Raw genomic sequence first — 492,141 nt, forward strand, 5'->3', positions numbered from 1 at the left:
AGATGGCTCTAAAAATGATGCACCTACGCATGGTGGAAAATCAACATTGCACCAGCCAGCCAGCCACACAAATGCACATTCACACCCAGGGTTACAGCATTGTTCCTGAACCCAGTTGGTTATGTGTTCAAAGATATGTCCAATGCACAGGGAACCTATCCATTCTCTCCATCCCATACAAACCAATTCTGAGAGTTAAGGATTGTGCTAATTGGTCTTATGTACATTACGTACCTGGTAAAATATCAGATGTGTCTTGAATCTCCAGTGTGCGGGCACTGAACTATCCTGTCTGCTACCACGCACACAATCTGTGAAATCATGTTGTGATTCAGATGTTCATTTCTAAGCTCTCTTCAGAAAATTAGTTTCTTCTCTTTCTGCGTTACAGGTACCTTGCTGAGAGTAGAAGCTTGCAATCCCATCTCTAACAATGGTTACATTTGCAGTTATTGTTTGAAAAATCTTACCACTATATCAAACAGTTCTAATTTCATGCATGGGTAACTTAAGTACAATACATTTCTTAAACGATCCACAGCAGTAACCAGAGGAGGAATGACTACTGGGAGGAACCCAGAAAGAAGAGATGCTTCTTTAAGCATCTGCAGCAGCACAACTGGATGCCTTCATCTGCCCCAGCTGCAACAAAACATGTCTCTCCTGTAATTATCTCTACAGACACAGCAGGCACTGTAACTCTCCAATTGTTTGACATAACCCTTGAAGGCACACTCTTCCATTGTCTCCCAAGACGGATGCCAACCTAACTTAAGCACAATACATTTTTAAATGTGATAAAGGTTTGATCTAGTAAGTAATTCAATATTCTATTTATTTGCATTTCCACCCCCTCTAAAAAACCCCCCACAAAAGTCATTAAAAAACACTTAAGGTTTTTCTCATGGTGAAATTTCCAGAATTTTCACTTTAACTAAGTAATATTAATAACACTGCTGGTGCTGTTACCAAGTGCACTTATTTTGCACTCAACAGCTGCTGTATTTAACTCTCAGTTGCTTGATTCTACCTACATCTGTACGAAATATCTTATTTATAGTATTTCAGTTTCGCATTTGGGTCTCCAAAAGAGCCCCCTTCCAATATTGAGTAGAAATATAAAGTTATGCTTTTGGTGCAGGAAGTCAGGGAAGTGGAACAGTCATGCTACTGCCCAAGAGGATGGAGGACTGATAGTGGGCTTGTGTTGATCTGGTGAAGTCAGGGGTTTACCAGAAATTTGAGGAAGAAGCAAAACTCCAGCCACTCCCTGCCTACTAAATGAAATGGGTACTATGCAGCTTATAGGTCGGCAAGTGTATTAGAGAACAAATTTTAGACTTTTATTTTGCCATTTATAGGGTCCAGTCAATATTGCTTAAGAGCAGAATATTCTTAGTTGTCAAGTTTTTGCATTCTGATGTCTTCCATTTCCCTACAGCAGCTGGACATGTGTAACTTCAAAAGCTTAAATGATTTATTCTAGTGGATTTCTTCCTTTCTTCTTTCCTAAAAACTAAGAGCTGGGGTTCAAAACCTTAAAAACAAGACACTCCAAAACAACACTCTAAAAATAAGATTAGATCTTGCTGCATTTGTATGTGAAGTATTATTATTTTAAGGTAGACTCAGCTTTCAGCAACAATTTAAGCCTCGACTCATAAGGGCCACTTTCAAGTAGTCAAAATTGTGGTTCCTAAATCAAAGGACTTTTATTCAACCAGTGATCTTTAATTAAAATACAATGCTAAACAATTCACAGAGTTGTGGATTAAAATGAATACAGAACCATAGAGACTTGGTCAGGAGACAGAACCTGCTTCCGGTCAGCAGGGTCAATGGTACAAAATATGTAGGCCAGACTCTTATAAAATGGTTCCTGGAAGCCCCATTTCTTCGTTTTCTTTTTTAAAAACCATCATTATAAAAAGTAGTACAAACTTAGGAGTCTGTTCCTATGTCCAAGAAGCAGCTATTGTATCTACTAGGAGCTATGTGCAAAAAGTATGCCCCTCCGTGTCCCACCCTAATCCCCAGAACAACAAAAAAAATCGTCTCCCAGTTTTCTACATTAAAAAAATATACAAGCATATAATACATTTATTCAATAAAGACACATTTTAGAGAGATCTATGTAGGAAATAAATTTGCTGACATAATTTTATAAAAGAAAAAAGAGAGGATTCAACTGTTTGATTCTATTTTGTATGCAATAAATAGGGCTGGGCAAAAGTCATTAGTCCCAACAAGATTTGCCAAAGTCCCACATTTAATTCCGGAAACAGATGTTATGTGTAGTGATATCGGTGTGTTCAGTAAAATTATTAGGAGTAAATGGTGATAACTTCACGACCTCCTCCTCGTACCAAGAGCACTCTGTTCAAGCCTTCTGTCAAAACTTCCAAGAACTCCATATCTGGATGTCAAAGTAGTCAAGGTTTTAAGACCTGGAATAAAATTGTACCGAAACCTTATGGTGATTATATACTTCCCCTTTTCACACCCAAACTGCATCTCTCTTAAGGTATGTGTTAGCAAAACATACTCAGCTTGCTTTGCCCAACTTCATACCTCTGATGAGCGATGATCTCACTGGGCAAATCACTCTCATTCCCAAATTCAACTTCAGTTCCACAAGGGAAAGTAAAATGGGAATTTCTGTTACCTGTTATCAAATGTAAATTGTAGATTTATCCGGAAGCAGGAAGTCTGAGATTTTATCATTATGTAACTGACTTCCCACGCTGTTATTAAATCACTTATCTCCCCTGCATAATAGGTCAACTGCCTTTATTTCATACAGTTCTATTCAATATTTCTCTCATCTTATTCTAATATGTCATAACAGATTTTGGGTGTTGCTGGATGGCTGCTTTGATGCCTAAAATGAACCAAAAAAGGATACAATTTTCATCCCCATGCCTGTTTTTTGGAGGACCAGGCATGTTCAGTAACACCAGTTGGGCATGTTGTGACTTGTTTAGCACAACTCCATTGAGCTTGACGGCAGTGTGCATCCTTCGCACATTCGACTGGTTCCTACAACATAGCAACAATTAGAGATGGATCAGCCAGCACAATCTTACTGGTAAGTGCAAGGAAAAAGCTACTGTTGCAGCCAAAAAAATCTTAAGCCATACAACATAGCAAATGCTTAGTAATCAGCAGGTAATGCCATGACATTTCCTAAAAATAAAATAAAATACTTGAGCCCAGTGTCTATGAAGTCTAGTCAACTGTTGGGCTTGTGGACTGGATTGAGCTTTGGAAACAAATATATCTGGCCCTTCTGTAGACCTGCAAAATTTAAATCAAGGAGTGATAAAACATTTTGTTCCAAGTAGCATAGAATTGTTATTGTTTTTGCACTTTTTCTAAGTCAAAAGGCTGCCAAAGTTAATTTACTCCTTTAAGGGTTCTTTCATCAATGACTTCTTCATTCTTACATTGACACAGAGCAAGGGCAAGAAACCCATTTTTTCTCAGGGAATCACATTTTCCACCAGGAATAATCTGCTGAGAACTGCCTAGTGGCACAGGAGACTTGCTCCAGCCTGATTATTTTGGTTCCCCTTCTCTGTATTTGTTCTAATTCTGCAACATCCTTTTCTAAGGTGTGGTGACCAAAATTGCACACAGCATTCCAGGTATGGTCACAACATAAATTCACATTTCCGTATTGGTAGTTTTATTTGGTAGTTTTTGGTAGTTTTATTTATTATAACCCTCAAACTTAATTTTACCTTTTTCTACAGCTGATGCATACTGGGTCAAAATTTTAACTTAGCTATTCCACAGCAGACTCCAACATCCCTACTATCCTGCCCCAGGCACTGTCAGCTCAAACCCCATTAATGTGTGTGTGGAATTAAGTTTTTTGCCCTCATGTGCAAAAACCAAAACAAGGAAAGGAAGGCAGTGAGCTGCAACTGGCCAAGGAAGAAGCCTCCGTAATATTTTTCTGCAGTGCTCCAACAAAGAGAATTGCCTCTGAAGGTGGAAAACTTTTTCCAAAATGTTTTGGGCATTAACAACATTTTCTTGCCCCAATGTGCAACACTTAAACTGAACTGTATTTGCCATTTTAATATTAATTCTCGGGGGACATAAATGTCACTGGAGAAAGAGAACCAATAAATTAGGCTTAGATTTCTGTACAGTGTGTGCCTAATTTTAGACATATTATATGCTCAGCTGCTCCCATTAACATAACAGTAAAGTTTTAAAGTACATTGATTGTGAAAATTAAAGGACACAACTTTATAGAACAATAACAGCTGCTATGTTACCTTCGAAAAACTCAAAAGGCAGATGCCATTCTTCTTATGAATAAAGTAATGGGCAATACATGCCCTGGAAGATTCTCCAACTGAGGAGTTCCATCACATTTTTCAAGGGTGGCGAGGATACAAAAGTTAACTGTTAGGTTCCTTTTGCCCTTTATTTTTGTTTCTTATTCTTTAAATATAACATGCTTTGGAACAAGCTAGGGTACAAAGCCAATTTCAAGCCATGACTTAGTATCTTTGCTTGTTCTGAAGCTGTTAGCCATAGTTTCCTGGTCCAGAAAACAAGCGTTATCTGGAGTCTTCCTCGTTTGTTTGCTCCTTCATGTCAAAGGAGGGACAAAGAGGTCTCACGGACAGCTGCAAGGCACATTCATACCTTGCCTTATTAACCCAAGATATGATCATCTAATTGCAGCACTTGCTCCTGACCTAGAGAATTGTGGGAGCACAAGAGCCCTGCTACATACATATGCAAGGAGTCAACTACATAAGCCTAATCAGGGGTGTACAGTCATACTTCGGGTTACAGATGCTTCAGGTTGCGTTTTTTCGGTTTACGGACCGCTGAAACCCGGAAGTACCGGAAGGTGTTACTTCCAGGGTTCGGCGGTTGCACATGCGCAGAAGTGCTAAATCGCACTTTGTGCATGCACAGAAGCGCCGAATCGCAACCCGCACATGCGCAGACGTGACGCTGCGGGTTGCAAACGTGCATCCCACACGCAACCCGAGCGTCCACTGTATATTGAACAGGTCATGGGTTTCTGTGTGCATGACTGGTGACAGTCTGTGATCTGCCACATGGCTGGATTTTGTGCGTTCAAGAAACCAGATCCACGGGCAGAAAGCTTTCTGCAGGCTGATCACATCTGCTGAATCAAGACACTTAGGAGCCATACAATGATTATGGAGGATGGATATGTAAAAAGACATTTAAAAAAAAAATGTGAGAGAAACATCAATGCTATGTGTGAAGATTTTTGGTATAAAGAACTGATGACTCACACAGAGGGAAAATCAAAGAACAAAATGACAGGGATATTCAACAAAAAAGAAAAAAAGGCGGGTGAGAGCCCTTAGTAGTGCTTCAAAGCAGGGGGATGGAAGAAGTCACAGGAGAACAAAAACTTGCATCGCAATCACTTTCATGAGGTTGAATGATCTGCCTCAAAAATGACTCATTTATCCACATTAGTTTCTTTTTATAATCTTATCTGCTGCTATGCCCCCCCCCCCCCGTGGGTGGAGAGTTTGAAGGTATGCAATATTGCACACCATTCTTACAAATTAAGCAACTGAACACAATATAGCTTAACAAACTCATGAGATTAATATCTGCATCTATCTTTCCCACTTCTTAATTATTATTATTTTTAAATCACCTTTATTGTCATTGTTATAATCTTTGCAATTCTGTCAATGTTAGCTTATCCAGAAACTACTGTGCATCTGGTTATTGAGATAATTAAGGGGAAAAGTTGCACCCATGGGATTTTGATGAAGGAAATGTCAAATGTTTTATACAGGCAAATGGTGACCTTCATTTTATGAAACACATAATGTGATTTACTCTGAATAAAAGTAGTAATAAAAAAGAGGCACCTAGCTTAGAAAAAGGAGAAAAGCATAAAAGGAAAATATGACAGGAAGGCTAAGCCATCACATTCACATGCTAAAACATAATGCACAGACCCAGTGAAGATTCAAAAACAGCTAATTTGGAAAAGGCATGCAACAACACTTAAACAATAAAGCACAGAAAGCAGGAATAATAACCTAAATTAAATCAAATTCAACTTACAGATTTCCCCATTCTCTACATGGAAGAGAAACAAATGTGCAAAAATATTACATAGCTATATGGCATATTTTTCTAATATAGCACCTTAAAACACAATATAACTTTATTCATTTCCTAAATATTTTAATCACTAAAAATTAGTATGTCTTGTGTGATTTTTAAAAACAAACCATGGCACACATTCCTAAAAGAATGGAAACGTTTAAATTGTCCCCTGTTCATATTGTACAACAGTTCTGCACTGCTCTTAAAGTTGCCCCTCTAATCTTTAAGTGATTTCCTGCAGTGTTAAAAGTTCAGGGGCAGACACAGAGATGAAACTATGCAAACAAGCAACTCCTGAGTTTGCACACTCCCTTTCCAAAATCTTCCTTCATCTAAAAAAAGAATAAATTCTGACCCAACATAATATTGTATTCATCTATACTTGCAGCATTTAAAATGCCTACTCTTAAATTTTCTGTTTCTTTAGTTTTTATTTCCAAAGCTTTTTATTATGGTGCTTTAGTTTTTAGCTTTTACTTTTTGGCTTTTTTTTCATGTTAGTTATGGTTTTCAACCCTCTTTTTGTAATTGTTTAATGTGGTCTGCATTTTTTTTTGCAGTTGGCTTTTGTCTTAATATATTTTTCCTCCCCACAACTCCTTGATGGCAGATGAACATCATATTTGGAAGGGATTGGATATTTTTCACCTAGAGAGAGAGGAGAAGCAGGGAGACTGTAGTTTGGGCTAGCAGCTTCCTACCTCTTGAAGAAACAGTATCTGACCACATCAGCTCTCTTCAAAAGGCAGCAAGCAGTAAAAGACAAAGCTGTATGATTGCAACTGAGCATTCAGGGACACAATACCGTATTTTTCGCACCATAGGACGCACCGGACAATAGGACGCACTTTGTTTTAGAGGGGGGAGAACAAGAAAATTTTTTTTCCCCTCTCTGCCCAGCGCCCCTTCAGTTTTCCCCCTCTTGTTTTCCCGCTCTAAAACAAGGTGCTGTTTAAGCGGCTACCTTGGAAGCCTGGAGAGCGAGAGGGGTCGGTGTGCACTGACCCCTCTCGCTCTCCAGGCTTCAGGTTCCTTTCGACCTGCTCTTTGGGGCTGGCGGGGGGAAGCCCACCACCAGCCCCAAAGAGCAGGTCAGGGAGCAGCGGAAAGGCGCAGCGGAGAGGCTCCTGCCATAGCCGCACGTACCTCTCCAGCCGGGAGAGGGTCGCGGGGCTATGGCATCTTCGCTCCATAGGACGCACACACATTTCCCCTTCATTTTTGAAGGGGGAAAAGTGCGTCCTATAGAGCGAAAAATACGGTAATTCTGCAGCTACTTGGCCAGATTAAAACGAACCTATTCGGTTTTTGCCATTGCCACGGCGTTCTTAAATTGGACAATCAAACATAAATTAAAGTGGTGTAAATTTTCTTTCTGAGAGATAAGCAACCACAACAGTAACCTTACCAAAGGCCAAAACAGTAACTTCTGACGCAGATAGGTCAGCAGGGAAAGTTAACAGGGAGACATAGGAACATGTTGCAAGTACACACACATAGGTTGCAATGCTGTAAACCATAATGCACATGAGGCTTTCTAGATCAGTGTAGAAACCCACTTATGTCTTTTCTATTACACTATTATTAATCTTCCTAACAAATCACCTGTTCCGCCACCGTGTATGACAATTACAGATGTGAAGTCGGTTACTTTTATTAAAAAGCTCAACCCATTTTCACATTTCTTGCTACAGAAATCTAGCAAATGCTCCACTGTCCTAGTTTATGACAGAAATAATATTTATTGTTGTGTAAATAAGGCTGGACCTAAAATCATTTCTTCAAATTACAGAAAGAATCTATATCAATTCTGCTTTATTTTAAAGGAAATCAAAATCTAAATTGTACAGAAAACATATATCACATTTTTTTCAGATTTAGTGCTAACTTTGTAATGCTTTATAAATTAAACTTATTTTTATGTTCTGAAATTAATGTATAAATGAGGGTTTGGATAGCAAATTTCTAAAGAACGTAATGGGTAGTACTTCAAAACAACCCATGTACAATAGAGGATAAACATAATAAGCCATGTTGGGACACATAACCATGTCTTTTATTTCCATAAAAATAAAACACAACGTTGTTGTTTTTTCAATCTGTAGGTGCCGCCAAGTCCTGGCAAGGATTACTAGGATTACATCGCCATCTAGTGGTTGTGAAAAACAAAGTGGTTCCCTTCCTTATAATACCACTGAAATAATGATGTTGCTATGATACCAGGCCACGCAAAGCATAAAGGTTTTATAGAAGGAAACACCCCTGTTTCTAAAGATATTCTGTCTTCTTTTACATTTCACAGTTATGGCTCCTGCTTACTCTTAAGCCTTCAAACTAAAACTCAGCTCCTGCTGCACTCAAGAGAGCAGAACTGAATATAAGATAGGTAAAGGTAAAGGGTCCCCTGACCATTAGGTCCAGTCATGGCGGACTCTGGGGTTGTGGCGCTCATCTCGCTTTATTGGCCGAGGGAGCCGGTGTACAGCTTCCAGGTCATGTGGCCAGCATGACTAAGCCGCTTCTGGCAAACCAGAGCAGCGCACGGAAACGCCGTTTACCTTCCCGCAGGAGCAGTACCTATTTATCTACTTGCACTTGGACGTGCTTTTGAACTGCTAGGTTGGCAGGAGCTGGGACCGAGCAATGGGAGCTCACCCCGTCACAGGGATTCAAACCGCTGACCTTCTGATCGGCAAGCCCTAGGCTCTGTGGTTTAACCCACAGCGCCACCCTCGACCCAGAGAATAATTAGAAGACAATTCTGATCATGCAAGAGCAAAAGTAGTACTGGGAAGAGGGCTAGTAGTGTGTGTATAAAGAAAAATAGAATTATTTATTTCTTCAGCATGGGATTTTATGATTTTAAGGCATTTACACCTCCAGAATCTAACTGGCCAATGTATTCTTACCGCTTTCTTCCATGAGCTACCATTTCTAGAATGGTATAAACCCATTCTAATCAATACCATTAAATGTTAGTGTGGGTTTGATCAATGTTATCAGTATTTAATGCCTTAAGTATCTACTTACGGTTTCATACTGAAGATATCCTTGTAGCTTGACAGACAAGCTTCTTTATTTTTATGCTTCTCGGATATAAGCTTTTCTTTTGTCCAGGTCATTTGTATTTTGTCTGGTGTAGCAACAGCAGTGTGAGATTTGACCATTCCTGTTGAGCGGGATGCCGTGTTCCTATCATGGATCAATTGAGCCTGATCAAACACAAACAAGCAATGTAAAGATCAGCATTTTGGCAAGTCAGGGAACTCAAGGCTGGCAGAGGCCTGTAAATACCATGTAAATACTTTGCTTGCTTGTACATAAAAGCAGTTCATGTTCAGCTTATGAGAGATGCAATGTATTCAAGATGTTTATTCACCAGTTTAATGACAATAATGGTTGACATTATTAGTTCTAAATGAGGATGGGGGGATCATTCCATAGCCCATAGAGGAGTAGAAATAATGTATTTGACCCTGCAGATACATTTGTCTGTGATAGGATGACTTACATGAAGGCAGCTGCTCATTTTGAAGAATAAAAATATATTTATACACACATATGGTACAGAACACACATTTTCCTGAGAGCTGCACTTCACAGATTGATTCTGTGGCAAAAGTGAACCCCGTGGAGGCACATTCCAATGTCTCTTGAGCCAAACGTATGCCAACAACCATGCTTTCAATTTCTTTCCTAATGATTTATAGGATGGAATTTGCCTTTTATTCCCATTCTTTGCTACCTCTTACATAACCAGCTCCTGTTCCAGAAGAGGACCTCTCTACTTATCATACGACTGCGGAGTTTACTCAGGCTAGTGAAGTCCCTTGTCAAAAACTATGCCAACCAGATCACCTCTATTTGCTTGTTGACGCTCTCAAAGAACTCTAATACGTTAGTAAGACAGGACTCAACCTTACAGAAGCCATGCTAGTTCTGCTTCAGCAAGTCTTGTTCTTCTGCATACTTGGTTATTTTATCTTTAACAATACTTTCCACCAGTTTTGCTGGGACAGGCAAGCTAACCTGCATATAATCTCTAAGATCCTCCCAGGATCCTTTTTCAAAAACTGGTGTTACATTGGCCATTTTACAGTCCCTGGGTATGGGGACTGACCCGAGAGACAAATTACATATTTTTGTTGGGAGATTACATGATAATATAGCAAGCCACTTGCCATTCAATCCTATTTCCATAGATGGCGCTACTGTTCTTCAGACAGAGCAACATGACAGTAAAGTGTGAAAGTTTTGGCTCAAGGAACTTCTGAAACAAAATCTGGCATTTAGGATACTACAAAGCCAGGGCTTTTGATTACTGAAAGTTACAGCTCTGGTGTAAAATCTATACCTTTCTAAGCCTGCCCAAGCTTAAGTGGTATAAACTTTAAAATTAAAAGCTGTCACAAAATAGCAAGCTCACTGGTTGTAGGAACTTGCATCACTTGTCACCAGAAGTCACAGCCACCATCCAAATTGTTCATTAATATCTCACCTCCATATTCATCATATTACCCGCTATCACAATAGATGAGGTGGGAAGACATTTTAACAGCATCAAAATATTGATATTTGAGTACTATGAAATGTAGCAGCATAGAAGGAAACACTGCACAATAGAATTATTCTCTGGAAAGGCTCTGTATGTCACCTTAGTATCACAGTACCTGTGAATACAAGTCTGCAACACCCTATATATTATATGTAACCAGTTCAACCAGAGAGCTTTTTCATTAATGTTTGCATCAATGCACAAAATGCTGAAATGCTATAATTCTGTCACAAAGTCTTAATTACATTACTGAATTATCCTAAAACTAGTTTGAGTTAACATGTATGCATTTTCGCTTATACAGTACTGCTTATTATATTCCTTAATTTCATTAACCGAGAAACATTCTACTTTTATATTGACAAACTATTTGTCAAAGAATGCAGAACAGTACAATGAATAATGAAGTAATAAACACAACAATCTACCACACTAGTGTTAACAACAAACAATTCAGACTTATTCCAAAGAGGAGATACTATCAGAGGGATAAAGCCAAACAATATCCAATGAAGGTATTAACATTTAGGTTAATGTTTTTATTTTTTAAAAAAAATACCTCAGGCTTTAAGACACAAATGATAATTACTGACGTCAGTTACTGCTGGATTGAAAACATTAAAGATCTGATAAATCATGTGATTTAAATACAACATTTTAAAAGAACAGAAAGGGGTGACATTTACTAAATTCTAATTTTGGATTATTTTGTTATCACTTCAAACACACAACTACACTGAACCTACTAAAGGTGATCTACAAAAGGACATTCCACATTGCTAAGAACTAAAATTAGGACATCCGGGTTTGAACACAAGGAGCCACACTTGAAGTGCCATTTTTAAAATTATAACCGGGCTTAAAGTGTATTACATGTATCATGGCATTCTGTAGAACGTTAAAGGCAATCATTATTTCTATATGAACAATCAAGATTCAGAAACACAAAATTATTGCTGAAGTCTACAAACTTAACAAAATGAGAGAAGGGCTACAATTTTGCACACAGCTGAGTGTGATAAAGCTTGAGATTTCTCATAAATATTGGAATTGTGGTAGATTGTGATCAGTGATTTGGCTTCTAATTTCAAAGATCATGTTTTTTAAAAAATAAAGAACCTTATTGTTGTATGTTTCCTGAAGGGAGTGTCTTGAGTGCTAACCTGCATAGCCTTTAAATATTTCTGTTAAATATTGCCTAGACTTGTTTGATTGGTTCAGAGTGACAATTCTGGTGGTCCTATGATTTCTTCAAGGAAGAAATCACTGCAATAAATATAACTGCAGAATATTTATGAACATTTATTTATTTATTTATTTATTTATTTATTTATTTCCTGGATTTATTCCAGGAAAGTTCTGAAAACAACTTTCCAAATTTCTGTCTTTCCTGGAAACTCAGAATTTTGAACACGCGTGTTCTTGTGTGGAGAGCAGTACCACAAGTCTTTCTTTAATGTACATAGTATTGATACCAGATTCAGGGGGCTTCCCCTATGAACATAAGACTTGAATACCATGTTGTTCAACCAAGTGATTCAACTAAAGGGTGGGGGGAGAGATTCAGAATGGTCTATTCTGAAAAGCTGCACATTGAAATTTTTATTTTAAAAAACCCATCTGCTTTTATACCGTAGGAATGGTACTCCCTACATCTAATAGTGTAATTAGTAAGAATTAGAGCAGGTTAGTGGTAGTAATTAGTACAGCTATGGTTTACAATGGCACTGTAAGTGTTGTCATGGGAAGGGAACAGTCAGGTGGGTACAATTTCTACCTCTTCCTCCTGAATGTCATTAGGTAGCAGATTGTCTACATCTTGACCAATACATTGTGGGCTAGAGCGGCTCTTCTTTCTGATTGAGCCACGAGACTCATCAGTGATGCTCTGAATCTGGGACAGGAAGGTCACCAGGCACAACCGGAAAAAGCATATCATTAGCTCATAAAATACAATGGCACTTATTAAACAACAGAAGGAACCATAGTACATCTAAACAATGGGTACTGCAGTGGGTAACTTATCATGGATTGCAGTGGCAGGTTCCTTACTGCCCCCACCTCCCGTTAAGGGACAGCAAGGATGCTGACCTGAGGCAAGGAGTGCAGTGGTGCTCCTCCCCATCATATGATGCTTTCTGTGCTTAAGTTAGTTTTCCAATATGAGAGTAAATCTGAAAATCCGAAGACCCTACGGACATAGTGAAAGAGCCAAGGATTTCTTTAAAAAGAAAATTTGTCTGCTAATCTGTTGGTAAAAAGTTGAAGAAGCCCGCTAATTAAAATGTTGATATAAGGGATTGGAAGTCATAGGTTGGGCCTCCACTCTAGATAGGGTAATTCTTGTTTCAAATCAGTGCTGTCCTTTAATGTTTTCAGTGAAAAAAATATTCTAAAGGGAAGTCTTTTATTAGAACAAAAACTGTATTTTTTTGTATTTTATAACCATTTCTGATCTTCACCTTCGTAAGCATGTACTTGTGGATTGATTCCTCTTTGATATAAATGGCACTGCTCTTGTAGGTAATAATATTTTTATGATTTATACCCCACCCATCTGGCTGGGTTTCCCCAGGCACTCCGGGTATCTTTCAGCATATATAAAGCATAGTGAAATATCAAACATAAAAAACTTCCCAATACAGGGCTGCCTTCAGATGTCTTCTAAAAGTTATGTAGTTCTTTATCTCTTTGACATCTGAAGGGAGGGTGTTCCACGAGGGTGCCACTACCACGAAGGCTTTCTGCCTGGTTCCCTGTAACTTTGCTTCTCGCAATGAGGGAACCACCAAAAGACCCTTGAAGGATGACCTCAGTGTCCAGGACTGAACGATGGGGGTGGAGATGCTCCTTCAGGTATACTGGGCCGAGGCCGTTTAGGGCTTTAAACGTCAGCACCAACACTTTGAATTGTGCTTGGAAACATACTGGGAGCCAGTGAAGATCCTTTAGGACCGGTGTTATATGGTCCTGGCAGCCACTCCCAGCTTAGCTGCCGCATTCTGGATTAACTGTAGTTTCCGAGTCACCTTCAAAGGTAGCCCCATGTAGAGCACATTGCAGTAGTCCAAGTGGGAGATAACCAGAGCATGCAACACTTTGGTGACAAAGTCCATGGGCAGGTAGGGTCTCAGCTGGAGTACCAGATGGAGCTGGTAGACAGCTGCCCTGGACACAGAATTGACCTGCGCCTCCATGGACAGCTGTGAGTCAGGGAGAACAATGTAAATCCAAGTGACATCTTTCACCAATTAATAAATATAGGATTGAATCTACTAGAAAGCACTCATTCAGCAAACCTAACTAACATGAATGCTCCTGCTCATTTCATAGCTGGGCTCATCATGGTGGATGATGCTTCATAAGTTAAAACAGCTGCCCCAAATAATTTGATGCCTTGGATAGCTGTTACACCTTGATTACATTTCTGATACCTTGGGGAAGGCCAGTAATGACCTCATTAATTAGCACCAGAGTTTGGGTTTGCTCATACATTATTTTTGTTGTTTTTAAAAATAAGAAAATAAAATTGATTACCTCTCTTTCCCTTTCATTTTTAGAAAGCTGCATTTGCTTTAGCATCTGAGATCTCTGTTCCATCACAAGGGTCTTCTCATACGTAAATGCTGAAATATCATTTTCAAACTGGAAAAACAAATAAATGTTATTTGCAATATAAAGAAACCACATGCTAGTAACCCTGATGTTTGGGTCAATCCCCTGAGACTACCCCAAAAGCAAAGAAAGAAAGAAAGAAAGAAAGAAAGAAAGAAAGAAAGAAAGAAAGAAAGATGATTTAAAAAAAAATTTAAAAATGAAAAAGGAAGCATTAAGTTAAAATTGCAATGAGGAATTGTGCTAATTTTTATTTAGATAGATGCAAACTGTCTATGTAGACCCTGATGATTTAACCGCCCCTCAAAATGGGGTGGCAACACATTCTTCCACTGTTCTGCTGCAACTTATGTTGCTGAAACATAAAGCTGCACATTTCCTCATTAAAAATATAGAGCTAATATACACTATGAAGATAATGGATTCTTGGACAAATATTAATTGGTTTACATATGCCGTTAAGCCCGCAATTTACGTGCATTTAACTCGTACACTTTCAGCTTTATGCACCTGGCAATTTAAAAAAAAAGAAGGAAAGGGGAAGAAAGGGGGTGCAGTTCTGGGGAAATGACTTTGGCAAACCCATCTGCCATTGAACCCACTGTGTTTTGTCTATACATGATTGTGGCTTCACATGCGTTGCCCGGAATGTAACTCCAAAGTAAGGTGCAGGATTACTCTCATCCTCTGTCCCCTTTTCAGATGGATACACATACTCCAACCTTATTCAACTAAATCCTCCAGTAAAAAGGTAAAGGGACCCCTGACCATTAGGTCCAGTCGTAGCCGACTCTGGGGTTGCGGCGCTCATCTCGCTTTATTGGCCAAGGGAGCCGCCGTACAGCTTCCGGGTCATGTGGCCAGCACGACTAAGCCGCTTCTGGCGAACCAGAGCAGGGCACGGAAACACCGTTTACCTTCCCGCCAGAGAGGTGCCTATTTATCTACTTGCACTTTGAGGTGCTTTTGAACTGCTAGGTTGGCAGGAGCAGGGACCGAGCAACGGGAGCTCACCCCGTCGCGGGGATTCGAACTGCCGACCTTCTGATTGGCAAGTCCTAGGCTCTGTGGTTTAACCCACAGCGCCACCCGTGTCCTCCAGTAGGGGGAGCTAAAATAGAGGCCAGTTTCCTCTCTGTTCCTACAGCCACAAACGATGAAAGTATTAGAGAAGAAAGGGTCCCTCAAGTCTAACCTGAACTGGTTGAAAAGACTGCCCACTCAGCCACAAGCTGGCGACCCATTTGTGCAGCCAGATGTAAACTCTTAAAGGAGCATTCAGATTTCTACCAGGGTGGAAGAAAAAATAAATGGACACGATCAAATCACTTTAACTTCAGTGAGACACTTTTACACACTTGTTTTAACTTTCCCACTGAAATCACTAGGATGTGAATATGCTTAGCCCTGACTGGATCATAACCTAATATGGATTGGGAGTGTTTCAAAATTATATTAAGTGTCTTTTCTTTTTTTTTAAGACACTGATTTATGTGTCATGGACAAAACAAAACAGAGCTTGGCTTTTCTTGCTGTCTGAACCCAGGCTCAAGATTTGTCTCCACAAACAAGCTTGATTGGTGAGAGAAGAACAAATCTTGGTTATAGCTCTGGGTTTGTTTGCATGAAACAAACCACAAGCCCGAGGCATACACACGCATACACACACACACACACACACACACACACACACTTATGTGAGTTGCTTTGGGGCTCACTAAAAGTTTTTTGTTGCTGTTTTTTTAAATTACACGTAGGTATCTTTTCCCACAATGGACATCTTAAATAACGTTCCTCAGCTAAGGATAAACATAAACATTTAATGAAAGCTTAACTGGGTGCATCAAAAACCTTACCATTTCAACAACCTCGACCTCAGCATTAATTCGAAGATGGTACAAAAACATCTGGAGATCCTTTTTCATTTGAATACTATTGTCATCCATTTGAGCTACAGTAAAGATGCGCATTTTACATTTTCTCCAAACCTGTCAGTAGGAGAGAACATTTTTTTTTTACAAATGTGGAAGTGATTTCTCGTAATTTTATAGCTGGCAATGTACTGCTGCTGGTTCTTTACTGTGGTTTTCTGCTGTTAGCACTGCTAACAGTGTAGAACTGCATTCCTGCCTAATGCCCATCTCTCATAAGCTTTCCACTACCAGAAGAAGTCCAATGTAGCTGGACAAGAGGAAAGTGAGGAAGAAGACAGTGACTTCATGCACATAATCTCCAGCCTTTAGAACTTCTCTGTATGAAGACTTCAGATGTTGCATCATTCATGGCCTTATGCTTACAGAAACACTTCTCAGTGAGAGAAAATCAGGCCTTCTGTTATACTCCAAAGGTTTATGGCACAAAGAGATCTTGCCCTGACTATATCTCATGTCTGGGATACTTGTTGTTTTGTTTATGCAGAACTATCTGGATCCTTTATAGGATTTCACATGCAAAAGTTCCTAGCCTTAAAGAGCTTACAATTAACACTTGTTCATTTAAAAGCAAAGTTTCCCAATGGAAAGAAAGGCTAATACCTTATGTTGTCGCAGCAGGAAAGGAAGCAACATCAACATGCCTCCGTCATGAACAATCCACCAAACATCTATGTTGCCCTCACTAAAACGCTCTTGATTCGTAGGGAAAGAGTCTATATTTTTGGCAACTAGAAGGGCTTGCTGTGCAGCCGTTGTTTCTCGAACAGTGTCTGAAAAAAGAAACAGGACTGCTGAAAACCACTACTGGTATTTTTAAAAACTTTTATCCTTGTTAGGACCCTAAGAAGCTGCCTTATACCAAGTTTGATCACTGGTCTATTTAGCTCAGTAAGTATTGTCTACAATGACTGGAAGTAGCTTTCCAGCATTTGAAGCAGGAAGATCTCCTAACTCTACCTGGGATTGAGCCTGGAATAGTCTGCAAGCAAAGCAGAATCTGTACCACTGAAGTTTGGTTCTTGTCATGTTGGACATATTAAAGGTTTAATAAAAGTCTGAGCTGTATCTGTGCCACAGTGATGCACAAAATAATTAAATGTAGATTAACCTGTACACTTTCACATTGGGATGTCACACTTTCACAGGGACGTCCAACTCCTAAGAGACTGCGATCTACTCACAGAATAGGGATGAAAGGGAGGAAAGTACCCTTTTAAGGGGTTCAGGGCAAAGTTTATGAGCTCTCTCTTTTTTTTTTTTGGTATAAAGGGGAAAACCAAAAGATCGCTAAGAAGACAGTCAGCCTCACAGCGAAAAAATTCATCTTCTGTTCTAGAGATCATGCAAGAATGGAGGGTGGGGGGGGCGGATGATCTTTTGTCGCCGCTAAGGAAAGGGAGCCAGCGATCGACCGCGATCTACTACAACCTCCCAGGGATCTACCAATAGATTGTGATCGACCTGTTGGACATCCCTGGCATAGTACTTTTTTAATAATTACTTGAGCCAGGGTTGACTGGCTTTTGTATTTTCAGAGGCCCATCCTTCACCCAAGGCACAAGATCATACAGGCGTTAAATAGCACGAGGCACAAGAAGAAAACTCTGCAAGACTCCACAGCACAACGGCCATGGAGTCAAACAGAAATCATCCAATGCTATTCTCTGGAAGTGACCCCACAGTTAGGAATGGAACACCATAAAACAGTGTGACAGCGCCACTCCAGGAGGACACTAAGGTCAATCTGTGAAATGCTCTTTTCAAAACCTCTATTTCAGGGCACTGTTTCATACTGGAAATTTTGAGCATTTAGAGGTCAATTAGATGAATTTTTAGATGAAGTGTTACTATATTGCATGTTGCGAATATGATTTGTATAACTTGTACAGCCACACATACCAACAAAGTTTTTCCAAGAGAAAGGATTATCAGTATGTTTCCAGGATTGAGGCCATGCCATCAAGACAGTGTTATGCTTCATCCCTCCAAGGCCAGCAGATTGAATCAAATGGGAAATTCCATCTCTAACAGTGGATGATACCACAATCTGGCAAAATCCTTTGGTCCTCTCTGCTCCCATTAATGATCGAATATTCTGTAGGGATAAAAGATACATAAATACATATAAACACTCATAACAGAGTATTAAAGCATGAAGCATTTCCTAAAATACTGTGGACATTTCTATTAGGGTTTTTGCATTGTTCAGCTGTAAACATACAGGAAAGGAAACTTAAGCAAGCAGGATTTCCGGCAATAAAATCAGGCTTCTCTTTTGAAATAAGGATTTCCTATTAAGTTATATTTCAGACATTTAAAATGTTACCCACCAAGAAAAGTCACACAATTCTAACCAATTACAATGACTATTAAACTACTCCCAGAAATACCAGTTTGATATTTAACTTTATTAAATAACAAGGTTGAATTAGAGGGAAAGTGTTAAATGAAAACACTTAAAGGCCTAAAGTGAGAAAATGAATTACTGAACTAATTATCACCTTTGTTATCTGGAAATTAGATTTACTACTCAAAAATAAGGTGCAAATCTATCCATTTTGATAAATAAGAGAAGACTGGGAATAATTAGATATGCAGTCTTCTTCTGTGATGTGGACTACTAATTCCATATAATATGACACTGTATTCAACTAACTCATTTGCCCTAATAAAAACTAGTGCAAGGATTCCAGAGAATACAACAGAAATTTCCCCCTTTCTCCCCCAGGGATCCCCAAATCTGCTTTGGAGGGTTGGGGGAACCCCAAAACGTATTTAGGGGGAGATGGGGGGAGTGCGGGAGAAGATTTCATTGCACAAGGAAAATCTGTGCTGATGGAACCTTAACAAGCCTTTGCTTCTAAAGCTAGAAAATCTGGGGGGGCCGCTAGGGGCGCCTTGGAAGATGGCGGATATTAACATCTATCCAGCCCGCACGAGGTAATTAGAGGCTGATTATGGGGAGTAAATCAGTCTCCCTTCATCTCTCCAGGGGGGGAGAGATGCAGTTTTCACCCGCTGTTGCCATAAATCACCCCCGAGTTCGGAAGAAGGAGGGGGTGAGGCACTGGGTGCACAACCCTCGGCGGGCCTCGGAACTCCTCCGAAGCTGCTTCCAGGTGCGAAACTAGTTAACTAGTTGCATTACTTAAAAGGAAAAAAATTGGTGAAAGATAACGCACATGCTTCAAGAGAGGCAGGAGGTTCTTATCCGCTAACAATTTTACCACTGAAATGAAGAAGACTGAGACGGAAGATTACATCAAAGTACTACAGACATGGTATGTGGAATGGAATGCAACGGAACTGAAAGGGGGGGGGGATGACTTTTTTGTTTGTTTTGTTCTGTGTGATTAACTAATAACCCTCCCTCTTAGAAGATCCGTCACAGCAACTAATTGCAAATGGGACTAAAAATGAATTGTGTGGGAATAATTTGAACTTAGAGGTTTTACTTTGTGAAGGATTTGGAAAGAAGAAGGGATCTCTTGTGACGCAGTAAGAATGGAGATTTGATACAAGACCTGTGTTGCAGGAGGTTTGGTCTTGGGGAGGGCGAGCCGAAGATTTATTACTTTCGAGGAGATTGCGATCTGGAAGGGGCAGCCCTCCTGGAAAAAGACTAATTTACGATGCAACAGGTCGGGAAAGTTAAAGAGCGAGCTTTTAGACTGTATTTCATCGGAACGACAAAATGGTATTGCTTGCTCGAGCGGAAATGCCTGGATTATTGGATGAGAGTGATGTACGAGAGAGCAGTACAAAGCCCACACAGAAACACAAATAAGACTGTTTTTTCCAACCCACTTGCGGAGCAACTCGGAGGTGAATGAAAAGGAAAATGAGTAGCGACAAGGATTGAGAAGAGGGGACTGGAAATATCATTCTTAAGATGAAAGCAGCACAAATATTCGAGGATTGGACTCCTGCCGATCAAGAAGCATGGGTACCCCCCCACAAAAATTTATAATTTGGAAAACAATTGGATTACATGATATGTATTGTTATAATTTGGATTAATTGATTTGATGTGTTTAATTTGGTAATATGAAACTTAATAAAAATTATTTTTTTTAAAAAAAAAGCTAGAAAATTTGTACAGGCCAGAGCTATTCCTGGTTTTAAAGCTATCCTTGGCATGATTTGCATTTATTCTTGAATAATTTTAGCAATATATGTTGTATAGATAGGAACCCTGATGCTTCCCAGACAGACTCACCTAGTGCCTTCTTCATGGCTTTTTGGTTATCTTTTTGTTATCTTAAGACACTGGGCTTTTAAGGTGTGGCTGGCCTTACCTCCTCCTCTCTATGAGTTAAAAAGCTTTATATTATGCTGTCTTTTCTTTTGTTCTTGTATTTTATATTTCATTTCATTTTACTCTTTTTTTGGGCGTTGCTCAGAGAACGTGTTGCTGCACAACCTGTATGTATACAGTGTTTATTCAAAGTAAATAAAACTTTTATCTTTCCAGTAGCAAGGGACAATTGTAAAATTGTGTTCAGAATACAATAGAGTAACTGGTTTTTAAATAATCAAACCATTGTGATTAAAAATTCATCTCAGCAACCATTTACAAACCGCTGAGCCATCTCCTTTCATTTCTGGGAATTACTCCAGGCAGACCTCTGAGCTTCAATACCTTGTTAAATATTAAGAGAGTGCTACATTTAAGTAAATGCTGACTTGCACAGGCCAAGAATAAAGCGTTCTGCTTTAAGCACTAAGCCACAAATGATCTCATGTTCATTCTAATTGCACATTGCAGTGCGAAGTCCGATTTCAAGCTCTGTCACTGCACGGAAGGAACTATTTTGAGTCTTCCTGGATACCGTTTTGTTCAAAAACATTATATTGACTTTTGGTGCTTAATACAAAAAAAAGAAAAAAAAGAAAGAAAGTCTGCAATCACATAGGAGGTGCATTACAGTAGATGTAAAATAAAGCAAACCTTTAATTTATAGCGCACTTTGAATGAGAAAGAATGAGATACCCACACAAAAATTCTGCTTAAAGGTATTCTTGATAATTGGTAAATTAAACATGAAATTATATAAAATTATATAAGATCTGAGTCTTCTTCATCCAGTTCTTTATGCAGTTCCTCTTGTCACACTGAATACCCAATGGCACAAGGGCTGGAGGTGGGGCAAGAAGTAATGGAGTTACTTAGACCCAAAGTATGCCTAAGGAACCCAAAGGAGGAAAGTCAGGGAAGGAAAGCGGCCATAAAATCGTACATTCAAGAGCAACGAACCCATCAATATGAGGGGTGGGTCACTGAGTCACAGCAGTCCTCTGCATTGTACTATCCAACTTCAAAGCTGGCCTGCTTAAATGTCACAGTGCACCCCCAGCATGCAGAAGTGTTAAGGATACAGTTGTTCCCGCTGGCTTACTGCTCTAGTTTCACAGGGAGCCTGCGCAGCCTCAAACCAGGCAAAAGGAGAATATTTCTAGGTGTAGTGGGGAACCCCACAGCCGATTGTGTCAGATGTCAGAAGGGCTGAACAAGTGACGGTTGGAAGGTGGAGGTTGTGCTTGCAAGAGAACCATAAGAGAACGACGTAACAACACATACGGAGCTAATGCTGTAAACTGTTGAGGAATCAGGAAGGACAGAAAGATAATAAAGTTGTTAGGCCTCGTGATTAAGCCAGTATAAGCTAGTAGAAGGAAGTATTGCCATATAGGAACTTAACTACCCATTTGCTTCCTCTTTGCTTGAAAAGTGTATAAATACTGCTGTTTGAAATACTTGGTGTGTGTCACTCCCTCATTTGGGGCAGGGACACAATGTATTACAATGCTTTTAATAAAAACATCCTGGTTGACTGACAACTGGCGCCTAGATTCTGTTGGCCGTTCCAGCTAGCCCAGGGTATCAGGCTTGAACCCTGATGTTTCCCAGACAGACCTGCTCTTAAAGCTACTAATTAATAAGCAAATGTCTTCCCTGAACCCTACATCCCTCTCCTAACCCAAGGAATTGTGGGAAGGAATCAGAACTCCAGAGAAAGGCAAAATGTGCTCAAAGTTCCTGTTGTAAGGATGTTTCCTTCTCAAAATTCCGGACTGGAATTCCTCATGCAGATTGGGAAAATTAATGGAACTACTGATTTTGCTTGTGGAGTGGCACAAATGTGTTGCAATCTTACTCCCCCCCCCCCAAGCTGGGCATTGTACAGACTACAGAGCATACACAGTTTGCTTAAGTTCTCAGTTTACATCTTCTTTTTCTTGCAGGCTTACGGGTGTGCAGCAGTACAAGGTTATAGACTGAAACTGCAGTGTAAAAAAGGATCTTGACGCAATTGCATCAGGATTCATTTTTATGCTACCGTTTAATCAATGCACATATATGCCGGTGCATATTGGTAACCTGCAAAAAAACAAAGATTAAAAACTGTAAATGGTACCAAAAGGCAATGTTACCAATTCTAATATTAATTTTAGAATTCCTCCAAGTTAAACCAGAAGCCAGCAGAAGAGTACATTTGGCAGAGCAAACCTGCTCTTCCCTAATTTTCCCTTTTGCTTATTAAAGAAAGTCTGTCTTAGATTTACCCTCAAATATTCTATTAAAAAATAGATGGAACTGACAGCAAAACAAAAGTCTGGCTACTCAATGCTTGTGTTAACATTAGATTCCCCATTAGTGTATAGCTCTTCCAAAGATAATCTTAGTTCAGGCTGAAGATCTCTATGTGAGTTTTTTAGAGCCAAGCTTATTTTTTGGAAGGACTTAACATTTCAAAAAATGAAACTAATGAAGAAAGAATTAGGACTGCCAAGCCATGTACTAATTACCCATTTCCTAGCGTCTTCATAAAAATGAAGTGTAAAGCTCATTACAAACCTTTGACTTCATGAATTGCTTCTCTTATTATTCTGTTAATTTTACAGTTGAAATCTGCAGGATTTCTGACACTTTGGGACTATATTTTGTAGCTATCTATCTCAACAAATATATCTGATGGAACTCTGACCTCAAATCTGATTGCAATCCCACCTTTCCAAATAGCAAGGCGTTAATGACCTCAGTAATGTGGGGCTCTTGATTATCCAACACTAATCCAGGTTAACTGTACTGTGTTTCTCCAGCTCTGTAAGTCTTTTCATATTCACCAAAGGAAACAGAAGACCAGTGCTGCTGATGTGAGGGTGTTGGTTTTATTAACTACCTTGTCTCCCCCTCAAAAAATAATAATATCAGTTATAATAAGTGGCATTTACATGATTCTCTCACACAGCACACCAACCAATGTAAGGTCATGGTCCTGCATGAACATTATACACAAGTATTTATATAAATCATTAGAGATTTATATAAATATCCAATCTATAGTAAATATCAAGTTGTCACTGATATCATCTTTGTAAAAATCCTTTTGATACATCATTAATTACTATGGATGCCGAGGCCAGAACATTTTAAAATCCCTTGGCTTTGGTTAATAGTTTGAGTCCACATGTTCTTCCTCCCTCGTACTCTCCTCCATTCATTTTTCAGCACTATCCCTGACTGAGTATTGCACCTTAGTCTGTATTAACTAACTAGCTTCAATCTCTAGCCCATGGTTTTAAAAAAAAGTTAAATCATTTTCACTGCAGCGTTTTCTAGATATATATCACTAAAGCAATGACATAATATGATCATAAGTAATCACATTTGTAGTAATTAGATCCAACAAATGTATAATTATCTGCCATCATTTAAGTGCACCTAAAGATCCAAAATATTTTGACTACCTTTTCCAACATGCTTAAATATAGTCAAAATTACAGAATATATTATAGAAGGAAAAATCAGTGCTTTCTAAAATGATTAAACCCAAGCTATTCATATTTGCAAATTTTATTACTGTGGCTGTGTTTTTAATACATACCTCCTCAGCCCTTTGAGCTTCTGTGAATTTATCCAAGTATATTCCTGGAAGGACAGATCCCACAATGGTCAGTCCCTTCCCAGCTTTCAATTGAGAGGTGAAGGAAAGGAGCCGTGGGTGTTTTACCACCTGCTCTGAATCCAAGTTCAGCAGAACCAAGACTTGTGGCCTAAAGTAATACAGTAAGTAAGTAAGTAAAATAGCTGATAAAAAAAAAAGGTAAAGTACCCCTGATAGTTAAGTCCAGTCGCAGACGACTCTGGGGTTAGTGAAATATATAATGCAGGATTATGACAACAATATGTATGTGTGTATGTATGTATGTGTGTGTGTGTGTGTGTGCATGAGAGAGAGAGAGAGAGAGAAGAGAAAACCAGTTCCTGACATTCCATCACACTCTAGTACAGAGATAACCAAATGCTGACTGACCGCAGCTTTCATAATCCTGGGCCAATGGCCATGCTGACTGAGGCTGATGGGAATTGCGAGTCCAACAATAAATGGAAGTCTACCCCTGCTCTTGAGGGTCCAAGAATACAGGATGGGACTATTTAGACAGCAGCAAGCTTTAAACTCAACAAGTAGGGACACCAGGATCAGACTTAGCTCATGTCTGCTTAGAACAGGGGCGCCCAAACTTTTTTCAAAGAGGGTCGGATTTGATGACGTGAACATGTGTGAGGGCCAACCAAAGTTGTTGAGGTTTTTTTTACAATTTTACACCAAAGTTGTTGAGGCTTTTTTTTAGGGTTTTACCCCAAGACATATACTGCCACGGGGGCCGGATTAAATTGACCAGCGGGCCAAATTAGGCCCCCGAGACGGACTTTGGACATGCCTGGCTTAGAAGGAAGTTTAAAAACTGAGTTTAATGGAGCTTACTTCCAATTATTAGGAATAGGACTGCAACTTTAATGGATCTGGATCTATTAAATATAGTGCATTTAATTTTACCTCCAGTTTTTAGTATGAGGAGGACCTTGTTCAACCCGAAGCAAAGCATAACGGGCAGCATTCAAGGACAAACCCCGGATTCCGTCTCCCCACTCTTTTTCAGCTCTTAAAAGAAGAAATAAAAAGGAGAGTCAACAAAATTGTATGTTTATGATAATACCTCTATTGCTTCGCTAAACATAAGACAATACACAAAAATACATTGGGTCTAGACTGACACAACTTTGCAATTACAGTTTATTTTAAACAACTATTCTACCCGACTGTAAATCCATGAAGGAATATATTTGAACCACTGCTTTCATGTGGAAGTGTTTGAAACACAGTAAAGGTGAATTCATTTAAATGAAAACATATGAGTAAGAGAACTTTTTACAAAACACCGGAAATTTAATTTATTTTGGTGGGTTTGGAATTAGATTATATTGGATGAAAGTAATAAATGAGAAAAATGAATTTTCTATTACTTTGCAGCCAATTTATATCCTCTTTAAGTCCTGGTCTATGTTTTAGTCTTTAGTAGATGATGAAGCAACTGGAATGGATGAACTGGGCTTCCAGATACAAGTGACAAAGACTTACATGACATAATCTGCCAGGAACTTTCATGCCTCACCGAAACAAATGGGGAGTTGCACAAACATAGAGCATCATGTTCATGTCAAAAAGCTTGACCAGGACACGTTATTGATGTATTGCATCCTGAAACATCCCAGTTTGATCCCACTCTAATAACTGTTCCTAGAGGGAGCACCTCTGCATATTCATATTAACTGGTTCCTTTTTCCACTGGTGCCCAGTTTGTGGAATAATTTCCTAGGCGAGCCACGTGCCATGCCAGCATGAGCCCTCCTATACATAATTCATATATTTTAAAATACGAGTCCAGGGGATGGGGTAGGGCTAGTGAACCCAAGGATATATTTATTTATATTTACACAAAGTTAAACAGGGTAAAGTAACATCAACTTCAGTAGTTGGGTCATGTAACTACATATGCTGTCTCCCTATTCTCCTTACTGTAAAATCACAGAAGGACTTTGAAAAGCACACAAGAAATCTGAACATCACTGATTCGTGTATTTCTTAAAGAACAAACTCACGTAACAGGGTAGTGGTTAAATGCCATTTATGTAAGGTTATGTAAACAATATCTTTAATTAAACCTCCACGTTTCTAGCCCAGAAAATTGCTGAAAACCCCAACAAGATATGGAAAACACACATACTTTTCCTATAGAAGTTGATGGGAGGTATTCTTTTTTCTGGGTGAAATTTAATAGAAGTTATACAGATATGCAAGGAAGTGCAGGAAGAATGTACCTTTTTAATTTATTGTTTGAGCAACTACATTGAAGATAAATGTGTATTCTTACCCTCTATATTCTATGTATTTGTAAATGCATCCTGCTATTAGCATGGCTACCAAAGCATAGTACCAAGAGCAAATGAACATCAAGGCAAGACACAAACTCATCCCCAAGAATGAGAGAGTCCTAAAAGAAACACGTAACACAAGTTGTTAACATTCATGCTGTACAAGCAGATATCTATATATACACTAATACACACACAAATATACGAGTCACCCCAGATTGGGGGGGGAGAAAGAAAAACAGGCAGGTGGGTGGCATATTCCTGTTTTTTCCATTTTCCTGCCCCAATCTCCCTGTACTAAATGAATTATGAAATGTACAATACAACCCACTAGTGTTTCGACAATGCCATATTTCACTGAATAATTGTAGCCACCGCATAATAGTCACACGCTATTTTTTCACTCCAAAGATTCATTGCATAATTGTTGTGTTGTAACTTCTGAGGCTCTGTTAGGTCCCTTCCTTTCCTTCTCCAGCTGCCACCGCCCTTGGTCCCCACGTACCTCACCATCTCAGCCATGAGCTCCTAGGCCGCTTGGGCTTGGCCGACTCACAGCAAATGGTCAAGAACAGCCACAGGGCTGCCCTGTGACATGCAAACCAAGGAGAAGCAGTGGGTGAACAAAAACCTTCACCGTCTTGTCTGCGCCCCCTTTCCTGCCCCCCAGCAGAACCTTCAGGCGCCTCCAGAGGAGAAGGAGAGTCTCCAGAGGGCACATGGCCTGGGGTCTCAGTGGGATGAGAGGCTGAGATGCTCGCCCCTGAACCCCTTTTGGAAAGCCTGTGCTCTGGCATGGGGCTTTTCTTGTAAATGAAAATGGCATTAAAAAGGTGACAATTATGCTATGACAAGAGCTCAATAAATAAATCCAGTTTCTCATTTGCTTCGCTGTGAACATGAATAACTGGCAAAATGTGTAGGGAAAACCCTTTCTAATTTTCTTTACATTCCAATTTGTCCCATGAAATCTATTACTCATGCCTATACTCTGTTTAACAGCAGCTATCTTTGTGTTCTTGTTTGCATTTATCTACCCTCCTGTTCTTCTATAGACTAATAGGAAACAACTGAATAACCAACACAGAAATCCATTTTTCTTTCCATTGTTTCTTATCGGAATTTTGTGTTCTCTTACAGCTTTTTTGCATGTATACACATATACACACACAACTCAATACAATGCCTACTAAACCGAAAAAGACCATAGCACTATAAAACAAATGCTTGTTTTTCTCCTTCAAAAAATAAATTTGTAAAGAACATGCCGTACCAGTGATAATACTTGAAACGAGGTCTCCAATTTGGTGTACGGAGCAGAGTTTGAACTGCACATGCCAAGTTCACAAACAGATAGCACATAAGGAAAAACCTACAAAAGAAAAATATATTTACAATTGACATGAGTATCACCACCCACTCTAATCTTGGGGACAGAGATCGCTGGAACAGAGGTAGTTAGGTTAAAAGAAAAGAAGGGGGAAAAGGTGACACAGACAAAGTGATAAAGTTCACTTCTCTTAAGGATACAACCGGCTAGCCTCATAGCCTGTATTCAAGGACTGAGGCAGATGACTCACATAACTGCCTGTGCTGAATTACAGTCATACCTCGGGTTACAGACGCTTCAGCTTGCGCGTTTTCGGGTTGCGCATCGCGCCGAACCCGGAAGTACCGGAATGGGTTACTTCCGGGTTTCGGCAATCGTGCTTTGCGCATGTGCAGACGCGGTGCTGCGGGTTGTGAACGTGCCTCCCACACGGATCACGTTCACAACCCGAGCATCCACTGTATTTCAAAAGTGCTGCGTTGCCCAAAACATACCACAACAACTGGGCTTGGAGGGGTGAAGGAAGTTGTAGTCCTACAACAAATTCCATCTACATCTTGGACCAGGGATGGACAAGCTTTTCTGGGTCGGGGGCGCTGCTTTTGGGAAGTGGTTGGAGGCCAGATATAGCAGTGGACAGGCAAAAGTGGACAGATAACCTTTCTCTCTCTCTCCTCTCGCCTCTTCTCTTCTTTCCTTCCCCTCCATCCATCATCATCATTCTCTCTCTCTCTCTCTCTCTCTCTCACACACACACACACACACACTTTATATATGGCAAGGATATGAATTTTTCTTTTTTTGCTTATAGGCCAGAGTCTCAACTCTCCATTCTTTGAGGGGTAAATTTGACACGTGGGCAAGGACTTCAAAGCACAGTACATGGCTGTTTGCAAAAGGGCTTTCCAACATTCAGTGGGCAGCAGGGAGCCTACAGATGCTACAAGGGTTGCCTGCATGTGTCGTATAGTAATATAATACACTTTGGTCAGGGAGGAATAGCCCATTACACTTGTCATCAGGCTACTGCTAAAAATGGCCTCACTGTGCCAGGCAACATAACATGAAATAACACTTACTCCAGCCTAGTATTTAGCAAGTCATTTGGCAACAATGAATTGATGGAATTTCATAAAGAGAAGCGAGAAAGCTCCCTTCCCCTGCTCCTTTGCCACCCAACCTTATCTGCTAACCATGGAAGAAGAAAAGGTCCTTCTTCCACTTGATGAAAGGCTTTTGGTTTTTTTACTTGCCTGCTAAAAGGCTAGTTGTCTATATTTCCGCGCCGGCTGCAGTGGCTTCCCTTTTCTCTCTTTTGACGCAGCTACAACTTTCTTCACTTTCTCATTCCTCTCCCACTGCCTGTTGCAAAATTCTTCTACTTGGCTTTTTATCAAAACTTTTTCCGTTATCTTGTAATCTTTAATTCCCTTGATCTTTTCAAATTACTGTTTTCCAAATGGTTGCATACTATGTTAACTTCTGTTAACTTCTAAATGCCTTCACTGTAGCACCTTCTTATCAAATCTTTTCCCCATCTACGTCCCTTTGTTCTCACTTCACCCCTATAGTGCCCTCGTACTCTGTAGCTACAAGATTGCATGCTCTCTTTCCTGACTACCCGTTCTATCTTGCAAGTCTCTTACAAGTCACTCAAACTCTCTGCATCAAAATTTGTGTAAGCATCGTAAATTAAACAGTAACTGTAATATTACTACTACTACTACTACTACTACTACTACTTATTTCAAAATAAATTACAAAAATATAGGTAAAACCTATATACACATGCTTACATGGAAAGGATTGGAGCTACACTGTCCAGGGAAGCTATGAGAATGCCTATCTCACAAATCAACGCAGTGAGAAGCAAAGCCCATGTCGGTTCTCCATTTGCTTTTCCATGACCAAATACCTTTTAAAAAACAAAAAAGGAGAAAAAATAAACACACAAAGGATTAATGCTTTAATCTATCTGAAATACATATGTTTCAAAAATGCATGGCATGAACTTAATGTCAGTGAATATTACAGGGCCTCATGTAAAGAGTCAAACTATTATTTGTTACACACAAACCTCAAGCAGCATAAATCAAATGGAGCTTACTGTTTTCCCCTCAGTTGCATATGTTAGCAGACCACAGTCACATCTGCACCATACAATTAAAGCATCAACTCCCACCTAATACAACAGCAAGGGAAGTGTTATATACATCACTACAGCTAAAGTGAGAGGCTGAGATTGGGCTACCCAACAGATTGGGGGGGGGGGTTAAATCAAAATGGTAAAAGCACTGAAAATTTTGAAGGCAAAAACTCACTTGAAGAAATGGTACTATGCCATCTCTTGCAATTGCCTGTAGCAGCCGGGGAGCACCAGTGAGGCTCTGGAGACCAGCACCACATGTGGAAAAGAATGAGCCAATCACAATGACCCACGGAGAGGGCCATGCCAACGTACCAATCACCAGGTTTCCATTAACTGCTTGTCCAAATCTTGCGGAGAAAGATCATATGCCACATTAAACAAGGAAGAAAAGTTAAGCAACTTATACAAATATCAGTCTGCTTCTCTCCCCCCCCCCCCAAAAAAAAAAGATTTAGGGCTATGTTATTTCTAGAAAGACATGCATTGGCAACACGGACACGCATGCAGGATGAATACAAGTGCAACTTAAAGCAGGCAGCAGATATCCATTTCAGATTATCTTGAATTATCTATACCAGCTTCTGCAGTATACACTTCCCAATCTCACATTTTCATCCACTTAAACTGGTATGGACAGGAAGCCGTTGAAATTATGTAGCAAAACCCTCCCACTGTTACGTACTTGTCTCTCAAGACGACTCCTTCTATACAGGCTCCAAAAAGTACTATGCAGGACAAATCTGCAATTAAGACTCAAGGAACTTAAAAGGAACATAAATTGGAAAAGGGGGGGAACAGAAGGTCCACAAGAACACCTGGAAAGCATTAGAACAGAGGTCAGCAAACTTTTTCAGCAGGGGGCCGGTCCACTGTCCCTCAGACCTTGTGGGGGGCCAGACTATATTTTGGGGGGAAATATGAACGAATTCCTATGCCCCACAAATAACCCAGAGATGCATTTTAAATAAAAGCACACATTCTACTCATGTAAAAACACCAGGCAGGCCCCACAAATAACCCAAAGATGCATTTTAAATAAAAGGACACATTCTACTCATGTAAAAACACGCTGATTGCCAGACCGTCCTTGGGCCGGATTGAGAAGGCGATTGGGCCGGATCCAGCCCCCGGACCTTAGTTTGCCTACCCATGCATTAGAAGAACAGCACACATTACTGCACATCCCAAAGAAGCTAAGCACTGATTTCTTTGGGAAAGGTTTTAACTTCCACATTGAATTTGGCAGAGTATTTAAACTTTGACTGTACCATATTCTGTTTCTATACCTAAAATGAAAAAAAAAATCAGAATAGAAAAAGAAGTAAGATAATCTCCCCAAAAAGTCACGTTTTTGCTTTATTATTTGCTCCATTACAGCCTATTATTTTCATATATCTCTGGTTAAATTTAATGTTATAAAACAAACAATACTATAATGGTTCACATGTTTCCATTTATAATAGCATAAAGCTCTTTATGTACCAATATTAATGCTGCAAATTCCACTGGTTTTTATCAATCAGTCTGAATGAGGTGTAGCTTCCCAATAAACTAATATGAGATGCACTGTTCCTGGAGAAGTGGCTTACGTTTTCTGCTTAAAGATTCATCAAATCCCAACAACCGTACTCATATTGAAAATAAAATATTTAGGATTCCCTCATAACCACATTTTACTATCATATGTCAGCCACCTGTGCATTCTCAAAACAAAAACCTAATTAAGCAAACCAAGAATATGAAATCTAGACCCCCGCAAATTGCATTTAAAGGATACAGATAAATGATGTTGTTAAAATGGCCAGAATTGTTCCAGTTGGAATAGCTTTTTGAGCATCCCGAAGATCCCCTGACCTGTTTGAACCTGCCATAATGCCTAAAATACATAGAGAAATAGAAAAAAAATGGGATGTCATCTAGTTTCTGATTATTCCAGTTATATTAAGTTGATAGATGCAACCTGTCATTAAAGCAACAACCATAACGTACTACTACCAGAACAAGCAAAGGACTATATCTGCTCAATCACACCTTTAGCAGAGAGCTGGAAAGGGAGAAGGGAATGGAATAACAGCATCAAGACTTGGTGGAGACTATTAAGAAGGTCTGCATATGATGATCCTTCAAGAGTCAAATGTTCCAAAAGTCCTTTCCAACTGTCAGCTCTACAAACAGTCACAGTGGCTGCGTTTTCACATCACATTAAACCAAAACTTAGCATAGATATGCAAATTTGCTGGCTCCCAAGGAGGAAGCTGCAGCTGCTTTGCCTCTCCCTGGGCTTTTAAGAGAAGCAGCTAAGCTAAGGAATGGCTTATCACATTGCCTGAACCTGGGATTGTGGGCAAGGTGTCCTCCTTAACCAAAACCACAAGACACACCTTGCCTATAGCTCATGATTAGGTAGGAGAGCTTAACTATGATCTCAGCTTCAGACAACATGCTGAGCTGCTGCCCTGTGCTGACCTAAAGAGTCTAGAGAGAATCAAAGCAGATTCAAACTCCCCATTGGGAGTCAGTGCAGTCATGGTAAGCCATACTCAGACTTACAATGATGTGAGAACCAGGTCAATGTCAATACACTGGTCATAGTCACATACAATGCTAAACAAAACAATGGCTTAGCATGAACATTCTGGGGAGAAGCTCATAACTGCTTTGTTCCTTCCCAACCCTTTTAGCTCAGTGCAGCGCACAGCTAAGCCAAGTTTTGGCATAGTGTGCAGTTCAGACCCGGGGTTGTGGTTAAGCTCTCTCCTCCTTAAACAAGAGCTGTAGTCAAAGTTTGTTCTTGGCCACATCTTGCAGTGAGCCAAAGGTTCCTATGCCTAATCAATGAGGCTGCTAAACAGAAAAGAGTCTTCTCTGTTTAGAAAATTAGTTCAGGCTATGTATTAGGAGAAATACTGTGCTTTTCACATTTTGCTGAGCCTAGAAAGGTTCCGAAGGCTTTTGGACTATTGGGTAAAGGCTGGAAAAGCCATGGGCTACTGAAGCAAAAGATGCCTAAGGATAGATAATCTTCTTTATATGTCATTTTTATTTTTATTTTCTCAACTTTTTTCTTTCCCTCACTACTTCTTTTCTTTATTTTTGATATCTGGTCTTGGCTACAAAGTGCATAAATATAATATTAATAAAATTATTTTTTTAAAAAAGGTAATTAGTTGGTGATTAGTTTACTAATACTGCAAATGTTGTATTTTTATAAATTCATTTTTTAAAAGAAAAATGTTTTCTATGTATTATGGTTTTCCAATAATAAAGAGAATAATAATAAATCCAAAACCAGCAGAAGAAAAGTACTGGCAGAAGCAGAAAATATCTTTTAGTGCAACTATAAATTTAGGATAAAAGAACTGTTTTGAGAACAATATTTGGCGATACTCAAATACAGAAACTATAATTAGCTGTAGTCAATGTCTCTTTTGTGGACACAGACATATGAACATAATAATGACCTTGTTTGATACATTATACAGCCCAGGCTACCTGTTGGAACTGAGAGAAGAATATATTTTAATCATATTATGAGGCAAAACTACACTGTAGCAAACTTCTAGCAACAAGTCTACAATCCAGTCTGGCAAGGCTAAGAAGCAACCCTAAAGGCTTGCCAAAATGAATGTTTCTTCACTATTTTACAAGCAAGCTTCACTCCTGAAGAAAAGACATATAAACCAAAAGGTTCAAAACAAAGTCTACCTCTATACTTTGAAAAAGGTGAAGAAAAGTGTTATGACCATAAAGGAAGGAGCGAAGATGTCAGTACAAAAGTTCAGCGTGTGCTGTACAAGAGACTTCTATGGAAGAGTTCCAGCAATACTTTTCAGCCAATTAGCTAATATCAGGACATGGATGACCTTAGCAAATGTATTATGTCCCAATAGTATTAATTACATGAGAGAACAAGTTCGGACAGCTTCTTCCATTTCTTGCAGGAATCAAAGCAACACAAAGGAAGACAAAGCCCTTATTTTTATAGACATGGAAAGAGATGCCAACAAAATTCCAGTTCATTCCCTGTTTTGGCAGTCATACTAAAATAATATGCTCTATCTCATCTGCAGGACTTGTTCATATTGCGTACCCAAAAATACTTCTCTCACGCCAAAAACCCCTAAATGCTGAATATACTCAGATTTTTACACACACACAAATTCTTATTTCTTTGTTCTTACTAAATTAAACGCTTCACTCTGAATTACACATTTGAATTCTGAGTATCTGAACTCAAGCCACTGTGTTACAGTGGTTCCAGTTCTACCTCCAGGACTAAGTCCAAAGAACAGGATTGGGAGAGTGCCCTTCAGCCCGCTGGGGGTTGTGCTGTGAGGTGCTGCAAGGAACAATTCTTTCTCTAATACTACTGAATAGCTACATGAAGATTCTGAGAGCACTCATTAGGTGGTTTGGGACCAGGTATGCTCAGTACACTGATGACACACAGCTCTATTTCTCCATGACATCTGAATCACGGGATATTGTGTGGGCCCTGGACTGGTATCTGAACAATAGATGAATGAAAAGGAACCATTGGTTCCTACCCGAAAGGTAGTTTTTGATGCTGATGGAAGTTCTTCAATCTGAGATTGCAGTATCACCTTGTGATGAAGGCAGGAAATAACAATTTAGGGAAGTAGAATGCTCCCAGCATGCAGTTGCGTTCTCACTAAGCTCTACCAAGTCAGTCTAGGAGGAACAACATTACCTAAAATGTAGGAAACCCACTTCCTTAAAAAAAAAAAACTACGAAAAAATAGTAATTACCTAAAGCCAGGAAACTATTAATAATAACTACCCATCGGATATGAGCCCAATGGTTCTTTCTCTGTTGCTAGTGAAGCTCATCAATCCAGGACATACTAAATGTTCCAGATATAGGGTGGGAAATTGGTAGCAACCAAATTATTGGCAAAGGACCTGCTGCAGGACCCTCTGACCAAAAGATGCTTCAGCTGAAACATACCTGCCTGTCTTGTAATGTCTACTGAATGAGTTTAGTGGCTGCTCTGCACCTACAGAAAAGGCAGTGGAAGCAGCTGGCGTGCTTGGTGAGTGAGTAGTTATCCCAGCTGGCACAGGCAGTTTCTGAGATTCATTGGCTGGGGAGATATAAGCCTTACTCCATCTAGATGATGTGGGATTAGTTACTTTCTTACCTAAGTAAGAAGAATGAAAGGAGAAAAAAGAATGCCCATTAATCTAAAGCACTGGCTCTACACCCTTTAAGGTCCTGTGGACATCTGTAGAATGCCCCATCAATTCCGCGACGGGGTGAGCTCCCGTAGCTCGGTCCCAGCTCCTGCCCACCTAGCAGTTCGAAAGCACGTCAAGTGCAAGTAGATAAATAGGTACCCCTCCGGCGAGAAGGTAAACGGCGTTTTCGTGCGCTGCTCTGGTTTGCCAGAAGCAGCTTAGTCATGCTGGCCACATGACCCGGAAGCTGTCTGCAGAGAAACGCCGGCTCCCTTGGCCTACAGAGCGAGATGAGCGCCACAACCCCAGAGTCGTCCGCAACTGGACCTAATGGTCAGGGGTACCTTTACCTTTATGAAATGTAGATGCAACTTTCAAGAAAGGTCTCTTCTTGCCTCCATGAAAAATACAGAGGTGCTTTGCAGCAGAGAGGGTGTTTAACTCAGAGCATTCTACTTCCTAAATTGATGTTTCCTGCCTTCAACGCAGACACACAGCTCACTGCATCCAACAGCATCCAAATGTAGCAAAAACCAGCTCCTCCACCGCAGGAGACCTCATTTGTAACAGTCACATCAGTTTGGGCAAAGTCATGCCAAAGTCATCTTTCTGGTTTGCCATCTTGATTCAAAACAGCATCCAGTATCAAAACAAAGATGAAGACTGCTGCCTCCATCTCAGGAGCTCTCATACCAAGTTGGGTGACAATATTTTGAGAGGCATCCACATCAACACAGTTGTGATCTGTTACACCAAATTGGGCAATAGTACCTTCAGAGTCATCCAATTATGTGCAGTTTGGAGCTGTAGCACCAAACTGGGCAAAGTCACATGAAACTGGGTGATATTTTCAGCAGCATCTACATCAGCGCAGTTTGAGCCTGTCACACCAAACTGGGCAAAGTCATGTTTTGGTCCACTATCTTAATTCACAATGGCACCTGGCATCCAAATGTCAGTGAAGACCACCCCCCACAACCTCAGGAACCCTCACACAGAGTTTAATGATACCAACTTGACAGGTGTATGAACCCATAGAGAACAGGCGGGCAGACAAATAGACAGACAGACCATTTTCCAAAATATATGGTAATCTTTTGTAAAGCATTTTGGTTGTTGTTCTTTTAACCAATCAAGCAGTATATACGTTTTGTTAAGTAATGCAGAAATTATGCGAGTAGCGGAACAGAACTGAAGGCCTTAACTAAACAGCCTCACATACCACTGAAGCTCTGACCTGGATAGCTCGGTTCAGTTAGGAACCCCAAGGAAAAATTGCTATGTGCCTCTCCTCTTAGTCCCATTCCAGGAAGCCGTGCAATGTCTTAAGAGCTCCAGGGACCTGAAGGTTCAGCTAACTGCAGCTCCACATAGCATCTGACCCCAGGAAGCCCTGACAATCTGATGCCAAAGACAATCTCTGTCTCCTTTTCTCACACTCCAAGGCACTTCTCTTTCTTATTTCATCTCTGTTCCCTCCTTCCCATTTTTTTTAGTTAACCTCACTGCTGCTAACAGCACACACTTAACTCTCCATATACCAATAAGGCTGTACATATCTGTCTAGCATCTCTTGCCACCCATCTGCAGATAAGCTGTCAGTATTATCTGAATGTTGCTTGCTTAACCACTATTTTTTGTTCTGTAATAATCTCCACATTGCCACAATCTTTCTATTTTGCAATGAAGTAGTACATTCTTTGATTCTCAATTCTTGACTGTTGTCTGATTACCCCATGTGTTAGTAACATTACTGTGTCTAAACTAAATATCTCATTATAAGTGCTGGCAGAAAAGACATTTACATGCACTTTTTTTTTACATGTATGTGCAACTAGGACACATAGAGCTGAGTTAGGCAAATTAAATCCAATATGCAATTCTAATCAATACACAGAGAATCACTTCAGTTGTGAGAGAGAGAGAAGGGGGGGGGACTATACCTGTCACAGATGGAAAATAAATTCCTACTAGCATGGTGAAATAGGTCATGATATCCGAATACACATAGTATTTCATTTTCGCATCTGTCTCTTCTAAAACAGGAACTGATGGCTGATCCTGTTTCTCCACAAATGCGAATTTGTCTCCATATACACTCCACAAATTATCTGTGAGGAATAAGAACAAAAGTTTACTCACTCAGGCCAGCTTCTAAACATATACGAACACTAACTCATGCAAATCATTCACTCTTCCTCAAAATATGGTTCTCTTATCGATAAGAAAACCTTATTCGTTTTGACCACTTGAAGTTTCTGGGATATTAATTATCCCAGAATGAAGATGTTTTTTAGGCTTATGACAAAAAGTGTGATGAATGTATTCCGCATCCTGCTGAAGTCAGCAGTAAAGCATTTGCTAAGTGTAAATGGAACAGGATTTCAAGTCAAGGCAGGGCTGGGGCACACTGGGCTTGAAAAATGTAATATGTAATATAAACAGTTCATTTTCACTTGTAAAACTGGCAACACTGATCTGTATGGCCAATAATTTGTGTTCTTTTTCTTTTTATTTTCATGAGAAAGTGCATATTATGTGGCACAAATAAATCATTCTGACAAATCTGCATAAAAGTAATGAAATGGACTGCAATGGAGAAAAGGTGCTGAGGATACTCCTTGCAAGGATACTAGTTTGTCAAAATAAAAATAATTTTAAAAAATAGACTAATATAAATAAATAAGAATAAAAATGTGCACCCCACCACCAAGACCATTCCATTGTAACCATCCAACGTCCCAAAATTTCAACACCTCTTGCAATGGTTTGACCCCCTTCTGTTTCAACAGTACAAATTCTACAAACACTTTCCATATCTCCTCAAAATCATTTCTCCTGCATATTCCCCGCCTTACCTTAATGGCACACATTAATTTATCATTAATAGCTATATCCCACACCTCTTTATACCATTCTTCCATTTTATATTCTGCTTGTCCCATCTCCTTTCTAACTATAATCAGCTGTCAATAAATTTGTCAGCAAGTCCTTCACAGCCTGCTATGAAGGATACTAGTTAGTCTAGTGCCGGAACTGAACCAAGGACCAGTTCATATGCGAAGTGTCATCTGCACATGCACAAGCAACCCTGGCAAACAGGGTGTGATGAGTATGGGTTGCTCGTGCGTAAGTTGCCGTCTCTCCTGGCTATGTTGCCTTGTTTAAACCTTTCTGTCTGGACAGCCCTTCACTTCGTGGCTGCCTCAGTCGCTAGCAGAATCCGTCAGTGGGCGTTTCTTAAACCTTTTCCAACATAAAAGTTGTTTGACGCCAAGTCTCCTCCTACTCTCCCTGCGCGGAAACCTTCTGCGCAGGGAGGGCGTGGGTAGCGGAGGACCCGTGCTCTCCCCGCTGGTGTCCGGTGAAGAGTCCTGGAGCCCTCTCGCCGATTCCCCCATCTGCCCCCCTTTATCCCTGGTGTTGCGCTTATTTGCTTCCCCATCTGCTGAGCTGCCTCTTTCCCTGCTGGGCCCTTCTCCAGCATCATTTGAGAGCCTCCCCTCCGCCTCTAGCTCCGATGTCAGTTCCCTGACACTGGGCAATCGCAACAGTCTGAAGAGAATGTGTTCGGGCAGCAGTAAGTACAAACTGATGCTAAAAAGAGCAAGAGTTAAAAGGCTTCCTTACTATACTCCTATCAGTATAAAACATTTGAGTTACCTACTTTCTGCACGTGTGATTAAAGGTGCAGTTGTCACCTCACAAGATGTAAACTCACCAAGTAAGACTCCGCTTGCGACTCCTGGAATCCCCTGGATTTCTGTGACGTTGTTTAGAATGAAATATTCATCACAGGTGGCATTTAACAGTGGGCTACCGCAGAAATTTTCCCACAGCTTGGTAGTAACTGTCATATTGTTTTCTTCATAATATTTGACACAAGGAAAGTCAGTATCTCTTACTAATGTACGATTTCCAAGCAGGCAAACGCTAGAACACAAAATAAAAATCAATCAAATGCTACATGTGATTTAACAAATTTTTATCATTTGATTTAACCAGTATGTTCAAGCTAGGATAAGTGTAGTTATAGAGTAAAGTCAAGAATGCTGCCCCGTTTGGGAAAAATGTATTTTTCCCCTAGCAGAGAATATGCATTTTGAAAAATAAAGACTTTTTAGAAACGTGCATGTTCTCACTTCCACTTTAGTACCTGCCTGTTCATCAGTACATGTGTTCAGCAATTAATGAAGTTGTGTAAAGAAGCAAGTTAAGTGAGTGATGTCTGGCACAAAATCTACATTTAAGTGCACATGAGTATATTTGCACAGAAGTATTTAGCCTGCCCTTCTAAGGAAAGGTATTTCCTCAGAAGGCTTACAAGTTGTTAAAAATCACAACGTCAAAAAACCACCACCGTCAAGAAAAACACAGCAGAGAAAGGAGTAACATATAATAAAACACAACAGGCTGTATCCAGCATGGCAGTTCCACTCGCACAACAAATTTATTTGCAGACAACAGAACTTCCTCTCTCCCCCCTGCCCCTTCAAGCCCTCCACACACTCACTAAATCTGCTCTGGAGGATTAGGGGATCCTGTGGAGCAGATTGTGGGGGCACAGGGGAGAGGACAAGAAATGGTAGTCCCACTGTGCAAGCAGAACTCCACTCGTGCAGCACTGTCTTCAGATAAAGGATCGGCTGGCTGGGCCTGCTGGAATAAAAAGTCTTCATCAACTGGCAGAAGACAACTGGAGAGGAAACCACCCCAACTGTCCCCACGATGGGAGCATCAAGCTCTTCCTTTCTCTCAGTCCCTGCCAAGCTCTCCAGATTCAGTTTAGAGTGTCTCCCAGCTACACTAATGAAGGACATATGAGTTTGGGAAGGTTCTGATGACTCAGGGGGGCTCATTGAGTGCAGGAATTCAAATTTTTGCTTCAATGTCTGAACCAAGTAGATTCCAGATATTTAAAGCATGCTGTAATAATAATCATATATCTAAAAAAACTTATCCTTTACTTACGGAAAGATTGGTGGTTCAAAAGCAGTTTTAATAACCCCAGCATAAATGGCAAAAATTGAAAGAATTACACAAGCCAAAAAGACGAGGGCAAGCTTATTGACGTATTTGACGCCCACAAAAACAACGAGGGCCATCAGAGCAAGGATGCATGTCCCATAAACTCTCATGTTGTTTAACATGGCTTCCTCACCACCTTCAAAAATAGCAGCATTAGGGGAAATGTATTTCTGTAGGGAAAACAAATATAAGACAGCTTTTAGCATGTAATTCCAAGACAGTTAACTTTCTGATCACTTAACTAATCAAAGAACAGCAAGACTGTTACCTCAAAAAGTTAGCTTTTGAAACAAAACTGGGGGAAATTAGTACTTGACAACCGTTTCATCATTTGTCGAATTAGGATTTTTCTTTTATTTCAACATGGTTTTAGAAAATAAAACTAGGAAATATAATCTGAAAAATATACGTGCAAGTTAATCTATTTATTAAGTTTGCATAAAAGTGCTTATAGGCAAAGTATCTGTGAAGCAAAAATCATATATCAGGTGTGAGTAACATGTGGCCCTCCAGATGTTGCCGTGACTCCATTCTCCATTAGCCCCAACCAGCATGGCCAACACTCAAGGATGATGGCCAACATCTGGAGAGCCACAAGCTCACCAAATCTGGTTTAAATTATTCATGCATCACAGCAAGCATCATTCTTTAAAAAATGAATTTCTTCTGTGTAAAAGAAGAGGATAACAGCTCTCTTTAAGGTAGTTCTTGCCACCAACAATTTTCATAAATGCATGCATGGTACACAAGTATGTGTGCGCACATGAGATAGCACATATATTGCCCAATTAACTCAGGGAAGTCTTTAAAAAAGTAAATGTTTTTATCTAATAATTAAATATTGTCATCTCAATTTTAATTATTGTTATTAATTTGATTTCTTATCAACCCTTCACCATAAGGTCCCAGAGTACGGCACAAAATAAAAATGCAATATTACGGTCTGTGCCCCTTCATTTCAGACAGTATGTTATTCCATAAATAAAATTCATTATGGACATGTACTTCTCCAAGTCTCTCAGCTCTCTCTCTCTCTTCTCTGATGTTTTTAATAAAAACAGTATTGTAGTTTATTAGAAAGCAGGGGATGTGTAGTTAGTGCTACATTAACGTTATCAGCTTTTTAAACGGCAACTTACCAGTAGAATTTCAATGGTGCCAAGAATATACATAGCCCCTGCAAAAGTTGTGCCCAAGTAAAAACAGATTCCCACAGCTCCACCGAATTCCGGCCCTAATGATCTTGAGATCATGTAGTATGAGCCACCAGCTATGAAAGTAACATCAATGAAACACACATTAGCACAATATTTAATGCCACAAGAATATTCAAAACATATTTACACTGCTTCATTTATTCAACCACTAATTTCTGTACAGTATACAAAAATGTCAAACAAACAAATGGCAAACAAACAATAATACAGTTTTAAGAACAGCCTGATGTAGTAGGAGATGGTGACTCCTCCATCGTGTTCAGGTCCACAGCTGATTTGCAGACCACTGAGCGCAGACGCGGATTTCACCCTCTTGTGTGCGTGGCACCATGCGTTCACATGTTTATCAGGCAGTGAACAGTGGTTTGGCAAAGGTAACACAACAGGAACAGTAGGTATTGCTGGAGTTACAGAGGGTTGGGACTTCATGGGTCGAACAGATAAAGCCACAAAGATCTAAGTAGGAACTGAAGCAGGAGCCAAAGGCATCAGCGCAAGGAAGAAACTAGAAACTATAACTGGCAGCTCTTTAGGTAAATCATCCAAACGATTTGAAGTAATATCTGAAGAATCAGGTGAAGCCATGTTTACAAGGAAACAGCGGCAGCAGCTGGGCTATGTGATGAAACAGGCAACAAATGCTTGCATGGATCCTTACACGGGCAAGGATACTACAGAAAGATTGAGAGGGCGAGGCTGAGGCAAAACAGAGTAAGAAAGTGAAGGATCAGGTGGCACAGAAATGGGGAGAGGCTGGGGAAGGAACCTCAAATCCCCAAAATCCATCTTCAGAGAAGACTCCACGAGGACTCAGGGTGCACAAAAACTTCATCACAACTGGTTGAAAAGAGAAAAGGGCAGGAAACTTAACCAGACTCTGGTGGCTCACCTTAAACACAACACCTTTGGCAACGGCAGTGCCCTCAGCCACAGTATCTGGGATGTAATGGAGGGTGGCAGCTTCACCAGTCCCCTTGTTCCCCCCACGCCAATTGGGCTTGGCACCCATGACTGTAGAGGTTGACACCATCAGACGAGGGCGGTGCTTATGAGCTGATTTATATGTTGCCTTAAGGGCCTCAGCCTTCAGCAGCTTCCTCTTGTCCATGGCCCAAGACTTCCACAGAGCTACTGCAGCTGTTGGCCTGGAGCTAATGGAGACCACCAAAAAAATGAAATAAAACAGAGCTGCAGTGATTGCTGAACCAAAGATTTGTGGAAACAGCAGGGGGGTCCCTTCCAACTCTACAATTCTATGATTCTATGAAATGCCATGGGCTGGTGCGGCTGATGGCCTGGAGTTCTAGTGAGGCTCAGAAAACGGCAGGCAGGAGAAAAAAGCATTAAAAAATTTGGCTCACACAACCCACAGAACACTACACTGCTTGGATGAGGAAGGGAAAGGACACTTCAACAGGCTATAAAACAAAGGAAGGGGGGAGTTCACTTTAAACTAGGGACAAGGGACAATACAAAGAGGGAGAAGCAGAGTTTAAAGGGCAGAAAATGGTAAGGCACAGCGTACAGCACACACAAGAAAGTGCCTACAATGACACATAATATGCCCAGAAATGAAAGACCGAGGACCACAAATTCACTAGATTCCCCCCCCCCCACATGAATAATATTATGAACACAACCTCCCCCTGCAAAAGCAAGCACAGAAGCACACCAACAACAATTGGCAAGCCAGACCACAAATTCCAGAAACTACAGCAAGCTCTTGGTAGTGGGGCCCACCCTGTGGAACGCTCTCCCATCAGATGTCAAGGAAAGAAACAACTCTCTGACTTTTAGAAGACACATGAAGGCACTCCTGTATCGGGAAATTTTAAATGCATAATATTTTACAATGTTTTATGTGTTATAAGCCGCCCAGAGTGGCTGGGGAAACCCAGTTAGATGGGCAGGGTATAAATAATATTATTACTGCACTTGTTTTACTTTTGTGATCACAACCTTATGCAGGTAGGTGGGTGGGATAAATAAATAAATGGAGAGCCAGGGAAACCCACTGTTCTCTACTCTCCTTTATTTCCCATCACCACCCATGTACCCAGCAGGTTTTCCTCATTTACTGGGCTTTGGGAAGGGAGCGGGAGGTCTTTGACAACATCTCAGAGACCTTGTGCCCACTTTTCCAAAGTTCAGTATGCGGCGCCTTCCTTACTGGCCTTTGGGAAGGAGGTGAAAGGGCTCTGGGGACATCCCAGAGGCCAGCAAGACAAGTGCCTCCTTGCTTACCAGACTGCAACAGATTCCCCATCCTTGATATTGGAGAATACACTCCTTGAGATTATCAGAACTCTTATCATTTATTTATAGTTCAAAGCCAGCACTTTGAATTAGAAATAGACTGGTAAGGCAGTGCAGCTGCTTCAGAAAAGGAGTAGCATGATAATGCCAACCTAGCTATCAATCGTTTGGGCCAGCAACATTATGGACCACCCAAAGTTTCTGGGTCTTAATTTCTTTAGATTTTATATAATAGCTGAATCCACCAAGGTTTGTTCTTGGCTTACTGAACGTTGCTTGTAGGAGCCAAGCAAACCACAATTCCTGGTTCAGATGCAACACTATGCCAAGGATTACAGTTGCTTTCCTCCATGTGCTATTGAGGAGATGACACACAGCCCAGGTAAAGCAAAGTTAATGGTTTAATGTGAACTTGCCTACTATGACATGAGAACTGGGCCAGTGGAGAGGCCAGGAAGATGCAATGGGTGTCTTTTGTTTTTAAAAACGCATTCCATCATTCAGACATTAGTATGGTTGCCATAATTCTGTCTCACAAATCTGGGTTGCCTACTATACAAATTATTTTCCAATTATCCAATTAGAAAGGGTTGAGAAAGGGTTAAGCAACCTGCTTCCTGTTGATATCCCACTACAAATCACCCCAGATGCTTGGATTTTTGATACATTTGTTGCTCCACCCCTTTTTGCCTCCGGCTCCACCAGCCATTGGCATACGGCCCTCAGGTGGTTTTCCAAAAATGCATTCGGCCCTAGGCTGAAATAAATTCCCCATCCCCTCCTTTGTAATAACATGTCATCCTATAGAAACTCCTCGTTACATTCCTCTCTGCATGTAGTCTGGAACTTTTTCTCTTTCTTTCTCCCCATCTTAACATGTTTAGTTGGCATTTTTACTTCTAACTTTGATAGCAATGTACACTACACTAGCAATCAACAATGCAGTGCTTTGCATGTCTACTCAGAAGTAAGCCTCACTGAGTGCCATAGGCCTTATTTCCTGCCAAGCGGGTACAGGATTGCAACCTCAGGCTGCTTAGACATTGTACTGTTACTTACTAAAGACCATGCAAGCTTTCCTAAACTTTACTAAATTTTATGCAAACCTCAGTTCTTTCAGAACATTGTTTCTCCTTGTGTACATTAGCGTTGGCGATTAGGAGATTCATGGGGGATAGTGTGATTGTGATATGTGGTTAGGAAAGGAAAGGAAAGACAGAAAGTGTGCAACTATCTCAGGCATCTGAAAAAGTGGATTAATTTAGAGACTCGCAAGAGGAGCCTTTCTCTCCCTGCCCTGCTTACAGAACATGCAACATGAATGACAGAAGCCTGGTTTCTTCTAACTTCAAATGAAGATTCTTACCAAAAAAGATGCTTATTTATAGGTTCTTTCCTTTAAAACTGATGCAGCGGCATGTGCTGTTTTATATCAAGCAGGTGTGAAACAAAGAGTGACCATTAATAAGCCCCATGCACATTTGCCCCCAGGAATGCAGATAGGAGTGTGTGAAACGAAGGTCAGACACGGACTTTCACGTTATCTGCAATTTCTGCTATTTAACCTGTTGCATTCCCTAATGCTCTGTGTCAAAAATAGATTCTTAACAAGGAGACAGAAGAGGGCAAGAGTTTAAGAGTTGACTTGGTATGGTCATGCGATGCAGACATGCAGGACAGTGCAACATAAGGCTTCTGTAAGCAAGTGAGTGCTGAATTTGGGCTAGAAAAGCAAGTCAGAAAGTGACCAAATGGGGTGAGATAGTGGTGGATTTGGGGGGCTGGGGGAAGTAGGAGGCCTTTCCTCAAATGTAAGGAGTTTCCTGCATACCTGAGGGGGATCCCTCCCTGTATGAAAGAAGCCATACTAGCCCCCTTCCTTTTTCTGAGAGTGATACCCTGCACCTAACAGCCAACTTTACTAATACAGGGACCGCATCTAGAAGCAAACAATATCTGGAACATTGTCTCAGAAGGTAGCAACTAAAAAAGCCTAGCTAATCCACTAACAACAAAGGGTTCCTGCTGTGCTCTGCTCTGGCTAATTGGCTAACAGTGCTTAGATTATAAAACAGTAGGTATCAAGTAGCACTAAGGAAGAGATTGGCAAGGCTGTGGCTGGAATAATAACTGCAGCTTCACTGTTCATAAATCAAGGAGAACGAAGGGAACACTGGAGGAGAATTCAAAGGTCAGAAGCAATCCATGATCTGGGAGATTGTTTAATGTTATAAGATTTATTAATTCGTTATGACAGAAAATGTAAGATCACTGGGCATAGGTAACTGCACAGCATAGGATCAGACTGCACATTTAGCACTTTGCCTGTGTTTTAACAGAAATGGCTTGCTTTACAGTCTCATTAAGCAACCCTAAGCACAGATATATGTAGGCAAGTGCCATTGTGGAACTACAGACAGGGCTGCATTTCTGATGTTTCCTGCCAGCATAAATGTGAATGCTATTTGATTGCTACGTATCAATTCAAAGAAAAATAGTACCAGTATCAAATTTCTTATAGTGACAGCCAACACACTGTCTGAAAGCACTGCAGAATGCATGTCTACTCAGAAGTAAAAACAAACCTTTGCTACAGCTCATGGTCAAGGTTAAATTACATTTGTGGGCTGAAATAGGTGCCCCACTTCTGATAGTCTCTTGTGTACACTGTTTCTCCATTTCCACATGCAAATTGGGGAAGAGATACAGAAAGGCTTAGTTAGCTACAATGCTGCTGCCGTTGCTGTAAGAGCAGCAAAGGTAAGGCCTTTGCAGACACCCCCCCCCAACTAGTCAGGCGCGGGCAGAATTGCAGGCACCTTGATATAGTCAGTCCTGTTCCATCAGAGTCAGCTGTCCTCAAGAAAGCAGGCAAGAAGAGAGAGACCGGAACAAGCATCATTATGGGAAGAATGCCACAGCCTTTCCTTGGTACCTACCACACTGACAGACCTAGGAAATGTGTGCCTTTGCCCAGAACAGCAGGAGATACTTCGTTGTCCACTCCTCACATACCCACTTCATCATAGTGAGAGGCATTTCATCTGTATCCCATTATCATTTAGCATGTGCACTAAACATACTTTGAATATATAAGTAAAATTTGTAATTACCTGGAACTACACCATTTGTTGCTATTGCACTCATTGATATTGCAGTTAGCAGAGTCTGCAAAAAAAAACAAGTGATATTGGAGAATGTTACTAGCAAATTTAAGAAACCACAGCTGACGACAGTTAGTATAGTAAGAGCAGAAGCTGCCAGCACATTGAGGGTACAGGACCCATGAGTTAAATCTTTATAAAAAGCAAAAGATGTATGCATTCAAGTACAAGACAGCACTAAAACTATTGATCCATATGAAATACCAGTGGCATCTCCTTATTCTTGCATCTTATGTCAGAAATCATGCTTTTACAATAGTATATAAATTGGTGAAGACACTGTAGTTAAAATGGTTCAAGTGGAGAGAAGAACCAAGGTATAAGTTTTACTGATGGTCACTGACTCAGCACATATTACTCTTCATTTATGTAGTGCTGGTAAGAACAAAGGCTCAGACATCGGATTCTTGGTGTAGAAGTGAGAAAGACTAGCCATCACCCATGTATCCTTTTCATCTGCCTACTAATACAGCAAAGAGAAGCTATTTATACATATCTATATCCCATTCTTCCTTTCAAAGTTCAGAGCTGTTTAGGCACTGATGAGGCCCCAACTGCTTGGCATTAACAACATTGCAGCCTTAGATGCCCTCAAATAATACAACAGGCAAAGTTTGAGAATGAGAATGTCTGACAGTTAGTTTCTCTAACAGTTAAGCCCCTCAGAACAGGTGAAGAACAAGCCACTTAAATAGATGTGAATTGATTGGGTTATTTATATATGTGTGTCTGTGTGCTTCCAGTAGTTTTAAAATGGCAAGTGGGAAGGTCCAGCTGCAGGAATGGGAAAGAAAACCACTGTTTGTACCATTAAACCTAAAGCAAAATATTTTGTGAGTCTACAAGAAAGAAAGGAATATTCATGGGTTTTGGTCAGCTGGCTGTATGGCTTTCATCAGTGGAACAGACAGGGAAACAATTTCATTCAGTCCCCTTCGCTTTGTGCCCCATTATTACTACTACTATGATGGTCTAGAGCAGATTTAGGAAGGATGTGGGGGGGCTGCACTGGAAGGAGGAATAATAAAAAATTGCTTCCCTTCCCATTCCGCTGACCAAAACCTTACCATAAGCTGAGTGACATTCTTGGATACAACCCAATCTTTTCAAAAATGCATTTGGATTTAAGGAACTATACTGAATGTTATGCTAGTTTTCCATAACCTAACTAAAACACAAATATAGTATGTATGTTTAATATCATCCTAACAAAAAAACAAAAATCAAACCCATATATCCAAAACACTCCAACAGGATGACATTTCAAGGTTAGAAAGAATTGTTTTCCTCTTTCAGTCATATTCCTTGCCATGAAATCAAATCAGAAGATGGAAGAAAGCCAGGTATGGGTCAAAGCTCCAGGGCTGAAACATGTGCAGACTTAAGCCCAAATCACTACAATGACACGGAACCCATGTCTGTTGGCTCTCAACTTCGGAAACAATATCTCACTTGATGAGTTGTTAGGAAATGATGTTGCTATTTAAAGTGAGAGCAGTTGGAAACAAAAGTAAGGGAAACTGTCCAAACTGGTGACCAAGCCAATCAGCTGTTGGGTAAGAGCCTCCCATTTGTTTTCACATCCTATTTATTCTCTCATTGAATGTATGACTTCCCCTGAGAATTAAAATCTCTTTCACAGTGTCAGAATCTAAAATGAAATGAAAGAAAAGCAAAAGACTTGGGTGATCCAGAAAGAGTATCTCTTCTATGATTTAGATGTGGGGTAGGGGCGATGACACCAATTAAGCCTTTAATTTGATCAGAAGGAAGAGAAACAACTAGTTCCCATCATGATGCTCAACCTGGACAATGGCTTATCTTCCTAATTCATTGGTGACTGTGTTGTGTGCCACAGAGAAAAGACATTTTTATAAATATATTGTCTTTTTAAGCCCTTACTTGGCACAGCCCTTTTCCACCAATCAGCCACAAAAGAGTTCTATTTTTTGAACTGCAACTACACTTGGCTTGCATTATATTTCTGAACTGAGAAAAAGGTTCGTTCATGAGAAATCCTAGCCTAAACAAGGTGCTGCTCTTTTGGCACTAGAGACTGAGATATGCAAATGAGGTTAAAAATGTTGGCCTTCCTGAAAGCTACTTGATGTTGCTTTAGCATATCCATAACGCAGCCATTTAGACAGAGTTTATGTCTTTCTGTTGCTGTGTTCTATCTTACACCCAGTCTTGCTTTACATAGCTTGCTCCCCAGAAATGCTTGAATAAAGTTACAAGACGACAATGGAAAATCACTAGAATGCAGAACAGCATTTAGCTAAACATAAAAAGTGGAAGTTGTACTTACACCAGAACAGCACATGAATACAATGATGAAAGATTCAAGAACTCCTGCTGTTCCCACAATCCATGTCAGTCTCAGGAAAAGGATAACTCCTAAAATGTTCTGTAGACAGGGCAGATACACACCAATGAAAGTGCCCATACGTGGAGCCTAAAAACCCACAGAAAACATAATAGTTCGTTAGTATACTTTTTGACCAATGTATCTAGATTAAGCAAGACAGCCTTTTCCCCAAAGAAACAAATTTTTCATAAAGGCTGAAAAATCCTCTGACATGGGATGCAACCAGTAACATCTACACATAGAGAATCATAGAAATATTGAGAAACTCTTTGAAGAGCTTTTATGTTTCTCACACTACTACCTCAGAAATGTATGTCATATGCCCTAGGAAAGAAGCTTCTACTGCATACAGAGTCACATGGCTCTCAGTCTTTCACTCAAATGTAGGTATGACCATGATCAGACAAGAACAATAGTGCAAGGCCATATCTTCTGAGAGTAGTTAACACAACTGTAACTACAGAAAAGAAGCTATTTTGGGAAGCAAGAAAAATTGGAACTGAAGGATAACAGTTGCCCCACCATAACAAGGAAAGTCGTATTTGGCAAAGACGCACTCCCTCAGAGTCTTCAACTTTAGCTGGCTCCTGACAGATTTGGGTTTTGTCTGGTCTCTCTTCAGTTGCCCCCATTGTGTGAAGAATGTCACAGAGTACTAGCCCCCTTGTATTCCCCTATAGTATGCTCTGTGGCTATAGGTTGAATAATTCTAGGGCTTATTGATCATGGCCCAAAATTTTAAAGTTTGAACAAAATCTCCTATTTTGCAAGGCCCCAGAAAAAGAAATATATCATAGGTGTTACCAGCCACTTGCCCATGGCAACACCTGTTCCTTGAGTTGCCTCTATTGGCATGTTAATATCCATGATCACTGTGTCACTCTTTCCAAACCATGGAAAAGGGGAAGAGGAAAAAGAGAGTGTAGTGTGTATTTTGACACTCTCCAAAAGTAAACTTGTTGGATGTATGGCTGATAACTAGCAAAATTTTAATTTTTCCTGGATGGAACTGAGAGAAATGAATCATATTTTATTTTATCATTATTGGTAATATTTATTACCTATTTTGTATGACAGACAGCCCACCTCTCCAATGAAGAAGCTCTGCTACCAACTGTTAATTAAAAGTTTTGGCATTTGTACCTTTATTTCCTTACGTTTGCTATCTTCATCTTCTTCATGTTCTACCACTCCTTGAGTAACATTGGTATAGTTGGCTAGCTTATTAAGAAGAGATGATACCATGGGGTTGCTATCCATTTCTTCCTGTTGGGATTTTGAAAAACTTGTTAAATATCAAGGTCCAATATACAGGAACACATTTCAGAACAAACAGGAAAAAGCATCATATATCTATGCATATTCTCCTGCTACAACCTTTTTGCTGTGAAATAATGAGGATTTCAAGGATTCTTTGTTATTATTGCAAAATAAAAGTTGTTAAGTTGTGTGCAAAATAAAACCACGGGTCTATTTCTGCTAAGATCTTTCTTAACATGGTTAAACATTCAAATTCAAACTCTCCTAAGTAATTCTGATGACTTTTTGTGAATAGAGTTCATGATTGCAAATTATATTTACTCAAGTTTTACATGAGATAAATGTATTTGCCATGGCAACCTCCCAGCTTTGGTGAGTGCTACTTCCTCCCTCACTGAATAAGGCAATGACACACAAGTTGGCTTAAAGGTTGCTTAAGGTTGTTCCAATGATACAGTCAAGTTTAAAAGATGTAGAGATACAAGAAGCTAGACAAGTCACTCTGAATGATCATTTGGAAGGCAAGACAAATGGTGTTATATTTGCTAACTGGAGCTATCTGGGATTCCAGAATAAAAACAAAAAGAAGGAGGAAGTCATGCCAGGCTGGGCTGAACATACATATATAGAGAGAGATGATGTGCAAGTGCTTCCACTTACAGTTCAGGCCACTTAGAACATTAGCAAAGTTGGGAGTATTTTTTATTCCAACATGCTAGGATCAACTGTGAAGGACTGAATGAAAAAAGGAAATGGGGAAGGAAAAAGCATGTAGGGCTGGGGTGCAAAGTTCTTTAAGAATGTAAGAATGCTGGAATAAGCAAATGGCCCATGTGGTCCAGCAACCTGTTCTCACAGTAGCCAACCAGATGCCTTTTGAGCACAAGAGCATTCTCCCCTCCTACGACTTCCATCAACTAGTATTCAGAAGCATTGCTGCCTTCAACTATGGCAGCAGAGCAGAGCCATCATGGTTAGTAGCAATTGACAGCCGTCTCTTCCATGAATTTGTCTAGTCCTCAAAGTCATCTGAGTTGGTGGCCATCACAGTCTCCCATGGAAGCGAGTTCCATAGTTTAACTATGTGCTTTGTGAAGAAGTACTTAACTTGACTGCTAGCTCAGTTTCTAATTTCAAACAAGTGAAGCAAATCTTTCAAAATGGTTCTCTGTAAGGTCATTCAGCTTTTTATTCAGAATGCAAATGCTTCATTACAGCTGGCTGATGAGCCTCAATGGAAATATTTGCTACAAATATTTGCTACAAATAAAATGAGGCTGAATTTTAAATTGCATTTTAACCTGTATTTTAAATTGGTCCCCCCCTCTTATGTTTTTACTGTGATTTTATTTTATTGGTGTTAGCTGCCCTGAGCCCGGCTCTGGCCGGGGAGGGCAGTGTATAAATAATAATAATAATAATAATTATTATTATTATTATTATTATTATTATTATTATTATTACAAGAAAGAAACTTGAGGGCTGAGTTCAACACTCCCCTCTCTTCTCCCCATGTGGCCTGGAGAAGGCCTTTGCATGCATTTAGTTTCATTTTCCACAAATCCTGGCTTGTCATGTCATACAAACCAGAAATCATAGTTTAAAGCAAACTCTGCTTGGTTAAACAAGCAGCTTATTGACTTGTGGTTTGAAGTTGGCCTGTTTTGAAACAACCAAAGTTTGTTTTGCACCACAACACAACAAGCCAAGGTTAGTGGAAAGTGAAACTAAACTCATTTTCCCAAACACTGGAGAGGCGGAGTGCAGAAACTCAGGATTTCCCTCAAGCTTATTCCTTGTACAGTAGCAACAAACCATGATTTAGTGTTATATATCAACATGGTAGTATTAGACTTCATAGAAGTGACAATTTGTGGATCCCTAGGGTTATATATGCAGCTAAGTCCTGAGTAGATTCTCTGAAATTTACAAACCTAAGTTACTCATATTTAACTTAGGTTTATTAACCTCAGTGGGACTATTCTGACCTTGGTCTTACAGAATAGATTGCAAGAAACACAGCAAGTACTGCTACTTGAATAAAAGCACATAAATATAACACTTCATACTTAGAACTTAGTAACAGGGATTTTGGGAAATAAGTTATCAAAAGTACCTCGAAAAGAGCCATATTTTTCCCTTCATAAATGTTTCCTCTCTCCATGCTGTCATTATTGATAAATGGGCTGCTTTCCCTTGGAATCCCATCACCTACCATGAAACAATGAATACAAGCAGGGTTATTTTTTAATGTACAAACAAACCAAACATCAACCTAAAAGTAGTAATAAAAACAATCATAAGAGACAAAATCACAAATAATAAAGTAACCATCATAATGATAATAAAAAAGCTTAAAAAAGAGTAAGTAACATAGAAAATATATACAAGGTTCATATTTATACCAAAAATGCCAAATAATAATGAATGTTGCTGAATAGATCATATTTAATGTGAATACACCAACCATGTTTGGTCATATGCATCACAAACAGTCCCCAAGCAGAAACAAAGGGGTCCACATCACCCCAAGGACTCATATTTTATGAGTTAGCTTTTTTCAGAAATGACAATAAATATGACTTGTTAAATCCACAAATCCATAGAATAACAAGATGCATCCTTCCACCCTGGAGAGATCACTAGACAAGTGGCAAACAACAGATACAGAATTAATTGTTGAGAGGCTAAGTCAACACTGACACTGTCAGAAATGGATAAGAGACATAGCTTAGCATCCAAGTGACTTGTTTGCCAACCATAATATCAATCTCCATTACAACTTGCTTCCAGAACTTGTGTATAGTTACATACCCACCACGTATGCCGATATGTTATGCTGGTGGGATTGTAAGGTATGAGAAACAAAGCCACAGTTATAAGCAGATATATCAAAGCATTTAACTGTACACACAGATACTCCAGTAAGACCTTTAATTCCGTAACTCTATGTGTGACAGAACAGTATTTGTCTCCAAGTATCTGAATGAAACTTTACAGAATCTGTGGGGATTCAGACCTTGTTTTAATAAATTAAGTGACACTAAAAGTTCATATTAAACATAAATCCGCTTTTCCTGTAAGAATATCCAACTGTCAACACCACTACAATCTGCTAGAGAGGAAAACAATTGAGAAGCTCCCCAAGAACTGAACTTACAAGTAAAAAATCATGGAAACCTAAGCCCACTTTCATGGTTCTAGTTCCCATACTCAGCAATTTGTTATTCCACACTCCAGTGTCCCCAACACTAACCAAAATACACAGTCATATCACATGAGATAATGTTTATAAACTGCCCACAAAAAACCAAACTTGCAAGGATCTGTACTCTGAACTGCATGAACGCCACACAACTTTAAAGTGCAAAAGGTGCCACTCGGGAAGAATGGCAGATGAAGTTGATGGACTATATGGAATTGGCGGAAATGACTGGCAGAATCCGAGACCAGGGAGAAGAGTCAGTGGAAGAAGACTGGAAAAAGTTTAAAGACTATTTACAGAAATATTGTAAAATTAATGAATGTTAGAAAAATGTTGGAATGAAGTTATATGGCTTTAGTAGAAATGTTATAAGGAATTAAGTATAAATAGATCAATAGAGTATTAAAGGGAAAAATAAGGTTAGAATCTGTTAAGATAATTAAAAGGATAGAAAGCAGAGGAAGATGGAAAGGAATTGCTGAAACAATCAACAGAAGTGGAATACAAAAAGGGAGGTGTGAGGAGGTCACTGAAATAAGTGAATGAAAGATAAGATATTGAAATTGTTTGATGTCTTTTAAATTGTTTTTGTTTTGTTTTGTTAGTTTAATGTGTTATGTAGTGTCTTTGTACTGCATTGTATTGTTCTTTTTTCTTGTTCTTTTTTGTGTGTGTTTAAATTGTTGGAAAAGTAATAAATATTATTTTTTTAAAAAAAATAAAGTGCAAAAGGTGCAGAATTCTTCATGTAAAACTTTGTATATGTTCCAAAAAAATTCCAAAGTTGTATGTACGGTATTAAATGGCATGCAGAACATGGTATAGATATGCAGTATTTTTGGAATCACACACTTTCATTCTGCTTCATATTCAAACTCCGTTTTCCTCAAGATGCACAATTTCCTTGTGTGCATCACAATTATTATTTTTACACTCTCCAAATGTTCTTACTTCCCAGTTTTATTTGTTGTAGTTGTTTACATAAAAAATTGTCCTTGTTAGGTGACTATAACTTCCCAGACCAGAATTTAGCATTTAAAAAAACTTTTTTTTCAAAGCAAATTATCTTAACCATTGCCATCTAATTGTCTTCTGTGACTTTCCACCCTCCTTGTGTCCAGGGTAACTATTTGGCACCTCAATGTTGTTTATGTGAGTTAAAGCAATTGCCATACAATAAAATAACTCTAACAAATAGTAACTCCTCCCCCAAGTCCAGTTCTTTTATTGACATTTTTTTCTAGTTACAGGTAGGTAGCCGTGTTGATCTGCCGTAGTCGAAACAAAATAAAAAAATTCCTTCCAGTAGCACCTTAGAGACCAACTAAGTTTGTTATTGGCATAAGCTTTCGTGTGCATGCACACTTCTTCAGATTTTTTTTTCTAGAAATGGTTCTCCAAGAGATCAAGGATTAATGCTCAGATGTGGATGAGATCTGAGGGAGTAGTGGGCATGAGAGTAGAAAGTGGATGAGACAAGCCGCCAGCATGTAAAAGGTCAGCAAGAGCCTGTGGGGTCCTGATTTTAAGTGATTTATTTTGCGCTAGCAGTTTACTTGCAAAACTTTTATACTCTCCTCCCCACCATGTGTGGTCTCTCTAGTGTAGTTGTATTAGGAAAGCTCTTCCAGACATGATAATGAGCTTCTTTCTGCTTAGTTGCAACAGAAATCATGCTTGCAGACATCCATGAAAACAGGACTTTCAGCACCAGTGTAGTGCATACTTTCAACAAGAACTGGCTCCCTCATAATTTTTATCGGTGGTTGCAAGAACAAACAAGCCCTATATTCCAAACAAAGTGCTTGATTAACCTGGAGGTAGGCTGTATGAACTCTGTATTAATTTGTAATGTTTTGTTGGGTCTCTGGACCGTTATAAAGATTGATGATGATAATTCTACCTCATCATAACCTAACAGTATATATTAAAGGGGGATCTTTTCCAGCCTGAGAGCCACATGTCAGTGGTGGGTGAATCCAGAAACAAGTGGATGGAGCAACAAATGTACATTTTACTTTTGAGTTCTGCTCATTTTGCTTTCTACCAACTCAACTTCACCTCTGAGAGAATGCGTAATGTCATTTCTGATCTCTCCTTTCATTACACATTTAGTGTCCAAAAAAGAACAGAAAAGAAGCCACAGTTCCTTAGTCTCCTTATCCTTTGATTCCACTTTTGATCAAACAGGTTTGTAGTCATGCAAGACTTTCAGCCATACAAGCCAAATGTGCCTACCAATTACATATGGCAAGACTTACTCGTAAAGGAAAACTACAGTACTTTCTAGACCACTAAAAAAGAAAAAGAAAAGAAGATGAAGAATGAAGCAAAGACCTTTCAACCAGTTTTTCTTTCTAAAAATAGAACAACTACTGCAGGGGGGGGAAACCCAAACACGAATGTAAAAACAGCCTGATACATGTTTTACAAACTGTAAAGCAATAAACTGCAAACAAAGCTTTAATAGGTTTGCCCAGACACGTTATATGAGTAGCGCTAGAAACTATCAACATCACAATGAAGATTTAACAATGTAATCAAGCGATACATTTCTGTTTTGAAAAGCAGGCAAGACAAATCTTGTATCTGTTTTGAAGTAGTTATATAGCAGATTAGCCAGATGCTGACTGGCAGAACGCTTTCAAAATAATGAACTTGTTGCATGCCAAAAAGGCAGCACACTTCCACTCTTCTATCCACCAGCTATAACAGGTATCTTTAGAATTCTTTTTTCAGCTAATGTTTGGCAATTTACAGACATTAGCTGAAGTAAGAGTCACAAAAACATGTTCCAACATCAATGACCACATTCGGAGCAGATCTAGATCCAGAACCACACTGCTAATGGGTATTTTATTGTTTTTGTTGTTGGTGTTGTTATTCTTAAAATTTATATTGCACCCTTCACTCGCAGATCTCAGGGCGGCTCACCAACACAAAAACACAACATAAAAGTAGGAAATACACGATAAAAACAAGAACTACCACCACACAAAAAACAATACCCACCACCCCTTGCGCCTCCCACAACCTTTTTTTAAAAAGGGTGTAAGATGTTTATCAGCCAAAGGCCTGGTGGAAGAAGAACATTTTCACATGGCGCCTATAGGTGTATAATGAAGGCACCAGGCAAGCCTTCCTTGGGAGAGCATTCCACAAAGGAGGAGCCACCACAGAAAAGGCCTGTTCTCGTGTTGCCACCTTCTGGACTGCTTGTGGAGGACGGAAATGAAGGAGGTGATGATGATATCAGGGTCTAGGTGGGTTCATATGGAGAGAGGCAGACCTTAAGGTATTGTGGTTCTGAGCCATTTAGGGCTTCACAGGTCAAAATCAGCACTTTGAATTGGTCCCAGAAACTCATTGGCAGCCAGTTCAGTTGGACCAGGATCTGTGTAATATGCTCAAACCCTCTTGTCACGGTGAGCAACCTGGCCACCAAATTCTGCACTAGCTGAAGTTTCAGAACCATCTTTAGAGGTAGCTGTACAGATAACATGTTGCAGTAATCTAGGGGTTTGCAGAGCATAAACAACAGTTGTTAGGCTATCTCTGAACCACCCACTAACAGTGCCTCAGTTTTATCTGATAGAGCTGCAGTTTGTTGGCTCTCATCCACTCCTTTACCAAGGCAAGACAATGGTCCAGCATATCCACTACCTCACCTGCAAACGTAAAGGAGAAGTAGAGCTGTCATCAGCATATTGCTGACAATGTACTCCAACCCTCCAGATGACCCCCAACTCAGTGGTTTCATGTAGATTTAGAGGATAAAATTGAACAGTGAGAAACCCCACTGAAGGCTCCACGGGGCTGAAGAACTCTCCCCAAGCATCACTCTCTACAAACGTCCATCCAAGTAGGACTGGAACCACCATAAAGCAGTGCCACCCACCCACAACTCCGCTGCAGAAGGATATCATTGTCAAGGGTATCGAACAATGCTGAGAGTCGAGAAGACTTAACAGGGATACACTATCCCTGTCTTTCTCCTGACAGAGGTCTCTGGCTAGAAAGCAGGTACACTCACAGAAGAAAGCCCTCAACAATCTCAATGAGCTATATATATAATATAGGGAAGAGGTATTTCTTCAGACAGGCAGCATCCAGTCTGTGCAGGGCTTGAAAAGGTCAAAATCAGCATTTCTGCCTGCTTGTCTATAGGTACACTTCAGTGTTCGTATTTACGACCTGTATATCTCTTTCCTTCATGCTGGAACTCTACATGGTTTATTTCAGATTCCTAGGAGATATCTCTTCCAAGTAATGACCGGATAGACATATGCGTAGCTTAAGCAAGGATGCCATGTGGGAATGTATGTATAGCTATGGGAAAGGCTTTATTACATGATAGAAATAGTGACAGGTTAAGGAAATATGCTATCAAATACACAAAAAAATTAAGATGAAATATATCAAACTGATAGTAGAATTAGTAGGTGCAGTGTCAATAATAATAATAATAATAATAATAATAATTTATTATTTATACCCCGCCCATCTGGCTGGGTTTCCCCAAGTGTTAAAACAGTAAAACATCTTAAGGACTATAACGTACATTCTTCAAAAACAAAGGAGGGTTATCAAGACTTTTGAACTGGATTATTATCCACCTGGCTTGCCTTTAAAAAAAGTTATGGTTTCAGGCTCAGATGCCAAGCAAACATCTTCTGAGTTATGCATTGCTTGCCTCCCAAGTTCAGTTTGGGTTTTGAAAAGTTCTTGGGCTGCAGAAAATATGAGCAAATATTAAATGCTCTCATTTTATTACCTGAAGTGAAAATTGATTTGAGAATGTTGAGAAACGATTACAAATATGGAAAGAGAGGGGCAGAATAGAACACAGGAATGGAGGGGAGGCTAAAGCTGAGAGAGGCTGGAAATGGAGAAAAGAAGATGGAAGGGGGGAGAGGTCCTCGCTTCCTCACAGCCCCCACCCCACTTTATGAAATGTCATAGACAAATACTGAGGCAATTGAGATAGTATGAATTGCTGAATGATGCCATATAAAAAGGAAGCAGTCCTCTGCAAAAAGAGCAACTTGTTTACAGGAACATTTCTAACCTCTGTAATTCACAACAAAGTGAATTAATTTACTAATGTGACCAAACTTATTAGGAAAGTCTTCCATTCTAAAGATAACACTGAAATTTAGGCTTCATATCTAAGAAAGGGACATGAGTGCTAAAAGAAAAAGTAGTACACACAGCTGAAGCCTTTGCTTGATGTTTTTATTGCAACAATTCCTTCACAGGGCCAGCATTTTATCTACAATGGAGGTGTTAAAAACAGGTTTACGTGAATTCAGTTGCACAAATTGGATGGGGAGGAGGAAGGTTTGCTAATTCAAATAGGTTAGTAACAATCTATTAACTTTCAACAACATGATTTTAAACAAATACAATCCTTTGCAAACCAATTTTCCTAGCTTCCTTATCTACCGGCACCTGCAACAAACAGAACAAAAATAAAGAGCATGACTATCCTGTTGACCTCTGAGCCTAATGAGTCTTATCCTTAGGAAGCCTATAAATCTTATTTAAAAAATCCTCAGCATTACACATCCTCAGAAAAGGAAGGATTATTCCTCATTAGCCCATTTGTATTAGTGTGACAAGGTATAGCATATCTCATGTTCAAAACACAACACTTTAGGTGTAAAAGGAAACAAGATTTCTACCTGAAACTTAGTAATGGAACAGTTTAGCAGCCAACAAGCAAACAGGACTTGTCTTCTGAAGCACCTCTTTCACAAACACTAGAGGAGGTCAGAGGAAATTGTGAAACACTTTTAGTGGGACTTAAAGCACACTTAAGAATGCGTTTGACTGTGGCAAAGACAAATAATATCAGCACCTACAGTAAATACAAAATTGTGAACTGTAGTCAGTATGAAATAGCAACATAAGTGCACGTAAAATAAGACCTGTGATCACAGCAGCTTTTTGGCAGCCAATTATGACCTGTTCTCATACTGTACTAGTTAAAGGTAAAGGTAAAGGTACCCCTGCCCGTGCAGGCCAGTCGTGTCCGACTCTAGGGTTGCGTGCTCATCTCGCTCTAGAGGCCGTGAGCCAGCGCCGTCCGAAGACACTTCTGGGTCACGTGGCCAGCGTGACGAAGCTGCAGCTGGCGAGCCGGCACCAGCGCAGCACACGGAAACGCCGTTTACCTTCCCGCTAGAAAGCGGTCCCTATTTATCTACTTGCACCCGGGGGTGCTTTCGAACTGCTAGGTTGGCAGGCGCTGGGACCGAGCGACGGGAGCACACCCCGCCGCAGGGATTCGAACCGCCGACCTTTCGATCGGCAAGTCCTAGGCGCTGAGGCTTTTACCCACAGCGCCACCCGCGTCCCTCTATCACAGGTTGGTGATCCAAAAAAGGGCATTTCCCACCAACGACGGGAGCTCACCCCACCGCGGGGATTCAAACCGCCGACCATACGATCAGCAAGTCCTAGGCACTGAGGTTTTACCCACAGCGCCACCCGCGTCCCTCACTGTACTAGTTACAGATTTAAAATTTTAATACAGTATACACAAATAGAGATAGTAATACTGATTAGTATTGCTAGTATTATTTGGATTGCGTGCAAGCCTGTTCACCAACTGAAATCTTCCCCACAGGCCTGAAGTTCTCCAAGTGACAAAAGCCTATTCAGCTGTGGCACTCACAACTGTGAAACTCACTCACTAGACATGCTCACCTACAATGTTCACCTATGCTTTACATACCTATTCCCTCATGCCTTCAGTGGCTTATAACTTGCTTCTACTTTTTAATCGGCTTTTACATGAGTTTTCCATTTGCCTGTCACTCCCTTTTTTTATCTGCTGTGCTGCTCTGGTTCGCCAGAAGCGGCTTAGTCATGCTGGCCACATGACCCGGAAGCTGTACGCTGGCTTCCTCAGCCAGTAAAGCGAGATGAGCACCACAACCCCAGAGTCGTTCACAACTGGACTTAACTGTCAGGGGTCCTTTACCTTTATTATATTCTTGCATTGTATATTTTATTGCACTTTGAGGTTTACTGCAGTCTACCTTGAGCTATTCTGCAAAAGGAAGGGAATAAATATTTTAATTTAATGAACAAGTCCCTAAACCCAACTCTTCCCCATGTCACTGTTTGTCCAACCCCAGTGCTAACAAACTCTGAATCATTAAGATTCATAGACAGTTATGCCAGCTCTGCTATTGTGCGATAAGTACTCCCATCAATAGGAACAAGGAATTTTGGATTACTCTACAGTCCTCTGAACTCCAACTTAGACTTCATTTTTAATCTTGGGTCATTGACATGTTTCTCTGTAAATTCCATCCAATGAAGACCCTGCTGCTGCCATTTATATTATTCTCCTGGACTTCTCAGCGATATTCAATACCATCAACAATGATATCCTCCTGGATCACTTATATGGTTTGGGTTTGGGAGGCCCACCCTTAGTGGTTCAGACCTTTGTTGGAAGAGTATTTCCAGAAGGTAGTGCTGAAGGACAGCTGCTTTGCCGCATGGTCACTGGTTCAAAACTGTTTTTTATGCTCTTTAACATTTATATGAAACTGCTGGTAGAAATAATCCAGAGGTCCGGGTCGCACTGTCATCAGTACACAAATGACATACATTTCATTTCCATCTTCAGATCCCAGGGAGGCTGTAGAAGTCTTACATGGGCAATTTTGGGATGGAGAAGGTGAAACAAATCAAAATTAAATTCACGTTAAGATGGAGGAATTGTGAGTCAGGCCATTGTCTGCTCCAGAAGGTAGTTTACAGCTGGTCCTACATGAAGTGGCAGTCCCCCTGAAGATCCAAGTTCACAGTTTGGGAGTCCTTCTGAATAACATGCTGACTGGAGAGGTGCAGATGGCATCTACAGCCAGAGGTGGACTTCTTCAGCTTTGCCCTGTGGGCCAGCTGCGTCTCTATCTAGAGAGGTGTGGCCTAGCACAGTAACCTCTGCCCTAGTCACATCCAGGCTTGACTACTGTAACTTGCTTCATGTGGGGCTGCCTTTAAAGATAGCTCGGAAGCTTCAGCAGGTAGAAAATGCCACTGCTAGTCCCAACAGGTGATAGATGGCCGGATCAAACAAAGCACTCTTATCAGCTGCACTGGTTGCCACTGTACATCTGGGCCCATTTTAAGGTACTGGTTGCCACCAAAAATCAGTGAGATGTAAGAGAAATATATGAAAGAAAGGGCTTTTTCTGTGGTAGCTCCTGCTCTGTGGTAGCCCCTGCAGCTTCCTCCATGTTGACATTTGAAAGTCCTGTACAGCTGGACTGTAAAGCTGTTTCAAGTGGCTTTCAGATTGGTAAATTATTCACCTGTGTGGATCTTTTATTGCTAATTTTCTCAGCTTTATTTTACAGAACTTCTTATCTGAAATGTTCTTTAGGAATGTTAGGGTTGCTATTTTATTCTGTTTCAGTCAATGTATTCTTATTTTACTATGTAAACTGCTTTGGATGAATTTTTTTACTTCTAAAGGCAACATATAAATGTTTAAAATAAACAAAATAAAAATAAATATCACCTATCTCAAGATAAAATAAAAATTACACAATAATACCTCATCTTGCCACTGGCTAATGACACATCCAATTCAAATTACATTTCTAAGACATAGATTGGTATGTAGCCTGCAGGCGTTTGTTGGACTACAATTCCCATCATCCCTGACTACTGGCTATGCTGGCTGGAGTCTATGGGAGAGGGAGCCCCAAACCTGAAAGCCTCCTGGTCTTGTACAGAACTTTAAGATCACTAGGCCTGGGTGATATATCACTATATCACCCAGAACCGGTATGGAGGCTGCTGAGCACGCTGAGGGAGAAACAAACTAGCCGGGAGCTGGAGGCAGAGGGACTCAAGCGGCGGCAGTTTCATCAGCAATATACCGCTGGTGAAACCGCCATCGCACTCTGTCCAGGCAGAGGGAGAAACAAGCTTATACAGCTTGTTCCTTCCTCCACTTCTTTAATCTGCTTGGCTAAGGAGTGCCCTCACCTCAGCCAAGCAGGTTTGCGGAGCCCCTGACCCGCCACTGGCTCATATGAGCCAGCGGTGGGATGGGAGCTCTGTTAAAGTGCTCCCCCTTCCCAGCTGAGAGAGCCCCGACCTCGCTCCTGCTTGCACGAGAGTAGGAGCGGGATCAGGGCTGCGCAGCTGAGAAGTGCAAGCCCGCCTTTCCCAGACGAGAAAAGCCTGGTGGGCTGAGCCAGAAAGATGGAGCCCATCCTCCCAGTGAAAGGGAGCTAGGCGGTGTAGGGGCTCTTTGATGCTGCTGGCGGTTCCAGAGTTGACCAGCAGCCCCTCGCAAAATGCAGAAAGGGTGGCTTTGCACCCCACACCTTACGGAATTCAGCAGGTGGGCTGTGTCCTTTCTCCTGGGGTGAATGACACACACACCCCGGGAAAGAGGCAGCACACCCGCACGGGCGAAGGCTAAGGCAGTCAAACGCAAGGAGCCTGACAGGCTTGGTCTGTCTTCGGGGAGTGGGGAGCAAGCAGGCAAGGTAGCTTGCCCGCCCGCCCGTCATAGAAAGCAGAGGGAGCCTGGCCAAGGCGCCCTGAGTCCCCTGCTGGTTGCATGCTAGCTCTGCTGGGGGCAGGAGCTCACCTGTCCCCCAGCTGAGCAGCAGGCTTGAGCCAGCTATATTGGCCTCAGACTGCGAGGTGCTGGGGTGAAAACGCCTCAGTTCCCATGGTGAGAATTGCAGCAGTTTCACCCAGTACCTCGCCAGTTGGTGCTGATGCAGCTTTTTTCAACATCACTGTTTATCACTACACTGTGATGTTGAAAAACCAACACTGCCCAGCCCTAAGGATCACCTGGGGAAATTTTACTTATCACAGGTTAAAAAGGTAAAGGTAAAAGTACCCCTGCCCGTACGGGCCAGTCTTGCCAGACTCTAGGGTTGTGCGCTCATCTCACTCTATAGGCCAGGAGCCAGCGCTGTCCACAGACACTTCCGGGTCACGTTGCCAGCATGACGAAGCTGCATCTGGCGAGCCAGCGCAGCACACGGAACGCCGTTTACCTTCCCGCTAGTAAGCGGTCCCTATTTATCTACTTGCACCCGGGGGTGCTTTCGAACTGCTAGGTTGGCAGGCACTGGGACCGAGCGACGGGAGCGCACCCCGCCGCGGGGATTCGAACCGCCGACCTTTTGATCGGCAAGTCCTAGGTGCTGAGGCTTTTACCCACAGCACCACCCGCGTCCCTCTATCACATTACCCTTGTACTGTGGAATTTCCTTCCCTCTGCCCTATGTGAAAGATTGCGCACCAGCTGCTTCAGGTATATTGTAAAAACATATTTTTGCCTAGGCAAAGTAAAGCAGCAACATCTGGAAGGCACCAGTGGTTAGTCACACAACTCACATCTGATATCAATTCAAGAGTTGGAATTCAGAGGCCGTTGTCCCATAATAACCAACAATATCAGTACCCTGACTTAGTCCCAGTTGAAACCAGTGAGACTAAGGCATGCTTTAAAAGTGCAGTATTGAAGCCTAGGAAAATAAAAGTGATAGTTCTGCAGCTAAAAAAAATGAAAGATATGTGGCAATATACACCAAATATTTGTAACCATTGTTTGTATATTGACTTATTGTGCAATATCACCCACTGCTAGGCATATTAAACCTAGGGTTTTAGTGAGGCGACTGTACAAACTCTGCAGAAGGTTGCAAAAATTTCCCAGCTGTTCAAAGCTATTTGGTCTAAAGTGTGAAATCCTATTAAATCAACAAGCCTTTGTCACATCAATAAACTACCATGAAACAGACTGTGAGGATAGAAGCTCCCATGTCTCAGCATATATGCATCACACAGCAAATTGTGTGAAAAGGAAAGGATCAGTGATCCTTCTCTTCAAGTAATTTTCCACGCTGGCAAGGGATGCAAAAACTGCCATGGCTGGTTTGAAATTCATTGATAGTGATGAATCTCAACAGGGGGAACATATTAAAATCTGAAATCAAATGAGCCAGTCTGCTCTGAAAAATATATTGGGTGGCATCCAACTAAACAGTTCCACTAGCATAAAGACTTTTAGCTGTGCAATGCAGCTTCCCCAACCCCTCCTCTCCCAGTGACCCCCTAAATTTGTTCTGGGGATTCCACCAATCCTTTGAAAAAGATTTAAGGGGCATATAGAGGGCACATGGGGAAAGCTGAGTGCAGACAAGTTCCACTGCACAACTAAAAGTCCTTGCACCAGCAGAACTGTTAAGTTGGATATCATCCATTGCTTATATCCTGGCCTCATTCTACAGTAACCAACAGGTTTCAACTTGGAAGACAAACCATTCCATTCCTACAATATTAATTCACATTCTTCCACAACCATTTCCACCCCAACTTGTACTGCTGCCCCTGGATGAATAGCTCGCAACTTTCTGCCCTCTACATCCTTGCTTGCCAATTCTCCTACCCAGACCATGGTCTTCTACATGCACCTCTGTGCCACTCCGCAGGCTGAAAAAAGGAACCCTGCCGAGAAGAATCTGGGGAAATGCTATCAGAGAACCTCAAATCTGTTGGGAGCTCTCACAACCCACCTGGCTCTCTTTATACCAAAGAAATGGGCTGGATGATACTAGGAAGCTATGAGGGGAGAGATGTTCCTAGTTTTCTTAAAAGGCCAGCCAGGATGAGCAGCAATAGGCAGCACACAAGCTCAGACATTAGGCAAGAGAACAGCTTGGATGGAAACTGCCTGTCCATTAAATGATTAACGGAGGGGTGGGGGGAGGCTGTTGTGGTCTCTCTTTTTGCAAGGTTGTTTTTGAGAACATTGTTTTACGATTGATTATTAAGATCATAATGTTTCTAGTGTTTATTATATCCAAGAAGCATCTTACATAGTTTATGAACTCTTCCAGCACAACTTAATAACAAAGTTGAACCATCCACTTTAGAAGCAATTATAATCTTCTATACTGGTGCTCGTTGAAATATGAAGAATCAGTTTAATTGATTGGCCACTTGCCAGTTCCACCAAGGAAAGCTAAAATTGTCAAGGATTGCTATATTTAACATCTTATTGGATAATCAGCAACAACAGACTTTAATAGCAGATTTGTGTGCTCTTACACCTTTTCTGATGAGAACACAGGAAGTATGTTCAAATAAATGGGAGCAAAACAAGTACTGTACCACATTAATAAAAATGTGTATAGTTTTATTTTTAAAATAACTAAAAAATTGTCAGGATATATTTATATGTTGGTAACTGAGTAAGCTGGGGGCTAATAATCCTCCATCTTGGTGGATTTCAGTTGTTAGTTACAACTTAAAACACAACTGCATGGAAGCTATTCAGTAAAGGACTTGTGAAGCAACTCCTCATAGTAATTTTCACATTTTTTGACCACGCAAAAACCAACGCTTATAGCTATAAGGATTGTACTGTAAATGAGTGTCCCAAATTGTGAATTGTGAGATGGGTTTAAGTGTGTACTGAAAAGACACAATAGTCTTTTCAGATTTTCCCTTGTATACAAGGGCTAAAAAGTTACACAGGAAAGGGACACATGTATAAGCCCTGCCCTCAGAACCACCAGGTGCACAGCCTCCTCTTGAGATGTTCACACATCTACAGTCTGCAGGGTTTCAAATTATATTCTTCCAAACATACCTAGAAGCCTTCTTGCAATTGCAAGCATGGTTCAAAGCATAAATCGCTATCATTTCCATAGGAACAAATTATCTTCCCCTAGAAACAATTTAGAAGTGCCTGGAACACCTGTTTGTTTAAACCCAGTCTGTCCTGATCATGTATAAAAACCCTCCCTCTAGTTCATTGCTTGGCTCTTGACATTGCTATGGACCTCTGGTTGGAAGCCTTGGTTGGCCAAGGGGCCAGGTAGGAATTTTTATCCAACTGGCAAATTGGCACCGGCCACTTGGTTTTTCGCCTACCTCGTAGCAAATCGTCACAACTTTTTGGTATTGGCGGTTAGGCATTGGAATATGTTTGTATATTGGAGGGTAGGGTGTGGCCATCGCCTACCCCTCCACTTTATGGGTATTCCGGTAAAGGAATCCGGCAGTCGTGGATCCTGTCCGATGCCCTTGCTAGTGGCTAGGGCCATGGCATGACCCCCGGTGACATCAGGGGGAGCTTTCAGTTGTATTTGCATCAACAGGCTATTCCCACTGGTGGTTAATCCTTGATAGACTCACCCCTCCCTGAGGGGGTGGAGTCACTTGCTGGGGTTTATCCAATGCCTAAGCCAAGACCTCTCACATGCTGTAATCAATAAAGCTGTGGCCTTTTTTTAGCCCATTAACCTTATACAGTGGTACCTCGGGTTACATACACTTCAGGTTACATACGCTTCAGGTTACAGACTCCGCTAACCCAGAAATATTACCTCAGGTTAAGAACTTTGCTTCAGGATGAAACAGAAATTATGCTCCGGTGGCGCGGCAGCAGCAGGAGGCCCCATTAGCTAAAGTGGTGCTTCAGGTTACGAACAGTTTCATGTTAAGAACGGACCTCGGGAACGAATTAAGTACTTAACCCGTGGTACCACTGTATACCGTGTCCATGTGGTTTTCTTATCCTCAAGCGGGTGGCGGGTCCTTGAATTACAACTCATCACATTCACGGACCCTGTCAATGCAGCTCAGACAGTTACAATGCAATCCTATACAGATCTACTGAGACCCACTGAGATCAATGAAGCTTACTCCCAAGTAAGGAGTACAGAATGCAGCCTAAGTTTTAAGCTGCTACACAGCTGACTGTCAAGATCCATTCTCTTGATCTGGTTAATTCATGTAAGGCTCTCTAGATTAGCATACAAATAGTGCAGGTGAGCTTGATCATAACTGCTAGAGCTTGGCTGCAGTTAAATTACCATGGCTGACCCTGAAAAAATAGCTGTTTGGTAGACCTCATTTTAAACTGATAGCCATGAATTTAGCCAATCAACTTTGTTAGATACTGACATATTCTGAGTACTGCAAACAAGGCAATAGAAATAATCTCTTCAAATACTGCATTGCTAATACTTGTACATTAACCTCTCTACTCTGCACATCTATACAGAAGATCTTTCAGAGCAATAAACATGTCTCAACATACATATTGGGGCCATGAAAATGTCCTTCAGCAGTCCTAAAAAACATTGCATTCCCCTCCAACTATTTACAACATACCTTGTAATATACTACCTAAAACTAAACTCTAGTGTTGGTACTATAAAGACTATATGATTCTCTTCAGTCCTGTTTTCTGCCTCACAGAGAATCTGTGCATTCCAAATAGTGATGGAGTCAGAACCAACTACTAGAATTTGTATTTTGAAAAATTGAGGGTTTCTTCTTTGTTCTAGTAGCCATGATGCTCCTTCAAATCTGTTTGACATCTGATAAAACTAATCTAATTCCATCTACATAACCCCATCTGCAACAACCTCAAACTGTTAAAAATTGCAGGCTGCCAGGCAGGCTGCCCTTTCCCAGCTACTTATCCACGTTTTGTTCAACATATACTGTAAGGAAGAAATCTGGAAAGTTTGAAAGCTTTGTTCTTGGCATTTTGCCATTCTGGTTGGTCTAGTAAAGGTACTGTGGATTGTTCCGTGGATCTTCCTTTTGAAACTAGTAAATCGTTCAAGGGAAGGAACAGTAATAAGTGCATAGTTAATATGACCTTGTAAATCTGAGGTCAGAGAGTAAAGTGCATACTTTGGCACCTTGCCAGTATTCAGAGATTTAAAAGCCTGCCTTAATGTATTGCTATGGGCTTTAGAGCTTAACCTCAGTTGAAAATAAAGTTTTCAGGTATGATTATCTACTTTCTATACAGCTACTGTTATGTTGTCCTTGCAGCAACAGTCTTGGAGCATAATATATCTAACAAGCTCAAGGTTTTGCGGTGCTTTTTACGTGATGGTTTTACCAAACCTAAACAGAAGCCTCAAACAGGAGCATTTACCTTTTGGTTTCTCTTTGAACTTTTCACCCTACAAAGAAATGTCTAACAAAGGCATCGATGAATCTCAATGCAAGACAAGATCAAGTAGTTGGCAACCTGTTTCCATTATTATAAATGCGGTGTATTTTTTTTTTAACAACTAAATAGCATGACATTATATCATGTATATTGATTAAATTTGATCTTTAATATAAAAAGTTAACCAAGCCCCTTCATCACAGAGTTTTTTTCAGAACCATCCAATAAGTCACAAAATACTAAGCAAACTTTTGAGTTCTCCAGCATTCTTACTTTGCTGTATGTCAAACAGAGAGGTGAGGCAGCACAGGGAATGATGACGGAGCCCGCAAGTCTGCAATTTGGGATCTTAAGAGTCAAACACAGCAACAATTCCCCACCACACACATAATCTTCATTTACCTTTCACAACCCGTTCCAAGCAAAGTAACATTAAGATAAATAGACAGGAAGACAAAGGCATGCTGAGGCACACTATTTAAAGAAAGGCAGCACAAATATTTTGATCACTAAATAATCAAAGCTTAAACAGAAAGCTTAGTGTTTTAACCTTCACTTTTTGAATACACATAAGTACCTTTCATCTAGGAAATCTAAACTCAGATGAAACGCCTACAGCCCAGGCTAGATGTGATGACAACAGAATCCAGTATTTTAAGGTAGGTCTGACCCAACAGGAGCAAGATGTAAGACCAAAGAAGCACACAGGCTGGGGGGGGGGGTAAATCCCACCCCATGACCATACCACCTCTCTCTAGGTGTTTTCTCCCAGTGGAACTGAGCTGGTATGAGAATGAAGCTGAAAGAAAGCAGCAGGAGGGGAAGAGAGCTGAGAGAGGAAACTTGCAGACAAGTGAAGGATGGTTGAAGCAGTCTGCAGCCCATGACATGTAGTTTGGGTCTGAGGCTAGAAATTCAGCATTCTAACATCCATAGTTGCAAACTTGGTGCCTCATTCCTGAGGTCAGATCAGTACACTGGTCTAGGCACTGTGCTAACATACAAGTAGAAGTTTTTAAAATGCTCTTGAATTACAAAAAAAGGCATATGTTTATAATGCATTTGATCTTCTACGTCTGTGCAAGACTGCTCTTGACAGCTAATTCCCAGGGACTTGTGGGGCTTTCAGTTCCTCATCGCTACTCCAGTGGCAGCCCCCATCCCCACTATTTCTACATGACAATCTATTTCTCACACAGTTTGTTAATCTTCTTGGTTTACTGTTGGCTTAATTGTTTTTTAAATGGTTTTTAAAAATAGTTTTAACTGTTTTTGTTGATAATTTTAATATTTATTGCAAACCGCTTAGTTGTTTTGTTACAATCAAGCAGTACATAAATTTTGCAAAATAAACAAATAAGGGGCAAGTCTTGTCTCAGTTCTTTGAGTGTAAATTTGCATACATATACATGTGCTCCAGCTGACATTGCGTATGGAGACTTGCAAAAAGCTTTTGACAAGTACCTCACCAAACAATCCCGAGTAAACCTAGCAGTCCTAGAATTGTGGTAACAGAATACTTGGGCCTGATCTAGCAGAGTTTTTACGCTTATATCTGTCAGGAGGGTGGCTCCATGGGCACTGCTCCTCAATGCTGGCTGCTCCTAGCTTAGCCATTAATTCACTACATGGCTTTAGTAAAGCAATTATTCTCGTAGTCTAAACACAGTAATAATAATAACTGGTCTTACGATAGCCTAAACATTGAATGCTTAATAGCAGTAGCAGCTGCATAGCTATGTGGGTGAGCCATGCCCAAACATTCTCCACCTGCAATGGCTCCTGTGTTGAGCGTAAAAGCCTTAAGTCGGGTTTTAAGTGCCTTTGGCCAAAAATGCAAAGAAGGAATCCTGATAATGCAAAGTTCCAAATGTGAGGAGGTTTCTAACCACATTCAGTCAAACATGCTGAGAATTCCCCTTGACACCTGCTCAATTCAGGAAAGTCAGGGGTGTAGCAGGCGGGCATAACACTGCTTCACGCCAGAAGCTATTAAACTGGTGTACAATAAGATAAAATGTGATAAAATATTAGAAATATGAACTCCAAAAATAATAAAACAATTTCTAAAAACTCTAAAAGCAGTAAAATCATTTCTAGATTGCACAACTGATATTCCAAAAATCAACTGGCTCACACTTCAAGGAGAGTCTTCTTATCCAAAAACACATTCAAATGTCAAACCTAAATGTCAAATTGCTAGATGCTTGTCTAATTCCATTTGGTAACTGATTCGAAGGGGTTGGAGATGCAACCCTAAAAGCCTTGTTTCTAGTACAAACTAAGTGCACTCCTGGGGCATATAGTACTGTTAGTACTGCCCAATCTGAGGGGTACACTTGCCAGTAGGCTGAGGCGGTCCCTTAAATAACCTGGTTCCAAGTTGTTTAGGGCTTAAAATCATAAAAGCAAATCTTTGATCTGCATCTAGTAGCATATTGGCAGCCAGTGCAGCTCCCACAGCAAATATGTTAAATGGTGTTGACAGAATGCACCAGTCAACAAGCAACTCTCTCTTTTAAAAACTGCAGATCTTCACCAGCTATTGGATCTTACTACTGTACAGTACTTAAAAGCTTTGAAGCTTCTACTTGGACTCAGGCATACCCCAACTTCTCATTTCCCAACTGTTTTGTCAGAATAATGAAAAAGGCATAGCTGATGGCTATGTTTCTATCAGTTCTTACTCAAGTCTCTATCTCTTATGCTAGATCTGTGAACATAGGAGTGGGCTACCACAATACATTCCAACAGAGAGCCACACGCTGGATCAACTGTCAAGCTGTCTCCTCTAACAGCTGCTATACAAACAGTCCTGAATATCTTAGATTCTTTAGAGAACAATCACACTAACTGCATTCGTTTGTGATGATTCTCCTATTTGGCACAGTTTAAGGAAGCAAGGTTCACAACAGCTTTACAAACATAATAATTTCACTTTGTCTCAAAAATAACTTTTTCACTCGCACTATTTACTATTTGGAAGGTCCAAATATTGCTACACAGTACCAGTAGCACTGGGCAGAACTGAGAGATCCGATTCAAAATCCCAGCTCAGCCACAGACTTGGTGAGTGGACTTAGGCTAACTCCCCCTTCTCATTTTCAGACCATCATTTGCAAATCATTTGAGCAATAATAGCCTGCCACAAATAATTGTTATGAAGAAAAATTAGATCATAGCACATTTTGTAGAAACTCTTTTTTTTCTCCTTAAAGCCTGCTATGTACAATTTGCATAGCTGTCAACTTTTCCCTTTACTTGCGAGGAATCCTATTCGGAATAAGGGAATTTCCCTTTAAAAAAGGGAAACGTTGACAGCTATGAATTTGTTAACCTATTACTCCTTTAAACTGGAGTTCACTGGAGCCATTTCCCCTTATTCAAGAACATTCCTACTTCTGCTCTACATATCAACACATATATTGATTTCTACATGAATTATGATAGGTTAGGTGCTGTGATGTACAAATATTTTCCTTTCTTTGGTTCACATTCTTTTCACCAGCCCCGAGCCTTCAAAATCTGAAAAAAACAACTAATACCCTGATCTTTGTAAGAATAACCACAGAACCCAGGTATAATGAGATTATAGGCACATAGAAGTATTGTTTAGGGTTAAAACTTTCTCATGGGTCAACCAGGGTTCAAACATACCGGAAGGATATCAAATACACATTAGTAAATTGCCTTTTGCCCTTTAATGGCACATTTCAAGCACTGATTACACATTTGACATGAAAAAGTTTATTTATACCACAAATGGCATTGGCAACACTCGTATCAAGAGAAAAGTATAACCAGCTAGCCTAGTTTCAGCGATTTAGATGAACTGCTCTGCTACCACTAATATTTTGTACTAGTCAAAACAAAAAAATTCCTTCCAGTAGCACCTTAAAGACCAACTAAGTTAGTTCTTGGTATGAGCTTTCGTGTGCAAGCACACTTCTTCAGATACACTGAAACAGAAGTTGCCAGACCCTTCTATATAGTGAGAAGGTGGGGAGGGGTATTACTCAGAAGGGTGGTGGGAATGGGTGATTGGCAGATAGCTGAGATGAGCCTGTTGACGACTCTTAACGACTGCAATAGGTCTTACAGGAAAAAGCAAGGGGTGAGAAGGTGAGAAATGGCTTTGTCATGTATAATGAGATAAGAATCCAATGTCTTTGTTCAGGCCAGGTCTCTCTATGGTTTTAAGTTTGGTAATGAGTTGTAATTCAGCAGCTTCTCTTTCCAGTCTATTTCTGAAATTCCTTTGTAGTAAAACAGCTACTTTGAGATCTTGTATAGAATGTCCTGGGAGATTGAAGTGTTCTCCTACTGGTTTCTCTGTCTTGTGATTCTCCCCTCCCCACCTTCTCACTATATAGAAGGGTCTGGCAACTTCTGTTTCAGTGTATCTGAAGAAGTGTGCTTGCACACGAAAGCTCATACCAAGAACTAACTTAGTTGGTCTTTAAGGTGCTACTGGAAGGAATTTTTTTGTTTTGACTATGGCAGACCAACACGGCTACCTATCTGTATTTTGTACTAGTGTCTTTGAGAGAACAGGGATCCTCTGAGTCAGACCATGGGTCTGTCTAGTAGGATGGGGCAGCATGTCTCCAGCTCTCCATAGCTTCAGGCAACTACCAGTCAAGAACCTAGAAATCCACCTTGAAGGCATATTCAGACAAATTCAGACACATTGTACTATTGAGTCATGATCACACCCCAATTTTCTAACAATACTGGGCAGGTCAGAATCATTTGGTACAGTGCCCACCCCACATATAATAAGGAACCTTACAATACTCCAAAGGCCTGTTAATTCACCCCTAAGAGAATTAAGCCACTAGAATCCTCATGGAATGAAGCTCTTCAGGTTTCAAATGAAAGGGGGGAATCTAAAAAGTATAAGGTGACTAGTCTGCAGTCTCTTATTTATTCAGCTAAATACACAGACTTGACAGAATAACAGAGCTACAACCTGTGTGAGTGTGTACGGGAATATTAATGGCAAGCTTATAATACTGTTGTCAAAGTGTATTTTGCATGCAAGTCGTAACTTAAAGTCACACTGATCTAGTGGCTACTTTTCTGAGGTATAATTTCACTACTGAAGAAAAGCTCTAGCTTTCTTTTACAATTTAACTATATGTTCAAGTTACAGTTTTAAGTATTCTTGAGGTCTGCTATTTTACCTACAAGATCAAACACTGCTTTGTGTGAAGCTACATATGCATTTTGCAACCTGTGTATGGAGGTATATAAAAATTTAGGGAAGTTGAAGCCTTCACAACTAACACAGTTCAGCATAACATAAACTTTCCTAATTACAGCTAGACAACAGACAACAAAGTAATTTATGTACTTAAAGCTGTTCTTTCAAATAACATTCTCTTGAATGCATTTAGCTCGAAGTTTAATTACAAAAAAGTAAATCAGACTAAAACACTACTTAAAAGAACATTTCAGTAGGAAATAGGGGTGTTAAGTCAATGGCGTTTTACTCAAAGTAAACCCACTGAAATTAATAGACCTAACTTAATCGTGGGCACTGATTTCAACTGTTATACTCTGATTAAAACCTAGTTGAAAAGCACCCTAGGATTTTCAGGAATGGATTTATTATGCTATCATAGAGAGAAAGAGAACAGTGCACTGGGTAAAGACCTTATGACCTCGGCTACCTTCTGACCACATATACGTATTAGCTCTTTATAGGGCACTGAAGGTCAACATGGAAGGTGTGTACATGTGAAGCCACCTTAACAACCTTATTAACACAATATATGCACTGGATTTGCAATACATTTCAGAGCACAAAGTACACCAGCAGAACACCAATCTGCAGAAATTAATTGCTGTGGTGATATTAAGCAGTATATAAATGATTTTTTTTTTTTAAATTTTACTAAAATAGTAAAAACTGCCAACACAGCAACCGATCCTGAACTCTCATTTGCCATATCAGAGGATCATAGAATCAGGACACACAAAATCAACTGTATCTCATGTTTGATTTCTGTCACTAGGAGTAAGACTTTAACAGCCCCGCCACGCAAAATTTCTGTGAACTGTTCCTTTTTATTTCAGGATTTTAAATATCTGCTCATCTAGTTGTCTACGACATGGGGAAATTGCGAGGGAAGGGATGCTTTTGCAAAATGTAAGAAATTTATTTACCTTTTCCCTTTCTGGATGTCAGCATGTAACAGCGAGCTTATGTAGGAATATGCGTAAGCGGAAAGGCTAGAAGAATATTTAATGGGCTTGTAGTTTCTGAATATTTCTACTTTCAAGGCTGTTTTATACATTTAGCTTTGTATTACATCTCATACTCCCAAAAGGGCTCCAAACATAGTTCACAAAAAATGTTAGAAACACCCATACTACTTACACTTTGTAATTCGCAGTTAATCACACATGTGAGATTTTGAGAAAAAGCAAACTAAGAACAGTTAAGATCATCACAATACTGAGGAAATAGAGACTCTGTTCCTGAATCTTGTTTTCTTCCCCAATCTGAATAAAGCAACCAGCCATCACTTTCTTTGAACACAACAATTTCAATGAAAATCCTGTAAAACTATAGATAGAACAGTGCAGAATATTCGAGTGCATATCCAGTACATAGCCTTTTCCCGTTATTTCATATTTCCTAACAAACCAAATCCAATTTCCAAAAAAATCAGCTTGTAGTCTGGGGAATATGATCCAGTCCTTCCCCTTCACACACCATAAGAATCTTCCCATCTGCAAGTATCTTAGCCCAGGAAGGCTCCTGATGAGAGACCAGGGAAGAAGGTCGACAGGAGACTGGCTTGTCCCCTTAATTTTACCAATAAAATTTTGTTCTCCCCTGATACTCCTACTTGAACTTACATTAAATATCCAAAGTTAAATGCAGCATGTAGTAAAAGGGACAGCTACCACTAAAGTTCCACCTCAGTCCTAACTGTACCTTCCTTTATTTTCCTGACTCCACAAAGTCATCACCTGAATAAAGGTGCTGCGTCCCCACATTCCTTGAGAATTTACAAGGAGAGTTCAGTGATCCAGTGCATTAATTAATATCAACTGCTCTGATCAATATTGGCCCCAATATCAATGAAGTGTTTAACATTGAATCATTTTCCAGGATTTCAATTTTAATTTATAAAGCAAAAATCAAGAAAGCATTAAGAATATCATTAAAGTGCACTACGAGATGCTTGGTTACTGAAAAAGTTTATCACATGTGTACATTCTGATAGAGCTTTAATTTCCTGAAAACAGGCACTAAAATCCAAATCACTTTTAAAAGTATCTATAAAAAGCATTGTTTACCTAAATTATACTGAAGAGCAAAATGAAAAGTACTTAATCTGCCTTATGTAACAGAGGATTCTAATACTGCATCACTAAAATTAAATGCATTGCCTTACAATGCAGTGCTACTGAACTCCAATACGATGAAATGGATTGAACTGGAAAAAAATAATGCAATGTGGTTAAAAACTCTGGAGAAAACAGTATCTGAATTCTCCGAAGAAGCTTCTATGACTTCTGCTGGCAAGAACAACCAGCAGTTTATAAAACACTTGCTCTTCTCTCTCTCTCTCTTTTCTTTATTAAAGATTAAGACTCACCTGGGCTTGGGCCACCTTCCTCATAATCCCGTTCGTTCATAATCAGGAGTCAACTCTTCAAATGTTAAAAAGTGAAGAGCAGAAAGCTGACAGTTGCTCTCTCGTTTTGTACAAGACCTCAAATCCTGTCTCTCGATAGTAGTGGATTAATCCTGAAGCAAGTCATCAAAGCTTCATGCAGTTTAAAGTATGCATGTGACACAAAGCCAAGCTGCAGTGCAGCAGCAGCAGCAGCACTCTCCAACAGATTAAGCTGAGAGAGATGTTCATCAGTGATAAATCCCCCACACACAGAAGTAAGGGCAGGGCCTACATCTCTATCATCAAGTGTCGCCAGGTAGAAAGCCTTAAATTACACCTAGAATCGACTTGCTCTTTACAGCAGCAGATGTCTCTGAAGCTATTCCATTACACAAGCCTTCCTTGTGGATATGAAAGCAGTGAGCATCCAATCATTTCGACAGCATGCTATTCATAAACCAATACTTTACGTAGATAAAATATTTAATCCTAAATCCATGGGATTAAAGAGCTAGTAAATGATTTTTAATTTACATTATCTTAGTGGCTCTTAAACTGCAGGGTGGGACCTCTTGGGGAATATGTTTGGATGGAAAGTACCTAGGAGGTAGAAAATCCTGCAGCAATCAGTCAAAGATACTTTCCTCGTAGCAGTAGAGGTTTAGCATTAGTATCAGCATTTTGGTGGCTGTAATCGTGGAAACTGGAGAGGCAGGGAAAACATGGGAGCTTCTAGCCACAGCAACCACACTCCCCATACATCTCCTTCCCTGGCTGGGTGTCTTCAAGAGAGTGTCTGAAACTCTGTTCCATTCCTCTAATGCCAGTGTGGGATTAGTCCCTAAGTTCACAGATACTCATGCAAACAGTAGTATGAGAATTCTGGCCACTTGCCTCCAGAAGAATCACTGCTGCTGAGTTTGGAGACAGAGGGCTGGTAGAGCGAGGCAAAAATCCTGCACGGCTTTTATGTTTCATTGGGAGCAAGTCCCAATGAACCCAGTGGGACTTTTTCAGAGTAGATATGCATAGGATTACACAGTTAATTTCAGAAGACGATCTGAATGCAAAGAGTTTTTGGAACAGTACAAGTTCCTTTTTGAAATGATCTGGCAGAGGAAGAGGCAAATGCTATTTGTTGAAATATATTTGTTTTCCATCAAGGCCAATTCACACACTTGTTCTGAAGCACTAGTCCTCACAATTCATATAAGGAGCCATTTGTGACAAAAGGTTGCTCTGCCGGAGAGAAGACCTTCAAGTCTTCTTTGTGATTTGTTAACCTTTTGACGCATTTCTACATGTCTAATAGCTACCCAGACTTGTTACAGGTTTCATTACTGGTGCATAAAGCCCTGAAAAACTTGGAACCAAGATACCTAGCAAACTGCCTCTCCATTGCAACTCTGATCTTCCTCTCAGATCTTCTAGAACAGCCATGCTGACCATACCACAACTGGTAGAATGCCACCTAATGCCATCTCAAAAATTAGCTTCTCAGTAGTACCACCTACTCTCTAGAACACCCTCCCACACAAGGCAGAAATAGCAGTAAAGTTCAAACATCTCCTGAAGAGCCATCTATTTAAGAAGCCTTTCACTGGTTCATACAATTCATCACACTGTTCTTGTTCTTGTTATTATTGATATATTTCTTCATTTCATTTCGTTTTGGTTACAATTTTCCGACTTTTATCTTATCTTTTCCAACTTTTAAGTATATTATTGTGTTTTATGTAAACCACTCTAAGCAATGCAGAAATATTATTAATATAAATAATTGTTACCCACATGGGTGGTTGAAACACATGGGAGTTTATTATTTAACACAGATTAATTTAATTTAAAATAAATTAAAACTTTAAACAGATTTTTTTTCTTTAAAAAAAGGTTATAAAATCACCATGCAATGACTTTATCTTAATGACTGTAAATGACAATTCTGAGGGACTCGAAATATATTGCCCTTGAAAACCTTTACATGTACAAAAAACCCTTCAAAACAATATAATGAGAAAGCATCAATGTTTCATTTCTGTTAGTTTATCCCTTTGCAGAAGTAAAGAACCCCACTGCTCTAAAATATAGTTCCTACAGGACCCAAAATATTCATGTTTTATGTTTTATCTGACTGAATATCCAAAAGAAACCTAACCAGAAAAAACTAGATAGTGATCAATGCCCCCTTTAACCAAATAAGCAAATAAATTTAAAAAATCATGAAATCAGTAAGACTCAATTCCAAGTAACTATGCTTAGAGCATGTTTCTTTTTATTACTGTTGTGGTAAGGGCAGTGCTTTTGTTCTTAAAAAGGTTTAGGAGTACTTTCATTTTGACTCAAGAAAATCACTATTTTATAATTCAAATCAGGAAAAATAAATACAGTAAATGGACAAAAGTAGAAAGATTCACAAAATGTTTAGGGGTATGAGTATGAGTACCCCCAGAAAAAAGCACTGGGTAAGGGCAAGTTACAACCATCAGTATGAATGTGCATTAACAGTTGTCAGAGCACACGTAACAGATTACCCTAAACTCAAAGTAAATTATTAAAACCAAGTCTGTTCTGTCTTTCTTGCTGCCCAGATAATACACAACTTATTTAATTGGCCAATGGCCAATGATGTTATAGGTTCAAACCCCACAAAAACATAAGCAGAACAGTTCCAATTACAATAACGTTTTCATGAGAATGGTCCCTAAATTAGTGGTACAGCAAGTGCTCTGTACAGTCCTAACTCAATCTCCAGAGAAAACATTTTAGACAACAGGAGTAGGAAAGATCTCTGCCAAAGATCATGGAAAGCTAGTCAGAGAAGACTGAGCTGAGTTAGTAGGACTCTCAGTAGCCAAAGGTTTGAAATGAAATAAGGCAGCTTTCGGTATTTGCTGTTAAATCTAACTTTGTTAGTGAAGGTAATGTTGTTTTATTGTGCTAAAGTTATAGCACTGGGGAAGTAACCACGTGCTATCTGTGAAACACCTTTTTCCTGGCTCCTTAATTATCCATATCAGTCTTACTTGAGAATCTACAGCATTTAAAATGCTAACATTTTAATGAGGGACCATGAAGATTGAAAACAGCATGGGCACTGATCTGTTGAAAGGAGGGGGAAAGTCTGAAGTCCAGCTGGACGGATTTCAGTTTGAAATGTGATATTTCCTGAAACCTATTAGGAAACAGCTTTGTGACTTGCTGGAGACTGCTATTATGGTTGTGGAGCTTGATGTTTGTGAATTTGAACAGGAAAAGATTAAGCACCCACACTCCTCTCAAAATCACAGCTTCCTTTTTTCAGTTTTGTTTTGTTTTAAGTGGTTTAGTTAAATGCATTTACGTGTAGGCTGAGGTCTATCCCAAACTTGGTACCAAACATCCTTTTACTGGAAATGCTAGGATTCCTGCCTGGATTTTCCACATATTACCCACTTGTGGCATAAAAATGAAACTGGAGAACAATGCTATAAAGCAATACTAACAACAATGGCTTACCAATGACGATTCAAAATATTTTGATTATATATTTCAAATAATGTTAACACAGCAATTACGTTGGGGAGGGACACATCAAAGTTGACACCACAGATGGCACAACTAGTATGTTAGCTGGGATTTGATTTTTTTCCATCTGCTATCTAAGCAGAATAGTGTTTGCACATATTCAAGCAATATCAACGAAGCACAAATGTTAGCCTCTGATCACAGAGATTACAATATTAGATATGTTGTCTGCAAATAGCATCATGTTCTGGAAAGTAATCCGCACGTGTCACATCTATTGCCAGCTATGAAATGGTTATGTAAAACACCAGATCTATACTGTGCAACTCGATGGAGAAAGTTTACTCATCTAAAAAGAGAAAATGTCTTGAGAATATGAGCTTTGAAAGCATCTCATTAAACAAGATCATCTGCATTCATGCAGCAAAATAGGCAGGTGCTTATAAATTTGATGTGTTGAACTTGTGTGATATGGTAGCTGAAACAGGTCTGCGAACTTAGGACACATCATGCCGTATGCAGCATACGACCCATTTATTATGGCCTAGAGGTTCATGGTAATTATATGTGTACTAGAGACTGTGGTTCTGTTCCCTGTACTCACCAACCCCTTCCCCTTGTCACTCCCTCCACATTTAACTCCCTAAAGCTTCCCTTCCCAATTGATTTCTGAAACCAATTCTCTTCTATTCCCCACTTTCCACCTTCACCCCATGTCCATGCCTCCTCCTTTTGTGCAACTGCCCCTGTATACAAACCACCCCCATTGTAAACTCCTGCATCCACCACCCACATGGCAACAAGCACACTTTTCACCTTCTGCTCAGTTGTGAAGTCATTGTCACCTCCTATATTCTTCAGACCCTTTCATGCCCCTGCTTTCATCTGCAACCCCATTCCCACGCCTCCTATTCACTTTTCTGAAACCCCCTTTGCACATTCACTTTTTCCTTCACCCTCCTCCTTACTTTTGTCAACTCTCCCTTGCACACCAACCACCCCCCAATTCCCATGCCTCCTCCTGTCTCCTATTCTGCAGTCTCCTTTGTGCACATTACCCATGATTATACAGCTATCTTTAAGATGAACAGACTCTTCAGAGCAAGCATGTCAACTAGCTCGTTCAATTAGAAAAGGTTAAATAAAGTGGTTGCATGTTTGCTTATTAATAAAACATATTTTCTAAATTATTACATTGAATCTGGAACTTCATGTTGAAGACAACAAATGGTACCAGAAGTGAAATACATTGCAGGAGTCCAACGCTTGGCAACATTTGACATCCTCTCCACCCACCACTACAGCCCTCATGCTATCTAGTTACTGCTTTCCCAAATTTTGGAAGGAGGTGGGAGGGCTCTAGGACCCTGCCAAAGCCTCACGTGTCCTTCCTAAAGCCCTGTGCCTAGCTTAGCCATCTGTGTGAATGCAGTGTGAGAGTAACAATTTTTGGCCTCCCCCCCACATACTGTGCATGTGCGCAAGACAAAGCAGTACTGTATGCGGCCCATGGGTTCTATGTTGAAGTACTCTTGTAACCCACCTGGTATGAAAAATTGGGCCATCCTGTACTATAAAATATTTGAGAGATCCACATCCTTTCTCTCTCACACATGAGGCAGCTGACGTATGGAAGTGGGAGAAGCTTAAAACAAACAGAAAAAAATTTCCTTTTAGTGTTTGTTCCTTCTTGTACTCAAACAATGGCAGAAGTCTGAGTAAAGCAAAGGTGGACAGACACCTAGACAAAAATTGTGGTTTGAGTAAAGCAGTGATGAGAAACAGTGTGGGTTTTTTCTCACTGTATTCAAACCTTATGTTAAACTGCCCCTCTCCTCTCTCAGTATCACACCCTGCTCTCTCTATTCGATTCTCTGCTAATGTTTGAAATCACTACTTTTTGCCTCTCAGATCCTCTCCAACCCTCCTTTATTCAAACCTCTGCTGTTGTTTAAAACCACTATTTCCCTCATAGCCTTCCATCTTCTGCCTGCTCTTCTATGCCCCTCCCTGTGCCATGACTTCATGCTAATCCAGGATTGTGACACAGCACTACGGTGGGGGCTGCATGATGACAGCCGTACATTTTTGACAGATATCTTGCATCTCAAATGCAGGTTTGCTGTCCTAGACAGACAGTAGAAACAACATATTTAACAAGCACATGGCAAGTGGGCTTACATAGCAGGTAGTCTGTATTCAACCCAGTAGGCCAAAGCTTGTGCAAATCTAGCCTAGAGTTCTTGATCAGGGCCATAGAAATCCTCTCTGCTATGAAACTCAGTGGGTGGGCCTTGAATAAGACGCACACACCCTCATCCTAACTTACCTCACAAGCTGTTGCAAGGATAAACAGCTTGCTCTGACCTCCCTAGGAGGAGCCGGGCACAAATGTAGTATTTCAAACTTCAGTACAGATTCTAAGCCTTTAACATCCCTTACATTTTACATAACTTCTATTTCTTTGACTAATATAAAGGTTTATTACCAATCTGGTTATTTTATGGCAACTTTTGCAATATCCGATCAACATGGATTTAGAAATACAACTTGTAAACCATCAAACCAAACGCAATTTGTAAGCTAGGTGTGATGCTTGCAGCTCACCAGGGACCACCTGTTTTGGTCCAGGGCTGCAAAACAGGGGGTACAATACATGGCTTGCAAGCTATTCGTAACATAGGACAAAATTTCTGTAGGCCTAATTTAAGAGCCACATTTTAAAAAAGATTCACCATTTTATCTTTTTCAGAGCAGTGTAAAAGACAGAAGCAGGTGTTTAACTGAATTAGAGGGTTAGAGGAAACCAGGGCAAGCCCAAGTATTAAGCAAAATGTGAAAGTGGCAGGTTTAAGCCACCATGAAATGGGACAAAATGTCAATTTCATTCATACAATACCGCTACCATTGTAAAAAAACAAAACAAAACAAAAAACCAGCAAAACTGTATTATACAAAGTGTCTACATAACAATGAATTTGAAGCACAGCAAAACATTTTAGGCAGTTGAAAAGGTTAGATTAAACAAGGATAATGAAAACAGACGTAGAAGGATGGATTGTAACAAACATTGACATAGCTAACAAACTGAAACCAGGTGTCTTGAAACCCTACTCTTCAGATTTCACAATGCGCCCTTACATTGGGAGTACTGTTTTGATTACACAGCTCAGGCACTAAAATTGCCTTGGACCATTTGGCCTTGTGTGTTCCACGTCCTTCCCAGAGGTTCCTCTTCATCCCATTTTTATTGGCCAGCATCATTCAAAATCCACACCCGCAAGGAAGAAGTTGTTTGTGAAGCCTAGCTAGTGTTTCTGTCTAAACCTCTGGCCTCTAACTGACACCAATCCAGACTTAGCTGCTGGGTTCCTAATACACACAAATGACTTTCCTTATTGAAAAAGATGAAGGAAATTGTATTTAATAGAACATCTGATGTCAATTATTACCACATCTAAAAGTAGCCTTGCCAGGTAAAATGACTCAGCTGGTAATGTTGGATCCTTTGTACATGAGGTCATTATCCCATTATCTATGTTGTGAACAGGTTATTTCTAGCTGCCTTTGTCAGAATAAAGGTCATAAGCTCTCCAGAATTATGTTCCTCCACTGTCTGAATGCAGATATATGCATTTGTCATTACTATTGTCTTGCAAGTTTTTATGGTTGCTACCTTTATTTACACAGAGGTTTCTATGTATTTAAAACTGCAAGAAACCCAGCAGCTGACCTTTTAATTCATTGAATAAAGCATGTCAAAGTGCAAGTAGATAAATAGGTACCGCTCCGGCGGGAAGGTAAACGGCGTTTCCATGCGCTGCTCTGGTTTGCCAGAAGCGGCTTAATCATGCTGGCCACATGACCCGGAAGCTGTATGCTGGCTCCCTCGGCCAATAAAGCGAGATGAGCGCCGCAACCCCAGAGTCGGGCACGACTGGACCTAATGGTCAGGGGTCCCTTTACCTTTACCTTACATTTTATGAATTTTTGCATGTTGCTTATTTGTTAAAGGCACAGAAATACTGGCAGTGGGGGGAGTAACAGCTACTCTGCCATGCACCTAAGAATTGTCCTCCTAATTAAGTTCAAGGTCTGTCTAGCCCAACATTCCAATTAACTGTGGTCAGCCAGGTATTACAAGCAGAGCAGAGCACGAAGGAAATGGCCATGCAGTGTCTAAAACTTGTAAACAAATCTTACTATTTAGAACTGTGACAGTATGGCGCTATTCCTCATGTCAGTAGGCAAGGAGTTCTGAAGTGTGGGTGATGCAACACTAAAAGATTGATTTTTTGTTAGTTTCATTTTTACAAATGCAATGCAAGTATTATGTGAGACCTGTAGCAATGCCAGTTTCGAGGATCAAAGCAGCTGACGGGGCATATATGGGATAAGGGCATCTCACAGGTAAACTGGCCCCAAGCCAGTTTGTTTTCATTTTTTGGTTGCCAAAATAGGTGCATAATGGGTGCAAATCGAGAGTTATAACAGGGCTAGAATTTCGAGAACTGACTGTATATTTATTAAGTACCCTGTATAGAAGTCAGTACAGAATACCTCCACTATGAGGGTGGTCTGACAGGTTTGGAAAAGGTGGAAGGAACAGCTGGTGCTGAACATTTTTCCAGAGCTCATGCATACATCTCCACAATGCAGGTTTAAATAAACTCTGTGACTTTGTTCTTGAATCTCAACCACTCCCAAGGGTTATGTTGAAATCCCAAATTAAGGACCATAGAATCTCTAGGCTGACTTGGTACCAAATTGCTAGTTTTATTTGTTGAACACACATCAGGGAACTGGCATTGAAGGACCTTACCCCTTATGAATTATTGTTGGACTCTGCCACAAAGATAAAACAGAGTCCAGTGTCTAGACAGAATAGTGTGTTAATCTTAATAGATATGAATACAGCGAAAGTCTAAGGCAGATGTGGGAAGCCGATTAGCAGATTACTATTAATGAAGAGATCTTGACTTCAATGTGGGGGAGATTTCCTTTTAAATGTCCTGACCTTGATGAAAGAGGTAGTACTTTAAATAGTGCACACACAAAAAATTGATATCTTATGCCTACAAATTTAGCCTCACTGTTCACCAAACTGTTGAAGAGGATGTCAAATGTTAGGCTCTGTTCAACAAATGTGGCGGATATGTGGGATAGTGGCTCATTTCTGGGACAACCACTTGTTAAAATAAAAACAATTACAGGACAAAACACCTTTAAATGTCCAGAGCTGGCACTGCTCGATCGTATCACAGGAGATAATACTAACTTATAGTTCAAACCCCTAATAAGTTCCCTTTAATTAGCAGCCAGCCAGGCTCACAGTCATACAAAAAAAATAGAGGAATTTGAGAGAGAACTCTGACAAGTTGCTACAATAGTGTACGGCAAATAGCACATGTGGAAAAGTTGACTAATAAAATAAAACTGGCACAAGGTTTGAAGAATAAAGACTCTCCTGCAACCAATTGGTACAGCTATTCCGTGTACATGGCTAAAAATGGAAAAGGTGACTCTTCTCCCATTATAAAACATTTGTTTAGCATAACCTGTATGTCCCCTTCTATGCAAACGGTTGTCTGGGATAGGAACTATTTACATTACCTGGATGTTATTTTTGATGTACTGCATTTTCTGGGTTAGGGTTTATTTTGTGTGTAATGATGTTGCTAAATGTTGTAATGCAATAAAGCAAAGTATTTATCATACAGTGGTACCTCGGTCTACAAACAGCCTAGTTCATGAACTCTTTGGAACACGAACACTTCAAAACCGGGAGAAAGTGTTCTGGTTAGCAAATTTTGTCTGGAATACGAACGTACTCCGTTCAGGGGTGCACTTCCGTTTTGAGTGCCACACTTCAATTGTCCAGCAGTGGAGAAGGGGGTCGTCACAGTGTTTGCCGCAGCAGTGAGGGAGGGAAGTTGCGCACACGCCAGCTGGTTTTCAGGCGCGCAACTCCCCCCATGCCGCTGCAGGAGGAGAGTGTTTCCTGCAACCGCAAGGGAAGCTGCGCACCTGCCAGCCAGCTGGTTTGCGGGAGCGCAACTCCTCCCCATGCTGTTGTGAAAGGCACGCGCTCTAGGGAGCATTTCCCACAGCAGGGGGGGGGGGGAGAGAAATCTGTGTGGATCCCAGTTCAGCTACTGATTGATTGATTGATTGTGTGACTGCGGAAATGGATAAAAGACCCCATCCAAACAATGACTATCATCAGTGCAGGTAAGAAAAAATAATTTTAATTTTTATCGTCTACAATACTGTTTTATTTATTTTATAGTACAGTACATTACTCTGCTTTCATTTTATGGATCAATGGTCTCGTTAGATAGTAAAATTCATGTTAAACTCCTGGTTTAGGAGTTGTTTTTAAAAGTCTGGAACGGATTAATCCATTTTGCATTACTTTCTATAGGAAAGCGCGCCGTGGTTTAAGAATGTTTTGGTTTAAGAACGGACTTCTGGAACGGATTAAGTTCATAAACCAAGGTACCACTGTTGTTGTTGTTTAGTCGTGTCCGACTCTTCGTGACCCCATGGACCAGAGCACGCCAGGCACTCCTGTCTTCCACTGCCTCCCGCAGTTTGGTCAAACTCATGCTGGTAGCTTCGAGAACATGGTCCAACCATCTCGTCCTCTGTCGTCCCCTTCTCCTTGTGCCCTCAATCTTTCCCAACATCAGGGTCTTTTCCAGGGAGTCTTCTCTTCTCATGAGGTAGCCAAAGTATTGGAGTCTCAGCTTCAGGATCTGTCCTTCCAGTGAGCACTCAGGGCTGATTTCCTTCAGAATGGATAGGTTTGATCTTCTTGCAGTCCGTGGGACTCTCAAGAGTCTCCTCCAGCACCATAATTCAAAAGCATCAATTCTTCAGCCATCAGCCTTGCCATGGCGAAGGGGCTTGAATAACTCAGAGAAGCTATGAGCTATGCCGTGCAGGGCCACCGAAGATGGACAGGTCATAGTGGAGAGTTTTGACCAAACGTGATCCACCTGGAGCAGGAACCGGCAAGCCACTCCAGTATCACTGCCAAGAAAACTCCACCACTGTAATAACTTTAAAGTTCTGTACTGACCCGGGGGGGGGGGTGTGACTCCCCAAAGTGATGTGTCAAAGCAGCAATACCCTTTTTTGTCACCTACTTTGGGGACAGCCCTACTGCCTGCACGAGAGCTTGTTCTTGTAGCAAGACAAGCTCTGGACCACACCCCCATTCCAGCTGTATTCACTCAGTCAGCAATCAAACAGTACCCCAAACTGCAATCAGCACAAACACTCTTACCTGCAGGCAGGTATCTCACTGGACAAACTGATGCAAAAACAAAACAAAACAAAAAACATACACACTGTCTTGCAGCCTGGCTAGGCAAGCGGACCAGGCAGGGGCCAGAACAAAGCCATCCATCCCTGTTTAGTCCTCTGTAGGTCTGCTCAACACTGCTGCCACTTCCGTTTGGTAACAGGGTCATTTTCTCACCTAACTCTCCAGTCTTCACTTCATGGTTGTAGTACATAGTGAAGATGTACTCTTAAAAGGGCCTCTGTTCTTTACAGAAATTTCTCCACCCTGACCCACTTTCATTGCACAACTGAAAGTGAAAGGGACTATTCTATATTATGATCAGCTTGCAACACTCTACTCATTTTTTTACTGTTTAAAAGGTTTTAAAGCCTGTTGCTAGCTTATTACAAGTCCTGCTTGAGCAGGTAAGCTAAGGACTTTTTTAAAAAGGCAAGCAAAGTACCTCAGCTGAGACAACCACCTTGTTAAGTTAATTAAGATATGCCACTCATCACCACAATCGCTCCTGACAAATTTATCTTATATTTCTCCCTACAAGCAGCCATTTGGGGGACCCCCCCCCCATTTCACCTTCTCTTATTTCCTCCTTTCGCAACATTGCAGCACACTGTTCTATATGTCTACTCAGAAGTAACTTCCATTAAGTTTAGTGGAGCTTCCAGCTAGGCCACATTCTGAGCATGTCTAAAAGCCCCAAGTATTGATTTTAAACTGCAAAGAGAGTGTGTGCTCCAAAAGCTTAGAAGCACTAGCACACTGAGGATGAAGAGAAAATATGAGATGTGATTAGTATACTGAGGCAATGTTAGGAGTAGACTTGACTTCCCTGGAGACATTCCAAAACACAACCCAGCCCCATTTTCTGTAATCCCACCTTTCATTTCCTTTCCTCAGAAGACAAGTGTCTGGGAAGAGGAGGGTACTGGCTGATGATAGACTTGGAAAAAGAGCTCCAAGAAGGCCCTTGATCTTGCAGCTGACCAATAGGAAGTGGAATGCTAACTGTGACGAGGCAATATCAGCTGTAGGTCAGGTCGTTGAATTGGCTTTCGGGATATCAGATAGGGAGTACGAAGATGTGGGAAGTGTTACAATACAAAATCTAAATATCAGTTACAGAATTAAGAGCTAGGGTGGGGAGAGAAAGAATTACCGTATCTTTCCCAGAATACTAATGAAAAATTTCTTCTGTACTTGTTCTTCTCTTTGGAATTAAAAGAGTCTATTGTAAAGACAAATCCTAACAACAAAGACCTTCTGTATAGATTATTTTTTTAAAAAAAAATTAGCAGTCTCCAAAACTTGAATTATTATCATGTGACACTGCAGAGAATCAAGAATATGCCCTGGAAAAATAGACATTTATTTTAAGATACAGTAAAAACTATGTATCATAAACTGAGCCCTTTAGCAACCTATTCCAGAGCTACTTCCACTAAATTATGTTCTATCAGAAGCTAATTTAAATAATCAAGAAAACAAACATTCAGAATGTTTAACTAGACAAGAAGTTGAGCTTTATCTATGTTTAGAATGGGCTGAAAATACATAATTAGAAAACTCACTGAAAATACATAATTAGAAAACTCGAAAGTGCTTGATCTCTTGATTACCACTGGAGTTTATTTCACATCAACAATATGATCACTCAATTGGACAGAGCTGAAAAGAAAACCTTTCCACACTATTGAGCTTACATCTTTGTCCAAAGGTCTTCACTGAAATCACAAACAATTTGATTAACAACTCTAATCAAAGCTGGTTATTCTTTCCAGATTTCACTACAATAAAATACTGCAATCAATTTCTGCTCCTGGTAAGCCTATTGAGGTTTGCCTCTCTGAGTCAATAAAAACTGAATGAACTCAGGACCAGTTTAAAAGTTTTCATTGCTAATCAAGTTATTTTTTAATTTAAAAAAGCAATTTAAAATGATAAACAAACCTCAAATTCAAATCAAATATCTTTAATACGGTCAATGACCAGCAAGCAATTTATAAAGTAAAATATGGCAATATAAGTACTATTGTACTACAGATAACAGTGGAGATATGGCCAAATCACAAAATTGGTACTTATGTTTATGACCAGGTTTCGACTTTTAAGGTTTTAAGGATTCAATTCAAATGTCACTACTGTTTATTATCGTTCCTTCGATGTTTGCAATTTGAACTCCGTTGCTGTCATCATTGCTCGTCTTATTCTTGTTGCAATGTAACAGTACTTCGCCACAGGCCTGTTGATTTCGGGGTCTTTGTCAGCTAAGAGGTGTCTGATATAGGTGTCGTCTGTACTACGAGGTATTTTCCTCAGAATCGGCTCAATCAGCTGTTTTCTTGAATCTCGATATAATGGGCAATATAAGATGACATGCCCGATGGTTTCAATTTCGTTGCTGTTACAGGGACATAATCTTTGTTCAATCGGTATTTTGTTGTATCTTCCCTCTAGAAGAGCTGAAGGGAGGGCGTTAAAGCGGGCCCTGGTAAATGCCCATCGGTGTTTAGCATTATGTAGAACTTTGAGATAGTTTGCTAGATGGGGGCTTTGGGAATCGAATAAGAGTTTATGAGTTATCGGAAGTTAACTAAAGTCATTTTGGGCTTCAATGTCCCTGAGTCTTTCTTTGATTATATTCTTGGCCCTTCCCCTTTCTAAACTTAATAAATACTCTGGGGAGAGACCATATGTGGCCAATTTTCTGAGAGTGCCCTTCAACCAACTAGATTGGAATTTGTCAAGAAGCATCAGGGAAAGTAGTCCAACCAGCGAGTTGTTAAGTCTTAGCCAAGTGCATAAGGTTCTTATCCATACTTTAGTTTTGATGCTGTATAAGCCCGCTTCCAGTCGTAGGGCGGCGTTTGGGACGCATTTAGGTGTTTGCAGGAGTGATCTAAGGAAACCTGATTGTATCTCAAATAACCTCAAATTATATAACCAAACCAAAATTATTATCTAGGCAGACACTGTAAATATACTGTACACAGATCAAAATGCCCATCATTTTCAAAAATATATTTTCTAGGATTTATTTGTACTCAGAAATTCAAGAGTTTGCTTTTCTTCACAGTCAAGGTACACTCGAAGAGCATTTACTGAAAGGGTTTAGCATGTTTCCTTTTAAGGTCACAGTAATACAAAGGAATAATCTCATTTCTATATGATCTAAAATATCAATCGGTCCAATCAGCACTCTTCTGCTTTTCAAGTTCCATTTTCTTTTAAAAAGAAGATATGTACAATTGTAGCAAAACAGAGAATCCTGGACACCACAAACAGCTCTTAAAACAAGGAACAAGTAAATTTACAGGGAACTGAAGTGCTGTGGTATAGGCATGGAGAAAGCTGGGAGTAACAGCCACTGAACAGCCAAAGTGTCAGCTGCACCAAAACCAGAGGTCTTAATCTTAATTCCATGCACTCCAATCTGTATCTTCAGGAGCACTTGATCAGACCACTTGAAAGGGGAAGGAAGTTTGTTATCAAGGCTGCCAAGCTGAGCAATGGGAAATTACCGGTACAGTGGTACCTCTGGATGCGAACGGGATCCGTTCCGGAGCCCCGTTCGCATCCTGAAGCGAATGTAACACGCTTCTGCGCCTGCCACGTTTCACTGCTTCCATGCATGCATGTGATGTCATTTTGAGCGTCTGCACATGTGCGTTCCGTTACTTCCGGGTTGCCACGGAGCGCAACCCGAAAACGCTCAACCTGAAGCGTATTCATCCCGAGGTATGACTGTAGTCCCTGCACGCAGCCTGTTCCTGGTAGAGGTAGGAAGTGAGTCTAAAAGCAAGCAAAGAGGGAGTGAGGCAGGAGTATAGGGGCATGAAAGGACAAAGAAGTCTACACAAGTTGTCCAGTCTAAGTAGTAGCTCAAGGTGAGCAGCTGGAACTCATGGGGAGAGTTACAAAATATAAGAAATGGGAAAGTAGTAAAAAGCAGATTGTGTGGTGCCACTTACTCTTAAGAAGACATGGTTCTTGAGAAATGGAGGAGGAAGGAGGACAAAGCACCAGAACCTCTTTCCTCCTCAGAAGAAGTTGTAGGCAAGTATACAGTAATACACATTGGGCTAAAAATAAATTCAGTGAAGAAAAGGAAGTATTTCTTCACACAACACATAACCAATTAATGCAATCCGCTGCAACAAGATGTCATAGTAACCACTGGCTTAGGCGGCTTTAAAAGCAGTTCCTCATATTCCTAGTTTAGTAGCCTACGAAAGACCACCTGCAATTCAGAGGCAGCAGGTATCCAAAAACAAGTTGCTGAGGGGCAAAACATGAAGGCAGACTGGTGCCTACCTTCATGCACTGCCTGTGGGATTCTCAGAAGCATCTAGCTGGCCATTGTTGGAAACAAAATGCTAAACTAGAAGTGCCACTGGTCTGATGTAGCAAGTATATTCTTACATTGATATCTAATCTACAGCATATTCTGAGCTCAGAGACAGGCAACAACCCTTAAAAAAGACTGAACAGTATTTCAAATTATTCACTGACTGATACAGGACAGTCATACTTCACACTTCTAGCCATATCTTCACAACTCGCATGCAGCCACGAACAACACCACTCCCAGACTGCAGGGAGATTTGTGGCTAGTCAATAAGCAAAGACAGGATCTCCACCATTGCCTGTCAATTCCCACTCACTCCTACACTGCAAGAGTGGGATTTTCCAGTACTGTCTACAAGAACTCCACAACATTTTTCTTGTGTGATTACATGCCAATACTGTACATGTATTGGGTTTATGTTTTTGTTGTTACAATGCAATTTGATTTTAAATACACATAACCAATCGAACTGTAATAATAGTGGCAGAAATCCAGCAGAATTTGAATGAAATCAGTGGGCTTCTTTGATGGATTTTGGGTAATATTTACAGGTATTTATTTATTAGATTTATAAACTACCATTCCTCCCAAAGATGACACATTTCTGTGACTAAAAAGCACAACTAAAAATAAAATAAAAACCTATTTAGAACATTGAAAAACCGGCGCAGCGCAGTGTGGGGACTCGCTTCCACAGTGCCGAAAATGGTGTCTGCACATGTGCAGACGCCGAAAATCGTGTCTGTGCAGATGCAGAAGCCGAAAATCACGACTGTGCACTTGTAGATGCTGAAAATCATGTCCGCGCACGTGCAGACACAAAAAATCACGTGCGCTCACGTGCGCATGCAATCCGGCCCACGGAGGGATCCGCATGGGACCAATCCAGTCCAGGCAAGATAAACCTTGCTGACCCCTGATTTACATCAACAATTGCATATTTGTATTTATTTTTCCCAGCTCTCAATTCTGGGGTTTTCTCTTTCCTTTCAGTATTTAGCATATAGAATTATAATTGCCATTATCATATAACATCCCCCAATACAGATGAAAAGTAATGCCTATTTCTCTTCAACATTTTCAGCACAGAAGTTTGCAAACATCTGCAATTTTGCTTGCAAATGCAGGGCCAATGTTTTCCCCTCCCCCTGCCTGCCTTGCATGTTGCACTTACAATAATGGGATGGGAGCAATCCAACAACATCTAAAACCCATCACAAAATCTGAGTTGGCGTTCTACATATGAGGAAGACTAAAATTAATAAGATTAATTATTAAAACAAAAATTCTGAAGAGGAGAAGGGATCTTCCCACTTTCTATCCAACCTTTTTCTTCTTTTTAAGAGACAGCGGTGTGTGGAATTGCCAGCTTAGGTTTACTGATGTGTTTATTTCTACCTCCACTCCACCCAGTTCTTTCAGAGGAGTCTCTAAACCTGTAGGTCTGATCCCCCTGCTTTGTATGTTTTGTATAATCCTGAGAACATATTCAGATTACAAATATTCTAAACTCCCCACCCTCCCAAAAAAATCCATCAAAAACAGAATAGCCCTGATATAAACCAAGCAAAAGCCACAGGACAGTTAGGACAGTTAAAAAATGAGCTCTATGTGTATTTCACAATCAGGTGATGCCTTTATTAGGGCCAACAAAAATGTCATAAAATAGTATCTTCATATCACTGTACTTGAAAATTTCATCTATAAATTTTAATTAAAGCACTTCACTGCTAGCTAACTAAGTTTTGATAGTGGAGAACAAGGGGGGGAAATGAGCCTAGAACCCACAGGGAGATGGGAATTCTTGCAGGTAGGAAACACAAAAGAAACAGGAACAAAGACAAGGGGAAAGATAAACAGAGAAAAGATTACAAGGAAGGAAGGAAGAGATATAAAAGACACAAGCAGCAGTGACCTAAACAGAATCTGAGTGAGAATACTGAATAAACAACCAACCACTGATTGTTATCATTGCAAAAAGATCAGACTCTCCCTGATCTGTGCAATTTCCTGTTAACATTGGTGGCATTCTGCAATAGATTCAAAGCCAAACCAGACATGACAGTAACATCTCCATTTGGTTAAACTGGACAATTTTCAGAACAAATGGAGTGCGGGTTGAGGGTGCTAAAATCTCCCTTCACCCTAACTTTCCTTCTCACAATCTGTCTTCTCAGGGGCTTTTCTTCTCCAATACCAGAAGTAAGCTCAAGTAACAGGAATAGAATAAAAGGAAAGAGGCAAGCACTCAAGTTGACAAATCCCATCATACCCTGCTTCTTGTTAGCATGCTGTTCTTTTGCTGTTCTCTGGCTAGACCAGGCATAGGCAAACTTGGCCCTCTAGATGTTTTTTGGTACTACAACTCCCATCATCCCTAGCTGACAGGACCAGTGGTCAGGGATGATGGGAGTTGTAGTTCCAAAACATCTAGATCAGCCTTTCTCAACCTGTGGGTCCCCAGATGTTGTTGGACTACAACTCCCATCATCCCTGAGCTCTGGCCTTGCTAGCTAGGGGTGATGGGAGTTGTAGTTCAACAACATCTGGGGACCCACAGGCTGAGAAAGGCTGATCTGGAAGGTCGAGTTTGCCTGTGCCTGGGCTAAACACTTCTATAAAGCTCCCTTTGAGCCCCTCTCTCTACTCATTTTTACAAATGTACTGTAATGCAAGTAATTCATCATTAGACAGATACCATCAACAATCATTAAAACAGAGACAGCACAGTGGTGGCAGCAAAAAGACCAGAATGGGACCTGAGCAGAGTTGTTATTTTCAGCAACTGACACTGAAGTTAGTACACAATCATTATGGCCAGTAGCAATCAATAGTCATATCCTCCATCAATATACCAATCCCCTTTTAAAAGCATCCAGGATGATGATCATAATTACAATTTGTGGCAGCAAATTCCACTGCACTGTGTGAGGAAGTCCTCCCTTTTGCCTGTCCTAAACTCTCAACTTGCAGTGTCAATGGATGACCCTGGATTCTAGAGTTATAAGAGAGGAAGAAAAACTTCTCTTTCTCCACACATCATGCATAATTGTATCCACCTCTGAAATGTCACTCACCCTTTTTTTTCTAAACAAAGAAATCACAAATATTGTAATCTTTCCTCATAGGAAGTTGCTCTAGCCCTTTGATCATTTTCGTTACCCTTTTCTAGCTCAACAATTTCTTTTATGAGCTGAAATTATAAGAACTGCAGACAGTATTTCAAGTGTAAAGGTAAAGGTAAAGGGACCCCTGACCGTTAGGTCCAGTCGTGGACGACTCTAGGGTTGTGGCGCTCATCTCGCTTTACTGGCCGAGGGAGCCGGCGTACAGCTTCCGGGTCATGTGGCCAGCATGACTAAGCCGCTTCTGGCAAACCAGACCAGCGCACGGAAACACCGTTTATCTTCCTGCCGGAGCGGTACCTATTTATCTACTTGCACTTTGACGTGCTTTTGAACTGCTAGGTTGGCAGGAGCAGGGACCGAGCAACAGGAGCTCACCCCGTCACGGGGATTCGAACCGCCGACCTTCTGATCGGCAAGCCCTAGGCTCTGTGGTTTAGACCACAGCGCCACCCGCGTCCCTTATATTTCAAGTGTAGTTTCACCATATATTTCCATAATGGCATTATATTTGTAGTTTTATTTTCAATCCTTTCCTAATGATCCCCAACATAGAATTAGCCTTTTCACAGCTGTAGCACACTGGGTCAACATTTTCATCAAGTTATCCATCATGACCCTGAGGTCTTGTATCCTGGTCAGTCGCTGCCAGTTCAGACCCCATTAGGGTATTTGTTAAGTTAGGATTTTCTTCTCCAATGTGCATCCCTTCACCCTTTCTTACACTGAACTGCATTTGTTATTTTAATAATGCTACAAATTCCTTCAGTGTTCTTCACAATCCCTGACAGAGCTGCTGTAAGAATGGTTGAGGTGAATATGAAATCCTTTGATATAAATACTTACAGTGGAATCTTATACATGTTTCCTCAGGATTCCTCAGGGAAACAGGCATAAGATTGCACCAAGGTATTGTTATATACTCCCCAATTCCCTCAGGAACCGCAATGTCAGGTTTTTTTTAAAATACAGTGGTACCTTGGTTATCGAACTTAATCCATTCCAGGAGTCCGTTTGACTCCTAGAAAGGTTCAAAAACCAAGGTGTGGCTTCTGATTGGCTGCAGGAGCTTCCTGCACTCAATCAGAAGCAGCATCGGACGTTCGCAAATCAGAACACTCACTTCCAGGTTTGAGGCATTCTGTATTCAATTTGTTCAACAACAAAGGCGTTTGACTACCAAGGTACTACTGTACTTTGGACGAGTGCACTCTGGCCCCTTCTGGTGTACATAATATTTACAAATATAGAAGCACAGCATATACTGGCAACACAACACTCCAGAAAGGCAGCAGAATCACATCAGATCTTCAGAGTGATGCCCTGCATTCACAGGGTGTGCTCAGCAAACTCACATCTCTCTTCTTCTCCCTCTCCAAAACTACCAGCTGCTGTATGTCACACCCATCTGCTGGAGGATGTCATCTTATCTAGGTTCCAAGATTATCTCCTTAAAACAGTCAAGAGAATTCTCCAGCTATCTCTTTATGTTAGGCTCACACTGAAGAATGAGCAACCAACCAAACTACAAAGGAATCAGCTGGCAAGCATACCAGAATTATTCACATATAATTCAAGTATGTGTAGTCAAAGTGGAAGCACCAGGGAGGTACTACTGCAATCTAATGCAATAGGGTGAGTCATATGGTACAATAATTGCCTTCAGCAGATGCCATGCCTAGCTCCATCCCAACTTTTTGTGAACATATTGCCTTTCCACATTACTTCCAGGCCAATTGTTCAAACCACTTCATATCCAATCCTATTCCTCTTATTTTTGTCTGTTCTCTCGCTTTGCCCTTTTGGAGAAAGTTAGATGAATATTTTTTCTAGACTTGCACGGGTGTTTCTTTCAAACTTCTCCACATTTCCCCCTCTTTTCCCCTCAGCTTTTTCTGCACCTATGCTATTCAGTTCCCTTGTCTTCAGGACACCTGTTGATTCCTCTTCAGCTACACTAAGCATCAAACTCAAGCTTTAAAGTACACACTATACTTTAAAGCGCACCCCCTCCCCAGCAATAATTATGGGCACGGCAGTCTGTTGAGGGTTGCTGATCATTGTAAATCTGTGGCAGGTAAACTACAGTGCCCATAATTTTTTTAGGAGGCAATGTGCTTCAAATGTGCTTTTAAAGTATGTGTATGCAGCCTCAGTCATTTGTTCAGGCTGAATTTAAGCATGTAGAAGTATTGGAAATGAAATAGTAGAATGGACTGCACCACTTCACACTAGAATTGGGGAACCACATTTTAAAACTATATAGAAGAAAACTAGCACAGCACAGATGGGACTTTCCCCCTGAAGTGCTAGTTTTCTACTTGCAATGAGTTATTTTTAAATACAGGGAATCGTTCAAAAATTATGAAGTGGTATACCTCTCAAGACCCTACCACCACATTCCACAACATATATACAGTTGTCTACATAAATGATAGAGTGGGATACATTCTACACAATACTACTTAAGACTGCAGGTGAGGGCCTATTTTGGAACATTCCCACAAGGTTTTCCTCAAAAGTAAAAAGCTCCCTGAAGTAATAATAATAATAATATTTTTTTATTTATATCCCGCCCTCCCCAGCCAAGGCTGGGCTCAGAGCGGCTTACAAGCAATAATAAAAACGAGATGAATGATTACAACTTAAAAACAAAAATAAAATACAACATTAAAATAATGGAACATTAAAATATTAAAATGTAGCTTCATCGCAGGAGAAGGAAAAGAAAAAAGAAAGAGAGGGAGGGAGGGAATCAAATTGGCTCCAAGCCAAAGGCCAGGCGGAACAACTCTGTCTTACAGGCCCTGCGGAAAGAAATCAGATCCTGCAGGGCCCTGGTCTCATGAGGCAGAGCGTTCCACCAGGCCGGAGCCAGAGTTGAAAAGGCCCTGGCTCTGGTTGAAGCCAATCTAACTTCCTTAGGGCCTGGGACCACTAGGGTGTTGTTATTTATGGACCTTGAGGCTCTCCGTGGGGCATACCAGGAGAGGCGGTCCCGTAGGTACGAGGGTCCTAGGCCGTGAAGTAGCATATCAGGGAGAAGCCTTTCTGCATCCAAGCACCAGGCCCGTTTGCAGACCAACTCTATGTTACAAAGATGTCTGCAAACATGACATGAAGGCTGGCAAAATTAACCCTGCCATGTGGGAATCCCTTGCCGATGACAGCAGTGCCTGCACAAAGTCAGGTCATGTATCCAGAGCAGTAACCAGAGGAGAAATGACCACTGGGAGGAGCGCAGAGAGAGGAAACGCCATGGTGCACCTGCAGCAGCACAACCGGACGCCTTCATTTGCCCCAGCTGAAACAAAACATGTCTTTCCCATATCCGTCTCTAGAGCCACAGCAGGTCCCAATGGTTTAGCTTCACCTCCAAAGGCACACTCCTCCTCCATTGACTTGAGTCAGATGGATGCCATATGTAAATGTGTCTTTTACATATGGGAATATTAAAAAGCACACCACCTCTTTCCCAATGCAACCTGACATGCTACACATACATACCAATTTACCTTGCCTATACTCCTAACTACTCCTCCTCCCCCCCCAAAAAACCCCAAAATTAACTTTGCTTTCTGCTTCCTAACCTTTCCCCAACTGTTAACTGATAGTGCTCCCTCTAAAAATTCCCTTAAGAAACATGCTTATGGAGGTGGAGCTATAAGAAACGGGGCTTCGCTTTCCAGAGAAAATACACAAGACCGTGGCTCGTTTTGACCAAAGCAAGCGCCGGAAACGCCCAGGCTTGGCGAAGCTCCTCCTTGTTTCCATCCGCTGCCAGGAGAGGGAAAGGCCACCTGGGGGACCGGCGAGAGCAAACAATGGGAGTTGCAAATCCCCACGGCGGAACTTTCGCTAGGACAACCTGCCGGGCAGACTCGCAGGTTCCCCGGAGCATTATTATCTGTGCGAGTTCTCCACAACTTACCTGCATGCACACGTGCTGGGAAATAAAGAATAAAAAATGAACAAAGCCAAGCTCCCCTCCCCCGCCCCCCACAGTTCCTAGTTTCATTAACTACGAGCCACGAAGTTTTGGGTACTTTCCAAAGTTTTGCAGCGCCAAGCCCGCGTTTCGTAGCCTCCCCCCCCCAAAAAAAAAGAAATAATGGATACACTAAACCTGGGTTCGTAGTTGACACCCAGATTCCTCCAGTTCCTTCCGGGAGTGTGGGCGAAACCGAAGTTTGCTGCCTCTTCCCCTTCAATCCACCTGCGCCCACAGGAGGTGAAAAATGCCCAAAATGTCCTGAGGGGGGAGGGAAGAGCCCCTTCCCCTGGACATACACACGACCCCCCCCTTCATTTCACCTCCTTGTAACACGCATATGCCACCCACACGCGTGTGAGGGGGGGATATACAGCAATGAGAACCACACACACACACACAGCCCGAGACCCACGCGCGACCACTCGCCTTGGCTCCCGGGCTCCACGCGGCCATTCTCGAGGGGCGCTTCTTGCGGCCGCCCGAGGGTCCCCCCGCCCGGCTCCTCCGCCGCGTGCTCCGGCTGCTGCCCCGCTTGGGCGCCGGGGCCCTCTTCGCCGCCGCCGCCGCCGCCGCCCCCGGGCGCCTCCACGGGCACCACCGTGAAGTTGGTGGGCATGGCAACTCGCTCCCCGGCCGGGTCCCGCCGCGCCGAGCCTCACACGGACGCCGGCGCCGCCGCCCTCCTTCCCCGCCCACCCGCGTTAGCAGCGGCGGCGGGAAGAGTTTGCGGCTCTTTCCCCCACACCTCCGCCTCTCTTTCCTCGGCCGGCCCCCTCAAGCGCCGGCGCTGCCGTTGCGGCCGCCGGGAGCTCCTCCGCTGCCAGGCAGGAGCCGCGCCTCACGTGAGGGGAGCCTTTGCCTCAGAGGGGAAAGGCGGGAAGAGAGGCGCTTCCCGCCTCAGCTGCTCTTTGTTGAACGCGGCGTCGGCGAGGGGCAGAGGGAGCCCAGGGCTGCCCCAACCCCAACACACACACGCAGAGCCCTGGAGCTTCAATTCAACACCCCTTTACCGGCCCACACACACCCTCTGGCTTGATTCAACACACACACAGAGCCCTTTAATTTATTCAACACCCCCACCCCTTCATTTGATTCAACACCCCCCTACAAACACAAACACACACACACACCCCTTGACTTGATTCAACACACACACAGCCCTTGAGTTTATTCAACGTCCCCCCTTTATTTGATTCAACACCCCCCATACATACATACAAACACACACACACATACATACACACCTTGACGTGATTCAACACCCACAAACACACACACAGAGCCCTTGAGTTTATTCAACACCCCCAACCCTTTATTTGATTAAACACCCCCCAACAAATACACACACACACACCTTGACTTGATTCAACACACACACACACACACACCTTGACTTGATTCAACACACACACAGACACAGCCCTTGAGTTTATTCAACACCCCCTTTATTTTAATCAAAACACACTCACCCCTACAAACACACACATGCACACCTTGACTTGATTCAACACCCAGGAGAGCAAGCCCAAGCTTGCTCTGAATGTGAGAGGGTTTTGTATGTGGGGCATCAAAAGCAGCAAAGGATACATGCATTTGGGACCATATGGGGTGCATCTCTCCCCCCTCATTAGAGAATAATAACTGGGACTAGCCGTCAAAAGTCACAGATCAGAGATGCTCATATTTTTCATCGATATAGCAGCTAACGGCAATTATCTCAGGACAGAGATGTTACTGAAGCTAAAGGTGATCTGTAAAACCCAGTGACACAGCATCCTCACAGAAAGTAAGAAGCTGGTAGTAGGTTATTCATTGTGGCTTTTCTGTGGCTAAGCCCCCCCCCCATGCAGCGCTAGTCACCATGCAATTGTTCCACAGTATTTGCTTGTTTAAGGTTTTTATATGGTGCTTTCTGCCAGATATGACTTCAAAGCTGTTTCCAGACAACAAGGAAATCCGTATCAATAAAATACTTACAGGGCAATTAAAATATCAGCAAGAAAACAGCAATGATAAGCATCAGTTCCACGATACAAATAGAGACTAGAAGCTAAGTGTCGCTTCCAAAAGTACAAGAAAGCAAACAGGTTATTTTTATTATTAAATTACTAAATATTAAATTTGTATACCGCTCTATACCCATAAATCTCAGGGCAGCAAAACATAAAGATTATGGAATCTCATAAGCCATAAGAAGGTGACAAATACCCTTAACATAATAGCACAGTTGTGTGTGACAGCCAGCAAGGAGTAATAGTGAGGATCAACTCCACTGCCTTACCAGAGAGTGGAAGGGTTAAAACAGAAGCTAGCAAGTAGCACATAGGTGATAAGACTCAATAGCTTTTAGGGTTGCTGCAACTGAAGGTTTATTTATATCTGTTTCTTTATAAGAGATACAGTCTCAATAACTGAGTGAAGGTCAGATGTCCTGTTACACAGAAAAGTGGGCAGGAGAGTACACAATGAGAGCCATAATCTTTAAACATAAAACAACAGCCCTTCTAAAACTGACTTGGCTGCTGGAACATTTTCAAGTGCTCCAAGTTAAGATAATGATACCAGCAGCAGTTTTTTCATTCGTGGTTTGCCCTGTGGAATCTGCACGTGTTGCTCAGAGTTTGATACAGGAATGCTTTATACAACTGCTGCTTCCCAGAAGGCACATAACGTGAACCTTCAGAACCAATGCTACTCATTTCTCCTCCAGCCAATAAGTTGCTTTTTACAGTCCCAGATGATTTTGTGTCGAACTTTCTCCCCTCCTTGTTTCTCACTCAATATTCTCCATCTTCTCAGTAACCAGCATCTCTCAGCAGCCTGTCTTTTACTCCAGGTTCAACTCCTACTTGCCACTCATCCTCAGAAGGCTTGCTGCATACATATTCTTCTGCAGCAGTGAGCTTACACACAGAGAGAGCAGGGAAATTAGAGAATGGTAGTGGAACTTGTACATAGCCCTTAGGGGTAGAGAGAAGTGGTGTGGCCCCTTTAGTGTACAATTCATTGCTACAAGAGTGGTGGTGAATTGTCATTCTAACTGCATGCCAGCTGTTATCAATGTTGTATGATTTATATTTTGTACACTACCCTGATATAGTAAAGGTAAAGGGACTCCTGATCATTAGGTCCAGTCATAGCCGACTCTGGGGTTGCGGTGCTCATCTCACTTTATTGGCCAAGGGAGCCGGCGTACAGCTTCCCTGATATAGACAAATGTAAAAATAAAACAAGGTTTGGAAGGATGGCAGATGGTGACAGTTGGAGGCAGAGCGGACAGAGCCATGTGAAAGCAGTTGGAAGGGGAATGTGGATGTAAGCTATGGGGATAGGTTTGAGAGACAACCTGAATTGTTCTTCTAATAGAAACAGGTGCATCATATCTCTTCCTTGCATCTGTCCCAACCAGTCAGGTAAGGGCACTCGCCTCTCACTTTAAACCAGTCTGGCCAGACTACCATTGCAGTCCAGAAAGGTTTATTTCTTGATGGAAGGTTCAGCTTGTAGCCTGAATCCCACATACTGTTCCCATTTGACTCATTGCAACACCTACACCTAAGGTGATGCAGAGAACAGTTAGACTGGAAAAAGGAGAGCAACTCAGGGCAGAGCCAGCCTGAGATATTTTGCCACACTTTCCAGGCAGCAGCTGCAGGTGACAAGCACGGGACGTGGCAAAAGGAGCGCTTTTTGGGGGCCCAGATTTGCCACCCCTCCCAGCTGTCCCTGGTCTGCTGCCTATCTCAGGGTGTGTTTGGGTTTGGGGAGGAGTTAAATAGATAAAACTGAAATAACTTATACTTTTTAAAATATTCTCAGGGCAGTTCTTTCTGGCATAAGAATCTAGCAGGGAATCTTTTTCTTGCCTCCAACCTCCATATAATTTTAGTAGCAGAGGGTTTATCAGACATTGACTCTCTTACATTTAGATTAACACTAATCCCACAAATGTCTACTCAGAGGTAAGCTAGGAGGTACACCAAAGTAAGTGTATATAGGATGGCAGTATTACCTCTGAGAATGTACAAGGCCTACTGGATATTCTCAAAAACTCTAAAAGTGGTGTTATATAGTGCAAACAAGCAAGGAATTCCGGGGGAAGGAGGACTCTCTGTTCCTTGTCATCCCTCTTCCACTCCCATGCAATATTTTTTTAAAGAGCTGTGTATGGTGATATTTATTTTAAAAAGCACTGAAATTTGGAGGGTAAACCCACAGATATGGGGAAGTAAAAGGGCATAGGTAAGTAAAAGGGCAGATCCTCTAGCAGCAAAAGAGGACTCTGGGAAGAAGGAGGCATAATTAAGTTTGCATCACACACAAGTCTTGTTGAGAACAGACTGGGAAGAAGGAACACATTGAGAACCCCCTTACAAAACTTAGTAGAGAGGCTGTCCACAAAATACATATGCAGGCTGTGAACATTATAAATAAATGCTTATCTTAGCGGAGACTGGCAGCAGTCTTAACTACGGTATAAAAAAACCTTGCAGGGTTGTTGGGCTCAGATGGTTTTTTCTGTGCCCCAGTCCCTCCCTGCAATAAACACTTCGGGGACAAAGGGATGGCTCAGCTGTTCTTCATGTTCCTAATGTTGCTTCCCTGCCCCTGCAAGCTGGCCTCTGGTTCTGGAAATTCCAGCAGCATATGTGCAAAATTATTGTGCATGAGGCTTTGGGGGCAAGTAGGGGTTTTGGCCCTAGACTACGGTATTTTTCTGAAAAGTAGCTTCAGGTTTTTGCATCCTGGCTTCGTTTCAGGTTTGGCATCCCCAAAGCTTCTGCATATGAGCATCTCCTTAACAAATGACTCTGGCTAATCAATTGTTCTTAAAGGGTGTATTCTTTCAAAACTTATTTGGAACAACAGCTCAACTTTTTTTCTTTTTTTTTCAGCAATACATTTCTTTTCAGACTATATCATGCTGTTTTAAAGTCTTCTGGTATTTGTGTGTATATGATGTTTGCAAGTCTACCTTATAATTTACCTCTAACTGGTATTTTAGTTTTATGGCAATTCCCTTTTATTGAAGTTAAATGTTACTGTGGTGATCATGTTGGGTTGTTGAGCTGGCTTTGTCACTCTTACATTACAGTCACCATTACCATGTAATTCAGCTATATTTAAGTTTTAAATCAAATGTTCTACTCCTCTTAGGACTTGCAGCCAAACCCATAATTGACTGCCCTGAAAGTGCAATGAGTTATAATGACAATATTATCTGCTCGTCTCTTTTAGGGAACAAAAATTATGGTTATTCACTTAACCCTTCTTAAGTCCACCTTCCTGCAAATATAAGAAGTCATAGCAAAACTTTTAGGGAAGAGATTGTAGACAGGCATAATCAAACCGTGCCAGATTAGCATTGTCATTTGCTGCAGAAATGCAATAATGAAATGTGGTGATGAAACCTATGTGGCAGCTAATGTGTATTATATATTATATTATTTTTAAGATTAGTGTAATCAAGGGAATACCCTAACCCATTAATCTTCAGATCATGAGCTGTGACCTGACCTAAGTAGGTCACACAAATGGCACCATGGCCATCTTATGGAGACTGGGAGGGAAAAAGAAAAAGAGATGTGGAAGATTTAAGAGAAAGCGTCAAAGAGAAGGCATGGAAGATAGATAAATAGTACAGACTGAAAGTGGCTAGGGGGTCCACAGAGTTAATTTATATTTCAGTTTGTGCAACATACATTTAAGGCACATTTTCTAGGCACATTTTCCTCCCAAAGCATTGCCTTCTTCATATTCAAGGAACAGAAACTGTACTACATTAACATTGATCATTTAGTGCTCACTGGTGAACTTGTCTATCATTTACATTTGCTTTATTTTAGCAAACCATAGTTCCACAGTTGTTTCTTTCCTCTTTCAGAAATATGTCCTGTAAGTGCTGCTAGTATTTTATGCACAACAAATATACATGAGAGACACTGGTGAAATTAGCTCCTTAGTCACCACAATTGGGGAGAATCCATAGGATGCCCTCCAGATGTTTGTTGGACTACATTTCCCATCAGCCCCTAGCACGGCCCAAGGCCAAGGATGACAGGAGCTGTAATCAAGGAGTATCTGGAGGGCACCATGTTGTCTACTCTTGACCCACAGAATTCTAGTTTGCTGAATGCAGAGGCCATGTAATAAATTAAGTAGACTTTCTATAGCAAATTTAGTGTGTTTAAAGCCTTTTACATGTATTAGCATACATACAAATTATATAGGAGACCTTTGATCAGAATTCTCAAGATGTATATTTAAAAGCTATCACAGGGGCTGCTAATTTGCTTGGTCAATGGCAGGTAGTGGGGATAATCTATAATCTATTGTAGATAATCTAAGGAATTTGGGTAGTGTCAAATTCATACATGAAATACAGTTGATTTACAATAATGTTATTGACAATATGCTACATAACAGGTTTTTTTAAATGTTCGGATTCTAAATAGCAAGTCTACCACAATTAACTGAGAACAATTTTGACAGCTGTGTGACTAAAACAATATGCTGTACACTAATAAGAAAATTTATTTTATTATAGTCTTTAATTGGCTAAGCCTTTAATCTTCTCCTTCAGAAGCTTGCTAATCTGTTACTACTTCTGTAGCAGAGACCTATTAAATGAGCTTATTAAAAGTCAGTTCATACATTCAAGGAAGGAGTGCAAGTGACTTTCTGCTTCTGATGTAATATGGCACTCACTAAGTTCCCCCCGGTGTGAGCCATGGTTCATCATGTTTTTATATCATTGCTTCTAACAGCAAACTCAAGTGGTGAATGTAGAAAGCGAAAACAGGGCCCTGAGAACAGGAGGCTCTCTATCAGGTTCAGGGGGATCTTGAGGTTTCCAAAGTACCAAAAATCCTTTTATACCCCATCCCTTTTATACCCCACCTGTCCTCAAATAATGGTTCAGGAAGGACTGGGCATGTTTTAGTAGCCACAAACTGTTGTGAGTCATTTGGCAAATAAAAACTGAAAAGGAGAGGCAGGAAGAGGTGGGGGTGGCGTGGCTGGCTGAGACCCTGAACACAAGCACTCTTACTAGGACAGAGAATATACGGCAACATTTTATTGCAGAATCCTATTGCTTATCATTAACTACATCTAGGGTTGCCACCTTTGGTTGGGCAAAATATGGGACAGGCTGGGCAAAATAAAGGACAGGCCAGGGTGGGTGAGGATTGAGGGCACACACACTCTCTTGCCTCCAAAATCTCTCCCCCACCACCTTTGAGGAGTGGGATTCCTCACATTTGGCCTCCCTCATCACCCTGCCCTGTTCTCCCCCACAACTCATGAAGATGGGCAGGGCCCCAGGGTAGACGGCTGGCTCCCACGGGTGACTTGAGCCCCAGCTCCAGCTTCCACTTGTGATAACACTAAACCTTAAACATGTTTTGTGTGTTTACAACTATCCTCAGTCAAATTATTTCTTATTCCTAACTCAATGTGAAACAGCAATATATATATGTCCATTATGTTTAGAGTTACTTAACTTATTAATTTAATTATCTTCTATACGCCAGGTGTTCAAGAGCTCATCAAGGAGGTTCTAGGGTAAGCGCTGACTGATTTTATTCAAACTTAGTGTGTGTTTGCCCAGTCTAGCAATAATCTGACAAAACAGTGTTTGCACTTTGAACGCATAGAACCACAACCTCATTAAAGGCAGTAAAAATGTTCCACCCACCTACATGTTTGATAACTGAAAGGTCTCTAAACAGTGGAGGAATTACAATAATGTAGAAGTGGGAAATATGTCGTTCTGAATTCCTTTGGATAAAGGAGTACAGGTTTTCAATTAACAGAGAAAATCTAAAAATTCCTTACAAGTTAGCATGTGTGTCTGCTATGTGACTACAAAAAGTACAAATTGAAGACATCTGAAATGTAAAAACGTGCCTTTGGCATTTGTGATGCTAATGTAAAAGGTAAAGGTACCCCTGCCCATATGGGCCAGTCTTGACAGACTCTAGGGTTGTGCACTCATCTCACTCAAGAGGCCGGGAGCCAGCGCTGTCCGCAGACACTTCCGGGTCACGTGGCCAGTATGACAAGCTGCATCTGGCGAGCCAGCGCAGCACACGGAAACGGCGTTTACCTTCCCGCTGGTAAGCGGTCCCTATTTATCTACTTGCACCCGGGGGTGCTTTCGAACTGCTAGATTGGCAGGCGCTGGGACCAAACAACAGGAGCGCACCCCGCCGCGGGGATTCGAACCGCCGACCATGAGATCGGCAAGTCCTAGGCGCTGAGGTTTTTTTAATTGTTTGTAACATGATATGCCACCAATCATCCAGGGAGAAGTTATTTGTGTGTAACTTCTCTCAAGAGATGTTTGAGAGGCAAAAGATGCTGGGAGGTAGAATTGTATTTGTGGGGGATAAATGTATATTAACCGGGGCTTTAATTACTTAGTGATACCACAATTCTACCCACCTGAAAACCACATGCTTCCCATAACACCAGGTGTGAAGCAAATATGTATGTGTTTTTAGAGTGTAAAGAGAAAAATGTTCTGTGCATGCCTAGGGGAACTCTTATCACTACGGCCAGCCTGATACATTTTTGGCACCTGAGGGAGACCCCAAAATGATAGCTCCCTTCCTGTCAGGGCAGAAGGGGCAAGGGAAGATCAAGATCAACGTCATGATCTCCTGCCCTTGTGGACCCTGCTGCCTGAGGTGGTCGCCTCACCTTGCCTCACAGGTGGGCCAGCTCTGCTTATCACCCATTTTCTATTTTCACATTGAGACAGAACCTGTCCTTGGCTCATTCTGCACTTGTCCCTTTACTTTCTTTTACTGTAGTGAAAAGAAGGGAGTAAGACAAGTTGGGTGTTATGCCCCATTCAGTCCTTTAGCACAGCACAATACAGTATTGTACTTTTTCTACAATGAGAGATTCTGAGGTTTAAACCTGCTTGAGCATTATGCCCTCTTGGAGGAAAAGGGCTTAATTATGGTTATTCATTTGTAAAAGAAATTTGCATAAACTCAGTGACTTTCTGCTTCTGATGTAACATGGCACTCACTAAGTTCCCCCCGGTGTGACCCATGATTCATCATGTTTTTATATCATTCCTTTTAACAGCAAACTCAAGTGGTGAATGTAAACAGGACTGAAGCGAAAACAGGGCCCTGAGAACAGGAGGCTCTCTATCAGGTTCAGGGGGATCTCTATCAGGTTCAGGAGGCTCTCTATCAGGTTCAGGGGGATCCTTTTATACCCCACCCCTAAAGGGCACCTGTCCTCAAATAATGGCTCAGGAAGGACTGGGCATGTTTCAGTAGCCACAAAGTGTTGAGAGTCATTTGGCAAAGAGAAACTGAAAAGGAGAGGCAGGAAGAGGTGGGGGTGGCATGTCTGGCTGAGACCCTGAACACAAGCACTCCTATTAGGATGGAGAATATACGGCAACGTTTTATTGCAGAATCCTATTGCTTCTCATTAACTACATCTAGGGTTGCCACCTTTGGTTGGGCAAAATATGGGACAGGCTGGGCAAAATAAAACTCAGGGACACACTCCATAGACATGTTGCAGTAAGTTTTGTAAGGAATAATTTACAAGCAGTCCAACGCAGAGAAGCAGGGTGCTTCTTTTTCTCCTCCTGGCTACCCTCTTGCTGCCACCCCCCCACCACCACGTTCCTAACCACTGGAGGAGGAACGGGGGTGCAGAGGGAGCGCCGCATGCCGTGCCCCCCTGACATCGGGCGCCACGCCCCCAGAACACGCAGCACACCCCTGTGGGCGGCGTCACGCCCCCAGGGGGCACCCGCCATGCCTCCGCCTGCTCTCCGCCCCCGGTAGCGCAGCATGCATCTTCACCACTGTTCCTAACCATAGCTGTCAACTTTCAGATTCGAAAATAAGGGATCAGCAGCCTCAAAAATAAGGGATCAGCAGCCTCACCTGTCCCGGGGACAGTCTACAGGATATCTAACAATGCGGGATAGCAGCGGGAAGCAGCGGGAAACGGCACTGGAATAAGGGAAGCAAAGAAAGGGAAGGTTGACAGCTATGTTCGTAATCCATTCTTGAGGCAATTTCCCCAAATTAAAGAGAGAATACAGTGGTACCTCGGGTTAAGTACTTAATTCGTTCTGGAGGTCCGTTCTTACCCTGAAACTGTTCTTAACCTGAAGCACCACTTTAGCTAATGGGGCCTCCTGCTGCCGCTGCGCTGCTGGAGCACGATTTCTGTTCTCATCATGAAGCAAAGTTCTTAACCTGAAGCACTATTTCTGGGTTAGTGGAGTCTGTAACCTGAAGCGTATGTAACCTGAAGCGTATGTAACCTGAGGTACCACTGTACAGCCGCAAAATTACTGAGATTTCTTGCCCTTAGTTTTCACTTGCCATTGCTGACATTGGAGGAGGGGAAGCAAACAAGGAGGAAAGGGTCAAGGAAGAGAAGGTTATGAAACAGGCATATGATAATGAGTTCAGTCAATAGTGATTCAGAACAAAAACCAGCTCCAGAGCCCTATTGCAGCTATCCCTCTCTGGAAGGGCAACTGGGAGGCTACTGCTTGCATATTTCCTCTTGCAACCCTGTGTAACATGACTACATATGTACTCTTTTCTTTAATGGAAGCTAGATATGCAGATAGGGGTCCTGGGCCATCTGTAAGGGACCAGGCCCTCACAGGCCACCTTGCAGAAATGTGTCTAGGGCTGGTTATAGTATATCAAATGTGGATTTAAAAAAAAAAAAATGCAGGTCACCTGACCTGACACTGGAGACTGATGGTGTCTTTGTAATATTTGTTTTGTTTACAATTATAGTGGCACAGCATAGTGGAAGCAAACAAGCATTCCTACAGCAAGTAGTAGATCACCAGCAAGGAAGTTACATCCATTTGCAGCTGCACTCACTGTTCTAAGTTATTCCTAGCTAGAAACTCTTGGCTCCTTCCTTGTTTCTGACAATTCAAACTCCGGCTGGTATGTATGCATGCATGTGTTTGCTGTTTCTCTGTCCCCATTCCTCAGCTGGAGGGTTATCACTTTCTATAAGTTCTGAGAGATATCTCATCCCAAAAGCTGGAGACTAATTCCTTAGATATCAGGAGACCATCTCCTGCTCTTGGTTCCTACTGATGAAATATCCTATAAGCAAATATTCAGCCAAACAAAAAGAACTTCAGCCAGCAGCCATGATACCAACATTATCAACCTCTGCTCTCGGACAGAAAGTTAAATGAGATTAGATGTAGCATGTATACTCCACTTTTCTATTAAAATACTGTACTCAAATACTGTACTCAAAGTGGCTTACAACAATAGTTAGGGTATTTGACTACAATGCCCACATTCAGAGTCCTTGCCCAAGACCTGCACTAGGGCTGAGTGATATCTGGTTTTCAACATTGCAGTACAGTATATTACCAGCTAAGGGACGCAGGTGGCGCTGTGGTGTAAACCACTGAGCCTAGGTCTTGCTGATCAGAAGGTTGGTGGTTTGAATCCCCGCAACAGGGACCCGTTGCTCGTTCCCAGCTCATGCCAACCTAGCAGTTTGAAAACATGTCAAAGTACAAGCAGATAAATAGGTACTGCTCCAGCAGGAAGGTAAATGGCGTTTCCTTCCATTTGCCAGATGGGTGGGGTATAAATAAAATTATTATTATTATTATTATTATTATTATTATTATTATTATTATATCACAATGTCTGAAATAAGGACGGTGCTACTGTAGAGGCATTGGCTCTGGAGTGCCTGGAGGCGGTTGGAGGATGGATGGCGGCTAATGGATTGAAGTTGAATCCTGACAAGACAGAAGTATTGTTTTTGGGGGACAGGGGGCGGGCTGGTGTGGAGGACTCCCTGGTCCTGAATAGGGTAATTGTGCCCCTGAAGGACCAGGTGTGCAGCCTGGGAGTCATTTTGGACTCACAGCTGTCCATGGAGGCGCAGGTCAATTCTGTATCCAGGGCAGCTGTCTACCAACTCCATCTGGTACGCAGGCTGAGACCCTACCTGCCCGCGGACTGTCTCGCCAGAGTGGTGCATGCTCTAGTTATCTCCCGCTTGGACTACTGCAATGCGCTCTACGTGGGGCTACCTTTGAAGGTGACCCGGAAACTACAATTAATCCAGAATGCGGCAGCTAGACTGGTGACTGGGGGCGGCCACCGAGACCACATAACACCAGTCTTGAAAGACCTACATTGGCTCCCAGTACGTTTCCGAGCACAATTCAAAGTGTTGGTGTTGACCTTTAAAGCCCTAAACAGCCTTGGCCCAGTATACCTGAAGGAGCGTCTCCACCCCCATCATTCTGCCCGGACGCTGAGGTCCAGCGCCGAGGGCCTTCTGGCGGTTCCCTCATTGCGAGAAGCAAAGCTACAGGGAACCAGGCAGAGGGCCTTCTCGGTAGTGGCGCCCGCCCTGTGGAACGCCCTCCCATCAGATGTCAAAGCGATAAATAACTACCTGACATTTAGAAGGCATCTTAAGGCAGCCCTGTTCAGGGAAGCTTTTAATCTGTGATATTTTACTGTATTTTTTGTTTCTATGGAAGCCGCCCAGAGTGGCTGGGGAAACCCAGCCAGATGGGCGGGGTACAAATAATAAATTATTATTATTATTATTATTGGCTAGCTACAAGGTTTTTCCCACATTGTGATTTTTGCATAGCACACACACACACACACACACACACACGATTCAAGATATATTGCTAGGTCTAAAATTATGAAAACGATATCACAGTATGGACTTCAAACTAGTTTTGGACAATATATTGCCCAATCCTAACCTGCACTATCTCCACAGAAGTTAGAGTGCAGTTCCTTAAGTTCCATCCTTATTCCCCAGGTCTTTAATAATAAAAAAATACCTGCAGGAATTGATGTATTTTGTTTCTAGTGTACATGCATATAAGGGTATGTGCTTGGAAAACAGTGTCAATATATTATTTTCTATCCCCTTCTCACAACAACATATCTCAAGGTAAATGTTGCTGGATTTTGAAGTTATTCTATGGTAAGTCCTTCAGGTTCCATTATGAGGCTAAACGTTTTACCAAAGATGCTGAAAATGGTGGCAGTAATGAGGATTTCCTACCACAGCAAATACTCCTGATTTTTGCAAGGCAGTCCTATTTTAATGTAAGATTAAATAACTGCTGCTCTAAGGGAAGAACTGGTGGAGAGGGAAGGTGAGGGCAATGTGCTATCTCTGGATTTGTTCTTTCAGTAATGTTTTATGGCAGAGGTTGTGTATAGTTGCACAAAGATAACCATCAGGCTTTGTCTAATTGTTCCCGTACTTGTCAAATAACTGCTTGTAAAGTTTATATAATACCACAAGGTGACTCCTTTGCTGTTAAGCTGCTTGTTGACCTTCCCGTGCCTGTGGCTTCCCACCTACTTTTTATGATTAACATTCCTCCTCTATCATCCCCATCTCTCCCTCTCCGAGCCACATTGCTCATTTCTAAAAGTCGGTGAATCAGCTTTCCCATCCACCATGAGAAAGCAAAGTTGTACAAATCTGCTTTTCAAATCCCTCAAGATAGTCCCGAGGACAGGTTGTTCGAATACCAGAAAAAGGCAGAAATGTTTTTCTTGAAGCTGAGCATACTTGCCAAGACTTGACTTAAAGAATCATGGACATTTAACTTGTCCTGAGACATATCTGTGTTAATAACAATCGTGTGAAACAAAATGGCTCAACAGAAACTGCTGTAGCAGAAAAAAAAGGGGGCTGTGTACAGTTTCATGAGAAACATATTTAATGTGCATTTGAGGCAAAACTTTCTTAAGGTAGCATACAGCTGTTAGATAAAGCTTTTACAAGCATAAATAGTTCCAGCTGTGGCTGTCTAGTGTTGGTGCCAAAAGCAACAAAATGTGAAACTGAGGAACTGCTAAATATTTTGGGGAAGAATTTAGCAAGGTGTTGAAAAGAAGATGTAGTTTCGAATTATATTTATAGCAATGTTTTTGAACCATATAAACCACCTGATTGCCTCTGACCCTATCTGGCACTCTGTGTGTAATGAAAGCATCATGGCAGACAGAATAAAGATGATCCACAATCCTCCAGCAGTCTGAGCTATAATTATTTGTAGAATAATTGTACATTATTCTACATCATCATTGCCCAGAAAACACAAGGACATCCCTGAAACCTAGCTGACTTTGCAGAGGGGGAGAGTAGAAGGCACAAAAGAAAAGAAGAAATAAAAAATAAAAGATGCCCTCTCAGTTGTCTGAGAAAATATTTGCACGAGTATAACGTGTTTCTGATTTTAATGCAGGAGTACTGCGCCCCAAGTTTCCAATGTTTTGAAAATACTGTTCTTCAAAAAACAGATTAATGTTAGGAATATGGGTTGCTTTAGAACTTCAGCAGGCAAGGTTCTTCTTATCAATGCATCTGTATGCCAGGAACAGTTAAACCTGCTGAATGTTTTCAGACAGAACTTTGGGCAGGAAAAAGGTTGGCATTCAAGAACTTAGTCTGTTGGGAATGAAGATGAGTAGTTGTGCCCTAAGCATTTTGCATCCTGTTGTGTGATCAACATGCATGCGTAAAACCAAGCCAAAGTACAGGATTTTCAATCATTCTTAATTTGAATTTGTAAAACATGGAAGATTAGCAATAATGACTGGAAAAGAAACATCAAACATGCCAGGCGAAAGATGAAGCATAAATTAAAAGGCACGTTCTAAGTAAGTTTAATGCCAGACAGGACAAAGTGTTTTACATGCCCCATTGCTGGCTGTCTGCCCACTTTATGAAATATTTAGATAGGAATCTGAAGGAGTAAAAACTTGTTTAGATCTAGGTAGCTATTAAAGTACCAATTAAAGTCCACAGCACTCTGGCCAGTAAATTTGTGCTAACACAAAAAAAATAATAACAGGAACAATGTATAACACTGCATTCTAAAGTAAAATAACATAAAAATATTCAGTGTTGATATATCATGGAAGTGTAGTATTATAATGCAAGTAAACAAGCAACTACACAAGTAGATTTACTGTTGTGGTCTTTAAAAATAAAAAAAAGAGAGTTACAACAGGGCTATTTTTCAGCTGTGACTCACCAGAACTGAGTTCCAGAACTTATCTGGTGGGTGCCATTGCCATTAAAGAAGAACAAGGGTGGCATTTGTGGTGAGTTCCAGCACCTCTTTTTCCAGAAAAATAACACTGGTTACAACAGAGGACAGAACAGCATTTACCGGTGTTAAGGCTTACTGAAGCTAAACCTGTCTAGGTCTGTCCTGGTGTAAGGTTGCCAACTTTTTGATCAGCTATAAGGTTGCCAGCCTTTTTCTTGCCAAAAGTCTTGTGGCTGCATGAGAAAGAAATGGGAGAAGCTGCATGAGAAACTGAATGGGAGACTGTTTTGGATTAGGGTTAATAATGTAAGGAGGGGGGAATGAATTAGATGTGATGGCTGCTGAAGACCTCTCTCTTTATAATGCAAGGGCCTTATTGAGTAAAAAGAGCGCACAGCCAGGGATGTTGATCTCTTCCTGCCGGGTACGTTTCTGAGAACTGGTCTCACTACTGATTTCAAAGCCCTGATGAGGAAAAAGGTGTAGGATCTCATGGTTTCGGGAAAGGTACTCACTGTGTGAGGAAACCGTGTAATGGGTGTGCCCTAATGTCAGGAAGCAGCAGGACTCAGGAAAGCTTCAATAGTATTTATTGCTGGACAGCAGACCAAAACTCAGCATAACAGCCACACGAGCAAGACTAATGCATTCACAGCATAAAATGTAGTGAGGTTGCCTCCCTCTGCTGCATTTCAAATCACATATGCATGCTGTTGTACAGATCAGAGGGGGCGGGGATGACTTCACCAAATGCACATTACGTGTCTCATGCTATTCATGCAATTGTCATCTGGGCATGCACCATTATCTGTGCATGTCCAACGGCTGCCTCAAAGGTACACACCTAAGTCTAACTGCAGAGTGAATTTGGCTTAATATTTCCTTTCAGAATGAAGCTGGTTTGATGGAAATGCCTCAGACAGCAGCACTTGTCAAGAAACTATTAGCATAGCTTTTCAACGTGGATTCAAAAACCATCAGTGGGAGAGCACTACAGCCAAAGTAAACTGTAGCATCCACACATGATACCTTTAAAGCACATTTGGAACACATTTCTTTCCCTCAAATAATTATGATTCCAACTGGTTCCCAGTTGACTAAGGAGGGAACCACCCCCAAGGAGGAGAGGGGAGTTTCTATTACATATCAGTTATATCTCTTAAAGAGAGAGGGCAAAGGCCCCACACACTACAAAAAGCGAACAGGGAAAGAGTACCACAAATAATGTGATTTGTTCTTCAGCCTTTGTCCACATGCATTTTTTTTCTTTTAATATCAGATAGTTCCTCCTCTTTATATATTTAATTAAATGTGCATATGTGCATTGAAATGTATTAAATATATGTTCCATCATCATCTCTAGTTCGGTCCCAATTCTTGGTAGAGTACATCTCCTGTATTTAAGCTGCAGTGTGGAACATATGAAAACAAATCTTAAGGCCTAAAGAAGCATACCAAAGCAGGATTTTTTTACTTCTTGCTTTGAACAACACACCTACCCATGCCCTTTCACAAAGTGTTGGGAGATTCCCAGCTGATACATGAGAAACAAGTCTAACCAATGTCCATAGTTTCATTTCTTCCTTTCTTACCTCTCCCTTGCCTTGTAAACTAAAACAACACAACTGTATCTAAATTAAAAGCAGATTGTGTCTCCCTCATTGCCCTTTCCCCTTGTGTCCCGAACAAGATATCCACTATAATCCCGTCCCCCTCTCCATAAATTCTTACCATGTTTACCTGGTCAAATCTGTTGGATGCTATATAAAACAATTCAAACTTTTTTTTAAGCTCTTGGAAAAAAACACTTCAAGGTAGGAGGCTTTGTGATTGACACAAGGGCTGGGCAATTAGATGATTGCTAGTGCAAACTGGATTAACAGGTTTTGCCTGAACTAGATTTGGGGAGAAGATTGCAAGTGTGCTCCCAAAAGTCATCAGTGCAGAGCCTTTTTAGGGGGAAGGAAAAGAGGCAATTGGCTCAGGCCCTGCACATAGATCAGCACTGACCAACTATATATTCCAGCTGAGGAAGGAAGGAAAAAGGTCCTGAAATGAACATTAATAGGCTTTGAAGAGTCCTGCATGATTGCACTTCTGCCACTGCTAAATTTACATACATCTGCACACACACTTTATAAGTCACAAATACTTATTTTTGTTCTCCTCCCCCACGCTTTGATCCATTTGCACAAACATATAATCCTGAAAAGCTGGCAAATACCCAGGTTCACGGTTTTGAAAAGGGGTCAGTGGCAGGCACAGCCTGACATTTACAGGTGTGGAGCAGCTGCTCCTCCTGAAATTTCCTTTTCTGCACAAGAAAAGCCTTCTTCCCTTTGCATCAGGGCTACACCAAGCCAAATGCAGACCAGCCAAGTACCGTGGCCTGCTTTGAGTTCAGGTAGAGCAGAGTGATTTTCCAGTTTGTACTGCCTGCCTGGAACTGGAAAAATGAGGGTAGGGCGATCAAGCAGCTGACATACCACAATACGGGGCCTATGGGCTTTGACAGGCTTTGGGGGGGGGCAGGGGTCACAGTCACAATTTTGTACTGGTATAATTCAAGTCTCAGTCTCAGTCAGTTTTATTGCACATAGCCAAAGGCCGTCGCAATGTACACAGAATTATTTGACAATTAAAAGAAAATATACTGAATTGATAAAAAAGACTTAAAACATTTATATTATCAAAACCTTATGCACTCTAAACAGAGCTATAAAAGTACCCCAATGTACAAATAAAAATATTAAACAATAAAATTCATAAGCTAAAATCATCACATGGCCACTCATGTTAAAAACAATATCAATTAATACAGTGTGCAATTTATACTCAGAGTTTGGTGACAAAGATAGAGCATAGCCTGAGGTAGATAGATAGGATCAAATAAATTCATCTCCTTTACAGTTAATGGTTACCTTGGCTTTATAATTTGCTCTAATTTTCCTAGCAGCAGATGCAAAAAGTGCTACATGCCAGGTCACATACTTATCTGTGTACTGGTATAATTCTCCCATATTAAATTGGAGACTGAGATTGGAGGTCAGTTTGAAATCTAATGTGGGTTGCCCTTGTTGTCGCCTCAACTGTCTTTTTCAGAAAGCAGGCGTATGCTCCAGAACTAGCTGTTTAGGTACAGAACGGGCAGAAATTATTTCAAAGGGCAGCATGTAAGTGTGTGGGTTCCTTGCCCGAAGGTTAAGGTTTTTAAGAAGAAAATGGGAAGGTTTAAGGCAGGGGTCAGCAAACTTTTTCAGCAGGGGGCCAGTCCACTGTCCCTCAGACCTTGTGGGGGGCCAGACTATATTTTGAAGAGAGAAAAAAAGAATGAATTCCTATGCCCCACAAATAACCCAGAGATGCATTTTAAATAAAAGGACACATTCTACTCATGTAAAAACACGCTAATTCCCGGACTGTGCACAGGCTGGATTTAGAAGGCGATTGGGCTGGATCCGGCCACCGGGCCTTAGTTTGCCTACCCATGGTTTAAGGCCATTGCTGAGGGAACCCTTACTCTCGCCAGCAGGGGCCAAATCTTTGCAACTTGAGGTGAAAATGTCAGTTTTTGCCTGCCATTGTTTTGCCTGCAATGTTTAGAAGTCACCAGAAACTATTCCGGTATCTGCTCTGAGCTCCAGCAGGGGGAGCTGTACAATGAAAGGCATGAAAACTGTGGAAGGCCTAATTTTGTGAGGACAAAATGGCGGCAGGGGCAAAAGGAAAAGAGGAGGAAGAGGATCTGAGGAGGGAGTTGCAACACAGGCCCTCCTCATTGTCCTGTTCTCTCTCTCTCTCTCTCACACACACACACACAACACAGCGGACACATTGCTTTTGCGAATCCTCCATCTGTACTCCTTTTATTGACACGTGTATTCAGTTCTCCTCTGCTTATTTTCCCCTCAGTGCTGATAGACTGGAAATAAATGTTAATGGAAGAAGGAAGCTAATTGTGGGAAAAGACAGCCTCCCAGGAGGAGACATGTAGCAGCAACTTTTTTTTATTTATTGATTTTAACATATAAATTATAAAATGCAGCACAAAACTTATCACTTATACAATCTTTTTAGACTTCCATCAGCACCTCTGATGATCCACCGTGTTAACCACTTCTTATGCATTTCTTAACTTTATATTGGCTTTACACCTCTTAACAAATCATCCTTCCCCTTCTCCAATTTTGCAATACTTCCAATAATGCTCCTCACAAAACTTCTTGCAAACCTACAAACGTCGACTGATCTTCACAAATACTTTTCAAATAGTCTGTAAATTTACTCCAGTCTTCCGTGAATTTCTGGTCCCGCTGGTTTCGAATCCTTCCTGTTAGTTTATCTAGTTCTGCATAGTCCATTAACTTCATTCTCCATTCTTCAATCGTCGGTAATTCTTCTTGCTTCCATTTTTGGGCCAATAATATTCTTGCTGCTGTTATTGCATATAAAACGAGCTTACATTCCTTTCTATTTATATCACTCCCCACAATGCCCAGTAAAAATGATTCTGGTTTCTTTATGAATGTATATTTCAACGTTTTTTCCATCTCATTATATATCATCTTCCAGAAGCATTTCACCTTTTTACATTCCCACCACATGTGATAAAATGTTCCCTCTTTTTCTTTACATTTCCAACATTTGTTACTGACTTCATACATTTTCGCTAACTTGACAGGTGTTCCAGTATATACCATCTATACATCATTTTCATCACATTTTCTTTTAGGGCATTGCATGCAGTAAATTTTAAACCTTCTTTCCATAATTTCACCCAATCACTCAGCTGTATATTATACCCAAAATCTTTGGTCCAGTGAATCATAACCGACTTAACCTCCTCGTCCTTCAAATGCCATTCAAGCAGCAGTTTATACATTTTAGACAAAATTTTAGAATCATTACTTAATATCTCTAATTCAAACTTTGATCCACTTTCATCAAATCCTTTTTCTTTAGAGTCCTGTTTAAACATTTCATTGACCTGGCGGTAGTGTAGCCAATCATTTACATATTCTTTAATTTCTTCTTTGGTTTCATTTTCCAGACATGTAGGAGCAACTTAGTGGGTGTTTTCCCCACCTCCACCCCCCACAAATTAGGAGACCGCTGTGCTTTCTTGTTCTTTTATATTAAATTTGGAGCTTGAAGATATGCTCTGAGAGGTTACTCTTCAGTCGCAAAGCCTTATCCTGTACCTTTATGCCCTTCCCTCCCACATGCTTAGGCTCACTTGCCTCAGGCTGTTCAGAGACCAGAAAGGTCTCCAAAGAAGGGTCAGCCTTAAAACAAGTACAGTGGTGCCTCGCAAGACGAAACTAATCCGTTCCGCGAGTCTCTTTGTCTAGCGGTTTTTTCGTCTTGCGAAGCAACCCTATTAGCGGCTTAGCGGATTAGCGCTATTAGCGGTTTAGCGGCTATTAAAGGCTTAGCGGCTTAGCGGCTAAAAGGCTATTAGCGGCTTAGCGGCTTAGAAAAAGGGGGGCGGAGCGAAAAAAATCTCAAGACTCGCAAGACATTTTCGTCTTGCGAAGCAAGCCCATAGGGAAATTCGTCCTGCGAAGCGCATCGAAAAACGGAAAACCCTTTCGTCTAGCGGGTTTTTCGTCTTGCGAGGCATTCGTCTTGCGGGGCACCACTGTACCGAGGGAAAAGTCGTTCTAAAAAGGACAACTGGTGTGTGTGTATTTTGCAATGCCCTAAATCTGATGCTGTGTGTGTAGAAAAGGTTGACGATGAAAATATATAAAAACTGGCTTCGTGTTCCTTTGCGACTCCAAAATATATTCCAAGGGAATTGGCAAAATTGACACATAAACTACGGGACAAGGATAACTGTGACTTTAAAGATGAATGGGAACCTTTTACAAAGTATTGAAAGAAACAACAAACTGAATTGGACTCTTTCGCAGGTTTTGAATAAACACTCACAAACTTTTTTATTGACAATAACCAGTCAGATAAATTAAGGATTTATACAGTTTTGTAACATGCAGAGAATAGCATTTGTAGAGAAACCAGAGACTGGAGCTGAGGGAAGCCAGGGGGGAGGGGAGGGCGGGTCATTTTATGGGGGGGGGGAATGGGGGGGGAATCAAGGATGATATGTTTTAAGATAATATGTTTTGTATATATATATATATATATATATATATACACAGTGGTGCCCCGCAAGACGAATGCCTCCCAAGACGAAAAACTCTCTAGACGAAAGGGTTTTGCGTTTTTTGAGTCATTCCGCAAGACAAATTTCCCTATGGGCTTGCTTCGCAAGACGTAACATCTTGCGAGTTCTTGCGAGTTTGTTTCCTTTTTCTTAAAGCCGCTAAGCCATTAATAGCCGCTAAGCCGTTAATAGCCGCTAAGCCGCTAATAGCCGTGCTTCGCAAGACGAAAAAAACCGCAAGACGAAGAGACTCGCGGAACGGATTAATTTCGTCTTGCGAGGCACCACTGTATATATATATATATATATATATATATTCCAAGGGAAATTCACTCTCCAATCGCATTGATGATTGGGCATAAAGTTCGTTCCAATAACTTCGTTATAAGTCTGGGCTTGAGGGAAATACTGTTCCAGAACGAGGAGATCTTTATACATGTGGAAGGAAAGCTGATGAAGAAAACCCATAAACACCATTTCCCCTCACAAACTTATTGCCATTTGAGTAGCTTGTTGTTAAAAAAAAAACAAGAACAACAACAACTAACCAAGGTGTTTGGTGTTTTGTTAAGAGTGCAGTCATAAGCTGGACAGGCAGGGAGCAGGGCCAAACTTTGGTAATATGGTGCCCTGAGGCAGGACAAAATCCCCCCCCCCAAAAAAAAACTTTATTATTTCCACAATAATTCCTTTTGGTACAGTTGCTTTTTTATGAATCTTCTCAGTAGGTGCGCATATAAATAATGTTGTTGTTGTTGTTTTGCACCCCTTCAGCTTGGCACCCTGAATATTGGAACTGCCTTGCAATGCCCTAAATCTGATGCTACAGGGTAGCCAGATTAAAAGGTGTGAGGGGATGCTCTTAGCCTCTTTTTTGCCACTTGTATTTATATATACAGTGCCATTTTTCTAGAAAAAGAGATGTTGGAACTCATGGCAATGGTGCCCACTTGAGAGGTGCTGGAACTGAGTGCTTTTTTACTTAATGTTTAAGGGTACTCTCATTTTGACTCAAGAAAATCACCATTTTATAGTTCAGATCAGGAAAAATAAATACAGTAAATGGACAAAAGTACAAAGATTCACAAAATGTTTAGGGGTATGCGTACCTCTGTAGCCCCAGTAAAAAAGCACTGTGTTTTCCCACTCCACTTCCAAATACAGTGGTACCTCGGGTTACATACGCTTCAGGTTACATACGCTTCAGGTTACATACGCTTCAGGTTACAGACTCCACTAACCCAGAAATAGTACCTCAGGTTAAGAACTTTACCTCAGGATGAGAACAAAAATCATGCGGCGGCAATGGGAGGCCCCATTAGCTAAAGTGGTGGTTCAGGTTAAGAACAGTTTCAGGTTAAGAACGGACCTCTGGAACGAATTAAGTACTTAACCCGAGGTACCACTGTACAGTACTATTTTTCTAGAAAAAGGGGTGTTCTGGAACTCATGGCAATGGTGCCCATCTGAGAGGTGCTGGAACTGAGTGCTTTTTTACTTAAAAAAATGTTTAGGGGTACTCTCATTTTGACTCAAGAAAATCACCATTTTATAGTTCAAATCAGGAAAAATAAATACAGTAAATGGACTAAAGCACAAAGATTGACAAAATGTTTAGGGGTATGCGTAGCCCTGTGTACCCCCCAGTAAAAAAGCACTGTGTTTTCCCACTCCACTTCCAAATACAGTGGTACCTGGGGTTACATACGCTTCAGGTTACAGACTCCGCTAACCCAGAAATAGTACCCCAGGTTAAGAACTTTACCTCAGGATGAGAACAAAAATCGTGCGGCGGCAATGGGAGGCCCCATTAGCTAAAGTGGTGGTTCAGGTTAAGAACAGTTTCAGGTTAAGAACGGACCTCCAGAACGAATTAAGTACTTAACCCGAGGTACCACTGTAAAGTACTATTTTTCTAAAAAAAGGGGTGTTCTGGAACTCATGGCAATGGTGCCCATCTGAGAGGTGCTGGAACTGAGTGCTTTTTTACTTAAAAAAATGTTTAGGGGTACTCTCATTTTGACTCAAGAAAATCACCATTTTATAGTTCAAATCAGGAAAAATAAATACAGTAAATGGACTAAAGCACAAAGATTGACAAAATGTTTAGGGGTATGCGTAGCCCTGTGTACCCCCCAGTAAAAAAGCACTGTGTTTTCCCACTCCACTTCCAAATACAGTGGTACCTGGGGTTACATACGCTTCAGGTTACAGACTCCGCTAACCCAGAAATAGTACCCCAGGTTAAGAACTTTACCTCAGGATGAGAACAAAAATCGTGCGGCGGCAATGGGAGGCCCCATTAGCTAAAGTGGTGCCTCTAGTTAAGAACAGTTTCAGGTTAAGAACAGACCTCCGGAACGAATTGAGTACTTAACCTGAGGTACCACTGTAAAAGGGATGTGTGTGTGTGTGTGTGTGTGTGTGTACACCTACCCACCCACCCCAGCTATAGGTTGGCATAGAGAAAGGGTCAATCCTAAAGCCTCTCTAATGAACTGAGGTTTCTCCCTCCTGCCTTCCAGAAGGCCCCATTTAGGGGCTTAAAGGCTGCTACCACCAACAAAAGTACCACCAGTGGTAGTTTCTCTGGAGAAGATTTTGGATGAGTGTGTGAGGGGCTGCAGGATACAAATGTACTGATGTGTTTGTTTGTTTGTTTGTTTGCCATGGATGGCTAATGAGAGTTGGCAGTATGAATTCTATAAGAAAATAGAATTGTTGCATAACGCTCTCTCAGATTTAACAAAAGTTGATCTTTTAGTATTCTGGTTAATCAATGCCCCTCTTGTTCTTTTTTATTTAGTAGGAGTAAGTGGAGCTGGGTGCGGAGGGGAGGGGAGGGAAGCAAGACAAGAGCTACAACAAAATGTATATTCTAAATACCCAGCGAGATGGCCCATCATCTTTTTCATTCACCATCATTAGGCTAGATTGGTTTCCTGGGAGATGTCCCAGTTAAGTGGATTTCCTGATTAAGTGCTTCCCGATTAACTGGAATAGATTGTAAGGACTGTACATAAATATGCCTTGCTTGTGACTCTCTTTGTATTTTGTTGTTAGAAAACGGATGCCCGCTCCACATTATTTCTCTTTCCAAATGGGTATATCTTATTGGTTTCAAAAGCACCATTAAAATGGCATTATTTTCTCTTTCCAAATGGGATATATCTTACTGGTTTCAAAAGTAGCATTGAAATGGCATTATTTTCTATATGATTAGATCTCCCTTTAATAATAATAATAATAATAATAATAATAATAATAAATCTAGTCGTATTTCTGATAATGTTGTTAGGATGGGGTACTTAGTGATTATGAAAAAAAAATCACAAAAACAGGTTGGATGAAAGGCACACACCCTTTTTTTCAAAACACTTGAGCGCCTACAAAATTTTTGGCTCCAATCCTGTACTTACTGCGGTGTAAGATCCTGTGAAACCTCTGGATTAAACATGCATAGGATTGTGCTATAAGATTTTTAGTCAGAGGTGATGCAATAAAGATATAATTGCTTGTAAATAGGATGCACTGATTTTTTTGATCTGTACAGGCTATCCAGTACATTTTGCTGCCTGCAGCGGGCGTCATGATGGTGCTGTCCCCATGTACAAAAGGTAACTATACTGGCAATTGAATGTTACTTCAGTATTGGTAGTCAAACAGCATCCTCTACTCCTGAAGACAGCAGGCTAGCTTAGGGGGTGCAGGGCACACAACTCTTCCCTCAAATACTGCACCTTTCCCCAGCATTTGCTGCTTGAGGTAGCTGCTTCACTATGTCTAATTGTGGGGCTGGCTCTGGATGCACTGGTTTTGCAGTTCCTGAGATACCACAAAAGCTTGCAATACCTATAAGCCAAATAAGAATCATAGAATCATAGAATCATAGAGTTGGAAGAGACCACAAGGGCCATCGAGTCCAACCCCCTGCCAAGCAGGAAACACCATCAGAGCACTCCTGACATATGGTTGTCAAGCCTCTGCTTAAAGACCTCCAAAGAAGGAGACTCCACCACACTCCTTGGCAGCAAATTCCACTGTCGAACAGCTCTTACTGTCAGAAAGTTCTTCCTAATGTTTAGGTGGAATCTTCTTTCTTGTAGTTTGGATCCATTGCTCCGTGTCCGCTTCTCTGGAGCAGCAGAAAACAACCTTTCTCCCTCCTCTATGTGACATCCTTTTATATATTTGAACATGGCTATCATATCACCCCTTAACCTCTCTTCTCCAGGCTAAACATGCCCAGCTCCCTTAGCCGTTCCTCATAAGGCATCGTTTCCAGGCCTTTGACCATTTTGGTTGCCCTCCTCTGGACACGTTCCAGTTTGTCAGTGTCCTTCTTGAACTGTGGTGCCCAGAACTGGACACAGTACTCCAGGTGAGGTCTGACCAGAGCAGAATACAGTGGCACTATTACTTCCCTTGATCTAGATGCTATACTCCTATTGATGCAGCCCAGAATTGCATTGGCTTTTTTAGCTGCCGCGTCACACTGTTGGCTCATGTCAAGTTTGTGGTCAGCCAAGACTCCTAGATCCTTTTCACATGTACTGCTCTCAAGCCAGGTGTCACCCATCTTGTATTTGTGCCTCTCATTTTTTTTGCTCAAGTGCAATACTTTACATTTCTCCCTGTTAAAATTCATCTTGTTTGTTTTGGCCCAGTTCTCTAATCTGTCAAGGTCATTTTGAAGTGTGATCCTGTCCTCTGGGGTGTTAGCCACCCCTCCCAGTTTGGTGTCATCTGCAAATTTGATCAGGATGCCCTTGAGTCCATCATCCAAGTCGTTGATAAAGATGTTGAATAAGACCGGGCCCAAGACAGAACCCTGTGGCACCCCACTAGTCACTCTTCTCCAGGATGAAGAGGAACCATTGATGAGCACCCTTTGGGTTCGGTCAGTCAGCCAGATAGTGGGATGAGTATACATACTACATACACTCCAACATTTCTCTGATTACGTCCCATTCCATAATAATAATTTTACTATTTATATCCCACACAACTTTACGGGGTTGTCTACTCTGGCCAGCTTCCAACATACATAAACACATTTTAAAAAATTAAGCATTAAAAAAAACATCCCTATACATAATTGCCTTCAGATGACTCAGGGGTCGGATAACGCCATACCCCCCAACATTTCTCCAATGAAAATAGGGACATTCTAAGTGGGACATTCCGGGATCAAATCAGAAACCGGGATGGCTTCTCTAAATCAGGGACATCCCTGGAAAATAGGGACACTTGGAGGGTTTGCATACTATGTGCCAGTGCTTGTTGACATGCCACCACTTTCAATATACTCTAAACAAATCATCTGCTATCTGTAGCCTTACGTTTTCTCTGCTCCTGTTTCTATAGTATTCCAAGGCAGTACAAACCTGGGAGCAAAAGTTATTCTATGATCTCTGTGGCCATATACTGCTTAACTGAAAGATTTATAGTTTTGTTATTGCTGTTTTAAGCAGATTGGCAACACTGAGAACTGGAGGGTAAATAAAACCAAGTTGGCTTGTTTATAGCAAACTGTTTAGAATATTGATATTCACATGCATTTCATGGTGTCCTATCCCTCTTCCCTTTCACTTATGCATATGAATAGAAATATTCTAAACTGTTAATTGCAATCAGCTGTGCACTCATGTCCCGCTTATGGACTTACCACAAGTTTCTGGTAGAACACTGTGAGATCAGGATACTGGACTAGATGGGCCTTTGGCTTGATCCAGCAGGCCTATTGTTATATTCTTATATATTCATTGCAAACTTAAAGTGCTTTCATGCCAATTAACTGCTGTCCTCTCTCTAAGAATCATAGGATTGTAAAATAGTGCAAATTCTTTTTTTCTTTTGATGATGCCTAGATTCAGTCACTCATAGAACTTCAGTTCCTAGGATTGCTTGTTTATTGACTTGTTTGCTTTATTTTTATATTGGCAGAATTTACATGCTGCCCCATAACAGTGTTCTCTAGGTGGCTTATAGACAATAAAACATTATTTTACAATAATAACCACAGAATTAAAAACAGTAAACTAATTTCAGCATACAGATTTCATCAGCAGAGAGTAAAACAGCACAGAAAAATATACAGCATCCCTAAAAACATACTGTATAGTAGATCTAAAATTCAACTATCTCAAAGGATTCACTATTTAAAAGCCTGGGGCTATCTCTTTTACTACTCTACAGTACATACAACCACAAACCTGGTCAAAAAGGCCTAGCTGATGAGCAAGATCAGTTTCCAAATCTGCACTAGGAGCCCATTTATAGTGACAAATGTAACCCCTTCCTTCCCATAACTCTGTAAGAAATGGCCTTTAAAGAACACTTATCCTGATTTGTCCATAGTTTGTGGCATCCTTGGTTAACAGAAGACTGCATAGCTCAGAGTCACATGCTTTGGATTCAGTTTTGTGGTGGTTTTTTTATTCAGTTTCAGTTCCAGACACCTCTAGTTCAAAGATCTTGGGTAACAGGGCTGGCAGAAACCTGTGCCTGGGGCTCTGGAGAGCCTACTGCTAGACAAAGCAGATATTGTTAATGATTTGTGCAATTCTGTTTTCATTATTATATTTATCTGTAAGCAGCTTTGAGAGCCTAGTCTGGACATAGACAAGGATATAAATAAGGGATGGACTGTAGCCCAGAACAGAGCACATGATTTGCATGTTCTCAGTCCCTGATATCTCCTGGGTAGGGCACCCATGTTTGAAACCCTGCAGAACCGCTGTCAACCAGTGTGGTAAACAGTGCTGACCAACGATTGGATGCAGTAGTAAGGCAGACATTTTTATTTATTTATGTGACTTCATTATGCCCTCAGGACACAAAAATAAGCATTTATAAATATTTCCAATTGTTTTATTTTGAAATGATTCTTAGAAATGTAAGACGGCTGTCTCACACTGGAGTTCATGTATGGGTTCAGCTTCATTAGAATGCCCTCTTCTGTGTTTATTTCCCTGTTTGCGTTAGAAGAGAGAAAACAGAGACTGCAGTTTGCCAGGAGAGGGCGTTCTCATCCTTGCTCCAGCTACAGCCAAGCAGTTTCTGCTTGCTTTTTGTCTGCTGTTCTACTGCCGCATTGGGCATTGCATTGCAGAGCAGCTGTAACACATGCAAAAAATCTGCAGTACCATCCAGGCTTCCCCATAGGATGTTCTGAGTGGTTGATGGTAGGATTAAAGAATTTGTGACGGAGGCAGGAATTAAAAACTGTACTCGTAATCCATGTAGAATGAGGAATAACATCTGTCCCTGCAGCGTAATGGGTCAAAGAGGTTCAGCAGAAATGTAACAGGCTGGGACTTAGAGGGTGTGTTTGGTATAACTTAATAGCAATTAAAAAAATCAATTTGATGATTTTTCAGTTGATCAACATTTTTCAGAAACATTGCCCAGATATATAACCTTGAATATTTATTAATGTTAGGATTTGTGAGCAGAAGAACAGTCAGTAGAGTTAAAACCTGGAAAAAGTATGTGAGTGAGAGAGTATTTTAGGTATGTGTGTAAGAGAGAGAGAGAATTGAATTTAAGAAAACAGGTAGGATTAATATGGCATATGCAAGTGGAAGCAACAACTTTTTAGATGTGGCAGCCTTTGGACAAAGTGTTGTACAAATGTGAAAAGTTACCAGGAGTCTGGTTTTGCCATATTTTTAGAAACATTATTTTGTGGGTCAGTTTATTAATGACACAATGACCTCACATTCACTTGTACCAACATGCAACTGTAGGATGCGTATGGCTATTTCTATTCCGACAATTGCCAGAATATGAGAGATGAGCTCTGTGTGTCTTTTTGGCAGGGAAATCATGGGAAAACGCTTTTCTTTCTTTCCAATGAGAAAATGACATTAAATAAATAAGGAATTCAGGCTGATCAGACAAAAAATGTAAATCAGCCCCCCCCCCCCCCCCAGATTCCTTGTAGCGACTGGAATTGTATTGTCTGGAATTGTGTTGATTGAGAGACCAGTGGTTCCTGAATTTATAAAGAGATTTACCCAGAACTTGATCAGACTAATCAACTGATCAACACGGCTACCTATCTGTAACTGCAACTGATGTAGTTGTTATGCTTCAAGCAATGTATAATTTTATTGTTCAGAACTCTGAACCACTTGACTCTCTTTTTTCCTTGCTGCTTTGGGAGGAAAATAAAATCCAGATGAAATTGTTTGTAATCATTTGGTACTTTTGATGCAGCTCAACATGAGTATATTCTGAAATAAATAGTTGCATTTGTGAAGGAGAATCATTTTGGTGCAAATATTCTGCCAAACAGCAATACTGTAAATCGTTCCTTGTCTCACATCTATAATTTGGAAGCTGTCCACCAGAAAACACTGAATTGCCATACATGAAATACAGTATATGTAAAAAAAGGATGCAATTAGTATCCAGTATAAAATACCATGATCCATCACACCTGTTTGTATTGATGCAAGGCTTTTTCTAAGTGCTCAAACTAATTTTACCACCATCAGGACAAAATTTCTTAAGTGTCCAAGTAACATCCTGTTTTGCAAAATTTATAAACTGACTTGTGCTTGTGCTACCCTTGTGTTGTTATAAATTAGTAGTTTGAGAAAGTGCTGTTATTTTAGTGGCACTGCTCAGTGGATGTTTGCATTTTGCTTTACAAATGAATTCTCTTTGGCTATAATATCAAATACTGAAGCAGTGATGGCATAAAATAGCAAGATTACATGAGATTCCTAGTAAATTGAAGGTTAATCTGTATTCTATAGCATTATGGCTTACGCATGGATCACAACATGACTTAATAAGAAGTGCTTATCTTCATAACCAGGCCATTACTTTAAAATCTATTAAGAACATACTGTCATCTCTAATGATCCAAGAACCAGGAAGGTTAAGAGAATAATGGATCAGCTTAGTTTTGCATTCATATTAATTTACCACTTTGTTGCAAACTCCTGCAGTAATGCTTTCTGAAAAGTGCAATCGTTGGAAAGAAAAACAAACTCCTGGGCTTGAAAACTAGCAATAGTTCTTATGAGCTTCATGTTGTGGAAAGATTACTGCATATTTTCAGCTTTCCAACTGCACTTTTGAGAATCATCCCAGCATATATTTTGGCCTCATGCAAAAACTGAACTGCTGTATTTTAATATATTTGCTGAACCCATAAAGCGTCAACTTGTGCATAGCACTTCCAGACAAATTTCTAAAACTAGGCCAGTTGGTTGCCTTGCCACAAACAATGGAATTGGTGTGATAAGATTTGTTTTAGCATAGTGTTGTTTCTTCTTCTTCTTCTTTTAAGTAGGCTGGTTTTCTGAACACTCATCTTTAAAACCATTCACATATCCAGTGCCTGAGACAAGGTTTTTTCATGCAGGAGCAAATGTCTACAAATTTAAGATCAAATATGGCAACTCTATGAGGTAAGTATGACAAGACAGTTAACTGAAAGCCTTCATTCTTCACAGTATTGAGGAATTGTTCAAATTAAGAAGCAGAAATAAAAGATAGGCTCAGCATCTCAAAAGAACTTAGGTTGAGACTTGTTAAAATCAAAAATTGTATTAAAATATTACAGATACTTTACCTAAAGCTAGTTTATCATAATGACCCAGAGAATAAGCTATAACTTTATCTCTGAACTCACTTAGGTAAGCCATCTGTCACTCTCATCCCTCTGCATATCTGCAATGTGAAGCTAATAACACTGGTCTGCCTTACAGGCTTGTTGTAAGGATAACTGAGAAAAGTTATGTGAAGCAGAGGCAGAGCTAGCTGCTCTGGCACCCGGAGCGGCGCACATGCTGTGCACCCGGGGACGGGGCTAGCCGCCTGCGAGGGTGGGGCGAGCATCCCAGGGGGGCGGCGCAGTGATGTCACCCCCCTCAGGGATGACACCCGGGACGGACCACACCCGGGACGGACCACACCCACTGCACCCCCTTCCTCCGCCGGTGATGTGAAGCACACTGAACACCCGGCAAATACTGTAACAAGCTGCTGCTGCTATTATTACTATAACTATACTATAAATATCAGAATGTTCTGGATTGACCCTGGTTAATTTGAACAAAACCATTATTTAAATCAGCCAGAGTTCCCCCCAGTGCAGACATAACAAGAAAATTCTGATCACATCCTTGAAGCCACGTTGGAGGGGAAAGGGGAATATATGAGCAGTTAGATATTTAGTCTAAACTACAGTAATTGCAATTGTTTTAAATGCCCATTTGCATTTGATTTCTGCAGTTAAATTCTGTTATGTTTGTTTTACAGTGTTAATATTGATTTTCATGGAAGTATTGTCAATGAAGAACTACAGGTAAGATATGCAGCAGATTTATCTCAGAAAGGGTCATGTGATAGATGTGGAATTTAGACTTTGTCCTCTGCTTTGGGAAAACAGAACTCACTTAAAGTTCAAGTTCCATTCAGATAGCTTTGAACCTCACAGTGAATGCTTGTTTGGGAGTTTCCTGTTTGCTGGGAGGGATACTTGCAAAAAACACGGCTTTGTCTTGTGTAAGAGGGGGTAGTACATTTCCTTATATGGTCCCAATTATGATTTTTCTGTTCTCATGGTATGTTTGTATTGCATTGTACTAAGTTTCATTTCTGACTGGCTTATGGTTCCCTACTGAACTCTTGAAATCCTCCACCACCCCTTTTACCTGGAAGTCCTTGTAAAGCCAAGTCTGCAATATGCCAATCCTACAATAATGTCTTTAAATTATTGTCTTCTTTTTAATAAGCAGTGTATAATGGGCTCAGTGTGTTACTTATGCAGAGTACAGAGATGAAACTGGGAGCATAGAGATGAAACTGGTGCATCAAACTTTTTTTATCCTTTTGCTTGAGCAGAAGAAGATGTAATAAAGTCAACTGCAGAGGAACCTGTGGTTGTGCAGATGTTGTTGGACTCCCAGCTTCCATCAGCTTCAGCCAGCATGGGATAATGGGAGTTGTTGTAGTTCAGCAACACCTGGAAGGTTGAGGATAAGTATCAGGAAATCTAGAAGTTAGCTTGATAAAACATAATAACAACCTTATCACAAGAACTCTGGCTAGTCCAGTCTATTACACTGTCTTTAATATCAGAAATTTGTAAGCACTAATAAAGTATCAGAATTTCCTTCAATTCTTCCAGGATGCTATTCGAGTAATACTTGGAAACCTTAATGATCTATGCCCATTTACTACTGAACACTTGATAATATTTCCATGTATCCTTTTATCAGTGTAAGTTGTCTAAGGAACACGTGTTGACGGTGGGGGTGGTTATAAATCTGTTAATAAAAATAAATAATCATGAGGCTAATCTGGAAAAGGATTTTACACAACCCGTCTGACATATGTAACACAGAAGAGTCTTACTTCACAAAATCGCAAAAGAAACACTTATTGGTGGTAGGCTGCCATTGAATGTGTAGGCAGTGAAATAGACACACATGTGCTTATCAGGGACAGGGATGAAGAAGTGTGCACTAGATACTTTCTGATGGGGAACAGGGACAAACAGTTGGAAGCCAGGAAGCATTTGAATTAGAGCAATGTGCATTTGTACTAGGACCTGAACGAATGTGTGCACTAATAAGCTGGTAATCAGGCAAATGGGAAACAAGAATAAACAACAACATTAAGAAGCTGAGAAGAGATGAATTATCAGCACTAGTGAAACATTAAAGGGGCATCTAAATGGGAAGGCTTGATAATCAAGCGCAAGCTGGTAAGAATTGGGAAAAGTTTAAACTCGTGCAAGCTGGGTATAATTTTGATTGGAAGTAAGAATGCAGCATTTTGAAAAGATAGAAAGCATACTTCTGCTACAATATGAGGTATGCATTTTGAAAATCCTGCTGAATTCCATTTTTGAGCAAATCTCCCAAACATGCAACATCATTTTTCAGTGAAGTGAAAATACTTGTGCAAATAATGAGAGACATTTTTCACATTATTTGCCTATGGTAATTTACTGCAGTAATATGTCAGTTTCCTACATAATATCCAGGTAGTAAATTTCTGTTTATGAAGCAGTCTCCACCCAGCCATCAGTCAGTTGCCTAAAAAATGCCTATTCTCCTTTTTGCCCCTCTAAGCGTTCTCCTATCTGTACCAAAGAATGGCATCTTTGCTCAGAATCACCTTTTCACACTCTCTGCTTTGTTGTTTTTCTGTCTCCTGAGACAGACAGATGCCAACTAACTTACAACTTATATAACCCTTAGATCAAGAATTTGCAACTGGCAGCCCTGGATCAAAAGCAGTTCCCAGAAGTGTTCTATTTGTCCCCCACCTCCTTTTCCAAGCAGAGACAAAAGGAGTGGTGTGGAGACAATAGTTGTTTTAAACATGGGATTTACTGACCTTCAGCTAGTGGTGGTTTAGTGTTTAATACACCAGTCCTCACCCCAGCTTCTTTTCAAAACTTGCTACAAAGTACATAGAGCCTTAGATTATTAAGCTTGATTTCTTAAGTCTGATTTTTTTTAACATTGAAGAGTGAGATAAGATATTCGTAAGATATGCAGATTCAGTAGACTTATTTTCTTATCCTTAAATTTACCTGTTATCTCTGCTCGAGTGTAGAAAATATTTGGTCTGCAAGTTGTGGTGCTATATCTGTTATCATGCTGCAATACAGTGGTACCTTGGGTTACAAACACCTCAGGTTACAAACACTTCGGGTTACAGACTCCGCTAACCCGGAAGTAGTACCTCGGGTTAAGAACTTTGCCCCAGGATGAAAACAGAAATTGCGCGCTGGCGGCATGGCGGTAGCGGGAGGCCCCATTAGCGAAAGTGGTACCTCAGGTTAAGAACAGACCTCCAGAACGAATTAAATTTGTAACCAGAGGTACCACTGTACAGCATTGTATCCATAAAGCTTTTTGTGTAAAGCTCCACGGTGCCTCCAATTCTGCACTCAGATACATTAGTGTTTTCTCTTTTCCCCACTAGCTTCTGCACATAACGCTAAGCCAAAGGATAGTTCAGCATGGATGAACAAGTGTACAGGTGCACAGTGAGAAAATCATGGCTGTTTTGCTCCTGCCACCACCACACTATCTAGAGCTAAGCTATTGTTTGGCTTAACCTTAGGTCTCCGCCCATCCTCATGGTTTGTTTCTCTCAAAACAATCCACAGGCAGTAATGTAAAAACAAACATTGGATGCAGTGCATTTGTCTGGAGCAAGACAAACCATGAAACTGGGTTTAGATGTAACCTTAAGCCCAAACCATGGCTTAACTCTGGGTTGTGCAGTGACAGTAGGACCAGGGAAGAGCGAAGTGATGACAATTTTCTCACCATGCACTAGGATGCTTACTTGTTCACACTAAGCATTTGGCTTTCAGTGGTAGGCAGTAGCATTCCATTCCTGTCTTCCCTGAGGCAAACTGAACCAGGAATGACACCGTAATTTTTGCAACCTTCCTTTTACTCCAGTGTGCTGCTGAACTGTTGAGCCTTAACTGTACCGATCAGATTTAAACCAATGGGAAAAAGTGTCAGACTTGAGATTCATGCGTGGTGATACGTTTATTGTTCCTTATCCTTACGTCTGCACTGTCTATGTAGAATTAAATCTCTTGAAGCATGGTGCATTGTGGGGTAAGTTCCGAAGTTCAAGAAGGAATGTTTGAAGTCTAAAGATATATAACCTGACATAATTGCCACAAGAAAAACAAACAATTGATTTTGGCTCCAGGGTTTCCCTATTTTCCCATAGTGGGATAGTCCCTGACCTTCCTGATGTTGCAATTTATAGGCCTACAAAAACTCTTGATTATCCATGGGTCTGCAAAAACAGATCCAAATCTATTGGCTATGGAGTGTTCACTTTCTCTGGGCATGTGTGTATCAGTCACCTTTTTAATGATAGTAGGGTTAAGATGTTTGAGAGGTTTATCTTTCCTTTTCCTGGAAATTTGCTGTTACACTTTTTGCAAATGTGCAGTTCCATGTACTGGAATTTGTTATATTTTAAGTCTGCCAGTAAATAAGTTACCAGTTTGGATTGGCCTATCTTTTATGAAGTATGTTGCATATTTTCAGGTAAAGCAGGATGTAGGGAGGCCTGTAACTCTGTGAGTATTTTCTTTGAAATTTCAGACAATAAGATGGGGGGAAGTAGAGGGGGATTCATTATGACGGAATTAATACTTTTAAGTTTAAAGAAATGGGGTGGGAGAACAGAACTGCTTCAGCATGTGCCTAAACTTGTATTTGTAGCCAGTGCTAGTCCTACTCAGAGTAGATCTATGGAAATAAATAGATATGACAAACATAGTTCCATTAATTTGAATGGGTCTACTCTGCATAGAACTTAGTTGGATATAACTTCCCATTTGCATGATCTATGTGCTTAAAAGAAACCAGATAAAGTAAACTTTGTTGCACATTGGTGCCTTAGGCTGTAATCCTTTATGCTTATCTGAGAACAAGACCATTGACCTCTATGGCTCCTACTTCTGAATAGACATGCATAAGTTTGCATTGTTGCTGTGTGTTCTGCAGTTCAAGCACCCAATAACTCATAACTCCAGTGACTTCAATAGGCATTGTTCCTTAGACATACGTGAAATTAGTATAGTGGTACCTCGGGTTACAAACTCCGCTAACCCGGAAGTAGTACCTTGGGTTGAGAACTTTGCCCCAGGATAAGAACGGAAATCGCGCGCTAGCAGCACGGCGGCAGCAGGAGGCCCCATTAGCGAAAGCGCGCCTCAGGTTCAGAATGGTTTCAGGTTAAGAACAGACCTCTGGAACGAATTAAGTTTGTAACCCAAGGTACCACTGTACAGGAAAAGGAACGATTCTAATGTAATGGCCCCATGTGAACACTTCTGAAAAACTGTTTCCATGTGACCCTGGGGGTGACCCTATCTAGCATTTCCACAGGGACCCTGAAATTCTAGTGCAGTTGCTTTCATATAGATATGTCACTGGATTATCCAAAAACATGTGGATAAATCACTGGTGAACATGCCTTCCACGTGAAACATTGTTATATAGTGGCACTTCCTATGGGATCCACAACAACTGAATTGCACAACAATTGAATTGAGTGCAGTCACACATTTACCTGGGAATATGGCCTATTGAGCACAGTGTGTACTTCAGGTTTGGGGAAACATTTATTCTAAGAGGCATGTGACATAGAAGTATTAATATATTTTTGCTAAAGGACACATTTATTAATACATAAACAACAATAAAGTGCAAACATGTGTTTTCAAATGCATTTTTTTGCAGTGTTAGCTTTCTTGAGATGCTATTCTTAAATTTAAACAAAAACAAGCAAATATGTTTATATTATATGTTAATACATCTTCTTGCAAGCCTTGTAATAGTTAATAAAAGTTATGTTTTTAAACGAATAAATAAATGAATTTGACAATCTGATGCATCCTAAAAGGACAACAGTGGAAGTGACCAAAAAGATAATGTGGACACAGAAAGAACCATTAAGTGGAGGAGACTTGGAGACACAGTAGAAATTTCACATCCACGGATATCCAGGGGCAGGTCAGTGAAGATCTTCCCTCCTAAACCCAGCATGAATTCCTCGTTCTTACTTTTAAAATGCTTGATGGCACTTCTCAAATGTTGTGCTAAATAGTGTCAGTTATTTGACAACATTTTTAAAAAGTTGTCATATGATATAGTAAGTACGCACACTTATAAGCATTTATGATTTAGAGGGATAGTGTTGCACATAAATATAGATTCATTTGATCTGATTCAGAAAGGGATAGGGTATGAGTCTTGTTTCGTTTCCTGGTAATATGAAATGGTGATGTCAGTATCTCCTGGTGGCAATTTCACCCGAAAGCTGAATACTCATGTGGTATTTCCAAGCCATAGAAACTGTGAAAACTCAACTTTGCCCCGCTGTGATAAATATCAACAGGTCAACTACAGTATTCAAAAGTGTTACATAATTGCTAAGAGTTATTATGATTACCAGATGGAGAACACATGGAGTATTCACCATGAAACAGATGCAGTATAAACATAGAATTGCCTTGCAAAAACATAGCACACAACCATTCCTAGGAGGAAATGGGTAGGATGGAATTCCACAATAGAGGAGAGGTTTGGATTCCTTGTAAAAAGTACTGTTTGTTAAGTGGCTGTTTAAAGAAAGCACTTCAAAAACTACAATCAATAATTCTTACTTTGTTGCTGCCACAGACCTCAGGCAGTTCACATATGATGCTAAATCAAAATTTAGCACTGCAAAAATGAGCCACAGCAAGCGTGGGGCTTGCTCAACCAGTGTGGTGTAGTGGTTAAAGTGTTGGACTAGGACCTAGGAGGCCACTCAGCCATGAAGCTCACTGGGTGACCTCAGGCCAGTCACTGCCTCTCAGCCTAACCTACATCACAGGGGTGTGGGGATTAAATGAGGAGTGGGGAGAACAATGCACTCCACCTTGAGTTCCTTGGAGTAAATAGTGGGATATAAATGCAATTAAATTTAAAAAAAAAAACTTTTAAAATGTTTCCTCCTCCCTTCCCATTTCACACACAAGAGGGGGATCTGAAGCATCTGCCTATATTTTTGATCCCTGTGGTGTAATTTGGAGAACTCTGATTAGTCTAAATTCTAGCTAGCTCAAAACAAGCCAGATCAAGCTGTGTTTTTCTTATCCTGGTTTTCTTGCTAACCAGAGTTTAATCTAAACAGAGTTCCCCAAGATTGAATGCAAAAGGGAACACTTTTCAGATTAAAAGTTTAGGTAGATGGTTCCAGTCTCTTCTGGTGTGTACCAGGATTGCAGAGGACAGCAGGAACACTCAAGTCAGAAACTCTTAGAAGTTTATACAGGTAATGCTAAACTGTGTTTTTTTGGGGGGGCACCTTACACCCACCAACACACCCATTAAGAGCCACTTTCCCTTCAGGGGCATCTGTCAGTGGCTGCATGCTGGTGGTGGGCCATGGGCTGTGTTGATTTAGGGTTTGATTTTAACTGGCCCACACTATTTACATGCATTGCCTTTCCATCAAAATACTCAACAAAGTTTCCCAGCTAAATATATAATATAATAGTAATTTAGTTGAAATATGTAAAATTACATTAAAAATCAAGAAATGCAACTAATGAAATCAAATAAGGATCAGCAATAAAATGTTAATTCATTACAACAGTAGACTAACACATTGAAAAAAATAGAAGTTAAAGTGATTTAAAAAGGACTCAGAAATAACACCTCTTTAAAAAAAATTTAAATTGTTGTGTAGCAAAATGATTGCTTTGCAGTATATGAAACAGATCCACATATACATTGTACAATAAAACTGCTTTAAAAATGTTTTTGAAAACAAACAGGTTGGCACTTAGAAGTTCATATTTATTTAATTATCATACATATGAGGGGGGGGGGAATATCCTAAAAGTTCTCCTGCTTAATGTTGGCAAAATACTCAATATATAAAAAGTTGTTCCAAATGGATGTTTAGTTTTTCTGTTGTTGCAGAATACAAATGAGATACATATTTTATGTTTTACTTTGCAGAAATGTGACTAAAAATACAACCTGTATTCATGCCACAGCCAAGCCAGAAGTTGGCTTTGAAAACGAGAAACTGCGGGAAGACACAGTTCATCCAACTCTGGTATCAAATGTATTTTATTTATTTTTTACATTAGATCGAGATTGAATCTGTTGACATGACTATGTGCAGGCAGGTGCATTGCCTTCCACCAGAAGCTTTGATAGCAAATATTGCAACACATTGTTGATTCCAACCATGGTTTTAGCATGGCATCCACGAGGAAGAAAGAAGCCTGGTGGAGTAGCAATGCAGAGATGGGAAATTGTGGGCAGGAAAAGTTAAATACTCTCCTCAAAGTCCACACATCCCAGTTTGAAAATACAAAGCAACTTACACAAATTTGCATGGAAGGGTAGTTAGGTTCTTAATTACATAACACCAAACTTCTAGTTTGAAGGCACAAACGAGTGTGAGCTGGATCAAGTACTAATCCTCTGACAAAGAAACTTCACATAACTTGTTTTCCATGCATTTGTAACTGATTGTATTTTTGTGAGGATATGAAATATATTTCCTTCTTCTTCCCCTTTTCTTGTGCTTCCCATCTTTAATGTTGTATATATTGATTTGTTAAATTGGTATCCCACCATTCCATCACCAAATTGTGAACAAAATATGAAGAAAGAAGCATAAAAGCAGGGCAACTAAAGCATTTCAATAAAGGTAAAGGTAAAGGTACCCCTGCCCGTACGGGCCAGTCGTGACCGACTCTGGGGTTGCGCGCCCATCTCGCTTAAGAGGCCGGGGGCCAGCGCTGTCCGGAGACACTTCTGGGTCACGTGGCCAGCGTGACAAAGCTGCTCTGGCGAGCCTGCACCAGCGCAGCACACGGAAATGCCGTTTACCTTCCCGCTATAAAGCGGTACCTATTTATCTACTTGCACTTAAGAGTGCTTTTGAACTGCTAGGTGGGCAGGAGCTGGGACCGAACGACGGGAGCTCACCCCGCCGCGGGGATTCGAACCGCTGACCATACGATCGGCAAATCCTAGGCACTGAGGTTTTACCCACAGTGGCACCCGCGTCCACTCAAGCATTTCAATAAAACCACTTTAAGTCAATTGTGCCATCTTTACAATGGCCATAAGTAGGCAGCTTATGGGTGGTATGCCTGCCTGAATAAAAACACACTTGTCTTCTGGTGGAAGGTCATCAAAAACAGGGCTAGCTGGGTCTCTCTAAGCAAGGTGTTCCAGTATCTGGGAGCAGCCACCAAGAAAGTCTCTTGATTTCCTGTGCTCCAGATGTTGGCAGGACATGCCCTGACATGATGCTGCTGACCATAAAAACCTTAGCAGGCATGCATGGGAGACAACTGTCTATTAGATAATTGAATCTCAAGTAGTAAAGGACTTCATAGATCATAACAAGCATGTTGAATTTTGCCCAGAAATGGACCAATAGCCAGTGAAGCCGTTGGGAGTCCCTCTAACTAGCAGTACTCTGATCAATACTGTGGCTGCAGCATTATGAAACAGGCTGAAGTTTCTGAACACAATGGCAGCTCCATTGTAGAGAATTTTACAGTAGTCAAAATTAGATGTAACCCCCCAGGGCATAATTCTGTGGACAGGGGCACTCTTATTTAAATCTTTATGAAGTGTGCTATGTCCATAGGTGCTCTAGATGATGATACATTATTTAAAGTTGGGATGTATATTTCCGCGAGTTATTGAGGAATTCAAATTGTATCTTGAGCTGAAAGTTTACAAACAGAAAACAGAAAATCTTGTCCTAGAAGAGCAATGATGCTGGTCTTAGATTAGAATGATTTGAACTTTGAGTCTTAGTACCGACTTTTCAGACTAAACTGATCATAAATTCAGTATAAGCTTCATAGACTACATGTGCCTATGTCCTCTTTTCAATTGCCTCAAACTTATCTTTGTTTATCTCCTATCTTATCACCCTGTTAATCCCACTCTTCCTCCGAGGAACTCTAGGTAGGGTAAATGGGTTTCTTCCCGTTCAGTTTAATCCCTTCCAAATGCTCAAATCCCACACCCGGATAATTACTCTGTCCTTTTATACTTCTGCTTACCTCTGCTCTCAATATCATTTGCTGTTTTGCAGCTGTCTCTCCCCCTTACAGTCGTCACTATTTTCTTTTGACTACATATTAATGGCTAGTGCAGTGTAACATAGATAAATCCATGGGGAAAGGCTGTGAAATCTCACCCCAACCTGCAGCCCTTCTCCCCATCCATTCTCCATGGCATTCATTGTGGTTAGCTAGTAAATGTTTGTGTAAAATGCAGACTAGAGGGGAGAAAGTTAATTTTACATCAGTATTATAGATAGATATTATAAAATGAAATGGTATAGATTTAGAACATTTATAGATTATGCTAAGTAGGTTTAAAATGGATGATGAATGAATCTAGTAGTCCTGATGCTTTGATCATGCATTTGTTCTTAATTGAAACTATTGTTTCCCACCATAATATGTGACATAGGGTGGGTTGTAAATATGTTAAATAAATATTAAGGGGAAAGGAAAAAATATCTAAATTTATTTTTGCTCCTCTCCCCCCCAGAATCAGCCAGAAGAAATTGCGTGTCAATATTGTGGCTCTGCCACTGTTAACAATGATTATGAAAATAAGAGATTGTGTAAGTATGACATTATTACTATAAAGGTGTGAGCCTATGAAGAGGAATTCACTTGGAAGCTTGGGTTCAAATCATGATGTGAAGGAATTGGGCCTTAGACAAAGGCATCTAGCTTGGAGGTGGGCAGATAAATGTGGATATCAGCATAATAAGAAAAGGACTTGAATGCCAGAGAGGAAGGTAGGAAAGAAGGACTGTATGTGGAGTGTATGAGAGAAAGTGAGATTCAGCTCAAGGGAAAGAGGATCATGTTTTAATCTACTTCATTTTATTATTTTGCTCCATTGGGAAATATACTGGTTTTCTGTAACTTTTCCCTGTAATATATTTTCCTTAAAACTTTGATATTTTTTTCTGTTCCAGTAATTTAGTTATTTTTTTCATAAGCCCATGTAGTCTCAATTTATTGTAAAGACACTTACACCTGGAAGCCATAGGTTGCTGTACCTTGAGAAGCTTCAGAGAAACCCCAGAGAAGTGTTTAAGCCGACTGAAAAAGGGAAGTAGTAAGCTCAGATGCAATGGGACTTAGGGGGCATGGCAAGTAGCCATTACATGTGACAGTCATTGAGCTGGTCCCCATTGGTTGTCCTTGGTTGCGTAGGAATCACATGAAGACTTACAGAACAAGATATTGTATAAACGAGGGAGAAAGGGTATGACAGCTGGTGTAGTGTAGCAGTTATAGTACTGGGCTTGGACTAGGAACACCAAGATTAAAAATCTCAGCTCACTTGGCCTTGGGCAACTCACCTTAAAATTGTGTGATGAAGATCATATCTTGACCTTCCTTGAGTTAAGACAGCAGACAACTGTGACAACTATAAACTGCCTCAGGTTTTCACCAAACTGGTGAAGATTTTTCATGTTATTTATCTCTTGAAATTATTTATGCTCCACTCTTTAGTGTTTCTATTTTCAGAACAGCTTACAACAAATGACAATACATAATTAAAATGAAACCACATCCCAGTTCACCTAATAAAAAAATTGGAAGGATTAAAAATAGCAGAACAATAAAACAAGTTTTAGAAGAGATTAAAACCCAATTCAAATGATGAAAAGGCGAGAGTAAAAAAAAATTTTTTTGCCTGGCACTGGAAAGACTGGAAAATGTTGCACAGATTTGGTACTGCACCAAAAAAGCCTTCTTTCCTGTTACCAACTCTACAAATCTTCTTTCATGTAGGAAAACATGAAAGATTCAAACTACAAGGTGGTGTCCATTAGCATTGCCACTGTTGATTTTATACTTTCTGAACTGAATTCAGAGTAATTGTTCTCCTTCCCCATATAATTTGTAATTTTTCTTTGCACATAGGGGAATCTGCGGCATATGTCAGGACAAAAGATACAGAGAATGCCCCGCAGAAAGGACAAGTTGCAGCCATACAAAAGAGAGCAGAGGAAAATGTGGAGTTAAAAGCTAAAGGCTTTTTAGAGTTATTGAAAAGGTAATGTAATAACATTAAAGCATCTAGACTTCCTAGCAGGAGCCAGTATAGTATTCACATTGGCTCCAGTAAGGGATTTATGTTAGAGATTAATTTGATCCCTAAAACCTACTGAGGCTATTAATGTAATGACATGTGTTTTGCATGTGTATGATGATGTCTGAAGTTTTGTATTCAGGAGCACAGGAAGCAAATAATCTTTTTTATTTGTGTATTGTTTTTTCTAAAGCCTTTCTAATAAATCTGTAACAAGAATACATTGGGAGGGCAGAACTGTGGGTGAAGAGACCCACAAACACTGTCAATTTTGACAGGATAATAACCACACATACATTATTTGAAAAAAGGGGGTCATTGAGCTGAAAAGTTTCGGGACAATTAAAAAAATTGAATACCTGGAACAAGTCTTCCTGGAGACAGCTTACTTCCTCCCTTACCTTAGTTGGTTTTCGATGTCATATTCTTAGATAGTCTACCATGTTATTTGCCTTGTTATTTTTATTGTAAAAGTGAGCTTAAAAATGGTTATTTTCTGATGCTAATTCCTCAAAAATTATGTTTTAGAAACCCCTAAAATGTACTGTTGAGGGTTTCAAAAGATATATATACATACCAGTGAGACTTCATGCTCCCCAAACGACGTAGCATGGCAGTTAATTTAATTCTTGTATATTAGGGATAAGCGATTGTGTGCTGTTAGCATAGTGTGTGTGGGGGGGGGAATCTCCCATGTTTCTAGAGTGGTGCAATATTGTCTGTCTGCGTGCATGTTGTGGAGAGATGAGGGTGGGGTCAGTGATGTGACTTGATAAGCACAGCTTTGAAAGGAATGCAGCACAAATGTTCTAATGTGTCAGAAGGGCTCATCCAGACTTCCTCTTCTCCCGCCGCTTTCCCCCAGGAAAACCCGATCTTTTCCGCTGAATTGGTGCAAACGTCAATCAGGTTTCCCATGGATTTGCCGTTTTCTCCAGTTCAGCACTAAATAGCATGTTTTCCTTGGGAAAGCAGCAGGGCAACTGGAAAACCACTTGGACCCATGCTTTCTAGGTAGTGTGGATGAGCCTTATCACAGGTTTCCTTTCCCCTGGAAAACCCAAGTTGCTGATATTCCACATTGTCAAGCAGTGTTCTCAGTGTGATATCCCTTTCTCCTTCTCCCACCAGCTTTCTGTTTCCACCGATACTACAGCGAATTTTTACTGGAAGCAGTCAGCCCTCCTAAAGCATTATCACTACCAGAAAGCTGTTGCTGCCTGTATCTTTTGAATGACATGAATGATTTCTAAAGAACTCAGCTTTCTAACTTAGTGCAATTGTTTTAGAAGTTGAGGGTGCTTAAAGCTCTCCTGTATACTTGGTGTCTGAACCCTCATTTCAGCTTTGAGTACTTATGTTGGTTTTGAAACTTCCTCAGACATGTATTGCCAGAATTTAAATGGTTAAAGTGAGTATTTGAATTCATAGTTCTTTCTTTTCAAGACACTGTATTTGTGTTTTAATGGAATAAACTATCATAATTTGCAGTTACTAAGACACAGCTCTTCAAAATTTTAAGTTAAAATGGGTTGCTAAAAATAGAGATAGTGTGTTTTAATTCCCTCAAGTTATACAGAGATCAAGTGTTTTTACAAAATTATCTGGTCCTGGTTTAAAGATTGTCAACTGTGGATACTTTAAATGTGTCACCTTCAGCTAACAACAGGATTAATTTCTGATTCTGGCAATCTTTAACTTCTGCGCAATGAATACCCTGAGGGTATGCTCATATCCACTTCTTTCTCCAAGGTATATGGCATGGGAAAGTAGGATACTGTTTGCACCAATTCCTAGGTGGAATTTTAGATAATTTCCAGACTGGTTGTGGGGAATGTAATGTTCTGTTTAAATATGGGAACATCAGAAATGTGAACTGGGCCAGCACTTTTCTACTACAGTATTGTACTTAAATTGGATCTTGCTCAGCTTCTGACTGAGGAGGGATAGGGGGAAAACACAGTTCAGTTCAGTTCACAATTTAATGGGAACCGACCTAATTTGCACTTTCTGAAACAATAAATGAACCAACAGTTATCCTTTGAAATTCATACTACTTTGGATTTTGCATTGCAGTTGTCCACACAATGTGTACATTAGGGGAAATGCATGTCAATCAATACAAAAATTGATTTTCGTGATGACCTTTTAAAAAAAGCAAATTGATTCAGGAATGTGTCGAACCAAATTTAAGATTAGAAAAATGAGAAATGAAAGAGAAACCAAAATTTACAGATTCATTCATCTCTATGGCTGAGAGAGGCTGTTAGAACCCTTCAGATAGGCCAGAACTATCTGAACTATCTGAACTGCCAGCAGAGCAGTTCCCCCTGCTACTTCTAATGAAATTCAGAGCTCTGTAACATCTTAATCAAATTGAGGAATCCATCCTTTGGTTTAATTTTTTGGTACCATTTATTAAACATGTTACGGTAAGTGTCTCACAAAACTTCATTTCTAATCACCTGTAACACTTTTGCCCAAATTGATCTAAAGCCCAAATATTTTGCTTACTAAGAATAATGAAATATAAGCCTTGTAAAGGCATCGATGCAGGATGTGCAGATACTGGAAGGGGTGGGAGGTCTCAGCAAGCATGATTACTAACAGAGATTGTAGGGAGTTACAGGAACTTGGTTATGGGCTTTGATTTTCCTGGGATAATGTCCTTCACTTTATTGCAAATGATGGTTAGCAGAGGGGTGTGGCAAGGTCTATTTAAACATACTGCGTTATGTACCTTGGAGCAAATTGCCCTGTGAATTGCCATTACTTGTCTTGATCATTTTGATACCACGCAATCACTGCGCTCAGTTGGAGCTTTGGCAGATAAGGCATTAATAAGTCTCTGAGTAACCTTGGTTAATCAAATGACTTGCTGACGCTTCCTTTCTACCCCAAGTCAGCACCATCAAGTTTAGTGTCAAAGGTTCACTATAAAGAGCTGAAGCCAGCAGCCAAGGCTCCCTTTCTTCGTCCAGCCCCAGGACCAGGTACGGATTCTTGAGCAAGGACATCCAAGCACAGAGACATCATGGTAAAACTGCAGCTGCCAAACCCCAACTTGGAACTGAGAATACCTTCCCATGAGGACCTTGAAAACCTTGAGGCTACAGAGGCGGATTCAAGACCCAAATGGGATAATAAGGCACAATACATGCTCACCTGCATAGGGTTTTGTGTAGGCCTGGGCAATGTATGGCGATTCCCCTATCTCTGCCAGAGCCACGGAGGAGGTATGTCTCAGATCACGCAGATGGTGGAGGCAGACATTTATTGAGTGAAAATGCTTGAATGGAGCGGAAAATTGTAATGTTTTTCTCAATCACTATGATTTTTAATGACCAAAAAACCACGCCTAGTTTAGAGAGAACGTGCAAAGCAATCATGTACCCTATCATTTGAGGGAATTGAGAGATTTGCATATGATTGTGCTATATGGTTGCATTTATTTAGAATGAAGTTCTGTTGAGTTCAGTCAGCCGAATACCTGACTATAACATGCATGGAACTGCAGCAATAATGACAGAGGTACAATTTTCTAAACAAATGGGCATTCTCAGAAAGTTAAGAAAGGCTGACCCAAATTTCTTGTGGTTTCTCATTTGTGTCTGACTGTAAAAGGGAAACAGTCATTAACATTTTAAATACAAACATGAGCTAATTTAAAATTAGGATTAGTCAAGAAATGCTGTGCTTTGAACAACCTAGTTCCCACGGGTGGTGGTGGTGGTTTTATCATTATTATCATTATTGAATTAAGCAGCTTTTTTCATAATTCAGAGGTTTTTCTAACTTTCATGCAATTAAAATAGGTCTAAAATAGTTAACATTGCACCTACTTTGTGTTGTAGTATATTTGGGGGCAATGCTCTGAAATATAAGACTACTTGATGCAGCTAATCACTTTGTAATATTTTAGGACCTGTGCCTTTTCATGCAAGTTTGCTTTTACTGCAGAAGAAAAATTCAGAAAAATAAGATCTACCAATCCACTCACACCCCTCTAAAATTACTTGTCCCTTACCCTGAGCAAAATAACCCTACCCATGTATCAGCAACCATTGCCTACAAAATATTGTTCCAGCTACACATACAGACTTGCTCACACTGCAAAAACAAACACAATAGACAAACGACAACAGGGAAAGGGGAGATTTGTATTGTTTATTTCTTTATTATCCTGGCTTTAGCACATTCTAAAAGAGGGAGACACAGTGCCATCTGGGTAAGTCCGAGGCTTCTTGAAAACATATGTCACTGCATTCACTTGGTTAAAGTCTATATCCCACTAAATCTCTTGGTTAATATACTTACTGAATCTCCACCTTGCCAAAGTGCTGATCCACTGTGTATAATGATCTGCTTGACGTCATACAGCCAGCCAACAATCTGAGAGAGATTCAAGCTGCTTCTGACAATTTTCTTTTTTAATTTTAAAAAACAAATTCAGGGATTTCTTTTCACTCCCATTCCTCCTGTCCTGCTTTCACTGCATTTCGGGTGTGTTAATCTTTATCTCAGGAAAGTGTTTATTTACACACATTCTCACTCACTGAAGGAGGACATGCCAATTTCTAAACTTTCAATACTGTACTCAATGTGTTACATATTTGGCGTACTGATTAACATGGCAATTAAATATTAGTAAGAGAAGCTTGCATTTTGCTCAGACACACATTCCTCATTGTTATAGGAAATCCCCACCCTGCATGCTAGTTCTAGCAGGTACACATCAGCCTAAGATTGTTTTCAATGTGTGGCTGGAGTGCAGGCCTACATTATGAGATAAACTTTGCCTCCTGAACTTCAGCTGTTCAATGTAAAAAAAGTGCCACTTTCAGATTTTTCAGGTAACCACAGTGTGTGCTCCAAATTTCAACATAGAGGGTAATGTGAGAGCATCTTAACCATTTGAGAGAATTTACTTCATGTTCTGCTTTCTAAGGTAGAGATGTACAAATGTTTCAGCATTGGATTAAAACAGTTTAAAAAGCATCACTTTTCTGCACAGGGCTATTAAATGATTTATGATGATTCTGTAAGAGAATTCCCCTCTGGAGGGAAATATTCCAGTATATTCAGTTGGTGACTGAACAGAAATGCCGTATGAGATAAATGATTTTGTCAGTGCTATTCTGGATCATTTCTCTCTCTCTTTTGCTCGCTCTTTTGACATGCTGTTTTGCTTAAGAAACGACAACACGCCCAGTGAGCAATTGGCTATGGGAAAATTAGTGAATCTACTATGCATTTTGGAAAGCTGTTTACTACGCATTTGGATGCTTCACAGCCAAATTTTGCATGAAGGCTTCTGAGTAGGTTTTTTTTTTTTTTTTTGTCTATGTTTGAATACAATTTGAAACAAGATGGTAGAATGAACCTTTCAAAACTGCACTGATGTTAACCACCGATTTCAAAACCACACTGAGTTTTGGGTTTCTTGGAATTCCCAAGCAATGCTGGCTATAAAACTACAAGTACTTTTTAAAGAAAAGAGATAATTTTGATGCCCTTTTACTCCAGTCTGTCTGTCCCCCACCCCACACATGGGTTTGAGTTTTATTTTGTAACTTCTCCCTCAATGTATAGAAGTAAGACTCTCCTGAGAATACCCGAGTTTCATTTTGAAGAGGTAGTCATGTTGATAGTATATTAGAGTGTGGCGACAGATGATGCCTGAAATTCTGCAGTAGTGCACTGTTTTTACTTGCTTCCTTAGAAAACCGTGGTAAAATAGACATTATTCACAAAAGGATATGCTATAATTGCTCTTGTATCTCCTTTTCTGCATTTCCTTACCACTGCATCCTTACCACTTTATCCCAGTTGTCCTTTTGCATTTAAAGAAAAATAAAACAATCGTGAACTGCGGCTCTTTAGTTGCTGTTAGATTTCAATTCCCATCAGCCCCCGTGCCCTGGCCCATACATGGTCAATGGTCAGGGATGGGGGGAGTTGTTGTCCAGCTGTATCTGAAGGTCACAGGTTCTCCACCCTGGGTATAAAACATACTCATTTTGGATTTTACCCCTGCAGGAGCTTTTATGATCCCTTTCCTCATTTTGCTTGTCCTGGAAGGCATCCCATTGCTCCACCTTGAATTTGCCATTGGACAAAGACTTAGAAGAGGTAGTGTGGGTGTCTGGAGTGCTATCCATCCCGCCCTGAAGGGCGTAGGTAAGTTTTAATGTATTTTAATACTCAGCAACATTTTGGCATTATAAGCATACATATGCTTTCATGCAAGGTGTTTAGGTTGGAATCACCATGCCTCACTCACTCAGATTTTATTGGGGGGTTCCACACACCACTATAATCAATTTGCAACCCTCCAGTCATTTTTCTTGGAGCAGAAAGTCCCGGCTTCTTTTTTGAGAAAAAATGGAAGAGTAGTGCAATCTACATGGTCCTACTTTTCCATTTTCTTTAAGAAATGGACAGTGATTTTGTTGACGGGGGAAGAGACAAGTCTTTCAATAAAGTCCAACAAGCTGTCCTTTATCAGCTATGTGTATATTATGTATTGGTGAAAAGTAATTTGGACTTTCTTTCTTGATTTGAGACTGAAACTCAGATACACACACTGATGAGGGACCAGTCTGTGGCCTCAGATTGATTTTAACAATTAACATCATACATCCAAAGCCCTCTTATGCCACTCAAACAATCATGGAGAATTCTGGGCACTATGTTTTGTTAAGGGTGTTGGGAATTGTAGCTTTGTGAGGTCAGCACCCTTAAATATATGGAGATTTCTGCTTCCTTCTGTGGATTATTCTTAGAAAACTACAGTGGTACCTCTGGTTACGTACTTAATTCGTTCCGGAGGTCCGTTCTTAACCTGAAACTGTTCTTAACCTGAAACTGTTCTTAACCTGAAGCACCACTTTAGCTAATGGGGCCTCCCGCTGCTGCCGTGCCGCCGCCGTGCGATTTCTGTTCTCATCCTGAAGCAAAGTTCTTAACCCGAGGTACTATTTCTGGGTTAGCGGAGGGTGTAACCTGAAGCGTATGTAACCCGAGGTACCACTGTACTAGATATTTCAGTGTGGAAAGGGACAGGGATACATCTTCAAAATTTTGTTGCACCTGTTAAGGTTTGTTCTGTTGTCAGTTTCATTTCCTCATCATTGTTCCTCAAAATCATTTTTTTTTTTTTTAAATACAAAAAGGATCTATCTAAATGCTTTCTCTCTATTCCTACAGGTATAGCAGCAATGATTGTCTCCTTCTTTGTGGGCTTATACTATAATACTATTATTGCTTGGGTGATGTGGTATTTCTTCAACTCATTCCAAGAGCCACTGCCTTGGAGTGAATGCCCACTTGCTGATGAAAACAGAACAGGTACAGATTATGCTTGTAATAGTTAGCAGTCTATCATAAAGAGGCTTCTCTCTGCAAACAGCATAAGAAAATACAGTCCTTTACCAAAGATCATTTTGCATTAGGGTAACGTTTTAATCTGCTGAGCTGGAGACAACAACAATAGGAAAGCTTCCTCAAGACCATTTTGTAGCGTAAGGCTCAGGGCAGAACGTTATTTTATTTCACCTATTGCACATATGAAAACCTTGTGTAGGGGCCAGTAAATTAATTGCATTTCTCACTAGTATTCGGCTCATTGATTTCATTGGAAAGCAAATGTGTCCTACATAGTTTGGATCTAACCAATAAATACTTTCTATCACCCCACCTCCTGCCTCGTGCTGGCCATTAGGAACAAATAAAGGAACATAGGGATTTCCCCATTAGTCCATCTACCTTACCATTGTCTGCACTGTCTGGCAATGACTGTCCGTGGTTTTAGGTAGGAGTCTCTTCCGATCCTACCTGGATATGTCAGGGATTGATCGTGGGATGTTCTGTACGCAAAGCAGATGCTCTAGGTCCCTTCCCAAATGGCATCTCCCCATGGTAAGAATAACACTTTAAAAAGTCTTGAACCACCGTTCAGGCAACAATTCCTGCCTTCAGACACCATTCCCGTTCATAGTGTCACCCGAAGCAGGTTATTTCACACTGCTGCATAGCAAGGCCAGCCCTGAGCACAGCTGGTGGGTGCAGAGAAATCCCAGAAGCATCACTATTGCCCAGCAGTAAGATCTAAATGACTGTCCAAACAGAAGGGCCAAGATCCAGGAAGTTATATTAACTGAGCTATCCTGCACATTATTCTGGCATCAGAACCATTTGGAAATAAGGATGAGTTATGGTTCCAACTGCCAATGACTTTGAGGAACAGACTTTTCTTAATAATGGGTGCCCATGATCTGAAATTCTCTTCCAAGGGAGGCTTATCGGTTCGACTCACCACTGGCTTTCCTTCGGCTGTTTTGGAAGGCCTGTTGGGTAAGCTATAGTCTTAGCAGGTTGAGCCAAGTGTTGCGTCGTGAATTCTGAAAACCACTATGAGAACGGACCTTAACATTATTTTCAGGGTGTTGTAATCTTTTAGTCTGGCTTAGAAATTGCATGGCATTTTAACTGTTTTGTTGTTGTTTTGTGAACTGCCCTGGAAATGAATTATGTTTTGGCGACTCAGTAAAGTCTGACTGGTTTGAATAAATCCATGCCTGCTTTCTACCGGCAATCTAGGGTGGCAATGATTATTATACTCAATAAAAAAAGTGACCACCAATTAAAAGTAGCCAATTGGCTGAAACTATCAGTCAAACAAAGGGCTCACCCAGACTTGCTTTTGTGCTGAATTTCTAGGCATAGGTCTGCACTTTTTTTGTTGGGTCCTGCCACTTTCCCCAGGAAAGCCCACACTTTATGGCAATCCGAGGAAAACCCAAATTGCCGTTTGTTCCAATTCAGAGTTAAAGAGCAGGTTTTCCTGGGGGAAATGGCAGGGCAAAAGTTTAAAAAGCACTCAGACAGAAAAGCTCAGTTTCTACCAGGCTGGTAGAATGGAGGGTTCCTGTGTGCTGCATTTCATGCAGTTCCAATGTGTGCTTCTCTCTTTTGTTCTTGAGGGAAGAGGAGTGACTGGTCAAAGGTTGATAGGCAGAGGAGGAAGAAATAGCAACTCCACCCACCCACACCCTGTCATATTTATTTTAAATAAGTCTGCAGCTTTTTACTGATTAATTGAGTAGAAGAATTGACTCAAAACATCTCAACTGCATAAAGAGGCACCCCAGTTGGGTATGAATTTCACAAGCCACTCTCGGTGTCCTTGCAAAGGTCAGGTGCTTTCTTGCCAATGTTTAAAAAAAACTAAAAAAAAAAACTTGTGGCATAGGCCACTGAAAGTTCGAAATCGGGCAGTCATCGTCCTTGCTAAGTGTCAGATGCTAGGTTAAGATGTTTCCCCTCCTCCAGAAACCTTTGTTTTAATGCTTCTGTTTCCAATGTTTTAAATTTTGTACATTGTATGTTTTATTTTTACTGTAAAGTGCTCTGAGACAAGCAATGGAAAGCAGGGTATAGATTCTTTAAATGAAACAAATCTGTAAAAGTTATTGTGCACGCTCATTTGAAATTAATGGGAGATGTGCAAGAGTGCACTGTGGTTTTTCATTATAATGGAGCTTGCACAGAAAAGCTTCCCACTGGATTGTAGCATTGCTTAATAGGACTGTTTCTTTGGTTTCAGGTTACGTGTACGAATGTGCAAAGAGCTCTTCTGTTGATTATTTTTGGTACAGGAAGACATTAAATGTCTCCACCAATATTGACGAGACTGGAACTGTACAGTGGTGGCTGCTGTTATGTTTAGTATGTGCCTGGGGAGTGGTGTACGTGTGCACGATTAGAGGCATTGAAACAACAGGAAAGGTACTTTTGTCTTGTATGAACGAAATCAGAGCTACTTCTTATATTCTGTTTTCCAACCATTTTAGGGATTGCTGCTGCTGCTTTCCCCCAAACTGGGCTCACAGACCTGTCTGTGTGTGTGCTGATTTAAGTGGGGCTTGGGGTGTGTTTAATACCCTGGATGGTATCTTTGGGCCAGAAGGGCGCAAAACATTCTCCTTGTTGCCGGCCACTTCTTTCCCAACAGATCCTTCTCCACCCTGCCTCAGCTTTCACTTTATTATTTATTTTATTTACTTGTTGTTATTATCAGTTGTCTCAATCAATGTGCCGATCGGCTATACAGAGCCCTAATATAAAACAAAGTTTTAAAAACATGCTAAAATTTAAGCAGTTCATAATAATGATCAAGCCTAGCAACAACAACATGTATCGGCACCAGTGTACACACAAGCCCCAGAACAACCAAACACAGCACATGGGGACAAACAGAGGGATGGAAATTCCATGTTTGCCGCAACGTCTATTTTGTGGCATTGTAGGTTAGAGCAGGCCCATGTCTCAATGTGTGACCTGTAAACTCTAGAGAAATTGAAGCACATAGTGTCATCAGAGGCCGGGTTCAGATGTATTGCTGAATCAGAAAAGGCATTTGTAAATATATGCAGATACAAGCCAGATTATTGTAGTGCTTATGCAATGTGGGTTTCATGTGGTACAGCCTCAATCTGATCTGCTACCATCTAGACAGACTGAGTGATGTGGTTCCTTCCTGAGCTACATCATTCATCTGATCCACTTGGTTCTTGATTTAGATGACACCCATATAATGTGGAGTCAGACCCTGCAGAAGTAGCTCCCGTAGAACAATTATAATTTGTACACCTGCAATATTGGCAACTGATAATACATGCAAATCTTTATGGTTTTTCTCCCAGTTTCCTACTTTCCATGCCGTTTTTCATTGAAACAAATTTACCCAATGGTTTAAATTTTCCTTGGGGTTTTATGTTGTGCCATCAATGCACGTGGTGATTTACAGAGTAATGTTAAGGAGGGGGGAAGGCAGTTCTCCGCTCTGAAAGTGACAAATAAAAATTTCAACAGTGTGGGAGACAATAGAGCTGTGGATGGGAAGGAATGAAAGAAGTAAGAGTAACAAAAGAGGCGTATTCATGTTGTGCGTATTCAATTGACATATTCCTTCTCCAGGCCGTGTATGTAACATCAACACTTCCTTATGTTGTGCTTACAATTTTCCTGATCCGTGGCTTAACACTGAAAGGATCAACCAGTGGAATTGTATATCTCTTCACGCCTGATGTAAGTATTGATTAGATCCCCACCCACCACCCCAAGTAAACAGAATAACTGGAAGTTTGAAGAGAAATGAGCCATTTGCAGCATTATTTACAGTGGTGCCCCGCAAGACGAATGCATCGCAAGACGAAAAACCCACTAGACGAAAGGGTTTTCTGTTTTTCGATGCGCTTCGCAGGACGAATTTCCCTATGGGCTTGCTTCGCAAGATGAAAATGTCTTGCAAGTCTTGAGATTTTTTTCGCTCCCCCCCCTTTTTCTAAGCCGCTAAGCCGCTAATAGCCTTTTAGCCGCTAAGCCACTAAGCCTTTAATAGCCGCTAAACCGCTAATAGCGCTAAGCCGCTAATAGGGTTGCTTCGCAAGATGAAAAAACTGCTAGACGAAGAGACTCGCGGAACGGATTAATTTCGTCTTGCGAGGCACCACTGTACACTGATTATTTTCTGGATATCATTAAGCCCTCCATGATCAAAGTCATATAGACAGACAGACATGCCACTTTGCTGAGAGACAGGGGTTGCATAGTAAATGGTGATGCCCTGCCCTCTTCTACCTGTGCAGATGTGTTTAACGTGTTAGCTGAGGCTCCTGCAAATATCACCTGCTGATTCAGCAGTTTCCCAGATGACTGGTGGGGGGGGGGCAATTGTGTTCCACCTTGACACATAAAATCCTCAATCTGCCTGGCTCTTCAGTCCGAGCAACTCATCTCTTTAATCAAGAGCACGGGAGGTGCCCTATTTCAATGGAAGCATATATCATTTGCACACAGGTAGCAAATGAGGTCCAAGCATGGTTCATAGCCAGTAAGAAGATCGCAAGTAAAAGACGTAGGAAAAGCCTCTTCGTCAGACCCTGGAGGACTGCTGGCAGTCAGTGTTGACAGGAAGGATCTAGATAGACAGGGCTAAGGCAGGTTTCTGTTGGAAATCTTTTGCCTGGCTGTCCACACGCATAGCCTTCCTTGCCTTGCCTGTCCATTCTGTACCCTTCTCCTCCTATGGACAGTTCCTTTAACCTGCCTGCTGGGTTATGCACTGAATGACAGGAGTAGGATGGTCCAAGCGGTGGGATTCTCCCATACCACACTTTATATTAAATGAACAGGTTGCATGCTCAGAGTCAGCTAGGACATGCCTTTGTTCCATTTTAGCTGTAAAGTTATCCAATTTTTGAAGCTCTTTTGTTCTGTTCCTCAGGTTGCAGAATTGGCCAGCCCAACCACTTGGCTTGATGCCGGAGCTCAAGTATTCTTTTCATTTTCCCTTGCCTTTGGAGGCCTCATCTCATTCTCTAGTTATAATTCAATTCAGTAAGTTGCCATACCAAATAGAAAAAGTCAATTTTAGAAGACAATTTCACAATTGGTAGTAGTTCCTTTCTTGACAGTGACACCCCCCCAATCCTATCTCATAAGTATCTAGGAAGGCATATGTTCTTCATGAGCAAAACAAAAACAAAACAAAACACAAATGGGAAGAACAAAACAAGGTAACTCAAGATCAAGGTCTAGAAAAGTCCTTCCTTCTCCTTTCTTTCATATTGAAGACTGTGTATTACTATTTGTAGCACAATTCTTACCATGCAAGATGTAGGAAACGGAGCAACCAGGGCTCACACACATGTTTCTCCACTCCCCCCCCTGCACATTTCTACCTCACAACAAGTCCCAGAGGTACATAAGCCTGAGAGACAGTGACTGGCCCAAGATCACCCAGTGAGCTTGTTTCTGTGTTTTGGTTTCCAGTAACAACTGTGAAAAGGACGCTCTGACTATCTCTGTGATTAATGGCCTCACATCTATTTATGCAGCTACTGTCATATACTCAATCATTGGATTCAGAGCAACAGAGAGATATGACAATTGCTTTAGCCAGTAAGTCATTTTTTCCTGTTTTCCAGTTAAAGCATCCCAGATCATTGTTCTCTTCCCCCTCCCCAATATGAGTGCCAATAGCACAGACAATTATAGTTCTAGGGGTTTGGGAGATCAGTTGTCTTCTCTAATAAGCAAGCAACACAGGCAGAACTGCCAATGATGTGGGGAAACAGTGGGCATGTGGTTGCCAGAGCATTTTCTATGTACAAATAACCCTTCTTGTAGCTGGGCAAACATTAGCTATTTACAAATAGGAGAGAGCATGTAAGTTAATTTATTTTAATGTTCTGCCCTCAGCTCTCTTAACTTAGCTAACAACTTTGTCCTTGTGGCACAGGAAATATAGGATTTGGGAGGCATACCCTTCCATATTATTAAGAACTCTGCCTCTAAGGATCTGATATCTTTTTATTTAACTGATGGCTCTATTTTTATTACTGCCTGATAAAGTAGCAAAATACTTTCTATTTTCAATAGAAATTAGGAAGCAGATGGTAAAGTCAGAACTTACTTTTGACCCCTCTGTAATGTATTTGCATTCTTTTAAATGCGTTGTTCTGTGAGCATAATAAATTTATTTATTAATTCATTATCATAATGATAAAACTTAAGAAATCTGTGTGAAGAGTCATTGACTGAAGAGGCATTGACTGCTTTCCTTTTGCATTTGCAGAAATATCCTCACTCTGACAAATGCATTTGATTTACCAGAAGGTAATGTAACCCAGGAAAACTTTGAACAAATGCAAGCTTGGCTCAACACGACAGATCCAGCAACCTTTGCAACTCTTACATTTCAGACCTGTGACCTGGAATCATTCTTAAGTGATGTAAGGTGATAACATGGAAGCTAACAAGATTATAATAAAGGACTTTATATCAATAAACATGAGTCACTTCCATATTACTGATGAACCATTAATTATGATTTACCACATGTGTCCTGGACCATTGTAAGACCCAAATTATATAAACATAAATGAAAGAGAGAGATAATTTATTTACCCTCTTGGAAATTATCATAACTGATTTTAGCATATGGCTGCTGTTGCTTGAACAAAAACTTTATTCATTGTCGCTTTTGTGATGATTTTATCTGGTTCTATTCTTGTAGTCTTCCTTGGGTGCTTTGGTGGAAGAGCAGTTAGTGATAGAATGATAAATGATACAGTCCTATTGGCTTAGGAAGTTGCCTGTAGTTGGTCTAACCTGAGCGACTTAAAGTGTGTTTTAATATGATCAATAATTGTATGTCTTATTCCATCTATATCTATTGCTGTTTTCTGCAGGGTGTTGAAGGAACTGGCTTAGCATTTATTGTCTTCACTGAGGCCATCACCAAAATGCCTGCCTCGCCAATATGGTCCATCCTCTTCTTTATCATGCTGTTCTGCTTAGGTTTATCATCTATGTTTGGGAATATAGAGGGTGTTATGGTGCCACTGAACGATCTCAAAATCATACCGAAAAAATGGCCTAAGGAACTTGTTACAGGTTAGTTGAAAATGGTAGTATAATCAGGGTGTAGCAACAGAGGGATTGCAAAGTGGTCATCTGAATTCAAGTAGTATATTGCTTCTTTCAAGTTAAATGATGTAATACTTTATTTTCATTGGGTGGAATTCAGTATTGCACTAAGACAATAGTTCAATCAGAAAAAGCATTTCTGTTTGCCAGAAAGAATGCTCTTTCCCTTTCCCCCTGTTCTGTGGGGTCCTCCTGACCCTCCCCAGCAGTTTTGGGTTGGTTGCAGCTGTCATGGTGCAGAGGACGGCTGGGGAAAGTACCATTGCATCAACAGGCTTTGTTGTGTTGGCTTTTGCTAGCACAACAACTTAGTTAAATCTGACCCAGTATGAATGAAGCATGTTTTAAAGATGATGGTAAAAAGCCAGCAACTTGCTCATGAGTTTTGCCAGCAAGCCAGGCAGAGTGAAATCATTACAGCTACTCATTGGACCTGCATTTGCAGCCAAACACAGTAAAGCAACCCCTGCTGCTGAATATTGATGATGGAGGAGAGGGGAATTGATTGTGAGCATGTAGCTTTGGATAGCAGTCAGCTTTCTTGCTTATTTTTTTGCACAGCAACTCTTTTGAGATGGACCAGTCTAGCTGAGGAGTTCGAACTTTGAATTTGAGACTTCCTAAATCTATAACAATAATTGAAGGAGCCATTTCTTTTCTTTTTCCCCTTGACTTTATATCCTCCATAGAGTTCCAATAACAGAATAGCTTAGTTCACACATTGCAATCAACCATAGATTGCAACTTTTTTGGTCTGTTTCTGTCTTCCCAGCTACTGTTCAGAGGAAAGAACCCACTATTCTTGGCTTGGTGTTATGTCTGAGCCAGGGATCTTGGTTTGTTTCACTCATAGCAAGCCACAACCTGTACCCAATGTTTCTTCTTGGCTTACTGAGCATATGGAATGAAACAAATCATAGCTTTGTTGGAATGAAACAAATCATAGCTCCTGGCTTGGATGTAATACTGAAATATACTCAGAGTCGAGAGTGGATTTCATGCTCTTTATTCAGCTCATAATGGTGAGGAGGAATGAATGTCCCCCTCAAAGTATCTGCTTTATATACATTATTTACACAATGGGCTGCACATGATTGGCTAATTCCAGAATTCTCCTGTAGGTCAATCAGGTTGTGGATTCACTTCCATCTGGAGCTGGATTGGGTGGCTCCTGCAGACCAATCATACTGCTGCATTGTTCTAGGACCAATCAGACTGCTGCATTTTGGATCCTATTCAACTCAGTACATAACAAATACTATGGCAGAAATCAGCTTCTTTCCTACCAGAATGAACAGAGGGTGGGAGAGACAGTGTGTTTGCAATAAACTGTTAACTTGTTCACCATGATGTGTGAAAACTGGATCAATACATTTTCTTCATGTCTAGCTGATTTGATCCTTGAGGTGTTGCCAACGTTTCTTGTATTATAATATTTATTTAATTTTCTTAGTTAAACTTTCTGCTTCACATTTTATTTTGTTTGATCGTGTTTGCTGTTTCTTTACAGGATTGATTTGTGTGACATCTTTCTTGCTTGCCATTATTTTTGTGCTGAGATCAGGAAACTATTGGTTGGCTCTGTTTGATAATTTTGCCGGTTCAATTCCTTTGCTGATAATTGCTTTCTTTGAGATGTTTTCCGTTGTCTACATATACGGGATAGACAGGTAAGATGTGAAACCTTCTCAAATAGAAAGTGTCTCTGGATTCCTATCAGCCAGAAATTCTGTAGCTAGATTTGTGCAAGCCACTTATTCTCCCACCCGCCTCTCAAAAGTACAAGGAAAATAATTTTATTTGTTTAACAAAAATTATATACTGCTTGATTGTAATAAAATCTCTAAATGATTTATAAGCCCACCTTACTGGACTGTTTTAAGGATTACAGATCTGCCCTGCCCCATGGTTCTCTTTGCCCTCCACCAAACACCCATCAAGTGTAACAAAAAAGATATTTACATTTCCCTGTTTCCCAGCCAATTTAATCACACCCTTTTGTCTTCATCTGGGTTTGTTATTTCTGGAATGGCTACCTGTCTGGCATTCAGGTATCAGGATGCCAGGAATTAATACTCAGGCAGAGGGGCTGCTGAGTAGCTGAGCTCATGTCTATATGAATTTCTGAAGTTTTCCCAGTGAGCCAGTACATAGATACATTTATCAGTGAATTGTTACATTTGGTATTGTGCAGCAAAGGCCATTCGAATAGATAGGAAGAAACTGTGATGGGGTGTTTTGTGGGGACAAATCACAAAAGTCACAAAAGCAATTGTGCTGGTTTTGGTAGTGGGCTGCATGTGCATGATATCTGCTGGAGGGGCAACCCTCCCAACCTATACATAAATTCATGCAACAGTTTGTCTACACTTGATAACCAGCTTCTGAATGTGAGAGCTGATTCCATTACAAGATATAACGTTTTAGGCAATGCAATGGAAGTTCTGTCAGTTCTGACGTATCTGTAATGCCCTCTTTCCTTATGGCAGTTACCAAGTAATGAATATGCATGTGTGAGTTGGCCCTTAATCTGTCCAAAGCAGCTTGGTTTCTCTAAACTTCCTTTCTCTTTATTATCAGATTTAATGATGATATTAAGTTCATGATTGGACACAAACCCAATATATTCTGGCAGGCCACCTGGAGATTTATCAGTCCTCTTATCATGTTGGTTATCTTCCTTTTTTACTTTGTGGTGAAAGTGGGAGAAGAATTACGATACAATGTCTGGGATCCCGAATACGTAAGTACACATGTTCAAAGAAGCACACCCCAAGTTATTTTATGGGTTTCTCTTCACTCACGCTGTGCTCAGCATGCCTTTGATTGCCCAATCCACAGTTTGCTACCCTTCCCACACCCCCACAAGGACTATTTGCTGAATATCTTGTTGGGGCAGATGAAGAAGAACAATTTGTTTCCCCCTTAGGGAAAATAAATTACCTGCTCTAAATTGGCTACAAATTGAAATTAAATGATTGATCACAATCCCTGTTAAGGCATGCCTGCATTGAATGGGACTTCAGACTGGATATAGACACATTAAAAAAAAGCTTGTAAATTTTCTTGTAAACATAATGTGAAATCACATTGGCGAAAGAACTCCACAGCGCTGTCTGGTGTCACAGTGTTTTAATACACTTTTTCTTTACTAATGTAGCTGAGTTCTCAGTTCCCTTTAGCGGTGCTGGGTATACCAATTTGGCCTTTGCAAAAGCAAAAATATAAGTTTCTGGCACTGCTCTTCCTGCACTCCAAGGAGCCTAGCTTAAATGCAGTTCAGGGGGGATGGGTAGATGGATGCCTTTAGGTTTCCATCTTTTCTGCACCATCACCACCTACAACTATCTGAAAGGTGTGTCGTCTTTTCCCCAGGACCTGTTTCCCAAATCAATGCCGATGAAATATCCTGACTGGGTTTATGCTATCATCGTAGTCCTTGCAGGAATACCAAGCCTGTTTATCCCTGGGTTTGCTATCTACAAAGGCATCCAAAGTTTATGCAAGAGGAGAAATCCTGGACGGCAGGATCTGATCAGTGCCGTATCAGAAGCATCAATAAATGGAGAACTGAAGAACAAAGTGTAATTAACTCGCCTTCCTGAGGTGTTACAGGAAGACTTTTCAGTGAGAGATGGTGCAACACTGATGTCTCCCTCTCCTGAGTTCAGGATTAGAGCTGTTAAAAGGTTAGCGGGTCCCAGAGTCTAAATGAGACTAATGCACTTTGAGTGACTCTCCTTACCAGTTGTGCTGGATTAGCAGGTGGTTAATACAGATGTCTCTTTTATCCAAACATGCACCTGTAATGCTTTGTTTCCTATCTTATGTGTGCCACCATGTTGGACAAATAATGTATTATTAAACAAAATGCTATTCGAGTGAAATATGCATCGTTTTGGTTCTTCTTTTTTACCGCTTGTTTCGATTCTGTGTTGAGCTATTTCAATTGTTTTTGTTTGATTTGCTCATTGCAAACAGCTGAAAGTCTGTAAATTTTGATAATAAACCTGATTTGCAATGGGAGTTGAATAATTTCAGTTGCAACTGTATGTTGAACTGAATGCTGAAAATGACAGACATTTGTATGAATGACTCAGCTTGTCACCTGTTCTGCTATTTTGAAGTTATACAGGGAGGTGGCAGTGGGATGTCATAGCTCAGTAGCAGAACCCATGCTTTGCATCCCAGATTCAATCTCTAGTTTAAAAGATCAGGTGGCAGGATAATGGGAAAGACATCTAGTCACTGCTAGTCAGAGTAGACAATAATGTACTAGATGAGCCAATATTAGCAGCACACAGCAATTTTATCAGTTCTTGGCAGAGCTCTTAAAATGACAGGACTTAGATGTGCTTTCTCTAATTACACAGAAAGAAATGTTGGAGCTGGAAATGTTTGCTAGTTTTCTTTTAAGGTTCAATCTCTGTCTTCCTTAAGTCTTCTATCTTTTACTGCAAAGCCAAATGTAGAATGGGAGAGGCAAGACAAGAAAAGAGGAAGCATAAGGAAAGTAATGCACTCTCTCCAGATTAGTTTCATTCATTACAATTTGCTTAAAGGCATTTTGTCTCCTATAAGCAGATGGAGACAAAGGGTGTTAAGCAATTGTAGCTTGGGTGGGGCGGGGCCAGGGGGGCACAGTTTGCAGGATTTGGGGGAAGTCATGTGCTTTACATGTACTTAATCCAGGGGTTGGCAAGGTTTACCTCGCCTGGGCTGGTTCACTCCAGCAGAGATCCTTCCATGGGCCGGATCGCGTGCGTGTGTAGGCGCGCGTGCCCACGATTTCTGGTGTCTGCACAGATGCGATTTCCGGCACCACAGAAGCTAGTCCTTGCACCACACTGCGCCTGTTTAGCGCAAATGTTTGCAAACTCGCTGAGCAGGAGGCTCAGTTCTGGGGTGGCTCGTGGGCCGGTTATTCTAAGCAGGGATGTTAGCTCTCCCACTGAGAAGGACTGGACTGATATGCAAGGAATTACTAGATACTTAAAGGAAGACATGAACTGTAAACTGCAAGTCAACAGCAATCCAAAACTACTAGGTTACACTGATGCTGACTCTTGGAAAGTGAGACTCTATGTGTATGATGTGGTACAAGATGGACTTGTTGAATTGGCATATTATCAAACCAAAGAAATGACAGTCAATATTCTGACCAGTCCTCGACCAAGAGACTGTTTTGAGAACCTTTGAGTTAAGATGGGACTCCCAGTGGTTCATTTATTGAGAAGGGGTTTGTGGGATAATCAGTTTCACATAACCAACATGCTTAAGTCTAATTAAGGCATGAAGGGGTTAATACCATAGAGTATGCTGTCCTGTCAGGCTTCACTATCTATTTCCCCTCAACTTGGAAGGAACTATGTAATCAAGCCTTTGTTCTCCAGTTTACTTGAGAAGCTCAGCATGTGAAGAGGTTTGAGTTGGTTGCTCCAGCTCAACTGCATGGCTCTCAGCATCCATTCTTGAGTTCCTCTACCAGTAATTTAGGAACTTCTGCCGCTTTGTAACTAAGGTGAATATTACTGCCTGTGCAACCTTTTATGAAACACATGAACCTGACCTTTGAAGAGTGTGTAAGTAAAGCATTTTTTAACTTACCAAACGTGTGGTCTTTTTCCTATGCTAGGGAAAGAGGGAACCTTTGGGAAAAGTAATACAATTTAGAGTTTGGACTGAAAGGGTTAAATTATATCTTTACTGCTTCCAAGAGGTAAGAATTTTTCTGTTAACTTCAGTGCCTCATCTCAACTCTGTAATTTGTGTGGCTGTAGGTTGCTAGGTTATTTTATCTGGATTCTTTGGTGTGATGTCGCAGATGGAAGTTCCATCCATTGTTCAGAATACCTCTTCTGCCCCCCCCCCCCTTTGCTGCTTACATGGTGAGTGAGGAGGTTCAGTTGCCTGGCTGCTACTAATATTGGAGAAATATGTGGTGAAAGGAAAAAAAGAGGTTGTAAAGATGGCAACTGATCAACCCGAAGGCAGTGTTGAAGAGTATAAAGTAAAGATGGCAACTGATCAACCCGAAAGCAGCTCTAAACACTCACAAAGGCCCAAGTGGGATAGTAAATTCCAGTACCTTTTAAGCTGTTCCGGATTTGTTGTGGGTCTTGGAAATGTGTGGCGTTTTCCATACTTGTGCCAAACCTACGGAGGAGGTAAGAGAAAACCCACCTTTTAATTGATTAGTTGTGTTCAGACTAAACTATGACACGGTCCTCTTGTTCTAAAATAATATGTGTTTGGGGTGTGCCACACCCCTCTAATCTCTGGATCCAGCAACTGTTAAAATTTAATCAATGCTTCAAATTCTTGGAATAGCCAGGCTAGCTCCCAGTTAGGTGACAGCCTGGGTGGTGGGCCATTAAGGGAGATTAAGGAGCACTATGTGAGATGTAAAAAAGCCAGAGGTGGGAACAGTGGTGGCCTAAAATGGTTCTGCAGAGGCAGCTGCAAATGTACTTAAATGTTGCTATGCTCCACCTGATGGCCTCAGCTGTGGCAGATGATAGCTAGAGGGAGGAGACTGTCACAGAAGCTGTAAAAGGGGTGGAAGTACTTTTTTTGGTGGGTTGGATAAAAAAAATAAAATTCCATTTATATCCTGCTCTTCCTCCTAAATGACAGATGGCTAAGTGCACAGAGCAAAACAACACAGAGACAGTGGGGACAATATGTCACTAATTTTTCTATTAACTTCAATGCCTCACTGCAAATCTTACGATTTGCATGCAGAGCTTAATAGTATTACTGAATGACTTACAACCCAAGCTTTAAGTCTTGTTGGGATTGTTATCCATTGTTACTGATTGATTTGATTTTACTGCATGGATTTAGTGCCTGAGTGAATCAAGTTGTTTACTTTCTCTGACTAAATGGACATGGATTTTTTAAAGTGTTTGGTTTTTTTTTATTGGCAAGAAACATGATAAAATAAATAGCCTTGCTTCTAGGCAACCGTGACAATAAGAGCCAGTGTGGTGTAGTGGTTAAGAGTGGCGGACTCATAATCTGGTGAACCGGGTTTGATTCCCCGCTCCTCCACATACAGCTGCTGGGTGACCTTAGGCTAGTCACACTTCTCTGAGGTCTCTCAGCCTCACTCAACTCAGAGTGTTTTTCTGAGGGAGGAAGGGAAAAGGAGATTGTTAGCTGCTTTGAGACTCCTTAGAGTAGTGATAAAGCGGGATATCAAATCCAAACTTTGTTTTAATAGTGGTGTTTCTGTACTTTGACTCTTAACACTGATAAATGATTTTAAGATACATATTATTCCTTGTTGAAAAATGAAGAAATTAGAAACAAGCTACTTTGTCCAAGAGCAACTTCCTTTGCAGCAACAAAGTAACTTTTTGTCAATCTTTTCTGCTTCTCAAGGAAGGCAGATAATTTAGACATAGACCAAGGGAGCTATGAACACCTGAGCTGACTCTAGCTGATTCCCCTCAAAGTTGATTTAACTTTGGTTTTAGAAAACAACACTGCCAAATCAAAAGAGACGAGGCCATTTGTTCTACCACTTTAGGAACACTAACGTGGGACAGGGTAAATGATTGGTAGGGGAGGCATAAATGCTTGATACTTTCTGAGTTTTTGAAGTATCATATGACAGAATCATAAAAGCATTGTCCAGAACGGATTATTTGCAGAGCTCCCCCCCCCCCCCACCATTCCAGAATTTTAAAAAATGAATAAAAACAAGCTATAATGTAACTGCAAAAACAGCAATTTTTTCACGACTTTCACCTTCTAGATCTTCTACAGCAGGTCTAATTTATGCAGTTTAATGTGCTTTCAATGCATGCCACAGTAAAAAAAAAAAAAAACCCCCGCTAACAATTAGTTGTATATTATTGCCTTTTTGCACAGTCCTAAGCAGGAAGAACATGATTAGCTCTATCTACAACATTTCCCTGCCCCTCATACAGTTTATATCGGAGGGGGCAATCCTGATTCAAATCCGATATCAACATCACAGCTTCCCCAATGGAGGGTGTAGTTAATAATCCTTAGCTGTAGAACCCTTGCCCCTTCATGGAACTAGATTTCTCAAGAGCCACAACTGGGAGCCATAGCAGTTAAGAAGCACCCCCAGGTTTTCTTACCTCAGTTGATCACCATATGAAAAAAACTGCTCAGTCAACTCAGTCAACTGCTACAGCTTTGTTTGCTTTACTTAATAATTATTTTACGTACAACATACGTACCTAACAGATGCTGCTGGTATGACGACAATACTAGTAGATAGTTAGAGATGGAGGAGGGCATGAGCAGTGGCATAGTGTGGGGGGGGGGGGCTGGAGCCCCGGGTGCAGAATTCTGAGGGGGCACAACCAGGCACCCACCCACCAGGCATTGGCTTCACCACCCTGGCAAAGGCAGCAAAGCAGACCAGGCCCATGGAGTACAGGCATGGATGGAGGGAGGTGGTCAAGGGGCATCCCCAGTGTGGCCTGGCCTGGCCAGACATGCCTCTGCAGGCAGCTGGCACAGCAAGGCCCTACTTGGCTGGAGGTGTGCTCCACCAGTGTCAGGGGACTTTCCTGCCCTGGGCGCCGGCAACCCACGCTATGCCACTGTTATGAGCTAACTGTGCTTAGAAATTGTGTTTCTAGGAGCATTCCTGATTCCATACATCACCACGCTTGTGTTGGGAGGCATCCCTGTATTTTTTCTTGAATTAGCTGTAGGGCAATGCTTGAAAAAAGGCACCATTCGACTCTGGTGGCGCATCTCACCTTACCTGGGAGGACTGGGTAGGTTTCTGCAATTTCCTTTACTTGTAATTATACAATCTTCTAATCATTGCTCCTTCCTGGAAAATGCATGGGCTACATGAGGGTGTGATAGCAAACCCAGTAGTGGTAGGGTAAAAGGTAAAGGACCAGTCAAAGGCGACTATGGGGTTGCAGTGCTCATCTCGCTTTCAGGCTGAGGGAGCCAGTGTTTGTCCTCAAACAGCTTTGTGGGTCATGTGGCCAGCATGACTAAACCGCTTCTGGTTCAACGGAACACCATGATGTAAACCAGAGCGCACAGAAATGCTGTTTACTTTCCCCCCACAGCGATACCTATTTATCTACTTGGCACTGGCATGCTTTCGAACAGCTAGGGTAGCAGGAGTTGGGATAGAGCAACGGGAGCTCACCCCGCTGCATGGATTTGAACCGCCGACCTTCTGATTGGCAAGTCCAAGAGGCTCAGTGGTTTAGACCACAGTGCCACCCGCTTCCCAGTAGTAGTAAACTCAGGCAGTTTCTTTTTTAGGAGGGGGCTGGTTCACTGCCCCTCAGACCTTGTGGTGGGCCAAATTGCGCGCATGTGTGTGTGCACGCACCCCGCGGAGGGGGGCTTCTCTCTCTCCTCCGGCCCCTCCCCCTGCTTTCCTACGTCCTCCGCCACTCTGCCTGCGGTTGGAAGCCAGTGGCGGTGGCAGCGCCTCTCCTTTCTGGGCCAGCTTTCTCGGGCACCAGGTGCGGGGCCAGCAGGCACACCAAGCTCCAGACAAAGCCCCGTGCCTGTCACGCTGCCCACAGTGCAGCCATGGACGGAGAGGCCAGCGGGTGGGTTTCGAGGCTTCAGATTGGCTGGCTGCTGGCACCAATCAAAGCCCAGCTCCCTTCCTCCACAAGGCGGGGAGAAGCCAAGAGGAGGGAGGCGCCTCTGCCATGGTGTGTGTGAGGGAGGGGAGGGGAGGGGGGAAAATTGCAAAAAAAATGGCACTGCCTGAACAATGAAGCCGATCCAAGCGGCGATTCCAGGACCATCTGTGGGCCAGATCCAGAGGGCAATCGGGCCTGATCGTGCCCATGGGCCTTAGTTTGCTGATAAACAGATAAACAGATAAACAGAGCCACTGGGGCAGCCTGTCCGATTTCACCACCTGAGGCAAAATGGGAATTGCCTCCCCACCCCCAGTTTGTGGTTATCACCACAGCGATAACTATTTATCTACTTGCACTGGCATGCTTTTGAACTGCTACGTTGGCAGGAGCAGGGACCGAGCAACGGGAGCTCACCCCATCTTAGGGATTTGAACCGCTGACCTTCTGATCGGCAAGCCCAAGAGGCTCAGTGGTTTAGACCACAGCGCTACCCACATCCCAGTAGTGGTAAACTCAGGCAGTTGCATGCCTATCTGTGTAGAAGATAAACAGAGCCACTCAAGGGCAACCTGTGTGATTTCACCACCTGAGGCAAAATGGGAATTGCCTCCCCCACCCCCCCACCCAGTTTGTTAACACCAACATTTAATTCACAGAGCAATGTTGTTTTCCAGACTGCCAGAGTTCAGGTAGTAATTGGATTTGATCTTTCCATTGTGTGAATCAGGCTCTTGCAATATTTACGTTAAACAGCAATTGTCTTTGTTCATGCCAGTTCTGCATGTGCTTGTATATTCCACAGGTTACAGTTCTCTGATAGTGTCCTTCCTAGTGAGTGTGTATTATAATATGCTTTTGGCCTGGATTTTGTGGTATTTTATAAACTCTTTCCGAAACCCGTTACCTTGGAGTTTCTGCCCAACAGATACCAGCAAACCAGGTGAGTTCCCAAGTCTCTTGCTGCTTTCTGTTATTAGTATCTGCTTTTCTATGTATCCTTCAACCACTGCATTAAATTGTTTGTCCAACTCTGCCACAGTCAGTAACTGTCAGACCCAGGTGTGTTCCTGCAATGCCTCCTTTGGCCCTAGCTACAGATTGGGATAAGCAAAAGCCCTACAGGTGCCCATTTTTCTGTGCTGGCTGGGGCTGATGGAAGTTCTAGTCCAAAACATCTGGATGGCACCATATTAGGAAAGTCTGTTAGAGCATGGTGTGGATAACACCAAGATTGCAGGTTCGATCTCTATATGGGACAACTGCATATTCCTGATCGTCAGGATCCTTTCCAACTCTTCTATGATTCCATCTGTTTTGATAATGCCTTCTGTGCTTGTTATTTCAGAACTTATTGAAGAATGTCACAAAAGTACACCTACTAATTATTTCTGGTATAGATACACTTTAAACATAAGCACAGATATTGGAAACAGCGGTCCGCTTCAGTGGTGGCTGGTTTTATGTTTGGCATCCTGCTGGTTAATTGTGTACATTTCTACAGTACGAGGAATTGAATCGACTGGAAAGGTGAGCAGGGATTATTACCAGACACCTGTATTTCACTGACCTGGTCCTTACTGAGGTGGTAAAGCCATCTTTGCACTGCACCACGTGAGACAGAAGGCAGCTCACATGAACGAATGTTCTGTCATATTTTTAAAAGGCACCTGCCCATTGAAAACTAATACGTCTGCGAGGAGGCTAGGTTATAATCCATATGCAGGAGGTATTTTTTTTCATGTGTTTGATCAGCAATACGTAAAGCAAATGAGAAACAAAATAATGGATTAATTAGCTATAAAGTGCAACTATGAGGAACACATGTGTTCCCATTAGACTGCAGGGCTAAAGCACCTTGGGATGGAATAGCAGTTTAGATGGCCTGACTCGGACTGTGTCATAAAACGTCATAATGAATAGTCAGTTGAATAATATATTGCTTCTTTGGGCAAATATGTTGAGCTTTTTGGCTACCATATGCCCTTACATTTTAACTTTTAGACATTATTTTCGGAGAACGAATCCCAGTTATGTCCAGGAAAATCTGGATGTATGGATAAACCCAGCATTCTCTGGTGACTTTATGCACCTAATAAGGACCTACAGTGTTGGTCCTTAAGGTGTCACAAGGTGTTTTCTACCTTTTTTCTCTGCAACATAGAAAAAATGCATGCTTGCCTTTTTAATTAGTATCTTACTTCTCATCCAAAGAGTTCAAGCTACTCTCTCTTTCCTCTTGCACACAATCTGCTCACAATCTTTCAGTCAGTTGGACTGGAGAATTGTCTCAAGGTCACCAGTGAGCTTCATGGCCGTAGGCACCAACTTAGACAAAATGTTGGGAGGGGGCCCCCACTGCCTGCACTTCCCCCACCTCCCTGCACTTCTGTGGAGCACACCTCCACAGGTTTCCTCAGTTCTAGTCTGCCATGTTAACCACTGCTGCACCACACTGGATGGCACCATTATGTGGTGATTTACACACATGCATGAGCTTCTGCAAACCACCCTAAACAAAAACAGTTTATCACTGAGTTGGATTCAGGTGCAACTGTTCAGTAATTTTGTGTGCACAGTATCTGTTTCATGGTATTGCCTTAACCTCTTCCTGACACTCACTTTTTTCTTCTCTGCTTTGCTCTTCCTCTTAGGCAATATATTTTACAGCCCCATGTTCTTTCCTAATTCTAACATTATTCCTAATTTATGGACTGACTCTCCCAGGAGCTGTTCATGGATTACTCTACTTCATGACTCCTAATGCAAGTATTTATTCAATTGATCCTTGGTGTTCCAGATGATGTACGGAAAGTCTGACTTGGTCTTTTAGAGGTGGCTTTGAACTTTGAACTTTCCTCCATGCTGCTTCTTTGTTTACCACTTAATACTAGTTGGGATCCACACATATTCTGGCAATTGTACTTTGTTAACTCCCTCTAGAATCTATGAAGAACAGAAACATGTGTAAAAATGCCCTTTTCTAGAACTTACAAATATAGGCAACCCTGGGTCAAATCTTATTTTTCAGCAGACAGGGCAGAACTACACTTCATTGTGCAAGCATGGGGTGTCCCAGTTCTGCATTTGACTTGTAGTGCTGGGGCGAATGCAGAGATGGAGAGATGCATTTGCAGAGGAAGCCAGTGGGCAGCTACTTAATCCTCCCTATGCCCACCAGTTCTTCCCTACAAATGCTCCCCTGGGCTGCTTTTTGTTTCTCCATCTGGCAGGGTCCAAGACTGGAAGATGCACAAGTGAAGGTAAAAGCACTCTAGTGAGCATTTGTAAGGGACTATCGCCAAACATGGAAAGAGTTAAGCTCTCTCTCCTACACACTGATTCTCCGCCTCCAACTAGTGCCCAGCAGGCAGTTTGTGAAACACTTGTTTGCCAGTATAATGCATTGTTCTGTTCTGAATTTGTTGAATTCAGAAAACACACTAATTTTCCCCTGCTTGTCAGGAAGGCCTGTATCAGTGAAATATACACAAGAATTATGAGACTAATAATGTGTTTAGCCCTGAGCTCTCTCTGTCTCTCTCACAGCTCAAGAAGATCAACAATCCACGTGCCTGGCTTGATGCAGCCACCCAGATCTTTTCCTCTCTTTCTTTAGGATTTGGGGGACTCATAGCATATTCAAGCTACAACCCGTCAATGTAGGTATAATCTTGCAGTTTTGTTAGCTTTCGCTCACAATGTGGAGAGGAGCTGTTTGACGCAGTCAAATAAACTTCTATGAGATAGCACCTCAGTGATCTCTGGAGACAAGACTCAATTCTCATTCAGCCCACACTGGAGCCCAGGAAAAGCGGATGGCTCTGTTCTCTTGATGTTTCCCTGTGTGAGCAACCCAAAGATGCTCTCTATTGTTCTTTCTGCAATGCCAGTGCTGGGCAAAGTTCAGCTACGTTTGAGATGCAATAATGAGAAGTCGAGTGACTGAGGCGGCTGCATGCTCTCAGTATAACTTATGCCTTAAGGTTCCTGTGAGAATAAAACAGCATAACTTGCTTGTATGCTACCTTGGAATCCTTTGGAGAAAAGTGAGCTCTAAATGTGATAAATGTATAATATCTGGGCCCTCTCCAGTCCCAGAATGATGAGAGATTTCAGGGATTCCAGTGCATGCACCAGGGCTGGTTTCTGTTGAATGAGATCTGAAGAGTCTTACTGACATTTCTGTATCAAAAGGCTTTAGTTATACAAATATACAGCATCAACACTCAGATGGATCCTCCTCCTCCAGTAGATTTCTAGAACCCCCAGTGCCATTTCATTGGATCTTCACAGAGGGTTAGTCAGGCCTTGTCTTTTTCAGACTCTGTTCTAGGGCTGCCTGCTTATTTTCTCTTTCCCACACACAAAAATTGAGGACAATTTTTTTTGTAATTATTGGTAGGTTTTAAACATATTTTTTTTACATGTTTATAGTTTTCATTCAACCATGTTTAATTGTATTTCAATGAATTTTCTCTCTCTAGTGGTTCATGTTTTTAAACTGTAAGCTGCTTTGAGTCCTGTCAGCGAATAAAGAAATTAATAATAATAACAATGACAAAACCAACATATTTCAGTAGTGCCTTCAGCTATTTAGTTTCTGCGACAACATGCCATCTGTCAATTGCTTTGTTTTACTGTTCTGGGATTGAAAATATTCAGTGAAGAATAGAGTACAAGTACTTCAAATAAAATAATAAATGTATAACATTAGAAGTTACAGACTCGGTGTTGTCCTTTGTAACATTTAATCGGGTTGTTATGTACTTGTTTTTCCTAGTAATGACTGTGAACTGGATGCTGTCATGATAGCAGCAATAAACTCTTTGACTTCTTTGTTTGCATCAATCCCAATTTTTTCGATTCTGGGGTTCAAAGCAACAGTGGCCTATGAAGAATGCTTGGAAAGGTGAGCCATTTAAGTTTCACAGTTAGGAACCAATTTAAGGTGTTGGTCCAAGTTCACAATTTTTGTTTTTCATTGTCTAGAATTTTGTGTCATCCCCCCCCCTTTAAACCAGTTTAGGGGACCCCAGAGGGCAGAATTAAAATAAGATTGTAGCATAGAACACAAAGTATACAATCCTGCATATTCCATGTGCATATTCATTAAATCAGGTATACAGGCAACTTCCTGTTTGTATGGGGGTTGCGTTCCTGGTCCCAGCGCACGTCAGTGGTTGTGCATAAACCCGTTTGGCCCCTGGCCTGCCCCTATTTGAAGCAAATTGCTGTTGTTTTTCTTAGGGACTATGGCAATGCAAATAATTCGTATCATTCCTGACTTTACTGACAGAAATGTTAAAAGCATCACCAAGGCATTCAGGAAAGACAACATCACTGTAGACAGCAGCGCATTTTGGCTCAGTTATTTGAATGGAACAGATATCAATAAACTGGCATCTCTCAAACTGGCAAATTGTGATCTCCAGTATTTTCTTGATAAGGTATTGTACTTGCATTGCATGAATGAATGGGGCTTCCTTCTCTGGTCACATTCCATGGAGGCTTCTGCAGCTTCCACTGCATTTTTCTGTAGTTTCTCTGCTGGACCTCTGCCATGCTGCAAGGGGGTCACAGCCCTCGGTCTTCATCTACCGTTGATGTGATGGCCCAGGCAGGAAATTCTTTTAGAAGAGCTGTGTTTAGCTCTTTGGCTTCATACAAGCTGCTCTGTCTCTGGTAAACTAGCATGTTACTCTACCCAGATGTATGAGTGCAGAGAGACCACAAGTTGTTTGCCTGGTTACCTCCGAAGAAACACAATCTACCACCCCCCCTACAACTACAGTTACTGGGGTGTTCTATGGCCACTTTATTTAGCCACAAATACTTGCACACAGAAGATGGGGCTCAGGGTACCCACCAAAACTCTAGTCCAGCTTGAGAAGTTTCCCCTTATAATTCTGCAGAGACACACAGAAACCATATCTGTGTCTGCACGTATGAGCACTAAAAGAGCCACAGAAAGCAACCTGCGAGCTTAGGTGGCTGCTTTTATTATTTTATTACCTTTCCTTCACCCTTAGCTCCCAGGGCAAGTGACAACGATTTAAAATGCAACACTAAAAACAGATTACAGCAACTTAATACCACTAAAACATGGTGAGTCCCAAAAATGCACATCTCAGGTGTCAAGGGTCCAAGTCAAGATAAGAACTTGTCATCGGTAATGACTGTATCTTATTCCAGATGATGGCTAAATGTTGAGTAATACAACATTTTGCCTCTGCATTAGAATAAATGACATTTAGAAATCAATCTGTCAGATTTTACCATTATTTGTGAATTTTGCAGAGTGTTTCTGGAACCGGCTTGTCCTTTATTGTGTTCACTGAAATCGTCATTAAGATGCCTGGATCAAACACTTGGGCGATTCTGTTTTTTCTCATGCTGTTCAGTCTTGGTGTATCTTCCATTTTTGGACTCATTCAAAGTATCTTGACGCCTCTCACAGAATCTCCCATTGTGTCTAGATACATATGCAAGGAGGCTATATGTGGTAAGGCATCTTCCTCAAATCCTTTTCTTTGCTGTTAACCATGCTCAAGATTAATATGGTTCAAAGTGCTTCTTGTACATTATTTCAGCTATTGTAAATAACAGTAGCTTAATACTATCTCTGTATTGCAGATGGGGGCTGAGATAGGGTTCGTGGGCATGACAGTATTTCAATGGAATATCCTGGCTCATTGCTCATTCTCTTAGCTGCTACTGTTGTTTCAAGATATGTTATTTCCAGATTCATTAACCTCCCCAGGGAGGTTTGGCTGGCACTTTAATTATACATCTTTAAGTGTCAGGCAAATAAAGTTCCTCTTCAACCAGGCCTTGGGAGAGAGAGAGCCAGTGTGGTGTAGTGGTTAAGAGTCTCGTAATCTGGGGAACCGGGTTCGCGTCTCCGCTCCTCCACATGCAGCTGCTGGGTGACCTTGGTCCAGTCACACTTCTTTGAAGTCTCTCAGCCCCACTCACCTCACAGAGTGTTTGTTGTGGGGGAGGAAGGGAAAGGAGAATGTTAGCCGCTTTGAGACTCCTTAAAAGTGAGTGAAAGGCGGGATATCAAATCCAAACTCTTCTTCTTCTTCTTCTTCTTCTATGGCCTTTTAAATGTGTTTGTGTGAGCGGGGGTGATTGTTTTGTTTTTGTTCTATTTATTATGTGCTTTTATCCTGTATTTTTATCTTGTGAACTGCCCTGATATCTCCGAAGGGCACTATATAAATTAATAAACAGTAATAACAACAATAACAATACTCTGGTGAGCAGAAACTGTACAGTCTTAATGATGCCACATTGCACTCATTAACCATTAAGGATAGGTGAGTGGCAAAACTTGGGTGTTTGGCAAGAACGGAACAGACATGTTGGGATTGATTATAAACGCACATGTAAACACCAATGGTTAGGTTTTCTTTTATTTCATTTGTGTTAATTGACTAATGAATGTTGTTGTCTGTAGGTTTAATATGCCTTACTGCCTTTCTGCTGGGCCTGCTTTTTGCTCTGAGATCAGGAAACTACTGGCTTGAGATGTTTGATGCCTTTGGGGGAACCATGCCTTTGCTAGTCATTGCTTTCTTTGAAGTGATGGGTGTTGCATTTCTTTATGGAATGAAAAGGTATGGCTATGTTTCTTCGTATATGTATCTGGATAAGCAACTCAAGGCAGATGAACACATGAGGCTGTGTTCATCACTAAGCATTTCTATTGAGAAATGAACACGCTATGGAGAAGCTAGGCAATCCACCTACATCTTGTGATGCAAATCAGGATTTTTTAGTGATGGAGTGCCTTGCCCCCCACTTACATGGAAACTAACTCTAATGCTTGAAGAGGGTTTACAAGGTAAACTGGTGTCTAATCTGGACTGCTTCAGACTGCTTTAGTGAGTTGTGTTTCAAAACTGAATACTCATCCATCAGGGGAGCCGTTATGTTTAATATGAGGGGCATTCAGTCTGAAGAGGTACAGTCGCCAACAGCCATTGCTATTTGAAGTGGTATGGCCCAGGACCCAGATTTACCAGCACCCCTCATCATAGGGATCATGAGAAGCAAGCCCGTTGATAAGCTGGTGAGATGTGACACTTCCATTTCCCTCCTTTATCCTGTGAAAACAACACTCTAAGCAACAAACCTTTATTTAGTCTATTTATTTAGAAAAGCATTTCTGTACCGCCAAAAAAAACACTGGGGTGATGCGCAACATTAACATAAAATACAATTGCAAACAGTACAAATAATTGTGGAAGTGGCTGGCTAAACAAAACATTAAAGAGCAATGAAGATCTGATTTTTAAGCAAAGCAGGAAAGTCAGAAGTGAGGGTGTCTGCCAGATCTGTTCCTGGCCTAGGTGCAGCAAGTGATACCTTTTTATTGTATTTGAAGTATAATCACATGTCTCCCTGCTCAGAAATAAATTCCATTGCATACAGTGGGAATAAGATCCCAGCTAAGGTTTGCAGCCTTATGCATAATTTGCCGATATACACCCCACAAGTTGCAATAGGATAAAGGTTTCCTATCTGTTGTGTTTAATTTATTTGTACAAACGATCATTTGATGGGGGGGGGGGGGTTGTGTGCATGTGGCCTACTTAACAGCCCAAGCAACTGCCAGGGAGGATAGATCTCTATTTGAGAGAGTCCTTGATTTGAAAATCCCTCTGGTTTAAAAGATTAAGAACCCTAGGCAGGGAGAGCAGGGGCTTCAAAGTTAACACCTGGAAAGGAGATGGAACAGGCTAGCTGTTCAGTCTTCCCCACTATAGAGACATGTAATACATTTCTATTTCAGTCACAAAAATCATTTCTAAAATAGCACATAAACGTTTTACGCAAACGTTTTACGCAAGCCTGAATCCTCTTTTGTTTGCATTTCCCTCTTTTGAGTGATGCTTATGTAGCTGCTCTACTTGTTCAAGTGATGAGCAGGCATGCGGTCAGAGGAGAAACAGAAGTTTAGCTGGCTTCATTTTTAATAAGGTTACATGCAAGTGAATTGTCCACAGATCCCTCACTAAATATATCCATTTCATTAACAGATTCAGTGCAGATGTGGAAAAGATGATAGGAAGACCACTAAAATCCTATTGGAAGGCAATGTGGTTATTTTTCTCGCCAGGGACAATGCTCCTAATTTTTTTCTTCTATGTACTTGTTGAGCCACCATCAAGCTACAATACTTGGAACCCAAATTATGTAAGTTACCTTTATACAAGTCATTACTAGTCTTTCCCTAATTTGCATTCATGGGGGGGGGGGATTGAGCTCTCACTCCAATCTTGCTGCTACTCCTGAATCTCAATTCAACTCCTGAATTGATAAAGATGCTCTGCTTAAGCACAGAATTCCTGGGCTATCACCGATGGTTCACTAGGGCTTACAGGGGGTCCTGCAGCTAATTAACCTCACCAGATTTTTAATGCTGGATTTTTTTAGATATGCTGTAAGCCACCCAGAGTGGCCGGGGAAACCCAGTAAGATGGGTGGGGTATAAATAATAGAATTATAAATTATTAAGTATAATCAACTGAGGATGCTTTATGTTGGCCTTTTTATTTAATGTGCTGCCTCTTTTGTTTCAGCCGCACATTTAATAAATGGTTTTACATTTTGATTTTATTACTCTGCTGTAAGCTGCTCTAAGAGCATTCCTGAAGAGCAACTTAAAAGCAGGTTGAATAAACAGACATCCTTTTCACACCAAGCCCAAAGATGCCATCAGTCATATACTACAGCCCACCAAGGGCTGGACAGTGATCCTGGCTCTTGCCATCTAGGACACCAAGCTAAAACAGGCTTTACAGAACCCTACATGCCTGCTGGGCTGTTTTCTTCTTTGTGGGGCACAGGAGGTGTGTGTCTGCTGTACGTGTAGTGAGCCAGCAAACTTGCGTATGAACCTATTACAAGATGGTATTGCCTGGAGAAAGACAGTCAGGGTGTGTATCCACAGTAGTGGACAGAGGAGGAATGACCACTGGGGTTGGGACGCAGAAAGGAGTGCCATAGCGCACCTGTAGCAGCAAACATGCTTTTTCTGTACAGTAGGTGCTATAACTCTCTAATGGTTTGACTTTACCCACAAAGGCACATTCTTCCACTTTCTCCCAAGACAGATGGATGCCATGTGGTTCCTAGTCAACCATGCAGACACTGACCAGTCCCAGATCTGTTCAGCTTCATGAGTTTTCAGATGATCAGCCTTGATGATAACTGTTTGCTATCAAGTCCCAGCCTACATAAAAGCAGAGAGATTTTACCGTTCTGTGTGACAGGAGTGAGCGTTCATAAAAACAGTGTTTTTTGTTACACACAACACACCACTAGCACAATGGGGCTTTCCCCCCCTCTCCTCCTCCCATGGCATCCCAAAATTTGCTCCAGAGCAGGCACCCCCAAACTCAGCCCTCCATATGTTTTGGGACTACAGTTCCCATCACCCCTGGCCACTCGTCCTGTTATCTAGGAATGATGGGAGTTGTAGTCCCAAAACATCTGGAGGGCCGAGTTTGGAGATGCTTGCACCAGAGGGTTTGGGAAATCCCTAGAAGGTATTTAGGAGGTGCACCAGTGGAGAGGAGGAGGAGTACATCCCATCATGTGAGGAGACATCCTTGTGCTGATGAAGCCATAGTCTTAGCCCTACACTGCATGCAACTTAGGAGTCTTCCCTTTCCCTTTTGGAATAATGCCAACCTTTGCTTAGCTCCCACTTTGAAGTATTAACAAGCTGTAATTCCTGTCCTCACTTACCTGGGAGCAACCCATATAACCTGATGGGATTTACTTCTGTGTAAACGCATAGAAGATGATGCTGTTCAGTGTGGCTTTCATGCAATACATTTGTTTCTCCCAAAGGTACATTTTCCTGCAAAAGAGTCAAAAAAGTATCCTCCCTGGGCTGTCATCATCTCTGAGATGCTTGAAACTGTACCATGCTTGATGATCCCTTTTGGAGCCATTTATCAACTTTGGAGAATTGTGTTGAAAAAGAAACTGCTACAAATAATACATCCAGACACCAGCACTGGTAGCACCTGATCTTAACTTTTGTTTCAGCGATCTGGTCACCCTTGTTTCCCCCATCCTATCCTGACCAATAAAAAAACCCACACATGTATCCTCAAATTTAAGGTATTCACTCAGTAAGAATGTAGGGATTTCTACCTAAAACCATTTTCTAAATAAATGCATCTTTATATATAACATTTAGGAATGTTCATAATGCATAACACATAAATTATCTAGTTAGTCTTACTATGCCAACTATATAAGGCAGGTCCACATTCTTATACCTATATTGCAGGTGTGGGGGCTGAAACTGAAAGAAAGTGCTTTGCCTAAGGCCATTCGGTGCATGAGATTTAGAAAGGGGAAAACTGCTAGGGGCTGATTACAAAATGATGATATTATAAGTGGACACCCTCCAAAACATAAGTAGACAGAACATGGTAATTCCACAGTAAGGATCTTTTCAGGCACTACCCTTATGACAGATTGAGATATATAAATAACAACTGGAATTTAGATGACACAATCCATTAAGGCACAAGTTGTATTTTCTAAATTGGAGATCTGAGTCTTACCAAGTAAATGGGCTATTACCAAGAAAGATACAACAACTGTTTTGGCTGAAAGGCCATGTGCAGTACAATAATAGTCTTGATTTCTCAGCAAGGTTTAAGGAAAACCACATGGTTCTGGCAGCCACAATTACAAAATAATGTGCTACCGAGTTTTTAAAACAGAAGTCACATTTTTAAAAGCAGTTTACAAGGCTTAGTGAACGGAACACAGAAACTTGCAGCCATAGATCACTTTTTAGGCAAGATACCAGAATAGGCATCTCACCATTGTTGGATTACAGACAAATATATTTCCCCCTGACAGTTCCAGGTTAGGTGAATTTTTTACACGGTAAAAAATAGAACTAAAAATGGAGCATATCCCATTACTTACTTTGCTGATAAAATACTTTGAAAACGTCACTTTGAGCTCATGTATTCATGACACTAAGCGTACTTTCAGGCACCAAATTACTACATTTTTCCTGCTTTGGGATACAGGAGGTTGACTTAGCTATTTATTCCTTTTTCTTTTTTAAAGGAAAAATAAATCGGTTTACCTATAATAGCTCCGCATCTATCAATCCAGAATGGCTTTGAAATCTTCATATAGTGGTGGTTCTGTTACTTCCTTCAGGAGCTGTACAGAAGCTTCTGGAATTTGCCGGAGCAACTGTATTTCACCTGAAAAGATGAATGCTAAAATCAACCAATCGCTGCTCCGATAGACAAATCATTCCAAACAGGGTTATTGGGTGGTCCACAGGCTGTCTTTTAAAATGAGGGCGGCCATTTTTTGCCAATGCAATGCCTCTGGGCTGCATGGCACATTGACACACCCCATCCCTGCACTCCCAAGGACATTTTGAAACTGCACGTGATGGGGAGCAGGCTTCCTAGCTGCTTCAAGCACCCCCCCCCCTCCTGTGGTTTCCAGTATTTGGAACCAGTGCTGCCTCCCACAGTGGAGGGAGAGCAATAGTCATAACGGCTAGTACCCATCTCCTTCCCCATGAATTATTCTAATCCTCTTTTAAAGCCAACCAACTTAGTGACCATCACTGCCTCCTGGGAGAGAAAGTTTTGTAGTTTGACCATAAACTTGCCCATCTCTAATATATATAAAAAGGAATTATATGGCTATTTAAAAATAGTTCAATGCACTTGAGAATCTCAAATACGTATAACAGATTATTATTAATAATAATAATAAATTTTATTTATATCCCGCCCTCCCCAGCCGAAGCCGGGCTCAGGGCGGCTAACAACAATAAAACAGTACAAAAGTGCAGCACAAACAACACTCTAAAATCATTCATTATAAAATTAATTAATTCAAGCCACTGGCAACCATTGGGCCAGAGCTCCGCGAAGATTGCCGAGGGAGGGAGTCAGGCTGTGCCCTGGCCAAAGGCCTGGCGGAACAGCTCTGTCTTGCAGGCCCTGCGGAAAGATGTCAAGTCCCGCAGGGCCCTGGTCTCTTGTGACAGAGTGTTCCACCAGATCGGAGCCACGGCCGAACAAGCCCTGGCTCTAGTTGAGGCCAGCCTAACTTCTCTGTGGCCTGGGACCTTCAAGATGTTTTTATTTGAAGACTGTAAGTTTCTCTGTGGGGCATACCAGGAGAGGCGGTCCCGTAGGTAGGAGGGTCCTAGGCCGTATAGGGCTTTAAAGGTTAAAACCAGCACCTTAAACCTGATCCTGTACTCCACCGGGAGCCAGTGCAGCTGGTATAGCACCGGGTGAATGTGATCTCGCAGCGAAGACCCCGTAAGGAGTCTCGCTGCAGCATTCTGCACCCGCTGGAGTTTCTGGGTCAGTCTCAAGGGCAGCCCCACGTAGAGCGAGTTATAATAATCCAGTCTGGAGGTGACCGTCGTGTGGATCACAGTGGCTAGGTCAGGGTGAGAGAGGTAAGGAGCCAACTGCTTAGCTTGGCGGAGATGGAAAAATGCCGCCTTTGTTGTAGCTGCAATCTGCGCCTCCATGGAAAGGGAGGTGTCAAAGATTACACCCAAATTCTTAACGGACGGTGCTGGCACTAATTGCGCCCCCGCAAGAGATGGGAGTTGCCCCCCCAATCCCATATCGTCCCGTCCCAGCCACAGGACCTCTGTCTTCGAAGGATTTAGCTTCAACCGGCTCCCACGTAACCATCCAGCCACAGCTTCCAAACATCTGGTCAGTGTGTCTGGGGCCGAGTCAGGATGGCCATCCATCAACAGATAGAGTTGGGTGTCATCAGCATACTGATGGCAACCCAGCCCAAAACTCCGGACAAGCTGGGCAAGGGGGCGCATAAAGATGTTGAAAAGCACCGGGGAGAGTATCGCACCCTGAGGTACTCCACACACCAAGGAGTGGCGCGATGACAATTCCCCCCCCAAGCGCCACCCTCTGTCCCCGACCAGAGAGAAACGAGCGCAGCCATTGAAGGACTGTGCCCTGGATCCCCATGTCGGCAAGGCGGTGGTCCTGAAGTTCGTGATCGACCATGTCGAAAGCTGCTGACAGATCTAGAAGAATCAGCAGCCCCGACCCACCTCGATCCAGCTGTCTACGAAGATCATCTGTTAGGGCAACCAGAGCTGTCTCGGTCCCATGACCAGCACGGAAGCCGGACTGGAATGGATCCAGAGCCGATGTTTCATCCAGAAACCCACCAAGCTGTTCAGCAACCGCTCTTTTATTGCAAGAACTATACCCCTCGAAAGTACAAGGGAAACAATTTTATTTGTTTAACAAAAATTATATACTACTTGATTGTCATAAAATCTCTAAGTGATTTATAAGCCCACCTTACTGGACTGTTTTAAGGATTACAAATATAATGCATACAAAATGCTTTGCAGCTCTGACAAGTTATTTATAAATACTAGGTGCTATTGATTCCAAACAGTAATTTTGAACACAGGTATTACTTAAATGTGACTCATTAGCATTACTGTACTTTGCTTGTGGCAGAAACTTCTTTGCATACTGAGGGGGCAAGCCAAATCCAAGGCAGCCACCTGACAGGGTTTTCTTATCATGTTGGTTATCATCTTTTTTTACTTTGTGTTGAAAGTGAGAGAATAACCATACATTGTCTGAGATCCCTAATATGTAAGTACACATGTTCAAAGAAACACACCCCAAGTTATTTTATGGGTCTCTCTTCACTCATGCTGTGCTCAGCATGCCTTTGATTGCCCAATCCACAGTTGCAACCTTACCCACAAGGACTATTTGCTGAATATCTTGTTTGGGCAGATGAAGAAAATTTGTTTTCCCCTCAGGGAAAATGAATTAGCTGCTCTAAATTGCTTACTAATTGAAATTAAATGATTGATCACAATCTCTGTTAAGGCTTCTTTTTTCTTCTTCTTTGGCGATCAGTCGTAGCTGTGTAATATTGTTCTCCATAAACACGGTTTTAACAGTGAGTCTGTAAGTGACTGTGGAGGTCAATTCTGGATCCATACGTCCTTCCACAGTGGGGACACAGGTTTCTGGGCGGGAGTTGATCACGGTGTGGATTTGCCAAGTGTGCCTTTCCCTTAGCATGTTTCCTGCTTTCGTCCTGAGTTCGAGCGTTTTCAAAGCCCATGACACGTTTGGTGATGGTTGTTCTCCAGTTGGAGTGCTCACAGGCCAGTGTTTCCCAGTTGTCAGTTTTTTTACTACATTTGCCTTGAGAGAGTCTTTAAACCTCTTTTGTTGACCACCACCATTACACTTTCCATTTTTAAGTTCAGAATAGAGTAGTTGCTTTGGAAGACGATAATCAGGCATCCACACAACATGACCCGTCCAGTGAAGTTGATGTTGTAGAATCATTGCTTCGACACTGGTGATCTTTGCTTCTTCCAGTACACTGGCATTAGTTCGCCTGTCTTCCTAGGTAATGCGTAAATGTTTTCAGAGACACTGTTGATGGAATCTTTCGAGGAGTTGGAGATGGCGTTTATAGGTGGTCCATGTTTTACAAGCATACAGTAAGGTTGGTAGTACAATAGCTTTGTAAACAAGCGTTTTGGTTCTTTGGTTTCCCTGTGAATGTCCCTGTCCTCAAAGACTCTGCACTTCAATCGGGAGAAAGCTGCACTCGCAGAGCTCAGGCGATGCTGGATTTCGGCATCAATGTCAGCCCTTGTGGAAAGATAACTGCCCAGGTAGGAGAAGTGATCAACATTTTCCAATGTTACACCATTGAGTTGGATTTGTGGCGCTACAGAGGGGTTGTTTTTTGCTTGTTGGTGCAGCACTTTGGTTTTTGGGATGTTGAGTGAATGGCCAAGCTTTTCATAAGCTTCTGCGAAGATATTTAGGACGGTTTGGAGGTCATCCTCTGAGCGTTCACGCGCTAGGTTGTCATCAGCATACTGAAGCTCTATGATGGAAGTTGTGGTAACCTTACTCTTTGCTTTCAGCCTGCTCAGATTAAAGAGCTTTCCATCTGTTTGATATATGATTTCTACTCCGGTGTGGAGTTTCCTTTCAATGAAGTGTAGGATCATGACAATGAAAATAATGAATGAGTTGGGACAATAACATATCCCTGTTTAACACCTGATCCCACTGTGAATGGTTCACTTTGAGAGCCCTTGTTACCGGCGATTGTTGCTGTCATATCATAGAGGAGCCAAATGTTCACAAATTTATCTGGGCAGCCAATTTTCAGAAGGACAGTCCACAGGGTATTACAGTTTACAGTGTCAAAGGCCTTAGTCAGGTCAATAAATACCATACATAGGGGTTGGTTTTGTTCTCTGCATTTTTCCAGCCACAGCTAATAGAGAGATGCCTTTGATAGTTTCCACAATCTGTTCTCTCACCTTTTTAAAAACGACTGATAATTTTGGCATCCCTAAAGTATACTGGGATCTCCTCTTTCTCCCAGATTTTTCCGACGAGCTTATGAAGTTGTTGTGTAAGGTCAGTTCCACCCACTTTGAAGACTTTAGCAGGTATCCCATCAGGTCCGCTGGCTTTGTTGTTTTTCATTTGGTTAATAGCTGTACACAGCTCTCCCAGATCTGGAGAAACTGCAAGCTCATAGTGGGGTGAAATACCACTATGTGTATGATGTGGTACAAGATGGACTTGAATTGCGGTATTGTCAAACCAAAGACATGATAGCTGACATTCTGACCAAGAAACAGTTTTTAGAAATTTTGATGTTATTCCCGGAGGTTCATTTATTGTGCATGCAATTGTTACATTTTCTTGAGAAGGGGTTTGTGGGATAATCAACCTCATATAACCAACATGCTTAAGTCTAATTAATGCACGAAGGGGTTAATACCATAGAGTATGTTGTCCTGACAGGCTTAACTATCTACTTCCCCTCACCTTGGCAGGAACTAATAATCAAGCCTTTGTTCTCCCGTTTACTTGAGAAACTCGGCATGTGAAGAGGTTTGAGTTGGTCGCTCCAGCTCAGTTGCATGGCCCACAGCATCCATTCTTGAGTTCCTATACCAATAATTTAGGAGCTTTCGCCGCTTTGTAACTAAGGTGAATATTACTGCCTGAGGAACCTTTTATGAAACACATGAACCTGACCTTTGAAGAGTGTGAAAGTAAACAATTTTTAAACTTACCAAACGTGTGGTCTTTTTCCTATGCTAGGGGAAACTTTGGGAAAGGTAATACAATTTAGAGTTTAGACAGAAAGGGTTAAATTATATCTTCACTGCTTCCAAGAGGTAAGATTTTTTCTGTTAACTTCAGTGCCTCATCTCAACTCTGTAATTTGTGTGGCTGTAGGTTGCTAGGTTGTTATATCTGCATTCTTTGGTGTGATGTCGCAGATGGAAGTTCCATCCATTGTTCAGAATACCTCTGCTGCTGCCCCCCCCCCCCCGCTACTTACTTGGTCAGTTGCCTGGCTGCTGCTAATATTGGAGAAATATGTGGTGAAAGGAAAAAAAGAGGTTGTAAAGATGGCAACTGATAAACCCAAAGGCAGTGTTGAAGAGTTTAAAGTAAAGATGGCAACTGATGAACTTGAAGGCAGCGTTGAAGAGTATAAAGTAAAGAAGGAAATTGATGAACCTGAAGGCGGCGTTGAAGAACATAAAGCAAAGATGGCAACTGATGAGCCTGAAGGTGGCGTTGAAGAACATAAAGTAAAGATGGCAACTGATGAGCCTGAAGGTGGCGTTGAAGAACATAAAGTAAAGATGGCAACTGATGAGCCTGAAGGTGGCGTTGAAGAACATAAAGTAAAGATGGCAACTGATGAACCTGAAGGCGGCATGGAAGAATATAATGTAAAGAAGGCAACTGATGAACCTGAAGGCGGCGTTGAAGAGGATAAAGTAAAGAAAGCAACTGATGAACCTGAAGGCGGTGTTGAAGAGGATAAAGTAAAGAAGGCAACTGATGAACCTGAAGGCGGCTTTGAAGAGGATAAAGCAAGGAAGGCAACTGATGAACCTGAAGGCAGCGTTGAAGAGGATAAAGCAAGGAAGGCAACTGATGAACCTGAAGGCGGCGTTGAAGAGGATAAAGTAAAGAAAGCAACTGATGAACCTGAAGGCGGCGTTGAAGAGGATAAAGTAAAGAAAGCAACTGATGAACCTGAAGGCGGCGTTGAAGAGGATAAAGCAAGGAAGGCAACTGAAGAACCTGAAGGCGGCGTTGAAGAGGATAAAGTAAAGAAGGCAACTGATGAACCTGAAGGCGGCGTTGAAGAGGATAAAGTAAAGAAAGCAACTGATGAACCTGAAGGCGGTGTTGAAGAGGATAAAGTAAAGAAGGCAACTGATGAACCTGAAGGCAGCGTTGAAGAGGATAAAGCAAGGAAGGCAACTGATGAACCTGAAGGCGGCGTTGAAGAGGATAAAGTAAAGAAAGCAACTGATGAACCTGAAGGCGGCGTTGAAGAGGATAAAGTAAAGAAAGCAACTGATGAACCTGAAGGCGGCGTTGAAGAGGATAAAGTAGAGAAAGCAACTGATGAACCTGAAGGCGGCGTTGAAGAGGATAAAGTAAAGAAAGCAACTGATGAACCTGAAGGCGGCGTTGAAGAGTATAAAGTAAAGATGGCAACTGATGAACCTGAAGGTGGCGTTGAAGAGTATCAATTAAAGCCTGCAACTGATGAACCTGAAGGTGGCGTTGAAGAGTATAAAGTAAAGATGGAAACTGATGAACCTGAAGGTGGCGTTGAAGAGTATCAATTAAAGCCTGCAACTGATGAACCTGAAGGTGGCGTTGAAGAGTATAAAGTAAAGATGGAAACTGATGAATCTGAAGGCAGCGATGAAGAGTACATAAGGCCCAAGTGGGATAGTAAATTCCAGTACCTTTTAAGCTGTGCTGGATTTGTTGTGGGTCTTGGAAATGTGTGGCGTTTTCCATACTTGTGCCAAACCTATGGAGGAGGTAAGAGAAAACCCACCTTTTAATTGATTAGTTGCATGACTGTTCAGACTAAACTATGACAAGCGCCTCTTGTTCTAAAATAAATATGTGTTTGGGGTGTGCCACACCCCTCTAATCTCTGGATCCAGCAACTGTTAAAAATAATCAGTGCTTTTAATTCTTGGAATAGCCAGGCTAGCCTCCCAGTGAGGTGTTAGCCTGGGTTGTGAGCCATTAAGGGAGATTAAGGGGCTCTATGCCAGATGGCAAAAAAAGCCAGAGGTGGGAACAAAGGTGGCCTAAAATGGCTCTGCAGAGGCAGCTGTAAAGGTACTTAAATGTCACAACTCTCCACCTGATGGCCTCATCTGTGGCAGATGACAGCTAGAAGAAGGAGACTATCAAAGGTTCTGTAAAAGGGAGGGGTCCTTTTTTATTTTTGGTTTGAGAAATTCATTGCTAAATAAAATAAAAAATAATGCCATTTACATCCTGCTCTTCCTTCTGATTGACAGATGGCTATGTGCCCAGAGCAAAACAACAAGACAGAGAAATTGGGAAAGATATGTCCCTAATTTTTCTGTTAACTTCAATGCCTCACTGCAACTCTGATTTGCATGCAGCGCTTAATAGTATTACTGAATAACTTACAACCCAAGCTTTAAGTCTTGTTGGAATTGTTATCTATTGTTACTGATTGATTTGGTTTCACTGCAGGGATTTAGTGTCTGAGTTATTTACTTTCTCTGACTAAACGGACATGGATTTTTATTTTTATTTAAATTCTATTGGCAAGAAACATGAAAAACAAATAGTCTTGCTTCTAGGCAACTGTGACAATAAGAGTTCTTTAAATGTTTCTGTGCTTTGACTCTGATAAATGATTTTAAAATGTGTATTATTCCTTGCTGAAAAGTGAAGAGATTAGAAACAAGCTACTTTGTCCAAGAGCAACTTCCTTTGCAGCATCATTCCTGGTTGTAACTTTTTGCCAATCTCTTCTTCTTCTCAAGGAAAGCAGATAATTTACACCTGAAAACGTAGACCAAGGGAGATATGAACACCTGAGTTGACTCTAGCTGATTTCCCTCAAAGTTGATTCTCCCCCCCACCCTACATTCCAGAATTTTTTTAAAAAATGAAAAAAACTAGCTAAAATGTAAGTGCAAAAACAGCACTCTCAATCAATGAAGCAGCATTTTTTTCATTACTTTCACCTTCTACATCTCTCACTGCAGGTCTAATTTATGCAGGTTAATCCCCACCAATTAGATGCACTTTCAATGCATGCCACAGTAAAAAAACACAAAAACCCCTCTAACAATTAGTTGTATATTATTGCCTTTTTGCACAGACCCTACGCGGGAGGACATGATTAGCTCACTCCACAACACCTCCCTGCCCCTCATATTGTTTGCATGTGGGCGGGGGCAGTCCCGATTTGAATCTGATATCAACATCACAGCTTCCCCAATGGAGGAAGTTAATGATCATTAGCTGTAGAACCCTTGTCCCTTCATGGAAAAATTCTCAAGAGCCACAACTGGGTGCCATAGCAGTTAAGGTAGCGCCCCCAGGTTTTCTTACCCCCAGTTTATCACCATATGGGAAAAAAATCCTCTCTCAATCAACTGTTACAGCTTTTTTGCTTTACTTAATAATTATTTTATGTACAACATACTTACCTGACAGATGCTGCTGGTATAAAGATAATGCTAGTAGAAAGTTAGAGGTGGAGGAGGGCATGAGCAGTGGCATAGTGTGTGGGGCCAAGGGGTAGAATTCTGAGGGAACAAAACCAGGCACCCCCCCACCCCAGGCATTGGCTTCCCCACCCTGGTGAAGGATGCAAAGCAGTCCAGGCCCATGGAGCACAGGGAGGGGACAAGGGGCATCCCCAGTGTGGCCTGGCCTGGCCAGACATGCCCCTGCAGGCAGCTGGCACAGCAAGGCCCCACTTGGCTGGAGATGTGCTTCGTCAGTGTCAGGGGCTTGCCTGCACTGGATGCCAGCAACCCACGCTATGCCACTGTTATGAGCTAACTGTGCTTGGAAATTGTGTTTCTAGGAGCATTCCTGATTCCATACATCATCGCGTTTCTGTTGGAAGGCACCCCTATATTTTTTCTTGAATTAGCTGTAGGGCAACGCATGAAAAAAGGCAGCATTGAAGTCTGGTGGCACATCTCACCTTACCTGGGAGGACTGGGTAGGTTTCTGCAACTGCCTTTACTTGTGACTATACAATCTTCTAATGATTGCTCCTTCCTGGAAATGCATGGGTTCCACGAGGCTGTAATAGCAAACCCATTAGCAGTAGGGTAAGAGATAAAGGACCCCTGGACAGTTAAGTCCAGTCAAAGGCGACTATGGGGTTGCAGTGCTCATCTCGCTTTCAGGCTGAGGGAGCCAGTGTTTGTCCTCAAACTGCTTTCTGGGTCATGTGGCCAGCAGGACTAAACCGCTTCTGGCGCAACGGAACACTGTGACAGAAACCAGAGTGCACAGAAACGCCGTTTACCTTCCCGCCACAGTGATAACTATTTATCTACTTGCACTGGCATGCTTTTGAACTCCTACGTTGGCAGGAGCAGGGACAGAGCAACGGGAGCTCACCCCGTCTTAGGGATTTGAACCGCTGACCTTCTGATTGGCAAGCCCAAGAGGCTCAGTGGTTTAGACCACAGCGCTACCCGCATCCCAGTAGTGGTAAACTCAGGCAGTTGCATGCCTATCTGTGTGGAAGATAAACAGAGCCACTCAGGGGCAACCTGTGTGATTTCACCACCTGAGGCAAAATGGGAATTGCCTCCCCCCCGCCCCACTGCTTAGTTTGTTGGCACCAACATTTAATTCACAGAGCAATATTGTTTTCCAGACTGCCAGAGTTCAGGTAGTAATTGGATTTGATCTTTCCATTGTGTGAATCAGACTCTTGCAATATGTATGTTAAAAAGCAATTTTCTTTGTTCATGCCAAATCTGAGTGTGCTTGTATATTCCACAGGTTACACTTCTGTGATAGTGTGCTTCCTAGTAGTTCTCTATTACAATATGCTTTTGGCCTGGATTTTGTGGTATTTTATAAACTCTTTCCGAAACCCATTACCTTGGAGTTTCTGCCCAACAGATACCAGCAAACCAGGTGAGTTCCCAAGTCTCTTGCTGCTTTCTGTTATTAGTATCTGCTTTTCTATGTATCCTTCAATCACTGCATTAAATTGTTTGTCCAACTCTGCCACAGTCAGCAACTGTCAGACCCAGGTGTGTTCCTGCCATGCCTCCTTTGGCCCTAACCACAGATTGGGATAAGCAAGGTCTAGACACAAAGCCCTACAGGTGCCCATTTTTCTGTGTAGGCTATGCAGACATTATCAGCTGTGTCTGTGTGTCAGGTTGCATTTGTGCACGCCAGAGACGGGATGGGGATGTTTGTACCCAATGTGCATTACTTGCTTCATTTCCCCTCCCGCTTGCAATCCTCCCATTTACCGTTCATGGTGCTATCATCTGTGCATATGCTGTTACACACCTCAGCTGAACTGCACATCAAATGTGGCTTAAGTATTCTTTTTGGGTTGAAGCTGGTTTGATGGAAAACACACACAATAGCAGCATTTATAAAAAATCTCCAGGCTAGCTCTACATCTTTGGTAATGTTGTACGTCTCTGGATTCAAAATCCACCATTGGGAGCACACTAGGGCAAGAGTAAATGGTAATGTGTGGATGCAATTCTTCTCTTCTCCTCTTGCATAAAAAAGCACAGATAAGAAGGGGGGGGGTTAGCTCCCCCTCCTACCCAGATGCACTGCACTTTAAATTGACCTCTCCCCCCCAAGCCCTGCTCTTCAGAGCAAGACTCACCTAGTTAGGCTGTGTCCTCATGAACATGTGTCTGCAGTTGCATCCTGTGAACATACACCCCAAATCTTACAGCTCCAAAAGGACAGAATTACAGAGAAAGCAGCACTTGTAAGTTGTACCAAAAGGGAATAGGATATGAACTGAGAGAAGCACTTGGTAATGCAGCAGAGGTAGAATAATAATAATATTTTTATTTATACCCTGCCCATCTGAAAGAAGCAGCAGTAAGTTCATGTTTAAGGCCTAGCTTAGTTTAATAATGGTTTAAAGTGCTGTGTAGATGGGGCCAATAGCTTAAAGCAGGTGTGGTGGATCTTCACGCCCTCCAGCTCTTACTGCACTACAGCACCCACTATCCTGGGCCATAGGCCATGCTTGCTAGGACTGATGGGAGGTGTAGTTCAACGACAGCTGGAGGTCCAAAGGTTCCCCACTCCTGGCTAGTTTACTAGTTATGCCAAAGCAAGAGCTTCCTGTGCAAAGAGAACTGATGCCTGAAGAAAGGCCCCAATCCTGCCCCTTCCCCTTCATGGAATAGCTTCAAGAGGATGAGGCACATATCCATTCACCTGGGGCTGTGCCTGGTTGCATCCCTAACACAAATATATGTAGGGCTGGAGAGTTTTGTTCCAGGCTTGGTCTGGAAGAGCTGAGGTGAAGCATTTCCTCTTCATGTCATTCTTTTGGGAAGCCCTGTTTGTCAATCAAGAGGAGGCTATTCCCCAAACTAAACAATACCTCATTCTAGAACTCCAGAGGAGAGGGGTTTATGGTAGGTTCACATTTTCCTTAAAAACAAAACAAAACATGGAATGGAGTTTTTAAAATGTAGTGGCACTGTGGGTTAAATTACAGAGCCTAGGACTTGCTGATCAGAAGGTCGGCGGTTCAAATTGCCGCGATGGGGTGAGCTCCCATTGCTCGGTCCCTGCTCCTGCCAACCTAGCAGTTCAAAAGCACATCAAAGTGCAAGTAGATAAATAGGTACCGCTCCAGCGGGAAGGTAAACAGCGTTTCCGTGCGCTGCTCTGGTTTGCCAGAAGCGGCTTAGTCATGCTTGCCACATGATCTGGAAGCTGTACGCCGGCTCCCTCGGCCAATAAAGTGAGATGAGCGCCGCAACCCCAGAGTCGGCCACAACTGGACCTAATGGTCAGGGGTCCCTTTACCTTTATACCATCTGCACGCTCAATTGGTGCAGAATGGGACAACTGCATATTCCTGACTGTCAGGATCCTTTCCAACTCTTCTATGATTCTATCTGTTTTGATAATGCCTTCTGTGCTTGTTATTTCAGAACTTATTGAAGAATGTAACAAAAGCACACCTACCAATTATTTCTGGTATAGGTACACTTTAAACATAAGCACGGATATTACAAACAGTGGTCCGCTTCAGTGGTGGCTGGTTTTATGTTTGGCAGCCTGCTGGTTACTTGTGTTCATTTGTACAGTACGAGGAATTGAATCGACTGGAAAGGTGAGCAGGGATTATTACCAGACACCTGTATTTCACTGACCTGGTCCTTACTGAGGTGGTAAAGCCATCTTTAGACTGCACCGCGTGAGACAGAAGGAAGCTCACATGAGTGAATGTTCTATCATATTTTTAAAAGGCACCTGCCCATTGAAAACTAATGCATCTTGGAGGAAGATAGGTTAGAATCCATATGCAGGAGGGGTTTTTTTCCCCCATGTATTTGATCATCTTATTACCTGCCTACAGTCAGAAATGGTACAGTCCAGACAGAAAATAGAATATTATCTATCTTAAGTGCTCATATATTTCATGGTGTTGCCTTCACCTGTTCCTGACACTCACTTTTTTCTTCTCTGCTTTGTTCTTCCTCTTAGGCAATATATGTTACAACTACATTTCCTTACCTAATTCTAACATTATTCCTTCTTTATGGAGTGACTCTCCCAGGAGCCTTTCATGGATTAGTGTACTTCATGACTCCTAATGCAAGTATTTATTCAATTGATCCTTGGTGTTCCAGATGATGTACGGAAAGTCTGACTTGGTCTTTTAGAGGTGGCTTTGAACTTTTAATAATAATAATAATAATAATAATAATAATAATTAATTTATACCCTGCCCATCTGGCTGACTTTCCCCAGCCACTCTGCAATACAGCATTAAATATAAAAAAATTCCCTAAACAGGGCTGCCTTCAGATGTCTTTTAAAGAGAAGATAGCTTCTTATTTCCTTCACATCTGAAGGGAGGGCATTCCACAGGGCGGGCGTCACTATCAAAAAGGTCCTCTGTCTGGTTCCCTGTAACCTCACTTCTCGCAATGAGGGAACCGCCAGAAGGCCCTCGGCGCTGGATCTCAGTGTCCGGGCAGAACTTTCCTCCATGCTGCTTCTTTGTTTACCACTTAATACTAGTTGGGATCCACACATATTCTGGCAATTGTACTTTGTTAACTCCCTCTAGTATCTATGAAGAACAGAAACGTGTGTAAAAATGCCCTTTTCTAGAACTTACGAATATAGGCAACCCTGGGTCAAATCTTATTTTTCAGCAGACAGGGCAGAACTACACTTCATTGTGCAAGCATGGGGTGTCCCAGTTCTGCATTTGACTTGTAGTGCTGGGGCGAATGCAGAGATGGAGAGATGCATTTGCAGAGGAAGCCAGTGGGCAGCTACTTAATCCTCCCTATGCCCACCAATTTTTCCCTACAAATGCTCCCCTGGGCTGCTTTTTGTTTCTCCATCTGGCAGGGTCCAAGACTGGAAGATGTGCAAGTGAAGGTAAAAGCACTCTAGTGAGCATTTGTAAGGGACTATCGCCAAACATGGAAAGAGTTAAGCTCTCTCTCCTACACACTGATTCTCCGCCTCCAACTAGTGCCCAGCAGGCAGTTTGTGAAACACTTGTTTGCCAGTATAATGCATTGTTCTGTTCTGAATTTGTTGAATTCAGAAAACACACTAATTTCCCACTGCTTGCCAGGAAGGCCTGTATCAGTGAAATATACACAGGAATTATGAGACTAATAATGTTTTTAGCCCTGATATCTCCCCGTCTCTCTCACAGCTCAGGAAGATCAACAATCCACGTGCCTGGCTTGATGCAGCCACCCAGATTTTTTCCTCTCTTTCTTTAGGATGTGGCGGACTCATAGCATATTCAAGCTACAACCCGTCAAAGTAGGTATAATCTTGCAGTTTTGTTAGCTTTCGCTCACAATGTGGAGGGGAGTTGTTTGACGCAGTCAAATTGACTTCTATGAGATAGCGCCTCAGTGATCTCTGGAGACAAGACTCAATTCTCATTCAGCCCACACTGGAGCCCAGGAAAAGCGGTTGGCTCTGTTCTCTTGATGTTTCCCTGTGTGAGTCCCAAAGATGCCCTTTATTGTTCTTTCTGCAATGTCAGAGTTGGGCAGATGCCCCAGGACACAGGCTGTCGCACACAAACAGCGGTAGGTTGCATACGCATGTCTTCATGTGAAGATCTTCACATCATCTGCAGGAAGGATGGGAGTGAAAGTGGAAGTGGGAAAAGTTCAGCTGAGATGCAATACTTTATGATGAATGAGTCCCACTGAAGTCAGCTGCAGAGCCCTGACTTGAGACCCCGCAGCCACCCCCTCGTTGGAAATAACTCACAGAAGGATACGGATATTAGGTTTATGTTATTGGGCAAATTTTGGCCACAACTTTATTGAAATTACCGAATGTGAGCAGTATTGGCTTAGGCATTGATTGGACCTGACTATATCTGACTCCTGTCCATTGTGCAGGAAGTCCAGTAAGGGTAAGCCACCGGTAGATGGAGCCCTGTCGATGCGAACCAACTCAAGCTCACCCTGGTGTTCCCGTCGGGGTCATGTCAAGGCCTTAGCCCCCCAGCCGGGCTTCAGACTAGATCAACACCCCCGGGTTCCCTTAATGGAATACCCTTAAGCATGGAGGGGCAGGTGATGGCCACACCTCCCCTCCCCCACACAAGGTCAAACAATGCCTAACCGCAACCCTAAGTAGTGACGATTGCTGCGAGGTAGGCGAAAACCAAGTGGCCAGTGCCAATTTGCCAAGTGGAAAAATTCCTACCAGGCCCCTCGGACAACCAAGGCGACCAACCGAAGTCCATAGCAAGGCCATAGTCTAACCTGCAAAATAGGGAGGGAGGGCGGGTGATTGAGGAAGCGAGCCAAAGAGGAAGTCCTCTGGCTTGCTCCTCCGTTTAAACGGCCCCGGCCACGCCCCCTGGCCAGCGGGGGTTGGCTGGCCGGGCTCAGAAATGGCCGGGATCCCCCAGGCAACGGGGGGCAAAGTCCCCCGCCCCCGGTGGGGAGTGGGTGGCCACGCGGCCACGCTGGGAAGTGGAGCAGATTTATGATTAATGAGTCCCACTGAAGTCAGCTGCAGAGCCCTGACTTGAGAGTTTTTATTTTTGATCAGAAGGCAAGTGACTGAGGCGACTGCATGCTCTCAATATAGCTTTACTCCATAAAGTTCCTGTGAGTATAAAACAGCATCATGCCATCTGTCTACTACTGCTATTTTTTACTGTTCTGGGATTGAAAATATTCAGTGAAGAGTAGATTACAAGTACTTCAAATAAAATAATAAATGTATAACATTAGAAGTTACAGACTCGGTGCTGGCCTTTGTAACATTTAATCGGGTTGTTATGTACTTGTTTTTCCTAGTAATGACTGTGAACTGGATGCTGTCATGATAGCAGGAATAAACTCTTTGACTTCTTTGTTTGCGTCAATCCCAATTTTTTCAATTCTGGGGTTCAAAGCAACAATGGCCTATGAAGAATGCTTGGAAAGGTGAGCCATTCAAGTTTCACAGTTAGGAACCAATTTAAGGTGTTGGTCCAAGCCCTCTGTTCACAATTTGTTTTGTTTTTCATTGTCTAAAATTTAGTGTCATTTCTCCCCCCCCCTTTAAACCAGTTTTGGGGACCCCAGAGGGCAGAATTAAAATAAGATTGTAGCATAGAACACAAAGTATACAATCCTGCATGTTCCATGTGCATAATCATTAATTCAGGTATACAGGCAACTTGCTTTTTGTGTGGGGGTTCTGTTTTGCCCCTGGCCTGCCCCTATTTGAAGCAAATTGCTGTTGTTTTTCTTAGGGACTGTGGCAATGCAAATAATTCGTATCATTCCTGACTTTACTGACAGAAATGTTAAATACATCACCAAGGCATTCAGGAACGAAAGCATCACTGTAGACAGCGGCACATTTTGGCTCAGTTACTTGAATGGAACGGATATCAATAAACTTACATCTCTCAACCTGGCAAATTGTGATCTCGAATATTTCCTTGATCAGGTATCGTACTCCATTACAAAATGATTCAGTTGTAAAAGTACAGAACAGTGGTGCCCCACAAGACGAATGCCTCGCAAGACGGAAAACCCGCTAGACGAAAGGGTTTTCCGTTTTGGAGGTGCTTCGCAAAACGAATTTCCTATGGGCTTGCTTCGCAAGACGAAAATGTCTTGCGAGTTCCTGCGGTGTTTTTTTTCCTCCCCCCCCCTTTTTTCCCAAGCCGCTAAGCCGCTTATCAGCTGATCTGCTAAGCCGCTAAGCCGCTTAACAGCTGATCGCTAAGCCGCTTATCAGCTGATCCGCTAAGCCGCTTAACAGCTGATCTGTTAAGCCACTAAGCCGCTTATCAGCTGATCCGCTAAGCCGCTTATCAGCTGATCTGCTAAGCCCGCTAAGCCGCTAATAGCGCTAATCCGCTAAACCGCTAATCGTCTTGCTTCGCAAGACGAAAAAACCGCAAGACGAAGAGACTCGCGGAACGGATTCTTTTCGTCTTGCGAGGCACCACTGTATGCACTGATTCTGTAGTCGCCAAAACAACGCCACTTGCTGGGGCTATTGCCACAGACACGGCATTAGTTCCTGATGGCTTTCATATGCTCTTTTTCTGCCAAGGCACCTATTTTGCGGTTTTTGCCATGACAGGTAGTGCATTGAGTAGGGACCAGTAGGGTGGCAGAAGTGGGGCTAGGTTGCTCTCCCAGCTTCCCAACAGTGCACATTGTCATTGCTTATGGAGGAGGACAAGGCGAGGGTGGCTGCTGCAGCAGAGCCAACCCACTGCTCCTGTTGCAGCATGTGCACCATGTCAACCTCCCTGCTGCCTTGCTCCTCTCCTTCACAGCGGCATGTGGTATTTTGGGAAGCCAGGTGAGCAATGCAACCTCACCTGAGAGGAAGCGATGACAGACAACACTGACTGTGTCAACAGCTTTGTTATGAATGAATGGAGCTTCCTTCTCTGGTCACATTCCATGAAGGTTTCTGCAGCTTCCACTGCATTTTTCTGTAGTTTCTCTGCTGGACCTCTGCCATGCTGCAAGGGGGTCACAGCCCTCGGTCTTCAGCTACCGTTGATGTGATGGCCCAGGCAGGAAATTCTTTCAGAAGAGCTGTGTTTAGCTCTTTGGCTTCATACAAGCTGCTCTGTCTCTGGTAAACAAGCTTGTTACTCTGCCCATATGTATGAGTGCATAGAGACCACAGGTTGTTTGCCTGGTTGTTGCCTGAAGAAACACGATCTACCTTCCCCCCCCCCCCCACTATGCTTGCACACAGAAGATGGGGCTCAGGGTACCCACCAAAACTCTAGTCCAGCTTGAGAAGTTTCCCCTTATAATTCTGCAGAGACACACAGAAACCATACCTGTGTCTGCACGTATTAGCACTAAAAGAGCCACAGAAAGCAACCTGTGAGCTTAGGTGGCTGCTTTTTTTATTATTTTATTACCATTCCTTCACCCTTAGATCCCAGGGCAAGTGACAACAATTTAAAATGCAACACTAAAAACAGATTATGGCAACTTAATACCACTGCGCTGCTCTGGTTCACCAGAAGTGGCTTAGTCATGCTGGCCACATGACCCGGAAGCTGTATGCCGGCTCCCTCGGCCAATAAAGCGAGATGAGCGCCACAACCCCAGTCGGTCACGACTGGACCTAATGGTCAGGGGTCCATTTACCTTTACCTTTATGGTGAGTCCTAAAAATGCACATCTCAGGTGCCGAAGGTCAAGGTCAAAAGGGTTTTTTGTTTCACCCACCCACCCCAATATGAACTTGTAATTGGTAATGGCTGTATGTTATTCCAGATGATGGCTAAATGTTGAGTAATACAACATTTTGCCTCTGCATTAGAATAAATGACACTCAGAAATCAATCTGACAGTTTTTACCATTATTTGTGAATTTTGCAGAGTGTTTCTGGAACTGGCTTGTCCTTTATTGTGTTCACTGAAATCGTCATTAAGATGCCTGGATCAAACACTTGGGCGATTATGTATTTTCTTATGCTGTTCAGTCTTGGTATATCTTCCATTTTTGGACTCGTTCAAAGCATCTTGACACCTTTCACAGAATCTCACACTGTGTCTAGATACATATACAAGGAGGCTATATGTGGTAAGGCATCTTCCTAAAATCCTTTTCTTTGCTGATAACAATGCTCAAGAGTAATACGGTGCTTTACTCGGTTCAAAGTGCTACACCTACATTATTTCAGCAATCAAAAACAACAACAGCTTAACATTATCTCTGTATTGCAGGTTGGGGCTGAGATAGGGTTTGTGGGCAAGACAGTATTTCGATGGGGGAATATCCTGGCTCATTTCTCATTCTTATAGTTGCTACTGTTGTTTCAAGATACGTTCTTTCCAGTTTCATTAACCTCCCCAGGGAGGTTTGGCTGCCACCTTCATTATACATCTTTAGGAGCCAGGCAAAAAAAGTTCCTCTTCAACCAGATCTTGGGCTAATTCTATGGCCTTTTAAATGTGTTTGTGGGAGCGGGGGTGATTGTTTCATTTTTGTTCTATTTATTTTGTGCTTTTATCCTGTATTTTTATCTTGTGAACTGCCCTGATATCTCTGAAGGGCACTATATAAATTAATAAACAGTAATAACAATAACAATATTCTGGTGAGCAGAAACTGTACAGTCTTAATGATGCCACATTGCACCCATTAACCATTAAGGATAGGTGAGTGGCAAAACTTGGGTGTTTGGCAAGAACGGAACAGACATGTTGGTATTGATTATAAACGCACATGTAAACACCAATGGTTAGGTTTTCTTTTATTTCATTTGTGTAAATTGACTAATGAATGTTGTTGTCTGTAGGTTTAATATGCCTTACTGCCTTTCTGCTGGGCCTGCTTTTTGCTCTGAGATCAGGAAACTACTGGCTTGAGATGTTTGATGCCTATGCTGGGACCTTGCCTTTGCTCATCATCACTTTCTTTGAACTGATCGGTGTTGTATTTATTTATGGAATAAAAAGGTATGGCTATGTTTCTTCGCATATTTATCTGGATAAGCCCTTAGGTGCACAAGCAACTCAAGGCAGATGAACACGTGAGGCTGTATTCATAACTAAGCATTTCTATTGAGAAATGAACACACTATGGAGAAACTAGGTGGTTCAACAGAACTACTGATTCAGCATAACCCAGTGAAACTTAACTGCAGATTTGTTTAGACAAATTCTGCAATGCCTTAAAATTCTCAGCAAAATTAGCCTAATCCACCTACATCTTGTAATGCAAATCAGGATTTTTTAGTGATGGAGTGCCTTGCCCCCCCCCCCCCGGCCTGCTCTCCCACTTACATGGAAACTAACTCTAATGCTTGAAGAGGGTTTACAAGGTAAACTGGTGTCTAATCTGGACTGCTTCAGACTGCTTTAGTGAGTTGTGTTTCAAAACTGAATACTCATCCATCAGGGGAGCCGTTATGTTTAATATGAGGGGCATTCAGTCTGAAGAGGTACCGTCGCCAACAGCCATTGCTATTTGAAGTGGTATGGCCCAGGACCCAGATTTACCAGCACCCCTCATCATAGGGATCATGAGAACCAAGCCCATTGATAAGCTGCTGAGGTGTGACACTTCCATTTCCCTCCTTTATCCTGTGAAAACAACATTCTAAGCAACAAACCTTTATTTAGTCTATTTATTTAGAAAAGCATTTTTGTACTGCCAAATAAAACACTGGGGTGATGCACAACATAAAATACAATTACGGTACAAGCAGTACCAATAATTATGGAAGTGGCTGGCTAATCAAAACATTAAAAAGCAATGAAGGCCTGATATTTAAGAGAGGCAGGAAAGTAAAAAGTGAGGGTGTCTGCCAGATCTCTTACTGGCCTAGGTGCAGCAAGAGATACCTGGTTATTGTATTTGAAGTATAAACCATGTACCCCTGCTCAGAAATAAATTCCATTGCATACAGTGGGAATACGATCCCAGCTAAGGTTTGCAGCCTTATGCATAATTTGGGGATATACACCCCAAAATTTGCAATAGGATAAAGGTTTCCTATCTGCTGTGTTTAATTCATTTGTGTAAAAGATCATTTGATTTTGGAGGGTGCATATGGCCTTCTTAACAGCCCAAGCAGCTGTCAGAGAGGATAGATCTCTATTTGAGGTAGTCCTTGATTTTAAAATCCCTGTGGTTTAAAAGATTAAGAACTCTAGGCAGGGAGAGCAGAGGCCTCAAAGTTTCCCACCAGCAGTTAAAGCCTGGAAAGGAGACGGAACAGGCTAGCTGGTCAGTCTTCCCCACTATGGAGACATGTAATACATTTCTATTTCAGTCACAGAAATCATTTCTAAATTAGTACATAAACGTTTTACGCCAGCCTGAATCCTCTTTGGTTTGTGTTTCCCTCTTTTGAGTGATGCTTATGTAGCTGCTCTACTTGTTCCTGCTTTCATCAAGTGATGAGCAGGCATGCTGTCAGAGGAGAAACAGAAGTTTCGCTGGCTTCATTTTTAAAAAGGTTGCATGCAAGTGAATTGTCCACAGATCACTCATTAAATGTATCCATTTCATTAACAGATTCAGTGCAGATGTGAAAGATATGATAGGAAGACCACTAAAAGGCTATTGGAAGGCAACATGGCAATTTTTCTCCCCAGTGATAATGTTCCTAATTTTTTTGTCCTATGTACTAGTTGAGCCACCATCAAAGTACTATACTTGGAACCCAAATTATGTAAGTTACCTTTATACAAGTCATTACTAGTCTTTCCCTAATTTGCATTCATGGGGGGGGGATTGAGCTCTCACTCCAATCTTGCTGCTATGAACTCTTGAATTGATAAAGATGCTCTGCTTAAGCACAGAATTCCTGGGCCATCACTGATGTTTCACTAGGGCTTACAGGGGGTCCTGCAGCTAATTAACCTCACCAGATTTTTAATGCTGGATTTTTTTAGATATGCTGTAAGCCACCCAGAGTGGCCAGGGAAACCCAGTAAGATGGGCGGGGTATAAATAATAAAATTATTAAGTATAATCAACTGAGGATGCTTTATGTTGGCCTTTTTATTTAATGTCCTGCCACTTTTGTTTCAGCCGGACATTTAATAAATGGTTTTACATTTTGATTTTATTACTCTGCTGTAAGCTGCTCTAAGAGCATTCCTGAAGAGCAACTTAAAAGCAGGTTGAATAAACAGACATCCTCTTCACACCAAGCCCAAAGATGCTATCAGTCATATACTACAGCCCACCAAGGGCTGGACAGTGATCCTGGCTCTTGCCATCTAGGACACCAAGCTAAAACAGGCTTTACAGAACCCTACATGCCTGCTGGGCTGTTTTCTTCTTTGTGGGGCACAGGAGGTGTGTGTCTGCTGTACGTGTAGTGAGCCATGAAACTTGCGTATGTACCTATTACAAGATGGTATTGCCTGGAGAAAGACAGTCAGGGTGTGTATCCACAGTAGTAGACAGAGGAGGAATGACCGCTGGGGTTGGGACGCAGAAAGGAGTGCCATAGCACACCTGTAGCAGCAAACATGCTTTCTCTGTATCGGTCTCTACTGTCACAGTAGGCGCTGTAACTCTCTAATGGTTTGACTTTACCCACAAAGGCACACTCTTCCACTTTCTCCCAAGACAGATGGATGCCATGTGGTTCCTAGCTAGCCAACCATACAGACACTGACCAGTCCCAGATCTGTTCAGCTTCATGAGTTTTCAGATGATCAGCCTTGATGATAACTGTTTGCTATCAAGTCCCAGCCTACATAAAAACAGAGAGATTTTACCATTTCGTGTGACAGGAGTGAGCATTCATAAAAAAATTGTTTTTTGTTAGATACAACACGCCACTAGCACAATGGCACTTCCCCCCCTCCTCCTCCCATGGCATCCCGAAATTTGCTCCAGAGCAGGCAGCCCCAAACTCGGCCCTCCAGATGTTTTGGGACCACAATTCCCATCATCCCTGACCAATGGTCCTGTTAGCTGGGAATGATGGGAGTTGTAGTCCCAAAACATCTGGAGGGCCGAGTTTGGAGATGCCTGCTCCAGAGGGATTGGGAAATCCCTAGAAGGTATTTAGGAGGTGCACCAGTGGAGAAGAGAACATCTCATCATGTGAGGAGACATCCTTGTGCTGATGAAGCCATAGTCTTAGCCCTACACTGCGTGCAACTCAGGAGTCTTCCCTTTCCCTTTTGGAGTGATGCCAACCTTTGCTTAGCTCCCACTTTGAAGTATTAACAAGCTGTAATTCCTGTCCTCACTTACCTGGGAGCAATCCTCATTTAACTTGATGGGATTTGCTTCTGAGTAAACACATAGAAAATTGTGCTGTTTAGTGTGGCTTTCATGCAATACATTCATTTCTCCCAAAGGTATATTTTCCTGCAAAAGAGCAAAAAAAGTATCCTCCCTGGGCTGTCGTCATCTCTATCATGCTGGAAAGTGTACCATGTTTGATGATCCCTTTCGGAGCCATTTACCAACTTTGCAGAATCGTACTGAAAAGGAAACGGCTACAAATAATACATCCAGACACCAGCACTGGTATCCTTGGTATCACCAGTAGCACCGGTAGCACTGGTATCCTTGGTATCACCAGTAGCACCAGTAGCACTGGTATCCTTGGTATCACCAGTAGCACCGGTAGCACTGGTATCCTTGGTATCACCAGTAGCACCGGTAGCACTGGTATCCCTGGTATCACCAGTAGCATTGGTATCCCTGGTATCACCAGTAGCACCGGTAGCACTCGTATCCCTGGTATCACCAGTAGCACCGGTAGCACTGGTAGCACTGTTATCACCAGTAGCACCTGATCTTAACTTTTGTTTCAGCAATCTGGTCACCCTTGTTTTCCCCATCCTATCCTGACCATTAAAAACCCCCACACATGTATCCTCAAATTTAAGGTATTCAATCAGTAAGAATGTAGGGATTTCTATGTAAAACCGTTTTTTCAATAAATGCATCTTTATATATAGCACTCAAGACTGTTCATAATACATAACACATAATTATCTTGTAAGTCTTACCACGCCAACCGTATAGGGCAGATCCACATTCTTATCCCTATATTGCAGGTGTGGGGGCTGAATCTGAAAGAAGTGCTTTGCCTAAGGCCATTCGGCGCATGAGATTTAGAAAGGGGAAAACTGCTAGGGCCTGATTACAAAATTATGTCATTATAAGTGGACAGATCATGGTACAGTGGTACCTCTGGTTACAGACGCTTCAGGTTACAGACTCCACTAACCCAGAAATAGTACCTCGGGTTAAGAACTTTGCTTCAGGATGAGAACAGAAATCGTGCGGCGGCGGTGTGGCGGCAGCGGGAGGCCCCATTAGCTAAATTGGTACCTCAGGTTAAGAACAGTTTCAGGTTAAGAATGGACCTCCAGAACGAATTAAGTTCTTAACCCGAGGTAGCTCTGTAATTCCATGGATCTTTTCAGGCACTACCATTACAATACACACACACACACACACACACACACACACACACACAAATAATAACTGGAATTTAGAAGGCACAACTCATTAAGTCACAAATTGTATTTTCTAAATTGGAGATCTGAGTCTTTTTTATGATGATTTCCCCTATAGCCAATAGAACATCCCATTTATTTGTAGAAACGTAAACTAGTTTGGACAGAATCAGTACTTTATTTATATCTAACCACCTGAACTCAGCCATGCCATTCATCCTTCATACAGATTGTTCAGATTTACCAAGTGAATGGGCCATTACCAAGAAAGATACAACAACTGTTCTTGCTAAAAGGCCATGTGCAATACAGTAATAGTCTCAAACATGCAAATGATCTGAGGATTACCGAGCAAGGGTTAAGGAAAACCACATGGTTCTGACAGCCACAATCATAAAATAATGTGCCACTGAGTTTTAAAAACAGAGGTCAAATTTTTCTAAGTGATTTACGCAAACAAGGCTTCGTGAACAGAACACAGAAACTTGCAGCCCTAGATCACTTTGTAGGCAAGATACCAGAATAGGCATCTCACCATTGTTGGATTACAGAAAAATATAATTCCCCTTGACAATTCTAGGGTAGGTGAATTTTTTACACAGTAAAAAATAGAAATAAAAATGGAGCATATCCCATTACTTACTTTGCTGATAAAATACTTTGAAAACGTCACTTTGAGCTCATGTATTCATGGTGACAGCAGTCACGAAATTAAAAGACGCCTGCTCCTTGGGAGAAAGGTGATGGCAAACCTAGACAACATCTTAAAAAGCAGAGACATCACCTTGCCAACAAAGGTCCGTATAGTAAAAGCCATGGTTTTCCCAGTAGTGATGTATGGAAGTGAGAGCTGGACCATAAAGAAGGCTGATTGCCGAAGAATTGATGCTTTTGAATTATGGTGCTGGAGGAGACTCTTGAGAGTCCCATGGACTGCAAGAAGATCAAACCTCTCCATTCTGAAGGAAATCAGCCCTGAGTGCTCACTGGAAGGACAGATCCTGAAGCTGAGGCTCCAATACTTTGGCCACCTCATGAGAAGAGAAGACTCCCTGGAAAAGACCCTGATGTTGGGAAAGATGGAGGGCACAAGGAGAAGGGCATGACAGAGAATGAGATGGTTGGATGGTGTTCTTGAAGCTACCAGCATGAGTTTGATCAAACTGCGGGAGGCAGTGGAGGACAGAAGTGCCTGGCGTGCTCTGGTCCATGGGGTCATGAAGAGTCGGACACGACTAAACGACTAAACAACAACAAATTCATGGCACTGGGACTCGGGTGGAGCTGTGGGTTAAACCACAGAGCCTAGGACTTGCCAATCAGAAGGTCGGCGGTTCAAATCCCCGTGACAGGGTGAGCTCCCATTGCTCGGTCCCTGCTCTTGCCAACCTAGCAGTTCGAAAGCACGTCAAAGTGCAAATAGATAAATAGGTACCGCTCTGGCGGGAAGGTAAACGGCGTTTCCGTTCGCTGCTCTGGTTCTCCAGAAGAGGCTTGGTCATGCTGGCCACATGACCCGGAAGCTGTATGCTGGCTCCCTCAGCCAATAAAGCGAGATGAGCGCCACAACCCCAGAGTCAGCCACGACTGGACCTAATGGTCAGGGGTCCCTTTACCTTTATTCATGGCACTAAGCGTACTTTCAGGCACCAAATTACTACATTTTTCCTGCTTTGGGATACAGGAGGTTGACTTAGCTATTTATTTCTTTTCCTTTTTTAAAGGAAAAATAAAACAGTTTACCTACAATAGGACCACATCTATCAATCCAGAATGGCTCTGAAATCTTCATATAGTGGTGGTTCTGTTAATTCCTTCAGGAGCTGTACAGAAGCTTCTGGAATTTGCCGGAGCAACTGTATTTCACCTGAAAAGATGAATGCTAAAATCAACCAATCGCTGCTCCGATAGACAAATCATTCCAAACAGGGCTATTGGGTGGTCCGCAGGCTGTCTTTTAAAACGAGGGCGGCCATTTTTTGCCAATGCAGTGCCTCTGGGCTGCATGGCACATTGGCACACCCCATCCCTGCACTCCCAAGGATATTTTGAAACTGCACATGATGGGGAGCAGGCTTCCTAGCTGCTTCAAGCATCCCCCCCTCCTGTGGTTTCCAGTTTTTGGAAGCAGTGCTGCCTCCCAAGGTGGAGGAAGAGCAACAGTCATAACGGCTAGTACCCATCTCCTCCCCCATGAATTTGTCTAATCCTCTTTTAAAGCCAACCAAGTTGGAGACCATCACTGCCTCCTGGGGGAGAAAGTTTCGTAGTTTGACCATAAACTGGCCCATCCCTAATATACCGTATTTTTCGCCCTATAGGACGCACTTTTCCCCCTCCAAAAATGAAGGGGAAATGTGTGTGCGTCCTATGGTATGAATGCAGGCTTTCGCTGAAGCCTGGAGAGCGAGAGGGGTTGGTGCGCACCAACCCCTCTCGCTCTCCAGGCTTCAGGAAGCTATCAGCAAGCCTGGGGAGCCCGCGGGAGTTCCCGCAGGGCTCCCTAGGCTGCAGAGAGCAGCCTGCTTGCCCGGAGAGCGGGGCACGCTGAAGCAGAGCGCCCCACGCTTTGGGCAGATATCCGCAGCCTAGGGAGCCCTGCGGGAGTTCCCGCTGCTGGGGGGGGGATAATTTTTTTTCTTTATTTCCCCCCCAAAAAACTAGATGCGTCCTATGGGACGGTGCATCCTATAGGGTGAAAAATACGGTATATAAAACGAAATTATATGGCTCAAATCTGCAACAAGGCTCTTTAAAAATAGTTCAATGCCCTCAAGAATCTCAAATACATGTAACAGATTAGCTTTTATTGCAAGAACTAAGCCTCTCAAAAGTACAAGGGAAATAATTTTATTTAACAAAAATTATATACTGCTTGGTTGTAATAAAATCTCTACATGATTTATAAGCCCAACTTACTGGACTGTTTTAAGGATTACAAATATAATGCATGCAAAATGCTTTGCAGCTCTGACAAGTTCTTTATAAATACTAGGTGCTATTTATTCCAACAGTAATTTTGAACACAGGTATTAGAGTCACTTAAATGTGACTCATTAGCATGACTGCACTTTACTTGTGGCAGAAGACTCCTTTGCATACTGAGGCGGCAAGCCAAACCCAAGGCAGCCACCTGACAGGGTTTTCTGGAAGGAGGGCAGTCAGGGTAATCTCTGTACCAGTTGGGTGCAGCAATTGGGCTCACATCAGGCCTGGTGCTATCACATGACACGCAAGGGACCAGGTTGGCCTTCCCTCCATTTGGGGGCTTTCTGCTGACTGCTGTTGCTGGGCGTCCTGCCAACAGCACTTTGCCCATCTAGTGAACAGAAGGGGACGCTTTGCACCAGCAGTGATACTTGTGAAACACAATGGTGGCAGCTGGCTGGCGTAGCTGTCAGAGCCGAATGGAGAGACAACTATGGCGCAAGGGAGAAGAATTGGGGTATTTCGTTCCCTACAACCCATACATAACACACAAGGCTCCTCTTATTGCCTGTATGGCAATACATACATCTATCTCTTGACGTTTGTGCATGTCAACATCTCTTGTCGCGATGGCATGTGTTTTCAGACCCTGGAAAGTGATCCTGAGTCTTGAAATCATGCTGTTAAAGCTGGTTTTGACCTATGGCTCAGTTATGTGTGCATGTGCATCACTTGGTTGGTCTGCACTTGATAACCAGCTTCTGAATGTGAGAGGCAATTACATCGCAAGCTCAGAGGCGTAGGAAGGTCAGGTGGTACCCGGTGCAGAAAATTTCTTGTCACCCCCCCACTGATTTTTTTTTTTGCCAGCAAAAATGGTTTTACGTTGGGTTTTCCCATCCACTCTGATTGAGGGGGTGTCCTGGCTTCATGCAGGGCAGACTGGGGTGTGTGACTGAGTGAGGGGGTGTCCTAGCTTCATGTAGGGAAGACTGGGGTGTGTGACTGAGTGAGGGGGGGTCCTAGCTGCATGCAAGGGAGACTGGGGTGTGTGTGTGAGTGAGGGGGGGTCCTAGCTGCATGCAAGGGAGACTGGGGTGTGTGTGTGAGTGAGGGGGTGTCCTAGCATCATGCAGGGCAGACTGGGGTGTGTGTGTGAGAGAGTGAGGAAGGGAGGGGGTGTCCTGGCTTCATGCAGGGGAGACTGGGTTGTCTGAGTGAGGGGGTGTCCTAGCTGCATGCAGGGGAGACTGGGGTGTGTGACTGAGTGAGGGGGGGTCCTAGCTGCATGCAAGGGAGACTGGGGTGTGTGTGTGTGTGAGTGAGGGGGGGTCCTAGCTGCATGCAGGGGAGACTGGGGTGTGTGGCTGAGTGAGGGGGTGTCCTAGCTGCATGCAGGGGAGACTGGGGTGTGTGGCTGAGTGAGGGGGGGTCCTAGCTGCATGCAGGGCAGACTGGGGTGTGTGACTGAGTGAGGGGGTGTCCTAGCTGCATGCAGGGGAGACTGGGGTGTGTGGCTGAGTGAGGGGAGGGGTCCTAGCTGCATGCAGGGAAGACTGGGGTGTGTGACTGAGTGAGGGGGGGTCCTAGCTGCATGCAAGGGAGACTGGGGTGTGTGTGTGAGTGAGGGGGGGTCCTAGCTGCATGCAGGGGAGACTGGGGTGTGTGACTGAGTGAGGGGGTGTCCTAGCATCATGCAGGGGAGACTGGGGTGTGTGACTGAGTGAGGGGGTGTCCTAGCATCATGCAGGGGAGACTGGGGTGTGTGACTGAGTGAGGGGGTGTCCTAGCATCATGCAGGGGAGACTGGGGTGTGTGACTGAGTGAGGGGGTATCCTGGCTTCATGCAGGGGAGACTGGGGTGTGTGACTGAGTGAGGGGGTGTCCTAGCTGCATGCAAGGGAGACTGGGGTGTGTGACTGAGTGAGGGGGTGTCCTGGCTTCATGCAGGGGAGACTGGGGTGTGTGACTGAGTGAGGGGGTGTCCTAGCATCATGCAGGGGAGACTGGGGTGTGTGACTGAGTGAGGGGGTATCCTGGCTTCATGCAGGGGTGACTGGGGTGTGTGTGTGAGAGAGTGAGGGAGGGAGGGGGTGTCCTAGCTTCATGCAGGGAAGACTGGGGTGTGTGACTGAGTGAGGGGGTGTCCTGGCTTCATGCAGGGCAGACTGGGGTGTGTGACTGAGTGAGGGGGTGTCCTGGCTTCATGCAGGGCAGACTGGGGTGTGTGACTGAGTGAGGGGGTGTCCTGGCTTCATGCAGGGGAGACTGGGGTGTGTGACTGAGTGAGGGGGTGTCCTAGCTGCATGCAAGGGAGACTGGGGTGTGTGACTGAGTGAGGGGGTGTCCTGGCTTCATGCAGGGGAGACTGGGGTGTGTGACTGAGTGAGGGGGTGTCCTAGCATCATGCAGGGGAGACTGGGGTGTGTGACTGAGTGAGGGGGTATCCTGGCTTCATGCAGGGGAGACTGGGGTGTGTGTGTGAGAGAGTGAGGGAGGGAGGGGGTGTCCTAGCTTCATGCAGGGGAGACTGGGGTGTGTGAGTGAGGGAGGGGGGGTCCTAGCTTCATGTAGGGAAGACTGGGGTGTGTGACTGAGTGAGGGGGGGTCCTAGCTGCATGCAAGGGAGACTGGGGTGTGTGGCTGAGTGAGGGGGGGTCCTAGCTGCATGCAGGGGAGACTGGGGTGTGTGGCTGAGTGAGGGGGGGTCCTAGCTGCATGCAAGGGAGACTGGGGTGTGTGTGTGAGTGAGGGAAGGGGTCCTAGCTGCATGCAGGGAAGACTGGGGTGTGTGACTGAGTGAGGGGGGGTCCTAGCTGCATGCAGGGGAGACTGGGGTGTGTGGCTGAGTGGGGGGAGGGGTCCTAGCTGCATGCAGGGAAGACTGGGGTGTGTGACTGAGTGAGGGGGGGTCCTAGCTGCATGCAGGGGAGACTGGGGTGTGTGGCTGAGTGGGGGGAGGGGTCCTAGCTGCATGCAGGGAAGACTGGGGTGTGTGACTGAGTGGGGGGGTGTCCTAGCTTCATGTAGGGAAGACTGGGGTGTGTGACTGAGTGGGGGGGCCCTAGCTGCATGCAAGGGAGACTGGGGTGTGTGGCTGAGTGAGGGGAGGGGTCCTAGCTGCATGCAGGGAAGACTGGGGTGTGTGACTGAGTGAGGGGGTGTCCTAGCTGCATGCAGGGGAGACTGGGGTGTGTGAGTGAGGGGGTGTCCTAGCTTCATGCAGGGCAGACTGGGGTGTGTGAGTGAGGGGGTGTCCTAGCTGCATGCAAGGGAGACTGGGGTGTGTGAGTGAGGGGGTGTCCTAGCTGCATGCAAGGGAGACAGGTGTGTGAGTGAGTGAGGGGGGGGTCCTAGCTGCATGCAGGGGAGACTGGGGTGTGAGTGAGGGGGGGGTCCTAGCTTCATGCAGGGCAGACTGGGGTGTGTAAGTGAGGGGGGGGGGTCCTAGCTTCATGCAGGGGAGACTGGGGTGTGTGAGTGAGGGGGGGTCCTAGCTGCATGCAGGGGAGACTGGGGTGTGTGAGTGAGTGAGGGGGGGTCCTAGCTGCATGCAGGGGAGACTGGGGTGTGTGTGTGAGTGAGGGGGGGGTCCTAGCTTCATGCAGGGGAGACTGGGGTGTGTGTGTGTGGCTGAGGGAGGGGGTGTCCTAGCTGCATGCAGGGAAGACTGGGATGTGTGGCTGAGTGAGGGGGTATCCTGGCTTCATGCAGGGCAGACTGGGGTGTGTGGCTGAGAGAGGGGGTGTCCTAGCTTCATGCGGGGGACACTGGGGGCAAAGTGGAGGCCGGCCTGCCGAGCACCCAGGGTGGCACTGAGCTGCTTCTCCCGGCGCCACGCATGGGCAAAACGGGGTGCCAGCACTGCCATTGTCCCGCACACTCCACTTTCGGGGGCAGCAGAGGCTTTCCGGGGGGGAAATTGGGGCCTGAAGGACAGGCAGCGGCCTTAGCAGGCCTCAGCAGCCCAGAAAGTCGGCCTACGTGAAGAAAATAAGACTAGGCCGAGTAGATTCGGCCTTGCCTTGCCTTTGCCCCGCCCCCAACCCAGCTGGCCAATCAGCTGTGGGCAGAGGGTGGGGCGAAGGCAGGGCAAGGCCTAATCTACTGGCCTAGTCTCATTTTCTTCACATAGGCGGACTTTCCAGGACCCGGGAAGCACAGCGGAAGGTAGGGCAGTAGGGCGGTTCCTTAATTATTTTTTTAAAATGCCTGCTCCAAAGGTCTTATCTTAAAACACTAGGGATTATATAACTATATCTGAAATTTCATGCATATCAGTTAATATCTTACCCTACACTGAATTGAAATTTCAGCCTTCATGACATAGGAAAAAGGCCAAATAAACAGCTATTTTCGTGGAGGAGGGTCAACATATTAACTGATAAGCATGTAATTTCATATATAGCTATATAATCCCCAGTGTAGTAAGGTAAGACCTTTGGAGGAGGCATTTTTTAAAAAAAGGTTTTTATGAACCGCCCTAGTAGGGCAGTACAGTGGTACCTCAGGTTACATACACTTCGGGTTACATACGCTTTGGGTTACAGACTCTGCTAACCCAGAAATTATTACCTCAGGTTAAGAACTTTGCTTCAGGGTGAGAACAGAAATCATACAGCGGCGGCGTGGCGGCAGCAGGAGGCCCCATTAGCTAAAGTGGTGCTTCAGGTTAAGAACAGACCTCCAGAACGAATTAAGTTCTTAACCTGAAGTACCACTGTGATTGTTCCTTGATAATTTGTCACCCCCCTCCACAATGGCACTGGGGACGGCTCATCCCCACCTTCCTACGCCCCTGCGCAAGCTATAATGTTTTAGGCAATGCAAGTTTTTTTTGGGGGGGGGGAAATAAAGGGGGGAAAATTATTTTCCCCCCCAGCCGCAGATATCTGCCCGAAGCGTGGGGCGCTCTGCTTCAGCGCGCCTGCCGCTCCGGGCAGCAGGCTGCTATCCGCAGCCTAGGGAGCCCTGCGGGAACTCCCGCGGGCTCCCCAGGCTTGCTGATAGCTTCCTGAAGTGTGGAGAGCGTGAGGGGTCGGTGCGCACCGACCCCTCTTGCTCTCCACGCTTTAGCGAAAGCCTGCATTCGCCCCATAGAAAGCACACAGATTTCCCCTTCATTTTTGGAGGGGAAAAAGTGCGTCGTATAGGGCTAAAAATACGGTAAGTTGTCATCAGCATACTGAAGCTCTATGATGGAAGTTGTGGTAAACCTACTCTTTGCTTTCAGCCTGTTCAGATTAAAGAGCTTTCCATCTGTTTGATATATGATTTCTACTCTGGAGGGGAGTTTCCCTTCAACAAAGTGTAGGATCATGGCAATGGAAATAATGAATAGAGTTGGGGCAATAACACAACCCTGTTTAATACCTGATCCCACTTTGAGAGCCCTTGTTACCTGCGATTGTTGCTGTCATATTATCATATTAAGAACTTTTGCCAAATTACCGGAGGGGCTGTATTAAACCAGAACTCGGGTCGCAATTGGCCTGCGGCCCAGACTTTGGACATGACTGTCCCAATGGGAAATCATGTTGGCCAACCAACATGCTTAGGTTTCTAATAAATGCATGAAGGGGTTAATACCATAGAGTATGCTGTCCTTACAGGCTTAACTATCTACTTCCCCACACCTTGGAAGGAACTAGTAATCAAGCCTTTGTTCTCCACTTTACTTGAGAAGCTCAGCATGTGAAGAGGTTTGAGTTGGTTGCTCCAGATCAACTGCATGGCTCTCAGCATCCATTCTTGAGTTCCTCTACCAATAATTTAGGACCTTTCACAGCTTTGTAACTAAGGTGAATATAACTGCCTGAGCAACCTTTTATGAAACACATGAACCTGACCTGAGTGTGTAAGTAAAGCATTTTTTAACTTACCAAACGTTGTGGCCTTTTTCCTGTGCTAGGGGAAGAGGGAACCTTTGCGAAAGGTAATACAATTTAGAGTTTAGACGGAAAGGGTTAAATTATTTCTTTACTACTTCGAAGTAGTAAGATTTTTTCTGTTAACTTCAGTGCCTCATCTCAACTCTGTAATTTGTGTGGCTGTAGGATGCTAGGTTGTTTTATCTGGATTCTTTGGTGTGATGTCGCAGATGGAAGTTCCATCCATTGTTCAGAATTCCTCTGCTGCCGCCCCCCCCCTACTTACTTGGTTCAGTGAGGAGGTTCAGTTGCCTGGCAGCTGCTAATATTGGAGAAATTTGTGCTGAAAGGGAAAAAAGAGGTTGCAAAGATGGCAACTGATGAACCTGAAGGCGGAGTTGAAGAGTATAAAGTAGAGATGGAAACTGATGAATCTGAAGGCAGCGATGAAGAGTACATAAGGCCCAAGTGGGATAGTAAATTCCAGTACCTTTTAAGCTGTGCTGGATTTGTTGTGGGTCTTGGAAATGTGTGGCGTTTTCCATACTTGTGCCAAACTTATGGAGGAGGTAAGAGAAAACCCACCTTTTCATTGGAGATTAGTTGAGGGATTGTTCAGACTTAAACTACGACAAGCTACTTGTGTTCTAAAATAATGTTATCTGTTTGGGCTGTTAGGCTGTGTTCCAGACCCCTGTAATCTCTGGATCCAGCAACTGTTAAAATTTAATCAATGCTTTTAATTCTTGGAATAGCCAGGCTAGCCTCCCAGTGAGGTGATAGCCTGGGTGGTGAGCCATTAAGGAAGATTAAGGGGCTCTATGTGGCCTGGAGGGACGCGGGGGGCACTGTGGGTTAAACCACGGAGCCTAGGACTTGCCGATCAGAAGGTCAGTGGTTCGAAACCCCCTACCAGGGTGAGCTCCCGTTGCACAGTCCCTGCTCCTGCCAACCTAGCAGTTTGAAAGCACATCAAAGTGCAAGTAGATAAATAGGTACCGCTCTGGTGTTTCCGTGCGCTGCTCTGGTTCACCAGAAGCTGCTTAGTCATGCTGGCCACATGACCCGGAAGCTGTACGCTGGCTCCCTCGGCCAGTTAAACGAGATGAGTGCCGCAGCTCCAGAGTCGGTCACAACTAGACCTAATGGTCAGGGGTCCCTTTACCTTTATGTGGCCTTGAAGTAAAGCAGCAAGCTGGGGAGAGAGTCGGAGCAAAGTTTGGGAGCAATGTTTGATTTCTGTTTGAATACAAAGCTGGAGCCTTTGGGGATATTGATGCTGTGAACACCTCCATTGTAGGCTCAGGTTGCATATAGGTGTAAACCATAGATCCTAAAGACACCACAGTCTCAGCCTCATTCCCTAAGGAAACATGCAAAATTCACCACATGTGGACTTCAAGAGGCTCTCAAATGTATATGCAGCTGCAGCTGCAAAGGCACTTAAATGTAAGAGCAACTTTAGACATAGACCAAAGGAGATATGAACACTGTAGCTGATTTCCGTCAAAGCTGATTAACTTTAGAAAATAACACTGCCAAATCAAAAGAGACAAAGCCATTTTGTTCTACTGCTATATGACTTTTAGGAACGCTAACGTGGGACGAGGTAAATGATTGGTAGGGGAGGCATAAATGCTTTATGTTTTCCCAGTTTTTGAAGTATCATATGACAGAATCATAAAAGCATTGTCCAGAATGGATTGTTTGCAGAGAGCTTCTTCTCCCCCCCCCCCCATATTCCAGAAAAAAATGAATAAAAACAAACTAAAATGTAACTGTGAAAACAGCAGCTAGGAACCCTCAGATCAATGAAACAATATTTTTTCATCGCTTTCACCTTCTAGATCTTCCACAGCACCAATTAGATGTGCTTTCAATGCATGCACAGTAAAGAAAACAAAACCCCTCTAACAATTAGTTGTATATTGCCTTTTTGCACAAACCTAAGCAGGAAAAACATAATTAGCTGACTCCATGTAAGAGTTAAAGCACTGGTTCCTAAGACTTAAAGTCCCAGGACTCTTTAAAAAGGAATTCTGGGTGAAATTGATGAAGTAGCAAAATTTATTGAAAGGAAAAGACCATTGCAAGGGTGGGTGACCAATATAGGCACACCTGGTTCTGGAAAAACGCAGTTTATAAAGTCTCTCCTCCGGCCGAAAGTCCCTCCTCCGCCCGCCCACTAGGAAGGAGCAGACAACGTTTACAGCCTACCACGTCCGCCTTATTAACAAATTTCCAGCCCACTTCTCCTGTTCATCGTTGTACAAATATGGTCAAAGCTCCCTTGCATTTTACCTATTTTACCTATTGACATAAGCAGCTGTCCTAGTAACATTCTGGTTAACCACTATTTGTTCCCAATGCAAGCACAAGCTAGTTTCATATCTGATAAAGCTAAAAGGGCAAACCACAGTTTGCTAATCAGTTGTTCCAGTCCCAGGTGTCAGCGGGTTTTCGTGTCTGGGTCTTAACCACAAGCTATATGGCGTTCCGTGCATTCTGACCACAGGTTTTGCTAAATATGTATATCTTGGAGCCGTTTGAGGTCGCCTATCAGCTACATTCCCAGAAATTTGCAACCCTTATCTGATTCTATGCATCCTAGATTTATCAGGTAGCCAATTTGCAACACTTCAGATTTTACACACACACACTATGGATTGAGGTCTTATATTTAAAAAGCATTACTAAAAGCATCCTTAAAATGAAAATGAAAAAGCAGCCATAGCCCCGGGCGCAGAATTCTGAGGGGACCCAACCAGCGCCCCCCCATGCATTGGCTTCCCCACCCCAGCAAAGGCAGAAAAGCAGTCCAGACCCATGGTATGCAGGCAGGGATGGAGGGAGATGGACAAGGGGCACCCCAGCACAACCTGGCCTGGCACTCCTCTCTATGGGCATCGGGGTGGGGGATTTGCCCTCCAAGGGCTATGGCGGCTTGCTGGGCTTTCCCCTGTATGGGCAGGCAGGTGGCACCGGCAACCCACGCTATGCCACTGCTATGAGCTAACTGTGCTTGGCTATTGTGTTTCTAGGGGTATTCCTGATTCCATACCTCATCGCGTTTGTGTTGGGAGCCATCCCTGTATTTTTTCTTGAATTAGCTGTTGGGCAATGCTTGAAAAAAGGCTGCATTCGACTCTGGTGGCACATCTCTCCTTACCTGGGAGGACTGGGTAGGTTTCTGTAACTGCCTTTACTTGTGATTATATAATCTTCTAATCATTGCTCCTTCCTGGAAATGCATGGGCTCTATGAGACTGTAATAGCAAACTCGGTCGTAGTAAACTCAGGCAGTTGTCTGGAAGATAAACAGGGCCACTCAGGGGCAGCCTTTCCGATTTCACCACCTGAGGCAAAATGGAAATTGCCTCCCCCACCCCACTCGGTTTGTTTAATTCACAGAGCAATGTTCTTTTCCAGACTGCCAGAGTTCAGATAGTCATTGGATTTGATCTTTCATTTGTGCAGATCAGACTACTGCAATTGTCTTTGTTCATGCCAATTCTGCGTGTGCTTGCATATTCCACAGGTTACACTTCTCTGATAGTTTCCTTCCTAGTGATTCTCTATTACAATATGCTTTTAGCCTTGGTGATATGGTATCTTATAAACTCTTTCCGAAACCCGTTACCTTGGAGTTCCTGCCCAACAGATATCAGCAAACCAGGTGAGTTCCCAAGTCTCTTGCTGCTTTCTGTTATTAGTATCTGCTTTTCTATGTATCCTTCAACCACCACATTAAATTGTTTGTCCAACTCTGCCACAGTCAGCAATTGTCAGATCCAGCTTTGTCCCTGCCATGCCTCCTTTGGCCGTAGGGAATAGGATATGAACTGAACTAAACACTCGGCAAAGTAATGCAGCGGAGGTAGAATAATAATAATATTTTTATTTACACCCTGCCCATCTGAAAGAAGCAGCGGTAAGTTTACGTTTAAGGCATAGCTTAGTTTAAGAATGCTTTAAAGTGCTGTGTTGATGGGGCCAATAGCTTAAATCAGGTGTGGTGGATCTTCACGCCCTCCAGCAGTTACTGGACTACGACTCCCCCATCCCTGGCCATAGGCCATGCTTGCTAGGGCTGATGGGAGTTGTAGTTCAATGACAGCTGGAGGTCCAAAGGTTCCCTATCCTGGCTTAAAGTTTGCTAGTTATGCCAAAGCAAGAGCTTCCTGTGCAGAGAGAACTGATGCCTGAAGAAAGGCCCCATTCCTGCTCCTTCCCCTTCATGGAATAGCTTTGAGAGGATGAGGCACATATCCATACACCCGGGGCTGTGCCTGGTTGCATTGCTAACCGAAATATATGTAGGGCTGGAGAGTTTTGCTCCAGGCTTGGTCTGGAAGAGCTGAGGTGAAGCATTTCCTCTTGATGTCATTCTTTTGGGAAGCCCTGTTTGTCAATCAAGAGGAGGCTATTCCCCAAACTAAACAATGCCTCAGTCTAGAACTCCGGAGGAGAGGGGCTTATGATAGGTTCACATTTTCCTTAAAAACAAAACAAAACATGCAATGGAGTTTTTAAAATGCAGTATACCATCTGCACGCTCAATTGGTGCAGAATGGGACAACTGCATATTCCTGACGGTCAGGATCCTTTCCAACTCTTCTATGATTCTATCTGTTTTGATAATGCCTTCTGTGCTTGTTATTTCAGAACTTATTGAAGAATGTAACAAAAGCACACCTACCAATTATTTCTGGTATAGGTACACTTTAAACATAAGCACGGATATTGAAAACAGTGGTCCGCTTCAGTGGTGGCTGGTTTTATGTTTGGCAGCCTGCTGGTTACTTGTATTCATTTGTACAGTACGAGGAATTGAATCGACTGGAAAGGTGAGCAGGGATTATTACCAGACACCTGTATTTCACTGACCTGGTCCTTACTGAGGTGGTAAAGCCATCTTTGGACTGCACCATGTGAGATAGGAGGCAGCTCACATGAACGAATGTTCTATCATATTTTTAAAAGGCACCTGCCCATTGAAAACTAATGCATCTGGGAGGAGGCTAGGTTAGAATCCACATGCAAGAGGGTTTTTTTTTGCATGTGTTTGATCATCTTATTACCTGCCTGCAGTTAGAAATGGTACTGCCTAGACAGCAGATAGAGTATTATCTAATATTCTATTTTTAAATTTTGGGGGTGAGGGCCTGCCATTTTGTAGCTGAAATAGCAGCATCCTTGCAGAATAGGAATCGCACACTCAGCATTAATATCTTGGCTTATGTTTGTGATATTTCCACTGAATGGTTCCCAATATGTAAAGCAAATGAGGAGGAAAATTGTGGATTAATTAGTTATAAAGTACAACTATGATGAACACAAGGGTTCCTACTAGACTACAGGGCTAAAGCACCTTGGGAAGGAACAGCAGTTTAGATGGCCTGTCATAAAATGTCATAATGAATAGTCAGTTGAATGATATGTCTTATGGTGTATTTAGCTTTTGAGGTCCACTGTGTGAAACTGCTTCTTCTCCACTAGATAAACCATATTTCAAAAAGTTGAGATCCCGACACAAAAAGCTGTTGAGCTTTATTTCTGATTGGGCAGCCATACAACCGATTTCTGAAAAAGCAGCCCAGATGAATCCCAGGAAATTCTGGATGTATGGCAGCCCTAGATGCATCTAATAAAACAGACTGTAGGTCTTTAAATTGTCACAAGGTGTTTTCTATCTTCTTTTTTCTGCAACAGACTAAAGGCTGGTTAACACATGCATACTTGCCTCTTTAATCAATCAATCACTCAGCCAATTAGTATCCTACTTTTCATCCAAAGAGTTCACGCTAATCTCTCTTTCCTCTTGCACACAATCTGCTCACAATCTTTCAGTCGGTTGGACTGGAGAATTGTCTCAAGGTCACCAGTGAGCTTCATGGCCATAGGCACCAACTTAGACAAAATATTGGGAGGGGGAGAGGGACCCCACTGCCTGCACTGCCCCCACCTCCCTGCAGTGCTACCAGTGCTGGTTTCCTCAGTTCCAGTCTGCCATGTTAACCACTGCTGCACCACACTGGATGGCACCATTATGTGATGATTTACACAAATGCATGAGTTGCTGTAGCTCAAACATGGCAGACAGAACTTCTACATTTCCTCAAACCACCCTAAACCAAAACAGTTTATCACTGAGTTGGATTCAGCTGCAACTGTTCAGTAATTTTGTGTGCACAGTATCTGTTTCATAGTATTGCCTTAACCTCTTCCTGACACTCACTTTTTTCTTCTCTGCTTTGCTCTTCCTCTTAGGCAATATATTTTACAGCCACATTTCCTTACCTAATTCTAACATTATTCCTAATTTATGGACTGACTCTCCCAGGAGCTGTTCACGGATTACTCTACTTCATGACTCCTAATGCAAGTATTTATTCAATTGATCCTTGGTGTTCCAGATGATGTACGGAAAGTCTGACTTGGTCTTTTAGAGGTGGCTTTGAACTTTCCTCCATGCTGCTTTGTTTACCACTTAATACTAGTTGGGATCCACACATATTCTGGCAATTGTACTTTGTTAACTCCCTCTAGAATCTATGAAGAACAGAAACGTGTGTAAAAATGCCCTTTTCTAGAACTTACAAATATAGGCAACCCTGGGTCAAATCTTATTTTTCGGCAGACAGGGCAGAACTACACTTCATTGTGCAAGCATGGGGTGTCCCAGTTCTGTATTTGACTTGTAATGCTGGGGCGAATGCAGAGATGGGGAGATGCATTTGCAGAGGAAGCCAGGTCATTAATCCTCCCTATGCCCACCAATTCTTCCCTACAAATGCTCCCCTAGGCTGCTTCTTGTTTCTCCGTCTGGCAGGGTTCAAGACTGCAAGACACCCGAGTGAAGGTTAAAGCGCTCTAGTGAGCATTTGTAAGGGAGTACCACCAAACATGGAAAGAGTTAAGCGCTCTCTCCTACATACTGATTCTCCCCCTCCAACAAGCCCCCAGCAGGCAGTTTGTGAAACACAGGAATTATGAGACTAATAATGTGTTTAGCCCTGAGCTCTCTCTTTCTCTCTCACAGCTCAAGAAGCTCAACAATCCACGTGCCTGGCTTGATGCAGCCACCCAGATTTTTTCCTCTCTTTCTTTAGGATTTGGGGGACACATAGCATATGCTAGCTACAACCCGTCAAGGTAGGTTTGGTAGCTTTCACTCACAATGTGGAGAGGAGTTGTTTGACGCAGTCAAATTGACTTCTATGAGATAGCGCCTCAGTGATCTCTGGAGAGAAGACTCAATTCATTCAGCCCACACTGGACCCCAGGAAATGCGGCAGGCTCTGTTTGCTTGATGTTTCCCTGTGTGAGTCCCAAAGATGCCCTTTATTGTTCTTTCTGCGATGTCAGAGTTGGGCAGATGCCCCAGTACACAGGCTGTCGCACACAAACAGCAGTAGCTTGCATACGCATGTCTGCGTGTGAAGATGTCCACATCATCTGCAGGAAGGATGGGAGTGAAAGTGGAAGTGGGAAAAGTTCAGCTAAGTTTGAGATGCAATACTTTATGATTAATGAGTCCCACTGAAGTCAGCTGCAGAGCCCTGACTTGAGAGTTTTTATTTTTGATCAGAAGGCAAGTGACTGAGGCAGCTGCATGTTCTCAATACAGTGGTACCTCTGGTTACAAACTTAATTCATTCCGGAGGTCCGTTCTTAACCTGAAACCTAGTGGTTCTCTAGTGGTTCATGTTTTTAAACTGAAAGCTGCTTTGAGTCCCGTCAGGGGAAAACAATGGGGTATAAACAAATTAATAACAATGACAAAACAACACATTCCAGCTATTTAGTTTCTGTGGCAATATGTCACCTGTGCTTGGCCATTTCTTCAGGGCCATCTTGCAGCCAAAGAGAATCTGGCAGGCTAAGCTCTTCTAACCAGTTTAAAGTCTTCTGCAGAAACCAGCATTCACAGCATTGGAAGAGGGACCCTAGGACTAATTTTGCCTCCCCCCTTCTCCAATTTCATTGCAAAATGATTGTTCATTGCTTCTTGCATTCCATCTTGTCAGCTTAAAAGGGAAAGATGGATTTGAAGCCTCCAGGAAATGACATTGTTTGAGGGCATACACAAGCTTAAACCGAGAGTATGTCCTGTAAATGGCAATCTCCATTTATTATTATCATTATTATTATTACTATTATTATTATTATTATTATTATTATTATTATACCCTGGATGGGGGTTGGAGAGTGTGCACAAAAGATGTTAAGTTGCTCAAAAGCTACAAAGTCAGTCTCTTGGCACAGAGTGGGTCCCTCTTTGAGTGAAAGGCAGCGGAACAAGGGGAGTTAGTGGGCTGCCTTAGGTGAGAGATAGGGTTGCAAAGGCCATTTGGTTGTTTAGACATTTTTATCTGTTTTTATTCAGGTATTTGGTTAAATTGGAAATACTACCTGTTGTCCTTATTGTGGTTTAAGCTTTACTTGCCTTGTGATGCAGATGGTTTAAATTTGTTGTAATTTACTGGAGCTGATTTTAGGCTGACCAGCTGTAATTTTCATATATTGTTATCCCCCATCCCCAGCTATATCTGTCTATTGCTTTGTTTGACTGTTCTGGGATTGAAAATATTCAGTGAAGAGTAGAGTACAAGTACCTGAAATGTATAACATTAGAAGGAGACAGTGCTGGCCTTCGTAACATTTAATTGGGTTGTTATGTACTTGTTTTTCCTAGAAATGACTGTGAAATGGATGCTGTCATGATAGCAGCAATAAATTCTGTGACTTCTTTGTTTGCGTCAATCCCAATTTTTTCAATTCTGGGGTTCAAAGCAACAATGGCCTATGAAGAATGTTTGGAAAGGTGAGCCATTCAAGTTTCACAGTTAGGAACCAGTTAGGTGTTGGTCCAAGCACTCTGTTCACAATTTGTTTTGTTTTTCATTGTCTAGAATTTTTGTGTCATTCCCTCCCCCCCTAAACTAGTTTAGGGGACCCCAGAGGGCAGAATTAAAATAAGATTGTAGCATAGAACACAAAGTATACAATCCTGCATGATCCATGTGCATATTCATTAATTCAGGTATACAGGCAACTTCCTTTTTGTGTGGGGGTTGTGTTTTGCCCCTGGCCTGCCCCTATTTGAAGCAAATTGCTGTTGTTTTTCTTAGGGACTGTGGCAATGCAAATAATTCGTATCATTCCTGACTTTACTGACAGAAATGCTAAATACATCACCAAGGCATTCAGGAACGACAACATCACTGTAGACAGCAGCGCATTTTGGCTCAGCTACTTGAACGGAACGGATATCAATAACCTTGCATCTCTCAACCTGGCAAATTGTGATCGCCAGAAATTCCTTGATCAGGTATTTGTACTTGCATTACAAATGATCCAGTTGTAAAAGTACAGTATGCACTGATTTTGTAGCCGCCAAAACAACGCCACTTCCTGGGGCTATTGCCACAGACACGGAATTAGTTCCTGATGGCATTCATATGCTCTTTTTCTGCCAAGGCAGCTATTTACAGGAAATGGTACAAAATAGTCTCAGACTTCAGCACCTTATGCATGATCTCTGTGAGCTGGGTTTTCTGGCTACTGCCTTCCCTCATGGCATGCAGGTTTTAAGCAGGTGCATGGAAGGCAAGGGCAAGGCTGTGTCTGTTGATAGAACCTGATGGCTATATGTTCCCTGGCTTAGACATAATGGTGTCTCCATTACCAGCCATGATGCACTGTGGGCTTTTGCTGAATAGGATATGAAGTGATAGGGCTCCTCCAGAGCTTTTGCTGTTTTTGCCATGACAGGTAGTGCATTGAGTAGGGACCAGTAGGGTGGCACAAGTAGGGCTAGGTTGCTCTCCCAGCTTCCCAACAGTGCACATTGCCATTGCTTGGGGGGGGGGGGACAAGACAGTGGGGAGCTTGGCGAGGGTGGCTGCTGTGGCAGAGGCAACCCGCTGCTCCTGTTGCACATGTGCACCATGCCAACCTCCCTACCGCCTTGCTCCTCTCCTTCACATCGGCATGTGGTATTTTGGGAAGCCAGGTGAGCAATGCAACCTCACCTGAGAGGAAGCGATGACAGACAACACTGACTGTGTCAATAGCTTTGTTATGAATGAATGGAGCTTCCTTCTCTGGTCACATTCCATGAAGGCTTCTGCAGCTTCCATTGCATTTTTCTGTAGAGTTTCTCTGCTGGACCTCTGCCATGCTGCAAGGGGGTCACAGCCCTCGGTCTTCAGCTACCGTTGATGTGATGGCCCAGGCAGGAAATTCTTTCAGAAGAGCTGTGTTTAGCTCTTTGGCTTCATACAAGCTGCTCTGTCTCTGGTAAACTAGCATGTTACTCTACCCAGATGTATGAGTGCAGAGAGACCACAGGTTGTTTGCCTGGTTGTTGCCTGAAGAAACACGATCTACCTCCCCCCCCCCCCCACTATGCTTGCACATATTAGGGGCTCAGGGTACCCACCAAAACTCTAGTCCAGCTTGAGAAGTTTCCCCTTATAGTTCTATAGAGACACACAGAAACCATACCTGTGTCTGCACGTATGAGCACTAAAAGAACCACAGAAAGCAACCTGTGAGCTTAGGTGGCTGCTTTTATTATTATTTTATTACCATTCCTTCACCCTTAGATCCCAGGGCAAGTGACAACAATTTAAAATGCAACACTAAAAACAGATTACGGCAACTTAATACCACTAAAGCATGGTGAGTCCTAAAAATGCACATCTCAGGTGTCGAAGGTCAAGGTCAAGAGGGTTTTTTGTTTTCCCCACCCACCCCAATACAGTGGTGCCTCGCAAGGCGAAATTAATTCATTCCGCGAGTTTTGTCGTCTTGCGATTTTTTTCGTCTTGCGAAGCACGGTGTCGGGAAAGTTTTGGAAAAGCTTCAAAAATCACCGAAGTCTTTAAAAACCTCAAAAAAGGCTACCACACCGCGTTCTATGAGTTGCTCCTCGAAGTCAAGTCGCAACTGTATTAACGGTGTTAAGAAAAAGGAAACAAACTTGCAAGACGTTTCCGTCTTGCGAAGCAAGCCCATAGGGAAAATCGTCTTGCGAAGCAGCTCAAAAAACAAAAAACCCTTTCGTCTAGCGAGTTTTTTGTCTTGTGAGGCATTCGTCTTGCGAGGTACCACTGTATGAACTTGTAATCGGTAATGGCTGTATGTTATTCCAGATGATGGCTAAATGTTGAGTAATACAACATTTTGCCTCTGCATTAGAATAAATGACACTCAGAAATCAATCTGACAGTTTTTACCATTATTTGTGAATTTTGCAGAGTGTTTCTGGAACCGGCTTGGCCTTTATTCTGTTCACTGAAATCGTCCTTAAGATGCCTGGATCAAACACTTGGGCCATTCTGTTTTTTCTCATGCTGTTCAGTCTTGGTGTATCTACCATGTTTGGATTTGTTCAAAGTATCTTGACGCCTCTCACAGAATCTCGCATTGTGTCTAGATACATATGCAAGGAGGCAGTATGTGGTAAGGCATCTTCTTCAAATACTTTTCTTTCAATACCGTGCTCAAGATTAATACAGGCAAAAAAAGTCCCTCTTCAACAAGGCCTTGTGCTAATTCTATGGCCTTTTAATTGTGTTTGTGGGAGCGGGGGGTTAGTGTCTCATTTTTGTTCTATTTATTTTGTGCTTTTATCCTGTATTTTTATCTTGTGAAACCGCCCTGAGATCTCTGAAGGGTGGTATATAAATTAACAAATAGTAACAGCAACAATAACAATAATAATCTGTTGGGCAGAAACTATATAGTTTTGATGATGGCAGATTGCACCCATTAACCGTTAAGGAGGATAGGTGACCAGCAAAACATGGGTGTATGGCAAGAACGGAACATCTATAAACACACATCTAAACACCACTGGTTAGGTTTCCTTTTATTTCCTTTGTGTTGAGTGACAAATGTTGTTGTCTGTAGGTTTAATATGCCTTACTGCCTTTCTGCTGGGCCTGGTTTTTACTCTGAGATCAGGAAACTACTGGCTTGAGATGTTTGATGCCTTTGCGGGAACCATGCCTTTGCTCGTCATTGCTTTCTTTGAAGTGATCGGTGTTGTATATATTTATGGAATGAAAAGGTAATGTTTCTTTGTGTGTGTATCTGGATAAGCCCTTAGGTGCTGGTTGCTGTATTGTAGCAACATCAGCAGTAATCCTTATTAACAGTGTTAGCATTCAAATAACATTTCAATGTCCTTCCTCTACAATGTCTCAGACAACCCTGTGCAGTAGACCCACCTAGCGAATTCACTGCAGAAATAAGATTTGAACTGAGGACTTCCTCATTAACAGCTCAGCTCTTGGAGACTTGATTCCCAGCTGCTAATAGGTTTCTGAGCCAAGCCTGTGTTTTTTTGCTGAATTTGTGAGTTCTTTACTACTGAAAGCACTTTTTGCAGCATTTAACTCACACACAAGCAACTCAAGGCAGATGAACACATGCGGCCGTATTCATAACTAAGCAATTCTATTAAGAAATGAACACACTATGGAGAAGCTAGGCGGTTCAACAGAACTACTAATTCAGCATAACCCAGTGAAACTCAACTGCAGATTCGTTTAGACAGATTCTGCAACGCCTGAAAATTCTCAGCAAAATTAGTCTAATCCACCTACATCTTTAATGCAAATCAGGATTTTATCGTGATAGAGTGCCTTGCGCACCCATCCCCCGGCCTGCTCTCCCATTTACTTGGTAACTAACCGTAATTTTCTTCTAGACTCACTCTTCCCTCATATGGTAGTTTTCTATGTGGTGGTGGCAGCAAGCAGTTATGTTTAACGAACTCTAATGCTTGAAGAGGGTTTACAAGGTAAACTGGTGTCTAATCTGGACTGCTTCAGACTGCTTTAGTGAGTTGTGTTTCAAAACTGAATACTCATCCATCAGGGGAGCCGTTATGTTTAATATGAGGGGCATTCAGTCTGAAGAGGTACCGTCGCCAACAGCCATTGCTATTTGAAGTGGTATGGCCCAGGACCCAGATTTACCAGCACCCCTCATCATAGGGATCATGAGAACCAAGCCCATTGATAAGCTGGTGAGGTGTGACACTTCCATTTCCCTCCTTTATCCTGTGAAAACAACACTCTAAGCAACAAACCTTTATTTAGTCTATCTATCTATCTATCTATCTATCTATCTATCTATCTATCTATCTATTTATAAATAAAAGCATTTCTGTACCGCCAAATAAAACACTGGGGTGATGCACAACATTTATGTTAAAAATACAATTGCAAACAGTACAAATAATTATGGAAGTGGATAGCTAATCAAAACATTAAACAGCAATGAGTGATAAGGTTCCCACCAGATCAGAATGGTTATTAAAACTGGTAGAATATGCTGAATTGGAAGATTTGTCTTTAATGTATGGATAATAAAGAGTTGCAGAACAAAAACAAACAAACATTAAATATTAAACAGCAACGAAGGCCTGATCTTTAGGAGAAGCAGGAAAGTCAAAAGTGAGGGTGTCTGCCAGATCTCTTACTGGCCTAGGTGCAGCAAGAGATACCTGTTTATTGTATTTGAAGTATAAGCCATGTACCCCTGCTCAGAAATAAATTCCATTGCATACAGTGGGAATACGATCCCAGCTAAGGTTTGCAGCTTTATGCATAATTTGGGGATATACACCCCAAAATTTGCAATAGGATAAAGGTTTCCTGTTGTATTTAATTCATTTGTGCAAGTGATCATTTGATGTTGGGGCAGCAGCGAATGTTTTTTTTTTGGGGGGGGGCTACTTAACAGTCCAAGCAGCTCTCAGAGAGGATAGATCTCTATTTGAGAAGATGAAGAACTCTAGGCAGGGAGAGCAGGGGCTTCAAAGTTAACACCTGGAAAGGAGATGGAACAGGCTAGCTGATCAGTCTTCCCCACTATGGAGACATGTAACATTTCTATTTCAGTCACACAAATCATTTCTAAATTAGCACATAAACGTTTTACGCAAGCCTAAATCCTCTTTTGTTTGCATTTCCCTATTTTGAGTGATGCTTATGTAGCTGCTCTACTTGTTCCTGCCTTTATCAAGTGATGAGCAGGCATGCGGTCAGAGGAGAAACAGAAGTTTAGCTGGCTTCATTTTTAATAAGGTTTTATGCAAGTGAATTGTCCCCAGATCACTCATTAAATGTATCCATTTCATTAACAGATTCAGTGCAGATGTGGAAGAGATGACAGGAAGACCACTAAAAGGCTATTGGAAGGCAACGTGGCAATTTTTCTCCCCAGCGATAATGTTCCTAATTTTTGTGTTCTACGTACTTCTTGAACCACCTGCAACCTACAATACGTGGAACCCAAATTATGTAAGTTACTTTTCTACAAGTCATTACTAGTCTTTCCCTAATTTGCATTCATGGGGGGGGGGATTGAGCTCTCACTCCAATATTGCTGCTATGAATTCCTGAATTGATAAAGATGCTCTGCTTAAGCACAGAATTCCTTTCTAAAGATTTGGCTTTACCTGCAAACTCTTCCACTGTCTCCCAAGACAGATGGATGCCAACAACAACCTATCGTAACAGGGCATCAGCTGCAATTTCTGTATTTACTTATGGAACTCAAGGTCGCCTCCATGTGGTTCCTAGCTAGTCAACCATTGAGACACTGACCAGTCCCAGATATACCGTATTATTCGCCCTATAGGACGCACTTTTTCCCCTCCAAAAATGAAGGGGAAATGTGTGTGCGTCCTATGGGGCGAATGCAGGCTTTCGCTGAAGCCTGGAGAGCGAGAGGGGTTGGTGCGCACTGACCCCTCTCGCTCTCCAGGCTTCAGGAGAGCCCCACCGCCAGCCCCACAAGCTCGGGGGACAGCGGGGAGGCACAGCACGCCTCTCCCGCTGTTCCCCGACTTGGTTAGAAGGCTGGCGGAGGACTTCCCCCTCCTCCAGCCCCGCAAGCTCCCAGAGCGATGCCAAAGCTGCACGCAGCTTCAGCATCACTCTGGGTCCCGTTCTGGGGGCTGGGGGAGGGGGAAGCTCGGGCTTCCCCAGCCCCGCGCCTGCGGGGGGAAATAATTTTTTTCCCCTTTATTCCCCCCCCCCCCCAAATCTAGGTGCGTCCTATAGGGCGAAAAATACGGTAACACACACAGGATTGCCACTGGCACAATGGGACTTTCTTCCCCTCTCCTCCTCCCATGGCACCCCAAAATTTGCTCGGGGTGCATAAGGGGAGGAGAAAGGGAGAACATCCCATCATATGGGGAGACATCCTTGTGCTGATGAAGCCATAGTCTTAGCCCTACACTGCATGCAACCCTTTCCCTTTTGGAATATTGCCAACCTTTGCTTAGCTCCCACTTTGAAGTATTAACAAGCTGTAATTCCTGTCCTCACTTACCTGGGAGCAACCCATATAACCTGATGGTATTTACTTCTGTGTAAATGCATAGAAGATTGTGCTGTTTAATGTGGCTTTCACGCAATACATTTGTTTCTCCCAAAGGTAAATTTTCCTGCAAAAGAGTCGAAAAAGTATCCTATCTTAGCTGCTGTCATCTCTGAGATGCTTGAAACTGTACCATGCTTGATGATCCCTTTCGGAGCCATTTATCAACTTTGGAGAATTGTGTTGAAAAAGAAACTGCTACGAAAAATACATCCAGACACCAGCACTGGTATCCCTGGTATCACCAGTAGCACCTGATCTTAACTTTTGTTTCAGCAATCTGGTCACCCTTGTTTCCCCCATCCTATCCTAACCATTAAAAAACCCCACACATGTATCCTCAGATTTAAGGTATTCAATCAGTAAGAATGTAAGGATTTCTACGTAAAACCATTTTCTAAATAAATGCATCTTTATATATAGCACTCAAGAATGTTCATAATACATAACACATAATTTATCTTGTAAGTCTTACCACGCCAACCATATAAGGCAGGTCCACATTCTTATACCTATATTGCAGGTGTGGGGGCTGAAACTGAAAGAAAGTGCTTTTCCTAAGGCCATTCGGTGCATGATATTTAGAAAGGGGGAAACTGCTAGGGGCTGATTACAAAATGATATTATAAGTGGACACCCTCCAAAACATAAGTAGACAGAACATGGTAATTCCACAGTAAGGATCTTTTCAGGCACTACCCTTATGACAGATTGAGATATATAAATAATAACTGGAATTTAGAAGACACAATCCATTAAGTCACAAGTTGTATTTTCTAAATTGGAGATCTGAGTCTTACCAAGTAAATGGGCTATTACCAAGAAAGATACAACAACTGTTTTTGCTGAAAGGCCATGTGCAGTACAATAATAGTCTTGAACATGCAAATAATTTGAGGATTACTTAGCAAGGTTTAAGGAAAACCACATGGTTCTGACAGCCACAATTATAAAATAATGTGCTACCGAGTTTTTAAAACAGAAGTCACATTTTTAAAAGCAATTTAAAAGGCTTAGTGAATGGAACACAGAAACATGCAGCCATAGATAATTTTTTAGGCAAGATACCAGAATAGGCATCTCACCATTGTTGCATTACAGACAAATATATTTCCCCCTGACAATTCCAGGTTAAGTGAATTTTTTACACAGTAAAAAATAGAACTAAAAATGGAGCATATCCCATTACTTACTTTGCTGATAAAATACTTTGAAAACATTGCTTTGAGCTCTTGTATTCATGGCACTAAGCGTACTTTCAGGCACCAAATTACTACACTTTTCCTGCTTTGAGATTCAGGAGGCTGACTTAGCTATTTATTTATTTTTCTTTTTTAAAGGAAAAATAAATCAGTTTACCTACAATAGGACTGCATCTATCAATCCAGAATGGCTCTGAAATCTTCATATAGTGATGGTTCTGTCACTTCCTTCAGGAGCTGTACAGAAGCTTCTGGAATTTGCCGGAGCAACCGTATTTCACCTGAAAAGATGAATGCTAAAATCAACCAATCGCTGCTCCGATAGACAAATCATTCCAAACAGGGCTATTGGGTGGTCCGCAGGCTGTCTTTTAAAATGAGGGCGGCCATTTTTTGCCAATGCAATGCCTCTGGGCTGCATGGCACATTGGCACACCCCATCCCTGCACTCCCAAGGACATTTTGAAACTGCACGTGATGGGGAGCAGGCTTCCTAGCTGCTTCAAGCACCCCCCTCCTGTGGTTTCCAGTATTTGGAAGCAGTGCTGCCTCCCACAGTGGAGGGAGAGCAATAGTCATAACGGCTAGTACCCATCTCCTTCCCCATGAATTATTCTAATCCTCTTTTAAAGACAACCAACTTAGTGACCATCACTGCCTCCTGGGAGAGAAAGTTTTGTAGTTTGACCATAAACTTGCCCATCTCTAATATATATAAAAAGGAATTATATGGCTATTTAAAAATAGTTCAATGCACTTGAGAATCTCAAATACGTATAACAGATTATTAATAATAATAATAAATTTTATTTATATCCCGCCCTCCCCAGCCGAAGCCGGGCTCAGGGCGGCTAACAACAATAAAACAGTACAAATAAAACAGTACAATAAAACAGTACCCATCTCCTTCCCCATAAATTTGTCTAATCCTCTTTTAAAGACAACCAAGTTGGAGACCATCACTGCCTCCTGGGGGAGAAAGTTTCGTAGTTTGACCATAAACTTGCCCATCTCTAATATATATAAAAAGGAATTATATGGCTCAAATCTGCAACAAGGCTCTTTAAAAATAGTTCAATGCCCTCGAGAATCTCAAATACATGTAACAGATTAGCTTTTATTGCAAGCACTATGCCAGTGACTATACAGATAAGAAGCCCCAATCAGAGCAGTATCAGCTTGACATCATAAAATTCACATATCTTTAAGGCACTATAATTGTATCGATAAATATTTCAAATGACTTAGAAGACATTAGGCTTCTTCAGAAAACTTAGTGCATTCAGCTTCACATTTACATTTTTTTTAAAAAAGGGGATGGGCATTCAGGGGGTGGGCGTGGGGAGAGACTTTGGCAGTCCCACTCGCCGTTGAACCCAATGTGTTTTGACTATACATGATTTATGCGCTATCCCCGGAACATAACGCCTGCGTAAGTTGAGAGTCACTTGTACTAGCATTTTCCTACCCAACAATATCCTAATTTCTCAAAAGCAACCGTAGTTATTCCCTACTCCCACCCCCACATTGTCAAGAATAATGACAACAGAAACTAAATTAAAGAGTCACTTCAATAAACTTAACAGTTTTTAGTTGGAAAGGAAAATTAAGAGACATGAACAGCATTTGCATGTCTTGGCATGAAGCGGAGAGGTACTTACATTGTTGGAGTGGTACAAGAAGACATTTGTAAATAACTCTGTGATTTCCTAATTTCACACTGAAGGCACGATAGCAGAGCCATTGCACAGCTTTGTATGTGAGCGGTGCTGAACCACCAGCAGGAGAAAAAGGTATATCTAGGCACAAAGCAAGAAAGAAAGACTTGAGCTTGTTTGGTGAAGAGATTTTATATTCTTTTTTTAATAATCAATTTTATTAAGTTTTCAACATATAATACAACAAAAACAAGCAGATTTAATATCTTAAAAAAAATAAAATAAAAAGAGTAAGAAAAAAAGAATCAAAAAGAGTGAAGGAAAAAGAAAACCAAACCAAACACACACACACACACACACACACACACACACACACACACACAAATTATTCTGTCAGCCTTCTATTTTAATCTTCAAAACTGATACCCGCCTCTGGTGAACAATGTCAATGTCTTCCTGATCACTGCCATCCGCTCAGTGCCTATGTACTCCCCAGGGGTAGATTCCACCTTTCTCAGCCTCACACCTTAAGAAAAACTACTCTAATCTGTCTCTCACACAGATCCCTTCCTCTTCAACATCTTGCCTGCTCTACCACCCTCAAAAAGTGACTTGAATTTGAGGAAGACTTAATTGCAGATACAATTCCCTAGATTCAATTGCTACCATCGTCAGTTAAAAGGACTGAGTAAAAGAGGCGCCAGGCAATTAAAATGTGTGTGTGAGGAAAAAGCACATCCTTAGCATCCGTCATATCTGCCCTGGTGCCACCCAGATACTGTGGGGATTGTCACCCGCATTGACCCTGGCCATAGGTCACGATGGCTGGGGCTGATGGGACTTGCAGTCCAACAGTTTGGGCAAAGGAAGTGGGGCAGCAAATGAGCCCAACCAGAACAGCAGCTTGTGAAAACAGGATGAAAGCATTCAACTGGTCTGCCTTTAACGTCACACTTCTCGTGGGATGTAACATCACTTTTGCAGTCAAGTATAATGTTTCCTGTTTGCCTGGAGTGGACATGCAGGGGAATGTTGCTCCAGCCAGGAGGACTTCCTGTCTCGCCTGGTCTGGAGCATCCTCCTCCTGCGTGTGACCAGGTAGATGGGCGTGACCCTGGCAGACCCTACGAAAGGGGCAGTCACACAGCCATCTTCCCTTCCCTCTCTTGACTCTTCTTGATGCTCTTTTGCTGTCTGCTGGATCTCAGCCAGCAGCACATGGGCTCATTCCCCACGTGGGATGATCTCACACTTTCTTCTGTAGCTACAAGCTAAAGCCTGCCTTCAGGGATTCAACTGTGAACTGAAGGTAAGTAAACTTCTTATTCTTAAAAGAAGACTATTGTGTCATTATTGTTTTTAAGAGGGAATTAAAGGGGAATTTACCAGCAACAATCCAATCTGGACAAGCCAGACTAGAGTGCTTAACAAAAGATTCTAACAAATCCACCAACTAGCTTCCTGTGATATACAGGTAATGTGCTCTGCCACTAACTCACTAGCCTGAGGAAGGATAATATTTAATCAATATATCCTCTACTAATATCCACAACATTCTCAATTTTCTCCTATTACATTCTGCCCCCTGTGGCTATTTAGAGAGGGGTTTTAAAAAGAGAGAGAGAGAAGGATGCAACGTTCAGTGAGATGCTTAATGTCATGTCTAGTTTGGTCCTAAGCAAGAAACGTTAAGTCAGAAGAACGACTCCATTAAGTAACTGTTCCCCAAGGGCTGTGGTTTTGGTACATTTATTTCTCCTACCTGCATTTTTGGCTTTTAGTAGAGAGAAGCAACATGAGGCAGTGTCAGAGATTATCCTGAGGAAGAAACTGGGATTATTTTTAACTTGTTGGTTAAAAGGAAGCAGGAGGACACACGCATGAAACCTGGAATTAAAAAAGAAGCAGCTTTCAGTGGTTTAAAACCCACTTAAATATGCACAGAATCTCAGCTCTGTGAAGAATTAAATTAAATTAAATTCTACCGAATTCAGCAGTAAAAGGAGTCTGCGTTTTGTAAACAGGCTCTGTAAAGAATGAAACCAGGCAGCTGTTTGAGAAAAAATACAGTGACACCTTGTTCAGCCTTATACAGATTTGTTTCTTTTCAAGAGACCTCCCCATGGTCTGGGGGGCTGTGTACACACCATAAATTTAAAGCACAACCCCCCCCCCCAAGAATCCTGGGAACTGTAGTACTTTACCCCTCACAGAGCTGCAATTCTCAGCACCCAGGATTCTTTGGGGAAAACCACGTACTTTAAATTTATAGTGTGCAGGCAGCCTGGAATCTCTGTCCCAGTCCTTGACAGCTGTTGCACGGAAGAGCAAAATGGCGCTGAGATTAAAAACCTAACCCGGGTGGTTTCCAGTGACACCCGAGCCGTTCCCATTTGGCCTTGACCAAAGTGTATGTTCTGTGCGATAAGAATGTGTTTGCCAGGGGCAGGGGAAACCCTTGCAGGAGGAAAGATGCTTACAAAGCCATTAAAAGATCTTCAGAAAGTGAAGACAGGAAGTCTAACGCACAAGGACAAGGCTGAAAGAGAACAAGTCAAAGTTCAGCTAGACGTAATGTTCCAGAATTATTATTTTTTTAAATGTTAATGAATTACATGCTGAAGAGGCAGAGGCATCGGGGAACAAAGGCACGAATGTTGAGCAAGTGCAGCTACACACCCTTTGCTTTTGTTTCAATTTAAGTGAATTTACATCTGATGTTGATCTTCTGTATTATAGTGGTACCTTGGTTCTCAAACCTAATCCGTTCCGGGAGTCCGTTCCAAAATCAAGGCGTGCTTCCCCATAGAGAGTAATGCAAAACGGATTAATCCGTTCCAGACTTTTAAAAACAACCCCTAGAACAGCAATTGAATATGAATTTTACTATCTAACAAGACCAATGATCCATAAAATGAAAGGAATAAATAATGTGCTGTACTATAAATAAATAAAACTACTGTAGATGATAAAAATAAAAATAATTTTTTTCTTCCCTTCACTGATGATAGTCATTGTTTGAATGGCTTTCATCCATTTCTGCAGTCACACAATCTTTCAATCACTAGCTGAACTGGGTTCCACACAGTCATAAAAACAAATTAACCGAAAAAGCCTCCGAAACAAAATACGCAAAAAAATATAGCAAAAACAAAAGACCAAATATAAGCTCCAAATATCGCCTCAGAACACTGCAATCGGAAATGGAAGGCTTTAATTAAATGCACTCCCCCCCAATTAGCAGCGCAACAGGAAACACGGAAGCAGAAGGCTTGAATTACAATGGGGGGACGCAAATTAGCTGCGCAACAGTAAAAACAGAAGCTCAGGACTCAAAATGGAGCATGTTCAGCTTCTGGAAAAAAGTTCAAAAACCGGAACACCTACTTCCGGTTTTGCAGCATTCGGGTTCCAGTTTGTTGGTGAACCAAGCTGCTTGAACACCGAGGTACCACTGTAGTTTTAATCACTGAGCATCATCACCAATAATTAGGATATACTGTGATTTTAAAAATAAGGGCTAAAGGCTAGTGGATTGTTTGGAGGAACTTACAACTGCATCGGCCCTGAAATTATAACTACATGAAAAACAGATGTTTTGCATTTCCTAGATCTATAGAACAGTCATCTGATGCTGAAACATTAAAACAGAGTCAAAAGTTCTGGGTGTTTTTAACATTGTGGTGGTGGGGAGATATATAAAAGCGGTTTAGAAACCCCAGTGCGTGTGGACCTTTAAAATGACCAGTCACTGCACAACAAAAGGCAACAATGGAAGGTGAAACATTGCGTTTTCTTAACTCACAGCGCCTTCCAGTGGCATTGCATAGTATGAAGCTTTGAAAATTATCACACGTACCTGTAGGCTTGCAGCAGGAGGATCTTGAAGATATTAATACAGACAGTCCTGAGGCTATTGATCTAAATTTAGAGAGGAGAAATAATTGGGGTGAGGGGAGGAGTAAAAAAAAAATATTCACTGTTTATGGCTTAATTTTTAAAATATACATAAAAATTAAATGGATTGCAGTATTACACGCAGAAATCTAAAGGAACAGGAATTGCACCAGTGTCGGAAGGTTCAGAGTACACTGCACATTTGGAAATGTTCGGTCTGAAAGGCTTCTCCCATGCGTCACAACCGTCTTACCTGTAAATCTAAAAATAAACTGTGGCATTTGAGCTGCAGGACTACTAGAAGTTTATTTCTCATGCTGACACCGGCTTTGTTGCTCGAGTTGAAAGAGAGGCTTGACCTGATAGATGTGCAGGCATAACTGCAATTGGGGAGCGAGGAGATGCAGGGGTGATAAAGGGAAGAAGAGGCAGAAGTTATATAGCTTTCTGATGCAACCAGGTTAGATTTCTCCTACTACAGGGGTGGTCTGAAGTCGGCCTGTTTAATTTCTCTTTTTGTTGACTACTATACAGTCTCAAGAGACATGCATTTCTGTTATGCAACACGCAGAGAAACATTGATGCCTTCTATTCTGTCAAGCCTTCAAAACTCCACAATCACAGGTCACAAAACAAAAAAAGCAGCAGAATTTTAATGACATTACAGCATCTTATCTTTGTTTAAAATACTGCTGCTGGCTTGGACTCATAGCTTTCAACTTACAGATTTGAAAATAAGAGACCAGCAGCCTCGAAAATAAGGGATTAGCAGCCAAAATAAGGGATTTTAGTGAATCAGCTCCCGAGCCAAAGGCAGAAATCCCAGCCAGCAGCCAAACGAAGCCTCAAGTGGTGGCTCCCACAGTGCAGCAACCCGGCAAAGGGGATGCAGCAAGGGAAACCACCGTCACCTCTCCGCTGGGAAGCGCTGAGCAAAGGCGAGTCCCCAGGCAACGCGCACAAGGCATGCAAGCTCCACCCCCCAGTCATTCTCAGACGCCTTATTGGGTGAGCAATGCAGCCAAGCAACACAGCTGGAGCCTCCCTCCTCCCTGGCCGGCAGGGAGGGAGGGAGAGGAGCTGCTTCCTTTGAAACCCGGGAAATTTAAGGGACATCATCAGTAAGGGACAGCAGCAGGACATGGCGCTGGGATAAGGGAGTTTCCCGCCAAATAAGGGACAGTTGACAGCTATGCCTGGACTAAGAACACGAAAAGTCACCTGCTTTACAAATGCACATTTCGGGAGGAAATATCTAATGCTCTTTAAAAATTAAAATGCAAATCAGCAACCATTTCCCAACTGGTATAATTGAAAGGAAAGTTTAACCACAAATAATGCATGCTTGCCAACTGAAGAGGCAATACACCCAATACTTCTAGCCCAACCAATTGGGCCTGGTAAGTTTGTCATTCAGGGTGGTGCAATTCAGGGTAAAAAATAATACGAGGCTGGAAACTTGTTAGAAGGTCACAAGAATGGATCCCAATTCTTTCATTACAGCCCCACCCACCCCACTGATCTCCACAACTTGTCTAAGTGAAGTTAGCCCCCACTGGCTAATCAACTAAAATAATTTAATCAACTGTTATTGATTAGTCTACACTGATTACAGTACGCTGTCCTAACATGGTAGTAAATATTATTCTTATTTACCTGGAGTAATCACAATAAACTTCAAGGGTCTGTGTATCAATTAACAATCCACACCATGGGATTACAGTGCGAGCTGGTAATTGTTTGAACGCTGAACATCCCGGGATATCTTTATCAACTGGAAAATTCACTACTGTCTTTCCTGGGTTTATAACAAAGCCATATTCTGGAACGCCCGTGGCCAGAGTCCTAAATTAATGAGAATGTGTGGTTAGAAATGTTATTTACACAGTTGCATTTTTACACTGTCTCCTGCAGTCTTGCTTTTGTTCTATGACAGAACGTGGCTGGGGTTTTTTAATAGCAAAAATAAGCTGCAAATAATTTAAGCGGATTATTAAGATTGCCCTCTTGCAAGCCTCATTACAATTACTTGTATTAAGCAGGGCTGTGTGCCAAAGTATCAGAACTTCTGGACCTATTTCCCTATGCTTTATACCGTATTTTTCACCCCATAGGGCGCACCTAGTTTTTTGGGGGGGAAATAAAGAAAAAAAAATATTTCCCCCCCAGGCGCGGGGCTGGGGCAGAGGAAGCCTGAGCTTCCCCCAACCCCAGCCCCCAGAACAGGCTGCTATCCGCAAGCCTAGGGAGCCCGGCGGGAAGTCACGCCGGTCTCCCCAGGCTTGCGGATATCTGCCCGAAGTTGCGCAGCTCTCCCACGGCTTGCGGAGAGCTGCGCGAAGCTCAAAGCCTGGGGCGGCTGAGCTCAGCGCGCCCCTGGCTTCAGGATGCAGGCAGCTCTCCACAAGCCGTGGGAGAGCTGCGTGACTTCGCGCTGGGCTCCAACGGCTTGTGGATAGCTTCCTGAAGCCTGGAGAGAGAGAGGGGCCGGTGCACACCGACCCCTCTCGCTCTTCAGGCTTCAGCGAAAGCCTGCATTCGCCCCATAGGACGCACACGCATTTCCCCTTCATTTTTGGAGGGGGAAAAGTGCATCCTATAGGGCAAAAAATACGGTAAATGATGCCTGTTCATAGGCATGGAGAGAAGGAAGGAGTTACTCAGGGCAAGACCCATATTCAGAAGCTGGGGAGGCAGCTGAGATGTCAACAGGCACGATGAACATACTTCTTCAAACAAGTCTTCACAGGCCTAAAATCACACGCACAAAGCCAAGGTTCTCTGGAAATGGAGAAATGAACACCACAATCACTGCTTTATCTGCACCTTTGTGGAACAGGAGCATATACATACAAGATCAACTCATCACTAAGAATATGAAAGAGAAACAGCAGAACAAGGGCAGATTTCTTGCCATTCCCTTGTGCAAAGGAGATCAAACTTCCATACTTTAGACCATACCTCAAAAATGCTTTTGCTTCTGTCAAATGAGGCGTGGCAAGCAAAAAGTCATCTGTCAATCGCATCAGCACCCTGAAAATTGAATTTTAAAAACATGTTAAAACAGGCCTGCGTCGCCAAAATAAAAAATTTATGCTGCGTTAAGTAGGAGTGTTGCTTTTATTACCAATGTTATTATTGAATCCATTTGGGGAAATGAGTTGGTGGCGTTCCAATTTATTTAAGAGCTGTTCGGCAGTGGAACAGGCTCCCACAAGAGGAATCTCATTTCAATGGAAGTTTTTAAGCAGAGGTTGGGTGGCTACCTGTCATGTATGATCTAGCGAGATTCCTGCATTTCAGGGGGTTGGACTAGATGACCCTCGGGGTCCCTTCCAACTCTACAATTCTATGGTTCTCTGTATAAGCAGATCTGCATATTAATTAGCCATTGGGCACAGAACATGAACCTAGAAGAACATTTTACATTTTTATGAGCGCTTAAAGCAGGACAATGCAGGGGATGCTTGTCTCTCTCTCCCCCCCCCCCCAAGATTTCCTTTCCCATAAAGTTAATCTGAGGATGGATGGAGATAATGATTACTGATAATGAATGATGTGTACAGTGGTACCTCGGGTTACGTACTTAGTTCGTTCCGGAGGTCCGTTCTTAACCTGAAACTGTTCTTAACCTGAAGCACTACTTTAGCTAATGGGCCTCGCGCTGCCGCCGCACGATTTCTGTTCTCATTCTGAAGCAAAGTTCTTAAGCTGTACTATTTCTGGGTTAGCGGAGTCTGTAACCTGAAGCGTACGTTACCCGAGGTACCACTGTACACTGCTTCTTGGCAATAGCATCAAAGCAGTTTATGAAGCACCACATACATTACCAAAATGCAACTAAAAATGCTTAAATATAAATTCCAAATCATAAAATATAGAGTAAGAGCATACTTTTTTTTTTTTTTAACATGAGGAGAAATCGGGGTACAGTTGTACCTTGGAAGTCGAACAGAGCCCGTTCTGTAAGTCAGTTCGGCTTCCAAAACATTCGAAAACCAAATTGCGGCTTCTGATTGGCTGCAGGAAGCTCCTGCAGCCAACCGGAAGCCCCATCCGACGTTCAGGTTCAAAAAGAACGTTCGCAAACCGGAACAATCACTTCCGGGTTTGCGGCGTTCAGGAGCCAAAAGGTTTGAGTTCCAGGTACGAAATACAAATACAAGATGGGTGACATCTGGCTTGAGAGCAGTACATGTGAAAAGGATCTAGGAGTCTTGGTTGACCACAAACTTGACATGAGCCAACAGTGTGACGCGGCAGCTAAAAAAGCCAATGCAATTCTGGGCTGCATCAATAGGAGTATAGCATCTAGATCAAGGGAAGTAATAGTGCCACTGTATTCTGCTCTGGTCAGACCTCACCTGGAGTACTGTGTCCAGTTCTGGGCACCACAGTTCAAGAAGGACACTGACAAACTGGAACGTGTCCAGAGGAGGGCAACCAAAATGGTCAAAGGCCTGGAAACGATGCCTTATGAGGAACGGCTAAGGGAGCTGGGCATGTTTAGCCTGGAGAAGAGGAGGTTAAGGGGTGATATGATAGCCATGTTCAAATATATAAAAGGATGTCACATAGAGGAGGGAGAAAGGTTGTTTTCTGCTGCTCCAGAGAAGCGGACACGGAGCAATGGATCCAAACTACAAGAAAGAAGATTCCACCTAAACATTAGGAAGAACTTCCTGACAGTAAGAGCTGTTCGACAGTGGAATTTGCTGCCAAGGAGTGTGGTGGAGTCTCCTTCTTTGGAGGTCTTTAAGCAGAGGCTTGACAACCATATGTCAGGAGTGCTCTGATGGTGTTTCCTGCTTGGCAGGGGGTTGGACTCGATGGCCCTTGTGGTCTCTTCCAACTCTATGATTCTATGATTCTACGATTGTAGTTCCACCCGGCAGTTTACTGAGGACTTGGGGCTGCTCATGTTTGATGTAAAACGAGTTCACGTTTCCTGTAATGGGTGAAAAACTTACACCACTGGGCAACCAAGTGTCAGGGGCTGGACTGAGGAGGAATGGTGTTCCCCCCTTCTCCTTAACCTTCCTGAGAACAGGAGGACAGTATAGATTTAGAACAGTGGTTGGCAGAAGGACATAGTTCAGAGGCTGCAGAGGGGGAAAGCTGGGAAATATTGGGAGAGGAACAGCAGGAAGAAGAGGAAGCACCAGGGGAGAGACAGCTGACAAGTGTTTTGGGAGAGCATTCCTGACTCACCCCCCTCCGAGGACTAGGCGGGCATTGAGGGTAGTAGAACAGAAAGCTCAGCGGCAGAAAGCTCAGATCAGCTGGCACAGGGATAACGTAGGATAAGGGAGATGGAGGGGGACGGGCTTTATTTATTTTTTATCACAATAATATTTATTATTTTCCATACATAAACACAACAAAAACGAAAAAGTTGACAATAATAAAGGAAAAAGAATGAAACAGGGAAAAAAGAAAAAGAAAAAAGAATATAAAACAAACAATACCACAAATCATCACTTGACTAACACTTAATTAATTAATTAAGATTCATCTTCATAAACATATTATTTGGCTTCCTCAAATCTCTTCCATCTGAATTTCTTAGTAATTATATATAGCAGTTTCCAATATCATTATTTCATGAACCATATCACAGTCATAATCATATTTCCTTACTTTTCTTTTGGTACATTTTCTTATTTATATATTTAATCCCAATTTAATCCTAGGCCTAATTGATTCTTTCAAGTGATTACATATCTTTAATATTACAATATTAATTCAAATAGTCTTTGAATTTCTTCCAATCTTCTTGGTGTTCCTCTTCTTTCTGGTCGCGGATTCTCCCAGTGATATCAGCCAGCTCAATAAACTCCATCATCTTCATCTGCCATTCTTTTACCATTGGTAATTCTTGTGTTTTCCATTTTTTGGCTAGTAAAATCCATGCAGCAGTTGTGGCATACAGAAATACTTTTACATCTTTTTGGGGCAGTTCAGAACCTGTTATTCCAAGGAGAAAGGCCTCTGGTTTCTTCATAAAAGTGTATTTCATCTTTTTTTTTTAGTTCATTATAGATTTTTCCCCAGAAGTCTTTTACCTCGGAACAAGTCCACCACATATGATAGAAAGTACCTTCCTTTTCTTTACATGGGGGTTGGGCTTTACTCGGAGCAATGCCATTTTCTAGAGAGAGACCTCTGTCTTTCGCTATGATTACTGAATAAACTAATTGGTAAGATCTCTTCCTGTTTTCATCTGCTTCTTTGCTGCCACCATGGGAGGGATAGGATTCCCCAAAGCCTGACACCAAGTCACTACAGGTCACAATCTTTGTGGACTGCTGGTCCAAGGAAATCTACGCCAGATTCCCAGACACCTCCAAAGATCTGCAGTTCCCCGTGTTGCTTGCAATTTTATACTCAAAACCCTGGCACAGACCGTTTCCACATTTCAACTTTACCCACTTGCTTCGTCATGCCCTTTCCATCCTTGTTGGTCTTCCCTGGTAGAAGCTTGAACAACTGATGCAGAATATCTATGAACCTTTTTTGAGAACACAGGAGTTTGGGGGGGAACAACTATTATATAGCAGGTAGAAGAATATTACCATACCCATCTCTCTGCACACCATGCAGCAACTTGTCCTCCATGTCTCCATAGCAGAGGTTGCATAGCAGAGTTGACAAGATGCAGCCCTGGGGGATTCCACAGCGCTGGGCATAGTACCTAGCAAATATCAGGGAACAAAAATTCGCCATCACAAATGCTGAAAGCTGACACGAATGAGATGTTCGTTGCTGCCAGAACATGGCCAGCCTACACATGCAATTTCTTTTTTCTTCTAATGCATTTTTTTTTAAAATTAAAAAATGATGCAATACATTTTTAAATACAAGGGTGGACTCCATGATTCTTGGCTGGGGCCTCAGCCTACCTCATGACTTGCCTCTTCCCTCATCATCTGACAATTCCAAGCATCTTAACTCAGTGAGGTTACAGGGAACCAGGCAGAGGGCCTTACTGGTAGTGGCACCCGCCCTGTGGAATGCCCTCCCATCAGGTGTCAAGGAAATAAACAACTATCTGACTTTTATAAGACATCTGAAGGCAGCCCTGTTTAGGGAAGTTTGTTTATGTTTGATGTTTTATCGTGTTTTAAATATTCTGTTGGAAGCCGCCCAGAGTGGCTGGGGGAAAATAATAAATTATTATTATTATGAAATACCAGGGCATGCTGGCTCATGAGCCCACCAAACCCTGCAAACAAGGACACCCCTGTGACACCCTCCCCACAAGAAACAGCAGGGCAGATTCCCTGCTGCACCTCCGGGCTTGTAACTGAAATCATGTATATTGGGACATTCTCCCTGGGCTCCGGAGAGGCTCTCCTTGCGAGCCAGGAGGACTCTCCAGGGTGCTCCCAATATACACGATTTTAGTTACAAGCCCGGGGGTATAGAACAAAATCGCCATGTAAACTTGGGAGTTGCCTGTATTTCAGAAACCAAGTGGAGGCATGGGGCAGAAGATCGCATTTGAAATATGGACCCCCATGTTAAAACGACACAAAAACACACTGCAATAAAACACACAGAGAGAACATTCTGGATTCTCTCTCTGTTAAGGTAAAGGTAAAGGGACCCCTGACCCTTAGGTCCAGTCATGGCTGACTCTGGGGTTGCAGCGCTCATCTTGCTTTATTGGCTGAGGGAGCCGGCGTACAGCTTCCAGGTCATGTGGCCAGCATGACTAAGCCGCTTCTGGCGAACCAGAGCAGCACATGGAAACGCCATTTACCTTCCCGCTGGAGCGGTACCTATTTATCTACTTGCACTTTGATGTGCTTTCGAACTGCTAGGTTGGCAGGAGCAGGGACTGAGCAACAGGAGCTCACCCCATTGAGGGGATTCAAACCACCGACCTTCTGATCGGCAAGTCCTAGGCTCTGTGGTTTAACCCACAGCGCCACCCGCATCCTCTCTCTGTTTTATCTCTCTCTGTTACTAGCTAGTAATTCTCAAGCTCCAGGGCCCTTGTGGACTCCAGGAGAGAAATGACAACCAAAATGGCATTGCCCAAATGGGAGTCCTCAGTCTGGATAGACTGGGCAGGACACATGCTTCCTTTGTACGAGGTCCCCTGTTCCCAGAATCTTCTGTTAGGTGTCTCTCTGGCACTGGGACTAGGAAAGCCCACATCCAAAGTGCAGAACTAGACAGGTCTACAGATCAATGGTTCATCGCATACAGAAATGAAAAAGTATCCCACATATTCTGAGGCTGCTCTCAAAGTGATGCCGGTCACTTCTGTACTTCTCAGCTGTATGGATTTACAATAAAAATACACTTTGCAGAGTCTTATGAAATGCTACATTAGTCTGCATTCAACACGGCACTGAAATGAAAGCATTCAGAGAGAGAGAAGAAGGGGCATTCAGACAAGACTTTGATCTTTCCTCCTTGTCAGCTTTGATCACTTACGTAACTCTACCCTTCAAACACGCAGTCAGCGCTGTGTATATTGGCGATAGCTTATTTGTCTAGCACATGCCGCTGGCACCCTCAGATATTCATCCAAGAGCTTTAGAATTTTCCAGCGAATTCCAAAATATTCATGGCTCTTTTGTGCCCAAAGTCAATAGTTTTAGCAAAAATAACTTATCAACCAAATGGCAAATCCATCATATGCTTCTACAAATGCTTCGCAGAATCCCTTGTGTCTGAGCAATATATTTGTTAGTCCGACAACAGTCTAACAGACTCAGCAGAGGTCTCCATAAAGGAAGGGATCTGAAAGGGGTCAGGGTCAGCCCTGAAAAAAATGGTTGCAGGTTAACAAAGCAAGCAGTTGTACTCATTTATTGAGCGAGCCATCCCCTGTACTGATGAGACGCTCTATTGAGGGCCACCTTGGAGCCACAGTAGTTCTTTGGACCCAACACAGACAAAGTGTAGACCACCCGGGCCTGGGGAAGAGATATGAGGCCTGGAACTAGTTCTGAATGGCAACCGTCAACCCTGGAACATATGAAGTGATAAGAGGAGTGGGCCTGATCGTGTGAAGAGTGCTTAAAAACAACAACAACACGTCATTGGATGACTGTAGTCCACCTACAGAAGTCAGACTCTCATGAGAACAGGAAATACACAAAGGGAAAATGATCTTCTTGAACCCAAACTCTGTCTTTGAAGATACCAACGTCCACCTGATCAATGCAAAGAAACAGCTTACATGGCTTATCATAATTATGAAAGCAGGGGGAGTCAATTAATTTTGCTGAAAAGATTCTGGCAAACACTTGATTGTTCTTGCAAAATTAATGGATACCGATTTGAATGAATGCAATTCCCCTTTGGGCACTCAGCTAAACCCATTCCATTAGCTTCTCCATTCTGAAAGCCTCTTATTATTATTTTTTAAGCTTTAAAAGAAATGGATACAGAGTAATGCTTAAGACTCCTCTGAAAGATTGGATTTGGAACAACGTTCTTGATTCAGTTTCCAGAGGGATATTAATTATTTTGGCTGCAGCAAATTAAGAGTATTGTAGCAAATTTATTATGGCACAAGCTTCTGAATAAGCAGACAAAAGCTTATGCTTTGAAATTTTTAAGTCTTTAATGAACTACAAGACTCTTCGTTTTATTCTGAATTCAGAAATTACCTCAGCCAACTGGCTGCATTCAGAAGCAATGCTGTCTAAAAACCTACAATTTGGTAAAGTAGTCTGTGAACTCAACTTAAAAACTCCTCCCTCCTACCTTGAGCAGGTAAATAAACCATGGTTTTAGGGTTGTGTCTGAAGCAGTCTTCACAGTTTGTGTCCCACCCCACCCCCCACCAAGAAAACTAAAAATCAGGAAGATAAGGTCTGCTTTTGGTTTACCATTCATGGTTTGCTGGGGTGAGCCGTGTGCCATCAGGCAAATACATTTTGGTACCTGAAAAGTTCATGTAACCAATGATAATAAAAGAGACTTTACCTCTTCTCAATTTTCAGAATGCTATGGTGGATCAACTGCAAGAAGAACTCATAGAGGCTGGATTTGTTTTCCCTCAAAGAGACACCCTGAAAGAAGAAAAAGCAAAAGTAGAAGTTTGAACTTTGTCTACTTTGGCTTATGATATTTGGCCTAATATTAGCATGTTAACACCTATGCCTGCTCTGAGGTCAGGTGTGCTTGTAAAGCATGCCCAGAGTAAACAGCTAAGAGCCAAGTGCCAGTGAAGCTGCCACCATACGAACAGAAGACCCAGTTGCAAAATGTTAAGCTTAACAGTGAAGGATTTCCCTCAAACAAGGATGTCTGTCAGCACCATCTACTGGCGGGAAGTGGCAAAGACATGCACTCAAACTGGGAAACTAAAGGGCTAAATTGGGAAGTCACGGAGTGGAATGGATGCAGCGAATTAACGTGGCATTTGATGATGTTATTTGAAAGGAGAAACATGTGTGGCTCAGTATAGCTGAGCAAACTAAGGCTCCGTACAATTTTCCCTTGGGCATATTTTAAACAGAGCTTTACAAAATCCCCTCTTTTAAAGCTGCTAACATTGCCCCTTTCAGAATTTTCCCTTGTGCACCAAGATATGGAAAGCTCAGACTGCAGGATTGTGGTAAGAGGGATTAAAATATTAAAAGTGAAAACTGCACAATGCAAGATGTGGGCAACCTCTAAATAGGAATGCAAATACTAGCGTCAACCCCAAATGAATATATCGTCTTGAAGTTAATCTCATCTTCAGAAATGGTAAAATGCAGTGACTAATAGTACAAACCTATGAATATTTACTCAGAGGTAAATCCTACTGGATGCAGTGGGTTTAGGATTGCAGCCTAACTGAAGGAGTTATGACTGAGGCAGTCTACTGCTCAAATCTTGCCTCTGCCATGAATTTATTGGCTGTCCTGAACTCAGCAGGTATTAAAAGAAACTATGGTTTATTGAACAACTATGGTTTATTGTAAGGTGAACAAGTCTAAGTGAGCCTTGGGATTGAATGCTTCCCTTGCCCCACATGTTTGCTGCTGGCAAAGCTACATTTTAGCATGTCACCCAAACTTTAAACTGGGGTTTACCCAAACCATAGTTAAGATTTACTACGGTTTGACAAGTTCAGACGGCATGGCAAGAGAAAGTAAAAAAAATGAAGAAGTGTGTGCGTGTGTGTGTAAGAGAGAGAGAGACAACCAATCGCAAGGTTTGCCTACAGCTTAGGACCTCAAAACACACCAATGGGGCAGCCTTAGGAAATCCTCTTTCAATCTCAGCCTCCCTAGTTAAACGGAATGGTACACAGAAGCTTACCTGCTCAACTATTACTGCATTCCGCAGTGAGGTGCTCTCTTGAAGATGACACAGAAACTGTTTCATATCAGGCTTAAACTCACTGGAAACAGATACCTGCAAACAACATCCAGACTGAGACATTTTTGAGTTGACCTCCAGCATAGTAAAAATGTCAGGGTTAACAATTACAAGCAGCTGGATTGAGAGAAGAGAATGTGGAAGGAGGCAGGCAGAAGACCACTCTACTTCCTGGCATCCCCCCCCCCCAGCTTCTCCCAAGGGTTCGGGCAAGGGCTGCCCCACATTTCTCCCAGGAGCTGCTAGCATGTGCTCCTCAGCCCATACTACCTCCCTTCTTTTCTGTGGTAATCAATAAATAAGAACTACGAAGCTCTTGGTGCACTCAGAAGAAACATTACAATTTTAAAATCCTGGGCTATTCAGCAGATATGCATTTCCATGGTGTAAAATAAATTAAAAACCCTGCAAAAGCTAGGGCACAGCCTCTCTGCCACCAACGATACCACCTGATGCCAGGCTACTTCAAAATCAACGAAGTGGTCAGCCCAGGAGCAGTCTCAAATGCAGGCACTGCCACCTAGCTAAGAACAGCTGAATTCACCTCTGGAACAGGGATATGGCTCAACTATTTTGAACAGGGCTCTATAAACCTGCTTGCTTGCGGATCTTGCATGCCCAGCACAAGGATCCTCTTCCAGGTCTGACTTTTGCAGGAGCACGATGCTGAGGTCTTCTATATCCTGCAAAAGCTCAGCATGAGGGAAGGGCCTCTGCCTTTCTCCATAGAGAACTTGGGGGAGGAAAAGTCCTGCTGCTCAGTGAGGTTCCATTGGAACCTCTTGCAAAACCCTGGAGCGAGCGAGAGGAAGCGCCCCAAGCAGGAGCGACCATTTTTAGTTAGCAGGCAGGACATTTCAAAATGTGTTGCTTTCTGGCCTTAAGGATGGTATTCGTTGGATAGCCTTTCCATGGAATATTTACAAAGACGTTACAGAGTTCCCACGGTTGTTATACTTATCAGAGAACAGAAAATGGGGGTGAGAGAAAGAAAAAGATCCGCCCTACGTGTCTCCTGTAGCATATTCTCTTAAGTCCATTTCTGGTCCTCATGATCACTGCATAGCGGCGTACGTTGTAACGGGTCTCTCTCTCCAGAGCAAGGACTTGTGAAATTACTTCTATCAGTTTATTATGGGGAATGGTATCGTAAGCCCCTGTGACATCAGCCTGAAAGAGAACGGGGGCGGGGGGCGAGAATAAATTCCATTATTTTAAACTTTCAACCGTGCATCAGATATCACACAAAGCAAAGAACTTGCAACGCAAGGGCATTTGCTAACCGGTACAGATGTATTCTGCAAGGGATAATGATAACATCAGCAATAATGCATTTACAAACAGGATAGGCTGCTGCCCCGAGGAGCTTACAGACTAAACTTCAGTGCAGGGAAAGGGAACAGAGGGAGGAACAAAAGACAGGGATGAGGGTAACAGAGGAGAAACCTATATTCTGCTCAGTAACACATGCTTAGCTTCAACAGGGGATGTGGACTGTAGATTTCAGGAGGGTTTTAATGGAAATTTCAACAAACTAGGGGTGAGCAGCTGAGAGGCAAGAGCCCTGGAACTGGAGTGGGGGATGGATACCTGTAAAACTTCCAAATCCTTGGCTGGAATCTGCACAGAACAGAGAAATTTGCTGGGTTCTGCAAAGGCTCCTTGCTGCTGGAGTTTCTCTCTAAACTTTGCTTTGTACATGTTGCAGATGGAGGACTCGCAGGTGAGAGAAAGAATGCGTGTGTGCATGAGAGACAATGTGATGTGTCCGTGTACGAGAGATAATGTGAGTGTGTTGAAGAGTGGATAAGACTATATATGTCATTCAATGGCAGCCTTTTGGGGGTTGTCACGTTTCGGCAAACCAAAAACCTTCTGTAACGTGACTGGTCTCCGCTGACTCAAGTTAACAACCCCTGAATCGACCTCAGTTCTGCGCAGGGCAAAACTTGGAAGCCTAGTGTGAATTCCATCCCAAACCAAGTATGAAACCAACTCCAGTTACAACTGTTCTTTCTTGAGATATTACAGAGCCCTATCCTTCCTTACAGGTTTGATTACCAGGAGTGAAGAGAAAGAAGTAAACAGCTCAATGCCATCAGTGTTACAAAACTGAGCAACTGGGGCCACAGACCCCAGCTTATGAAATATTCCTGATTCCCAGTGCATGTTTATTCAGACCTACATGCCATTGGGTTCAACAGAGCTTGGTCACAGTACTACAGCCTTAAGCGAAGAAAAATCCTCGGTTCTGTCCACTTTCAAGAAATGGAAAACATCCAGACCCAATGGAGACACTAAGCATTACCTTCACAAAGTAGAATCTCGGCATTTCAGAGTTTGACTCTAAAACCTTCAAAACAAACTTCTTCCATATTGCGTAAGTATCATCTTTTCCAAACACAGAAGAGCCAAGCAAGATGGGGTTCTTGGTGCTTTCATAACTAAGGACACTAAATAAGTTTTTAAGTTGTTTGTTGAAGTACTGAACCTAGGAGAAAATTAAAGAGAGAGAGAAATTAGGGGGCGTTAGTGTTTCACAAAGGACAAAGCATTCTCATACATGTCCAAGTTGACTGATCTCTTGGAAGAGAAGGCAACTAACAAAGGGAGAAAATGAAGAGTTATTGGAAAGGACGCATGCTGCATTTAAGAAGGATGTAGGAATAGGATTTAGCCTTGTTTAGGGAAGTTTCTAATGACTGATGTTTTAATGTATTTTTACTCTCTTGTTGGAAGCCGCCCAAATATTATTATTATTTGGGGATGGGATTCAGAAGAGGGCTACAAAGATGATAAAGACAACACTAGCTCACTGAATCAACTTCACACTATGCAACTGGAAAATAAGAACCTTTTGGTCTCTGCTCTTTCTACAGAATGCTTCAGCTCCTACAACGTCATTCAGGCTGACCACGGGACGCAGCCCATTCGCTTTGGGGATGAACCGGAGTTTCGATGCCAGGGGGACACACTTTTTCTGCTGCAGAATTTCAATCTCCTCCTTTGATAAGGCGCGGAGCTGCACTTTGGCCAGATGACTTCTAAAGTGGAAAGGAACATTATTCTTTTACAACAGACTACGAAGCAGACCACAAAATTCCCCTCGAGTTTTGCTTCCGTACAATCAGTGCTATTTTACTAGAAAAAGAGGTGCCGGAACTCACCGTGAGCGCCGCCATTGCTCTCCTACAATGGTAATGGTGCCCACTTGAGAGGTGCCGGAACTGAGTTCTGGTGAGTTCTGGCTGGAGACGGGGAAGCCCTGTATGAATTACTCTGTTGAGAACAGAGCCTGCCATCTGAGTATTCTTTGAAGTGGGTCATTTAGAACAGATTATTTCAACCAACTGGAAATTGGGAAGATGTGTGTCTTTGCTTGTCTTGGTATCACAGCAAGCCATGTGGCCTAATGTTAATACAGTGGTACCTCTGGTTAAGAACTTAATTCGTTCCGGAGGTCTGTTCTTAACCTGAAACTGTTCTTAACCTGAGGTGCCGCTTTAGCTAATGGGGCCTCCCACTGCCGCCCCCGTGTGATTTCTGTTCTTATCCTGAGGTAAAGTTCTTAAGGTACTACTTCCGGGTTAGCGGAGTCTGTAACCTGAAGCGTTTGTAACCCGAGGTACCACTGTACAGTGGACCCTCCTGATACGAACTTAATTCATTCCAGGGGTCCGTGCGCAACCTGAAAAGTCCGCAACGAGAGGCGCTGCTTCTGCGCATTCTGTGTTCGCAACCCGAAAGTTATGTTACCCAAAGGTAACGTAACCCAAGGTACCACTGTATAGAGGAGAGAGGGGCAAGACTACCCAGGACATCTGGTTTTCCACTTTGTCTTCATGAACAATGCTAGGACATAAATCTCATCAGAGAAACTTTGAAGCTCAGGTTCAATTAAAAAAAAACCCCAACGGTTCTGTGTGTGTGTCTGAGACGTGGTCTTGCAATTCAATGGCCCAATGTGCCAGGGGGCATGTCCCCATCTGCGCTTTCAGAGGGTTCTGGAAGGTGCTGTGGGTTGTATACATTCCAAATGTACACACTAGAGCACATCACACAAGTGGGATCCTGGCTCAACCACAATCCTCACGTGGAGAAGCTGTGTAGGCTCTCTCGCACACCTGCGCACCAGTATGAACTTAGAGACCTTTGCAATATCTCAATATTTCTGGATGATAGCACACCAATTTGGCACATCAGGGGCAGGAATAGCCTGTGACACCTCACACATATGCTCTCAACCTTTTTGGTACGTTGTGGTTCATCTGACCTCCCCCACCCCCTCAAAACGGCAACACTTAAATCAGTGAGCTACATTTGAAAGGTTCAGAGTCCTAGACCTCGTCTGCATGACACGTTTAAAGCAGTATCATATGTGAGGAGAACCTGAGCTTACAGGGTTAAACAGCTCAGTGTGTACGCCCTGCCTACTGTTGGGAGGGAACTTCTACGTCAGTGTCAGTTCCGAGAGACTCGAGCCTTTGTTCTCTCTCTCTACTTTCGCTTTTGAGGAGAGAGGACGTGTTTTCGCGATGCTGTTCGCTGTGATAGATAATAGATAGTCTGCTGTAAATAAAACTGCTTTCAGCTGCTAAGATCCTGAGTGGACTTTATTTAAGCACACTGAAGAAGGCACTGGAGTTTTTTTTGCAGTTTCCTCTTGCCGCTGACGATCTCTGCTATGCTCAGATGTGTCGGACTTTTGGAATGCAGAGGCCTGCGATGGGAAGTGTGCCGGACCTCACGCTTATCTGAGCAATAAATCAATATACTCTGACATCATACTGCTTTAAACAGTTGTTTAAAATAATAATATAATAATAATTTATTATTTATACCCCACCCATCCGGCTGGGTTTCCCCAGCCACTCTGGGCGGCTCCCAACTGAATATTAAAATCACAATACAGCATTAAACATTAAAAACTTCCCATCTTTATGTTGAATATGTAGTTTAACAGTGCAGAGAGTTCTTAGGAGACCGCCTAGCCTCCCTCGCAGAGAGGGACTGACTTTTTAACCCCTCTGGGAACTGTAGCTCTGTGAGGGGAATAGGGATCTCTGAACAACTCACAGAACCCTTAACAAACTACACTTCCCACGATTCTCTGGGGGAAGCCATGATGGATTAAAGTGGCATAATATAATTAAATGTGCAGTGCAAATAGGACCCTTTTCAAATGGTATCTTCCCAGAGGAAGGTATGGGAGACTGTGCAAAGGGAGAACACGTTTCCACCCCCCTTGCGCAGGATACAAATTACGGTGCTTCAAGTAATATATACCTAATGCCAATCCTCTGCAACTTTCTCCAAACAGCCTTTCTGAAGTAAAAAAGCATGTTCTTTTGAAACATAGTCTCCGTGATATAGAAGAAAGATTGCAGCAGTTCTGCAACGAAGGAGTTCATCAGCCAGTACAGGAATTTGGACATCAGATCTTCACGGAAACGGTGTTCGGAGGCAGGAACAAAACGCCTGAGTTCTATAAGCAGAATTGCAGGTTTATTGACGATTAAGTCTAGAAAGAGCTTTCTAAAAAAAGTCGCCACCACGACCAAAGTATAGGCTAACATTTTACAAAGATGGGTTCCTCCAAATGAAAACACACAGCTGGAAACACCAACAGACATTTCTGCTGCTGCTACATTATGAAACAGGCATGACAAGATCTGTCCCCTCTCATACGCACACTTGGCCACGTAGTAGGAATGCCAATTTCTTCCCTTGGAAGCACAGGATCTGGCAAGGGTGGCGGCGCAGACTTGTCTTCTGGGCCACGACACCATTTGAGTATCACACACACAAAATCACACCATTCAGGCCAGCTTATTAAAATATTTGCGGGCTAGTAAATTCCGCAGACTTATTTGCAAGGCTGAAATCTGCTAGAGAATATCAGCATCCTATTCTGAGTAATTCTGGTTATAGCTAGGCTTGCTATGAGAGTGCCATCACTATTTCCCCCCACTCCCAACTCTGGAACGCCGAAATTCAGACTGTAGAGACTCTGACAGCAAGTATTCTTGCTGGCTTTCAGATGGCAAGTATAAATAATCCTGTTCTCCCAAGCATTCTCAAAAAAACCCACTCTTTTGTTTTATTATTCTCAAGCTGCTGCTCTATTGCTTGTATTTATTAACTGGGTTGTTTTAAACCACAGAACTGTAGAGTTGGAAGGGACCACGAGGGTCATCCAGCCCAGCCCCCTGCAATGCAGGAATCTTTTGCCCAACGTGGGGCTCGAACCCACAACCCAGAGATTCAGAGTCTTATGCTCTACCGACTGAGCTATCCAAACCAGGATGCATGGTTAAACTCTCTGCTCACTAACCACAAACTGAACCCAAGCTCTGTCACATTCTTTTGGGATTGTTTCCCAAAAGAATCCTCAACACTGGGAAGATACTATTGATTTCCAACTTCGTAGAATGATGATACTTTTTGCAGCCAAACTAGCTTTGAGAACAATGGTTTGGTGGCCTTTTGACAGAGCCTACTTCACTGGGCTCAAGCCTAGAAAAGCATGTGTAACTTGGACAGGAAGGGATGTTTCATGGGTTATTTTAGTTCTACTCATCACTTTTTTCCAAAAGGACGTCCCACAAAATGTATCTGAATAAAACAGCATCAACGTATATCTCTCAGATAACAGAATTGTGCTGGGATGCAATGGATGGTTGCCCAACACATTACACTCCTAAGTTACCAACTTCATTTATACACTTTGTGTATTATTGTAGCGATAGCCAGCGCTGAGTCCTTCCAGATGGTGCTGCAACTCCCATCAAATCGCTGGTCGTTGACCATGCTTTCTGGGGCTGATGGGGGCTATATTCTAACACCACACAGAGAGCACTATGTAGGTCAGGGACGTCCAACTCCCAATAGACTGCAATCTACTCACACGATAAAAAAAACTGGCAGTGTGATCTATCCAAAGTTGTTGAGGTTTTTTTATGAAGCCAAAGTTCTGGAGCTTTTTTAGGAAAGGCAAAGTTGGGTCGCCCCCCCCCCCCTTTTTATAAGGAGATCTCTGAGGGGCCAGAAATCCACCAGGATCTACCAGGAACATCCCGCGATCTACCTGTTGGACATGCCTGATGTAGGTTATCCCTGCAGGACTGCATTTCGCACTAGGTTGGAAATTATCCTGCTATGTTGACATGAGGAAGGACAGTCTAAAAACAAAGCCACTTTCAGGAGATGCTGCTTTCATCTTAATAACCACAGTCCATACCTTTGGTCAGACGAAGCCAAGCGCAATCGTTGACTCTCATTTTCCACATCAGCTCCCGTAACGAAAACGTGGAAAACTTCCCCAGAGAGATAAACTGCTTTACATTCTTGTAGAAGCGGCATTTGTTATGGTTTGAGCCCCAGAGTACAGCAGGGACCACTCTCTCCAGACAGCCCCTCACAAAAGTGTACACTTGCCAGTGGCTGCTATGTTGCTTAAGGAACACTGTGACGTCAGAACTGGGGGAGACTTGGGGAGCTCGCATTTCAGTTCTTTTTTGATGCACCTCAGCTTTTTCAAAGCTTCTACAGGAAGCACCTGAGAATGGACCCAAAACACCCGATACCCTTCTTGGGCAATTTTCTGTGACGTTCGCCTGCCATTTCTTTGGCAAGCTTTGACCCTCTCGACAGATGTTTTGCTCGCAACTCCGTCTTCCTGGGCCAATTTTGTCCAACTTCCAAATGGGACAATTATTTCTTAACACTGTTAGGTAAGGACACTTTGTGTGGTTCCGCAACAGTTCCTGGAATACACCTCTCATCTGCCAGTAGCGTTTTGGAAGTCGCTTCTTCTTCCTATTGTAACCTGGAAGACTTGATTCGCCCGGCTGCTTTGGAATCTTGCTGTTCAAAAATATGGCTTCCACAAGCCGCCATCCGCCTGCCGGATAGCCCTTTAAGCGGTTCAGCACAAATGATTTAGGTAGACGCTCTTTCAACTGCCGGCAAGAATACAAGAGGGAGCGCCTTTCAATCTGCACGGCAGGAGTAGAAATCCTATCAGAAAACTCCTGAGCTGGCTTGGATGTTCTTAGGCCTCTGTCTGTAGCAGCAGCGTTCACAAGCTTTACTGAGCAATAATCAGAAATGCTAGGTTCTACCTTTGGCACCGAAGTGCGAGGTTTTGTTTTGGTACTAGATCCACACAGCGTTTTGCTCTCCGTACTTCGTGCAGGACCACACGAAAAAACCTCTGAATTATCAGGAGCTGTGCAATCCAAGGTTTGTGCTCCAAGTTCACTTCTCTGAGCAACAGCCTTCACGAAAACTATCTGCTCCTCTGAAATTGGACTTACACACCCTCTAGATGCACCCCCACCACCATCCAGAATTATTTGTTTTTTGCTTTCAGTGGGAACTGGGTTTCTTGTTTCGTCTCCCAGCCCCTCGTCCGTCTGCGTGGTTTTCTTTCTCTTAGCGCTAATTTCATAACAGTCCTTCCATTTCCTTTTACGAGGCGGTGCTGTTAAACACAGGCAGTGTTTGGGGCTTGGCTGGTCCTCTAGGTAGTCACTGGACCTTGTAAGCAGTTCATTCGCTGTAGGGCTCAGCCTGGCAGCTCTCTGAACCTTCAAAGGCTGCTGGGAGTCACCGCCTACACCTTCTTGTGATCTGCGCCATCTTTGCTTCCTAGATTTCCCTTTCCCCCCGTTTGCCTTCGCAAGGTATTTCCCAAAAGGCCGAAGCCTTCCTCGCAGGTAGCTAGATAAGACGCTGGGTGCCGGCCTGGGATATCTCTGCCTGAAGAACGCAGGAGAGGTTTTTGCGCTTCTTAAAGCAAGTTCGTAGATGGGTTGGCCGCAAATTTGGTAACAGCAACTGGGAGGCACGAGCATGAAAAGAGAACAGTGCTCCAATACGTACATCATGACATCATCTCCAACTCTGCTCAGGACTATTTCCCAGAGAACACTTTGGCGAATGGTTTCTGTTGTGCTATTACGCTGGTAGCTGCAGATATTTGGCATGCAGGGCAGATGGCGGTTATTCTCGTTCGAGGGTCCGTAGCCAAACGACAGGACATTCTTTTTCTTCTTTTCACAGATTCTCTGAACGACTCTTGCCACGACATCCTCCTGACTGGATACCTGCAAATGCAGCAAAAAAAAAAAAAAAAAAAAAAAAAGGAACATTTTCATTAGCAGGTGCCTGAAAGAGCCAAACAAACTGGGTATTACTGTGTGGTAAAAGCTATGGTTTTCCCAGTAGTGATGTATGGAAGTGAAAGCTGGACCATAAAGAAGGCTGATCGCCGAAGAATTGATGCTTTTGAATTATGGTGCTGGAGGAGACTCTTGAGAGTCCCATGGACTGCAAGAAGATCAAACCTCTCCATTCTTAAGGAAATCAGCCCTGAGTGCTGACTGGAAGGACAGATCGTGAAGCTGAGGCTCCAATACTTTGGCCACCTCAGGAGAAGAGAAGACTCCCTGGAAAAGACCCTGATGTTGGGAGGCATAGAGGGCACAAGGAGAAGGGGACGACAGAGGACGAGATGGTTGGACAGTGTTCTCGAAGCTACCAGCATGAGTTTGACCAAACTGCAGGAGGCAGTGGAAGACAGAAGTGCCTGGCGTGCTCTGGTCCATGGGGTCACGAAGAGTTGGACACGAGTAAATGACTAAACAACAACAACAACAGTTCCGCAAGAGAAAACAGCCCCCCCAAATGCCGCCAACATGTGACTCGAGCACTCCACAATGATGCCTGCTTGCACAATTTATACAGAGAAATTACTTAAGCTGAGCCTGCCAAACAGAAACCTGTTGGCATGGACCAGCAACGCACAGTTCAAAGATATCAAAGGCTGGTTCACATAGACAAATATTTGAAGAAGGGAAGTTACAATCGCTGAAAGTGAAGTGGCTAATGTACCTTGAGACTGCGTTCTGTGCAACATAATGCAGGTTGTGAAGTGTATTGTAACTCAAATAAACTTTTTTTGTGGGGAAGAGTTTTCGTTTGCTATTGTGGTACGTATTTTTGTGTTTTTTATATTGCAAACCGCCCTGTGATCTTCAGATGCAGGGCAGTAAAGAAAATTTTAAAATGATGATACTAATGCCGACATGGCCATAGCTAACTGCGACTTCCGAGCATGCGAACATGCCTCCGAAGAGAGGCCTCTTGTAGATTATCAACTGTGTGGGTTCCATGCTTGTTGTCTGCTGGGTCTCCCACAACATATGCTGCGAGTCCAGGGCCGGATTTAGGTTTGATGAGGCCCTAAGCTACTGAAGGTAATGGGGCCCTTTATATGTCCAGCTGTCCTTTGTCAACAACAAATTGCCGCTGTTTTTTGTGTTGAATATATGCTATATGGTAACTTATGGACCTAATAGGTATCTGAAGCCATTTGCACATAGCAAAACATGTATTTTATCAAAGTAATTGTTCAACTGAAGTATGATTAAGGAGAAGTATATTAATAGTGAAATACAGGCAGGGCCCATTACTTACATCATGGGAGCCTACACAAAACAAAACACTGTTGCTGTATGTAGGTTTTATTTTATTTGGTTTTTTTTATCATAATTTGGGAATGTATGTCCAGTTTTTTGTCTCTATTAATTTTTGGGGGCCCCCCAAGAGAGTGGGGCCCTAAGCTATAGCTTGTTTAGCATATACGTAAATCCGGCACAAGAGGGACACGGGAGGCGCTGTGGCCTAGGGCTTGCTGATCAGAAGGTTGGTGGTTCGAATCCCCGCGACGGGGTGAGCTCCCGTCACTTGGTCCCTGCTCCTGCCAACCTAGCAGTTCGAAAGCACATCAAAGTGCAAGTAGATAAATAGGTACTGTTCCAGCGGGAAGGTAAACGGCGTTTCCGTGCACTGCTCTGGTTCGCCAGAAGCGGCTTAGTCATGCTGGCCACATGACCTGGAAGCTGTACGCCGGCTCCCTCGGCCAATAAAGTGGAGCGGTACCTATTTATCTTCTTGCACATTGACCTGCTTTCGAACTGCTAGGTTTGCAGGAGCTGGGACCGAACAACAGGAGCTCACCCCGTCACAGGGATTCGAACCGCCGACCCTCTGATCGGCAAGTCCTAGGCTCTGTGGTTTAACCCACAGCGCCAAAGGGTCCCTTTACTTTTACCTAAATGTGGCACTGAACCCCCATCGTTCTGCCTGGACACTGAGGTCCAGCACCGAGGGCCTTCTGGTGGTTCCCTCACTGCGAGAAGCCAAGTTACAGGGAACCAGGCAGAGGGCCTTCTCTGTGGTGGCGCCCTCCCTGTGGAATGCCCTCCCACCAGATGTCAAAGAGAACAACAACTACCAGACTTTTACAAGACATCTGAAGGCAGCCCTGTTTGGGGAAGCTTTAAATGTTTGATGCATTACAGTATTTTAATATTTTTTTGGAAGCCGCCCAGAGTGGCTGGGGAAGCCCAGCCAGATGGGCGGGGTATAAATAATAAATTATTATTATTATTATTATTATTATTATTCAAGGTGAGGCCACCTGTTGCTTTTAAAAACCTGGCCCCTTTACTTGCTGGCATTATGCATTTCTTGTGCCAGGGCCTGGGAGAGCTTCCTGGGGTCCCCCCTCTTCCCCAAGCAAAGGAGCCATTTGGGACCACAGCCCAGCCCGTTCTCGGGCCTGCCGGCCTCCCTCCCTCCCTCCCTCCCTCCTTACCTGCTGAAAGGTGAGCAGCGGAGGAGGAGCCCTGGCCCCGGCCGCCCGCCCCACGAGGCACCGCTGCACCAAGGCGCGGTAGTCTTTGGGGTCGCCGTCTTGCAGCAGAGGCTGAGGCGGGGCTCCCGGGGGAGCGGCCGCCTGCAGGCGCCGGACCAAGGCTTCCAGCGGCAGCAGCTCCGCGTAGCAGCTCCGCAGCAGCGCCCGCACCGCCCGGCAGCGCCGAGGACGCGCCATGAGGGAGCGCGAGGAAGAAGGCGGCGCGCGCGCCAAGCGAGGGGCGGCTCCGCGTGCTCGCCCCGCCTCGCCCCCTCTGTTGCTGGACTACAACTCCCATCATCCTTAGGGAAGTTTGAAAAACACCTGCTTTGAGGGCAGGGAAAATGCAGGCAAGCCGCGTAAAAGCGCTTTGCGCTTTGGCGACGTTGTTTTGCAGCACCGCCCTTCCCCTTTTAAGATATGCACTGAGCGGTCTTGTTGCATCTCGAGCCTAGTGCTGGCTTTGTTTCATTCATTTCTCGATCCTAGTCAGGGCCGGATTTAGGTTTGATGAGGCCCTAAGCTACTGGAGGTAATGGGGCCCTTTATATGTCCAGCTGTCCTTTGTCAACAACCAATTGTTGCTGTTTTTTGTGTTGAATATATGCTATATGGTAACTGATGGACCTAATATGTATCTAAAGCCATGTGCACATAACAAATAGGAGCCTACAAAACACTCTTGCTGTATGTAGGTTTTATTTTATTTGGAATTGTACACCTAGGGTTTTTTTTCCTTTGAATTTTTCTGGGGCCCCCAAGAGAGTGGGATCCTAAGCTATAGCTTGTTTAGCTTATGCATAAATCCGTCTCTGACCTAGTACAATATTGGATTTGTTTTATTCATTTCCTAGCTTGGCTTTTCCAGTTGCCCGGGAAGGTGGGGGACTCTGCTGCGCAGCTGCTCTTTTTAAAAAAACAAATTAGTGGTGTGTTTTGCATTTTTTTAAAAATAAGTTAAAGGGAAGAAATCATAGGGTTGGGGACACACCACGAGGGTCATTTAGCCCAGCTGGTGGTAGAGGACCTTGCAGGCTCTCTCAGAAGTCAACTTCCAATCTTCTAAAAGCAGAATACACCATGACATTAGCATACATCACCTCAGCCTATGCGAAAGGAACAAACTCCCTGGCTCCATCCTCTACTAACTTGCATCATCCATATACTTGCAAGTCATAATTACACGGACGTCAGGGAATTCACAACTTCTTCACAGCAATGACATTGGACAAACACCAGCAAGCAGATTCTTTGGGGTGGCTTTCCCTTTGGTTCGGGGGATCAGTGGTTCCACTTACCTCCCCCCTCACACCCCCACTGCCTGCTTCCTTCATGTCCAGAAGGCAGAACCTCAATAACAGTTCAGCCTCAACTTGCTCCTACCTCCCAAGCATGGGAAACGGAATGGCATGGAGAAACAAGATTCTTGATGGCTATGTATGCATGGGCTGTGTGAGCCTGCAATCCCAATTCACCTAATGAGACAATCCTTCTGTATAGCATCCTGAACTAATTCCAAGGCGGTTATGAACGACAGCAGCATGTGCTTGCAATGTTTCACCATTATTCTTTCAGTAATTCTTTTAAAAATCTTAATTGTAGGTGGGGTGGTGGAGGAATAGCAACTTGCCTAAGGCCACTTCCATACGATACATTTGAAGAACTGTTATACAGTGGTACCTCGGGATGCGAACGGGATCCGTTCTGGAGCCCCGTTCGAATCCTGAATGGAACGTAAGACGCGACGGTGCGTGTCGCATTTTGCCACTTCCGCCCATGGGCGTGTCATCATTTTGAGCGTCTGCACATGTGCAAGCGGCGAAACCCAGAAGTAATGCGCTCCGTTACTTCCGGGTTGCCGCGGAGCGCAACCCGAAAGCGCTCAACCTGAAGCACATTCAACCCGAGGTATGACTGTATAGTCATACCTCGGGTTGAAGTAGCTTTAGGATAAGTATTTTTGGGTTGCACGCTGCGACCCAGAAGTAACGGAGCGCGTTACTTCCGGGTTTTGCCGCTCGCGCAGACGGTCAAAATGACGTCACGCGCATGCACAAAAGTGGCGAATTGCGATCCGTGCACGTGGGTTGCATTCGCTTTTGGATGCGAACGGGGCTCTGGAACGGATCTCGTTCGCATCCCGAGGTACCACTGTACCAGTTTAAACAGTCATGGCTCCTCCTCCCCACAAAGAATGCTGGGAACTTTATTTTGTTAAGGGTCTAAGAGTTGTTAGCAAACCTTTATTTCCCTCACAGAACTACAATTCCCCAAGTTTCCCCGGGGAGGAGGGATTGTTCACAAGTATGAACATATGCATTTTTTAAATGAAACAGAATGTGAAGAGTACTGTTCAACAACGTAATGAGAATGTCAAGTAGAGACAACAAAAGCATACCCATAAACATTTATTTACATGAAATGAAGGAAACAAATATCATTGACTGGATGGGAGGCTAACCAGGTCTCTCTGAATTGACAGGACACTTTGATGTTCCCAAATACACTCCTCATTCAAATTTAAAAATAAAACATGTTCATTTAAACCAAACAATGTTTGCACTGCAAATTATTCAGCTAATCACTGATATTCTGTACTTTTAGACACCAAACAGAAAAACAAACATGTGCTATTAATATTTCTGCCAAGAGGTTATTCTTTATAATTTGAAAACAATAAGAAGCTTCTACCAGTTTGAATTTATTGGAAATTTAGATTTATGGTCTACTTCTCCCATCAAGTACTCTTGGGGCCTTTGATTTTTTAGTAAGTGTTTAAATCTTTCCCAGCGAAATCCATGGGAATGAACTCTGACTGCTTTGTGCCCATATTTTAAGTTTACATTCAACTTAGTAGTACAACAATTTTATTAAGTTTACCGTAATTCTGAAAAAAACAAGTTTTTTTTAAAAAAGAGATTACAAAGGCACTTGTTAGCACTTCAAAATATTACTACTTGTCAGGGAAACCACAGCAAGTAAGGAAGGAATGTTGAAATACAAAGCTATCCAAATGCAGAACTTCAGGGTTTTGGGAACGACTTCAGAAACTTTCAGCATCCAGATAAACTGAAAGCTGAAGACAAAAGGGCACCATCCAACCACAGTGCACCTCTTTTAAGGCCCATTCATTTCAATGGGAGAGAATGCCTCCAATGAAAAAATAAGACAGAGAACTAATTGACTGCCAACATCCCCACCTCCCAGTTAAAAATATAAAAATATAGCAGGGGGGAAAAGAGTCCTGAGGGACCAAAACAGATTTTTAAAGTATCCTGACACCCGAAAGTAAGCAACCTAATGTCGTCTGAGAGAATAAAGTACCAGTGCATCTTTTGATGCTGGAGCGCGGAACGAACATGCATATTCAACCATATTGAAGGCAATACCTCTTAGTAATGAAGGTCACCATTAAGCATACTCAAGTCTCATTCAAGTCAATGGGCTTAAGCAAGCACAGCGGGGGGCAGGCCCTATGCGCCAATCCATTGGATGGGGTGGGGGGATTAGGCCAACACAGTGCACACAGCGTCTCAATAAAAATACAAATAAAAATCCTAGAGTCCAAATTCCGTGGAATTCATTGGAGATTAAAGCTCAAAAAGGACAGGTGGGATTGTAGCTCTACTAAATGTCATGCTGTGATACAAGTGAAGATCCTTTATAAGAAATCTTCACTTGCATTTTGAACGTGCTCAAAATAAAGTGACTTAGTGACACTATTTGATTAGATCAACACATCCAAATTAAAAAAATAAAATAAAATGCAAAAGATTAAAACCCTGCAACACCCTCCCCCCCCCCAAGCAATGGCAACTGGAAAGTTCATTTCCTTTTCCAGCAAGATTTGCAACAGAATCTCTTTACACTTCCCTTCTGATGTCTCTGTTTTCTATTAGGTGCTTTTAGCAACTTCTTCCCATCTTTATGCTATCTATGTCAATATAGAAGAAAAAGGCCTAGTTTCCCTGCCGAAATATAATTGGCACAATAGTGTGTCATGCAAGTATGTATTTACATTTTGTTTTTTTAAAAAGAGGTTTTTGACTACAACGTAATGGCTCTCACCCTAGGAACGAAGATCCAGTTTGGAAGGAATGAAGAAATACTAACTCTAGGGTTGAAGGACAACATTTTGCCCACTGTACAAAAAAACCCAAAACAACTGAATACTATTTGTTGCATGTGCTCAGTTGGACTTATGCCAATAAGCCTTTGCTGTTTTAAAAAATGCATTTTAAAAAGTTACAAGCTTTCTGTGTCCAGTGCTGGCTTAGAACTGTTTGGTACATACATGTTAAAGTGCATGCCTTTGTATATTGACAATATTTCAGCAACAATGCCCAATTCTGCTATGATAACATGTTCCACTGTGAGAAGCATAGCTGTCATCTCAATCTAAAAGATGAGATGTTCATGGTGGAGGAGGTGATACAAAACAAGGAGTGCAATCCAGTCAAGCAAACTTTTTTTTAAGTCCACATGATTTCAACGCGTGAGATAAAAATGCACTGAAATCTCTTGCACTGAAATCAGGGTCTTGGATTTGACTGGATCATGCCCAGGGAATGGCCCAATCGAGTACAAAAGCATTTTATTGGATGGTTTGAAGGTCACGTGCTGGCCTCCTCCCCACTTTCATTACCCTTTTGTAATTATTCACAGTATACTTCTATTTCTCACAGGCCTTTAAATGCATACAACCACACTGCCGGATACTGGAGGGTCGAAGACATTAAAGCAGGACAGACACAAATATTTATGCAGAAACTTCCACAGAAATTCAAAATGTTAATCATTTGAGTGAAACCTGGCAGAAATATTGGCAGACTTCTTGAACACAAAAAAACAACAACAGCAAAGATAGATCCAAAGGCAATCAAAACATATTTTGGCAATGCAGATGATATTTTGTCCATGAAGTTCTGTCACAAGCTTTGAAGAATACTCTTTTGCTTTGCTGCTTCTTAAAAGCCAGACAACGTATGCAGCCAGTATCAGTCCAAAGAGACTCCTAGAGTTATCCTAAGTTATTCTTTGTGGGGCTTTCTTTTCGGCTTCTCTTCGTAAGATTCTCCATATTCATTCACTCTGCTCTTATCCACAGGATAAAGCCTTGGAGATAAAAAGAAACAGTTAATACTTCCTTTAAGAAAAGTCTCCACAGGGTCATAATTTTGCCACCTTTAATTGGTACAGTTTTTCAAGCATCAACGCCAGAATATCCTTCCCTACAAATGCCATCATAATGCTAATTATTATTATTCTTTTCAGCAACAAGGTCTGTCAACATATACTGAATGATACTTGTGAAATCCTGATACTACTTTTATATATGGGTTGCCAATTGCTGAGTGGATCTTGCCCTCGCCCTGCTTTCCATACCCTCTGTTGCCCATCTCTATTAGACTGTACACTTGCAGACAGGGATTTCCTTCTATTTTATTTTTTACAGCACAAATTGATTTTTGGTGAGACTAAAATGAAAAAATGGAAGCTTCCAGCTTGCAACAGATAACACAGTGGTTCCCAAACTCTTGAACCCACAGATGGCTTGAAAATTACTGAGAGTCGTGCATGGACCACTTTTAAGATTCCTCTGCCTGTTGTAGCTATTGTAATGTGCTGGAGCTAGGTGCTGTATAATCTTCAGTTGCACTTTTATTACTCTTTTTATTTATTATGTATCGCATTTCATTGTGCTCCATAGAATTCAAACGGTGAGGCAATAAAATACAACGTAACAAATAAAAATAGCCCTTAGAATACTATTAAAATCCATATGAATATTTCATGTGATGGATGTGCAGTTTCCCATCTTCAATCACAAATCCACAGAGAAGCTATGGACCACCTGAATGAAGCCTGAGGACCACCGGTGGTCCCAAACCAGTTTTGGGAACCTCTCCTGTAGTGTGACCAAGAAACAGAAGACATCATAGGTTTATGTGAACAGGGGCAGGTTTGACGCTTAATGGCTGGGGTGAGCAGGAGGCATAAGTAGCGCCATTACTATAGCATTTTTACCACATGTAAACATAGTTAAGAGATGGAGAGTATATCCTTCAGGATTCTAAATTCCTCCCAGCTCCTTATCTGTTCTTCAGTATTACAATTAGCGCCAACATTAAACAAGGATTCCCTTTTAACCAGAATTTGAGGGCCATTTTTCTCAACACAGCTTGATATACAGAACTAGTAAGATCTGCCTTTTTTGGCAAAAGAATGAATGGCAAAACATTAACAAAAACAAAAAAAACTAAAGTTATAAGAGGAACTCATACCATCTTTGGTAAAGGTAGACCAGGAACACCACGTCATCTCTAAAACATGCCAGCCGATGAGATGTTGGCATTGTGATGATAAATGCAAAAATATCATCTATGAAAGTGTTGAATGCCTGGAGAAAATAATGCACAAGGTGAACGCAGCGTACGTAGCAGAACATCAATCAAGTGTTGTTCCCAGCAAACCAAGTTTTCAACCAAATCATCCATTCTTCATAATACAACATTTAAACAGAGTTTCTGAAGCTAAAAAGGTATCTCAGAAATTGAGGGTGTAGCCCACCTCGTCTAGTCTCCCAGTGAGCCTTAAAAGAGCAACTCACTGCACAGGAACTAAAAACTAGCATGCATTTTTTGTGGTGGGGGTGGGGAGGTAGTCAGAGTCCTGAACTCATCTGCAGAGGCAAGCAGGAGCTCAATCTACACAGTGCTTTATGACTGGGAACCGGTAATAAAAAGGGCCCTTAAAAAATTGTGGGGAGAAACTGGTTAGACAGAGACAAGAACTATAACCCTCAGTAGCAGCTGGAACAGTTTTAATGCTTTTTTTTTATATGCAGACCAGGATCTAGACTTCAGGCCTACCTAACTTGTGACCCATCAAGCTAAATGCAGTTTAACAACCACATCTTATACCCCACAAGGGACCACTGACAAATAATAATGTAGTGGTACCTTGAAAGTCGAATGGAATCCATTCCGGAAGTCTGTTCGACTTCCAAACATTCAGAAACCAAGGCACGGCTTCTGATTAGCTGCAAGACACTCCTGAAGCCAATCGGAAGCCGCGTCGGACGTTCAGGTTCCAAAGAACATTTGCAAACCGGAACACTCATTTCCAGGTTTGCGGCGTTCGGAAGTGAAGACATTCAGCTATAGAAGCGTTCTCAGCATTCCTCTCAACCACATTAAGAGTTTTGCTACATATTATAATTGTTGGTGCATATTGTCTGGCCATAAACTACTGCTGATTTTCAACTAAATGATATTAACTGAGGGTCAGAACTATAAACCTTAGAACTGTCAAATGAACTTAACTTACTTTGTATGTGAATGCCTTCCAGGGCAGATGTGCAACAGATTTCATCTGGAAGAAACGAAACCACACATTCATATATACTAGCAGTAGTAAAGGAGGCCGGACAAAACAAAAAGATTAAGGTATTTTTTAAAACCTTCAGATTTACCTTATAATTTACAAATAGTTGTGGCAACATAAACAGAAATCCAAAAGCATATACTCCTGTTGGGGAAGAAAACATGAACTAGGTTTAATCATTAAAGAACAAAGCCTTAATGCCCTTAAAGCCTTTTATTTCTACCACATTTACATTATCAGGATACAATGACAACTGGTTAAACTCAGCTAACAGATGGCAAAGCCCACGTTAACTAATTTTGTGATTCTCAAGGAACTTCTCAAAATGTCAACCACTAAACTGAGTTAACTGGTCTGGGAAATCAGGAAGGTTTAGCTCACATTGTCTAACGGAGGACTCTGTCACCCCGCAAATGAAAACAAGACTACTGGTACCTATCCATTTCTACGCTTGAAATGAAGCTAGGGTAATGTCACAGCTAAGAAATGGAAGGAAGGAAAATCCTATTCAAATCTACCCCCTGCAAAACTTTGGGGACCAGGCAAACTTAGGAAAGCTGCCATGTCATCGGGAACCACTCCCTGAAATGGGACAACAGCACTAGCCTACGTTGCAACGTTACTGTAAAAATAGTTGAGATGATACAAACAAAGCACATGGTACACTCTTGGCTGCTTTTGCATGCATGCTTATTTGGATATAAGTCCCAATGAATGCAGCAAGGCTTGCTCCCAAGTAAAAGTGCTCCATCTGTAATTAGCAGCCATTCTGCTTGGCCACAGCAAAGGGAGAGGTTAAGTCAGCCTAATCCACTCCTTGGTTCTTCCTCTCTCAGAACTGTCTCTCACAGTGGCTAATCCGCCTGGCTGTTAAACATTTATGTAACCCGATAAGGAATTAACACCTTAATTGGCTGGTTTTCCTGTTCCTTGCACATCACCCCTCCCCTTTCTATAAGATCTGTTAGGGACAGTATTATTATTTTGTAATCTTGTAAAGTGCTTTGGAAGATTTTAGGTTTATATAATTGCTACATATTCTTGTAGCAGACAACCAAAATTTTGTCTTGCTGCTTTCTACTCCAACTGTCAACTACAATCAAGAGGCACTGCTAGCCCCGGATCTGCTCACTCTTTTTCTATTTATAACAAGCTGCTACAGAGTAATGTGCAAAGCCACCCATGTGTTCCTTTGTTGTACACAAGGAAAGCTGATGTCCTGTGTCCAGACACTTTGGACACGTTTGCAGGATGAACTGGAGAAACAGCATGGACTACCTAAAGCAAGATACAGTATGAAACCCAAAGTTATACATTCTTTCTGTCATAAGCTCCTGCTTCTATTAAGTCAAGTAGTTCAAGGAACCAGCAAAGGCATTTTAATAAAAATGATTTTAGGGTAGGTGTGTGGGTAAGCCTTTGGCTCTCCAGATGTTGCTGAACTACAACTCCCATCAGGCGCAGCAAGCCAGATATTATGGGAGTTGTAGTTCAGCGCCATCAGGAGGGCCAAAAGTTCTCCATCTCTGTTCTAGGGGAAGCAGGGATAGCTGGATCTACTGTACTGCATGTGTAACAGTTGCCTTCATGGGGCATATTTCTGGGAACTGGGGGCTCAGCCACTGCTCAATGATGCTGACCCCCAGCTCTTGCCAGAGCCAGCTCTTGCTGTATCGCACAACTTCAGAACTACTGAACCTATCACATCTGAGCGCTCCCCAATGTAAAGAACACCATGCAGTCAGAGCACTAGTTAACCCTTCTGCCAGACACCCTACTATACTACTTGGAGGGTGCTACTTTTGTTCTTTTAACTTAAGAAAACATTCAGTTCTGTGATTTCTACCCAGCCCTGCGAGTTTCACCACAGGTGATTATGATGACACAACTTTCCACAAATACTACCGTTTTTAAGAATAACTTCACTCTGTAATCATATTTTTAGAGAACTAGACTTCAACAAAACACAAAAAACAAATCCATACTTACCATTGACAAAGCTGTTAATTAACCATGAATACCAGCTATAAGGGGGTGATAAAAAAATTTGCATTAAATTAATAAAAACAACATTATCTGCTGTTTTATTTCCTTCCTTCCTTCCTTTCAAAAACAAAACAAAACCCACACCAGCACAATACAACCCCTCTTCCCCCGCCTTTCTGTTTCCTCCATGCTTTAACACAGTGTTTCTCAAACTTAGGACTACAACTCCCATCATCCCTGATGATGAGCTACCTAGGGATGATGGGAGTTGTAGTCGAACAGCAGCTGGGGACCCAAGTTTGAGAATGACTGCTTAACATAAGAAATCACAGGTGTACATGTAACTCGCATCTCATGCTTATTTTACTTATGCGACCGCAGCTCTCCACCAACTACTGCTTGCCTTTAAGTCATAATCAGAAGCTACACTTTGTGAAGTGGTTTTGTAGCAAGTTCCTAATGGCCAAACCATTATTTTGATGCAAGCTCTGAACCAGAGCACTATAGTACCGTGAGGATCTTCTCATCTCAAACTGGTCAAGCATATATTCTTTGCTACATTAACTAAAGAGAACTCATAAAACAAGGCAGACATTTAGCCACCAGGATAACATTTCCAAACCATTTGCCTTCTTTGACTTTGCAGTATTATAAGTCATTGGCTCAAGGCTATGCAACAGACATTTTAAGCAGTAATTTCAGGTTTCTGAAATAATTCACAGCACCTTACCTTTTGTATTTGATATTAAGCAATGAATAAATTGCACCTCCAATACACAATGGGTATAGTAAATATGATAAGTATTTCATAGCCTGAAAAAGAAAACATTTTTTTGGGTGAACTTTACTCCTATATTACTACCTTTTGTCCATTGAGTTCTAGGTGGCATAAATGGATTTCCCCACTTTTATTTTCACAACTGTATCATACAGGTTAGGCTGAGAGATGGTGGCTGATCGAAGGTTACCTAGGATTGGACATAGGGTTCTGTGGTTCCAAACCACCCACTAAACCACACTGGCTTTCATTACGTTGAAAGTTAATACTTGGAAGTCCATACTAGGAAAGGGCAGCGTCTTCAACAGACGAAATGTCCAGGAGCCATTCCAACTCTTGCCTCTGCCCTCAGTACATGATGGAATTTTGTGACACACACATGAAAATGGACCAGGAGGCAGAACGTCATTTCTAAAACTCAAAACCATTTCCCCACTAATGTAGCATAGACTTTACATGAACACCCACATTGCAGCTTCAAACTATATTTGCAGAAAGATCAATCCGTACGTGATTCCTTACAGACCTTTCAATTCAACAGCATGTATTAAACCACTAGGGAGTTCAAAATCTGGAGCGCAATGCCATTCGTTTGACAACACTAGTTCTCATTCCTGCCCACCTTTGACCTGTTGTCTCCATTTTTATACAGAGCCTGGCAAGGCTCTATATCAGTTCTTTTCTTACTAAGAAATTCCACAACAACTATTTTCTACTCAGTTATGGTCTACTACATCATGCATCTGAGAAAGTGGCCTTGAGCCCATGAAAACATATGCTATAAAAAAATAATAACTGTTAAAATGCGACAATACTTTGCTTTTTGCTGCTATCCCTCTGGGTATTAAACTAAATGTTATGTTGCAAATTTCTCTTACCTGGGTATCATACTCCTCAGTTTTCTTCTCAGACTCAGTAAATGCACCAAACTGTATAAAATATAGGAACAGAAGCGATCAGGTTGACCATATGCCCTACCGTTTTGATAAGAAGGGCTAATTTTAAAAAAATGCAATGGAGAAAGAAGTGCACAAACCACTTTACGTATTTTACGTAGAACAGATGGAAAAGATTTAGGAATGAAATCCAAGGCTGCCATTCAGTGCCCCACAACCTCCCAAAATCTGTTCTGGAGGATTGGGTGATCCCAATCATTGCTAATTCAAAGCAATGCCACCATTGCTAATTCAAAGCAATGCCACCATTGCTAATTCAAAGCAATAACCCCAAGTAGCAGAAAAAGGTTAAGGAATCTCATGCTGTGGGCAAGCAGAAGCTTTGAGGGCTGGAATTCAGAGTAGAAAAATGGGCGTGGGGGTGGAGTTGGGAGAAATGCTGCTGTTCTGATCCAATCTGGAATTCTCCATTGCAGGCATCAAGAAAAATAACAGTGCTAGCAGACCTAATCCTAGATCCTTTACATTATACATTGTTTGGACCTTAGTGGCATAGTATGCTATGATCAGAGTGACTCTGGAAGAAAAAACGGTTCAAATGAAGCAAGACGATTTCTATACAAACAGTTAAAAAGTAATTTACCTTCACTGCTGGCACCAGGCCATTCCATTCAATTGTCATTTTCAATGCCTTCTTCACTTTCCAAAGCTGGAAGGTAAAAACATTACTTTAGTATCTTCACGTATTGTTTTATTAACTGATTTCAGTTTTCACACTGTTAACAGCCGTTGTCAGAAATGAGTCAACGGGCTACCAAGTGGTTAAAATGCCAAATTCATTTTGAATGAAGCTGGTTTTGACCTACTGAAATATACTGGATGAAATCGGTTTAAATCCACATAAAGCTACTTTGAGGATATGGCTGCCTGGGCTCATATGAAACATGTGTGGCAACTCACCTCAATCACTGCCCCGATACCGGCTGGAATCAGCACCAACAAGCTTGTTTGTTCATCCAATAGGAAAAGAAATATTATCACGGTACTGAAGCATCGCCAAAGCACTGCATGGAAGAAATTCACATGAGGACACTTGTGAGAGTTTTAAAATAATGCATTTCTCGAGTTTAGAGATCCATACACCCAACTTTACTGAAAAGTGGCATTCATCTGTTTTAATAGTTGCATTCCTACATATAACTGGCTCCAGGTCTACAGAGCCCTAGGCAAAGTATCATCAGTGGCTCTGTCCAGAGACAGCTTGCCAAGCAGAGTGGGCAGCAGAGGAATCGGTGGCAACAGCAGGAGTGGCACAGGAAGGTGAACAGCATGGGAACTGCCATTTCAATCTCCCTGAGAGTGCACAACATCAGAGACACTGAAGACAGATTAAACAGGCATGTTTATAGCCAACTGGTACACCTTTCAGTGCTGAGCGACAAGGGAAAAAATCCTAAATCAACAGAGCTGCCTAAACTGGGCCAGGCAGTCCCTTAAAAAAGATTCTTCCTTTTCCCATCAGTGCTGAGAAGAGCAACAGAATCCTTTACAACCTCTTCCCAATGCACTAGAACTCCGGAGGGATGCTATATCGAGGGAACTGTGCAGAGATTAAAATGATAGCATCCCTTGCTTTAGCCACTTGGCACTTGTTTCAACACCGATAGGCAAGCGGAATAAATGTAACAGGGTCCGGCCACAGCAGTATGGGTAGGCCTTGCTGGGACGCCACATTTGCTCCACCTTCGGCTTTGGTAACCATGAAACGATGGCACAGAAAACTCACACATTCCATACCTGCTTTTGTAGACATGCCAATCATGCTCTTTTTCTTCTTCCAGAAGCTGATGTCATTTTTGAATGCAAGGAAATCAAAGAGAAGCTGCAAATACCAAGATGCCATTAGATTAGAACCGACCAAAAGAAAGCAACATAATTACGTTTCTACATTTGGTAAAGTCTTTCAGGCACTACAACTACCAGGCCATGACATTTTGAGAGCCACAAGTTCCTCATCCCTTGTCTAGATGACCATGTGAGCCCACCTCTGTTTTCAGCTTCTGCCTGGCAATGTCTAACCACTTCCATATTGCAGGAAACAATACAGCAGACCTGCAACTTGCTAGGAGGACCAACAGCCTGAGTTGGTACAGTGGAACCTTGGTTCCTGAACGACTCCATTGTCGTACATTTCAGTTCCCGAATGTTCAGGTCAGTGGAAACCAGCACTGGCAACACCTTACAATTAAGAGTGGGCAAACCAATAGAAAACCCTTCCTCATGTCTATCTCCTCTCAAGTAATCAGTCAGAAGTTCTAATGCTACAAAACCCCAGCACACACCACAATGTAGATCAGCTGCTAAAAGCTGTGATATGAAAAAAAACTCAATTAGCATTACAGTTTTTCTTAATCTGTAGTTATATTTACAGATGAATCAGGGAAACTAGCTAATTTTGCAAGCTTCTCCCTCCAGTCAGGGTTCTAACCGTCTCTCTTAATTAACACTGGCATTCCAAATCAATTTCCAGAGACTTGGAGGCCAAGACAAATAAACTTATGCAGCCTTGTGAAACATGTCAAATCATTATTAGCTACATTTTCATTCTTCCTTCCTTCCTAAGAAACTCAGGACATTGTTTTGGTTTCACAACTACCCTGTGAGGTAAGTAAGGTAGGAAGATAAATTATGCCTGATTGTGACTGTGTGTATTTCAATCTCATATCTAACATTCTAACCACCAACCCAGCATCTCTCTATCCCTGTCTTAATTTGAACAGAGCCTCAAACAGAACTAGCGCTGTTCTAAACAGGAGCTTGGAGTAAGCCAACAGAATTCCACAATTATTAGATACGCTGTCAGATCAGTGCTTAAATATCCACAATTCACTTACATGGAATGCAGCTACAAAGAATGTCAAAGCAAGAAAATAGAGGTTGGTATCCACAAAAATCCCCTTTACTTCATCAGCATCTTTTTCGGAAAAGCCTAGAAGAATGAAGTGGACAGGACATGGGCTTACAAGCAAGCTGAAGAAGAAGGCCCAAGCATTCTAAATATAGTTCAAATATGAGAAGATCAAACACACACTTTCTCTTCCTTTACATCCTTGGGCAAATAGAATGGAAGCACAACATATATGAATAATTAGACAGGTGTCGTCTATTGATGGAGGACATACAACTCGGCTTATGATTTATGTGCAGATGGCCCTGGTTGAATCTCTGGCAACCTCTAGTTGAAAGAATACAGGTAGCAGGACTGGGAAAGAATTCTGCATGAGATCTTGGAGAGTAAAAAATGCTGCGCTGGATGGGCCAGTGGCCTGACTCAGTATGAGGCAAATTATTGGGCTATCAACAAGACTTTATAAAAGTGAAACATCAGCAAATGATAGGTTTTTATTGGCATTATATTCTGTAATGCACTACACAATGTATTCAACATTGCCCAAAATTCTAGTGTGTGTTAAAAGCTGACTGCAGAGGCACACGTACATGGGTCCAACCCACCTCACACTGAAGAACTATATTACCTTTGAACTTCATCCATTGTGGACACTTGGTTACATAAAACGAGATCCAAATCACAACATTGCCAATATTAATGCATTGCACACACAATACCTGGGGAGGTTGCAAGGCTGAATACCTTCTCAAGAAAATTGTTTTACAAACGAAACAAGCATATGGGGAACAAATTGAGGCTTCAACTATTATTCTCAACACCTCTACCACTTTCAGAATTGTTTGCTCACATGCAGTCTGAAGTGGTACACACCAGGAACAGTTTCACCACTACATCAGCCCTTTGTGCATGTATGAACAAAAGAGACGGGGTGGGGGGGACACGGGACAATTTGGATAGTTCTAGACAAGTGGGGGGGGGCTGCAAATGCTGCTGCACTCCGAGCCCCTGGCCAATAGTCAGGGATGAGGGGAACTGGAGTCCCGTCAACACCCCTAGATCCACAAGTTCTCCGCCTCTGCTCTAGACTTCAAAATGGTGTCTTTAATCTTGAATGGTACGAATATCACACAGCAATAGTAAGCTGGATTTGTGATCCTCAATACTATTCTCACAGAAATATTCAACCCACTCCATAAACCCGGTGGAAACTGAACCTTACCAAACTGCTGCAGGGAGTACACAGCATCTTGCATGTGGATCCAAAACCTCAGTTTCCCCAGGGAAATTTTATCATATGACACTGTAAGGGGTAGCTCTGTTGTTGAACGGTTTATAATCTGCATCGAGTTTGAAAACAAATAAATTAAGAATCACAAGATGAACACCAACAACTATAAACTAGTTTAAGACTACGCCTTCTAAAAGGGCAACATCATACAGCAGGTTACTTACAATAAAAAAGCAACATCTTTCTAAAAAAAAATACTGAAGTAGCAACATAACATTACAGATGTAGGGTGATTCTCAACAGTCTCTACATTCCACTCTTCCGGGTTATGCCACATACCACAATAGGTTTAGAGACAGGTGGGACTTCCATAAGGTGCAATGTAGCCCTTTAATGCTCTTCCCCTGGAAGCCGAGCCAGGTGGATGTACTAGCAAGCACACTGCAAGTTCCTTGCCTAGAATAAGAGGCCCACACTCTCCTCCCTTAGTGACATGGAGCTGTTAGAATTCCTGTTCTGTGACTGCAGTCATGGGATTGTTGTCTGTCACATGACGGTGTGTGTTTTGACTCCACAGAGTGGGAAGTGACGGAGACAGGATGTTTGTGTTACTGTGTTCCGTGAAGTGGGACTATTGTCCTTTGTCCTCTCTCTTTGCTGTCTGATGCTAGAGAGAGAGGGAGCCATGTTGCAGTACTCCGTGTGTATTTATATGTAAATAAAGTAGATTAGCCAAAATGCTGAGTTGCTGAGGTCTGTTACGCAAACTGCGCATCCCTAAGTGTGCCGATGTCAGCTGGCATCGGTCGCTGTGATGTTCGGGCTGAAGAAAGCTTTTGAAGCTTCCGAACGATCGACCAGGAGGGAGAGAACATGCCAGTCGGGCATGTGTCTCTGCCAGGGTCCTACTCGAGTATAGGACGAGCTCCTGACAGGAACTACCCTACGCTTCCCCAGGGTGCATATGCCATCCACTTCAGAGTCAAAGGGCAACAAGTCTGTGTGCCTTAGACATCAGCAGGCACAGCAGAATTGAGCAAGGGCTACATGTACAGAGCACACTGCAAAGAGGAGAGAAGGAAAAAGCGAAACATTCAGTATCGTCCTATGAAGTTCCCATGCTACGTGTTGGAACTGCACAGCTAGAATGGGATGGCGCACCCCTTTCTTCAACTTAGACTGCTGTAGCAGAAACAACAAATGTTCATTGAGACAAACAAACAATGATAAAAAATGTAAGATGGCATGCTGTAGCTCACCATTAAATCTTTCACTCTGTTGCTCAGCTGATCAATAAACAATATTGGAAGATAATGCACAGTCTTGCCCAACTGAACCCTAAGTTTTAAAACAGATTTTGTTATGAATACAAATAATTCTATTTCAATGCAATAAACAAACAAACATTACTATATGCATCTTAAAGTGCAAAGCACATATTCCAGTATCAGCTAAAATATTTCTGCCTAGAACCTATCTTTACACCAAGCAAACACTCATTTATTCAAGTTTTCTCAGAGAGAAATGAAACCCAAGTTCATTTAACATTCCAATTTTTAGTCTGGATAACTGTCTGTGGAATTTGCATGGCTCCTCTACTCAACTGAGCCTTACACAAAACAGTGCCAAGCTAGACAAAAGTCACTGATCCCTCATTTTATGACCCAAGTGTGACGTATCAACTGGATTGCTAACCATAGGGGGGGAATTATAAGATGAGCGATATCTTGAGGCAATGGAATCTGACTCAAAACTACTTGGGGGTGACATACCAGGGTTGATTTTAATACATGCCTGTAAAAATCTACTTTATGACAGCAAAGCATAGAATGAGTATCTGCATTTTTATCCCCAACATTTGAGAAAGCAAATGGGTGACGTGGCCAAGGCTACACAGCAAACTTCATGGCTGAATGGAGAGTTGAACATACATCTTCCTGCTCTAAGCCCCAAACACCAGACAGTCACTACTTTATCACGACTTGCTTTAGAAAAGCCCCCAACCCATTAAAGTAAGTGCTCAAAGTCTAAGCCATTTGCTAGATTTGCTCTTAAAATCAGGCCACTGGCACTACAGTTGCAGTAGAGAGTATATTGAAAGTAAACATGTAAACCATGGGTAGGCAAGCTAAGGCCTGGGGGCCAGATCCGGCCCAATTGCCTTCTAAATCTGGTCCGCGGATGGTCCAGGAATCAGCGTGTTTCTACATGAGTAGAATGCGTCCTTTTATTTAAAATGCATCTCTGGGTTATTTGTGGGGCATAGGAATTTGTTCATTCCCCCCCCCAAATATAGTCTAGCCCCCCCCCCCAAGGTCTGAGGGACAGTGGACCGGCCCCCTGCCGAAAAAGTTTGCTGACCCCTGATGTAAACAGTGTTAGAAACTAAGATATGAAAGCTAGGAGCTAAATGGCACCTTAAACCTAGGTTATGGGTGCAACAACGGAATGTCTAGGTGCACTTTTTTATAAGAAGAATACAAAGCTGAAAACGAATGAACTGCAGCTAAAATATTATGTTCTTTTTTCACATGGTCTAGTCCTTCCCTTGCCCACCCCCTAATATTCTTAAGAGGGTCTCTTCTCCAGTATTCAGAGAGTAGCTGGAAGTGGGGAGGCAGAAAAAGGTCCTCCTTTCCTTCCATCCTGCAGTTTAAAACTGAAATCTTAGGCGCAGTACCGTGCCCAGAGTTCAGAAACTGCTCACACTAATGAAATTCCCTGTCGCAAATTGTGCCTAGAACAATGGGAGTTTCGAACATTTCCTGTATATTTTGGTAGAATTTTGGATTAGCAATTTAAAAAATACTTACATTTTCATGTATCTGTGCACATCAGCAGGGAGAGAGGATCCATCAAATACAAAGTCTTCCACCATAACATTTAAGGTCAGCCTGGACCTCCAGTGTGAGACAGGCTCATCTAGAGCATAATTCTGCTTTTTTTCTGCTTCAATTTGCTGCTCAATAAAAAGAGATACAAAAGTAATTTCAGAAATCCAGGCTTTGGGGCAGAAATATTACAAAAAAGGTGACAGTTTGGTCATGATTGCTTTCAAACTCTAATCTTCTGCTTTTCCATCTTTATGGAGCAGACATTACAATCTAATCCGAATAGTTAAGTAAAGCTTCCATTCCTCTCACCAAACAAATCTCATGGTGCCTTCATTACATAACTTTAGGTGCCAGGTGAAAATGTTCCCCTTTGCCTATTCTGTTGGTTGGCATTTCTTAGTGCAGAAAGTATTGACCTGATGTGTAGAGATCTTTCCTATTCTAAATAATTCAAGAGGGTTCTGGAAGCTTCTCTGTGTGAAAGAAACAAGCAGAAGGTTCATGATGTTTGGGTTATACCTTCAGAGAAGCTGAGTACAGCTGGCTTAAACTGATTCTGTTATCTCTTTCTGTCAAGCTCATGCTAACTATAATAATAAGGCCAGAAGAAGCCTGGGTCTCACTCTCGTTCTGTCTCTCTTTCCTTCTAGTGTGGTGTTCTGTATATAGTGCTAAGGTTTAGTCTTATTGTTAAGTTATTGTAAATTTAAGCTAAGTCTGCTGCGACTGGATTTCTTATGGACAGTGCCAATCCTGAATATATTGGATTTGTGACCATTATGCTCATTTGCATTCAGTAGAAGTAAAGCTCTGCTGAATGAAATACAATTGCCTCTGGTCTATTTTTTGGGGGAATCCTGCAACGTGTTTAGGTTTTTACTCTGCTAACTGTACATTAGAATTCTACTCTGGATCAATATATGAGTAGAATACATGACATATACTATGGCCTTTTAAATGTGTTTGTGGGAGGGGGGCTATTGGTTTGTTTTTATTTTATTATGTATTTTGTGTTCTCATTTTGAATTTTTATACTGTTAACCACCCTCTGATATTTGGATGAAGGGCAGTATAACAATTTGATCAATAATAATAATGACAACAACAACAATAGCTTCAAAAACAGTGAGCAGAGTAACTAGGGATCTAATTGCTTTGCAAGCAGGCACAGAGTTCAAAATGGTGGCTCAGAAATGTAAATCTAATCTATAAATATATACAATAGCAAAAAGCAAAATCACCAAACACCCACCAATCACACAGGATGTAACTACAGACTCAGCATCCAAGCAGTCCACCTCTTATTCAGAAGTCAGATTAACTCACATCACCCTCCCCGGTTGCCCCAATATTTTACCTAGGAGCAAGCCCACAAACCATTGCCCAGGGCGAGTGTCCTCACTCTCATCACACTCTGAAAGAGCAACCCAAAGAGTTCTCAGGGGGCTCCACTGGGGTTGACAGGCCATTATGGCAGCCTCCAAACAGATAGGCTTCCCCCATGGAAAACAGCTGCGACTGTAGCAAGGCTCTTACTCTTGCTCTTTATGGGTGAGCCTAGGTAGCCAAACATTATGGCCCATTTGGCAGTTATTTACATAAAATGTGCATTATGTACACTAAAACTCACCTGCAAATTCTACTGAAGGGCAAAGGTTTCCTTCTATGGCCAGTAACTGCCACAGCACTGCTTTCAGAGAAATGAATTGAGGACGTGCATTATCTAAGCATGCCCACTTGCAGGTAGAAAATAATTCTGAATGTGCTTAGTTCAGCAAAGCTTTCATGTGCACAAGGTACCAGCACTATTTTTACTTGGCAATCTCCAATAACAAAAAAGAAAGCCTCTCACCTGCGTGATAGATTCTCCTGTAAGAAGATTAATTTCTTCTGGTTTAGGGACCATATAAGTAGTCAGAGGGCTTACTATATGCACCTGCTTGCCATCATGCCAAGGCAGAATTCCAGCATGATGGAGAAATATGTAGGCATATAATGTCCCATTATTTCGTGTTTTCTTTGGTACTGAAACGTTAACTGTTCTGAAAACGAAATAAAGACATTAATTATACAAGTAACGTTTATGCTTTTTCTTCACCATGAGATGCAATCGTTAGCAGTTCTGCCTCAACCAGGACTACTAGCGTTTCAGACACTTAAAGTGAGATACTCTGATACATTTAAAATTTTTAGATTAACTTTTGAATGTCTTTTAGTTGAATGGTGAAGTAACAAAGATTCATATTTCTGTTTGGAGTCTGACTGATTCCACATTCTTTTATTTTGTCCTAATGAAGCATTTCAGATCTCCAGGAATTTTAACTGCCACATTTGATGATAGCACCAAATCTTCCTAAAGGCCATTTATATAGAAGACAAAATTTCCCCAAACAGGATTCTGTTCGCTTGCTGGTCTGCACACCAACCAGAACCCAATCATGGGACAGAAAACACCTCTTCTGTCTGTATGTCGGAATAGTGATAAGGAAGCTCACCTCTATGTTGTGCTTTTGAAGGGAGAAGTCACAGCACTTTCTCCTAAAAAAGCTAATTGGGAAGGGAAAGAAACTGTCCCTACTTTTTTCCATGGAAGTTTGTAGTGGAAGGGGAGAAAGTAAAAGTGGTTTCCTCCCACTTTTGCTGGGTTTGGTTGGAGGCAGCAGCAAGGCAGAAACTCAACTCATAAGAGCAGTGGCGTAGCGTGGGGGGTGCAGGGGGGGCCGGCCGCACCGGCCGCAACATCGGGGGGGGGGGGGCGCGCTCGCACTCGCAGCTCTCTGCCCATACCTGGCTCACTCACTCTCTCTCACTGCAGTGCTGGCTGTGCGAATCCGATCCGAGCCGCTGGGTCGCCGCCCACTGTGGAGGGGGTGGGTGCCAGGCGTGCGGTGCAGAGAGAGAGCGAGGGACTATCTGGGGGAGGGACAGTGCAGCGGCCGCCCAGCGCGGCGCTGAGCGCGGGAGAGAACCACACCAGACCAGACCAGGCAGCAGCAAGAAGAAGCTGGCAGCGGCGGCAGGTTAGGGGGCGCAAATTACTTGCCTTGCCCCGGGTTAGGGGGCGCAAATTACTTGCCTTGCCCCAGGTGCTGACAACCCACGCTACGCCGCTGCATAAGAGAGAAACTACTTCTTAGTTCCCCCCTCCAATCTTCCGTTGAGCAATGCAAGGATTTTTTTCCCTTTCCACTGAGGTTTTGCAGGAGGTGAAAGTAGCAAGTATGTTACCTGAGTGCAAAGGACCCTTCCTTCCTCAGGTTTCTGCACACAACACACACTCAAGGAAATGAAGGGAAGAGGGGCAACCACTTATGATGCATTTTGTTACTAAAGACTTCTGAATACTTACACCTACACCATGAACAAATCCTGCCCAGAAAATCAAAATAGATGGGCTTAGAACTTCAATCTAAGCACACTTATCTGGAGGTAAATCCCATTAATGAAAATTAGACTCACATCCTTCTTTTCAATTAGCATTCTAAAAATGGGCACAAGTCAGACAATTGTAAGCTACTTTGAAATAACAAGTAAAAGGCAGAATACACATGATTTAAACAAAGGGAGTAAAATAAAACTATGACTTGAAAAAAATAATCATGAAAAATACGAGGCATGATCTAGCCCAGTGGTTCCCAAATATTTCCCTCCATGGACCACTTGAAATCTACTGAGAATCTTGGCAGAGTGCTTGATAATTTCTCTGCCTCTTGTAGCAATTGTAATGCACTGTGCATATGCTGTGTGAATCTATTTTTATAGACGTGCCACAGACAACCTCAATTGCACACCACAAGTGGTGCACCAACCACAAGCTGGGAACCCCTGATCCAGCCGCAGTTCAAAAACTTCGAAGACACCGTCATTTCAATGATAAATATTACAGCACATGCTTAACTCTTACGCTAAATACATGGGTCTTAAAAGAAAACTGTACAAATCCATTAATACCTTTCAAACTTGGACTCGACGTCAAAGTTATCCACATTCAAAACCAGATCAATATTATTTTCAGTGCCTATGTTTGATCGCGTGGTCGTGTAAACGCTTAGCTGAAAGAGAAAAGGGACAGTCAATGCTTGCACAAATACTTCCTTCCACCATGTTGCTGTGCTGGGTGCTGATGAAAGTGGAACAGGCTGTGCTCCTGCCATCCCAAGCATTTATTCCCTTTATCTGCTGCCAATCCCTCCCCCCCAACTCAAGGCCAGCATGTTTTCAGCTTGCAATCCACATTGCCTTAGTGACATCTAAAACACAGACGCCACTTAAAAGGGGCGTATGAGGCTGTCTGTGTCTGGACCATAGAGCTCTGGCCGGAATGCAGAAGGGAGGAAGTGGTCACATGTAGACTATGAAACTCACTTGCCATGGAAGGTATGACAGCCCCAATGTTCATGAAGACCTTTTTAGCATCTCCCGCCATAATCTACTTTAATAATTTTATTGTTTTAATTGCTCACTTGTTATTTGTTTCATTAAACTGATGCAACTCTTCTTGACCATCTCTTTTGAGACTAAAAGTGTGGGTATGATTCTTCTAACCTGATCACCATATACTGAACAGAGATAGATTCCCCACCTGCTCCAAGTTTATGAAGCGCTGTGCAGGGATCGAAGTTGCCTGCTTCTGTAAACACTGTTTTGAGTTCATTTATTTCAGTTGTCATATGTTTTCTGCCCCCTTTTCTAGTGCAGCTGCTTATGGAACTCCAGTGACCCACGTAGTGGTAGACCCATCAGTGGGTGGTGATGACGATTAAAGAGCATGGTGTTCCTTTCCAAATCTATAACTCTGTAGTCTAGTGCAGAATATACAAATCTGTTTCTTTCCATTCTCCTGCTTGAGACGTTCTGCTCCTGACAGGACAATAGACTAATAAAACTGACAGGGCACAGAGAGCAGCCTTCTACTTTACTGGGGAAGCAGAGGAGGATCACGCAACATCCAAGCCTGCCATGTTGCTCATGGTCGTTCCTTCTCTCTCCCTCCCCGCTCCCAAGAGTCCAATACAGTGGAACAAATTTACACTGTACATGACTTTACAACGCACTGTAGATGAAAAGTGTTAATATGGTACAAGAAGACACAGAACATCCTTTTGACAGGAAAGTCAAATAATAATACTAGGAAATGCATGGCACTTGGTTGCAAAGGCCTCATATCATTCTTAAGCTGCCTAGGAATTTGAAATAACTCTTTTTTAAAAACATAATTGAGAGTGGGTACTTTTATTTTTCAACAACCATAAGCTTAGCATTTATACAGCACTTTACAGAACACTTAAAGCTATTCACATATATCTAGCTGATCCAGGCATAGGCAAACTCGGCCCTCCAGATGTTTTGGGACTACAACTCCCATCATCCCTGACCACCGGTCCTGTTAGCTAGGGATGGTGGGAGTTGTAGTCCCAAAACATCTGGAGGGCCGAGTTTGCCTATGCCTGCGCTAATTCTTAGAACTCTGCTCAACAGCAACTTTTGCTAAATAAGAACTGAAAAAAGTAGGGTGGCCTTGGGCCAACTAGACTGCTGCTTAGTTGTATTGCCACAAGGCTGGTCAACAGGAAGGGGGTGGCAATCTGGCTCAAGGGTCTCTAGGTACTGATTCCTACACTTTTCAACAATCTTGCATAGTCAGCATCGTCACCCCATACTGAAGAAGGGCAATGATGCCTGGCAAGAGCAATTTGCTCAAGGCTTTAATTATGAAGGGGGTTGGCAGCAGCAGCACTTCCTGGTTCCCAGTGCAAGTCAGTCAAAGGATGGGCAGAATGAAAGCAGGCTGAAGAGCTTATGTAGCACACCATGCTTCACTGGTCAGTTTGCAGCAGACCACCTAGCACTGTCCATTGGCTGCTCCAAGTTCCTTGCAAAGCATATTGTACCAGATGGGCCTTGGCCTAACCTAGGGAAAAGGGCTTCCTCATAACTTAGCAGAGGTTGGCTATATTAAAATGAGACCCTTGCTCTGAAAGTTTCACATTGATTGGTTGAGAGTTTACTTACATGCCACTTTGCACAATGAGCTTCACCCACCTAAAGTGGCTTACAGCAAATATTGAGGGGTAGGGAGGAATGCAGAGGCAGTGCAAATATACAATATGCCACAGTACAGATACTGTACGGGAGTGGGGGATTATGATTAAAGAAGAAAAACCAGATTGTGCAAGGCTGAAGTCCGCTCACACACAGCTGTCTATGCCTTTTAGGTGACGTGTCCCTCCCCAACTTGGCACCGAGTGGGTCGGACGGGGAAGGGAATATGAACTTGCCTCTTAAAAGGTTTTAAAAAATAAAAAATTATACGTTCTTCATTGTTGCAAACTGCTGACAGAAATATTTCTGTGATGTATAAACACTCAAAGCAAACCAACCAACGAGGCCACTTGGGTAGCTCCGTTGGCGCTGAAAACATCACCAAGGTCGTAGGTTCTATCCCCCCTGCCTATTCCTGCATTGCGGGGGGGGGGGGGGGGTTGGGGGTTGGGCTAGATGATCCTCCGGGCCCCTTCCAAATCTACGATTTCTATGAACGAACCGACACCCCCAAATTGATTTGCCGCGGAAAGGAGAAAGGGGAGAACTTGTGGAGTTTTTATGCTTCCCTCCCACTCCTCTGGATTTCACTCCCCCCCCCCCCGCATGGTTGCAAAAACGCGGTGACACATTTCCATCATACAGTGGCATATAATTACTCAAATAAATAAACAAACGAACAAACGGACTCCCCCAAGCACCTGATTGCTCCCCCTTCCCTGTCCCCTCCCCCACTCACTGATTGCCCCCTTCCTCCCCCCACCCATTTATTGCACCGTCCCCCCGCCCATTCATTGTCCCACTCCCCCTTCCCTCCTACTCTCCCACCTATTTACTGCCCCCTTCCTCCTCCCCCCGCCCATTCATTGCCCCACTCCCCATTCTGTCCCCTCCCCCACCTATTTATTCCCCCTTCCTCCTCCCCCCACCCATTCATTGCCCGCACCCCCTTCCCTGTCCCCTCCCCCACTATTTATTGCCCCTTCCTCCCCTCCCATTTATTCCCCCCCGCCCATTCATTGCCCCACACCCCCTTCCCTCCCCCGCCTATTTCTTGCCCCCTTCCTCCCCCCGCCCATTCATTGCCCCACACCCCCTTCCCTCCCCCGCCTATTTCTTGCCCCCTTCCTCCCCCCCGCCCATTCATTGCCCCACACCCCCTTCCCTCCCCCGCCTATTTCTTGCCCCCTTCCTCCCCCCCGCCCATTCATTGCCCCACACCCCCTTCCCTCCCCGCCTATTTCTTGCCCCCTTCCTCCCCCCCCGCCCATTCATTACCCCACACCCCCTTCCTTGTCCCCTCCCCCACCCACTGATTGCCCCCTTCCTCCCCCACCCATTTATTGCACCCTCCCCCCACCCATTCATTACCCCACACCCCCTTCCCTCCTACTCTCCCACCTATTTACTGCCCCCTTCCTCCCCCCCCGCCCATTCATTGCCCCACACCCCCTTCCCTCCCCCCCATTTCTTGCCGCTTTCCTCCCCCCCGCCCATTCATTGCCCCACACCCCCTTCCCTCCCCCCCATTTCTTGCCGCCTTCCTCCCCCCCCCGCCCACTGACTGCCCCCCTCCCCCTCGGCGCCTCACCTGCAGCTTGGGCCTCCGCGCCAGGTAAGGCCTTATGCAGCCGTCGTTGGCGTCGTTGCCCCGGGCGGCCGCCAGGCAGGGCCGGGTGTGGACGATGCCGTACATCACCCAGCAGGTGTGCGCCACGTAGACGGCGAACAGCCCCACCGCCAGCCCCGTCAGCGAGCTGCGCCTCGGCAGCATCGCCCCCGAGAAGCGCCGCCGGCATCGACCGCCCGCACCACACGCGGAGGCCCCCCAAGGCAGGCGCCCAGCACCGGGAGCAACGCGGCCGCCGCCGTCGCCGCCGCCCCGGGAAACGGCAGGATCCGACCCCCGGCCCGCTTTCCGCCTCACGCACGGAGCGCTCTCTCTCTTTCCCCTCAGCGGCGGGAGGCCGGTCGCGCTCCGCCCCGCGGCATGCCGGGAAGTGTAGTCCCGCCCAGGCCGTCGCCGGGTTCCTGTGGGGCGTGGCCTGTCTCGGGCTCGAGCGGGGAGGGCTTTTCGCGCCCTTCCCCTCCCTCCTCGGGATATCGGGGCGGAAGTCGGCGCTGCTGGCCCTTTAAAAACGCATCAAGTAGTATCACTGCAGATGGTGAGACCACTCAGGACATTTAAAGACCCTGCTTTTTGGAAGAAAAGCAATGACAAACCTAGACAGCATCTTAAAAAGCAGAGACATCACCTTGCCAACAAAGGTCCGTATAGTTAAAGCTATGGTTTTCCCAGTAGTGATGTATGGAAGTGAGAGCTGGACCATAAAGAAGGCTGATTGCCGAAGAATGGATGCTTTTGAATTATGGTGCTGGAGGAGACTCTTGAGAGTCCCATGGGCTGCAAGAAGATCAAACCTCTCTATTCGGAAGGAAATCAGCCCTGAGTGCTCACTGGAAGGACAGATCCTGAAGCTGAGACTCCAATACTTTGGCCACCTCATGAGAAGAGAAGACTCCCTGGAAAAGACCCTGATGTTGGGAAAGATGGAGGGCGCAAGGAGAAGGGGATGACAGAGGACAAGATGGTTGGATAGTGTTCTTGAAGCTACCAGCATGAGTTTGACCAAACTGCGGGAGGCAGTGGAAGACAGGAGTGCCTGGCGTGCTCTGGTCCATGGGGTCACGAAGAGTCGGACACGACTAAACAACAAGAAGCATTAAATGCTCGCCCATGGGGGGGGTGAGAGGATTAGGTCGCACCAGGTGTTATTTCTTCCCTTTCCACCTGTGTGTCTGTGGACAAAGTTAAGCCCATGCGCATCTTGGCGTCTGATGGAACTGATTTTTCAATGCATGTTGGAAGGCTTGCCTCGGATGCGATTTCCCAGTTACGGGTTCTTGAGTGACTGGAGAGGATATATATATATATATATATATATATATATACATATAGCATGGGCTGCCAAATCCAGTGACCTTAAAAAATCGATGACATCTCAAATGAGGTTTGCTTGTTTCAAAGCAAGTTTTTAGAGTACAAAGACAGGCTTTGATGTGCACCTGCAGCAATCGTCCAAAAATTCAGTCGCTTGCATAACTTCATTTCCCACTTGGCTATCTCCATCTGTTTAGTTTATATGCAAAGGAAGACCCAGTGTGTAGTGGCACCAGCAAGTTGAAATACTGCTGCTTCTGTTGAAATGAAGACAGGCATCCACAATCCCAATATTCTGGCACCTGTTTTATGGAAGCGTAATGATTTTTCTGTGTACCCCATGTCATCTAAATAAAGTATATTCCTATATAAGTTGGTCACATGGTTATTGCAGTGTTGCTTTTCTGTCCTAATTGTGCAAAACTGCACTGCTCTTCAAATGGCACGCAGTGCTATTGCCATGGTAAAAGCGATCCAGGGAACATTCCAGTGGCTGTTGCAGGAATGGACATTGCAATTTTCTGAACAGTTTTAGGCAGTGCTTTTTTTCCCCCCTGGGGGGACACAGGGGTACGCATTCCCCTAAACATTCTGTGAATCTTTGTACTTTTGTCCATTTACTGTCTTTATTTTTTCCAATTTGAACTGGTGATCTTGGTCAAAATGAGAGTACCCCTAAACATTTTTTAAAGAAAAAAGCATTGGTTTTAGGTTGTTCGTGGATGAAGAAATATTTTTGGCAGCTTAGAACCAGGGTCCATCTTTGTGTTCCCTTGCAAGAACTCATGCCTAGTTTGTACAAATGAATCTATATAAACTGATCATTTCTCCTCCAATAAGTACCCCCTCCCCTATTTAGCAGTTTCTGCTGCAAATTTGGACAGGGTGCATGTGCTCTAAAATAAACCAGCAGATTGTGTTGTGATCTTGAGATCAGAAACATACGTCTTCACGATTTAACTTGTGTCTCCCTTTCCCCTTTTATGTGGAACAATGAGAATCCTACCAAATGTATAATAGCGCCCCATACATAGGGTGGTAGGCCACTAAATTTTACTCAAAGTAGACCCATTTAAATTAATAAACACAACTAAGTTAGGCCCGTTAATGTCAACTAAGCGATATTCAGAATAGACCAATAGACTACTACCCATTTTCTCATTTTTTATGTGGCCCACTTAAAAAGACATCCCACTACAACATAAAAATACTAATGAAAGCCAAATACTTTGCTTGGCCCCTGTTCTTTTAATTTTTCTCCATATTAAAAATTCAGCTTACAGAAAGCCAGTCAGAAGGGGGGGGGGGGGGTACGACAAAACCCAAGCAGGCAAAATGAGCAGTGATTCTATAGTGCACAGACAAAATCTTGAAATAAGACACTTTCCTAATGTTTAAAAACAAACACCAGATTTATTTTAAGGAAATCAGCATGTCTCATAACGGTAAACCATTAAAAGCCATTATTATTTTGTTCCTTGGCTTGGTTCAGTTTATAGCACTTTACAATCAGTAACGAAGACACAGAATTCCACTCACTTGACAGTTACAAAAAGAGAGATTGCTCAAAGTGAGGTATTTCCTTTAGGAAATTGGTGAATAGTACTGATATCAGGTACAGTCAGACTATATAAACTTGAGACATTGTACAAAAAAGTAACATTCTTTGAAAGATGATTTCAGTAGACAATGAAATGAAACGTTTCAGCACTGATAAATGTCTATGCTTCCACTTCAATCCAGTGCAATGGCTACATGACATCATTGTGTTGATGTAACAGCTGATATACTGTCCTCATCGAAAGCATTTATTTGCTGACGTAACAAGTGACTGTAGATCCAGCTAGGCAAAGTATGTTCTTGTTTGAACTATGGTTAATCCCATTTATTTTATCATGGAAACAATTGCCTTTGTACATGTACACAACAGAAACTCAAGTGGAAAAGGTACTTCTGTATCAGAAATGTTGGTTCCAGGATTCTTAGCTTGAATCAGTACAATACATCATGCGTAATACGCAAAGATACAGCATTAGAAAACTGCCCCCAGAGTTATTTTATCTCTCTTTAAACACAGAAAAACTTGATTCAGTAGCACTGATTGCCATGGAATGTATATCGCTGATTTTAAGTAAAGTAAAGGTAAAGGTACCCCTGACTGTTCGGTCCAGTCACAGACGACTCTGGGGTTGCGGCGCTCATCTCGCTCTATAGGCCGAGGGAGCCGGCGTTTGTCTGCAGACAGCTTCCGGGTCATGTGGCCAGCATGACTAAGCTGCTTCTGACAAACCAGAGCAGCACACAGAAACACCGTTTACCTTCCCGCCGGAGCGGTACCTATTTATCTACTTGCACTTTGACGTGCTTTCGAACTGCTAGGTTGACAGGAGCAGGGACCGAGCAACGGGAGCTCACCCCATTGCGGGGATTCGAAGCGCCGACCTTCTGATTGGCAAGCCCAAGAGGCTCAGTGGTTTAGACCACAGTGCGGATTCAATTGCTACTAAAGTCAAACACATTAATTTTCTCATCAAATAGCACAGATAGGATAAAGGTACTGTCATATCAGCAAAGGTTATTGGTCCAATTAGAGTCCCGTTCCCCCCCCACCTTTAGGCAGTGGTCCACATTGGATATCACAGTAGCAAAGCAGTCTCCAAACTGACCTGTTCAAGAGACTAGTATTTTTTCTCCAAACTTAATTATGTTAAAAATAATAATATCACAAATGTAGTAATGCTAGACAATATATATAAACAGGACGCTATAGTTTGATTTTGTATTCACAATAATTTTAAAAGGTTTAAAAACATCAAATAATGGTTCAATGTTTTGAAGCCCCCCCTCAAAATAATTTTTGTCCATAATGGCTATGCAGATATCAGGAGATACAAAAAGATATAGAAAATGACCCCACTGCAACAATCTTGGAGATAGTTTAATAAACTGCTGTAACTTTTAAGTTATAAAGTACTTCATACAAAGCTAGTAGATGTGTAGGACCACAAATGTAGTTACCTTGGCCCTTAAATTATGAATTTCAGAGCTTGTTTAAGAGGAGCTAGTTACATATTAAAGTTCTAAGGTATAACAATTATTACTTTAAAACGCTTTTACTCCCCTAAAAATAATCATAGAAACAACAGTAGTCGATGTAAACAGAACACAAAAACGTTTCACCAGCTACAGCAATCTGACATCTTAAATGTATCCTATTACTTGTGAAATCTTATCTATACAAGAATATTTGTTCTCCCATTTTTTTAATTAGAAAGTTCAAACTTAATGCTGGCTTATTTATACTTCTGCTCTTCACGAAGTGTACAGATTGATTTTCACAGTATAAGGTGAGATATGTGGAAAATATGTATATTAAGAGCTTTCAAGATTTTTACTCTTACACTTTCATCACCCGAAATACATTTTTCATGTTTGATAGGAATTAAAAATATACATGTCACTTTTTGAAATGACTTGTAAAGTCAGATATTTTGTTTTCTAGCAGTTTGTCAGCATGGACATTGTTTGATTCAGTTTTGGTCCCAGTTCTACATTAGATGCTTTTTGAAAAACGAAATTATGGCTGTGACTTAAATTTATTACTTGTTCCCTATGCACAGAAGACTCCCACCCTAACTAATATCATATCACAAACTCTAAATTTCAAAAGCAATTTGTCAGACGGCATGAGGCGGGTAGAAACTGCTGCCTAAGAAACACGAGTCCAGAGGCCACTGGATAAATGTGGAACTAGTAATGAGGTTATTTGGATCCTGAACAGTTTCTAAACATCACTTGAGTCCTTGAACCTTTACAGGCTTAAAGATGAGGCGCCACATTTTTATTTTAGCAGAGGTATTTTCCTCCGCATTTTCAGCAACAGTAAAATTGAGAACACAAGATGCCTACAGAAAAGGAGGTAGACTCGGAATAAAAGCAGTGTCTGAGAAAAGAGATTCAAGATGGATGCCTTACAACCCACAATATGAGCTCAGGATTCCCAATCACTCTCTAGACTTGGCCCTTGGTGTCAGTGCTGCAATGTGATATTAGAGCCATTAAAGTCAAATAGTCAAGACACTTGAGAAGCTTATAGTGGCTTGCTGGTGCCAAAAGCACTGCTGAACTTCATTACCAAATTTTGAAAAGAAAGGTTAGATAGGAATGACCAGAGACCATGTCGTAGCCACTTCAAAAATGCATTGTGCATGCTGCTAAAAGATCAGTTTATGCACTAAGCCAAGTATTAAAATACTCCCCACTTCTCTGAATTTTTGAGAGGCGGCGAGGGTATCCTTGTGACAGATTCTACACAACCTTTCCTCCAGAAATTTCTATCTTTTAAAGACTTCTAAAGACTACAGATGATCCATCATGAAAAGTTTCATGTGGGGGTGGTTCATGAGTTCATATGACCCGGAGGAGCAAAAAATGCAGGACATCAAGAAAACTTTACCATGTAAAAAGCTCAATGTCAAACCCTTACAAGAGGAGAAAGCTGCTGAACTAAGTATATTTGAAACTCTTAACTAGGAGGCGGGATAGCTTCTTCAGAACACAAATTGGTGCTGATCTGTGACAATTCCACTATGGTTCAAATTAATCTTGCATAGACAATTACTGTTCACACCAGAAGTAGTGGTTATTCAGGGGGGCAAAATGTGTAAAAGCCATACAGGTCAGTAGGGGCCTGTAAGAGGTCCATGATGAGGTCCATAATATTTAAATGTCAGGACCCAAAAGATGCGTAAATGAAGAAGACCTCAATAAAAGGGTTGCAATGAGCTCAGTGGACAGAAACCCTATATTTACATTTGTTTTAAGTACAGAAATATGTTTTTTTTAAAAACCAATTGAGTTCTTTAGCATGGGAAACATTTCTATTTTGAACCAGAAACTGCTAGTTCAAAATAGAAGCCAACAGATATTTTAAAAGTTTTATCCTTGCTCATTTGTTTTGAAAGGAAGGAATCCATTTTCTGCAGATTTTATTGATTGACAATGATGAGAAACCACAATGAGAGTCAATGCCTATCAGCTTTGATTGTCTGAAAAGCAACTAGCTTCTAAATCAGAGAGCAAAAGTCAAATCCAAATTCTGAAATTCATCCTAGACTGGTTTTGCCCTTTTAGAAATGTTGAGAAACTATTACTTCTCCCTGTTCTGAAGTACTGAAGTTTGTCGTCACAAACTGCCACTGACACACTTTTATCTGAACATTTATTGCCTTAAGCAGCAAGCCTCTAATTAAATAGCAGGAAGGCAAGGGCAGTGGAAGCAGTTTAATCCTTCCATTTTGTGAGATAATCTTCCCTAAATTTGTTTACCTCAATTGGTTTGATAATGTTCTTAGCAAGAGGCTTGTGTGGGGAAGCATCTGATAATGGATTTGATCTGAAAGTAAAGTGTTCTTACAACAACTATGTTTAATACAGAGAAGTAAAATAGATATTGTCATGTTTGAGAAATTAATGCCACAGTAACTTTGCACTATAACCTTGTAATTAGATAATTCAGTTGTGATAATTGGAAAATGTTGATGCAACATATTTTGCCTTATCCATCTAATTATTTGTCCCTATCGATTTTCCCCCCAATCTGAAATAAAAGAATATGTGAGGCACACTGAGATTCCTTTGATAAACCACACTGGTGATTTCATCAATAAAATTACAGAAAGTTAGGCCTCAAGTTAATTTTGCAGACAGCTGTATTGCACAATTTTACCTTAACTTCCCATATTTGAATGCCTCTGACTCCAGATACAGTGAGTCTTCTGTGCTACTACAAAGTAGTAATTTATTAGGACTACCCTTTGATCATGGGGGAAACATATAACACATGAAGAAGTAGTCATGTTGTACACTTGTTATATGGGCTTTTTTTTTAAAGAATAAATGATGCTATGCAAACATGATCAGTTGTGTCTCAGTTACCATTTCACTATAGCTTTGCATGGAAAGGAGTGTTTTTAAATGTAAGCCACACTTGGAAGCTCTTCTGATGCCTCAAAAGGAGCCAAGAAATTCTATTCCACTGTTAAACTTGTACCTGCCAAGGTTGGACAGATCAGGACTGCATGACCACACAACCTAAACAAAGCTCCAGCTATCTAAGTTTGTGCCCTTTTAAAACAGAAAGCCAAAAACTAAGTTGCAATTAGCACTATGCACATTGGTTCACAAGCTCAGCCCTCTTCCTGGCTCAAGCAATAGAACTTTTGCCATGCTTAGTTTCGTTTCCACAATTGCTGGCTTGTTGTTATGCTTGAACTGGGAATTGTGGTTTAAAGCCAAGTTAACTTCAAACCATGCTTTATGATGCTAGCTGGCTTAACTTATCCAGAGTTTCCTTTCAATCATGGCTCTTGGGTCATACATCATGGCGCACCAGAACACTGAAAGCAGCAGCAGAAGTTTTCCCAGCCGTGTGAGAGGAAGAGGAAAGATGAGAGCTTGAGACTTTGTTTAGGCTTGCCCAGGCTCATGCACAAAGTGCTAGACCATGGTTTAAGCATCGCAAGCAAACCTGCTAAATATGTACAGCAGACCCTTGACACACAAAATATTCCAACTTGTAACTTCCCTGCAAAATGCCTTTTTTACCATGTCAGCCCCTCACTGTTTAACCCAAAGGCTCTTTCTCTGGGCTCTGCTTAATTTTAGCCAGAGCTTACCAGGTATCAGCTTTGAGAGCTTTTGTTCAAAGACAGACATTTGAAGGAATACAGTGATAAAGAAAGCAAGCGTAACCAGATCTCACCCAAGGTATGAAGGCAACAACCTTCCCAATCAGAATGGGTGGCTCCCAGGCAAGCCTGAGCCTTGGTGCTTTTAAAAACTAAACCAGAGACAAAGGAAAAAACCCAACAGCTTAACCAGCAAACCTTTGGAGGAGAGAACCTAGGGAAGCTAACAGGAGATTTGGGAGGGAGGGCGAAGGAATGAGATAAAGGGTGTTGCTGAAGAATGGCACTGGCAGCTTATTACAGAGTTTTAAACTATGAGCTGGACCTCCGAAAAAACATTGCAGGATGGAATGTTCCTTTTCAGGGTTTCTGCCACTGACACCCTTTCCTAAACTCCATCCTACCCACCCCAATTTTCTGTTCCGCCACAAATGCAGAGCATTCTGTAGACACTAAGGATGCTACATCCTACTTTAGGTTCCTGTTGCTTTTATTTCTGCAACCCTCCCATCTTGTGCTTGGATGGTGCTAATTTGGCTACCTAAGGATGGACACTTCAGAGAACACTATTAGCAAGGAATCACCCCGCCACTCTCAGGGTAGCTGGAACTCTGAGGGTTTTTTCTAAAACCTGGTTCTAAAACCAGGTTTTTTTTCTAAAACCTGTTGCTTTCAGGAGGCAATCTAACAGTGTTAGAAACTGAGATATGAAAGCTAGGAGCTCAATGGCACCATAAACCTAGGTTATGGGTGCAACAGCGGAATGTCTAGGTGCACTTTTTAATAACAAGAATACAAAGCTGAAAATGAATGAACTGCAGCTAAAATATTATGTTCGCTTTTCACATGGTCTATTCCTTCCCCTGCCCACCTCCCTAATATTCTTAAGAAAGTCTCTTCTACAGTTTTCAGAGAGTAGCTGGAAATGGAGAGGCAGAAAAAGGTCTTCCTTTCATTCCACTCTGCAGTTTTAATCTGAAATCTCAGGTGCGTGCACCCAGAGCTCATAAACTTTTTGCGCTAATGAAATTCCCTTTTGCAAAATGCACCTTGAACAATGGGAGTATCGAGCACTGCAATCTAATCCTTCAAATTCAAGAAGTGGGATCTAATGCAACTCACTTGACCCAAATTCACATGAAACACGTTGGCTGAGATCGTACGAAGATAAATTTACGCAAATGATTACACATGCCGTCATATTCCTATATAAATTTGGCAAAGTGGGAAAGACGGGAGAATAGGCATCATTCCAGGGCTAATAGCATAGGGAACCTATAGAAAATAGCCTTCGTCTGCCTTTTTCCTAATCCCATCTTACCCACCTAATTTTCAGATAAAAGATACTACACATTCCAGACTCTATATGGAATTTACCTGTGAAACTTCTAAAGGCATTCCATGAGGAGGATTACAAGGTTGTTTTGTTCTTGTTCTTTACAGCACCTACTTCTCCACACGCCTTGCAAGACCTGGAGATTGCTGAGGTTAAAGCAATTCTTCAGAAGAGGATCAATAGCGAAACGAAACAAAACGAAACAAAAAAACACCTAACTTGATAGCACAACAGCTCCTGGCGTTACTCTATGTAAAAACCTTTATGCTTCTGAAAGTTATGAAAAAAATATCCCCACATTAAAATTCATTTAAATGACAGTAGGCAGTATAAAAATGCTGTTGACACTTAAGTTACTGAAGTAGGACTCTATATTATGGTCATTATCCCACAAACAAGCTGAAATGTATCGAAAGCTGTTCCCACGAGCAGCAGCTGGACTGAAGTGATCATAACAGCTCTTAACGACAACAAAAGTGTCCTTGGTTCTTTGGTCCCAATTTTGAAATACACCACCCCACCAGCTTCAATAGGGCCATTCGCACAATGTTCAGGCTTCGTATAGGCTCTGTTATCTCTGCCCACAATGAATAGGAAAATTAAGTCTCTGAATTGAGCAGGCATGTAAATAAACCAGAAGTCTGATAGCTCTTCAGAATGAAATTAATCTTTTAAAAATACGACGACAATGTCTCTATTCTTCATGGTATTGCCATCAAGAGAAGACAAGTATCTGCTCTAGTCATTCACAGGCAAGGGGCATTCTCCCATAGCATTTCATATGGTGCATGTTGTGTATTAGTCAGAAATTACACGGCACAATGGGAGCTTTCATACCGCTAGTGTTTACTTTTAGCATGGTTCAATCACTGCTTTTCTACATGCAGCATTGCCCCTAGGTTCCTACACTTTAAGGGGTTTGCATGGATAGCTCAGCTGGTTAGAGCATGGTGCTGATAACACCAAGGTCGCAGGTTCGAGCCCCGTATGGGACAGTTGCATATTCCTGTATTTCAGGGGGTTGGACTAGATGATCCTAAGGGTCCCTTCCACCTCTAGAATTCTACGGTTCTATGTCTGTACCCTGCTATGTTCTGTCCACAACTGTGAACATCACAACAGCCTTCTTAGAGGAGTTGTAACAATGGACCTAAACACACAATTTACGAATGCATTAAAATGCTTGAAAGCAAAAGACTGCATCAACATAAAAGAGTAAAAAACAGCAACCCATGTTGCTAAAATGGCACCAACTGGAAAAGTAACACTGAAGGTGTGCCCATGTGATGTGATGGTAACCTAACTGCACATGTCAAATCTACAGCTCTTGAAATGGATGGAAGAGTAGCATTGTGTTTTAATCTTGTAATTTTTATACTGTGAACTGCTCTGAGATCTATGGAGGAAGGGCGGTATACAAATTTAATAAAAAACGAAGGTATTCTAAGGCTGGAGATTGCTCTGCTGTTTTGCTCCTTCCCCTCCAAAAGTTGGGATTTTGTGAGCTCCGAAAAGGGAAATGGAATAAGTACAGAAAAGGTAGCACGGGCATTTTAATGGCAGGTGCCTGATAAAAAGCGAGTGGGCAAAAAGAGGCAATTCTAGAGTTAACCCTAGTCTGGAAGCACCCAGAGTGGAGGATGAGGAAATATGTGGCAGCTGGATGTGCAGTCAAGCATATGAAAGGCAAGATCAGAGAGTGAGAAGCTTTGTGGGAAATAAGACGGATCAATGAAAAGCCAGGAGATTCTTCCATGGCCTGAGAAGATCACAGCTTGGGAAACAGTTCCATCTGGTGGGGAACAGTAGGAGCAAGAACTTCGTAGAAGCAGGCACCTCTAACAATCCTGTTTGCTCCGACCTTTGTTGAAGCAGGACGTGTTCCTTAGAGCTCCCATTCATTTGCTCTCCTCAGGATTATAATTCATTGGTTTCTTCTTCCTTTCTTCATTATCTTGTCTCTTTATTTCCTCCCCAGCTACCTGTGGCTTTCTTTCTATCTTTTCTGGTGCAATTTAGGTTTTTCTCTCACACAGTTTCTTTCTCCCCTCATCCCTGTTGCAGCTGAATACTTCTCCGGCAATCCTGTCTTTGCTGCAAAATGCAACTTTCTCCCCTTCCCCTGTGGGGGAGAGGAGAAAAGTATGATTTTCAAGCAAAGACAGAGCTCAGGAAAACTCCTGCATTGCCTTTGCTTGCTAAACAATTCTTTCTTCCTCCCCCTGTTTGTCACTTCCATAATCCCTGCATAAGAATTTTGACAAGTGGGCAGGACACTGTCAATTACGTGACATCATAATGATGCGTGACTGACAGGTGAGAAGTCCTACCCAACTGCCAATGTTGGCTCAGAACAAATAAGGTTCCCCACCCATTCAATATTCATTTGCTGCCAAAGAAGGATGGCTAGTCCTGGATGACTTTGCTAGATTTCAAGTTCCAGAACCAGTGGGTCGCTTACAATAAGTTATGGATGCAATCTCTGGCCTCCACCTAGGACTGTATCCAAACACTGTATTTCTTAGTGCCCATAGATTTCAGGAAACATAGCTGCACATCCCCATTCACTGCAATCACAGGAAGTACCTGTAGTTTTCATTTGACCAGAATCATCTTCAATACTGGGCCCTTCCTTTCTACTTGGCTACAGCACTTCAGACCTCCGCACAGAGTATGGTTGCCCTGGTGGCTCACCTCTGCTTCCAGGGCAATCTCCTTATCGGCTGTACCACTGTGACTTGGGCCCTTTGAGACATGGCTTTGACTCCTCCTTGGGTGGAGACCCAGGGATTCCTTGTAAACCTAGGCAAGAATCACTTGTCTCTGATTGGACAGCTGGTCCATCTTGGAATGCTTCTTGAAACCTCCACAGGTATGATGTTGCTCTCTCTAGACTACATTTTGAAGATCAAGGTTCTGGCCTCTTTCAAAAAGGCAGGTGTAATGTTCTTGGAAGAAGTCCTTGACCTCTGAATGCCTGTGGCTCAAATCACAGTCTGGGCCAAACATCACCACTACCGCTTTCAATTAGCACTTCTCTTGTTCCAGTGGGCAACAGCCTATAACAGACATGATCCTGTGCACATTTCCTTGCTGTCTTCTGCTGGCCATGTGTTGGGTGGACCCTGGATTCAAAAGTACAGGTCTCCCTGCCAGGAGTGGCAATTACGTTGGATGCAAGCCTTCAGTGATAGGGTGTGCAATGCTAGGATTAGTATGTTCAAGTCCACTGGTCGTTGGTGAAAGCGACAATGTGCATCAATTTGCTATCCAGTGCTTTGTGCCCTGCCTTCATCAAGCAGACTTTTCAACCCTAAAGACTTTTCCTGCTGGAAAGCCAGAAAAAAAATAAATGCTGCACTCTCAGACAACATAATTGACATGTGAATAAATGAGATGTAAAAGGAAACTCACACATTTGAAACTAGACCTGTATAATTTCGGCATGCATGTGTGTTTGCAATGGCAAAGGAAATTAAATGGTGGACTGCTTTGTGGCAAAAGAACGCTGATTCACTTCCCCGTGGTTTGATGTAGCTTTAGGAGTCCAGAAAGCAGGCAGTACTGCAGTGAGGAGAAGCAAGCAAAAATCCCCCACTTCTTTGCTCAGCCAGTGTGGTGTAGTGGTAGTGGTTAAGAGTGGTAGTCTTGTAATCTGGTGAACCGGGTTCGATTCCCCGCTCCTCCACATGCAGCTGCTGGGTGACCTTGGGCTAGTCACACTTCTCTGAAGTCTCTCAGTCTCACTCACCTCACAGAGTGTTTGTTGTGGGGGAGGAAGGGAAAGGAGATTGTTAGCCGCTTTGAGACTCCTTAGGGTAGTGATAAAGCGGGATAGCAAATCCAAACTCTTCTTCTCTTTTTCTTCTTCAGATAGGGCACAATGCCATTCAGGTTATACACTTTTGATCAAGTTTCAATGCTCTGTTAACTTGAGGCTACTTTGATGCAGACCAAGGATTCTGCCATTTTCTGATAACAAAACAAGTTTGCAAACTGGATTGTGGGAGCTGTCTACTTCTCTGAAGTTCCGCTCCTGTCTTTGTTCCCAAGATGGAGCCATTGCCCAACCAATGACCGTTCTCAGGCCACGGAGAATCACTGTTCAGATGAATACCAGTGGAACGTTTACTGACATAATGGCAAGTCTCATTGAAACTATGTGTGCAACTTCTTGATTTGAGGAGGGAAAAATTATCTTCCAAACCTATAACAACCTAAATAGTTGCTCAAAATTATGTGATCCCAACAGCATTTTGGAAGCAAGCAGATTCATAGATAAAACGCCTCCATGTGCCTTTGTCCTCTTCTTTTTGATCTCTGTATACATTAAAAGGGGGTTAGAAAGCTGATGTAATACAGTAATTTATACCATATCTTTTTTTTTTAATGTCCAGTTTTTAACTGTAGAAAAACTGTGGACTGTAGGAGAACACATTTTAGAACAATGAGGTTTTGTGACCATTTGAGGCAATACATTGATTTGAAAAGCATCTTGCAATGAAAAAGTCACTAAGGCAGGGATAGTAAAAAAAAATGGAGTCAGATGTTACCAAGCGTTCTTTCTGAAAACGTGTACAACCAAATCTTATGATATCTGTGGGTGATTATGAGGGACTATTTTATTATTATTTATTAAATTTGTATACTTCTCTATACCCACAGGTCTCAGAGCAGTTCACAAGAACTGATGGCTTTCTGGTGTTAAAAATGGTTTATTTTATGCCTGTTCAGTCTCCATTATGCATTGTGTTGCTTCTGTGCAAAAAGCCAAATCCATTGAAGCTGTTTAAAATATACCTTGTTTAATTATCCCCTGCTAGAAAACCCTAAGTGAAATACAACAGAAAAGGCAGGAATGTAGCCAGGGCTGTGTGTATTCTGTGTTCATACCCAATAATTAAATAAATTTGAATTTAGGGCAGTATTCAGCATCCTGAGAATTTTAGCATTCATTTTTTTTTTAAACGAACATTTCTGGCCCTTAAGATGTGAAGATAAAAGTGAAAGTATCTGGGCTATGAAATCTCAGCAGCTTTTTATAGTGGGAATAATATGACTTTCCAGAGGTCAGGGGCAATTTGTATCCCACCATTCTTCCAAGGAACTCAAGGGTTCCTTCCGGTCCATTTCATTCTGACAACAACCTTGTGAGGCAGGTGTGGCTGAGAGTGTGACTGGCCCTAGGTAAACTGGTGAGCTTTGTGACTGAGCCAGGATTCAAACTCAGGTCTTCCTTGGCGCTAGGCTAACACTCTCAAGTACTACATCACACTGGGCCTCAGTCTCTCTCAAACCTGCCTCATTTATTTATTTGTTTTGGTCATTGCCCACATTCAGGAAAAGCAGAACTATATATAATGTGGAAGATTATCTAGTTTATATAAACCTCGGAATTCAGTTTTCTTTGAATTTATGTTACTTGGTACAGATGTTTTCATGCTTTTAGCACAGAATGCACACAACCCACGGAACAACCACACCCTTCCAATTTTTAATACTACCATGAACTGAATGGCAAAAAAGTCCTCTTACAAGAAAAATAATTTTAAAAATTCCTTAGTTAAAAATATTTTTGCATACTTTTCTTCCTTTAACTGTTTGCTGAAATGAAAACAAAAGGGCTAAATTGAGCTAGCCTTGTTCAGAAGACCAGTGACCACAGTCAGCAGTAAATAGTTGTGTCTTCACATGAAGAAGGAAAGCGGAACTTGAACCCAAACAATTCCCTAAACAGGAATAACACTAATCACCGAAGTGCACTTAACACCATAGGAGCTACAGTATTCTTTACACATGCACACTTTGTAGGACACTTTGTACATGGAACTAAACAATGGAATATAAATATGCAAGCATCTTCTTTTTAAGTACACAAATTAAAAGTTCATTTACATTCTTTACTTTCCAAGATGCTGATGGAAAAAACCAAGATCTTCCAAATAGGAAGTCCGAAGATGCTCATTAATGCAGCAAAATCTTCTCTCTCTCTCTGTCTCTCACAAACACACACACACACACACACACACACTCCTCTCTGTCTTACACACCCCTCGCATACTTCAGATTACATAGTTGTGTGACTATGACGAGCCTAAGACAGGACACGCTCCTCTCACCAGAAGAGGACGCTGGAATTGTTAACATTAATTCAGTTTCTTCTGCAGGTGATTTCTTCTGTCTTCAGTAGTTTCTGGGCTGAAGTCTGTACAGAAACCGTTAGGAGCAGGACAGGTATCAGTCTCCATTTGATCGGGATATAAATACTCCTCAGCAAAGTTTGGATACATTTCGGCAAACTTGTGGAAATCCTCTAGAAATTAATAAAAGCAAGCATACATTTTAAGTGTTTTACTTACAAAATCAAGAAAGACTGCAAGACAATAAAAGTACTAAGTAGACTACTAGTTACTAAGTCTCCCATGCCAAACTTTAAGAGCATTTTCCAAAGGGTTGAACCCAATTAAATTATATTTAGAGTAGACCCACTGACACAGGATAGTCATTTTCATTAGTTTCAATGGGTTTTCCCTGAGTAACACTAACATTTGCTAACAACTCAAAATGATTTGCAGAACTACACTATGTTCCTCCCCTCCCCACCTCCTTGAGCTTTAAGCAATAGTTTGTTTGTTCGTGTTGGCCTTTTCTTGACAGGTCGGTTTATTACATTAGGTAAAGGTAAAAGGTAAAGGACCCCTGGATGGTTAAGTCCAGTCAAAGGCCACTATAGGGTTGCGACGCTCATCTCGCTTTCAGGCCAAGGGAGCCAGCGTTTGTCCGCAGACAGCTTTCCGGGTCATGTGACCAGAAGGACTAAATTGCTTCTGGTGCAATGGGACACCGTGACAGAAGCCTGAGAGCAAGGAAACGCCGTTTACCTTCTTGCCACAGGTGTAGCTATTTATCTACTTGCACTGGTGTGCTTTCAAACTGGCAGGAGCTGGGACAGAGCAATGGGAGCTCACCCTGTCACGCAGATTCGAACCACCAACCTTCCGATCACCAAGCCCAAGAAGCTCAGTGGTTTAGACCACAGCGCCCAACACTGCAGCATAAGGTCACTGATCATAGAACAGAATGGAACCTTTAGCTACTGGTAACCATAGCATGGAACGCGTTAGTGTGCTGCACTAGGACTGGACTGATCCAAGTTCAAATTTCCATTTGGCTTGGAAGCTCTCTGGATTACTTTGGGCCATGCACTATCTCTCAGGGTTGCTGTAAGGATCAAAGGGGTGAAGGGGGTGCCAACCATACAAGCTGGAGGAAAAGGTATAGCACATAAACAAGAAATAATATACAGACATTCCGTCCCTATATACAGACATTCCAGGAAGCCCATTAATGAGCACAGGAAGCTGTTTCATATTGACCCAGACTATCTAGTACTGACTGGCTTTTCAGGGTTTCTGACAGAGGCATTCCCACTTGGAAATGCTTGGGTTTGAAGCTGGGACTTAAACTCTGAGCTACAGCCCTTCCCATGCAACACAATGGCCAGGAACCTGTCACACTTGCCCCCAGGCAGCTACTCTTTTCCGTGGGACATGCCTGGCCACCACACAAAAGTTCCCCATTGTCTGCGGCTTTCTAAAATCATAGCACGGAACTCACCGTATGTAATTTCCCCCCTTTCATCGACATCTATAGCTCTGAATAGGTTTGACACATTAAGATCTGAAACACCCATGGCAGTCTTTAAAATGCAAGTTAAATCTTCTTCTGTTAGAGCTCCAGTTTCTGACTGATACATCTGTGAAAAATTAAAACGTATGATTTGTTATTGCAGCAGCAGCAAAGAAACACATTCCCAGGGCCTCTGTTTGACACTTTCCTCCCAGCCAAATAAATCTTCCAACTTCCCTATGCCGATTGATACGCCACCTTTTATTTTCCATTTAGAGTTTGCAAATTTTGCTGAAGCCCAAGAGCAAATACATTTATTGATACAGTTTATTAGATACATTAAAGGTAAAGGAACCCCTGACTGTTAGGTCCCGTCACGGACGACTCTGGGGTTGCGGCGCTCATCTCGCTTTACTGGCCGAGGGAGCCGGCGTACAGCTTCCGGGTCAAGTAGCCAGCATGACTAAGCCGCTTCTGGCGAACCAGAGCAGCGCACGGAAACGCTGTTTATCTTCCCGCCGGAGCAGTAGCTATTTATCTACTTGCACTTTGAGGTGCTTTCGAACTGCTAGGTTGGCAGGAGCAGGGACCGAGCAACGGGAGCTCACCCCGTCGCGGGGATTCGAACTGCCGACCTTCTGATCGGCAAGCCCTAGGCTCTGTGGTTTAACCCACAGCGCCACCCCCGTGTCCCTATTAGATACCTTAGGGGCCGCCTATTCCTGTACCAGCCTGCCCAATGTCTAAGATCTGGCAGAGAGGGCATTCACTGTGACCTACCTCTGGTTTATTCAGAAACAGATAAAGAAAGAGAAAAAGGGCCACACTTAGTGGTCACACCCAGGCTATGGAATACCTTGCCCTCTGAGGTTTGTTTGGAGCCCCTTCTTGCCAACATAGGATGCTTTATATAGGACAAGCAATCTTTGGGGTTTTATCTGCTGTGCCTGTTTTTATTTTTAAACTGCTTTGTTTAATATTATTGCTTTTGTGGATGCCGTATTTTAATTGCTGTAAGCTGTTTTGAGTGGTGCAAATGTAGTGCTCGTTTGGGAGGAAGGACGGGATGGAAACTGAATAAACAATAATGATAATAGCAACAACAACAGGCATCCTGGTATTGCAAAGGTGGGGGATTGGCCTCTAGATAAATCAAGGAGCATCTCCACTCCCATCGTTCTGCCCAGACACTGAGGTCCAGCGCTTAGGGCCTTCTGGCAGTTCCCTGTCTGCGAGAAGCCAAGTTAGAGGGAACCAGGCAGAGGGCCTTCTCGGTAGTGGCACCCACCCTGTGGAACATCCTCCCACCAGATGTCAAAGAAAAGAACAACTACCAGACTTTTAGAAGACATCTGAAGGCAGCCCTGTTTAGGGAAGCTTTTAATGTTTAACAGACCACTGTATTTTAATACTTTGTTGGAAGCCGCTCAGAGGGGCTGGGGAAACCCAGCCAGATGGGCGGGGTAGAAATAATTTATTATTATTATTATTATTATTATTATTATTATTATCATCATCATCATCATCAAACATGCAATCGCCTCTCCACTAAAAGTAGTACTCAAGGAAATATAAGGAATTACAGTACATAAAAATACAAAGGCCAACCATGTTACTAAATGCCAGTTAAAATCCCATTCTCTCAAGGTCTGCTGCAGGAAACTGACTAATCATGCATCATCACTGCAACGGATACAGGAGACTTCATTTGTCACCTAAATTCTGCTGAGGCTATAATCTGGTGGGCCAGCATAAGGAAATGCAATCCACAGGTGTGATGCCACAATAGAGTTGGGTGCTGGAGGGATAAGAGAGCATCGGGGAGCTCATATGCTCATACGCCCTTGAGTTCTTTTGATTTACTGCCTCTTTTATTCTGTGGGAACTGTGCATTTTGCCAGTTAGGCAATGTATTGTGTATTGCTAGCTGCCTTGGTGGTCCTGGTGGACAGAAAGGCAGGTCATAAATATTTTGAAATAAAAATAAGACCTAGCCACGTCCAGAGCAGGATCACCCCAGATGTGTTTAGGGTAAGGGGTTGCTCATGCAGGAAAAGGTGGTCTTCAGATATACTGAGCTCAGGAAATCCGGGGCTTTCAAAAGGTACACAAACCTTGGCTTTCACTTACATCACTTGATTTCTCAGTGCTCAATGACTCACAGATGAGTATGTGAATTAACTTTCCTGATAAACATTAAGTTTGAGGTATCATCAAGTGACACTCCCCATTTGTTAGCCCCTCTTTGGCCACAGTTCATAAAATAAAGCATCAATGTACAATAAAACACAATTATCAGAAAGGATGTCTCTGTGGTGTTGTATATGTGATGGCTCACTCACATTTACAAGTTGTCGCTTGATGCTGCTTTCATCAAGTGATGAGCATGCAAGCTACTTTTTTCTTACCCATTTGCCTGCGTAGGCAGCAATTTGCACAGTCTCATGCTCCTGCTTGCTGATTTGGAAAAAAACAAAACAGGGCACAACAGATTGCTGCTGTGTTTTGCGGGTCAAAATGCATGTGAGTGAATATGGCTACTGTTAGATGCTGACTACTGTACAGAACTTTTATAAAGCCAGTAATGACCAGGGATGCAGAGAAGTTGTGGTCAATGTAATGAATTGACCTGTTTTGCCCCCCCAAAAAAGGAAAAGGGAAAAAAGGGCTTTGTTTTTAAAAATGGCTTTCAACAAACCGTCTTAATAAAAGCTGCTACTTGCCTTAAAAGCCAGCTGTATCGTTTGCAAGGTTTTGGATGGCCGGCAGACTACTGACAAAGCGATTACATATTCTCTTAAGTCAATCAGACCACCTTCCTTCTGTAAAAAAAGAAACAAAACTGCATTACCAGTTTCATAGAAAATACCCACTGAAGAAAATAAAATTCTGAAAAGTATACATAAAAAGAGCTCACATGGAGGTTTCAGCACAAAGATTTCTAAACAAAGAAACTAGGGGCGACTAAGTCCTCTGAACTTTTGAAACATCTTATATTTCTCAGTTGTTTTACAACAAGGAACCCTTTCTGGCCAGATCTTTCTCTCCCCAACCCCTGGTGGGCAGGGAGCCCACCTGCCAATCACCTGGCATCATAGTGCTATCAGTTAATGTAACCCTTTGAGGTCTTGATTGTCAAAACCTCAAAAAGAACCACGAGGGTATCAAACAGCCCTTTGTTGTTGTTAAGTCATTTAGTCGTGTCCGACTCTTTGTGACCCCATGGACCAGAGCACGCCAGGCACTCCTGTCTCCCACTGCCTCCCGCAGTTTGGTCAAACTCATGCTGGTAGCTTCGAGAACACTATCCAACCATCTCGTCCTCTGTCGTCCCCTTCTCCTTGTGCCCTCCATCTTTCCCAACATCAGGGGCTTTTCCAGGGAGTCTTCTCTTCTCATGAGGTGGCCAAAGCAATACTTCAGTCTCAGCTTCAGGATCTGTCCTTCCAGTGAGTACTCAGGGCTGATTTCCTTAAGAATGGATAGGTTTGATCTTCTTGCAGTCCATGGGACTCTCAAGAGTCTCCTCCAGCACCATAATTCAAAAGCATCAATTCTTCATCGATCAGCCTTCTTTATGGTCCAGCTCTCACTTTCATACATCACTACTGGGAAAACCATAGCTTTAACTATACAGACCTGGGCTTTCAAATAGTGAAATGTGGGTGTTTAGAGACAGCTTTTCATATGCCACCCCTTCTCTCCTTCAAACTGCAGAGGTCTGAAGAAGCACAGGGTGGTCCACTGATAAGAACTAATTCAATTGCCATTTTGGTATCCTCTCTTTGATGCAACAATACGTTATGCTTGCTATATATGTGTATGTATATAGAAAGCTGTAGTCTAATTTGTAAAATAAGTCATAGTCACCATGTATCCCTTGTGCTACATTTCTCCATGGTAAAAATGATGACCGGCAGCCAATAGGATGCGTAATTTCAGACTACAAATGTTCGCACAGCAGGCAAAAGGCATGCACACAAGATCTTCTGAATTTAGTAATCACTTTTTCGAAACTATTGTTCATAAGTACTTTCTATGTTACAGCTATATTAACCGTACTCACAAATGAAAACTGCATTCCTAACGAAAGAATGCCCAAGGCCTGAATTCAAATAATAAAAGTGGTTATTTAGAAATTTCAAGACTGTCATCTTTCTTACCTCATCAAAAAGTGCAAACATGTTTTCTAATGTGTCAGAAACCGGGACTTCTAGGTATTCCGCAAACTCCTTGAGACTGACCCTTTTGTCTTTCATTCTCTTAGTATTTCCTGAATATGCATCAAGCTCTCTTTCAAGCTTCTCTGGCTTTAATCTAAACATGGGAGGAAAAGAACCAAGGCTGAAATTGTAGACAACCCTCTCTCTTTTTTTCTTACAGGAGTGTTGAGGAGGACAAACCAGGCAGTTTGTAATTTCCTGGCAATCCACTAACAGAAGATTAATGCTAAAAACTTATCCCTGATGTGTGATGTCTTTAGCCTGGTAAAGAGGAGATTGAGAGGAGATATGATAGCTGTCAGGGAACTGCCATCAGAACAGGGGCGGGAAACAGAGGGGCAGTTGTGTTACAGGGAGCCTCCGACAATCTTGCGAAGCAGTTCTTCTTCCGGTGATGAGGAAGAAGTGAAAGGACCAGAGGATGCTGGTAGGAGCCTCAACAACGCTCCTGGCAAAGCTGGTCAGGAGGGAAGCACGCCCATTCCGTTGCCCACCCTGCACAGAAGTCTAAAGTGCAAAGAGGGAAGGGAAAGGCTGGGCGTAACGAGACTTTTATGCTGGGGGAGGTCCAGGAAAGAAGCACTCCCGGATTCTGCTAGTGATTGAGGCAGACATGAACTTCGGGGTTCTGCAATGTAAATAGTTTTGCACCTAAATAAAACCTGTAAAAGACAGGTCGGAGTCCTGCCTGGTTACTCATGAGCAACCACCTAAGCCATCTGACAATAAAAGGTAAAGGTAAAGGGACCCCTGACCATTAGGTCCAGTCGTGACCGACTCTGGGGTTGCGGTGCTCATCTCGCTTTATTGTCCGAGGGAGCCGACGTACAGCTTCCGGGTCATGTGGCCAGAATGACTAAGCTGCTTCTGGTGAACCAGAGCAGCGCATGGAAATGCCGTTTACCTTCCTGCTGGAGTGGTACCTATTTATCTACTTGCACTTTGACGTGCTTTCAAACATGTTAGGTTGGCAGGAGCAGGGACCGAGCAACATAGAGCAAGCTTGTTTTCTCCTCCTCTAGAGGCTAGGACCCAAACCAATGGATTCAAGTTACAAGAAAGGAAGAACTTCCTGACACTAAGAGCTGTTTGACAGTGGAATGATTCCCAAGAGAGGAGTTCGACTCTCCTCCCTTGGAGGATTTTAAGCAGAGGCTGGATGGCCATCTGTCATAGATGCTTTAGTTGTGATTCCTACATTGCAGGGGGGTGGATTAGATAACCCTCAGCTTCCTTTCCAACTCTACAATTCAATGAATCTACACCTTTTCTTCCTGTGGTGGATCATTCAGACATGGATCTCTTCACTCTTCATTCTGAATGACAGAGTTCCAGGAATTCCGTACCACACAATCTGACTATACAGTTTTGCTCTAAAACAACGTGGGAGAGCATTTGGATAAATTCAATTTTCAGAAGAGGAAAGTTCTAATGCAATATCCCGAACTGGAAAAAGTGGCTCCCACTTTATATTTGCAGTTATAGAAAAAGCCCTCCTTTAAAAATATCATCATCATCATCTCAGATTCTCATCTACCACTGACAACCACCAAGCTTCAAGGCAGTGATGAAGCTGGATCTAACAAGGTAAGATTCAATACCATATCAATACTGCATAAACAATGCATCTGTTAAGGATGTGGGGACTTAACAGCTGTAACTTCTTGACATTTTGAAATGTGAGTGAACATGGGAAGTGTCCAATATAACATGTTAAGCTGAAAGGGTGTGTTTTTTTGTTAACAATATAAATTTAAGCAATGCGGACTCTGATTTCTGCAAACCACAACCCTGGCATCTAACTTGTGTTGAGGTGAGGGGGAAGTGATATACAGATGGCTCTTCCTTTCTGTCTCCACCATAAGTTGTAATATGCTAGGTTCACCCAGGAATACAAATTATGACTTTCCTAATTATCAGAACCACAGTCAACTGAAGCCAGGAATGCTCAACTGAATTAAGTGGCAAGAAGCCTATTATAACTAGATCTTGCACAACACTGGCAGATGTCAAATTTGTTAAGCTTTTGAAACCTCTGTGATTCTGGTCTGCTCCTGCAAGATTGCAAAACATTGCCCCCACAACCTCCCAGATCCTTGACTTTTTTTTTTTTAATTGCTTTTAAACCGATTTGTAAAAAAAAAAAAAAAAAGTTGCATGGAAAAAAAATACGAGAGAGAGACATTGCACATACCTTTGTAAATCAAGAAAATATATAATTAAAATACATTTTTTTTAAAAAAACTGCTTTATAAAGTTACAAAGTGATTAAAACATCCCGTCGTACAGTTCCACACTTTTATCAACCTGCTCACCCAAGGCTTCTCACAAGCTTTGCAAATTCTAAGAGGCAGGTGTCTGAAGGGAGACGAAGTTGTCCTTCAGCCAAAGCTAGCTGGCAATCTTCAAAAGTGTAGTCCGTTACTGGAACCCCCAAAGCCCTTGAGGGGAAAAAAGCAGGAATTTACACAACAGCGTCACACTTTATTGATAACAGCAGCCTTATAAAGCAGATGAAATCTAAACGCCACATTTTGACTATGCCGAAGCTCACGATGTGGTCTGGCAAGTCAAGGAAAGAGTAGCTTTCATCAAGAGTACTTCAAATTTAAAAATGGGGATGAAGAGACAAAGAAAAGGGTGGGTGCATTTAAATCTGCCTAAAACCCTTAAACCACTAGACCTTCCCTCCTGCATGTTTCTCAACTGTTTGGTGTACATTTATGTGTGTTTATGCATCTTAAAACCACTATAAAAAACTTTCCCCAGACATGTACCATATTTTTCGCTCTATAAGACTCACTTTTTCCCTCCTAAAAAGTAAGGGGAAATGTGTGTGCGTCTTATGGAGCGAATGCAGGCTGCACAGCTATCCCAGAAGCCAGAAGAGCAAGAGGGATCGCTGCTTTCACTGCGCAGCGGTCCCTCTTGTTGTTCTGGGTTCTGAGATTCAGAATATTTTTTTCCTTGTTTTCCTCCTCCAAAAACTAGGTGCGTCTTGTTATTGGTTTCAGAACTCACAGAGTTAAAGAGTTCTGGTGACGTCTCTTTCCTGAGGCGTGGTTAGAAACACTTAAGGGAGTGGTTTGACGCTAAGTGTTTCAGTCTGCCTCTGGGACGCTATGCGAGAGGGAGAATGTGTCAGTTCTCACCAGGTCTGAATTTATGGTGTTATTCTACATGATTAAAGGCAAGAGAAGATAAGGAATGCCTTGTGTCTGCTCTGAATTATTACACACGTGCTGCAATTTGCTTCTCACCGCTGTGTTTGCTCTGCTACCGGCAAGAGAAAGAGGCAGAGGAGGACTTTTGCATCGGCACGGACAGTTTGCAAGGTGCGAATGGGAAGTGTGCCAGGCTCCATGTTTAGCCTCTGTTTACACTCTTGTCCGGCATAATCCAACACGTCTTATGGTCTGGTGCGTCTTATAGAGCGAAAAATATGGTATTTAAATTGTTCAGTAGCACCTTAGAGACCAAACTAAGTTTGTTATTGGTTTGAGCTTTCATGTGCATGCACACCTCTTCAGATACCTGAAGAATACCTGAAGAAGATATCTGAAGGTATCTGAAGAAGTGTGCATGCACACGAAAACTCATACCAATAACAAACTTACCGTATTTTTCGCTCTATAACACGCACCTGACCATAACACGCACATCGTTTTTAGAGGAGGAAAACAAGGGAAAAAATATTCTGAATGAAACAGTGGACGTATCATTTTTGTGCTTCATGCTGTGGCCACAGACATGTGATCTGATGGTGAATTTGGGGTGACCCAATGCAAAAATCCTGAGAATCCCTGTGGATCCATGCTTTGTAACCACGTTTTTGCACCATTGCAGCCCCAGGCAACAGTGGGTGCGTGATTTTGGGGGGGCAGGCTGTAGCCATGGACATGCTATGTGCTCTGATGGTGAATTTTGGCTGACCCAATGCAAAGATCCTGAGGATCCATGTGGATCCATGCTTTGTAACCACGTTTTTGCACCATTGCAGCCCCAGGCAACAGTGGGTGCGTGATTTTGGGGGGGCAGGCTGTAGCCATGGACATGCTGTGTGCTCTGATGGTGAATTTGGGGTGACCCAATGCAAAGATCCTGAGGATCCATGTGGATCCATGCTTTGTAACCACATTTTAAGTGGGGAGGGAAGGAAAAACACAGAAGGCTAAGAATGCAGGAGAGGGCTATAACGTGAGGAAAGGAAGGCAAAAGTTCCCCCCCACCCACCCACACAAGCCAGCCAGCGCTCTCTCTCTCTCTCTCTCTCTCCCATCTGCATGTTTTCCGGCTGCCTGATATTTATTTTTTTTAATTGCCTTGACAGAAGAAAGCATTTTAACTGCATTAAGAACTATTTAGCAGCGAAACCTAAGCTTTGCCATCCCTTAAGAGGTACAGACACTGTAATCTTCCAGATCGCATGAATTTACAGGCAAAACACTGTTTAAGGATTTCATCCTTTTAAATTGAAGAAAGCATATTTGAATGCTGTGTGTCCCCAAAAACAAAAAGCAGGAAGTCAAATCAGAATTTTAAGCTGAACCTGTAATCTCTCTTCCCTTCACAAACATTGTTCCCTCCGAAGCACAGAGAGGAAAGCAGACACTCTGCTTTCCCCTCTGCTTGCCTGGAGGGGAGGGGCTTTCCCTGCTCTTTGTTCCGTTTCAGCAAACACAGCAACGAAACAGAGTGGGTGGGCAGTAAGACCCTGAGGCAGAATGCAGGAAAGCAGCTGCTTCCTCTTTTCCCCTCTGCTTGCCTGGAGGGGAGGGGCTTTCCCTGCTCTTTGTTCCGTTTCAGCAATCGTGAAGCCCGATTTGATTTTTGTCTGATTTTTCGGCTCCAGGGACCACACATTCGCTCCATAACACGCACAGACATTTCCCCTTCCTTTTCAGGAGAAAAAATCTGCGTGTTATAGAGCGAAAAATACGGTAGTTGGTCTCTAAGGAGCTCCTGGAAGGGATTTTTTAATTTTGTTTCGACTACGGCAGACCAACACGGCTACCTGCCTATAATTAAAATGCTCAGTTACAGTTATTAGCAGCCAGTGCATTCTGGTGGGCAGTGCATTGGGTATATCTCGGGACCTAGAAGCCAAATCCCTTTAAATTGTTTTCTTGCTACTTCTAAACTGCACCTTAATCTACAACCATAATGTATCTGCTTCAATTTTCAGTTTGAATGATAGGTTTGGTTCCCTAGAAATTCGGGTGTTCTTTCCCAGTCAGATATAGAGGATGGTCGCTGGGAATTATGTTGATTTTTCACCTCTTGAAAATTGGTCTATGTAGTCCTACAGGGATTAGTATTGGCACCAATCCTGTTGGTCATCTATATAAAGCCACTGAGAGAGATCGCCCACTGTTTTGGAGTGAGGAAATTTCCCCAAACATCCAGCTACTGTATTGGCCATAAAATCACTGTTTGGAAGTTGTGGGCAGGTAGTTAAGGATTAATAGACTGAAAATGAACCCGGACAAGTCAAAGTTGACACTAGTAGGGACTTGTCAGATCTTAGAAGGAACAGATTTTCTTGTCATTGACGGGGTTGTAATTTCTCCACTAAAAACAGGTTCAGATTCCAGGCCACACTTGTGATGCAGTCAGCTTTTGTTAGGTTTGATATGATTTTTCACCCTGCAATGTCCACAATGTTAGCACACACATTAAAATAAGTAGAATATTTCGGTACAAACATCTAAATAAGCAGAAACCATCACATGGTGCTATTTGGACAGCAGTTCACTTACTGTGCCATGATCCGTCTCACGTTATTTGCATACAGAGATGGGTTTCTCTTTTCTTCTTCAGAGGGTATATACACAGGCAGGAACTGCAAGTAGAAAAAATGGTTTCAGCTCAAACGTGATACCGTATTTCACAGGCAAAAGTATAAACACACACTAATAACGTTGCTTTTAAGTACAGTAACAGGATCAAATGTTCATAAGCAAATACAAAACCAAAAAACCCAACCCTGAATTTTTACACACATCATTAAGGAGTAACAACATTTCAGGTTTTTTTGTTTCCAACCTCCCTCCCTTTATTAATTTGGATTTTTAAAAGGAACCAAATGATATTTATAGTGCAACAAATGAGCAGCTGTGTGGGATACAGATTAGGCATCTTTCTTCTACGTCGTGCTTCCAACTGCGTCAATTATCTCATTTTCCCACTGTTCAGAACAGCAAGTCTAAAAACTGCATTTTTCTCATTAAGAATGGACTGCAGGTATGAAATGTGACTGTGCAAATGTCGTCAGTACTACTGCATACAGACAGTAGCATTATCGGTGATCAGTGACATTAATTCCCCCTCCCAATATGCCCGTAACGTATTGACCTCTATTATTATTCTTTTATTTATTTTATATCACAATAGAAAAAACATAAAACCAGACAGTAAAATAATAGAAAGTTTAAAAAAGCAAGTTGAAAGCAAAAAGAAATTAAAAAAACAAGCATCAATAGACTACTGTGGGAGGTGTACTCTCAATTGTTTTCAGTGGACATTTAAAAGTTGGCACAGAAGGTGCCTCTGAATCTCTTTTGGCAGAGTGTTCCACAGGACTGGTGACACAAAAAGCTTGATTTCTTTTTGTTGTCAAACGAGCCTCAGCAACTCACCCAAGCCACTCCTGCAGATGATCTCAGTAACAGAGCCAGAATTATAAGGGTTCAGGTGATACCTCAGGTATCCTGGACCCAAAGCTGCTCAGGGCTTTGTAAATCAGTATAAGAAGCTTGGCTCAGTAGCAGATGGGCAGCCATGACATGTTCTTGACCAGAAGTTTGCCCCAGAAATCTGGCTGCTGCATTCTGCACCAGCTGGAGTTTCCAAACCAGACCCAAGGGCAGCCCCATGTAGAGCACATTACAGTAGCCTAACTCGAGGTTAACAATGCATGGACTTGTGAAGACCAGTGGAAGCACTTCTTCTATTCCCAGGGTTTTTGTTCAGCTGGAAGTCACCAGAACTCAGTCCTGGCACCTCTCAGGTGGGCACTGTTATGTACTGAAGTTCTCACCCTGGGCCAGCAGGGGGATACTGTAGATAGTTTTCACTCAGGTCCACATATGCAAATAAGGGATTGAAAGTGACGTTCAGTGATTGGATAGTTACAGAAAGTGTTACAGTTGCGTTGTAGTGCAGCTCTATATAAGCAGGCTGGCTGAACCCTTCAGTTCAGTTCAGTTCTGGCCTGTGAATAAAGAGCTGTTTGAAGAATCGCTGTGTCGTCTGATATGTTCACCCACAACTTAACAGGCGCCATTGCCATTGTAAGAGAACAGGGGAGGCGTTCATGGCTGAGTTTCGGTACCTCTCTTTCTAGAAAAATAGCACTGCCTATTCCTTATTGCAAAGTGGGGAAACAAAAAAGAAATAAAATGAAGTTAAGCTTTCCTCCTGCAGTACAGGGCCTTTATTTATTGGGGTACTCTTTTGAAGTCATTGTTCAAGAGCTGAACTATTCACACACATTAAAGGATACCGTTAAAATGGGTTGTAGTTTTTTTTAGTTGTCTCAAGTATGAAAGCATAGGATTGCAGACTAAAACATTGGTAACTTTGTACTAACCTCTATTTCCACAAAATTATGAAACTGACATAAAGTTAGCCACAGAATTTTCAACCTGAAAGAGAAATGAAAAGCTCGTTTTAATTTACAAGATCATTAGTTCCGTAATTAACATCACGAATGCATCCTGAGAAAGAGAAACGAAAATGAACTTTGGGTGAGATCCAGCATTGTACAAACTGGCATCTGCTCATGCAATGGGACTTCTCATTCCTCTCCTCCCCACTGTGCACCCCCAAATATGCTCTAATGGGTTGGGGGACTCTCTGAAGCTGGGGGGGGGGGGGAGTTGGAGGAGCAGGAAGAAAAAGAAGTCCCATTGCACAAATGGATTTATGTTGTGTAAGCAGATGGGCCTCACTCTGTAAAATATGGGAAGCGAACACTACTTGGCAATTAAATATCAAAACTGATGCATAGTAAACTTAAGTACCTTAGCTATGAATGATATTGAAATCAAATATGATTTAACATTATCAAATACTTAATCGATTTGAAATTGTATGAAAAAGCTAAAGAGAAACAAGAAGGCCATTGCTCAGATGCTTCCAAACACTATAGACAAAAGTTATCTATTGGCAGGCTAATCTATTCATTCAAATTAGGAATAGTGTGATTTGGGGTTTGAAGAACTTATTAAACCCTGTTTGATCATAAAAATAATAATTGGCCAGGAAGATAATCTGACGTGTGCCCATTATTTCCCATTATTTAACATACTAGTCCTCAGAAAGAAAAGCAATTCATTAAAGCAATTAGTAAGTCAAATAATACATAGCTGACTTACGCTCCTGGACCCTGCCATGTCCACGTAATTGTATCCTATGCAGCAAAAGAAATGCATTCAAATATTTAAGCAGTCCTATGATGTTAATAGGCTTCACAAAAAAGCACTGCTTTGAAAAATGTGACAGTAGGCTATTTATATCTCATTATCCCTGTAAGGGTTTTGTCTACTACTGCATTTGGCAATATGTAAATCATGAAGGGGGAAATACATTAAATGAAATGCCGATGAATTTATTGTAGGTTCAGGAATTCCTCCAGTTTACAGCATACTGACAAAGGAATTATCAGTGCCCTCTAGCGATACAGAAGCAGCATTTCAGTTAAAGGAATAACAGGACACAAGCTCACTTTTGCTTTCTCATAGGTAGAACTGAGTTTGTTTACCACAATGAGATACTAGCAAACAAATCTTGAATTATGCAGTAATAGATTGAGAGATTAACAGATCATCTATTAGATGAAAAGATGGGCTGTGTACATATCAAATTTACATCTTTCTAGCTACCATAGGAGTAACTTACTATTTTGGGGGATACTTCATGTTCTCCTGTTTGGGGGGGAAATAAGTCAACCCACGCTGCATTTGTCTTGAAACAAATGTACATATCTTAGAAACAACAAGAGGGCAATCGTTGCCCATGTCACCTCCCACCTGATTTACTATCATTCTGCTTTTCAAAAAAAAGTTTGAGAATATACTTCAGACAACTACTTAAGGTTCATATATGTATTTGGCATAGGGATGCGGGTGGTGCTGTGGTCTAAACCACTGAGCCTAGGGCTCGCCGATGAGAAGGTCGGCGGTTCAAATCCCTGTGACGGGGTGAGCTCCCATTGCTCGGTCCCTGCTCCTGCCAACCTAGCAGTTTGAAAGCACACCAGTGCAAGTAGATAAATAGGTACTGCTCCAGCGGGAAGGTAAATGGCTTTTCCGTGCGCTGCTCTGGTTTGCCAGAAGCGGCTTAGTCATGCTGGCCATGTGACCCGGAAGCTGTACGCCGGCTCCCTCGGCTAATAAAGCGAGATGAGCGCTGCAACCCCACAGTTGTCCGCAAGAGGACCTAACGGTCAGGGGTCCTTTAATACCTTTATGTATTTGGCATAAAAGCTTACTCAGAGCTTACCAGTTTGTTTGGATAACGTAAAATCACAGGTTGGACAGGCACTCCAGGGATAAATGCTCCTACAAGATATATGGGATACATATAATTACAATACTTTCTAATTACCACCTATTAATGACACTGTGAGCATTGAAGGTATTGCATGCGCATTTCTGTTATGTAACAGCTGGCTTTTCTGGATGATATGCTCTGAAGTTCCACCTTCCCAAGTAGCCAAAAAAGATGCAACTATAATTTATTTTTAAAGGTTAAGCAACAACTCTCAGCAACATAGTAATTCAAGCATCTAAAGTTAAATAGATTCTGGTTATTCCCTGCCCAAATAATAAATAGTCCAAGCTTCTTCCTGCAAGTGAACATAATGTGCCATCTTCAGAGGTTTACTATTATGGTATACCACTGTGACTTATTCCCAGCAGCTTACTTCCTGAAAAACTTTGTATTACATTGGAAGCATTAGTATGATTCATTCAATTTAATTCCAATCCTTTGATAAGCAGGATATTTCATTCCAGGTAAGATGACACAGGAAGAATGGATAGTTAGTCAAAACAACTAATAGCCAGCAATTTTTCAGAAGTACCTAATTGGAAAGAACTCAGGGCTGTCAAATCCTACGCAACTTTTATTTATATATTTCCAGGAATTTGACAGAAATAGAAAAAATGTTCCACCACAAGGTTTGACTGCCTTCCCTGATGAAGACAAACATTTTCTTTTTAAACAGGAAAATCTGCCTTGTAACCTCTCTCTCATATTATAAGCCAACAAACAGCAACCAATAATAAGGTGTGTGAAAAGAATCTACATTGTTAATGCTAATTCTTCCACTCCTCTGGAGTGGATGAAGACTCTAGAATCAACTCAAATCTCTAACTAGGAACAAGAAAGGAATGATAACTGAAACATTCAACACTTCTGGTCTTGTTTGTTTGCACTTTCATCCACTACCGAAGATGGCAATAAATCAAAATCTTTTCTGGACACCCAGTTCTTTCCCAACTCTATGGTCAGTTTGTGGCTATTTTCACCAACATTTACAAATTTAGATGTCTCCCTTTCCGAAAAGGTTGAACAATTGTGCTTTCTAGATTTTGCAGCCCGGCATATGAATCTCTCTAAGTATGATGATGCACTCTGCCAAGGCTCCAGGGAAAGAGGCCTTTGGGATTTTTGTTTGAAGCCCTGAGCAGCAACCTCTCATTCCACCTCTATCTCCCACAGGTACTGATGATTGTAACTATTGTTTACTCATGGACTAGAGGAACCTGTTGAACCAGAAACCCAGGTCAAGGCTTCTTTCACTAAGGGAGCCCGTAAGGTGTTGGTATTTTTTTTTTTTAAATCCTTGCTCTCTCTATCTTGACATCAGGGAAGGTGACACAAACTTGTATAGTGGTACCTAGGGGTTACAAACGCTTCAGGTTACAGATGCTTCAGGTTACAGACTCCGCCAACCCAGAAATAGTACCTCGGGTTAAGAACTTTGCTTCAGGATGAGAACAGAAATTGTACTCCGGCAGTGCGGCGGCAGCGGGAGGCCCCATTAGCTAAAGTGGTGCTTCAGGTTAAGAACAGTTTCAGGTTAAGAACGGACCTCCGGAACGAATCAAGTTCTTAACCCGAGGTACCACTGTATTTTCTAGGGAAGATCTCTGAAATGAAGATCTCCTATCAAACATACACACCCGGTCACGGAAAACTGGACTAGACATTTACACAATCTGAAGCAATCTTTTCTAGAAGGCCCTGACAGATTAGCACTAGAAGCTCCATTCTACAAACAGCCAAGCTCCAATACTACTGAATATTAGTAGTACATGCTTAAATGCTATTAGGAAAATATATGTTTGGACTCAGACTGAAGGTAGTATTCTCCACATGATTCAAATCTTCACTCATGGATTCTTTTACTCATTATTCTGTTGCACAGCTGTATGCATGGATTCGTACATGTGCCATCAACATGAAATTATTCAGATACAGATCAGGATGATACCCATCTGATTAGAAAACCAGAGGTCATGCAAATACACAGATCCTAGGGAAAAGATTGCAAAGTGCTGCACAACACAAGAGCCATACCAATACATATCTGAGGAAAAGTCCTGGCATCAAATCAGGAATGAAAAGGGCACAAGGTATTACCATAAATCTCTCATTATCCAATATGTTGACTAAACTTTAGAGAATGCAAAATATGGTAAGATAACATTATCTCCTGCAATTTGTGGTACAAGCATGATCATGGATGGAGGATTTGACCTGGCTTGTGTAACAGAGACTTGGTTGGATGAAGCAGATGGGCCTGTTCTTGCCGCTGCTTGTCCACCAGGTTTCTCTTACGCACAGCAACCCAGGCCCTGTGGGCGGGGAGGGGGGGTTGCAGTGATTTTTAGGAAGTCATTAGTTTGCACCAGGCATCCTATTGGGAAGACCCAGTTCTCTGAGTGCATGTTCTGGAAGTTGGGCAATAGGGGCAGTACAGGATTCCTTTTGGTGTACCGACCTCCCCGCTGCACCAAGGATTCCCTGCCCGAGCTGCTTCAGGTCGTGGCGGATGTTCTCCTGGAGACACCTAGTTTGGTTGTCCTAGAGGATTTTAACATCCATGCCGACACGACCTTACAAGGGGCCGCTCGGGACTTCGTGGAAAGCATGGCCTCCATGGGGCTGTCCCTGAATAAGTTTGGCCCAACCCATAGCCACGGATATGCCTTGGACCTGGTGTTTACCTCCATGGATGTTGGTGTTCTGACACTAAGTAAAAGCGAAACAAAAGAAGTGCCATGGTCAGACCACTTCCTGGTGCAACTTGACTTCTCCGCGACCCTTCCCCTCTGCAGGGAGGTGGGACCGATTCGGATGGTCCGCCCCCGCCACTTAATGGATCCAAATGGTTTCCAGAGAGCGGTAGGGGATGCTTTATCCCATGTTGATGGCCTTTCAGCTGATTCCCTGGTGGCCCGCTGGAATGTGGAGTTAACCAGGGCTATTGACTGTTTGGCTCCGAAGCGCCCTCTCCGATTGCATGGAGCCCGGATGGCCCCGTGGTTTTCCACGAATCTGAGGGCAATGAAACAATCGTTGAGACGGCTAGAGCGCCGGTGGCAGATGACCCATTCTGAAGCTGACCGGACACAGGTTAGAGCTCAGTGTCGAGCCTACCAAGTGGCGGTAGCGACGGCGAAGAAGGCTTTCTTCGCCGCCTCTATTGCATCTGCAGAAAACAGCAGCAGGAGACTTTTTCAGGTGGTCCGCAATTTAGCGGAACCACCTGCTACATCGGGGCCCAATACAGGCCACATGATCTCCTGCAATGATTTTGCAAAGTTTTTTGCAGATAAAGTCGCTCAGATTCGGGAAGAGGTAGACGCCACCGTGGGAGCAGGGCCGGGGCGGGGGAGTGCTAGAGTCCTGTCTAGTCAAATTGTGTGGGATCAATTCCAATCTGTTACCTCCGAGGATGTGGACAGGCTGCTTGGACGAGTGAAACCAACCACCTGTCTCCTTGATCCTTGCCCATCCTGGCTTATAAAAGCTAGCCGGGAAGGGCTGGGCGATGGGCTTCGTGGGGTGGTGAATGCTTCCCTCCGTGAGGGAGCCTTCCCAGACCCGCTGAAAGAGGCGGTTATTAAACCGCTTCTTAAAAAACCATCTTTAGATGCGGCCACGATGGCCAACTATCGCCCAGTCTCAAATCTTCCATTCTTGGGCAAGGTGATTGAGCGAGTGGTTGCTGAACAACTCCAGGCACGCCTGGAAGAAGCGGACCATTTGGATCCCTTCCAATCGGGATTCAGGCCTCATCACGGGACTGAAACTGCCTTGGTCGCACTGGTTGATGATCTCCGGCGGGCTAGGGACAAAGGTGAGAGCTGTTTCCTAGTTCTGCTGGATCTCTCAGCGGCGTTTGATACCATCGACCATAACATCCTTCTGGACCGTCTTGAGGGGCTGGGAGCTGGGGGCACTGTCATACAGTGGTTCCGCTCCTTCCTCCTGGGCCGTGTTCAGAAAGTGGTGGTGGGGGATGAGTGTTCAGACCCTTGGGCTCTCACTTGTGGGGTGTCTCAGGGTTCTGTCCTCTCCCCCATGCTTTTTAATATCTATATGAAGCCGCTGGGAGAGATCATCAGGGGGTTTGGACTGGGTGTTCATCAGTATGCAGATGACACCCAGCTCTACCTCTCCTTTAAATCAGAACCAGTGAAGGCGGTGAAGGTCCTGTGTGAGTGTCTGGAGGCGGTTGGAGGATGGATGGCGGCAAACAGATTGAGGTTGAATCCTGACAAGACAGAAGTACTGTTTCTGGGGGACAGGAGGCGGGCAGGTGTGGGGGATTCCCTGGTCCTGAATGGGGTAACCGTGCCCCTGAAGGACCAGGTGCGCAGCCTGGGAGTCATTTTGGACTCACAGCTGTCCATGGAGGCACAGGTTAAATCCGTGTCCAGGGCAGCTGTGTACCAGCTCCATCTGGTACGTAGGTTGAGACCCTATCTGCCCGCGGACTGCCTCGCCAGAGTGGTGCATGCTCTGGTTATCTCCCGCTTGGACTACTGCAATGCGCTCTACGTGGGGCTACCTTTGAAGGTGACCCGGAAACTACAACTAATCCAGAATGCAGCAGCCAGACTGGTGACTGGGAACAGCCGCCGAGACCATATAACACCGGTCTTGAAAGACCTACATTGGCTCCCAGTACGTTTCCGAGCACAATTCAAAGTGTTGGTGCTGACCTTTAAAGCCCTAAACGGCCTCGGTCCAGTATACCTGAAGGAGCGTCTCCACCTCCATCGTTCTACCCGGACACTGAGGTCCAGCACCGAGGGCCTTCTGGCGGTTCCCTCACTGCGAGAAGCCAAGTTACAGGGAACCAGGCAGAGGGCTTTCTCGGTAGTGGCGCCCTCCCTGTGGAACGCCCTCCCACCAGATGTCAAAGAGAACAACAACTACCAGACTTTTAGAAGACATCTGAAGGCAGCCCTGTTTAGGGAAGCTTTTAATGTTTGATGTATCATAGTATTTTAATATTCTTTTGGAAGCCGCCCAGAGTGGCTGGGGAAACCCAGCCAGATGGGCGGGGTATAAATAATAAATTATTATTATTATTATTATTAAGCAAAACACCCCTACCCTTTGTATTTGGCAAAGAGAATAATTTCCATTTACTATTTCTACAATTCTATGAAATAAAGACCACTGAAGCATGGAAGGAACAATCCAATGAGGTCTCTGACTATTACATTAGAAATACAAAAACAACTCGTTCCGATGCCCCTTCACCTACCAAATCAGGGTGCAAAACCATGAGAGTTCCACCTTCTTTTTCTGCAAGGAAGTCTTTCTGAACTTACTTGGAAACATTTTTTGAATTCCATAGGAAACAGTAAGAGAACTGAGCTAATGGCAGTAATCCTCAAAAAAAGAGAGACTATTTTGCTATAGAGAGGTTTTAGGTTTAAACATTCTAGACCACATAATATCCCGAAGGAGCCCTGATGCACACTAGATGAAAGTCAGCAAGTGTCAAGACTGGACAAAATACAGAGAATGATGAACTGACTGAATATCCTATTTCAGGTTCTTGTTTGCTTGTTTGTTTGTTTGTTTGTTTGTCCTGAACTAAATAATTAGATTTGAAGATGGAAACACCTTTATTTGCATTCAGCATTTTCCAGAAAATGGTCAACACATGTTTGCAATGATGCACTTTGATTTCCAGACCTGTGTATGAAGAAGGTACTTCAGATGGGTGGGTTTTTTGCACGTACTTGGATTGCAAGTTACGACAGTTAACTCAACGTTCGAACAGACAGACAATCCTAGGTTTCTTGGCATACCAAAGTTTCAGTAAAGGCAAAGGTTGCCCTTATTGGGGGGTGGGAGGACACACCTCTTGTAACATTTGAAGTGGCCATAGGCAATCATGAGCACCGAATTTCAAAATCTGAAGTTATACTGATGTTACATAGGTAAAGAATAATGTACATCATACCTACCAGGCTTGAAGGTAATTAAGCAGGATCGATTAGTGCATGTTCCTTCCGGGAATATCATAATCTTAAAACAGAAACAGAAAAAAACCCCTCTATTACAAGTTATTTTTGTACATCTTCTGCATCTTTAAGTACATTTCAAGCTCAGAATTTAGAAGCATTCAAATTCGCTTTGCTTTAAACGCTGCTAGCATTTAATAAATAATTCACCACAGGTATCTGATTTCAAGAAGGCATTCAGGTTGCTCCCTAAGGTGTTCTACAAATGGAGTGTGATCTATGAAAGAATGTATGGAACGCAGCCCAGGAATCTTTGAAGCACTCTCCCATTTGGAACTGCAAACACTGAGGGCCAGATACCCTCTCAATGAGGGAGGTAGAAGTTATAATATAATGTTCCTCCACCCCCCCGCCCTTGTGTTCATCACAAGGAGGGTAACTCTTTTCTCCTTTAATCACGCATGAAGCAAACGATGACCTCCTCATCCATTGCCTTTTAAATTACGTAGGCTCCAAGACTTCTGCAGTCTGGATTACACCACTTGTTTTCTTTTTCTAAAACACTTTTTATTGAATTTTACTGTTGCAAATGAAAACGTGTAGATACAGGGGGAAAAACAAGTAAGCAAAAGAGAAAAAGAAAGTAACAGGGTTGTGGAATAAAATAAAAACAGCAAAGCAGTACTGTATAACCAAATTCCAACGATACTTCACTAAATATCAGGTGGTATTTAAATACCTGAACCTTAATGAAGAAAGAGAAGCTGGAAGATACCTCCCTGCTCATATATTCAAAGAAGGGGAACTAATCCACATCGAAATTGCCAGATTCAGCTTTTCCCCAGCTTTACATTACTTTAAAGTTCTATGTTCTTACTGTACTTACCATCAATAAAAGTTGAACAATATTAGTAGTAGGAAACCCTGTTCTTTTAAAATCAAGGCACTAAAGTTTCTCACACATAGCAGCAAAGGGTAGAAGGGGCCACCATGGGGTGTTATTCCTTCACCAGCATGGCGCCCACAAACAAAGAAGAGGTGAAGATTAAGATGATTTCCTCTATGGCAGGAGGAAAACTTATCTATACACAGCTTAAGAGATTCCTAAGCGGCAACGAACTCAGCACTGGAAATTCTTAGGAACAGAACTCAACGTTAAAATACCATTACTCAAATTTATGCTGCGGTGATATTTCGGTATTATGTGACCATTTCTTCTCAAAAGTGCTGTCGCACAATTTGAAAACGCTTCGAAGGGGTAAGCAAATTGCCAAGAGGTGAATTCACTATTCATAAAGGCATTGTTTAGTTGAGGAAAGAAAGGAGAGGTGATTAAGCGGAACGTGATGGATGTTTATATAATCAAAACTCGTCTTGAGAAAGTACTTTCCCCCCTCCCCCATCTTTCACAACTCTATAAGAGAATGACTGACACTAGGCTCAGGACTGAGAAAAGGAAACTGTACTGCTAACAGCTGAGCCTGGAAGAGGGAGATATGTGCAGCCTCTCTCTGGCTGAGCTGACGGTGAGGGAGTTAAGGTGGCACGGGGTCTTCCCACAGGATTGCTTCCTTAATGTATCAGGATTGTTTCACATGTCAAACATAATTAAATTAACAGCAAGTCATGTGTTATGTATTGAAGTTCTCACCCTGGGCCAGCAGGGGGATACTGTAGATAGTTATGCAAATAAGGGATCGAAAGTGACGTCCAGTGATTGGATAGTTTTAGAATATTGTTACAGTTACGTTGTACTGGAGCTCTATATAAGCAGGCTGACTGAACCCTTCAGTTCACTTCTGTTCTGGCCTGTGAATAAACAAGAGCTGTTTGAAGAATCACTGTGTCGTCTGATATGTCTACCCACAACTTAATATCATGGATTTTATCCTCCTTGGCAACAACTAGGGGGGGGGGCTGTCACCTTCATGCCTTCTTTGTGAACACCCATAGATGTTTGGCTGTTAGAAACAGAATAATGGATTAAATGAACCATGGTGTCATCCAACAAAGGATTCCCCCCCACCTTTTCCCGGATGTGGTACCAATCAAGAGGAACAGCTGGAGGAAAACCTGAAGAATTTGAAAGAATTCACAACTCAGGTGAACGTTAGCCCCACAAATAGTAGAAACTGAAACCTGAGGAGTGTGTGTCTACTTTTGAACAGAAATAGCATCTCTTTAGGTGGAAATAGATATTCCTTTACAGAAAACAAATACCTTTAAATCACAAGACGTTCTACCAGTACCTGTGGCCATTTGCCATTTGACTGAGCACGCCGTCTTATCTCCTCAACAGTTTTCCTGCGGGAATCCTGATCTGATCGAGATACAAACACGGGTCGAATGTATTTGATTAGAGCTGGAAAGAAACAGAAATGTCCGTATTCCTAAGTATATTCCTTCATTTTTCTTTAGATTAGCATAAGTGTATGACATGCTATATAGAGAAACAATCAATAGTTTTATGAGCAAACACATTTCATAACAAAATATGCCATATTGGGGGGGGGGGAGTAACCAGCAGAACACATTAAGAAACATTTTAAAATAAAATATAGCCCTGCATTTATTCAGAAATACAGTCACCCACTTATGAATACTTTAAACTGAAAGTGCCCCTTTAAAACATAAACTAAAACTACCTGCCATGCTTTTTCTTATTTCTAAAATTGCCTCAGTTAGCTTGATCCTGTTTGAAGGTAGACAGGACAGTTGCTTATTTCTTACAAATGGGATGGGATATGAGTTTAACACTCGTGTAAAGTTCAAACAAAGAGAGAATCAGAATATCTACGTATTTTTCGCTCTATAAGATGCACCAGACCACAAGACGCACCTGGTTTTTGGAGGAGGAAAACAAGAAAAAAAATATTCTGAATCTCAGAAGCCAGAACAGCAAGAGGGATCGCTGCACAGTGAAAGCAGCAATCCCTCTTGCTGTTCTGGCTTCTGGGATAGCTGCACAGCCTGCATTTGCTCCATAAGACGCACACACATTTCCCCTTACTTTTTAGGAGGGAAAAAGTGAGTCTTATAGAGCAAAAAATACGGTAATACTGAAATAGTGATAAGGAATAATAAAATCCATGCAATGCAATACATCACATTTATAACTTTTATAGCCAGTCTAGAACCATTTTGGCCTGCATTCAAAGGCAATCAAATTATTTGTTCCTTTCAGGAAAAGCTCCTAAGAACAATAACTATCATCACCACTGACAGTCTTGAAATAATGGGAGGGATCTTTTCAAAGGAGACACTGCTAGACGTCTGCTAGGGAGTCTGCATTTCTAGCTCACTTTCCCTGGGGTCATTGTGAACGCTGCTCATCACCTCAAATGCATATGACAAGCTGCGTGTCATCACCTGAGTGTTCTAAATATACACGGTTGTGAGATTACTCTTTCCCCAGCCACATGAATAATCTGACAAGAGCATCTGACTATACTCCTATAGTACCACAGAATCTTGAATTGTGTTGTGCGATTCACACAACTAACAAAAACCAGTTGGCATAAGAGAAGCCCCTGGATTTTAAGTGGAAAGGTTGGGGTTGGAGCAATTCTACCTCTGTCAGATCACTCCTAGCGGTACAAACAGGTTATCCTTAATCACACATCCAACTCCAGATAAGGAAAGTGGTGGGAATGTTGTAGATTTGAGGTTTCAGCCATTTAGAGCTCATTATTACATACTATGTTAGACAGATTGGTGGTATGCTGAAATTTATTGTTGACGTTTATCACTCAGCAGCAGCAATGCCTTACTGCATTGCAATAGTCTTCATGGAAACTATTGCAAACTTTGGAAAACGCTGGAGGGAAGCCGCTAAATTCTCTTTGGACAGCCTGATCTTTGCCACCTGTTGGAGGGTCCGTCTCCCACCCCCAAATAACACTAGTGAAATTATACATGTCACATTTCATAGCACGTGCTCTCCCTGCTTTCAATGATTCCATGCCCCCCAAAGTTTCAAGTGAATTAAATATTCTCTTCTCTCTCTCCCTGCCCCCATCAACAGTGGTAAAAAAATCAAGTCCCACAATCTGCGGCTGAGCTAAATCTCCAGAAAACTTCCAAGTTTATTTAAGACAGATGACCAGCAGACTAAATTCCTATATTTATGTAGGTCATGTACACATGGTTAAAGGGCTGTGTATGCAACTCCCTCAAAGGTACAGAAAAGCAGCAATAGAATGCCAAAATGTTAACAACAAAAGTCATCCCACTGAATTTTAGGTCTAGATGAGAGGAAGACCAAGAGTTCACCCAATGCATAATCCTCCACAGTGATATTCTGCAACACAAGCAGAGTAAAGAATGTCTAGCAATCCATTTATAAATGGGCAAAAGCAGGTTAAATACACCCATTTACACGCACAGCCAGACAAAAATCATACAGACACAAATTCATAAATGCAATAGCTACAAGATGAAAAGCACTACAACCAGGCAAAGTGACCAAAAAATCATTTTCTTTCCCCCCTCAACTTATCCATGTTTTCAAAACACAAATGTAAAAAAATCAAGGAACTAATTATATGCATGTGTGCCCTGATTTTAATTTTTTATTTTTTTGAAGCAGGAGAGGGAAATAAAGAGCAAACAGTTAGTGAGGGACGGGGGTGGGGTGACCTTTTCACTCCATACCCACTCTCTCCCACAGAGGTTTTGCTTTCTTCATTTTAAGATACCACATCATGCTACATAATACACAACGCAATCAGGGGAAAATCTGTGGTTCGTTTTTGCACTTCCTTGTTTTGTAACTACGGAGTTACATTTGAACTAACAAAAACTTTGTAGGCACAGATGAAAGTTCAACCTTTTGCTATTGAACTCCCTTGGATGCTACTGAAATAAATGTAGGGCTACATCATGTTTATCCTCCCCCTTTACACTCCTTCTGATATCGAAATAGAAGTGCTGGCTCCTTAAGAAAGAGTTAGTGGGCCATTGTGCATAGTGCGAGAAAGGAGATCTGGCTGGCACCAACTTTGCTACCATTTTGGCACCATGTAGAAACATTTTTTTATTCTTGCAGACACATCAGCAACTTTGATGACAAGTGTCATCAACCTGAGCTTTCGTGTGTGTTTTTAATTGTTATTTTACTGAAGTTGCACATTGTTTAACATGTTTTGGCATGTTTCATTGTAAACTGCTTTGAGACTTTTAAAAGTGTGCACGCACAAAATTCTCAACTGGATAACCTGGGCAAGTTGCTATCTTTCAATCTGGTTCACCTCACTGTATGACTCCCAAAGATAAAACGGAATAATCTAATGTATGAGAACGCGGTGCTTACTGAAGGAAGGAACATAAAATTAAGAAATGGAAACATTGCGAAAACACCTGGTGGGGTGGCGAAGGGGCATACTGATAGGCACTCTATGTTTAGCTGCTCGTATGCGTGGCCTAGAAGCTGGCACAAGCAGAGAGTGCCATTGGTAGGTTGTTGAGCGATGTGTCAAGCTGCTGTCATGTAGCACCTTTGTTGAAAGAACTGAACTGCCCGCCATCTGGTGCCAAGCCAGGTTTCAGCTTTGATCCAAGCAACTCAGGAGTGGGTTACCCGAGGGAACGGCTTCTCCCATTTGGATCTGTCTGGCCCCTAAGGTCATTACCAGAGGCCCTCCTAGTTTTCTCACATGCTGCAAATATTCCTCTGCCAGCAACCAGGAAGGGGCCCTTTTCTGCGGTGGTTCCCACATTCCCAGAATACGTTCCGTTGCCGAAATAAATCTCCGTGGCCCTTATTTGAAAGTAAAGCTTTCTTTGACTTACTTCCCCAAACAGGAATATCTTTGCTTTCTGCTTTCATGACAATGGAGGCCATGGTCATTGTTACAGGTATAGCATCAAAGTACGAGGAATGTGGAGCCAGAGTCAATATTGCTGCTTCAGTGGGCAAGGCCTGCCTGCCCTTCACATTTATCCAGTGGAATCCCCCAGCAAGCCACATGGTCCTCATGATGGCCTTCAGCATGACATCCACAAACCTGAAAATAATTAGACAGCACAAATGCAGAAGTGTTAATCCTTTTGAACACGATTAACTACATAAGCTATTTCCAAGAAAACCAAGAAATAAGAGTTTCTTTTAAAAAGCACTTTGCTTCCTCATTTTCTGATTGCGTTTTAACACGGTTTTGTTAAGTCAGGGAATTCAAATGTGGTTAAATAGGTTCCAGTTTAACAATCCCATGGCAGATTTTACTTCATCTTACCCCAAAAGGTCGAAGGGAGCATCACTGCAGAAGAGGTACAAACTGTCTCTTTAGAAAGGCAGCCTGTCACCTGTCTATCTTCATCAGTGGAAATCACAGAGGGTGGGCCAAAGCAGGCAAAAACAACAACCCAAAACAAATATATCCACAGAGTGCACTCTCATTTAATAGATGCTCATGCAAAGAACTGGGTGACTATTTTTCTCTGCTCATTCTCCCCCAGCTAGCTGTAGGATAGTTTATAATTATTAAGCTATCATTTCCAATTATGATGATATCCTAAGATGGGTACGCACTCCAACTATAAAGACAATATTGGTTTTCTATAAACTCAAAAGAGTTTTATCCAAGTTATGTTAGGCCCGTTGAAATCAATGGACCAAAGTTAATTATGTCCATTAATTTTAATGGGCACAATCTGAAATGAACTAACTTTGGATGTATACGCCCAACAATTCAGGCAGAGGAAATTTGTTGTTGCTGCTGCTGTTTATTAAATTTGTATACCACCTTTCATCTGAAGATCACAAAGGATGCATAATAAAAACAAAAAGAAACCAATAACCCCCTTCCATTTAAAAGGACATAGAATGTTAATCAGCCAAAGTTCTGGTTAAAGAGAAATGTTTTCGCCTGGTGCCTAAAGATATAAATTTTAGTATTCTGTGAGCTGTTCTATAACCTCCTTGCTACATTTATTTGTAACTTGGAGCTGCAGTGCCTTCAAGCTTTCCTGCCCCACAAAGCATGGCTTGGGTTAAGAGAAAAGGGAACAACATGCTGTAGAAATGCTTGCAACTTCTTTGGCCACAGCTGAAGAAGTATTTACAAACGCTGTGTGGATATCTCTCCAGGGAATACTGGAACAGGCACCTGTCAGGACGAGACATTTAACCAGTTCCCTTCCCCTTTCAGGTACCGTATTTTTCGCTCTATAAGACGCAACAGACCACAAGACGCACCTAGTTTTTGGAGGAGGAAAACAAGGAAAAAAATATTCTGAATCTCAGAAGCCAGAACAGCAAGAGGGATCGCTGCGCAGTGAAAGCAGCAATCCCTCTTGCTGCTCTGGCTTCTGTGATAGATGCGCAGCCTGCATTCGCTCCATAAGACGCACACACATTTCCCCTTACTTTTTAGGAGGGAAAAAGTGAGTCTTATAGAGCAAAAAATACGGTACTTTTCTAAGCTGACAAACCATCCCATGGAGATAACAGGGCACGGTTTTCGATATTGTTGTTTCTCATGACTATTCAGAAAGACAGCATTGCTCAGCAACTCTCTTGTGTTTTTAACCAATCAGATGTACCCTCCGTTAATCCTGGGATTAACATTGCACAGCACAGCACGTAGAGATAATGGAAAATCTTCCAGAAGAAGAAGCACCCTCAAGATCTTGTAAACACTTCCGGCAACTCATCTTTGGGTACCAAATAAAGCAGTTAAGCAGTTTATGCGAATGGGGACGCAGTGAAAAAGAATCAGGACAGACACTGAACTTAACGCACATCAGCCAGGGGAAATAAACTGTTCACATTCACATTGCACCTATTTAAATCCTGATAGCTGCTCTCCGTAGTGAAAACCAGCTTGGGGGGGGGGCGAGCTTCAGCACAGAAGCTGTGAGAGAGGCATGAATGATTAACCCTTTTCCCTCCTGCAAAACCTCACCTACCCATTTCTCCTTGCGAGGTTCCAGAAATGTGCTTCGTCTTAAAAATGCTTGCCCAGAACCTCCAGAGGAAGGTTAGGAAGCAGAGAAGGAAAAGGTTGCAAAAAGGTTAATGCTGCCTCCTCCCCCACCAGCTTACTTCTCTGCTTAATGCCAGCCTCTCTTGAAGATGCTTTTCAGTACAGACAGCTGCCACTGGGGGTTAAATATACAAGTGATTCATCGTTAGGGGGAAACGATGTTTTTATTGTGCAATATGTCAGTTTCACCACTATGAGGAGAAATATATCAAATTAGTAACCCGTGCCAATTTCACTTCTTGAATTACCGTATACTCCAAGTAGATGTTAGCAAACCCAAATGGGCTCAGTGACTTACTTTCGCCACCAGGAGAGGGGTTTTTCTATTTCTCTGTCAGCAGGTCCAATGGATGCGATGAATGCAAAAGGCCAGGCCAGCAACATCATGAAAGCAGCAAAAAACAGCCGGATGGGGAACAGGGTCAGCGTCATGAAGGCAATCTGCAAAAATCCAAGGAATTTGGTTCTTTTAAGATTGGACTGTAGACACAAGGCAAACAACGTTTGTAAACGTGGTTGCTTTTTGCTGATGATCAGGTAAATCTAACACATTATAACAAAGACGACAGCCACCAAAACGGTACCTATATGAAGTAGACACTATTTAAAATTGTGGTTGAAACACTCGTTTTCTTACCAAATCGGGAAAAATGCTTCTTAAGTAAGTAGCAAGAAGATATTGACAGTTCTGGATGTATTCCCAATTCTGGTTTAGTAAAAGCCTGTAGTATTCCCCAGGATGATTTAGTTCATGTGTAGGCAAACTAAGGCCTGGGGGCCGGATCCGGCCCAATCATCTTCTAAATCTGGCCCATGGACGGTCTGGGAATCAGCGTGTTTTTACATGAGTAGAATGTGTCCTTTTATTTAAATGCATCTCTGGGTTATTTGTGGGGCATAGGAATTCGTTCATTCCCCATCCAAAAAAATATAGTCTGCCCCCCCCCAAGGTCTGAGGGACCCCTGATTTAGTTAAGCAGGAATACACAGCCAAACACACATACAACACTCTGCCAAAAGCATTTATCCAGCTGTGGACTAAAAGAGCGAGCAGGAAGTATCACACAAGAACTCTTCCTCCCCCTCCCCCTCCCCGCTCCCACCCCCCACCCACATTCCAAGAGGTCCAGGGCAGGTTGTAAGGGAAAATAAGTTGAAGAAAGAATCTGAAATAACACCTAGAGTGAATAGCTATGCAGCCATGTTTTTCACACCTTAGTTTTTATGGCACCCATTCACCCTGACTCTATCCCTGTCCAAACTGGGAATGAAGAAATCCCAGCAGCAAACACCATTATACTCAAATGAAGCACACAGGGCAGCTGTCAGATTTCAAGATGGGGTTTGCAATGATTTCAAGATGGGGTTTGCATGTGGGGAAATAATTTTTTAGAATCAGATAAACCCCACAGTGGTTGGTGCCACAGTCCACACAGAGTTAAGAGCACAGAGAGCTTTCCTTTAACACAACTGACTTCTGTTGCCTTGCATAGTGACGTTAATAATTGCTTCTTAGAGTAGATCTACTCCAAGTTACTAAGGACCCTGATTTCATTCATTTGTACTAGGAATTATCACTTTGCACAGTGCATAGTTATGGAATTCGCTCTCCCAATACACAGTGATGATCACCAAACAGGATGACTTCTAAAAGAGGATTAGACAAAATGCGTTTTACTTAACAAAATGCATATACTGCCAAGCTGTAAGTGATTTACAAGAAAAATTAAAAATATCAATAAAAAATAAAGATAATTAAAAGTAACAGTAAAATAGATGAAAGCACATCAACACCTACAGGTCTCAATAGGATTGACTAAATAAAAAAAATGCTTTAAGAAGGCATAGACAGTAGTACAACAGAGTCGCCTCCCAGATGTCAATAGACAGGGAGTTCTACAGGGCAGGCCCTGCCACGCTAAAATATGGATTTCTTACAACTGTGGAAATATTACATGGCACCTGTTACAGTTGCCAGTTCTGCAGACTGAAGTGGTTGGGTATGACGTATATGGGCTAAAGTGATCCCACAAGCTTAAAGGGCTTAAAATTCATGGATCATAAAGCTATAAATGGCTACTTAGCAATGGTGACTATATTTTACCTCTACTGTCTTTGGTTTGTGCATTGGGGGGCTTTTCTTATGTTCCTAGTCAACATTTATTAGAACTTTTGGTACAGTTGCTGTAAACTTTGAGAAACCCACTGGAGTGACCAAATCTTAATTTTCAATTTCCTGCCAAAAATCCCTTGGTACACAAGGTATTAGTGTGCTTGTAGCTAATACATAGATTGCAAACACATCTAGTTGCACATCTAGTCTGCTCCAGTAAGCTTCTGCAAGTTTTTAACAAGCAAAGGCATGCACGGTGATATCCAATGTTAGTCATAGTCCAACAGAAATCTGATATTACAAGCCATTGTAATTTCACCTAATTGCATCCTAAGCTCAAACACAACACAGATGAACTAATGCTTCATTGACCTGGAAAGCTATTTGTCTGCTATCCAGGAAGAAGCCTGAATTTGTTTCTAGCTGAGTAAAAGATTGACAATTTGAGAACACATACGGCAGCAACCCACTATGAACGATCTTAATGAAACGCGGCATGAACATGGCATCTTTTAAAACTCTGTTATATAATTAATACAAATAGAAAAGCATTGGCTGTTTTCCCATTACAATTCAGTTACCCTTCCTGTCTCTGTCCGTCCCCATATTATTTACATCACAATACTTGGAACTACATGTAGTAAAGAGATTGTAAGCTATTTTTGGCAGTGGAAGGAAAGACTGTATGATGCAGTCATACAAAACAAGTGAGCTTTAATATAATTTCTACTGATTTCTGCCTATAGATCTGTAGGATTATGCTCTCTGTACCTATGCCACACCAGTAACAACTGCTGGGCTGCAGCCTGGCTAAGATTTAAGTAAACAGAATTTTAAAAAGAGAAATAGCTGCATGGAAAGAGGAAATGAAAGAAAAGCCACCTCTTGCATTGTGACACATCATGTAATGTATGTACTGAGAAACAGCTGTTACATCACTGCCTATGTATCAAACAGAATATGAGGACACCAAGCAACTCACAAGCATATCTTGAAGAGGATGAAGACTACCCATAGTATGGACAAAGGAAAACTCTGACAGACAAAACCAGACTGCGTCTGGGCAAAAGGATAAATGCACAGGTAAAGGGACCCCTGACCATTAGGTCGTGACTGACTCTGGGGTTGCGGTGCTCATCTCGCTTTATTGGCCGAGATTTATTGGCTTCCGGGTCATGTGGCCAGCATGACTAAGCCGCTTCTGGCGAACCAGAGCAGCACACAGAAATGCCGTTTACCTTCCTGCCGGAGTGGTACCTATTTATCTACTTGCACTTTGACGTGCTTTCGAACTGCTAGGTTGGCAGGAGCAGGGACCGAGCAACGGGAGCTCACCCCGTCGCGGGGATTCGAACCGCCGACCTTCTGATCAGCAAGTTTAACCCACAGCGCCACCCGCACACAGACACAGACACAAATCACACACTTCATAAAACCATAGAGTTGGAAGGGACCCTGTGGGTCATCTAGTCCAACCCCCTGCAATGCAGGAATCTCAACTAAAGCATCCATGAAAGATGGCCATCCAATCTCTGCTTAAAAACCTCCAAGGAAGGAGTGTCAACCACCTCCCAAGGGCATCTGTTCCATATGAAATGTTAATACTCAATAACCAATGGAGGAAACCAACACCATACTCCAAACCTGCCTGGAAACTATGGTGCACTGATGCTGGCCTGGGGAGAAGGCAGGCAAATTGGTGTTCCAGTCTGGATTGCGCATGTTGCCATCTAGTGACTGCAAAATGGAGCAGCTTGGGAGCCAGCAGATCCCAGGCTGCCTCAGCCCCTCCCTGGAAGCCCAAGTTTGCAATTCTCTGCAGACTGCTGCTGGCAAGGATCCTGCTATAGTGCCATTTCTGTTCACCTAGTCAGCAGGCAGAACAGGCAGTTCTGTGCTGGCAGAGTGACACCAGATGCTTCTGCCCAATCCAACCCCCTTTAGTGTGGCTGGGGTGTGTGGGTGCTGCTATACTGTAGCTCAAGCCAGTACTGTAGTTTCAATAATACTTGATGTAAATCCTGCCAGTCTCTGCCTGAAGGACTGGAGCGAGTGCAGCTGTATCTTAGGCCATTATGGCATCTTCCACCCCACCCCCCGGCCCCTGCCAAGGCCCCTTTCCATTATTATTTTTTAAAAATTTTAAAGGTTTGTGGGTTGTCATTGTTGCTTTTTGGGGGTTGTGTGGTTGGGGTTTTTTGTGTGTGCGCTTGCTTCTTGTCTTTTATTTGTTTTGGGAGATGGCTATTTTTGAGGGGGTGGCCTTCTGAGCACCAGCAGCTTTCTTCTGTGCAAACTCGGTACTCTGTTAGTGCCCATTAACAGTTTAAGATTATCAAATGTCCCACAGGCCCTAATGAGTTTGTGGCTCCCGTCCTAGGGGGTAGTTACAGACAATGAATTGTGCTGTGTGCTATGGATGGCAGCTGGAAGCATATAGGTATGTGTAGCCATCAATATGGTATAAGATTGTGTTTGTGTGCTTATGGAACTAGATTATGATGTCATCACTGATGCAATTCAGGTATCAGAGAGGCAACTGAGGTCAGGAACTAAGGAAAGACTGTTCTAATTCAGCAATAAGTATACCATGGGGCAACACTGAAGCAAGACCACTAACTTGAAGATGCAGACTACCTGCAACTGTGAAACAAAGCAATTAAGCTCAGTAGCTAGATGCTTAGTGTTTCTGATGGTTTATAGCCCAACTTTGCATGGAAAATGTGTGTTTGGGACTTCTACATATATCTGTGGTGGCCAGAATGGCGTTTCTGGACTGCAGTTCCTCCAGCAAGTCTGTGGTGTCTTGCAATAACTAGGAACAGTGGTAAAAGGCTGAGCACAGAACTGTACACTCCAGTCGTAAGACTGTTAATACCCAAGACAATAGGCCATTAAAGAACAAACAGAAGAAGATTGCTGGCTGAGGCTCCTGGCACGCATCAAACTATTTTTGTAGCATATTCAGCTGAACGGCTTTACATATGTAGTTGCATAATGATAGCACAATTAATTTTAATATTAACTTCTTCCGATTCAAGGCTGCAAGCTTAGACAAAGTGACAGAAATGCAGTCAACTGTTTTTGAGGCTGCAAGCACACCACATATATCTCTAAAGAACATTTGAAGCACATTCTTTCCCTCAAATAATTCTAGGTATTATAGCTTACTCCTCACAGCTACAAATTCCCAGCAACTCCTAGCAAACTACAGAGTCCAGAATTCGGGGGAGAGAGGGAGAGAGGGAGAGAGAGAGAGAGAGAGAGAGAGAGAGAGAGAAAAGTGCTTCAAAGAAATATTGTGTATGCAGCCTTATTCTCTTACAACAGAGGGCACAACATTCATTCACTACAATAGGAGAAGAGGTAATGCACTGGTGGGTTGATGTAAAGAAATTCACACAAACCAGTTCCCAGATACTAAAAGCCACAGGTGAAGCACCTTACCTTACCAATAATGGCATGTATGTTTACAAACACATTCAACCAGAAAGCAGTTGCAGCTGCACAGGATTAAACTTTACAATTAAGGACCTTGATATGAACTGCCTCGGCAACAAATATGTACTCGGTTCAACACAAGATTGCTTTAAAGAAACATCACACTAACAGTGCAATCCTAACCACATCTATTCCAGTCTAAGTCCGATTTAATTCAATGGGGCTTACTCTTAGATAAGTGAGGTCAGGACTGCAGCCTTATTCAGGTACGCAAGAAAGAATTTAGATTATGAGATACTGATCATTAACAAGAATTATCTGACTAAGCTTTCAGAACTGATTTGGGCTTCAGAATTATGTTACCTGAAACGAACAAGGTCAAGGAATCTGTTAACAAACTCCGTTCGTTTCAATATTTATGCCAGAGAACTACCCGAAGGATCAGTTTGCCTGACTGATTAAGTGGCATTAAAATGCTATCTCAGTCGAACAACAGACAAAACCAGCTATCAAAAGGATGAGGGCATGTAAGCTCTTGCAGGTTAAAAAAGGAACGCAAAACAATTCTACTTTCTCCATGCACACTGTCAAAACCACATCATATAATACAACAAAAAATAGAATTTGTATAGCATATATTCTGTAGAAAAGTAACATGGCATGCTGAAGTTATTTATAGCAGCAATAGAAAGTTGTGAAAAATAGGATTACGTCCAGTTGCTTGGAACCAGAAAAATAAATCAACCATCTTCACTCTGAAGCAGTGAGTATGTTCTTTAAGATATATGGGACCTGCAGAGAACCTTTAGAACTATCAGCAATATGCCTCAGCTGCTGTATCTAATACTGCGACACAAACCTTTGATTTTCACACTAGAAAACTAAGCCTTTCACCAAAAGTACAGCTTTTTTTCAGTGCAATGAACGAAATTCCCTAAATTCTGAGTACATTTCTTAACAACTTTTGTTTAAAACCACTTAAGTTGTCTAACCGCCTAAATCTTCCTAGACAGCTATGATGCAGTAAAAAAACAGCTTTTTACCAATAATTCCTGCTAATGGAAGAAATACTAGAGGTCCTTACTGAGTAAGATTTAATGTCAATGCTTTATTCTGTTAAAAGGTTTTGCACTAGCCCTAACTTTTTGTTGTAATCCTCCCCCCCCAAAAAAGTTTATATTTTTACTTTCTGTCCTTGCCAAGTATTCTTCTGACTGGAGAAATTATTGCTTGTAGGGCATGGGTTATATTCAGGGAAACTTCCTTCTTTATAATTTAAAGTCAGGCGAATGCTCCTACAAAACACTCCCACATTTAATATGTAAACAAGAAAAGATTTACACACATGTATACTAGACCTGCTCTCAGATTCTCAGCATATTATACACATCTATTAACCCTGATCACATTATGTTTTTAGACATGGAATAAACTTCCTGAGTGCAGATTTTAAATAGTATATTGCGAAGAAATTCAAAAACAAGAAGTCACCATGCCACTATTAAAACTGGCAGGGACATTAGATACACTTAGAGACTGCAAAATACTTAACAGTCTTTTATTTTAAAAGTGATCTGAGTGATTGCTTCTGCAGCAATAAATGGGTCTTCTTGGAGTAAAATATAAGATCTGGAAATCATTTAAGCATTTAAAACTGAAGGTATAGAAATTATGTTCACCCTTTTTTTTACCTTTAAAAAACCAGGCTCATAAAAACTGCACACTTAAACAAAATAGTCCTAAACAGAATCCTATGTTGCAACAGTTTGAGGAGCACATTGTGAAGGAGCAAGTCATGTAGACTTATCCAGCTTCCCTTGAACTAAGATGGGTTGCCTTTGCTACAGCTGACATAGGATAGTGCAGTTACGACTATGTGCTGAAGACCATTATGGCGTGCTTTTAGAATTTCCCGCAAGAAACTATTAGTATCCTACCCAATGCTTGAATGAGAATGAGTCAGGGGAGGCCCAGTCCACTGAACCTTTCGTGGTGGCTTCCTGAGCTACTGTTTTGCTAGAAACCAATGGGATGGATCACGAAGAGCACCCTTACCTTTCCCTTCTTACCTCATTCAAGCAAGCTTTTCTCCCCTTGGACAAGACTTTTGCACCACTCAACTGTACAGCAGGGGTCCTTCCAAAGCACAGCCATCCAATAATGGCTAAGAGCAAGGTTGACTGTGCAGGAAGGTGCCAACACCCCTTGGCTCTGTGCGCTTGATCCTCTATGATGCTACTATAGAAGAGGATGCATGTGTTCTTACATTGTCTGGGGGTATCTGGACGACCACTGTTGGAAACAGACGCTAGAGTAGATTAAATTTTCTTGAGCAGGGCTGTTCTTAAATGCTGAAACCATGGCCATAACCTAGATTGGATTTACTGAGACCATGCAGCAGAGGCAGGGGTAAGAAATGTTATTTGTGCTTTTGACACCGAAGGAAATTGGCCATATCCTGTTTCCTGCTTGGCAAAGCCCATCTTATGAGGGAGGAACCAAAGAATGAAACATTTTATTATGACCCTGCCCATAAAGTCAGGTTCTCAGAGAAGTCAGCAACGGTACCTTACAAAATAGGAAATATCTAACGTTGTACCTTTAATCTCATCCAAAAACAGAAATAGAATCAATTCAAATGATCAGAGGCCAATTGAGCTAACTTTGGTAGTATGCAAGGCCCTGGAATGGATATCAGAGAAAAGATTAATTAATGATGTGGCAGGAAATTACAAACAGACTGTACTGCAGCATGGGTTCATCACATGTAGAAGGTGCCAAGACTAATTGGATAACTTTGAAAATGGCAGCTGGCTCTCTGGGCAAAATAAATGCCAGATTAATCAGTTTAGGATTCAAATACTTCATGATAAAAATTATTACCTGCACTGAGAAGAGATATTCATCACTACTAGTACAAAGGGAAAACTGAAGAGAAGTAGGCAAAACACCAACGTACTTTGATCTTGTTTTACATGCACCAATAAATGCCAATTGAGTGTGCCTCTGAGAAGAAAATATATGGAGAGACTGAGTTCTTTACATCTGAGGCTGTTATGAGAGATGATCTGAGAACTGGGAAATAGAGACATATTGCATTGCACTGGCTGCCAATACATTGCTGAGCTAAGTTCAAGATATTACTGTTAGGTTTTAAATGACCTAGGACCAGGTTACCTGAAGAACCACTTTGTTCCTTATACACTGGCCAGATCACTGATCACCCAGAGAAACCCTCCTAATTGCTCCACAGTTATCACATAATTGTTTGGTTTCTATGCAAACTAAGGCTTTTAGCCAGGCATCCCCAACCTGCAGCCCTCCAGATGTTTTGGCCTACAACTCCCATGCTCCCTAGCTAACAGGACCAGTGGTCAGGGATGATGAGAATCGTAGTTCAAAACATCTGAAGGGCCGAAGGTTGGGGATGCCTGCTTTTAGCATAGTGGCACTCGTACTTTGAAACACTGCTTCTAATGAATTAAGAAAGAATTTTGACATTTTGTTGCCTGCTGAAAAGGTTTCTGTTTCAACAAGTATTTTCAGATAATTAATTTGATCCAGTCTTAATCATTTGTTCTGGATTTTGTAATGTTTTAATGCTTCTATTGAACACCACCACGGTCATTTTATGATTTGGCAGTAGAGAAACAAGTATATTTCTCTCTCAATTTACATGCATCTATGAACTCCTATGTCAATTTTGCACCTGGGAGTATGTATGGGAATCTAAGAAACTGCAATACCCATTTAACAGGAAACAACTGGGTGAAACTCAGACCCCCAAAACAGGCAACACATCTACACTCCAAGAACACACAAAATACTGTCAAAAAAGGGCAAGTGAGCCACCCTCCCCTACAAAAAAAACCAGGCAAAGTGTCTTCCAAACAAACAAAAGAAAAAGCAGCTGAAATGCAAAAGATAAAGTAGGCAAACCCACAAAAAAGGAAAGAAGAAGAAGAAGATAATAACGCCAACAACTGCCACAAAACGAACCAAAATGGAAGCAAGGCAACCCAACATGGGGCATTCTGGAAGAAAAGAAGTTAAGAGGATGGATGTGGATGAATGCCTGCACTTTCTTTTCCAGCCAGCTCAGCAGCACCCATGGTAAAAGAAACCAGGAAAACTCATTTTATAAGAACGGGGAGGGGCAGTAGGTCTTGGCCAAGGGGCATATCTGAGGGCACCATGGTGCTTAGAGGCACCCCATTACAGATCTAAGGAGTATGTTAAAGAAAACACTACCTGATTTTTTTTTTGGGGGGGGGGCTAATGAACTGGTTTAGTTGGCTATTAGAGGGAACAAGTGGAACTTGCAACAAAGTGCTGCAATGTATTGCTGCCATCCGTCTGTCTCAGAGACAATGGAGTGCTCCTCTGCAGGTGAAGTCAAACCGCTGCGTTAGGAGCACTTAAGCGACCTACTTGGGGCACAAGCCTAGACAGTGTGTATGGAGGTCCTGGACAAACCACCCCAGAAGGAGCACCACCTTTGTTCCTCACCCTGCACTCGGCTCTCACCTCTGGCTCCTGGAAGCTGTTAGCATGCGACAGCGGCCACACCAGGTTTGACTGGCCAGCTAAACCAGGTGAGGGCAGCTGAAAGATCTCAAACCCTCATTGAGGTCCAGGTGGGAGGTTAGAATACATTGCATGTTACACTGCAGAGGTATATGGGGAGGAGTAGTGCCTCTGCAATGTAACATGCAATGTATTCTCACCTCCCACCTGTTAAGGGATGCAGGCAGCCACAACCTCTTCTTGCAGGCAGCCCTTTCCCAGTTTTTAATTTTCATTTTATTTATTTAGAAAATTTATGAAGTGCATGTTCAGCCAAAGTGTGAATCCTGAGTGCTGTACATAAAAATCAAGTTATCAATACAAAAGGCAAAATATAACAAAATCTGAGACATAGTATCTGCTTATAGGGCTTATGGTGAGTGGAGGGTTGCCCCATACTCTGCTGTTTCAAAATTTTGCTTTGTTTGTTGTTATTTCTTGATACTTTCCGGTCCCCCTAATACTTTCCTTTTGTTTCTCAGCGTCCCTCTGTTGGCTCCATTTTGTCAGCACTCAGCAGCCGAACACACTATTTGAGGGAGCGACTATTGTGATAGGAAAATCTCTTTTTTAGAAATCATAACCCACATAAATGACTTAACAAATACTCTACCAAGCACAAGTTTTAGGATCTATTATATTCAGTATTTTTCAGAAATATGGAGGATTAGTGGCTGAAATTTTACAATAGGGGTGAGCGGATTTCAGTAATGTGTGATTTGTTTTTTCCCCTGCACTAGACTCCACACTGTCCACTAATGCATTCTAAATTTACAAATCAAGGCAGCATGCTCGGGATCTCTTATTAGCTAAGGCGTAATGAATCATGTTCGATGAGAAGGAGTAGAGTCTTGCTTAAGCACACAGGATGACCCTAGATCTAGCTATCTAGCATTCTTTGCAAGAATTCCAGAAACCAACAGGTACCAGTTAGTGCACCAGAAGGTTGTGAGCATTGCCAACTGTTATGTGTATAAGGTGCAGCAATGAAGCTAAGATGGAAACTTCCAAGTACACTCCACCTAAAATTAAGGAGGTCAACTATTCCACTATAATGTATAGGTTTTAGGAATACTTAACTGTTGCTGGATAATGCCCCATAAGCGATACCAACGTGCATTTGGAAGCTGGTAATGATTACTTTTCCTGTCTGCTGAGGATTCATCAGCTGGAAACCACAGATGAGAAACATGGTACTTGGGTCTTGGTCACAAGATGACTATGAACCAAAGTGATTCAGCCATGGGAACACAAATAGATCTTTTAAGATGAATAAGATTTGGCAAATGTAGTACTGTACAGAAATCTGAGATAGCCATCCATCTGATACATTCTTATTACACCAACACAAAGAAGGTTCATATCCAGACTAGTTGCCTCTTAACCTGAGTCCAATCTACAGTAACTTTCTCTATGCCTTGGCCACTAGCTTCCATCAACGAACCTGTGTCCAGCTCCACCTCAACCTCTCTCTTCTATACCCTCGCCAAGCCATGGTAGGATTTGGCTGGTGGTAGCTATTAGGTAAGGAGAGACCGTGTTTGAATTTGATCAAACTTTGACTTAATAAGCAAATGTGTGCACAACCTTTGTGCACTTTGAATGAGTGTGGGATAAGTCAACCATAGCTTATATTGAACTGGGAAACTGGTTAATAGCTTCCAAGGAAGTCAGAATGTAAAAACATGGTTTAAAGTTGTCTTCTAGACCCTGGATTCTCCACTCATGGTTTGCTTGAGAGGAACAAACCATGAACGCTAGTTTGTATGTAATGCTAAGCCAGCTTCCCAGCTCTCAAAACTGAACAGCCAAGTGGGCTTGACTGAGCAGCATGCACCAGTACACTACTTGTTTCAGACTATGGCAGCTGCAAGAAAACTGGCCCCACGTTTGTTTGTTTGTTTGTGTGCGCGCACATATACAAAACATACATTCCCAGATATTATAAACACTTTGCAGAGTGGTACATTAATGTGCTTTAATATCAATGATGCACTTCTCCATTTTCTCCTGAGACAGACAGATGCCAACCAAAACCTATTAACCAATTAGTATGCATAACAGTTTAGAAACCACATGAAGTTGCAATGGGAAACCTGGTTTAAACCATGCTTCTTCTTAGTGATTTATATCAATACATCTTGCCTCTATAGATATTCTGAGAATTCCTGTTCTACAATCAGGAAATCAATTCAGTTGAAGCCAGGATGGTTTTAAAAACATTATACACAGTAAACAATTAATTAGTTTGCAAAATGCATCTTTCTTAAACATTGGTTAGGCAACTGGGAAAGGGGCAGAAGATGGGATCCTGATTTCCACTTGCCCCCCCCTCCGTTACTGTGGTCTCATCATTGCATGAAATTTGGGAGAGTGCCCCTAACCCTCAAGAGCAGCTTTTCAGGGGGCTCAGAAGGCTATAGTAGGGGTGCAGACGGGAGAAGGCACTGCTATATGAGTAGAGTTCTGCTTACACTTCTCTAGAGTGGATTATGGTGTAACACAGAAAATATAGTGGTTCTATAAGAACATAAGAACAGCCTGTTGGTTTCATGGTGGCCAACCGGATGCCTATTGGAAACCAAAACTGGGGCATTCACAGAGGTCCGTAAGTTTTTACCTGGCTTATTAGCCAGATGTTTTTGTTGCTGCTTGCACCCATGGCCCAGCCCTCCAGCACATGTGGGGGGTGGGGGGAGGCTTCACTCATTTATGTTGTGACTTAGTCTGCTAATTGCCATCCTCTTCTTGCCCTAGTCCAGGAGTGACAAAGCTCTGGCCTTCCAGATGTTGCGAACTACAATTCCCCCTATCCCTGACCATGCAAGCTGGCTGGAGCTGATGGGAGCCTGAGCCCAGCAATATATGGAGGGACACAGGTTAGTCACCTCTTTCCTAGCCCACATGAGAAGTTGTCAGAGCAACTGCCAGAGCGTTCCTACTGGCGACAAACCTTTTAATTTCATGTGTAATTCTTGTTGCCTTCCAGCAGAATTAGAAAAGGGCACACAGAAAGATAAGATTTTGTATCATTCAAGCAAGTTGTTTTTTTTTTTTAAAAAAACCAAATCAATGGAAAAAAGCACTAATGAAAGAAGTATAGCCAAGAATCAAGGAAAATGTGAATAGAGGGCTATTGCTCAAGTTTTCTCCATCCGACAATAAACTAAGGAATACTTAAGGAAATTTAAAGCGGGTTAAGATGGGGGGAAGTTGCATTTTCATGCAATACAATGTTAGCGTACAAAATTCACTGCCACAAGAGATCAAAAAATAGTCTAAATAGTGCTTTCCAGGTGTCATTCATGGTTATTTCCAAAAAAAGTGGTTGCGCTGTCTGTCTCTGTGTGGGTGTTCAAAACATAGTTAGACATGATTATGAAAGATGCCTGATGCAACATACTACCAAAGTTTAAAAGTGCATCCTCTGGTCAGAGGAAGGCAAATGCCAGAAGCTACGAATGAAGTGATACTGGACAATTCTTTCCTCTCCATGTTCACTTCTGCACTACCATTTTTCATCATTCAGCTGGAAGTGTGGGAAACAGTGCCTAAGAAAAAGTACCAGGTTGCAGGAAAGTTTGCATAGTATAACTGTATGGACTTCGCTGTTCTTTCTGCGAGTGGAGTATGGGTCAAAACAGCAGTCACAACTGGCTTGCAGAAAGTAGGAATCAGTGTGCATAGCACAAACATTGATTAGAAGAGGGGTGAGGAACCCCATGCCAACAAGTCCTAGCAGCTGAGAGGACTGCCAAAATATTGGTCCCATGAGGTGAGAAAAAAGTAAGTTTGGGTGCTATCCTTATGGGGCAAATCTTTTCAGCACTGGTATGCTACTATTGTTCTGGCACAGTAGAATACCATAACTTCTCCTGTGCTCATTTTGGACATTCTATGAACATCTAGTGCTAGGTATTATGGACAGAAGACTAGAATCTAAATGAGGCCAATTTGTTCCAATGTAACAAAAACTTTTAAGATCAGATAGGACTATGATTTATGGTGGCTAGATATCATATTTCATTTTAAAGCCGTATATGGCCCAGGGAAGATTCTGATATGGGCACCTCAATAAAGCGAGGAGAATTTATCAAACCTCATGTCTCTGTTCTTGGACAGTGCAGGAAAATTAAGGGCACTAAAGTGAGGCAGGGGCTGGACACTAATACAGTCCCTATTACAAACAACAACAACAACAACAACAACAACAACAACAACAACACTATTTATACCCTGCCCATCTGGCTGGGTTTCCCCAGCCATTCTGGGTGGCTCCCAACAGAGGTCTAAAAACAGAATAAAACTTCAAACATTAAAAACTTCTGTGAACAGGGCTGCCTTCAGATGTCTTCTAAAAGTAAGATAGTTGTTTATTTCCTTGACACAAATGAGAAGACATGAGATGGTCTTTCTCATCATACAAACAAGGAATAGGAGGTGTGAAGAACACCAGAGCCTCTCTTGAGTCCCAACTCCAGGACTGCTTTTGGACTACTTTGCAATTCTAAGCATGCTTACAAATCAGCTGTGCTGAGAATGAGCCTTATTTCTGAGAACCTTGGTTAGGAGTAGGCTTTAGCAGGCTTCAGCAATTCCCACTTGCCACATTCACTATGACAAAGCATGGTGCTGTCCTGTGGAGACTGTGAGCAGCCAGTCTTCCTCCCAAGGCATGAAGCTGTGGGCAAGGTGGGCGACTGTCTTAGTAACCGCATGACAATCCCTGCCCCACCTCTTCAGCTCCAAAGGTTAGAGGGAGTCTGGGGCTTATTTGGCACCGGCAGCCACATTGACCAAGATGCCTGCACTGCCTAGCCGCATAGGCAAACTTCCCACCATCTGTCTTTCCCACTCCAGACCAATTAAGGCAGACAAGGAAGGGTTGGATGCCACTGGAAGAAAGCACTCTGGGTACCTTCAACAAGTAGCCACAACCTAAGGCACTTCCTACCAGCTCTTCCTTGGGAAAAGGCCATGGGAGGCCATGGGAAGCACTTGCCTATAGAGGGGGCAGAGGTGTACCTGGGGGTTGGCGAAACCGGTCCCGATGGGACCCAGGCCCAGGGGGGCTGCAGAAATCACCTGCCACGCTATGGAGCGTACAGTGTGCAGTACAGTGGTACCTCGGGTTACATATGCTTCAGGTTACATATGCTTCAGGTTATAGACTCCACTAACCCAGAAATAGTACCTCAGGTTAAGAACTTTGCTTCAGGATGAGAACAGAAGTCGTGCAGCGGCGGAATGCCAGCAGCGGGAGGCCCCATTAGCTAAAGTAGTGGTTCAGGTTAAGAACAATTTCAGGTTAAGAAGGGACCTCCAGAATGAATTAAGTACGTAATCAGAGGTACCACTGTATATGTTTGTGGTGATGTGCCGCTGCTGTCATGGCGTCATCGAACACAGAAGCTTCCCATCTTTCTCACACAAAGGCGTGCAAATTTTTTTATCACCCTTCCTCCTCGCCTCGCCACCCACTCTGGACACTTGGAGTAGTTGTAAAACGTAGTAATTTCTAATACGGCTGTTGTGGTAAAGTGACACCCCCCCATATGTGTGTGCCAATACAGCTCCTTGCCAAGGGTGCAAGGAGCACTACATACAGCGGCGGACCTTGGCGCCTCAAATATCAGTGATGCCCCGTGCCATACCATAATCCGACGCGCGCCCCTTGTGTTGGACTTCATAGTTGTGGCAACTGCTGTGGCGCCTCACAAGCTCTGCTGTCCAGTGCGACTGATCCACCCTTGATCCCTAGATCCACCCTTGCTAGGTATGCCTGAGAGAGTCGAGGGTGCCAGTTTACTGCAATCTTTTGGCTCTGCCTGGGAGGCCAAGCCAAAAAAATAAAAATTAAAAAAAATCAGGCCTCAGGGCTTTAGGCACCTGTTGTACTGAGACGCATCAGGAAGAGGCTGAAAGAAAGCGGAGAGGTGAAGGAAAGGCCTCCTCAGAGGCGCAGCCTGATGATGGAGAAGAGGAGGAGGAGGAGGACTTCAAGACCATTTGCGTTAGCGGTTAGGAGACTAGAATTGGTGCGATTTGGTTATTTGGTTGCAGCGTCGCGCGCAAGAGCGCGAGCCCCTCATTCCTTCCCCTCCGCCGGGCGCGCAACTCGGCGTCTCCACGCGTTGTGCAATACAACCCCCCTCGTCGCGTGCGTCTCGCGCACAGACGAGCGGGTCTTGTCTCGCGGGCGCGCGCGGGAGCAGATATACACACATACATGCTTTATTTGGGGGGGGGGTGGAGAGGAAAAGCAGCTCGCGCGCGCGCGCGCACTCCCCTATCTATGTCTACGGGCGGCGGTTTCCTTCGCCCCTTTCGCCTCCAGACAGAAGACATGCCCCGCTTAGCGCGCGCGCGCGCACACCCACCTTGGCTTTCTGCAGGGCGCTGAAGCGCAGGTGGTGCGCGAAGGGGCTCCGCACCGGCGGAGGGGCCGGCCCGGGCGGCTGCTGTGGCTGCTTCTCCTCCCCGCCGCCGCCTCCTCCTCCGTTGCCTCCGCCCGGGGCGCAGCATCCCCGGCCCTTCAGCCTCATGGTGAGGGATGCGAATGGAGGAAAAGCCGAGCGAGAAAATGGGCGCGCTGGGTCAGAAGAGGGAGGGAGGGAGGGGATAACGGAGAGATGAGGAGGAAGGAAGGGATGAGGTGAAGCTGAGGGAAATCCCTCTCCTCTGAAACAAGGAGCCGGGAGCGAGAGGTAGGCAATTTCGGCGCTGCGGTTAATCAACTAGGCCGAGCCGGGCCGGGGCTGGCGAGGGTGTCGGAGCAGCGCTCGGCCGCTTGGTCTCCCTGAGCCGGCAGGGAGGGAAGGAGGCGGATGCGCGGCTGTGTCAGACGCTGCTGTTGCCGCTGCCGCGCCGAGCTCCCGGCTTCAGCCCCGCCCTCCGGAGCGCGCATGCGTCCTGGGCGCAGTGATGGGGGCGGAGGGCGGGAAGCCCCCGGCGCCGCCGCTTGGAGACTCTGAGGGGCGAGTGGGCGCGGGAAGGCAAGGCCTCGGCGGGGCCCAGTGGGGCGACCTCTGGGCGCTCGGTTTCCCTCTCCCCCAGGAAGGCCACCTGCTTGGAAGACTGTAACCCCAACAAACTTGGCATTTATGACCTTTGTTAGGATTGCGAGCAGGAGTCAGTGAACTTGTGAACCTTGCAGAGCGATGCTTCACCCACTCTCTCTTTCTCGGTGTCGATTTCGCCCAGACCTTGGCTTCTCCGTGCAAAGGGATGGGACTCAGTGGAATTAGAATGAAAATGGTGGTCAAAACAGCAACTGGTGGCCAAAACAGAAAATAGGCCCTGCAATTTGCTCACAATCCAGAGCTAGGTACCCACAAGTAAATTAGGTAAAGGTAAAGAGACTCTTGAGAGTCCCATGGACTGCAAGAAGATCCAACCTATCCATTCTGAAGGAAATCAGCCCTGAGTGCTCACTGGAAGGATAGATCCTGAAGCTGAGGCTCCAATACTTTGGCCACCTCATAAGAAGAGAAGACTCCCTGGAAAAGACCCTGATGTTAGGAAAGATGGAGGGCACAAGGAGAAGGGGACGACGGAGGATGAGATGGTTGGACAGTGTTCTTGAAGCTACCAGCATGAGCTTGACCAAACTGCGGGAGGCAGTGGAAGACAGGAGTGCCTGGCGTGCGCTGGTCCATGGGGTCACGAAGAGTCGGACACGACTAAGCAACAACAACAACAAAGGGACAACTCTGGGGTTGCGGCGCTCATCTCGCTTTACTGGCCGAGGGAGCCGGCGTACAGCTTCCAGGTCATGTGGCCAGCAGGACCAAGCTGCTTCTGGCAAACCAGAGCAGCACACGGAAACGCCGTTTACCTTCCTGCTGGAGCGGTACCTATTTATCTACTTGCACTTTGACTTGCTTTCGAACTGCTAGGTTGGCAGGAGCTGGGACCGAGCAACGGGAGCTCACCCCGTCGCAGGGATTCGAACCGTTGACCTTCTGTTTGGCAAGTCCTAGGCTCTGTGGTTTAACCCACAGTGTAAATTTGTTGTTGTTGTTTAGTCGTTTAGTCATGTCCGACTCTTCATGACCCCATGGACCAGAGCACGCCAGGCACTGCTGTCTTCCACTGCCTCCTGCAGTTTGGTCAAACTCATGCTGGTAGCTTCGAGAACACTGTCCAACCATCTTGTCCTCTGTCGTCCCCTTCTCCTTGTGCCCTCCATCTTTCCCAACATCAGGGTCTTTTCCAGGGAGTCTTCTCTTCTCATGAGGTGGCCAAAGTATTGGAGCCTCAGCTTCAGGATCTGTCCTTCTAGTGAGCACTCAGGGCTGATTTCCTTAAGAATGGATAGGTAAATTAGGTTATATTTAAATTGGGATTACTCCTGCAAAAGTGTGCACCAAAAGAGGTGGCTGTTGCTCCCAATTCATATTGGAGATATGAGTGCCAACCCCAGGAGGGTGGTGGTTGATACTTTGGATTGCTTAATCTAGAGTTGGGAAGAGGTTTGAATTATCAATGCCTTGCCTCAGTAATGGACTGAATGAAAGTCAACAAACTGAAGCTCAATTAAGACAGGCGCTGTTAGCGGGCAGTTCCCTCGACTGGATGCCTGGGAGACAGACAGTCGTGTATCCACAGCAGTGACCAGAGGAGGAATGACCGCTGTAACCATAAAACTGGATGCTTTCACCTGCCCCAGCTGCAACAAAACATGTCTCTCCCATATCAGTCTCAACAACCACAGAAGGCACTGTAATGGTTTGACTTTACCCCCAATGGCGCACTCTTCCATTGTCTCCTGAGACAGGTGGATGCCAGCAGTCAATATTCTATATTTATTTATACCATGCCTTGTTCTCTGGTAGCGTACATATAAAATGTAACTCTTCCCCAGTTTAGGGTACGGTTGCTGTATGTCCAGATTTTCCTGGACATACTCAAAATAGTGCAGTCGGCAGCAGTGTCTGGGCAGAAATCAGTCAAATATCCGGGAAAATCCAGGGGTATGACAGCCCATGTAGGCAGTGCCATTTTTATTGTTTTCCCATAAAACTAGCTGGAAAATTGTGGGGTTTTTTGGTTTGTTCCTTTTTTGAGTTTTTGCCCCAAAGCTTTTCTGTCCAGATTTTCACTGTTTGAAATACGGCAAGCCTAGTTTAGGGTGAATTGACACATGCGTGGGAATGACATGCAAGTTCCTGAGAGGAATTCAACCTGGAGTGGGGACAGTTTTTCCCTGGTAGAGGGATGTTTTTGTGGGGCAGCACTCAATCTAGCCCTTGCAAGTTTGAGATATTATAGTTCCTCTCAGCACCATGTGATTTCTGTCCATGTGTAGATTACATCTAAAATGTAACCTTAGGTTTAGCCACCCATATATAGTTTGTGCTAGCCTATCTAACATGTTTAAAGACACCGTAGCTTGAAATATTATACTGTAATTTAAAACAAAGATCCTATTAACTGGATATGTTAAAACTTAACTGGTAGTCAGGCAGTAGCTCTGATATCACCGTGCAGGGCCAGATCATTAGGCTTTCCCCATATCTAATTATTAAGGCCCTTACACAAACAGAAAACTGCATTCAGATCTTAATTATGATTCAAGAACAGGTGATGGGAACATATGGCACTTGAACCTTGAGAAGCAGAAACTGCGCACTTCTGGATGTGAGCACCCTACTCCAGAAGCAAAGTACCACTTACCATAGAGAACAGGGAGTGCTAGAAATCAAAGACAAATCTCCTCCCCTGTGTGTGTACTAGAAACATTTCCTTGTACCCAAACCTACATCAAAGGGAGATTTTTGAGCATGGTGTAGATAGGAATAGCAAAAAACTGCCTATTGAAAATGATAGTTATTATCAATATTTTTTAAAAAAAAAATATTAACAATTTCAACAACAAATTATCAAAACAAATCATCTTCATTATTTCCCCCTCCCCCCTGAGACTTCCCTCAGCTCCTGTCTCTGATTTTTCAACTCATTTTATTCTTTGCATATTGTAAAATTGTATACATCCTATCTGTCTACTGTATTAACCCTCAATAAATTTGTGTATGTTTATTCAAAACCTGCCAAGGAGTCCAGTTCATTTTGTTGTCTTTTTAAATAATTTGTAAAAAGTTCCCATTCTTTAAAGTCACAGTTGTCCTTATCTCACAGTTTACATGTCAGTTTCGCCAGTTCTGCATAGTTCATCAATTTCTCTTGCCATTGTTCTTTTGTCGGGGTTTCCTCATTCTTCCATTCTTGTGCTATCAAGACTCTTGCTGCTGTTGTAACAGATAGTTATTATCAATATTGTATCATGTTTTGTATTAGTTGTACACTACATTGGAGCCCTATCGGGCAGGAAAGCAATCCATATATTTTAGAAGTACAAAGAAACACAGGGGTTGCAAATGACTACTTCACTCTTCTCCTGCTTTCTGCTAAAGATTATTTGAAGAGCTGCTGCAGTTGGAAAATCTCACAGGTTATAGAAAATGGAAAGAATGTACAAAGGCTTCCATATTACCCTTAGATCTTGCTTTTCCCATTGCTGTTAGGCACACATTCTGACATTCACGGTCTAATCTTAGGCATGTCTGCATTTCCCCAATTTTATCCTCAACACAATGTTTTGAGTTGCTTTGGCCGAGATATTGTGAATGTGCCTGGGCCTGACAACTATTTCTGTGTGTATTTCAATCCAACCTTCCCAGCCCAGCCCTGTACCTTAATGCAGGGGTTAGGGACAATGGACACATCTGGAATACTGAGAAGGTTTTGTGGGCACCAGTCACAAATACAGCTGCCATGAAGGTGTGGCATAACACAAAATGATTGCCACATCTATTAACCACAGAAAAAAAAGACAGGTCCTCAAGATGGTGTGGGCATGTTCGCCATCAATGAGAAAGAAGACATCTATATCACCTGCCGTGATGTTCCCTGACAGAGCTCTTTGCACCTCTCCTGAGCAAGAGGGTAAGGGTAAAGGGACCCCTGACCATTAGGTCCAGTCATGGCTGACTCGGGTTGCGGCACTCATCTCGCTTTATTAGCTGAGGGAGCCGGCGTACAGCTTCCGGGTCATGTGGCCACCATGACTAAGCCGCTTCTGACGAACTAGAGCAGCACACAGAAACGCTGTTTACCTTCCCGCCAGAGCGGTACCTATTTATCTACTTACACTTTGACGTGCTTTCGAACTGCTAGGTTGGCAGGAGCAGGGACCGAGCAACGGGAGCTCACCCCGTCGCGGGGATTCGAACCACCGACCTTCTGATCGGCAAGTCCTAGGCTCTGTGGTTTAACCCACAGCCCCACCCGCGTCCCAGGGGAAGAGGGTAGGTGGGTGGAAAAAAGAGTCAATTGAAGCCAAGTTGTGTAGCACATGCTAGTGGCTGGAGGGGAATGCAACCCTCCATATTTACAAAATCCATCTTCAGATGTAGAAGCCATCTTCCTCTGGATGTAGATTCCATTCTGAATGTCTGGATTCAGTATTCCCCAAAGCATATAAAAAGCAAAAGGTAGTTAGTGTTGGCATCAGGAGGGAAATCCCCTCCGAACTCCACAGTTGGCTTTATTGGAACCAATCAAAATGCCACGAAAAGTAGCTGACTTGTTACTTCTATAGAATAGGAGAAAACCAACCAAGCAGGAAACAGGTCTTAAAACAATGTGGTACTAAAAATATTTGCCTGAGTTTAGTATCTAAAATTACTTTGTTACACTTTCTGAGTTTGTACGGTTTTGTTGTTATTTTGCTGCCTGATAAGGAAAACTATGTTACCTTGTATGTTTCCATGTTGGTGCTGGTGGCCAGGGCATTGAGAGCTACATTTATGGCTCAACTCTGGGCGCCCCAATTCTTTTTGTTATGGCTTATTGCCAAATAATAGTATTACTATCACTGTGATACTAACAACCTACAAATGTACCTCCCAGTGATTCTGCTTATGTACATAAGGCACCCAAATGAATGTGTGAATTAGAATACTTTTGCTGTTGCTTCCCACTCACGAGAGCAAAGACAGCCACAGTAATTGTCTTATTTTCACTGAAAATTCTGTTTTCTGTTGATTTTACCATTGTCCATGATATTTCCATGACTGGAATAGAAACTGGTTCCACGCATTCTTAAAATAGCACTATAAAATTGACAATGTGATAATGCTCGCAACTTATGAATGGATTGCTTACAGACGTAGACTTTGTTCAGATAAATGTAACAATATTTGGAATGGGTTTATACAAAATGTAGTAGGCTATTAATATTTACATATGTATAAGGTTAAATCAAACTTTAAAAAGAATGTATGGGTTAGGGCATTTATCGTATTGTGTGTGTGTGTGTTCTCTATACATTTTTGTGCCTTTTGTATTTTTCTTCCTTTTTTTCTTTGTCTCACTTTTTTCTTTATAATTGTAAACGTTTCAATAAAATATTACTACCAAAAATAAAATATATATTAAGGAATGGCTGTTACTGCCTCCTCCTCTCAAACATAGTGATGTTACTTAAAACGCATGCTTTCCTCTAAAATTGCAGCGGGCCTTTACTGACAATTTCAGCGAAGTCAATGCTGTTCTGAAAGCACACTTCAGCAAATCAAGTAAATTCTCTTCCAGGTAAATTAAAGGAGAAGAAATGTCAACTTGGAAACTTCTGGATTCTCTCATTCTTTGGTCCTAATAGTCAATCAAGAAAGCTATTTGAAAAAGTAAACACTTAAAGTGGTTAGCACACTTAAATATCCTTTAGTCGCTGTTGCTCCAAGGTGTTCTCAATATGTCTGCCTTTTTTCTGCTGATAAGGAAGACTGTAAAGATCACTGAAGAACAAAGCACAGTGATTCTGGTCTCGTTTTATTAGCTTCGCAGTTCTTGCTTCTCAGGTCTGCAGTATCTATATGGCTGCAACCCATTCTTGCCAGAAGAAATCAGAAACAATCTGAGAACCAGTTAAAAGGTCACCAAGAAGTAACCAGAAATACAGGTGTGGGACTCATATAGATTTTATCTGCCAAAATCATTGGAGATAAGTGAGATCTGCAAGTCCCAATTTTAAAATTGCTTTGTAAAAAAAAAAAAAAAAGCATTTATATATAGCTTAATGTTTCAGAAATCTCTAATGAATGGATTTTTTTTAAAAAAGAATTCATTTAATAGAAATACACCATTCCTCCATACTGCCTTCCCCTCCATCATCAGCACCCTCCTCTTTCCATCTTACCTGCAAACACAGTCCTTATGAGATCCAGTCTTAAAAGTAAACAACAAACCATATAATACATAACAATAACTCACAGTTGTCATGGTAAAATCAGATGGGCCAAATATTACGTCGAGATGCCATAAAAGAGGGAAAACAAAGACAGAAAAGAATTTCCTTTTTAATTTTATTGACTGATAAATTAATAAAAATAACATTAAAAGTTGATTACTCAATAATTTGAATGAATAAATCATGGGTACCTCAATCCTGCATGCATTCAAGTGTTAATGAGCAGTGATTCTATAAACATGACCTGGACTCTATAGATCCAGAAGCTCACCTATGTTTTTAAATTTATCTGGATTCCTCAGTCTCACAAGGGCTACATCTTTGCCACCTATTTATCATATTATGGTGCAGGTTTACAACTTCCAAGGGCAGAGAAATATGCATTTAGCAATTGAAACTCCCACAAAAGCCAGGACAGCTTCCAGTTTGTTGGACTACTAACCTCTCTGCGATGAAAGCATTAAGGACTATATTTACTGAAGAAATTATTTCTGTCCTCCAAAATGGCTAACAACTGGACAGATCCAAATTAGGTGTATTAAGAAGCCCCCTGGAGCCCCTCGTTTCCAAAAGTCGTTGTTGACAATTGCCCTTTTTCATCTCCCTGTGGTTCTAGCCAATGTCTGTAAGGCACAGGTTTGTACTTTGAATTACATTAGCAATACATTTAACTTGCTTTGAATTGTATAGTAAATGTCTGGCTTGGTGAAACTGCTGTCTGTAACAACAGATTCCTCCTCTGCTCTGCAAACATTCTCCTCCCACAGGATATATATCACATTCATCTGAATATTAAAAAGCTTTTCCACATTCAATATATCTACTGTTAGTCATCCCAGACCAATTTATTTCAAAGGGCCTAATCTGAGTATGACTAACGTTGACTATTCCTCTAATATTTTATTAGGTTGGCTTGATCTAGTCTTAGACAGCCCAATTGGGGTGGCCCGGTGCAAAAGAGAACAGGGCACCTTTAATTTTATGCATGAAGTCCAACCTTAAAAATATAAACAAAACGATAACAAACCTAGTGAGACTTTTATGTGTGGGAAAAGGTGAGACCGCCACATTTACTGAACTCAGTTCAGAAAATCAGTGAGCCCCCATGCACCCACCTATACCTTAACACACACTTTGCAGGGGTGCTTTGATTCCTCAATGGCCAGACTATAAATGGAGAGTTGGAGGAGGAGGAGGAAAGAGACCAGAGTCATTGTTTTACTTCAGGTGGATGCAGAGCTCTTGCCCTTTAACTTGTCCCACAAAGATGCTGTCTTCTGCTCAGGCACTTTCCCCCAGTGATTAGGGTATCAGTTGCTCAAGACTCCTTCATTTACACTCTGTGTTACCTTGGCCACAGACTGTCAGCACATGTTCAAGTAGGTAGACGTTATAGGAATTCTAAGGTCTTAAATACAGAATACAGTGGTACCTCGGGTTACAGAAGCTTCGGGTTACAGATGCGTCAGGTTACAGAAATAGTACCTCGGGTTAAGAACTTTGCTTCAGGATGAGAACAGAAATCGTGTGGCGGCGGCAGGAGGCCCCATGAACAAAAGTGGTACCTCAGGTTAAGCACAGTTTCAGGTTAAGAACGGACCTCCAGAACGAAAGAAGTTCTCAACCTGAGGTACCACTGTAAATGTTGATAATTGCACAAAGTAAATGTACATACCTAAGTATATAAACCACATGTCTCAAATAGTACAGGAGAGCAATCCAAAAACCATCTTGGCTCCCCTAAATACTCTAAAATATTTCCTTTGCCTCCTCAATCCCCCTTGTCTGAGAACAGGTAGGCAGATAGCAATCAGGGGAAGTTCCTGAAGGGATTCCTCTCCTATATCTACGAACTTCCTTTGTATTAATTGTCATTGTTTGCCCAGAAGCTCTGCACTGAGGGATGTCTTGACGGGCATCTGGATTGTCTGTGTCTAAGAGACTCTCTTATCAAATGCTAATTCTTTGTGTGAACTGTATCTGGAACTATGTGAAACTTGCTAAATCCCCAGGAATATCACACCTTGGCTTGCCTGTAACCCCCACCTTATGTGTGATGTAATTTCTGACTGTTTGCAGAGGGGATGTCCTTCTCCATGCCAAAATGCCAACCATTAAAAGAGATGTTTCTTCTTGGTTCGGGGTCTCTCTTGCCTCCTTGGTAGGATGGGTGGGAACAGAAAAATAAAGATCAGCCTTGCTTTCACTGCATCTTGCCTCCATCCATTCATCTCTGACCGATCATGGACTTGGTGGACTCAGTCCCTTGGGGAGTTGGGCAGCAAAAGCCAACCACCCCTATTTTTTTCCTATATCATAGACGTTAAATCCTATAAAACAGAAGACAGAGTCCGTGTTGATCTTGGGGTGTCCCTCCAGACTGAGGTCACACTTACAGAGGTCCTGCACAGTTCCTTGTAGTTCTAAAGAGGCACATCTGACTTTGAAATGCTGGCCATGAAGGCCTCAGAAGAGCCCTGCTGGACCAGGTCAATGGCCCATCTAGTTCTCATAGTGGCCAACAGCATAGTGGCTCATGAGAAGCTTGCAATCAGAACCTGAGTGCAACAGCACTTTCCCAGCTTGCGATTTCCAGCACATTTTGTGATTCCCAGAAAACATTGCCTGTTGCTTCTTTCCTGGTAGCAGAAGGTTATTTTCTAAGCTAATGCCATTCGCTCATGCCATTTCACAAGTGACTCCTATTACCCCGAGGGCATTTTGTCTGAGAAAACTAAAGCTGCAAAATTGCTAAAATTGTAGAGGCAGTTTATACAGACGCAATATGGAGTGTTTATACTCAGAAGCCTGACTGGAGACATTAAAGGCCGAACATAAAGGAAGAACACACACATCGTCATAGAAAGAACACACAGGAGTGCATGCATCATGAAAACATACTGAAATAAAAAAATTAAGGGCTTATATATATAATAAATGTTCATAAATGTACCAACCAAGCACGTATATAGATATGTGGACCACATGTCTGGAGCAGCACTGGAAGACCATCCTGAAACCATTTTTACTCCCAAACTGACCAAATGTTTTCTCTGCAAGGAGGGAGGGGGTGAGGGAACCTTCCCATTGTCTCAGGGATTGGGAAATCACTATCTCAAAGGAATGGCCAGACTACCAGGAAAGGCAATCAGATAAGGCATTATCAGATAACCTGACAGACAGGAAAAACAACAACATTCAAATTTCTGTTGTAGACCACCTTTTCTGTGATGTAGGTATGATGTTTGTGGGTGGTGGTCTTGGGTTACACCCCTTCTGTGATGTATGTATGATGTATGGAGGGGTAGTCTTGAGCTCCAGGGCAGGGAATTTAAAATGTCTATATAAGGGCAGGCACACCTTGGTTCTGGGACCTCCTCCTTTCCTGCGTGTAAGGGGAGCACCCTGTTGCAACAGATCCATAAAGATCAGGCTTACTAGCTGCTTTGCTTCTCAGTATTCTCTGGTTTGCCTCTGCTATTTTCTCCTACCAATAGGGAACCCATGTAAGGACTCTTGGATACCCCATAAGGGAAAAAGGGCAGATTTTGTTTACAACACAGTGGAAAGGTGCAATACAAACCTAGTGGAGTAGCACAGCCATGGCTGCATCCATAGCCCAGTGGTTAATGATGGCAGCCATAGCAGAAGGTGGTAGTGGGGAGGACGATTGGGTCGGACTCCTGTGTCACCCTCTAACTGGCTCAGCAGTTGAGTCCAGCTGCCTGAAGGCTGCCTCAGCTGAGTGGGCTCCCTCACTCAAGCGCCCCCTCACCCTGCATGGTGTAAGGAGTGTGTGTTGGGATGATCTGTAACGTCTTAAAATGTGAAGCCTTAATTGCTGTGCAGAAGAGGAAATTTCAGCAAGTGTATGCAAGCACCCTTCTCCTGCTTTACATCTGACCCTGGTTACAGGGAGCTTACAGTGTGTTCCCTGTCCCTTGGTATGTTCCTTTAGCTACTAATCGCAGATGTGTTTGCTAAGAGACTCTCTTACATAAAACTTCATACTTCTTCTAACCACTTGCACCTTCTTCTTCTTTAAAGTAGCCGGACTCTAGCTGCTAGAGGAACAGACTAGATTGGTAGCTCTTGTGCAAGAGTTCCTAAAAACACAAACTATTTATTTAAGTTTTAAGGTTACAATCCAATGGACACTTTCTTGGAAGTCAGCCCCATTGAAACCAGCAAGACTTATTGCTGAGCAGACATGCGTAGGAAATGTGTTAGGATTGTTCCACAAAATTCTCTGACTGGTTTGAATTATATATCATTAAATGGATTAGCTGCAATGTCACTGTGTTGGTTTTACACAGTTTTTGGTATTAAGTGACAGGTAGATCCAAGGGCTTCTTGTACATATCTCTAGCAAACAGTCGTATTGCTGTTATTATTCCTTCCTGCTTAAATGGGACAATATAGAATGGTTCAGGACTGTGGTACAACTTATCCTGTCATGCAGGAACAAGCCAAAATTGTTGCTGAACAAGAAGATATTTTTCTGATAAATTTTATTTTTGACCCCCTTCTCGAAAGAGAGGATCATTTTTGTGTGTGGTAGCCGCTAGCAACCATTTCTCCCCCCAACCCATAATGGCCTGGAACAGTGCTCCGTCATTTTAGGAGTTGCAGTTGGTGGCCAGGCTGCCAATACAGTTCCTGCTCAGGACAGGGAGAAAGAAGCGAATTTTCACTGCCTCAGAATTCTGGGAGGCTATTTTTGCTCCCCTTTATGGGCAAACGGAACACATACAGCATCTTAATTATAGGTAAAGGTAAAGGGACCCCTGACCATTAGGTCCAGTCGTGGCCGACTCTGGGGTTGTGGCGCTCATCTCGCTTTATTGGCCGAGGGAGCCGGCGTACAGCTTCCGGGTCATGTGGCCAGTATGACTAAGCCGCTTCTGGCGAACCACATCAGCTCATGGAAACGCCACCCGCGTCGCTTAATTATAGAATATTGTAAAATGATGGAAGATCTCACCTAGAAGGTGAAGGCCACCCCAGAAAATGCCCTGCACCTAGTGGTTGTCACTGTGCTTCATATGAGTGAACAAACCCAAGCAAGGCTTCAAATGTTGAGTAGAACATGCAGAGAGGAATATATGGAATAAGGTGGTCCTAAATGTACCCAGGGGAAGCGGGTGGCACTGTGGGTTAAACCACTGAGCCTAGGACTTGCCGATCAGAAGGTCGGCGGTTCGAATCCCCGCGACAGGGTGAGCTCCTGTTGCTTGGTCCCTGCTCCTGCCAACCTAGCAGTTTGAAAGCACGTCAAAGTAAAAGTAGATAAATAGGTACCGCTCCGGCAGGAAGGTAAATGGCATTTCCGTGTGCTGCTCTGGTTCGCCCGAAGAGGCTTAGTCATGCTGGCCACATGACCCGGAAGCTGTACGCCGGCTCCCTCAACCAATGAAGTGAGATGAGCGCCGCAACCCCAGAGTCGGCCACAACTGGACCTAATGGTCAGGAGCCCCTTTACCTTTACCTTAAATGTACCCAGGTCTCAAGCTGAATGTACTGCTGTGCCCTAAGTGGATTAAACCATGGGCATCAGAACTTGTTCTCATCTCTCCCATTCTTCCTCCTCCTCCCGCTTTCTCTTTGTCCTCCTTCTTTTTGAATAAATTTTATTAGAGTTTATAAAGAGAGATACAAAACTATTTGGTATTAATATCTTTTTCTTAATTCAACATTAATCTAAATAAAATAAAAACATAATGAAAGAGGGAAAAAGGGAAAGGAGAAGAGAGAGAAAATGAGAGAAAACAATAAGAAAAAGAGATAGAAAAGAACATAAAAGATAAAATACAGAAATTAAAGAATTTATGATTCTTCATCTGCCCACTATAGTTAAACAATAGTTACTTCATCCACCCCAATATAACACCCAACAAAACCACTTTCTATAAACCAACACTATCTTCAATCCCCAAATGCATATACCATTTCATTATCTTTTTCACACAGAAAGACTATAAGAGTTTTCCAATCTTTAGTAAATGTTTGCTCTTCTTAATTCTTCCAGATTCGTCTCTCTCACTGTCAACATTTAGATCTTATGCTCCCTGAGGAAGAGACCCGTCTTTTTTCCTTGTGGTGCTCTGTGTGCCACCCATATACATTGGTGATGAAATTGGCCTAAACATAGCTCTCTTCCACCTACATCTCCTGCCCATGTTTAGAGCTCAACCCTTCTCCTGATTTATTTTTTAATTTCTGACACACCATTCCTGCCCTAAGTCTGAGACCCAAGAAAGTAAGCCACTATCGTTCTGCTTCAGGGTGAGTCACTGCTCAACTCTATGAACCAGTCAGGTTGCTCCTATCTTGGAAAATAATTTGTGCCAATTAGTGTGCATGGACAACTGACTTTTGTGGGGTGTGGGTGAAGAAATGTTAGACATCTGTACCTCCAGAGCATCCCTAACATGTCCCCTGTCAGAGTGATTCTATGCGGGAAATACATAGGAATCATCCATGTTTAGTAAGCGGTACATCCCAGCAACTGGTACTATGAGAGAAGGAGAAAAGAATCTCTTTCTGCACTATTCATAATTTTGTAAAACCTCTGATAGGTTTACAACATGACAGAGATTTGCAAAACTGTTTGAAAATTATAGCTATGTACATATATTCACAAGGACGCGGGTGGCGCTGTGGGTTAAACCACAGAGCCTAGGACTTGCCGATCAGAAGGTCGGCAGTTTGAATCCCTGTGATGGGATGAGCTCCCGTTGCTTGGTCCCTGCTCCTGCCAACCTAGCAGTTCGAAAGCACGTCAAAGTGCAAGTAGATAAATAGGTACCGCTCCCGCGGGAAGGTAAACGGCATTTCCGCGCGCTGCTCTGGTTCACCAGAAGCGGCTTAGTCATGCTGGCCACATGACCCGGAAGCTGTACACCAGCTCCCTCGGCCAATAAAGCGAGATGAGCGCCGCAACCCCAGAGTCGGTCACGACTGGACCAAATGATCAGAGGTCCCTTTACCTTTACCTTACATATATTCACATGTAGAAGAAAACCCCCCAAAAGACTATTAAGGACAACTTAGTAAACAAATCAGAACATTAATTAGAAAAAATGATGGAAATAATGGGAAAAGTACAATGCACACATGTTTGGAAAGGGTTATTTACGGAATTAGTTTATAAACTTTCAGGATTGCTGGCAATTCTCTTCGGACAATCATGGACAATTGCTAACATAACAGAAGAATGAATGAAAGAAAAAGTAGTATTGATTTTTTAAAAATAAGAATGAGGACACAGGGAGCTTTGCAAATTGCCATCTTCCCCAAATCTAATTTTCCTCGTAATAGAATAAAAGAACAGAAAGCAGAGGAAATGACATGGAACTACCCAGAGTATAATAGGAACACAAACCACAGGCAATATAGGATTCTTAACAAACATTGTCTCATCCCCCCCCCCCCCCCACATGGAAGGCTTACACAGGGTGATTCTTTTAAAAGAGGCCCTGTGGAACATGTGTACTCTGTATCCACTGGGCCTCTTTTAAAGGACTCACTTTGTATAAGAATACGAAGGAGGGCTAGGAATGCCCAGTCTTGGGTTATGCTATTTCCGAATTAAATCGCTGATACTTCTCATTAGAGGCAGAGTGAATATTCCATGGGTACAGATAGAAAGCAACTACACAATACCATCAGCTGCGCTTCTTGCAGCTCTCTTGCATGGAACTAGGAAAGGAGGCTAACCAATTCTTAAAAGCAACATTGATGGTGGGGTGGAATTCGAACTCAGTACTGGCTCCTAAGCCTTCACCGCTGATGCCTTTGTTAGATCGCTTTCATCTTTGCTACTAGATCCTCTTCTGAGATTGCTTTGCCCCTTACAAACAGAAGCCAGTACTGAGCTCCAGTTCCACCACGCCATCAATGTTGCTTTTAAGAACTGGTGGAACAATGGGCAAATCTTGAGATAAAACATGGATGCACACAGTATTAACTGGATGATTCATTCAGTAATACATTTAACTCTGGAGGCTTAGCTTATACGCTTCCAGAGTTAATGCTAAATGCATTACTTCTGGAAAATGAGCCACCATAGTCACTAGACTCATCTACCCATGCGTGCCGATCACACAGGATCCCCGGACGTTTGACGGTCTATTGATCCCTGTGCCACCACTATGATCACTTCCCTGCTGCCACCAACCCGTTTCTCTCGGGTACACACTGAGTCCAGACAGTTGTTAACATTAAAACCAAATAATCAAGTTTATTTAAAAGCATGAACAAGTTTATGGTTTCAGATAATTTTTCTTGTCAGTTTCTTAATCTTAGTTTCTATACCGGCCTATACCTTTCCTAATAACTGCTAACTGATTATCCCAACTGTCTATCTGACTCCTCCTATCAGTTTCTCTCACTCACTCATAACACAACTCAACCAACCCACAGACTTATCCTCTCTCTTCCTTCTCCAACTCCCAACTGACTTCCCAACAACTCCAACTCTAACTCTAACTCCTCCCCTTGGGTCCTCACTGGCCAATCACTTCACACTCATTTAACCCTTTCCTTATGACCCACCTAGGAGGGCAAACGCCACACCATGTACTATCTGAAACCAAAGGGATGTGTCGGTTGCCAGATGTGAAATATGCTGGCATTATTTTCAGCTCTCCTACTCCTCTACTTCACCTTCTCTTCAGTTGATCTGGGCATCTAATCAAACTGGCTGCAACTGAGGACTGGTTGACACATGCCTGTTCATTGCTTGTTTGGTGAAGCATCAACAGTTGACTTGCCTGTGTGACTGAGTCATTGCAGGTTCATCATAGATATAATTTTTGCAGCTCCCAAGGACTGCTCAGAGTCAATCTGCATGACTGTACGATGTGTAATACTCTTCAATGGAGCCAGCTCACTCATTCAGCCAAGAGCAGTCAAATATAGCATCATCCAGGGATGAGAGGTGAAGCTGGGATGAACAGATTTGCTCCATTTTATTCCATTATTGATCAGTGAGTCGGCTCAACTTCATTATTTTAACTTGCCTTCCTTCAGCTTTAAATGTGGGGTTTCCATTTCCATTCTAATGTTCTTATGCAGTCGTACCTTGGTTGCTGAACGCCTTGGAACTTGTACGTTTTGGCTCCCAAACGATCAAAAACTGGAAGTGATTGTTCCGGTTTTCTAATGATTTTTGGAAGCTGAATGTCCGGTGCGGCTTCTGCGGTTTCTGATTGGCTGCAGGACGCTCCTGCAGCCAATTGGAAGCTGTGTCTTGGTTTTTGAACAGTTTCAGAAGTTGAACGGACTCCCTGAACACATTCTGTCCGAGAACCAAGGTACTGCCTTTCAGCAGCCCTCTGAAAGTGGTTCACAAAATAAGTTCTTCACAAAATAAGTTCTTCACAAAAACACACTGAGAGGTAAAATATAAAGATCCAAACTAAAAACAATTCATTTCTAAACCCAGTAGTAAAATAGCAACAGCAGTAATCAGCCAAATGTAGGTTGAAACGTTTATGCAGTTGGACCCACTTTCAGTTTCTTCTGACCTCTTTTTTTCTGCTAGGTTTCCAACGTGCACAAAGTTCTGTGCACATAGATGAAAGATGTTGCAGAAAGGTATCTTGATGTGATTGTGGTTACTGTCACATCAGGATTCTTTTTTGTGTTACTTCATCCATGTGCCCAGGAACTTACTTACATTGGTATCCTAGGGAAAGATGCAAATGAACATTGGGAAATGAAAGCGGAGCAAACTGCACAGCAGTTTGAAATTGTGCAACTGGCTTCAGTACCAAACAACTGGATGTAACAGCAATGTAACACCATTTTTAAAAAAAAGAGATTAAGAGGGACTCAGGAAATTACAGGCTAGTTAACTTAATGTCTGTTCCTGGAAAACACATTATTAAAGATAAAATTATCAAGCGCATAAAAGAATATGCCATGCTGAAGAAGAATTAACACAGGTTCAGAAAAGGTAATTTCTGACTCACTAAACTTTGCAAGTTAGTTGAGAGCATAAGAGCCAACTTCTATGGGCTGTGGGGGCTTCAGCCCCCCCATAAAATATTTCAGGGGGCTGCCTCCCCCAAAAAGTTGATGGGCATTGCCATTCAAATGGTGTGTGTGTGCACTGTGTAATGTGATCAAATATGTGGGGCAGGGCTTGTTAGTTTCTGTTTGCCCCTGAGCAGCTGCTTAGAGTCACAAGGCTCTGTTTACATTCCAGAGACATTCTAGGCTATTGGAAGTCTCACGGGAGAGGAGACGGATGTGATGTTACTGGTTTCCTGTTCCTTTGTTCCTTTGTTTCAATTGCTCTCTGCTTTCATAGAGAGAGGATGTATATTTCTTTACTGTCTGCGTAGTAAGAAATAAAGCATAGCGATGTAGCCATAAATCTCATCACTTTCTGCTGCTTTGGAAACTCTGCTGAATGGGGGAATGTGCCTTGGAGCCTCATCAAAGGCTCAGGTCGTTAATTATTTGTCGGAGGGCGATTCCGAAGGACTTGGCCAGAAGATGAGCTTTATCAGCTTGGCCAAGTGGAGATTCCAACAGGGCTTACCTGGGACCCCTCAATATTTTATTCAAGTTGGCACCCCTGTTTGAGAGTGTCAAGAAGCCTGTTGTCATGGGCTTCGCTAAAGAGAATTCATTAATGTATGAAACCCTATTAAAACACAACAAAAAATTACTATCTAAAATGTCTAACCTTTTGCTAGATCTGAACATGACTGACGAGGAAGTGAAAGAGACAATGATTAAATGGGTGCAAGACTTCGGCCATACAATATATTTAGAGCAATGGGAGAAACTTTGGCAGGAAGATATAAGATTTGCAGCCTGTAGTACAATAAAAGAAAATTTCATCAAAATGTTCTACAGGTGGCATTTAACACCAGTCAAACTAGCAAAAATCTATAAACTGAAATCCAGCCTCTGCTGGAAATGCAACAAGGAAGCTGGAACAACAATGCATATGTGGTGGAACTGAACCCCGATTAAGTACTAGGGAGAAATACATGAGGAGTTGAAAAAACTGCTTAAAATCCCATTAACAAAAAAACCAGAGGCTTACTTACTAGGCCTATTAGGAAAAGAAATACCGAAATCGAAAAAAAGAATTTTTTTATATGCAACCGGCGCAGCTAGGATAGTAATAGCATCTAAATGGAAAGCTAAAGAACTACCTCCCAAGGAGGAATGGATTCTCAAATTAAATGAATATTTAAAATTGGCTAAATTAACAGCATCTATACGACAGCAGTCAAATCAAAAACTAAAAAATGAATGGCAATGCTTTGAAGACTATATGACAAAATACTGGTCTAAAAAAGACATGCTGATATGCTTAGACAAAGAATGTAAATGCATCAAAACAATAATCTATCAAAGAGATATACCGTATTTTTTGCTCTATAGGACGCACCCGACCATAGGTCACACCTTGTTTTAGAGGGGGAGAACAAGAAAAAATAAATACGGTATATGTATATAGAGAAAATAAAAACAATCAGAATGCAATGATAAGGGTAAAATTGATTCTAGAGAAGACGAGTAGTGGTGGAGGGAAGCTAAACAGGGTGGTGGGTTTATTTTATTTTGTTTATATTTTGTTCTTTTGGGATATTGTATAATGATTTAATGTATAATGATTTAATGTTTCTTTTCTGTTATGTATTATTTCTCTTTCTCTTTTGAACTGTATGATGGAAAATCCAAATAAAATTTAAATAAATGAAAGGAAGAAGAAGCCTGTTGTCATGGTGCCAGCCAGCAATAAATCACACGGAATACATAAGGACTTTTGAATGAAAGTTTGTGAAACATGTAAGTTGCCCCTGAGAGTGCATAGACCTTGAGGAAGGCCGGAATACATGGCTTCTGGGTTGCATTCCAAAACAAGATGGCAACCAAAACATAGACTTCCTTCAAAATTCACACACATCTGAAATTTATGATGCTGTTCTCCAACCAAACAATGTTTTAAAAAATGCTCATGTTTTTGGGGAAATGTGCATAAGAATGAATACATTGGTGGAAATACGGTAACCTGCAAAAAAGCATTATGGTAGGAGAAATGGATTGCAAAAATGGGCACATTTTTAGAAAATATTTTTATTAGGCTACTGTAATGCTAAAATAGGGACGCGGGTGGTGCTGTGGGTTAAACCACAGAGCCTAGGACTTGCTGATCAGAAGGTCGGCAGTTCGAATCCCCACGATGGGGTGAGCTCCCATTGCTCGGTCCCAGCTCCTGCCAACCTAGCAGTTCGAAAGCATGTTAAAGTGCAAGTAGATAAATAGGTACCGCTCCGGCGGGAAGGTAAACAGCGTTTCCGTGCGCTGCTCTGGTCTGCCAGAAGTGGCTTAGTCATGCTGGCCACATGACCTGGAAGCTGTACACCGGCTCCCTCAGCCAATAAAGCAAGATGAGTGCTGCAACCCCAGAGTTGGCCACGACTAGACCTAATGGTCAGGGGCCCCTTTACCTTTTAATGCTAAAATGCTGAAGGATTTTCATGAGGATTTGTTCAAAACAAATGAGCAAATTGCTGAAGAAATGCAGAGAACATCATTTAAGATTGGAAATATGAGAAACTGAGAGAACTGACTTCAGTCTCATTGCTTTTAATGAGTCTGTTTACCATGTCTGGATCCAACCCTTTGATAAATATATGACTACAGCAAGCTGTGAACTGTATTCTTTTTTAAAGTGCTACTTGCAAAAACCTGATTAAAAAGATGGAATGGATGCCTAACTTAGCAGTTTTCACATGACAGATATTCCTGGCTCAGGCCATGAATTTGTATAATGAATTAATTCACTTCCGCACTGGGTGAAATATTCAAATACTATAAAGTGAGTGATTTGTAATATTTTGTAAACATTGCAATAAACAGAGTGAATTTGTCACTTTAACAACAGAAAAAGGTTGTAGATGGATGGCAATATAATTTAATCATTTTTAATGCACACACACACACAGAAATAATCAGACTTGCCCTCTCTGGCCTTTTGAGAAGCAAGAACCAGTGTATCTAATTATCTGAACCCCAAGAACACAAAAGAATAACAAGTAGTGGACTCATAAATCTGTTGGAACAACTCCATGTTTTCTGATTAAACTCTATTCCTGGTGGCGCCCAGCAATCATGTTCGCCCTGTGTTCATAGTAATTGCATGTGTCAAAGCTGAGGCCTTGTGTAAACTGTACCAAATGAATTACAATTTTAATTTAGAGAGAGATAACTGTATTTGCCCCTGCAGGCAGATTGCATCAGGTCACTATTATACAACTGAGTAAGAAAGAGGGGGGAGGGGAGCTCCTTCAGGGCTCTCTAGGTTAATAGTAAGTGGGAAATGTAATGGAGCCCACATCACAAAAGGTTCCCCTCCTTTTAACAAGAGAATAATTTACAAACATGAAATACGCTGCACAAATTGTATGCTCTCTCTGTGTAAGTGTCCAGATGTACACGCTTTAAAATTCTTCAGTGTAGCTGAGGGTGGCCTAATGAGAACTCATGGAAATTAAAGTTGCAAAGAGAATACAGGAACCATTCAAAACACACGCAGATTCAAATATAATAGCACAGAATGGTTGTTACTGAACTGGTAACAAGCTACTACTCTAAACATTTTCTCATGGGCAACTAGTTGCATGTGACATGTGGTGGCCTTGGACAGGAGGAGGCGCAATGCTACATGTATCAAAAAACCACATCGAACCACCTTGGGCCAAGATGAGCATCACAAAGAAGGTCCAAGCGCACAGTTCAGAGTGAATGTGCATCTGTTTCAGCTGCGCACATATGCACGGTTGCTTGTGCGTGCAGAACTGCCTTGGTGGATCGGGGAAATCTATTTCGGATTAAAGTTCTATTGACTTCAGCAGAACTCACTTTCATTCATATAATGAGCTTCACCATTTATTTAATTCTCTTTTGCTTTCAGATACATGCACGCAGCAGTAAAGGACTCATCCACACAGCGCCATTGCTTTGAATTAATCGTGGAAGCTTTTAAAAAGATTATTCCATAACACATACAGAAGTCGGGGCAAACGTTAACAGAATTAAGCCCATCGCACTCCCTGCTTCAAAGGGATATGAGTTGTGAAGGCCGTGAGGCAGCAGACTGCAAGGGGGAGCTGGATAGGAATCTGCTTATAGACCTCATCACCAGCTTCAGCCATATTCTTCAGAAGAACGGCTCAGGACGGCTGTTTTGCTCAGGACGGCTTTCGATCTGTTAAGGCTGCTGTGGCCTGGCTTGTGGTTTAAAGTACGATCTATTTTTATTGTTCCATTGTTTTAAAATGCTTTCCATGTATTGATCGTTAGCCAATATTAATTTCATAAAGAATGAATGAACACACAAGTTGATAAAAATGACACATGAGGCAATGAATAGGGTAACCTAGAAGGTCTACAGCAGGGCTGGATTTAGGTTTGATGAGATCCTAAGCTACTGAAGATAATGGGGCCCTTTATATGTCCAGCTGTCCTTTGTCAACCACAAATTGTCACTGTTTTTGTGTTGAATATACAGTGGTACCTCGGTTTATGAACTTAATCTGTTCCGGAAGTTTGTTCTTAAACCAAATCCGTTCTTAAACTGAGGCGTACTTTCCCTAATGAGGCCTCCTGCCACCAGTGCCCTTCCACCGTTCGGCTTCCGTTCTTAAACCAAGGTAGAGTTCACCAACTGGAACACTACCGGTTTTGCAAAGTTCGTAAACTGAATAGTTCGTAAACAGGACTGTTTGTAAACCGAGGTACCACTGTATGCTATATGGTAATTTATGGACCTAATAGGTATCTAAAGCCATTTGCACATGTTGCCATGAAACCAGTCCATGCAAAATGTAGGCACCCTATATATAAAGGTAAAGGTACCCCTGACCATTAGGTCCAGTCGCGGACGACTCTGGGGTTGCGGCGCTCATCTCGTTCTATAGGCCGAGGGCGCCGGCGTTTGTCCGCAGACAGCTTCCGGGTCATGTGGCGAGCATGACTAAGCCGCTTCTGGCGAACCAGAGCAGCGCATGGAAACGCAGTTTACCTTCCTGCCGGAGCAGTACCTATTTATCTACTTGCACTTGACGTGCTTTCGAACTGCTAAGTGGGACTGAACAATGGGAGCTCACCCCGTTGCAGAGATTCAAACTGCTGAAGTTCTGATCAGCAAGCCCTAGGCTCTGTGGTTTAGACCACAGCGCCACCTGTGTCTCCCTACCCTATCTATAGAAATGAGCAAACCAGTGATAGTTTAGGGAACAGGCTAGTAGGTGGGGCCCATTACTTGCATCATAGGAGCCTACACAACACTATTGCTGTATGTAGGTTTTATTTTATTTGTTGTTTCTCTTATATTTTGGAAATGTACATCCAGTTTTTTCCCCTTTAATTTTTTGGGGGGGCCCCACTCGGGCCCTAACTATAGCTTGTTTAGCTTATACGTAAATCCGGCACTAGTCTATGGCACCTTGTGCCTCCCCAGAGACAAGCAGAAGCTCAGCTTGATATTGGACTGCTCCTTCTGTCCGTTACTTCTTTTCCGAATCTCCTTTTCGCGTAGCTCCTGCCCTCACTTCTCTCGTTCTACGCAGCTGCTTCTGGCCTTTGAGGTCAGGATAGGGTTGCTCGCAGCTGTGCTACAGTTGGCAATCCTAAACGCAAGTAGTAATTTACTACCAGACTGCTGCACTCATTACTTATCTGACCCACCATGCATGGAATCTGATGGTCATCTGGCCTAAAGAATCCCAGGCAAGTCGGTGACGTTACTCCAGATTTACACCGGCAGGCCTGCCAGGGGATTTGGTTCCTTTCTTCTCTAGACTAATCAGATAAACTCCCATCCCTGCTTCATCCTGCTTAATCCTACTTTGTTTTAGGGATATTAAAGAACTTGCTTGCTGCCTATTAATTGCTGCTTTCTAAAGTGTATCAGTCAAGAGAGATAGGCATCATTCCTCGGAGGCCTACTGGCATATCCCACTTTAATTATGGCTCTTAAGAAGTTAAACAAATATTAGATCCTCTTTCAAAGCCGTTCCAGTGCTTCCACATGATTACATGCCATCGATCTCCCCACGTTGCTTCCCTGTTTTACATGCCTATTTTCTCTCTCAAATGTATTATTATAGTGCTCCCAGCATCACATTTATGTACAGAACTGTTGATATTGATTGTTTCCTAAATGTGACTGTAACCCAGTGATGAGAGCATTTCTTTAGATTCATTAAATCTAATTTGATTCCCTCCATTTTTTAAACAAGGAAAACATTATTTAAATACAACAGTCTTGCGGCACTTTAAAGATGAACACATTCTTTATAACATAAGCTTTCGTGGCATAGGATCTCTTTCCTAAGTTCTTCAGCTGCAGGTATGGATACACTTCGTGCAACTGATGAAGTGGACTGTAATCAGCCTTGCATTTAAGCACTGGCCTGGTAGCCACAGGCAAGAAGATGAACTTGCATGCAGGCAAGTGGACCTAGCGCAGAAATCAGGTGGGATATTAGAGAAGATAAGCCCTATCCTGAGCATAGAAATTATGTGGACTGTTGCAGGAAGAAAGAAGCATCCCATTCCTTCTCCTGATAGCATCTCTCTCCTATAGGTTAGTTGTTTTTGTGTTAGCAGACTAGTGGGCTTATTTATAAGGCTGCTGTAGTCCATGAAAGCTTATGCTATACAGATGTATAATCTGTTGTTAGAATGGTTTACTAAAGATGAGGAAGTGAAAAAAGTTATGATAAAACGGGCTTTAGATTTTGGGTATAATATTGAGTTTGATTCATGGATAAGATTATGGAACGAAAATATGAAATTTACAGCATGTATGGCTTTGAAAGAAAATGTAATAACTAGGATGTATAGATGGTATTTGACACCTGTAAAGCTAGCCAAAATGTATAGGATGAGAGATCAAGCATGCTGGAAATGCAAAAATTCAGACAGTGACTTCTATCATATGTGGTGGACTTGTGATAAAGTAAAAGTATTTTGGGAGATGATCTACAACGAATTAAAGAAGATGTTTAGATATACTTTCCCCAAAAATCCGGAAGCATTTTTGCTAGGTTTGATGGGAAATGAGATTGTGAAGGTGGATCAAAGATTATTTATGTATGCCACAGTCACAGCGATGACTTTGCTGGCCCAAAAATGGAAATTAGAAGAAATACCTACTATTGCGGAGTGGCAGGCGAAGATGATGGACTTTGCAGAGTTGGTCAAACTGACTTGCAGGATCCAAGACCAGGACGATCAGAAATTCCAAAGAGACTGGAGTAAGTTTATTGTATATTTGAATGATAATTGCAAAAATCTGAAGACACTAGCAGGATTGAAATAAATCCTACAATATGGACATATAGCAAAGACTTACAGTAAATTGCACACATGGATGTGATATGGGATACCTGTTGAAGGGAAGGAGGGAAGTCGCAAACTCGGCAGAGCAAAAAGGTTGTTTTGTGTTTTTTACTGTAATATTGGAAATGTTGTTTCAAGGAAAATAATAAAAATTTATGAGGGGGAACAGAAAGCTTATGCTATACAGAATTTGTCTTTAAGTTGCCAAAGGATTCTGTTGTTTCTGCTAACACAGGCTAACCTATCAATCTGGAAATTATCGTTTAAAAATAATAAATTAACGCTAACATGATTATTATTATTTTGGAAAGTAAATTTCATATGAGCAAGAAAATTTGGGACAAAGGCTATACCTGATCCCTGTTGAATTCAGGAATCAAACCTGTGCCTTGCCTACCCCCGCCCCCCCAATAGCCTCATTCTCACCACTGTTTGTTTCTTGGTCTCTGTAACAGACTGGCTTTTCTGTAAAAACATTTAGGCCTATTTCTCATTTAGGCTGTGTACACACCATACATTTAAATCACAGGACTTCCCCCCAAGAATAATGGGAATTGTGGTTTGCTAAGGTTACTGGGAATTTTCGTTCTGGGAGGGATACAATTTCATTAGAGTGTTTCTCCCAGGGATTATTTTTTTTTAAGCAAACATTTATTAATCATAAAGGACATTATATTTAGTCATCAAACTAAAGAAACTAAAGCTTAACAAATCTTATTTTTTTTAATTAACAACTAAACTTTAGTTTAAAAACACAAACTTAAAAAATGAGAGACAACACCAGATTTTTGCTGCAATGATAACCAAGTGTATACAAACTTATAGCCAATAATCTTTATCTTTAACTGGATATGTGGGGAAATCTGCAGTCAGAATGACAATTATGTTTGCTAAATAGGCCTATAAAGGGGTTAAGACTCACAGAGTTCCTATATTCCTAGAAAAGACAGATTATAGCCTCTACTTCCTGCGGTGGAAAATAGGTCAAAGGATATTAATCTTTTCTCCTTCCTCTTTGCCTCAGTCTCTGTTCCTTTCAACCCAATAAAGTGAGCAGACATACATGCCTGGGCTGTGCTCAGAGCTCAAACTCCATTTTGGAAACTAATTTTGTATTTCGTAACTAAGAAGTATTTCTACCTGCATACTACTTTGATAATAATAATAATAATAATAATAATAATAATAATGATAATAATAATAATAATAATAATAATAATAATAATAATTTATTTATACCCCGCCCATCTGGTCTGCTAAACATTAAAAGCTTCTCTAAACATGATATATTTGCTGCCTGCATTGAAATGTAAGTAAACCTTTTGCTTTTACTAAAACATGTGGTTCATTCTTAACAAGGGGACAGAGAGGGGAAAAGTAAAGCAGACATGGATAAAAGTGTAATTGCCTAATCTTCCAGTAAGCTGCAAAAATGCATAAGTGTTTTTACTCTGCTAAAAGGGCTTCACAGCTTGTTTACTCTCATATTTCTCCCAAACATGTGGGGCAGGAGGTTTAAATTTTAAATTACAGATTTACCGTAATCCTCAATCCATCTCCATCAATATAATGAGCTAACCTAAACTGACAAGAACAAATTAAGGTTTCTTCATCTTTCTGTCCTAGAGAATGAGACCTCACCACATTTGAGCAAAAGATGGTGGACAGAGGAAGAGCCATGAGACAGAGAAAGACTCAAGCAGAAGAAAAAGGCTGGAATGGATCTGCTGAATGGATCTGTTGCTTCCAGAGACAGATGCAGGCAGAAGCTGGTGTCCCATTCTAGAGCCATGCCAGCCTTTTTCTTCTGCCTGTATCTCTGTCTGCTTTCCACCTCCTCCCTTTGTCTCCCTCCAACCCCATTTCCCCATGGGTTGTGGCAGCTGAAGGAGCCAGGGTGCTGCTCCATACTCTCTCCTCCTTGCCATGACCTTCCCTTAAAAAACAGCAACATTATGGTATGGCTGGGCATACCCTGTGTGCATGCATGTGTTCCCAGGATTCTTTGGGGAAGTCACATGCTTTGGATGAATGATGTGTACACAGCCTGAGAGGTAAACCTGCATCTGGGCTGACTCTAGTCTTCAACTGGGACCTGCGCTGCAACTTTGATGGTGGCAAGGGCACCCAGTACTGTAGGGTAGTCTTGATGGGCTAATGGGATCAAACTGGTGATGGGCCCTTCTGTAGGAAGAACAGAACACTCTGTCCTTCCTAGGCCAAGCCCCAGATGGCGAGTAATATATATATATATATGGAAGTAAGAGCTGGACCATAAAGAAGGCTGATCGCCGAAGAATTGATGCTTTTGAATTATGGTGCTGGAGGAGACTCTTGAGAGTCCCATGGACTGCAAGATGATCAAACTTCTCCATTCTTAAGGAAATCAGCCCTGAGTGCTCACTGGAAGAACAGATCCTGAAGCTGAGGCTCCAATACTTTGGCCACCTCATGAGAAGAGAAGACTCCCTGGAAAAGACCCTGATGTTGGGAAAGATAGAGGGCACAAGGAGAAGGGGATGACAGAGGACGAGATGGTTGGACAGTGTTCTCGAAGCTAACAGCATGAGTTTGACTAAACTGTGGAAGGCAGTGGAAGACAGGAGTGCCTGGCGTGCTCTGGTCCAGGGGGTCACGAAGAGTCGGACACAACTAAACGACTAAACAACAACTATATATATATATATATTTGCAGGCTGGTCACTTCGTGGACGGGCTTACTGGGCTGCACTGTAAATAAAGACAGGAAGCAAAATCTACGCAAAAGATGCCTTAATAATTTATAATATTTAGACGAAAGGTTGCAATGTACAGAACAGAATGCTTCTCTCTAATAGCATGTGGAAATATGAAGGGTGTGATCCCCCAAAGTTTACATTTCATATGCTTTCTGTTTCTTTGGGCTGTAGCCTGCCCCCGCTAAGTCGCCTCAGGAAATGGAACTCCACAAATGGTTTTAATGAACACGCAAAGAGAGAGAGAGAAATCCAATCTAGGTCAAATGACATTTGTTTCAGATGCCGTGTTTCTCAGGTTAAATTCTTTAGTAAGCCATTGGTGTTTATTGCACTGCCGAATTGATTGGGTCATGTAGGGCAGCCTGTACAAATAACGGCATCATTCACAAAAGGGACCACAATTTGTTTCAACATGTATTGAACTCCTACCAGTCCTTCAAGCTCTAGTGGAAGAGAAACAGGAGAGATTATCAACCACCCAAAACCTAAACCTCTTCCTGTTTTCTTTCCTATATACCTTAAATAAGCCCTTAGGCTAATATCCACCTGACTGACAGCTTGCCTTGAGTTGTTTGAGCTGTGTGTGTGTGTGTGTGTGTGTGTGTGTGTGTGTGTATAATCAAAACTGTACAGTTATATGTCAATGCTGTATGGGAAATGCTTACACAATACTATTAACCATTTCAAGACAGGGAGTTCATATGCACCTGTTGTTATTTCTATATTAAAAAAGCAAGATAGCAATAATCTTTATGCCCCCCAAAACGATCAAACCACCTTTCGTATTTGCCTTGCTAATTCCCAGTGAGCCACTAGGGATCTGTTACACTGGTACACTGGTTCTGGAGGTCTGTACTTAACCTGAAACTGTTCTTAACCTGAAGCACCACTTTAGCTAATGGGGCCTCCTGCTGCTGCCGTGCTGCCGGAGCACAATTTCTGTTCTCATCCTGAAGCAAAGTTCTTAACCTGAAGCACTATTTCTGAGTTAGCGGAGTCTGTAACCTGAAGCATATGTAACCTGAAGCGTATGTAACCCGAGGTACCACTGTAGTGTGCTTCAGGAAATAAAGCAATGACATTATTTAAAACTCCTGTGAGCCCAAAGTATTGACTTGCAGAAGAGATGATCTCTGCTGTGTCTCTGCATGAGTCAGTGCTTTGGCTATGCCTCCTTCCAGTCAACATCGGATGGGGACAGGCCATTTTGCGCACCTGATGGGATGACCGCCATGCTCTTCAACATCTACTTGAAACCACTGATACTTGGATTGAGGACATTCAGGTAGTTGGGTTGGGTTGCCACCAATATACACCTGTCATCCTAATCAAGCGAGCAAGTGAGTGTTATCTACCGTAAATTAGTACTTTAAGCAGTCATTAGGATGGATGAGGCCCCGTAAAAGAAAAGGAGGTGGTACTATATTGTTGGTGTGTGGTTTGTCTGCTCAGTTCAGAGGTTTTCATTCTATTCTGGAGGTGGATGGACTTTTCCTAAACAGGATCAGGCTCCCAGTTTCAGGATACTCTCATTCTAACTACAGGCACAGATGACAATTATAGCTTTGAGCGCCTTCCATCAGTTTAGCCTGGCTTCACCCACCTGGGGCACATGCTGACTGGGGCTGATGGGCATTGTAGTCCAAAACATCTGGAGGGCAACAGGTTAGTGAAGCTCCTATGCCAAGTTTGACCTTACTGGGACAGAGACAACACACTGGGAACTTACTGCAGATATTAGTACGATGTGCTTTTGTATGTGGAGCTGCCTCTGAAAATGATTCAGAGGAAAAGCTAAAGGGTTTGGGGAAATGATACATAATGAAATGAAAAAGATGTTAAAATTGGTTCTTCTCCCCCAACCCCAAAGCTTTTCTTTTAGAGATAATAATAATAATAATAATAATAATAATATTTGTACCCCACCCATCTGACTGGGTTGCCCTAGCCATTCTGGGCGCCTGCCAACATATAACAAAACCATAATAAAATATTAAACATTAAAAACTTCCCTATACAGTGGTACCTCAGGTTACATACACCTCAGGTTACATACACTTCAGGTTACAGACTCCGCTAACCCAGAAATAGTGCTTCAGGTTAAGAACTTTGCTTCAGGATGAGAACAGAAATCGTGGTGCGACGGCAGCAGGAGGCCCCATTAGCTAAAGTGGTGCTTCAGGGTAAGAACAGTTTCAGGTTAAGAACGGACCTCCGGAATGAATTAAGTACTTAACCCGAGGTACCACTGTACAGGGTTACCTTCAAATGTCTTCGGAAGGTTGTATAGTTTCTTATCTCCTTGACATCAGATGGGAGGGCTTTCCACAGGATGGGTGCTACTACCAAGAAGGCCCTTTGCCTGGTTCCCTGTAAACTCACTTTTCACAGAGAGGGAACCTCCAGAAGGCCCTCAGAGCTGGACCTCAGTATCCAGACTGGATGGAGGGGAGACGCCCCTTCAGGATAATAGGGACAGATGTCCCAAAGAAGACAGTAAAATCATTTATGTACGCAAAAACAGCAGTTAGAACTTTATATGCACAGAAATGGAAAGAAAGAGAAGTTCCAGCTAAGTAAGAACAGATATTAAAACTAATAGAGTTTGCAGAAATGGCAAAGCTGACAGCAACAGTTAAGAGATCAAAGCAAAGAGCGGAAACCCATTATGAACTATCTGAGAAAATATCACAGTCAGATGGAGTCGCGATCAGGATTCGAAGTATGAGCAGCCGAAACAAAATGATGATAAATGTAAGAAAGGTTATGTATTGGATAAATGTATGATGTCTAATGCAGTAGGTGTGGGAATGTTCAGGGTGGCAGGAGAGGATATATTGTTTATTAATATCCTTCCTAAACTTAGCAGAGTTTACATTCCCCTTTTTACATGCACATCAGATAGCTGGTTGCATGCTTGTGTGAGCCTCTCACTATTATACAATTCAGTCTGTCTCAGATTGAATTGTACATTCCTGGTAAGTTCCCTTGAATCCCTCTTAAAAGAAGGAAGACACCACAATCTTATTCAAAGTCAATAAAAGAAGTTTACTCACATCAGTTCACAGTTGGATTCCTGAAGGCAGACTTAGCTACAAATATGTACATGTGGATCTACCCCATATGGGGGAATAATCCCAGTGCTTCTGCAGTCCTACCTAAAAGCTGGTCCAACAAAGAAGGAAGTCAAAAGGAGGGAAGTGTGCTGCATGACTCATCCTTTTGTTACCTGGACAGATTAGGTCACGCCCATCTTTCATCACATGCAAAAGGAAGGATGCTCCAGCCAGGAGGAACTGGAAGTTTTGACTGGCTGGACCAAACATTCCCTCGCATGTCTTTTCTAGCATTACAAGGAATGTTGTACTTGACTGCCCCTCATGGATCACATCCCACAGTAGGAATAAGCATGGGAACAAAAACACCATGGAGGTAAGGGTGGGAAATCAAAATGTCAAAGGGAATTAATATTGGAGTTGAAGTTAATATGTAAAAACTTTTGAAATTCAAGAAAATATTAAATTGGGAAACAGAGGAGGGAAATGATTCAGAAACATCAATTAGTCCAGAATCGAGATGCAAGACTGTGAACTGGGACTGGGCAATTTGATTTTTGTAAAACCAAAGGAGTCTCTCTCCCCCCCCCCCCCGCCTTTTGTGTGTCCACGTCAAATCTTGCCCCTTTCTAAAATTTATTTACTGGGGTGTGTTTTTCTTTTTATAAATTTGCCAAAGAATAAAATGAAATAAAATTGGAATTAAGATATATTTGTATGGAGGTGGGGGCGGCACTTGCCCTTCTTCTGATAGGAAATGCTCTGCAGGGAGGAGCGGGGACAAAAATGGGGGGGTTTGAGAAGGGTCAGTTTGCAGGGCATGAGAAATGTCCCTATTTTCATCTCAAGACTGTTGACGTCTCTCCCAGCTGCTTTTCAGTCCTTCTGAGCTTGCCACAACCACAGGTTGTAAACCTTTGGGTTCAACGAAGAAGGGCATAACCACACGAACATCTTAGTTGTATACCCACAACTGTTGTTGTTGTGTTGATGAGAATATACTGGTCTTTGCTCAGTAGTAAAGGAATAACGATGCAGAGAGGAGGGGAAATTTACTTGTTGAGATCTAGCAGCTTGGGATTTCAACTTGCCTGGAATTTCCCTCACCAGATAAAAGCAGGTGTGTACAAGCCATTTCCTTTCCACGTGGCAATCGTGCTTTGCTTGACCAGACTGCGACATTACAGTTGGCAATGATCAGAATGACCGACTTGTGCAACACATCCATTTCTTTTTCAAACCCTTACCCAAACATTTTAATAGGGAATCTCAAAGATTACTATTATTTGAGCTGGATTCCACCCACTTTTAAATCAGAAAACACTCCCTGCTCTATAAAATGCAGTTACATTAAATGTTGAAACTTGCAGCCTGTAGTATAATAAAGGGCTGTTGGAGCTTGCAGAACTTTGAAGGATGGCGGTTGACAGCTGTCTGCAGTTTCATCAACCAAACACTACTTTATCTGACAAGAAGCCACGTCCCTTGAGCCTTTTGATAAAGGACTTTGCAGCATGTTAGAGAGCATCAAATCAGCTGTAGAGGGAAAAGCTCAAGGACTTGGCTCTGATGGGGGGCTTAAGGAGGTTAAGAGGTGATTTGGTTGTTTGTTTATCCTAACAAGGGGAAGCGTTTTATTTATTCTGAGCGCAGAATGCACTTCTAGTTAGTTCAGAATTTGGAACCATTTGGAGCACAGCCAGAGGCAAACCCCCCCCCCAGGTTTTCTAAACTTTGAAATGTATTGGAAGTTGGGGTGCAAGGTTATATTAGCTGAACTGATAGCTTCGCAGTGCAGTCCTGTACATCTTTGCTAAGAAATAAGTCCCACCCACTATGCTCAATGGGTGCTACTCACTATTAAGTGAGTTTAGGAGTGCAGATTTAGTGAGATTGTAAGACACAAAGCAACACAGAGGCCTGTCTTGCTCAATGCCACATCCTAATATCCATTTGCCTTGGAGTAAGCCCTCTTGAAATCAGTGGGGCTTTTGAGTAGGCAAGGAGGGCTTGAGCTGTAAGTTAATTTATTTCATAGGCTTTTAGCATGCCCATTTCTGTGCTGGATTGTGGCTTTTATCTTTTGATCTGAAGCCTTTGCAACCACAAAAGAATAATATCACAGGTGACATTTCCTAAATTGTTGTAATGAATGCTAGCTTTTGTGTATTAAATTTGTAGGATCTCACACTCTCTTCAGTGGCCTCAGAAATGTCTAAATTGAACTTTCATAGATGTGTGAATTTACTTAAAAATAAGTGGATCAATCCGTTATGAGGGAGATGATCAGCTAGATAACCAATTAACAACTCTACATTGAGACAGTCATGTTAATTCCTGGTATGCCTCTTAGCTGTTAAGACAGTAACTCCCTTATAACTACTAAAAGGAACATGGACTACCCATGTGTGGATATGGTAACACTTAGGGCCTGGACTGGGAAATGAGATCTAATGCAGAATATAACATACCTTTTGATGTAGAAAACAATGGAGAACACAAATGTTTCCCGAGTTCCTACAGCTGACCACATGTGGTTGTAAATGTCTAACAGCACAATCCTGCACCTGTCTACTCAGAATTAGGTCCCACTGAGTTCAATAGGGCTTATTCTCAGGTAAACTGTTAAGTTGTGGGTGAACATATCAGACGACACAGCAATTCTTCAAACAGCTCTTGTTTATTCACAGGCCAGAACAGAACTGAACTGAAGGGTTCAGCCAGCCTGCTTATATAGAGCTCCACTAGAACGCAACAGTAACCATTTTCTGTAACTATCCAATCACTGAACGTCACTTTCAATCCCTTATTTTCATATGTGGACCTGAGTGAAAACTATCTACAGTATCCCCCTGCTGGCCCAGGGTGAGAACTTCAGTACATAACATAAACGGAGAACAGGGTTATGGACCAATTATGGACCAGTTTAAAAGGTAATCCATGGTTTTAGCTTCATGCAGAAACTGGCATTTCAGACCCCACATCTCCAACATTAGCATTTGCCAACATGGTATTAATCCAAATGAACATACAACATTTAACAAGAATTTAAAACAACCCCACCCTCCAAACAAAACAGCACCCACCCAGGTTAAAACCTCATCCCCGTTAAAACCATCCCACCCAGCTTGGTCACCTGAGCTGGCAACGTGCTGTAAATTTAGCTGGCAAAAATGATGGTGTAACTTACACCAGCTTTCTAAGCACAGGACTGCTCCCTAAATGTCCCATAATGACACACTTAAAATGTCTGAAATGTTTAGGACCAGATAAAGGCATCCTTCCTCTTTGGCTGGCTTTGCCAGCGGTAGCCCTGCTGTGACAGAGTTTGGATCTGGTGTAATTTTAACTTAACACATGCTTGCTTTTTGATGGCTTCTTGTGTATAGGATTACTCCCTCGGAAATTTCAAACTCTGCGTATGCCAGCAAAGTTATAATATCTGCTACAAAAGCAAGAAAACGTAGGTACCTTATTTAAGACATAGAGACAGTATGTGTGGAGGAACCATAGCCCAGGGGCTAAGTAAATTGGCACATGCAACCAATTAAAAGCATCAGCTTACAGATGCTGGGAAATGCCTTTCTTTGCCTCAGACCCTAGAGAATCATCTAGGCTAGACAACGCTGGCCTAACTGGACAAATAACCTGACCTTGCAGAAGGCCTAGGTAGCTATTGTGTGTTTTGTAAATAGAAAGCCAGGGTTGTGGGCAACTTAGTTTTAGTCAGCATTAACCCACTGACATTAACAGACTTAATGCTGCAGGAATTTCAGATATGCCTATCCAAATCCATAGTATTTGCTTGGAAATACTTGGTCAATCAGCTTAGCATAAGTTTTAAAAGTCTGGGGTGTCTGAAAAATGGAGTTTGATAACATTCATCAGTAGGTGAAAAAGGGGGGAGTTCTTTCAAAATGCCTGAGCAACTTTTGTGGAACATCTTATGGCTGAGTTCAGGAATAGGCTATGCTTATGAACTTCAGATACAACAAACTAAACCCAAAACAAGTGACATAGGGAGGTTAGAGTTAGAGTTAGGGTTACAGTTAGCAGTGCCCAACCTGGTGACAACAGAATAAATGATGCAAGGAAGGAGCTACAGCCCAAGATAGGCGATGTGGTAAGGGAACACCTAGCTGCCTTAAATGAATTCAAATCTCCAGGGCCTGATGAGCTGGACCCAAGGGTACTAAAGGAGCTTGCACATGTAATATAAGACCTTCTGTCTATAATATTTGAGAATTTGTGGAGAACAGGTGAGGTCCCTGCAAACTGGAGATGGAAAAATGTTCCCATCTTCAAAAAGAGGAAAAAAGCATATCCAGTTAACTAGCAACTGGTCGGCTTGACATCCAGGGCCGTCTTATCCGACGCCGTGGTGCAAAGATCCCTCCGGTGCCCCCCCCCCGGTTTCCCAGAGTTGTCGACCTTTTTAAGGGGTGGGGACCCCAAAGTTGTTGACTTTTTTAAGGTCCCCCAGAGTTGTTGACCTGACCTGAACTTGGGAATTCAACAAGATTTCACTACAGGGAAGGAGAGGCAAGAGCTGGGGGTGTGTGTGGGGGAACCTACCCCTTCCTTTACTGGATAAAAAGAGAGAGAAAAAGTGGGAGAGAGGAAAGCAGGAAGGAGAGGGCATTTAACCCACCAACGGAGAGGAGAGGAGGGGGGTGGTCAGGAAGCTGAGCTGGGCAGTAATAGCGTCGCTCCTCCCGCCCACGCAGTCTTCCCTGATCCCCTCAAAGTGAGTGAGTGGGTGGGTGGGTGGGTGCGGTGCGACAGCAGCAGATTGTCCTTGCTCACTACACACACGCAGTGTATGGGGTGTGTGTGTGTGTGTGTGTGTGCAGCCCGCTGCATTTCGCAACACTACTTAAAGGGAGAAATAAAAGGGCACTTGGGCACAGCTAAGGACGGGTCTGTGTGTGTGGGGGGGGGGGAGCCAAACGCCTTGGGCAGTCCCCATGAAATAATTATTTCGGTCAGAGTTCAGCTTGGTTTCCAGAAAAGAGCATGGATTGAGTCGCAGGGGCAGCAGCCAAAGCAGCTCTTTCGGCTCCTGAGTGAAGAGGAGGAGAGTCCTGGAGAGACCTGTCAGGAGTAAGCATGGACCAATGGTACGAAATAGTATGGGAACCAGCCCTACTAGAAAAAATAACCAACAAACTGAAACTGACACGGGGACAAACAGAAGAAGACGCCTTCACCCTGGTATGGCTCCCCTTTATCACATACACAGCTCGACAAGACAATGACAATAATCCACCAACAGCATGCAAATCAATATGGCTAACCTGATCCAAAACACCCACCCACCCCACTCACACACGAAAACAAAGATCACCACAGCCCATCACAACCAACTAACCCCAACCTCTCTCACCACCAAAGGAACACAAATGAACAGCACGAGCAACGCTGACACCAAACCCTACATACATTAAGCAAAATAGAAACATCGCAACCTGACCCCACCCCCACCCATCTTCCCCCCTCCACCCCTTTTTTTCTCCCCCTAATGTCTCAACAAATGAAACGGATTTGTAAAAATGTTACATGGAAGAAATAGAAGAGACATTACACATACTTCTGTAAAACAAGAAAATCTTTAATTAAAAAAAAAAAAGAGAGGAGGAGGGTCTTTGCAAATGCCTTGGAGTTCCCTTCTCCTCGCTTGCTGGTGGGGAACTTTGACAGGGAGCTGCTGGGAGGGGCTCCAGCTTCCCCGTCAAAACTGTTCCCACCCGCCTCTTTGGGGCTCTCAAGTCAAGTCAAGTAAACTTTATTGGCATCAAATAAGAACATTCAGAATACATTCAGAAGAGATAGGCCAGTGCGATCTCGTTGCCACCCCAACAGCACAGTCACCCGCCAAAGGGTAGAAGAGGCAAGCAATCCACCTCATCTCTGTGGGTTTCCAGGAAGGGCAGGATCCTGTAGCATACTTCGGTGACAAAAAATCAAATAGAGGAACTTAGCTACTGGTTCGGAGCTCTCATCCCGCGCTCCTGCCATGCAGAGGAGGCTTGGGAGGCAAGCTGCAAGCCCGGGCGTGCAGGGAAAGGGGAGGCCGCCGGCAAAGCCGCACAGCTCCCCCACTCGCTGGGGCACCCCTGAGAAGGTGGTGCTGTGGCCCAGCGCGCAACTAAGCTCTATGAGAAAGACGGCTCTGTTGACATCAATACCACGAAGGCTCCTGGAACAGGTAATTTGACAGTCGGTCTGTGAGCACTTAGAAAAGGATGCTGTGATTACTAAGACCCAGCATGGGTTTCTCAAAAACAAGTCATGCCAGATGAATCTCATTTCTCTCCCCCCCCCCCTTTTGATAGAGTTACAAGTTTGGTGGATCAGGGGAACGTTGTGGACATAGTGTATCTTGATTTCAGTAAGGCTTTTGACAAAGTCCCCCATGATCTTCTTGCAGAGAAGCCGGTAAAATGTGGATTGGACAAGGTAACTGCTAGGAAGATTTGTCGTTGGTTGACTGACCAAACCCATGGAGTGCTTGCTAATGGTTCCTCATCATTGAATTAATTTTATAATGAATGATTTTAGAGTGTTGTGTTGTACTGTTGTACGGTTTTATTGTTGTTAGCCGCCCTGAGCCCGGCTTCGGCTGGGGAGGGCGGGATATAAATAAAATTTATTATTATTATTATTATTATTATTATTATTATTATTATTATCCTGGGGAAAAGTAGCAAGTGGGGTGCCACGGGGTTCTGTCCTGAGCCTGTTGTTGTTCGACATCTTTATACATGACTTGGATGAAGGAATTGAAGGGAAGTTCATCAAATTTGCAGATGATGCCAAACTGGGAGGGGTAGCTAATGCCGCAGAAGGCAGAATTTGGGTTCAAAACGACCATAACAGATTGGAGAACTGGGCCAAAATGAATGGGTTATTTGCCTGTAGAACTAGACTCTGAGGGCCAAGCAAGACATGGTGTTAAATGCATCTTTGTGTTTAACCTTCAGGTTTTAAAGAAAATGAAAATAGCATCAGCTTGGGAGTAGGGTGAGCAGATTATCAAAATTGCCGCATGCACAAGAGGGATGCTTCTTTATGATACAAACAACTTTCATAGGTGGGTTTTTCCCCAGGGCTTTTGGCAGGAAGGAGATTAAATTCCCTCCTCTACCCCTGCTGTGATCCTGAAGCTGAAGGATTCTTGAGGTGCAGTTGCTGTCTTTGAAGATCTGGTACAGGATAAGCAGCTGTGCTACTTATAGAAGTGTTTGTTTGCCTCCATTTTAAGGATGGTGGCAGAAATCTCCACAAGTGGACTGAGCTTTGAGCTGGACTGTAGTGCATTTGTTCACTCTCTTTGCAAAAAGGTCTTGTTTGCAGTGACTTTCTGCAGAATTCCCTGAGAGTGTCTTTTTATTTTTAAAACATATTTGTTATGATAAAATTTAGTCAGTTGCTATCATCACCGATGTTTCATCTTAACTGTTTGCTAACTAAGTACTGCTGAAATGTTGTGTTAGCTTTGGTCTCATTGATTTGCTGTTAAGGTGATTATTAGCCGTTAACCACCATTAACATCCATTGTTTAATTGTTGTTTAATTGTTGACCTCTTTATCTTCTCTTTTTTGCTCCCTGTGATTTAGCCAAACACACAGAAAGTGAAGCCGTTGGGACTTAATGTGAATCTATGATATTTATTAATGTAACCGAAAAATGGAACGTTTGAGTGTTAAAATGTGCAGCTGATGCATATATTTTTGTAATAACACTATTACATTATTTATTGCATTATAATAAACAGTTCATTTTCCTATCACCCTGTTCATATTTATTACTTTTCTTGATTGATCCATGCAAAAACACATTTTTTTTCTTTTTTCTGGAGAAAGTGTTTGGGAAGGGGGCGGAATCATAAGCACATGCCTTGAATCCCATATGAACTCGGTTGTGTGGGTGTGTGGTGGGTCACTCATTTTCTTGACTACTAATAAGAAAAAAATGACAAACAGCAGCAGCTCCAAGGGTGGTGATGGGGTTCTTACCCTCACTTGAACAGATAGTAACCCTAAGGCAAGGTGCATACTTCAATTGACAATTTCTGGCTCCTTGAGTTTTCAGCCAGTTCCAAAATCATCATAAAAAAGTAAACAATAATGTTCATAAAGGTAAAGGGACCCCTGACCATTAGGTCCAGTCGTGACCGACTCTGGGGTTGCGGCGCTCACCTCGCTTTATTGGCCGAGGGAGCCGGCGTACAGCTTCCGGGTCATGTGGCCAGCATGACTAAGCTGCTTCTGGTGAACCAGAGCAGTGCATGGAAATACCGTTTACCTTCCCGCTGGAGCGGTACCTATTTATCTACTTGCACTTTGACGTGCTTTCAAACTGCTAGGTTGGCAGGAGCAGGGACCAAGCAATGGGAGCTCACCCCGTTGCGGGGATTCGAACCACCAACCTTCTGATCGGCAAGTCCTAGGCTCTGTGGTTTAACTCACAGCACCACCCGCATCCCTAATAACGTTCATAGAATCATAGAATTGTTGAGTTGGAAGGGACACTGAGAGTCATCTAGTCCAACCCCCTGCAATGCAGGAATCTTAACTAAAGCACCCATGACAGATAGCCATCCGAGCTCTGCTTAAAAACCTCCAAAGATGGAGAGCCCACCACCTTGGGAGTCGGTTCCACTGTCAAACAGCTCTTACCACCAGAAAGGTCTTCTGTGATTTTTGAAAAGCTAAAGGACCACCAGAACAGAAAGAGTTAAAAATAGTGATCAATCCCTTGAATCATAATGATGGTATTTTACCATTGTACTGTTGAGAATATATTAACTTATGGTCTCTATGTGTGGTTTGGGAGCTGCACGGTCAGGGAGAAAACAATGCTGTCCAGGGTTCTAAAGACTGCGGAGAGAATAATTGGGTGCACTCTTCCCACCTTGGATCAAATCTATGCTTCCAGGTGCCATAAGAAAGCTGCAGAGACAGCGCAGGATAGTGCGCACCCCAGAAATGATCTCTTTCAAGCTTCTGCCTTCTGGAAGAAGGTACAGGGTTATTAAGACTAGGACTAGCCGCCTGAGAAACAGCTTCTATCCAAATGAGATTTTGATTTTAAACACAGTGTAAGGAGTCTCTATGGGAGTATATTGTATTTAAAAATGGGGTATCAGAGTTTTTAGGAGCTAACCAGGTTGGGATAGCAGGCTTGTTGGTTTTTGAATGTCTTATGTAGATTTTTTCAATTTCGTTGTTCTGTATGGGACAATGACAATAAAGATTATTGTATCGTATCTGCATTGCGACCAACGAAAGAATTACATCACCATTCCATTTACCTTTTTGTACTTCTGTAAAAGCAGTAAGTGGCGCTGTGGGTAAAAGCCTCAGCGCCTAGGGCTTGCTGATCGAAAGGTCGGCGGTTCGAATCCCCGCGGCGGGGTGCGCTCCCGCTGCTCGGTCCCAGCACCTGCCAACCTAGCAGTTCGAAAGCACCCCTGGGTGCAAGTAGATAAATAGGGACTGCTTACTAGCGGGAAGGTAAATGGCGTTTCCGTGTGCAGCTCTGGCTCGCCAGAGCAGTGATGTCACGCTGGCCACGTGACCCGGAAGTGTCTCCGGACAGCGCTGGCCCCCGGCCTCTTAAGTGAGATGGGCGCACAACCCTAGAGTCTGTCAAGACTGGCCCGTACGGGCAGGGGTACCTTTACCTTTACCTTTAAAAGCAGTAAACATTGGAAAGACACTTTCAGCACCCAATGCAATAGTCCTATCCCTTGAATTTCTCACTACCTAGGGAAGCAGAGAAGCATATAATACTCTCTTAGCCCATGGCAAGTAGCAGAATATCAATAGAAATAACAGCAAATGTCGTTCTGAAGTGCGCTTTTTCTTCTTCTGTGGTTTGATGCACTGTAAATTCTGCATTGTTCTTCACAAACAAAGGGTGGAGCTGTTGCTTTGAGAATTGATTGTAATGCACGTTCTGCTGGAACCAATGCAAAGGACGGACTGAGTAGAGCACATACTGTGGAGCGGAAAGAGAGAGCACAGCTCTGTTGGAAAGCCTTCCCAAAAATACAGCCTGCTTTGGGCACGCATCAGCAGTCGATCCCACTGCAAGCCCCTTTACAATCAATGGGAGAAGTGCAAGAACATGAATGCTCTGTTGTGGCAGCCATTCATTGGAACGGTGCTTGGGCTGGAGGACTTCCTGCTAGATTGTGTCTTAGAAGGAGAATGATGTGCTCTGTGGAATATAGGAAAATGTTGAAAACGTTCCCATGATAGCTCCGTGGCGTAGATTCATTTCATGGGTCTGACAAACAGCATTTTAAGAGAATGTCAACACCGGCACTCATCACTGCCTGCAGCTGAATGAACATATATACTGAAGAAGAAAACTCCCCTCAGCAAATAGGACTTAACTTCTTGGCAAATGTGTTCAGGATTGGAAACTTGCAGTATGCTTGCTCAGCAGTAAGTTGCGCTGATGTCTAAGGAGCCTACTTGCAAATAAGGTTGTAACCTTAAATACTCATGTATATAGAAGTAACCAGTGCTATTTTTTGTTGTTGTTTTTTTAGAAAATGAGGTTCTGGAGCTCACCATGAACTTCTCCCTCATTCTCTGAGAATGGCAACGGCACCCACCAGAGAGGTACCAGAGCTGAGCTCCTGTGAGCTCCAGCTGGAAAAAAAAATGCCTTGGGAGTAGCTCTCATATTCACCTATATAGGAGTAGCTCACAATGTAGAATCCAGGTTATGCATTGGATGAGGAACTTACATGAGTTTAGGAGGCTCCTTGCTCCAGAAGTTCACCATTCAGTTTCTGAGCAGTGACAGGGAGACAGAGCAAGCACACTCATCCCTATTCCTCCTCCTCATATCTTAAGACTAATGCCTTAATAGGGTCCCTTATCCATTGACCCTGAGATTTCAAGGGTTCTGTACAAGAACTACTTTAAACTTCACCTAAAGCTAATACAGCAGGCTCATTGTATGTTCTTATGAAAATACAGTGCAAAGTGGGTCATTCTTTAAACAAAAAATGGGGATCTTGGGGGATCTTGGCCAAAACGGTTGATAACTTCTTTTAGAAGTTTCTCCTTGGGATAGGTCTTCCATTTTTCACTATGAACGCTCAATATACACGACCTTCAGACAATCATGTCTTCACCCTGTGCAAAATGCTAATTGTAACTGGGAGGGAAATTGGATAGCCATTTTAATTGCAGGGAACAGTTTGGTGTGGTCCAATAGTTCATTAAAGCCTGTGCTGCCTTACAAGCAACAATAATGTGTGTATTTCTTTGGCAGGTCTTTTCCTCCACAGCTCATACTAAGTAACAGATTCATTCCCCAAGTTTTGAAGCTAGTAACATTTCTTGATGGAATTGATGTGGGCTTGAAAGTCTTCTTCTCCACTACGGCACATCTGACATGGACGTAGTTTCAACAAACTGGAAACAGAACAAAAATGAATCCTCAGTGAGGTTATAAGTGAATCCAGGTAGGGAACATAGCTGGACCACCAGTATAACTCTTCTGTGGATTGGTAGGGATGATTTGCACATTTTCTGTTGTGCATGGTGTGTCTAGATCGTTCATCTGCCAGCTTCATCTGCCAGCTTCTTGCAGTTTTCTATTATTGTGCTAAAGGTCTCCTCACTAAGTTCCCCATGTTGTTCCAGCATTCTCAGCAACTCTCATATATGTGCTTTCATTTCCATTACATCTCACATCATAGTTTGCAGACTCCAGCATCAAATAATATTTCCTTCTGATTCCAAGAGAAACAGTAAAAGCTGATATCTGCAATGCACACAACAAGTGGTCCAAAAGCTGTCTTTGCCATCATTTCCCTTGATCCAGCTAATTGCATCAGTTGTGAGATGATACATCTGTACTTTTTTTTTTGCAAACACATGGATGTTCTTGTATTTTTGAGTCCACCATGTTCCACATAGCATTGACATGTTGGATATTAGATGTTGTGTTTGGACAGTCTCATGGAAAAAAGGGTGACAGTTTTAATTGTGCCAACTGTACACCACACATCATCTACACTGTTCAGATCATTTACAGTGAGATTAAGTCTATGGGATGAGCCGCAGACAAAGGTTGCCTGAGGATAGAATGCCCTCATTTGTGCTTGAACCCCACCTTGTTTTCTGGCCATAGCTGAACAACCATTGTATCCTCATCCAACTGATTTATTGAAATCTACTCCAAAATCAGAACAAGCAGATAAAATTGTGTTGGCAGTTTAGTCTGAGATTGAAATGAACCCAAGGAATTCCTCATATACCCGTCAGCTTCTTCCACAAATCTTACACCTAGAAGCAGTTATTCTATGCCAGAATTATCTGCTGTTTCATCTGCAAAATCCGAGAATCTCATGGAGGCATCAGCTTTCAACATTATCTTCCCTCAAAATTTGGCCACGCAACATTATCCACTCATTCTGCCTTCTTGAAGAAGTATACTTTGCATTGTGTGCCTCAATATTTCATCCCCTGCCTCAACGTGAAACTGTAAGAGGTCTATCATTTTACCTGTGGCGTCAATGAAGCACAAGGTCATGTGACTCACACCAAACAATGGTTGATATCACAGAGTACAGTTTTTGTTGTATTTTCCTCTACAGCTCCTGCATATGACTTCTTCTGTCCAACTGACACTTCTTTCCTGTTGAAGACATAAAGGAAGTTCAAAGCACCATCCTGTGAACTCACCGCTCTGTGAGAGCTTCTCTTGCAGCTTCTTTGAAGTCTTTGTGCTCGATACAACTTTGGTAATGAAAGTGCCTTGTAACTGCAGTGCTACTGGCTGGAGAAATAAAATGCAATAATGGCATACACATCCTTTCAAAGCAGCAGAGAATACTAACCAAGGACAATAGTCAGAAGGCACCACATCTAATGAAGTAGTGTCTTCAGTATACAGTATGTCTGGGGCTCACTAACTCTTCTCTGCTTTTTGAAGGGGCTGTGGGCAACCAGAGCTAAGCAAATAGAAGCAGCTCTGATTCTTTGCTTTCTCCCTCTAACAACCTTCTACAGACCCTCCAAGCGTTCCTATTTTCCAGGGACAGTCCCAGACTCACAGAAGCCCTCCCACTTTCTGACTGGATCCAATAATGTCCCACTTTTCCTTAGGATGTCCCTATTTTCATGGGAGAAATGTTGGAGGATATGGAGTTATGTGACCTCAAAGACAAAGAGGTAAGTAACTATACAACCTGTGCACTGCCCTGAGTCCTGTGGGTATAGAGCGGTATATAAATTCTAACAACAGCAGCAGCAGCAGCAGCAACCATTAGAAAACATCTGAAGGCAGCCCTGTATTAGAAAGTTTTTTTAATGTTTTATTATGTTTTCATATAAGTTGGAAGCTGCCTAGAGTGGCTGGGGCAACCCAGTCAGACAGACAGGTGGGGTATATTATTATTATTATTATTATTATTATTATTATTATTATTATAAATGTTGTCCCTATTTTCATTGGAAAAATGTTGTAGGGTATGCTTATATAGAAAAGCTTTGTGCCTTTATCTCAGTCTTCACCCAATCAAATCACTAGTACAGTGGACGCTTGGGTTGCAAACATGATCCGTGCGGGATGCATGTTTGCAACTGGCAGCGTCCGCAACCCGCAGCAGCGCATCTGCACACGCACGGGTTGCGATTCAGTGCAGCTGTGCATGCACAAAGCATGATTTAGCGCTTCTGTGCATGCGTGGCCGCCGAAACCTGGAAGTAACCTGTTCTGGTACTTCCGCGTTTTGGCGTTCCGCAACCCGAAAAAACGCAACCTGAAGCGTCTGTAACCCAAAGTATGACTGTACTAAGGTTTTGTTTCTGAAGGGAACCTTTTCATCACTTTCAGTTTCTGTTCCACTGGGTTACTTTTGGTTTCTATTCTTCACCACCCCTTTACCTGCCCATCAAAAGAGGAGGTGTAAGTCCAGCATCACCCCCTAAGCTCATCTCCTGATCATAGAAAGGCACCACAATTCTGTTGGGAGGTTGTTGTTGTTGTTGTTGTTGTTTTACAAGCAAGTGAAATAAATAAATAAGGAAATCCTGTTGAATGCCTCTCTGGAATTACAGGATGAGCTTCTGAAACTATGAGAAACAGCTCATGCCTTTTCCGGTTCAGACTGGGCCATTTATCATCTGAGGAGTACCTAGTGAAGAAGGTGGGGAGCACATGCCTATTAGAACACCACCCATTTACATCCCCAGCAAATTCTGGTTGTTATCGTCAGACCCTGCTTGGGGATATAATGGCTCACTTAAACCCTGGGCTCTTCGAGATGAACTTGGGAGCTCTCCCAAGTCCTGCAGCAATGAGCAAGATCCAAAATAGCAGTCCCCAATCAATGTTGTTCTTTTGTAGCCTCTGGAAACATTCCAGGGTGGTGGTGATAGATTTGCTTATATTAATGCTTCCCGTTGAGAATGAACTTCCAGGGTTATTTCAAGACATTTTAAAGCATTTCAGCAAATCCTATAAATGTTGTTTTCACTGTCTGCTTTTCCCAAGGAAAAAAATCGTGCCGTTTACAGCCATAGAAAGACTACTGGATTTTTCATTCTTTTAATCTTTGTGGCATGTTGGGCAGACCACCAGCAGCTGCTTATCAGCTGGCTGACATCAGGTAAAGAGCCAGCCCTATATGTTTTATTTACATTTTAAAAAATAGGATGTGGAATATCTCAGCAAGTTCCTGAGAGACCCACGAAACGTATACCATGGGTTATAGAAGCACATCTAATTAGATTTGACAGTATAACCTTCCTGTAGCATGCCTAGGGTATCCCCTCAAGAAATAGCTGGTTTCAAGATCAGCATCCTTGAATGCACTTCTGCATAAGGCATTTCTCTCCCCCAACCCCCACAAGTGTTTGGTTTTTTTTGTAGTGTGTGTGTGTTTGTGTGTGTGTAAACCTAGACAGCATCTTAAAAAGCAGAGACATCACCTTGCCAACAAAGGTCCGCATAGTTAAAGCTATAGTTTTCCCAGTAGTGATGTATGGAAGTGAGAGCCGGACCATAAAGAAGGCTGATCGCCGAAGAATTGATGCTTTTGAATTATGGTGCTGGAGGAGACTCTTGAGAGTCCCATGGACTGCAAGAAGATCAAACCTCTCCATTCTGAAGGAAATCAGCCCTGAGTGCTCACTGGAAGGACAGATCCTGAAGCTGAGGCTCCAGTACTTTGGCCACCTCATGAGAAGAGAAGACTCCCTGGAAAAGACCTTGATGTTGGGAAAGATGGAGGGTACAAGGAGAAGGGGACAGCAGAGGACAAGATGGTTGGACAGTGTTCTCGAAGCTACCAGCATGAGTTTGACCAAACTGCGGGAGGCAGTGGAAGACAGGAGTGCCTGGTGTGCTCTGGTCCATGGGGTCACGAAGAGTCGGACATGACTAAATGAATAAACATCAACAACAAACCAAAACAAAGAGTGTTGGATTTGACCAGAGGAGCTCCAGGTTCAAATCTCTGCTCCGTCACAAAGCTCGTGCCAGGAAAGTCATTGCAGCCTAACTCACCTTTATGGAGGATTCAAAAAAAGAACCGAAAAGCCTTTTGTGTGCACTTCAGATGACTATAGGCTTCATACAAGGGAGAAAGAGACAAGCCACTCTTCAGTTTGCAAGAGCAGTATATACATTGGTTGAAAGGTTGGGCTGTCAATGGAAGCAATGGCATGGAAAGCTATCAGCTACAGACTGGTGGGTCCTTTCAGTACAGCAATTTTTATTTTTTTAGTTAAAGCATTTCCTCTCATCTGTTCCAACAGCTCAAAGCAACCAAAATCAGAATAAAACCCTGAGTTTTATATATTTTAAAACACCCACTATTATTTTTCAGTGAGGGGGCTTGGATGAGGCAGGGGTGTCTCTCCTCTTAGTTCAATCTGACTGTGCTGGACTCTGCAGCTGCAGTTTCTTGCTTCACCAATCAAAAGTGTGGATGGGCAGATGCAGATATTGTTATGTACTGAAGTTCTCACCCTGGGCCAGCAGGGGGATACTGTAGATAGTTTTCACTCAGGTCCGCATATCCAAATAAGGAATTGAAATTGACATTCAGTGATTGGATAGTTACAGAAAGTTGTTACTGTTGCTTTGTAGTTGAGCTCTATATAAGCAGGTTGGCTGAACCCTTCAGTTCAGTTCTGTTCTGGCCTGTGAATAAACAATAGCTGTCTGAAGAATCGCTGTGTCATCTGATATGTTCACCCACAACTTAACACACATGATTTGCTGCAACAATGCAAATATATCAGGCATTCCCAGAACACCCACTGGACCAATCCTGCAAAAGCTGCACCTGTCTTCCCACGAACATAGGAAGCTGCCACATAATGGGCAAAGTCGTTGGCCCATCTACCTCTGTTCTGTCTACTGACTAAGGTCTCGAGACACAAGCCTGTTACCTAAGATCATTTTAACTGAATATGCCAGGGATTGAATTTAGGAATTTCTGCATTCGAAGTACGCAGGTTTTGCCCATGACATTTTGGCACCTGGGGCGAAATCACAACATGGCAACACCCTCCCCCAACAGGGAAGAAGGGGGAGGGGAGTGAAGATCTACATCAGGAACAAAGGGGGAATAAAAATTTACATTGGGGTCTGCTGCCCCTGTGGATCCTGCCGCCTGAAGTGGTCCCCTCACTATGTCTCATGGGTGGGCCGGCCCTGAAAGCATGGACCCTGCCCACTGAGCTATATCTGAAAGTTGGACTTCACCGCAGCATCAGCCTAATTATGTTAGTAAACCTAGCAAATGCACAATCACTGAATTAGATACATATACAGCCTGATACTTCACTGGCACCAAAGACCAACACTGGAATTCTGCACTTGTGAACTGATTATGGTGGAAGAGCCACAAAACCAGAGAATTGTATGGGGTTGTCTGTGAACTGTGAATTCGTCTGCCCGGGGAGAATCATCCTGAGATGGTCTCTCTGCTAATCATCAATCTCCCTCTGCAAGCAACGTTTCTGTTTAATAGCTGATAGAGCATCTCAGAGGGGACTTCCCTTCCGTCCCCCTTTGTTTAAAATGAAATATAATGGACCTGGACTTATCAGTGTCTCTAAATGCATTTTCTGCGCTTTATCCCTGCTAAGGGATTTGGTCTATCCTAGTGAGTACGTGCAGAATGGAATCTGAGCTTGGTATAATTTGATCCATCAATTTAACATTAGATTAATATGCAGAGAGGTCTCTTTTGTGGATTAAGGAAAAAACCCAGAAGGGGAAACACTTATTAATTTAAAATGGACTTGAGAAATGGAATGGAGCTCCTCCTATTAGTATCTGCCATAGAGCTCAATCGTTGCTTTGAGCATAGCCTTGCAACAATTAGGTGGGTATTAAAGCAGATCTACAGTTATCCAGAGAAGAGACAGTCTTGACCATCTCCAGGTTTCATGGAAGAATGTAGCCATTCCAAAGTGAGACTTCCCAGGACTTCTGAAAATTTATGGGGAGATGAAACCGATTGCTCTATGTTAACCAGATTTTAGTTAAAAGGTATGCTGGGACACAGCTCATGTTTTCAAAATCACACTGATCAGAATCTTCCAAGGATAGATAGATAGGATATTTAAGCCATGACAGCTCAGGTGTTTTGCTTTTTAAATAAAAACACTGAAAGCAATACAAGGGATATTCAAAAGCTTGAGAGCGGTACTCTTGTATGCTTAGAACTTTGGACTGCTGGCATTTTGTGTCAAGTTATAAAACCAATTTGCTGGTTTTTATGCCTGAGACTGAGGGACACGGGGGGCGCTGTGGGTTAAACCACAGAGCCTAGGACTTGCTGATCAGAAGGTCGGCGGTACAAATTGCCGCGATGGGGTGAGTTCCCGTTGCTTGGTCCCTGCTCCTGCCAACCTAGCAGTTCGAAAGCACGTCAAAGTGCAAGTAGATAAATAGGTACTGCTCCAGTGGGAAGTTAAAAGGCGTTTCCGTGCGCTGCTCTGGTTCGCCAGAAGCGGTTTAGTCACGCCGACCACATGACCTGGAAGCTGTATGCCGGCTCCCTCAGCCAATAAAGCGAGATGAGCGCCGCAACCCCAGAGTCGGCCACAACTGGAACTAATGGTCAGGGGTCCCTTTACCCTTTACCTTTATGCCTGAGACCAGTACTTATTTAGACAATGTACAGGACGCTCTAAAGAGGCATAAAAGAAAGGAAAGGAAAGGAAAGGAAAAGAAAAGAAAAGAAAAGAAAAGAAAAGAAAAGGGAGAAAGGTTATTGCCCCAAGAAGTTTACAATCTGAATTTTGACAGGGCTGAGGGGAGAGGTGCAACAGAGGGTGATGAGAGGCAAAGGGGACTATGAGCATGTGCAGTGTGCGTACATAAACTTTGTTTCAGCTGGGGATGGAGACTAAGGAGGTAACTCAAAGCCTGTTTAAAACTTAATCCAACCCATCAGAATCCATCCAACAAATTTTAACCTCATGGCACAGATTCCTCAACTCAAATGTTCACATCCAAGCACATTATAATAAGCTATTATGGGGTTCACTGGAAGGACAGATCCTGAAGCTGAGACTCCAATGCTTTGGCCACCTCATGAGAAGAGAAGACTCCCTGGAAAAGACCCTGATGTTGGGAAAGATGGAGGGCACAAGGAGAAGGGGACAGCAGAGGACGAGATGGTTGGACAGTGTTCTTGAAGCTACCAGCATGAGCTTGGCCAAACTGCGGGAGGCAGTGGAAGACAGGAGTGCCTGGCGTGCTCTGGTCCATGGGGTCACGAAGAGTCGGACATGACTAAACGACTAAACAACACAACAACAACATTATGGGGCTCAAGAAGACCTTCCATGCTACTTTCTCCCCACTTTTCTCTTTTCGCCAAATGCCACCTTCAACATTCAATGTCTCAGCTACGCTCAGCTGCAGGCTTAACTGACCCAGATCTGAACACAATCTGCTCCACTGCCAATTCCGTAGTGCTTTCCCCCTGCCTGGTGTGGAAGTGACAACTGCCTACAGAAACCAATGGAGAACCTCTGGGTGCAAGTGTTGCTGTGGTTGGGCAGGAGATTCTTCCATGCCCACCAGAACAGGAAGTAGCAGTACAGAAGGGAGTTCCTGGCCATTCCATGAACCCCCATTTGAAGCACGTTGGCGTCCACAGTCAACAAACATTTAGCACTCTCAAAGCTATGCCGCACTGCCTCTGAAATAAGGGGGAAATAAAAACATTAAAAACATTAAGTGTAAAGGCTGGAAGAGAAAAGGCAGAATATGAATATACTGTGGGAGAAATATGGTTTCTGAGAGATAGTCCTGGCTGTGAAGAGATGGGTCCAGAGTCGTCCCCATATTACCATATTTTTCACTCTATAGGACGCACCCGACCATAGGACGCACCTTGTTTTAGAGGGGGAGAACAAGAAAAAAAATTCTCCCCCTCTCTGCTCAGCGCCCCTTCAGTGAAGCGTCTGGAGAAACGGAGCCCCTTCCATTTCTCCTCCCGCTTCGCTGAAGGGGCGCTGCGCAGCTCTCCCTCTCTGCTGAAGCCAGGAGAGTCTTGCTCTCCCGGCTTCAGCAAAAGGAACCTGAAGCCTTCAGAGCGCAGCGCGAGTTCCCACTGCGCTCCAGGTTCCTTTTGCTGAAGCCAGGAGTCGCTGTGCACTGAACCCTCTCGCTCTCCAGGCTTCAGCGAAAGCAACCCGAAGCCTCCGGAGCATGGAGGGAGCGCTCCCTCTGCGCTTTGGAGGCTTCGCGTTGCTGTCGCTGAAGCCAAGGAGCCTGCATTCGCTCCATAGGACGCACACACATTTCCCCTTAATTTTTGGAGGGGAAAAAGTGCGTCCTATAGAGCAAAAAATATGGTACTTTCACTGAGTGAATAGGCTGCGGTGGTATCAGGACATTGATCTGCATTCAGTCTGCATACAGCCTTTGAAATTGAAGCTTGTACTCTGCAGTCTTAAGAGGCTTTTGGACTCTAAATGGGTCTTTTGCTACCTCTGCAGGTATTGTTGTGTATGGAGGCAATTACATGAAACATAACTTCTCCCCACTTTATTCCCTTGCCTTTCCTAATAACCTGTATTTTAATTAAAAACAGCAATTTACAGTGCAGTTCATTTATAACAACATAATCCATGGTAATCGCAACGCAATAAATTTATGTTTTAAGTAAAATTTTAATGCTCCGAGCAGCTGGGTCTCTGAAGTGTGGAAATAGCTAACATTTTTCACTTGGTGCGATGCATCCCGTAGAAAGCCCCAGACTTTAATTACAGAGACACCACAGCCAAGGGATGGAGAATTGAGTGATTATAATAGTAAAATGAGAAATGATTTGTTTGCAACTTGCAGTAAATCTAGAAAATATCTAAATAACATGGAGCGACAATTTGCAATGAGCTGGACAAAAACACATAGGTTGATCATTCAGAAAGGTAAACTGCTGAATAAGGTACATGAGAATAACGATGGATTTCATCCCCCAAAAATGTGTAAGACACATCAAATTATAAACTTGCATAGTTGGTCAAATTTTTATGGCTGAGTGTTCTGATTTCCTCTTTATGTATGAAAAAAATCAATAACCTTATTCCAGTTGAACCAGAATCCAATTTTATAATTCACATCTGGCTGGTAAAGAACGTAAGAACCGGCTTGCTGAGCCAAACCAAAGGTCCACCTAGAATCCCATGCCCCACCTAGAACCCTGTGTCCCAGTCAGATGTTCACTGAAGGGGTCACATTCAATTATTTGTTTCCAACATTTTGTAATTAAAAATACAGTAGTACCTCGGGTTACATAGGCTTCAGGTTACATACGTGTAGTGGTTCTAGGGGTTGCTCGTGCGTAAGCAGGTGTCTATCTCCCCGGCTGGGTGCAAACACCTTGCTGGGTTGCCAAAGTGAACCTTTTCTGTCCGGACAGCCACTCACCCGTGGCTGACTCAATCGCTGGCAGAATCTGTCAGTGGGCGTTTCTTAAACTTCTTCCAGCAAAGAAGCTCTTTGACGCCTAGTCTCCTCCTCTGCGCGAAAGCCTTCTGCGCAAGGAGGGCATAGGCAACGGAGGACCCCTACTCTCCCCGCTGGTCCCAGGCAAGGAGTCATGGGACCACCTCGCCGCTTCCCCCATCTGCCCCCCTTCTCCACTGGTGCTACGCTGATTCTCTTCCCCAGAAGATGGGCTGCTTCTCCCGATCCCTGGACGCTCTCTGGAATCCCTCTGGCTTTTGCTCTCTCCCTCCAGTACTGATGGCAGTTCCCCGACAATACGTTTCAGGTTACAGACTCTGCTAACCCAGAAATATTACCTCGGGTTAAGAACTTTGCTTCAGGATGAGAACAGAAATTGTGCTCCGGTGGCGCAGCAGCAGTGGGAGGCCCCATTAGCTAAAGTGGTGCTTCAGGTTAAGAACAGTTTCAGGTTAAGAACAGACCTCCGGAACGAATTTAGTACTTAACCCAAGGTACCACTGTATACTACCTCTGTACCCTAAAATGTCATTTTTAGCTAGCATGACTATTACCTACTGATAGCTCATCCACCATGAATTGATCTATTCCTTCTAAAAACACCTTCTGTACTAATGGCTGTCAATGGATTATACAGGGGTCAGCAAACTTTTCCAGCAGGGGGCCGGTCCACTGTCCCTCAGACCTTGTGGGGGGGGCTGGACTATATTTTGAAAAAAATAATAATGAACGAATTCCTGTGCGCCACAAATAACCCAGAGATGCATTTTAAATAAAAGCACACATTCTTCTCATATAAAAACACCAGGCAGGCCCCACAAATAACCCAGAGATGCATTTTAAATAAAAGCACACATTCTACTCATGTAAAAACATGCTGATTCCCGGACCGTCCGCGGGCCAGATTTAGAAGGCGATTGGGCTGGATCCAGCCCCCGGGCTTTAGTTTGCCTACCCTTGGATTAAGATAATCAGATGCTGAACAAGAAGTGATTGTGTACCCTATAGCAAGAAAGTGAAAAAGGATTCATAAATGAGTGCCTGGGCCTGAGCAAAGAGATAGACAGCCAGAGATCTGCAGGAATCTGTACATCATTTTAAGGGCTAAGTATCTATGAGAAATGATTTTTTAAAAAAATAATAAAAAAATTAACCCTTCACCCTGCAGATAAACACATTGGACTTGGGATCTTAATGTGACTAACCAGGAATGTAACAATCAAATATGGGGATTAGAAGCAGATAATAAAACCTGATCACTATATCCAATTAAATAAATGAATATTTGCTCAGTTCTTTCACTGGGCATGTTCCCTTCTCAAGCATTTATTCCATTTAGACATGGATCTATAGAATATGTGATAACAAATATCACAAAGATAACACCTCAGTTCAGTATTGAAACAAAGAGAAGGGAGAGTGATAGAAAGTAAATAGGTGAATGTGAAATAGCTGAGGATGCTATTTCTCTAGAGCAGGACTGGAGAAAACTATCATAGAATCGTAGAGTTGGAAGGGGTCCTGAGGGTCATCTAGTCCAACCCCCTGCAATGCAGGAATCTCAACTAAAGCATCCATGGCAGATGGCCATCCATCCTCTGCTTAAAAACCTCCATGGCATGGGAAGAAAGTCTATCATGTTCCGAGGGAGCCCATTCCACTGTTGAACAGCTCTTACTGAGAAAGTTCTTCCTGATGTTTAGTTGGAATCTCCTTTCTTGTAACTAGAATCCACTGGTTTGAGTCCTACCCTCCGGAGCAGGAGAAAACAAGCTTGTTCCATCTTCCTTGTGACAGCCCTTTAAATATTTGAATATGGCTATCAATCATCCTCTTATCCAGGCTAAACATACCCAAGTCCCTCAACCATTCCTCATAAGGCTTAGTTTCCACACCCTTTATCATCTTGGTCGCCCTCCTCTGCACACATGCCAGCTTATTACTATCCTTCTTAAATTGTGGTGCTCGGAACTGGACACAGTACTCTAAGTGTGGTTTGACCTAGGCAGAATAGAGCGGGACAATTACTTCTCTTGAGCTGGACAATAGACATCTGTTGATGCAGCCTAGAATAGCATTAGCTTCTCTTTTTCTTTGTCAGTGCGTCACACTGTTGATTCATGTTAAGCTTGTGGTCTACTAAGACCCCTTAGATCAGGCATAGGCAAACTCGGCCCTCCATATGTTTTGAGACTACAATTCCCATCATCCCTGACCACTGGTCCTGTTAGCTAGGGATGATGGGAGTTGTAGTCTCAAAACATCTGGAGGGCGAGTTTGCCTATGTCTGCCGTAGATCCTTTTCACATGTACTACAGGCAATCCAGGTGTCCCCCATCTTATATTTGTGCAGCTGTTTCTTCCCGCCTAAGTGCAGATCCTTCCATTTTTCCACATTGAAATTCATTTTGTTAGTTTTGGCCCACTTCTCCAATCTGTTATGGTCACTTTGAATCCCAATTTGGTCTTTTGCAGCATTGGCTACCCCTCCCAGTTTGGTGTCATCTGTAGATTTGATGAACATCCCCTCAATTCCTTTGCCCACGTTGTTTATAAAGATGTTGACTAACAATGATCCCAGGACAGAAGTCTGCAGTGCTCCACTGGTCACTTTTTTCAGGATGACCAAGAACAGGGGTCAGCAACCTTTTTCAGCCATGGGCCGGTCCACTGTCCCTCAGACCATGTGGTAGGCCGGACTATATTTTTTTTTAAAAAATAATGAACGAATTCCTATGCCCCACAAATAACCCAGAGATGCATTTTAAATAAAAGCACACATTCTACTCATGTAAAAACATACTGATTCTTGGACTGTCTGCGGGCTGGATTGAGAAGGTGATTGGGCTGGATCTGGCCCCCAGGCCTTAGGTTGCCTACCCCTGATCAAGAACCATTAGTGAGGCTCAGTCTATGGGTTCAATCAGTCAACCTGCTACAAGTCCACAGTTACCTCATCCAGCCCACATTTACCAACTTCTCGGCAACAATATCATGGGGGAATTTGTCTAACTGAAACCTATGACACTCCAGCTGATGTCGCACAATCAGTCCCATCATTCCTGACCATTGGCCATGGTGGATGAGGCGGATGGGAGACCGAGTCCAGCAATGTCTGCTCAATGCCTCCATCCAGCAGCAAGTTTCCCCAGTCGCCATTTCCTAAGAAGTATCTCTTATGCCATTCCTTGTCCCCCAAAATATTCTACACCCATTAATCTTACTCCTATTATACTTCCCTTCTCTATATCTGAGATCAACATGTTGGTTTCCAAATGCAAAGTGTGGACACAGACTTTACATTGCTGTAATGTTTCTCCTTTGCACCTTGTGGTTTTCTACCACTTAAACACAGATCTATTGATCCCTTACCCTAGACTAGGGATGGGGAACCTGTGGCCCTCCAGGTACTGCTTGACCACAATTTCCATCAGCCTCAGCATGGTGAATGGGCAGGCATGGTGAAAGATGTAGTCTTGTAACATCTGGAGGACCAGAGGTTCCCCATCCCTGTGGCCAAACCATAGCTGATGATCTAATAATTGCCTCCATGCCTGTACTAAACTCTACACTGATTTTGCCAGCCTGTCTCTGCTGCTTTCTCTGCTTGTTCTAAAAGTATCATTTGTAGAGCAAAAATCATATATGACAAGTATGACACAAATCCACACTTCTGACTAATTCCAATATCATCGACACCTTTCCTAATCCATATATGTGGCAGAAGGAAAACTGTGAGTGGCTATAGCTGCTTCCGATTTTCTTTCCTCATGACACAAATCTCAAAATCAGTCCATGTCAATATGACATTTCAGTAGTTAGAAGCATGGCAATTTTTTTGGTCAAAATTCACTATATGGAATGGGTTCAGGAAACCGGATGCCCTGCTACTGTCTCTGTAACGAAACTGACATGAAATTGGCATTTGGATGATACCTTAGAGCCTATAGCACTACTGATATTCTTTGTTTCCTATCCTGCTGTGATTTCTAGCTGAATTATTCTGTAGATTTCTGAATTAGCGCAAAACCCTACTAAACCTTTCTTGCCAGAGAGCATAGTGGGCTAGAGGGGGGAATGAATACAAAGCACCCCCAAGGTTGGAAGGAAGACTAGGACTGATCTTGTAACACTTTTCAGAGGGGGGGAATTAGGTATTTCCTTACTTATCATATTATTGAAATTCAACTTCCACTCCAATGATTTTCTTAAACCAATATCATGGCTGCCATATCCTTTGCACCCTTAACTTACCAATAACTCTGGTAACTGTGGAATATAGACATGGTCCAAAGCTGGGCAGATGTCATTGCTACATTTATCAAATATATTTATTTATTACAAGATTAATTTGTGGACACTGGCCTTGTATTGACTCCACTCCAGTTTCGCCTCACCAACACTGTAACCAGGGACTTTGGTTGAAGCCTCTGTTTCAGCCCTTGCTGACTTATTGAAGGTCTCTTTTTGATGGGCTGTTCTGGAATATTCCTCCTACCAGGTGCCAGAGCCTAGCATTACGCAAACCACCTCTCACTTTTTCCTCCTCAGTGATGTAGACTGGTTATCTCCTTGACTCTTCAGCCTGAGCTGGCAAGACCTCAGTCAACAAGCCACTCTGAAGCACTTCCTCTCAGTGGGCATCTTCTTTCTTCTTCCACAATCCTTTTCTTCCATGGTCTTCTTCTTCTGGCTCTATAGCACAAACACCAACCAATGCGTGCTGATGCTGACTTACCAGCCCCCATCAGTCAATCACAGTGTCTAAGAATTCTAAACCTGCAGCCACCAATCAGAGTTGTGCATAAAACCCCTCCTCAACTATCAGTTAAGGTCCTCCAGTGAAAGTTGAACCAACTTTCACTGGACCAAACAGAAGACTTCCCACACCAAATACTTACAATGTACATTAAGGTAGAAGGTAAAGGACCCCTGGACGGTTAAGTCCAGTCAATGGCGACTATGGGGTTGTGGCGCTCATCTTGCTTTCAGGCCAAGGGAGCCGGCGTCATGTGGATAGCATGACTAAACCGCTTCTGGTGCAACCGTGACAGAAGCCAGAGCACATGGAAACGCCGTTTACCTTCCCGCCGAAGCAGTACCTATTTATCTACTTGCACTGGCATGCTTTCGAACTGCTAGGTTGGCAGGAGCTGGGACAGAGCAATGGGAGCTCACCCCATCACAGGGATTCAAATCACTGATCGGCAAGCCCAAGAGGCTCAGTGGTTTAGACCACAGCGCCACCAGCATCCCACAATGTACATTATAATACAAATGGCAGAATACACAATGACTGTTGAAACACAGTTTATGAGAACTGGATTTGTTTGCAGTGATGACATGCTTAGCATGGCAAATGCAGTAAGCAGAATTGTGCAGATCATTTATTGGAGGAATCTACTGACTGTTTCCCCACCAAAACATAACAGGTAGCTTAGAAAAGCTACGAGCAATAAAACAAGTTGCAAACAGTAATAAAAGCAATGGTGCCATACTAAAGTAAACAGCACCGAAATATGGGGTGGGGGAGGGGGAGAAACCCTGCAGATTTTAAATTTTCATGCAGCGCAAAATGTATGCATAAAAATCAGTAAGAAGACTGATTGCAACAGCTTGTATGAACAAAGAGCCTTTGCTCTCTCTTAGAGAAAGGGAGGGGGCCATCAAAGAAGGGGATTAGATGGGAGAAGGAAGTCCTGCGGCTTTTCTGGTCCTAAAACATATACAGCATGAAAGGCCATCACCAGCCTTTTAAGACAAATGGGGAGCCAATGCAGTACTGAAACCAAGTTTCAGAAATTCAACTGAACGTTTAAAAGAGTGTAAACTGAGGCAGGCTTTTGTGAAGCCGTACACTCTCTTGGACAGTTTGATCATCGGAAGCACAAAGAGATGAGTCTGCGAGAGAGGCAGAGGGATCTGAGTGGAGTTGAGCATGTGCGCATTCCTCCCATTGAAACCAACAGGCCTCTTGGTGCAACCTTTTGCCCCTCACCACGGTATTGATCCAAACTGATCCCTAACCTGCTAGAGAAGAAAGCCTGCAGCCTAAAGCTTTCTGCTCTCAGTTGAGCTTACAGTAAGCCCACAACTTACCTGGGGGTTACGTTATGGGGATTGCGCCTAAAGCCAAAATTTCGAACAATCAAAACACATGAGGTGCAATGGCGGGTGGGATTGCCAAATACTTTCCCCCCAGACACCTGTCCCCTCTCTTCCCCCTTTTCTTTTTTTCTTTTTGCCAAGCACATAAAGCTGAATGCACACAAGTTAAATGCATGTAAGTTGCAGGCTTACGGTACTTAAACTTAAACAGACGTAAGATTTCAGCCTTAAGCACATCCTTGATTTCCTCTTTGAAATCAATGGGTCATCAGTGATTAAATATTTGGCTGGGTGGTGCCAATTACTGTTGTGGTATAACTAGCCTGAAATATCTAGTTCTGCAGCACGTGGTTTGCTTGAAGCTGACTTTCCTTGGGAGAAGATCGGGGCCTTTCAACATTAGCATGCGCCCTTTATTCAAATGAAAAGATACCGTCTCCGGGAATCTCCGCTTTTGTGCCTGGGTGGGGGAGGAAGCATTTGGTTCTTTTATATTATTACTCCTTTTTCCATTTTTCCATTTGTCATTGATATATGTGGCGCAAAAGTAAAAAAAATGCAAACATTACATAAAGGCTGAGTAAATATACATTAAGGAGGACTAAGCCATCAAGTGATTTTACTCTTATCTGCATTTGCAGGTTGGTTAGATTCATCAATGTATGTGCAGCCAAACTCCATAATTCAATTCCTTTGGTGGAAGGGAAAGCAGAGAAGGCAGCTTGGAGGTGACATCCTGTATACTGTACTGTAAAATCTTGCAAAGTTTTTTTTTTTAAAAAAACTATTATTATTTTCAAATATCTGTTTAGCCATTGGGGCAAAGTAGCGGAACTAATTTTAAGGACATTTCCCAAACATTTATTTAGATAAAAGATTGATAACAGTAAAAACTCTAAAACCGGCAGCTAGATAACTAGCTTTTATTAATGACCTGCCATACACCGTGGCCGGGTAATTAAAGTTTTTTTTATTTTCCTTTTTATACCCCAAAGGAAGAGAGTGGACAAATTTATTTGATAGTTTGATAACCACGGGACACTGGTTGAAAACTATTGATATAATCAGAGCTCATTCGATTTGCTCGCGACAGACACTCCTATCAGTTAATTTCACCTGTGAATAGTTAATTATTCCCTGGATGCATATGGTTGATCCATTAATAAAATTTGACTATGTCATAGGTTTTCCTTTCTTTTGTTGCCCTCATGTGCATTTTTATCTATGGGAATCTCTCCCCTTTTTCTTGCAGTGGAAGACAGATGTTAGTGGTGTGGATATTTCAGCAGGGCCGCATTATAAATGGCATGCACTGGGGATGAGGAACGCTCTCCTCGCCTGAAAACGACTGGGCCTGGGTACATAATGAAGGCTCCGAAGCATGAATGATAAACATTTTTCATTTGCAAGCCCTGCTTATGGGGCTGCACTTCCCATTACCTTAAGCGAGGGGAAAGGGGGTCTCATTTTGGCAGGGGCACAAAATACTTTAGAGACAGGAAGGAACATTCACAGAGTCGACCCTTAGCTTCCAGTTTAATTCTACTTTCTCAATCTATATTTGTTAAAATTATTGCACTTAGCTTTGCAGTTGAGAGAGCCCCGATGTTGTAAAAAATTGCTTTGGTGTGTGGGTGTGGGTGGGTGTGGGTATATATATATCACATTAATTTGTTGTTGTTGTTTAATTGTTTAGTCGTCTCCGACTCTTCGTGACCCCATGGACCAGAGCACGCCAGGCACTCCTGTCTTCCATTGCCTCCCGCAGTTTGGTCAAACTCATGTTAGTAGCTTCAAGAACACTGTCCAACCATCTCGTCCTCTGTCGTCCCCTTTTCATTGTGCCCTCAATCTTTCCCAAACTCAGGGTCTTTTCCAGGGAGTCTTCTCTTCTCATGAGGTGGCCAAAGTATTGGAGCCTCGGCTTCAGGATCTGTCCTTCCAGTGAGCACTCAAGGCTGATTTCCTTAAGAAATCAGTACATTTCCAAGCACAATTCAAAGTGTTGGTGCTGACCTTTAAAGCCCTAAATGGCCTCGGTCCAGTATATCTGAAGGAGCGTCTCCACCCCCTTCGTTCTACCCGGACACTGAGGTCCAACGCCGAGGGCCTTCTGGCGGTTCCTTCACTGTGAGAAGCCAAATTACAGAGAACCAGGCAGAGGGCCTTCTCGGTAGTGGCGCCCGCCCTGTGGAACGCCCTCCCATCAGATGTCAAAGAGAACAACAACTACCAAACTTTTAGAAGACATCTGAAGGCAGCCCTGTTTAGGGAAGCTTTTAATGTTTGATATATTAGTGTATTTTAATATCTGGTTGGAAGCCGCCCAGAGTGGCTGGGGAAGCCCAGCCAGATGGGCGGGGTATAAATAATAAATTATTATTATTATTGGAAAGTTTTGATCAAGAGTCTCCTGCAGCGTCATAATTCATTAACATTAATACCTTACATTTCCCCCATCAGTGTATATGTGTTTCCCAAGGGCTCATCCATCCAAGCACCGATCAGACATGCTTAGCTTCAGAAAGGTACCAGTACAATGCAACGTATTTGTTTAAAATCATAGGTTTTAAAACAAATAAAAAACTGACAATATCCAACAATATCCAACAGGGATGTCGTATTTGAAGAATTGGACTTTTCCAAATCTGTTATGAAGTGACCTGATCTATACCTCCAGCTAGAACCTAGTTAACCCTTGGTTTTTCCACTTCCCAAATATTACAATTCAGTTGAAATCTTTGGCAGGCTTTGAATAACTCTACCAATGTTACCAAGACTTTGGATATTTTGGGTGACTATAATTTGGATGAACTACAATATGCAGTTGATTATGATATTTAAATGACCCATGGAGGGAAGGAGGGAAGTCATAAGATTCGGAAGAATCTTGTTTTATTTTGAAATTTAATTGTGTTAAATGTGTGATTTATTTTGTAAAGCCAATCATTTTTTTAAAGCAACATGAATCATTCCCAAAATATAATTATGAATGAGCTTCTTACATATGTGCCTTAATAGTGTGTGAGCTTGCTTTTGCTGGGTAATCTGATTTATATTAGGTCTAATTTGAGACAAGCAAACTCTCATCTCCTCATCAACACAAAGAAGCCTTTCTCTTTTCAGATTTGTCAGAGTTGAAAATCCCTGTTCATGACAATGTCATGGGGAACTGCAGAAGCCTAGCAATCTTCTGGTTGTACATATGTCCATACTACACTGAAATAGTTAAATGTTTCTTTGATTGTCTTTGAATTCTTCCTGCCACACTTGCCATCCTCTCCGGACACAGTAGTGTGGTGCATCGCACCCTTTGAGAACCACTGCAATAGTAATAATTTAGAATAATAATAATAATTTATTATTTATACCCCGCCCATCAGGCGGCTTCCAACAGAAGATTAAAAAGTACAATAAAACATCAAACATAAAAAAACTTCCCTAAACAGGGCTGCCTTCAGATGTCTTCTAAAAGTCGGATAGTTGTTTATTTCTTTGACATCTGATGGGAGGGCGTTCCACAAGGCAGGCACCACTACCGAGAAGGCCCTCTGCCAGGTTCCCTGTAACCTCACGTCTCGCAGTGAGGGAACCGCCAGAAGGCCCTCGGCGCTGGACTTCAGTGTCTGGGCTGAATGATGGGGGTGGAGATGCTCCTTCAGGTATACTAGTCCGAGGCCCAGGTGGTTAGGAAACTGCCGCTGCCAGATCTCTCACTGGCACTATCTGGTTTAAGAGCCCCCAATTATCAGGATGTTGGGTGTGTGATATGCCTGGGTGAGGGGTGATGAATCTGCTGAATCCAAAGTTATTCACTTTCCCAGTTAAATAGCCTAGAGGTGGGGTAGGGAAAATGCTCTCCTTCCTCTCTGGAATCCTCTCAAAAGGAAATCCTCAGATAATTTCTCAGAATCTATTTTTTCTGAGAAATTTCCAATCAGCCCAATAATTCCTCTATATATACCAGGCTTCCCAAACTATGTGTTACTTAAAGCATACAATTCCAGTACAGTGGTACCTCAGGTTAAGTACAGAAGGTGTTTTTAGAAGGAATAGATCAATTCATGGTGGATGAGCTATCAGTAGGTAATAGTCATGCTAGCTAAAAATGACATTTTAGGGTACAGAGGTAGTATACAGTGGTACCTTGGGTTAAGTACTAAATTCGTTCCGGAGGTCCATTCTTAACCTGAAACTGTTCTTAACCTGAAGCACCACTTTAGCTAATGGAGCCTTCTGCTGCCGCAGTGCCGCCAGAGCACGATTTCTGTTCTCATCCTGAAGCAAAGTTCTTAACCTGAGGTACTATTTCTGGGTTAGCGGAGTATGTAACCTGAAGTGTATGTAACCTGAAGTGAATGTAACCCGAGGTACCACTGTATGCCAAACTGCAGGTTTCCTGTGGTTGTTTTCTTTTTCTTTTTTGGTAATTTGTTAATTATGTGTATATTCTACATTTTCTCCGAAGGAGTTCAGGACAGCATTTTATCGCACTTCTCTCCCATCACCCATCCTCAACCCAGCGAAATAGATTAATCAATCTATTTATTTCAAACTTTTAAACTGGCCCTTAAGCTCCCAGAGCGGAGAATACATAAAACAAAACAATGCACTGAAAAGGATATTTCACTGGCAATACAATTCTTCATAAAAATCATGAAATGGCAAAACCACCAGGGACCAGCAGCAATTCCATGCGCTTGGCTTCCTCTTCAGATACTGAGGTTTTCCCTCCTTTTCCTGGGATCTTAGCTGGGATTTACCCCACCTCTTCACATTATTTTAAATGATACACAGTCACTCCTAACACATTGAAAGTGGTTATAGAAAAAAAAAACATTTAAGAGCATGTCTGTTGTTTTAAATCTTAAAATATCAAACCCCTAAAGCTTTGTTAAGCTGGCTTTATATCCTCCCACCTTTTAGAAGATTCTGCCTCTTTTTTTCTCATTAGAGCCAGGGTGGTATAGTGGTTGGACCCTTGACTTTGTGACTCCTTGCTTCTTGATCCTCGGGCTTCTGACTTTGTGACTTCTTGATCCTTGGACCCTTTACTTCATGACTCCTTGCTTCCTGACCCTTGGACTCTTGGCTTCTTGACTCCCGGCTCTCTAACCCTTGGACTCTTGGCTTCCTGACTCCTGGCTCCTGAGAGCCAGTGTGGTGTAGTGGTTAAGAGCGATGGTCTCGTAATCTGGGGGACCGGGTTCGCTTCCCCGCTCCTCCACATGCAGCTGCTGGGTGACCTTGGGCTAGTCATACTTCTTTGAAGTCTCTCAGCCTCATTCACCTCACAGAGTGCTTGTTGTGGGGGAGGAAGGGAAAAGGAGATTGTTAGCCACTTTGAGACTCCTTAAGGGGAGTGAAAGGCGGGATATCAAGTCCAAACTCCTCCTCCTCCTCCTCCTCTTCTTCTAGATTGCAGCAGCACCCCTGAAATTTAGCTCATTTATGATTTGCATGCTCCCTAAGGACTTCTGGTGTTGCAGCTGCAGGTGGACTGCGGTTTGGGGTATCTCCAGACTTTCTCCTTTTGTGTTCCTGAACAACAAGTATATGTAAGACTCCCAGATGCGGCAGTATCTCTTGCCTCACAACATTGCCTCACAGTTTGTTGGACTTGAGCACTTGAGTGAAATGAATGGTCCACAGACAATGTTTCACCACCATCTATATAGGACTTGGAAATTAATCTCCCAGATGGCAGTACTTTTGAGGTCTCTTCTGGAATTCTTTTGGGCAACCTTGACCCACCGCCATTTTGGTCAGTTCCAGGGACAACCGCTCTTTCTCTGAGTCAATATTTTGGGTCACAGGCTGCATATTATTTTCCAGAATTTCTCCTTTTTTGAAGAAATGATCATTAATCATGGGGATCAGTTGGATGCTGTTGGGACGGCTCTAACTTGGAAATTAAACAAGCTATTTATTTACTCCTTTGTTATCAAGGAGTTCTCTGGAATTCCTTCAGCTTGCTTCAACAGTTCTGTTTTGGTGCTGCCCCCTAGTGGGGAGATTCTTATCATGCCTATGCAAAAAGATCTGGAACATACAGGGATGGATAAATTGGGCAGCTTGGATTTCTCATTTTTTAGTTTTTCCCGTCTTTGTTTGTTTTGTCCCACTTCCACATCAGTTTTCGATTGAAAAATTAAATATACACTTCAATGCACATTTCTCCTAATATGTACATTTTGGTTTATACAACTTTGCATAAGTGAAGCAATTTTCACGAGTATACAGTTAATGCGTTTCTGCACATGGTTTTCGCAACATTCAGAAAAGTAGGAATTTCAAAGGACAGCTGTGTTTCAGCTTCTATTTTTGGTTCAGGAAGTGCAAATTTAGTAAAGGTGGTGAACATGGTAGAGGAATAACTAACCTCCTGATCAATGAACAGTCTAAGCGTCTGGGTTTATCGTAAAATATAAAGTTACAATCCTAATATTTGATTCGTGGTCCTGGAAGGGATTAGAATTAATGAAAGGTGTCCTTCTGCTTTGCTCTGCTTGCTAGGGCTCTTCTGCCTGTTTCTCCTGGTGATATCCAGTGTGCCCTGAAAGGGGTTGTTGGGGGTGGGGGCAGAAATAGAGTAGGACTGTCCAAGTTTCCACTGAAACCTAAAATGGTCCATTTGAGGCCCCTCAGCTGTGGAAAAAAAACTGGTTATGCCTTTCTCCTTGACTGGGCCAATTAGGAGTAGGATTGCTCTGCTTGGAATTGACTAACAATGTACCTGTTTCTATACATGCCTACTCAATTAAGCCCCAGGAAGCTGAGTGGGACTCCCCCCCCCCCCAGCCACCCAGGTAAGTGGATAAGAAAGGACCTTGTCTGTAGCTTTACAATCTTAAAAAGAAAACTTACAGACGTACTAATGTTGGTTAGCTGTATTTTAGTTTGGTTCTTTGGATGCTGCAATTTAGATTTTTGTGAGCTACCTTGATTTTTTTTAATAGGAGGAGGAAAAGAAAGAAAGAAAGAAAGAAAGAAAGAAAGAAAGGGATTTTAGTAGTAGTGAACTGGCTACACAATACAGCTACGCGGGTGGTGCTGTGGTCTGCGACAGGGCGAGCTCCTGTTGCTCTGTCCCAGCTCCTGCCAACCTAGCAGTTCGAAAGCACACCAGTGTAAGTAGATAAACAGGTACCATGGCTGCGGGAAGGTAAATGGTGTTTCCATGTGCTCTGGTTTCCGTCACAGTACTTCCGTTGCTCCAGAAGTGGTTTAGTTATGCCGGCCACAACCCGGAAAGCTGTCTGTGGACAAATGTCGGCTCCCTCAGCCTGAAAGCAAGATGAGCACCACAACCCCATAGTCGACTTTGACTGGACTTAACCGTCCTGGGTCCTTTACTTTTTCTTTTCCTCCCTTTTTTAACTTTTTAATACATGTATAAGAGGAGGCGAGAGAAAAGTCTACTAATGTTAATGGCTCTTTAAAGAGTGGTGTAACAAGAATAATTGGCCACTGCTTGGTAAAGCTGGGATACTGCTGTGATTTCAGAGCTGAGCTCCTGGACCAGTCAATGATTTTCCAGATGTATATCTAGTCGTTCCAAAGAGCATTGCCTGCCAGAGGCAATGGAATATATTTTTATTTATAAAAAAATATTTATATACTGCCATATCATTAAATATATTAAAGCAGTTTGCAATAACATCTCCATTTAATTAAAAACAAAAACAATTAAATTTTAAAAGCAGAGACCATCAACTAACTATTATGTAAAGATGTATTCTTAAGTGCCTGCTTAAGCCTGTCAAGGAATGTTTTTGATGGGGGTTTATAGGTTGAGACAAAAGGTGCTTGCTGCATCTCTGCTGGTGGAGTATTCTACAGGACTTCTTCCAAAAGAATGCTGCAGTCCTGTTCAGTTTCAAATAGGTAACCTATTTCTACATCACTGGCAAGGAAATGCAGTAAACTGCCATCTTTATTTGTTTACTAGAGAATGATGTTCTTCAAAAAAACCCTCCCTGCCTTCTCAATGGCTGCCATTTATTCACTATTCCAAGAGCAACATCTCACTCCCCATATCAGGATTGGGGTAAATCGCCTCTCCCTTTAACCACCTAGTAGTCCCCATCTATCTTGGTCCCTGCAAGGCTACCAGGGGGGGAAAATGTAAGCACACAAAGACCACTCATGGGATTTGCATCACACCTGGTTTGGTCCTTAGGAAGCAGTTTGGAGTACAATTTGTTGTTGTTGTTTGGTCGTTTAGTCGTGTCCGACTCTTCGTGACCCCATGGACCAGAGCACGCCAGGCACTCCTGTCTTCCACCGCCTCCCACAGTTTGGTCAAACTCATGTTGGTAGCTTCGAGAACACTGTCCAACCATCTCGTCCTCTGTCGTCCCCTTCTCCTTGTGCCCTCCATCTTCCCCAACATCAGGGTCTTTTCCAGGGAGTCTTCTCTTCTCATGAGGTGGCCAAAGTATTGGAGCCTCAGCTTCACAATCTGTCCTTCAAGTGAGCCCTCAGGGCTGATTTCCTTCAGAATGGATAGGTTTGATCTTCTTGCAGTCCATGGGACTCTTAAGAGTCTCCTCCAGCGCCATAATTCAAAAGCATCAATTCTTCGGCGATCAGCCTTCTTTATGGTCCAGCTCTCACTTCCATACGTCACTACTGGGAAAACCATGGCTTTAACTATACGGACCTTTGTTGGCAAGGTGATGTCTCTGCTTTTTAAGATGCTGTCTAGGTTTGTCATTGCTTTTCTCCCAAGAAGCAGGTGTCTTTTAATTTCGTGACTGCTGTCACCATCTGCAGTGATCATGGAGCCCAAGAAAGTAAAATCTCTCACTGCCTCCATTTCTTCCCCTTCTATTTGCCAGGAGGTGATGGGCCCAGTGGCCATGATCTTAGTTTATTTGATGTTGAGCTTTAGACCATATTTTGCGCTCTCCTCTTTCACCCTCATTGGAGCGCAATAAAGCAAACTACATAACTGATGGTTTGGTGTCCTTTAACTGGAGCACAATTAAAGGACACCAAACCATCAGTTAGGTAGTTTGCTTTATTTCCGCCGTTGAATTAACCCATTTATTGTGATCACAGACCGATAGAATGTGATAATATATGTAAAAGAATACAGATAAATTCCCAGAAGCACCAAAAGGCAGCCTTTCCTTTGCCATTGGCTTCCCAGTTTGTGTTCAAGTTAAAAGGAATTTAGCTCCCTTACCAGTAGCATAAATAGAGTCATCAATTAAACAGGAAGATCCTCTAGATTGAGTTATTCATAAAGAGTGGCACAGCCAGCCAAAGTATCTTGGGTCCCCTCTGCATCAGGGATGTGGTGATGGGGTCCGGAGGCTCTCGTAGCCATAGCTTGGATCTACACAATAAGTGCTTTTAAATGTTGATGGCCAGGAAAGGATCCCTTTTGGCAGAATCCCTGTGGCAAACGTTACATTGATTTTTTCCCCAGGTTGTAAGGGTGGAGCATAGTAACATGTGCTCCAGCCTTAATTGTCTGAAAAATCAATGCTTGATAGAACAGATAGTGTGCGCTCTCGCTCTCTCTCTCACTCTCCATTTTATTCTCTCTGTCTTTTCTCAATCACAGTTGGGTGTTTGTAAATAAAGCACAGAAAACCCATTAAGCATAATAGATTGGTAAAAAAAAAAATCACATTGCAAATTAACCCGTGAGATCTTGGTGGTTGGAAGGTGCGTGGAAACCTGGCTATAAAGATGAATTATAGCTGTTGGGGAAGATGAGTGCTCAGCCCAATGTCCCTTTCTACCCTTTCTCTGCCCTGGCTTCCCTTCTCTTGGACCCTGCTTCCTGTCTTTTTTTCTTTTTTTAATCTTTTGGGATCCTTTCCTGTGCCGAGGTGCTATTATATTTCCAGAAACTGCTGGTTGTTGTTCACCTTTGAATGCACACGGTCAGTCTAACCCATTTGCTTTCAAGACAAGCACGGCCGTGCCTGTGTTTGCTCCTTTCCGGAGTGCAAGATTTCTTGACTGCTGGCATGCAAATAGGTGTGAGATGACCAGGAGGATTGGGATATTGACTACTGATGTCACAATGGTACTGATGCATTACAGTGGTATCTCGGGTTAAGTACTTAATTCGTTCCAGAGGTCCGTACTTAACCTGAAACTGTTCTTAACCTGAAGCACCACTTTAGCTAATGGGGGCCTCCTGCTGCTGCCGCGCCGCCGGAGCATGATTTCTGTTCTCATCCTGAAGCAAAGTTCTTAACCTGAAGCGCTATTTCTGGGTTAGCGGAGTCTGTAACCTGAAGCGTATGTAACCCGAGGTACCACTGTATTTGGAAAGAGTATAGGAAGATTTGCAGAGATCTGGGACATTTTTCGAGAAGTATGCATTTTTTATAAATGGTTTAACAGGCATCAACATGGGATGGCCTTTGGTAAAGCGTGTCCTCCCTCAAAGAGGGCATGTGTTGCGGTGAGACCTGGAGACTGACCTCCTGGTTGTGGGTGGGTAGACTGGACAGCCACAACACCCAATTGGTAGGTCCCTCGTTGCTGGCTTTAATCTGGCCAATGGGGTGCAGTCTAAACAGATCGAGGGAGCTATATATACCCAGGCACATGAGCCAGAGCATCCTCTTTTGGCTTGTGCCTTTGGAACACCCGCCCACCTCTCCCTAAATTTAGGGCATTTTGCGATTGATCTTGCTATGCCGTCATGTGTCATCTGTCATTGGGACAGGGGCATGGCAGGAATTTTCCCCACTTAGCAGATTGGCTGTTGCCATTTGGGTTTCGCCTGCTGTGTAGCAAATCGTCACAACTTGTAAGGTTGCAGATAGGCACTGGTTTAGGTGATAGGGATGGGAGAACGGTCTTGCCATCCCTATGTGAAGGGTATTCCGTTAAAGGAATCCAGGGACTCAACTTGGTTTGGTCAACCCCTGAGAGGGGGTTGTGCCCATGCCTGAGTCCAGGGGAGCATCTGGGGAGTGGACATAGTCTGTTCCCAGGCTTTCCATCTACATCAGGTGTTCACCTTTGGCTGACCTATGACAGAGTTCTGGGTCAGCGCTGCCTGCAAGGGTGCAGGGAGCTAGTCGAACCAGAGCCTATGCAACCACTCTCTTTCTGTAATCAATAAAGTTGTGGCCTAAATTCTGCCAAAACCAAAATTAAAATTTGAGTCAAGTGTGAGTTTATTTAGAGGGGAGGTCTCTGGGTCTGAACACGCAACACATACTGTAAGCAGCTGACCATTACAGGTTACCATCAGCTTCCTTTGGTACTGCCCAGAATAAAAGCTACTGCCTGACATTTAGGTATCAGTCCTATAGCAACCTTCAGTCCCAGAAGGCTCCCCCCCGGCCATGGAAAAGACTGATGTAAGTGAGCAGGTTGTTAAGAGATTGGGATCTTCCGTTTCTCTACAAGATGTATTAACCTCTGCTGTAACTTCCTGTTCTGGTACAATTCTTCTTTTGATCTATTAGCAGAATATCCATCAAGCCGATATATCGTACGGAAAAGGTGGGGACACATTAATCCTGGCCCTTGTCATTAGGCATTTAAGTGCAACGTTATCCATCCCGCGTGTGTTTTGTCAGACAGCCTTGATTCAGGATACACAGGTTCATTCTCTACTTATCACTCAGGGTAACTATCATTATCATTCAGCCCACCGCTTCTTGTTCTTGAACTGCAAACCTGACCTAAACACTCAGTATAATCTCCCTGTGTAAAGATAGCAGGAATTTCCTGTGCTCGGACAACGGGAGCCTGACGCTTGGGGTCAACTTGCACTCTTAACCAGTTCTCAAGATTGGGGAGGAGAGAGAGAAAGTTTTCAGATTCAAACAGGGTGTCGAAGAAAGCGATGACAGAGACTTCTGAACTCCAAAGCCTACCCTAATGGAAAAGTGAGCGGGCCATTAAGAGTAACATTGCCACCGGTCTGAAAGTCACGATATCCTTCAGCGCCGCTGCTATTAGTAAACTGCCTGAAATGCATTTTTCCACAACAGGAAACTTTTATTTTGGAAACGAAAAATCGCAAAACAATAGAAATCCCATTATCTGGCTTATTGAAAACTACCAGCCAGCTACTTTTGCTGTGGCCTCGCTGGGTCATCACAAGGGTGTTTTTGCTCATGACAGATCCCCCCTCCCTTTTGCTTTATTTATTTATTTATGTTTCTGCGCCATTTCCCCACATGAAGCTGTCTTATACTGGATCAGACCATGGAGCTACAGCCCTTTCCCTCCAAGGATCTCAGAGTAGCTCATCTGTGGTTTCCAGCCCTGCTTAGCACCGGCAGTTGTGCATGATTATGTGCCTTCAAATCCTTCTCTTGGTAAGACACAAGCCAGAGCTTCAATGGTTAGAATGCGCAGCTGATTTTAAGATGACTCTCGGTTCCATATCGGCAACATCCATATACGGTAAATGTGGATATGTGACACGAGGCAAAACACTTCCTGTGTATCAAGACCTGGGACAGTTACGAATATTATTTACCACGGTGACATGGCAGAGGTAGCCCAGGGAGGCAGAATCGGTTTTGTGTGGGAATGTTCAGGGTGGCAGGAGAGGATATATTGTGACAGGGAACCAGGCACAGGGCCTTCTTGGTAGTGGCACCTGCCCTGTGGAACGCCCTCCCATCAGATGTCAAAGCGATAAACAACTACCTGACATTCAGAAGACATCTGAAGGCAGCCCTGTTCAGGGAAGTTTTTAATGTGTGATATTTTAGTGTATTTTTGGTTTCTATGGAAGCCGCCCAGAGTGGCTGGGGAAACCCAGCCAGATGGGCGGGGTACAAATAATAAATTATTATTATTATTATTATTATTATTATTATTATTATTATTATTTTGTTACCTGGACAGGTAAGGTCACACCCACCTCTAGTCATATGCAAAGGAAGGATGCTCCAGCCCAGGAGGAACAGGAAGTTTCGACTGGCTGGACCAAACATCTCCTTGCATGTCCACTCTAGGAAAACAAGGAATGTTGTATTTGACTGCCTCTCATGGATCACATCCTACAGTTTGCATGTGATTGTATGTGATTTGGGAAGTGGCTGCCATCTTATTTCCTTTCAGGAAGAGAGTCACCCTACTAGGGCAGCCATTTTCATTGTAAAAAAAAAAAAAGAGGACATGCATCATAAAAAAGAGAACAAAAGATCACAGAGTTTTGCACATGCTACTTTGCACATGCAAACTTATACGCTATTATAGAAATGCAACACACCTGGTTAAGAGTGTGTGCTCAGGCACTGTTGAGTGGGAATTTCATGACCCTTCTGCTTTCCCTTCTTATGGTTATCTTTAAACTGGACTTAAACCAGACAGCCCTTCAGATGCAAGACTGACCCTATGTAAAGTAGGACATGTGGTCACCAAATAAGTAATAGCTAACAGAATGCTCCTTGAGCCAAGATTCAACATCTGAAAGTTCCCTGATTGGATAACCTGACATTTTTAGGCTCAGCTAGCTATGGAGAGCATTGCTCAATTTAACATGAGACGAGGAATGAAGGTGAGGTTGAAGATAAATGTTAGATGCATATATGCTTGTCACTGCTGAAAATGGAACAATCGACGATGGAAGTAGCTCTGATCCAGCAAGACAACCCTTACATTCTTGAGGTCTTAGATTCTTGATACAGAAATTGTGTGTGTGTGTGTGTGTGTGTGAATACAGGCATACCACAACACCATTCATGATTCTTATAATGGGTGGCATAGATTTCCTCCCATTAAACTTATAAACATCCCCACAGAGTGTTGGTTGGACTAAGTAAATTTTGTTGGTATAATTCCCTTTAGTCCCATATCAGTAATCTGCACTTGGCAGTTTATGGAACTTTGATGGCTGTACCAAATTTTGTGTTCAATAAAAGATAACACGAGAGATCATTAGAGCAGCTATGTCAGATTAAATGTATTTTCTTGTACAGGAGTGAAGTCCCTTCAGTAACCTTTGCAATTTACTGTAGTCTCACAGAGAACAATATTTTCCCAGCAGACCTCAACACAAAGGGCCATTACAAAATGTGATTCATATTTCATACGTTCAGAAACGTTCCACACAAATTACAAATGGAGGCTTTATTGCAGTATTTATGTTCTGTTACCAACAAGGTATGTATAAGTAATATTATGCATCCCAGGGTGCCTGGCCTACACTGCTTGCATTTATTAGTTACTTATACTTTGCGGTTAAATACCAGGAAACTTATGTTACTTTATCTGGAAGCACACAAAAATGAATCAGCAAAACCCCACCATGATGGTTCTGAGATTTCCTGAACGGATAGGAAAGAAGTAGTCTGCCTAGTTATTTCAGTGATGGGGCCTCTCAAAACATCTCCCTCTTCTAAGCCTCATTGTGGTCCACATAGGAAGGAATGTTTATTCTTACTCCAGAGTAAGAGTAGGACTTGGTCACTTTCCATGAGCCCATGGTTAGGCTTATCTGCTAATATGGAATGCTGTGGTTACGATGGAGACTATAGGATTGCCAATCCTGAATCCAAATATTCAAGAATCTGACTGGGACTTGGGGACCTTTCTGATCCTGGGGCACAGCATGTTTGGGAGGGAGTGCCAACAGTGCACCCTTATTGTGTGGATGAGGCCATATTGGGTGCATCTGGAGAGGAGCCCAGCACAAAGCCCATCTATTCATGGTGTATGGCATAAAAATAATAATAAAACAGCCAAGAGATGGTGGTGGGGTACTTGTGGAGGAAACGGCCTTGCTTCTTGTGTTTCTTTCAGCTGGCCCAAAAGCAACAATGGAGGGCCAGACCATTTATTTTCTGGCTAGTTAGAAACTCAGGCACAATACCAACTTAATCAGACTGTGTTCTATGGCAATAATATTCAAATTTTCAGCTTTCTATGGGGAACACTTTTTCATGTTTACTTTGTCAGTTTGCATTTCTGAGTACAGAAAGTATTGATCTGATGCATAGAGATCTTTCCTATTCTACTTAATTCAAGAGGGTTCCGGAAGCTTCTCTGTGTGAAAGAAACTTCAGGATGTTTGGATTATTCCTTCAGAGAAGCTGAGTACAGCTGGTTTAAACTGGTTCTGTTATCTCTTATTCAAGGTCATGCTGACTATAACAAGAGGTCAGAAGGAGCCTGGGTCTCCCACTTTTTCTTTCTATCTCTTTTCCTTCTGGTGTGGTGTTCTGTATATAGTGCTAAAGTTTAGTCTTATTTGTTGCTTTTTTCCGAAAAAAATGTTTAGGGGTACTCTCATTTTCCTACACATATTGAAGTACTGCCCCTCAATGAGGCCAAACTTAAATTCACAAAATGTTTAGGGGTATGTGCCCCCCTGTGCCCCCCCAGAAAAAAGCACTGGCCTTATTATATGTTATTGTAAGTTTAAGTTAAGTCTGCTGCAACTGGATTTCTTATGGTCAGTGCCAATCCTGAATGTGCTGGATTTGTGACCATTATGCTCATTTGTCTTCAGTAGCAGAAAAGCTCTGCTGAATGAAATACAATTGCCTCTGGTCTATTTTTTGGGAATCCTGCAATGTGTTAAAGTTGTTACTCTGCATTGGAATCGGTACTCTGGATCAATACTGAGTAGAATTTCAATGACATACTTGCCTGTGGAGGAACCTCGAAGCTGCTGTCACCACCGAATTCTTGCACACTGCAGAGGATTCTGGGACATGTTCTTGTTGGTTATTTGCAGATTAGTTGGGCTGCAGAAGGCGTTCTGGGGAGACCACACATTCAAGAAACGCAAAAGTAACTTTTGCTTGGTTTAATAACAAATAACAAAAACAAAAACTCCTTTTACACTAAATTACATTATATCAATAAGTGTGACCCATCCACCAGGGTACTGAGCGAGCTACTTGCTGCTCTTTATATACTATACCCAACAGCTTAATCAACATAACTTAACAGCACCTGCTATACTGCTTCACAGCTGTAAAACTAGGTCATGTTATTTGCCCTTAAAGACATACAGTGGTGCCCCGCAAGACGAATGCCTCGCAAGACAAAAAACTCGCAAGACGAAAGGGTTTTGCGGTTTTTGAGGTGCTTCGTAAGACGAATTTCCCTATGGGCTTGCTTCGCAAGACGTTTCGTCTTGCAAGTTTGTTTCCTTTTGAAGCGGGAACTGGGCTGGCAGGGAGCGAGCGAGGGAGCGACCTACCTTTTCCAGAGGGATCCTCTTCTGGAAAGGGCACAGAGGAGGCAGGTGGGCTGGGATCCAGCGGATCTGGCTGGGTCTCTGCACCGCCGCCGCCGCCTCTGCCTCTCTCTCTCTCTCCCCCTCCCCACGTGGCTGCTCCATTTTGCCCTAACTGCGCGAAGGCAGGAGGAGGCGGGACAAAGGAGGAGGAGGAGGAGGCATCCACTGTGCTTGGGCCGCCGCGAAGGTGCCTTTGCGGGGGTGGGAAGAAGCCGGGAGCAGCTGCCGAGACTGTGGGGAGCCCGGCGGCGTGGCGCAAGGTAACGGGGGGAGCAAGGGAGAGTCTGCGCCGGGCGCTTCGTGCGTCCGCCCTCGGTTCCTGGGCTCGAACTTCCTTTGGCACCTCGTGGAGAGAGAGGGAGAGGAGCGGGCTGGGGCTTTGATGTGGGACGCGGTTTGGCGGAGCGAAGACACGGCAAGGCTTGGCAACAGAAGAAGGGGGGCTGTTTTCGTGGGGAGGTGGAAGGGGGTGTCTTTGCCTCTTCCCGGCAACAGATCCTCCAGGCTGGGGAAACTCCTCCTGCTGGGGAGCGACCCGCTTTGTGCTTTGCCTGCTATCCCATTATAATACAGTACCAGGGTGCATCCGTGCTTCGCAAGACGAAAAAATCCGCAAGACGAAGAAACTTGCAGAACGGATTAATTTCGTCTTGCGAGGCACCACTGTACGCATCTTGTGGAACAATAATGAAACCTAAAATTTAAAGAAACCATTCAACAGCTGTATATTACACACTCTAGCATGCCCTCTAACATTCCTCAGATGAAAATGGGGACATTTCTCACACACTCCCCTCTGGCCAATTGACGCTCCTTGACCCCCCCATTCCCCAGCCCTCTGCAGAGCATGCCCTATCAGGAGTAGGGTTCGTGGCCCCCACCACCACACCAACAGCACACATCCCCTCCACCATCCTGAGAAAACCTCTGAATCCTGATTTTATTTTACACACGCACACAAAATGCACACCAATTGTGCTCCACTCTGCTCCCCGTTTCTTTCTGCCCAGGGCAACCGTGCCCCATGCCTGCCTCTCAGAGCTGACATGTCTCACAGGGCTGGGTCTCCAGGGCTGGGTGCTGTCCAGCAACTGCTACAAGCTTCCCAAGAGGGGAGGCTGGCAGTGGAGCCCATGGAAAGGCCATGGAAAGGCAATAAGATGTTCCCTCGGGGAAAGCACTGGCTCATCCTCCTTCTTAAGCTAATCCAGAATGTGGCAGCTAGACTGGTGACTGGGAGCGGCCACCGAGACCACATAACACTGGTCTTGAAAGACCTACATTGGCTCCCAGTACGTTTCCGAGCACAATTCAAAGTGTTGGTGCTGACCTTTAAAGCCCTAAATGACCTCTGCCCAGTATACCTGAAGGAGCGTCTCCACCCCCATCGTTCTGCCCAGACACTGAGGTCCAGCGCCGAGGGCCTTCTGGCGGTTCCCTCACTGTGAGAAGCCAAGTTACAGGGAACCAGGCAGAGGGCCCTCTCAGTAGTGGCGCCTGCCCTGTGGAACACCCTCCCACCAGATGTCAAAGAGAAAAACAACTACCTGACATTCAGAAGACATCTGAAGGCAACCCTGTTTAGGGAAGCTTTTAATATTTAATAGATTATTGTATTTTAATATTCTGTTGGAAGCTGCCCAGAGTGGCTGGGGAGACCCGGCCAGATGGGTGGGGTATAAGTAATAAATTATTATTATTATTATTAGTGGCAGCAGCACCGGTGGGGAAAATGGAGACTTTCTGGGATCAAATCAGAAGCCAGGACGGCTTCCATAATTCCAGGACTGTCCCTGGAAAATCGGGACAGTTGGAGGGTATGCGCTAGTCATGTGCATGGCTTCATGAGCCTCACGATGAATTGCAAGTATACCCAAGAAAACTTCCAAGGACTGCTGCAGTGCCTCAGAAAGGCATTGTCTGAAAGCTGGTGGGCTGTGATAATAATTGGCAAAGCCCCCCTCCCAACAATGAGCTGTGTTTTTTTTAAAAAAAAGATATTCATTTAGGTTTCAGTATTCCAAACCGTCTTGGGTAAATTGTGGGTTGTGAACGATGGACAGGGCAAGAATGGAAGTTAAGCAGAGCTGACTCAGTGACAACTGTGATCATATGCTTTCCCTGCAAAGCAATTATAAATTCAGCCAAGCAGACATCTGATGCTGCAATATTAATTTCAGCTCACATTCACCAGTGAGTCCTGTCACAGTATTTTTCCTTTATGCAGGTAAATCACCTGTCAAGAACCACAGTGATGCCATCTTTCTCAGGATGAACTCATTAGTGGTACTGAAGAAAGGGAACAACAGACTGTGGCTTTGTGTGTATCTCGACTCGAACACACTTCAGAAACAAAAGTGAAGAATGAACATGCTCAGCAGGGGTCAGGGTCATGCTCACCAGCACCTTAGTGCATCCATCAGAATTTCTGTGTGGCTTCTATGTGCCTAAACCCCATACACACCTAGTCTCTTGTGATTTGTACTTCTGTTTCCGTAGTTCTGATGAACATGCAGGGATTGGAGTCAGAGTCAAGATCCTGACCCTCTACCAATATAAGCTGCTTTGTCATCTGAATAGGGTAGGCCTGCCATGTTGTTGTTTAGTCATTTAGTAATGTCTGACTCTTCGTGACCCCATGGACCAGAGCACGCCAGGCACTCCTGTCTTCCACTGCCTCCCGCAGTTTGGTCAAACTCATGCTGGTAGCTTCGAGAACACTATCTAACCATCTCGTCCTTGTCCCCCTTCTCCTTGTGCCCTCCATCTTTCCCAACATCAGGGTCTTTTCCAAGTGATACATTATACCACAGTCTAGCATGGCCTGTGTTTTCTGAATTTATCCCTTGAATGTATTACCTTCCCGCCGGAGCGGTACCTATTTATCTACTTGCACTTTGGCGTGCTTTCGAACTGCTAGGTTGGCAGGAGCAGGGACCGAGCAATGGGAGCTCACCCTGTCGCGGGGATTCGAACCGCCGACCTTCTGATCAGCAAGTCCTAGGCTCTGTGGTTTAGACCACAGTGCCACCTGCGTGTCATGGACATTAGAAGGCGGCTAAAACAAAAATCTGTAAAAATGCAATAGGGCAATCCAAATTCCTCATTAAATTTAACCGAAAAACAATAATCCCAGTCAAAAATAACAACAATAGCAGGGGAGAGCAGCACGCCACAGCTTGTCAGCTATGAGGCAAGATCTTTTTAAAGGCTGTTGATGAAAACCTGGGCTTGTTGCTGAATCTCTCCCAGGAAGAAGGTTTCTCCTGATGCTTCTCTGGCTGGAGCGGCTTCCATGAAGCTGCAAAAGGGGAAGCAAAGACCACAGAGGAGGAGGCAATGGAAGAGGCCATGGACAAAGGTACGAGGGGGCAGGGCGAGTGGGGGCAGGGTGAGGAAGGGGTTGGTGGCAGGGAGGGGGAAAGCAGGCGGGCGACAGGATCGGTGGGATGGTGGTGGGGTGCCCCAATTTGCCCTCCTTAAATGTTGGGGGGTGGGTATGGCCGCTGCTTCCATTGCCAGGAGTTTCCTCCTTCCCTCCATGTCCTACCATGCAGCTTTTGTGTATTCTTCTCTGATGCTACATTTCTTATGCACATATACCAGGGGTAGGTAACCAAAGGCCTGGGGCTGGATGCGGCCCAATCGCGACCCATTTTGGGTGCCTGGTGGGGGCGGAGGCAGAAACCTAGTGGTGACAGTAGGAGGGAGAAAGTGACAAGAGCAGCCAGCGGCAAAATGGAGGAAAGGAAATATGATAGAAACGTGTGTAAGTATAACCATGGTGATTGGGGCTGAGGCTGGAGAGTACCTTGTCCAAGTCTCTGTCAAAAATGGTAGCACATCAGATCTTAAAGAGGTCTCTTCCAGACCAGGGTTTACTGTGGCTGTATTGCAAGGACGCAATAAAAGTGCATTAAAGGTAAAGGTAAAGGTACCCCTGACTGTTAGGTCCAGTCGCGGACGACTCTGGGGTTGCGGCGCTCATCTCGCTCTATAGGCCGAGGGAGCCGGCGTTTGTCTGCAGACAGCTTCCGGGTCATGTGGCCAGCATGACTAAGCCGCTTCTGGCAAACCAGAGCAGCGCACAGAAACACCGTTTACCTTGCCGCCGGAGCGGTACCTATTTATCTACTTGCACTTTGATGTGCTTTCGAACTGCTAGGTTGGCAGGAGCAGGGACTGAGCAATGGGAGCTCACCCCATCGCAGGGATTCGAACCGCCAACCTTCTGATTGGCAAGTCCTAGGCTCTGTGGTTTAGACCACAGCGCCACCCGCGTCCCAAAAAGTGCATTAATGGTGGGTTTATTCTGCTTTATTAGTTGTTCTGCAATCTTTCCCCAAAGCTACCAGATTATAGCTGTCCGGAGGGGTTCTAGTTTAGGGAATTTTTAATGTTTGATGTTTTATCACTTTTTTATTATTACTAATAATATTCTGTTGAGAGGTGTCCAGAGTGGGGGTATAAATTATTATTATTATTATTATTATTATTATTATTATTATTATTTTATTTTAGGTCAATGAAAGTAGGACAACCTGAACCCTAGATATTTGTGATGAGACAAGTTACAGGATTTCAGCAGGAAGCTATAGGATAGGCACTGACTGGAAATGAAGTGATACAGCCAGCCTCAAACCTTTGCAGGTAAAGGAACATCTGTACACACCTGCATCGCTCAGCAAACCTACTTTTCATCTCCAACAGTCTGGCCAGTGAATGCAAAGGCACCAGGATAATTGACAAAAACCAGACACTATTTTTAAAAATGTTAATATAATTAATAATACAAATAAATATGCAAAATGAATGCATTTGCTTTTGGTTCCAACAAACACACAGCAGGCACCTTTAGGCTCTCTCGCTACAGAATTTCTCTGGCTATGGATCTTGGAAATCTACGTTAATGTAGCAATAGAGCCTTGTGGCCTGTAATGGATTTCTCATAAATCTGGACTGACCATGAATGTCAACGCCCGTAGGCATGGCATTATGTCCACTATCTACAGTATATCAAGGAAAGATATCACCCCATTTGGGATAATCACGGCAATCATCATCTCCAGCGTGTTAACCGCTCCCGTAATGAATAGCGCTGTTTTAAAAGCTTTGGAAATAAATGGAAGTCTTTTGTTTCCGAGTCCAGGTAAGTGGTGGTTAGCCAACGGTATGTGATACTTCATCACAAAGACATGTGGGAACAGAATGCATGCCAACACGTCTGTCGTGCATTATGAAGCCTGGCCTCCTGCCAGCCTGAAGCCATTTACTTTGTAGTCCTTGAGTCATTTGAATGGGAATACTCGAGAGTAACTCACTCAAGGGCTGAAGCTATGGATCGAACCATTCACGAAAACAACTGCTTAGTTAAATATTTATCTTTAACAGCAACTAAATGATCATGAAGGCAAAACAGTTTTGACTTGCAAAAATTGCTTTCCCTCCACCTCTCTAACCCAACAGACTTTCTTGTAGTGTATCCTTCTTGTAGTGTATACCTGAAGGAGCATCTCCACCCCCATCGCTCTGCCTGGACACTAAGGACCAGCTCTGAGGGCCTTCTGGCGGTTCCCTCACTGTGAGAAGCCAAGTTACAGAGAACCAGGCAGACGGCCTTCTCTGTAGTGGCACCCGCCCTATAGAACACCCTTCCATCAGATGTCAAAGAGATAAACAACTATCTGATGTTTAGAAGACATCTGAAGGCAGCCCTGTTTAGTTTTTAATGACTGATGTTTTATTGTATTTTAATCTTTGTTGGAAGCCGCCCAGAGTGGTTGGGGAAACCCAGCCAGATGGGTGGGGTATAAATAAATTATTATTATTATTAGTAGTAGTAGTAGTAGTAGTAGTAGTAGTACAGTGGTACCTCGGGTTACATACGCTTCAGGTTACAGACTCCGCTAACCCAGAAATAGTACCTTGGGTTAAGAACTTTGCTTCAGGATGAGAACAGAAATCGTGCTCTGGCGGCACGGTGGCAGCAGGAGACCCCATTAGCTAAAGTGGTGCTTCAGGTTAAGAACAGTTTCAGGTTGGGGGGCCACCAGGGGCGCATTGGAAGATGGCCGACAATACCATCTCTCCGGCTCACACGGGGTAATTAAGAGGCTGATATGGGAGTATGCAGCCTCCCTTGTTACCCCAGGGAATGGGGAAACACTGCCTCACCTGCTGTTGCCATAAATCACCCCTGAGTTCGAAAGAAGGGGGTGAAGGCACTAGGTGCTTAGCCCCCGTGGGGGCCGGCTCTCCTGGACGCTGTCTCTGATCGCGCGAACTGGCTGCAAGAGCTCGAAATAAACAATTAGAGAGAAGCAAATGCACATATTTCAAGTGAAGAACGGGAGTGAAAACTGCTAATTGACGTGACCTCTGTGAAGTAGAGCGACGGGTTGGATTTAACAGGAATATATCATGAAGAAGATACATCAAAGGGTCGGTATGTCGGAACAGGACTGGGTGGGAGGGGGGAAAACATTTTTTCTTTTCTTCTATGTGATTACCCAATAACCCCTCCCCAAGAAAGAACTGTCGCATAACTGACCTAAGCGGGATGATTAAAAACTGTGTGGAAATGAATTATTAACCAAAAGATTGGCTTATGGAGATCTGGAAAAGAACAAGGGCTCTTGGAATGATGCAGCAATAAAAAGAGAATCGCCATGTTGGCAGGTTTTGTCGAAAGATTGATGATTGAGGAGGAGGAAGGTATGGATTTGTTTTCATATTGGATTCCTGGCAGAACCTCCTCAGAACACTGAGAAAGGGAGTGACAGACCTGTGAAGATTAAGGATCAGACAGTAAGAGTGTTTTTCTTTATGGAAGCGATGAAAAGCGGCAGCCGTCTGAATATGACTCTTGGATGAATGGAAAAACCCACACAGGATTACAATTTGTTTCAACTCGCTTGCGGAGACTATCAGAGGTCACAAAGAGAAAGGAAAAATATATGAAAATAACAAGAAGAGATGTGGAAAACAACAAGAAAGGATTGGATAGAATTGTGAACATCATTTGGACAGATTTGTGGACATTAAAGCAGCAGCAACAAGATGATTGGATCCCTTTCGGAACTTGAAATATGGGTACCCCCAACAAAAATTTAAAATTTGGCTTTGTAATTTGGAACTAATGTGATTTGATTTGATTGGTCTGTTAATAAAAATTATTAAAAAAAAAAAAAGAAGAACAGTTTCAGGTTAAGTACGGACCTCCGGAACGAATTAAGTACTTAACCCAAGGTACCACTGTAGTAGTACAGTGGTGCCCCGCAAGACGAATGCCTCGCAAGACGAAAAACTCGCTAGACGAAAGGGTTTTCTGTTTTTTGAGTCGTTCCGCAAGACGAATTTCCCTATGGGCTTGCTTTGCAAGACGAAACGTCTTGCGAGTTCTTGCGAGTTTGTTTCCTTTTTCTTAAAGCCGCTAAGCCGTTAATAGCCGCTAAGCCGCTAAGCCGTTAATAGCCGCTAAGCCGCTAAGCCGCTAAGCCGCTAATAGCCGTGCTTCGCAAGACGAAAAAACCGCAAGACGAAGAGACTCGCGGAACGGATTAATTTCGTCTTGCGAGGCACCACTGTACAGTCATACCTCGGGTTACAGCCGCTTCAGGTTGCATTTTTTGGGGTTACGCAGCGGCGTAGCGTGAGTTGTCAGCACCCGGGGCAAGGCAAGTAATTTGCGCCCCCTAACCCGGGGCAAGGCAAGTAATTTGCGCCCCCCCAACCCCTAACCTGCCGATCTGAGTCGAGTTGCTGCTGGCGCTGCCGCCCAAACCACGCCGCTTGCCCGGAGGAGGAGGGGGGCAGAGAGGCGAGGAAAATGCAACATGGCCCAGCAGCTGCAGCAGCAGCAGCGGAGGCGGGGCTGTGAGGAGGGGCTGCCTGGCACGTCCTCCGCGGCCCTGACGCGCGGGGCTGAGAGCCGCTGCCTGCCGGACGCCTTCAGCCCGGGCGCGCGCACAGCTCGTCGGTTCCACGAGACATGGGGCTCTGCTACAGCCTGCGCCCGAGGCTCTTCGGCGACTCCGGAGGCAGCGAGCGCGCCCCCCCAGATGTTGCGCCCGGTGCGGCCGGCCCCCCTGGCACCCCCCACGCTACGCCACTGGGGTTACGTGCCCGCCGAAACCCGGAAGTACTGGAACGGGTTACTTCCGGGTTTTGTCGCTTGTGCATGCACAGAAGCGCTAAATTGCACTTTGCGCATGTGCAAAAGCACCGAATAGCAACCCCCACGTGCGCAGATGCAGGTTGCAAACGTGCATCCCGCACGGGTCACGTTCGCATCCTGAGCGTCCACTATAGTAGTATCCCTCCTCCTCCTGAATATGTTATGTATGATTACTACTATTTATTGTAATTTTATACCGCTGTTTATCCGAAGATCACAGGGTGGTTCACATCAGAAAAATACAAAACGAGAACACAAAATACATAATAAATCAAAAACAAACCAATGACCCCTCCCCTCTCACGCACATTTAAAAAGCCATAGACTATCAATCAGCCAAACACCTGGGTGAAGAGAAACCTTTTTGCCTGTCACCTAAAGATATGGAACAGTGTTGCCCGGCGAGCCTCCCTGGGGAGAGCATTCCACAAACAGGGAGCCACTGCAGAAAAGGCCTGGTCTTGCGTTACAACCTTCAGGAAGGTCGCCCATTGCAGAGATGAACCTCTGGAGGTATGGTGCTGTTCCATCAGTCCACTCAGCTCTGTCGAGAAACTCTGCATCTCGAAGTGTGACTTAGGTGGGCCTCAAGTTGCTCTACCTTTTCTCCCAGTGAGGCAACCAGATTCCACTGCCCACAAGTGTACTTTTGCATGTTCTCCGACATGAAGACAAACATGGCACAGGTGTTGCAGGTCACAGCAGCAGCTCCCTTCACCCGCCATGTCTCTTGGTCCTACGCACATTGTGAAACGGGCCTCTGGGACTCCCCCTCAAGCTCCTTCACTAAACCCCCTTGCAAACGCCCCTGTTTGTGAGTCCTATGTGCAAGCTCATGGTCAAGAGCTCCCAGAAGCTTCAATGAGCTAAGTTTGACTGCTGCTGGCTGCTAACCCCTCCCTCAGCCCCCTACCCTGAACCACTGTGACTGAGTCCTCTCTTGCCCTCCCTCCCCAGCTCTCCTGGGTCAGGTGCCTGAGCTTTTGCAGCAGGAGAAAGTCTGGGCCCCGCCTTCCTAGGCCAGGTGGTAGAGGCCTGCAAGGCAGGGAGCAGGTGGCCCACGACTCACAACCAATAAAGTATTTGGCCTTCTCAGCAGCAGCAGCTTTTGTAGCACCACCCTCTGCCACACGCTCCCTTAAATAAATGAACATATAAAATACTATATTGTAATAAGCAATAAAATAAAGATGACTCTGAGCATGTACAGAGCACCTTCCCCTAACGGACTGCAGATGATGTCGGAACTTGCCTTCGGCAGAGCTGCTCCTCCGGTCGAGTCCTCCAATGGTGATTAACAACCTGAGCTTTGATGAGGCTCCAGGCACGTTCTCTCATTACTCAGAGTGTCCAAGCAGCAGCGAAGGACGAGAAATATGAGCTACATTGCTAAGAGTTTCATTTCTAACTATGCAGACAGAAAAGAAATATACATCCTCTCTCTGTGGAAGTAGAGAGGCAACTGGTACAAAGAAACAGGAAACCAGTAATATCAATATCCGTCTGTCTCCCGTGAGACTTCCAGCAGTCTGGAATCTCTGAAATGTAAACAGAGTCTTGTGACTCCAAGCACTGCACAGTGGCAACAACAGAAACCTAACAACAGACTGTCCTTACCCTTGAAGAAAGTCACCTCTCTATTTAGATATTGGGGTCTCCCTATGACAACATTCCGGAGCCGCCATCCAAACATCATGTATGAGGATAATACCTTTTGGTGGTGCCCCACTAATCTTTTGACATTACCCAATATTTGACTGTCTGTACCCACAATAAAATAAAGCCAGCATCTTCTCTGCTAACGGTATGCAGGTGCAGAAGTTTGAAATTTATGTGTGTCAGGGAATCACAATTGTGCCCTATTTCACATTGTACTTACACGTATACAGGCTGCTTCGCAAAGGAGAAATCCAACATTTGAAAGGCGACTGGTGCCAGGCAGGGGTGGGGCAGATCCACGGTTGCACATTCGTTCCAAACATCAGCCTAGGGCTTTTGTCACAAAGACAAATTTCTCCAATATGTATTTGTGCGTGGTGAGTGTGCTCTTAATTTGAAAGAAGCTCGTCCCTTCCCCCTTTAAGATCCAACTGGCGTTGTGTTCAGACAACATCAGGTACGTGCAATATTTATTGGTTTTCCATTTGCAACAAAACATATGCAACATTTCTCTTTTATGTTCAAAGGAAATGGGAATAATTACATCTTCCCCTCTCGCTCCACTGCTAACGATTTCCTGAATTGCAACTTGGGTCAATTAGAAGCAAACTTAGCAGAAAGCACACCTCCAATGGACATTGCGAAGTAGCAAGACATTTCCTCATACCCCATTTCCATTTGTAACTTTAGAGTCCTCTGAGTCTAAAAAAATCCCTTCCTTTTCCTATATGCAGTAGTCTAAATGAAGTCCAACATAACGCCGCAGATGCAAATTTAATGCCAGTTTGGAAAAAATATGTGTTTTACTTATAAGTAATTAATCTTTATGCACAAGTTTTTACAATTGTAGGCAGAAATCAAAACTATGTGACTTGTTAATTTTTAATTGAGCAATATTTAGATTCAAAAAGTGCATTAGTCACTTTGACTGTGTTTAATATTTTACAGGATGTTGTTCTGCAAAGAAACAAATCATTGCTAATGAAAAACAATGTGCTGCTTGTAACTACTTACTGTGCCCACTTTTGAAACATACAACCTTTCCCCCCCTCCTTTAGCTTCTGAACATCACTAGAAGTTCTACCACTTTTATTCATGAAAGATACAAGGGAATGTTGACAATTACAGTATTAATTAAATTATTGTGGTATGGTTAGAGAGACATAAAATTAGTGTGTTCGTTTTATCTTCAGAATTAATTGGAGCAGCAGGTCTTTTAAATAACAAGTTAACTGGGTCAAATCATCATCGGCAGTGTTTGCACTACACAATAAACCATGGGTAGGCAAACTAAGGCCCGGGGGATAGATCCGGCCCAATCGCCTTCTCAATCCAGCCCGTGAACGGTCCAGGAATCAGCGTGTTTTTACATGAGTACAGTGGTGCCTCGCAAGACGAAATTAATCCGTTCCGCAAGTATCTTCGTCTAGCGGTTTTTTCGTCTTGCGAAGCAACCCTATTAGCGGCTTAGCGGATTAGCGCTATTAGCGGTTTAGCGGCTATTAAAGGCTTAGCGGCTTAGCGGATTAGCTGCTAAAAGGCTATTAAAGGCTTAGCGGCTTAGAAAAAGGGGGGGGGAGCGAAAAAAAAATCTCAAGACTCGCAAGACATTTTCGTCTTGCGAAGCAAGCCCATAGGGAAATTCGTCCTGCGAAGCGCATTGAAAACGGAAAACCCTTTCGTCTAGCGGGTTTTCCGTCTTGCGAGGCATTCGTCTTGCGGGGCACCACTGTAGAATGTGTCCTTTTATTTAAAATGCATCTCTGGGTTATTTGTGGGGCATAGGAATTCATTCATTTCCCCCCCAAAATATAGTCCGGCCCCCCACAAGGTCTGAGGGACAGTGGACCAGCCCCCTGCTGAAAAAGTTTGCTGACCCCTGCATAAACTATAGTTCACACATCAAAGTAAACTACAGTGAGTGGTTTGCTGTGAATGCACAGAAGGCTACTACTCCGATCCTCACTTCTAACAAGAAAGTATAGCTGTTTTGATGTTATTTTTGCGCTTTTGATGTTATTTTTAAGAAAGAAAAGCTTTGGATGTCAAGAAGATGCATTCTGTGCCTGCTACAACTTTATGTGCTTTTCTTGAACTTGCACAGAACACACACCACTTTGAGGGCCAAACTACCTGTGATGGTGTGTGCTTAAGCGTAGGAGCACCCCAATTACATAGCGAGAAGTGTGAATGAACCATTTTTGCACCCACCGCTTACCTCACCCGGCTATGGTAATTTCACATATTGAAGCTCAGCTCTGAGAGACAGGGGAAACCCAAGACATTTTGATGCCTGAAGCGGAAACAGCAAGCGGTGCCCCATCGTGTCAAAGGTTACATCGTATCTGAGACTGGACAAGTTATTTTGGAACCTGAGGCAGAAAATTCCACAAGCACCTCTCCCTGGTAGGAGAGATTGTTGTTGTTTAGTCGTTTAGTCGTGTCCGACTCTTCGTGACCCCATGGACCAGAGCACGCCAGGCACTCCTGTCTTCCATTGCCTCCCGCAGTTTGGTCAAACTCATGCTGGTAGCTTCGAGAACACTATCCAACCATCTCGTCATCTGTCGTCCCCTTCTCCTTGTGCCCTCCATCTTTCCCAACATCAGGGTCTTTTCCAGGGAGTCTTCTCTTCTCATGAGGTGGCCAAAGTATTGGAGCCTCAGCTTCCGGATCTGTCCTTCCAGTGAACACTCAGGGCTGATTTCCTTAAGAATGGACAGGTTTGATCTTCTTGCAGTCCATGGCACTCTCAAGAGTCTCCTCTAGCACCATAATTCAAAAGCATCAATTCTTCAGCCTTCTTTATGGTCCAGCTTTCACTTCCATACATCACTACTGGGAAAACCATAGCTTTAACTATACGGACCTTTGTTGGCAAGGCGATGTCTCTGCTTTTTAAGATGCTGTCTAGGTTTGTCATTGCTTTTCTCCCAAGAAGCAGGCGTCTTTTAATTTCGTGACTGCTGTCACCATCTGCAGTGATCATGGAGCCCAAGAAAGTAAAATCTCTCACTGCCTCCATTTCTTCCCCTTCTATTTGCCAGGAGGTGATGGTAGGAGAGATACAACCATAATATTAAAGAATTATTGTTTTGCTGTCTTTTCATACCATCCAGCAGGGCTGGTGCTGCTGGGAAGGAAGTTTTAGGGAGATAAGTCATGGAGCTGGGATACAGTGTTCTGCACATCCCTTTTAATGTTAGCATTTGACCCCTTTCGTCTCCACTTTCAGTGTGACTGGAGTAGACTTGCTTTTAAAAATGTGGAAATTCTGTCACGGGCACTTCTAGACAGGGGCTGGAACATGGCGACTGAAATGTGCCTTGGAAAATTAATGCTTTCTGAGGGAGGCTTAATTTGCAAATGGGTTATTGAGATACTGCAAACGAGTCTCCGGCATCAAGGCTTTTTCTTCTTCTTCTTATCTAATTTTCTTCTGTGTGGGAAATTGCAGTCAAATATAAGTAGCAAGCTTAGGGCTAGCTAATGTAGGAAGGGGTTAAGACAAGCTTCCTCAACTTCAGCCCTCCATATGTCCTGAGACTACAATTCCCATCATCCCTGACCACTGGTCCTGCTAGCTAGGGATCATGGGAGTTGTAGGCCAAAAACATTTGGAGGGTCGAAGTTGAGGAAGCCTGAGTTAAGACCACAAAACTATATTTATCGGAAGTGGGGAAATATATACCCCGGAAATGATGCTGAGGAGCATGGGTTATGTACTTATTCCTCTCAAAAAGAGAAATGGGCAAAACACCTGGAGATGCTACAGAGCCAAGACTTAAGAACACATTAACAGGAGTTCTGTAATAGTGTACTTTCCTCTACCATTTTTCTCCTGTCTCTTACTGAGGGAGATGGGGGAAAGGAAGTTCAACCATATCCCTTTCAGTCATTTTCCTGCTGAAAATCGCCCATGACAAGCTGTTTTTTCACTCATGATGGGGAAACATCATGAGCATATCCTTCCTTCTGCTGAGGATACTTTCCCTCTCTGGTGAGCAGGCCTGAACAAGGGAAGAAATGGCAAGGTACAGTGGTACCCATTACAGACGCTTCAGGTTACAGATGCTTCAGGTTACAGACTCCACTAACCCAGAAATAGTACCTCAGGTTAAGAACTTTGCTTCAGGATGAGAACCGAAATCGTGCGGCAGCAGCAGGAGGCCCCATTAGCTAAAGTGGTACCTCAGGTTAAGAACCGTTTCAGGTTAAGAACAGACCTCCAGAACATATTAAGTTCTTAACCCGAGGTACCACTGTATTAGGGTTGCCATATTTTGAAGAGTGAAAAAGAGGACACATTTGCCAACTTCTGCTTTTAACTATGGATCGCTATGATGACTCTACCCATGAAAAAGAAGATGTGTTCTGGAGAAACAGGGCAGATGGGAGCCCTGAAGGTATAGGGGTAGTTTATATTCCTCGTCTGCTGTCTTTGTCCATGGAGTTTTCTTGGCAGGGATACTGGAGTGGCTTGCCAGTTCCTCCTCCAGGTGGCTGATCGCTGGTGGTTCCTCCTCCAGAAGAATTGATGCTTTTGAATTATGGTGCTGGAGGAGACTCTTGAGAGTCCCATGGACTGCAAGAAGATCAAACCTCTCCATTCTGAAGGAAATCAGCCCTGAGTGCTCACTGGAAGGACAGATCCTGAAGCTGAGGCTCCAATACTTTGGCAACCTCATGAGAAGAGAAGACTCCCTGGAAAAGACCCTGATGTTGGGAAAGATGGAGGGCACAAGGAGAAGGGGACGACAGAGGACGAGATGGCTGGATAGTGTTTGCGAAGCTACCAGCATGAGTTTGGCCAAACTGCAGGAGGCAGTGGAGGACAGAAGTGCCTGGCGTGCTCTGGTCCATGGGGTCACGAAGAGTCGGACACGACTAAACAACAACATATTCCTCATCGGCTTTAGACTCTTGCAGTGCCCTTCAGATAAGAAAGTTAAGTTGGGCTCTTGATATACAATACTCTTTTCACATAAGGTAAGACTGTGATTACACATTGCTTATTAGTAATGTTATGGAATAAACAAGATGGCAGTTGCTTAACAGTTATCCAAAACTAATCAGCAGTGGCCTACTCCCACTTCTCATTATACCTGGCATGTATCATAAATGGAAGGAAAGGTGTGGGGTTTTTAATACTAAACGCCATACTAAAGTATACAAATAGCAAACATTAACCAAGAAACATTGCGCCATCTGAAGATTAACTAAGGGAATATTGCTGACCATGCTGGCAGTTAAGACCTTTTCAACCGAGAATAATTCCTCTCTCTCTTGAGACAGAGGTGCAAGATAACCTAATTCTCTTGAGTTGTAGATGGAGGAAGGCCAGACACTCCTTCACAATTTATTACTCGTGATGCTCTCAGAGTCTGCTGTCTACAGGACCACACATTTGCTCAAAGAAAGCTCAGGGGAATTGGTGTGTAGAGAAGAAGGTAGAGTTTGATTTAAAACCTTGGCGGCCTCAGGCAGAATCAAATTGGAGGCCCTTGAGCATATGTAGCCCCCTCCCTAACTCTCTCACCGACCCCCAACCCCCCACCCCATATGATGAACCGGCAACTTTTAATAAGCTTTGTTTTAACTTTGCACCCTGGCCCTTTTAGCAGGTAACTAATCCCATCTAACATCCCATAAAATTAAGTTTGAAAATGTAGCCTGGGCTGCTTGGCTAAGCAAGGGCTCTCTGCAAGCCATTTTCTGCACCAAGGAATTCAGCGAGGAAACAAATTTCTTACAATTCTCTGGATCTGGATGCGATTGTCACCATATTGCCTAGCCTCCGGGATAATATTGGCTGCCACAGCGAGCCATGTACCTGGCGAGAACAAAGTTATTGTAATTATCATTCTTATTCATTTCATTTCAATACCACTTTATATTTTTAAGAGGGGGGGGGAATCTCAAAGTGGCTTGCAAACTACATTAAATCATCAAATAAAACCATCGGGGGGGGATTAAGTCAAATATAAAGTATACATTCAAAGCAACATGATTAACAGGAAACTAAAATATTAATAAAACGTTGCACGGGAGGTCAACTACAGAATGCACATTTAATGCAGCAAAGTTAACAACAACAACAACAACAACCCCTTTATCTTAATCATTTGAAAAGAAAACATTTCTAAAGGCTTTCCCTTTACAACTACAGGACAGCTTAGTTAGCATTGCTCCCAGAAGAGTATCATCTCTTTGTCCAACCAGTTAAGAGTTCAGGGATGGAACTGTGATGCTTGGCTGTGGTGGTCTGAAGATGATGATTTCAGTTACCTTACAGTGATGCTTCTCAGATTCACACACAGCAATCTGCGTCATTATCTCCTGGGATAATGTTATTAGCAAAGCACTGGCAGAAACTCTTAGGGTCTCTCCTCTGTGATGGGCACAGAAGGATGGATTCATCTACCACAGCATCTCAGGGTGTTTCCACATGGGTGCTGATTGCAGGATGGGTGCTCCTTACGCATCCTACACACCACCGTTGGCATCAAAAAGCCACCCTGTGTGGTCTCCCCATTTCATCCAGATTTAACATTGCTGCAGGAAATCTGATATGTAAGAACAGAAACAAAAACCTGTTGTCAACGACCCATTTGCAATGTCTCGGCAACTTGGGCACCATTAATTTTCCAAGGTATGCTTGACCCACCACATCAGATGGCTATCGGTGGATTAGTAGAACCATCCTAAAGGTAAAGGGACCCCTGACCATTAGGTCCAGCGTACAGCTTTCTGGGTCATGTGGCCAGCATGACTAAGCCGCTTCTGGCGAACCAGAGCAGCGCATGGAAACGCCGTTTACCTTCCCGCCGGAGCGGTACCTATTTATCTACTTGCACTTTGATGTGCTTTCGAACTGCTAGGTTGGCAGGAGCAGGGACCGAGCAATGGGAGCTCACCCTGTCACAGGGATTCGCACCACCGACCTTCAGATTGGCAAGTCCTAGGCTCTGTGGTTTAACCCACAGTGCCACCTGCATCCTAGAACCATCCTACATTTGGTAAAAATGGGCTTCACAGCTGGATTCAAGCAGAAAACCTTTGTTTTCAAAGGGTCGTCGTTACTATGCTATTTCTAAAGCATCTAAAATCACCAAGCCCAGTGTACAATCAACTTTAAAAAGCCAATTTCCCATCCACAGGCTCTTACTGTAATCAAAAACTGAATGAGTTGCTAGGAAAGACCAAGGAATGGATAGAAAAAATGGGAGGAAAAGGGAAGGAAACCAAAGGAGAATAGATTCTAAACCAATAACTGTAACTGCATAGAAAATGAAAAATTGGTATTGTTACAAAAGCCAGGTGCCTGCCCCTATCTATCAGCTGCCATAGGGTCTGTATCCCTTTGGAGAATGGAAGACATGGCGGAGACTGTTGGGTCTTTAAGAAATATTCTTTATTCACCTATTTACACCTTCAGTCAGCATGGGGGGGGGGAGTCCAGATCCCCTCCAAAGATGGATCTCCGCCCTTCTTCTTCTTCTTCTTCTTCTTCTTCTTCTTCTTCTTCTTCTTCCTCCTCCTCTTCCTCCTCCTCCTCCTCTTCCTCCCCCCCCCGCCCCAGAACTACTGTTCAAATATTCCACATCACCTTGGTAACAGCTTACTCTTCAGGCTAAAAGATTCCTCTCCCCAATGGCCCATCAACACATTTTGTCATGTTAACAGGTTTGTTCTTCACTAAGCCAGCCAGGCTGGTTTGCATAAACCAGTCCAGAAATCCCCTGCAGTTTGTGCTTTAATCCATATCCCAATTAATCAGAATCCTAGTATTAATTTCTAGGGTTTACCTTCAATCTATAACAGCATTAAATTTTCCAGGTCAGGAAAATGGAGGTCCTGCAAGTGGTATGCAGGGAACAGACATGCGTCTGATAGGCATCAATACTGGCGTAGCCAGGATTTTTGTTGAGGGAGGCAGGACTTGTGGGGGAAGGCAGGACTTTTGTTTGGGGGGGGGCAGAACCATCGTGATTGGTCTGTTAGCTAAGTATTTCTATTGTTTTACTTTATCTGGGTGGGGTAGCTACCCCCCCATGGCTACTTCCATGGGCATCAATAATTTGGCTGAATTGCAGAAAACAGATCTTTCAAGTAGAGATTGGGGGGGAGAGAAATTTGTTTCAGTTTGAATTTAAAAAGGCACTTACCTAATTTACACTTTCAAAACAGTATGGAAGCTGAAATACAGCCATCCTTCGAAATTCACAGCTCTCAAAAGTTTGCAGTGTGGCTCTCCAACCAAGTAATGTGTGCAGAATGCGTATTTGCTGGGGTAAAATGTACACAAAAAATGCAGCTATTGGCAAAAATAACATACAACAGGAAAAACTGCTTTGCAATATTCACACTAAAATGCTGAATGAATTTTCATGAGGATTTTATTTTATTTAAAAAGCAAACTAATGTAGAAATGTGGATTAGAAAATTAAGAAACTGAGGAAAACTGAAATAGACACATTTGCCCATCCCTACTTTAAAGACCCTAGGAAGTTGATGGTTCATTCTGATTTCAACTGAGTCTCAATAGTGCCTCTTCTACTTTTTGTATCTATCTTTCTCAGGCTCCGTCTGTTACTGAGAAGTGCCTTTGTCCTGGAGGCACCTTCTTGCCTCTACATGGTCTCTTCCCAGGTGTTAGGAATCTGTCCTGCATTGGCCTGTCAGGTGTGCGTGCAGTAGCCAGGCCCTGTGACCAATAGGACTTTGCAGGACTAGGTCCTTCCTAAGTTTGTTCTGAAGAGGCAAGGCATGGCTGAACAGGTGAGGCCAATTGGTCACTCACAGCACTTGGTGGCAAGAGCCGGGAAGAGATATAAGGTCAGCATTTCCCTTCAGCTCTTTGCCACAGCAACATATTCCCTGCCTTGCTGCGTTTGGCTCCTTGGCTTCTTGATCCTTGGACCTTTGACTTTGTGACTCCTTGCTTCTTGATCCTCGGGCCCCTGACTTTGTGGCTTCTTGATCCTCGGACCCTTGACTTCATGACTCCTTGCTTCCTGATCCTTGGACTCTTGGCTTCTTGACTCCCGGCTCTCTAACCCTTGGACTCTTGGCTTCCTGACTCCTGGCTCCTGAGAGCCAGTGTGGTGTAGTGGTTAAGAGTGATAGTCTCATAATCCGGGGAACTGGGTTCGCGTCTCCGCTCCTCCACATGCAGCTGCTGAGTGACCTTGGGCCAGTCACACTTCTCTGAGGTCTCTCAGCCCCACTCACCTCACAGAGTGTTTGTTGTGGGGGAGGAAGGGAAAGGAGAATGTTAGCCGCTTTGAGACTCCCTAGGGTAGTGATAAAGCGGGATATCAAATCCAAACTCTTCTTCTTCTTCTTCTGGCTTCTGGGCCCCCGTTCCTGCTCCCACCCTGCCATCTTGCTCCTAGTCCCAACGTCTCCAGCCGAGACTTTGATCACCCATGAACTGGACCGTGACATGGCCAGAAGGCTCATGCACTGAGCATGTCAGCTTCTCAGTGGAATTGGGCTTGAGGGCTACAGTCTCTGAGAGCCCAGGCTTGGGAGTCTCAGTTCAGGAGACCAGGTGTCAGGGTCTCTGAGTGTTGGGCTTGGGTTTGGGTTTGGTTCTCTTCCTCAGTGTAGGCCATCAGTTTCCCACCTTCTCGGTCCAGGTTGCAGATGGCGGTCGAGCTCATGAGAGGGAAAAGGCAAGGTAAAAGCCTGAAAAGAAGACAATGTCAGAGAAAAAGGATAAGAGGAGAAATCAAAGGGGAGAAGAGATAGGAAGGAATAAGAACATGAAGAGGAAGAAATTTGAAATGACCACAGAAAGGAATAGGTAATCACAGGAGAGAACAATAAAGATGTGGTACATGATCAGAAGAATGAGAGAAGAAAAGAAGTTAAGTAACAGAACTGAGCACAGCAATAAGAGGAGAAAGATGGGAAACTGGGAGACCAATAAAGAGAATATTGGCATAATCAAAACTTTAACTGGAGTCTTACCAGATGAATCTTTGAGATACTGCTTTGAACAATAGAGGAAGCAGCAAAATAAGTAATATTGACAATAAACAGCAGTAGAATACCAGTAAAAGATTTTGCAGAAAATGTGATAAATTGAGTTTTGTACATTTCAGTTTCCGATTGTGTTGTGACATCCAAGATGAGATTGCTGTTAGTCAGTTAGTAGTAATATTGCCAAGAATAGAAGAAGCTATCACTGGAGCAGAAAAAAATAAATTTGAATATCATCAGCATAAATATGGTAATTCAAACCAAAGGAGTGAATCAGATGGACAAGCAAAGGAATATTCAAAGGAAATGGGCCTCTCAAACAATGAAAACTGTGAAGAGAGACAAACAGAAACACAAAAGGAGTGAATGGAAAGATAAAGAAACCAAGAAATAATTTGTATCCTAAAATCCAATGGAAGAGATTTTTCCTGGAGGCAAGCACGTATTCCAGAAGAAATGGACCAACGTAGACACAACTTCAAATGTTGAGATACAGAGTTTGTGTTGGATGTGGGTAGGATGGGAATTTAATGTTTGACAAGAAGTGCCACATTGTCTGAGTTGTGAATGATTTTGGATACAAGTCAGAGAGGTGACAAGGGAAAGACAGAGAGGGCTGTAATAATGTGCTATCTATGGGACGCGGGTGGCGCAGTGGGTTAAACCACAGAGCCTAGGACTTGCCGATCAGAAGGTCGGCAGTTCGAATCCCCGTGACAGGGGTGAGCTCCTGTTGCTTGGTCCAGCTCCTGCCAACCTAGCAGTTCGAAAGCACGTCAAAGTGCAAGTAGATAAATAGGTACCACTCCAGCGGGAAGGTAAACGGCGTTTCTGTGCGCTGCTCTGGTTCGCCAGAAGCGGCTTAGTCATGCTGGCCACATTATCCCTCGGCCAATAAAGTGAGATGAGCGCCGCAACCCCAGAGTCGGCCACGATTGGACCCAATGGTCAGGGGTCCCTTTACCTTTACCTATGGGCCATGTGGTCTTCACATGGGTTCTAGTTTAGCACAAAGCACTAGTCTGGAAATGCAAATGTGACCTTAGAAAGCCCTGTGCTTATTAAGCTTTCAGATGTGCCATGGGAATATATGTATATATGCCTGTTCTGGGAGCATTTTGAATTTTGAAAATGGAGCATTTTATTCTTCAAAGGAAGTGTTTAACTTTCAAAACAAAAAAATGAAACACAGATAAAACACAGACACACTGAACTGAAAATAGTAGAGGAAAAAGTTGGAAACCTGGACAATGAGGCATGAAATGAAATATGCCGGATGCCACCACAGAAACAGTCAGAAGCATTAAGCTGAGCTTGAGGGACATCTTTGAAAACAAAGAAATGAAAGCGGTGATAGGAAAACATGTCAGAGGAAGAGAATAAAGATGCACACACATCGAGTGTGCATGAATTTGATTTGAGTTGTAAAGCCAACTATTTGAAAGTTGAGTTGTGCCAGATCCTGCTCACTGCTAATGACCTTTTAATTCCATCGCTAGTGACTAACCAGTGCAGTCTGAAGTGGCAGATTTGTGACTGAATTTTACTGACTGGTAATTCAGGTAATTCAGTTCTCTGCGAAACAGCCTCCTGCTCCCCTATACCCCACCCCCATAAATCCCTGCTAGAAAACTTAGCATGCCAAGGTAAAGGCTACACTAGAACCTTCTCCTTGGCATTTAGTTTTCCACAAGGAGAAGCATTTCATGGTGAGATACCACCTGCAGTCTGTAGGTGGTGGGGAGGTCTACGTGAACAGGGCCAGGGCCAGGGCCAGCCCAAGACATTTTGTCCCAATATGGCGCCCTTCTCCTATCAGAGAAGAAGTAGGGAATAAAGATCTACATCAGGAACAAGTGAGGAATAGAAATACCGTACTTTTCGCTCCATAAGACACACTTTTTTCTTCCTAAAAGGTAAGGGGAAATGTCTGTGCATCTTATGGAGTGAATGTGTGGTCCCTGGAGCTGAATTGCCCAGGGGCAAAAAGCAGATCATGCTTTTTTTTTTGAAAGAGGGAAGTGGGTGTTGAAACAAAGCCACTGATCGCTTGCCGATTGGGGAGAGAGATAAGGGATGCTAGAGATAAAGGAGGCTGCCTGGGAGGGGGGAGGTAAAGACAGCAAACTTGCAAAGGGGGTAAACAGGAAGACTAAAGCAATAAGGAGAGAAATTAGAAGAAAAGGAGAAGCAAAAAAACTGCTCCACTAAGGAAAAGACACTAAGGCAAACAAGAAGGATGGGAGTGTTGAAAGGAAGCAGATGACTGGTGGGATCGGGAGAGAGACACTAGCGGAGGCTGCCTGGGAGGGGGGAGGTAAAAGCCCATGGATCCTCAGGATTTTTGCATTGGATCACCCCAAATTCACCATCAGATCACATGTCTGTGGCCACAGCAAGAACCACAAAAATCATACATCCACTGTTTCCTTCAAAATATTTTTTTTATTGTTTTCCTCCTCTAAAAACCAGGTGCGTCTTATGGTCAGGTGCATCTTATGGGGCGAAAAATACGGTATACACCAGGATTTGCTGCCTCTGTAGATCCTGATGCCTGAGACAGTCTTCTCACCTTGCCTCACGGGTGGGCCAGCCCTGAAAGGGGGCGTATGAAGGGAGGGTGTGAAATCTGTTCCATTCCCCAACTTACAACTGCTGTGCTTCCTTGGTTTAAGGAGTTTTCTCACAACTCAGCTCTAATATGGAAGCAAAACACCTGGGAGTAAACTATGTAGAGACTGGAGTGCAGTAAGAAGGCAGGAGCGTGTTTTCATGTAAAGAACGGACACTCTCTCACACCTTATTTGGAGTAAAAAAGGTAAAGGTACCCCTGACCATTCGGTCCAATTGCGGACGACTCTGGGGTTGCGCGCTCATCTCGCTCTATAGGCCAAGGGAGCCGGTGTTTGTCCACAGACAGCTTCCGGGTCATGTGGCCAGCATGACTAAGCCGCTTCTGGCGAACCAGAGCAGCATATGGAAACACCATTTACCTTCCCGCTGGAGTGGTACCTATTTATCTACTTGCACTATGACGTGCTTTCGAACTGCTAGGTGGGCAGGAGCTGGGACTGAACAACGGGAGCTCACCCCGTTGCGGGGATTCGAACCGCCGACCTTCTGATCAGCAAGCCCTAGGCTCTGTGGTTGAGACCATAGCACCACCCGCGTCCCTTTATTTATTTATTTATTTATTTATTTGGCATAGGAATGGTAAAATACGTGTGGTTGTTGTGTCTTCTCTAGTTTGGCATGGAGAACTGGAATCCTGTAGGGAAAATGCAGCAGTATTGCATGCCCTAAGACCTCCCTCCATCCTTTAGCATGAAGCACCCAAAAAATGGAAGAGGGAGCATGTAAAAGGTCTTCCTTTACTTCCACAGCTTCTTTATATCAAGGATGCCTTGTCCTCAGGCTTTTCGAATAAGCCAGTACTTATGCAGAACCACCAAATACGGGATTCCGTAGGGATAGAATCCAAGGTCTGGGCTTCAGATGTTTGGAACTCTTTCGGCCTATTTAAAGCAAGTGCCATCCCAGTGAGCGAAGTCATGTTCTGTCTGAAGGTTTTCAGAAAGAAGACAAAATTAGGACGCATGGTGAAATAAAGTGTTTTCAAGCCACTGAAATGCAGAGTATTCTATAAAAAACAATTAAAAATTAAATGAACGAAATGTGTGCTGCTAACTGAATGCATTTCTTCGTTCATCCTGGAGCAGGGAGGATGTTTCTGTTGTGAATGACAAGCTTTTTTTAAAGGGGGAACTGCAGTGGCAAGAGAAAATAGATGCCACGGACTTGTAATCACACTCGTCAGACACAATGTGCCATTTCTTCTTTTCTTTGCGGCAGGAACGGTAAGGAAATAGTATACAGTGGGCTCAGCAAATTGTTTTTCGTGACAGAAGTTAATTCTAAACTAAGTATTCCCTGAAACAGGAACAGAGAAAACATTTTTACATGCCTATCATTTGTCCTTAGAGGACACGAAACAAATATGTTTTATAAAGCTTGACACTGGTATTATTCTGCGTGGCCTCCGGCTATGTGCTTTTCTTTCCTGGTTTGTAGAATTGAAGGGAGTAAGAAAACAGCTTCGCATTAAGAGGAACACAGTGCACAGGTTAATCATACCATGCAGAAATCAAAATGTTGCCAACGGAAGAATGGAGCATGAACAGCCAGGGAGCAAAGAATAAAATAAAATAGAAAGGTGTTGGTGAGGGAAGCTGTGGGATGCTAATATCTCTGTTGCATTTCAGACATACACTTCTCCGTGAATCACTGAAGTGGCTGTATAAGGAAGTTTTTTTTACTACTGTTGACAACAGAAAACACTTGTAATAATCCCACTGACTGAAAAGTGAATTTCAGCATTTCTTAATCAAGAGATCCACTAACTGGGGCTGGAAGTGAAACTGAAGATGTTTAAGTTTTAAAAAGGAAACCAGTTAAAGGCAGAAAATATGTACCGTATTTTTCGCCCTATAGGACGCACTTTTCCCCCTCCAAAAATGAAGGGGAAATCTGTGTGCGTCCTATGGGGCGAATACAGGCTTTCGCTGAAGCTTGGAGAGCGAGAGGGGTCGGTGCGCACCGACCCCTCTCGCTCTCCAGGCTTCAGGAAGCTATCAGCAAGCCTGGGGAGCCCGCAGGAGTTCCCGCAGGGCTCCCTAGGCTGCAGATAGCAGCCTGCTGCATGGAGCTCGGCCAGCCCCACAAGCTCGGGGGGCAGCGGGGAGGCACAGCGCCGCCATCCCGCTGTTCCCCGACCTGATTTTTTGGGGGAAATAAAGGAAATTCCCCCCCCCTTTATTTCCCCCCCCAAAAAACTAGGTGTGTCCTATGGGACGGAGCGTCCTATGGGACGAAAAATACGGTAATTTTCACATTATCATCTGCAGCAGGTATAAATCAAGGTTAAACTTAGCTTTCTGTTCAAAATACAGAGAGCAGTATGGTACAGATCTTCTACTGCTTGGGTACCCATTCATTAGTCAATTAGTCTCTTCACTGCAGCCTTAAAGGTGTCAAAGGTTGAAAATTTGTTCATACAATCTCAGACCTTACTCTTCTAAGAAGATCCCTGCTGGGATTCCCTTCCTATGCTACTCTGCCCTTCTGAACAAATTTAGTATTATCAATATGTGAAGTTCTTGTTTTGAACAGTATTTGTTTATGGAGGTGTTTCTATTCTGCCTATTCTGTTCTGCCTTTTTGCAGCAAATGTTTCACGAAACAAAACATACAACTGAAATATGAGGGAGAAATCTGTTCTGTTGCAGAATGATGGCATGGTCTTCAGTACTCTAGACTTTACTAAGGTTTGTGTATTCTCTGGACTGCCATTTAAATTACCACGCATGTCATAGTGGGTCTTATCTCTACTGAGCAGGGTAGTATCATTGTCCACCTGGCCTTAGAAATGGTGGATCCTGTCAATACAGCCCAAGAATAAATTCGCTTTTTGTGCCACAGCATCACATTGTCAGTTCATGTTCAGTGTCTTATTCACTATAACACCTAAATAGTTATCTGAAGCGTTTATATGTGCTGCCTATTACTAGTATCAACCAATCACTACTGTTGAAACCATGAGTTCTGGACACTTCAAAGCCTCAATCTAAGCCCAAAACAGTTGCACAAAACCATAATACATCTTCATGTGTATAGCCTACATTGCTCAAATCTACTTCAAAATACCTAGTAACCCTTCCACAATCTTATGAAGTACACTTGTGTGAATGTTGCTTTTTTTGTTGGCATCTATGTGTCTCGAGAAACAATGGAGTACAGTGGTACCTCGGGTTAAGTACTTAATTCGTTCCGGAGGTCCGTTCTTAACCTGAAACTGTTCTTAACCTGAAGCACCACTTTAGCTAATGGGGCCTCCCACTGCTGCCACACCGCTGCCACACGATTTCTGTTCTCATCCTGAAGCAAAGTTCTTAACCCGAGGTACTATTTCTGGGTTAGCGGAGTCTGTAACCTGAAGCGTATGTAACCTGAGGTACCACTGTATGTCTCTGGGGGTGAAGTCCATCCACTGCGTTAGCAGCACAGAAGTGACCTCCCAGGGCACCGTATATGGAAGTCCTCAGCTGCCCAGATAACAAGACCCCCTTCTTAGCCTTGTTGATGTGGTCCAAAGGAGAGCAGAGCAATATGTCTGGCACCAGCTTGGCTGCAGGAGTTGCCGGAAGGAGATGTTCAAGGCACCATCCAACTGTCTCAGGGACTCCACTCCAGATCTGTGTAGGGTTTACTCCTTAGTCTTTTCTTCTCCCAAACATATCCTGCAATGATGACTTATATGATAATCCATAGATTTCAGATGTGAGCTCAAGCTGAGGTTTGCTTCCTTAGGCCTCCTTTTGAGTTCGTGAATTTAAGCTGTGGATTTTCTAGTTTGCAGTTCATGCTCTCAACCACGACAGCTCCATCAACTAGAATTGTAACTAGAGGCTTCAACACTCTGATCCACCACCACTAACTCAGTAATAATATTGAATTGCCTTCTAATGGAGTCCCTGGCTGATTTCAGTCTTTTTTTACCTTCTTTCCTCCTGGAATTTGGAGGAGACCCAGAATTGCATAGCCCTGCCCTGTATACTGTTTCTTTGTCATATTAGAGTGTGATGAGCCCAAGAACACATACACGTACAATGAATGCATTTGCTTTCACACTAACCTTGGCAAAATCACAGCAGACGCTTAGCAACACCTCTCCAGTGTTTGCCCTTCCAATTCACTGGGGAATAAACTACTGCTGCTCCTCTCTGCTTTTGTCCCCAGGTCAAGAAGAAAAGCACAGGTTAGCTCATGCACAGGTGACGCTGCCTTTGAAAAGGGCACTCAGTTATTTTGTTTAAGAGCACAATCACAGTTGTACTTCATTTCCAAATTATTCATTTTATCTCATTTAATCAAGTATTGGGAGACAGCAGTAAATTACTGTTGAGTCTTCTAGAGTAATTTAGCCTGAAACTACTCCGGACTATTCAGACATTATTCCTGCAGTAAAGCGCATGCATTTAGCCAATAAATTATTGTTTCCAAGATGCCACTGTGATATTCTGACCAGAGATGTGCTAAACATATTGGTGGGGTAGATTTGTCCTTCTTCTTGAGAACACTTAGCCTGTGCAAACGTTTATACTTTTAAAATACTGTTCCCTGGCTCCAACTTCTTCCTGCTTCCAGGATCAATCACAAATGCGATCCCACCCAATCTAGGATGACATAAGCCCTCGTCACACATTAATCACATGGAGTTCCAGGCATAGAAAGGAACTCAACACTGAAATCTCCAAACCAGTTATCTTGACACGATGGTCGTGTGCAGACCTTTTTCGCCTGATCATTTTTGTGCACAAGACATTCCAGAACTAGATTGAACTATGACATTTGGGGTTTTATTTAATGAGCAATGTTTAAAAAATATGTACCTATTTGTTGCAGAAAATAAAACGTCTTGAGCTTCACCTAGCAGGGAATGAATGCATTCTGAAAAGATGAGTTCCTGCTTTACCAGATTCAGCTTACTTATTAATAGAAAGGGCTCTGAAGGTAGCAATTTATGAGTGCCTAGGCACAGCTTTGTGTGTAGAAAAGCAGCCTGGTGGGTTAATACATCCACCTATAAATAAAAGCAGTGACAGCTCTCCTGTCAGTACACACTGATGGACGGTTCCTTTTTCTGCCATTATAACCTTGTGAATGTGGGAAAATTAATTTAAGTGGTAGTTAATTTCTAATGAATTCCATTCAACCGGTTAATATGGTCCCTTGATGTTATGGTAACCTTCATGGATCATTGCATTATGTAAATATATTCTACATATATATATATATGAATGTTGAGTTTTGTCAAACCAGGCACTTATACATACACATACAGACACACGCATACATATATACACACAGAACTAGGAAAAATTAACTATCACTGAAAACTAGGTTATTTAATATATTTAATAGCTAATTAAACTTCCTTAAAATGGCTCTACGAGGCAAAGTCATTCGTCATTAATTCTTGCCACCACTATTCATCTTTCTGCAAAGTGTGTCACCATTACTTTTACTTGGGGCCCAATTATAAACTTGCACTCAAAGAACATGTGCAACAGACTCCCTAACAACGTGATTTTACACGTGTTTGTTCAGAGTTACACCAGAGGAAGTGTGCATAGCACTGCAGCCCTGATTTCAACAACTGTGGAACAATAATATGACTCAGCATTTATGAAAGTATTTTGTCTCTTTCCAAAGGGAACACAGCAGACAAGGCATTTGCACAGCTTGTTTCCTTTTTATGAGTTTTGGTCTTTCCCCCCTCCAATTCTCCCTCTCCACTTCCTCCCCCCCCCCTCCCCCCCCACTTTCTACTGGGGATAAATTTATAAAAATAAAATAGAAAAGGAATATGCAGTTATAGGGATACAATAAACAGCTTTGAACTGAGTCAGACTATTGGTAATACTTCTCCAAGGTCTTGGGCAAAGATATCAGGGACTGGCATTGAATTATTGAATTATTTTTCAAATTGTTGTCTTCTTAATCGTTATCACCATATTTTGAGCATTTAAAATGCTTTGCACACACAAGCTCCCCACAATATGGCTGGATGGGGCTCATCCAAAACTTCTGGAGGGCAACAGTTTGGTGAAACTGCTCTAAATTATGCTGAACTGTTTGGTCCACTAGTACATCTAACCTACTGACATATCAGCTTTATACCAGTTTAAATGCGGCAAGCTTTTTCTTTAAAAATCTGTTGCATTAGTGGCACAGTGTAGCTTAGTTTCGCCGTTATTGTTTTTTCCATGAAGCATCAATGTATTATGCTAAAACACCTCGAGTTTGCCATGAATAACTGCAGGTTATGCAGCAGAAGCCCATTTGGCAAGAAACCCCCCAAGTTTTACAAATGAACAGAGGATGAATCATTACTGAGCTATAGGTAGAGCTGCAGCACATCTGTATTTGAAGATGGGAGATTTGAAGACTAATTTGGATACCCTATTCAAGTGTACGTGAGATGCATTTTTAAAAAATGCATCTTACTTTGCCTGCTGTCCTCCACCCCACTTCTTTATAAAACAATACTTTGAGAAAAATTGGTTTGGATCTTGCCACAGATGGGGACAACTAGTCACCTGCAAAAGCCCGTGGCCCTGGAAGTGGGTCTCCATTTGTGTGTGTATGTAGAATATTAATCCATTTATATGCTATCTTTCCTCCACTGGGCATATATGAGAGCGCCAGTCATTCTTCCCTGCTAGTACTGATCAGATGTAGACTTGGGTAGCTTTAGTAAGGTTTTGCATCATTTGTCTTCTGACTACAACCTGAGCCCAGCCATCAGATGCACATCCATGCTGGAGCAATTGTATTTTCCATCACTGAGCAATAAGACTACTTCTACGTGCATCTAAAAAGCATTGTACAAAAGGCATGCATTCCCTCCCTAGAAATTATCTTTCTAGCCCTGCTTGATTTTAACATGCTAAACAAAGGGAAGGAACTAAACACTTTGCAATGCATAGCAATGGCTGGGGCCAGGTGTCTAGAAAGACGTCATCTGTCAGTTAGCTAACCTCAGTGTATCCCCCGCTGATCCAGTCAGACAGAGCTCCCCAAGCAGTAAGGTTCAGACAGATTTTCCCCTCACCTGTCATTATTAAAAAGACATTGTCCTTACTTCAGCAACTAGAGCGGTGTTTCTTATGCACTCTGCTGCAGTCTAAGCCTTATACTCATTAATATACATAAGCTGCAAGATTCTTTCAGTTGACCTAGTTACATATCCACCTGTTGAAGGGCAGAAAGTTGGAAGGGGGGGGAAGCTTTCTTTCTTTCCTTCCTTTCTTAACCACCTATTTTATCTGAGTTTCTGCATAATTATACTACACAGGCCAAGAAACGCTATTTGTTTCAAGTTTGCAATACATAACATTACAGTGGTACCTCGGTTTAAGAACTTATGCTGGAGGTCCGTTCTTAACCTGAAACTGTTCTTAACCTGAGGTACCACTTTAGCTAATGGGGCCTCCCGCTGCCGCGCGATTTCTGTTCTCATCCTGAGGTAAAGTTCTTAACCTGAGGTACTGTTTCTGGGTTAGCAAAGTCTGTAACCTGAAGCGTCTGTAACCTTAAGTGTCTGTAACCCTAGGTACCACTGTATAATGATTTACATTACCGTTTTTAAAGCACTAGCTGCAAAACTGAAAGCTGAAATAGTTTTGGACAGTTTCTGTTCCAGACTTTGTCTCAAGCTGTTTTTTACACACACAAAACCCCAGAGAATTATTCTCTCCTCTCCCCCACCTGCTGGTCATAGTCCCAGATTTCAGAGACTCCCAGTGATATCAGGAGTACATTGAACTCAGAATGCCTCTTCCAATACCAGCATGCCTATGAATCATTGAACCATACCTTTCCATTTACTTGGTGGTCGGAATATTGCATTTTAGATACTGATGAGAGGCCTCTGCTCCTCTCCTGGCACTAATTATCCTTGGTGTGTGGTTTTCCAGGGCACTTATGGCTGTGAGGTACCCAGAAAACACCCTTCTCCCAGAGCAACTTGGGCTTGGAATGCTAACCATGTTCACAATGGTGTCCCCGGCTGCAAGAAATCAAGGGATGTGTAGTCTCTATGGTGCCTTATATCCACTGTAAATACTCTGGTACCTGGAAAACTTGTGTTTCCCACTATCGCTTGTTGAATTACAAGCACCATTATCCCTGACCATTGACCATGCTGGCTGATGGGAAAATAGAAACCTAGAGTGCCACAGGCTAGGTGCCCCCCGCTTTAGAAGTGACCAGCTTTACTACACAAAGAAACAAATACTTCCAACAGGGATTACAAGTTTAAGCATCACAGAAGTTATTTGTCCAATCTCAACATGTATTTAGAGGGCTTTCAATAGGTCATTACAAAAAAATAATAATCTTATGATATATTGTACCTTGCTAGATATTTTTCTGTGTATCAGCCTCATTGCATTTATAGAGCAACGTTAACTTTCACCCATATGAAGCAGAATAGCCAGGTTAATGTAGTCAAGAGATACAAGAACTAGTTTGACTTTATATAAATCAGTTAGATCAAGCTTGCAGATTGCCACGATCTTGGTTGCTTATGACAAGAACGGACTCCAGACACTAAAGTCTTTGACACAGTTCCAGAGAACTGTTCTCTTTTTAGACCATTAGGTGTCAAAAACAACTGAGGTATGAAGTTTACGGCATATAATGTCCCAAGAGAGAATATTATGAAAATGATATACAGGTGGTACATGACCCCAGTCAAGCTTGCAAAAATCTATCATTTGCCCGACAATAAATGTTGGAAATGTAAAAAAACTGAAGGTACATTCTTTCACCTTTGGTGGACGTGCCCAAGGATTAAGGCCTTCTGGGAAATGATATATAATGAACTGAAAAAGGTATTTAAACATACCTTCTTGAAGAAACCAGAGGCCTTTCTCCTGGGCATAGTCGGCCAATTGGTGCCAAAGAAGGACAGAACTTTTTTTATGTATGCCACAACAGCAGCAAGAATACTCATTGCAAAGTATTGGAAGACACAAGATTTACCCACTGTGGAAGAATGGCAGATGAAGCTGATGGACTATATGGAACTGGCAGAAATGACTGGCAGAATCTGAGACCAGGGGGAAGAGTTGGTGGAAGAAGATTGGAAGAAATTCAAAGATTATCTACAGAAATATTGTAAAATTAATGAATGTTAGAATGATGTTGGATAGTAATTAAGTGGTTTCCAGCTGTAATGCTTTAAGGGAATATGAAAAAAGGGTTATAAATAGGTAAAAATTTAGTATTATTACTTTTAAAGGATTTGCTGAACCAACAGATTGAAGTGGAATACAAAAAAGGGAGGTATGAGGAGGTCCGGGAAATAAGTCAAAGGAAAATAAGTAATGGAAAATCTGTGTGTTTTTAACTATTTTTATTTTGTATTTTTGTCATCTTTTTCCCCCCACTTTTATTGTAATATTTTAAAAAATCTTAATAAATATCTTATTTAAAAAAACCAAACAACTGAGGTTGTAATCCTGTACACACTTCCTCAAGCCCGATTAAACATAATGGAAAGTAATTCTAAGTAGATATAATGGAGATTAATTCTGAGTAGACATGCACCCAAGATATGGGGGAAAGGCAAATGAAACAGACTGGTTCCTCTGACTCTTGGGCATTTGTGACATCTGCCAGTATGATGGCTGGTTTACTTGCTTTCACTGGCTGAGCCCATGGCCACAATTTAAAGTGCATGTCCAGACTGACTGTGTGGTCAAGTGTCATCCCTGTTCTAACCACAGATACATTATTTTTAAAAGAGAAACAGAAAGCAGAACATAAGATTATAATCCTGCCATGGCTGATTGTGATGGGGTAGATTAAAAAAAAAACCACCACGTGAAAAGTCTCCTAGCTTTGTTTGATTTGTGACCTTTGTTAGGATGTACTGAATTCTTGAAATAAGCATCACTGTGATCAATAAGACTTAACTTCAATATAGGATGGTAACTACTTTATAGTTTGTTGAACTAAGACATCTTTGACACAGTTTAATTATAATTATACTATAATTTTGAAACAGTTTTTGAAGTAAGCAACACTTTTAAGTGATTTTATTCGTCAAAGCTGGTTGGCTTAAAACCGCTATGGCTTACAACTGGACCAGGTTTCCTATAAAAGACAATCTTTTTTGTATGCAGGATAATCAGAATTGTCCAGTGAAGACTTGTGCTCACAAATTTCTTCCATCCGCTAGTAGTCTTACAACTTTCTCTGCTTGTGCCTCGGATGCGTTTTACAGTACACATACAAATGGCCACGCCTGCGGACAATGAAACAGTCCTTGCAACGCCTTCTGAGGACTGCCTTGCACTTTATGCCAGCGACTGGCTGCAAGCTGAGGGGCGGGCAACCGGTGAGAAAGGGCAGCAGATCCACATGACACGGTCTGGCGGCAGGTAAGGTCTGCAATGGGCTGGCAGTCTTTGAGCGTCCCACCAGCCAGGAGGAGAATAAGCGGGAGGCTGTGCCGCAGCTCAGGAACCTGGCAGAAGTCACCGAAGCAGCCATCACATTCCGCAAGAGCAAGGAGGCCATTGTGCCCAAGCTTAGGAAAAGAAGGGAGGAATTAAAACATCAACAACACATCCTTCAACTAAAGGATGCAATCCAACACACAAAGTCCTTTGCACTCTTGCCTGGAAGTAAAGTCTCAATGTGGTTTACTTTCGGAGAAAGGACCTTAAGGTCCATATATAGCAACACCCTAGAGGTCCTGGGCCCTAAGGAAATTAGATTAGCCTCAACCAGAGCCAGGGCCTTCTCAACACTGGCTCCGGCCTGGTGGAACGCTCTGTCTCATGAGACCAGGGCCCTGCGGGATCTGATTTCTTTCCACAGGGCCTGTAAGACAGAGTTGTTCCACCTGGCCTTTGGCTTAGAATCAGTTTGATTCCCTCCCCCTCTTTCTTTTTCCTTTCTCCTCCTGTGAAGAGGCTGCATCCTAATGTTTTAATGTTGCATTTTAATCTTTTTTAAATTGTATTTTAATCAACTTGTTTTTATTATTGGCTGTTAGCCGCCCTGAGCCCGGTTTTGGCTGGGGAGGGCGGGGTATAAATAAAAAAATATTATTATTATTAAACGTAAATAGGATTACATATCGTAGAATAGTAGAGTTGGAAGGGACCCCCCAGGGGTGGTCTTGTCCAACTCCCTGCAATGCAGGAATCCTGCCCGCAGCCGTGCCTGGGCGGGCTCGAACCACCAACCTTGACCCCACTGCAGGTAATATTGCAGCAACGCTGTGCATCCCCAAAGTGGGAGGAAATGAAGCCAAAGGTTCTTCCTCCCCTACACACAACGCACAGGGTAGAGCTGCAAACCTCACTCGTCGCTTTGCATCTACCTTGGAAAAAGGGCGACCCAGCAACCACTTGGGAGTCCAAACTGGCTGGACTTCACTGCGCGATAACGAAAGGCGAGAGTACACAAGACCCTTCCCGCGCATGCGCAGCCTCCTGCGCCCTCCTCCCCCTGCGAACCTGCCGCGCACGCGCAGAGCTTCCTTTCTCCTTCAGCGCCTTGGAAGCCCACAGCGCATGCGCGAACCGAAGCCTCCGCTTCCAGTCAGGCCGGGTAAGAAAAATATTTCAGCTTCATTCTCCGTAAAAGCTAATCCAAGAACCCTTTACCCGGGGGCGGAGACGGTCCGCACTACGTACCGGACGAAGAGCAACGCCGCCGGCCTCTAGCCTTCCGGGAAGAGGACGAAAATGACGAAGGCGCACGTGACTCCTTCTCTCCCCGCCCCTTTTTTTTTTTACGTCCTTACGTTTCCCTCCGCCTCGCGCAGGGGTGTTTACGTCAGACGCTCGCGAGCCTCCAGGGGGCGTGGCTTTGGTTTCGCCGCGCGTGCGCAGTGCGCGCTCTGTGCGTGAGGCGGAGGAGGAGGAGGGGCGTCGCCGACATGGCGGGTCTGTCTGTGTCCTTGGGAGGAGCGTCCCGGGCGGGCTTGGCTTTGGCGAGGGGCGTCGCGGCTCTCCCCTCCCTGCGGCCCGCCTTTGGGAGAAGCTACGGCGCGGGGACGTCCCCGACCGGCGAGAAAGTGACGCACACGGGACAGGTGAGTGTTCAGATAGAGTGCCTCTGAGCCTGGAGGCTCCACTCGGCTCCCTTGCAGTGGGTGCTCAGCGTTTATAAGCCCCCAGTCCCTGCCTTCTCATTCCAAAGAGGCTCAGAATAAACTTAATTATTTAATAATAATAATAATAATAATAATTTATTATTTATACCCCGCCCATCTGACTGGGCTTCCCCAGCCACTCTGGGCAGCTTCCAACAAAATATTAAAATTCATTAACATTAAAAGCTTCCCTAAACAGGGCTGCCTTCAGATGTCTTCTAAAAGTCTGGTAGTTGTTTTTCTCTTTGACATCTGGTGGGAGGGCGTTCCACAGGGTGGGTGGTTAAATGTATTAAAGTTTTGATTTATTTATGTTTATATAATCTTTAAAAATTCAAACAACTAATCATTCAGCAATTTGGAGATTTACTATTTTCATTGCTCTCAAAGATGTCATGAACGTAACTATTTTTTAAAAGGGCGAAATGCGTCCCTATTATTAACTTTAAAATAAGCTTTTATTTATTTGAAGTATTCGTTGGTTTTGCGTATAATAATAATAATTTATTTATACCCCGCCCATCTGGTATAAATGGTATACTGCCCTTCACCCGAAGGCCTCAGGGAGGTACACTGCATCAAAACAAGAAGAAGTCCTGATTTTGACCTATAAAAATCCTTAAGTGGCTCAGGAAATGCAATACTTCAAGGGCTGCCTCTCCCCAAACAAAAAGAGCCTTTTCTGTAGTGGCTCCCTGCATGTGGGATCTCTGGCGCCTTCATTGCAGGCGAAAGCATTCCTTTTCAACCAGAGCTTGAACAATCTGGCATTTTAACTGTGTTTGTGGGCAGGGGTCATTGGGGTTTTGTTTCATTTTGATTTTTTGATAGGTGTTTTGTGTTTTCATTTTGTATTTTTTATTCTGTAAACTGCCTTGAGACCTTCGGACATTGAGCAGTTTGTAAATTTAATTAATAATAACAAATAAAATAAAAGATATAGAAGCCAAAAAAAGGCGTATCTCTCTCTCTCAGGTTGTTGGTTCCTGCAGGAGCTTGTGGCATGAATTCCCCCTGCGGCCTAGGCTTTCCTCTCTTGTTTTTGTTCTAATTGCTGCTGTATCTATTTTATAAAATGTATTTTGTATATAACTATCTTGATCATGCCCTTAAGTGTTAAAACATTTGAAAGCCTCATTTTGTGCAGTGGTAAAATTAACACAGCTCCTTGCATCCACTTTGCAGAGCTCTGGATTTAAGAGTTTTTTTTATGGACCGGCATTATTTCCTTTTCTTTGCACATGCTTGAACATTTCCAGTGGGAAGTCAGAGGTGCTTAACTTTGATTAGATTAACTTAGTTGGTCTCTAAGGTGCTACTGGAAGGATTTTTAAATTTTTTTATTCTATTTTGTTTAGATCGCATCAGTTGTACTTTAACCTTTTTAATTTAGGTGTTCAAGGACTTATATGCCACTCCAGTTTGCAATATTCTCTAGGTGGCTAACAAGTAAAGGTAAAACAGCTGTAGAAAAATTGGCATTTAAAATAAATACATTTTAATGTTATCATATAAGCTGACTAGACGATTTGGCTGGGTAAATGAAAAGACAAGACATGAGATTTAGTGCCAGGCAATTCTTCCTTAAGAGGGCATTCTAATATGGGATGCAGCAGCTAAGAAAGCCCTTTCAACAGTCACCACCTGCCTGGCTTCAGAAGGTTGGAGGTGTCAAAGGAAGGCGATTGCACATTTACTAGCAAGGAAGCCCTACTGAACTCATGTTGCAATCCTGTGCTCTGTTACCTAGATGTAAGCCCTGTTGAACTGAATGGCAATTACTTCTGAGTGTTTGGCTATCAGCAAATGGGTTTAGGAGCCTTCCCCGGTGTTTTGAAATTATCAGCCTCTTGCAACCAAGTGAAAATGCCTGGGCACCAGGATCGGTCCTGACCATAGCTGTCAACCTTTCCCTTTTCTTGTGAGGAATCCTATTCGGAATAAGGGAATTTCCCTTAAAAAAAGGGAAACGTTGACAGCTATGGTCCTGACATCTCCACCAGCTGGAAGTGCATGCCTGCGGATCATTGGATCTTAACTGTTTCCACACACATACTACCACATCCTAGAGAATTCTATCAGTTACATTTTATCTGCACAATCAGAATGAATTTCAGGAACCAAAATCCTTTTTCTGTGCAGCCTGAGCAGGAGCAGCGAACAGCGTTATAGGTAGTTGTTGTAGCTTGTTTTCACTTACCCCATCGCCCTGCTCACAGTTGTGAATAATATTCCTACGTTATAAATGGTCCATGTCACCATTAAGAAAAACAGATCAGAATAGGCCAATATATATATAGACTGTCCCTGGTTAAAGTGACTTTTCTTTTAAGTTCCCAAAGTTCTTAACCTAGTTCAGGGTAGTCATCTGAACTAGTCATATGTTTAACTCGTAATCAGTCAGTCAGTTCATCATTTGACAAATTAGACTTTAGAGCCATCTTGCCCCAAAATGGCAACTAGATATTCAACTTTGGTTTAAGGAGCCATTTGGCACCTAGCTTATGTATCTTAGTTTCTAGCACTGGCTTCCTGGACATGAAACCATGGGTTTTTTTTGTATTCTAAAGCGCCGGCCCCCCCATTTCTCCACAAAGCTATTTGTATTTTCATAATTATAATTTTGTAAGAAATATGTTAATTTCACATAACAGCAATGCTCCGTGTTACCAATCAGAAAGTAAAGAAGCATCCGTCTTTTACCAATAACTTGACATGCCCACCTTTGCTGTCATTAGGGGCCCCAATTTTGGGATTAACACTAGATCCTTCAAAAAGCATTAAAAAATTACTTTAGAATCATTGGATAAGCAGTACCCTGTATTTTCTTCATTTGTGCCGACAATCAGCTTCCCAAACCCTCTAATTCGCAGGCAAGCCAAAAGGATATGATAAACGTCCGTGGGCGAGTTGGAAAAATGCTCTAGGCAATGCAGAGAAATGCCAACAAAAAGTCTTGTTTTGAGCTGTAAATTTGGCTTAATCTATGAGAAGGAAGTTGCCAGTGAGAATTAATTTTATGGAAATTTTCATTATCAACTAGAATTGATTCAGCTGAAACAGTCTTCCAAATCCAGCACTATTGGATGAAATCCATTGTCCAACAGCGGAACAGACACCATTGATAGAATGGATTTCCCTTCTCCTCTAAACCCCCGCCCCCAAAATCTCCATCTGAAGCAGATTAGGGGGAACACAGGAGGCTGTTGAGAGGAGGGGAAATCCCACTGCATTCAACTTTAGATGTTGCTCATTATTCCATAGAAAATAATAATTAAGAATCTCTCCTATCTAGTATTGAATATATTTCATTTCCCGGCAAATGTTAGACACTCCCCACAGTCACCAGCAACATCAAAGTGTATGGAAATTTTGTTTCTATACTTATTGTTCCTTATTGTTAATCCCTTTTCAACCACACTGCACATTCCTTGAGTTTAGAATTCTAAGTTTTCTCCTTACGTATTTATTATATTCCTATCTTATTTCAGGTTTTTGAGGAAGCTGACTACAGGCGGGCTCGGTTTTCTGGTCGACAGAAAGAGGTAAAATTCAAGTTAGGAAGTGTTTGCCTTGATTCTGTGCTTTTACACATTTACCAACACAATGTTCATTGACTTCAGCTGTGAAAGAACAATCCAGCTTAAAAGCTTGGACTGTTTCAACTTCCACCAAATTAAAATAGATTTCTAGAACTTAAGTCACATACCTCAGCTAAAATCTTTTATTGGTTGTGGGGGTGGGTTGAAACTTACTTGGAAACTTTGGAGAACATCCTGATGTTGCTTGGGTGTTTGAAACTTATAGTTTCTGCACTAAGGCCCGGTTAAACGCAGCATTGAACATGTTCTTTTTTAAAAAAACCACAAACTCTTACCTGTGTGACATTTGTCCCATAGGTGTCCCATTTTAAAGCAGGGTTCCTTGGCTATATGTGAAGTATTAGTGTGGCCAAAGATCCACAGTCCAGACAGGTTCTGTGTTATGTTGATGTGTGAAGCAGTTACATTAAATGCTACATGGATACATGTATTTTAGGCATCCTGTTTAAATGGGGTCTATTCTGTATACAAAAATAGGGTAATGTTTAGTGTTGCACCTGAATAAGGGAAATTGCCCATGCCCTCCTCCCAACTGCTGCCCTCTGACAAGCCTCTGGGTTGGAAAGGCCTGGGATTTGGGGCAGTGGACTGCAGTGGGAGTGGAGCATCAGGTGCAAATGGGCAAACATCGTTTCTGCTGCAACGGAATCTAAAAGCTGCGCAACATTTTTTAAGGTGACTTCCTTAAAAATGTAGTGAGCACTGAGTAGCATGCCAGCCTCCCCTTAGTCACTGCTTTTAGCGCTTTTGACTTTACCTGGCTGTTACAATAATAGCATACCCTTTTACCTGGCTGGTACAATAATAGCATGCCCTTTTATTTGTTGCCACAGTGGAAAAGATTCTGTAGCAAATAAACTAGATGCAGCGGTAATACAGTGGTACCTTGGTTCCCAAACAAATCGGTTCCCGAACGCCGCAAACCCGAAAGTAAGTGATTCGGTTTGCAAACGCTTTTCGGAATCTGAACGTCTGATGCAGCTTCCATTTGAGTGCAGGAAGCTCCTGCAGCCAATCGGAAGCTGTGCCTTGGTTTTCGAACAGTTTCAGGAGTCGTACGGTCTCCGGAACAGATTAAATTCAAGAACCAAGGTTCCACTATACAGTGGTTGACGTGAACAATGGACTTTCATCTTCAGCAGGCACTAGATCCATTCAGTCTTGGCACTGTTTATGTTTGTATTTCAGATCTGTTTTAAAGTACAGAATCTGGCTGTGTGCATTTATTCACTTGCATGTTTATATTCTGCTTTTTAAGGCAAGTCTTTGCAAAGCAGCTTACAGTAATGGAACAAGTAGCTTGTGGCTTAATCATTACTTCTAGGATGTGGTCAGGATCTTACCGCACTGCTGATAATGCAGCAGCCCTGATTGTGGCTAAAAAGTTACACAAAATGTTCATGAGGGCAGGGAGGAGAAGGTTCAAAAGGAACTCTCAGCTCGCCATAAGTACACCGATGAGGAAGAAGAGACAGCCAATTAGTTCTGCCCTGTTTCAGGCACAGGACTTTGCAGTACCTCTGGTAGCAAAAGCCGCAGCCTGTGTGCCCATGCCACTAAAGCAAATGTATAGTTGGAGCTGTCTGGCACTGAAAACCTTTCCTTCGCTATAATAGGTGAATGAAAGCTTTGCAATCGATTTGATCGCTCAGCAGCCTGTGAGTGAAGTTGAAACCAGAGTGATATCCTGCGATGGTGGCGGCGGAGCTCTGGGACACCCTAAAGTGTATATAAACTTGGTAATGTAATCTAACCTTTCCTTTGTGATCCCATCCACTGTTTTCCATCATCATCATCATTATTATTATTATTTTGAGAGGAAGATATGCGTACAACTGAGACTGACCAGTGTATTTCATCAGCGGTGTGGCAGTCTAGAAAGATCCTTGGTATATCTACTTCACTTGTTTCCTATTGCGAACTGCAATGTTAAGAATTGCCTACTACAGGGCAGGCCACAATTAAGAGCTGATAGGTTGCATTCAGTTTTATGACTCGCCAGTTGTGCAGGCCTCGTTTAAGGGATAAGTGTTAATGATTCCCTCCGTTGCAATTTTTATGGGTATTTTCAAGGTATAGTCATGTGTGTATCCTAAAGATTGTCTTTTCCTGTCCTTCGTTCATTCTCCATGTTGCAGCAACCATTAATGTCAGTCTCTCTTCTGATTGTTTCATTTTAATTATTGCTTATTAAAGCAGCTTGCCAGTAAGTTCAGATGTATTCTTGAGTAGATTGCTTCATTTTAATAGCTTATATCTTGTTAGCTGCCTAAGACAGAAGAAGGAAAGGCTTTGCTAATCTGAAGCCTTTGTCAGTTTTTATGGTTTAATTGCATTCTTCAAAATGGGTAGAAGGAAGTGTAGGCAAACAGATAAAAATATTTTGAAATTGATAGTTGAGGGGGCTGAGTTGGGCAATTGTTATAGCTGTGCCTCAGTCATATCAGCCCCTTTGTAGAGGAAAATCAAAATTATTTTAGCTCACATAGAAAACTGTATATTTCAGATGAAGGTGGATTCTTTCCCTAGCTAATCTTTCAGGAGTATTTATTCATCATTGTAATGATTTGAATAATCTTACCCACCCATCCCCATTTGGCAGTCAGATACTTGTTGAATTTGTAAGCACTGAATTATGAAGAGAGGGACAGTAACTATTAAGATTTGTAACTAAAATGATGTGTGAGTTGCTCATGAAATCCATTTTGTACAATGCATCCATCCATGCTTAGAAGCTTACTTTTGAATCAACATGAATAGGATTAAGCTGAATTCCAACCTTTAGAGTAGAACTGCATTGGGGGCGGGGCGGTATGTGAACAGAATTGTTTTAAATAGAAGTGTTTGCACTAGAGCTATTTTATGTGGAACTGTATTTACAGCACTAAGGTAAAATTATAATTTTATTCCACCCCATCCCTCAATTTTCCCATTTGCAGGACAAAGATACAAAAACGGGAACATGTGGCTACTGTGGACTCCAGTTTAAGCAGCAGCACCATCACTGAAAATTGTCTTTATTATACTATGTTATAGTATTAAATATATATTTAAAAGACTGTCGTGAGTGATATTCTTTTTTTTAAAAAAAAAATCCAGTGTTCTTCTTAGAATGGAATGCCCACAACTATACTGTAAAGTACTTTGTTCTTTCTCAGCTTTCTACATATAGCATATATACCTTATAATTTTTTGAACAAAGGATTCTATCAAAACCACCATAAAATCATAGCATGCTTGATGGTGTTGGGTTCATGTATAATTATATAAATGCAAGATAATCCATTTTAATTTTACTGGATACAAATTTTACCCAGGCGTCACGGAAAAGTAAAGTATGTGTATTTGCATGCACCGATACACAATTTATGTCTAGTGGGGTGAGGTGACCCCTGGGGAAAGGGAAGAGAAACAAACAAGATGATACCCATAATACTTAGAATTTGAAATGTTTCCACAGGGCCAAACAGGTAGGCCACTGCTATCATCTGAACAAGTTCATTAAGGCTGCAATCCTAACCCATTTACTTAATGGGTTGGACTTCTGAACAAACATGATTAGGATTGTGCTGTAAATTGCATATTCCAGATTCTTAAGCTTTTGTTCGTCTTGTGATGCCCCTAGGAATGTAAACTAGTTAAGGGCTGCTTTAAACTTCCAACCTACACACAGCCCTTTCCTGTCGACTTTGGCACCAATGAACTCTTACTCATCTGCCACAGAAATCCTGCAGGGCATAGAGGATTCTGGGGTACATTATAGGTTCACACACAGTTTTCTTAAGACACCCAGTCAGGCTTAGCATAGAAACAATCCCTTGTGGCTCTTTTTTCAGAAGATCTGTTTATGTTCTTTCGGTGTATAGGAACACAGTTTGAAAACCATTGTACTAATGAGTATAGTATAAGAATATTTTTAAAAAGCAATGTTGGCATATTGGTAACTTCGTGTTTGCAGGGGGAGATATTGGCCATAACCTTCCTCTAGAAGAGTTGCTGCAAACAGTTATTGTCCATGCTCTGCTGCTCTCTGCTTTGAGGCATAGGGAATTTTAAATATTTTATAGAATTAGATTTTTTAGAGTACTTTACAGCATTTTTGATTAGCCCTTGCTGCTCTTCAATATAACAGAAATAAGAATTTTATCTTAATCTTACCACACCGATCCAAAATCTTACTATTTCAGTTGCACGGTTACAGCATCTGCAATCTAGGAATGATACATGCAGTCACACAGCAACCAATGATCAGTTTAGCTTCTTGCTGTATATGTGGGTGAAGCTGGCTTTGTATAAACAAGGGAAGTACCATCGTTAGTGGGAAGGGAATTCCCCCAGCAACACAACACTTGGGAGTAAATTCCTCCATCTTAGTAAGATTAGTAAATCGCAATAAGGACCTCAGTTCAGATTTTGCATTGCAGTGTATTCTGATTAGTGCTTACCTTGTTACAAACATATTGGCAATATACGTACCAAGTTTCACTGTTAACAACTTAGTGCTCAGGGGAGATAATATACTAGGGTGTGCCTTACATATTTCCTCTGCCTCTTGGGATCATGTGTAGTGAACGTGGAACTGTAGATTTGCGTCCTGTATATGCATGCGACATTACATTTAGATGCTTCAGTGCTCAAAGGTGGTATATTATGTTACAAAAAAATACATAGTGAGAAAGAATGTGGAATAGGCAAGTTCAGCTAAAAGCCTGGACTCAGGTAGCCTTTGACTATAAGCAATAAAATGTGTATAAACTGAGGGCTCTTCACTTAGCCAACATAAGGGTAAGTGATGCTAGTTGTGATAGAGTTGTGAATATGGGGAACCAGTTGTCTCTAGAATCATGGAATTGTAGAACTGGAAGGGACCTTGAGGGTCATCTAGTCCAACCCCCTGCAATGCAGGAATCTCAAAGCATCCATGACAGATAGCCATCCAATGTCTGCTTTAAAAACAGTTTACGAAGCTTGGAGCAGATTTTACGGCGATGCCTTACCTTGTGCATCTTTTGTCATTCGATTATAATGTATGAGGCTGCCTTTTAAATAAATTTTTGGAAACTTTGGTTTGTCCAAAATGGGGTTGGCAGGGTGTTAACAGTTGGAACATATCATTTTGATATTGCATCATCTATAGTCATTAGCAGTTTGGAATCAATTCCAAGTGCTGGCTATGATTTTGAAAGCCTCGGATAGCGAAGGACCAATTTTTAAAAACTGCATTTTAAAAACAAACATCATCTCTCATCCACTAGATTCTGATACGAAATACAGCTATGTCAAGCTATTTAACTGGCTTTTGCTCTTACCAGAAAAGCCCTCCATTTTCAGTATGCTTTCCGAGTGCTCCCTTGAAATGCTCTGTTTCCCCCTCTTACGTTCTGTACAAAGCCCCCAAGGGCAGGTGTTTTGCAGCTTTGGAGAACTGTGCCATCCCTGAAGTAGCCCACCACCCGGTTTTCCATCACCTTAGGCAAACTGGCTTTGGGGGCATTTGCACAGTTCTTGGGGGAAATGCTCAAAACACCTCTCAAGATGTTTGCTTATCTGTTCGATGAGAAGGTCCTGATAGGTTTCGTTCTCACTATGCAGACTTTTGACACAAACAGTGGCTCAGGACTGAATGAAAGCGGTTCTGTTCATAGCAAGGTTGATGCTAATAATTCTGCAGCAAGCTGTTTATGCATTTTTTAGCCAGGAGTGGCACCTGCATCATTAAGCTTGTTGGTTTTCCACAAGTAGGACATTTCCAACTCGAGACAGGTAACTATTAAGGGCATCTTTTAATTTGCAAATGACAGTTTTCAGGCTGTTCTATGGCAGATGAATTACAGATGAGATGCTTGCCACCATTAAGGTTAACTATGGCTAAGTCTCATTCAATGCAGTGGTAGAAGCGAGTTACAATGATTATTTAGGCAGAGCCATCTATATACATGGCCTTTGCAAAGAACTAACTTAAGGTTACCAGATTTTTTTCAATGAGTCGGGACACTTTTCAATTTCAATGGATTTTGTATGGGGACTGATTTGTAAATCTGGGGACTGTCCCCAGGAAATGGGGGAGTCTGGTAACCTTAGACTAACTCCAGTTCCATTGTGTTCAATGCAACTTTGTCACAGCGACTACAGTTTTGTGCCACAGCTGCTTAAGTGAGTAGGGACTTTGTTTGCCAACACAGACACGATTCTTTCACTGTGCCTTATTTTCACTCGCTTCAAAGCTGGCTTAGGAAAGGAAAAGATGAACAGTGTACTGTCTATATATTAAATCAATCATCTTCTTGTCAGCAATGGAGTGCGCCTCCAAAGGTGAAGTCAAACAGCACTTAAGTGATCCTGGGATGCAAGCTTAGGCAATGTCACTAGCTTGATGGCAGGAGTTGCTGGAAGCTCCAACCATCTTAGGGACTCCATTCCAGATTTGTGTAGGGTTTACTCCTTAGCCTTTCCTTCTCCCAAAGTTATCCCACAAGGCAGCGGAGTTTTAGGATCACAGTTTTCCTTCTCTTAGATGGGCTTCCTTTTCAGGTTGACGAGCCCCACCTGCCCCTCACTTCCCTCCACGTTCAGAAACTCTCTTCTTGAATGTTGGATCGTCTATTGGTCTTGTCCTCTCAATCTGCCAGAGCCTGTCTCTGCGAACAGAGGAAGTCCCTAACTCACTAAGGGTTTGAGACCCATTGGCTACCTTCACCTGGTTTAGTCAGCCAGTCGAAGCCGTGGTGTGGTTGCTGTTGCGTTCTGATAGCTTCTAGGAGCCACAGCTGAGAGCTGAGTGCAGGGTCAAGCCCAAAGGTGGAGAAACTGTTAGATTTCTGTTATGCCATTGTGCAGTTTTTGGAGTCACAAGACTCTGTTGACATTCCAGACTGTTGGAAGTCTCACGGGAGACGGATGTAGATGTTACTGGTTTCCTGTTTCTTTGTTCCTGTTATTTCTCTGTCTCTCACAGAGAGCAGACGCATATTATTTTCTGTCCTGCGTAGTTAGAAATAAACGTAGCAATGTAGCACATATTTCTGGCTCTTCTGCTGCTGTTTGGGTACTCTGTGTAATGGGAGCGTGCCTGAAGCCTCATTAAAGGCTTAGGTCGTTAATCACAGTCGGAGCAGAGGTCGATGGATTCCGAAGATACGAAGAGGAGGAGAGCCATTACAGCTGAGTCGTACGGAAGCTCTGACAGAAACGACCTCAGAAGGAGCATCTCGTGTCCCCCACCAGATGTACTATCCCCTAGCAGCCCCTGCACCCCAAAAATCAATTAGCTTCACAATAATCTCAGTATTAGGTTTTCATAGTAGTAAAGCCTTTAGAGGAAATCTCTGGTCAGTGAAGGATTTGTGTGTGTGTGTGTTTTTAATTCCCTGAAGCAAATCACTAGGGAAACGTATCTCATAATGGGTCCCAAAGGGATCTCCTTTCCTGATTTTTCTCCCTCTCTACAGGAATTATTGCTCAACTCTGACAAGTGGGAAATGGCTAGTTCTGCCACTGCCGCTGCTTATCTCTCTCCTAGAGGGCACCCTAGTTCTAAAAACAACTGAATAGTCACCTGCCACAATTGCAGCACAGCTTTAGTTGTACAATCACAACTCTACTTGTGAAGGTGGTTGGAGGATGGATGGCGGCTAATGGATTGAGGTTGAATCCTGTCAAGACAGAAGTACTGTTCTTGGGGGACAGGGAGTGGGCTGGTGTGGAGGACTCACTGGTCCTGAATGGGGTAACTGTGCCCCTGAAGGATGTGGTGCGCAGCCTGGGAGTCATTTTGGACTCACAGCTGTCCATGGAAGCGCAGGTCAATTCTGTATCCAGGGCAGCTGTCTACCAGCTCCATCTGGTATGCAGGCTGAGACCCTACCTGCCTGCGGATTGTCTTGCCAGAGTGGTGCATGCTCTAGTTATCTCCTGCTTGGACTACAGTGGTGCCTCACAAGATGAAAATAATCCGTTCCGCGAGTCTCTTCGTCTAGCGGTTTTTTCGTCTTGCGAAGCAACCCTATTAGCAGCTTAGCGGATTAGCGCTATTAGCGGTTTAGCGGATATTAAAGGCTTAGCGGCTTAGCGGCTAAAAGGCTATTAGCGGCTTAGCGGCTTAGAAAAAGGGGGGGGAAGCGAAAAAAATCACAAGACTCGCAAGACTTTTTCGTTTTGCGAAGCAAGCCCATAGGGAAATTCGTCTTGCGAAGCGCATCGAAAAACGGAAAACCCTTTCGTCTAGCGGGTTTTTGGTCTTGCGAGGCATTCGTCTTGCGGAGCACCACTGTATTTCAATGCGCTCTATGTGGGGCTACCTTTGAAGATGACCTGGAAACTACAACTAATCCAGAATGCAGCAGCTAGACTGGTGACTGGGAGTGGCCGCCAGGACCACATAACACTGGTCCTGAGAGATCTGCATTGGCTTCCAGTACGTTTCTGAGCACAATTCACGGTGTTGGTGCTGACCTTTAAAGCCCTAAACTGCCTCGGTCCTGTATACCTGAAGGAGCGTCTCCACCCCCATTGTTCAGTCTGGACACTGAGGTCCAGTGCTGAGGGCTTTCTGGCGGTTCCCTCATTGCGAGAAGTGAGGTTACAGGGAACCAGGCAGAGGGCCTTCTTGGTAGTGGTGCCCGCCCCATGGAATGCCCTCCCATCAGATGTCGAAGAGATAAACAACTACCTGACATTTAGAAGACATCTGAAGGCAGACCTGTTTAGGGAAGTTTTTAATGACTGATGTTTTATTGTATTTTAATCTTTGTTGGAAGCCGCCCAGAATGGCTGGGGAAACCCAGCCAGATGGGCGGGGTACAAATAATAAATTATTATTGATGTTGTTGTTTTATTATTATTTAGTTCTGTGTGGCTTTTCATTGACTGGGGGGGGGGGCAGGGCATAAAGTCATTGGACACTATGACTCAAAATGCAAATACAGCACTATGGAAAACACCAATCCTGGTAATCTCATGTACCACTTACGCTGCAGAAGAGACAACTTCATGCTAGAAGATAAGCCTGGCAAATAATTTTGCCAAGTTTGACTTCACTTGCCAAGTTATAAATGTAAGTGCTCTTATCCTTAACATTCCTAACTTGAAATGACCAAACTATACATTTATGTTAGTAGCACATCATATTATACTAAGTTCAAAATACAATTTATTTTAACATTCTAGAGAACTCGGAAGTGGCCTGATGCCGTTAGTTTAGGAGCCTTCGAAACTGTCTTTTCACAAGCGCATTGAGTGTAGACTGACTTGTGCAGGGCTGATGGAAGTCATTGTGGCAGGAGTGGCTAACCTGTGGTCCTGCAGGTGTTTGAGTCAATCTCCCATCAGCTCCAGCCAGTGATCAGGAAATGGGATTATAGACGCTCCAGTCCGACAACGTCAGAAGGTTAGGCACTCCTGCTATATGGAGTTTGAGATAGAAAATTCAAGCAGTGCTTTCACCTTTTGGTAATTAACATGGGGGCGCTATCCACTGGAAAGTCTTTAAAGTTCAGGAGAGTTGTATGAGATGTAGTATATATGTCCAGCTTCCCTTTATTTCAAATAAAGATTTCTTCTTCTTCTTCTTCTTCTTCTTCTTCTTCTTCTTCTTCTTCTTCTCCTCCTCCTCCTCCTCCTCCTCTTCTTTTTCTTCTTCTTCTTCTTCATCATCATCTCCTCCTCTTCTTCTTCATCTCCTCCTCCTCTTCTCCTTCTCCTCCTCTTCTTCTTCCTCTTCTTTTTCTTCTTCTTCTTCATCATCATCATCTCCTCCTACTCTTCTTCTTCATCTCCTCCTCCTCTCCTCCTCCTCCTCTTCTTCTTCCTCTTCTTTTTCTTCTTCTTCTTCATCATCATCTCCTCCTCCTCCTCCTCCTCCTCCTCCTCCTCCTCTTCTATTTATTAGTTGCTTCCCCCCCCAAAATGAACTCAAAGCGCCTTGAAAAAATTAACAATAAAAACAGCCTAAAATACACAAATAAGATATATAAACAGACCCCCCCCAAAAAAAAACAGGTCTAAAGGTTTGCATTGGTAAGAATGTTTTTGCCTGGTAAGCTGTGGTCCTGTTGCTTGGAGGGGATGGGCATACTCAGCTTCATCTGCAATAGGTCAGGTGCTTAACTCCTCTCCCCACCCCCTTGCCCAAATTGGCAAGGGGTCTACCTGAGATGTTGGTACCTTGGTAGGTGCCTGAGCATTTTGACCAGATTGTAAGGAGAGTAGAAGATCTGAGCTCGCCAGTGAGAAGAGGGATCCTTTTCTCGGTGGTGCACCCACCCCAAACAACCATTCCTCACTGGAGAAGCAGGTGGTGTGCTGGACCTTTGCCTGCGATGCTAGCACATTTCCAACTTGAGTACTGTATATTAAGCAGCAGTACTTAAATGGAGTAAGACGATGTGGAGGAGCGGAGAGACCACAGAGGGAGAGATGCATTAATCATGGATTCTTCAAACACCTACGTGGATTGCTTGGCACCATAATTTGGGCACCGATGGCTATTGGGAGTTGGCAGTTTTGCACTCCTGCTAACAAGCTTGTAGGAGAAGGGAAGTGAAAAAGGGGGTGGCATGTGGGATAAGAAAGAGATTTCATGGGGGAAATGTTGGCAGATGACATCTAGCATCAACCATTGTGCAACCTCCCAGGAATAACATGTCTGAGCAGATGAGAGAGTTCTCATGGTGGAATAAATTACTTCCACCAAGAAAACTGCAGCTAGGGTAGGATGCCTCTGGAGTGCAAGTGATTGAACCTCTCAAAAACTTTACATGGTGGAACTAACCAAGCAAAGAACTTTTCTGTTGAGGAAGTGGTCCTCCCCCCCCAAGCTACTGTGAACCTATGATAAAGCAATGTGATTGCTGTCTGGTACACTTAGATGTTCATGACTACAAGCACAATGGACATATCATCTTGAGCAATTAAGTTCATAACTTTGGTGCGATGAGCAACTTCCCAAAGATGACGGACTCAAGTGATGACAGATAGCTAGAGCATTCATATTTGATAGGACCTCTTTAGTCATGCTAAACTGAGTTTGATTCCTGAGAGGCTAATCTCAGTGTAACAGTACTAATTTATTAGACATGGTTAGATTTACAATTTCATATTTTTTGTGCCATTATAAGAAACGATAAGGTTTAAACTAATTACATTCCATTGACTCATATTCTCTCCCCCTCTCCACCCCCTTAGAAACCCTGTAAAATTAAAAAAGGGAGTGACAGACACTTTTTGAGCAATTTAATTTTTGTTGAGTTGATGAGATTTTAAAATTGTCATGTCACATGAGAGATTGCCGACAACACTGAGTTCTCTCCTCCCTGAGCTGTGGCTCCAGGACAGATGCAACCCTAAAATGGGTCTTAGCAAACTTATTCTCAACTGAGTTTGCTTGCTTGTAATTTTCAAGGTAGTGTATTTTATTAATCATATGAAATATGGATTCCACTCTCCCCTGAGAAATGTAGCTTCTCAAGTTAGGAAGCTGTGTGAAAGCTTATTTTTAGCACTTAACTGATGATTAAAACATCCTTAGGCAACAAAGTAATCCGGATAAGATTCGTTAGAGATTCAGCAATGTATCAATGACATTGGCAAAGAGATTTTCCCTGGGTTTCATGAGTCAAAAAAGTCAAAAAAGAAATGCAGCACAGATTTTATATTTAGAATTAATATGTCTGACAACATCAAAAAACGAAGATCATTGCCACTGGTCCCATCACCTCCTGGCAAATAGAAGGGGAAGAAATGGAGGCAGTGAGAGATTTTACTTTCTTGGCCTCCATGATCACTGCAGATGGTGACAGCAGTCACAAAGTTAAAAGACGCCTCCTTCTTGGGAGAAAAGCAATGACAAACCTAGACAGCATCTTAAAAAGGAGAGACATCACCTTGCCAACAAAGGTCCGTATAGTTAAAGCTATGGTTTTCCCAGTAGTGATGTATGGAAGTGAGAGCTGGACCATAAAGAAGGCTGATCGCTGAAGAATTGATGCTTTTGAATTATGGTGCTGGAGGAGACTCTTGAGAGTCCCATGGACTGCAAGAAGATCAGACCTCTCCATTCTGAAGGAAATCAGCCCTGAGTGCTCACTGGAAGGACAGATCCTGAAGCTGAGGCTCCAATACTTTGGCCACCTCATGAGAAGAGAAGACTCCCTGGAAAAGCCCCTGATGTTGGGAAAGATGGAGGACACAAGGAGAAGGGGATGACAGAGGACGAGATGGTTGGACAGTGTTCTCGAAGTTACCAACATGAGTTTGACCAAACTGTGGGAGGCAGTGGAAGACAGGAGTGCCTGGCGTGCTCTGGTCCATGGGGTCACAAAGAGTCGGACACGACTAAATGACTCAACAACAACAACAACAACAAAGTGTGAAGACCACCAATTGATGGGAATGTGTATTGAAGGAAGAGTGGCCACGGAAATGGATTGCAGAGTATCATCTCTGCCCTCGGTGTAGCTGCTTGCCAGCCTGACTGATCACTTCCCTCTCCATTTGCCTGCCTGCTGGCAGTCTGTATGATTGTTCCAGCTTCTCTGCTGACCCTTTTGGGTGATATTCTCAGCTCAGAGACTAGCCTGCAATTGGCCCGGCTGCCCTATTGACTCTTGTGTGGGTCTGTGCAATAACTCCAAACAACTTCCGTCTCCCACCTTGCTGAGACTTGTGTTCTCAGCTCCCCAGATGCCTGACTGCAATCACCAGGTCTCCGCCTGAAGTGTTAAGGTTTGGGCCTAAGGAACACAGCTCTCCAGAAGGAGGAAAATCTCAGGGTGAGGGGCAAAAAAACAAAGAAGGCTAGTCTATTTCCTCCTAGGTGTATTCCCATGTCTATCAAGGGTCAGGTATCATCAGGATCTGTCCCCTGACATAAGAATGTAGATGTGATCCAGTTGGAGTCTTTGAAAGACCCACCTAGTCCAGCATACATTAATAATAATAATAATAATAATAATAATAGGCAGCAAGTTATTGTTAGCTGATTTATCTTGCCCAAGGCAACAAAAACAACAACAAAAACCCCCACATAGATTAATTAAAACCAAAGGGTTTTAATCAATGAATAAAGTGAAAGGAAATGAATGAAGATTCTACATCAAATGGTTTTGCTTTTGGAAAAAGCTGGGGAAAGCCTCATTTCAACCTTTCATTCTTGAAGTGTCCATATTCAGAGAAGTATTGTCCCTGCAGCGCAGGACAGGTCGAGACCATTGCTCACGCCTTGCTCTACTGTCCATTTTATGCAGTAACCTGTGACAAATGTTTGAGCCTCATGCTGAAGGAGAGGTTAAATTGTTCTGCCTCCTGCAGGGTTTCCTTTTTACTGAATAGCTGCAGGCATTGATAGCACGGAGAAAGTAGCAGAATATCTGAGCGACGCCATGAAATCATGTCGCCCTCAGACTTGAGCGGTATTTTTTTGGAACCTTATTAGGCCTGTGTGGTTTTGTTTCGCGGTGTCTCCTCCTGTGAACAGATGCCAGTTCTGTGTTTCCATTCGTCTTCTCTGTATGCCAATAAAGCTTGACTGACAGATTGATTGATTGGAACCTTTTGTGTATGTTGGGGATGCCAATTCCTATCAGCCTGAGCCAGAAGGCATAGCAGTCAGGGATGATGGCATATGTAGTTCACCAACATCTGGACAGCTGAGGATGCTCCATCCCTAGTTGATGTGAATTGATGACTGCTGTGATAGGAATTTTATGGTGTTAAATATATGGTAATGTTCGTAAGTGTACCAACCAAGCACATACATAGATCAGCACAGGAAGGCCAACCTGGAACCATTTTGATTCCTAAACTGACCAAATCTTTTCTCCGCAAGGTCAAAATGGAAAAGCCTCCCCATTGTCTTTTCCTTCACAAATCCTGTCTTAAGGGTATGTCTGTGTTTGAATAGGGTGTGAGCCTGTGACATGGCCCAGGAATTAAGTATTTATAATTACAAAAGACTAGCCAGGCTACCCAGGAAATCCATTCAAGTAACCTGCCAGACAGGAGAGAAACAACAACAGGAGAAAAACAATATTAAAATTTCTGTTTTAGACCGCCTTTTCTGTGATGTAGGAGTGATGTATCTGAGGGGTGGTCTTAGGTTACACCCCTTCTGTGATGTATGTATGATGTTTCTGGGGGTGGTCTTGATCTACAGGGTGGCAATTTCAAAAGTCTTTATAAGGCCTTGCACACCATTTTTCTAGGTCCCTCCTCTCTCCTGCAGGTGAGGGGAGCACCCTGTTGCAACAGATCAATAAAGGCCAAGCCTACAGGCTGCTGTTTTGCTCCAAGTAATCCTGGTTGGTGTCTTTGTTTTTTTGTCCAAGGGAGCCCTCAGATTTTTCCGTTAACAGTGCATATATCAATATATATATCTCCACCCCTCTTGTTTGTCTTCTTTTTTGCTTTTGGTGTGGAAGTTTCTTATTACCTGCAGATAGGCAAACATTCCTCTTTGTCTGAGTTGCAGCGGGTCTTTGGGTTTGTCACTAGCAGGCCTCTTAGCTTGCTGATCCCCACTCATTAAAGTGGTAGCTTATCCTCCTTCAAATGTCTCTGCACATTGTCACCGACACTTATTTGTTCTCCGGCCATCAAAGTGTATTAAAATTAACCGCAGTCATCACATGAGAAGACAATAGCCATACTTAGACACAGAGATAGTTATACACCCTCAGCAGGAAACTTGCAATCAAACGAAAGGTCACATTTGCAATAAGTAAAGGAGAAAGTGAGTAATTGGTTAGGGGATCGGCTAATACCTTGAAAAGCAATCTGATGGGCTTGAAACCTTTTAGTTCAGGTAATTAAAATGAAATTCCGTTATGGCCTTCAAAAAGTAAAGGAACGGAGTGTATATTGTAAAATACTAATCTAAAAGGGAACAAAAGTCGGGAGCTTCTATTGTTTTAATTTTCTCTGGAATAAACTGTCAAATGAAATAAGTGCAGCCTTACATTTAAGGAAGCAGAAAGCTCTGGAATTCAGTTAATTAAGGACTAGTTTTTAAGTAGAAGGGGGGGGGGGGAATGTTCAATTTGTATAAATTGATTGTAAGGATTTGCTCACCCAGCAAGATCTTTGGGGAAGGAAAGAAAGTGAGTTAATTGCAAGGGTCCCTAAATTTCATTTTCAGTTTTTATTGTTTCTACATACACGCACATATGCACACACAACATTTTATTTGCTGGGCAGAATAAATTGGGAAATTCTGTGCAACCACCACTGAACAGCGCCCATTCAATTTAATGGTGCTTGCATAGCAAAACTTGCAGGTGAATTATGCCCATTAGTTGCAACATTTAGTTTTGGCATAATATAAAATAAAACAAAGGAAAATACAAATAACTTTCTCCTCCATCAACAACAAAGAGTTATGTAGCACCTTAAAGAATTATCAAATTTATTGTGGCATAAGCTTTCATGGACTAGAATTCAATTCATCGGAAGCCTGGGTTGATAGGGAGAAATAACTAGGCAACTAGTTCTGCTCACTTGTGTGTTGAATTTTTCAACTTTCAAACTCCAAAAATGAGGAGTGCTAAGAAGTAACATGACTGGCGAATTCAAAATATAGTTTGGTTAAGTTGACAGAATATGCACGACTTGCAGACTTAACATATAAGAATAAGAGAACAAGAAGAACATACGTTTACAAAAGATTGGAAAACGTTTATCGAATATATGGAAAATAATTGTGTACAGTTGAAAACACTGGCAGCATTAAAATGAATTCAACAGTGTACAGCTGAAAACACTGGCAGCATTAAAATGAATTCAGCATTAAAGTTTTGATGATTGCAATAATGGAAAACCGATTGGTATAGTTTTTGTAAAGTATAAACCAATTGGTATAGTTTTTGTAAAGTATGCAGGGATTTAAGATATGTAAAAATGAACCGTGGAAAGAGAAGAAAGGAAGTCATTGATATCTTAAGGATGTAAAATGTTTATTTGAAATTGTAAAACAGAAAATTTAATTAAAAAATATTAAAAAACAAAACAAAATATAGTTTGGTTAAATTAATATAATTTACTTTTGCTTGGTAAGTAAAAGCTACATACAAAATTGCATAGAAATCATTAAAAATGATTGCCAAGTACTTGCAGTTAATATTAGATATTAATATCATTTGTTATTTTTATTATTTAGCATTACCTGACATTTTCAGAAGGTAAGACAGAAATTATTTGGTTTTCTGAAAGCAGCTTATGTGCTTCTTCATCAAATGTAGACTTCCCAAGCTAACTAAATGTTGTCCAACCACAGCAATCGCTGCAGATTTGGATTCCTCACACCCCAAAATGTAATTTTAAGACCCCTTCACTGAAGAAATTTGCAAAAATTAAGTTTTGCCCCCCTAAAATGGCATGCCCTAATACCCCATTGACTTTTTTGTGTGAAGGCCACTTTTGAAATTAAGGGATGTTGCAAAAGCAGTTTGTAATTTACCTTTCAAAAAAACAAACAAACGGGACGGGAGGGGAGAGTCACAAGTCTTGCTGAGTGTGCCTGAGACATTGGACATGCTGCTGCTTTTTGACTCTCTGTCTTAATTTTGGAAAGTTAACTTGTCCCAGGTAGTCCATTCCCTGGTTTATGCTCCTTCCGTCTTATAGATAAATTAGATGAAATTCTGAAATTAATTAAAATCCTATGTAACACAACCTATTTTGTTCGCTTAATAATGAGATAACGCTTCCTTTGCTCCTTCGTGATAAGTTTTGCTACACATTTTATTCCGCTGCTTCTTCTCTCTTTTTTTTGGACGAAGTAATTTCCAGTCTTGAATCTCACTTGGGGTGGGGGGTTGTTGCTGGATGCCCTGAGGCAGCTATGGAGGGAATTGCTGGAGAGTCAACACCACCAAATAAAATGCATGCATACTTTTTTCCACATTAAAATGTACATTTTATCATAATAACTAATTATTCTTATTGCTTTACTGCATATTATTACTTGCACTGGACCATAAAACCTAGACTAATAACACTAATTTGTCTTACATTATAGATTGCTCTATTAACTTTAACAAATCGGTTCACCACAGGCACTGATTGATAGGTACATTGTTCCCAGACTCATTTCCTTCCTTATAAACAATTATCCACACCGAATATTGTCTCTCTCTCTCTCTTTGCATTTTACATTGGCGAAGCAGGGCTCTGCACCTAATTCCTAAAAATTTACACTGACATACATGCTTGCACTGCCTATGGAACTTCATGTTGTGTGGCTGTGTGCTGGTGTCGCTGTAAGAATGCCCCTAAGCACCCATTTGCTATGACAGAACAGCTTGGGGTGAAGCTATTTGTCTCGGTCTAGAGCATGGGTAGGCAAACTAAGGCCCGGGTGCCAGATCCGGCCCAATCGCCTTCTCAATCCGGTCCACGGGCAGTCCAGGAATCAGTGTGTTTTTACATGAGAAGAATGTGTCCTTTTATTTAAAATGCATCTCTGGGTTATTTGTGGGGCCTGCCTGGCGTTTTTACATGAGTAGAATGTGTGCTTTTATTTAAAATGCATCTCTGGGTTATTTGTGGGGCATAGGAATTCGTTCATCCCCCCCAAAAAATATAGTCCAGCTCCCCACAAGGTCTGAGGGACAGTGGACCGGCCCCCTGCTGAAAAAGTTTGCTGACCCCTAGTCTAGAGCTTGTTCCTACAATCACCAGAACCATATAGTCAAGCTTTTCCAGGCAGGACTGTACCACTTCAGACAACACTTCAGACTCTTCAGACAACAGGTATGTATGGGGTGGTTGTGTGTTTGAATGGTTTACTGAGGAAAACCCCTAACTTTCCTATGTGCAAAAAACTAACACGACAGGAAGAGGGATCCAGCCAAATCTTTTCCTAACAGGCTATTTTTCTATGCAGAGGGGTTTCATTCAAATTCAGCCTCCACCCTTTAGCCTCTGTGAAAATGGTACAGTCCATTGTGGGATGGGGAATGAACACTTGATTCTGTTGATAGTATAAACTGCCCCCAAAGCATTATTCTATTACCCCCCCCCAACCCCAGAAGGGCCTTAATGCCCTTTTCTGGTCTCCCATGCAATTCCATGAAATACAGTGGTACCTCAGGTTAATTCGTTCCGGAGGTCCGTTCTTAACCTGAAATTGTTCTTAACCTGAAGCACCACTTTAGCTAATGGGGCCTCCTGCTGCTGCTGCGCCGCCGGAGCACAATTTCTGTTCTCATCCTGAAGCAAAGTTCTTAACCTGAGGTACTATTTCTGGGTTAGCGAAGTCTGTAACCTGAAGCGTATGTAACCAGAGGTACCACTATACAGTTGCTTAGCAGTGCAATCCCATATATGTTTACTCAGAAGTCAGCCAATCAAGTTCAAACTCCTTCAAACAGAGGACTGTCCTCTGTAGAAGTAGGAAGCTCTTTGCCCCCCTAACAGAATCAATGATCCCGGCGGTCAGCTGGTCCACTTCTCTTGCTCCATTTGTGGGTTTCGTCTTCACTTACGGACGTTCTCCCTCAGTAGTTTATATTTCCAGAACGTGCTATTTGGTGAGGAGTTTGGGGGAGGCAGCAAGATGCTTCATGGCACAGTGCGGTCATGTAGCATCCATCTCCATCTCCGCAGTGCACAGCTGTGTCTTCTTGAATTCCGATGCAGAGCTGCTGTGAAAAGTTCCCTCTCTCTTATGGGTAGTAAGTAAGTACCAGTGTAAGGAGACCTTCTGCTGGGAACCTCCCTGTTGTCTCTGGTACTTGATGAAGCACCTATTTGGGTAGCGGGTGGCTGGGAACTACCCAGGTTTGTCATGCTCACTGAACATGCCTCATGTGCATACCAGTGTGGCTGATAAGCATAATGTGCTAATTACTGTATTTTTTGCTCTATAAGACTCACTTTTTCCCTCCTAAAAAGTAAGGGGAAGTGTGTGTGCATCTTATGGAGCGAATGCAGGCTGCGCAGCCATCACAGAAGCCAGAACAGCAAAAGGGATTGCTGCTTTAACTGCGCAGCGATCCCTCTTGCTGTTCTGGCTTCTGAGATTTAGAATATTTTTTTTCTTGTTTTCGTCCTCCAAAAACTAGGTGTGTCTTGTGGTCTGGCGCGTCTTATAGAGCGAAAAATATGGTATATTAGTCAGGTCTCACGAGGTGGAGAGGAGTATTGTGGCTTCACAAAGGACCAGTCCCCTTTCCCCTTAGTTATTATTATTTTTTGTTGCAAACTGCACAGTATTTTGTTAAGCCAGCATGGAGAGCCCTCTAGTCTAGGCCTTATCTGGGGCATGGGAAACAGATGCCACGAAGGACTGGACATGCAAACGTAATGTCCGTTTCAGCATCTCCCATTCTAGTGCCTTGCAGAGATGCCTTGGGCTACAACTCTCATCATCAGCCTCACCTAGCCCCCGTCAGGGACGATGGGAGTTGTAGTCCAAAACATATGGAGGGCAGTAAGTTGGGGAAGTCTTCAGGGCAGATATGTATCTTCTCCTAGATGTCTTAGGCTTGAATTCATTCTGTGAATTGGGACATCCACATTTCACTGCCCCAAAGCCTAATCAGCAGCTGCCATGAATGTAAAAGCAAGGGTGTTGGAACCTGGGACCTTCCAGATGTGATTTAACTACATTTCCCATCATCCTTGACCCCTGGCAACACTGGCTGGGGTTGATGGGAGTTGGAATCCAACACCATCTGGCAAGCCTCAAGTTCCCCATCCCTGATGTAAGATGGTGGAGAAACTCTTTGTATGATGGCTCTATGATGTCAAGGATGGGGAAATTGTAGCTGTCCAGATGTTATGGGCTCCAGCTCCTACCAGCACCAGCCAGCATGGCAAAATGGCCAGGAAAGATGAAAGTTGTAATCAAGCAACAGCTGGAAAGTCACGGTTTCTCCATCCCTGCTGTGTAGGTAGGGAGAGGTGGGAAACTCAGCGCCAGATGCAAAATCCCAAAGGGAAAACGGTTTTCTGTAAACCAGGTCTCATTTTTGGACCATGGAGAAGGATCGGAAAGACCAGGATGATAAAAGATGCATGAGAACTCATGTAGCTACACACATTTAGACTTAATTTCAGTTTTTGATTAGCATTAAGTAGGTTTCGAGGACTGATTTGCAGGAAGAAATGGAAATGCTCAATTTACGTGGGCTAGGAAGGAGCCTCACCCCAGGGGGAATCAAGCGGAGGAGGGGGATGCAATTTAAGTGGTTAGGTAATCTTAATCTGAAATGCACCCATTTTCTTCTGTTAGACCTCGAGATAAAGCTGATGCATAAAACTGATCTATGGAAAGGAAAGGTTAGACTATTTCTATGTTTTAAAGGGGCCCATCACCATTGTGGAGAAAACATTTTTTTTTTTTTTTTGGTGTTCATTTTCTGTGTTCAGGATTGAGCTGTCAAATTACTCATTTAAATGCCAAAACCAGAGACTGCTGAGTTTTCTGCATGCAATTTGTGATTCTGAGTGGAAGCCTCCTTGAACCAGAGTCTCTCACATCTATAATTAAAAGGGAAGCGGGTTTGTTGAAAAGACCTATTTTCCGAAGATATAAACATCTTACATTATTTTTCTGGACACACGCATTCTTTCTGTTAGAAAAACTATGGGGCTTATGAAGTTGTTGTTTTTTTGCTGTGATTTTATACACAATGGAAGGGTGAGGAAAAGGTCAGTAATAACTCTGCGGTTGCATTTTCGCTGGGAAGAAAAAACCCGGCGTCCTATTGATCAATAATAAAATGGAAAAAGCACAACTATTAGCTTTTAACTTGATCTTCTCTGACCTTTCCCCTGCCATGTTGGCTTTGTTCTTAAATGTTATGCCTGCTGTTTCAAAGGTTTGTCCCGTTTAGTCTTTTATTTAATTAACACATGATCTTCTTTACCAGCTCTAATGTTGAAACAAGAAATTCACTTCCATCCCCTTGTTGAACCATTGTCTGGTTCACACCCTACACTTGATAACAACTGTTACAAATTGTAAGTGTTGTGAATGAATAGCTGTGCTTAAAATGGCAGTGGCGGGTGGGTCGTCGCAGGCCATTTACGGGAAACAGGACGTGGACGGGAAGCCCAAACAAACCCTTTGTGTTTCGGACCACTTGTGGTCGGACCTCAATATAAAGCTGGTTATTAGGAGGCACACAAAGTTATCACAATAAATACTTTTGATGGATCCTTTATTCCAGTGGTGTCTGGTGCTCATTGAGCAGAGGGCAGGGAGGCCAACAGTAGGTGGCGCCACAACCAGCGACAGGCAGAGCCAACTGATTCTAGTTCGGGCTCCATTTGACCTGCTGAGTTCTGCAGGGTCAACACTCCCCCATACTTCATTTTGCGCTGCGTTTCTAGCCACAGGTCCATGCTTTAAAGCTCTGTGTCCAAGTATTGTTGTTGTTTTTGCCACAGAGCAAACAGCAATCCGCAAGAAACTCAAATTGCTGTTTGTTTTGATTCAGTGTTAAAGGGTGGCAGAGCTTACCTAGGCTCCCTTGAGCCCTTGGCAAGGAGTTGCCTGACCAGATTCCTCTGCCAAGGCTCCCAGAGGAGCCCAGCTGCCCAAAGTAGCGGAGGAGCAGCCCAGGGAGTGTGCAGATAGGTATGTGGGTTCCTGGCCACTCTGAACCAGAGCAGAGATGCTCAATTTTTGCATCACCCTGAGCCTGCATACCTACGGGACCGCCTCTCCCGGTCTGCCCCATGGAGAGCCTCAAGGTCCATAAATAGCAACACCCTAGTGGTCCCGGGCCCTAAGGAAGTTATATTAGCTTCACCCAGAGCCAGGGCCTTTTCAACTCTGGCTCCGGCCTGGTGGAACGCTCTGCCTTGTGAGACCAGGGCCCTGCAGAATCTGATTTCTTTCCGCAGGGCCTGTAAGACAGAGTTGTTCTGCCTGGCCTTTGGCTTGGAGCCAATTTGATTCCCTCCCCCTCTTTCTTTTTCCTTTCTCCTCTTGTGATGAGGTTGCATTTTAATATTTTAATGTTTCAGTATTCTAATTGTTGTATTTTAATCTTGTTTTTAAGTTGTATTCATTCAACTTGTTTTTATTATTGCTTGTTAGCCGCCCTGAGCCTGGCCTTGGCTGGGGAGGGCGGGGTATTAATAATAATAATAATAATAATGATTATGATTATGATTAGTGAGGGCCAACCTAACCATCCCCTAGGTATGCCCCTGAAGGGTGGGTTTTTCCTGGGTAAAGTGGTGGTGCGGGGGGGGGGGGGGAAGAGTGCTCGGACATGGAGTTTTAAAGTGCGGATGTGTGCCTAGAAAACGCAAGGCAAATTGTGAGGCTGACAAAAAATGCTGCCATCTTCTCCGACTATAAGTAAGAAGGCAGGTAGGTGGGGTCTGGCTGAGGTTGGTGGAGCAGTGCATCGTTTGCCCTAATAACCCGCCTCCACTCCGTTCCTTCCCAACCTTGAATATATCCAAGACCTATGGATCCTTCCCTTTCTGCCCTTGAATTTTCATTGCTCCCCTCATTGCCTCTGAAATGGTGCTCCTGTGAAGTCATCCATTCTAGAAATAGGATGAATACATTGCGTGTCCTTGTAGGACTTATTTTCCATGGACAATTTTGCCTGTACCTTGGGCCACCCAGCTACCTTCATCAGAGCAACCAAAAGACATTTGCTTCCCATCTCAGTGCGACATTTGGGTGTGATTAATATCTCTAGGTCTCAGAAGGGGTGGAATTAAATATTTTCCCTCCCGGGAATTTGCATCTGCTGAGTCTTCTATGCATCATCAAAATGAGACAGTTTCATCACTGCTGAGCAAAGTCAAAGCTGAAAGAGTTATCCAAGCAATGGGGCAAATCATTTGTTTGGCAAACAAACAAACAAACAAAAACCATTGAAATTCAGCAAATTAAAATCATGCCTTTTTACATTTTGTTGTCAGCCTCAAAATTTTCTAAATTGCTGACTTTGGTTCCCCCTGCTATGAAGGGACCTACTACAACATTTGTTAAACGCTATTTCACGTCAGTTGCTTACTGCCAAATGCTGCCTGCCTTGGTAAAATTGTTGGGTGCCAAAACACAGACAACAAACATGGAACATTTATGGAATATTCAAACATCCAGGGAATATTTGCTCTCTCAAAATTAACAAAAGATTATGGCTTGGATCCAACTATTTTATGAGCACAATTGCTTTCACTTGGGAAGTAGAATTTTATCTCTGTCTGCAACATCCAAACCCTTGAGGGTGTAGGAGATTGAAATGGCTTGCCTACCACTGTGGCCACAAGGAAAGCCAACAGATGGGGACATGGGATGCTAGAGGGTCCTTATAATCCAACTCCATATTTATATTTATGGCCTGTAGACCAAATAAACCAATATAGGCTGAGAAAGTAGATTATAAATTGAGAACAGAATCCATCTGAAATGATGCTCTTTTCAAGTTTTCTTGATTTCAACAGGAGAATTAGAAGTGTTTCAAAGCCCTCCATTGAAATCAATGGTCTTAACAGTACAGTGGTACCTCAGGTTAAGTACTTAATTCATTCCAGAGGTCTGTACTTAATCTGAAACTGTTCTTAACCTGAAGCACCACTTTAGCTAATGGGACCTCCTGCTGCTGCTGCGCCGCCGGAACACGATTTCTGTTCTCATCCTGAAGCAAAGTTCTTAACCTGAAGCACTATTTCTGGGTTAGCGGAGTCTGTATGTAACCTGAAGTGTATGTAACCTGAGGTACCACTGTACTTTACTTCGGTTGAATCCCAAGTAAGTAAAAGATTATTAATTGCAATCCTTCACAAAAGTATACAAGTGAGTTTAGAGAAAAATGAATACGAATCATTCTGATGGGTTTACAATTACGGTATGTGATGCAGCCAGAGTTAAGTATTTTTTTCAGGACCTATTGCATTATATTCATACGTAACTCTCTCCCATTGATATTTGGTGAATCATTCTTCTTGTTTTTATGCATGCAGTGAACATGTTTGAGAAATTAGCTGAGCATCATTATGTGTGTAAAGAATGCATTAAAATGTGCCTGTGTGTGTTCTTGATTTTTTTAATGGCATGAATAATTGTATCTTTATTAAAATATTACAGCTGTGTCTGGCATTAAATAATCCTTTACACATTCTCACCTTTTAGCCATAATTACATTTGTGGAGCATATCACCGGACTGTGGGTTTGGCTGAACGATTCTTATTTTCCCTTTGTTTTTGTTTTCAGACTGAGAGACGTGGTCGGGGTTTCACAATGCCTTGAATATCAACACCATAAAATCCCTTTACCAATCGTAAATGCATAAATGCAATCATGCATACCTTTCTGAGTTATGAGGTGGTTGCACAGTTGGCAGGCTGGCTTGATGCTTTTTTGACAGGTTAGGTTAAAGGATTAAGTCTAGTCTGTCTTCACTTTGCCCTGGTTCTGACACACTCTAAAAAAAGTTACCGGCTGCCCGCGTGCTTCGCCTGACCTCTACATCTCCCTGGAGTGACAACACTTTCCTTTTTGCTCTCCAAAGGTCAAGGCAGATAACTTGTTGAGCCTCCCAGATACTGCCTTATCAGTGGCTTTTCCCTCCTGGCATCACACTTTGAAATAAATGCACAAACTACTGGAAGGAAAGAAAGGGCGAGATCCAGACAGAGTTAGGCACTTTTAAATGCCGCTGGTTTCAGCGGTTGAGAACAGAGCATGTGCTTAACGCTCTCCATGATGTGTTTAAACTGCTGACTCCAAGATAAATGGTCAGGGAAGTTCTCTGCCAAAGCCTCTGTTCCAGGTATGTCCAAAGTCCATTTTGGGGGCCTAATTTGGCCCGCTGGTCGGTTCAATCCAGCCCTGTGGCAGTTTATTTCCTGGGGTAAAATCCTAAAAAAACCCTCAATGTTATGTACTGAGTTGAATAGGATCCAAAAAGCAGCAGTCTGATTGGTCCTAGAACAATAGGATTCAGAATGCAGCAGTCTGATTGGTCCTAGAACAATAGGGTCCAGAATGCAGCAGTTTGATTGGTCCTAGAACAATGCAGCAGTATGATTGGCCCGCAGGAGCCACCCAATCCAGCTCCAGGTGGAAGTGAATCCACAACCTGATTGGCCTACAGGAGAATCCCAGAATTAGCCAATCATGTGCGACCCATTGTGTAAATAATGTATATAAAGCAGATATTTGGGGGGAACTTTCATTCCTCACTACTATGAGCTGAATAAAGAGCATGAAATCCACACTCGACTCTGAGTATATTTCACTCAACAACTTCAATCCGAAAAAAAGTTCAACAACTTTGGTCGGTCCTTTGGTCGGTCCTTTGGTCGGCCCCCATGGCCGACTTCATCAGATTTGGCCCTCTTTGAGAAAAGTTTGGACACCATTACTCTATTCCTACTCACTCTGTGGCAGAAAGGGCTGAAGCATTCTCGGCTTGTCTTGGCTTTCAGGGGAACAGCCTCAGTTGTTGCTGGAGAGCCGGACCTTGCTAGATTCAATATATGCAGCAACCTAGCGTGGTTTGCCAGCACCCAGGGTGCGGGTGGGTGGGTGGGTGCATGCTGGGCGATGGCAGGACGTGAAGTGTGAATGGAGCCAACTGCGCCAGCCCAGCCCTCACCGCCAGTGCTGCCAAAGCGACCCCCTCACCCCACTGGAGCCAAGCAGGGCCATGCTGTGCCACCTGCCCACCCATTCAGAGATGCTATGTGTTTTTTCCCCAGTAAGCAATTCTTTGTCCCTCTGCAGCCTCCCTGGCTGCTACCCACACATTCCGATGTGAAAAAGCTCCATAGGAGGAGTTAGAATCATAGAATCATAGAATCATAGAGTTGGAAGAGACCACAAGGGCCATCGAGTCCAACCCCCTGCCAAGCACGAAACACCATCAGAGCACTCCTGACATATGGTTGTCAAGCCTTTGCTTAAAGACCTCCAAAGAAGGAGACTCCACCACACTCCCTGGCAGCAAATTCTACTGTCGAACAGCTCTTACTGTCAGGAAGTTCTTCCTAATGTTTAGGTGGAATCTTCTTTCTTGTAGTTTGGATCCATTGCTCCGTGTCCGCTTCTCTGGAGCAGCAGAAAACAACCTTTCTCCCTTCTCTATGTGACATCCTTTTATATATTTGAAGATGGCTATCATATCACCCCTTAACCTCCTCTTCTCCAGGCTAAACATGCCCAGCTCTCTTAGCCATTCCTCATAAGGCATCGTTTCCAGGCCTTTGACCATTTTGGTTGCCCTCCTCTGGACACGTTCCAGTTTGTCAGTGTCCTTCTTGAACTGTGGTGCCCAGAACTGGACACAGTACTCCAGGTGAGGTCTGACCAGAGCAGAATACAGTGGCACTATTACTTCCCTTGATCTAGATGCTATACTCCTATTGATGAGGCCCAGAATTGCATTGGCTTTTTCAGCTGCCTCATGAGTTGCCTCATGATGTCTTCTCCTACGCTATAATTGAGGTGTGGTCACCTGGGAAGGCTTCAGAATTTGCATCACTGGCAAGTATCCTTTTATTTCATTCTACAAACACCCGTCAGCTGCCTCCATAGTAAGGGAAGCAGATTGAAAACCTTCTACCAAACCCAAGAGAATTTCACTGAAGATTTATTTCCCCTTTGATTTCTTTCACCAGCAACTGAAGCAAAATAAACAAACTAAAAGAGGAAACCTTTTTGACACACCACGGGTATTAATAGTGGAATTGCATGGGCAGGGCCAATTATGCAAATCTTTCCCACCCAATTGTTGTCATTCCTACCAGTAGGGTAGTGATTGGATGGGAAAGAACCATACAGTTGCTGGCAGAATCCGAGACCAGGGAGAAGAGTCGGTGGAAGAAGATTGGAAGAAATTTAAAAACTATTTACAGAAACACTGCAAAATTAATGAATGTTAGAATGATGTTGGATTGAAGTTAAGTGGTTTTTAGTAGCAATGTTATAAAGGAATATGTAAAAATGGATTATTAATAGGTGATAATTTAAAGTTATAATATATTAAGATGGAAGATTAAGATAAAACCAAAGAGGGAAAGGAATTGCTGAATTAACTAATTGAACTGGAATACAAAAAAGGGAGGTGTGAGGAGGTCAGGGAAACAAGCAAATGAAAGATAAGATATGGAAAGACTGATTTGTTTTTAACTGTTTTTACTTTGTATTTTAATTTTTTTTTGTTTTTTTAAAAACTTTTTTCTCTTATTTTTGTAATATGTCGAAACTTTAATAAATATCTTTAAAAAAAAAGAACCATACAGTTGGTTGGGTTGAGGTATTTGCAGACATTACAGCATTGCTACAGCATGGGGCAGCACTTTTCATGTGGCTGATGGGTTTGTGTGAAGTGAAACCAACCCAGGACACAAACTTTCAGTCTTTTGGTCTTCAACTCCTGAGCTGATCCCAAGCAGGTCTGAAAGTAAAACAGACACAAGAACACAGGAACACACACCTCTCTCTCTCTCTCTCTCTCTCTCTCTCTCTCTCTCTCTGTACCTGGGTTTTGTTATAAGACAATTTATAGTCAAGTGAGAGCACTTCTCCGAATGCAATGCAAGTATGCTTGCAGCAGCCAAGAGAACAGATGGCATGGGAGGTGTTGACAAGCTGGAATTCTGCGTTCCATATTCTGCCCTGAACAAAGGCAAAGATGACCTACTGGCTTTTAGGATCGGGCATTTTGGTAGCCAATGTGATATTAGCCTAAACATAGTTACTTACCGATCAGACCTTAGCAAAGAGAGGCCATGTGTGGAGCTTTGGAAAGGACACAAGGTTTCAGAAAACAATGCAATGAATGTGCATGTTTTTGTTACTGCTATAGCAACTTTGATTTTCTTTTTTTCCAAGGGGGTGGACTCTCGTTTTTATTTCACTTTCCAGAACAGTACCTTCCCCGTTTTTGTTTCCAAAAGGGGGATTACAAAAAAAACAAAACGATATTCGGTTCCAGGTGTCGCGGGAAAAAAGAGCAACGGGCCGAGCGCTTCCAAAGGCCGTTGCCTCAAGGCCGGGACACTTCGACCTTCCCGAGGAATTGTCAAGGTGCCGCTGATCCTCTGGCAAAAGAGAGGCGTGGGTCGGGCCTGCGTCATTGCTCCTTGACAAACCGCCCGTGGAGAAGGTAAGGAGACCGGAAGTCATGCTGGCAGTTTGAATAAGCCATTCCTAAGCCCATTCCTGACCCGAGAGTGATGGGCCACGTCTTCCTTTTGAAGAAGATGACCGAGAAGACGACGCCGAACCCAAAGCCAGCACCCAGCTTGACGGCGGAGTCAGCCAAGCACTGGTCCCACTTCCTGCCCAAGTCGCCCTCCGACGCCATCTTGGCCACCGCCCTATAGCAACTTTGATGCTACCTGAGCAGAAAGGAGATGTTCTCAGCTATCATTAGCTGTTAGCCACAATGGCTGCTTCTTACCAGCTCCTGGCTAAAGCAGAATATATAAGAACTTTCAAAATGATAGCCCAAACTATGTAATGCATTAATTTCAGAGGAAAAATGAAAGAGGTGCTGTCCATGTCTTTCATTAAATCCACTTGTGGATGGTTTTTGGTTTTTTGTGGGGGGGAAAGGCAGGTGCTCCTGAGAAACCATCACGTGACATCTGAAATGAGCTGTAGGAAGAGGCAACCTATCCATTATCACCTCTACATAGTGCCCTCGTAACAACAGAACTGACCAGGAAAAATCTTGACGCTAATCTGGAGATATTCAGATATACTGGATAGATCCGAGAAGACTAAGCAAATACGGTGGCAATGCAAGTGGAAATTTTAGATAAAAAGTGAAGATTACATGCTAATTAGGTTGTGATACTGATCACATCTTTCTTCCCACCAATGGAAGATCTGATACAAGGCTCAATCAATCAAGTTTTAAAGAAAGGAAAATTAATTACTGCTTCTCTACAGTTACTATATGGATGGAAATTAGTTATTGTTGAACAGGTTTGGTTTTGTTATTTGGATTCAAGACAACTCCTATAAAACATGTTGCTTACGTAAAGCATATGACTCTGTGCCACGAGGTGTTGCTATGTGTTTTAAAAAAGCACTTGGGAATATTCATTCAATTTGGTTAGGAATGTATTTCTTTCAGCCATTGGCTACAACCACTTAGTAGCAGAAAATAAAATCAAAACAACCCCACGCTAAACATAGAAATGGATTAATAAGGAGCATCATTCAGCAGGAAATTCTCCCATGCAAGTCCCATTGAAAGGAACAGCGTGCATTCTTAGTTCATGTGGGGCAACAGTGAAACCAAAGAGGCCTGTTCACATTATCAGTTTATGCAGGGAAGGGCCATAGCTCAGCGGTAGAACATGCAAAAGTTCCTGGATCCCATTTCCAGGAATCTCTGGTTAAAAGGATTAGGTGGCATATGATGGTGAAAGACTGCTGGAGACCTGGAGAGCTGTTACCATTCAGAAAAGGCCATCATGGGTTAGATCAGGCATTGGGAATTACAACTCAGCAATCTGATGATGGCACAGTGGGAGAATTTGGTAGCCTCCTGTCCAGATGGGGGAATATAATAATAATAATAATAATAATAATAATAATAATAATAATTTATTATTTATACCCCGCCCATCTGGCTGGGCCTCCCCAGCCACTCTGGGCGGCTTCCATAGAAACCAAAAATACAGTAAAATATCACACGTTAAAGACTTCCCTGAACAGGGCTGCCTTAAGATGTCTTCTGAATGTCAGGTAGTTGTTTATCGCTTTGACATCTGCTGGAAGGGCATTCCACAGGGTGGGCGCCACTACCGAGAAGGCCCTCTGCCTGGTTCCCTGTAGCTTTGCTTCTCGCAATGAGGGAACCGCCAGAAGGCCCTCGGCACTGGACCTCAGCGTCCGGGCATAACGATGGGGGTGGAGACGCTCCTTTAGGTATACTGGACCGAGGCCGTTTAGGGCTTTAAAGGTCAGCACCAACACTTTGAATTGTGCTCGGAAACGTACTGGGAGCCAATGTAGGTCTTTCAAGACCAGTGTTATATGGTCTCGGCGGCCGCCCCGAGTAGTAGCAGATCTATGAACTTTATATCTGTCAGTGGGGCAGGATTGGCCCTGCTGTGTCACCTGGTTCCCCCAGAGGATTCTGGGTTGTTGTGTTGCAGTCCCAGCAGCAAACTGTTCTATAATGAATGTTTGCCATTCATGTTTATCTGTTCACCTAAGCTCCCTGTTGTTGTAATACCCAACTTCCATTCAGAGTGTTTCAAGATGTGTGCGTATGTGTGTAAGGCAATATCGGATAGCAAAGTAGCACATTTTGGATCGGACTAAATTCAGAAGGATGCATGTATTTTTAATGGACTTAAATGTGACATAAACCAGAGCGCAGCTGTATACTTTGATACATATGGACAGGCGCATACATTTACAAAGCTTGCTTAAGTAGTCTGTTCATCTTCTTCTAGGGTACTCTAAGGATTAAGATGACATGTGGCAAAGGATCTTTTAAGGTAATCGCATGAGGCAAACGAAACCAGCAGAAATACATTAGTTTTTGACCGCGAGGTCTACATTCCTCTGAGGCAGGGTGGTGAAAGTTGTCAGGAGAATCCCAAGTGAAACAGGCCTGGAATCCAGTCGTAGCCTCTTTTCACATTTGTTTTGAACAAAAGAGTAAATCATTGATGCTGTATTAATGAGATGCGCATATGCGGAAAGTATTCGATGTGTCTGAAAATGTGTTGTTGTTATTGTTGTTTAGTCGTTTAGTCGTGTCCGACTCTTTGTGACCCCATGGACCAGAGCACGCCAGGCACTCCTGTCTTCCACTGCCTCCCGCAGTTTGGTCAAACTCATGCTGGTAGCTTCGAGAACACTATCCAACCATCTCGTCCTCTGTCGTCCCCTTCTCCTTGTGCCCTCCATCTTTCCCAACATCAGGGTCTTTTCCAGGGAGACTTCTCTTCTCATGAGGTGGCCAAAGTATTGGAGCTTCACGATCTGTCCTTCCAGTGAGCACTCAGGGCTGATTTCCTTCAGAATGGATAGGTTGGATCTTCTTGCAGTCCATGGGACTCTCAAGAGTCTCCTCCAGCACCATAATTCAAAAGCATCAATGCCTACACTGACATTGAATGCATAGCGAGTGGTCTGGTCAGTGAGTGGGGAAGAAGAGGACAGCAAGATGGGCTGTTTCAAGGAGAATCACACATTGGATTTGAAGCAACGAGAAGCATCTATGCAACTATTTGTCATATGACTGCTCTCTTCTAGAAAGCAGCCCTTTCAGGATTTTCTGCCTTCAGTGGAACTTGACCACAGAGCCTTGCCTGCTGAGAAATGCTTATATATTTGCCAGGGAACCCCTGAACTGCACAGAGGATTCTAGCAAGTATCTTCAGCTCATTTATGGAATGTTGGTCAGGCCTGTTGGGCTTGCATGAGCTGAAAGTGCACCATAGGAACACCATAGGGTCTACTTAAGGCTCCCCTTCTATCAGGGTTGCATAGCTCAGCACAAGGCAGCGACATCCTCACCAGTCACGCCTTATGACTTTCTGAGTGCCTGGCAACCTCTTATTTTTTGCATTTCCTCTGTAGGCTGCAGAAACAGGAGGCTTGATCACAACCCTGGTGGGCCACATTTATACATAGGTAGTTGGCTGAATTTAGTGTCATGAGCATGTCGTGTAGGCATGCAACAAATACACGCATAGGACTCAGCTATACAACTGCAAATAAAACATTTTAAATGTGTGGTAAAGTGCAATAAAGGTCCGTATAAGGTCCGTATAGTTAAAGCTATGGTTTTCCCAGTAGCGATGTATGGAAGTGAGAGCTGGACCATAAAGAAGGCGGATCGCCGAAGAATTGATGCTTTTGAATTATGGTGCTGGAGGAGACTCTTGAGAGTCCCATGGACTGCAAGAAGATCCAACCTATCCATTCTGAAGGAAATCAGCCCTGAGTGCTCACTGGAAGGACAGATCCTGAAGCTGAGGCTCCAATACTTTGGCCACCTCATGAGAAGAGAAGACTCCCTGGAAAAGACCCTGATGCTGGGAAAGATGGAGGGCACAAGGAGAAGGGGATGACGGAGGACGAGATGGTTGGACAGTGTTCTCGAAGCTACCAGCATGAGTTTGACCGAACTGTGGGAGGCAGTGCAAGACAGGAATACCAGGCATGCTCTCCTCCATGGGGTCATGAAGAGTCAGACATGACTAAATGATTAAACAACATCAAGGTATTTTTCAAAGCTTTTTTTTTAAAACAACAACAACAACATTTTCACAGTGTTTTTAATATGTGTGTAGATTCCACCATAGTGAGGATTTTATTAAGTGAGGGCACTGCCCCAAATATTCTCCCCAAAACCCACTTCCTGAAGACCAACTCAAAACCTGGAGGTCTTAACTGGACATTATGCTCTGTTTCATAATCTTCCACATTGTCCAGTGTGAGAAGGCTATCAGTGTGTTGCACATCACCGCAATCTCGTTTCTTATTGTAGGCTGTCAGCTGAAAGGATGGGACAGTGCACAGCATGATGCCATTATATCCCACTTTGCCTTTAACTAGATGTTATGAGGAACTACCCTGTGATCTTTGGATGATGGGCGGTATATAAATTTAATAAATAATAATAAAGGAACAGGCGCCAAAAGGCATGGAGTGACAGCAATTCCATATCTCCCAGGTAAGACCTCAAATCTTCCAAAATCTGGCATGTATGAATTTGGTTTCGGAAGTCCCAAAAGGTATAAAGACCCATTTTGCAGATTATTTCAGAAGATGAAGCTGCTGGTTTGTGAGCTAAAATTATTTATCACATTTTTCCCCTTGGCTCCATCCCACATCACCATCCTTTCTGTGTTGTCTCAAACTGAGCAGAATGGAGTCTGTCACTTATTTCCACTCACAGAAATTATACCAATGGAATGGATGCATTTGTGTAAGAGGTTACAGAATTCAGATTTTATTGGTGCAAGGTTTGGATTGCCTGGGTGCAGGATTTATTTTAATTTTTTTAAGGTCAGGGTACACATAGCTCTGGGCAGAACCTCGTAGGGAGTGATCTTCAGAGACCTGTCATTATGCATTCTTCGTGTTTCGTTTCTGTCACTTCCTGGCTGCGGCAGTCAAGCCCTTTTCTGAGAGGTTGGAACTAGTTGGGAAAGTATGTCATTTTCTTCATGTTTATGCTTGTAGTACCAGTAATTCCTCGCAGCTGTGTTTTTACCAAAACAACAGATAGTATCTCTTGACTAACGTAAGTGCCTCTAAATCAATAATTCCACAGCATTTCACATTGTTACCTCCCTGATCTGAAAAAAATGAGCGCTCTAGATGTGCCAGCAGTGGAATGGCAATAGATCTAAACAGAGTTGGTTTTAAGGTGCTTTGAGAACATGGTTAGAGGGTGGCCCAATAAATAAAATAAATACAGAGTGTTGGTGGCAATTTCTCAAGCAAATTTAAGGCCACGACCCAGCCAAAGTTAAGCATTTAAGGTTTAATTGATTTCAGTAGGAGATAGTTAAGCAAATGCTTTAATTGTGGATAAGTGTAATCGTAACCAGAGCAGCCAGTGATCTTTGAATCCTAGGGCACCGTAAGATGGAACCAACAAACAAGCCCAGTTGAAAATAGAGGCTACTTAGTAAACATCACTGCAAGGACCTGAAACTTGATTAAGTTCTGGAACATCTTCACTGGGCTTGATCTGGGTGAAGGTAAACATTCCAGGGCCTCGTTAATTTCTGTACAAATGATTTATTTAAGATGTGCATTGTCCTTCCATTAGAATAAAGGGGGTTTTGAAATGCTGGTGTTGGCAAGATTGTGCCCACTGTAAATTCACAAGGATAGCTTCCTTCGATGGGAAGGGATTTTTCATAGAGAATTCTTAGCAGCTCACCAAACTACCATTCCCAGGGTGCTTTGGTTTTTTTTTTTTTAATGATATTTATTAAGATTTCCAATAAAAAGAACACATCAATAAAAAAATTAAAAAGAAAAAAGAAAAATACACAATTCAAAAATACACAATACATAATCCAAAAAAAACCAAAAAACAAAAGACAAAAAAGAAAACAGTTAAAAACAATATCACCTTTTCATCACCATATTTAAATTTACTTATTGTCTGGACCTCCTCATACCTCCCTCTTTTGTATTCCATTTCAATTTGTTTGTCCAGCAGTTTCTTTCCCTCTTTTTTAATCCCAATCCTTAATCTTAATATAATATAACATTAAATTTTTACCTCTTAAAAACCAAATTTCCATTTCCTTTAACTTTTTTAATCCTAATCCTTAATCTTAATCTATATATAACTTTAAAGCCTGTATAGCTAGAAGCCGCTTATTTTCAATCCAACATCACTCTAACATTCTTTAATTTTGCAATGTTTCTGCAGATAATCTTTGAATTTCCTCCAATCTTCCTCCACCGACTCTTCTCCCTGGTCACGGATTCTGCCAGTCATTTCCATTCCCAGGGTTCTTTGGGAGAAGTCCTGTTGAACTAGATTGTAGTGTAGAGCTGCACATGAACACACACTTTATAGACTGCCTCCCCCCCTCAAAATACTGGGAACTGTAGATTGTTAAGGATGCTGGAATTTTAGTTCTGTGAGGGGTAAGCTGCAGTTCTATGGATTCTTTGGGGGGGGAAGTATTGTGTTTTAAATGTGCTTTAAATATACATTGCATATGCAGCATTAATATGCATGTAGAATACAAAGCTGAGGCTTTTGGGATATTTATTTAATGCATGTCTACTAGAGATGCTGCCTAGGGTCCCTTGGGAGTTTCCACAATATTTTTTAAAAATATTTTTTATTCAGTTTTACACTACACATTTAAAATCAAACATTAGACATAATCATCAATATTTAGGATTCCCTGAATCCTTAGACTTCCCTCCATGGTTTCCATTTTCAATCTTTTTAAACTGCATCATATATTTTCTCTGTTTTTCTTTAAACAATCCACTTTTACCTTCGTTTATAATACATTACAAGTGTTACTCAAATCCTGCCATAGTTTTTAGTTGTTTACAATGTTCTCTTTGATAATTTGTACATTTCTCCCATTCCTTATTAAAGTTTCTCTCTTCCTGGTTTCTGATTTTCCTGGTCATTTTTGCCATTTTGGCATAGTGCATCATCTTCATCAGCCATTCGTCTCCGGTCGGGACTTTATCTTCTTTCCATCTCTGGGCCCTCCACAGACTATCTTGTATTGATTTACAAAGCCCTGAACAACTTGGGTCCAGGATACCTCAGATATCCCCAGAACCCTTATGTTTCTGCTCTGATATCACTGAGATCACCTGCAGGAACATTTTCAGTCATTCCCCTAGTTGGTGAGGCTCATGTGACAACAACAAGAAGCCAAGTCTTCAGTGTCATCAGCGCTGTCCTGAGGAACACCCTGCCAATAGAGATTTGGGGGCACTTTCTGTGCTAACTTTTAAATTTCTGCTGAAAACTTTTCTCTTCTGCCAGGCCTATGCAGGCAATTAAGAGTTTGTTGTTTACAATTTCTTTTTGCTTTTAACTTATTTAAAACTTTTTTATGATGATATTGTTTGGTTTTTATGTTTTTGTACTGTTGTAAACCGCTGTGGTATATTTTAGGGTACAGCGGTATATAAATATTTTAATAAACAAAAAAATTTATTGATTAAATTCCCAGGTGTTACCCACCTCTTCTCCAAAGTCAGGGGCATTCTTTCATAGATAACCTAATTCTACGGGCAAATCCAGGTATCTGCTGATTTAAAGCAAAGCACCAACATACCAGATTGTGCTAGTAAAATGACCAGATGCAAGAGGACATTCAACTGTGTGCAAATTTTTGTCATCGATTCAAACCTGATTATGTACTGTCAATTTCTAACCCAGTGGGTTTTGTTTTATGACTTCTTCAGCTGCAGATTGAATAGAAAATAGTTATAATCTTTGGTCCTTATTACACCACAAGTCAATCTATCAAACACTGAAGGTCTTGTTGATTCATCGTTAGCCTTTATATTAACTTTAGCTGTAAATGAATCAGTGCATTGCCCAAACTTCAATACAGGGACCGTTCTGAATGCTGAAGGTCTTGTAAGATAAACGTTGTTTCAGAAAACAAAAGAAAAAGCTTACCATACCATGTCAAATGCAAGCCTGTTTTAGTTTTTATTGAGCAGTTGCAAATTGTCTAGAAATTTATATGAAAGGCAATTCATACATTGATGGTGATTATAATAGCCAGGCTAAAACCCGTCTCCCTGTCATCTATATTGCAGATGGGGAGAATGTACAAGCCATCTAGTTTAGTATAGTTGTGGGTGGTTTTTTAAACGATCCGTTTCAGTCAAGTAGTCAGGGAAATAATGTGCTGAATTGTAACATTTTAAATTTTAAATATGAACATTATTTAAGGTGCCAACACAAAAGTGCCTTGTGTTATAACTAGGGCTTTTTAAGGCAATATGACTGTAATCCTATACCCAGTTTCTTGAGAGTAAGCCCCATTGAACTCATGAGGTTTACTATGAATGTATATACATCAGATTGCGCTGTTTATCTCTTTTGAAATCTGCACGATTAACATCAATATTTCACAGAGAAAACAAATTGTAAAGACACAGTCTCTGGTTCTGCTTCAGAGAAATTAATTGGCAAAACTCCAATTGATTTCAGCTGGAGACCTATTGACCCCTGAAGTGAAATCAATAATTATTTGGCAGCTTAAGGAAATTAAATAAAGTGGTATCACTGAGAGAGAGGGGGAAAAACATTCTCAGCACACAAGACTCTCATCCTCAACCAGATATGCTGATCTGGGCAGCAGATTTAGTAACTTGTTCCAAATTTGTACGAATTGCTCATATTTCCTGAGCTCTGTTCACAGAAAATATGTAAAATATGTGTTGGGGTGTGGTTTTACCTTTTTTTTTTTTTAAAGGACAGAATTGTGTGCCTGAAACAATCCTACATTCCCTGTCCAAAAAGTGTTTTTGAGAATAAGGGGCTTTTCAGGGCAGTGAAGAGAAACTGCGAACATGTTTTTAAAAATGGATGTGAGAGGATGTGATGGATGTTGCTGGACTCCAACTCCCATCAGCCCTAGTCAGCATAGCCAGTGGTCAAGGGTTATGGGATATGTAGTCCAATAATATCTGGAGTGTGACAGAATCCCCACCCCAGCCCTGCTTCAAACACACCCAGTAATATGTGTAACATGAAGTTCTTCAAAACAGTCACTGTGGCACTAAAGCTGCTTCTAGACTGAGTGAGATTGTTTGAATGTTCCCCTGTATGTGTTGGATATTTTCTTTCTCTGTGAGAGAATGATTTGTTCCAGAAACAGAGAAGAACAGAGGAAAAAGTTTCCAGAAGCAGCAGAAGGCTGAGATGGTTTTATCTATGCAAGGACGTTTTCTGTGGGAACTGTTCTTTGGACATGTGCAGTGTGACAGGAAGTACTGGTAACAATGGTTCTGTGTAACTTGTTATTGTGGGATGTGATACATAAGTAGCAGTCAAGTACAACATTCCTTTTTTTCCTAGAGAAGACATGAGGGGGAGTGTTTGGTCCAGCCAGTCAAAAACTTCCTGTTTCCTCCTGGCCTGGAGCATCCTTCCTCTTGCATGTGGTGGGTGTGACCTTACCTGCCCAGGTAACAAAAAGGGCAAGGCACACAGTACACTTCCTTCTTTTTGATTCTTCTCCCTCTTCCTTTCTTTGTGTGAACTGCAGGACTGCTAGCCTGCAGTCACTGGGATTATTCCTCCATATGGGGTAGATCCAAATGTATATACTTTGTAACTAAGTCTGCCTTCAGGGATCACACTGTGCTCTGCCTGATGTAAGTAAACTTCTTTTATTTACTCTTTATTCTTTTAGGAGGGATTCAAAGGGGTCTTACCAGGAAAATATTAGAACACATTTCAATCTGAACAAGCCAGATTGAATTGCGTATAGTCAGAGGCTTACACAAGCCTGCAGCCAGCTATCTGGTGTGCATGTAAAAGGGGAATGTAAACTCTGATAAGTAAAGGAACTTGCTAGGACAGGTTAGGAAGGATATTAATAAACAATATATCCTCTCCTGCCTCCCTGAACATTCCCACAGTTATAACTTGTTGTAAGTCTCTTGCTTGCATCTTGCGAGAGTCAACTCTTGTTGGACTCTCAGCATGCCTTGACCATGGCAGTGGTGAATATCTGTATATATTTGCTACCAATATGCTTTTATTCCTGTCAAGTAAACCTCGACACTTGACTGAATCTTTATGGCGTCCATAATGAGTGTTTATTGCATACTGTGTGTACCTTCAACCCCAAAGATGTTTCCAAGGAAGGAGCTGTGTTGAGATGTAACTCTGCTGAGTTTGTATACTGGCACACACATGCAGCAAAAGTGATGCTGGACCCAATCCTTCTAAATCATCCATCAGAGGTTGATGGATGGATCCAGCAATATGTACATAAGGAAACAGATGACAGGGAGAAAGGTGCTTAGCTTAGAATTCTCCCTAATAAGACATTTTCCCCCTGTTGCCATTTTTCTCTATTGGTGAGAGATATGAACCATCACGGGACACGGGTGGCGCTGTGGTCTAAACCACAGAGCCTAGGACTTGCCGATCAGAAGGTCGGCGGTTCGAATCCCCGTGAGGGGTGAGCTCCTG

The 492,141-nt window shown here is 42.7% G+C and overlaps 10 protein-coding genes, 4 long non-coding RNA genes and 1 pseudogene across 71 annotated transcripts; 9 read left to right on the forward strand and 6 right to left on the reverse strand.

Annotated features, from left to right (window-relative positions):
* Positions 1-1,687: 1,687 nt before the first annotated feature.
* SLC12A7 (solute carrier family 12 member 7) lies at positions 1,688-99,175 on the reverse strand. Of its 7 annotated transcripts, none has more exons than XM_081014671.1 (25): positions 98,955-99,175; positions 52,546-52,640; positions 50,313-50,435; positions 49,110-49,256; positions 46,751-46,805; positions 41,304-41,434; positions 40,108-40,334; positions 38,858-39,069; positions 37,080-37,247; positions 31,715-31,813; positions 30,620-30,677; positions 30,110-30,284; positions 29,585-29,703; positions 27,732-27,830; positions 26,458-26,577; positions 25,083-25,187; positions 24,129-24,297; positions 18,139-18,334; positions 16,840-17,009; positions 16,162-16,293; positions 14,228-14,335; positions 12,468-12,584; positions 9,166-9,347; positions 2,906-3,039; positions 1,688-2,416 (listed from the first exon to the last, which is right to left on the reverse strand). In XM_081014671.1, exons 1-25 carry the CDS (start codon positions 99,142-99,144, stop codon positions 2,325-2,327), a joined length of 3,423 nt encoding a protein of 1,140 aa, XP_080870797.1. In that variant the 5' UTR covers positions 99,145-99,175; the 3' UTR covers positions 1,688-2,324. The 7 variants fall into 7 exon arrangements, with proteins under 7 accessions (XP_080870797.1, XP_080870794.1, XP_080870795.1 ...); XM_081014668.1 differs by lacking the exon at positions 98,955-99,175 and adding an exon at positions 98,240-98,450; XM_081014669.1 differs by lacking the exon at positions 98,955-99,175 and adding an exon at positions 87,047-87,293.
* Positions 83,687-142,959, forward strand: MAJIN (membrane anchored junction protein). 28 transcript variants are annotated; one of them, XM_081014985.1, is made up of 13 exons: positions 99,238-99,370; positions 106,064-106,094; positions 123,345-123,408; positions 129,099-129,219; positions 130,073-130,118; positions 130,944-131,019; positions 133,282-133,407; positions 133,852-133,883; positions 135,215-135,324; positions 137,323-137,431; positions 139,900-139,975; positions 141,297-141,429; positions 142,597-142,959. In XM_081014985.1, exons 3-13 carry the CDS (start codon positions 123,381-123,383, stop codon positions 142,652-142,654), a joined length of 915 nt encoding a protein of 304 aa, XP_080871111.1. In that variant the 5' UTR covers positions 99,238-99,370; positions 106,064-106,094; positions 123,345-123,380; the 3' UTR covers positions 142,655-142,959. The 28 variants fall into 28 exon arrangements, with proteins under 28 accessions (XP_080871119.1, XP_080871111.1, XP_080871095.1 ...); XM_081014993.1 differs by lacking the exons at positions 99,238-99,370; positions 106,064-106,094 and adding an exon at positions 83,687-83,704; XM_081014969.1 differs by lacking the exons at positions 99,238-99,370; positions 106,064-106,094 and adding an exon at positions 115,925-116,026.
* On the reverse strand, positions 130,519-139,890 carry LOC308482214. Its single transcript, XR_013989157.1, has 2 exons — positions 138,494-139,890; positions 130,519-130,778 (listed from the first exon to the last, which is right to left on the reverse strand). It is a non-coding gene; the product is annotated as an uncharacterized lncRNA (long non-coding RNA).
* Positions 142,960-144,012: 1,053 nt separating the features above from the next.
* LOC308481950 (sodium-dependent neutral amino acid transporter B(0)AT1-like) lies at positions 144,013-159,848 on the forward strand. The gene is made up of 12 exons (XM_081014815.1): positions 144,013-144,701; positions 147,505-147,645; positions 148,675-148,815; positions 151,073-151,254; positions 152,446-152,556; positions 153,755-153,867; positions 154,303-154,431; positions 155,108-155,264; positions 155,724-155,928; positions 157,472-157,631; positions 158,542-158,704; positions 159,337-159,848. Exons 1-12 carry the CDS (start codon positions 144,500-144,502, stop codon positions 159,547-159,549), a joined length of 1,917 nt encoding a protein of 638 aa, XP_080870941.1. The 5' UTR covers positions 144,013-144,499; the 3' UTR covers positions 159,550-159,848.
* A 2,006-nt stretch (positions 159,849-161,854) lies between these two features.
* LOC308481957 (sodium-dependent neutral amino acid transporter B(0)AT3-like) lies at positions 161,855-176,703 on the forward strand. The gene is made up of 12 exons (XM_081014842.1): positions 161,855-162,128; positions 164,586-164,726; positions 166,378-166,515; positions 166,921-167,102; positions 168,227-168,337; positions 169,122-169,234; positions 170,356-170,484; positions 170,872-171,022; positions 171,873-172,077; positions 173,038-173,197; positions 174,623-174,779; positions 176,442-176,703. The coding sequence occupies exons 1-12, from the start codon at positions 161,930-161,932 to the stop codon at positions 176,622-176,624; spliced, it is 1,869 nt and encodes a 622-aa protein (XP_080870968.1). The 5' UTR covers positions 161,855-161,929; the 3' UTR covers positions 176,625-176,703.
* Positions 173,717-255,364, reverse strand: TERT (telomerase reverse transcriptase; the record flags this gene model as incomplete). Of its 22 annotated transcripts, XM_081014647.1 has the most annotated exons (19): positions 223,129-223,807; positions 225,321-225,435; positions 225,844-225,906; positions 226,732-226,851; positions 228,232-228,369; positions 229,991-230,115; positions 232,088-232,149; positions 232,379-232,505; positions 233,782-233,970; positions 235,087-235,158; positions 238,706-238,819; positions 242,077-242,162; positions 243,403-243,516; positions 244,471-244,632; positions 245,771-245,953; positions 246,317-246,506; positions 248,749-248,947; positions 250,703-252,572; positions 255,128-255,364. In XM_081014647.1, 16 exons carry the CDS (start codon positions 255,362-255,364, stop codon positions 226,748-226,750), a joined length of 3,972 nt encoding a protein of 1,323 aa, XP_080870773.1. In that variant the 3' UTR covers positions 223,129-223,807; positions 225,321-225,435; positions 225,844-225,906; positions 226,732-226,747. The 22 variants fall into 22 exon arrangements, with proteins under 22 accessions (XP_080870760.1, XP_080870754.1, XP_080870771.1 ...); XM_081014634.1 differs by lacking the exons at positions 223,129-223,807; positions 225,321-225,435; positions 225,844-225,906; positions 226,732-226,851 and adding exons at positions 173,717-174,301; positions 176,337-176,451; positions 202,907-203,026; XM_081014628.1 differs by lacking the exons at positions 223,129-223,807; positions 225,321-225,435; positions 225,844-225,906 and adding exons at positions 173,717-174,301; positions 176,337-176,451 and having other exon boundaries at positions 226,728-226,851.
* LOC308481842 (sodium-dependent neutral amino acid transporter B(0)AT3-like) lies at positions 182,738-200,490 on the forward strand (the record flags this gene model as incomplete). The annotated part of the gene is made up of 13 exons (XM_081014551.1): positions 182,738-184,201; positions 184,394-184,522; positions 186,570-186,710; positions 187,508-187,645; positions 189,664-189,845; positions 190,220-190,356; positions 191,420-191,527; positions 193,036-193,164; positions 193,525-193,675; positions 195,592-195,796; positions 196,515-196,674; positions 198,239-198,395; positions 200,047-200,490. The coding sequence occupies exons 1-13, from the start codon at positions 182,935-182,937 to the stop codon at positions 200,488-200,490; spliced, it is 3,348 nt and encodes a 1,115-aa protein (XP_080870677.1). The 5' UTR covers positions 182,738-182,934.
* Positions 209,980-225,793, forward strand: LOC308481954 (sodium-dependent neutral amino acid transporter B(0)AT3-like). Of its 2 annotated transcripts, XM_081014828.1 has the most exons (12): positions 209,980-210,526; positions 212,999-213,139; positions 213,496-213,633; positions 214,623-214,804; positions 216,228-216,338; positions 217,000-217,112; positions 218,656-218,784; positions 219,141-219,291; positions 221,225-221,429; positions 221,880-222,039; positions 224,125-224,281; positions 225,426-225,793. In XM_081014828.1, exons 1-12 carry the CDS (start codon positions 210,328-210,330, stop codon positions 225,624-225,626), a joined length of 1,887 nt encoding a protein of 628 aa, XP_080870954.1. In that variant the 5' UTR covers positions 209,980-210,327; the 3' UTR covers positions 225,627-225,793. The 2 variants fall into 2 exon arrangements, with proteins under 2 accessions (XP_080870954.1, XP_080870955.1); XM_081014829.1 differs by lacking the exon at positions 212,999-213,139 and having other exon boundaries at positions 210,163-210,526.
* Positions 255,365-257,561: 2,197 nt separating the features above from the next.
* CLPTM1L (CLPTM1 like) lies at positions 257,562-281,181 on the reverse strand. Its single transcript, XM_081014863.1, has 17 exons — positions 280,819-281,181; positions 277,137-277,237; positions 275,038-275,227; positions 273,165-273,310; positions 271,611-271,689; positions 270,343-270,460; positions 269,107-269,201; positions 268,010-268,094; positions 267,173-267,276; positions 266,856-266,921; positions 266,195-266,245; positions 265,269-265,351; positions 264,542-264,576; positions 262,641-262,696; positions 262,496-262,540; positions 261,451-261,566; positions 257,562-260,281 (listed from the first exon to the last, which is right to left on the reverse strand). Exons 1-17 carry the CDS (start codon positions 280,999-281,001, stop codon positions 260,197-260,199), a joined length of 1,638 nt encoding a protein of 545 aa, XP_080870989.1. The 5' UTR covers positions 281,002-281,181; the 3' UTR covers positions 257,562-260,196.
* Positions 281,182-283,561: 2,380 nt separating this feature from the next.
* On the reverse strand, positions 283,562-342,523 carry LPCAT1 (lysophosphatidylcholine acyltransferase 1). 2 transcript variants are annotated; one of them, XM_081014869.1, is made up of 14 exons: positions 342,034-342,523; positions 325,832-325,974; positions 323,339-323,553; positions 319,798-319,910; positions 317,552-317,612; positions 311,550-311,608; positions 310,424-310,458; positions 309,637-309,691; positions 307,805-307,887; positions 304,361-304,486; positions 301,986-302,139; positions 300,546-300,644; positions 297,811-297,949; positions 283,562-296,506 (listed from the first exon to the last, which is right to left on the reverse strand). In XM_081014869.1, the coding sequence occupies exons 1-14, from the start codon at positions 342,196-342,198 to the stop codon at positions 296,340-296,342; spliced, it is 1,614 nt and encodes a 537-aa protein (XP_080870995.1). In that variant the 5' UTR covers positions 342,199-342,523; the 3' UTR covers positions 283,562-296,339. The 2 variants fall into 2 exon arrangements, with proteins under 2 accessions (XP_080870995.1, XP_080870996.1); XM_081014870.1 differs by lacking the exon at positions 342,034-342,523 and adding an exon at positions 328,418-328,505.
* LOC308482189 lies at positions 342,277-345,340 on the forward strand. The gene is made up of 2 exons (XR_013989130.1): positions 342,277-342,360; positions 344,197-345,340. It is a non-coding gene; the product is annotated as an uncharacterized lncRNA (long non-coding RNA).
* A 56,242-nt stretch (positions 345,341-401,582) lies between these two features.
* Positions 401,583-420,878, forward strand: LOC308482170. The gene is made up of 4 exons (XR_013989112.1): positions 401,583-401,691; positions 417,858-417,939; positions 418,611-418,719; positions 419,880-420,878. It is a non-coding gene; the product is annotated as an uncharacterized lncRNA (long non-coding RNA).
* Positions 420,879-443,594: 22,716 nt separating this feature from the next.
* On the forward strand, positions 443,595-447,999 carry LOC308482122. The gene is made up of 3 exons (XR_013989057.1): positions 443,595-445,803; positions 445,839-446,424; positions 447,261-447,999. It is a non-coding gene; the product is annotated as an uncharacterized lncRNA (long non-coding RNA).
* Positions 448,000-449,654: 1,655 nt separating this feature from the next.
* Positions 449,655-456,581, forward strand: NDUFS6 (NADH:ubiquinone oxidoreductase subunit S6). Its single transcript, XM_081015074.1, has 4 exons — positions 449,655-449,860; positions 453,412-453,465; positions 455,139-455,261; positions 456,462-456,581. The coding sequence occupies exons 1-4, from the start codon at positions 449,705-449,707 to the stop codon at positions 456,528-456,530; spliced, it is 402 nt and encodes a 133-aa protein (XP_080871200.1). The 5' UTR covers positions 449,655-449,704; the 3' UTR covers positions 456,531-456,581.
* Positions 456,582-481,332: 24,751 nt separating this feature from the next.
* On the reverse strand, positions 481,333-481,811 carry LOC308480996 (MICOS complex subunit MIC10 pseudogene; annotated as a pseudogene). Its single transcript has one exon. The product of its transcript is annotated as an MICOS complex subunit MIC10 pseudogene (transcript).
* Positions 481,812-492,141: the final 10,330 nt, after the last annotated feature.

This window comes from Podarcis pityusensis (genome assembly GCF_964106645.2).
Source record: "Podarcis pityusensis genome assembly, chromosome: 7".
Lineage (NCBI taxonomy): Eukaryota > Metazoa > Chordata > Lepidosauria > Squamata > Lacertidae > Podarcis > Podarcis pityusensis.

What these genes read in the sequence shown, in the direction of transcription:
- SLC12A7 (XM_081014669.1), bottom strand. Translation starts at nt 87,278, where the DNA reads ATGTACTACAACCATGAAGTGAAGACTGGAGAGTTAGGTGAGAAAATG. An exon ending in CGCAAGCGGAGTCTTACTTG is followed by an intron (nt 37,248 to 38,857) that starts GTGAGTTTACAT and finishes TATTCCTCACAG; the next exon opens with ATAATTTGTGGAGTGTATAT. An exon ending in TTATTTTCCATCTGTGACAG is followed by an intron (nt 31,814 to 37,079) that starts GTATAGTCCCCC and finishes TATGTATTTTAG; the next exon opens with GCATTATGGCAGGTTCAAAC.
- MAJIN (XM_081014967.1), top strand. Translation starts at nt 119,475, where the DNA reads ATGAATGGGAACCTTTTACAAAGTATTGAAAGAAACAACAAACTGAAT. An exon ending in GAAGCATGGTGCATTGTGGG is followed by an intron (nt 133,408 to 133,851) that starts GTAAGTTCCGAA and finishes GCATATTTTCAG; the next exon opens with GTAAAGCAGGATGTAGGGAG. An exon ending in GTAGGGAGGCCTGTAACTCT is followed by an intron (nt 133,884 to 135,214) that starts GTGAGTATTTTC and finishes GCATCCTAAAAG; the next exon opens with GACAACAGTGGAAGTGACCA.
- NDUFS6 (XM_081015074.1), top strand. Translation starts at nt 449,705, where the DNA reads ATGGCGGGTCTGTCTGTGTCCTTGGGAGGAGCGTCCCGGGCGGGCTTG. An exon ending in TTTCTGGTCGACAGAAAGAG is followed by an intron (nt 453,466 to 455,138) that starts GTAAAATTCAAG and finishes TCGCTATAATAG; the next exon opens with GTGAATGAAAGCTTTGCAAT. An exon ending in CTAAAGTGTATATAAACTTG is followed by an intron (nt 455,262 to 456,461) that starts GTAATGTAATCT and finishes TCCCATTTGCAG; the next exon opens with GACAAAGATACAAAAACGGG.
- LOC308481957 (XM_081014842.1), top strand. Translation starts at nt 161,930, where the DNA reads ATGGCAACTGATCAACCCGAAGGCAGTGTTGAAGAGTATAAAGTAAAG. An exon ending in TATGAAGAATGCTTGGAAAG is followed by an intron (nt 170,485 to 170,871) that starts GTGAGCCATTTA and finishes CTTTACTGACAG; the next exon opens with AAATGTTAAAAGCATCACCA. An exon ending in ATACTTGGAACCCAAATTAT is followed by an intron (nt 174,780 to 176,441) that starts GTAAGTTACCTT and finishes TTTCTCCCAAAG; the next exon opens with GTACATTTTCCTGCAAAAGA.
- LOC308481954 (XM_081014828.1), top strand. Translation starts at nt 210,328, where the DNA reads ATGGCAACTGATGAACCTGAAGGCGGAGTTGAAGAGTATAAAGTAGAG. An exon ending in TATGAAGAATGTTTGGAAAG is followed by an intron (nt 218,785 to 219,140) that starts GTGAGCCATTCA and finishes CTTTACTGACAG; the next exon opens with AAATGCTAAATACATCACCA. An exon ending in ATACGTGGAACCCAAATTAT is followed by an intron (nt 224,282 to 225,425) that starts GTAAGTTACTTT and finishes TTTCTCCCAAAG; the next exon opens with GTAAATTTTCCTGCAAAAGA.
- LPCAT1 (XM_081014869.1), bottom strand. Translation starts at nt 342,198, where the DNA reads ATGAGGCTGAAGGGCCGGGGATGCTGCGCCCCGGGCGGAGGCAACGGA. An exon ending in ACATGGCAGGGTCCAGGAGC is followed by an intron (nt 309,692 to 310,423) that starts GTAAGTCAGCTA and finishes TTTCTCTTTCAG; the next exon opens with GTTGAAAATTCTGTGGCTAA. An exon ending in ATAATTTTGTGGAAATAGAG is followed by an intron (nt 307,888 to 309,636) that starts GTTAGTACAAAG and finishes TTCTACTTGCAG; the next exon opens with TTCCTGCCTGTGTATATACC.
- LOC308481950 (XM_081014815.1), top strand. Translation starts at nt 144,500, where the DNA reads ATGGTAAAACTGCAGCTGCCAAACCCCAACTTGGAACTGAGAATACCT. An exon ending in TCCCGCCCTGAAGGGCGTAG is followed by an intron (nt 147,646 to 148,674) that starts GTAAGTTTTAAT and finishes CTATTCCTACAG; the next exon opens with GTATAGCAGCAATGATTGTC. An exon ending in GCATTGAAACAACAGGAAAG is followed by an intron (nt 151,255 to 152,445) that starts GTACTTTTGTCT and finishes TTCCTTCTCCAG; the next exon opens with GCCGTGTATGTAACATCAAC.
- CLPTM1L (XM_081014863.1), bottom strand. Translation starts at nt 281,001, where the DNA reads ATGCTGCCGAGGCGCAGCTCGCTGACGGGGCTGGCGGTGGGGCTGTTC. An exon ending in CGCGGAGGCCCAAGCTGCAG is followed by an intron (nt 277,238 to 280,818) that starts GTGAGGCGCCGA and finishes TTTCTCTTTCAG; the next exon opens with CTAAGCGTTTACACGACCAC. An exon ending in CAGGAGAATCTATCACGCAG is followed by an intron (nt 273,311 to 275,037) that starts GTGAGAGGCTTT and finishes TTTATTGAGCAG; the next exon opens with CAAATTGAAGCAGAAAAAAA.